This window comes from Chlorocebus sabaeus, chromosome 3 (assembly GCF_047675955.1).
Source record: "Chlorocebus sabaeus isolate Y175 chromosome 3, mChlSab1.0.hap1, whole genome shotgun sequence".
NCBI lineage: Eukaryota > Metazoa > Chordata > Mammalia > Primates > Cercopithecidae > Chlorocebus > Chlorocebus sabaeus.
This window is the reverse complement of record NC_132906.1, coordinates 17,771,820-18,194,227: the sequence shown is the minus strand read 5'-3', so window position 1 is coordinate 18,194,227 and position 422,408 is coordinate 17,771,820. Positions and strand designations below refer to the sequence as shown.

Genomic DNA, 422,408 nt, shown 5'->3' with positions numbered 1-422,408 from the left:
AGTGGTCATGAGATATTACATATTGTATGACTTCCTTATGTGAAATCTCCCAAATAGGTAAATCCACAGAGATAGAAAATAGATTAGTGGTTCTGGGAAGAGGAGTGTTGGGAAGAGGGAATGGGGAGTACCAGCTCATTGTACAGGTTAGTTTTGGGGGAGATGAAAATACTCTAAAGCTAAATTGTGGTGATGGCTGCACAGCTCTGTCAATACACTAAAAACCACTGAACTGTACACTTTAAATGAATGAATTGTATGACATGCAAGTTTCATCTCAAAGCTGTTTTTTAGGCCAGGTGTGGTGGCTCACACCTGTATTCCCAGCACTTTCGGGAGGCTGAGGCAGGGGGATCACTTGAGTTCAGGAGTTAAAGACCAGCCTAGGCAACATAGCGAGACACTGTCTCTACAAAAAAAAAAAAAAGAAAAATAATACAAAAACGAGTCAGGTGTGGTGGCATGCCTGTGGTCCCAGCTACTTGGAAGTTTGAGGTGGAAGTATCACTTGAGCTCAAGCCTGCAGTGAGTCCATAAACTTCACCTGTTTAAAGTATAAAATATGACAACTTTTAGTTTAATTTCAGAGTCAGCAAATATCACCACCATCTAATTTTAAGACATTTTCACTACTTTAAGAAGAAAACTGTACCTATTAGCAAATACTCCCCATTTTCCCCTCTCTACCACCCTAGGAAAGCACAAATCTGCTTTCTGTCCCTATAGATAGCCAGTTTGGGACATTTCATATAAACAGACTAATGATATTGAGTTGTAAGAATTTTTTATATATTCTGGATACTAGTCTTAATGATTTATTGGAAAATATTTTTTGCTACTTTTGCTTGTCCTTTCACTTTCTCAGTGGCATCCTTTGAAGCACAATTGATCTTAATTTGATGAGCTGCAACTTATCAATTTTCTTTTTTATTATTTGTGTTTTTGGTGCCTTATTCAAGAAATGATTACCCAACCTAGATCACAAAAATTTATTCCTGTGTTTTCTTCTATTACATTGGCACAAAAGTAATTGCAGTTTTTGCCATAACTGCCATTGAAAGTAATGGCAAAAACTGCAATTACTTTTGCACCGACCTAGTAAAATTTTATATTTTCAGCACTTATATTAAAGTCTATCTTGTATCTTGAGCTAATTTTTGTGTATGGATGTTAGGTAGGGATCCAGTTTTATTGTTTTAAATGTGGATATTTAGTCGTCTCCCACACCATTTGCTGAAAAGACTATTCTTTCTCCCATGTGAGCATTTCTATAGATTGAGAAAAAGCAAATGATAAATCCAATTTCCATTCATGATTGAAAAAACAAGCAAACCCTTAGCAATTTGAATAGAAAGGGACTTCCTTAATTGGATTGAGAGTATATCCAAAAAAAAAAAAAAAAAAAAAAACCCTATGACAAACATCACACCTAAGGAAATATTTAAAACTTTCTCCTTGACATCAAGAATAAGACAAAAACTGTCCACTATCACTGCTATGCATTATTTCACTAGAGGCTCAAACCAGAATAATAAACTAAGAAAAAAGTCATAAAAATTTGAGAGAATTTTTAAAATTCACACTTTTTGCAGATGATGCAATTGTGTCCCTAGATAATCCAGAAGGATCTACAGAAAAATTGTTAGAATTAAAATAATAACCTATTTCACATATTGTTTTCCAAAACTCCAAAAAGTACAGGATCTTGGAATTCAACTAGCTTGCAAAAGAGGTTGTGTGACTCGTCAGCATCTCATTGCAAAAATATGTTTTTACATTGGTCAGGATTTGCTTCATCAGTTAGCATGGAAGAGCCTGTAAAAGTGATTAAAAATCCAAGATTAAAAACGATATGGAGCCAGGTGCGGTGGCTCATGCCTGTAATCCCAGCTACTCGGGAGGCTGAGGCAGGAGAATCACTTCAACTGGGAGGCAGAGGTTGCAGTGAACCAAGATTGCGCCACTGCACTCCAGCCTGGATGGTATAGCAAGACTCCTTCTTTAAAAAAAAAGAAGAAGAAGAAGAAAAGAAAAAGATATAGAGACAAGGCACAGTGGTTTATACCTGTAATCCCAACACTTTGGGAGTTAGAGGCAGGAGGATCACTTGAGCCCAGGAATACGAGACCAGCCTGGGAAACATCAAGAGACTCCACCTCTACAAAAAATTTTAAAAAATAGCCAGTTGTGGTGGTACATGTTTGTATCCCAGCTAGTTGGGAGGCTGAAGTGGGAGGATCACTTGATCTTAGAAGGTTGAGGCTGCAGTAAGCCGTGATTGCACCACTGCACTCCAGCCTGGGTAACAGAGTGGGAATCTGTCACCAAAAAAAAAGAAGAAAGAAAGAGAGGGAGGGCTGGAGGGAGGGAGCGAGATGGGGGCGGTGGTGGGGGGAGAAAAGAAAAGAGGAAAGAAAAGAAAAGAAAGCAGGAGAGAAAAGAAGAAGGAAAGAAAAGGAGAAGGAAAGAAAGAAAATACTTGGGCTGGGCATGGTGGCTCACACCTCTAATCCTAGTACTTTTGGAGGCTGAGGCAGGCAGATAGCTTGAGCCCAGGAGTTTGAGACCAGCCTAGACAAGATGGAGAAACCCTGTCACTACAAAAATACAAAAATTTAGCCAAGCATGGTACCACACGTCCCTGTAGTCTTAGCTACTCGGGAGGTTGAGGTGGGAGGATTGCTTGAACCTGGAAGGCGGAGGTTGCGGTGAGCCGAGATCATGCCACTGCACACCAGCCTGGTTGACAGAGTGAGACCTTATTTAAAATACGTTATTTAAGTTATTCTAGGATTCAGGATTTCTTAACTTTGGCACCATTGACATTTGGGGCTGCGTATTTTGTTGTTGTTGTTGTTGTTGTTGTTGTTGTTGGGAACTCTTCTGTTCACCGTAGGCTGTTTAGCAGCATTCCTGCCCTCTATCTACTAAATGCCGGTAGCATCCTCCCCAGGTAGAACGATCGAAATGTCTTCAGACATTGCCAATGTCCCTGAGGGGCAAAACTGTCCAGGGTTGACAACCACTGTTCCAAGCCATAAGTATTTTAGTTATCTGATATTGCTTAACATGTTACCCCAAAACTAGTATATTAAAAAAAAAACCGTCATAACTTCCGTGAGTCAGGAAATCAAGAGTGACTTGGCTAGGCGGTTTAGGCTCAGGGTCTCTCATGAAGCTGCAATCAGATATTACCTAGGACTGCAGTCATCTGAAAGCTTATTTGGTGCTGGAGGATTCACTTCAAGGTGGCAAACTCATGTGACTGGCATATGCTACTCATTAGAAGGAGGCTCCATTCCTCACCAAATGGGCCTTCCCACAGGGCTATCTGAGTGTCCTCGTAACTTGGCACTCTTCCTGCTAGGCATTTACTATGGATATAATGCAAATACTTGCCACAGTATATAAACAAAGATATTTATCATATCATGGTTCATAATAGAGAGAAAAATAGAGACAGAGAGAGAAATGAAGAGAAAGGAAGGAAGGAAGGGAGAAAGAGAGGCAGAAAGAGAAAGAGAAAGAAAGGAGGGAAGGAAGGAGAGACTAAGGGAGGGAGGAGGAAAGAGAGACAACCAAAGTGTCTATCAATAGAGGACTGAACAAATAAATTATGATGCACTCATTCATTCAGCAGAATACTATGCAAATGTTATCTGCTATGAAGGAGATTTAAATGTTAACCTCCAAAGAATTCCACAATATATTATGTGAAAAAGTAAGCTGTATTATGTATGCATGATGAGATCACTTATATGCATGAAATGGAGAGATACATAGAAATTTAGATTTTTTTTTTTCAGGATGACATTCCAGAAGGAATGCTTCCATTTCCCATTTTGTACCTTTCTAAACTGATTGAAATTTTCTAGTCTTATTCATGTATTACTAAATATATTAACAGACATTATTAAGGTAAAGTAACCATGACCCACTTTTCTTGTTTATTTCTAATTCTCTGAATTAACAATTGTAAAAAAGTAAATGAGATAATTTATGAATTAAAATAATATGTGGTAACATGAAAACAGGGAAATTATTATATGTTTTAAATGCTTAGGTATATTTTTATGAGGCTAACTATAAATTGTAAGAACTTAAAATCAGTATTTGTCAAGAGTTAAAATAAATGTTCAGGTGTGTTTCATAAGAGACATGTGTATCTGTATATTTTTGAAAATAAAGTCTTTTAGTGAAAATGTAAAAGATAATTTTTATAGTAAGCTCCATAAAGTAGTAGAACATTAAAAGAATTAAAAGATATGCTCTGACCTAAATATTTCAATTTAATGGGAGAAAAAATACATGCATGTAAAAGAGCAAATGACAGAAGAATCATCCAATAGAGTGAAATGTGAAGATTCTTACCTTCTAAGAAATGGTTGAGGCCAGATGCGGTGGCTCACCCCTGTAATCCCAGCACTGTGGGAGGCCAAGGTGGGCAGATCACTTGAGGTCAAGAGTTTGAGGTCAACACGGTAAAACCCCGTCTCTATTAAAAATACAAAAATTAGCCAGACGTGGTGGTGCGCGCCCTGTAATCTCAATCACTAGGGAGGCTGAGGCAGGAGAATTGCTTGAATCTGGGAGGCAGAGGTTGCAGTGAGCCAAGATTGCACCACTGCACTCCAGCCTGGGCGACAGAGCGAGACTCCATCTAAAAACAAAAACAAAAACAAAAGCAAAAACAACAACAAAAAAAAAAAAAGAAAAAAGAAAAAGAAAAAAAAAAGAAAAGGTTGAAAGGAGGGCCTCTCTAAGCTCCTACTCCTCTCCTTTAGATCAAGCTTATCCAACCTGAGGCCCGCAGACCGCATGGATATGGCTCAGGACAACTTTGAATTCTTCCCAACACAATTTGTAAACTCACTTAAAACATTATGGATTTTTTGCAATTTTTTTTTTTTAGATTGTCAGCTATCATTAGTGTTAGTGTATCTTATGTGTGGTCCAGAGAAGCCAAAAGATTGGACACCATTGCTTTAGAGGGTTATTTAAGCTTTCTTGCCCTTTGGCTTCTGAAATAAGAGGAAGTCAGTTTGTATTGGCTACTGGGGCTTCATCAAAATATAATATGGCATTTGCTAAAGCTATGTCTAGTGAATCACAGAATTTTCAGCCTTCTGTGTTTTTCATTGTGTTGATAATAGTAGCTCCCATTATTTAGCAACTATGTTTATTGAAAATCAGGCTCTGTGCTAGAATTTATTATACACTATCTTTATCTTCACAGCTACTCTGCAACATAAGGATCATTACCACATTATCATGTAATTAGTACTCTTATTGATGAGTAATCCAAGACTAAAGAAACCTTTCCAAGGATGTATGGCTAACTCAGTAACATAGCCAGCTACCCCTTAATTGGGCATTTAACTTAAAGGGTTGGGCTGGGCATGGTTGCTAATGCTTGTTATCCCAGCATCTTGGGAGACCGAGGTGGGTGGATCGCTTGAGGTCAGGAATTCGAGACCAGCCTGGCCAACTTAGCGAAACCCTGTCTCTACTATAAATACAAAAATTAGCTGGGCATGGTGGTGCGCACTGTATTCCCAATGACTCTGTAGGCTAAGGCAGGAGAATCTCTTGAACCCGGGAGGCAGAGGTTGCAATGAGCCAAGATCATGCCACTGCACTCCAGCTTGGGCAACAGAGCGAGACTGAAAAATAAAGGGTTGTATTACTGCTTTCTCGGTTTTGAGTTGTGTACACCTCTCCCTTGGAATGCAAGCAAAAACTTTTGCAGCTAAGCATTCAAATGTGTTCTATGTTGGTGTTGCCTTGACCAAGTTTTTACTGCCTTCATGCTGACACCAGCATTATTTTTCTAAAACACAGATTTGGTCCTATTACTATTTTTGCCTTAAAAACCATGATGGTTTGTGAAACAGGTATCCAGTGGGGATCTTCAAAAGAAAAAATAAATAAACAAATAAAAATAAAAAATAAAAAACAGAAGAAAAGATAAAAAGTAATAAAATGAAATAAAATAAAAACTGTGATGGCAGTTATCAAATAAACAAATGTTTTATTATGGTATACACAGGACTTCCTAATCAGACCTTCATCATCAGATTTCATGTTATCACTCTGGCCTCATTTCTAGGCACCTGCAAATGAATGCAACATTCTGGCCATACTCCATTTGCTAGGCTACAAATGCATCACAAACTTTCATCTCCTTATGTTGGCTCCTACAACCCACTTGTGTTAGTCCATCTGGGCTACTATAACAAAATACATAAACTGGAGAGCTTTTAAACAACAGAAATTGATTTTTCACAGGTGTGGGGCTGGGAAGTCCAAGATCAAGGCACTGGCATATTCAGAGTCAGGTGAGGGCCCGCCTCCTGGTTCCTAAATGGCTCCTTCTCACAGTAATTTCACAGGTAGAAGGAAGTGGCTGGTGAGTTCTTTGAGACCTCTTTTGCAAGGACAAGAATCCCAATCATGAGAACTCCACCCTCTTGGTCTAATCACCTCCCAAAAGCCATACTTCCTAATTCTAACTTGGGAATTAAGATTTCAACTTAGGAATTTTGCAGGGACACAAACATTCAGATTTTAGCACCACTCTTTCAGGAAAGCCTTCTCTTATGAAACTGGTGATGTCCTATTTGTCCTTCAGGCCCCACTCAAACAATTCTTTGTACCTTCATGAAGCACCCTACCCCTCCTTGAGCAGAATTAATTGGTCCCTTATGCAAATTCCTTATCATATCATTATTTTTAAAATTTATTTTTACATTTGTTGTTCCACCACTAGACCCTAAGTACCTGGATGATGAGGACTATGTCACTCATCTTTATCTTCCCAATTTCCAGCACAGCATCAGGCACAATATATGTGCCTTAGTAAGCTGAAAGCTTACTTAATGTAAAGGACTGAAATGAAGTTTTATGGTTTTATAAGTTAGGGTTCTTAATTGCAATTGTTAAGAGCAGACTGAAGACGATTTAAATAGAAATGTATTTATTGAAAGAATAGTTGGTAGGTCTTAGAATCAACAAGAAGGAGGAAAAACCAAGCTTGTAAGAGAGGCAAAAACATAAGGAGACTAGGCACACATAACCATCATCAAAATCACTGCACGAAACAACTCATCACGGACCCACTGTGAAATGGAAAGATTGCTCCACCCACACTGAAATGTCTGCAAAATGCTGTAACAATGCCTGGATTATGAAATAAGATGTATAGAAGCTGCACCCTTCCACACGGTTGTGTGTATAACACACAACTGCCACATTTATGTGAGCTATGTCACACTACCATCAGTGGAACTACGCAATCAACCTTCTTTTCAGTCCAAGTCTCATGAACAATTTCTCATTCTCAGACAAAGCATATATATTTATACACATTTCCTATTCTCTTTCAGTCTCAACTTTCATCTGGCACACACATGTCCATGCATATACATAAATATATCATCTAGTATTAAGGTATAAATATTCGTGTACTTTCTAAAGCTCTGGTTGCATCCTCTTTCCTGATATAGATTCATTCATTCTCTAAAAGCAAAATTCTAATGTGTTCACTTGTCTGTTTGTGTTGTCCCAATCTGTAAGGTTGCCTTGCTTATTCAATATATACCACATTTAACACCTCAGTAGCAGGGTCTCCAATTTAAATATCGCAGTTAGTAATTTCATTATTCAACTTCTATGCTGGCAGCTTTAACACACGAACTATCTATTTTCCCTTCTTTCTAGCTGGCCTCCCCAGTCATTATTCTGCATAGCCCTGGCAGTCTTCTGCTTTTAATTGATTGCTATTGATTTTCTTTTCAGAATATACGAGCCCAGGGCCTCTTAGTGGAATTAAGTACCCACCTGTCAGAGAGAATCTGATTTCTGTTAAAAATCTTTCTGCTTAAGTTTCCCATGTACACTATGCTGTGCCTTGCCCTTCCTACACCTCTGCCTGAAATGCCCTTCCTTTCTTCTTCCCTTAATTAGACTTACTCATTCATTTAGGCTGCTCAGGAGCCTCATCTCCCAAGTGCCTTTCCAGTCAGGCCAGGTGTCCCTTCCATGTGCTTTCAAATAATCCTAAAGGTTGTTCTCTCACTGTACATTTCACAGTAAAAATCATTATCCATGTATTTTTATTATTTCCACTAGTCTGTGAACTCCTGAGGTCAGAAACCACGTCATTCATCTTTGAATACTAGGTGCTTTATGCAGTTCCTGAAATTTAGTAGGTGCTATAGTCTGAATGTTTGCGTTTCCTCAAAATGTGTACGTTGAAATCCTGCCCCCAAGGTGATGGTACTGAGGCAAGACTTACCATTTGACCCAGCAATCCCATTACTGGGTATATACCCAGAGGATTATAAATCATTCTACTATAAAGACACATGCACACATATGTTTACTGCAGCACTATTCACAATAGCAAAGACTTAGAACCAACCAAAATGCCCATCAATGATAGACTGGATAAAGAAAATGTGGCACATATACACCATGGAATACTGTGTTGCCATAAAAAAGAATGAGTTTATGTCCTTTCCTGGGACATGGATGAAGCTGGAAACCATCATCCTCAGCAAACTGACACAGGAACAGAAAACCAAACGCCGCATGTTCTCACTCAGAAGTGGGAGTTGAACAGTGAGAACACATGGACACAGGGAGGGGAACATTACACACTGGGGCCTGTCAGGGAGTGGGGGGAAAGGGGAGGGAGATAATTAGGACAAATACCTAATGCATGTGGGGCTTTAAACCTAGATGTTGGGTTGATAGGTGAAGCAAACCACCATGGCACATGTATACCTCTGTAACAACCCTGCATGTTCAGCATATGTATCCCAGAATTAAAGGAAAATTAAAGAAAAAAGAGGTAGGACTTCTGGGAGATGATGGGAGATCTCCCATCATCTGGGAGTTCTGGGAGACTTCTGGGAGATCATGAGGGCTTCACTCTTACAAAAGAGACCAAAGAGAGCTAGCACATCCTTTCTATCATGTGAGAACTCTCCAAGCAGTCACCATGTTTGGGGAACAGGCCAGGCCCTCATCAGACACCAAATCTGCCGGCATCTTGGTTTTGGACCTCCCAGTCTCCAGAGCTATAAGAGATAAATATTTGTTGTTTATATGCCACTTAGTCTATGCAATTTTGTTATAGCAGCCAGACTTAATTAGCCAGGAAGAATTTAGTAAATATTGTTGAATAAATTTAAAAATTAATACAAATAAATAGATGGACCAACTTTATTTGAATAAATCATGATCCAGATGGAAGCAAATATATTCCATTTTGTTGTTGTTGTTGTTTGAGATAGAGTTTCACTCTAGTCTCCCAGGCTGGAATGCAGTGACGCACCATCATGGCTCATTGCAGTCTTAGCTTACTGGGCTCAGGTGATTCTCCCACCTCAGCCTCCTGAGTAACTGGGACCACAGGTGCGTGTCAACCACGCCTGGCTAAATTTTGTGTTTTTGGTAGTGATAAGTTATCTGTGGTGTTGCCTTGCTTATTCAATATATATTTGATTAAAAATATAAGATTAAAAATGTATGCCCAAGCTGGTCTCAAACTCCTAGGCTCAAACTATTCATCTGCCAAAATACTGGGATTACAGGTGTGAACCACCGCACCTAGTCTCTTCTATTTTAAACCAAGCTGAAAATATAGCATTTCAGGTACATTCTTAAACAGGTCTAAACATTTTAATGGTTGAGATACAGTGAAAATAAAAATATTTTCAATGTTTTTTTTTTTTACTTACTAATGTTTCAAAAAATTTTTGACTCTAAATTTGTATCATTAATATTATAATGTGCAGGTAATATGTGTATTATATATTTTATAGTCATAATTTATATATATTTATTCATATTTAAACTGTATGTATATGCTTTATTTTTAAAAGCCTTGGTTTAATACTTTGTGATACAGCAACTGAAAGTAGCTATTCTAGTTTCAAGTTCAGTTTATTTCAATACCTAGTTTGAACACTATCATGTCAAAAAAAAGAGAAAGAAACCTCTCAACATTTTACAAAGGCACAATATATATTACTACATATTACTTATAAGAAGGTTCATCATAAATAAAATTGCATCTATAGCTATATTTCATTGTCACTTTTAGAATAGTATTTCCTGGCTTGTAATGTGGGTGTTGAATATCTTGTAGTTGGAATCGAAGGAAGGTCAGCTGTGCCATATTTTATTTTTAATTGTATTATGAGTATTTGGTTTTTAATTTTCTTTTATCTTCTCTTCTTTTCTTTTCTTTTCTTTCTTTTTTTTTGAGATGGAGTCTTGCTCTGTCACCCAGGTTGGAGTGCAATGGCGTGATCTCGGCTCACTGCAACATCTGCCCCCCGGGCTCAAGTGATTCTTCTGCCTCAGCCTCCTGAGTAGCTAGGATTACAGGGGCACGCCACTATGACCAGCTAATTTTTGTATTTTCAATAGAGACAGGGTTTCACCATGTTGGTTAGCCTGGTCTTTAAATCCTGACCTTGTGATCAGCCTGTCTCAGCCTCCTAAAGTGCTGGGATTACAGATGTGAGCCACCGCGCCCGGCCATGAGTATTATTTTCAATCTGTGGCTTCTCTAAAGGAATCTCTTTAAATCTATTTGTAATTTTGTAAGGACGAATTTAGTTAAAATTAGATGACATAATCTATAATGCCAACTAACTGGGTCCCTCATAACCTGAAAACTCAATGAAAGGCAACAAAAAGTGAAGTTTCCCCTCAACCTCTCAGCATTATGGAGCTTCCACGGTACCCTCAGGAAGCCTCCTCTACTGTACATGAAATGCGACATGTGACCCTGAAACGTAGACAATGAAGGCATTCAATCAATAGAGTACATTTCATACTGCTTTTTTTCACCTTTAAGATTAAAAATCAAAGCTCAACAGAAGCTTAGACATCTTCTCACACCCCCATGCATTCTCTTACCTACCTCCTGGAGTTTATGCTCCACTTTGGAGGACGTTAGTGTAGAGAATCGAATCCACACTGCTGTCTCTGGCTTCCAGGTGCTCTATAACTTGACCTCAACCAACCCCAGCATGGCATATATTTCACTCTCACTGCTGCCCTATGTTTAGTTTCTGCTGTACTCCAAGAGTTTTAATCCTGTTTCTTAACATGCCCAGTGCTTGCCCTCCTCACCATGCTCATGCCCTCTCTTCTACCTGCAATGTTCTGCCCGTTACCCCTGTTTTACCACCTACCAGGTTTCTCCTTCATTAAACCTCCTTCCATCTGGGGTATCATTTTTTTTTTAACCTCATCTGAACAAAGACGCATAGAACGGAAAGGTTCTCTTTGACATCTGAAGTAGAAATCACTATGCACATGTATTATCTCTTCTATGAGGAGATTATAAACACCTTAGGAAGGGGCACCAGAGGCTGGTCACAGTGGCTCATGCCTATCATCCTAGCACTTTGGGAGGCTGAAGCAGGCAGAATACGAATTCAAGAGATGGAGACCATCCTGGCCAACAGGGTGAAACCCCATCTCCACTAAAAATACAAAAATTAGCTGGGCGTGGTGGCATGCACCTGTATTCCCAGCTACTCAGGAGGCTGAGGCAGAAGAATAGCTTGAACCCAGGAGGCAGAGGTTGCAGTGAGCCGAGATCGTACCACTGCACTCCAGCCTGGCGACAGAGCAAGACTCCAGCTGAAAAAAATTAAATTAAATTAAATTTTAAAAAGGCGTACCAGACCTCATTAATTTTTCTGTTCTCAACAATTACCCTGCAAACTTTTTGGCATATAGCAGATATCCATTTGGAAGCAGTATGATAAAATGAAAATATATGGCTTTAGAATGAGGGATACCTAATTCATGGACAAAAGGTTAACATAATTGTGAAAACTTTGGAAAGGAAGAATTTTCTATCATTTAGAAAGAGGGTGGTCATACATTCACTCTCACTAGAGGAAGTGAAGCAAGGCCCAACTGACAACCCCAGAGATGTTAAAGAAGAGACTTCTCCATTTGGTGGAAGATCAAACTGAAGTTCCTTTCAACAGCAGGAATCTATGGTTTGGAGCAGAAAGAAATGCCACATTTCTAAAGGCTACTTCCAAGTAGAATGCTGTTATACTTTATAGTCACCTGTTATGTCTCAATTATATTATATAATTGTAATATATTATCTCAGATCTTATTATGGACTAACATATGTACAAAATACCATTTTAAAAATGAAAAGTGATTTTAGATTTTGATAGGATTGAGATTTCAGTAGAGTTGGTCATCTTTTTATATGTGATCCAGCTCAGGAATGGATTATGGTTCAAGTTTATTTTAGAGGAGGTTGTCCAGCTGACAACAAGAAATATCAAACCAGCCAGGTGTGGTGGCTCACCCACCTACTTGGGAGGCTTCCAGCTACTTGGGAGGCTGAGGTAGGAGGATCACTTGAGCCCAGAGGTTGAGGCTGCAGTAAGCCTTGATCATGTCCCTTCACTCCAGCCTGGGCAACAGAGTGAGACTCTGTCTTTAAAAAAAAAAAAAAAAAAAAAAAACCCAAAAGAAAAGATACTAAACCTGTTAATTAAATGTAATATCATCCAGCTGTTACCAGAAGTACAGTCTTCAGTATGAATTCTCCAGGAACTTGGTGTTTTGGACAAAGAATTGGATAAAACACACAAACTAACAAAGGAATAAAATGCAGGAACAGGAATGAAGCAGTGAAAACTGGGATTTATTGAAACATGCAAGCATTCTACAGGACGGAAAATCTTTACGGGAGGCAGAGGGACTGATGGATGGTCTTTCCTTCTGTAACTGCTTCATGCTGACTGGGGCATAGTCCCTACCTATTGGTGACCACAGAACTCTCGCCCTGCTCTGTCTAAAGGAAATGTTAGTGCCAGAGGTGTTTAAAGCAGACCAATTCCATCTTGAGTAGGGGTTGGGTAAAATGAGGCTGAGACCTACTGGACTGCATTCCCAGACATTAAGGCATTCTAAGTCACAGGATGAGGTAGGAGGTCGGCACAAGATACAGGTCATAAATTGTAAGAGATCGTTCATCGTGGCGGGAAAAATCGTAGAAAGATGCAAACCTTCTTGGAAGGCCAGGAGGTTTGATAAAAGCTTCAGAAAAGGATTTGACTGAAGGCAGCCAAATTCTCTTATCTGGGAGGCATAAATAATTCCCAATGCAATAACATATAATTATAGTGTTTAGCATATAATCAAGAAATAATCATAAAAATGGACAACCAGCAGCCCCTGGGGCTGCTGTCCCTATGGAGTAGCCATTTTTTATTCCTCTACTTTTTAAATACACTCGTTTTCACTTTACTCTATAAACTCCTCTGAATTCTTTCTTGCACAAGATCTAAGAACCCTCCCTTGGGGTCTGCATCGGAACCCGTTCTCTGTAACAATAGGAGGCCTGAGCTTGTTTTGATTAATTGTCCATCTTGGGCAGTTGGGGGAAGTGTCATCTGGAATTTGACAGCTGATAAACGATGGGTTCCATATCAGATGAGGCAATTCACGGTACAAAGTCCTAAAAGTAGTGAAACAAACATCGTTACTAAGGTCCTAATATAGGTAATATTATTGGTAATAGCCAATTTTTAAAAGGAGATAAATTCCTTAGCCAGCTGGGTCCAGCCCCAGCATGTTCTCTTAGCCTGTCAATGATTTTTAGGTTTTCTTTTATTTAGATTTTCTTCTACCTGTACAGATGTATTTACATAAAACAACAAGTTTCATTTAATAAAGTACAAGTTCCTTTTGCTTCTGGAGTACTTACATCTAAAGCTCGGCAGTTTTGCAAAGCTACCTCTACACGCAAATGAAATGGTTTTTGCTGATTTTCAATGGCTGCTACCGTGGCTTTCCAAGACTCTTGTACCATTATAGTTAAGTTTAAAATTCTTTGTTCTAGTATGAGAATTCCAGCAAACCAAAACAGTCCTCTAAAAATAGAATGGCCTGTGCCAGGCTTTCTAATATAAGATCGTCAGTGCCACAGCTGTGTTCAATGAAAAGAGTCAAACTCTGTAAAAAAAATTTTTTTAAATGGAGTTTTGCTCCTGTTGCCCGGGCTGGAGTGCAATGGTGCGATCTCGGCTCACTGCAACCTCCACATCCCAGGTTCAAGCAATTCCCCTGCCTCAGCCTCCTGAGTAGCTGGGACTACAGGCATGCACCACAATGCCCAGATAATTTTTTTTGTATTTTTAGTAGAGATGGGTTTCTACATGTTGGTCTGGCTGGTCTCGAACTCCTGACCTCAGATGATCCACCTGCCTTGGCCTCCCAAAGTGCTGGGGTGACAGGCATGAGCCACCGCGCCCAGCCCAAAATATTTTAAGAGATTTATTCTGAGCCAAATATGAGTGACCATGGCCCATGATACAGCCCTCAGGAGGTCCTGAGAACATGTGCCCAAGGTGGATAGGGTACAGTTTGGTTTTATATGTTTTAGGAGGCATGAGACATTAATCAAATACATTTAAGAAATACATTGGTTTCATTCAGAAAGGCAGGATAGCTCACAGTAGAGGTTTCCTGGCTATAGGTAAATTTAAACATTTTCTGGTTGACAATGGTTGAGTTTGTCTAAAGATCTGGGATCCATAGAAAGGAATGTTCATGTTAAGCTAAGGGATTGTGGAAACCAAGTTTTATTGTGCAGAGGAAGCTGTCAGATAGCAAACTTCAGAAAGAGCAGGTTGTAAAATGTTTCTTATGTGACTTAAAAGGGTGCCTGGCTCTTAGTTGATTATATACTGGATCTGGAAAGGAAGGAAGGAAAACAAAGGGGAAAAGGGATTCTCTATAGGACGTGGATTTTTCCCACAAGAGACTTTGCAGGGCAATTTCAAGGTAAGTCTAGGAAATATATTTTGGGGTAAAACATTTTGATTTTCTTCCATGTTATGCCAGAGTCAGATTATGTCATAATATACAGGGTTAAATCAAATCCATCTGATGAAAATTTATGGTTTGTAGTGCATGACTCCCCAGAGCCCTTAGACAGGAATTTGGGCAAGATAAAAATCAGAGCTTAGTCTTCAGTAGGTACAGATAATTGGGGAAATTGTACAATAAAAATTACATACTTTATTGAGTGACTAGTTTTGCCATCTTCCACACCAAGTTTTTGTCCATTTAGTAATCATAAAAAATACTGGCAAACAGTGTTTGTGACTGTGACTGTTAATATCCTACTAGCACAAAAATATCACACACACACACACACACACACACAACACATATTTTTATGGTGCATGAAGTATTCAGCATTAGAGTCTCTTCTGAGAGATCATGTGGCAATTAACATTACAATTAAAGCCAAAGCTTCTGGAAGATGTTTCCACCTACATTTTTTTACTTTTTATTTTTTGAGAAAAAGTCTTGTTCTGTAGCCCAGGCTGGAGTGCAGCAGTGCAATCTCGGCTCACTGCAACCTCTGCCTCCTGGGTTCAAGCAATTCTCCTGCCTCAACCTCCCAAGTAGCTGGGACTACAGGCACCACCACACCCAGACCCTTATTTGTGATATCCTCTTATTCCAGTTTTGGAAACACAGAAGTATGTTACTGGATTAGGGATGGTTAGAGCGAAAAATAGCATAGAAACTAGAGGTTGCTTAAAAATATGCAAAGATCCACGATGAAGAGGATGTGGAACATAGGGCACAGAAATGCACAGTCATCTCTCAGGCCAGCCTTTGTGCAGCACCACTCTTAGCTCCTGATGAACCTCAGCCCTGGAAGCACGTGGCCTGTCAGCAATCAGAACTGGCCTTTAAGAGGATCGTTGGAGATAAAAATGCTCAGAAATAAATGCTCAGTGCCACAAAGTGAAACCAGCACTCAGGCAATAGTTTTCTCAGCAAGGCAATTTCCTTCTGCAGAAGGATGCTGCTCATGTCAATCAGTATTGCGAGAGCACAGGGAGCAAAGGAAAGCAGGGGGGTTTTATCCTTAAGGCAATCCCTACCTCCGTGTCACTCCCCTATGGGCTGGGGTGGGACTGCATAATCTAAACTGACCCGACTGGCTACTTGTAAATATTTTTCTAAATATGGAAGGGAAGGGGAACATGAGGTACAGTGGTGAAGCCTACGACACATGCAGTTTCAGGGGAACAATGGGTGCAGGTAACTAAGATGTGAGTTATCGATTAGAGCTGACAGGAAGTGGGTAGGCTGTTTACAGTAACTGGAGGCAAGGAGGCATGTAGAACAAGAAAGTTAGGTTTGAGAACAAAGAACAAGGAAGTTAGTAGGCTAAACTTTTGAAGAGAAACTCAGAGAAATTCATTGTATCCTGCAGTATTCTAAACTCTGCCGCCTGTAGACACCTAAGGAACCTCACCTGGTATATGAAGGGGAATTTGCGTGACTATCAACGAATCAAAAAAAAAAAAAAGTAGCCAGGGCACTTGTAGTCCCTGCTACTTGGGAGGTTGAGGCAGGAGAATGGCGTGAACCCAGGAGGTGGAGCTTGCAGCGAGCTGAGATGGTGCCACTGCACTCCAGCCTGGGCAACAGAGGGAGACTCCATCTAAAAAAAAAAAGAGTCTAAATTAATTCTCCACTTTAATCAATTCCTTTATCTTATACTTACCCACCATGTTTGCCCAATTCTCTTCACCTATTTAATTTTCCCCAGTATAGTGAAAAGGAAAATTAACTAACCCAGAAATCAGCAAAACACAGCATAAGCTCTTAAAAACTGATTTTTTTTTAAAGACAGAGTTTCTCTCTGTCGCCCAGGCTGGAGTACAGTGGTGTGATCTTGGCTCACTGCAACCTCTGCCTCCCAGGTGTAAGCAATTCTCCTGCCTCAGCCTCCTGAATAGCTGGGATTACAGGCTCAAGTCACCATGCCAGGTTAAGTTTTGTATTTTTAGTAGAGACAAGGTTTTACCATGTTGGCCAGTCTGGTCTTGAACTCCTGACCTCAAGTGATCTGCCCACCTCGGCCTCCCAAAGTGCTGGGATTATAGGCCTGAGCCGCCACACCCAGCCTGATTTTTTATTCTCTGGCACAGATCCACTGAATCTCATCAGAGTGCAGAGGACAAAGTTCCAGTTATAAAGGAGAAGGAGGAGGAGGGGGAAGAAAAAGGAAAAAAGAAAATGTTCCTTATGTAATTTTTTACTGCTGACCAATTTTGAAAGTCTCTAATGTTTTTAAAGTGTGATCCCTAGAAGGGATATTTTAACGAGTTCTCCAGATGATTTTGACACACACTAAAGTTTGCGTTCTGCTCTGGTATAGTGTATGTGGGTTTTTCCGTAAAGGAGTATCCAATTATGACAGACTCCTAAAAGAAGCTTTATCTCTATGATAACTTTGGTTTCTCTCTCTCTCTCTCTCTCTCTCTCTCTCTCTCTCTCTCGGATTCTCACAAACCTACACAGATTACACATTTATAAAAATAAATGAAGAATAAAAAGTGGAATTTGCATTCTGGTAATTGCATGCATACCCCCATCTACTTTCCTATGGATAACCACCCCCCGCCCCCCGCTTTCCTCTATTCCTTGAAGTTTAAGAATGCGTGTTACTCATCTATACACTTCACAGCAGCAATTTGTATAACGCTTTATGTATTTAATAACTACTTGTTAATAGAAAAATTAAGTTGTTCTCTTATGGGAAGCAGGTTTTGTGTTTGGAATGTGCAAAAGTATCCAGTTCAAGGTGGTGAATTTTAAATTACTGTTTAAAATTTGTGTAACATTTTCATCTACTAATAAAAACATGACGCATGTTAATATCTTAAACACGGTGGAAGGTAATGACTGCAATCAATAAAAACAATTCAAATTAAATATCCTACTAATTTCTAATCGATAGCATAATGTTCCCATACTAAGGAAAATCATTTTCTTAGGTCAGTCCCAGGTTCTTAAAACATATTGAGTAAATCATGGTTAATGATGATAATATTGATATTAGGGATATAAGGTCTTTAGGTAAAAAATCATTGGAAAATTTTATGTCATTACTGGCAAGTTAAAACAAATTTATGCTGTTCAGCAAATTAGAAAATATTTGCTAATTAACCGACTAGAAAAAGTACATGTTATTACCGAAATATGATAAATTTTGAAAATGCTAAGAAAGACCATAAAATCAAACATAGACCGTTAAAAGCAATGTATTTCATGAGCACAGATTTATGGCTCAGTTAATCAATATTTGAATTAGAGGTGGGTAGCTCAGTTGTTAAGCCATTTCTCCACCAACTGCAAATTAATATTAATGAGAAATTCAATGGCATTCAGCAGCAGCATTCTGTCGCTTGTTAGAGTAACCATTAATTTTAATTTTAAATATTAATGAAATATGATTTTTTTGTCAGCTTTAGGCAATGATTTCAAAGAAACAGCAAGACCTGAGTCAGGGGAGACCCTATCATAGGCAGTTCAAGAGCAAAGCTGTCAGCAGTGACTGGTTAGCAAAATCTGACTCACTCTCTAGCAATTAGCAGATGATTGTGAATGATTACGTCCTTCATCATGAATAGCTGACCCCCAGGGTTATTTGGTTTGCGGTCTGTGACAAGTCTGTTTAAAGACCTGTCTGGTGGCAGAGATGGAGCGATTCATTGTGAACAAGTAATTCAATCATAAGTCCAAGGAACAGAGCCATGAAAACCAGCCAGCGCTTTGTACCAGGGGAGAGAAGAGCAGAAAGAAAAGCTTGGGAAAGCAGTGACAATAGGTGAGCCCCCCACCCCCACCAACCTTTATGATATCCCAGGATCTCGGCATGAGAGGCCTGATAAAACTTGGACAGCATGTTATTGAGCCTAGTCCTACTCTTTAGATCGGATCGAGTGAAAACAGGATATTCTAATCATCCTAAAGCAGAGAAAACTTTTCACCTTTTTCAAAGGGCAGGGGAGCAACTCTTTAATCAAGATGAGAGGATTCCAAAGACTGATTTTCATGTCTCAGAACCTGGAGAACGAAAAGTAGCCAGATCTTATCATCCTGGCAGCACCCACTAAACCAGATCCTATCTCCTTCTGGGACCTCTGACCTAGAAAGCATATCAGGTGGATGGCAATATAGGAGAAATGTTCTTTTTCTCCTGCATAAGTCTGGGCTGACTCGTCAGAGTGCTGTGTCTAAAAACTATTTTCTATTTTTTAGAGTAAAGTATAAGCATCATTATTGCTGTTATTAGTAATAAAAAGTTTATGAGTCACCTGTCTCTGACAGGAATTGACATCAAAATAAAAATTACTTAAATTACTTATGAAGTATGTGTCTACATATTTACCATGTCTGACATAAAGTTATGATAACGAAATTTTCTTTCAAAGTCATTGAATTAACATATGTCATTTCTATTCAAATTTAGGAAACAAAGTCTTTTTTTTTTTTTTTTTTTTAAAGAAATGGAGTCTTGCTCTGTCTGTCGCCCAGGCTGGAGTGCAATGACGCAATCTCGGCTCACTGGAACCTCCGCCTCCTGGGTTCTAGCAATTCTCCTGCCTCAGCTTCCTGAGTAGCTGGGATTACAGATGCACACCGCCATGCCTGGCTAATTTTTTTGTATTTTAGTAGAGACAGGGTTTCACCATGTTGCCCAAGCTGGTCTTGAACTCCTGAGCTCAGGCAATCCACCCGCCTTGGCCTCCCGAAGTCCTAGGATTACAGGTGTTAGCCGCCGCGCCCAGCCTGGCAAAGTCTTTTTTGGTAATCTCTAATGATGCTAATATCCCCTTTTTCTTAAATAAAAAAAAATGAAAATGATATTTTTTGATGTATTATAACTTTACATGTTCAGTGACCTTTATTTCTGAAGAAATACATGTCAACTTACAGGGTAAGTTTTTTTACAGGGTAACTTTCTTAAAAATAAAAAGCACACAAGCAAACTTAATTATTTGTTGAAATTATGATACCCTTCAAAAGGTAAGAAATAATTTAAATTAAGCATAATGAAAGAACACCCTAAGCAATGACATTAATAATTTCCTCCCTCCCTGCCTCCCTCCCTCCCTCCCTCCCTTCCTTCCTTTTTATTTGAGATGGAATCTTGCTCTGTTGCCCAGGCGGGAGTGCAGTGGTGTGATCTTGGCTCTCTGCAACTTCCACCTCACGGGTTCAAGTGATTCTCTTGCCTCAGCCTCCCAAGTAGCTGGGACTACAGGCACATGCCACCTTGCTCAGCTAATTTTTTTGTATTTTTAGTAGAGATGGGGTTTCACCATGTTAGCCAAGATGGTCTCTATCTCCTGTCCTCATGATCCGCCTGCCTTGGCCTCCCAAAGTGCTGGGATTACAGGCATGAGCCACTGTGCCCGGCTGACGTTAATAATTTCATAGTGAGGTTTTCCCCATCAGAAAGAGGAGCATAAAATATAGACATTGCACAGACAAATGAATACATATTTTTGAGCCTAATATTTCCATTTGTTCCCAGTAGGATGCAAACAATATACCCTGACAATCAAAGTATTAATTTTAATTCAAAGAAAGGACTATTTCCCAAAATGCCTCAGATAATATTTGATTTATCATTAGAAATAGAACTACTCTCTACTATTTTAAAATGCCATGCTTGCAATAGCTATATGTTTATAACATTTTTGAATGTCCATACACTATATGGAACTTCGGTTATTCAATGAGTGTAAGAGCTACATTAAATGTATTTTTGGAATAGAACACTGTATAAATATTAAATTAGCAAGTATGGGAATATTAATATAAGCATATTTTATAAATTTATATGTAAATACTTGTTTATATCCATAAATGATATAAAAAAGCATTGTTTATATCATGATATATAAATGATTACATAAACATGAAGAAAAAAACATTGTTCAAGAAATGAGAGAGATCATGGAGGGGAAGGTGAGATTCACAGAATAAAAGGCTTCACTAAAACAAAAGCATGTGTTCTTATTTATGTAAAATTAAAAATGTGTGAGTAGAAAAATTAGACATAAAAAATAGTTCCAGGAAAGCATATTTTGGGAAGATAGAGGAATAGGAAGCATCAGGAATTAGTCTGTACACCTAAACAATTGTACAGTGTTTATCTGATGTAACTATTTTGGAACTCTGGAGTCTATTCAAGGCTTGCAAATTCCAGAGGAAGGCTTGGAAGGTAAATTCCACTTAATTTTGGTAAATTTCAGCTCTTCCTTCAGTAGTGGATACCCATCCTTCACCCCCAGCCCTGTGGCAGGCAGCTGTGAGGAAGAGTTTTGGAGGATCTTGTATGCACCCAGTGAGAGGCCAAGGTGAGCAAAAAGGACTGTCTCCTCCAAATATCAGGGATTTGTGTTCTAATTGCTGATTGCTGCTTCTGATCATGGAAGTCCAGTATGGAGGGGGATAGCCACTGTCACATCCTCCCTTCATTATTGTAAGCTTCACCCCCTCCAACTGAAGTGACTTCCAAGGGATTTAAAGGGCTGGTGCCCTTTAACCTCCCTCCTCTATTTTTCTCCTCCCCCCCACCCTTTTGGATGTGAGACCTTAAAAACTAGAACATTCAAAGCAAAAAAGTTACCCCACATGCCCAGGAAAAGACACAGGCTCAGAAAAGACCTGAGTAGACTTTACGTCTCAGGTTGATCCTTGGCATAGAGACAGCCTACAACAATCAAAAACAAAACAAAGCCAAAACAAAAACAGCAAGCCCTGGGGAAGAAAGTAGAATATAGTATTCAGGGTTGCCACATTATTAGATTGAAATGTCCAGTTTCCAACCAAAAAACTCAAAAGTATACAGAGAAACAGGGAAGTATGGCTTATCCAAAGGGAAAAAGTAAACCAGCAGAAACTGTCGCTGAAGAAGATAAGATGCCACATCTATCTTATCTTTAAAGCAACTATCTTAAAGACGCTCAGATAACTAAAAGATGGCATAAAGAAAGAAAATGGTGTATGAACAAAATCAAAATATCAACAAAGAGATACAAAAAGATAATTCAAAAAGAAATTTGAGAGCTGAAAAGTACAATGAATTAAATGAAAAGCTTATTAGAAGTATTCAAAATTTATTAGAAGTAGGCAGAAAAAAAATCAGTGAACACAAAGATGGGACTATTGAAATTGTCAAATCTGAGGAACACAAAGAAAAAATACTGAAGAAAAGTGAAAACGGACTAAGAAATCTCCATGGTACTATCAATAGCACCAATGCATGCATTGTAGGAGTTTTAGAGAGAGTAAAAGAAAGATTATTTGAAAACAAATGGCAAAATACTTCCCAAATTTGATGAAAGACATGAATATAAACATCCAAGAAACTTAATGGATTCCAGCTAGGATGAACTCAAAGAGACCCACACCAAGGCACATAATAAGACGATTGAAAGACAAAGAACAACAAGAGAAAAGCAAGTCATCACATAAATGGGATCCTCAATAAGATTAAAATGGATTTCTTTATCAGAAACTTTGGAGTCCAGAAGGTAGTGAACTGACACATTCAAAATGCTAAAAGAAAAAAAAAATCTGTCAGCCAAGAATTTTACATCCAACAAAGCTATCCTTCAAAAGTGAGAAGGAAATTAAGACTTCCCTAGATAAACAAAAATTGAGGGAATTCACTACCACCTGACCAGCCCTGTAAGGGAGTCTTGCAGGTTAAAGTCATATGAAGAAATAAAAATCACAGGAAAGATAAATACATGGGCAATTATAAAAGATAGTATTTGTGTAACAACAGTTTGTATATCAACTTTTTTGTTTTCTGTATGATCTAAGAGACCAATACATTTTTAAAAATTATTAGTCTAAAATTGTAATTTTGTACAATTTTACAACATTGTACAAGTTACAACATTGTAACTTTGGTTTGTACCTTCATATATTGTTTACTACACAATTCAAAAGAATAATGCATTAAGAAAACAATTATTTGTTTATATTTTTGAGCACACCACATACAAAGGTGTAATTTTGTGACATCAAAAAATAAAACGGATGGAGACAGAGCTGTAACTGAGCAGTTTTTATATATTATTGAAGTTAAATTGATATAAATTTAAATTATAGTGTTATAACCTCAGAATGTTAAATGTAATCCCCAAGACAATCACAAAGAAAATAATTATAGATATACTAAAAAGGAAATAAACAGGAAATTAAAATGCTTTACTACAAAAAATTAACTATAAAGAGGCAGTGAAGCAGAGGACAAAAAGAGACCATGATGGGGGATTTTAAAAAAAGCTATAAGGAAAATAGAAAACAAATAGTGGCCAGGAATGCTGGCTCATGCCTGTAATTCTACCACTTTGGGAGGCAGAGGCAGGTGGATCGTTTGAGCCCAGGAGATTAAGACCAGCTTGGTCAACATGACCAAACTCTTTTTCTATAAAAATATACAAAAATTAGCTGGGTATGGTGGTGTGCACCTGTAGTTCCAGCTACTTTGGAGGCTGAGGTGGGAGTATCATTTAAGCTTGGGAGGTCAAGGCTGCAGTAAGCCATGACAATGTCACTGAACTCTAGCCTGGGTGACAGAGTGAGACAGACAGAAAGGAAGGAAGGAAGGAAGGAAGGAAGGAAGGAAGGAAGGAAGGAAAGAAAGAAGGAAAGAAGGAAGGAAAGAAGGAAGGAAAGAGGGAAAGAAAGAGGAAAAAAACAAATAGTAAAATTATAGAAGTCATATTAGTAATTACTTTAAATGTTAGTGAATGAAACTCGCTGATCAAAAGACAGAGATTGGCAGAATGGATTTAAACACACACACACACACACACACACACATAATGGTGTAACTTTATGCTATCTATAAGAGACACCCTTTAGATCCAAAGGGACAAATAAGTTAAAAGTGAAAGGATGGAAAAAGATATTCTATGGACATAGAAACCCAAAGAGAGCAGAGATGGCTATTCTAACATCAGACAAAATAGATTAAAAAAAAGATTGCAAGAGACAAGGAAGGGCATTATATATTAATAAAAGTTTTAATACAATAAGAAGATATTACAATTATAAACCTTTACATACCTAATAATAGACCATAAAAATATATAAAGCAAAAATTGATAGAATTGAAGGAAAAAATAGACATTTCTTTTTTCCTTTAAAAAATTATTTTAGATTTTTTAAAATTTATTTTTAGTTTTTATTATTCTACTTTAAGTTCTATAACAATTATTGGAGACTTCAATATATCACCCTCAATAATAAATAGAAGGCCGGGCATGGTGGCACACACCTGTAATCCCAGCACTTTGGGAGGTCATGATGGGTGGATCACTTGAGGTCAGGAGTTGGTCTGACCAACATAGTGAAACCCCACCTCTACTAAAAATACAAAATTAGCCAGACATGGTGGTGCACACCTGTAATCCCAGATACTCAGGAGGCTGAGGCAGGAGAATTGCTTGAAACAGAGAGGCAAAGGTTGCAATGAGCCAAGATCACCCCATTGCACTCCATCCTGGGCAACAAAAGTGAAACTTCATCTCAAAAAAGAAAAATAAATAATAATGAATAGAATAATGAGATAGAAGATAAGTAAGAAAACAGAGGACTTAACACAATAAAACACGTAGATCTAACAGACATACACAGGACAGTCTATTCAACAACAGAATACACATTCCTGTTAAGTGCACATGGGACATTTTAGACTACACGTTAAGTTACAACTTAAGTCTCACTAGACTTTAAAACATGGATATCATACAAAGTATCTTCTCTGACCACAACAGAATGAACTTAGAAATCAGAATAGACAACAGAAGAAACATTAGGAAATTCACAAATTCATGCAAATTAAACAACACACTCTTAAAAAACCAATGTATCAAAGAAGAAATCACGGGGAAATTAGAAAATACTGAGAGATAAATAAAAATGAAAGGACAATGTACCAAAAACTTATGGAACATAGTGAAAGCAGTAGTAAGGAGGAAATTTATAGCTGTAAACATTTACATTTTTAAAAAACAGGGAAGATCTCAAATCAATAACCGAATTTTACAATTTCAGAACTAGAAAAAGAATAAAGAAAGCTCAAAGATAACAGAAGGAAAGAAATAATGAAACTTAGAAACATGAGAGAACAGAAAAACAGAAGAGAAAAATCAATGAAACCAAAAGTTGCTTCTTTGAAACAATCAACAAAATTGACAAACCATTCTCTATATTGACTAAGAGAAAAGGGGAGAAGATTCAAATAACTAAAATCAGAAAGTTTAAGATACTACTACTGACTCTGCAAAAGTGAAAAGGACTATAAGAGAGCACTCTGAAAATTGTATGCCAAGGAATTGAAAAACTTAAAAGAAGTAGACAATAAGCAATCTGAAAAGAAAATTAAAAAAAAAAACAACTCCATTTACAATAGCACCAAAAAGAATAAAATACTTAGGAATTAACCAAGGAGGTGAAAGATTTGTATAACAAAAACTATAAAAATTCCTGAAATACATTAGATGCTAATAAAGGAAAAGGCATTATTCAATTATTGAAAGGCTTAATATTAAGATGTCAATATTACCCAAAGTGATCTACAGATTCAATGCAAATCCCAATACATTTTTGCAGAAATAGAAAAATACGTCCTAAAATTCATATGAAATCTCAAGGGATCACAAATAGCCAAAACAATCTTAAAGAACAAAGTTGAAGGACTCACATAGCCTGATTTCAAAACTTGTTATCAAGCTACATTCATGGCCGGGTATGGTGGCTCATGGCTGTAATCCCAGCATTTTGGGAGGCTGAGGCAGGAGGATTGCTTGAAGCCAGGAGTTCAAGACCAACCTGAGCAACATAGCGAGAGCCCATCTCTATAATTTAAAAAAAAAAAAAAAGCTACAGTTATAAGAACAGTGTAGTGCTGCCATAAAGATAGACATTTAAACCAATAGAAAGAAGCAACAAATCTCCAAATAATTGCTTACATATACGATCAAATGATTTTTGACAAGAGTGCTAAGATCATCCGATGAGGAAAAGAAATCTTTTCAACAAATAGCGCTGGGGAAAGTAGGTATCCACATCAAAAGAATGAAGTTGTACCCTTGCCTAACACCATATGCAGAAATCAACTCAAAATGGGTTGAAGTCCTAAACGTAAGAATGAAAACTGTGAAACTCCTAAAAGAAAACGTAATGCAAAAGCTTCGTGATATTAGATTTGGCAATAATTTATTGGCTATGAAACCAAAGGCACTGGTAACCAAAGAAAAAAACGAGACAAATTGGGCTTCTGGAAAATGATAAACTTCCATTTATCCAAAGACAGAACCAACAAAATCAAAAGGTAACCTACTGAATGAGAGAATATATTTGCAAGTCATATATCTGTTAAGGGATGAACATATCCGGAATACATAAAGAACTTCTAAAACTCAACAACTAAAAAACTATCTGATTTGTTAGGATTATGTGTCTTTTTGCCATTCATATATCATATTTAAGACGATATGTGAATGGCAAAAAGGCACGTAAAACATGTTTAATGCCACTAACCATCAGGGAAATGCAAATCAAAACTACATTGAGATACCATCTCAGACCCATTAGGATGATTATTATTTAAAAAAGTACACACACACAAAATCTAAAAATAACAAATGTTGATGAGGAGGTAGAGAAATTGAAACCCTTGTGCATTGTTGGTAAAATGATATAGCTGCAGTGGAAAACAGTATGATAGTTCCTTTAAAAATTAAAAATAGAATTTACCATATGATCCAGCAATTTCACTTCTGGGCATGTACCCAAAAGAATCGAAAGCAGAATCTTGAAGAAATATTTGTACACCCATGTTCATCGCACATTTATCTATCTATCTATCTATCTATCTATCTATCTATCTATCTATTATTTATTTATTTATTTACTGAGACAGAGTCTAGCTCTATCGCCCAGTCTGGAGTGCAGTGGCACTGTGTCGGCTCACTGCAACCTCTGTTTCCTGGGTACAAGCAATTCTCCTACCTCAGCCTCCTGAGCAGCTGGGATTACAGGCGCCCACCACAACGCCTGGCTAATTTTTTTTGTATTAATTTTTTTTTTTTTTGGTATTTTTAGTAGAGCCGAGTGTGGTGGCTCACGCCTGTAATCCCAGCACTTTGGGAGGCCGAGGCAGGTGGATCACGAAGTCAGGAGTTCAAGACCAGTCTGGCCAACATAGTGAAACCCTTCTCTACTAAAAATACGTAGCACCTTTATTAACGATAGCTAAAACATGGAAGCAATCAAGTGTGTATGGACAGATGACTAGATACGCAAACTGTTGCGTATACATACCGTGAGATGTTATTCAGCCTTAAAAATGAATGAAATTCTGACACATGCAAGATGAATTTTGAGGACATTATGCTCAGTGAATTAAATCAAGCAGAAAAAGACAGATACTGTATGATTCCACTTATATGAGGTACCTAAAGTAGTAAAAATCATAGTAGGAAGTAGAATGGTGGTTTCCAGGACTGGGGAAGATGGCACAGTGGGGAGTTATTGTTTAATTGGTATAGAGTTTCTGTTTTGCAAGATGAAGGCTTCCAGAGATGGATAGTGGAGGCAGATGTTGGTTTCCTCATAATTAGATTCGGTATGCACTGTTGCTAGGTATATCACTAAAGTTGATGCTGTGTTCTTATTGCCTCTTATCAGGTGGTGCAGAATTTCAATTTGTCCAGTTACTAATGATATTCACTTTGATAATTTGATTAAGATAGTGTCTGCAGGATTCTTCACCGTAAACTTCTACTTTTTTCTTATTTATTTATTTATTTATTTATTTATTGGAGACAAAGTCTCTTTCACTCCGGCTGGAGTGCAGTGGCACGATCTTGGCTCACTGCAACCTCCGCCTCCTAGGTTCAAGCGATTCTCCTGCCTCAGCCTCCTGAATAGCTGGGATTACAGGTGCACACTACCATGCCTAGCTAATTTTTATATTTTTAGTAGAGACAGTGTTTCACCATGTTTGCCAGGTTGGTCTCAAACTCCTAACCTCAGATGATCCACCTGCCTCGGTCTCCCAAAGTGCTGGGATTACAGGTGTGAGCCACCTCACCCGGCCTCATTTCTATTTAATGTGTTTCGTGGGAAGGTAATTTGAAACTTGGTGATAACCAATTTCTCATCATGGTTTCCTGTTGTATTTGATGAGTCATAACCCATTGTTATATTTATTTCTTTTAATGCTCAAATTGGACCAGACTTCATCAGTAGGAGGCCATCCAAATAGACTTCTGTGCATTTTTGCTGTTTCCATCTTTTTTCGCTTATTTGCTTGTGTTCTGTCATAATAAGATAGCCTGGCCTCATCTCATACTTTCCCTATAAACAGGCCATAAACTTTCCAGTTTGCCTCAATTCACATCACTCTCTATTGCTCCCCCAAATTTCTCCCTGTCTCTATGATTTTGACTACTCTAGGTACCTCATATAATAAGTGGAATCAAATACTGAGGTCAAATGTCAATTGCCATTTATTATCAAGCACCATTTCTCTCTCTCTCTCTCTGTGTGCATGTGTGTGTGTGTGTGTGTGAGTGAGTGACAGGGTCTTACTCTGTCACCTAGGCTGGAGCATACTGGTGCGATCACGGCTTGCTGCAGCCTCAACCTCCTACTCTCAAGCAATTCCCTCTATCTCAGCCTCCGAAGTAGCTGGGACCACACACATGCACCATAACACCTGGCAAATATTTTACTTTTTTGTGGAGATGGGAGTCTCCCTATTTTGCCTAGGCTGGTCTTGAAATCTGGAGCTCAAGCAATCCTCCTGCCTTGGCTCCCACAAAGTGCTGGGATTACAGGCAAGAGTCACCAAGCCTGGCTACCATTTCTCTTACAGTAGAAAAGAAAATCAGTTTTTATGAACCTTCCAAAAGTGGGAAAATAAATGATGGGGAAGGCCACTTGACTTTTCCTATACTTGGGCCTCCTTTACCCATTTATGCTCCATATCTGGTCTCTGAAGACATTTGCATTTGAGACTTTTAACTTAAGTAATTTAATAACTACTGCCCATCCACCTTGAGTCACTTTGGCTAGAAGAAATATTTGAGTGTTAAATTTGAATAGAAAAAGAGGTTCTAAGGAAAGGAGAGGTGGGACAGTCATTTTATATGTAGTAAAAATATACATGTATATTTCTAATATTTATGCCCCCTCCACCTCCAATATAAATAACAAAGGAAACAGTGAAAAGTGTTACTCAAATACAGAGGTTATAGGAGTATACTTTCAGTAGGCAGGGGAGAACCAAGGAAGAAGGACTCACAAAGTAGTTCTTGAACTGAGTCTTACAGGATAAGGATTTTCCTTGGCAGAGAGAAGTTTATTACTTCATGATGAAGTCTGGGAATCAATATTAGAACTTTGATTTATTCTTTCCCATTTCAATATTTTTCTAATAGCATTCATTACTGTTTCTAGCACTTAAATACTCAAAGTGAAAGGTCAGGATAACACGGATTCAGTAAATCCAATGGTCTTATATTAAAGAGTCAGTCATTCCTAATAGAATCACTCCTATTGGAATTTTTTTTGAAATCATCAAAATTTATTTATTTATTCTCCTGTTGGACATTTAGTTGTTTACAATTTTGTTTTTACAAACAATTCTGTATATCTTCTTTATATACATTCATTTTTCTGAGGTCTATGGCTGGGAGTGGAATTGCTAGGGGAAATAATACACCCATCTTCAAGTCTACTAGCTATTGTAAAAACTATTGTGCAAAGTACGGCGCCAATTTATTCTAACTAAACAATTAAGAATCCTCATTGTACCACATTATTTCCAATGCTTGATATAGTCGGGCTTTTTCATTTTTGAGAGTTTCATAGTTATAAAATGGTATTTCTTTGATATTATAACTAGTATTTCCCTGACTACTAATGAAATACCCATCTTTTCATGTCTACAGGCATTTCGCGTTCTACTTCTGGGAATTGCTTATTCTTTTGTCTGTGAGGCTTTGTTTTGTGTATTTTTCTTGTAGTTCATTTGTCCACATTATTTATGTATTCTGGATACAAATTCTTGTTGGTTATATATCTTTTCTCAGCCTGTGACCCATATTTTTACCTTTCATGGTGAACAAAAAATGTTTATTTGAATTTAACGTAGTTTCTCTCTAGAAATATAAGCTCTTGGACAGAAGGGATTTTGGTCTCTTTTGTTCAGCGATGTATCCTAAGTGCCTAGGGCAGTGTGTGATAAGTGCCAGATGTTCAAAAATATTTGTTGAATGAATGAATGAAGGGATGATTATTCATCTTGTATCTTACATGATGGCATTTTGATGGGAATTGTATTGAATTTGTAGATTGCTTTTGGCAGTATGCTCATTTTCACAATATTGATTCTACCCATCCATGAGCATGGGATGTGTTTCTGTTTGTTTGTGTCATCTATTTCTTTCAGCAGTGTTTTGCAGTTTTCATTGTAGAGATCTGTCACATCCTTGGTTAGCTATATTACTAAGTATTTTATTTTTTTGGCAGCTGTTGCAAAAGGGTTGAGTTCTTGATTTGATTCTCAACTTGGTCATTGCTGGTGTATAGCAGCGCTACTGATTTGTGTACATTGATTTTGTATTCTGAAACATCGCTAAATTCATGTTATCAAATCTAGGGACTTTTTGGAAGAGTTTTCAGGGTTTTCTAGGTATACGATGATATCACCAGTTAACAGAAACAGTTTGACTTCCTCCTTACCAATGTGGATGTTCTGATTTATTTCTCTTGTCTGATTGCTCTGGCTAGGACTTCCAGTACAATGTTGAATAGCAGTGGTGAAAGTGAGCATCCTTGTCGTGTTCCAGTTCTCAGAGGGAATGCTTTCAACTTTTCCCCACTTGGTATAATGTTGGCTGTGGGTGTGTCATAGATTGCTTTTTATTACCTTGAGGTGTCCCTTCTATACTGATTTTGCTGATCACAAAATGACGCTGGATTTTGTCCAGTGCTTTTTCTGCATCTATTGAGATGATCATAAGATGTTTGTTTTTAATTCTGTTTATGTGGTGTATCACATTTGTTGTCTTCCCTGTGTTAATCCCTGTATCCCTGGAATGACACTCACTTGATCACAGTGTATTATCTTTTTGATATGCTGTTGAATTCAGTTAACTAGTATTTTGTTGTGGATTTTTGTATCTATGCTCATCAGGGATATTGGTCTGTAGTTTTCTTTTTGGTTATGTCCCTTCCTGGTCTTGTTATTAGGGTTATATTGGCTTCATAGAATGATTTACAGAGGATTCCCTCTTTCTCTGTCTTTTGGAATAGTTTCAGTAACGTTGGTACCAATTTTTTGAATGCCTGATAGAACTCACCTGTGAAAATCCATCTGCTCCTGAAATTTGTTTTGTCCACGATTTTTAAATTACTGTTTTAGTCTTGCTACTTGTTATTGGTCTGTTCAGACTTTCTATTTCTTTCTGATTTAATCAAGGAGGGTTGTATATTTCCAGGAATTTATGCATCTCCTTTAGATTTTCTAGTTTGTGTGCATAAAGGTGTTCATAGTAGCCTTGAATAATCTTTTGCTATTTCTGTGGTATCAGTTGTAATATCTCCTGTTTTATTCCTAATTGAGCTTACTTGTATCTTGTCTCTTCTCTTCTTGGTTAATCTCATTAACAGTCTATCACTTTTTTAGTGTTTTGAAAGAACCTGCTATTTATTTATTTATTTATTTATTTATTTATTTATTTATTTATTTGCTGTTTCAATTTCATTTAGTTCTGCGCTGATCTTTGTTATTTCTTTGCTTCTGCTGGGTTTGGGTTTGGTTTGTTCTTGTTTCTCTAGTTCCTTGAGGTGTGGTCTTAGTGTGTCTATTTGTGCTCTTTCAGACTTTTTGATGTGGGCATTTAATGCTATGAGCTTTCCTCTTAGCACCACTTTTGCTGTCTCCCAGAGGTTTTGGTAAGTTGTATCACTGTTATCATTCAGTTCAAATAATTTTTTAATTGCAATCTTGATTTCATTGTTGACCCAAAGATCATTCAGGTGCAGATTATTTAATTTCCATGTATTTGTGTAGTTTTGAGGGTTCCTTTTGGAGGTAATTTCCAGTTTTTTTCTACCGTGGTCTGAGAGGGTAGTTGACATAATTTTGATTTTTAAAACGTTTTTGAAAGTTGTTTTGTGGCCTTTCATACGGTCTATCTTGGAGAATATTCCATGTGCTGATGAAAAGAATGTATATTCTGCAGTTGTTGGGTAGAATGTTCTGTATATATCTGTTAAGTCTGTTTGTTCTAGGGTATAGCTTGAGGCCATTGTTTCTTTGTTAACTTTCTGTCTTGATGACTTGTCTAGTGCTGTCAGTAGAGTACTGAAGTCCTCACTATTATTGTGTTGCTGTCTGTCTTGTTTCTTAGATCTAGTAACAATTGTTTTATAAATTTGGAAGCTCCAGTTTTAGGTGCATATATATTTCAGATTGTGATTTTTTCTTTGGGACTGATTATTTTTATCTTATATAATGTCCCTCTTTGTCTATTTTAGGTGTTGTTGCTTTAAGGTCTGCTTTGCCTGATATAACAGTAGCTACTCCTGATAGTTTTTGGTCTCCATTTGTATGAAATACCTTTTCTACCTCTTTACCTTAAGTTTATGTGAGTCTTTATGCATTAGGTGGGTCTCTTGAATACAACAGATACTTGGTTGGTGAAGTTTCGTATATTCTGCCATTCTGTTTATTTAAGTGGGTCATTTAAGCCATTTACATTCAATGTTAGTATTAAGATGTGAGGTACTCCTTAATTCATTGTGCTAGTTTTTTTTTTTTTAATTGTGTTATAGTTTTATAGGCCTTGTGAGACTTATGCTTTAAAAAGGTTCTTCTATTTTGGTGTATTTTGAGGTTTTGTTTCAAGATTTAGAACTCCTTTTAGCAGTTCTTATAGTGCTGGCTTGGTAGTGGTGAATTCTCTCAGCATTTGTTTGATGGAAAAAGACTTTATCTCTCCTTCATTTATGAACCTTAGTTTTGCTGGATACAAAATTTGTGATTGGCAATTATTTTGTTTGAGGACCCCAATCCTTTCTGGCTTGTAGGGTTTCTGCTGAGAAAGCTGCTATTGACCTTACAGGTTTTCCTTTATAGGTTACCTGATGCTTTTACCTCACAGCTCTTAAGATTCTTTGCTTAGTCTTGACTTTAGATAACCTGATGACTATGTGCTTAGGTGATGATCTTTTTGCAATGAATTTCCCAGATGTTCTTTGTGCTTCTTGTATTTGTATGTCTAGATCTCTAGCAAGGCCAGGGAAGTTTTCTTCAACTATTAACTCAAATAAGTCTTCCAAACTTTTGAATTTCTCTTCTTCAGGAATACCAATTATTCTTAGGTTTGGCTGCTTAAAATAATCCCAAATTTCTTGGAGGTTTTGTTCATTTTTTAAAACTCTTTTTTCTTTGTCTGATTAGGTTATTTTGAAAGTCTTGTCTTTGAGCTCTGAAGTTTTTTCTTCTATTTGTTATAGTCTATTGTTGACACTTTCCAGTGCAGTTTGTATTTCTTTAAGTGTGTCTTTCCTTTCCAGAAGTTATGATTGTTCTTTCTTTATGATATTGATTTCTCTGAATAATTTTTCATTCATAACCTGTATTTTAAAAAAATTTCCTTAAGGCCAGGCGCCATGGCTCACACCTGTAATCCCAGAACTTTCGGAGGCCAAGGTGGGTGGATCACAAGATCAGGAGTTCAAGACCAGCCTGGCCAACATGGTGAAACCCTGTCTCTACTAAAAATACAAAAAAATTAGCTGGGTGTGGTGGCAGGTGCCTGTAATACCAGCTACTCTGGAGGCTGAGGCAGGAGAATCGCTTGAACCTGGGAGGCAGAGGTTGTGGTGAGCCAAGATTGTGCCATTGCACTCCGGCCTAGGTGACAAGAGCAAAACTCTCTCTCAAAAGAAAAAAAAAAATATATATATCTTTAAGTTGGTTTTCACCTTTCTCTGGTATCTCCTTGAGTAGCTTAATAACCAACCTGCTGAATTATTCAAATGGCAATTCAGAGATTTCTTCTTGGTTTGGATTCATTGCTAGGAAGCTAGTGTGGTGTTCTGGGGGTGTTATAGAACCTTGTTTTGTCATATTACCAGAACTACTTTTCTGAGTCCTTCCCATTTGGGTAGACTATTTCAGTGAAAAAATCTTTAACTCAAGCACTTGTGTTCCGATTCTTTTGTCCTGCAGGGTGATCCCTTGATGTGGTACACTACCACTTCCCCGAGGGATGGGGCTTCCTGAGAGCCAGACTGCAGTGATTGTTATTGCTCTTCTGGGTCTAGCCACATAATGGGCTCCAGGCTGGCCTGGGCTCCAGGCTGGTTCTGGAGAATTTCTGCAAAAATTCCTGTGATGTGATCCATCTTCAGATCTGCCAGCTATGGATACCAGCACCTGCTTTGGTGGAAGTGGCAGGCGAGTGAAGTAGACTGTGTGAGATTCCCTGGTTGTAGACATGTTTAATGTGCTGGCTTTCTTGAATGCTGGTTATGCTAGCAGAGAAGTTGTCACGTGGAGAGAATCAGGACCTCTAGTTAGCCAGGACGTAGCAGGCAATGGAATTAGCTATTGTTTTCTCCTTCCTTGGAGCAAGGGTATTCTGTGGTGAGTTGCTGTGATGTCCTGAGTTGGTTGGTCTTCAGCCAGGAGGTGGTCTTTAAGGAGCACCAGCTGCGATAGTAGAAAGGGGACGTAAGCTTGCCCTAAGTTGGCCAGGATAAGTATTTGGGTTTCTCAGGCAATGGGCAGGGCCATAAAGCTCCCAAGGGTTTATGTCTCCTGTGATTGCCTGCCAGGGTGGGTAGAGAAATACCATCAGGTGGGGACAGGGTTAGGCAGGTCTGAGCTCAGACTATTCTTGGGTGGGCCTTGCTGTGGCCACTGTGGGAGATGGGGGGTGATTCTCAGGCCAATGGGGTTATGTTCCAGAGGGAATTATGGCTGCCTCTGTCACCAGGGAAGTGGGAGAAAGCTGGTAGCAATAGGCCTCACCCAGCTCCTACACAGCTGGCCATGCTGGTCTCACTTTGGCTGTGCTGGGCTAATAGCTCTGAGTTTATCTCCAGGAAGCCTGAGTGCAGGACTCAGACCTTGCCCCAGGCTACAAGCTTCCCTGCTGAGAAAGCAAGCATGGCTTTCAGGCCTTGCCCCTCACCCTTCCCCATTTCGCTACGCTGTCGGCTGTGTCTCCTGCTCTTCTTTCTGCAGCAGTTCTCATTTGCTACCCAGATTCTGCTCAAGGCTTTGTGCACAGCCAAAATTATTACAAGGTTCAGTTGGAAGTTTATTTTACCCTGTGACCTCCTCCTAAATTCTGCTGGCTGCCTTCCCTGATAGTCCCCGTGAGATACAGTCAAGGATGGCTTCCCTGGGCTTGAGTTGGAGACGGGGAGTGCCTACGAGACTCTTTCCACTGCTGCTTCTGCTTTTATATTCGTGCTAAATCTGTTTTGGCTCTAGGTAAGGTTAAATCCTTCTCCCACAATCTGGATTTTCAGGTTCCCCAGTGGGGATGTGTGTGTGGAGGCAGATTTGCTCCTCCTCTCACATTTTGGGAACTCACAGTTTTTCACCTGTCTCATGGAATTCGCAGTGGCCTGCCACTTCTTTCAAAGGATCTGAGAATTGTTTTGGTTTCCCTGGTGGTGGTTCTTGGAGCAAAAGTCCACAGCGTGAGTCTCCACATGTTCTGTCTATCCAAATGGGAGCTGCATGTTAGCCCTGTCTCCGATCCACCATCTTCCTCCTCCCTCTTCTTTATTAGAATTTACAGATGAGAAACTTGTTGTGAGGAGTAGAAGACACTTTGAAGATGGTGCCATGAGTCCTGTGGGTGAGTTCTGGCTTTGCCTCTAACTCTTTGAATGACTTTTAGCAGGATAAAACTCTGAGTTTGTTTTTTCATCTCTAGATGGAAATAATCCCATCTGGCCTGCCTCACATGGCTGTTGTGGAAGTTTACATGGGAAAAAATCTGAAAACACATTCTAATCTGTGCCATGTCCTTCAAATGTGAGGTGTAGTTGGGCATATTGGCTCATGCCTGTAATCCCAGCTCCCAGCACTTTGGGAGGCTGAGGAGGGAGAATTTCTTGAGGCCGGAAGTTTGAGACCTGGGCAACATAGTGAGGCCCAATCTCAATTAAAAAAAAAAAAGTGAGGTGTTATTCACAAGAATGTACAGCACAGAGAAGGACATAGAACAAGTTCTTTATATATATATATATATATTTAAATTGTATCTTGGAATACTTGGCAATTTACGGAAAATTTGCAAAGATAATATGAAGAGTTTCCATACACCCCTCACCCAGTTTTAGTTTCCCCTAATGTTATTGTTATACAATGGTAAACTTGTCCAAATGAAAAAACCAACACTGATACAGAACTATTAACTAAATCCCAGCCTTTCACCAAACTGACATCCCAATTTTTCTCCTAGTGTCCTTTTTCAGTTCCAGGAACCCATGCAGAATATTATGCTTCATTTAATCCTCTGTAGTCTCCTCTGCTCTACAACAGTTTCTAAGTCATTCCTTGACTTTCATGATTTTGACAGTTTTGAGGAGTTCAGCTCAGGTATTTTGTAGCACAGCCCCCAATCCCTGTTGGTCTGTTGGAGTCATGGGATTTTGGAAGGAAAACCATGGCGCTGAAGTGCCCTTTTTTCCTACAATATCAGGTGTAGTTGGCATTATTGGCAATGCTCACCTGACTCACCGGGTTAAGGTAGCATCTGCCAGCCTTCTCCACTGAAAAGTTACTATTTTTCCCTTTCCATACTCTTGTCTTTGTAAGTAAGTCGTTCAGTTGAGTCTATCTTCAAGGGTTAGAGGGATAAATTCCACCTCTTTGGTGGAGTGGGAGGGGGGGAAATATATACATATATTATTCGGAATTCTTCCGTAAGGAAACAGTATTTTCTTTTTTTAATATAGAGTTTCACTCTTGTGGCCCAGGCTAGAGTGCAATGGCACGATCTCGGCTCACTGCAAACTCCGCCTCCTGGGTTCAAGCAATTCTCCTGCCTCAGCTTCCTGAGTAGCTGGGATTACAGGTGCCCACAACCACACTCAGCTAATTTTTGTATTTTTAGTAGAGATGGGGTTTCATCATGTTAGTCAGTCTGGTCTCGAACTCCTGACCTCAGGTGATCCACCCACCTCGGCCTCCCAAAGTGCTGGGATTACGGGCATGAGCCACCATGCCCGGCCAGGAAACAGTATCTTGTAAACCATCGAATAACAGAAACAATATTGATTGATATGAGGTTCAGTTTTTATTTCCTGCTTACTTAACTTCTGCTAAGAAAGCTAAGATTAGTCTTTCAGCCAATAGGCAGAGAGCAGGTGGGAGAAGGAAGAGTCACTAAAGACGTAGAAAACGCACGAACTAGAGAATAAGCCTCTTGATGCCTGAGAGTTGACTGTCATTCCAGCTATCCCATGGCCAAAAAGCAGAGCTTCCTAATATGGGAAACCATACTCCTGTGATAACAGCAGATGTCGCTATTGAGTAACGGCCGGGCAGCTTCTCCCTCACTGGGTCTTTGCCTAAATACTAAGCTCTTGCTGAAGACTGAAGCAGCAACGTTCTATCATTTAAATTCTTCCCTCGAAGATATTTTAAAATTTAAATAAGAAGCATAATAATTATTCAGTTTCTGCAAACTGATCAAAGTAAACAGTGTTTGGGGGTTTCTGTATCAATTCTAAAGTCTGACATAGACTATTTTAGCGGAAACATGGGTAAATATTCCATTTAATTTACTGTTTTGTCAGTAGGCTTTCTGAAACATTTGATACTCAGATGTATCTCTGTTCTTGCAGTGATAAATGTGGACAACATTATGAAGAATTAGAAGGTCATGGATATTTTTGAGACTAGTATGTTTTGTATTCTATCCACAAAACTCATTTTCAAAAATAATTGTTAGCTAGAATTGATATAAATCAGTTAGGGCTATTGATCGCATGTATGAGTTAATGTTATTTAAGAAGGATTTCGAGATTGTACTAATGAACCGAAAGTGCTCCATGGAACCCAAAGTGCTTTCACATCCTAAAGTTACTTAGTAGGACCATCTGGGCCTCAAATTGTTGAGTCCAGTATTTTCTTTGTCTCTGCTAAGGTGGCTACTAAACTGGATTGTCAAGATAGACTCAGAAATAGGGAGGGAGAAAGAAAACAAAGTTAGGGTTGGACTTGATCGAAGCAAAAAAAAAATCTCTTTTTTTTTTTTTTTTTTTTTTTTTTGAGACAGAATCTTGCTCTTGTCACCCAGGCTGGAGTGCAATCATGTGATCTCGGCTCACTGTAACCTCTGCCTCCCAGGTTCAGGTGATTCTCCTGCCTTAGCCTCCCAAGTAGCTGGGATTACAGGTGCCTGCCACCACGTCAAGCTAATTTTGTTTGTATTTTTAGTAAAAACAGGGTTTCACCATGTTGGCCAGTCTGCTCCTGAACTCCTGACCTCAGGTGATCCATACACCTTGGCCTCCCAAAGTGCTGGGATTACAGGTGTGAGCCACCATGACCAGCCCTCTCTCAGATTTCTTGGCCTCAGAGTAAACATATATTTCTAGCACTTCTCCACTGTTTGATTTTCATTAAAATATATCAAAGTATCAGACATCATGTCCATTGGGAAGTCTTTATTGGCCACCATTTTGTTCAAGATAGTAAGCTGATCAATACATCAAAATTAGGGTATGGTCTGATATTTGTATTTCTATGAAAAACTTGGTCAGAATTTGTCTTTTCTTTGAAAAGAAACTGTGGAAAACATAATAGATTGCATGTTGAATAATCATGTTTTTAAAAGAAGGCTCATGTTAGTTTCATATAACAATTCATCTTAAAAGGGTAAGTCAGACTTTTATTGTAAGTTTGAGTGTGTTGGATTATTTCTTGCTAACTGATCCTAGAATAATGGAAGAGAAACCTTATTATTGATACAATAGTAGCCACCATTTATTGAGCAGTTGCTATATGCCAGGCATGGCTTTAAGTACTTCACATATATTATCTTATTTAGTTATTTACAGTAACTCTATGGGCAGAGATTATTATCTCTACCTTGCCCATGAGCATATTGAGTCTTAGACACAGGTTAAGTGTATTAGTCTGTTTTCACACTGCTGATAAAGATATACCCGAGACTGGGCAATTTACAAAGAAAGAGGTTTAATTGGACTTACAAGTCCATGTGGCTGGGGAAGACTCACAATCATGGTGGGAGACAAGGAGGAACAAGTCACGTCTTACAAGGATGGCAGCGGGCAGAGAGAGAGCTTGTGCAGGCAAACTCTTGTGTTTAAAGCCATCAGGTCTCATGAGACTCATTCACTATCACGAGAACAGCACAGGGAAGACTCACCCCCATAACTCAATCACCTCCCACCAGATTCTTCCTACAACATGTGGGAATTGTGGGAGTTACAAATCAAGATGAGATTTGGGTGGGGACACAGCCAAACCATATCACTAAGTAACTTACCTAACATAAGAAAATCAGTGAGTGGCAATGCCAAAATCTTCCTTCGTTAAACTACACCTGGTCTTCCTCTCATAAGAGGTATTTCTATGGCTAAATAAAATTCCGATCAGTCCTGTCTTGGTAGCAGCAAATCATTATGCTATTTCTGATGCTTCTACTTAAGTTTATTACATGTCGACACTTAATCCAAGAAAATCTGAAAAAGCATCCAGACAAAAATAATCTTTTCTTTTTAATATTAAACAAAAAAAGTAATTAGAATTAGGTTCATTGCACTACGTTATGTTTAGGGTCTTGACCTTAGCATGCTCCTGGCAAACCAATTGTCCCCTGTAATTCATCTTAAAAGAGCTTTTCAGACATTTACTGTAGATTTGAATGTATTGAACTTTTTTTTTAACTAAATAACTTCTAAGATGGCAGAATAGAAATTATGAAAAACCTGGGTAGGGAAATAAATGATTTAAAACTGATGGTTTGGATTAATTTAGTATATTTGGATGTCTGACATCAGATTGCTCTATCCTTCTCCAGCACTGATTAGTACTGATTAGTGCAACGGAATTATTATTATGGCTTAAAAAAATTAAAGAGTATTATTTTATCTAAGTAGCATATGAATAAGAAATGGGAGAAAAGCTAATCAGCCGCACAATGGTGCATTCATTCACCTATGTCCCTGCTGTGGTTTGTTTAATCTTCAAAAAGTTTATCTCACGTAGCTAACATACTATAGCAAGAAATTTTCTGATACCAGCCTGACTGGCTATTGGTAATTACTTTATCAGTCTCATTCCACAAACTTTATGTAAATCATTGCTCTAGGCTGAACGTTTGCATCCCTCACAACATTCAAACGTTGAGACCTAACTCCCAATGTGATGGTATTTGGAGGCGGGGCCTTTGAGAGGTGGTCAGTCATGAGGACAGAGCCCTCATAATGGGATTAGGGCCCTTATAAAAGAGATCCCAGAGAGCTCCCTCACCCCTTCTGCCATGTGAGGACACCACAAGAGAAGACAGCTATCTATGAATCAGGAAGCTGGCCCTCACCAGACACTGAGTTTGCCAGTGTCTTGATCTTGGACTTTTCAGACTTTAGGACTGTAAGAAATACATTTCTGTGTTTATAAGGCACCTGATTTATGGTAGTCTGTTATATGGTATTAAGTATTCTGTTATATATATTTATCATATTCTGTTATGGTATTCTTCCATTAAAAATAACGACAAAAACTGCAATAACTTTTGCACCAACCTAATAGCAGCCCTAAGGAACTAAGACAACCATACAGCTTTGTTTGGAGAACAGAAGGATGACTAGATTCCTCATTTTGTATTGTTACTTGTCCAAAATCAAGCAAGAATTTAACAGCTACACCAAACCCAGAAGTGGGTGTTGCTGACCTTTGTGTTTAGATGTGGCAGTGAGCTTCTTTCTGTATCTCCCTCTTTTCTGTCTCTCTATATACAAAATTGCAAGTTAGGAAGCATCAATCAAACACCAAATGTTTATTCTCTGTCTGTTTAGCCAGACTCAAAGGCTTCTTTGAATCGAGGAAATCAGGTTTTTCCTCTCTTTGCTACACCATAATTATTTGTTTTCTAAGTTATATCCAGGTTGAAATAAGACTTGCAATGTTTTCAGACCAAAAGCAGTGTAAGTAAAAACTTAATACTCTAAAATAAATACCTTTACGTAATTTCTGATTGAGAATCATGACCATGAAAGAAATAATAGCCACATATATGAAAACAAAGACGAAGAAATATAATTGACAGGGAGCTTATAGCAAAGATAGAAGGTGGGCTTCTCCTGGCTTCATGCCACTTTCAGTATACCTACACTAAGCCAAGCCTGTGCCCAGGTTAATGTGTTAAGAGCAGAGACATTTGAGATCCTAATCAATTAACAGAAAAGTCAGACAAAATTAAGCTGAAATCTAAGATGTATCCCTACACGTAGAAGAAAAATGACTGAAGAGTCAATCTCCTTTTTGCTGCATTTCTGCCACTAGGAGGCACCTGGTATAAAGAAACAAGGACTTAACATTCAGGGAAATGGCATTACAATCCAAGCACTATCATTAATTCAAGCTCTACCAATTACTAATATGAATAAAGGAACTGATTCATGTCATCTCAGGCAAATGATCATATATAATAGTGAATAATTTTATTAGATAAAGACACTGTTGAGAGTAAATAGGTTATAATAGACGTGATATTTGAGTCATAATTAGCGTATTCAAGACCCAGTCTCAAAATTTGAACTCAGGTTTCTGACTCCCCATGGAGTGTTCTTTCCACTCCTGAACGCAGTGCATTCTGATTATGACGGTCAGAAGCCTGTTCTGACTCCTCTTGGAAAAGGTAGATCTCTCTGAAGGCAGTTGAGCAGTATATTTTTATATGCTTTTTCTTAGACCAGTAGTTATGTGGGATTCTTATTTTAACATTTTGGCTCAACGTATCTGTTTAAGGCAATATGGAATTCATGCTAAACAGATGAAAATGTGTTGTTCTTAAAGAGGTTACCTTTCTAATAATACACTTTAAATAGGATTATTTTATGTTTTTAAAAAGCAGACTGACATTTGAGCTAATTTTTCAGAAAGGCACAAATCTAAATTCCCTTAGCAAGATAATTTTGTTCTTTAATTGGGGCAAGGGGTGGGGCTCAGAAAAACTCTTATAGTGACTTTGGTCATGATCACCCCCAGAGGGTGAACAACAGGGAGAGATACAGGGCAAATGCTGAAATGCCAAACAATACAGAGAACAGAACAGAGACTTACCTTTCCAAGCGCAGCCTGAGAGGTGCTAAGGGGCTCAGAAAAAGTTAGGGGTGCAGAAGAAGTCATTGAAGGAGGGAGAAGGATGGACCTGGCTGTACAAATTGGCAGTAGGCAGAATTCCCTGAGGAGACAGCAGCCTGTGTGAAATTCCACATGGCAGGGGTTCTAGGATTAGGAGGCCCACTATTCCATTTTGGGTGAATTGCTACGAAGTGCCAAACTGCGATCCCCCTCCCTTGTCATCCTGTAAACCTTTAGGGAAACTGCTACCTGGTATGGTCTTACTTGGGAGATAAAGAAGTCTGTTACCACTTGGGATTTAATAGGATAACTCTAGGATGAGACAGATGTGAGACCCACAGCTAAGAGAGAGGAGACCAGGGTTTCTCCAAGGAATATGCAGAAGTGCAGGGGCTTCGCCGCCGGATAGGGGTGTGAGCTACTATAGAGTGTTAGGTTGACCCAAAGTTAGGCCTTTGGGACATGTTAGGCTCAAAGTCAAGGTAGCATATGAAATTTTAGTCTTCTCTTTCCCTCTCCTTCTATTCTGCCCTCCCTCTCTCCATCTCTGTCTCCTTATTTCCCTCTCTTTCCCTCCTCCCCAACTCTGCTGCCTGTATGCTGACATGGTTGATGTTGTATGCTACTCTTTACTCTTATTGTATCGTCTGCTTCTTGTCACCTCACCCTTGCTCTTTAGCTTTTTATCACACAGACATAGATCTTTCAAAGGCAAAAGTAGTCAAATATAGTAACATCTCTTTTCATCCAGTCATTCACTCTAACTGGCAAATCAACCAAGTACACTGTTTAAGATGCAATCTTTGACAATTTAACTCAGTGTCAACTGCTGAAAATTAGTTCCCACTTTTCTTTTCTTTTCTTTTTTTTTTGAGGAGGAGTCTCACTCTATCACCCAGGTTACAGTGCAGTGGTGTGATTTTGGCTCACTGCAACCTCTGCCTTCTGGTTTCAAACGATTCTCCTGCCTCAGCCTCCCGAGTGGCTGGGATTACAGGTGTTCACCACCACACCTGCCTTTTTTTTTTTTTTTTTTAGTAGAGATGGGGTTTCACCATGTTGGCCAGGCTGGTCTTGAACTCCTGACCTCAAGTGATCCACCTGCCTCACAGTTCCCTCTTTTCCACATGACTCCATAGTATACAGCCCTGGTGTGGCCGGCATATTGGTCAATAAACAGTAATATTTCACTGATATTTAAATGAATGTCCTAACATTCACTTTGTGTTAGTTCATCTTGGGGTCTCTGAAGGGGGGCAATAAATAGTACTCCTCTTGCCAATCTGAAATCTGAGCTAATTGCAGGGGGAAAGTGGGAGATGGAGAACAAAATATCATGTTTCTTCCTGAAAATGGCTAACTTGGAGGCTATAGCTTAGTGAGGGACGAACAGGTTTCCTAACTGAACCCCAGAGCTCAGCAGATTTGTCCACCTGTCCCCGTCTCAGCACTGTGAACAAAGAAGGCCTTCTGGGTAGCACACAGGCCCTCCTGCCCCATGTGGGACATTTGCTCGCAAGAGAAGATCAGAGCAAACCAGGCACACATGGGATGTTTCCTGTGGCTTCTTTAATCACCCCAGGCACTCAGAGGAGGCAAGGGAGCAGAGGTGCATTGAGGGAAAATTCTTCCTGAGGAAAACCAGAGACCTGGGGAAGAGGCCCTTTTCCCTCTACCATTTTATCATGGCTACAATATGAAATTATTTACTTCAGGAAAACTACATATAAGAGGAACTCACTAAGTCCCTCTTAGTATTATAATACCAATTAAGTGTTTTCCATTTTGATTTTCTACTGTATGGATCATTTCATTATGTTAAAATGTAGAAAAGTATATTCATTTGGTCCTTGCAATGCATCTTATTTTGGTGCTGGAGAGATTTAAGATTTTAAAATGCTGTAGAAATAAATCTTCGTGAATTTTCTTAGACGTTAAGACTGATTGGTGGCAAATATTATGCATAATTTTTTTATCTCTTTCTATAGTACCCATAATATTCATCTTTCTACATATTATGGGAAAATAAAAACACAAACCAAAAAGCATAGTCACAATGTTGAAAAAAACAGAGATGATTTTTGACCGTGGAAGAAAAAAATAACTTAAAAGCAGCAGAAGCATGACCCTGATTCAGTATTAAACATAATTATGTACTGCTTTAAAATGCAAACTGGGTCACATAGCAAAAGTATATATATTATGTATTACGGACATTTTCAATTTTGATGGTTTAATGTGAAGTACTTGCTGTGTTAAATCTGATTTAACGCTTCACTTTTTTTCTTATAAATAAATTATTAATTTAATATTTGTATGCTACTTTAATTCATAAAAGAATAATACATAGAAACTATATGGCACTTCATAGCCCAAAGTAATTTGCAAACTTTAAATGAATAATGCAGACAGCAACACTGGGAGCAGGTCACAGACGGTATCTACCTCATTTCCATGAGAGCTCCTGAGGAATTCATTCATACAAATCACTATGTTTAGAAATTGTATGTAACTAGATAAATGCAATATCTATGGGGTGGGGGTGTCTTGAGTCTATCGAACACACGAAAGAAAGTTCATCGAAAATGAAATGGGCAACTCTGCTTTAATAGGATATTGAGATAGCTATGGTAAATACATGCATACAAATAGGATAGTTACCATTCTAAAAGCAATACACTGTCTCACTCATAGACTACTGGATATGGAGTCCAGGAAATCTGAGAGATTACTTGTCCCCTGAGATTTTTTCCCCATGTATATAATGGACTCAATGCAGTAAAATATCATAGCAATACCCCTTTAAATTAGTCTTAAGAAGGGATTTGTGAAGGTAAAAGGGCAATTTAGAAATGAAGGGAAGTGTAATTCCAGCACTTTGGGAGGCTGAGGCGGGAGGATCATGAGGTCAGGAGATCAAAACCATCCTGGCTAACACGGTGAAACCCCATCTCTACTGAAAATATGAAAAATTAGCTGGGCATGGTGGCGGGCGCCTGTAGTCCCAGCTACTTGGGAGGCTGAGGCAGGAGAATGGCTTGAACCTGGGAAGCGGAGCTTGTAGTGAGCTGAGATCACCCCACTGCACTCTAGCCTGGGTGACAGAGCGAGACTCTGTCTGAAAAAAAAAAAAAAAAAAAAAAAAGAAAGAAAGAAATGAAGGGAGGAAGGAAATAGCAGAATGGAGGAACTTACTATGATCCCCAACTATGTTGTTTTAAACCTTGTTCACTGCCTCTGTACTGAAAACTGTGATTGCAAGTCTTCAGCTGGTGGAGCATTTCTTGGGATATCTCACAGCATGTGTTGAGGAACAAATCATGTATTTTTTCATCCAAAAAGAAATGATGAGCTCCACATTCAGGAGAAGTTAAGGAAAAAATCACTCCTCCCTGACCCTACTTAAGGCCTCTCTTGTTAGCTACTGATTCTCATTTGGACCTCCCACCTGCCTGCATCTCTGTCTTGCTGGTTTGTATTTAAGGGGAACCGTTTTGTATCAGGCTATTTTATAATGCTGAGGATTTCTGTCTCTCTGAATTGCTCAAAGTTGAAACTTTAAGAATAAACATTTTATAAACCATTTTCATAGCTGTTCCTGTTTCTATTGCCACACTTTAAGGAAGGTCCATCTTCTGCAGTACACACTGTGGACAATGAATGCCTCCATAGCCACTGTTTGCTTGAGAATAAATTCTCTCTCGACACTGTAACGTTCTTTCCTGGTTGTTTCATGTCTCCACACTCTGTGTCTTTGTTGTGGTGCTGGCCTCTTGAGTGTCACGGAAGAGTTGGTATGAATAGTGTAGTAGGTAATAACAGTGACTTAACCAGGTAAGGGCTCTTGATCTTACCCCAAGTGAAGTCCAAGCAGCCTAGTGCAGACAGGGAAGAAGCGGACTCTTTTCATCACTTCGTTCCATCATGGCTCGTGTGCTGGCTTTCCTCCTTAAGCCTGTCGCTTCATGGCTGCACAATGAATGCCGTGCTGAGAGGTGCTATCACATCCATTCTTCGGGCTGGAAGAAGGAAGAGGTGGAGGTGATGGTACCAGCACCCTTCCATGGCCAGAACTGTCACATGATGTTTCTGGAATCTCTAACCAGGTTTGTCCTCTGCTTTCACACCAAAATAATAACAATCAACACAGAAGACTTCTGTGATCCCCAGGTACGGGGATATTTCCCACTAACAAACAAACAATCAGCTCTGCAGCAGACATAAGCTGGGTGTCCTCCCGTTCAGTTCTGACAACATCTACCTGGAGATGGCATCAGATCCCACAGATTGAGGCCTCGGTCCCCAAGACTGCCCCTGTCCCCCCACATCTGTCTTCAGAACTTCTGACCAACTGGCTTCAAGTTGGGGTTCACAGGACCCCTTCTTTGGGTTCAATTAATTTCCTGGAACAGCTCACAGGACTCAGGGAAACATTTATGTTTACCAGTTTATTATAAAAGGATATTACAAAGGAAACAGACGAAGAGATGCACAGGGCAAGGTATGGGGAAAAGGATGTGGAGCTTCCATGCCTTCCTGGGGCACACCATCCTCCAGGAACGTCCAGTCCTCTTGGTTTTGTTTTGTTTTGTTTTTGAGATGGAGTCTGGCTCTGTAGCCCCGACTGCAGTACAGCTCACTGCAACCTCTGCCTCTTGGGCTCAAGCGATTCTCCTGCCTTAGCCTCCTGAGTAGCTGGGACTACAGGCATGCACTACCATGCTCAGCTAAGTTTTGTATTTTTAGTGGAGATGGGGTTTCACCATGTTGGCCAGCCTGGTCTTGAACTCCTGACCACAGGTGATCCGCCCACCTCGGCCTCCCAGAGTGCTGAGATGACAGGTGTGAGCCACCATGTCAGCCCTTTTGAGTTTTTTTTTTTTTTTTTTTTTTTTTTTTTTGAGACAGAGTTTCGCTCTTGTTGCCCAGGCTGGAGTGAATTGCTTGATCTCAAACTCCTGACCTCTGGTGATCCGCCCACCTCGGCCTCTCAAAGTGCTGGGATTACAGGTGTGAGCCACCGTGCTAAGCCTGGCCTCTTGGGTTTTTATGAAAGCTTCAGGATGTCATCACTCCTTTTCCCAGGATATGGGGTAGGTCCCTCTCAGGTGAGGGTCCTAAGACCCATAGTCAGAAAGGAGGGGGAAAGATTAGAGCCTTGCCTTGGGGCAGGTGAAAGGAGAGCAGAAGCAGGTGAGAGAGGTTCTGTTTCTTGAGGTCTGCTCCTGAGGCTAACATACCCAACACTGTAACAAAATACTGTAACAAGGGCTATGGGTGTTGGGAGCTAGGAACTGTAGACAAAAATTAATACATATCATAACACCACACATCACCCCTCAAATTTCAAGGGAGGCTAGGACATGGAGATTTTAGCTTTCACTGCTTCTGTAGGAGATAACAACGTAAAAGAAGTGAGTTGGAAATGATATCAGCCAAACTGTAGTGTTTGCAACAATTGTGGACAGACTAAATCCCTTTCTAATCTCTCTCCGGTGGTTAGAAGTGATTGATTTCATTATGTTCTCTATATTTCATTATTATGCTCCTTCCCTAATTTCACATAGCATACCATTTGTTTAAAAACTAAATACCCAATCTCTGTAGGCTGCATTAGAACAAGGATAGTAATCACAATGATATTGATTTGTTCATTAAATCCCACAATTCCTGTTTGATTATGGATTATCTGTCTACATTGCCAAGCACTGAGATACAATGTTCACTGACGTATATTTCCTCTCATTGAAAATGTCTTATCTATACCATGCTTTATCAATTAGGAATGCTTTTAGCTACTAAAAGGAGAAAATTCAACTCATAGTGATTTAAACCATATTAGAAATCTATCATTTTTAAAGAATTCAAATGGAGGTGAGGAACTCTACAATGTTAGATCACTGGGATTATATCTCTGTGACCCCCACCTGGTTACAGGAAGGCTGCTAGAGCTCCGAACACCTCATCCTTCAAGAATGTGCCCGAAGACAGAAATGATGGTGAGAGAACTAGTCTCTCACGTCTCCTTATTTTATCAGAGAATACAGTCTTACCCAGAGGCCTCCTTAGCGAACTCATTGGCTAGAGCAGGATCAAGTGACCATTATTTGCTTTAAGGGAGGCTAAAAGAGTATCTGGTGAGAAGGGAGAGGGGATTGTGAATTAATATTGGGTGGCCAACCAAGAGTGTTGTCATAAACACTTTATAGCTTTCCACAGACTGTCGCATTCATGATCTCATCTTGTGACTCAATGAGACTACTATCCAAACATACTGGAAACCCAAACCTGGAATAGGTGTTATAAGTGGTATCTACTATGTGGGAACTTCTGGCTGTGAAGTAATTTAATGGTCCTTTAAAGGTACAAATTTAATGCAAAGGGGCTTACATAAATTATAATGCATTTTGCTTACAAAGTGTGCATGGAAGAACATAAGGAGTAATTCAGAAGATTTTATAGTTTAGTAAGATAATTAGAAAGAGAAATCAAGATATGTGGATTCTAGCCTCAGCTTTGGGTAAGACACTGGAAGAATTTTGAGCCTCTGTTTTGTCAGCTGTAAAATTACATACTTGAACAAGATTAGATGATCTCTAAATTCCTTCTCAAAGATGAGAGTACCCGTATAACCATGATGCCGGAAGTCGTGAGCTTAAAAAAAATTAAAATAATCTATTCCAATCTCTTTTTAACAATGAGATAACTTAGACTTGGAAAGATCACCATTTGTCTAAATTCACTTATTTAAGTTAGAAATTTGAGTCCCAGTATTATACTTTCACGAATAATTGATACTGCATCCTGACAGATTTTTAAAAAATTGGCCTCTTCTATAATTTTTTTCATTTTAGGCAGAATCTCTGTGATAGCATTTACTCTGCTTAATAGAGTGCAAATAATAAGATTTTTTTAAAAGTCATTTTTTAGCTGTAAATTCTTGGGCAAATTATTTCTTATCCTTGCTGTAAAATAATAATTGTTCCTTCTTCATAATTTTTCTTTTCTTTTTTGAGGACCAGATAAGTAATCTATTAAGAGACCTTAATGTACTAACACACAGCAAGGAGTCCATCTGTAGTAACCATGATTATCATTAATCTCTCTCCAGCCAGCTCAAGTGCTTAAAGCTTGAGAAAGTGTTTGACAGCAATTTCCCCAGCAGGTTGCATGGAGGTGACTCTGATTCTCACTATTATTATTTTGTCTTTTATGATCATATCTTTCATCATCACATTATATAGGTATGAAGGCTCTGTGTAATAACTAAGGGTGTGGTACCTAAATGGAAGTCAGAGCAATCATTCTTACGCTGTCACTGAGCCCAGTAACTGGTGATTTGTAAGAGTTAAAACAACTTAAACTAAACAACAACAACAAAAACAAAAACACTTAAATTGGGGATTCTGAATATGGGATTCATGAATGGACTTTAAGGGAATGGGAAACCACCTAATATTTCCTTCAAATCATTGACATTTTGGTCCAGGTAATTTTGGGGACTGTCCTGTGCACTGTATTTAGCGGGATCTCGGGTCTTCACCCACTGGATGCCAGTAATACTCCCCAGTCATGGGTTATGATAATCAAAATTATCTTCAGACCTTGCCAAATATCCCTTTCCTTCTTCAGAATCACTGTGGTAAAACTTTATATGTATGTGCATTTTTTTTTCTGAAAGGCTTATCAGTTTCATCATATTTTTAAAAAGACTTGTGACCTCAAAAGGCTTGGAACCAATCACTTAAGATCTTTCAAAATAATAATAAAAGAACACATATCTCCAGCTGTCATTGTGGGAAAAATGTACACCATCATGGCTAATTAAAATGGTGCAGTCTGAAAATCTGCTATGAAATATATACCTGCCAATTTATTATTTTCAACTCCTCTAAAAAGGCACCTCACAAAAACTATATCTGGGAAACTGTCTACTTCAAAAACTGCTGTTCCCAGATGGCACACTTCTTAAAATACTGTCTTCAGCAGAGACTCCCACAGTCATCTACTGAATCTAGCTCTCAACTTCTAAAGGGGTTAGTGCTAATGACAAGTGGAAAAAGTCCTTCAGTCCAGAGGGGAACTAAAAATCAGTTGTTTCGCAGAAAAGAAATCAAATGATGGAATAAACTGCAAAATTGATCAGGAGGCAGGATGCAGCAGAAGGGAGGGAGGGGGAGAGAGAGAGAAACAGCGAGAGAGCGAGAGAGAGAGAGAGAGAGAGAGAGAGAGAGAGAGATTGAGAGAGAGAGAGAGAGGCCTTTGAAATAGAGTATCGCTTGGGAGAGGCTCGCTAGAGGTCTGCCCTGGCTCCTCTGGAAAGGCAGTTGCCCCCATGCCATACAGGAGCCTTGGGCTCTCTGCTGTGCTTTAATTCCCACGTCCACAACCGCCTCGTTCAACGCCTTCCAAAGTGACCACTTCTCAAAAGCCTCCTCAAATCTCAAAGGGGCCACTTTACCCACTCTGTAAGGCCCTCCTTCCCGTCTACGGCTTCTAACGGCGGCAGGAAAATGAGCATAAACCCGAACAGTAAACCCAGAAAAGCCAACAGGCACAGTGTGTCATCTTCCGTGGCCCCTCGGGGTCACCCAGGAAGACAAGCAACTTTCTCCCATACTTCTCGGTGTGTCTGCCTTCCCCACTCTCAGCTTTGAATGAGACGCCGGGAGAGGGGGCGCGAGGGGGCTCGGGGCTAGGGGAGGAGCCGCGAAAGCTGCCTCCGGGGGTGGGTCTGGACCCGCGCGGACAGCGGGGCGCCCCCTACTCCCCACTCCCCTCCCGGCGCTCCAGGAACGTCCCCGGTGCGTCCTGGGTCTGTCTGCGCGGAGTTCCCGGGGCGCGAGGGGAGGGGACTGGAGAGAGGAGGGCCGGGCAGCGGAGGGGAGGAGGCGGTGCGTGCCTCGCCTGCCAAAGGGAGATCCACTCCTCTGCGTGCGATCCCCGGCGCCCGCGCGCGGCCACGGCGCTCCGCCAGAACCGCCGCCGCGGACTCGCCAGGAGTGGGGGTCTCCGCTGGTGCCAGGCTGCTTGTGGAGACCCTCCGCCTCCTGCCAACTCCTGCTCTTCAGGCTGGGCCCCGGGGCTCTGCGGCCGTTAGGGACAGAGGCAAAGAAGGGCAGGACGGTGTGGTTTTCCGTGGATGTTCCCGCCCGAGAAAGACAGCAAGTTGTGTGTGCGCCCGGGACGCGGGAGGGAAGGGAGCCGCCGCCCTCCAGCCATGTAAGTAAAGCGCTTGGCTGCCCCGTGGGCGTGGGCTCCGCTGCTTTCTCCCGGGCTCCCTCTCTGCCCCGGAGCCGGAGTTAGGCTGCTCCCGGGTTCCGGACTTCCTGAGCTCGGCGGCTCCGTGGCTCTCCCTGCCAGCCGCGTCCGCTCTTGGCGTCTGCCTCCGGGGGGTGCTGCCTTCCCATCCTTATCCCCTCCCTTCACCCAGAGCCGGCTGGAAAATGCCTCTTGCCCCCTTTTAGAATGGAGGGATCATTGTGTGTCTCCATGGGTGAAGTGGCTCGGTGAGGCAATGGCAGGGGGCTAAATATGGGCTTGTCTTGGCGAGGGCGCCTCACCGCAGTTGGAGATGGGAGCCCCCTGCCCCCACGCCATCCCCTGCTGGTCTTCCTCAGCCTCGTGGCCCAGATAGATCAACTTCAGCCACTGACTGCAGTTGACAAGATTAGAAAAAAAAAAGTAGTAGCCGGACCTCCCTTTTGAGTGACATCCAGAACTGAAAATGGGCGGTGGTTAGAGAAAAAACGGGTAGGGGCGAGGCGAAGAAAGGGGGGAATTTGCTGTGGACCCTGAAAGCTAGAGTTAGGAGTCCTGGGGGTGGAATTCTAGGGTGGAGGGGCTGTGTGCTTCTGTATTCGTTTCTTTCTAGAAAGTGTGAGAAATGGTTAAGGAACTCTTTTTGAAAGGCTGGGGTGGAAATAAATGTCCCTGGAACCATTTGGATGACTGGGGTTTGATGTAAAATACTGGGAAGTATGGATTGCTGTTCAGATTAGACAATCATTCAGTGGGAGAAATGATTCCAATAAAACTGTTGGAATCAGTGAATCAGAACTGCAGACCCAAAATAAGTCATACACAGGCATTCTTTTACACTAGAAGATGTTAAGACTAAAGAAATTTTCAAATGCTGCTGAATGAGTACAAAGAGTGTCTGGTAATAGTTCTGTACTGTGTGTGCCTCCGCAGACCATAATGCTTGTTAAATGTATGGTACTCTGCAATTGTGAAAAATTATCCTAATTAGTTTGTTTGGCTCATGCAGAGAGTTAATGCACCCTTAAAGGGACACAGAAAAGTTGCAACAAAGTTGCAACGTGAGCACGAACTTGCAAGCCAAAAAAAGGAAACCATGGCATGGTTCATTTTATTTTCATTGTTTATTGCCAGTGAAAATGCTACATTACTTTTAATGTGAGGATATAATATATAGAATAAATTCATTGGCCTGTCAAATACAAATCAGGCGCTTCTTTAAGTAAATAGCTGTCAGAGTTAATTTGGAAACATTTATAGGAGATAAAGATATGAAAAAGTTTTGAGCTGGTTTGACAAAAATCAAGTTAGGGAGAAGCTCATAGAGAGAATTAGTTCTTCCCACTTTTAAAGTGTTGAGGCAAGTCTGAATGTTTATTAATTGAAAATTGTAGACTAGCTGAAACAGTGTTGTCACTTCTTTTAATGCCTTTCATTTTTAATGTTTCCTGTTGTTTTACCAGGGACCATCATCCTTAGTACAGAGGATGGAAAGCTGATGCCCAGTAAGACTGAAGATCCATTCTGCATTACAGAACTGTGGATTATCTGTGGGTCCCTGGTGATTTCACGTCTTCATTCGCTCCTGCAGTCCCTGGACACTTACTTGGGGTCCTCATTGCCCTATCTGGTGAAAGATGGCATCCAGCCTGACTTGTACTGGAGTAATCTGGGCTTTGCTCTCTTTTCTTTGTGCTGCCACCTCCTGCGTGGGGTTCTTTATGCCTTACTGGCTCTGGGGATCACAGCTGGGCAAGCCTGTGTCCTTCGGTACCTTCCGGAGGTGCTCATATCCTGTGCATGATGAGAGTCGGCAGATGATGGTGATGGTGGAGGAATGTGGGCGCTATGCTTCCTTCCAAGGCATCCCCAGCGCAGAATGGAGGATCTGCACCATAGTGACCGGCCTGGGTTGTGGCCTCCTCCTCCTGGTGGCACTCACTGCCCTCATGGGTTGCTGTGTTTCCGACCTCATCTCCAGGACAGTGGGAAGAGTGGCTGGAGGAATTCAGTTTCTTGGGGGTAAGTGACTTGCTGAGCTTGAGTTGTTTACTGGAATCCCAAAGCAGTATTAAAAATTATGTTTCAGTTGTCTACTGAGATTATTATAAATGACACCTGGAATGCACAAGAGAAATAGATTTGGAATGGCTTTGATGATAGGTTGCCAAAGTCAAGATTATTGTCAGAATTGCTTTACAGCTTCAAGAGTTCTTCATTTCTGTATGTATACATCACTGGCTTGCTAAGTGCCACCTATGTGAAACAGTAACATCTAGGTTGTTTGCAGTGTAGTAGGGGAGACAGTTTGGATTTTATATCTTCTTGTTCTTTATGTTAAACAATAGGCAGTTAGATTATCTTTGTCTTCATGGAATCATCAGGTCTTTAGAGGTAAAGATTTCACAGAAAAGTTGAAAAGGTTTTTGATCCAACATTGTTATCATGAACCTCTAATACACTCTGGTGGATGCAAAATTTACTCTTGCCCAATCTTAAACTCTATTTCTAAATAAATGTTAACTATTTTAAATGAGAGATCAGTTTTATATAACAACTATGAACTTAACTATTCTACAGAGATAGCTATCCACTTAATTACCTTGTTAGGTCTTGACTTTCCTGGGTGCTCTTGCTGTGGAAAAAAAGAAAAGGGATATTTAGCAAATGATGTGTGCTTGTCCCAGACGGACTGGATAGTTTCACTAACGCCAGAAGAGGTTTGATTTTTACTTGGATTTCCTCCAGCAAGTATTGCTTCAATATCTCTGGTCATATGGTTTTAATTGTACTTTATGTATTTTCCACTGTGCTTTTCACCTCCATTCTTCAACCTGACTGGCTGAACTTGTCTGATTTACAGTCAACCCTGGTGAAACATGACAACCTCCATAGATAGTGCAGAGTGAAGGGAAAAAGGAAGCCTGGAAAACTTATACAGTGTATTTGGAACTTCATTACAAAGTAAAGGTCTGTTACTGTGCCATTTGGTGTTCTCTTACAGTCTTTTGTGAAGAATCCCGAAGAAGAAAAACAAATTAAAAACGAATAGTTGTGAGATAGTCTCGCCGTATTAGAGAACCCCAATGGATTATTTCAGATTATTTAATATAAAACTTTCAAGTAACATTTTAAGTAATGTTTAATTCTTGTGCTGCAAATGCAAATGGCAAAGTTTTGTGTTTTGAAATGAGATAGAAAGTTTTGTTTTGAAGGGAGATAGAACTGTCCATTCTTTCCTTATTAATGTAACTTTGTTCTCCTTTGTTTTTTTTCCCATTGGTTTTGCATCTTAGTTCCTCCCTGGAGGCAGTGTGGGGGACCTACCTACCTGTCCTCTCTTTACATCTTCAATGTTTAACACTGACAAAAGTCTTGCATGTGATATATATATTTACACAGGTATGTTGTTAAAACTATGAGGAAACCTGAAGAAGTTGCCGTGGAAAGTGGGAATGTAAATTCAGAGTTTGAAAACTTACCAATTTTAAGAATAGATTTTAAGAATAGAATTAATGCCAAGAGTATTTAAAATTAAGTATTTCAAATTTAATTCTATTAAGAATAGAATTAATGCCAGGAGTATTTAAAATTTTTTTCTGTAAGAATAAACTTGGTCTGCTGTTTGTGTTTCACTTGGCTCAGGAAAAACGCTTAGGCAGTTTCATTTCTCCTCTTATGGTAAATATTACTTTCCCTTTTTCCTTCATTTTAGGGCAGGGCCTGCTATTATTTCCGGCAGAACAGGAAAATGCTTACAAAGAGAAATCAGTTTTTATTGATTATCTTTAAACATGTAATGAAGGAAGGCAACAGGAAGTGAATCTGAGACCCATGAGATTTATGGTTCCCTCTCTAAGCTATGTATAGATTTTTTTTGAATTATATAGAGCTAAGTGTTCTACTTTACAGAATACCAAAGGGGACAGACAATTGGGGAAATTATATATATTTTTAAATAACCGTGTTTTTTTCTTTGTGTGTACTTTTCATGAACTTTGGCTTGGTGGGAGTTACTGACATTAAGCTAAGAGTATAATTTGTTAGTAGCAGCTGGCCTGGTGCGGTGGCTCACGCCTGTAATCTCAGCACTTTGGGAGGCTGAGATGGGCAGAACACGAGGTCGGGAGATCGAGACCATCCTGGCTAACATGGTGAAACCCCGTCTCTACTAAAAATACAAAAAAATTAGCTGGGTGTGGTGGCAGGTGCCTGTAGTCCCAGCTACTTGGGAGGCTGAGGCAGGAGAATGGTGTGAACCTGGGAGGCGGAGCTTGCAGTAAGCCAAGATCGTGCCACTGCACTCCAGCCTGGGTGACAGAGTGAGACTCTGTCTCAAAACAACAACAACAACAAAACAACAACAACAACAAAATGTGTTAGTAGCAGCTGGTATTCTCTCATTTCTCAAAAGTTTTCTTATACAGGCAAAAATAATTCTGGATGTAAAATCTAAGAGGGTTTTACAGAATCTCACCTCTCGAGGGTACAAGTAAACATACCCGTTGCCAAAGATAACAGTAAATTTAGAATTAAAAAATAACTTGAAACATGGAAAAGGTTTTAAAGAATCCCTGTTTATTACTGTTACTTAATGGGAGACTAGATGACAAAAAAACAAAACAAAAACAAAAACTTCGAAAATAATTCCCTAGGTAGGTTTTTCATAATAGTTTGGGTTTTTATTGACAAAAACTTATGCAATAAGTAATTTTATTTTAATCAATTTTTCCTATGATGAGTTGGGTTTCATAAAGACTCGGCAGGATGCCAAACCAGTGAGTTCTATGAATCTCATAGACTGCCATGTTTCAGAAATGTAATCAACATACAGGGAACTTTGCTATGAGGCAGATTCTCCTGCTAAAAATGATATGCCCAGGAGGGTTATGTTTAGCTAAAGTTAGGCTGCTCCAAAAACAACAGGAAGCAGGGGAATGGCAAAATACAGAGGCATCCTGCTTAACCCCGCCTGCTGTGTCTAGAGTTTGCACATATGGTCTAACATCAGGCAGTAAAACCCCTACAGTGCTTTGGAACAAGTTAAAGGACAAAATGTCAAACTTAATTCTGAATCTTCTTGCTATGGTTGGTTAGAGGTTAAAATGTCAGCTGTCAACTGATAGAGCAATGTAAAATGGGGCTGCCATACATGGATTTTTTTTATCTATAGTAGGAATACCTCAAGGAGTCAATGACTATTACTTTTCCTGTGGTAATCTGTACAGAAACTTGAATTGCCACCATCTCCAATTCATATTATAAGGTATGTTTATGTCCTAACTTTAAAGAACCAGTGTGGGTTGAGTTACCCTCAACTGAGTTTTTAAAAGGCATGTAGAAAGGCTGTGGGAAATGCAACATAAAATAAAAATGTTACCATGTACATAGTGTGGTAAGGATGCTAGGAGAAAATAGAGGCTTTAATGTTTTTGATTGGTGAATATAAAATGTTGTGCTTTCAAATACCGTTTTAGTCATTAGGGACTTTAACAGAATTAAAAAAAAATTAATATCAAACTTTTTGATGCACCTATTACTAAGATTTACATGCTCTGTAAATGATACACGTAAGAACATTGTAAAGACATATTAAGTGTATTTATAAGTTCTGTCAGGTGGTGCTTGCAAATGTCAGAATCTGAATGTGTACATTTCATCTTAAGAAACTGCTGGTGCAGTAATGAGGAAGTACCAAAGAGAGTCCCAGATTTATATTATTCCACGTTTAGTTTGATCGTTAGTCGTATATACATATGAAATGTGTGTGGAGTGCTAACCAGCAGCAAACCATTACCTTTTCCAGCTTAGACACTGTTTTGTTCTAACAAGCCGGAGGAGATCATCTCAACTAATTGATAGTTAAGTGCCACTGAAGACGGTGATGATGTCAGAATATTTCTTTGAGCATCCCTTGCTCTGTGTTCTGAAAGTATCATTGCCTTTTCAGAGTCTCCGTACTGTGGAGTTCCACCTGGGCCTGTCTTTCATGGCTTGAGCGAGGCTACTTGGGACTCTCCTTCCCTTGCTTGACATGCTGTGTTATGCTTTTCTTTATATCCAAACTCTCTGCCACGTGACAGCTGAGTAATAAGCTAAATAATGAGTGTTGGCATATTATTTGGCATAGTGGCTTTCTGTGACCATGTCTTAACTGAAAACAGTTGCTCTAATTTAAAGAAATGTAGGGACTTCTTCTTAGGCCACTTGGGGAAGCAGGCAGAGGACTTTTTTTTAAATTCTGCCTTATAGATTACGATAATAACTACTCTTGTTTTATTTGGCTCACGCTAACCTATGATAGAAGGTCCAGGTGAGTTGTCTTGAGTTTTAAGCCAGCAGATTTTAAACTCTAGTATGCATCAGAATCACCTGTGGGACCTTTTAAAACACAGGTTGCAGAATTTCTAAATCAGTAGATTTGGTGGGGGACCTGATAGTTTGCGCGTCTAACACGTTCTCAGGTGATGCTGCTGCTGCTGGTTCAGATACCACACCTTGAAAACCAGGTTCTAAGTTAACCATTTCCTATTTAAGAAAATGAGATTTCTGGTAGATGGCTTACTTTCAGAACTGAGTTAAAGTGTCGTCGTGTCATAATCTGCTATAAACCTCTCTAAAATTGAACTATAAAGTTTGGTACTGATTTAGCACATTCTTGTTCCATTTCTCTTAGTTCTTGTCACAACAAATTGTATGGAATTCTCTCTTAATACATGTCATATATATACATATATATGTTATATGTATTATACATAACATTTCCTTTTATTTATCATTTTCTTATACCAGACACAAGATTTTATGTATGAAGAATTCAAAATGAGACCTTCATACAATTTCTGAAGTTTGCATGCAGTGGATTTTCAGTAAGAAATTGTTAATTGAAAGATATGAATACCATACTATAGACCATAGGGATGGTCCTGGACAGCCCTTGGCCAACTCTGTACAGTCATGTGCATCTTGGAAATATAGAATGATTAGGCCAGAAGGGTACCCTAGGAGCCAGTGCTTCTGAATTTCTCCAGCAAGGTAGAATGGCACTTAAATCAGCTTTAACCAATGAAAAGATCTCCTGGTCTTCAGCATCTTTGAGGAAGAAGATGATAAACTCTTGCTCAGTGGTCATACTTTTCTAGGGCCACAGACTATGCCTTTCATCACAACCACGAACACTGATAATATAAAGGAGCAAGCTTGAGACGGAGGCCTACATGGTGAAACAGTGGGAGTGGGGCTTTGCCAGCCAGGAAGGAGTGAAAGGCAGATGCACACCAGGTGCAGTGGCTCACGCCTATAATCCCGGCACTTTGGGAGGCCAAGGCAGGCGGATCACCTGAGGCCAGGAGCTGGAGACCAGCCTGCCCAACATGACGAAACCCTAGCTCTACTAAAAATATGAAAATTAGTCAGATGTGGTGGCATGTACCTGTAGTTCCAGCTAATCTGGAGGCTGAGGCATAAAAATCGCTTGAACCCAGGAGGCCGAGGTTGCAGTGAGCCAAGATTGCGCCACTGCAGCCTGGGTGACAGAGCAAGACTGTCTCAAAAAAAAAAAAATAAATAAAAGGAAAGAAAGGAAGATACACTGCAGGCAGCTGACAGTGAGCACCAGAGAGGGCATGCACTCTAAGCTCAGGATTTGTTAAAAGCAAGGATGTTGAGGAATTAATACATCTTTTATAATATAGAGAACACAAAATTTTAATGTTTGTATCTAATGATGTTTTTAAATTATGTTTCCAAATTGTCATGGTCACCAGTTTCGTTTTTTACGTATTTTTTTTTCTTAAAAAACTTGTTTTCTAAGCCGTAACATGAGAAAGATTTTTATTGTTTTGATGCTTTCCTATGAGGTTTCTAAGTTCTCCATATCAGGATTCAATGCAGTATTCTTTTTGTTGTTGTTTTTTTTTTTTTGAGACGGAGTTTTGCTCTTGTTGTCCAGGCTGGAGTGCAATGGTGTGATCTTGGCTCACTGTAACCTCTGCTCTCCTGGGTTCAACCGATTCTCCTACCTTGGCCTCCCTAGTAGCTGGGATTATAGGCGCCTGCCACCATGCCTGGTTAATTTTTGTATTTTTAGTAGAGACAGAGTTTCACCTTGTTGGCCAGGCTGGTCTTGAACTCCTGACTTTAGGTGATCTTCCCGCCTCAGTCTCCCAAAGTGCTGGAATGACAGGCCAATGCACCCAGCCTCAATACAATATTCTTTTAGCTTTCTAGTAGGCTTAAAACTCACCAGAGAGATTGTTCTATGTAAAGAGTCCAAGGCCTAACCCCAGAGAGACTGCTGGGAAGGTCTGGGTGGGGCCCAGGGAGCACTTTGAACAAACTCCCCAGGTGTTTTAGACACAGATGGTCCACAGACCATATTTGGAGAAACACAAACCACTTTTATTTGCCTAAACCTTCATATTGTACTAGTATTGGGATGTAGACTTACACCACTGTTAAGCTGAGAGTGAATCATCATGACCTCTTTAGTGGTCATTTTGGGGGCGATGTGATTTGAGCTGCAGAACATAAGAATTGGTGTAGGAACAGATGCATTTATTGTTGGTTTTGCTTTTATATTGCTTGCTGACCTTAGGTGATGGTTAGCCTTGTATATACACTCATAACAAAGAATGAAATGTTTTCCATGCTATACTTAGATGAGGACTGTATTTTGATGTATGACTCCAGGTACAAAGTGCAAACCCCACCATCATTCCCAATGCTGTATTTTTCCTCCTTCATCCTGCAACAATGCGATGTTGCTGCTACATGTTCTGTTAGAGCGGGCTCAGATCTAGTTTCTTCTTTGCCAAATTTATCAGCTTTTCCCTGTATGGCGTTACTGTGTTTTACTTTTTAACTTTGTATTTTTGAAGTAAAAATAATAATCATAGTAAGTCTTAAAATAGTGGGATATAGAGTTTTCCATTCTACTTGGACTTATTAGCAGCTATGCAACACTTTTTTTGCTAGAATTATTTATTTTTGACATGGTTCAGTTCTCCATTTACTTTAGGCAGAGTAGAGTCTTTCTAAGAGAATTGTTTGATTTTTAACTTACTTCCCTTAATTTCCACCAGCAAACACAGCCATAGCCAGACACCCCTGAGGCCATGGTCAATGTGGATCAGTTAGCCTCACTAACAGAGTGAAATGCAAATTGTTGACCTATGTTGTGAAAACAAATTTTTAGTCACAAAGGAAACCAACTGAGGAATGTAAATTCATAACCATTTCCATAGAAAGAACTCAAAAACCACACTCGAGATCTTTACATCTTTCTATGTATCATATCATACTTACATATCAATGATACTTACATCATTCTGTATAAGTATGATGAGATGCATACAATTTGCACTCCACACAAAGTCATCACTGTTATACACTCTGTATTTGAACTCTCCAGGTTGGCAAGGGTGTCTTACTGTGTGGGTGTTGGTTATAATCAGAAAGAATAAAAGCAGCAACTCAAAACTTTTATTCTTGAATGTCACAAGAATTGATCTGGTTGCTGCCTTGAAGCATCAGCCTTAAGTGAGTTCTGAGGAACATTAATTCCTGGGTGTACCAGTAGGTGCTATCAGGAAAAAGTAAAACAGTTTTAGGGACAAGTAGATTTGAGAAGCCCTTGGTTTTGGAAAGTTAATAGGTTCATAGCAGCAGAACTTCACGGAGCTTTTGGTGTGCTGATGCATATTGCCAATCTCCCAGATAAAATGGGCGGGATTATAGGATTCAATATTTACCTAATTTATTTGGGTCCTGTACCCTCGAAGCGACCCTTGAGCTGTGGAACATATTCAGTTTTCATTTCACCTCAGTGAAGCAGGTGATTAATTTTTTTTTAACAGATAAGAACACTGAATTTTAGAGCATGAAAACCAAAGTTATCCCGATAGTTACTGACTAGGCTGTGAATACTATCACCATAATATTAAAAGTGCTGATTAAACTTCTATTTTATATTATATTTAGAATTCAGAATTTTTGTTCACTGTGAATAAGTCTCAACATAAGGGAATATTCTTATTGTCTCTTTGGCCCTCAGTTTGTGCTTCCGGTATGACAGAAATACTTATAATATAGCAACTTTTTGCCAATATTCAAAAATTACATTACAGGTTAATATTAATAACGTAATATGTAATAGAGAGGCCATTTGGGGAGAATGCCAAAATATCTGACCAAAGCAAGCATACTGTCTTTTAAAAATTATTTAACAGACGATCACGTGCTGGCTAAATTTTCTGGTGTAGACACCCATTGTTGGAAGCCTTTGTAATAATCCTTTATGAAGGCAAATGATAATATTAATTCCAAAGGACATATTTCTTAGATAACAAAACCAAAGACTTTGTGTCTGTCTTTAAAAATGAAGGATAATGTCCTACTTTATCGATCTGGATCAATAAAATATAGAAACAAATGGAAGTTTTAGCTATAGCATAATAAAAAAAAAGTCCATGACTTTCTCAGAGATTTTTAAATGGTCATTTTTAGAGGCTTATAGGGTTGGATACAACATTGCCCAGTTCTTGTCATTAATATTGTTATTATTGGTGACCTAGCAAAATCTGGGCTGGACATGGTGACTTACATCTGTAATTAATCCCAGCACTTTGGGAGGCCGAGGTGGGCAGATCATGAGGTCAGGAGTTTGAGACCAGTCTGAGCAATGTGGTGAAACCCCATCTTTACTAAAAATACAAAAATTAGCCAGGTGTGGTGGCACGCGCCTGTAATCTCGGCCGCTCAGGAGGCTAAGGCAGGAAAATCGCTTGAACCCGGGAGGCAGAGGTTGCAATGAGCCGAGATGGGGCCACTGCACTCCAGCCTGGGCAACAGAGTAAGACTCTATCTCAAAAAAAACAAAAACAAAAAACAAACAAAAAAAAAACAATTTATCTGGTAGATGTCATTCCAGTTAGTGATTTGCTCTTATAATTCATGAAATTGAAATCATAAGCTCCAGAGCTGACCTGCTTATCACTTCAGTAAATAATTACCCTCCATGGGTCTCGGAGTTTTAATAATCAAACAGCACCAGGTATCTTGATGTACTAAAAGCATGTATAAAAATATTGTTGGATAAAAAAGAAAGTTTCATTTTATGGTTCTCTGTTTTTCTTATCTCTTCAAATAGGGTAGGAACTATGACTTATATTTTTATTCTAGCCCTGCAGTGACTAGAATAGTAAATGACACCCTACATATCCAATTAATACTTGATGTGTTCTTTAGCTTTAATTATTTATTAGTGACACTTGTATCTTCAAGGTGTGACCTTTTTCTTCTGTACCTTAAGGGAATATTTCAAAGATAAAAGGAAGTAATGCTACCAATGTGAAGTTATTTAAGCAGTATCCCCTTAGAACTGAGGTTCCTGCATAATGTTAGCTCTTTGGAAAAAGTGTTTAGTTGTCATGTATGTTGAAACAATGCTGTGTCACACTACAGTTCTCTCTTCAAGCACATTTTAAAAACTCCGAATAATTCTGCAATGAACAAATCAGCTTAAGTTTATTTAACCCTTTGTTTCACAAACTTATTTGGGAATGGCAGGGCCCTATTTATTTGTAATATACATTAACATCTCTTTGAATTAATGGTCAACAGAATAAACTTTGAGAAATACCAAGTTAAGTATGTTGTAAATCCAGGGGACTGGTAGTTAAGGGCATTTACTTATCGAGCACCCACTATGTCAAATAATGTGCTATTGTGTTGGGGTAAAAATTGGGCTCCTGCTGTTGCTGAGCTCACAGTCTTATAAAGGAAACTAACGTGCAAGGTATAATTACAATACAAGGACTCATGATATGTAACACACGCACTTCTGTGTTTTGCTCAGACGGTGATCAGCTGGTGAGGCTCACTCTGTAGTCACGTGAGGGGCTCAGCAGCCTCACACACTGTGTGCCACTCATTTTACATCCCGCCCTTTCCCTGCTTGGTTGTAAATCACAAAGACCATGTTTCCTGGAAGCCTTAGCATCTGGCACCTGGACATCTGGCCAGTGAGAGGTACTTTTGGAAGACAAAAGGAGACTGGAAGAGTCCAGGGTATTTCTCCTTCTCTTGCTTTTCCTTGCACAGTTTTGTGGGCATGGTTCTCTCCTCCTAGAAAGCCCTGCCCTTCATAGTCCCAACTCTCATCAGAAAATCATGACATGATCCTACGCTGGTCAGGCAGCCCAGTCCTCTCATCACTAGTAGTGCCATCTTATGTCAAGATCACTCTTATCTAATGGACAGCAATAGTTTTCTGTTGATGCTACTTTCTGGGTTGCCTCTTTAGCTCCTGTTTGGCCTTTTAGCTCTTCCATCATCTGTAGAACCAATTTCTTGTACAACATTCTCTGTGTTTGAAATATCTAGGATGATTTCGGCTTCCCTGGCTGGACCCTGGGTGAAACGCAATACATAATGCAAATTCATACTGTCGCCAAGGCAGTGTGGAGGATTGTGTCCTGCTATGACCTTTTAGGATTTTTGGTGACTAGACCAAAATCACAGATGTTTAATCTAGGAATGTCCAGGGTCCACTAGAGTATGAACAAAATGCTGCGGGTGTGCAGGGCAGGAGTGATGTTGTGTCTGTGAAGGTGTCATAGCAGAGGTGCTAGTTGACCTGGGTCTGGTGAGCAGACAGCCTCCTCAACCTTCAGACAGGGGAACATCAAGTCCTCAAAGCCAGGGAATTGTAAAGAGATCTGATGGGAGTTCAGGGAATGGTAATGGATTTATGACAAGGTATGGGGTGAGAGTGATGTGACAGGGACTAATGTGGACAGGACAGATGCAGTCAAGTTATGAAGGCCCTGATGTATGTTCCAAGCTGAGGATTCCGTGTTTTTTTTTTTTGTTTTTTTTTTGAGACGGAGTTTCGCTCTTGTTGCCCAGGCTGGAGTGTGGTGGTACGATCTCAGCTCACTGCAACCTCTGCCACCTAGGTTCAAGCAATTCTCCTGATGCAGCCTCCTCAGTAGGTGGGATTACAGGTGCACGCCACCACACCTGGCTAATTTTGGTATTTTTAGGAGAGACAGGGTTTCGCTATGCTGGCTAGGCTGGTCTTGAACTCCTGGCCTCAGGTGATCCACCTGCCTCGGCCTCCCAAAGTGCTAGGATTACAGGCGTGAGCCACCGTGCCTGGCCCCAAGCTGAGGATTCTGTATTTAACTAAATTGAAGCTTTTGAGTGGCTATGGGTGCAACTGACCTAGGAACTATATATCTAGTAGCAGTGAGGAGCAGAGATTGGTTTGGGGAACATTAAAAACAGAAAAGGCAGTTACAGGCCTGTTATAGCAATGTCGGCCAGCGATGGTGAGAATCTCAGTGAAGCTGTGGGAATAGAGAGAAAAGGATTTTGAAGAAATTTCTGAAGTAGAGTCAAGCTCTGCTATCACAATGCATATTTTTAGATGAATAGATGAATGAATGAATATCTCAGTAATTTCATATCTCTGTTTATATAAGTAGCCAGCATTTTCTTTTTTCTTTCTAGTTCCTCAAAAGTTAACAAAAAGGGGGAAAGAAAATACAATAAATTACAACTGTTTTGGCTTTCAGTGGGTTATTTTTTAAAGTAGTAAATATTGTTGTTACCGTGGTATGTAGATGTGACTTATACAGCTTTACAATGTGCACATCTCTGACTTTAGAATCATTTGCACATTGGTCTGCATGTAAGCATGTGTTAACAACTGTCCAGCACAGCTGGGGGCTTAAAAGGGGCATATTGATAACAATTAAAGCAGCTGATAGTGTCTCTGAACTTCACTGCTTCACACAAAAAGACATTCTCTTTTTCTTCCTAAAAATGCAGGAAATACTGTGATATATATATATAGATATTATATATAGCAGCGAGGAGCAGTATATATGTACACATACACACACAAAATAATTAGATGTAAGAGTGATTTTATACATCTCATTTTCATAAACAATTTGACATTTTCTTTTTTCCCTCCATGTTTTAATGGATCTATTGTTATTTAGTCTAGAGATCTGATGGGAGTTCAGGGAATGGAAACAGATTTACTACAAGGTATGGGGTGAGAGTGCCCCATATATTTTTTTGAGAAAAATCTGGTAGATTTTAATCATGGCTAAAGTTAAAATGTCCTAACTTTTATTAGGTTAAGCATCCTGCAATAGCTGTTAGTGGCTTCCTTTTTGCCCAAGAAGGATGTCTCATAACACATGATACATAATACTATGAAAAGAAAAACTTTTGACAAATTGAATTTAATAGCTTATTTGAGCAAAGAATGATTCTCCAATCAGGCAGCCCTCAGAACCAAAGGAGGCTCGGAGAGTCCCATTGGGCAAACAGGTGGGCAGGGAGCATTTACAGACAGAAATGGAAGTGAGGTACAGAGACAGCTTGATCAACAATTTGACATTTTAAATTACACCTATATTTTACTTATAAAGAAATAAATGAATGTTATTTATCAACCTGTTTACCATTGAAAATTGCTGTCAGTTACCTGTAGTAAATTGACCTTTTAGTCTGGAGACCTAATAGATTTGCTTTCACAGCTTATGTTAGTTGTGTTACAGCTATATATTAAAGTATAGCGAATAAGCTAGCTATCCCTTGATTGTTGTCTATGAGTTAATACTCATGGTATGTCCCAAGAGCCAATTGTATTGAAGGCCATGACACACAAAATGTACTCTTGTCAATCTAGTGTAATTTATAGTTCTCATATATTTGCCATATCACATTTTTGGGAAAAGCAATGTGCCTGTAAGCTGGAAAATGTTATGATTCTGTGATAAAATGTAATCCTCATTTGATATTGTGCTCCTTAGCAAGACTCACTATGTATGAGGCATGGATTTCCTAGATGTTTCTGTATATTCCCTCAAGCTCCAGAAGCTGTATTAAAAGCATATACCCCTAATGCCATATTATGATGAGATTATCCTGTTTGCCCTCTCAGTGATCCACTAATGCACCTTCCATGTGGGTGTATTGGGGTGGTGTGGGGTGCAGTTGGCCACACACATAAAGCAGGGGACTCCTTACAGGACTGTGTCATTTCAACAAGTGTGTGGCTGGAAAGTGGGAACCTAGGTACATGGCCAAAGTCACCATAGACTTCTCACCCTTGGCAAAACTTGGCTCCCCATAACAATCCAAGCTCCTTGTATTATTTCTTCTTCCTGGCTGTGTGTGCACAGTCGTTTTGGGTAGAAGTATGAGATTTTCCATGTTCTCTTCATGTCTAGAAGGGAACTACAATGGAGTCATTATTTTCTGCAGTTTGGTGTATGTTGGAATGTTGTTTTTGTTGTTGTTTTGCCTTTCTTACTTGGGTTTGCATTACCCAATCTAAAGGGAAAATTATAATCCTAGACATTAAGGCTGTTCCTTTATAGACTCTATAGTCAGGTCTACGTAAGAATTACTTACCATAACATTACTCTAAAGAAGAATGTTAACTCTAGTCTTAAAGGAAGTTACCGTGGTACACACTAGATATAAAAACATAAAGAAAAAATTAATGTGTATATACACACACACACATATATATGTATATACGTGTATATATATATTTATTTTTTGAGACGGAGTTTCACTGTTGTTGCCCAGGCTGGAGTGCAATGATGTGATCTTGGCTCACCACAACCTCTGTCTCCCGGGTTCAAGTGATTCTCCTGCCTCAGCCTCCCGAGTAACTGGGATTACAGGCATGTGCCACCATGCCCGGCTAATTTTTGTATTTTTAGTAGAGACGGGTTTCTCCATGTTCGTCAGGGCTGGTCTCGAACTCCCAACCTCAGGTGAAATGCCTGCCTCGGCCTCCCAAAGTGCTGAGATTACAGGCGTGAGCCACCATGCCCAGCCATTGGTTCTTTGTTTTTATTCACTTATTCAACAAATGTATTTTAGGTGCCTACTGTGTATCAGGCTCTGCTCTAGGCCCTGGAGATAGAATGCTGCTCAGAAAAGTCTGGTTCTTGCCTACTAATAATCTAAATCTAGTAAGAGAGACCAACATTAATCAAATTCTCCCCAAAATGAAAGTATAATTGCAGACATAATAAACGTTAGAAAGAGAAGATAGGTCACAGGCAGGCACGACCTAGATGGATGCCAAGGAAGACATTCCTAAGGAAGTCAGGCTTGAGTTGAGGCCTGACATGGAGGAGGAGGGGAGGGAGCCTCTCAGGGAGGGAACAGCAGGGACAAGACAAGGCGCTTGGGTGTGAGGGAGCAAGTTGCCTTCCAGGCACGCTAGACCAGAGGACATGAGGAAGGATGGGTCAGGTGAAGCTGGAGAGGGAGGCAGTGGCCAGAAGGACTTGTGTTGAGGATTGGTTCAGGATATTTATGAGATCAAAAGCCAATGAAGAGGTAAAGAGGTATGAACCAGGAGGTGCTGTTTATCCCTATACTTGCTTGCATGAGAAGTTTGTTCGTTTAGGCAAACCATGGGAGAGTTAACTTGAGGGTTTGTTGGCTGGAAGACACCTGGATTCTTTCACTTAATCTAGTCCTTGTGAGGCAGAGGTAACCATTATTGTAATTTGGAAAGAGAAAATGTCATTATGGAATTTCTGTACGTGTTGTTTGAATGTGTAAGTTAACTCTGGTGTCTAGGTATTTGATTAGGAGGTACAACTGTTAGAATTTTGCACCCAGCCGTATGTGATAGCTCACACCTTTAATCCTAGCACTTTGGAAGGCTGAGTGAATTGCTTGAGCCCAGGAGTTCAAGACCAGCCTAGGCAATATGGCAAAACCCTGCTTCTACAAAAAATACATAAAAATTATCCGGGTGTGGTGGCATGTGCCTGTGGTCCCAGCTACTCAGGGAGCTGAGGTGGGAGGATCAGTTGAGCCTGGGAGGCAGAGGTTGCAATGAGCTGAGACTGTGCTACTGCACTCCAGTCTGGGTGACAGAGCAGGACCCTGTCTTAAAAGAAAAAAAAAAAAAGAATTTGGCATCCTGTACATTTTCTTCATAAAATATTTTATGCTTGTGATAACTTAATTTTTGCAATTAGGTATATAATGTGTTTCTTCTCTGATTGTAACTCCCCTAGGTCAGAGGTCTGTTTTAATCACCACGCTATTTCCAGAGCCTACCAAAGTGCCTGGCAGAGAATGCAATAATAATTTGCTCTCTGCCTGAGACTTAATATAATATGACCTCCTTGAAAAGCTGTTGTATATATACTTTTAACCCAGTTCAATTTTGAAGCTATTGATCCAGTTTCTACTTTGCAGAATGGCAGATGCTAGGCCTTGTGTTGAATAATGACTTAAATATGACAATGTCTGTCTTCAGGAGGCTCAAAATCTGGTGTGTGGAATTGTGCAGACAAATGATGCAGCTGCTAAGATGATTGCTGTTTGTTTGATATCCTCAAGATCCCGTAAGATACACATATTGGGTAAGCTATGGAAAAGGTCATCTGTCTGCCTTAGGCAAATTCAGTTGCAGCCCCTGAATCCTTTCTCCTCAATCTTCAACATTGCCATTAAAACCACACTCCGCCAAAAGTGCCAAGCAGGGGGTACATTCAGATCTCTTGAATATTTTGCTACTGATTAAATTCTTGCATTGTGAAATGCCTTCCCATTGGTTGGGGGTTAGCTGTGGCAGCCACATGATCATTAAATTTCCATCCTCTCCCCTATCCTGCTTTATAGTGTTGGCTCTGCATTGATTTCCTTAATGACCTTACCCTCCAAATCCCCGAGCTTGATACAATTCTCACTGGACTGCAGTTCACACGGTTGGGTCTTGTCACCCTTTTCTTAGTGATCTGCAGAATGAGACCCTGGACTCTGGGACATGTAAGACAGAAAGAGAGCGAGATGTGAGATGGGATGAGAAATGCAGTCGATGTGACTTGGCAACTGATTGTCATGGGAGATCATGCATAAGTAGCAGCTCTCTATTTTCAAGTCCGTGTGCCTCCTAGAATGAGGCCGCTGCTTTTGGAGACTGATATGTCTACAGGAGGCATGATTTAGGAAGCAAGGGGATGAGTTGAGTTCTGGACAGCTCTCGGTTCAAGGTCTATAGGAACTTTAAGGTGGAAGACCAAGTGGACAGTTGGAAACACTGGGCATAGATCTCATGAGAAAGATCAGGGTAAAATACATAGATTTAGAAAAATAGTGTTTTGAAAACCTTTATGCGAGTAAATACTACTTCATTTACTCTTCAAAACACATGGCTTTTGAATCTTGACATTTTCTTTTACATTTGACTCTACTGGTTGAAAGGCAGGCTCCTAACTGTGTCTACTTTAATCATTAATTGTAAGCCTCCCCTCAGATAGTGCCAGCTGCTTAACAGTTACTATGCCGGTGGACCAGGATGATGGAGAAGTTTGTACTTTATAGGAATAGCACTATTTTTTTGGTTTGTTTTTGGTCTGGAATAGATTGCAATAAAAATCGAAGTAGGAAAAAATTGTGATGTTCATTAACAAAAGATACCTTGGGGGAAAGCAGAATCTAGAAGTGACCATGTAGTTAAGAAAAAAAAAAAAAAAAGAGATGTGAAAGCTGAATATTTTAATTTCTTCTTCTTCTTCTTTTTTTTTTTTTTTTTTTTGGTCTCATGCATAAAGATGGTATTCTATTTTGATCGCCTGGTGGAAGAAAGTCAGTTCATTTATCTCATCCACCCACTGGTGGCTATCCTGATTATAGCCTCCTGGTAGGAACCATTTAAAATTCAATTTGGCTGTCTGTGCCCTTGGTGCTCAGTAGGTTTCATTAAATTACACAGCAGTAAGCTCTTCTTCCTTGTGTGGCACCTTTTGATGTACATTTGACTTCAGTGTAATTTCAGACAATTGTACTTTGTGTGGAGTGGTTTTACCATAATCATCTTGCAGTCCAGATAGGGCAGATCTGGAAATCTGACTCTGATGGGATTCTAAGATGGTGGAAAATATTGGACCGGGGAAATATTTTCATTTCTCTATACTTTCCTTATTTAGCTTGTTAAGCTTGTAGAGTTTGGCAGGTTGTTTCTGTAGCATTACTTACAGCATGAGATTAGAATAACATTTTCCCCCCATGTGGGATGCTTTAGGATTTTACATGCAGTCAGATTCCAGAAAAAACTGTTTCCTTGAGTCTGTAAGTAAAATTAAGTGTTAGTACTTTATTTCTTGTATTAGCAAGTCTTAAAGTACTGCCTTTATTCTTGTGTTCACATTACTCTATGGCCATGTGTTGTTGTGCAAAGCAAACAGAGGATCTGGACAGACAGGGTTAAATTCTGCCACACATCAGCTTCCTGGTTCTGGACAAGTTACAGACTCTTGGCCTCCTGTCCTTTGTAATAGTTATGTTAACTCTTTGAATTTTTGTGAAATTTAAATACATATAAGTTACCTAATATCAGGCCTGATAAAGTAGATTCCCAATAAATGGTCGCTATTACTAACAGTTGGTTACATAAATATTTATTGAATTCTGCTCTGTGCTAGGCAACATTCTAGACATACTGGGGATAAGGTAATGAACAGAAGCAGACCAAGAAAGAAAAGTAAATAATTTTAAAGAACTGTAAAGGAAGAACTACAAAGAAAGGACTTTCGTTCTACTTTCATCTACTTTTAGTTTTCTGTTGCTTTCCCATTGCATTTCCTTAGCTAGCTGATTTTCGAAGTTGTAATATTCTTATTGGTAGGTGTATTCAGGACCTGGTAATTATACTGTGTTACTAGGTATATTTGACCTCCACAGATCATAATTTGGGATGCCATGCAGATATCCTTATGCATGTTCTCAGTGTCTGGACAGGTTTGTGTGTGTGTGTGTGTGTTTTTTTTTTTTTTTTTTTTTTTTTTTTAAACACCTGTCACCACATAATGGTATGGTGACATAATTTCTTACTTCTGATTGCATTTTAAATATCATCTGTCCCTTCTGTGAGACCCCATCTTTAATTCCCCATCTCTCTTCCCATATGCTTTCATGTGTTTATAGCCTGATTACTACCTGCTCATAAATTTGTATTTTTAATCTCTTTTGTATAACCACCAAGATCAATTGAAAGTACAATTAGTTCTTTAGAGTTCTAAGTCAACTAATGCCAGCTACTTTTAATATGGCACTTTATAATATGCAGGAAATATTTGTATACATTTTCTCATTTAATCTTAAGATTCTGCTGCAGCTTTGTGCTTGAAACTGTGATAGGTACTATGGGAAAAAAAGAAGTAAATGTACTACAGGTCTGTGACCCTGAGGAGTTTATAAATTCATTGCTTTGGTCACTACTCTTTTCCTCAGAAAGATGCCATTGTTATTCTACCAACAGCAAGCTTCAGTATCATGTTATATTGCCAGATCGTTATTCTATCTTCACAAAATGAAACTTGCCAGTGATATTTGCAGGTGTATGTTGAAGTGATATTTTCTAAGATTAGAGCTCAATTCAGGGGTTTTGGAGCTTTCATTTCTGATCCTCGGGGGAATTGAGCAAAATAAAAAGATAATAATATCTTTGATGGTTGTGTGTAATTCTTTAAAAACTGTAACAAGTATGTTATTAGAAAAAGAAAAAAATTTCAAAATTGATGTCAGAAATGGGGCAGAAGAATGTGCTGTAAAACTGAATTATTTTGAGACTAGAAGCTGAATCTGATAGAATGACAAGACATTTATTTCATTGTCTTGAATTTACTATAAGAGAGTTACTTAATGTAGTATGTACCCATAGGTCATGGAAGCATGCTGTTACAAGAGTCATGACCTGCTGGGTCATGCCCTGCTGGGTGACCATTTAGAAAGCCTTCTGGCATTAAATATTGTTCTCGTTTAGCGTCCTGGTGCACTATCACATTTGTTTCAAAATGGCTCAGAAGACTTGTGATAGGTGGAGAGTATCTGTCCTTGGCCTGAGTTCCCTTCCTGCATGCCTGCCTCCCTCCTATGCTGCCTCATGTTGCTGCCAGAGTAATCCTCTTGGCTGTGAGCATGGCCCTTTCATGCTGAAAATACCCAGGCTGCTCCCTGTAAGATGAAGACCTCCTACAGTGTTACCCCAGGCGCTACTGGACATATTACCATCCAGTCACCTCCATCTTGTTTATTCTACTTTAGCCACACTGAATCTTCTGATGTTTCTTGTGCACTCGCTACACAGAATAACATTGTTGTGCCTTTGCTGAACACTGTTCCCTTGACCTTTCTCTTCTCTCTTCGCAGACCCCAAACCTATTTGCCTTTTAAGGCCTGGTTTGAATGTTGACTTCTCCATGAAGTCTCCTCTGATTGCCCAGCTGGAGGGAATCCTCTCTTTCCTGAGCTCCTGGGAAACTTTATGAGCAATGTTTTTGGTGGGGATTTGGGAGAGCACCATCTACCATAGATGATTGTCAGCTCCCCTGGACCCCACTGTGGCCTCTTAGCATAACCTCTACCTGTCACAATTTTTATGTGCATTTGAATGATGACTTGTTGAAACTTATTCCAGAAACTTTTGAATTCAGGTGTTCACCTGAGCAAGATACTGATTTTGGGGTTCATGACATGCTTGCCCCGTGCCCTCTGTGTTGCGCTGTTAAATTTCCTTCCTTCCTTTGGCTAAGTCACTTGTTGTGTCCATCACTCTCATACTTCATGGCACAATGCAGATTCTATGCAGTTTTCTGTCTTGGATGCCAATGACTGTATGCTTAAAATAAAATTCTGTTTAAATGTAAATATCTCTGGTCAAGTTAATTTCAGAAGATGATTTTCTTGTATCTGTTCCTACTTCTCTTGCACTCATACAGACAGCACAGAAATGCCCAACAGTTGAAAACGTTACTGTGAGGTAGTCTGTGGCTGTTGCTTCATGCTGATTTAATCATTTTTGTCAGAGGTTTTTAGTAGGGTGCTTTCGTCCTATCACTCCATGATGATTGATTCACCCATTTACTTTAGACAACAACTAACTTGGTTGCTCTTTTCCTGAAAAGGGAAAGGAGAAATGTCTAGTGATATGGGTTGAGACATGCTGCCCGTGTGTATTTTAAAGGTGGTGAATGTACTGAGAACACTTCCCTTCAATTCAGTCTTGGTTGATGGATAACATGTCTTTTCTGGCAAGCTGCCAGGACATGCTTGTTTGTGCACCACCAGACATTTCTATTTTAAAATATTATCAAATGGCATTAATACTGAGTTGTTGGGGCTGGGCTCATGGGATTACAGGCATGAGCCTGGGTGGCTCATGCACTTTGGGTGGCTAAGGTGGGCAGATTGCTAGACGTCAGGAGTTCAAGACCAGCCTGGCCAATGTGGTGAAACTCTGTCTCTGCTTAAAAAAAAAAAAAAACAAAAAAAAAATCTTAGCTGGACATGGTGGCGTGCACCTGTAGCTAGTCTCACGCTTGGGAGGCTGAGGCAGGAGAATCACTTGAACCTGGGAGGCGGGGGTTGCGCGAGCCAAGATGGTGCCACTGCATTTCTAGCTTGGGCAACAGAGTGAGACTCTGTCTTAAAAAAAAAAAAAAAAAGTTGTTGGAAAGACACTCATAAGCCACCAATTAATGCAGATATTGTGGTTTCATTAAGACCATCACACCATACTGCCTCTCATAGATGATCCAAATACATCTAATGGGATAATCGCTCACTGGGGTGCTTAGAGCTTGATACTTAGAGACAAGTGGAGCTCTTGAGTGTGTGTGCACACTGAGTTTCATTCTTTTAACTTGTACTTGGAAGCACATATGTTCCTTTCTAAAACGCTAACCTTTTCAAATTTGAAAAACGATTTCCTGAAATGAGTACAATTGGCCCTCAAGTACTTGCTACTTCAATTTTCCTTGGAGGAACACTGCTTTCTCACTCAGCATGTAGCCTGGTGGAGAGAATTGGCGGATGCTCTGGAAGACTAAGAGGACCAGCAAAATCAGGCATATTTGTTCAATTTAGGAATACTGTAACCTTTTTAACTGCCCAGTGACATTTTTGTTCAAGTTTTAAAGATCACATTAGCACTTAAGTATTTTTCTTAAGTGTTATCATTTTTCACTGTTTTGTTTTTTCATTTTTAACTCCATGAAGATAGTGAGTGTATCTGTCTTATTGGAGCGTTTTGCATCTTTAGCACACAGTAGGTCTCAACAAATTAGGTCACTGGATGAATGAATGAATAAAACACATTCTATTGGTAAGAAGGTAAGGGTAATAGAATAATAATATTCATACATCTAATGTAGGACTGGTGATATAATTTGGGAGACTGAATGCAACATGAAAATGCAGGGCTCCTTGTTCAAAAATTATTAAGAGCCCGAGCAATGTAATGAGACATTGTCACTAAAAAAAAAAGTTTTTAAATTAGCTGGGTGTGATGGTGCATACCTGTAGTCCTAGCTACTCAGGAGGCCGAGTGGTGAGGATCACTTGAACCTAGGAAGTCAAGGCTGCAGTGAGCCATGATCACACCACTGCACTCCAGCCTGGGCGATGGAGTGAGACCCTGTCTCAAAAAAAAATTATTAAGAATTTCAAGATGATGACAGCAGAGCAAGTGTGACCCTCTGGAGCTGCACGGATTGGAAATCATGAAGCCACTCTTTTGTAATGCAGAAAAAACCCAGAGATTTGAACTCCCGTTTTTATTTTTGCTTGTGAAGTAAGCATACTTTATTTTTTCTTTTCCAGTTAATAGTATGAAAGCTTTGCTTCTTGGCTTCCTAATGAAATAGGGAGAACAACTGTTTAATACTGGTACCTGTCACACCACAAATTGGAACTAATGCTTAATTTACCATCTTTGATGTCAGCCTCCGCCAGTTTTCTTAGCACAAAATTTAAAGCAGTAAACTCTACCAACCTAAGCAATATATTCTCATTCATGGCCCCAGTATTTTTACTGACTTTAACTGTGCTGCACTAGTAAATCATTTTGACCCAAATCTAGTCTGTATGAACTCTGTTAAAATGATTTTAAATTAGACCAGTGAAAAATGAGCTTATTTCCTCTTTACTTTTGGAGACATAGGAACAAGTCCCACGGAATTGCCAAAGAGCCAGTGTTCCCAGGAAGAGGTAAGCGGAACCTTCACGTTTAAGAAATGCCCTGGGGTAGGTTTCGTTTACAAGTGAAATTGAATTGTAATAAAGCAGAAGGAAGAGATACCTTCGCTAGGGCTCCTTGCAAGGTACATAAACCTGAATAGAAAGTAAATGTTGGCTCCTCTGTGGTCTCCTCACATTTGAAAGTAAACTGGTGATTTCTAATCAGACGTGTCAGCACAGATCTTCAGCTGCTGAAAGTCAATCTGAAGATCAGGAGCAGGCTATAGTCTGCAGCAGGGCTGTCCTGTGACTAGAAGTGAGACATAAGGAGAAACCGTGCACACTCGGGCAGAAGCGAAGCGGACCCCACATCGGAAGGAGCTCCCCACAGCGGAAGGAGCTTCCCACTCCACAGCTGTCCCATGTCTTTCACAATTCAGAATGTTGAACTTTTTGACTGGCAGATTGCTACCCCCGTTTCTTTACTGCTGCTTTTCCTTTAGTTCACTGCCTGATTCACAGTGTTATCGCTTGTTACTAAAAGCTAGGCCTTTTAGAATTAAAATGAAGCTAAAAATAAATCTGGCCTCTGGACTTCTTAATTCTGAAACATAGAGATTTCATAGTAAATTAGCAAGGCGTTGTGACTAAAATGGTATCTTATGACTATTTGTGGATTTTCATGATACTAGTTTTTAATTTTAACGCTAGTCTTTAATTTTAATATAGATAAAGAATTGCTAGTAGCCTGGAGGAAAATGTATTAAAAATCATTCCTTAACTGTGCGCTAAAGTCTGAAATACAAGTAAGGGTGCAAATTGCTTCAGAAATGATTGTCCTGTGGGCATTAGCAGAATCACAAACAAGGATGTGACACGTCATCTTTCAGTCTTTACATCTGTGCTCTGCTATTCCCAGGAAAGGTAGTATAGCTCTGGTTACCTGTGTATGTGGTCATCATTGTGTTTTCATTTGATGAGGTATCCTATAACAAAGACAGAGGAGAGGTATGGGCAGGGAACAGAATGGAAATTTCTTAGACCTACTTTTTTTTTTTTTTTTGAGATGGAGTTTCCTCTGTCGCGCAGGCCTAAGGGCAGTAGCGCTATCTCGGCTCACTGCAACCTCTGCCTCCCAGGTTCAAGTGATTCTCATGCCTCAGCCACCTGAGTAGCTGGGATTACAGGCACATGCCACCACACCCAACTAATTTTTGCATTTTTAGTAGAGATGGGGTTTCACCATGATGACCAGGCTGGCCTCGAACTCTGGACCTCAGGTGATCCACCCACCTCGGCCTCCCAAAGTGCTAAGATTACAGGCGTGAGCCACTACTCCTGGCCCCACCTGTTTTTTGATGAAGAAACCACACTCCCTCATTCTTGCCTGTACACTTGCCTTGCACATCCAGCCTCTTGTACATCAGTCTCAATTTGCAGAAGTCTCAGTATTTCGTCATCCAGCTAACTATGGATGCAGCACCTTGCTCTGCAGTGCAGCTAGGAGAACAAGATTGAAACATACAAAAATCACTGAATAATCAATTAATGAATACTCCAGATAATATGAAATGTGACCTGTTATTTACACACCATAGGTGGAACATGTTTATTTGTAATCTTCACTGTATCTTTCTAAGATCGTGTGAGCCCTGTTTCACAGATGTGAAAGCCGAGGTTTAGAGAAGTCAGGAGTATGCAGCAGGCTACTGGCTGAGCTAGAATTCAAATATGGAGCAGGTGCATCCAAAGCTGTTCCTTCCCATTATAATATGCCCCTTCCCTATCTGACACACAGATGAATTATAGTGAAGGTATATACCTTCTATTGGGAGATACTTCATTTTTCTCTGGAATGATGAGAGAAGGTGCCTTGGACCCATATATAAACCTGGTGACATATGGTTTGCAAAAATGATAGAGGAAAAATATTTCAAAACTAATAAATAGAGGAAAAATATTTCAAGCTTCCTTTTTTATAAAAATATTTCAAAAATAATAAATAGAGGAAAAATATTTCAAGTTTCCTTTTTTATAAAAATATTTCAAAAATAATAAATAGAGGAAAAATATTTCAAGCTTCCTTTTTTATATTTTATAAGTATCTCCTATAAAATTTCACAATGATTAACGGTTAGCCTACTCATAAATATTAATATAGGAAGGAATTTACTGGATGCAATATTATTTCTTTTTTTCTTTAGTTATTTTTCCTAGATGCAAGATTATTTCCAATCCCTTTTGTGTGGGGCAGAGTAGAATAAAGATATACTGCAATTTAAAAACTTGTAACTTTAAACTGAAAGTATTTTGTAAAAAGTTATACCATGTAAAAGAAGGGCATTTAAAGTTCTGACCTTCAAGCTCAGAAAATTTCTATTTACAACTGTGGCCGCTTTTCCTTAGATGTGGACATGCATTCATAAATTTTAATCTATTTTGATAATTATTGTTCTTTTAAAATAGTTTTCTTTATATATTCATTAAGACCTTCCAGGTATTTTTCTGGTCCCAGAACAAGCTCCATGTGAGCAGTTCTTTTTAAAAACATACATAAAACGAGATGCCTTCCTTTTGAAGGCTAAGACTTATTGATATATACTCATTTAAATTGTGAAATCTATTTCAGGAATTAATTTGTTTCACCTAGTTTTTATTGCTTAGTAGGAATAGGAGTATTTAGGCAAGAATGAATCTCTATTCCACATTTTCACCTATTTTGATAGGGGAAAATCTCTATCAAATGTGTTTTGTATCTAAAATACTGTTGTATCTAGAATCATATACCATACATTTTTACAAGTCTTCAAAACACAATAGAAGTTACAGCGTTGGCTAGGTTAAAAAACAGTATGCAGTACATTCAGTTTCAATCCTGGTTGTTTCTTCTTTATGTGGAAATAAGCTAGGAAATTTGCCATCATCAGATATTATATTGTGTATCTCACCTTTAACCTCAATAACATTATTCATTACTTTCCTATGAATTCTGATCCCCTTGCCCTCAGCCTTGTGACCCAAAGACCATGTGACTGGCTGACTTGGAGGAGAAGCTAATGGTCATTGACTGATATCTCACAAATCCAGAAATCCTTCTACTTAGGAGAAAGATGGCCTTTTCTACCAGTTTTTGATGGCTTGGGTATGCAAACTCAGAAGGTTAAGATCTGGCTATTTGTGCAACAACTGAGCCTTAAAGTGGAAAGTGGTGATTAAATGAAACAGACGACAGGAGAGGCAGGCAGCAAGAGTGGAGGAGACACAGAACCGCCAACACATTTTAGGTATGAGCAGAAGGAAGATGGGTGGCCAAGCCTACTTTGCATAGAAAATTGGACTGTGGTGTGTTTTCCTTTTCAAAAGCCATAGCAATTAGGGATAAAGCTTTTACTTCTTAAAGAGAGGTTTTTGAGTAATAAGAGATGGATGTACTGTATAATACCCTTTATTGAGAATAGGACTGGAACCTCTGAATTATGGCTTTAGACATACATTCATAGAAGATCTAGGTCTGGGTCCTGCATTTGTGTATGTGTATGTGTTTCTGGAAAGAAGTCTCAGACTGATTCTCATTGGGGACTGTGACACACACAAACACACATAGTTTAAAAAAATGCCACTGCAGCTCTGAGCCATAGATGACTAACTCTTTAGACTGTTCTATCTTAAATGCTTTATTTTGTATTTGATTGTATGCAATATTAGGTGTCTTTAGAGTATTTTTATGAAAGTTTACTGTGTTGCTATTTGATTACTACTTATGTAGGACACAAGTACAATTCTAGGAGATTCTTGTCCTGTGATGTAGTATCCTTGGCCAGTTCATGTCCTTTGCCCCGATTTAATTGTCATATTTATAACCTTGGACATATCAATGCAGGATTTTGCTCGGCCCCTTCACCAGACTCATGTCAGGGAGCCCCCTCTACTTAGCTCGTCACACCCCCTTGCAGGAGGCAGCACATGAGTGAGCAAGTGTAGGATCTGGCCAACCACTCTGGGTGCTGATACAGGAGCAAGCTCCATGCAGGGCCCGTAGCCAGACCAGGCATGTCACCTTGAGGGGAATGTGGCGGCTCCCATGTGAGGATGCCCATGACCCCAAAGTCCCAGAGAGGATGTTACAGTGCTCCTTAAATTCCACTGTCCATGAACAGTGGTGTGTTAGCAGCTCAGTTGGCCTCTTACCTTGTGTGGGGTGGCTGTCCTCTGCCGTCAAGGGCAAAGGGCCGGTGTGACAGCCTTTCTGGATACTCGCCATCAGTGGGTCCTGAGCTCTTGTCCGGTGTCCAAGAAGAATGAGGTACACAGATAGTTGAAGGATGGTGAAGGTGGATAGTTTTGTTCAGTGATGAAAACAGTTCTCAGCTGGACAGGAGACGGGAAGGGCACGTCATCTTCCCTGATGTCAGGCCGTCACCCCCCGAAGTCAGGCTGTCTCCTCCTCTACCGACTGAGTCTGGGGTCTTCATAGGCAAAAGGTTAAGGTGAAGACACCACTCAAAGTTGGGTATGATGGTATAGAAGACCAATTAGGAAAGGACAGGGATATGTAAAATAGGTGAAGGGTGGGGATCAATCAGAGGAAAGTGCATCAAACAGGAAGACGAGTTCTCAATTTGGTCCGAGGATGTAACTTGTAGCTTGGCTTTCAGGCTTTAAACTGTCTTTGGCTTGGAGATGGGTTTTCACCAGGGACCTGCCCTATGTGTCTAGGCATTTGGCTGCCTCCTATTGTTATCAATACGTGGTCACAAACATCTGTTGAAATAAAGCCTGATTTGTGGTTTGAGGCATCTTTCAACATTTCCTAAATAGAATAAGCTTGCCTAAAACCTGAACTACATGAAGTGGTTAGTTTATTGTTGTTTTTTACACTTTCAATCTAGTAGTGGTTAGACTAATGGAAATTAAGGATTCTTGCTTACTGAGTCTGACTGGATGGGGAGGTAAAGAATGTTATCCATGGGTAAAATAAATTACAGGGTTCTTCTTACTGTGAACATTCATCTTCAAGAAATAACCTCATTTACTTTAGGCTTTTGCCTTAAATATTTAGGAGAAAAACACACACAGGCATGCCCAAGCACACACACACACATTCACTCACACGTACTCACATGCGCACACTGTTGCCCCATACTGACTGTTGATAGTATTAATACTTAAAATACAACTACTTTATATCTACCAGAGCTATACTCACGATTAAATCATTGTTGCTGCAAATGCTAATTGCATGGCAATCTTCTTACTTAGTTCTTTGATTATCATTCTATATGTCATTCTAATATATAAATTATATATAATTTATTTATAAGATTATCATTTTGTTTTATATTCTATTATATATTACTCTATTATTTTACTCCCACATCCTCTTTTCTTGCCATACTTTTAATGAATCCTTCTGGATATGTAAAAATTACATAAATTAGCCAGGCATAGTGGATTATGCCTGTAATCTCAGCACTTTGGGACAGCAAAGCTGGAAGATGCTTGAGTCCAGGAGTTCAAGACCAGCCTGGCTAACATAGTGACACCCTGTCTCTACAAAAAATGTAACGATTTTACAATCTAAAGTGATGGCTCACTTCTGTAGTCCTGGCTATTCAAGAGAGGATTGCCTGAATCCAGGAGTTCCAGGTTACGGTGACTATGATTGTGCCACTGAACTACAGCCTGGGTGACAGAGCAAGACCCTGTTTCTAAAAATAAATAAATTAATACAATAAAATAAATTTAAAAAGAGTAAAGAAAGATTAAGCTTGAAAAGCTAACTTGGAGTCAGAACCTGCCCATATGACTTTTCCTTAGGCCATCATTTCCCTTGTATATATAGATATTTCTTAGACTCTTCAAATTTTGAAGTGAGAAGTATGTAAGAATTCCTTTTTCTGCCACTATTCTAAATCATTCCTTCTGGACAGTCAGAGTCACCATGTGCTTAAACAGGTGCTTAAAGACTCCAGAAGTTGTTTCATCCATTTTACAACCTTTCAAATTGTTAGCATTTTCATAATTTTCCAGATGAGCTTGTACCTACCACTCATTTCTGCTGGTTCTAGTTGGGCACTCTGTATATGTAGGAGAGTGAAGATATTAATTTATTAATAGCACCCTTTAGTGATAATTTTTCAATAGTTTGAATACACCTTACCATCCTGTCATCCAAACTTGAGTTTTCCATGTCGATCATAAAGAATCTTAATTCATCAAATATCTTGCAAAAATCAAGACACTTTATACCTGTAGCATTTTCTTATCAAAACCAAAGTTGAGGTGAATTTAATGCAGTTTATTCTTAGTGATGTAGTGTTGCTTGCTGGTAATCTACTTTTTCTTGAGTAAGTTTTTTAGGACATCTGGTTAATATTGCCATTTGCAGGTTTTTCAGGTTCTCAACATAAAATTATTGACCTGTGTTTCCAAAAACTAACATATTCTCCTTTTGAAAATGAAAGCAATAGTTTGATGGGTTCCAAGACCTGGCTATCTAGCCTTTTTGTGCTTGCTGAAGTCCTTGCCATCATTCATTGCTAATAGATCCCTTACATTTATGAACTTCAAAACCACTATGTTTTAACTGTTCAAGTAGGTTTGCAAAGACATTTGTGGATAAGTCCTGTATGGTTTAGAAACCAAGCACAATTCAGATGTTTGCAGTTTTTATCCATCCATCCATCCATGCATCCATCCATCCATCCATCCATGTTTACTAAGCCTCTATTGTGTGCCAGAAACTGAGCTAAGGCCAAAGATATCTTGATGAGCAGGGCAGAAATGTTCTGTGCCTTCATGGATCTTATTCTGCTAGGATTTTCAATTTCCAACAGTAATGAGAACCAGTATGGGAAATGATTTTAAGCACCAATGAAAATGGTTAACTGCTCAGGTTGGAGGATGGATGATTGAGGAGTGTAGATGAAAGTTTAGTAGAAATCCCTCTGTGTTTGTCGAATCCTGAGCTCTAGGGTTGAAGTCACTGGATATGATCAACTCAAATTCTGGTCTGCTGCTGGAAAGCAAAGCAAGAGTCCATCTCTGGAGGTAGCACTGGCCTCCACCTAAACTGGACAGTGTGAACATTTGAGGATGTGGGGGTGAAAGGAGCCAGAGCCTGGAGCTTCTGAGATGGGCAGGAAGGAGTTTTTGAGTTATGCATCATGCAGAGAAAAAGTGAAATATAAATACATATAAAAAGAATTTCACAGTGCTTTCCAAGTTTAATTTCTAGGATGAAATAGTCTGCTTACAGAATTGAGGGAAAGCTAATTGAGAAATGTGACTTTTTGAAATGATTTGATTTGGGTTAGATTTTTTTTTTTATTTATATAGGCAGATATATATGGTGCTTTGCTCTGTTTACATAGCTTTATACCTTTTTATAGACTAAATTGAAATGGATAGGTAGAAGCAATATTTTCAGAACTGAATAGGTCATTGTCCTGAATAAAGTGAGCCACTGTGTTCTCTCAGGCACCATGCAAGTTCAGCCAATATTCATATACCACAAAAGGGTGTTTTTTCTGCCTAAGTTTATATTCTATATCATATTCTATTTTTCTTTTCTGGATATTTCCACTTCATATTGTTCTCTTTCAACATTTTTTAAGAAGTAGTATTTCCTATTCTCTGCTGTTACAAAGACTATGAAAATACATGCAACCCATTTAAAGAAACACGTGGATGTCTGGAAGTTTTCTCTACCTAACACTTTCACATATAAAATTTATAATATTTGGTTTCCATGGTATTTAACATTGGCAAGAAAAAATAACTCTCAATGAAGAAACAAAGACCACTTGTTCTAGCTCTTCCTATAGTGGAAAGGGATAGAGAAGAGTGATAGTAACAAAGCATTCTCATTACTCTAGAACAGAGATTGGCAAACATTTTTCTGTAAAGGGCCAGATGGTATATACTTTTGGCTTCATGGGCCATAGGGTCTCTGTTAAAACTGCTCAACCCTGTCTTTGGGGTGGGAAAGCAGCAATAGATACTTTGTAAGTGAATGGGAATGGCTGTGTTCCAAGAAAACTTTATTTACAGAAATAGGCTGTGGGCAGGATTTGGCCTTTTTTCTGTAGTTTGCCCATCCCTGCTCTATAACAAGGGTAGGAAACTATGCCCTGGGGCCAAATCTAGCCTGAAGCCTGGTTTTGTTTGGCCACAGAGCTAGGAATGGCTTATGTGTTTTCACAGAGTTGTTAAAGGAGGAGAGGGAAGAGCAGAGGAAGGAAAAGGTAGAAGAGGAGAGGAAGGGAGAGATATAGGAAGAGGAAGAAGAAAACCGTATGTGGCTCACAAAGCCTAAAAGTTTACCATTTGGATTTCTATGGAAAAAGTCTGTTAGATCTTGCTCTGAAAGATTGTTTACTTGTAACTTCCTTGATAATTTCAATGTATGGATTTGATTTTGTGCTCATTTTCTATTTTCCTATGCTTATAGTCTTATAATATGGAACAAGTAAGTTTATTAGTCAGATAAAATACAGAATTTAAAATTTTGACGATATATTGGCTATCAGAAAAAATACTGATGTTTTCTTTATCACTTTATTCTTTTGAAATTTGAGATTTTGTAAGAAATTTTGAAGAGGAATATTATTCTCTTGTCTTGAAAATGTTTTTAAGTGGGAATATAAGAAACAAGGATATATTCCTGCTTAATTCTGTGCCTGAACTTTGGAGTCTTCTGATCTGTGTTTGGGACAGAAAATGCTCTATCTCTGCGGAAACCTTTTCAATCGTTGTAGTGTTCTTTGATGTTAGCAAAAAACAAAAACAAAAATGAAAAAAAAAAACAACCCTGAATAACATTTATTCAGTGCCTAACTATGTGAAAGGCCACCGTCTAAATGCTTTTAACATTATTTTCTCACTATTCTGGGAGGCATCTGTGATTAGAAACCTGGTTTTAAGGCTGAAGAAATCAAGACATAGAGACATTAAGTATTATTATTTGTCCAGGATTAACAGCCAGATAGTGGTAGAAATCGGGTTTAACCTGGGTTTTAGATGAATTCCCCCCAGTAGAGATCACTTTCGATTTTCCTACAATGCCCTTTAAAGCAAACTCTTTTTTTTTTTTTTTTTTTTTTTTTTTGAGTCAGGGTCTTGCTCTGTTGCCCAGGCTGGAATGCAGTGGTGCAATCTTGGCTTACTGCACCCTGGACTTCCTGGGCTCAGGTGATCCTCCCACCTCAGCCTCCTGAGTATCTGGGACTACAGGTACACACCACCATGCCCAGTTCATTTTTTGTAGAGACTGGGTCTCCCTATGTTGCCTAGGCTCGTCTTGAACTCCTGGGCTCAAGCGATCCACCCGCCTCAGCCTTCCAAAGTGTTAGAATTACAAGGGAGAGCCACAGCGCCCAAATGAACTCACCATTTATTTTACTTCGTCAATCTCAGTAACCCTTTGCAAGTGATGCTACAATAGACGACGTATACTGAGAGTCATTTAGACATGGTTTCTGCTTTCTAAGGATTAATATTTCAAAATGATGCTTGACGTCTAGCAACTAGAAAAATCCAGTTGCCTTATTAGAATTTCACAAAAATGAATGGGTTAGAAAATTAGCAGTCATGTATTCCTCTGTTCCGTACAGCTAAATACAATTTCCAACCTCTTGACGAGGGGCTGAGAGTTCTGTATGAAGACTTGTACCTCCTTTTTCTTTTTGTTATTTTTTCCAACAGGATGAAATCATGTGTTTGACATGTTGAACTTGAGAGGCACATACTTGCCATAATAAATATACATGGTTTTTCAAGTTCCTAAAAGTCCTTTCTTCATTTGTTTGAGTCTGTGTTTCAGATAGATCCTAGGGCATAATAATTTAAGAATCCGGTTAAACCATAAACAAAAGAGCCTTACTGTTTTTCTGTTGATTTGGTGTCTTTTTATTTGGCAGCAGAGTTTCTTCCTGTTGTTATTTCCCATGTGACGCCCATGAATTGGTGGGTCCTGGAATCCCCACATACAGTGTGTTGGAACCCATTCTGCCTGGGAGCCCTAGTGTAGGTGGCTGAGGCAGTGAGTCAACAGCACTGGAATTTGCTTGCTTCAGAGTGATAATTCTCATGCAAATAGTTCTCAGATTTTCAAAAGAAGGGCTTGTCAGCTTCATACTTTCAAAGTGACTCTGCCAGGAATTTACAGTTTTACGAGATTATATGTAGAATGTTCTGTTATAATAAATGTTCATTCAGAAATAACCCAGTTAATGCAGACTGTACAACAAATCCCCACCATTGGCACCAAAATTCCTTTCAAACTACAAATCCCTTCTCTACTGTTTCTTTGGTCCTTTCCCTCCTCATTCAGCAGCTCGTTTTCTGCTCTCTGATAGTTATGCCAACATTCCATCTTATTTTAACAACTACACAAATATAAAAACCACAGCACCAAAATTGAAGTTGGAGATTCATTTTGTACTATTTAAGAACTGTATTGTCATATGTAATTTGCAGTAAACTTGAACACAAAATGAAATTTTAAAAACCTTTCTTTTTGCCTATAATGTTTAGAAATGATGTTCTCTTTGAACTAGACTGGATTTTTTTTAAGAGTACACTATCATTCTATGATGAAATATATTGCAATTCGACTGCTTTTTCTCTGTTTTTTCCTTTCTTGGCTTATTGTCCTCCTGGATATAAGATGATACAGATGGCAAGCTTATTTCAGGACCGTTTGTTTTTTATTCTAAGGAAATGGTAGTTTTTAAACAACAATGGTCATTTTGATCTTTGGAGATCAGCCTTCCATTCTTAGAGCATTGGAATGTAGATGTTTATGCCTGGGGATTGCCACTCATCCAGAGCCGCCACTCTGTAAGAATTCAATCTTTGATTTGTTGCCCTTTCTATTTATTTTACTTCTCATTGAATGATGCTTACTATACAATAGCAAGACATAATAAGGTATAGAGACAGAGTTTACAGAACCTTGCCCCATTAGCATTTTAAAATTTTGTCACATCAGAGTTAGTATACTGCCCCAGTTTTCAGAAAAACATAGCTCGTTGGCAGAAGGTAGAAGTAGTGCTCTTAACCCTTTTACATAAAAGGCCACTTAAATGAGCAAACTTATTCTTCCATCAGCTTTTCTATTTTCTTAAGTCAAACTGACTTTATTTACCCATGGTTAGATGCTTTTGACTTACATATTTCCCAAAGGCAACCAAAATGGTATAATAGCGTAGCGCAATTTTATGGGAGTCTCTTTGGCACCGCAATAATTCTTTTTGATCTACAGTTCTCCTCTGGGTATGGTGGCTACAGGTGGTGTATCACAAGCAGAGTCAAAGGCCATTTTTAGTGCTCTTGGGTTTTGTACTGCATGCGCCGTTGTTTGAAGTTTAGAAATATGAAGATACACATATTGGTTGCTCTGGCCCAGGATGGATATCATAGACCAGATGGGTTTGAGCTAGAGAGACACATACATATTTATGTTCTTTTTTTTTCTTTATTGCCTCTATTGGAAGGACTCCAAAGAGGTCACCTCATTTAATCTTGGCAATAGATTTTACCATTTTTTAAATCAAATACTCCCCATTAAGCACTCTATATTTATAATTGTGTGTTAGGTGCTATATTCAGAGTGTACTACACAGACTTTATTCCTGGTCTTGACAATTTGTCTGCTGATTTGGCCAAATCTGTGCTGTATTTCTTTTGAACACAAAATAAAATGCTGCAGAGGAAAACAGCTCCCAATCTGCTGGATTTAATGACTCTCGATGGTGGGAAGCCTTCCAGTGCAATGATAATAGCAGCTCATGTTTACTGAGTGTTCACCATGGACCCAACATGATACTGGGAGGCTTACACCATTTTTATCACCTTTGGGGGATATACAACAAGTGTCTGTTCTCTTACATAACCGCCCTAGGGGATAGCGTCGATTAGCCTCATTTTACAGGGGAAAAAGCAGAGGCTCTGAGAAGAAAAGGAACATGCCATACCTCATTCTTAATTTTGTTTTCAATCCCCTGAGTTAACTGGTATACTTTATGACCTGAAAGCATGAAGATAATCTGTTACCCTGGCAGGAATAATAAAACACAGAGACATGACAATGGATTAATAAAGATCTGATGAGGAGCAAACGCCTCCCAATCGCCCTAAGAAATGCTGCTCCCAGGGAAGTAGAAATTATGTTCCAAGTCCCATATTTTCACTTTGCCTGTCGGTTTTATTCTTATTAGCCAAGAAGGTATTAAAATATGCAATGATTCTGCTCTTGAGAATGCCTCTATACTGCTGACTTGTGAGCTTTTACCCTCTAAGAATATTTTCGCTCCCTTGTCTCATTATCTAACACCTATTTGATCTGTGTAAGTCACTTATCAACCCACCAGACTCATGTATTCTGGTCACTTAGGAATATGTTTGCTTTTTTCCTGTGCACAAGCTATATCTCTATTTTGTTTCTGTCAACTGCAGATTTAGTGACTTGGGGCAGCAAGAACTGTCACAGAAGGGTTTTCTTATTTGATCCATTCTTCTACTTTTCTGCTTTTATATGATCTCTATAATTTAAAGTTATTGGAATTCCAACTCCCTTTTATTTTTAGTTTAATCCTGATTTTTTAAATTTTTAATGTATTTAGCTCTAATTTTTTTAAAAATCAATTTTTAACATCGTTGCTTTGCTGGATAATTCAGAGATGCTGTGTGTGTGTGTGTGTGTGTGTGTGTTTCTAGTACTGCCCCATGACCTTTATGACTCATTTAATGAGGAATTTAAACAAATTACTATTACTCCTACTGCATTCATTATCAACTAGCAGGCATCAGCTTTCTGCGTAAAATATTTTTTTCCTTTGAATACCCTCTATTTCCCCTCTGTGAGGAATTTATTCTCCCCTTGGTGCGTGGGGACTGATTACGGTCATAATAGCCATTAATGATAATAGGAAGAATGTGTAAATCTTTGAAGCATTGAAAACTGAATGGCACTCTGGTGGGTCTTTTTCTGTATCTTACCTTACCAGATTTTGTTTTGCAGCAGGTGCCATTGGTTGGGTAAAGTGCTGTAACTCATGTTTTTCTCTTTATTTTATATACATAGTATACACACACATACACACACACACACACACACACACACAGCATGGTTCTTCTCACACTGGAAGAGGATTACTCTTTATTTGTTGGTATCTCCATGAGGGCAGGAGCTGATTCGATTCATTTTCCTCTCCATGTTTAGTACTGCACACAATGCACCACTCATGCTGGGTGGATATTCCTACCAGAGGAATGAAAGGGTGCATTCACTTCATGAACATGAAAGCAAAGTGGCTGCTAATCCTGCCTGGGCAATATTCTTATGCTAAAATACATATTGTATGAGTTATTGCATAAATATTTGTTCTTATTTATAATGCATGGGAAATAGTTTAGAGAAATGAAAAGAATACAGACCTTGAAATTAGAAGATTTGACCCTCATCGTGCTAATTATTGACTATGTGTGAGTTTTAGGAAATTTTTAAAAAAGTCTCTAGCTTCAGTTTTCTCATCTATTACATAGAGATAATAGTTTCTAACTCAGAGGTTTGTTGTGAGAATCAAGTGAAAGCCCATATTCACTTTGATCCAACAAACATTTATAGAGTAGTCACTCAGTGGTAGGCCCTGGGGTAAGTTCTGAGAATAAATAAGATGCCACTCCTGGCCTGGTACCATGGTTCACACCTGTAATCTCCAGTATTTTGGGAGGCCTAGGTGGGAGGATCACTTAAGGCCAAGAGTTCAAGACCAGCCTGGGCATTATAGCAAGATCCTGTTTCTGCCAAACAGACAAACACAGCAGACATGGTGGCTTGTGCCTGTAATTCCAGCTGCTTGGGAGGCTGAGGAAGGAGGATCACTTGAGCCCAGGAGTTTGAGGCTGCAAAATTACACCACTGCACTCCAGCCTGGGTGACAGAACAAGACCCCGTCTCTTAAAAATATTCAGAACAAACAAACCAAATGCCACTCCTCTCTTCCCAAATTTCAGACACTGAGAGAGTTTCTCCTCAAAGTCCAAAGTGCACATAAATTGTGGGGATCTTATTTACAATGTCAATTCTGATGCTGTAGGTTTGGGGACGACTCAGGATTCCCTGGAGACATCAATGCTGCTGGTCCATGGGCCACAGCTTGGATAGAAAGGGTTTAGAGAGAGATTGACAAATAAGTAATAATACAGGGTGGGTTAGTACTGCTGTACTGGCATTCTGAAAGCAGAGTGAGACATACAGAGGGGCATGGGGAGTGGGAAGGAGACAGACAAAGCATCCTAGAAGTGTATGACTTGGGCCCTGAATAGGTGAGTCAATTTACCAAGCAAAAAAGTAGTAGGAAAGGCCTTTGATCAGAGGGAGCACCATGGATGTGGACACAGGCTGGCTCCTGCATAGAGTGAAGAATGCAGAGGAAGGTGATGGGACAGTGGCCAGAGAGGAGGCCAGAAAGCTCACCAGGGGCTGGATGGGGAAGGGTCAGTCCTGTTTGCCACGTAAGACCTAAGACTCCAGTCAGCAGGGAGTCTTGAGGTTTCATAGAGGTCTAGTTATACAGGATATGACAAACTGCTTTAAAAAGAGCCAAAACTACATCATATTAGAGAATTTGCATAACCCAAAGGAGATTGTGCTTGAACACTCCAAGGCAGTGAATAATCTGCAAAGGAATAAGACTGTAGGTGAGAGGCAGGTTTTTAGATTTCCACAGGCTTGGGAAACAAACAGAACAGGAATTGATTTCTGGTTCCCTGCTTTCTAGCTATATAACTTCAAGAAAATTAATTAACTTTCTGAATCTTAGTTTTCTCATCTGTAGAAAGGATGCAATAAATCCTGTCGCATAAAAGAATTGTGAAGAGGAAGTCATTCATTTAATTCATTGAAGCACTACATTTTGGCAAAGCATGCAGTTTGCTGATAACAGGAAGTATTTGTTAGCTTATTATTAATGTTGATTTGGAGCTCACATGAACTTTTGCCTAGGAAATGACCTGGTAGATCGGATAGTTACCATGTTGATAGATTGCCAAGTGCCTTTTCTCATGTGTGGGGTTCTGATGCCATCGTCAGCTGGAAGCTCATTAGTCTTGTGGGTGGAACGCAGTACCAGTTGTCTGATTCAGCAATGCTGTGAGAGAATTGAGAGGGTGTTCATTCAGTAAAGGGTGGCAAGGATTTTCTTAAATGTTTAAAAATAAAAAAGACAAAAGAAATGTTTTCTCTTTAGGGGAGGGAGAGTGGGGGACTGCCATAGTACTCCCCAAGGATTTAATTCAATAAAACACATTATTAATAATAAGAGTTGAGAAGATTTTCCTGACGCAACCAGATGTAGGTTAGATGGCCTTCTCTGCACTTCACAGTATGCAGTGACCATTTATAGCCTGGCACTCTTCACATTCAATATAATCAGTACTTTTCACCCTGTCTTCTAGATTTGAACTTCTTGAGGCAGACAGTTGTCTTTCTGTCTTTGATTTCCCACTGCCTAGAGCAGGGGCACATTGTTGACTTTCACTAACTGCTCTTATCTACACACTTATTCTCTGAGCTGTGTTATCCTTGGTAGAAACGAATGGCACTGGAGGAGCTGGGGCTTACGGAGCTCTGTGTCATCACTCTGGGGATCTGCAGTGTCCTTGCTGATTAGTCAATTCTAACTCTGTGCCCTACTTTGGATATTGTTTTTGAGATCGAAGTGCCCCTCTTTAACTCTGTCTGCCTCCGCATCATGCTTCCTGTTCATTAGGTCAGTCACATGAGAATAAACACCTTGTCTCCTCCGATCAACTCCCATCCTCCGACACCAACCCCTGCCTCTGAATCCCAGCCTAGAGAATGGAGCCTGTGGGCCTCTCCCACGTGGGCTGAATGTGGCCTTTGGGTGAGGACATTTCTACCTGTCCCTAGAGGAGAGGCACTGAGTACTCCCTTGGCCTCCAACCTGGTGTCTTCCCTGACTCTTGGCGGTCAGTGAGACTTCCACCAGCTGTCTGCTGTTGTCTCCTTGGATGCTGCCTTTGGTCTGATAGACTGGGCTTATTTCAGTGCCTGCAACAGAACCTGTCTCTTAGCACCTCTCCAGCCGGGAGGCTGTAGCCCCTCCTACTCTGCTTTGTTCGTTTAAACTTAAATGGGCCAAGACCAAAGGCGTGATTTCATGAAATGAACAAGAATTTCATAGAATGGAATTTTCTAACGATATTCGTCATTTCCAGTAAGGATTTTAGAAAGGTCAGCTTTGCTTAAATAGATGCAAACAGAGTGGCATTTAAAGATTGGAAAGCATTATTTAAGAAAATGATAGATTTCCCTTCCTAAAATAGGGTATCCTGCCTGGTGCTGGGGAGAGAGTAGGCAGGTCAAGGCCTTTGCCTCTCTATAGCATTTCTGCTACCCAAAGTCATTGTCAGATATCCCTGATTTTATTTTATCTGCCAGTGTACAACTTAAGCCAAAACTTGTGTCAGAACTGTTTTAATGAATATATTTGTTGCGACCTTTTAAAAATGATATCATCATCCTGTCATCCAGTAAGCAGAGGAGGTAAGTGACTTTGAAGCAAGTGCTATCGGTGAAAAAATATTTCATCATTATGAGAGAACGTTGAATGATGAAAAATAAAGGAGCGCATTATACAGTTGAGAAGTAACTTCCAATTATGTGTTGTCAGAATGTCCTATTGAACTTTCCTGGAGATGGTGGAGAAAGGGTAATTAACACCTAATATTTGTTTAGTAACTGCTGTCTTATAGGCATCGTATGTACGTTATCTCATTCAGTCTTTATAACCTTACCTGTTCCCTACCATGAGGCAGGAATTATTCCTATTTTTCATGTAATGAATTGGAGGTTAGGTGACCTGTCCAAGGCCCCACAGCTCATACAAAGTCTGTTACTCTTCTACACTCTGTAAGACTAGTGTAATATTTTAATATTCACAATAATACCCTGATTAACTGAGTGGTGTGACAGTGTGTTGGTCTGCTCTTGCATTACATTAAGAAATACCTGGGACTGGGTAGTTTATGAAGAGAGGTTTAATTGGCTCACTGTTCTGCAGGCTGTACAGGAAGCATGGTGCCAGCATCTGCTCAGCTTGGTGAGGGCCTCAGGAAGCTTCCAATCATAGCAGAAGACAAAGGGGGAGCAGGTGTGTCATGGCCAGAGCAGGAATGAGAGAGCAAAGCGGGAGGTCCAAGACTCTTAAAACAACCACATCTTGCGTAAACTAACTGAGCAAGAACTCACTCAACATTAAGGGGGTTCGTGCTAAGCCATTCATAAGGGATCCACCCCCATGATCCAACACCTCCCATGAGGCCTCATCTCCAACATTAGGGATCACATCTCAACATGAGATTTGGAGGGGTCAGATATCCAAACCATATCTTTCTGCATGTGGCCCCCGCAAATCTCACGTCCTTCTCATGTTGTAAAACACAATCATCCTTTTTCAGTAGTAAATCTACCACTGTATCTACTGCAGGTGGGACTGGAGGGCAGCAGCCCCCTTGTCACAGCTCCACTAGGCAGTGCCCTGGTGGGGACTGTGTATTAGGGTTCCAACCCCACGTTTTCCCTCCACACTGCCCTAGTAGAGGCTCTGCAGCAAGCTTCTGCCTGGACACTCAGGCTTTCCCATACACCCTCTGAAATCCATGTGGAAGCCGCCAAACTCCCTTCACTCTTGCATTCCATAGGCCCACAGGCTTAACACCACATGGCAGCCACCAACGCTAATGGCTGACCCTCTCTAAAGTGGTGTCCTGAACCAGAATGTGGGGAGCAGTGTCCTAAGGCTGATCAGGGTGGTGGGGCCATGGGCCTGGCCCCTGAAACTACTTTTTCCTTCTAGGCCTCTGGGTTTGTGATGGGAGTCGCTGCCTCAAAGATTTCTGAAATGCTTTCTAGGCCTTTTTCTCATTGTCTTAGATAGTAACACTTGGCACCCTTTTAGTCATAGTAATCTCTCTAGCAGGTGGTTGCTCCTCAGTGTGCTTGGAATCCTTCTCGACCACAGGGCCAGGCTGCAAGTTTTCCAGACTTTTATGCTCTCCTCCTATTATTTATTTATTTAGGGACAGGATCCTGCCCTGTCACTCAGGCTGGACTGCAGTAGTGTGATCATGGCTCATTGCAGCTTCAACCTTCTGGGCTCAAGAGATTCTCCAGTCTCAGCCTCTTGAGGAGCTGGGACTACAGGGATGTACCATCATGCCTGGCTGATTTTTATTTTTTTATAGAGATGGAGTGTCACTATGTTGCCAGGTCTAGCCTCAAACTCCTGGGTTCAAGCAATCTTCACCCCTCAGCTCCCCAAATTGCTGGGTTTATAGCATGAACCACCATATCCAGTCATTGCTTTCTCTTTAAATATAAATTCCAACTTGAAGTCATTTCTTTGGTCCCATTATCTGATTATAAGCTGTCAGAAGCTACTAGGCCACTTCTTGAATGTCTTACTGCTTAGAAATTTCTTCTGCCAGATTCCCTAGGTCATCACTCTTAAGTTTAAACCTCCACAGATCCCTAGGGCATAAACCCAGTGAAGTCAAGTTCTTTGCCAGGGTGTAACAGGGGGGACCGTTACTCTAGTTCCCAATAACTTCCTTATTTCCATCTGAGATCTCATCAGTCTGGACTTCACTGTCCATATTTCTATCAGTGTTTTGGTCACAACCGTTTAACCAGTCTCTAAGGAGTTCTAAACTTTCCCTCATCTTCCTGTCTTCTTCTTTGACCTCCAAACTCTTCCAACCTCTGGCCATTACCAAGTTCCAAAGCTGCTTTCACATTTTCAGCACCCTACTCCTCAGTACTAATTTTCTGTGTTTGTCTGTTCTTGTATGGCTGCAAAGAAATACCTGCAGCTGGGTAATCTGTAAAGATGTTTAGTTGACTCACGGTTCTGCAGGCTGTACAGGAAGCATGGCACTGGCATCTGCTCAGCTTCTGGTGTGGACTTCAGGAAGCTTCTAATCTTAGTGGAAGGCAAAGGGAGAGCAGGGTGTCACATGGCAAGGGTGGGAGTGAGAGTGAAGGGGGAGGTCCCAGACTCTAAATTTAAACAACCAGATCTCATGTGAACTATTTGGGTGAAAACTCGCTTACCGCAAGGGGGATGGTGCTAAGCCATTCATGAAGGACCTGCCCCCATGATCCAGTACCTCCCACTAGGCCCCACCTCCAACATCTTCAACATGAGATTTGGAGGCGACAAATATCCAAGCCATATCATGTAGGGATGGAGTGTTCTTATTAATTGAAATTTCTCGTTGAAGGCCATGAAAATATTTTTCAGTTTTGTTAAAAATCTTTCAAAATTATGTTGGTTTCTTTTGCTATCTTTATAAATACATTATGCTATACATAATTTAATACTTAAATTTTCGTTACTAACTATCTTGCCTTCCCTTGTGTTTATTATTGTGAACACCAGTTTCAGTAAACTGATGCTTAATAAGCTCACTAAAGTTTAGTGCTCTGGTAGCCTCAGCCACTCATTTTACAGATGAGGAAATAGTGACCCAGAGAAATTGAGAGACTTTGCTTAGAATCACCGTGTTTATTTTTAGAGGTACAGTGTGTGTGTGTGATTAGAGAACTTTCATCTGAATGTTATAATATGTGCCTAAAAGAAATGGCTATCACATGAGTCCTGGTAGCACCTTATTTTCTTTCTTAAATTCACAGCAGGATGGAAAAAAAAAAAAAAAAAAAGGGTGAGCTCTGTTTTTCTAAGTTTTACTGTGTTCAGAAACCATCTTTCACTTTTTTGATTCTTCCAAATATGTCAGACAGATGAGGATGAGAGTAGAAAGGGATTGGAGCACTTCTGGGTCCTGATTCTAATTGAATTTAACATAGTCATATTTGTCAGTTTCCGAGTAGGAGTGAAATAGCTGATGCCGTACTGTAATATTGTTAGAATTTTGAAGGAGTCAAAAGCTTACTTGTTCTTGTTTGTAATCTTTTATTTTTGATCATGGAGCAAGAGTATTTATTTGCACCACATCTGGACTTGACTTTTGGCTAGAAAACACATTTTTTTCTGAAGAGCTCCTCCCCATTCTAAGACCCTGGATCCACAACACATTGCATTTAGCCTGTCAAGCATTGTACTGTTGTATGAGGGATGCAAAGGTTCATATGCAATGCTGTCAAAAATTTACAACCTTTAGCACTTGACTAAGTAGAGGTTAAACTTTAATGAAAACTTTACTGTAACAATGGAGGCATATTTGAGGTGTTCAGGGAAAAGGACAGATCTACCCAAGGCAGTAGATGGGGATGTGAGTGGCTGGGGGGACACATGCCTACTGGAGAAGACGGTCAGAAAGTTGTCAGTAGTTGAATCAGCTTGTTGGAAGTTCAGCAGGTGGGGAGGAAAGGGAAGATGACAACATTTGAAAACATGGAGATGATTGTTTTGGTGTGATGACTGTAAAAGTATGCAGGGATGCAGGGGAAACAGAAGGAAAAATTGGGATCAGATAATGAAGCATCTTGAATTCCATGCTCAACTGTTCGGTACATTCTGTAGGAAACTGGGGGTTGTTAAAGTGTCTGACTTGCCTTTATGGGATGATATGTCCTGACATGCATTTTAATAAAACAATGATTTTGATTTAGTAAGAAAATTATTCCTCTTTAGTGATTAAAGAGTGTATTAAAGAGGCAAAAGAATGAGGAAAGGAGACGTTTTAGAAGACAAATGATGAAGACCTTTACTTGTAGTGTGGCAGAAAAAATGGAGACTAACAGATAGCTTTGAGATCTACATCTGTATAGAAGCTACCAGATTAAGTGATTGATTATGGGAAGTACAGGAGAGGGAGAAGTCAAAGTAGATTGCTTAATCCAGAGTCATAGGACGAGTAATGGTGATATTGGTAGCTGAGAAAACACAAGGAGAGTTAAATAGAAGGTTATAGAATGAAATCCAAGCAGCGACTTTGAAAGGTACATGAGCCTTTTGCAAGGTATAACAAGCCACCTCAAAATTTCATAGCTTAAAATGACAATCTTATATTAATTATGCTTATGAGCTGATGGCTTGGCAGGGTGGTTCTTCAGGTCTGGGCTGGCTTAGGTTAGTCTGACCTTTTTTTCACTGATGATCTCCCGTCGGCAGGGAAATTGGCTGGTGGCTGGCTGGTTTAGGATGGCCTCAGCGGGAATGCTGTTCCACTATCTGCTTCTGTTCATCCAGCAGGCTAGGTAAAGTTTGTTTCATGACAGTGGGGCAGGACTCCAACGTGCACCTGACCTTTTGTTATTTATTTTGTTATTTTTTGAGACAAGATCTTGCTCTGTCACCAAGGCTGTAGTGCAGTGGCACAATCATGGCTTACTGTAGCCTCACACTCTTGGGCTCAAGTACCACCTCGGCTTCCTGAGTAGCTGGGACTACAGGCACACACCACCTCGCTGGCTAATTTAAAAAAAGAAAATATATATATATATATATTTGTAGAGATGAAGTCTCACTATGTTGCTCAGGCTGGTCTTGAATTCCTGAGCTCAAGGGATCCTCACATCTTGGCCTCCCCAAGTATTGTGATAACAGGTGTGAGCCACCATGCCTGGCAGTGCCTGAAGTTTTGAAATCCAGTCTCAAGACTGACATAGTTATCACTTCCATTGTATTTTTTTCTGGCCAAAGTCAGTTACAAAGCCTGTCCAACTTCATGGGGTGAAGCTGCAAATTTACATTGCAGGGAGTTGGGTATAGGAAAGGTTGAAGAATGGGGTTTTTGCTGTAATTAGTCTACCACAGTGATTCATAATTATTAGATGATTATCAAAATAATTTCTAAATTGTATTCCATTAATTGTATTCATAGGCTTTCCAGTGAAGACTAAAATGAATGATTTTCTAACATGAGCTTGAAAGTGTTGACATATTTGTTTCAATTGCTCTCATTTTGTGGGATATTATTCTAGTTGCTCTTTGCAGGGTTCCTGATGCTTTACATTTTTTAATTTAACTTCATTCAAAAGCATTAATAAAGTTTTTTCTCTTTTATTCAGAATTACCTCCAGAAGAATAATAAGTATACAACAAATCCTGCAAGTAAGGTATCCCAAAGCGTCATCCTCACTCTTGGTCACCACCTCCAAAAAGGCATCCATTAAATTTAAAAATTTGACTAAATGTGTAACTGTGCCTTCAGTGTCTTTGCGTGGAGACGTTCACTTCAGAAGCTTCATGGGCTGTTTTTTCACTGTTGCTAGTGCGTCACTTCAGAAGCTTCATGGGCTGTTTTTTCACTGTTGCTGGTGCGTTGCAAGGTGTTGCCCTTGGCAAGGTGTGCTTAGTCCCTACAGTTCTTCTCTATCATTCTTATTAACGATGTTTTGCTAGTCCCATGCAGAGTCTTTGAATAGCATTCCAAGAGAGGACCACCCACAGTGAAAATATTACGCCTATCCAGTGGTCTTGAATGTGTCCCTTATGAAGTGGAATCTTTATGTAAAATAGACACTTGGGAAGCAATTATTATTAATTACGGACCCTTTCATCACAGCCTTTGATTCCTTGCATGCACCAGTACTCACTCCTGCTGTTCATGACAGTGACAGTATGTTATAGACCAACAATGGTTTTTGTGGCATTAGGAACAAAGAGACTTTTTGAAAAATATTCAGTTTACCAATTGCTATCACAATTGTAGTCTTTGAATATGGTTGTGTGTGTTCTTCTCAGTTAATGGATTCTCCTCATATTAATGCTGACCCCTGCCTCTGTTACAGGCTTCAAGCGTATGTGTTTAAACTGACCCATTGACATTGGGGTTAGATTATCCATGTATGCAATTTATTTTGAACCTTGTGAATGAGATAATCATATACAATTTGTGATCCATGAAAGGAATGCTATCTGGCACAGAGGCTACCGATTTGTTAGACTTTATGTTCTCATGATTATTTTCTGATGTTTGGAATAATTATCGTTGTTTAATAAAAAAGCAAAGGCCAGCTGTATATAGCTAATTCGCTTATAATTAAGGAAGTTAGCCAAGATATTCTGAGTCATTATTCAGTCGAAACATTTAGATATAGAGGAATTTTAGTATGTTAGTAACTGAAAACCTAAACATAAAGATACTACTTTTGTCCCTGTTTTAAGCACATTCTTTCAAATGTCAAAACTTGACTTTGAAGAATGGTGTGAGGGCTAGGCAGAGATGAAAAAGAAGATGCCAGAAATAAAAACTAATTTTTTCCTTAGAAAAAAATTAAATATCTGAATAAGTGGAGAGAGATACTGTGTCCTTGCATGGAAAGAGTCAATATTGTTAAACTTGATCCTCCTCTGGTGGATTTATAGATTCAATGCATTCCCGATCAAACCTCAGCTGGACTTTTTGTAGGTGTTGACAAGTTAATTCAGAAACTTGAATGGGAAGGCAGTGCAAAACCAATTTTGAAAAAGAAGGACAAAGCTGGAAAACCGTACTACCTGATTTCAAAATTGCTATGGTTTGAATGTGTTCTCCAAAAGGTCATGAGCTGGAAACTTAATCCCCAATGCAACAGTGTTGGGGGGTGGGGCCAAATAAGAGGCGTGATTGGGTCATGAGAGTAGAGTCCTCAGGAATGAATTAATGCCATTACCACAGCAGTGGGTTAGTTAACTCAAGAGTGGGTTGTTATAAAGTGAGTCTGGCCCCTGGTGCTTTGCCCTGTCTCGCAGACTTCTGTCACCCACCATTCCCCCATGGGATGACACTTATCAGATGCCACACCATGCTCTTGGATTTGCCAGCCTCCAGAGCCATGAGCTGAATAGGCATCTGTTCTCTATAAATTACCCAGTCTGTGGCATTCTGCTAGAGCAACAGAAAATGGACTAAGACAAAGATTTATGGACTGTTGCATTAATCAGGGTCAGTTGCTATTGGCAAAAGAATAGACAAAGGATAGATCAGTGGAACAGACTAGAAAGCACAGAACTAGCCCCATGTATATAAAAGAAAGCAAATGACAACATGTGGGTAAAAGGTTAGTAATCAGTGAATCTGGGTAAATGGTATTTAGAAATTCTTTATACTATTCTGATTTTTGTAAACTTTCTGTATTTCACGATTTTTCTGATTTTAAAAAATATGGCTTTCCTAGTAGAAAAACCTAACATACTCTTTAAAAGCATTCAAGACTGAAATAATTAAATTTTGGAATGTTTCTCTTCATTAGGCACATGCTTTTTCAGAATGTCAAGCCCTTTGTTAACTTAATAAGCACATGTAAACTGAATTTATCTTATTCATAAAGCCAAAATAAATGGATTCAGGTCTAGTTAATAGCTTTATAATTGTGACTAGAAATGCACATGTCTGCATTACCTCTTATATTTATTCAAAACAATTTAAAAAGTGGAATGGAACTACTTCAATGATTAAAAAATGCAATGACATCAGGTATTCAAAGGTATTATGATTGTGCACTAATACAGTATTGGTGGGGGAGGGTTGGTGAATAGTCTTATCACTCCAGTATACAAATTAAAAACCACAAAGCAAAACACAATTTTTCTATTGGAAAATATGTATGTAGACATTTAAAAGTCAAGTTCATTGAGGTATTATTTACTTGCAGTAAATTTAATCCTGTTTAGTTGAGTTTTGACAAGCACGTACAAATGTGTAACCCCCACCACAACCAAGATATAACATGGATCCATCACTCCCAGACAGTTCCCTCAAGCCCTAGTTTCTAGTCAACCCTTCCACCTGCCCTGACAGTGACCTGTTTTCTGTGCCTATAGTTTTCTCTTGTCCAGAAAGCCATATAAATGGAATCATGCAGTATGTAACTTTTCTATTAAAAAGAGCTTTATTGAGATAAAATTTATGTATCATATAATTTCCTCTTTAAAATATGTAATTCAATGGTTTTTAGTATATTCACAAAACTGTGCAGTTATTTTTACAATTTGAGAACATTTTCATCACTTCAGAAAGAAACTCAATATCCATTTATTGGCATTCTCATTTGCCCATTTTCTCACAACCTCCCAGTCTCAGGAAGCCACTAATTTACTTTCTGTGTCTAATGTAGCCTTTTGAGTCTGGCTTCTTTTACTAGGGATGATGCATTTGAGATTCATCCATGTTGTTGCATATGACATTACTTTGTTTCCTTTTATTGCTGAGTAATATACCATTGCATGGCTATATCATATTTTTGGTATCATATGTATCAGTTGAAGGACATTTGTTTTGTTTTCTTTTCAGTTTATAGTGATTATGAATAAAGCTACCATAAACATTTTGTTTGAAAGATTTGGGTGAATGTAAGTTTTCATTTTTCCTGGGTAAATGACTAGGATTAAGACTGCTGGGTTATATGGTCTGTGTATGCTCAACTTTATAACCCAAGCTGTGTTCCAAAGTGACTATACCATTGTTTGTTTCTACCAACAGAATATGAGAATTCTAGTTGCTTGATATCCTTGCCAACATTTTGTATAGTCTGTCTTTTTAATTTTAGCTCTTCTTATCTATGTATAATGGTATTTAATTGTGGTTTTTACGTTGTATCTAGGAAATCGTTGTCTAACTCAGGGTCACAAAGATTTCTTGCATACTTTTTTTAGAAGTTTAATTGCTTTAGATTTTAAATATTGGTCTATTTTCTGTATATGCTAGAAGTCAAGGTTGTTTTTGTCTGTTTTGTTTTGTTTGCATATGGATGTACAATTATTCCAACATTATTTGTTGTAAAAACTGTCGTTTCACCATAGAACTGCCTTTGCACTTTGGTTGAAACTCAGTTGAACATATGTGTGATTTCAGTTTGCATTTTCCTAATGGTTAGTGAACATTATTTCATATGCCTGTTTGCTATCCATCCATCTTCTTTGATGAAGCATCTCTTCAAAATCTTTTGTTCATTTTGTAATAGGGTTGTTTTAATATGATTCAGTTCTGAGAGTTCCTTAAGTATCTTGGATATGTTACTTGATAAGACATGCATTTTGCAAATGTGTTCTCAGTCTGTAACTTGTTTTTTCATCTTCTGAACAGTGTCTTTCAAAGAGCAGAAGTTTTGATTTTGATCAAGTCTAAGTTATCAATCTTTATGGATTATGCTTTTGATGCTTCCAAAGTGGCTCCTGCAGTTCCATGACACAATCCCATCTTTTTATTCAAGTCCTTCCTCATTTTCTGGAATAGCAAGGTGTCCCAGGCCTCACTTTACACTTTCCCTGCCTTACCCTGGAATGAGCCATTTCTATGGACAAACCATGGTTTCTTTTACTGGGGCATGGTATTAAGGAGGGAGAATTTTGAAAAACTTTTTCTGTCTCTTTTCTCCCTTAACATGCGCCATAGATTTATGAGTCATTCTGCATTATGATTTTGGACACGAGTTTGATTCTGAAGGTAGGTAATACGATTTTTTTAAATCAAGAAATAAGAAGGAGAAAAGCTTATCATCAGTGACTCTGAGTTGTTTTAAGACAGATCCCCATGTGTCCCATGCCTAGTCTACGGCAGCCGCTGACCATCGGGAGATATGCTGTCGTCCAAATAGTGGGACTGCAACAGAAAAGGTCACTAGTCTTTTCCACATTTTACAGATATCCAGGTCGTTCTTTAATTTGAATTAGAATCTATTGTTTTTGAAAGATTTTCTTTCACCTTGCCACAGTAACAACAACCATAAGGGGACACAGTCTCTTGTCCACTGATGTTTGCCTTTGGGAAGAATTGTGTGTTTTGATTTCCCAATGCATATTCTATTATTAAATCTTTGGAAGGAGGTAATTTCCCAGGTAATGTTTTCATAATATTATGTCTAACTTAGTTTTATTACATATATGTATTCTTTTGGAAGCAATCCTTTATAATACTTTGTGAGCATCTCCTAGCTTTTCTTATCTTGCCGTGGTAATTATTTTATCTTTGAGGTGGAACAATGTGGTCCCACTGAGTTTTATGACCTTTAAATTGTGTTGATTTTCCAGGGAGTGGGATAAGGGCCATTGTATGTAAATCCATTGTGTTCCTAAAAGAAAGTGACTTAAGTTTGCATCTAAGGTATAACATTACCTAGCTTTCTTCACTTTGGGGCATTGAGCTCCACTTATTGATTCTCATCATTTAAATACATAATTTATATCAGAATAACTCTTCATCCTTACAATATTATGAAAAAAAGGAATACATTTTTGTAAAGTGCTTGGAAACATTAAGTACGGTCTTTGATTTGTAAAAAGTGTATAATTTAAAATTGGCTGAGTCCTTCTGTCTGAGGTTTAGCAGCATGCAGCACAGAAGCCTCAATTCTCAGGAGCTGGTCCAGGTCAGATTTGCTGCAATATCTCACTGTTTTGCAAAATGTTCAGAATATAGTGTCTGCATTCTAATTTAGTTAATTTGAGAATAATGATCATGAATTTAAGACCAGTTCCTTGGAAAGACTCACTATACAGAAAATTACCTGGCTGCAGACCACAACCCTGATCTCAGCCAACAACATAGTAAATCTTGTTACGGGTGGATTAAATGGTTCAGCAAATTGATTTTGATTTCTTTCTGTGACAAAGCCCCTTGCTAGGTATTGGGGATACAAGATGAATGGAGCAATGAGTGGGTGAAATGGACATAAGGAAGCAGGCAACCAGAGACGAGGCAATGTGTCAGAAACCACTGAATGGGCTGTAACTCTACCTTGGGAGAAAGGTAAAAAGGGCTTGGGATTTTTTTTCCCGTAAAATAAACAAATAAATTAAAATTAGAGCTAGTAAAATGTAGCCAGGGCACTGGAGTGGGGAGAGTGAAATGTGGAAGGAAGGGAGCAGCAGGAGCTGAAGTTTACAGGTGGAAAATAGTAGAATTTGTGGAGGAAAATTCTAAGAGGCTTCGGCTGTTAGGGCAGAAAATTGGAGGCAGGGGGTGGTTATTAGCGAAACCAGCATACTAGGCAGAGGCAGAGTCTGAAAGGACTTATACGCCATTTTAAGGATCTTTAGTCTTCAGAGCAGTGGGAATTTGCTGCAGCGTGCTAAGCAGGAGAGTGAAAGTGTCAGACTTGCAATTTAGGTGCAGCACTGGATTTGAGAGTGACATGACTGGAAGCAGAGACATTTGGTAGGAGTCCTTTGTGGCAGTCAAAAAGCAGTGGACAAAGACATGGAATAGAGAAATAGAGGTTGGGAGGGAAAGAGGACAAAACAAAATAGGCAGTACTTGGTGGTTGATTGGCTGCCGGAAGTGAGGAAGAGAGATGGGTGGAGTCAAGGGTGACCCTGGATTGCTGGCTCTCGTGTCTGGGTGTCTGGCTGTATCTGAATAGGAAGGTACAGATTAGTGCGGTTCTAAAACCCAGCTGGAGGGTTGTAAAACCCAGATGTCTGGTTTATCCTAAAGTTTCTGATTCACTAGGTCGGGTGGACCCAAGAATTTGCATTTCCAACAAGTTCTCAAGTGATGCAGATACAAAAACTTGAGAACAACTAGATTATTGGTGCTCAAAATGTCCATTGGAATGTGCTAGAGTGTTTATTTAAGGAAGTGGATTCTCATTCCCTAAAACTAATTGAGTTCCAATTTGTGAGCATTGCCCAGGAATCTACATTTTTTATAAAGGATCAGAAGTGATTTGTAATGCTGATGAGAACATAGGCCACATTTTAAGAAACATTTAGATTAAGGGCCGGTCTATGACATGAGTTAGGTGTGTATTACTAGCTAGGTCATCTGGCCCCAATTTTCTTACATGTAATCTCATCATGAGATTTCATAGTCTAATAGCTATTATTTATTGGGGGCTTACTGTGGGCTAGGCATTCTCTAATCATTTTACAATATATAATTTTATTTAAAGCTTGCCAAACTTTACAAAAGAGATAGAGTTGGCCCTTCATATCCATGGGCTCCACATCTGTGGATTCAACCAACCTTGGATAGAAAACATTAGGGAAAAGAAAAACAAAAAATAGCAATCCAACAATAAAAATAATACAGTTTTAATTTGATTAATTCATTTGTTTGCAGAGAAGCAGTCTCACTGTGTTGATAGGGCAGATCTCAAACTCCTGGCCTCAAGCAATCTTCCTGTCTTGGCCTTCCAAAGTGTTGGGATTACAGGTGTGAGCCACCTTGCCCAGCCTAAAAATACTACAAATTTAAAAAATACAGTATAATAACTATTTAGGTAGCATTTACATTATATTAAATATTATAAGTAACCTAGATATGATTTAAAGTATACAAAAAGATGTATGTAGGATATATGCAAATACTATGCCATTTCATATCAAAGACTTGAACATCCCCAGATTTTGATATCTGCAGGGGTCCTGTAACCAATCCCCCATGGATAGGGAGGGATGACTCTACTGCTATTATTATTTCCATTGTCAAGGTGATGAAACTGAGAGAGGTTAGTAACTTGCCCAAGATCCCAGAGCTAGTAAGTGGATTCTTATTTATCTGTGATCACGTTCAGTGGCTTCAGAGCCATTTACTGTCTGCATGGTGGACAGTGTTCAAGGGTGTAAAAGTGATGCATTTTAGGAATGGACACAATATGGTACGGCTGGAGGGAGGTGGTGAGGGAGCCAGTACCAACTAGGATTCCTTTTCTCTGTGCTTATTCTATTAGATTTCTGACCACTTACCCTTGGTCGCTTTTGATTCCTCTTTAGTAATCTTGGTTTGAAAATTAAATTGGGTGTTTGCCTATTTGTAGTAAGTGTGGTGTTATTTATTAAATGACCTTTATATAATTAATTCAATGAATGGTGCAAAATTAGCCATGAGAGAATACTTGAAACTTTTTGTACTGTAACAGTTTTTACCATCCAGTTCATTCCTTAGGACTTTTCCCATTGATAGTTCTATTGTAGTATGACTACCTTTACCAGATTCTTGTAGGTTTCTTCGTCCTTCGCATGTGAATTATTAATGTTTATTATTTTATAAGGAAAGAATCATTCCCATTCAATGTAGTCTGAGAGGGTTTCTGTTCATTTAAGTTGCATTACTTTTGTTGGCGATGATTATCTCATTGTCATCACCCACTGAGGAGAACAAAGGTATTCTCAGGATTGCCACTTGGAGCTCCTTGGGTTAAGGGAGAACTTAGTGAAGCAAAGTTCTGTATCATTGGGAGGCCAGCTTCTATTTATTAGCCTTTTCATTTTTGGTCCCTCCTTTCAGATTTTACCAGTTCATATCTGTTGCCTGCAAATAGCTGAAATCGCATTGTATGAGCTAGAAAGGTGTCAAATGAGCTAATTTCCTGCTCATGCATTCAGAGAAGTTTCTCGAACTGCAAAAAATCATATAGTGGCAAAATGTACTAGCCAAAGCTGACTGCAAAATAAATTCTTCCTCAGTGAAAGAGCCCAAACAATTTTCTTTCAAATTGTACTTGTTATCAATTTCCCGTCTCTTTTTGCCAAAAGAGAGGTAATATCTTCATTCAGTTCTTTAAGTTTTTAGACAAAATGAATATTATTTTCCTTCATTTTCTTCTACTCTTCAGTGATAATAGCTAAACAGTCTAGTTCCAACTGGAAATTGTACCTCTCTTGCCCACTGAAATAAAAGTCTATGATAGTTTTCCCAGTAGTTGAAATATAAAAGAAAGGACACAGTAGAATTGCTAAAGAAGCTGTAGGTAAACTGTTTCCATAATCACAAGAATTTTTAGGAACCTTTTTGGACATTTTCCAGATGTGTCTGAGACATGTCATCAAGATATTGCTTTGTCTGCTTTTTGCAAATTGGCATTATGCAAGTTTATAACTGAATAGGACCAGTTAACACCTTTATTTTAGGCTACAGTCATAGATTCCTGAGACCTGAGGAGCTTGTGACTTGGCATAGTTATATCATAGTAAAGCTGGGACTGAAATTCACATCTCTTGACTCCCAACCCAGCACCATTTGTACTTATAATTTCTTGTAGATACTCTTTTCTCTGGGCTGAGGAGAGGAGTTTTGTAAAAATTTTATTTTGCAGGGGCCAGATCCATTAGTCTTTTGCAGGGAAAATGAGTGACAGGTCAAAAGTAGGGACTATGATAAAGTAAAAGAAACTTCAGAAAGAGACTTCTTAGAAGACCCCAGGGAACATCCTTCATGCACTAATAAACGACTGTTAATTGGGTGCTTATTATGTGCCAGCACCATGATAGATGGTGGGATAAAGAGGTGGAAGAGTCACATGTGTTCCCTGCAAAAACCAAACACAAAGAATTTTGGTGGAAAGTTCTAGGTTTGAGAAAACAGATGCGGGACTACGGTCTGCAAACTAGTGGGTAAGAACTGGCATGCTTTCCTTTGCTAGACAGTAAATTCCTCCAAAATAGGAAGGAGTGAATGACTAAAGAAAATGTGATATATACATACAGTGGAATATTTTTCAGCCTTGAAAAGAAATAAAATTCTGATAAGTACTTCAACTTGGATGCACCTTGAAAACATTAAAGGAAATAAACCAGACACTGAAGGACACATATCATATGGTTTCGTTTATATGGGGTCCCTAGAATAGGTAAATTCATAGAGACAGAAAGGAGAATGGTAGTTACCAGGGGCTGGAGGAAGAGAGGAACAAGGACTCCATATTTAACTGGTACAGAGTTTCCGTTTGGGAAGATGAAAAAGTTCTGGAAATGGATAGTGGTGATGGTTGTACAACATCGTGGATGTACTTAATGCCACTATATTTTATACTTAAAGTGGTTTAAATGATAAATTTTATGTATATTTTGCCACATACACACAAAAACTTGGAGACACCTCCTGTTCATTGTTATGACCCATGTGACTTAGCACATAACATTCTCAACAAGTATTTGTTGAACTGAATTGAACCAAGTGCCGGAGGACAGGGAGCTGAAGAGAAAGTTGATTAAATCATGTTGGGGGTTGCAGAGAATTGGGGATTTCAGCTTACTCAGGCAGGGTGGATTCCCACAATGGCAAAAAGGTTCTCCCAGAGGTTTGGCATCCTGACAGTGGAGTGACTTGTTAAACAGTCTTACAAAGTCAGGGGTGGAGCCTTCTTACATGGTCTGCGCTGGTGGCAGGTGCAGAAGAGGCACAGTGGAGCGATGAGCCAAATGGGAAAGAAATTCTGTGGTGTGTGTGTCTGTGTGCGCGTCTGTGCTTATATTGTCATTGTCACTTGGATATTTCATTGTTACTAAATGGTGAAGCTGGCATTGTGCTACTTTAAACAACAGTGAGCATGTGGCCATGTTTGCAATATTTATTAATTTGGGTAATTTCTGTCACTAGTTCATTCTTTTATTTCTTCTACAATTTTTTTCCACAGCTCAATACATTTTAACTATGCAAACACACACATAACTATTATTCGGGTGAAGATACAGAATATTGTCAGCATCCCAGGAGTCTCCCTAATCCTTCCTTCTATTCAGCCTCCCTTATACACCTTTGGTAACCTGTCCCATGCATTTTTATTATTATTATTATTATTATTATTATTATTTTGAGATGGAGTCTTGATATGTCACCCAGGCTGGAGTGCAGTGGCGCAATCTCGGCTCACTGCAAGCTCCACCTCCCGGGTTCACGCCATTCTCCTGCCTCATCCTCCCAAGTAACTGGGACTACAGGTGCCCGCCACCACGCCTGGCTAATTTTTTTTTGTATTTTTAGTAGAGACGGGGTTTCACCATGTTAGCCAGGATGGTTGTGATCTCCTGACCTCGTGATCCGCCCACCTCGGCCTCCCAAAGTGCTGGGATTACAGGCGTGAGCCACCGCGACCAGCCAACCTGTCCCATGCATTTTTAAATGAGATTCTGCTACATGTCAGGCAATGTTCTAGGCATTGGATCAGACCCAAAAATAAATAAGGTGATCCCTGCTCTGTAGCAGATCATAGCTCAGAGATGGAATAGACACATAGACAAAGAATAGGCTAAATACTCCAACAGATGTGTGTTTAAGGTCAGTGAGAGTGAATGGAGATGATCCTCATGTGCTGGAGTGATTAGTAAAGTCTGTGCACTGGATTTTAGTTGAGTCCTGAAGGATAACAAGGTTCAAAGAAGCAGAGTTAGAGGACAAGGCCTTCAGGTAGGGAGTGAAGGCTAATGGTAAGAACAATCCCGGCAGCAGGTTATGGAGGGTGCCCAGCTGCATATCAATGACACAATGTCGCATAGCTAGGGGAGGGCCTGTGGAGAGCTTTGAACACTAGGATGGGGCAATATGTCTGCAGAATTGAGTTTTGCTTGTATTTTTGTCTGAATTTTTTCATAACGAGCAAACATGGAAAAATGGACTTCACTGGTGTTCAAGATATGTCTTTAAAGCAACCCAAACCAAGCTCTTCTCCACTGGGGTGTCCATGAGATCCAATTACTCAGTAGTGGCCCAGCTGGAGTGGGGAGATAGAAGATGCTTTCAGGAGCAATACTGGGCTTCCCAGAGGTGGCTTATATTCCCATGCTGTGTACCCTGATGATTGTCATTAACAAAACACTGGCTACATTTCTGGAGAAATAAAACTTTACTAATCTTATCAGGCTTACTTCTCTAGTGTAGAAAGTGTATGTCTAGTACAATTGTTTCTCAGTGACAGCGTACTTGTTAACTATTCTTGTTTCATTTTAAACTTCTCTTCAACACTGAAATGTACGTTATATAGTTTTTCTCTTTGTTAACATGTGTTCTAAATGTTTGAGAGAAAACAGTTTCTAAATACATTTGTTTTCGCTCTTTGGTAAACTGTTCTTTACCCAAGTTAATAAAGAAAGGGGTATTCCCAATTTAGCTAAACAGAGGTTTGGCAACTTAAAATACTTTGAAAGGAGTGTGTTTCTATTATTTTCTCACTAAAACAATTGTTTCAACTCTTAGGGAATTACTGTCCGATGGAAGCCTATTTTACAGAAGCATAAAACTATTTTATAATTATAAAATTAATTGTTAACCCCCAAAACTTACACAGTGGGTTAAATACTTGTCATAGTAAGCAGATTACAGATATTTCTAATATTCCATCAGAAAATCCTTTCTGCTGTGTTAGGTGAGAGATAAATTTCTCCTTCTCTTGTCAAATTAGCATACATTTCATGGCACAAATTATTGTAGAAATACTACTGTATTTCTAGTAATATATCTAGTAATATATCTAGTAGTATATCTAGTAATATACATATTATGCCCTGAGGTGGATAAGATTCATAAAATCAGATAAAAATAAATAATGTTTCTGTAAACAATTCTCTAACAAGACTTAAAATTAGGAATTTTTTCTTATATCATTTCTAGTCAATTTAAATTAAGAATCCTAACTAATACATAAATAATTAGAAGACTCTAATATGGTATTTTTTCATGAGTAGCCTACTTTACTGCCTACTTTGAACCATAAAGTATTTATCATGAAAATTGTGGTTCTATATATAGCTTTATATTTTATTTCAACTGCTTTTATGACCTTGAAACTTGGCAGGAGTTTCACCTTTCCACCCTCACCCTTCATTTCCAAAGAATTTGTAGGCTATCTTAACACTGTGGGTTTTTAAAAAATTTGAATCATGATTTAGCTTTCTTTTTATTAATAGAGAATCTATGTAACATGAATTTTCTCTCAGTTTTTACTTATCATCCATATGAAACTCTTTTAAGAACTAAGCCTATTTGGGTTTCATGATATGCCATATTCTATAAAAGTGTATTACATGCTGTTTTAATGGCAGAGCACAAACTGAATGGATGAAAGCTTTCTATTATAGGTAAACTTTTAATAGGCAGTCTGAACCAAAGGGGCAACTTGATTAATCCTCTAAATATTTAATATTGACTTGCATATTTCTAATGTCATCTTGAAGAGCAGTCTGGGTTTGTGAATCATTCTTAAAGGATTGCTCATTTATGAGCATCCAGACAGACAAACACACATTTTAATTGAATCTACACCTGCTTGGTAAGAGATACTGACCTCACCTATGGCATATGCTGATTAGCTGAGTTCATTTTCCCCGGTGGCGCCTGTGTTTATTCTCCCAGGTCACGTGCATGTGCAGCATATTATTCAGGAAAATACCGATTTGCTGAATAGCCAGTATCCAGAGGCCTTGAAAGAATGAGTTGGGTTCCAGTGGTAAAATGAGGTGAAGGGCCCAGTGACTTTCCCACTTATTGCCAAAAGCTGTTCAAGCACTAATCAGCTCCAGGACCAGAGATCACTGGTGATTTGGTTCATTGGATGAAAGAGCCTTTGAAGAGTTCAATTTCCTTCTGATATGGTTATTTCATTTTACAGGCATGTTGCTTTTTTTTTTTTTTTTTGAAAAAATAAAATCTGCAAGTCACATGATAGAGAAAAGACTAGCTGTGCAAGAAAACACTTGGCAGATAATATGAAACCATATGTTCCTACTTTTCTAAATGCAAAAGAAAAAGAACTAAAAGGCTAAGGTAATGCCATGCTGTTAACTGGGGCCAAGGACTATGTTTGTCATAAGCCCAGCTTCTATTTTTTATATGAAAGGGCCGATTAGGGGTGGGCAAACTATGGCCTGTGAGTCCCTCTGTGTTTATAAATAAAGCATTACTGAAACACAGCCATGCACATTCATGTATGTATTGTCTATGGTTGCTTTCATGCCACAATGGTAAAGTTGAGTAATTGCAACAGAATCCATATGGCCCGCAAAGCCTAAAATATTTACTCTTACCCTAAAAAGTTCACCATCTGGAGTAGATGAGTAACTCTATGGTAGATGAATAAAGCACATATTATATAAAGATATTTTAGTGTAAATTGCAGGTATCCTTACATTTTACTTGTAATTTCTTTATTGAGTATCTCAAAAATAATATTGCTGTGTAACCAAATTGAAATTGTTACACTTAATAAAGTAATAGTTTTTTCTTAATGAAATTTGATACCAATTCATATAAAAATTTCTGAATTGCCTCCAAAATATTATTTACAACTGGTTTCTCCAAGTCAGGATCTAATTCAGGATTATTCCTTGCATTTGGTGTCTGTGTCACCCAAGTCTCCTTTAATCAAGATGTGTTCCTTTTGTCATGACACTGACTCCTGAAAAGGCTGTGCCATTTGTCCCATAGAATATATCTGGAATATATTTGATTGCTTTTGAGTGGTATCATCTAGGATGTTCCTCTCTGACCCAGATTTACTTAAACTGGAAATTAGATCTCAATTGAATTCAGGTTAAACATGGTTGGCAAGAAATCGTGCAAAGGGATCCTAAAATCTGCATCAGATCTGAAGATTTGTGTCACTATTAAGGACACTAAATTTGACCATTAGCTTAGTCAACAAATTATTTTAAAGATAAGAAAAATAGGCTGGGCGTGGTGGCTCATACCTATAATCTCAGCACTTTGGGATGCCAAGGCAGGTTGATCACCTGAGGTCAGGAGTTCAAGACCAGCCTGGCCAACATGGTGAAACCCCATCTCTATTAAAAATACAAAAATTAGCCAGCTGTGGTGGTGTGCACCTGTAGTCCCATCTACTTGGGACTGAGGCAGGAGGCTGAGGCAGGAGAATCGCTTGAACCTGGGAGGCAGAAGTTGCAGTGAGCCGAGATCACACTGCTGCAGTCCAGCCTAGGCGACAGAGTGAGACTCCGTCTCAAAAAAAAAAAAAGAAAGAAAGGCATTCAGGGTACAAGAAGTAAAGAGCTAGAAGTTGAAGTAGCCACCTGACATTGATTTCTTGGTCCCGTTTTTGTTCCAGGATGCCCTCTAGACTGTGTGGTAACCTGATCTTGACTCTCCATTGCTTTCTCAGTGGTTCTGTGCCTAAAGTATATTCTCCATGAAATTTTGTAATGGCTTGGCAGAATGGGGGTAGGCCTATTTTCCTGATGATTGTGCTTTGTTTGGGTTCTGTGATTGTTGAGGGTTTTGTTTTTGTTGTATCTCTTTCCTTTTAAGTACAGGAATATCAGTGAAAAGCAACAAAATGATTAAAGGTGGTAAGGCTTGATAATGAGACATGAAAGAAATCTAAAGGACTTGTAATTATTGAGACTTAAATAGATAGAAAACCCCACGCTGTAAGTTAACAAGTACATTTAGGTAATTATCACCATTAAAAAATCTGAATGCAGTTTTAAAGCCCTGAAATTTCCTAGTGTTGTCTACTTCCCTGGCATGAAATATTCTGCACCTATAAGGATAAATCTGCCAGAGGCAGACGCATGCTGGGACCTGTGGCCTTTTAAAATGGACTTTTGTTGTGTTCGTGTAAGTTTCCTCTTTTGCTTTATACGTATTATTTCCTTGGTTCATAAACTTGTGGTTTATAACCCGGGTCTAGGTTTTGATGCATCGTCCCTAAAGCCACGTGGACTTGTGTGGTGTGCTGGCCGAGGACTGTGAACTTAGAGCTGCCAGTGGCCCAACCTGTTCCATTATTTTCAGGCAGGAATGTGTTTAAGGCCTTTGCAAGAGGAGGGCTAGAGTGAAAGGCAGGAAGACACTGCAAACAGAGAACCATGAATGAACTTTAAAAATTCCCACAAGGCTTGAAAGGCTCCCATCAGTAGGAAGACAGTTAATCAAAATGACAGGGGCAGAGGAACAGGCCCTGTGGAGGGAACATTCTCAACAGCTTCTTAATACCTCAGGGAAATGTCTGAGCTTCTCTTGGATATGGATGTATTAGAATAGGTACAGAGAGGTGACAGCTAAGGGTCAGGAGTTGAAAAATAACAAATCATGCTTCATTGTTTTAGGAAAAATGACTGCTTAAAAGCAAACTACCTATTACTTGCCCTTGAGGTCTTAAGTAGACAAGAGGTAAATCAGAACTGGATTAATTACTGACTGACTCACTATGAAACTAGTTCAAGTAGAATTTTAGCTGCATTCTGCTGGTCAGATGTGCAAGACATTTGGGTGAAGAGAGGGAAATACTGATGAAAGATAAAGGGGGAAGGATGGGAAAAGATCGGGAGAGGTGCTGGACTGGCAATAATCTGAAACCTGTGGAAGGAGAGAAGGAAAGAAGTTGGGCAGGAAGAGCTCCAGACTTCAGTGTGGTTCTGAAAAGATCTCAGCTAGGCCACCGGGAGTCCCTGAGCAGGAGTTGCACATTAAGAGAGCCATGAGTTGGGCAGCAAGGCTGAATCTAGTGACCTCATGGTGCTCAGTCATTGGCTGGGAGCGCCTTGGAAGAGGCACAGCTTTGGTATGAGTGCAGAGAGCCTGGAGATACAGCAACTGATGCTCATTCTGTGGACTCCTCCCCTCTCGAAGGGAGATCTGAGTGGTACAACTCCGTGGCTGTGACACTTGGTCCTCAAAAGCAACTGGTATGACTCCTCCTTCTCTGCATTCTTGTTCCCCTACCTTCAGCAATCACTTGATGTGTAATTAAATTGAACAAGAGTGTTCGAATGTCAAAGAGTGGCGCCTTGCAATGTACATTTCTTTCAAATTTTAGAACTTGCTCTATTGGAAAAATATTTTGATCCTGAAAGTTTACTACTTGCTGCTTGTGAACTTAGAGCTGTGATCTGGCAAACAGATCTTTTACCAACTAGATAATGAAAACACATTGAGTGCATAAAGTGAATGGGGTGAGGTTAGCGTGTCTCATTATTTTTCCTTTCCTATGTAGTGTCAAATAGAAAGCTGAAGCAGGTACTCAAATAGGTTTCATGAGTGGTTGATTACATTTATTCTGATCCCTGCTTGCTTGAGTTATTTATTTAGAATGCTAACGGCCTCTGCCAGCCCCCATGCTCATTTATGTCCCGAGCTTGATTGTTTATTCACTGTAATAACTAGGAACAGGTGATTATGACTCTCAAAAGAAGAGGTAAAATCACAGCAGAAGAATGATGTTTTTGTCTCTAATGAATCTTCAAGTTAATTTCTTATTTGCTTTAATTTAGCTATAAAATGTAATAGCACACATGTCTATGTAGGTCAACTTCAACCAGGTAAAAAATGATAGCTAGTAAAACAGAATGTGTACACTATCCCTGAATTCATAGAACATCCCGACTCAGTGCCTGAAATTCCTACTTAGTGATATATGATGACCTTGATTCCCACAAAAATAGCCACCTTCTGTTCTTTTGAATTTTTATCTCAATTTCTTCCACCAAAAAATGCATTTTAATTTTTTTTTACAATGCCAGCCATTAATCTTTAAAATTGTTATATTTAATAAGGTAATAGTTATTCCTTAATGAAATTTGGAATAAGATAAGTGATCATTGGGATCACCCAGCCACTCTGCTGTGTTGAGCTTGGAACAGAAAGAAGAGACAGAAAAGCTCTATAAAATGTTGTGTGTGATGATGTGGGTTATGTTAGTGTTACAGGCTGAATTGCCTCTCACAAAAACGTATGTTAGAGTCCTACCTCCAGGTACCTGTGAATTTGACCTTGTTTAGATGTAATCAAGTTAAGATAAAGTCATTAGGGTGGGACCTTCTCCAATATATGATTGATGTCCTTGTAAGAAGAAGGAAATTTGGACAGAGATACACAGAGAAAATGCTGCATGGAAACAGAAGTAGAGATTGCAGTTATGCTGCCACAAATCAAGAAAGCCCCGGGGGTGTGAGAAGCTAGACAAGGAAAGGAAAGATCATCCTCTAGAGGCTTGGCCGAGAGCATGGCCCTGCCAACAGCCTGATTTCAGACTTCTAACCTCCGAAACAGTGAGGGAGCAAAGTTTTGTTGTTTTAAAACACCCAGTTTATGGTACTTTGTTATGGAAGCCCTAGGAAAATAAAGTGGGTAGTGAGAGGGTGATGGTTGCACAGGGGGCAATGAGAAGAAAAAGCTTATAATTATTAATTTTAATTTATGTGAATTGGTAATGCATAGATGTGGTCCACAATTATAAAGGTATAAAAGGGTATATAGTAAAAGCATCTCTGTTACTACATTTCCCCCCACCTCCCCAGGTCTCCACCACTCTTATCCATTTTCTTGAGTATCACTCAAAAAGTGTGCAATGCATTTACAAGCATTTAATAATGTCTACCTTCCTTTCCTGTCTCTCTTTAATAAATAGCAATGTGCTATTTATACATTTTGGATCTTGACTTTTCACTTACAATATATTTTGAGATTTTGGAATATTGACACAGAGCTATTATGTAATAGGGAAGATTTAAATTTGACCTATATATGAAGCCCAGTAATTGCCGCCTTCTAGTTTCTGTTGTTAATGTACCACACAATCACATATGGGATGCTTAACACCACTGTGTTTTGAAAACTGCCATGCGCTAGGTACTATGCAAATGGATTACATATTTTATTTAACCTGTCTTGGGTAAGGGCAGGAGGGTTAACAAGAAAGCTTCAATTTCCTTTGTGTAAAGAACATAAAAAGAAATGTTTGCTATTGGAACAGGTTCAAGTTCCATTTGTCCTGTAGGCTCCTGGAAAAAAAAAAAAAAAAGAGTAAATTTATATATGTAGTTCCAAACACTGCCAAATTGCCTCAAGGTTAGTTTCATGTTAAAAGACTTATCTCTTGTTTTTCACTTGTCATCACTGAAAAACATCACTTCTTTGGTGTTATAGATGTAATTTTTCTTTCTGCAGAACTTATGCCAGGAAAGCAGAGTCTGTTTTTGATATTTCTGAACATTCCTAACTAGGATGGCAACAACAAGGGTACATATGTATTTTATACTGAGGATGTGAGCCAATTACATGTGCAACCCAATGTTCTACCCTAAAATTATTATGACTGTCACCCCCACCCACCATTCAAATATGGGTTCTTCACTGGCAACTTGACAGCTGGGAATTGGAAATGTGTGGAATGTTGTGTATGGTGGCAAAGGAGTTGGTAAGTATCTGTGGCATTATTGTTTTGCTTCAGACATGGAAATACGGAAGACCCCGTGTCTTCCAATCTGCTATAGAAATAGGGTAGATCAGTCCTTCTGAAAGCACACTAGAACACCTCTGTTCTCGGCATGGACTCCAGTGGTGGGGAGGACTCCCTTCCGCTTCACTTGGTTATATATTTGCCAGAGATGTGAGAGCAGAGATGAGTGGTTTTCCATCAGCATCCAAGCTAGGGAGTGTATGTCAGCCTCCTTTGCAGCTAAGTGTAGTAGCTAACCAAGTTCTGGTCAATGAGATGTGAGTGAAAGCGATGTGGGGCACTTCCCATCCATGCCTTTAGAAGAAAGGTGTGTGTTCCTTTGCTGTTTCCTTTTCTGTATTCAGACATGCATGTGAGGGTAGAAACAGGAGCCGTCATCTTGGATTCAAGAGGGAGGCCCCATGTTGAAGATAGCAGAGCCACCCTACCACCCTGGAATATTCCTTGAGAGAGAAATAAACTACTGTCTCATTTAAGCCCCTGCATATTGGGGGTATTCTTTGTTCAACAGCTTAGATTGTGTCCTAACAAATATACCCATATACCCAGATATTGGTAAGGACCTGGGCCACCCACATGTTTTAACTATCTTCTGGAATCAAATATTGAAGATACAAATGACTAGTTTTAGAGCAGCCTAGAGTCCAAGGTTGCAATGTATTCTCTCGTTTCCTTTATTTAAGTCTGTGCTTGAGAAATGTCTGTGGCTTAAAATGGGACTGGTTAGTATAAAGTTGGTGATGGCAGTATTTTCCAAAGTGCTTTTCAGGAAACATGTATTAATGGGAATTCTTCCAAAAAAAGGTGTGGGAGATGATTTAAAGGCAGTATGTTTGAAAAGTAATGGGTCATATAACTTTAGTTTCTTCAGAGCCTCTAGTGGGAAATGAATACCCTAATCTTCCAGTGGGAGGATGCAGCGTGCAGTGTGGTCCAACATAAATTGGCCGTGAACCTCTTTCTTTGGAACACTTAGTAATGTTTTGTGGAATTCTAGTGTTCTTCTGAACATAAGTTGGAATGACAGCATTATAGGGTTACAATTATATTGTATTTTACTAGTCTAGAAAACATTCTCTCTTAAGGATGACTATGTATCTCATCCATTGTGATTGATTCAAACTTTAACTCATAGAAGATACCATGTTTACTTTATTTTAAAGGTCTAGAGGAATACTGCATATTTGGTCCCATGGGATATATACATGGTACAAGTAAAAAGGGTGATATTTGTCTTTATGAAAATAAAATGATATAAATTTGAATATATGAAATAACATATTGTAACAGGGCACCATTTTTATCTGCTGTGTATTATTTGGACTATGGGTAGGATTTTACTGGAAAAAATGGTGATGCAGCAGCAAAAATAAGTCAAAAAACTATTGTTGGTATTTGTTGAGAAGCGGTGGTTGTGAGATGGAAAACGTCAGTTGGGGCTGCTTTGTGGGGGGCTACTCAATTTGGTAGGCACTTGGGAACCACTGAGTTTTTGAGCAGGGGTTAGGGCAGGAGTAGGATTAGTGTTGTTCTTTAAGAAGAATATTCTGACAACAGGACAAAAAAGGGTTTAGAGTAGGTGAATGCTGGAGGGAGGCAGGATGATGAGGCAGGAGGCCACTAACACCCAGGGAGAGGAACAAAGGAAAGATGATTCAGGGGTAATTTCCAGACTTTCTGTTTTACATTCCTACTGTTGGCATTCTATTTTGCATACAACTGAAATGTGGCTTTTGGAAACATAAACCAATAACAGAAAATGAAAAATTAGAAGCCCACGAACTATACTTGAAAACACCAAAGCCAGACCTGTCTCGTGGCTGCTTTTAACACCCTGAAGTGCTTTCCAGGGTGTTGGCATATGTCACGTGACCTCCTTCCCCACGACTCCCCTTTCTTCAGCGTACTTGTGGCAGAGGGGTTGAATGATGCAATTATGTTCTGTAATATGATATTTGTCCAGCAAAATACTCTTTAGTTGAATTGTCTGTGCTCTTCATGTGGTGGTCACACTTCTGTCAGTAGAAGATTTTTACAGCATCTGGCCCCACACATCTAGTGTTCAGGGGCGGATGGGAAGCTGTGGATCTTAGAAGGAATCTACCTGAAGTCTGAGTAGCTTTTATGACCTAATGCTCAATCACTGGAATTTCCAATTTAAATTTGGTACTTCTATACCCTTTTATTTCCAACGGTATAGGCTTTGGTGGCCCCAGAATAGTTTGGCTTGCATTGTCTGGAATCTCATGAGACCCCCACAGTACATTTTGTTAATTTAAAATAACCTCTTCTCTTTTTAGGCACACCCTAATTTTTTTTACTGTCTTTAAAATTTTATGTGTCCAAAGGGAAACAAAATGTAAGCATGGCTATCTACACAGAGACAATGAGGCTCATTAATTCTCATCTGCATAAAGGCCATTTCTACCAGCACAACCCATTTTCTATTACAATGACATGCAATACATTCAGAAAAGCATGTTTCCTAATAGTTATGTCACTAGGGTATGGTCTACATTTAGATTGCTTTTAATACGAACTCTTTAGTTCTGCCAAAAAACTTTTCTCATAACAAATCATTGGAAAAAGCTGTAGTTTGTTCATTAGCTGTAATTCATGACCCTGGCATGAGTTAACTTGCAAATAATTACTCTGTGAAAAGTAGAGCCAGTTAAGTGTATATTGCTTGTATTAGTGTAGACACCTCATGAATGTCACCTTTTGTTTGTTTGTTTGTTTTTGTTTTTGTTTTTGTTTGTTGTTGTTCAGAAGGAGTTTCGCTCTTTTGCCCAGGCCTGACTGCAGTGGTGTGATCTCGGCTCACTGCAAGCTCCGCCTCCTGGGTTCACGCCATTCTCCTGCCTCAGCCTCCCGAGTAGCTGGGACTACAGGCGCCCACCACCACGCCCGGCTAATTTTTTGTATTTTTAGTAGAGATGGGGTTTCACCGTGTTAGCCAGGATGGTCTCGATCTCTGACCTCGTGATCCGTCCGCCTCGGCCTCCCAAAGTGCTGGGATTACAGGCGTGAGCCACCGTACCCGGCCCACCTTTGTTACAATTCTTAAGTGAATATGTCCCCTATCTGTAGCAAGCTGGAGAGAGTGATCTCAGTGGAGTTTCTGCTTGATTTTGTAATCAGCATTGTAGTTTTGACAATGAACATCCTCTAGGGATTTTTTTTTTTTTTTGCCTGAGATGTTATGTAGTTAGGAGTTTGGAGTCTCGTGGCTAATTTTAGGCCCTTTTCCTTATGCTGATTCCCCAGGTTCAGTCACGGATATGCAGTATCATTCATTTGTCTTACCACAGGTGAAATAAGCAACCACAACACAATGCAAAAGAAAAAAAGTGATAATGTAAAAGAATTTTTGTACAAAGTGTCAAGAAGGCAAAGGTTTTATGAAAGAGGTAGTTTTATTCTGAGGTTCATCCAAGGATTATTTTATCCAATCCAAGTTTTTAGGACTTACGAGTTGTGCAGTTCCAAGGCGACACTATTCATTTAGAATATAAAGTAGCCGGTGCCCTTTGAATTTGTGCAGTGTGATGACTCTGATCTTGTTTACCTGCATTAAAAACTCTCCGGTACCAGAATGTCTCCTCATACCAAGTGGAATAAAGTTCAAGACCTTAAGTACAGACAGATATAGTGTTCCAGTTTGCCCCCATTCATACCCCCAGGCACCTCTCTTCCTACTCCCCTTCCCACTCTGTTTCTGTTCATGGAATGGGATCTGGGCATCTTAGATGTCCCCATGTCTTTACATATGCTACTTTTTTCTTTAATTTTTTAATACTGTTTTTTTTTTCTTCTTTTTTGAAACAAGATCTCACTTTGTCACCCAGGCTGGCTGGTCCCTGGGCTCAAGGTATCCTCTTTTTTAAACCTCCGGAGTAGCTGGAATTACAGGTGTGTACCACTGCACCCAGCTAGTTACTCTCTTCTTTAGTAATCCTTTTCCCACTTTATGTTCACTCAAAGAACCCTACACATTCATCCAATATTCAACAGTTATTTACTGAGTACCTACTATGCACAATGCATTGAACTAAGCACACAGGCAGTGCCCATTTATAGTCTTAGATTGGATAAGTTAATCATTGGATGAATCAGAATAAAATTTTCTCTTTCATAAAACCTTTTTCTTGACACTTCTTGCAAAACTTCTTTTACATTGTCATTTTTCTCTTTTGCATTGTGTTCTGGTTGATTACTTTATCTGTGTGTTTCCTCCTTGTGGATTATAAATACAAGTCCAAGACCTTACTTTTTATTTGCTTCCCAACAAACAGCTCAGTAAATTGGAAACAGCAAAAGTGTAAGTAGAATAGACTTTGAAGCATCCCCTCCTACTAGTGGGCAAGTTAATTAATTTTTCTAAATCTCGGATTCCCCATTTGTGTGTTGGAGGTAAGAACATCCCACTAAATCAGCACAACAAGGTTTATTCTTTGTTCTTACTGTGTCTGTAGACTTTAAATGAGAACATATTTGTATATTTGCAGTACAGTGTCTTACACACTAAGTATGAACCTACTAAGGTGTTCATCTATTAGTAGCCTTCTTTATCCCCTGCCTAGGACTTTGAGCATAGTAGGAACTCATGAATATTTATTAAATAAATGCACACAAGGTCTCTGTCATTAAATATATTTAGATAGAAATAAGGGAATTGGGCCGGGTGTGATGGCTCACGCCTGTAATCCCAGCACTTAGGGAGGCCGAGGTGGGTGGATCACCTGAGGTCTGGAGGTCGAGACCAGCGTGGCCAACATGGAGAAACCCTGTCTCTACTAAAAATAGAAAAATTAGCCGGGCATGGTGGCGGGCGCCTGTAATCCCAGCTACTCAGAAGACTGAAGCAGGAGAATCACTTGAACCTGGGAAGTGGGGGTTACAGTGAGCTGAGATTGTGCCACTGTACTGCAGCCTGGGCAACAGAGTGAAACTCTGTCTCAAGAAACAGGAAAAAAAAAAAAAAGAGAGAGAAGGGAATTGGGATGGATTTTGTACATTATTTTTTGGCGGTGGCATCTCTGCGCAGTGGGTCCTGGGAAACAGTAAGCTTGCCTTCCAGCTGTTTTAAACAGAACTAACTTGCACTGCCTTAACCATCTTTCTGTCTTTTGACAAGATAGAGTAATTCTTTGAAAATCAAACCATATATATATATTTTCCCTTTGAAAGTGTCTAAGCAAGAAAATAAATAAATGTATTATTCATTCTGGGTTGTGTTAATTCTTCCTGCCAGAGGGGAAGATGAATTTACAGGGAATTCCTGGAAGAATATCTTGGGACCTAAAAGTAAAAATCATGGTTTTATTTTAAACTTGTCAACAGGGGTGACAAGTGCAAGAATTGTAGCCCAGATGTGCGGGAAGCAACTCATAAATTCTATTTTCCACTATGTTTTATCTTGCCTGCCACTTTCCCTAAAATGGAAATCATTTTTAGTATCATAGACAGAGATGGGAAATGTGGGAGTTTATTTGTAGAAGTGGCACTGTGGTGAGCGAGTGTTCACAGGGACACTGGCCTATTTTCGTAGCTAGCCTCTGGGAGAGAGGGATGCCCGACAGCCTGGCACTTGAGCTCTTCAGGGTGCTGCTGGACTTGTCATTGCTGTTCCTCTTTGGGGTCTCCAGGCTGCTTTTAAATTCTCTAGGAGGTGACCATGGGACCTTATTAGATGTGTTTTAATTTCTCTTTCTAAGTTGGTTTGTGCAAATACAGATGTCTAGTTTTTTTTTCAGTCAGAGGGGAGAGGAAGGATAGAGTTGAGGAGTGGGCAGTAAGCACCCCCATTCAGAGGCAGATGCAGTCTGGTTTAGGGAGATGGTAGAGGACTAGAGCATATTTGTGAGTATGGAGCTGGCCTGGGCGCTGAGATCCAGAGTGAGGAGTGTGCCAGAGAGTCCATCTGTTTGAGCTGGCGTGATTCATAGTGTGAATCAGTAGATCTCTTTTCTTAGCAAAAAAAAACCAGCAAAAGCCAAAATGGTGAATTCCCTTCTTGCGGGGGTCATATGAAGTGGAAGGAGATGAGATTCTATATGATTTAGAACTAGTTCATGAGCTACCAAATCGAAAAACTAGGAGTCAGGTCAGATAAAATAGCGTATTTCTAGCTTAAAGTTTTATGATCATGAATCTTATAGAAACACAGTTAACTTAGAAATTCAAGATTTAAGATTAATTTAGAAATAGAAGTTGCTAGAAGTTCTCAAATGTATACTTCTGACAACTTGGTTAAATCCCTGGCATGTGCAGAAAAGTTTCTGTGATTAAAAAATAACAGAAGTATGAGAGTTTTTCCCTGTCCAGCCAATTTTGTAGTCTATTTGGGAAGATTAAAAACAACTACGAAAGCTAAGTAACAAGGAAACAAAAAAAATGATGAGTATATAACCATAAGGAGCCCAGGTACTATAAAAACTAAGTAACAAGGAAACAAAAAAAAAAAAGATGGGAATATAACCAGAAGGAACTCTCAATTTGATTCCCATATCAAGAAGTTCTTGGGTTCAGTGCAAGACTTGAAACCTGACGTGGTCTATTCTGGCCACAGAACATTAAATGGTTTCCGCTTCTGGGAGCGCAGTGGCATCCCATGGCATTGACCTCAACCACGTAGGTCCAAGTCTAGCAGCACACATCTGTTGTAGGAAAGAAAGAAGAAACAAACCAAGACGTGTTAGCAGCTGCCCAAGGAGGTATATTTAGGTTTCATTAGATTGTAGAATATATGCTTTTTTTTTTTTTTTTTTTCTGGACAACAGATGGAACCATGTTGTCGATTGTTCAAAGATGGACAGGAGGCAGAAATCTATCAACATGAAGTCAGCTCCAACTGCAGCTATCTGTCTCTTCTCCTGAGGACTGTGCTAATGGTCCACAAAGCTCACCTTGCTTATCACGTGGTATTTCTTGACATTGGTTGAAGCACATCACCTTAGGCAATGCATGAGGGTGAAAGGCCTCTTTCTCAGGGATGTATGTGAAAGCGTGGTGGGTTGGGTACCAGCTAAGGCAAAAAAGACACGAAGCAGAATGCAAGCATCATACAGTCATCATTCAGTAAGAAATCTTTATGATTAGACAAAGGAAAACATAAACGCCTTTTAACCTAGAATGCAAAATTTCTAGTGATTTTTACTTTTTCAGTGTATCAGAAGTCACTGAGCAAGGTAAATACCAGCACTTACAGAGATGGAGTCATAAAAGCTGCTCTCTAAAACTAGAGGATGTGCAAACCCTGTAGTACCATTTAACAGATTTTTGAACTTGTTAATTATGTCATTTTGAAACTGGAATAAATACCTAATTCGAAGGTTGATTTTTCTGAACAAAAGTAAGTCAAGGCAAAGTTTTCTCAGAATCTACCATTTGATTCTTGAGGGCATTCAGAATCCAGGATTGATGTGCATTTCAACATTTCCGTTTCTGCCTAAGTGAAGATTCACTGAAAGCCTTCGAAATTACAGATGTAAAATGAGGCTGCACGTGATGTCAGTAGCTATAATTCCTATTCTGGGGGTAGCTTGATGTGTCTGAAGGCTGAGTGAGCTGGGGCAGAATGAATGGATCTTTGACTTCACAAGATACTGTTCTAGTCTGTAACCTTGTCTTGTGGAATCAGCCCATCTGATGCTGAACACTAACTTGAAATGACTGGCTGAAGGCAGAGTAACACATCACAGCACTAGACCAGTGGAAAGAACCTAGATTGCAAATCCAGTGAATTCTCTCCATCTTCCTTTTGTTAGGTATAGATTTACATTTGTTCATGGTTGCAACTGCAATATTTTAAAATCATGATTATGCATTAACCCCGACTATTTCTAAAACATTGGTATTTGTGTCATTTTTAGTGTAGCTTGATTTTTGTTTTTTTCTTTCTGGTACAACAACTAGTTTTGCCCTCCAACCCCTGGCATGTATATCTGTATCATGTATATCTATATCTACATACCTGTCTCCTATTAATACTTACTATTTACCAGGTAGTTCAGTTCATTTCAGATCAACTAGAATTTATGAAGTATCCTGTATGCTAATCCCTGTACCAGGGGCTTGGGATATAACAGTGAATAAGTTCCTGGGGCTTACATCAGTCAATATAGGGTTACTGTCTATTGAACAAGATTATTTTTGGGTTTCTGTCTATTTGGGGATATGATAATGCATGTATTTATTCCTAACCAGCACGCAATAATATTATGAAGAATGTTTTCGTAGGAGGAAGGTGAGAGCCTTCATTTTAGCTGGGAGGACTTGGTTCTGTCTAAGATGTTGCTTTTGTTATGGGTTAGTGCCTTTTAGATAACATTCTGTTTCTGTGACACATTATTTCTTTTTAACCTTCTTATGTCCACTAAGTTTTAGGTAGAAAAAAAAAAAGGAAAAATTATGATTACGTATCTGTAACCTCAAGACTTTTTATGAGGATTATGATTTTACTGTATTTGATAATAAATGCCTTTTGCATGCACTGGTTTTCAGCATACAGTTATGAACATTTCCTAGTGGATCAGCTTAAAAAAGGGAAAAGCTCCTTGAATTCATGATATGACCTTTGGCCATATTTCTTTGGCTTGGCCATCCTTAGTATTTTTTTATTGTCACTGTTCCTCAAAGTCAAAAAGAAGATGCAAGGCTACGCAGGCCCTTAAGTGACATTTACTGGTCACCCTCCATTTCCAGTGGCCTCATGCTATTTAAATTAACCCTTTAGCAGTTGATCTTGAATTAATGAGTGACATTATATTACCACTCACATGAAGTCTTAAAATAATATTAAATGCAGAGAGATTCATTGTCAAGTTAGATAATATCTTTCCAGAAACACGATATTACAACAAAAGATATTTTTATGAAAATTAGTTATTTCATGATCTCTTTAGTATACACTTTAAGTCAGAAGGAGAACTATGTTACAATGCTTTTCATTACTGAAGCCTGAGGGTTAAAAAAGACAATAGTCTTTCTCAGGCAGAGACCTCAGAAACAAAACCCATGATTGGGTTCTGTAATGAAAATGACTCTTAAATGAATCTGAGAGTTAGAAATAGGACTCAGATCTTAAAACTGTAAAAAACAAAACAAAAAAGCAGACAGCTCAAAGGGCTGCATTGAGACTGGAAAAAAAGCAATTGGCAGCAGCTCTTGCCACCTTCTGCACATGGACTGTGTGTCTCTTCTCTGGTTCCTTTGCACCGAACTCAGACGCCCTGAGCATTTACCATAGGTGGTCCTCAAATACATTTTCTTTTTCTGCTAGACATGTTCTCTTCCATTTATGTCAGATGAGCTTATTTTCTTCCCATTTTTTCATCAGCAGCATGACAAAGTTGTCATTCCTGGCAGAAAATAGAATAATTCAGTAAGTTTTATTTCCTTTGCTGATTTGATATTCTCGTCATCCCTATACCCCAGACTTGGTTAGAACCCTCAGTTATATGCAATTTTAGTGCAATTTTCTATTTCCTCATAACATTTAGCACAAAAGTAGTTAATTATTTCTGTACTTAGTTTTGTTAAAGTCCATCTCCCCTAGTGGCCTGTAAATTCTATGATAGCAGGAGGCCTGTTTGTCTCATGTTCCCCTAAATCCACTGCTACATAGTTGGTGTGGAGCAGAGCAATCAAGCATGGTTGATATTGGTGCCATTCTTTCAAAGTGCTTTTACCTAAAAGGAGACGGGGGTTTTATAAAACCCCGAATACCTCTTCCCTTTGCACAATATACCTCCTGCGGATCAAAAGATACCTGCACACTATTACAGAGGGTTGAATCAAGACCTCGTTCCCTTCTCTTTCAGTGAGCCTTTCAGCCAGACACTCATACCAGCTTCAAATAGGTCTAGTTCCTGCAAGTTGTGTGATAGAAATTGTAATTAATCTTGAAAGGTGTATAAATAAATGTGGTTTTTATGGACCCACTTAGAGACAGCTCCCTTTCCCTCATGCTTTTTTTTTTTTATAGGCCTTACCTGTGAGCGAGTCGCTCGTTTCCTAAAAACAAAAACCAAACCCCCAAACCCTGCTGATTAAACCATGCTTGCACTGAGTGTAATCCAGTCTACAGGAAATCAGTATAGACTGACTTTTTTCTCAAAATACATACTAAATTGATATTTGTTGAATATTTACTTCTTGAGCGCAGTGGCATTCCTACTTCCCTTAGCCCCTTTCTTCCCTTTATCTACGCTTCTATTTCATCATCTTTATCATCTGTGCTTTCTTTACCTCTTTAAAGTGTGACCTATTTGTAATTTAACCATGCTGGCATTGGGCATTGCTTTTCATTATCTTTTATTTGTACTCTGCCATCTTTTCCTATTGCTCCATAATACAAATCTTCATTTTTTTTTTTCTTTTTAATGTTAAGATAAAGTTAACGTTCCTTTGAAGCTCACCAGTGTATTTATGGAATCTTTCTTTACCTCTTAACATCTATGCCATTAACCTCTTTTCTGTCTTTCTTGTCTTATTTATTCTAATACCAGCCTTGATTCTGGAACTTTTACTCACTTTTAAATCTTTTGTAAAATAAATGGGTAGTGTATTGAGATACCTAGTTAGAGAGCGAGCAGTGGTGGTAGTAGGCAGTGATAAAATAGGAAATTCTGTGCCTAAGATTTCTCGGGCTGTTACATCTCATTGCAAAGTTCTCTGGAACTGCCAGTGAAGAGTCCATTTGGATCCTTCTTCTTAGGACCTGGGTCTTCATATCTGTTAGGCTTAAGCCTGCACTAACTTTTTAGTAGTCGTGTCATATTGTTGGTGTTTACTGAGTTTTCAGAAACCTAACCCTCCATAATAGGAATAACAGTAATAGTTAACAGAGACTGCACACTTTCTGCATAACCAGTACACTACATGTACCAGTTGTAAAGCATGATATTATATAAAGGATGAAATAAAGGCCCAAAGTGGTTATGTAAATTGTCTAAGATCATACAGTTAGTAAGAGTTGAGGCAAGTGTTTTTTTTTTGTTTTTGTTTTTTCCTACAAAGACTTTTGAGTTGTATTTCCCTCATCTTACATTTGAATATTGCTGATTTCAGGTACCTACTCATATGATATTCCAACTTTGTGAGTTTCTACCCATTCTTTAAGGTTGATTTACCAGCTATGAATCCATCTAATCATGCCATCATTCTGCTAACATTTCTACATTGTCCATACAAATTTAATGCAACTGAAATCAAGAGTGAGACACTATATTAGATCCTGTGCAGATGACAAGAAGAACAAAATGCTTTTTTTGTGTGGTTTCTATTTGTGGTTGCCTGTTGGGGAGGAGGGAACAAACACATATACAGGTGATTATGTATAAACCATGATGAATTTTCTTTCCAATATAGATAGACTAAGGGAAATTTGAAATGGGAAGAAATAGATCTTGTTTGGGGAAATAGGAAGGCTGTATCTTAATGGCAATGTGCAAGCCGAACCTTAAACGGGATGTGGAGGGCTGTGCAGGCCATGAGATTGTCACCTGCGTGTGTGGAGTGGGATTGGTACAGACTGTGTGTGGAACAGTAAGATACTGGCTATCACCATAGCACGAGTGCTTTGGAGAGTGCAGTACACAATAATATTGGAGAGTTGGGTTTAAAACTTGGACTTGGCCATGCTAACAACAGTGTACTGGTTAGGAGCATGGACTCTGGAGCTAGACTTCCCGAGTTTAAATCCTGCTGTGCCACTTACTAGCTCTGTGATCTTGGGTACCTTAGGTAATTTACTTAAACCTGTGCCTCAGGTTATCTATTTGCAAAATGAAGTTAAAATATCAACTACCCCTTAAGGTTTTTGTGAGGATGTATTGGATTAATATTTGTTAAGCTCTTGCACAGTGCCTGGCACATGGTAAGTGCTAAGTGCCTGTTAAGGAGAAGACAGATTTTTGTCTTTGGGAGAGGAAAGTGACGTGACAAAAGTTGGAAGGCAACACAGTCACGGCAGTGGTAGTGCACATAGCGGATTAGTAAGAGGCTGTGTGTGTACTAGGGGTTTGGGGTGAGGCAGGGGTTGTAGTGAAAGCAATGCGGAAGCCAATGGAATGGGCGGGATGTAAAGGAGAATAGTGAGAGCGCCACTTTCATTAGGGATTCCATTAACTTTCACTTCACTAATTGGTTTTCCTTTTTGGCTGGTCACAAGCTCTCTTTTTGCTCCCTTCTGCCTTTTAAAAAAAGTAATCTGCAAAACAAGCCAACAGTCAAGAATCTTTCAGCTGCTGTGCAGTAGGCACGGTAAGACATGTTGAAAATTTGGATAGATAGTGACTCTTTATCATGACTACATTTTACTTCTGTAATCTGAGGAAAGCATATAATTCATTGCTTTCTCTGTAGGTGTGGTTAATGCACACACACAACAACAACAACAACAACAACAACAACAACAAACCCAGCCCACTGGATATCTTATCAGCAGCCCTATTGCTACGTAAAATTTTGTAATTGCTACTGACCAATCGATGTAAACCTGCTAATTAAGCCAGAAGTTCTCCAAATATGTTAGAGGATATCTAATTCTAATCATAAACCACTAATCTCCCTTTCAGCACATGAAATGTACATGTAATGCACATACAGCAAATGATAGGTTAACAGTAGAACTTAGCTATATATAATAATTGCTATTTCAGGACACTCTGAAGTTCTGCTTGCTAAGATTCAATTCAAGATGAAAGATCACATAGGTATTGTAACATGCAACCCTGGATAGTGAGGTCGTTTAAAAATAGGTAGTCCACTTCAAACTTGGAAGAAGTATTGATTGAAGCTGTGAGGAATGGCCTTTGTCTCCATTTCTGATTTGTCGGAATGATCTGTCTTAAAGGTTGCAGGTACCTTATGCTACCTCAGACCTATGAAGGTAAGACAGATGTTAAAAGAAAGGAAAATAATTGTTGTCCAATTAGACGTAATTTTAGAATTATGTAGAATTTGACATGGACCTGTGTTTTCAGATCCTGCCTGGTTCCAGCATTTCTAGTTGCCTTATTCCTGGAACTGAGGCTATCCATGAGCCATCAGTAGTCCCTTCCCAGTCCTGCAGTCATTCTCAACCTTGGTTGTACAATGAGATCACCTTGGGTACTAGAAAAATACCAGCATCCAGACCCACACCCAGAGATTCTGATCTAATTAGATGGGGAGGGGATCCAGGCATCGGCGATTCTAATGTGCAGTCAGGGTTGAGAGTCTCTGCTCTAGAGACCCATTGTACCTCAGGCAGGAGGGATTTCAGGAGGTTGAGGTGAATGCTCTTCAGCTCAGCGATGCTGTGATCACTGCTGTTGTCTGGCCTTGACATGGCTCTGCTATTTGATAGCTCATTTCTCTACCAGCGTCAAAGACTCAAATCCCACCTTTAACCACAGTTCTGATAACAGGAGTCCTGCTTTCTTTTCCTGTGGCCAAGTCCACAGCTTGTTAATTTGCCCAGTTCATCACAGTCTGGATCGAAGCCTTGCTTGATGAATTGCTGCTAGAATGTCCTGTGCTAACTGAAAGTTCCATACAGCACTCTTGCTGAATGCCGGCTTTCAGTATTCCTCCTCCTAGGACACACTCTTGTTTGGGTTGGGTGTCCCTGATAGGAAGGCTGGTCAGAGCAATCACCGAGGGCCACGTTCTCAGGGTAGTTTGGTGCTGGTTGACTTGACCTGCTGCGTTTCTGGCTGGGCCCTGTCCTGTTTTTCCCAGTGTTTGTTCCACTGTAAAGGCTGGGTGTGGTTCTTGATATAGGTCCTTCATGTCTACATCCCTCTGCCCTAACTGTAGGTCACCAAATCTTACACAGCCTTTTACATGACGAAAGGTGTTGATTCAGATGAACTGATTCTGAAGACCAGGCTGCTGGGCATTTGCTCCCAGACAGGGAGGGTAGATCAGAACCTTCTGAGGATCCGGAAACATCCCACTTCCTACTGAGATCACTCATGTACAAGTCTAGGAAGCCTTTCTTGTGTGGCCCAATCCTATGAATCCCTGCATCTGGTGACTCTGGTGGCTAATGCGTGAACCAGGGGACTATATGTCTGCAAACAGTGGCTTGAGTGTTAAAGATTTGCTTTGGGTAGATTTAACCTCATTATGTTTTGTTTTGTTTTTTTCTTTTCTTTCCCCTTTGTTAGTAATACCCAGAGCGTTTCATCTGTTACCTCATTTATCTTCTAGAAATCTGGGAATTAGGATTTGCAGGTGCCCGCTCTTTTATTGATATGGAGGGAGAAAGCATGGGGCTTACCTAAAGGTAAGAGAGAGAGAGAAAGAATAGATTATAACTTTTATTCTTGACCTGGATTGCATATTTCTTGTGTATCATATTTAGCTTCACAATTTTAGCTGGCTTAAAAGAAAAAGAAAAAAAAATTTATTAGTGTTCAATAATTGAAGATTTTGTTTGTTGTTAAAACCAGGAAATTAGATCATTTCCCTGGCCTAATTGATCTGAAATTAATTGCAGACTGACGGGGAGATGAAGAGGGAGACGAGCTAATGCGTGATAACTTTTTTAACACTCAGTGATCTGGGACATTGGTGCTGACCTGGTCAGTTATTTGAGGAAGATGTCCCTACTAGCTCCCTTGAAAAATTATGTTCAAAAGTCATACTTTAGTCAAATAAGTGGATTTATTATGGAATTTCTACTGTAAGCAAATTCCTCAAGTATATTTATACAGGTAGTATCTCACTTACTTGGCTCTGATTTTTTTTAATTTTTTTTTTTTTTTTTTTAAACTTTTTGAGACAGAATTTTGCTCTTGTCACCCAGGCTGAAGTGCAGTGGCCTGGTCTCGGCCCATTGCAGCCTCTACTTCCCGAGTTCAAGCAGTTCTCCTGCCTCAGCCTCCCGAGTAGCTGGGACTACAGGTGCTCACCACCACGCCCTGCTAGTTTTTGTACTTTTAGTAGAGATGAGGTTTTGTCATGTTGACCAGTCTGGTCTCAAACTCCTGACCTCAAGTGATCCACCACCTCAGCCTCCCAAGTTCTGGGATTACAGGTGTGAGCCACCGTGGCCAGCCCTGGGCTCTGAATTTTGAAGCAGCTACTTTGCTTAATGCTTGGCTTATTAACTCATTCTCACTTTGATGTGTTCCATCGTGGACTGGATGCTACCCATTAATTGTCCAACTTCAGGGAACATCAGCAGACACATGTGTTTGGGCCTCATCTCTGGAGTTTTTGATTGATTAAGTCATGGTGGGGGTGTAGGGGCCTGAGTGATGCATTTTTCAGAAGCTTTCCAGGTGGTTCTAGTAGATCCAAAAGCTGAGAAATGCTATTGTAGAAGGATACAAATACACAAGTGTGGCCTTTGGAGACGCTTCCAATCCTAAGTTTCCTGATGGATGTAGGGGCCTGAGTGCATTTTTCAGAAGCTTTCTAGGTGGTTCTAGTAGATCCAAAAGCTGAGAAATGCTATTGGAGAAGGATACAAATACACAGGTGTGGCCTTTGGAGATGCTTCCAACCCTGAGTTTCCTTATAGGTTGATCCAGTGTGAAGTGTCAAAAAGTTTTGGAAAGATTTAGAAGCTTACAAAAATATGAAGTTAACAAAGAAAACAAATATACATTATAGTAGAATTATTTACCAGTAAGAAGGATTTTCTACTGGGCTATTTCAAATAGAAAGAGTCTCTACTACATTCAACATATAAGTTGATTGAAAAATATAAGTTGTTAAAAAATACAAGCTTGACATACAGTTTTTTGAAACACATGTAACTGGGGAAAGTAGCCAGGATGTCTCAGACTTCTTTTATTTTCAGAAAAGAAGTTGTTTGAGACCTAAAGTGTTGGTACTTTAATATTTTGGGGTCTGGGAGAACTAACTCTAAGTTTGCATTATTATTATTAATAGGGAGGTACCAGTACAATTGAATTAGACCAACATTTAATGGGAGATTTATTGGATGAAGTGAAATTATGGAGGTCTTTGGGTGTCGCTATTAGAAAGTGTTTAAACTTTATTCTGAAAGCAGGGAAAGCCATCGAAGCAGAGGGTGACCTGATGAGATTTTCACTTGAGAAAGATCACCCAGAGGGAATGGATGAATTGGAGGAAGGGAAGGGTGGTATGGAGATTGGAATCCCAGTCAGTAGCTTATTTCAGCAGTCTAAGCTAGAGAAGATGGCACAGGCCCACCCATAGCTGGGGGTGGGTGGAACAGAGACGGTGGGAGTTGTGGAAGTGATCTCCACATAATTTATCCTCTTAATCTGGACTACTGTGAGAGTAAAGGGAAGTATAATTAATAGTAATGCCAGCCTGGGCACGGTGGCTCACGCCTATAATCCCAGTGCTTCAGGAGACTGAGGCAAAAGGATTGAGCCCAGGATCCTTGAGTTGAAGACCAGCCTGGGCAATATAGACCTTATCTCAATTTTTAAAAAATTGTGGTCATAACCCCAGGACAAAAGGTGTACATGAAAACTGTCTCAGACAAACAGGGACAAATAATGGTGCTAAATGTGGAGAGAATAAGGACAACTTCTAGGGATTTTTCAAGGAGTTGAGGAAATTTGGACAGAAATTTGTATCTGGATCTCAGGAAAAATGTTTGGGCTGAAGACATGTGTTTGGGATCTTCAGTATAGACAGTAGTGATAAAGGATGATGCCTGAAACATTCATTTGAGAATTGGGATAAGAAGGAGAGAGCCAAGGATCCTGTACATATCTGTAAAACCAGAGCAGAAAAGTATTGTTCATCTGATCCTCTTGAAAATTTTGAATGCTTAGAACATGAACAGAGAGGGCCTTCCTTCCCTTCCCTCCCTCCCTCACTCACTCCCTCCCTCCCTCCCTCCCTCCCTTCCTTCCTTCCTTCCTTCCTTCCTTCCTTCCTTCCTTCCTTCCCTCCTCCCTCCCTCCCTCCCTCCCTTGCTCCCTCCCTCGCTCCCTCCCTCACTCCCTAGCTCCCTCCCTCCCTCCCTCCCTCCCTCCCTTCCTTCCTTCCTTCCTTCCTTCCTTCCTTCTCCCATACTATGAAAATTCACTGGCTTAACATGTGGTGTCTTCATTTATCCTCTTTGTACTTCATTATTTCTTTTCTTTCCAATCAGCAAATTGCATTTTAAATAGTCTTGGGTATTCAGGAACTAATTATATAATTTAGAAGTTCTCATTACCCCCCTACAGTCCACAGTATTCTTCTTTCAACCCTTGAGAGATTTGGCAAGCCTTTCCCGTTAGTACCACAGTGGGTTTCTTTAAAGCAACTTTTAGAAAAGGTATTATTTTTGGGTCATGTAGGGAGATAAGAATTTTTTTTTAACCTCTTCTTCTGAAACTATATAGCACATTCTACTTCCAGCATGGAAGATTTAATCACCATCATGTGGCGTGCATTAAATTAATAGACTGCTACATGAGCTGATTTAGGAGGCTTTGTGTAATATGTTGGTCAGCTGCATTGATACGACTCCCTCCTGTGTTGGCACTTTGGATGTTTGCTTTGTGTTTTGACTATTGTCTTTGGGACTGTAAATTACTCAGGAAAGCTCATCAGAGTAAATTAAGTTCCACATCTAATTTTCATCAAGATTTTTATTTTATTCAACTTTACTGTTTGGCTAATTGAGGCTTACAGAGGCCAAGTGCCTAGGCCAAGGTTATCGAGCATGTTAATGTCTTAGCTCAGACGAGTTTTCATTCAGTCCCTGTTGATTCCTGCATTATATATTCATCAGTCTGGTAATTAACATCCAGTCATCCTTGTTGCTCTCCTTAGGAACTGGCTGTGTTGCAGGGTCCTCCACACCAGTGGGATTTATGGGAAGTCTGCATGCCCGTGCATTATCTTTTATGTGAAAATGAGAAACATATAGAGATCAAGTATGATAATCTCCTGCGTGGCAGACGCAGCTCTCGAGGAATTTGTTACCCCATGAGAGCAAAATCAAGCCAGGGGCTGCTCGGCTCACCACTTGGACACTTGAGCAGAGTGGAATGATAAGTCATAGGCTGGTATTTGAAGCTGGCATGGTAGAAGGCAGGATGGCCTGCAAATAAATTACTTCATTTCAGGGGCATGAAGCCTTTGCCAGGGTAGAAATGTTTTGCATTCATTTCCTAGAGGCTACGGGAAGTGTGGCATAGCTGTTAGATTTGTGTTGCTTGAGGGCTTTGTCTGCCCAGATACAGAATGTGAAGCTTGCAGAAATCCAGCTAGGAGACTATTCCAGAAGGATCAGACAATGGGAACTTGTAATTAGCCTCCACAGTCCTGAGCCTTCTAGGATATGCTAGAATGCAAAATACTTTGAAAAATTCCTGGGTTGAAATTTAATTTAAATATGTCAAGTTGAGTGCCATGAATAAAGAGAAGAGTATACTGTAATTATATATAACTCTTGAGGTACGAATTCATCTAAAACTACATTCAAGCGATGTGTTTTTTCTCTCTGGTGAAACTGTATTTCCATAGTAATTTACTTTTTCATGAAAACAAATAGTTTTTATTATTGGTCTCCTCTCTTAGTTAATAATGCTTTTTTATTTTAAGTCATTCCTGTAATTTGTGTCTCTTTTCTTCTGTCTCTCATCATCACGCACACATCTGTATGGCAGGGAAGACAATGTTAATGTTAATATAAGGGCAATCAGCGAGCCAGTTAATCACCTCCCCAGCACAGATAGCTGGGAGCTGCTTTGCTGTCGGGCAGAGATAAATTAGAAAGGGAGAATGATGATTTAAAACAATGCCTTAGAATGATTACCAAACAAAGGCAAGCATTTAGCAAGCTGTTAAGCTGAAGAGAAATCCCCAGAAAGGAGAAAGGCGACAGCCTTTATCTAGCAATAAGGGCAAATGGTAAGAATAAAGTGTCAGCCCAGGCACACTTTATGTCAATTCAAGTGACTAAAGGCCAATTTGGTGCAGCGTGTTTGGATCATATGTTGTAAAATGCATGACCTTGTTTCCTGATGCTGATTTATAGCTTGGTGTGCTTCAAGCTTTATTTTCTTTCATGAAAAAATCCTCAACCCTTGATGGGAAAGTGGCAAACCTGAAGTAGCTGCAGAGGTCTGAAGGCGCGTCGCTTCTTGAAGGCAGTGCAGCTCATCCCCGGCTTGGATTGCTTTGTGGGTGGAACTAACAGGCAGGGACAGTGTCTTGTCAGAAATACCATAAAGTGTGAAATAGAGTCAGGTTCTTTGCCAGGTGAAGTGGGCAGAACTGTTAAAGGTACAACCACTCACTTAAAGGGGATTGAGATCTCATCAGGATCAAATGAACGCAGTTCAACAACAGTGGCTCGGATAGGCCTCAAAGCAATGTGTAGGGCTGATTTAGGAGTTATTTATTGAATTGATCTGTTCCTGCAAATGCCTGGAAAACTCACATGCTCGTCTTACACATTCTTGGAGCTTGTTTTCCAATATGTGGCATTACATGGGAGGTAGAGTCCCTGCCTTTAGCACTTCGCTGTTTTTCTTCTGGGTTTTGGCTGGCTGGAATTAAAGTTTCTACATCAATCATGTCCTTGGTTGGCTTCTTCCACTTTGAGAATATTAAACTCTTTCTTCTATATGTAAGTGCAGAAATGCATTCACATGGAATTCAGTGTTTTGCTGCCCTTTCCCTGTGCCTGTTTTTGGAGCTCTGCCCAGATTGCGGATATAACCTTGCTCTCTTCTCATCCCCTGGCACTCGGTTAACCTTGGATGGGTAATAATGCACTGCCCAGGTGGAGTTTGGGGCTCACATTTCTTCAGAGAATTTTGTGTTCCTGGGTAGCATGGTGTTCCTGCCTAGATTATTGTGGTGCTCATTTGTGACTGGATCAGAATGATAAGCTGCTTTTCAGAGCAGGTACGAACGCAGTGCTGAGGGACTGTGTTGATGCCAGAGCACTTTTCCTTCATTGGTGTAAACAGTGAGTATACTAATCCCTCATCATCAAGAGAACAGACTTCCAGTCATTGCCCTGCTAAGCCCTGGTTGTGGAGAGGGGTTGGGGCTTTCACTGTGTGCTTTCGGAAGAGACCCTTGGACTTAGAGCTTTGTCACCTGTGACCCCGCCCTTCTCTGCTTGTTAATCCATTCATCACCAGGAAAATAAGAAGGGAATTGTAAAACGCTGAAGCTCTGAGGGTCTTTAGTCCCTTCCAGTTATTTAGTTTACATATGAAGGGAGTGAACTCAGTTACTTTAGTTTGGCCAGTTTAAATGATCAATAGCTGGGACTAAACCAGAACATGAGTCTCGTGATCTTCAGCTAAAACCGTCTTTGACTCCATCACTCAGGTGCTCCCTGAGATGAGCAGGCGGCCAGGAGCAGGTGTTAGAGATAATTGTTGGGTTTCCGGAGGCAAGTTGCAGAGTGGGCTGAGGATGGACTCATCCATTTTTTTGACTGGTTCTCAGAGTTAGAAGGGACTGAATTGTATGTATTGTTTATCTCATAAAATATCCAGTACAGTAGGGATCACACTATACACACTTATAAATAGAAAGGCATTATGTGAACTAATGAGGGTCACATACATGTTGTAGGGTCATAAAGGATCTTGAAAAGATATATAACCTTGGACAATGAAACTTATCCTCTCTGAAGTGTAGCTTCCTAACTGTAAAATGGAAATAATACCTACTTTTAGAGTTATTGCGAGGAATAACGATGGTAACATATAAAAGCTCCTGATATAGTAACTGGAACATAGTAGGTACTCAATAAAATGCAGTTTACTTTTCTTATTTTGACATTTCTCCATGGCTTAGCTTACTAAGCACCCTCTAGAACATGTAGACTTATTTCTTTACTCTCTGAACTTTCTATCTTTGTATAGTTTTAACCTTCAAGATTTCAAGAGAATATTTTGGGAAAGAGATTCAAATAAAGAAGGCCACTGGAAGGTGTAGGATAGGAAAAGAAGCCAAAAGTAAGACTGAATGTAGAAGATAATACAAACTTGGGAGTATAAGAGGCGAAGGCTGATAAAACTTTATCCTGATGATTAGAACAAAATAATTGTTTTCGGTCAGAATCCCATGGAATTCTGTCAGAAGGGTCATGCCCTTCTTCTTCAGTTAAGCAGCTCTTTTAACTGTTTTAAAAGAACAGCTAAAATAGTTCTTCTAACTAGTTATTTGATTTGCTCTAAAATGATCCCATCTAACTTAGAACAAAACCTCTCACAACTGTTTCCAGTTAGTAAAATTTTAAGGTTATTTGCTATTATTCAGAAAATGCCCATTTAATGCTTCCAGAGGACAGGAAATGGGAGTTGGGAAAAGATACAGATATACAGCTAGCAAACGTTCTCCAATAACACCCAGGACAGCGTGGTCATCAGTCATGACGGTGGCCAATAGCAGAGGAATGAAAGGCAGACAGTGTCGCGCGTGACTGGGCACGTCTTTCACGCCTGGCATCTCACCCCTCCAACGACCAGGAATGGGCCTTAGCACAAAACTGGCAGAGAGAGAGAGTCTCTTAATAGATACTTATCTTGTCTTCTCCCAGATTCCAAACATGCCAGGCCTGGTCAAGCTGTCCTATCTGCTTTTAGAATTGAAGAACGCATTGTCTGAATATATGAATGTTTTCCGAAACAACCACGCAGAGGAACATTTTAAAAAGGGAACAGAACTGGCTAATCATTCTGTAACTGATGAAAGAGAAATTGGTCTGATTTCTTATATGTTTGACCTGTTTTGAAAATAAGGAAGGAAAGGCATTACTTGGTTTTTAGTCAAGGAAACATTTCACATAGATCTGCAGAATGATGGTGAGATGAGAGAGAACAGGAAGACAGTCTTAAGCAGGAAGAAGAAGGTAAGGCTTGGGAAGCTGTTGAAACAGTAGGCACATGTTTAAGACCTGACATGATCTTTATGGTGGGACTGTAAACTAGTTCAACCATTGTGGTAAACAGTGTGGTGATTCCTCAAGGATCTAGAACTAGAAATACCATTCGAGCCAGCCATCCCATTACTGGGGATATACCCAAAGGATTATAAGTCATGCTACTATAAAGACACATGCACATGTATGTTTATTTTGGCACTATTCACAATAGCAAAGACTTGGAATCAACCCACACGTCAATCAGTGACAGACTGGATTAGGAAAATGTGGCACATATACACCATGGAATACTATGTAGCCATAAAAAAGGATGGGTTCATGTCCTTTGTAGGGACATGGAGGCAGCTGGAAACCATCATTCTCAGCAAACTATCGCAGGAACAGAAAACCAAATACCGCATGTTCTCACTCATAGGTGGGAATTGAACAATGAGATCACTTGAACACAGGAAGGGGAACATCGCACACCGGGTCCTATTGTGGGGAGGAGGTGGGGGGAGGGATAGCATTAGGAGATGCACCTAATGTAAATGATGAGTTAATGGGTGCAGCACACCAACATGGCTCATGTATACATATGTAACAAACCAAACCTGCACATTGTGCACACGTACCCTAGAACTTAAAGTATAATAAAAAATAAATAAATAAATAAGATAAAATAAAATAAAAGTCTTTAAATTTAAAAAGAAAGTATTGCGGCACTATTCACAATAGCAAAGACTTGGAATCAACCCAAATGTCCATCAGTGACAGACTGGATTAAGATAACGTGGCACATATACACCATGGAATACTATGCAGCCATAAAAAAGGATGAGTTTGTGTCCTTTGTAGGGACATGGATGCAGCTGGAAACCATCATTCTCAGCAAACTATCGCAAGAACAGAAAACCAAACACCACATGGTCTCACTCATAGGTGGGAACTGAACAATGAGATCACTTGGACTTGGGAAGGGGAACATCACACATCGGGGCCTGTCACAGGGAGGGGGAGCGGGGAGGGATTGCACTGGGAGTTATACCTGATGTAAATGACGAGTTGATGGGTGCTGACGAGTTGATGGGTGCAGCACACCAACATGGCACAAGTATACATATGTAACAAACCTGCACGTTATGCACATATACCCTAGAACTTAAAGTATAATAAAAATAAATAAATAAAAAACGAAAGTATTAAAAACCCATTTGAACCATCCATCCCACTTCAGAACCAGAAAACTCTAGGTGCTAATAGGTTGCCTCATGGAGACTTGTGAACTGCCTGTCAGAAAAAGAAAATGTTTCGAAGCATTGACTGGGATGGGTGAGAAATATAACTTTCAGAAGGTGCTGGAAAATTCTGAGTGAATGGTAGGAAGTTACAATGGGGGTGCCTATGTGAAGATTATTATCAAGAGCATTTCTCACGGACAGCACTGTACTTGTTTTTGCTTCTCAAAGCAGACACCTAAAAACAGGCGTAACCTTACTGTAGACCGCCAGGTACAGAAAAATACACAGCAGGTGTCTTTTCGGGCTAATTCTTGATTGAGAGAAAAGCAGACTTTAAATTGGTGATTGATTCCAAAATGAAAATTAGTGGCCTGAGGTTATTCCTTTTTCATAAAGCAAAACTTCTGTAATTGTTGAATAGTATGTTCTTAAATATTCTTTGTTCATAACATAAGCTAGTTGGCCTGGAATGCTCAATGTTTTTCCCCTGACTTTAGTTGAATCCTTTGTTTACTGCTCTTACATATTCATCAGAGGTGTCGAATGTATCTCTTTTCTGTCTTTTTTTTTTTTTTTTTTAAGAATTTTAATCAATTGACAGGAGTTAGGAATAAAGAATGGTGTGACTGATTACTGATGTCAGCCAAAATGGGAGGAAATGTTATTTTTTTATGCCTTCTAGTTCAACCTCATTTGCAAATTTTTAGCCAAAAATGATTGTATATATAATATTGTATTACTTTAAGAAATAAACACATTTGACAAAATGTTAAGATTTGAAAACTTGGGAAGTGGATACAGAAGTAGCCATTACATTAAATACCCATGACTTTTTTAGTCCATATTAAATACTGCATAAGAAAATATTTTTGCCGAGTGAGGTGGCTTATGCCTGTAATCTCAGCACTTTGGGAGGCTGAGGCGGGCGGATCACCTGAGGTCAGGAGTTCGAGAGCAGCCCGGCCAACATGGTGAAACCCCGTCTCTACCAAAAATACAAAAATTAGCTGGGTGTGGTGGTGGGTGCCTTTAATCCCAGATTAAGGCAGGAGAATTGCTTAAACCTGGGAGGCAGAGGTTGCAGTGAGCCGAGATCGCACCACTGTACTCCAGCCTGGGAAATAAGAGCGAAACTCCCTCTCAAAAAAAAAAAAAAAAAAAAAAAAAAAATTGAAAAGTAGTGATTAAGAATACCAGTAATTTAGTTTCAGATTAAACTGTATATTTCAAACAGTAGTTTTTCTCTTCAATTATTTTTTGTTTTATTTAACTTTTTCACTCAGGAAGCAAAGTTGTCCACTTCTGCAAATTTCTGTATTATTTCCATTTAGCTAATTCTATGATTCCCGACTTTCTACCTGCTTCTCCATTGTGTGTGTGTGTTTTCTCTTTCTAGAAAGATGTGTTCTGATCTCTTGATTGACATAAGGTTTGTTGAAGAACTGAGGTTATAGATCCAATGATATCAGACTCACGTAAAACACTATAGTTTCTCAGGCGTCTGCCATCCCCACCCCACAATGCTAGAAGTAAAACACCCGCAGCAGCTGGAGAAAATTGGTTCTGGACTTTCAGTTTCTAGTGACCTACCCCTGGGGAGAAACAGACAGCTCTTTTGGCACTTACTACAGACATTGCCACCTCAGCTTGCCCCAGGGCAAAAGTTACACTTGGGGAAAACAGTGTCAGATGAGAAGGGGTTTTATAATTAAGGACAAGAAATAAAGGAAACTTGATAATGTTTCCTATAAACCAATGCTGCTCAGAATATATAATTTGATAGATTTAACTCTACCTTCAATGGGCGGTGCTGCAATCTTTAATTAGTTTTTACTCTCGAGTGAAGTGCTTTGATTGGATAGGACTCCAGAACAATGCATATTTATTGTTACCCCTCATTGTTACTATCTGCAGAGCAGTCAGTAGCCATCAGCAGATGGGCAATTGGGTGGGATTCACTCTTCCTGCAGGATTCTCTTTGAGCACCATGAGTTTCTATCTTAGAGTCTATTCTATTTCTTGTAACCTATAAATTGCTACTTTTATATTGTCTGGTTCATGCCAGTTGTAGTATTTTTATTTTAGTTTTTGAGACCAGGTCTCGCTCTGTCACCCAGCCTGGAGTGCAGAGGCACAATCATGGCTCACTGCAGCCTCACCCTCCCTGACTCAAGTATCATTCCCACCTCAGCCTCCCAAGTAGCTGGGACTGCAGGCACATGCCACCCTGCCTGGCTAATTTTTAAAATTTTTATACAGACGAGGTCTTGCTATATTGCTCAGGATGGTCTCAAATTCTTGGACTCAAGGGATCCTCCCTCCTCAGCCTCCTACAGTGCTGGGATTACAGGCATGAGCCACCGTGCCTGGTCCCATCTTTATTTTAAAGCCCCTTCTTTATTGATCATTTTGGCATTCCTAAAGAAAAAGCATTGATAATACTGGAATAGAAGAAAACTTTAAAATAGTCCAAAAATTTTTAAAAGAAATATAAAATGGCAAAATAAAAAAAATCAAATTTTAAAATAGGCATATACAAAAAAGAACTTCAGCACATACCTTAAACCAACTTCAGCACATACCTTAAACCAGAGTTAATCTGAATGATATTATGTTCCTAAATCTAAAACCCCAACTATAAAAAACCTCTAGAAGAAAAGAGTAAAAGGAAGTATTTATGACCTCATGTTAGGCCAAGATTTCTGAGATATGACGTTTAAGATGTGATGGATTAAAAAAACAAACGAATGACTCTTTGCAAATCACATACCTGATAAAGGATTTGTATCCACATTATTTAAAAATATTCAAAACTTGATAATAAGAAAACAATGCAATTTAAAATGGGCAAAATGGACAAATATATGGAGTACAAATATATGAATGGCAGATACCCACATGAGAAGATGTGCACCATCGTTATATGGATGGCAAATAACCACATAAAAAGATGTTCACCATCATTTATCATTCAGGAAATGCAAATTAAAACCACCGTGAGTTATCATTCAGCACTTGCCAGACTGACTAAAGTTAAAAAGAATAACCATACGAAGCATAAATGAGAATGTGGATCAACTAGGAGTTTCATACACTGCTGGTGGCAATGTAAAATTGTACAACCATTTTGGAAAACAATTTGGCAACTTCTTTAAAAAGTTAAATATATATATATATATATATATATATATACTGTATTACCGAGCCAGTCCTTTCATAGGTATCTACTGAAGAGAAATGGGAGCATATATTCATACAAAGAGTTGTGTATGACTTTTCATAGTTGCTGTATTTCTAGGAATGCTGTTAGCCCCAAACTGGAATCAGTAGGTGAACGGATAAACAATATTGGCATATATCCATACACTGGAATATTATTTACCAATGAAAAGGAATGAATTTATAATACATACAACAATGCGGATGAATCTCAAAATAATTATGCTGAGTGAAAGAAGCAAAACAAAAAGTACATACTGTATGATTCCATTAATATAAAATTCTTGAAAATTCAAACAGATCAGTTGTGAAAGAAAGCAGATGAATGGTTTTCTAGGATGGGGAGTATAGAATGGAATGTGGGAGGAAGAAATTACAAAGTATTATGAGGAAATGTGATCAGGTAATAGATATGCTTATTACCTTAATTGTGGTGATTGTTTTCCCATTGTATGTGCATCAAAATTTATCTATTGTGTACTTCAGGTATGTTAATATAATTACATGTAAATTATGGCCGGGAGCAGTGGCTCACACCTGTAATCCCAGCACTTTGGGAGGCCAAGGCAGGTGGATCACCTGAGGTCAGGAGTTCAAGACCAGTCTGGCCAACATGGTGAAACCCCACCTTTACTAAAAACACAAAAACTAGCCAGGCGTGGTGGTGCACGCCTGTAATCCCAGCTACTCAGGAGGCTGAGGCAGGAGAATCACTTGAACCAGAGAGACAGAGATTGATTGCAGTGAGCCGAGATGGCGCCATTGCACTCCAGCCTGGCTGACAGAGCAAGACTCTGTCTGAAAAAAAAAAGTAAATTACAACTTAATAACACTATTAAAAAGAAAAAGGGAAAAGAAAGGGGAGAGAAGGAAAAAAAAGAGGGAAGGAAAAGAGAAAGAAATGGAAGGGAGGGAGGGGAGGAAGGGAGAAAGGGAGGGAGGGAGTGAAGGAAAGAAGGGAGGGAGGGAGGGAGGGAGGAAGGGAGAGAGGGAGGGAGGAAAGGAAAGGTAAGATAAGGCCTGGACTTGAAATCAGAGACAAATCTTGAATCTATCATTTACTTGCTGTGTACCTGTGGATAAATTGTGTAGCCTCTCTGAGCTCAGTTTTTCTTTTCTATAAAATGAAGTTAATAATATCTACCACATACTCAGATGCTGTAGGTAAAACTGTTTTTCTATATGCAGAGTGCTCGAGAAATATTTGGCATTATTATGAATATTACTGATGGTATTTGACAAGCAGATACAAACTGCAGCAATTTCAATATTTGGCATTATGAATATTACTGATAGTATTTGACAAGCAGATACAAACTGCAGCAATTTCAATATTTGGCATTATCATGAGTATTACTGATGGTATTTGACAAGCAGATGCAAACTGCAGCAATTTGGGGCATTTCCCACACACTTTGGGAAGAAATGTCTGCAGTCCTTTGAGATGGGAGGGGGTGTTAAAATGGATGTGATGTAGACAGAAGAAGCAAGAATGTTTATCTTTTTCTGTGAGAGGGAAAACAAAACCCAAAACTTGCTAGACCTCTGATGGCACAGGAAATGCACTGCAGCTTCCCTCCTGTCTGGGGTCTACAGGTCCTAGCATGCAATGGCCCAATTTCATGTGGACCACAGAGCACTACTTGTAAGGACGTGTAGCTTCTCTTGGCTACCCATGACGGAGAGGAACTGAAGCAGAAATGGGCAATAAATTCTTAATGCATTGCACACATTACACATCATGTTATTTTTAAACAAAAGGCATACCTTGCATTTTCCCATTAAGACAGAATGCATTTATGTTTACCAAAAGGTGGCCAACTATTGCTTGGATGACCTGAAAAGGTTTTATAAGCACAAGCGTGTTTATACAAACTTGTTTAGAAACATGCATGCACGGTTCAAAAAAATTTGCAGTTTTTCCTTCCATTAAACATCTCCTTCTTGGCTAGCTCAGAGTGTGTAAGTAGACTCAAAGCACTAAGCCATTTAAAATCGAAATCAGAATTTAATAAGGGAATGTCATGTTTCATTTAAAAGCTTATCTTCACCTCCTTTTCTTGTGCTGTCAAGTGAAAGAAAAGCTAGCTTTATAATTACATAGCTGCCTCAGCTTTAGATTATATGTGAGATCTCACATTATTTTTCCACACCTCCCCCCCACCCCTCCCTATCCCACCTCCTTCCTTCTCTGCCATTCAACCCTTTCCCACCCCGACTTGCTTTCTTATGCTTCTTAAGGAGCTGACAGAATGATGGAGCTCTGTTGATTAAGCTGCTGAGTGGCGGTGGCCCTTACTAATTTAGGGGTGACAAGCAAAAAACGAAATGAAACAAAATAAATGACTTTAGTGTGAAATGTTTCTCACTGTGGATCATCATCCTAGCCTGGCCAGATAGAAAATTAGGTGATTTTGGTTTCCACTGCTCAGAAGAGCATGAAATCCAATGGAACTCAACTTTGACAAATCTTTACTATCTTCTCCGAGGTCCTTTCTCACAGTTGGTCTTTGTATTCATCACTGAACACCGTTAGGATCCTCACTCTTTGTTAAGAACTTGGCCAAGGAATGAGCAGCAGGACCCACAGGTGCTCTTTCGTATACATTTTATGGTAGCCTCTTCTTGTTTTCCTAATCACATCTATTAACCGCACTGTTGATCACAGAATATTACGTCCACAGAAGCCAGAGCTGAATATCGGAAATCATATTGTTCCCCAGAAACTGTTATTGTAAGGAAGTAATGTAAAAGATCCTAGCGTAGAATAAAACCGTATTATTATACTTGGGGCTGTTTTGTCTGGAAAAAGAGATAGTTCTTGCTTGATCACCTGCATGACAAGGTGGTCAGTTTTGAATGCAGGCTTTATCTGAGTTGAGTGGTAGAGGTTAAAAGGAGAGATGTTTCACAGACCCTTTATAATAAATGATGAGGACTAAGAAATTATTGATAGCTCCTCTGTGGCAGTAAGATAATGCATCCTTGTGTAGATGATTATATTTTTATGTGTAATATAGATAAAACGTCATTTAGAAAATGTATAAAAGTGGATATTACCCTTCACTCTATCACTGGAAATCTGTAGTAAGTGCAGACCTTATGAAGTTTCTCAGCTTTAGAAGGAACCAAGAAAGTCAGCTATTCTCTGTCTCACCTGTGAATCCCTCCACAGCACCCCCAAACCTTGTTTGACACATTTGGTGAGAAGGAACTCACCACCTCACTATTACCAGATAGTTATATCAGAAAACTCATCCTTCTTTTAGCCAAAATCAGCCTCTCAGGATTTGAACTAGTTGATTAAACTCTGCCTTCTGGAGCCTCTGACGATAAATCTGTTTCTGCCGGGAAGCCCTTCATGTGTGTTTTTTTTAAAAACAGTTCTCATATCTCCACTGAAGTTCTCTTTTCCTCCACCAAGAAACATAATCCTAATTTCTTTCAGCAGTTTCTCACTCAACCTCCTCTGGGGTCTTGCACAATTTCTTATACATAGTAGGCTTTCAGCAAATGTTTGAGTTGACAGATTCCTGGTATCAATTATGTTCTGAGTTCCACTGAAATTCTACTGACAACTGTCTTCTACTCTGATTCTGCTCTCTAGAATGTGGAAATAGCAGTGATTCTGAGGATGTTTTGATGCTGATAACATCTATACCTGGTTGATGTTAAACCATTCTCTTGACCTTATGTTTCCTCCTAGAATGGTTGACTGGTCCTCCCTTCCTTTCTCTTTCTCATTTGCATCAATTCCCAGAGAAGAAAGTTTAAGAGAAAAAGATGTGTTTGTGTAAATGAATCTAAAATGAAAGATCTAGGAAAGAAGCCTACGCTTTGGGGGAACATACAAGTCCTTTCATCTTTCCTAGTCGATGGAAAAAACTAGAAATTGTAGTTGTAGTTAAATTAATTTTAATTAATTCATTTATGTAATGAGCCAGGTCATCTTCATTTATTTCAGGAAGGTCATGTACATTGAAAATGACATTATACAATTTCCTCTGAGGTTTTGGTAGCATATATGAGAGCAGGCAAAGATGTAGGGGAAATGCTTATTCCTGAGCATAAGTACTAGAATTAGGAGTGTGGGGTTTCCTCCCCAGACTCATGTGTGACAGCACTAACCTTCAGTACCTCAGAATGTGACTGTATTTGCAGATAGTCTTTAAAAAGTTAATTAAGTTAAAATGAAGTCATTAGAGAGGGCCTTAATCCAATGTAACCAGTGTCCTTAGAAGAAGAGAGTAGGACACAGACAAGTACAGAGGGAAGGACCATGAGAAGATGAGCAAGAAGGGAACCACCTGCAATGCCAGCCAAGGAGAGAGGCCTCCCAGAGAAACCAAACCTGCCAGCATCTTGATCTTGGACTTCCAGCCTCTGGAACTGTGGGAAAAGAATGTTTGTTGTTTAAGCCACCCAGTGTGTGATACTTCATGCTCTAGTAAATTAATACAGCAAGGAAATCTTCCAATTTAAATTCTGAAATATGAAATCAAATTAAGATTAGAGATAAGATTTAAGATCCCATAAGATATAACTATAAATATTTGATCATTAGTGATAATATTGAATCTACTTATCTTATTCATCTGGATTTATTAATCTGAAATAATACCAGTCCTTCCCATTTAACCGTTTTGAAAGGAAAATTCATAAAATATTGCAATTAAACTATATGCTTTAAAACATTATTCTGTGCTATAGATATATTAATATAACTTAAAACATGTTAGTGATCCTCCCAGTGACTCACTGATATCTTGCCTCACCACAGTCATATATTGATGATTTAGGTTGGTGCAAAAGCAATTTTTGCCATTAAAAGTGATGGCACTATCAAAGCTAACATTTTGCCACAGGAATGATATGCCAAAACTTCTAATTTTACCATATTATCATCTTTCTTATTTTCACATGATCTATCAGCATGTATAATTGTTAGTCTCTTCAGGAACTTTTGGAGGAAGCTTCTTGTATTTGACTTGTCAAAAGGCACATTCTGGGAAATTGATCTGGGCCCTAAATAGGCATTCGGTAAGTTATTGGCAAAATATGTCTGCTTTTCAAACTGTAGGTGACCTACTAGTGACTTGCAGTCAAGACTTAACAAAATAGAATAGAATTGGATAGAGAATATCAGAGTACAGACATAGTAAGGTTAAGTATTGTGTAAAATTTCTTTCAATTTTATTATTCAATTATATTAATTCAATTATATTTTTGAATTATATATTATATATTATTATATATTATATATTCATATATAATATATTAATATATAATATATAATAATATATTATATATAATATATTATTATATAATATATATTTATATTTATATAAATTATATATAATATATTATATATTATATATATAATATATATAATTCAATTATATTAATTACCTCAACATATATTGAGCACCTATTGCATACCAAGCACTGTTCTAGGTGTTTGGGATACATCATTAGACCTACAAAGATCCTTGGCCTCATGGAGCTTACTCTGTAATGGGAAAGATAAATACTAATTAGCATAATAAGTAAATTGTGTGGTATGTTAGAAGCTGAATGTGCCATGGTAAAAAGAAACAAAGTGGCAGGAGGGGATTGGGAGTTAAGGTAGTGTGTGGGGGGATGGTTGCAATCTTAGATATTAAGATGGTCAGGATAGGCCTTATCGAGCTGCTGTTTGATCAGAGACAGGTAAGAGAGTTGGCCATGTGGATACCTGGAAGAAAAGCGTTAGAGGCAGAGGGAACAGTCAGTGCAAAGGCACAAAGGTGGGAATTCCTAGAACGTTTGTCGAATGGCTGGGAGGCTAGGGTATTTGTGAGGAATGAGTGAGGGAGCCGTGTGTCCAGTGGTTGAGGATGCCAGGTCAGGTAGCATTGAAAAGTCATCGTAAGCATTCTGGCTGTTCTGAGTGCAGCTTGGAACCACCCAGAGTTCTGGGCATAGGAGTCACATACATATGGATTGTAATAGAAAATGTATTTATTGGCCAGGTGTGGTGGCTCATGGCTGTAATCCCAGCACTTTGGGAGGCCAAGGTGGGAGGACAGATTGAGCCCAGTAGTTTGAGGCTGCCATAAGCTATGATTGCACCACTGCACTCAAACCTGGATGACAGAGCAAGACCTTGTCTCTAAAATAAATAAATACGATACAACAATAATAAGTAAAAATTTAAAAAAGAAAATGTATTTATTACTCTGAAAAAGACTAGCAGAGACTGTCATGTTAAGGAATCTGTAAAAGTCCTCTTAAATGGAGTTCGTGTGTTTAGTATGTTGGGAGTTCCACAAATGGTCTTTTAACTTTTGAAACTGGTTTACCACACCTGAGGGAAAATAAGAATCACTTGGGGCTTTTTGAAGATCTTGTGTTCCAGCTTCACCCTCACCCTGGACTTACTAGATCAAGATGTATGTGTGTGTGTGTTTTTTTAGAGACAAGGTCTTGCTCTGACTGGAGTGCAGTGGCACGATCATAGCTCACTGGAGCCTCAACTTCCCGAGCTCAAGAGATCCACTCACCTCAGCCTCCCGAGTAGCTGGAACCACAGGCACACCACCACGCCTATTTTTTTTTTTTTTTTAATTTTTTGTAGAAACGGAGTCTCACCATGTTTCCCAGGCTGATCTCAAACTCCTGGGCTCAAGCAATCCTGTCGCATAGGCCTCTCAAAGTGCTGCGATTACTGTTGTGAGCCATTGCGCCTGGCCGAAATGTGTATTTTTAATATGCTGCTGAGATGACTCTTGTATGATCAGAAAGAGCACTTGCAAATCACTGATTTTTTTGAAAGATCTGAGTTCAGCTCCTGCCACTTCCTAGCAGTCAGGCATTGGCCGAGCTACTTAACCTCCAGCCTCAGAGCCTTCCTAGCAAGGCCATTTTGAGGTGTTTGTGCACCATCTGTGACACACACAGCAAACGCTGTAAATGGGAGCCATGTAGGGCCTGGGGATTTTCTCAAGTGTGGCACTTCAGAATCAGAACAAGTGATAGGGGATCCACAAGAGAGTGATTTACAAGAAAACAGAGTTCTGCCCGTGAACAATTAGTTGTACTGCAGACCTCCTGGGCCCTTGGCTCACGGTCCTGCGAGAGTCATGTGGCCTGGTGAAATCTGTGAGCCCAGGTCCCCTTTGATCTGGCTAATTATAGTGAAGCATGGAAAAAATGTTAATTGCTTGACTCTTGGCTCCTCTTTTCCTTAGCCTCATGCTTCTCTGCCCTGGTTCACTCTGGGCCAGCCTCTTGTCAAGCTTTTGAACACATGGTTGATGCCTCTTTAGAAGCTCCATGACCACACTCAGAGCAGGGGTTCCAACCTGCCCTCTCCATGGGGTAAATGGAGAGAAAACATTTCACCTCATGAATCTTGTTTCTCCATCCCTCACCCACCCCCAACCCCTCTTTTTTTGTTAAATGCCACAAATAACTATCCTCAACAGTGTCCAGAAAGTTGAGAACCCCATACATGGAGCCTGGGGGAAGCCTCAATATATTTTGTAGGAAAATTGTAAATAATTGTTAGGGGGAAAGGAAATGGGGCAAGTTTAAGCCCATTGTCTAATTTCTTTTAAAGCACAGACTCTCTACACATTGAATTTTAATTGAATTAGGGAGGCAGAAGGAAAAAAAATTCCGGGCTGTTTAGAGAAAGAGAATTTCAAACATTGCAGCACAGAGTAATAGAATAAGATACGAGAAAGGATAGCATGAGAGGCTGGCACTATACTGAATGATGTATCCACACAGGAGGTATTGTGGCAGAGTTCAAAGAACCCTGGGCTGGGAATCAGAAGGCCTGCTTACTAGTCCAGCTTTAGACATCGACTTCCTGTTGCTAACAGCAAATATAACAACACCAGGAATCACAGAACTGATCGGGCACCTACAGTGTGGGCTTCTGGATCTAGACCTCAAAGGTGCCCATGCTCTTCTCAACTACTAAGATAGAGGGAGGAAAGGATGAGACTCCCGGGCAGCGGTCCCCAAAGAAGAGCATCAGCATCACTTGGGAATGTGTTAGAAATTCATGTTGTCATGCCCGACCCCAGACTTACTGAAAAACAACTTGTGGAGGTAGAGCCCAGCAATCTGCGTTTTCCTAAGTTTTCCAGGTGATTCCGATGCTCACTCAAGTCTGAGAATCACTGTCTGAGAGACACAGTCCAAATTTCTTGTCCAGGTTTAATTTATGTTTAATACTATGTGAAATATTGGGTTTGTTTTTGGTCAGAATACTTAATTTATTTTGAAATTAAAAGAGGTGTCAAATTTTTATACTTATCAAGAGGTGTAGTATACATTTTAAAAGGTTTGAGAACATTTGATATACAATTCATGGGCCTTAAGAAATGTATAATTTAATTGAGGGAATGACATCCTTGTTAATCTATCAGCAGGTGCATAATAAGGAGTACAGGAAATGCACTAGTGCCAACAGAAGTAGAATGAAGAATTGAGATGGGGGCCAGGCATGGTGGCTCATGCCTATAGTGCCAGCACTTTGGGAGTTTGGGAGGTGGGAGGATTGCTTGAGCCTAGGAATTTGAGAGCAGCCTGGGCCACATAGAGAGACTTCATCTCTACACCAAATAAAAAATTAGCCAGGCATGGTGGCCTGCACCTATAGTCCCAGCTACTTGGGATGCTGAAGTGGAAGGATCACTTGAGCCCAGGAGGTTGAGGCTTCAGTGAACTGTGATTGCACCATCACTGCACTCCAGCCTGGGCAACAGAGCAAGACCCTGTCTCAAAATAAAACAAAAAAACTAACCAAGCAAACAAAAAAAACCCAATAAAATGAAAAAAGCAAAATGCAAAGGGCTTCTACCTGGAAAGTGAGATGATGAAGGGTGTGAAGAAACACACTGAGGCAGGACCTGGGGGATCAAGACAGAGAGAAACTGGCTTATCTGGAGGTAAAAAGAACCCAACTGGTAAGAGAGAGGAGTTTGAAAAAAGAGAATAGACTCATTTGGATTTTGCAGGAAACTTTCTAGAATCCTGAACAAAGTAGCACAACAGAAGGATTCTCAAGTAAGAGTGTCATGTCAACAATGTGTGTGATTGTGTCAGGTGTGACCGTTTCAGCTGCACGTGACAAAAACCCAATTCAAAGCAGTTGAATCAAAAAATAATTTATTGGCTCAAGTTACTGAAGACCAAAGATAGCCTGGCTTTCGGCCTGCTGGATCCAGGAGCTCCAGCAAAGTCATGATTTATGGGTCTTTTCTTACCATCTCTGTACCAGCTCCTTTCTCAGGGAGGTGCCTTTCTACGGCACTAAGCTGATGGCCAGAACCTCCAGGCCTACATCAAATTCTCAGAAATCCAGGTAGTGTCCTAGAATTGAGCCTCTGGTTTCAGACAGGCTAGACCAGGTTCACATCTCTCCTGAAAGGGTGGTGTACAGGGCCATCTACACCTGGACCTCGTGGACTGAGAGTGGGCATGGGCTTGGTTCTGTTTTAAATAGGAATGTGGTGATCTGAAAAGAGGTGCTGAGGGGGCCTGGGCTGCAGGTCTGTTCTCTCAAGGAATGGTGAAGGGAGGAGAAGACTGAGGAAGGAAGACCAGCAAGGAGGCTGCTGCCATGATCCAGGTACAAACTAATGAAGGCCTGGCTTGGAGTCATTCCTTAAAACCCAAGAGGACAAACTTTGACCATCACTGTAAATAAATAATCACTATGACTTCTAATAGGGTAATAAAAGAAAAACAACTCATTGCCACGCCTTCAGTATAGAAGAGAGATTGGTTGGTGCTCTTAATAGTCATCGTGAGGTTAAGAAGTTTGGGGAAAAGGCAGGCCGGGCATGGTGGCACATGCCTGTAATCTTAGCATTTTGGGAGGCCTAGGCAGGTGGATCACCTGAGGTCAGGAGTTTCAGACCAGCCTGGTCAACATGGCAAAACCCCATCTCCATAAAAATACAAAAAAATTTAGCCAGACATGGCGGTGCACTCCTGTAATCCCAGCTACTTGGGAGGCTGAGGCAGGAGAATCACTTGAACCTGGGAGGTGGTGGTTGCAGTGAGCCGAGATTGTGTCACTGCACTCCAGTCTGGATTGCAGAGCAAGACCTTGTCTCAAAAAAGAAAAGAAAAAGAAGTTTGGGGAAAAAGCAAAGCCTCACAATATCACCATGGGAGGCTTTTGTAGTTGCTGGTGGGAGATCCAAGATGCGTAGTCCCTCTCTGTGGACAGAGAGGTAGAACTAGGGACTTCACTCCTTGCACCCTTTAGCCTTGAATTGTCAGCACAGAGAGCTGGCAGTACCTTTTTGTTACCTTTGTTAAATTAGATATTTGGGGGCTTGTGTATCTCTTCCTAATGTAGCTAGCTGTAAGCTTTGAGAGCTGGGCTGTGTTTTGGACTTCCCAACCACAGCTGCATACTTGAATTATTCAGACTTTCAGTCTCTACTGATCTTCTCTCCCTGATTTTAAACTTTGTATTAAATAAATCTCAAGGAGAAAAAGGGGCCAATATGCCTTTTAGAATTAAAAAGGATCCTGAGACCCCCTACTGTTCTATGTGTACATAGAAAACGTGCCGATCATTTGAAGTACTTTAACAAATAGGATGTGATGAGCTTGTGTCAGCCAGGTTTAGCACAACCCTCTACAGAGTAGGTGCTTGGTAAATGCTTTTTACTTTAATGGAGCAGGTGACCAGGAAACAAAAAAGGTTTTCAATTGATTCTGAGTTGGGCATTGGGTAAGTCCGATCTTGGGAGAAAGTCACTTGTTCTCTTTAGGTTTAATTAGAAACCGGACCACTTACCTTTTGTGGAGTGGTTTGGGAATAATCACCAGGAGCAGAATAAAATACTTGGAAACTAAAGAGATACTAAAATGTTAAATATGCCATATGGTAATAAAGTTTTAGAGCAAAATGGAAACGTTCGATGGTTTTTAATCTTGTAACTGATAGGGACTCTAGGTGGGGTTAATTTATCATAGTTCACTGCAGAGGCTTCGGTTGTAGCTAAGAAGAGCAAAGCTTTACAAGTGTGTACTAGCACTAAAATCAGTGTCTTCATTAGAGTATTAATCGTGTAGAAGTGGGAATTAAACTTGGCAACGTGACAGAGAAGCTGACATCAGAGTTATTAAATTAAAAAGATAGCTACTGAAATCAAATCAGATAATGCTATTACTGTCATCTCTGGCACTTTCAACAGTATAAAGAGAGAGGAGAAAATAAACCCTAAGTTAAACAGCTGTGTGCTCCTCCCCCCATCTTTGGAATTGCTGTCATAAACCCAGAAGATTAAATGTGTAGTCGAAGCAGGAAGGCTTATCAGTGACTGACTCCTATACACATATTACCAGTTCATTAGTTCGAAATTAATTTTGCCCATATCTATACAAAATGAAAAGAGAAAAATCTTACTGCTAGAGAGAAATACATTATGCTAGTAAATTTCAGCCAAGTGTTTTTAAAAATGCACGCTTTGTTCTAAGGAGTGGCATCTTCTTTCAGGTGCCTTTGTAGCATGAGGGTGGCACTAGAGATGACACAAAATTCCTACTGGGAATTTGGTAGTCCCTATAAATAGAAGCATTCTCTCTCTGCATTTCTCTCCCTTAATTATGGCAAAGTTATTAAATTTGGAGCTCATGTATTGAGAATATAATGAGCTCTTTCATACCTCTGTCACCTTGACCTTCCCTCATAGTATTCAAAGTCAATGCCGGTGACTACAGCCCTTGTAGCTTTGTGATAGCCGATTTTTTACTCACTTTTTCTGAGCATTACCATAAAACCTGACATCATGCCCTTAGTCTGCCTGTTGTGGAGACTGTAAGAAGTGGGGGTTGGCTTGAAGCCCATTAGTAGATTTTGAGTGTAGTTTACTTGTTCAAGATGATGAGCAAAGTGATCTATCACTGAATCCATACTCCTTACTGAAGGTAATAGTTCAATTTTATTTTTCTAGCTCCACAATTTACAGCCAGCAGTTAGATCTGGGAGAGGCTTCTGCATTTTTGATTGCAGAGTGTTATGATTTTAGTACAGAGGTTTCATGGAGCCACCTGCAGCCTGCCCATCAGAGATGTGGCCAATACTGTGGTTATCTCTCCTCGTGACTGAGCTATACCCTTGGGTATCATGGAGAATGAATGACAGCCCTTCACTCCCAGTTGGTCCTTGGAAATGCCTCTGGCACCTGCAACCCCTGGATCCCTGTGGTGGCCAGTAGAGCAAACATTCTCTAAAATGAGATGTAATTATCCTTTTCACTAATAACAGATTTCCTGCCTTCCTGTGGTGACTATTTTTGGTCTAGTCATTCAGGAAGCTGCATGTTCTTTTCTATAGCTCTCTATTGATGAATTATCCAGCCTGTTTTCTCCAGAAAGGATGTCTGTCTTTGACACTCAGACACCTGGTCCTCTGCAATTGGGAAGTATAAATGTCATTGCTTGCCTGCATTTTGGAAGTAAGTGCTGGGTTTTGAAAGAGCCTTCTTTAGGGTCTTGTTATATCACGTTTTATAAAACTGGTCTTATGGTCCCAAGGTGCTATTGTCTGAATGTTTGTGCCCCTCCCCATTCAGATATATAAATTCGACTCCTAAAGTGATGATATTTGAAGACGAGGCCTTAAGAGGTGATTAAGTCATGAGGGTTGAGCCCTTTTGAATGGGATTAGTTCCCTTATAAAAGAGGCCTCTGAGAGCTGCCTTACCCACTTCCACCATGTGAGGACACAAAAAGAAGACAGGCTCTCACCACATACCAAATCCACCTTCGCACTGGACTTTCCAGCCTCTGGAATTGTGCTCAATAGATTTCTGTTGTTTATAAGTTACTCAGGGTATGGTATTTAGTCATAGCAGCCCAGGCAAAGACTCAAGGAATCCAGTTGCAAGAGCTGCCTTTTTTCTTTCTTCTTCTCTAATCTCCCTTTTCCATAGAGTTACCATTGACGGAATACCTGCCATGTGCCAGACCCTTTATATCCACTGTTTTATTTTATCCGTATTTCTCTTGACTCTAGACAAACTGAAGCTCAGAGAGGCAAAATGACTGCCTTGGTCACCTAGCCGGCTAGCAGTTGAGCCAGATTTAAGTCCAGGCCCTTGAATTCCTGAAGCCTGAAATCTTTCTACAACACTGCTGGTCCCAACCCTGGCCATGCAGCAGGATAATCTGGTGAATTACCAAAAAAAATAAAAAAAAAAAAAGATTATTGAGTTACATCCCAAGCTTCTTGTATCCCCAGCTTCAAAGTTGGTATCTGGCACTTAGTAGGCATATTATACATACTGATTTACTACAACAGTTTTGAGAGATAATAAGACAATCTAGGAATCTTTGATGTTTCAGTTATTACATGATCATATACTTACACACACACACACACAAAAAGCCTAGGATGGTCGTTGAAAAGAACGATATCCAGATGGAGCAACTGAGTTGTTCCATGTAGTACCACAACTTATCTTTTCACTGCTAGCCTCTAAAATGGGCATGATTTCTTTTGATGCCTATAACTGAAATATTGTGAGCACTCAATGAATGATGTGAGAACTACAACGTACAATACAAATGAAAGGTATTATTATCATAAAATGAATTATAAGAGAAATTCCATACATGATTGTCTAGACTCACTGAATCCTATTAAATGAAATCAACCGGTCAGCATGAGAGAGGCTGAAAATGGCAAATACAGCCCAATAAAGAGGTTCTGAAAGACCAGTACCTTGACATCTGAATAGATGCATTAATTTGAGACATCTTTTCATGTTAATAAAATGTGTTACGAGGTCTCAAAGCAATACACAGCGAAGGTACTTGGAAAATAGACGTTTCCCTGTTTGGTTCACATCTGTTTTCCTAAGCCTGGAAGTTGATCAAGTTTGCTTGTTTTCCACTTGCTACCTTCTACCTACAGATATGAATGTGGTGAGCAAGGAGAAAGTGAGATGGGAGAGTGGGGTGCAGTTATTTCCTGTTCTAACTCAAGGCCTGAGGATGGTGTATGCAGTGGTGGGGCAGTATAGGCAGCTCACGGTCACATAGTTAAATGACTTTCCTGCTGCCAGCTCATGTGGTCAGTAGAATAAGCAATCTGTTAATAAAAATGGAAAATTCTGAACTAATTAATTTGAAAAGGAATGCCTGTAATCTCAGTCAGAGAAACATTTATTTTGGCACAGCACAATTGTATTCTCTTGTGACTATGTCAGTACGGTAAGTGTGGCACATTTGATTCCAATTAAATCTTAAATGACTATAGAGCTTAATTCCAATTGAATACCCTAGTGAAGCTATAGATTTATGAGCTGTAGCTATAGAAAGGGGTTTCTGTGAATTATTTTCCTTTTACTTTGACATGATTAGGATACTTTTGCACATTAGCTAGAAACCGTTTGCATAAAATGAGGATATAAACTCCTACCTGATTTTATAAATAACATTCAGAGCAGAGTTTATGAGTATGGTGGGCTGTATGGGAGGGACCAGGGTGGCCAGGAGTCAGGCTCTGTACCCAGTCAGGCTGCCAAGGTGGAATCCCATCTTTGATGCTCCTTAAGTGAGGGACCTCAGACCACTTACTTTCTATATCCTTCAATCTTCCCATATATGAAATGGGGCTATTAATAAGTCCTTAATGGTTATTTCCCTATCTACCACAGGGGAAATGAATGGTAAAAAATGCCACGAACTGCCTAGCACAGTGCCTTCCTTATGGGCAGCACTAAGACTGTGACTAGCAATAGTCGTGCAGATGTAATGATGGCATTTGAGGCCAGTGTGCTTTCACAGCGCTTCCTGCCTTTTCACAGGGGTGGTTGCTCCAGCCCAGTGCCTGGCCTATTTCCTTATAATATATTCCTAAAAGTAGAGATCCTCGGTCAATGCTCTTAAGTATTTTAAGTTTCTTAGTATAAATCACCAAATGGCATTCTAGAAGATTGGCATGAACCTAAATGACCAAGAGTAGGCGTATGGTTGTATAAATTAGGGCATATTCACATGATGGAACATTATACAGCTATTAAAATTGTTTTAGAAGAATATTGAGGCCGGGCACAGTGGCTCACGCCTGTAATCCCACACTTTGGGAAGCCAAGGTGGGAGGATTACCTGAGGTCAGGAGTTCAAGACTAGCCTAACCAACATGGAGAAACCCCGTCTCTACTAAAAATACAAAATTAGCCGGATGTGGTGGCACTTGCCTGTAATCTCAGCTACTCAGGAGGCTGAGGCAGCAGAATCACTTGAACCCAGGAGGCAGAGGTTTAGGTGAGCGGAGGTTGCGGTGAGCTGAGATCACGCCATTGCACTTCAGCCTGGGCGACAAGAGTGAAACTCCATCTCAGAATGAATGAATGAATAAATAAATAAATAAATAAAATAGAATATCGGCATTGCTTGTAATATAAAAATTTACCTTTTTTGGGACAAAATATGTATATTATACACATAGAAAAAAGCATAAAGGAATCATAATAACAGTGAATGTCTTTGATTAAAAAACTGTAGGTAATTTTTATTTGCTCTTTTATTTGAATACATTCCAAAATCTCTACAAGAAATACGTATTCCTTTTATAATCAGCAAATTGATTTCTAAAAGTATTGAACTATAAATGTATAATGATGTTAAGGTTCCAGCATTCATATAAATTCTTTTGGCTGTTTTAATGCTCTTGAACAAAAATAGCATTACCCATTTTACTAAGAAAGTGAATGCTAATCATTCAGGCTGTTTAGTTCATATGCTCTAGATTTTTTATTTTGGGGGCACTCAGGAAATGACATTATGGAGACAGCCCACAATTGCTACCTTCACCTACAAACAGATTTGGCTAAATCAGTAATTCTTTAATGGTGAGTTCTAGACTTCATATTCACAGTGTACTCATTCATTAACTCATTCATTTATTCATTTACAGTTGTTCATTGAGTACTTATAGTGCTTGCCACTGTACTAGAGATAAGGAGAGGGAAAGATGAATGAAAACTGTTCCCATCTGCCAGAAGGTCACAGCTTAATGTATTTTAAGAGGCACTTGGCTCACACCAAGCATTTTGAGAAACTATCAAAAATAACGTAAATTTCTGCCATCTCTTGTTTAAACATCTTTAATGTCATTTTGCTTGATTTTCTTGACTTCTTACCTGTACGTATTTATTACTTGAGAACTGTATGTCCAATATAGTAGTAACTAACCACATGTAGCTATTTAAATTAAAATTAATCAACATTAAATAAAATTAAAAATTTACTTTCTCTGTTGAACTACCCATCCTTCAAGTGCTTAGTAGCCGCATGTGACTGGTGGCTCACATTGCAGAAATTCGTATTGGACAGCCCTGCTTTAGAAGGAGAGATGGGTCTCCTTTCCCCTTGTCCCCACTCCATGTCCCTACCGAGTCCTTCCTAGGCTTTAATTGTGGCTTCCCAAGTGAGCTCCAGTTATTTCCCTTGAATTTAATCTTGTACATCCTCATCAGAAAGATAGTATTGAAAGAACCAAGATGGATTTGTAGCTTTCTAATTAAAAACTGTTAGTTGGTTTATCTCTTGGCTTCCAAATAAAATGCAGACTCTTGAGGCAGGCCTTCAGAGCGCTCTAAAACCTATTTTCCACTCTCTTTCAGGCATTCTCTCTCTGCTGCTTCAGCTAGTTACAACAATTCCCCATCTCTGAAGCTCCTTCCACTCTTTTTTGCCTCTGAGTTATCCTTTACGCGAACCCAGCTGTCAGAAATGCTATTTTCCCTCACGGCCCAGACTAGGAATTACTTCAGATGTCACTTCTGCCATGAGTCCTTCTTTGATCCCCAATCATAAGTTACCCCTTCCTCCTCGTTGTGTATGGCTCCAGATTTGTAAACCCTATGTGGCATCATTGCTTCACGTAATGCCTTGTACTTCTTGCAAATACATTTTTCCTTTTCTATACTATGAAGTCTCGGAGTAGTTTATGTGTGCCATGGTAGACTCACAAATCTTTGTTGTCTAAACTTAGAGGCACATTGCAGTCACTAGCTTGATTTTAATTACACCATTTGAGTGCATTAAATAGCAGAGTGACCCTCATTCAGGTGGAGTTTGAGTTGGTCTGTTGCAGGGAGCTAATGTTTTGCCCACATGCCTGAAATAATTGGAAGTACTTAGATTTATTTATTTATTTATTTATTTATTTATTTATTTATTTTTGAGATGGAGTCTCACTCTGTCACCCAGGCTGGAGTGCAGTGGCCAGATCTCAGCTCACTGCAAGCTCCGCCTCCCGGGTTTACGCCGTTCTCCTGCCTCAGCCTCCCGAGTAGCCGGGACTACAGGCGCCCGCCACCGCGCCCGGCTAGTTTTTTTGTATTTTTTAGTAGAGACGGGGTTTCACCATGTTAGCCAGGATGGTCTCGATCTCCTGACCTCGTGATCCGCCCGTCTCGGCCTCCCAAAGTGCTGGGATTACAGGCTTGAGCCACCGTGCCCGGCCGGAAGTACTTGGATTTAATACTGATCTTTTTTGTGGGACTTCTAGGAAAATCAGGGTTCATTAACTAGAGAAGAGAATGACATTAACAACAGAAAAATCCCAAAGTCGAGTAAGTAGCAGTGAGTAAAGAAAAGCTGTGTCCTTAGCAGCTGTCCCCTCCAGCTTTCCTTTTCAATATTAAATGAATAATTAAGGCTTCCTTTAGACTTTGTGATGTTATTGTTCCAATTGGGGTATTACCAGGTCACATGTCATAGTGGCAATTTTGTGGCAGATGCTTAGCAGTACAGCTAATTACATGGCCACAGATGTAGCTGTCATTCCAGCGTTAGTGGCTACTGACTTACTGTAGCCCTATCTTTTTCCTGAAGACTCCAGCAAATCTCCATTCATTGCATCCAGCATGATTTTTTCCAGAGTGGAGATGGAGTTAACACAGAGACTGCTGCACCTGACAGAGAGCCTGCCGGTGGCTGAACCGGGACTGTTCTCTTTTGGTTGTCCTCTAAAGCTGATTTATCCATGCACCCATTTAGAGACTATGATTTTTGTCTACATTGCTTTGTTCCCCTATCAGGCTTTTAGAGACTTATCTTCCTCTTGGTTTGCACTTGTATTGTGGCTCTATTGTCTCTGAGAGATTCCTGCCTAAGAAATTCCTGCAATTCCTGTACGTTTCGGAATTCTTGTGCTTCAGAATTCCGTGTTTTAGAATCCAAGCAATCCCTGCGTGTTTTGCACTCAGTGAAGAGGAAGAAGAGAAGCAGAAGTTCTGTATAGGATCTTCTTGATTCCGTGACTTTTCCTGTTTTTTGTTTGTTTGTTTGTTGATCTGTTATTACCTGTTGTCTTCAGGTTTCCAACTGTAGGCAAAAGAATAGCAGTTTGGATTTGATTTGAATTGGTGCTTACTTTTAATTTCATCTGCTACCTTTTCTGGTTTATGGGGACTGTTAGTTTTGTGGATCTTTAAATAGAGGTCTAAGCTTTACTCCAACTCTTTAGAAATTGTGTAGTAAATCCAAAAGTGGTATAGTAAATTCAAATTCAAAACACCAGGCCAGGCACAGTGGCTCACGTCTGTAATCCCAGCACTTGGGAGACTGAGGTGGATGGATCACTTGCACTCAGCAGTTCAAGACCAGGCTGGGCAACCTGGTGAAACCCCGTCTCTACTAAAAATACAAAAATTAGCCAGGCATGGTGGTGCATGCCTATAGTCCCAGCTATTTGGAAGGCTGAGTTGAGGATCCCTTGAGCCTGGGAGGTGGAAGTTGCAGTGAGCTGAAATCACACCCCTGCACACCAGCCTGGGTAACAGAGCGATACGCTGTCCCCACTGTCGCCCTGCAGAAAAAACCACAGTGTGCTTCTCCATTCCTTTGATATGCCTTTAACACGAACATGTGTATAAGAAGCCATGGAATCATATTATTTTCTATATATTTTAAGATTAAGAAGGAGCTGAGAGGTGATCAAGATTAAACTTTTTGATGAAGCATTGGTGTAGACAACTGATGGACCTTGTCCAAGGACACATTCCTGATCAGGAACAGTGCTGGGACTGGAACCCAGGCCCCTTGACTTCCAGGTTGGTGCTCCAACAAAGAGATTCGTTTGTTCTAGATACAGAAGAAAGTATCAGCTGTGCAAAATAATTCCTCAAGGTTCCTAGACCTCGCAGTCCGGTCAGTATTTGGGTTCTCATACCGTTGTTCAATGACTTGCACACCAGTTTTGATGCGAACATCAAACACAATTACTTAATGAGATACCGCAAAACTATGTGTGTCAAAGAACATGTCAGGACTGAACATTTTGCCGGTAGATCTTCTTATGTAAAAGAGGAGAGATGGGAGTCCTTAAATGATACTGTTCGGATCATGCTGAGGTGGAGTGAAGCGGGAAAGCCAACGGAAGAAGAAAAGGAGCTACATAAAGCAGATGGTTTTCTAATGGGGCATTTCTGTCCACATCCTCTGAATTCATGACGATCGAGATAGAGTCTAAAGCTGTATCTGCAAAGTCACATGTATTGAATCCAAGAGATGGTTATTGATATATCAATAACAATTGATTTTTGAAGTCTTATGCTATCTATGATAAATATCTAAAGATGTTTTAAGTCTAATTAGCACCATTCATTGGGTGGCCATAGAACTGAAGAGCGCTGTACTTGGCGTCATGTTTTCAGGAAGGGGAGTCCTGGGCCTGGCCACTAAGCACTGATGATAAAATACATTATAATGATTAATAATTATGTATTACATGATCCAATTAAACAAAGTACAGCTTCATTTGGTAGTAAGAATTTCTTCACGTGGTAAGGAGAGTGTGTCTCATCAGAAAAGTCTGCCTTAGAAGTTGCATTTTTGATAGGAGAGAAGGATGTGATTCAGTGGAGAGTAAGGGAGGAGGCCCTTGTAAAGGATAGGACTGGAAAAGGAATGGACTGCTGGGGGTAAGAGGGAGAGTCATCTCACTTCACAAGCTATCCGTCACCTGTTCTCAGAGCTCGCGTTTAAACTGTCAAGGCCTGACCTTTTACTTAGATACTTTTGTAATTCTTACTAAACTGGATGTCTTAGTCCATTTGGATTGCTGTAACAAAAATATCTTAAACTGGGTAGCTTATAAACAACAAACATTTACTTCTGGCAGTTTTGGAGGCTGGGAATTCCCAGATGAAGGTGCCAACAGTTAGTTAGTTCCTTGTAGATGGTGCCTTCTTGCTGTGCCCTTACATGCGGGTAATATGCTTGCTGGAGCTTCTTTTATCAGGGCATTAATCCCATTCATGAAGGTGGGGCCCTTATGACCTAATCATCTCCCAGAGGCCCCACTTCTTAATACCATCTTATTGGGTGTTAGGTTTTAACATATACATTTTGGGGGGACATCAGCATTCAGACCATAGCACTGGATGCAATTTTAAAAATTAATTTTCTTGTTCCTCCCTGGGATAAATAGCAAAAGCAATTAGAGAACCACCATGCCCATCTAATTTTATATTTTTAGTAGAGACAGCGTTTCTCCATATTGGTCAGGCTGGTCTGAAACTCAGGTGCCTTCACCCACCTCAGCCTCCCAAAGTGCTGGGATTACAGGCGTGAGCCACTGCACCCAGCCTAGAGAACATATTTCTTTTAATGTCATCTAAAGTCTTGTCCACAAAGTAACCTGAATGCACTGTATCATGCAAAGTCTCTGATGTAATCTTATGGACCATATATAGTACGTTAATGTGGGAATTTGCTAACTGTTGTCAAATGCTTTTAAAGCATAAAACCACTTTGAAAGCTCAGTATGATTAATTCATAAAAACACTTCAGTGAGGTATGTAGGTGCTGAGTCTTATTATTTTTGTTGTCATTATCTTTCTTATTTCACAGTTGGCCACACTAAAATGCAGGAAGGTTAACTGCTTTAGCCAAGGTCACTTAGGAATCCCTTGATGTGGCTAGAGCAGGACAGGAGAGCTGTAGGCTGAAGCACAACCGTTTGTCTATTAAAAAGGAAGAGTTTACTCTTTTGTCTACTAAAAATCAAGCCGAAAAGGCACTATACAAGTTTGAGAATTGAGGAATCTCTTTTTTATCTCTATTTGTTTCTTGAATAGTATTGGAGGGGTATATAATATTGCCCAAATTGACAGATAGTGCATTTATCATTTTTAACAATTTTTGGAAGAAATTCTTTCCAGAGTGGCTCATTTTGTCTGTTGGATGGTTTCCAAAAGCTTTTTAAGATTATATGTGTAGTTTGTGAGAAACAGCTCACATTTCATTTATCAGTGAGTCAAATACATCTTTCTTTGGATAGAAAGGGTACATTTACATTTCACCAAGTTCAGTTTTGACCCTTGTGCAAGCTGTGGCTGCCTCAGAAGATAGCAACATTTGTGCTGAAGTGTCTGTCGTGTGCTGATTAAGAACCATTGAACGGATTAACAGGGATATGCCAACAATTTTTAGTAATTTTTCATAAGCAAAGACACAATTTCCATCCTTTCTTTAGAGGTACTCACTTGTTCTAAATTACTGAGGCAGAGTAATCCAGCAAGGAGCTACACTGTTTTTCTTTTGACATTAGATATCCTGATAGGTTAGCATTTTCCTTTATTGTATAAAAGAGGTTCAAAGTGACCGATGCTTTTCAAGCTGGTGGGATTGAATTTCCCTTTGTAATGACAGGTTGCAGTGCCTCTTCTACTGGAAAATCTATCTTTAGAGTGGAACAAGACACCCTGACCACAGTCATCATATTGGCAGTCATACTCAGTAACCACTTGGGGTAATACACTTTACACCCCTGTGTCTGCTCCCATTGGTGACCTGTAGGTAACCACTGTTTGCCTCAAAGATGTCAGGTTCGTGGGGCTCCCCGGGATAGGTTTTTATGTATACCACCCATTTGTAAGTGCTAAGACAGGGTTGCAATACATTTTTAAAAATACCATGTTAGCTGACCCAGCCTATACTGTTGGTAGCAAAAACATTACTATCTGTCCACACAGTAACTGCATTGCTGCGGCTAGCACTTCTGTGGAAAGAAAAAAATGACATGAAAACAAACAAAAATCTGATACAATGGAGACTCAATCAATAGTAGTCACTAAGTACTCCACTGGAAATAAGTGATATAAAAATATGGAAATTCCAGGTCTTGTCCCACTAGAAATTCCACTTCCACTCTACAGTTGGATGCTTACAATCTCACTAAGAAAGAGAGTGAGGCCTGCAAATGGCTCTTTCAGATGTTGACAGACTGTGTGGAGTGGGTTTGGGGTCAGCCAGTCTTGGGTTCGACCCTTACTGATCCAGCAGACTTTGTGGCCTTGAGCAGGTTATTTACCCCTGAGCCTTGGTTCCCTTCTCAGTAAAATGCAAATAATAATACTTATCTTGGAGGTTGCTGAAAGGATTGGAAACATTGTTTGTAATGTGCCTTGGATAGTCTAGAACTTAGTGAAAGATCAGTTAATACCTATTACTATTGTTATTACTAACAATAATGATGGCACAAGTCAGTGTGTGCTAAGTGCAAAATGGTTGGTACAAGTATAAATGTTATAGGAGGTCAAAGAAAATTAAATTTCTTTCACTGCAATTTCTAGATTTGAAAAATTGGGTTCATTCATCATTTCCTTTAGTTCCACCCTGATTTCCTTTGTTCCCTGAAAATGTACTTATTTTCATAGCTGCCTTTATATTGGCTGGCTCTGGATTATTCATAGTGGTGGAAGCCAAGGAGCACATAAATAATTGAAATTCCAAGATAGAACGCTGGGAAATCCTATTTTAGTCTGTTTTCTTCTCTAATCTTGCATTTACCAGAATTCTGTTGGGGCTCTAGTAAGCAACAAACTGAACTGTCCTTTATCTTCCTTCTGTTTCTTTCCCGTTGACCCGTAGGGTTGCTAATGACTTCTGAAATGACTTAAAGATGGCTATCAGATAGGAGAAAAGATTTCTCTTGAATCATTTATGAATTAAATAATTAATTGTACAATACTTGTAAAATGGCTGAACCCATTTCTCTGAATCTGAGATACAAGTAGAAGTTTCAGAAAGTATTAAAATGCCTCTAAGGCATTGTTTTGTTGGAAAATAGTGATGTTGATAATCCAGACTGTGAGATACCCCCAAAACATTTCTCCTTGTCTTTTGTATGCAGCATGATTTTTCCCACTGATTTCTCTCTCTTTATAGTTTGCTTCATCTGGTACTAAATGTAGTGGGTATTTTCTGAGTGGTCACTGACTTATGAGGGCAAAGTGAGCCTGAAATGTATAAAGCATTAGTAGAGACCTTTATAGAACTGAAACTAGGCCATAGAAAATCCACAGGATAATTGAGAATTTTCTTTAGATGAAAACTGCCCTGTTCAGGCATCTGTTTTCATCACTGTAAAAAAAAAAAAAAAAAAAAAAAAAGTTTATTCTGGCTATTCAAGGAAGGAGGGAAAAGTCCATCATCACTCTGAAGGTTGGGAAGATGGTAGGCAGCTACCTACACAAATCTCTAGGGAACTCATTGCCACACACAGGTTGGCACCTCCTCATTTTGCACACATTTCGCACCTCCTCCTCGTTTATCCCCCTCCCCAAGTGAGAATCATTGCGTGTAACAAAAGATATTTCTCAGAGTGGCTTATTACAAATGTAGATGAGATGAAAGCTTAAACCACCAAGTATTTAAAATTCTCACAACTGGCAACAGCCTCCTGAGTAGATGCTTGGTCCTTCCAGAGGGAGTTCACATTATGGAAAGGATTTCAAAAGAGAAAAGAAATTATTCCTGTACATAAAGTAGGGTAGATAAAAAGAAAGGGAGGGGAGCAAAGGAAAGAGAGAGGGAAAGGCTGTCAATTTTCCATCAGTGGGTGATTTTTCCCAGGAGAATTCACACTGTTTACAAATCAGGATCATGTTTGTTGAAAAAAAGAGTTTCTCTGTTCAGCCAGGGTTTCCTGTCATTGCATTTTCTAACAACAGCAGCAAACTAAAAGTTGAGAGCTGGAGCAATGGATAGATGGTGGTGCCTACTCTGATGACTGCTAAGAGAGGAACATATATTAGGGTGAAAGATCATGGGCATGGGGAATCAAAAGTTCATTCTGGCCATATTTTGTTGGATATGAAGTGCTTTTGCAGGCAGTTGGCTCTGTGAATCTAAAGCTGGGTGGAGAAGACAGGATTGGAGAAAAACTTGGGAATGATTGTCATGTGAATGGCATTGAAAGCACAGATCTGGATGGAATCACATAGAAAAGTGTAAATAGAGAGTATTTGAGAAGAGCCAATACTCATGTAGATGAGGTGAATTGTCCTCGTCCAACAGAATCTTTTGAAATTAAGAAAAATAACTTATTCAACTAAGAAGAAAAGTAATACTTGTAATCCTGATCAGTGATATCCTTCTCCTTATGGAATGCCAGGTTTTAAACCTTAAACATCTGGTCTCTTATGTATGTTAAAAGCAATGTGAGCTCAGTGAGACCAGGCCATTCCCTCCCCATGGAAGGAAGAGGGTGGCAGATAATCACAAGCAAGTGCTGGCTGGATATTTCAGCCTCTTCCTGTTGCTCTCAGTCAATAAGCTATTTACATTCATGGCCCCATCTTCTTCCTCTCTACATTGATTTTTGGTCCTTCTGTAAACTCCTAAATTGCATCCACTTGGTTTCTGAAACCAGTGAAGAAAACTGCCTTAGTATTTCATCAAAAAATGAAAGGAAAAGGAATCTATAGCAAAACACTGTGTGTTTCATGGTATCATAGAATGCCTTTGCCTGAGGCAGAATTGGATGAAAAAGAGCAGGAAATGGTTTTGTAAAAAAAAAAAAAAAAAAAAAAAAAATTGTAATGAAGAAGACAGGAGTTTGGAATACTCTAGGCCAATTGTTTTTGTATATATGACATTTTTATGTTACACTTGACATAGGGGGCAAAGAAAACTTCCATTTTCTGGTTGAGCTCTAAAGTTACAATATTGGTGCAGTTACTCAAGTCCTTGCTCCGAGCACAACCCTTAGAAATAAATAGCCAAGGAGGGTGCACATTTTGACAGCTAGAAAGCTGGAACAGGGCAGAGAATGTGCCACAAAAAATTTTCCTCTTTTTAATGTAAGTTCAAATAAATCACTTGTATAACATTACTAGTTTTAAAATGTCCACATATGTTTCCAGTGTGGGTTTTCAGTTTCATTCAAAGAGTAGTGTTTTTAAAATTATGATTATAATATATATTCACTATAGAAACTTTGGGAAATACAAAAAAAGTATTGCAACAGTAAAATAAAATCTACCAACACCATCTGAGATCACTGTTAAAACTGGGAAGATAAAAGATGAAAGCTCGTTTATCCATCCTTTGCAATGTCTTCCATTTTACCTGCATCTGTACTGTGTACTCTGCCTTCCCTTGTGCTACAACAGTGAACGGCAGCCCTTCCACTTGAGTCCTGTATCTAATTCCTTCTCTTTTAATCATCTTTTGTATCACTCACCTTTAATGAAACTCTACCTTCCCTTCCAACTAGTCTTGCTTTGGTAGCTTTCATACAGTTGAGTTTTCTTGTTTGCTGTCTGTGGTCCCCTCTTGCTCTCTTCCTCCAGTGGTATTCCTTCTCATCACTCTCCTAAAACTGCCATTGTCTAAGTTACCTATGACCTCAGTGTTGCCAAATCCAGTAGTTAATTCTCTGTCCCACTTTACTAAATCTCTCTGCAGTGTGTGACACAATTGATTATTTCTCCTTCCTGAAGAATCTTTCTGTTCATCTTCTACGACATTATGCCAACCAGTTTCTTGATAAATCACCAGCTATTCTTATCTTCCTATGCTTAACCTGTTAATTTGGGTAAGATTGTTCTTCTCTAATTTTTTTTTTTTAGATAGGGTCTTGCTCTGTAGCCCAGGCTGGAGTGCAGTGGCACGATTTTGGCTCACCACAACCTCCACCCCTAGGTTCAAATGATTCTCCTGCCTCAGCCTCCTGAGTAGCAGGGATTACAGGCACGTGCCACCACGCCAGGCTAATTTTTGTATTTTCAGTAGAGATGAGGTTTCGCCATGTTGGCCAGGCTGGTCTCAAACTCCTGACCTCAAATGATCTGCCCACCTCAGCCTCCCAAAGTGCTGGGATTACAGGCGTGAGCCACTGTGCCTGGTGGCTGTTTCTGCTTTTTGTATGATTCCATCCAGTGCTTTAAATGACATCCATATGACAATAATTCCCAACTCTTCCACCAATCCTATCCTCTTTACCCAGCAGCTTCAGATTCGTATAGCCAGTTGCCTACTAAGCACTTTACATCCAACAAAACACAGCCAGAATGAACTTTTGATTCCCCATATACATGTTCTTTCACCCTATAATCTGTTCCCTCTTAGCAGTCATCAGAGTAGGTACTATCATCTATCTACTGCTCCAGCTCTCAACTTTCAATCCATGCTTGATGTCTCTTCTTCTCTCACACTTCACTTCTACTCCATCAGCAAGTACTCAGATGATATCACACTCCTGCTGAAAATCTTGCAATGAATTTTTATTAAGTAAAATAAAATGTCAGCTCATTACCCTGGCCTTGCATGATCAGATCCTTGCCAGTTCCTGCGGATGCATCCTGAATCAGTCTCCCGCCCCCTTCCTTTTTGTGTTACAGTCCCAACGAGCTCATTGAATCTAGGAGGTCTTTGTCTTCGCTGTTATTTAAAGTCCTTGATGTCCTTACATCTTCATGTGCTGACCTTCCTGTGTTATTTAGGCCCCATCCCAAATATCTTTGCTCAAAGAAGCAATCCCTGATTGCACAGTGTCAAGAAGCCCCACCTCAAAATGACTTTTCATTATATATGCCTATTGTATTTTCTTCACAGCACTTACTAGCATCTGAAAAGGTCTTGCTTCTTTAATTATTTGATCATTATATTTTATTAACTTAGAATGTAACCTCCAGGAAAATGGCAACCTTGTCTGTTTTAACCACCTCTCTGTACTCAGGGAATATGGGTGCTTGGTATGGGCTGATTATTAAATAAATAGGTTGAAGTATTTTCCTCTAATCCTTGTTCACTGTGAACTAAGTTGTATTTCAAGCATATATAGTATTTTATTGCCTGATGTTTTTTCAATTACCATCACAAAATTAAACATTTTCCTTTGTTAGACATTTTTAAACAATATTTTTTATTATAAAACTAATAAAAGTTAATTGGGCAAACTTAAAAATACAGGGAGAAAAATAAGGGGGAAAACCAATCCATGATATTCATTAATAATTTGCCACAAATCCATCATCCGTATATATACAAATATATAACACATTAAATTTGCATGCTAATAAATATAGTTTTAGTAACTTGTGTTTTGTTCTTTTGAATATGTCATAATTCACTTAGTATCCTATGATCATTTAGTTAACTCCAGTTTTTCAATATTAAATACTGATGTAGTATGTACCATTTTTTGACCTTAAAATGATTTCAAATTCTATAGATCAAAGATTTGTTCTTTCAATAGTGTTGGTAAGAGATAAGCCTGCAGTCACTGTTGTGTCTGTGTCATGGTAAAAATGGTTGCCTGATTCTGCCTTGACTTGCTACCTCCCTTTCTACAGGGATTTTTCTTGAGTAAAAAAGGGTATTCCTCTTATACCAAGAAGTCCCTATGAGAGGGAGGGAGGGACGTGAGCTGCCCACACAAAGATGTTACCATTATGGCATTTTCTCTAAGACCTATTCACAAGCTACCAATCAAGACACATGCCTTTGGGGTAACATTAAATGGCCAGTGGTCTATATCTCAAGGGGTTCTGCCTTGGTATCTCCTTCTTACAATATCAGAAGAGACCTTTTATCTTGGGACAACAGTAAACAAATGACAGGGCGAGTTGAGGAAATTTAGTAATAGATGCTCTCTATGAACTAAATATATTTGTATTAATATATTCATATATAGATGCATCTGTATCAAGATGCTAGTATAAAATTCAAATGCAGCTATCGTGTTTTGAATAGCAAGTGCTTTCATTTAAATATACATTAACACTTTTATCCAGGAGGTTAACAGTACCTCCCTCATAGTCCAGGTCTAGGTCCAGATTGTTTTCTTCTTGTTCTTTTCTAACACCTTTGTTTTTCTCAGACAAGACCTTCTTCAAACTGACACATGGAAGAATCTGTGCCAAAATGTTAATGGGGGTTGTGCATGCTTGTGGTGTTATAGTTGGTATTTTTTCATATATTTTTCTGTATTTTCTAGTTTGTCAAATCGTTTGCAGAGTTTCCAACAATATGGGAAAATGCCAATTTGATAATGTGGATTGAAGAATGAAACCGTACTATGAAATAGTATGTAAACATGCTCAGACTCAGGTTACTGGTTTCTTGGCTCTTCGGGGCTACACCTGGCCCTGGCCCTTGTAAGTAGGAATATGGTCATTTCAGTTGTTGGAGATTATCAGTGTTGATCTGCCCTTAAACTATGTTTTCTGACTCAGCTACGCAGAGTTTACCCATTAGCTTGCTGTTAGTATGAAGACTATATAGAAATGCTTGTATGTTTATATGTATAGCTATCTAGTCTGTGAGTTCTTTTAACTGTTATTTTACTCATTATTATATTTCCAGCATTTAGCACAATACCTGGCAATGCACAAAGACTCAAAAAATGTTTATAGTGCTGATTTCCAGAAGAAAAATCTGATAAATATCTATTTAGCTATGATTTCTCTGACATTACTATTGATGCTTTTTCTATTCCCTGTTCCTCTTTTATTCTTCTCTTTATTTCTGTCTCTGTGTTTCTGTTTCACATTGTTAACACTCAGTAGCTTTGCAGTGATCCCAAGACCACTCTGGAAAGAACTGCAGGGCCTGCTTGCATCATAGTGATGGAGCTCCTCTGTAGAAGTGGTTCAGAGACTGCCTCTGTGAATTTAGAAATAGTACTTCTCAGCCAACTTCTGCCTAGAGTTTTCCTAGTACTCAAAAGGTGTTTGGGTAATTGTTATTTCCTATCACTTACTCCAAAAAGGCATTTGTGCCATCTTGCTGTTATTCTGTTCATGACCATTACAGGTGGGTTCCTCTCAAAACCTAGTGTATTAGTCAGAGTTCTCCAAACAAAGAGAATTGTATATATACAGATAGATAGATATAGATCAACCTATGTATATCTATCTGTATCTATCCATCTATCTATCTCCTATTTGTTCTTCATTATATATAATAAAGTCTCTTCATTATATACATATGTATATATTATATACAGAGACATATAGATATAGTATGGATAAAGAGATTCATTATAAGGAGTTGGCTCATGTGATTATGGAGGCCGAGAACTCCTGTGATCTGCTGTCTGCAAGCTGGACACCCAGGAAAGCTGATGGTATAATTTCAGTCCAATTCCTAACGCCTGAGAACCAAGGGAGTTGATATGTAAATCCCAGGCAGCGACAGGAGAAGACCAATATTCCAGCTCATGCAAAGAGACCAAAAGCGAGAGGGGTGAATTACTTATTTCTCTACCTTGTTGCTGTGTTCAGGTGCTCGTGGACTGGATGATGCCCATCCACCCTGGGAAGGACCATCTACTTTATTTTACTGAGTTCACTGATTCAGATGCTAATCTCTTCCAGAAACAGCCCCATAGTTACGTCCAGAAATAATGTTTAATCTGCGCACTTCCTGGGGCAGTCAAGTTGACACAAAAAATTAGCCATCACACCTAGATAACTGAGCTAGATTTAAGAGAGACACTATATCCATACGAAGTACATTTAATGTGCTATCAATATGCAAACTCTGTAGGAATGCTTGTGTGCTCATATGTCTAGCTCCCTTTCTAGTTTGTGAGTTCTTTCAACTGTTATTTTACTCATTATATTTCCACTGTGTATTTAGCACAGTGCCTGGCAACCCACAGAGACTCAAAAAATGTTTGTAGTGCTGATTTCCAAAAGGAAAATCTGATAAATATCTATTTAGATATCACTTCTCATAACTTCCATTAATCTCCAGGTGGAATGTGTTAACTCCTTGAAGACAGGGATCCTCACTTCTTAGAAAATTCCCTGCCCCCTCCTCCCTAGAACAGTGCTGCACACAGTAAGTTCTCAGTAAACACTATTCAGGCTTTGGCTTGATTTTGTAAATGAGAGGACTGTCTTGATTTGGGAACATTTTCTTGATTTAATTCTTCTCAAAACTGGACATTGGTTTCCAAATGGATGCTTTGAAATTCGCAGTCACTTGGCTTGTAACCTCATAATTGTATCACGTTCTTTTTGGGTAAGTTTAACCATGATTGTCGTTTGTGGAAATTGATATACAGATATTTCATACTCAGCAACACCATCATTATATATTAGCTATCTGTTGACTCTATGCTATGCTTCTAGATGCTTGATATAAACCATAAGAAGAGCTAAAACGAGAACCAAAAATTTATCTGGTATTTTATTCTCCCAAAAGTTACATTCTCTTCTCAACTTGACTAGGGAGTAGATACAGGTTATTCACTGGCAAACAAAAGACATTATATTTTATCTCCTTATCTAGGGAGAAGATACAGGTTATTCACTGGCAAACAAAAGGCATTATGTTTTATCGAAGGATGAACTCTTGCATGCTCTAAGCATGCCCGTTGGTTAACACATAGAACTCTCTTCTCCTTGACAGTATCTAAAGGCAGGCACCCGGGGGATTCAGTAACAGGTTCACGTTGCTCTTTACAGATTTTCCCGGGACAAAGAATATGTTTGCAAATCAAGTTCTGCTGAAAGAAGATTTCAGTGCTTAGCATGATATTCTCTAATTCTTGTGGTAGGGATGCAAATAGAATTCTAAAAACACTTGTGAACAAGTCCCTGCTCCCAAGAAACTTAGCAGAGAGTCAGAAGTGCATAAAATGCTATCAGCCAAACAGTGTAGCTCTGACTGTATATGCAGCAGTGGTTTGGGGAAAGGAGGGAACCTGACAAAGATGGAATCGTTAGAAAAGGCTTCAGAGTCATGGAGGATGAGTCTGGGCATGAAGAACATCATCAGCTCAGAAACAGAGGTTGCAGCAGAGGGACCTGGGGGAGGTAAAGTCACTAGAGATGGGGGAGGGTTGGATGTGTGGTACAGGGAGAAGACCAGGTTCAGAAATCACAGAATGAGTGCTAGGGAGTGAAGGGCAATGAGCTTGAATTTATAAAATGTCAAAACCTCTGTTTTACGACCCATCCTCGGTCTGTTACTATTTGCAGATATTGTCAACAGCTGATCAAACACTCGCTTTATGTCATCACACAAAGACCATGCAGAATATCCCCACTTTACACTGGAGCAATGGACCTCCCGTTTAATGAGGCCCAAACAACCCACCTGTTTTGTTAAACTAGGACACCGCTTTTAAGCTTGTGAGTCTGTTTGCCATCCTCTTGAAGGGAGGAGGCTCCCACATGTTTTAGATTATTGAGTACATACATTCTTAAATATTATTGCTGGTGTCCCTTTGTAAGTATGGTTTACAAATTCTTCAGACCGGCAATATTTTCTTTTTACCAGACATATGTTCCCAGAGATGTTGTAGTTGATATAAATTATATTGGAAGCTGGAGGAAATACAGTAAGAATGCACTTTGCCCTTAATTCAGTTTTTATTAACATTTTTACTTACCTTCAGCAGAATATCCTTAGGCTCAGCTACCTTGCCAAATTGTTACTAGATCTTTACTAAAAGAATTTATGCCAAGGACCAAATAATTCTTTGGCACATAGTATTTTATTTTAGGTGCCAGCCTTTATTCAAATAGTATCTATGTCATTTAATTTAGAGTTTAGTTTTCCTTTTAGAGTTCAAATTTTTATTTTCAATTTAATTAACATGTGCTGAAATAAAAATAGATGTTTTCAGGCTGGGCGCAGTCGCTGGTACCTGTAATCCCAGCGCTTTGGGAGGCCAAGGCAGGAGAATCGCTTGAGCCCAGGAGTTTCAGACTAGCGAGACACGGTCTCTATTAAAAATAAGTAATACAACTTAAAATTCAACAAATAGATGTTTTCATACAAACAAAAAAATGGGATATGTGTTTCCTTGGGTTAAGTACAATATTAATCATGTGTTTTTATAGAAATAGTAAATACTCAGTGTATGGAAAAAGGTAATTCTTTTAGTTCGCCTGAAATAACAAAAAAATTATTGCTAGTATCTAGTCAGGACACAGATATGCACATACTCATTACTTACATTATTTTTTTATTCCCTGCATTGTGGAGCTCTTTCTTTGGGTTGCCTGATCTTCTTGGGGATAGAGAGACACTCCACCATTATTCCCAGCCATGGTGCTGCACATCATTGCCTGTGCTTTCTCTATGGTGGGGAGGGATAGAGAGTAGTGATCCTTAGACTTTTTACTGGAACTGATAAGTGGTGTTGCTTTGGGTGTACTGTGATCATGGCATCCTGTTACTGCTATTTCTCATGTACACTGGCATCTCCCAGCAGTGGTCTCTCCTGGGCCTCAGGGCTGTGGTGACGAAACTGTCAGGGTGCCAATGAGAATGTGGGTGCTGTCTGGGAAGCCCCCTTGTGTGTGGCTATGGGTGGTGTCTGCAGTATTTATGGGCCACCTGGCATCGTCTGTTACAAGACATGCTGCTACCACAGCATCCCTGAAATTTTGGTGGGCATGTTAAATCATTGTATTCTGACATTAGTGCCTGCATTGAAAACAACAACAAAAATGTGTTTTTTATTTATTCGTGGCTTCCTTCCAAAAAAAAAAAAAAAATGATGGAGCAGTTAATTAAATGGAAAGAATTCGTTACCTCAAGTTTTTGTTACTAACATAGAAAGTTATTAAGCACATCTGATCTTATTTCTCATTTGTTTTAAATACTTAAACTGATTATGATCATGTACAGGTACCTACACGTGGCAAGCAAGGCCCTCATGATCAGACATCTGCCTGCATGTCTGAGATTGTCACCCTCCAGTTTCTCGATCCTTCTGTGCCTGTGCCTTCTGCCCTACTCCAGCCTCACAGATGGTTCTTCTGCCTGATGTGCCCCTCCCAGCCCCACTACTCAGCTCTGTCTATCAGCTGTGTGGTTCTCTGAGGGTGGTCCTGGGACCACTTGAATCAAGATCAAATGGAAGCTTGTTCAAAACACAGGCTTCTGGGTCATGTCTGAGAAACACTGCTTATAATTCTGTGGGAAAGCAGTATTGGACTCTGTGTTTAACAAGTTCAATCTAAAATGTGAAAACCACTGATCTACCAAACAAAATCCTTCTTTGAAGAATCAGTTCCACCACTGTCCACCTGGAAGGCCCTCCCCTACTCCCCATGGGCTGTTAGGGTCTCTCCTCTCTCCTCCTCTTCCTGTTCTGCCAGCCTTGTGTGTTGTGTGAGATGCATCGCTGTCTGTGGTACTTGCCTGCTGCCACCATGGGTCCACTGTCTGTGGTACTTGCCTGCTGCCACCATGGGTCCACTGTCTGTGGTACTTGCCTGCTGCCACCATGGGTCCGCTGTCTGTGGTACTTGCCTGCTGCCACCATGGGTCCGTGAGCTCCCTGTGGCCTGGGACATCATTGACAGCTCCCTTTGTCTGGTACTTATCTCAAGGCCTTATTTAAAAAAAGCAGAGTTTAATAAATGTTTATAATTTGTTCATTGCCAATTCAGAATTAGTGTATCATGGCATTAAATTAACCTAAGAGTATTTTTAAATTAAAGTCATAATGACTTCATAGTTTGACTCTAGAAGGGTAAGAAAAGAGGTGAGGAAACCTGATTTTCTTCTTTTAAAAAAGAAATCCTGTTTAAACAGTTGAAGGGAAAAACAATATCACATTTTAAATTATGAACTGAAAGCCAAATATGAATAAAACTAACTTGTTACCAATTTGTCATGCCAGGTTACTTCTCATGTGAAAAGTGAACATTGACTTAGATCAAAGAAAATGGAAAAATAAAAACAAGTGAAATTTTCTTCATGAAACCGAAAAATAATTTGTATTGTTATTTTAAACAAACTCATAAAATAGAAAAGCTGTATTATTACAACAAGTAGATGATTTGTTCCTTTTCTTTCCAAAGTGATATTGCTTAAACTTTTTTTTGATTACATTTTCACAGACCAGAAGCTACAGAATATTTAATACAGGGTCATAAAAAAGGCATACCCATAAAATATCTGTTAGCAGAGGCTTTGTGTCGGAATTATTTTGGTGTTGCAATTGCAATTTTATTTAGGAAGATAAACCACCCAGCATTGGCCTCAAATCAATGACTGTATTGAATAGTTACCCTTTTCCCAAACTCTCTCCTAACATATTGAGGACATTTTGTGTAATTGGAAATTTGCTGGATGGTCATTTATTTCTGGGAGATTTTTCCTCCTCACTTCTCTTTTTGTTTCTCTAGAAGAGCAAAGAAAGAAAGAAATTAGATTTAATGTATCCTGTAGTCATACAAAAAGAATCCAAAGGAGATTCTGAAGTAGCATCGATGGTTTTATTCAGTCTTAAAGTTGCCCTTTGACAGCACTTCAAGTGGCACATCTAATTATAAATTTGTCTCTCTGAGACCCTGTCATTGGTAAAGCAATTGGCCAAGGTAGATTAGATTCACATAAAGTGACTCAGGTAGGACTCAGGTAGAAACAGGGGGGACTGCTGTCAATGTACCCGAAAGAAAGACCTGAGTGTGCTCAATTATATAAAACCTTATAATCTAACAGAATAAGTTAAATTGGACACATTTATATTGGAAGAAATTACACTAAGTCTGAATAGCACTGCGGAGGAACAAAAATGCCACATCCTTCACCTGAACTATTGTTGGCTTTCATTCTTTCACTCTGGAGTCCCTAAGGAACCCAGTGATTCCCTGCCAATTTTATAAAATATATCTCAGCATGGCATATTGGACTAGTAAACACAAAGTGTGTGTGTGTGTGTGTGTGTGTGTGAGATCTAGTGTCTTCTGTCCTTATTCTGGAATAAATGGGCATTTCTCTGGAGAACTTTTGTTCTTAAAGCACACCTGTTCAAAGGAGTCAGGTGAGGCAGCATCAAAGTGTGGCTGGTGTAGACAGAGAGGACCTGGCCATCTTTAGAACTCTCGCTTACAAGGAGGCCTCCATGGAAACCTGTTTCCCACACTGCATCTCCACCTTCCAACCCCAGCTTGCATAGGTGTCACCTGGTGGTTTGAGGGTTCTGTGAGTGCTCCATTATCCGGAGACACACACCCCAGCTTTGCTTCAACTGCCTGGTTTACTCTGTAATTGCCACTCACACAGTGCAAAGTTTTTATTGAAGGGCTCATACATTCAAGGGATTTTAGCTGCAGTTTTGGAAAGGACTATACCAGTGCGAAGGCCTGTTATTAATAAAAAGGGGGGCTGGGCATGGCGGCTCATGCCTGTAATCCCAGCATTTTGGGAGGCCAAGGCGGGTGGACCACCTGAGGTCGGGAGTTCAAGACTAGCCTGGACAACCTGGTGAAACCCCATCTCTATACTAAAAATACAAAAATTAGCTGGGCATGGTGTCAGGTGCCTGTAATCCCAGCTACTCGGGAGGCTGGGGCAGGAGAATCACTGGAACCCAGGAGGCAGAGGTTCCAGTGAGCCGAGATCATGCCATTGCACTCCAGCCTGGGCAACAGAGTGAGACTCCATCACAAAAATTAATTAATTAATTAAAACAATAAAATAAAGAGGGGAAGAAATCTTTCAAATACATTAAGAGGGAAAGTCCCTGCTCTCACAGCTGAACCCCAGCGTGTCCCCCAGGAAATAAAACGAATGGAAGCTGTGTGTTGTTCATCAGACTTCAGAGCACAAGTCCTGTAACAATGAAGCCACCAAGAGAATGAGAAAGGACGCAGATTCACTTCTGTGGGCCTCACTTTGTGGACTCATCATAGTTGTCTTCCTTGAAAACATGCAAGGAGAAGAGCCTTTAAGAGAGTGAATGGAAGTGCGACTTGTAAGGGTGCTAGTAAGTGAGAAGGGGAAGGCATCTTGGATTGGATGGAAAGGAATCACTGATTTTTACTTGTTACTGTCTGAGTCCTTTCTCCTGTGCAATGGCCAGGTAGTATATATTTGGGAAATGATGCGCACACTCAGCCACAAGGAGAGGGCGTGTTTCTAAACTAGTACGTCTAGGACCAGAGAGATGAGATGGAAAAAAATGAACGGAGAGCTAGAGGACCTGAAAGTCTCAGGTTCTGGTCTCTGTTCTGTTACAATTTCCTGTGTAATTTTGGGAATAACAGTCTGGAGCATGTGTTTCTTTCTTGTGTTAACAGGTAGAAGAGAATAAATGCATTCCATGTATCCTATCCACACCATCTTCTGGACACAAGATAAGAATCATTTGGTAATTAGTTGTTGAAAAAAATGTTAGGGTGAGTTCCTTTTTTGTGAAAAGTAACTGGATTTTTCTAGGGTAACAATAAATGGGAATGATTATCATGTTTATATGAGGTTAAAGCTTTTTCCTGTAAGAATAAATTCAAATGCCATAAAAATGAATTCTAGTTCCTTGGTTAATTTCTCCACAAGGTTGAACGTCCTGGTCACTAACGATACACACAATACATGTGGTACAATACACGTGTAAGTACCAATGGGTAACATGAAGCCAGTTGCAATTCAACTTAGCAACAGAGCTATATGTATATGTGGTAAATCCGTATGCGGGGGTTCAGCAATGAGACTGGGAGACAGAGAAGTATGCAGAGATTCTTTGAGGGATTGGGACCTAATGGCAACCACTTTTACAGAACGTCCTGGTTGGGCTGTGTGTGTGATTTAAGAAGCTGCCTGCCACAGCAAAGGGATCACCCTCTTGTTTCTACTCTCACTAGGCCTCCGCTTATCATGGCACCTAAAACACTCTGGGAAGTTAGTTGATTAGTATCTTCCAGGAGAAAATACTGAAGGTCTGAAATAAAGCAATGGCAGTGAGGATGGAAAGGAGGAACAGACTTCAGTGATGTGCTCAAGGTGGAAAGCTGGAAATGAAAGAAATTCATGCCTCGTTTGTCTGATGTAGCTTTCTCTCCTCCACTGGCCAACACTCCGGCATCCTTCAGTCTTTCTGTATTCAGTGCAGGCATCTTTTCCTCCAACAAACCTTCCTCAGTCTGCTGGGATGCTGCATTAGCTAGCATCCAGCTTCTATTTCTACCATAACTGCATGATGGTTGTTGATTTTCTTGGCTGTCTCCCTGGCTGGTCTCTAAATCCTTTCAGATAAAACCCATCTTCCTCAACTACGTAGTTTGTGGTGCCTAGAAGAGAGATTTGTTCACTGTGGACGTGCACTGAATATTGCTTGAGCAAATGCCTGTGTATCTGAAGTGGAGAGAGGGAGAAGGAGGTAACCACGGTGATGATGGGCCGCTAATGGAAATGTATTCTCCATAACATTTGATAAATTGAAAAGCATTATCTAAAACTTGAGTTACTATTAAACTTGTTTGGAAATCAGTGTGTTTTTTTTTTTTTTCACTCAAATTCTTTTTAAAGTTAACTTCCAAATTCAGAAATTTGTTGGACCAAGAATCAGGCTTTTTTCTGTAGTTTTACATATTTGTCTATGTTATTAACTATTTATTGTAACTAACGAATCCGTATATCATGGAACATTCATTTATGGGAGTACCCATTCCTTTGCTTAGTAAGTTAGAAGCAGTGTGCATAGATGAAATGCAATACATTATAACCCAAAATAAAATAATTTAAGTGATATAAAAGAAATCATCTTGACTTCTTACATTTTTTTGTCTGTGTTTATAATTTAAAAAGTTCTCTTTTTGATTTAGCTCTTAGTAGCCAGTGTTTAATTACCATATAAAAACTGGCATATGATAATGATTAGAAAGTTGGCAATATGAAAAAAAATGAACCAAGAATGAATTGCTAAGTATTATTAAAATAAAATTGAAGCTAATTTTGCTCTAAATTTGACAAGAGCTTTCTTAGCAAATTAAACATATTAGATTTGGGGGTTTTTTTGCACTTCTTTGAACACATTCAGCACAAAATGCTATATTTGACAGAGGAGAAATATTGAAGAAGAGTTCCTCTTGAATATTTAGTTTAGCAAAGGTTTTACCAAAGGCATTTTCCATTTTAGCTAGCCTATTTTGACTTTCTGTGGCTTTTATATATAAAAGTGAGTGGAGAAATGAAATGGTTAGCTGGATTATTCAAGCCTCAAATGCTATTTCAGTTTAAGTTCTGCAGATACATACTGCTTCTTGCAGTACTTTCCTGATGTTCCTTCAGGTCTTCGTCTTTTCTGAGATGTATGTAATTGCTGGTAATTCGAGCCCTCTAGTGCTTTGCCTGTGTCTCTACTGTAGTAGCGATGCCGTCTCAGTGTGGTTGTACCTGTCTGCCTCTGGGACTACAATTGGTTGTAGTAACCTTGTAGAAAGAGACAACATGTTGCATTCTCATTTTTTTGTTTCCCCAGTGCCTAGTACCCAGCAGATGTTCAGCAAATGCTTTGAGAATTTACTCTAATTATCCTTTGATTTTATGTTTCACATTGTTGAGAAGCTCTATGTAGCTTACTTGGTCAATCAAAACCCACAAGCATCTACTACAAGTTTATTCCATTAGCCTGTCTGGCCTTCTAAAGACAGAGCTTACTGTATGCTCTTGATGACCTTTTTTCTGATTTACTTTCAGTCCTGAGCACTAACCCATTCAGTTTCCCTCAGGGTGAGCAAGGAAACAGGGCTGTCATAGCGAGGATTTGGGGGTCATGCCCAGGTGTGGGCAGCCTGGTGTAAAGCATCCTGGGAGCTGCCTATATTCAGTGGATGTGAGTGTAATGCCATGAAGAAAGATATCAGCAGCCTTGAAGGAGGAAAGGGACCAGGGCTATTTGAACTATACTGGTAAAGAGGGAAAGTGCATGGTGGTGGGTGGTTTGCAGATGGCAGAGGAGAGGACGGAGATAGAGCTATGAACTGAATGGCCACGAGAATCTCAATCTCAGAAGCATTTTGAACACGAAGTTTCTGGCAGCACACAGTGCCTGTGTTGCAGGGTTACCCAAGTGCGAGAGAGGTGGGGAGGAAAGGAAAAGAACTTACCGGAAGGCCAGGACACAAAAGCAGAGTGACTTGAAGTACTTTTAGGGCGGCTCTACTGGCAAGAGAGTTAAGAAGTGTCTTGAGGCAGTGACTGGTGCCTTATAGTTAAAATCCTTATGAATAGGATATTTTTTTTCTCCTAAAACAGTTACTGCTGTCCTAGCCCTTATGTGGTTAGGCTAGCCTGAGGCATACTAACTTAGTTAAAATATTTCTAGCATTAGAAACAATGCCTTGGGGTTTACTTGATACAGTGTTGCAATTCAAACCTGATTCAGGTTTTTTTTTTTCTTACATTTGGCATCTTCCAGCTGTATAAATGGTGAAATGAGGATGCTGACCATAACCTTAATTCCCCTATGAAATCAAGATCGAATTTTCAATACATTAAAAACAATCCAAGACTTGGCTTCTTCTGAGAATTGTAATCGTACGCAGAGAAGTCATAAGTGGTTGTTAATGAGAATGTAAAACGGTAATGTTAGGTGTTTTTGATCAGAAAGGTGTATTCAGACCATTTCCTGGGGATATGAATAATCCTGATGGATTTCAGAGTGCAAATCGTGACATTACTTTTAGGACATGGCCAAGGATGAAGATACATCATGGAAGCGTTATGCCACTGACAGAAATGTTAAGGTATTTCATGGCTCTTGGCCCAGTTCAAAAAATCGGCCAGCATTTTTTTTTTTTTTTTTTTTTTTTTTTTTTTCAGGAACTGCTCAGTACCAAATGATTCTCCAGCTAATTGGAGAACCAAGGGTATCAAAGCACCCAGTTCCTGCTGCCCACACCTACCTTACTCTTTGGGATCAAATGATTAAAGCCAGGAAAAATACATGATTACTCCAAAATAGCTATAAAGGGAACTGTTTAATGTTCGTTTTCCATTATAGAAAAATGAGAGGATAAGTAAGAATAAAGAAGTAATGAATTTTCTGAAAGGAATTAAGAGAAAAAGGATAAAGGAATATCAAATACATAGGCTTGCACAAGTCACAATAGGTTTACGTTATGTAAAATAAATGTGAAGACTTGGGTTTATGTAGATCGGTGAAAAAGATAGCAGTGGAGTGGTACCATTGAGAAGGACTTTATTGGCATTGAATGTAAGGGATGTGGAACCAAGAGGAACAAGTATGAATTTGACAGGCATAGGGGAAAGGAGGAAGGCTTCCCCTCTGTTTTTTGAAGCTTCACTTCCCAGATGCTTATTTACCCTTCTTCATAGGGAAAGGTGAGATGGGGAGGATATGGCAATTTCAAGAGCAGTAAATAATTTTTAGGGAGAGTCAATGAGCCAAATGCCCAGACAATGATTGGTAAATAATTATTTTTGTGAATTAAACAGACAATACTTTGGGACAAAGTTCACCTGGGCTCTAGGAGTGGTGTTTAATTTTTAGTCTCTTCCTCTATGATATGAATTTGATCTTCTCTGATTAGTGAAATTTTAGGGAGGGGATCAAAGCTAATTGCATTTCTCATTGGTGGATTTAGTTTCCAGGTAGATAAGGGAACTTCAGAGAACAGCTTCATCCAGCGCTTTTGGAGAGAAAGAATCAGAGATAGGAGCAGGGTTGGTCAGAGAGACCCTGAGGCTGCTGCTTTAATTCAGTATGTCAGAGTGCCATATTTCAGGGTATTGTTTGCTGAGCCCCAACGCAGGCAAGAGGATTCCTTAACCCTGTGGACTTGCAGACACCTTTCAGAAATTATGGAAGAGGAATGTTGAAAATAGTTGGGAGGAGATTCATTCATTCACTCATTCAGCAAATGTGTATGAAATGCTTTCCGTATGTCAGGCATAGTACTAAAAACACAAATAAGACATCACACCCAAACTCAGGGGACTTAGGATTTAGAAGAAAGAAGGGAATCATAGGTGAATAAGGCAGTTAAGGGGAACAGATGAATAAGGGCAGTTAAGGGGAACAGTAAGATGGGGACACAAAGGAGATGGAAAAGAATAACTCAGGTTCTCTCTGTGAATTGGAATCATATTTGCTGTAGCTCCTTGTCTAATTTTATAAGAACTTGTCTGGTTTTCTATTCACATGGCACACACATGTGTTTTATCACTTTGTCACTAGGAAACAAAGATCAATTTATACAAAATAATGTAAGACTTCATAGAACAAAGCAAATAGATGAATGATGGTATAGAATTTCTATGTTTAGCTCTTATATATTTGACATATGGTTACCTGAAGTTACTTAGAAAAACTTACATCAGAAAATCAAATGTAATTTATTCTGCAGTGTCGTTATATGATAAATGCTTAAGAAATCTGGTTAGAGAAATGTTTGCCTATGAAGTGCAAAGTCTTCTATATTAATATATCCTCATTTATTACTTATTGTATTTGGGGATGAGAATGAAGAGCAAGGGCTTTAATTACTTTTATAAATGCTTTAAAATGAGAAGATATTCCAATTTACCTAGAGTCACATAATTTGTCATTGACTGATTAATAGTTCAGACCTGGCCATCTGATTCCAAAGCCAGGTCCCCAAACTACTAATTGGATCTTTCTACTCTGTGACCTTTGTAAAGTCAAGACCTGTGTAGTAGCCATACTAAGGTGCTTCAAATCTTCTGTACAACATGACAAAGTTTAAATCCAGAGACATGTTCATCCCTGATTTTCTCACAACATGCAGCAGTCTTTGCATTGTTCAGGGCATAATCAGTATTTTTCAACGTGAATTCATGCTGATGTCAAGGGGAGGTGAATCTAAATGGGTAGATATTCCTCTTCCCGTCTTGGCCCGTTGTGCCTTAGTGTTCCATTTTTCTCTACCTGGGAGTATCTAGAATTATGTGGCAATATTGAGAGAGATTAGGAAAATCAATCAAACAAACAAACTCAGATCCAAACATTTAGGCTGAACGTTTTTAAGATTTACTAAATCATGTCTCCAAATCTCTTCTCCTAGTGAAAGACAGCTGGAGAATACACAGAAATGGCTGTTCTCCTATGAAGGGGAACCCACTCTACTCCAAAGGCTGGCATTCAAGAAAGGAGTGCTTTTTCCAAGAGCGCAGGGCTCCAGGGAAGACCATGAACATTCTACCCATAGTGCCATACTTAGGATCCCAGTCACAGGATGGTGGAGGAAGCCGCCACCCATCCTCTCTAGTTCAGTCTTCTGAGCAGTGCAAGGAAATCTTCCAGACCTACACCCTTCTAGGTCATTGCTAGCCGCTGCTGGACTCTTTTGCCGTGAAAGGAACTCTCTCTCTCACCATGCAGCTGCCTCCTTTCTTTTTCTTCATGTTGATTCAAAGCCAGGATCCTTATAATGTGCTACCTGTGTTCTGCCAGGCCACCCGGACATTCTACCCCTGTAAACCATGTAGGATGGACTTGAGACTTCTTTTTCCTACAGATGAATATTTCAGATATTTTCAGACAAGATGATTAAGTCATTTTCTAGTTTGTCTTTTCCAGACAAGCAGCCCTAGTTATATGACATGCGCAACTCTGAACGCTTCCCCTTGGAATTGGGTGCCCGGCACTGAGGGTGGCAATTTAGTGGGATATGATCTGAAGACAGTGGGAGTCTAATTTTTAAACCTAAAATTGCATTAATTGAATAGTCGTCATTTGAAATGTCTGAATATATTGGAAAAGTAGTTCCTAAATTAGGAGAATGAGTTCTTTGGAGGTCACAGAGACAGGCAAGAGCCTAGAATTTTTTAGCTGTAACTCATATTCTGTCCAGGAATCACCTTGCTGAATGTCTTGTTAATGATAGGTTGGCATGCCGCTAGCAGTCTCAGTCACTCTAAAAATTAGTATTGGTAAAGCTATTTTAACACTTCAAAAGAAAACTGATTACAGAATATTATTATTTTTATGGCTACAATCGATAAGCTGGTGGGCATTTTCTCTTTGTGGTTTCTGATTTCTCTGAAATCCCATGAGAATAAAGAATCTCTCAGGTGATCAAATCTTCAATTTTTTCTTTATTGCCATAGCAACTAAGTCTGTTTTTACTGCTCAAATTAGTTAATCAATTGTAGTCTCTGATTTATGCTGTTTGACAGCAGCCATCCCTGAAGATTTCTGGCTCTTTGTTCTTCTTTGGCTAATAAGTGCCCCTATTAGAAGACAGCACTCTCACATATAATATACACTGAATTATCTGAAGGACTCCTTCAGCTTGTGAGTCTGAGATTTCACTGCAGTATAATTAACTTGAATAACAGTTAAGGCCATGTTTTCCCCCATTGTATGTTATTGATTAAGGAGTGAAATAAGTACAATTCCCAGTTCTCTGGAATAGGTCATATACTTTATTTCTGTAGTAACCAAATGTTCAAAATGCAAGTCAAGACATTAGGTCAGACAAAAAAAAAAAAAAAAGACTGCTTTTTCCCCCAATAGTTAAATTTATTTACATTGAGTCTTTCAAATGTTATAAAAATAAAAGAATATTTACTACACTGTTAGTTAATAGACTTCATGGAATAGAATAAAAGAACTGCAGATTTGAGCTTCTCAAAATTTTTTTGTAGTGGACTGGTATTAACGTATTAACGTATGTTTTTTACACATATTCTCCCATAGAGAGTTAACTACTGTGGTTCATTCCAAATTCCATCTTAATTGTCTTTAGTAACTATTCATTTTATGTGTTTATCTTCAGTTGCATTTGATTTCCTTCTCTGTTTAGCTATTTTCACTTTGTTGGTCTGGGTCGAATGTGAAATGATTATCTTTTGCTGTTTTATACAGGATCTATTTCCATCGGCCCCTCAATTTATTGATTTGTATCAAAATTATCATTGGAAAGATTTAATTGGCCCCCAAATATCACTTCTAGTATTATATAATCCACCCATCCTCATGGAGTTTCTATGCTGTACTGGAGACTTTTTTAACACGTCACTCTTTTGAGTCCTAATTCATGGACTGTTTAATTGCTGAGCTTATGAAAAAGAAATGTAAGTCACAGACCTACTTGAAAACTCACCTTTTGAGTACCTCCTTAGTTTACAATGCCCTCTGTGCCTTGCATATTTTACTTACGTAGAATGTATGAATTATGGCTCCAGATTTCAATTCTGGCATAGTCTTGTCAACAGCAACACAAGGGCTACCTCTGTATAATAAGGGCCTTCATTTCTAATCAGCATCAATATATTAGGTTTGCTCAATTTGCATATCTAGAAACCTATAGCCAGGTGGGCAGGAATAGCAGACTGTCTGCAGTGTGTCATGTTTGCAGTCTACAAATCAGGGCTTGTTAACTTGCGTGCAACCAATTATAGCATGAGGGTGCTGCAACATAATCCTCAGTCAATCAATTACTGCAAGATAATTCCTCACTATAAAGAATGAAAACTATGAGGTTTCATACCTCCCTGCCCTTTTCTCTCCTAACTTGCCTAATTGAAAGTCTGTGGCTGAAATATTCAGACTTTTCTCATCCAACCGTAGAGCTTCTTCACCTACAGTGGGACTCATGGACTGTCGGAGGCATCTACCTGGAGATTAAGGTACTATGGCCTTTAGCCCTACCTTGAATAAATCTTTGTATGCAAGATATGTGTTAATAGGAAAGTTGGAATAGATTATTTTATATTGGATATTCTTTTGCTATGCTGAATAGTTTTATAATCAGTATTATTCTTCTAGGACTACCACTGATGAGTTTTTAATAATTATATAAAAACTAGTAGAATAAACACAGTAAGATTCACTATAGAGTTTGGCTATACCTTTCTCCACCTCAGTTTTCACAGTGTATAAATTAACAATGAACAAAATGGTTTCATGATTGGGGAGAAGTTGTAGGGTTGATGGTAGGGGAAATTGAGTCATACAGGGTTGAAATAATTTGACCAGACTCATACCAAACATATAAATGAAGGGAGGGCCATGAGCATTTGCTAGCTGATTCTGTACTCTTGCCATGGCCCAGAATATTTCCAACCGTCTTTCAATCTGGGCTGACAATAGTGATGAAGCCCATTTCCTGTCTCTGCCAGAGATCGCCTTGTGGGTGAGGTAGAGGAAGACTCCAGCCATGTGGTTCCCTTGGGATGCTGGTTTTCCTTGGGAGCTGCTTTTCTTTCCTGAACATGATCATGGCACCCTTATTGGAGAACTGGAAAGCATGAGTTTGTATAATTACAGCCTGGTTTGACTAAACCTTTTCCTTGAAGTTAACCATGGTAGCACCCCCAGCCCCATCCTGAGGAATGAATCCAAGCTTCTCAGGGGCAATTTTCACCTTGTTCCCACAAAACTTAAATTCCTGAGGCTTTTTGAGGGTCACAATAACATAGGAAAGGATATCACTGGAACTTGGAATCCCGCAGACTTGAATTTGATTCTTGCCTGTGCCATGTACTGCTATGGGACTTGCCTGCCTTTGTTTTCTTATCTGTAAAACAGAGACAGGAATGTCCACTGCCCACTTCACAGAGTGAGAGGGTAATGAAAAGCACGTAGCCTGGTCTGTGGCATTTATTTGTTGCTTAATACAGGTTTGTGTACTTTCCTTAAAAGCCCTTGAATGATATATAACATTATAGGGATAGGATAACAGAGTTTGGACACATTTGTAGAAGGAAATGCTTTAAACATCTTGACAATTACTAGAGAGATTATTTGCAGTTTGCTAACATTTCCTAAAACTGGTGTGTGAGATACAGTAACATACACATTTTTTTTTTAATACTTTATGTTCTGGGGTACATGTGCACAACGTGCAGGTTTGTTACATATGTATACATGTGCCATGTTGGTGTGCTGCACCCATTAACCCGTCATTTACATTAGGTATATCTCCTAATGCTATCCCACCCCCTCCCCCTCCCCCCCTCCCCCCACACACTTTTTTTTTTTTTTTTTTTTTGAGACGGAGTCTCGCTCTGTCGCCCAGGCTGGAGTGCAGTGGCCGGATCTCAGCTCACTGCAAGCTCCGCCTCCCGGGTTCACGCCATTCTCCTGCCTCAGCCTCCCGAGTAGCTGGGACTACAGGCGTCCGCCGCCTCGCCCGGCTAGTTTTTTGTATTTTTTAGTAGAGACGGGGTTTCCCCGTGTTAGCCAGGATGGTCTCGATCTCCTGACCTCGTGATCCACCCGTCTCGGCCTCCCAAAGTGCTGGGATTACAGGCTTGAGCCACCGCGCCCGGCCACACATTTTTTTTAAAAGGTCTATCAAGGCAGCATGGTTTTGAAGGATCAAGGCTTGACTGTAACAATTCTCGTGGTGACATTTTGATAAATAAATCCTTAGGGGAGTGTTTCTGAGGGTTGAACGGCCTCTTCTTCTTCTAAAGGTAGTGTTAGCAGTGTCATCCCCAGCCTTTCTGAAGACAGACCTGATAAGAGAAAGGGAATTAGTTGCCAAGTGTCTGCTCTGTCCATAAAGAGTTAGAGAATTCGTAGTTCAGTGAGAGGAGACTGGAGCGTGTTGGAGGCAGGAGACCCAGTAGAGTCAGCCCCATCTCTGCTAAGCACTGCCCCAAGATGAGAGCTGACTTTGAAACATTCCCAGGTGACAGACTCAGCCACAGGGCAATTTATTTTAAAGTGAATCCTAGTCTACTCTTCTGTCTTTGTTGTGAGAGATTTCTAACCCTAAAGAATTCAGGAATTAAAAAAATAGTGAGACTTGATGTCATGGCAAATGCCTGAAGTAGGCTCATATTTAGGGAAGAAGTTGTTCCAATGGGATGTACCAGTGTTTGCTGGGCTGAGACTGTTTAATGCAAATACTTTAGCAGCAGGTTTCTGGGTAGATTTTTATTTTGGTTTTCCCAGCTGTCCCTTCACCTTCACCCTTTTTGCTTCCCTTCCCCAGGTATAACTAGTTAAAGGTCATGGTTTTTTTTTCCTTTTGGACATAGACTAGCCTTAGCGTCTCTGAATAAAAATCATCTTTGATAATGTCTCAACTGACAGGAGAAACTTGCTTAAGGGATGATGACTTGTGATGATGTTAAAGTTCTCTGGTTTGTCTGTGGACTATGGAACTAGACTCCTCCCCTACCTGCCTGCCCTTGTGAATGTAGCAGTAAACATTATACAGATAGTGCTTATACACTGCTGGTGGGAATGGAAATTAGTTCAGCCACTGTGGAAAGCAGTTTGGAGATTTCTCAAAGAGCATGAAACAGAATTACCATTTGACCCAGCAATCCCATCACTGCGTATCTACCCAAAGGAATATAAATCATTCTGCTAAAAAGACACATGCACACACGTGTTCATTACAGTACTATTCACAATAGCAAAGACATAGAATCAACCTAAATGCCCATCAGTGGTACCCTAGATAAAGAAAATGTGGTACATATACACCATGGAATCCCATGCAGCTGTACAAAGGACAACATCATGTCCTTTGCAGCAACATGGATGGACCTGGAGACCATCATCCTAAGCGAATTAATATAAGAACAGAAAACCCAAATACTGAATGTTCTCACCTCTAAGAGAGAGCTAAACATTGAGTAAACATGGACACAAAGAGGGGAACAAGAGATGCTTAGGCCTAATTGACGGTGGAGGGTAGTAGGAGGGTGAGGATTGAAAAACTTCCTATCAGGTATTATTCTTATCACCTGGGTGACAAAATAATCTGTATACCAAACTCCCATGATACGTAATTTACCCATGTAACAAACCTGCACATACACCCCGTGAACCTAAAATAAAAGTTGGAAAGGGAAAAAAAAAAACCGTGCACAGATGAGAGGACGTCTTATTTTAAAGCACTGGCAGAAACACAGAGCAAGTCTTTTCGCCCTATTAATATTTTCAAAGAGCAAATGAAATATTTGCTTCAAGGGAGCTAGTTAATGCCTACGTAGAGCATCTGTTAGGAGTTCAAGTCATTAAGGAGCATGACTCTCAAAATAGCCAACACTGTTTGCTTTTGTTTTGCCATCAAATAATGTTTAAGTATGCACACATGTTGTTCTGGGTTCTGTACCAAGTAACTTGAAAGAACCCATGATTGTTCTTTAGGAAATCATAATTCAGAATTGCTGAGAGAGAGAAGCTGTGAATCCCGGGCCAGCTGCCTGTTTGAATGGTTTTCTGTTCTCTCATGAGCTTAAACCAATGCTCATGTTGTGTCAAAAGCCAGCACCTTTAATATTTCCACCGTGGTTCTTGTTGTGTTGCCTCTTGAGACTAAGGAAAGGATTGAAGTTCTTATTAAGTAATTTGATCAGAGCTCTTTTAATTAACTTACTTTAGGTAATAGACCATTGTATTCTTGAACCTTAACTTGTATTAAGGTGGATGTGAGCTTTGCTCTTTCTTGAGGCTGTCTTGTTTTATGGGTTGTATCAAGTAAACTACTAAGCATCCTATGGTGTGAGCTTTTGGTTGAGATACCTTCTAATTCGCAGAGATCAATTAGTCATAGCATGAGTAGAGAAATTTCTGTAGATATTCAAGGCATTAATTGAATTTTGTAAAGTAAGGTAAGAAGGGGAGGGATTGAGATACAAAGATATATACCTTTTTTTTTTTTTTTTTTTTAAAGAAAAGATCCTCTTATTCCACATTCTTTGTAATAATTGTGGAAATCTAGAAGAGTTGGTAAGGTATGCTGATATGTCAACACCAGTTAGGATATTTTCAAACCTATTTTTAGTGATTTCTTACACATCAAAATCCCTGCTAAAGTGAGGCACATTTTTCTGAAGGTGTTTATGTTTTAGGTTGCTGGAGTTTTTGTTGTTGCCACAAATGATTATCCCTAAGTTCACATGATCGTGTTTATAGCTTCAACTTTGCGGGACCCTCAGGCTGGCTTGTCAGGCTGAGTTTTAAAATTCCAAACTCAATTGTGAAGACATGACATTAGGGAATGGGGAGATAAATAAAAGTGTATAACTAAGAAAAATATTGTATCCCAAAGGTTTAAATTCCCATTGGAAGGAAAGTCTTGCTTTCAAGGACTAATATTGGAGGACAGAACAGTCAATCGTCGTTTCTGCTTAATGTTAAAACATTGAAAATTACTGATGAATCAGCTACCTTCCAGCCAGCCCAGATCCTGAGCAGGGTGGAACCGTTTGTGGCTTTGTGTCCCTGGCAGCTGGCACAGTGATCAGCCTTCAGCATGTTCTCAGGTTTGCTGGAAGGAGAAGGGAAGGAGAGAGAAAGGAAAAAGCATGAAATAGAATTAAGGAAAGGAAGGAAAACAGGAAAGAGTAAGGGAGAAAGAAAAGGGAGTGAAATAAATGGAACTGGAAAACTGGTTTGTTAACACACATACACAGTGCACGCGCGCACGCACACACACACACTCTCACACACATTAAGGAGCTTGTCCAACTGTTACTGACAGACCTGGAACCAGAACACAAGCAGGTCTTTACAATCTCTCTCTCTCTTGTCCCTGTGCTTCATAGTGGGAAGTCATTTCATGGGCATTTTGAAAGCCTTGAAGAGAATTATTAAAATGTATAAATTAAAAGTCCTTGGAAGGGAAACCATGCCTTAAATTGAGTTATTTACATTTAAGAGAGCCAAGTAAGATTTTAAAAGGCCCCAGGAAGGATACATTTCATAGAAGGAAAAAAAGTGTGTTGGAAACATCTGGAAAGTAATTCTTCAAGTTATTTCTTTGGTATTTCCTTACAATATTTTAATTTTACAACAAAATAATATATTGGCAGTCTCATATCTCATGTTCCCATCCAAATGTGGACTTCCTAACCCTCCTTTTCTTTTTCTTTCCTCATTTGTAGTTACTTTTTCTCTCTCCACCCATTGTACCTGGTGTCTAACTCTGCTTGCCTTTTTTTTTTTTTTTTTTTTTTTTTGAGACAAGGTATTGCTGTGTTGCCTAGGCTGGAGTGCGGTGGCACAGTCACTGCTCACTGCAGCCTCTCATGGCCTCAGGTGATCCTCCCATCTTAGCCTCCCTAGTAGGTGCAACTACACATGCAGGCCACCACGCCTGGCTAATTTTTTTGTATTTTTTGTAGAGAAGGAGTTTTTCCATGTAGCCCAGGCTGATCTCGAACTTCTGACCTCAAGTGATCCACCCACCTCAGCCTCCCAAAGTGCTGGGATTACAGGCATGAGCCACCATGCCCAGCTTGCTTGCTTTCATTGACCTCAACATTCTTTCTCACATCTCTTGTTTTCCTAGGTGTATATCCATTTCTCTGTTTGTTCTTCCTCTGTTTTTCCCATAACTTCTTTTCTCAGCCGGTACTTTTCCACTGTTTTGCTTTGTTTTGTTTTGTTTCTTTTTTTGGTCAGCTGTTCTTTCTCTTGGTTGGCATTCCTCTCTCATTTTCCTCTTTAGCTCTCTCTCTTCCATACTTTACTCCTCCCATCCTTTTCTCTCCCCTTCTTCAAGGTTTAGTAATGGCAAACTCTCATTGGAAATCTGTCAGAGGATGAAGCTATTTCTCCATTATGTAATTCAATGTACCCAGAATCAGCTGTTATTATTGTCTTACAGGTAATAACATTTTCCCAAAAATATAATAGAAGCTCCTGGATGATATTCATAGTGGGGAAAGGTAGTTTCTTTGGGCTGGACTTGACATTTTAGGATCTGGATTTCTGATCATTCTTTTCTCAAAATCTTGATTTCACTGTGTTACTCTGTGGCCATTTTCTATGTTCTTTTCTATACAAATAGGCAGTGGACAAATAGAAACATTTATGTAATTTTTACTTTTATTTATTATTAAGGTATTATTTTATACAATACAATTCATCTATTTTAAGGGTGTGGAATGAGGAATTTTGGCTATTCAGTTGTTTAGCCACTACCACTATCAAGATATACAACAGTTTCCTCACCTTAAAAAGTCACCAAGTCACCTTCTGCCTTTACCATATACCTGATTTTTGTCACTGTGGTTTTGTCTTTGTGCAAACAGGAATAGATTGCAGAGTTCATATGGTAAATGTACCTTTAATATTATAAGAAATTGCCATACTGCTTTCCCAAGTACCTGTACGATTTTGCATTTTTACTAGCAATGTATGAGAGATCCACTTGTTCCACATCCTTTCCAGCACTTGATATTGTGAGCCTTTCTAACTGTAGCTAATCTAGTAGGTGTGTAGTGATATCTCATTGTGATTTCAATTCACATTTCCCTAATAACTAGTGATGTTGAACTTCTTTTCATTTACTTATTGCCCATTTATATTCCTTCTTTTGTGCAGTTTCTGTTCAAATCTTTTGCTCATTTTTAGATTGTCTTCTTGAATTGTAAGGGTTCTTTGTATATTGTAGATACAAGCTATTTGTTAGACATATATATTGCAAACATTTTCTCCTAGTATGTTGGTCATATTTTTGTTAACTGTGTTTTTTCAAATATCAGATTTTTCATTTTGATAAGTCCATTTTCTCATTCTTTTGTAATTTGTGCTTAAGAAATCTTTGTCTAATTCAACTGAGCGCTATGGCTCATGTCTGTAATCCCAGCACTTTTGGAGGCCGAGACTGGAGATCACTTGAGGTCAGGAGTTTGAGACCAGCCTGGCCAGCATGGTGAAACCCCACCTCTACTAAAAATACAAAAAATATTAGCCGGGCTTGGTGGCTCATGCCTGTAGTCCCAGCTACCTGGGAGGCTGAGGCAGGAGAATGGCTTGAACCCAGGAGGCAGAGGTTACAGTGAGCTGAGATCGTGCCATTGCACTCCAGCCTGGGCAACAGAGCAAGACTCTGTCTCAAGAAAAAAAAAAAAATCTTTGTCTAATTCAATATCACTAATTTTTTTTCCTGTGTTTTCTTCTAACATTTTAGCTCTTATGTTGAGATTCATAATTCATTTAAACTTAATTTTTGAATACAGTCTGAGGTTCTTTTGTTTTGTTTTGTATTTTTCCATACAGATATCTAGCTGATCCAGCACCATTTGTGGAAAAGTCTATCTCTTCTCTCATTAAATTTCCTTGGCATCTTTGTCAAAAATCTGTTAGTATGGTGAATTACATTAATTGCCTTGCATGACTGGGATAAACCCCACTTGGTCATAATATATTGTCCTAATTATATGTTGTTGCATTCAATATATTAATATTTTGTAAATAATTTTTTTTTGGTTTAATTTCCTTCAAGCCAGAAATACATTGATCTCTTGACTTTTCCCAATTTATCAAAAGTGAAAATCTGTATTTCGGCTAATATCAGCCGTTTACAGATTTGGGAGTAAAATCAAATCCTTGAATAGTTATTTTCTAAACAATCCTCTGAAGTTTGAAAGAGAAAATATATTTATCTCCAAAAGGCTCAATTTTCTGCCAGTCTGCAGATTATCCCCAGGAAGATCTGGCTCAGATTGGTTAATAGGCACTTTTAAGAAACTGACACTTGTCTAGATGTGAGTCCAAATAAGTTAGCAATGACTTTTGCCCTCAGGAAGATTGTGTCCTTCTCTTGCTTGCTACTAGATTGTTTCTATTTCCTTGTTAACCACTCTGAGCAACACATTCCAGCTCTTATCACTTCCAGCCTCTGGCAGTCAAAAATCTAAGAGTCAATATATTTGTGTCCTGTTTGGATGGCAATGATATGGATTTGAAGTAAATGTATGTGTTTCCATATTCGTAACATGGTTCATCTGAAATTTAATCAAATTTCTGTTTTTTTAATTTGTTTATTATGTGATTTGTTCATTTAAACAACATAGGCTGTGTGACTTCAATGTGGTTAGAAAAAACAACTTCTCTTTCGCTGCTGTCTCACGTGGTAATCTTATTTGCCTCTGATGACTGGAGCAGACGAAGTAATCGCTTCACAGCATTTGATAAATACATTACATTGACTGTGAGAAGCAACAAGAGACTCGAAAGCCTTGTTCCCTAGTGAAATAAAATCAGGTTATTGTCCTCATAAGCCATTTCTCTTCCTTAGGCTTCTGAGCGGGAGTCACTGGTGCTGTGCTAAGCATGTCCACTCTCTCTAGAACTAATGAAACTCTTGGCAGTTTGGAATTAAGGTCGTTATTTTTGACAAAATGGAAAATTTGATTTGGTATTCAAATGATTTAGGTATTTTTATGCTAAAAATATTGATGGTATGTGGAAGCAAAGCCACACCTTTTCTCCTTTGATGGGAGCAGTGTGTATCTTTATATTCCATTATTTCAGAGCATGCTGTGAAATTTCAACTTTTTCACTCCCTGTGTTCTTCCATGACTAACGCAGTTTGCAGCTCAGGGTGAAGGGCCGCCACCGGCCCAGCTGTAGCTACTTTAGGGAGAGTGTTCTGTGTGCTCTGGGTGCCCAGGACATTTTGTTAAACGATTTAAACGTGAAACAGCTGAAACCACTTGACTTGGTTTTTTTGGGGGGAGTTGGGGACTTCTAAACAACAAAACTAACTTTCTCACTCTTCTGGAGACTGGGAAGCCCATGACCCATGTCCAAGCAGATTTAGTGTCTGGGAGGGCCCATTTTCTGATTCAAAGACGGCTTCTTCTCCCTGTCACCTCACAGGGTAGAAGGGCACTTGACTTTAATTGACAGAATCTCCAAAGTGAAAATAATAAAAGTAAAAAAGTGAAGGACACGCTACAGTCTACAATAATATAGTAACAACATTTATTTTTCCAGATGAGTTTAAAATGTCAGCAATTATATGCATTGTGACCTGTTGGATGAAAATATTGTATCCCCGCTCCTTAAACATATCAGTAGGAAGACAAAAGTGATAATCTGTATAATAATAAATTCATTCTGTCCACAAAAGGCAGCTCTTTAAAGAACTAATGATAATTCAGTGGTACTAAAATGGAATTACTGAAAGACCTAAGTACCAAAACTGAATCCAGCTCTTACCCAGGCATCCTTTGATTGCAACTCTTAAGGAAATGTTAGAGAGAAGAAATTGGAGTGTCACCGACCCAGAAGATCAAACAGTGTTGGATTGTATTTTAAAGTATTAACTACAGGTTTTGATCATCTTAGTTTCATTTTTCTGGATTATTAACCTGTCCTATAGAAATATAATGCTTTATAATAAGACAAATTAGAAGATTATACTGATAGTTTGAGATCTAATATTCCTTAAATTCTCCATTTTTCTTGAGAATCAGAAAGCAGCTCTTGATTATCCCCAGGGATGAAGGGAAACTGGGTTGGACCATCCAAAGCAATCAATAATTCTGAAATCAATTGCATTTGCCTAGGGAATGCAACAAAAGAACTCAATTGAAGTGTATCTTAGGAAGTCCATGTATACACTCAAAACGCCTGGGCCTGACCTTGACTTTGGCCTTATCCCATTGCTCTTAGGTGGCTGATGGGCTAGAACTGTATTGAAGAGAACATTCGATTCTTTTCCTTAACCGTATCACACACGACTTGCTTGTTGAATTCTTCCTCCAGTCATGATACACATTGCAGTAATTTGTCTGTCTTGTTGAACTCACACCCATGCTGTTGAGTTAAAGAACGAATGAATGGACTACCTGCCCAGGGAAGGCAAGGGACTCACTTCATACCAGGTAGCTAGTCATGAGATAGAAGTAGAAACACTCCCTTACCAACGGCGTGGCCTGATTTTCACTTAGCTGCTGCTTCTATCAGTCTGGATTCCTTAGCTGGGGTACTAATACTTGCCTTGCCAGTGTTGAATATTTTAATGAAATTTAAGTGAGATAATCAAGGTAAGTTTTTTTTTTTTTTTTAATTTAAACATTATAAAAAACATGACACAAAGTATTTTACTTGCTTTTTGAGATTAAGGGTTCTCTATTTTTAGGCAAAAGGTGCTGCATGAGTTAAATGCCCATCATTATATACTTCAAGGCTACTCGTAATGGAAATACTGCATAAACCTAAAATTGATATAGCTTCATTCGTCCTTCTTAATTTGCCTGATGCTATCTTTTATTTTCTTTTGCTCTAATGTAAGTTTAATGAAATATTGCTTAGATATTTTATTTGAGTAAACTAGGCTTCTTTTAAGCCATAACTGCGATGCCATCACTTAAATGTAGCTCTTCAAGTAAAGCCAGTGAAAATGTATTCTATTAGGTGGAAGAATGACCTCAACTCTCAGGGTAAGGCCAAAAAAAGAACGGCCTTGTGTGTTCTTCTGCCTGGTATCTGCAGGTGAGTGAAGTCAGCAGGCTTCTCTCTATCCCAAGTGTTCATAAAAAGCTTTTGAAAGGTTAGGATTCCAGGGAGGCCTCTTTGTTCCTGGCATCTCAGTGTATTCCAGGCTGCTTCTGGCACAAGTAGCAACAAGGTCACTATCTCTGGGGGAAGGAAACTGAGACAGATGGACAAAACCAGAGGATGGTACAGAACTATAGAGAACAGAGCCAGCTAAGCAAGAGGAGAGCATTGTAAAGAGAAATGGACTAGGATGCCCTGTTTTTAAAAGGAGTGGCTGTCCCGGTAATACTATCAATGGATATGTCTGTTTTTCACATCTAAATTTATGCATTGGCCATTATTCTTGCGGCTCTTCCTTTAGCTTGAATTACAGTCTTCAGCATCTTAATTGCGGTGTTTGAATGAGGCAGCAGAAGAGGAATGTGTGTGAGACGCCCGGTGTCTGGGTATCATCATAATGAGCCTAGCAGAGCCCTGCACAAAGTCATCCTGTCACCTCACACTCCATGTGAGACAGCACTGGGATCTGTGGAGAAAGGGAGGAGCATCTCCCTACTGCTCCACTTTACATTTTTAAGGCATTATCATAATATAGGATATTGTAGTTTTACATTTGCATTCACCAAAATGTATGACCCCCCTCCTCCCTTTCTCAGAAGTTTCTAAGTTGAAGGCTGTTATTTCTGAATTTGGTGATTTGTATCAAAACCTGGGCTAACTGGCTTAGTATGTAAGAGTTTCTCTTTGAAGGGCAAACACTTCAAATATTGAGTCCTCCTAGTACTCCATAATCTGGACTGGCTGAAGATTGTTTTTCAGTGCCATGTGCTGTGTTGATTTTCTTTTACTGTGAAGCCTTGTCTGGATTAAACCTGTGTCCTGTGGATTGCTTCACTTCCCTCTGCAGCCCGGTGGGGAGTGGGACCAGCTGGTGTAATTCTGTTGACCTCATTTAAACTCTCTGTTATATACTCCTTTTTTTTTTTTTTTTTTTTTTTTTAAACCTTGATGTATCTTTATGTAACAAATTGTCTATAGAAAGTTTTTGTTCCTTTGAAGTGTGGGGTTCCTCTTGGGGCTTCATGAAGATCATATTCATTCAGTTCATGGCCCTGGTCCAAAAATAGTTTTTAAGCTCATCTTATGCACGTGCATGCGGACACACACGCACACACACACACGTTTCCTGTAGTTTTACACTTCTGCTTTCTATAGTTTTATTGCTATGCTTAGATAGGATTTTTCTCACAATATTTAACAGGAATTACTTGAATATATACTACAATCTTTAGATCTTTAGGAGTATTAGTAAAGGGTGTAACTTGATAACGCTTTATAAAAGACCAGGAAAGGAGAATCTGTTTGGCTCAACCTACTTTATGAGACTTATTAAGAAAATATTAACAGTAGAGACCTATGCTGATAGGACATGTAAGGAGTTAAACTATCATTGTAAGACCATGCTTTGTTATAAACAGCTTTTTATGTACTTTGTAAATGTACTACTTTTATCTTCTGAATAACATACATTTGAGTTCAAAACAAGCTCATTTAATAGCCTACAGTAGTGCAACTTTGCTTTAGTGGCTTCTTGTGAAACAGTTTTCTTTCTTTGGCTGGGTTATGTAATAGATTGGCTACAGGCCAATTGTTTCTCAGAAAAGGTTAACAATGATTATAAACCCTGATCTTCTTAAATCACAAAGTGTTTTCCCAGCTTGGAAACAAATTTACTTATAATAAAATCATAATGCCAACTGATGTTTTTCCTTTACCCATTGTTAATCACCCAATGTCTTAGTTGCTGTAGAATAAAACAAAAGTTCAGGTTTTCTTGTTTTTATCAGAAATATGAACAAACTTAATAATATCTTCCACTGACTCTGTAAACTATATTTACTCACACCTCTCCCCCTTTCTAAATAAATAAGCAAACAAAGTGGATCTCATGACTGGGAGAAAAACCTAACAAGTTTAGGCCGGGTGCGGTGGCTCAAGCCTGTAATCCCAGCACTTTGGGAGGCCGAGACGGGCGGATCACGAGGTCAGGAGATCGAGACCATCCTGGCTAACATGGTTTCTGAAACCCTGTCTCTACTAAGAAAATACAAAAAAAACTAGCCGGGCGCGGTGGCGGGCGCCTGTAGTCCCGGCTACAGGAGGCTGAGGAAGGAGAATGGCGTGAACCCAGGAGGCGGAGCTTGCAGTGAGCTGAGATCTGGCCACTGCACTCCAGGCTGGGCGACAGAGCCAGAATCCATCTCAAAAAAAAAAAAAAAAAAAAAAAAACCTAACAAGTTTGCATTTTAACTTTAGTGCACATTTCCTGTGCAATCGTAACCCAGCAACTGGCGTTTACAATCCAGCTATCTTCCGCAGACTAGAAATAAAATATTACCTAATATTAGTGTGAGTTAGAATAAAACTCTTCCTGGTAAATTTGTGGTAATTGAGGGTCCTAATACGTGATATCAGCTTTTGTTTTATTATTTTGACTCCTATTGTGACATTAATCACATTTTTCTTTCCGGGTCAGGGTCCCTACTGCTCAGTTACTGTATGTTTATAGTCTAATTTAATTTTATAATTGAGCTCAGTAATATACGGTATGGAAAAATTTTACAGATCACAAAATGGCCTATAGTAACATTAGCTGGAGCAGTATGAGATGACTGATATTTGACTGTTCTTGACCTACAGAAATGGTATCCACTTAGTTCAGACCTAACAAAACCCCACTATTTAATGGTTCCAATCAAGAAGCCACCCACTTAGTACACCTGGGTGAACTAAGAGCACCCACTGAGTGCAGGCAAAATCAGCTTGAAGTTCTTAGAATCTAAGCATGGATAGATAGAGACAGACACAGACATCTCTTTATATAGCCATTTCTAGGTAGATACCTCATACCCACATACATACAGGTATTGTTTTAAGTCTTTTAAATGGATAGCTTTCTAAAATGAATTAGTACTTTTATAACTCATTAAACTGACTAAACCAAACAAAATAGGAACTTTCTGAATGAATCAGACATCAGAATGAACATCAACTCTTCTACTATGAATGCAGTACCATGATGCCAGCGGGACCTATTGAGTTATATTAGTTCTCCCTGCAGTATCCCCAGACTATTGTGCTTTTTAAGCTTTTGTCAGTTTTAACAGATTTTCTATTTTGTCTACTATTGTATCTCTGCTCTCATAGAACCTATAACAAGTATTAACTCCATTTATTTATGGCTTCTAGCATTCTTTGGATTTAGAAAACAGGTCCAAAATATTCGAAAATATTAGAAATTTCTAATATTATTTTTAAGTAAAGCAGAAAAGCAAATAATCTGTAAAATGGATGGTGTAGGAGTTTCTCCTCCAAGACAGAGCAAAGAGTTTTATGACTTGACTTTTGTGACTTGACTGATTGATTCTCAGTTGTGTTCCAAATATGAGATTGTCAGATGAGTATTTGTGGATACAGGAGATGTTATAAGAAGAAACCAGGGAAGGAAAATCTGATGCAGAGCTATGGAAAGTAGCAAACTATTCAATCTTCATTTTAAATTCCCCCCCCCCTTTTTTTTTTGCTACTTTCAGAATCATTGAACGCTTAACCATTGACGTTGGAGGAACTTGGCAACTGAGTCACAACTGAGTCACAGATATTGTGACTTTAAATCTTTAGGTTAATAGCACTCACTTTTCAGTGTGGGCTCCAGTGGTCTCCACAATATTGAAATCTTAATTGCTTAGATGATTTGACTCAGTCTGTGTATCTTTCTTATGTTCTGTTCTGAAAACAAGTTCCATCGTAGAAATTAAAGGTAAGGCAGTCTGTTGTGTAAATTTAGGCTCATTTTAAATCCCAAACTTTAAACCGAATGTTAACTATTTCACAGTTACAATATTTTTCAGATGGCAAAATTGTAAATCTAGTTCTGTAAATAATATTGTGGGAAATTCACAACAATTGCAATGTTGGAAAATACTTTTCCTATCAATACTACTTTTTCAGCCGGGCGCGGTGGCTCACGCCTGTAATCCCAGCACTTTGGGAGGCCGAGACGGGCGGATCACGAGGTCAGCAGATCGAGACCATCCTCGCTAACACGGTGAAACCCCGTCTCTACTAAAAATACGAAAAACTAGCCGGGCGTAGTGGCGGGCGCCTGTAGTCCCAGCTACTTGGGAGGCTGACGCAGGAGAATGGCGAGAACCCGGGAGGCGGAGCTTGCAGTGAGCCGAAATCGCGCCTCCGCACTCCAGCCTGGGAGACTGAGCAAGACTCCGTCTCAAAAAAAAAAAAAAAAAAAAATACTACTTTTTCATATTTTCTTATTTCATATCCATTCACACCCTTGACCAGGACACATTAGCACATTTTTTATTATGATGCTAACCCTTTATAACCATATAAGTAAAAATTATTAATTTGTCAGATTTAGAATTAGGTGTTAATGTGTTTGGTACATTAGTGTCTTAAGTACATTTTACACATATGTGTTTAGTGCATATTTCAAGTAACGGTCGTGAAAAGTAGTGAGGAATATCACTGATCATTCAGAACAGAGGGTCAGTTTACAGTTGACGTGGATGTGGGTATCTGTGAGTGCTGGAGGCCCGTGCAGTGGAGGTGCAGTGGAAAAGCTTCCCTGGCTTGTGAAGCAAGTAGCACCTCGCTTGCCCTATGAAAGTTGCAGGCTAGGAATAAGTTTCCATTGGTGCATTGACATGGTTGAGGCAGTTTTAGAAGGTCTGACAGCACTGGGATTAGCTCCCCAGATCAGATGACTTCTAATGCATCTGCTCACATTGTTTTGCCAGCTTTCAATTGGCCAGGTTCCCCAGTAAGTTCCTTTCATTGCAAATCTAATCCCCTTTACAAAGTAGAGTATTACTCTTAGTTTTGTCCTGAAATAAGCACATTAAGTAATTCATCATAGTCTTCCAGTAAATGGGTCCTGTTATAGGCATTTTAAATATTTCCAAATGATCTTGCTAGATTAACATCAGTAAGTTAAAAGTGTATTTCACCTGTCTGAATTTAGAGTTCTCTCATGAATAATGGTTTGGACAACCAAAAGTTCTGTTAAAAAGAATTATAGCCATGTGATTTCTGTTAATGAGGCTTTTCCATATTTAAATCTAGAACTACCACCAGACCTGATCATAGCAATTTTGTACATTACGTTGTACATCGTTTACAGAAAATGAAAGTAGAGATACAAGAATGATGAATTTCTACTGTGCCTAATGTCTGCTCTTTTCATAATTACATAATTTAACCAATGCACCAGATTCTTTAGATAACCTTGTTCCCACCTCTTTAAAGAATCCTTCTCTATTTTACAAACTTCCCCACTTTCCTACCTGATGAATAAGTGTGTAGTACAGACAAAGCTCCTGCATAGAAGCAGGTCGTGTTCCATAATGTATTTGTTTGGACCTCAGAATATTATATCATGATATGTAGGATCTGAGGCCAATAGACAAGAGTATATTTAACACAAAATGTACCCTGAATAACAGTGCTATCAAACTGAGTCATCTTAGAGAACATTATTTCTATGAAAAGTGAGGCTTCTAAAAATTTAAATGCAAGCAACAAATCTGCTCTCACTGAAACTCTGTAGCTTTGAGATCTGTGCCTTCCCACCACCCCTGAGAACTGGGAGGAGACTCCCACAGTTCCGAACATGTGATTGATTTGGCCTGGTGCCTGGCTACAATTAAGGAGATAAGGAGCTTGGGAAGAGGGTAGCACAAATATTCTGGGTCAAGGAATTAGAATGAAGATGGGAGGACTATGTGAAGGGTCTGGATGAGGAAAGAGGAATGGAAGAACATCCCCAGATGAATTCCCTCCGTTTTCCTTATGGTTTCTCCTTATCCTTCCTGTTTCTCACTTTCCAGACTTTTCAAAATTATCAGTAATTTATGAAGGATGGAGAAGAGCAATGGCCCAAATACTATACTAGGTCGGGGATGGATCTCCCTCTTCTTGTATCCCTCCCTGTTCCTCTCTTGCTCTGTGAGAACTCAACCCTTGAGTGACCTTGGTGCCACTGAGAAGTAGATAGTTGAGACTGAGCCCTGGGTGCAGAATATACTCCATGTGTTATTGAAGAGGCCTGAAGTCCAGTAGCAACAGGTGAGGGAAAGGGGATTCCTCTTTCAGGCTCTCTGGGCTTGAAGGTCTTATCAGTTAGATATGTAATATTACTGCTTTTCATTTAGTACACACAGTATCTTTCATGGAGTACTCTCCAACTCAAGAATTCCAGGTCTGATCTTACCTATGGGGTGGAGTTTAATGAACCTGATAAAAATTGGCAGTTCAACCAGGGTCCTCTTAAAGACTTGATTCCTAAGTTAGATGTATCAATTTAAAAAAATGTAGTGAAGTATAGGCATTATGAACAGTAAGAGGAAGTTTAAAAAAAGATTATAAAATTTCCACTTATAATTTCATCTGCTTTTGGATACTCTAGAGAGTCTGCACTGTACTAAATGGGCACACTCAAATTCAATGCATATTGATCCTTTTGTGGTTCATAAGTGTGATGATTGGGTTTCACAGTAATGTGTGAGCTGTGCCTCCTTCAGCCTTATTAGGATGTTGGCACATTACCCATCTGGTATATATATTAAAAAAAAAAGTCAGTACATATTTAACTCTGTGTTCCCATACAAGGCCAACTTAGATTTGTGGTTCGAAAGGATTTGGTCTCTAATGTGTTCATTTAATAGTCTGTGGCTAATTAACTGAGTTGGTTAGAATTCAGCTCTAGGGAGCTTAAGGTCAAGGGCTCAATTTCCCTGTGGACCAGTTTATCTTTTCCGTTTCATGGTCATTGATTACACTCCTAATCCCTATTCAGGTGACTTCCAAAGTTATGTTATTGATTATGACGGATTGGATATGGACAAATTTAAGCAAAACCTTTACCAGAGCAAATTTATTGCATATAGTTGACAGGTCGAAATGGCATGCCACTTAGTATTGTGAAGTTTGCTATTGGATGAGACCTAAATGAAAATACCAGCTTTGCCACTTAACTAGAGGGCAATATGGTTTACTTTCCTAAATCTTAGTTTCTCTATCAACACAATGAAGATGGTATCAGCCTCATAGGGAAGCCTTGACGATCACTGAGGTCCTCAGATACAGTGTTAGTTGTGGTACACAGTTGGGACATGATCTTTGTTTACACTGGCCCAGTTCTCTCAGGGTATACTGTCCCATGCTGCATGTCCTAGGGCCTCTGCTTACTCTGTGCTCTGCAGATGGTATCTGCTTAACTTCTGCACCCACCATAGTTCATCAATAGCTATCTCCAGCTATACGTCAGGAGAGCTTGAGAGCTTGCTTGTGAGGACAGTTTGTTCAGTGATTTCTCCTATTTCATAGCACCTTTCAACTAAATGGTTCTGAGTGGTAGGAGTTCCAGTGCATAGGAGAGGATGGGAGTCTCATAGAAACATACACAAAAGATAAGTAGGCCTACTCTGTTGGAGGAGATTACATAGATGGGCTTCAGGCTGTATCTGAATCTTCATATTTCTTCCACTTTATCAGGGCCTTCCAGTGAGTTCTTATCCTAAAGTCATTTTCAAGTTTGTGCTCCTGACTACCCTGCTCATTTCCTCATTTGTAAATTTGTTCATCTCCCAGGAGAGGGCTAGAAAGTAATAGGTATCATAAAGAAGACTTGGCATACAAATTATAAATAAGATCAATAAAAATATGACGGAATGATGCTTTTTAATTCTCCTTCTAAGATTATTAGCTCTTTTTTGTGGAGAGAAAAATGCAAATGTGATGCTAATTATGAAGATCCATCTGTTATACTTAAAGTACCACAGGAAAAAAAGCCTAAATTTAAAGCTCTTCTATAGTACTTTGCAACCTTTGAAGACTCATTTTGGAGAGGCTGTTTCCATTTCAAACAAACTTTGATGTCCTCTAAGGCAGGATGTCTACCTGAAAGACTCTGAGTTGCTATTTGAAGAGGCCAGTTTATTCTGATGTACCACTATTTTTGGTTTGTTTTATTCTGCTGTACCAAATATGTAGTTAATGGACAACTGAATAATTATTTGGAAAGAATTGTTAAATAGATGATGAAAAGCAAACATTAGGTAACTACCAACCCCTGAGTACTTACTCAGCTCAGAATTTGTTTTTTTTAATACCCTTCCTGGGCAGGGATTCCAAAGCGTACTTTAATAAACGTCTATTGAAATCTGTTCTATACTAAACCTGAGCATTCTCCTGGTAATTTGGGTCAGGTCCAATTTAGGAGCTGGGTGAGAAATTCATCTGACCTCTCTCATCCTGTGTTTTTTAATTTGTAAAACTGGAAAAGTTATTTTCAGTAAATCTTGACAAAGTCCCAAGTTAAAGAACCTAAGTATTGTTAAAGCCCCAAATTCATGTTCTTTCCATTGTGTGATGTGATTGTCATATGGCATTTATAAGTTTTGTAAGTTTATAAGATTTATGAGTTATCAAGGTAAAGGGACTGAGTCCATTTCATGCTGCTGTAATAGAGTACCACAGAATGGGTAATTAATAAGCAATAGAAGTTTGCTGGGCTTACAGTTCTGGAGGTTGGGAGGTTCAGGATCAAGGGGACGTGTCTGGTGAGGACCTTCTTGCTGCATGATAATAAGACTGAAAGCATCACATGGTGATAGTATGCACAAGAGTTAACAAGAGAGGACTGAATTCACTCCTGCGATAATGACAAATTCACTCCTGAGGTAATGCCATTAGTCCATTTAATAAGGGCATCCCTGCCCCTGTGGCTTTGCTGGACTCAGTCCACCCAGCAGGTCTCACAGGTTAAAGTCTTGTGCCTGCAGTTTTTCCAGGCTGGAGTTGCACACTGGTGACTCTGTGGTTCATGGTCTCAGGGGCCACACCACTCCCATGGCTCCACTAGGCATTGCTCTAGCAGGGACTCTCTCCAGTGGTTCCACCCCTGTGACAAGTCTTTGCCTGAGCACCCAGGCTGTCTGTAACATCCTTTGATACCTAAATGGAGGCTGCCATGGACCCACAACTCTTGCATTCTGTGTGCCTTCAGAATTAGCACCATATGGATGTTACCAAGATTTATAGCTTGTACCTTGTGGTGTGGCAGGTGAAGCCACACCTCAGCTCACTTGAACCATGGCCAGAGCATGCTGAGGGATGCTGTACCGGAATTCCAGGGGTGGAGTCGCAAGGCAGTGTAGGGCAGCGAATGTTGAAGTCTTGTAGGCGCCTCTCTGGAAACCTTGCCCTTGAGGTTCTAGCTTGCCTTGAAGATCTCTGAAATGCCTTCAGGGTCATTGTCCTATAGTCTTGATGAGTAGAACCTGGCTTCCTTCTATCCATATGAATCTCTTTAGCAAACGTCACTTGGCCACACCTTTAGTATTCTCTCCTGAACAAACTTTTTTATTCTTTATATGGTCAGGCTGATAGTTTTCCAAATCTTTGCATTCTACTTTCCTTTTAATTATAAATCCCATTTTTACATCATTTCTCTCTTCCTTCATTTTACTGTAAGTATCTAAAAGAAGCCATGCAGCAGCTTGAACACTTTGCTGCTTAGATATTTCTTCTGCCAGATATCCTAGTTCCTCACTCTTAAGTCCTGCCTTCCACAAAGTTCCAGGACCTGGACATAATTCCATGAAGTTCTTTACAACTGTATAACTATTTCAACTGTATAACTAGGATAAAGGATGGCCTTTATTCCACTTTCCAATGCTCCTTGACTTATGATGTGGTTACATCTTGATAAACCCGTTGTATGTTGAAAATACAGTAAGTCGAAAATACATTTAACACACCAAACCTACTGAACATCATAGCTTAGGATAGCCTGCCCTAAACATGCCCAGAATGCTCACATTAGCCTATAGACAAAAGCCTATTGTATAATCAAGTATGAAATATCTCATGTAATTTATTGAATACTATATTGAAAGTGAAAAAGAGAATGGTTGTATGGGTACTGAAAGAACCATTTCTATTGAATGCATATTACTTTCACACCATCATAAAGTAAAAAAATTGTTTAACTTGGGGACCATCTATATCTGTTTCTTATATCTATTTGATACTGTATCAGAATGGCCCTTACACTCCGTATTTCTACCAACATTCTGACCATGATGAGTTAAGTAATCCCTAGGAAGATTTAGGTTCTCCCTACAGCTCTTGTCTTCTTCTGAGCCCTCACCAGAATTGCCCTTGCCACTCCATTTACAGCAATCCAGGCTTTTACTAGCCTGCTGCTCCAAATTTTTCCAGCCTCTATCCATTACCCAATTCTAAAGCTGCCTCCACTTTTCAGGTATTTGTTATAGCAACAACCCCATTCTGTGTACCAATTTTCTGCCTTAGTCTGTTTTATGCTGCTCTATAACACAACACCAGAGATTTGGGAGTTTATAAAGAAGTGAAATTTATTCTGCTCATGGTCTGGTGGCTGGGAATTCCAAGACTGAGGAACTGCATCTTGCGAGGGTCCTCTTGCTGTGTCATCCCATGACAAGAAAGCAGGAGGGCAAAAGAGTGCACATGAGAGACAGAGGAAGAAAAGGGGACAGAACTCATCCTTTTCTCATGAACCAACTCCAGCAATAACTAACCAATGCCCATGTTAATTAACTGACTCCCATAATAACATCATGAATGCATTTATGAGGACAGAACTCTTGTGACCTAATCACCTCTTAAAGGTGCCACTTCTAGACACCATTGCCTTGGGGATTCAGTTTCCAACACATGAACTTTGGAGGATGCACTGAAGCCACAGCAGGGACTAATGGAAGACACTAGATATTTTCAACTCTCTGAAAAAGGAGAGAAAGAGAGAGAGAGAAAGAGAACAAGCTTCAGTTAGCTCAGGAACTGAAACATGAGGGCCGGCTCTGATTGAGGACAGTAATATTTGAAATAATCCCTGAGTTGTTCTCACCATAAAAGCCAGGGATGGAATTTTAAGAAGGAGATTGTTCTCAATAGTGCCAAATGCTGCAGAGAAGTCCAAAAGAGGGAGAACAAAGACAAGTCAAAAATTCACAGTTCAAAAAAATGGAATAGAATTACAGAGCCCAAAGAACCTCTGAGATCTTCATTAATATAATACACATACCAGAAAACTAAGATCAAGAAAGAGAGACACTTAGGCAGAGCTACATAGCTAATCAGCAGTCATTCCCAGATCGGTTCTGTCTCCTGATTCCCAGCCTATGCCCTCCCTCTCATTTCATGCCTTCTTTTCCCCTTGTAGCTAGTTAGTGCCCATACAGACCCTTTAGCACTTTCCAAAGTTTTGATTATAGTGATATTTTAAATGTGAACATCAGTCTCACCAGAAAGTTTCTCTATACATGGAAACTTATTTGGGGCAATATAAGTGTTAAACATATTCTTCTTAAGGTTTGCTCAAGAGCTTCTTACACTGAAAAGCTTACACATCATCTCTTAATAGCTAAAAATATGTACCCTGATAATAAATAAAGGGAATTTGTGATATGACATTTATAACAATTTAACAGAATACTTTTGGACATATTCAGATTTTTCAATTTTCTAATTTTTTTAAAAAAGACTCAGTTATTTCACATGATCATACAAGACTATTTGATATGTGAGGCAGCTAAAGAAGTTTTAGCCAGCCGGGAGTGGTGGCTCATGCCTGTAATCCCAGCACTATGGGAGGCTGAGGCAGGAGAATTGCTTGAACCGGGGAGGTGGAGGTTGCAGTGAGCCAAGGCCTCACCATTGCACTCCAGCCTGGGCAACAAGAGTGAAATTCTGTCTCCAAAATTAAAAAAAAAAAATTTTAGTCCAGGTGCAGTGAATGGCTGGCTTACAACTTTAATCCCAGCTCTATGGGAAGCTGAGTCAGGCAGATTGCTCGAGCCCAGGAGTTCAAAACCAGACTGAGACACATGCTGAAATCCTATCTCTACAAAAAATACAGTAATTAGCTGGGCATGGTGGCATGTGCCTGTAGTCCTAGCTACTTGGGAGGCTGAGGTGGGAGGATCACTTGAGCCCAGGAGGTCAAGGCTGCAGGGGTCCATAATCATCCCTGTGTACCCCAGCCTGGGTGACAGAGTGAGACCCTGTCTCAAAATAATAATAATAATGAAGTATTTTGGGTTTTTGTTTCAGGAATTCTGAATTTAATGGATGAGAAATTGAAGCAATATATCAGGAAGGCGGTAGACTTTTCCTCCATTTTCCTCCATGGTGGTCCTATAAATTGCTGCCCCAGCCATATTTTAAATCCCTATGGCCAGGTTAGTTTAGGTGTTTTGTTCAGTATTTTTAACTTCATGATCAACTAATAGCCTAATAAACAATGCATTTAACAAAGCAGGGACCTGGTGCAGTGGCTCACACCTGTAATACTAACACTTTGGGAGGGAGAAGCAGGAGGATCATTCGACCCAGGAGTTTAAGGCCAACCTGAGCAACAGAGAGATCCTTTCTCTAAAAAAACAAAAAACAAAAACAAAAACAAAATTAAATTAGTTGGCATGGTGGCACCTTCCTGTGGTCCCAGCTACTTGGGAGACTTGTATTAGTCCATTTTCATGCTGTTGATGAAGACATACCTGAGTCTGGGTATTTTACAAAAGAAAGAGGTTATTGGACTTAGAGTTTCACATGGCTGGGGAGGCCTCACAATCATGGTAGAAGATGAAAGGCACATCTCACATGGCAGTAGACAAGAGAAGAGAGCTTGTGCAAAGAAACTCCCATTTTTTAAAACCGTCAGACCTCGTGAGACTCATCCACTATCACGAGAACAGCACAGGAAAGACCCACCCCTGTAATTCAATCATCTCCCACCAGGTTCCTCCCACAACACGTGGGAATTGTGGGAGTTACAATTCAGCATGAGATTTGGGTAGGGACACAGCCAAACCATATCAAGGCTGAAGCAGGAGGATTGCTTGAGCCCAGGAGGTCAAGGCTGTAGTGAGCCACGAGTGTACCTCTGCACTTCAGCCTGAGTGACAGAGCAAGACCCTGTCTCAAAAACGACAGCAATAACAACAAAAACAGGCAGGTATCAAGCTCCAAGGAAGGGTCTATCTGTGTAACTGGAGATTATAAATAAAGTCAAAGAAAGGGCCTATGTATTTGCTGTCTGTTTTCTGTTTGTTTATGTGCATTTGTATATAAAGACCCGTGTCTCACTTTGTGGCCCGGTGGGTCTTGAACTCTCTGCCTCAAACAATCCTACCACCTTGGCCTCCCAGAGGGCTTAAATTACAGGCATAAGCCACCACACCTGATGGGCTCACTGTTTTTTAAACAGAGTATAGACCACACCACAGCTCTGGGCTCTGAGCCAATCCATAGTAACACTATGGAGTTGACTAAATTTGTCTTTAAATTTATACCCACCACCTTCACCTAGTCATTATACTTAGCTCTTCCTTAGGAAATGTGATATATCATTGCAGTCTCTCCAGATAACTCTCTCAGATATCTTCTGCTCATCTGAGCTACAGGTTATATGATCTCTATCTCAATGCCATTTTAAGCCATGATGAGACTTCTTCCTCTAATACATACTTTACCGTTCAGGCTCTGTGTATTAACTGGTTAAACTTAAAAACAGTTACTTAATGAGGTTGGACTAGAGAAGACTGTAGCCACTGTTACTGCATTAGTTCATTTTCACACTGCTGTAAAGAAATACCTACGACTGGGTAATTTATAAAGAAAAGAGGTTTAATTGACTCTCAGTTCTACAGACTGTATAGGAAGCATAGCAGCTTTTACTTCTGCAGAGGCCTCAGGGAGCTTTTAATCATGGTAGAAGGCAAAGGGGGAGTGAGGGAGGCACTTCACATGCCAGAGAAGGAGAGAGAGAGAGAGAGCAGGGAGGTGCTACAGGCTTTTAAATAACCAGCTCCCATGAGAACAGCACCAACGGGGATGGTGTTAAACCATTCATGAGAAACTGCCCCCATGATCCAATCACCTCCTACCAGGCCCCATCTCCAACATTGGGATTTATAATTCAACATGGTATTTGGGCAGGGACAAAGATCCAAACCATATTATTATACCCTAGACCCCTCCAAATCTTATGTCCCAAAATACAATTATGCCTTCCCAACAGTCCCCCAAAGCCTTAACTCATTCCAGCATTAACTCAAAAATCCAAAGTCTAAAGTCTCATCTGAGACAAGGCTAGTCCCTTCCAACTATTAGCCTGTAAAATCAAAACAAGTTAGTTACTCCGAAGATATAATGCAGATATAGGCATTGGGTATATTCTAAAAAGGAGAAATTGGTCAAAAGAAGGGGGCTATAGGCAAGTCCAGGACCCAGCAGGTCAATCATTACATCTTAAAGTTCCAAAATAATCTCCTTTGACTGCATGCCTCACATCCAGGGCACACTGGTGCAAGGATTGGGCTACCAAAGCCCTGGGCCATTCCATCCCTGAGGGTTTGCAGGGTTCAGCCCCCTTGGCTGCTCTCAAGGACTGCCATTGAGTGCTTGTGGCTTTTCCAGGCACATGGTGCAAGCTGTTGATGGATCTAACATTCTGGGGTCTGGAGGATGGTGGCCCTCTTTTCACAGCTCCGCTAGGCAGTGCCCCAGTGGGGACTTTGTGTGGGACTCCAACCCCACATTTTGCCTCTGCACTGCCCTAGTAGAGGTTCTGCATGGGGGCTCCATCCCTGCAGCAGGCTTCTACCTGGACATTCAGGCTTTTCTGTACATCCTCTGAAATCTAGGTAGAGGCCCCTAAACCTCAACTCTTGTACTCTGCATACCTTCAGGTTTAATACCATATGGAAGTTGCCAAGGATTAAGGCTTTCACCCTCAGAAACTGTGGCCTGAGCTTTACCTGGGCCCCTTTGAACCACAGCTAGAGCTGAAACGTCTGGGATGCAGTAAGCAGGGTTCTGAGTCTGCAGAGGGCAATGGGGCCCTGGGCCTGGCCCAATAAACCATTATTCCCTCCTTGGCCTCTGGGCCTGTGATGGGAGGGGTTTCACTGAAGGTCTCTGAAATGCCTTCAAGGCCTTTATCTCATTGTCTTGGATATTAACACTTGGCTCCTCTTTACATATACAAATTTCTGCAGCCTGGTTAAATTCCTCCCCTGAAAATGGGCTTTTCTTTTCTACCATATGGCCAGGATGCAAATTTTCCTAACCTTTATGCTCTGTTTCCCTTTTAAATATAAGTTCCAATTTCAGTTCATTTATTTGCTTATGTATATGACTATAGGTGGTTAGAAGCAGCAAGGTCACATCTCGAATGCTTTGCTGCTTAGAAATTTCTTCCACAGGATACCCTAAATCATCAATCTCAAGTTCAAAATTCCACAGATCCTTAGAGCTGGGGCACAATGCAGCCAGGCTGTTTGGTAAGCATAGCAAAAGGGACCTTTACTCCAGTTTCCAATAAGTTCCTCATTTCCATCTGAGATCTCCTCAGCCTGGACTTCACTGTCTATATCACTATCAGAATTTTGGTCACAACAATTTAACAAGTCTCTAGGAAATTCCAAACCTTTTTTCATTTTTCTGTCTCCTTTTGGGTATCCCAGATGGTTCTAGCCTCTGCCTGTTACCTAGTTCCACACTTTTAGGTATCTTTATAGCAGTGTCCCTCTTCTGGGTACAAATTTTTATATTAGTTAATTCTTGTGCTGCTGTAAAGAAATACATGAGACTTGATAATTTATTAAGGAAAAATATTTAATTGGTTCATGGTTCTTCAGGTTGTGCAGAAAGCATAGAAATTTCTGCTTCTAGGAAGTCCTCAGGGAGCTTTGAATCCTGGTGAAGGCAAATGGGGAGAAAGGCACTTCCCATAGCCAGAGCAAGAGGAAAAGAGGGAGTGGGGAGGTGCTGCATACTTTTAAACAACCAGATCTCATGAGAACTCACTCACTATCACGAGTACACCACCAAGGGTGATGGTGTTAAACCATTTATGAGAAACTGCCCACATGATCCAATCACCTTCCACCAGGCCCCAACACCAACATTGGAGATTACAATTCGACATGATATTTGGGCAGGGAGACAGATCCAAACCATATTCATTACTCATTATAATGATGTCTAAGAAAAGCAGGATTAAATGGAGAGTTAGAATCTAGAATTACAGAATGACAACAATACTAATAATATGATTATAAAAGCACAGCAGCTTACATGTTTTGAGCACTTACCATCTACTAGAATATGTAAGCCTTTTTATATTATAATAAGTCTGTAAAGTTTCTCACCTTTTGAATGAGGAGAGGTCTAGGCAGGTTATAAAATACATACGAGGATTTAGAGCTGTGGATTTTATCACAGGTCTGTTGAGTTCCAATGGCTTAACTACTGTGCAATCAAGTGGTTGAGTGGACCCAACATGTAGGTCACTCTTAGGATCCACATACACCTCCCATTGTTGGGGCCATAGCTGTATTTCACAGCTATTATTAGGCACACACTGGGATGTTGAAAAGTCACACTAACTCAGGAAATTACAGTGATCAACATGATATTGATGTGTAACCTGCAACAGGTATGGCTACACAAACCGTAACATCGCTGTGCTTTATAATACATAATTTTAGAGAACAATGGTTTAATATTTGTTGATAACCTGCAGATGAGGGGAAAAGTTGTTTTATAAGGTAGTATAGTTTATAAGTATTGGTAGGAACTAGAAAGTTAAAAACTTTTGACCAGGTGGGCAAGGACTGTGGAGAAGAAATATGTGTATCAAGAATTGCCATCAGAGCAGGAAGAAAGGAAGGGATTGAATAAAAATGAATAGGGTAGTGAAAAGGGAAGAGATGTTTCTCTAGACTAAAGCTATTGTCATGTATGATATAATTCAGTTATTCATTTGTTACTTTTTATTTAAGCAAGCCATGCTCATTTAAAAAATTTTAACAGGACATCAAAAATAAAAATTATATTACTCATAATTTCACAACTTTACTAATATCATTAACATTGAAGTACATCTTTCTTCAGCTATTTTTCTCTGCATGTTATATTTTATTTTGGGGTCTTTTTGCATGTACTCCTCTAGAATGTTCACTGGCTGCACATAATTTTCTTATATTACTGGTTTTCAAATGATTTGGCCTCAGGACCCCTTTACATGCTTAACAATTGTTGAGGACTCCAGAGGATTCTGGTTTATACGATTGATATTTACCTTAGTAAAAATTAAAACTGAGAAAAGCTTAACATATTTATATAGTTACTAATTTAAAAATAATATTAAAACCTAATACATGTTAATATAAATAAATATATTTTCCAGAACAAAAGAATAGTTAAGAGTGACATTGTGTTCCAATTTTATGTGAGCATCACTTCTTTAGTGGCTGGTTTAATAGAAAATAGCTAAGTTCTCATATGTGTGCATACGACCTGTTTCAATATGTTGTTTTGATTGAAAATATGAAGAAAATACAGGTTCATACAAATATGTAGTTATTAAAGTGGCATTTTAATAGCATTTTGAGATAATTTTGAATATTCTTTGATGCCACACCAAAACTTGACAGGTAGTTGTTTCTAAAGGTTGGTTGAAATGTGGAATCCATGAGTTCTTCGTATTTCGCTATGTATAATATATATATATTAAATCCACCATCCTGTCTTGCATTTTGAATGGAGACTTTACCCATGCTTAATTCTGTAACATTGTACACTAGTCATTTGGAAAATAACATTCTGAATTACATTCAACTTCTACATGTTGATACATTTTACTTCATATAAAATATCATATAATGACCTCATCTAAAGGTCTTTAAGTATTGAGGAGCTTCCAAGCATACTGTGACAGACACAAATCTTCCAAAATTCTTATATTTGCTTGGAAGCTCAAATTTTACCATTGGCAACAAACAACTGGCAATGTGGGTTCACTTTCCTCTTGGATAAAACGTTTGCCCATTGCTCAAGTCTGGACAACAATACTTTGTCCTTTGTTGTTTCAAGTGAAATATTTTCATTAAAAAAAGGTTAATTTGATTAAAAACCCAAAAACTCATTACACAAGTGCTTTATCTCAAGATAGCCATCATCTTTCTATGTGAGTATTTCTCATTTTGTCACAGAATATTAACAAGATATGTACTCAGAGGTTGATTTACTTCTTTATCAAGGATATTCTTAAATAACATTGGCATTTTTTGATTGCAAGCATGGAGGTGAAGTCTACATGGCCGGGAGTAGTACAGTTTGGTGCTGCAACCTTGACTCATGCTAAGGGCCATGCAATTTAACCTACCATTTCATTTGGGCCATCAGTGAGGATGTCAGCTTGGTGAAAATGGGTAGTAACATTGTAATGTTACTATGAAAGCAAGTTTAAAAACAATTTAACCTGGCACCAAAATGATTGACATGTTTATAGTAATTTGACTACTATATAATATGCAAAGGAAAAAATGCAATTGGAATCACTCATGTTACAAATGCTTGATAGAGAAACAGCATCAGAGCAGAAAACGTGGATTCTGGAGTTAGAATTCTGCTGCCTTCTTTGCATGCTTATTAGCTGTCTGACTTTGGACGAGTCATTTAATTTCCCGTTCTTCATCTGTAAAAGGTCAATAATACATTTTCTTACAAAGATGTTATAAAGGCGAAACAAGGCTGTGTGGAAAGTGCCTGATACAGTACCCAACGTGTAGTAGGTCTTCCCTAACTAGAAGCCATTATATTTTTATTAATGGGAAAAGATCTCCCCAAATCAAAGGCTGGGGCCAAGAGGTCTCTTATCTAGATCCATGCTGCCTCTGAGCATGCAAATCAAAGAATCCATTGGTAGATGTGGTTGCAGGATGTGGGAAGAAAAATAGGAATCCAAAAACCTGATACAAGAGTCTGTAAGAGTCGTCAAAACAGAAAAAGGGTCACAGATAGCAGGCTCTTTGCTGTCTTCTCCCAGAGAGCCAGGGAAACAGGAGCAGGAAATCGATGGGTTGAAGGGAGTAGAAGAAACAGATTTCATCCCAAAGGAGGTTCCTGGTGACTGCTGGATTATTCAGACTTCCTGGCTGAGAGAGCTGGTTTACAGGGCCAGGGTGGGATGGATAGGAATTCTTATATTTTCAGACTGAATAAGAATTTTTTTGCCAACATGACAGCTTTGAGCAGCAATCAAGGGCTTCAAATTTCCACAACATATGAGGTCACTCAATTTATACTTAACTTGCCAGTTTTGTTATTATTTCCAGTGTCATATTGGATTCTTGGTAATAATTGTTTATCATTGAATATCAGATTGACACTAATTCTTTCTCTGGGGTCTTCTGTACAGATCACTGACTTTGAACAGATGTACATGTCCAGCTGTCTGCAACCTTGTCAGGGGTGTCCTCTGGCTTAATTGATATTTTTTGATATTTATTAAGCACTCCTCAACATGATGAATTATCAAAGGATTATGTGTATAACATGCCCTTTACTTTATATAAAGTGTATTAAAGATAGAATTGCACATGTGCATTTATCATGTAAGTTATAAAGCTCTTGATCCCCCCAAAATGCCAGTCATTTCCAGTACTTAGCTTTGTTAGAATTTCTTTTATTTTTTAGTTGATTGGTTGACTTGTTCTCTAGAGTTAAATATACATCATGGTGAGAGTTAGGTGCTATTTAGAAAAAAAAGGATTACTCACCAAATGAGTTGTTTCTTAACAACTTCCTGATAGACACTTAATTATCAGAGCCTTATAACAATTTAGAGGTAGGAGAGCTTAGCTGGCCAGCTTAGCTCTCCTACCTCTAAATTTGCATAAGGCTCCAATCTGTTGATTTTAGCATCAGAAAGCAAGATCTAGTGACTGGATAGCTTGAATGGATTTTTGCGTATGTATTTCTTAGCCTCATAGGAGGATAACTTGAAAATAATTTATTTTCTGTTTTGGTATCTGTTTTCATATTAACAACATATGTATTCTATATTTCAGCCATAAAATTGGGGTAAAACGAAAATGTTTAGTCATCTGTTCAGTGATAGATTGACTGACTGACTGATTAATTAATTGATTCAGTGACCATATGTTGGCTGCTTATTATGTGGCAGGCGGTGTTCTAGGTCCTACAGAAACAGCAATAAATAAAACTGATAAAAATATCTGAATTTGGGGGGCTTAAATTTGGGGAGTGGAGTAGGAGGAGGGAGAAACAAACAATTTTTTTTTTAAAGTAAATCATTAAGCACATTGAAAGATACTAAGTGCAAAGGAAGGAAAAACCCATACAACCAGGAAAGGAAACAATAACTACCCGGGATGGAGGTGGGTTGCAATTTTAATGGGGCAGTTGAGGAAGACCTACCTGAGAGTGAGATTTGAACAAAGATGACATAGGAGAGGGGGTGAGCCCTGCAGAGGAAGGGAGAGAGGGTGAACCCTGCAGAGGAGAGGAGCGTTTCAGGCCAAGGGATGAGCCTGTGCAGAGGCATTGAGGGGAGACAGCAGGGATGGTAGCATGTGTAGAATGTGAGGTCAGAGAGGAGTGAAAAGGGAGGGAATGGACAGAGGGGAAAGTCATTATAAAGTCTGAGCACATGACGTGGGGGCTCACGCCTGTAATCCCAGCACTTTGGGAGGCCGAGGCAGGCAAATCATGAGGTCAGGAGATCGAGACCATCCTGGCTAACATGGTGAAACCCTGTCTCTACTAAAAACACAAAAAATTAGCCAGGCGTGGTGGCAGGTGCCTGTAGTCCCAGCTACTTGGGAGGCTGAGGCAGGAGAATGGCATGAACCCAGGAGGTGGAGCTTGCAGTGAGTCAAGAGCGCACCACTGAGCTCCAGCCTGGGTGACAGAGCGAGACTCCGTCTCAAAAAAAAAAAAAAAAAAGTAAAATAAAGTCTGAGCACAGTGTAAAGTGATCTGCCTTATGTTTTAATAGAATCACTCTTGCCACTGGGTTAAAAAGACTGTATTGGGTGTGTCTTAAATTATTTGTGCTGTTATAACAAAATACCACAGACTGGTAATCTTTAAATAAAAAACACTTATTTCCTCACAGTTGGAGGCTGGGAAGTCCAAAATCAAGGCGCCGGCAGGTTAGGTGTCTGGTATAGCTCGTTCATCTAGATGTCCTCATGTGGTTCAAGGGACAGAAGGGTAAAAGCGACCCAAGTGGGGTTCCTTCCAGCCCTTTTATAAGGCACTAATCTATTCATGAAGGTGGAGCCCCCTTAATCATTTATCAAAAGGCCCCATGTCTTAATAACACCACAATGGAGATTCAATTTCAACACCTGAATTTTGGGGGACACATTCAGACCATAACAGGGGTAGGGACAGACACAAGAAAAAAAAATGGGAGGGATTGTGATTAAGCCAGGTAAGAAATAAAGGTGACTTGGGGCAGAGTGATAGCTGGGTGGTGAGAAATGGTTAAATATTTTAAAAATCGAACCAACAGGTTTGCTGACAAATTCGATGTAGAATATGAGATGAAGCCACCCCAAAAATTCTACAGGGCTTTCGGCTTATGTAATAAACGATGGGAGTTTAAGAGTTTTCATCAACTTAGATGGAGACAACAGTGTATGGGTGGTTTTTTAAGTGAGGGAGTGGTGTTGATCAAGTATTCAGTTTCAGATATGTTAAATTTGAGATTTCAATTAGACATCAAAGTAATAAGAAAAGTTGGAAGGCTGAGAAGAACAATGGATATTTCAGTCTTGGGATTCAGACCAAAGGTATATGCTGGAAGTATGAGTTTGTAGGTGTTGTGTCCAGAATTGGTTCCTTCCCATGGATTCTTGGTCTCGCTGACTTCAAGAAGGAAGCTGCGGCCCCTCGCGGTTGAGTGTTACAGTTCTTAAAGATGGTGTGTCCGGAGTTTGTTCCTTCAGATGTTCAGATGTTTCTGGAGTTTCTTCCTTCCGGTGGGTTTGTGGTCTTGCCGACTTCAGGAATGAAGCCATAGACCTTTGCAGGGAGTGTTACAGCTTTTAAAGATGGTGTGTTCAGAGTTTGTTCCTTCAGATGTTCAGATGTGTCCAGTGTTTCTTCCTTACAGTGGGTTCGTGGTCTTGCTGACTTCAGGAGTGAAGCAGCAGACCTTCGCAGTGAGTGTTACAGCTCATAAAGGTAGTGTGGACCCAAAGAGTGAGCAGCAGCAAGATTTATTGTGAAGAAAGAACAAAGCTTGAAAAGCATGGAAGGTGACCTGAGCGGGTTGCCACTGCTGACTTCCATGGCCAGCTTTTATTCCCTTATTAGGCCCTGCCCATGTCCTGCTGATTGGTCCATTTTACAGAGTGCTGATTGGTCTGTTTTTACAGAGTGCTGATTGGTGCATTTACAAACCTTTAGCTAGAAACAGAACGCTGATTGGTGCATTTTTACACAGTGCTGATTGATGCACTTGCAAACCTTTAGCTAGACACAGAGTGCTGATTGGTGCATTTTTACATCTTACAAAGATGCAGAACCTATTCAGTGGAGAAAGAATCTTTTTTTAGACAAATAAAGCTAAAACAATTGGATGTTTAAATCTAACAAAATGAAATTTGATCCATATCTCACAGCATATACAAAAATTAACCCAAAATTGGTCAATATCTAAATATAAAACCTAAAATGGTAAAAATGTATAAGCAAACATAGAAGAAAATCTTTGTGACCTTCAGTTAGTCAAATATTTCTTAGATATGGTACCAAATTATCAATCAATAAAAGAACAAATGGATAAACTGGACATAATAAAATTAAAACATTGTCTTCACTAAAATATTTCTAAGGGTAAGCCAACTATTTTATATACATACAATAGAATATTATTTGGCCATAAAAAGATTGAAGTTTTAATATGTGGTGCACCATGGGTGAACCTTGAAAATATTATTCCAAGTGAAATAAGTCGGAAGCAAAAGGGCAAATACTGTATAATTCCACATACCTGAAATATTTAGAATAGGAAAATTTATAGAAAATAAATTAGGCCAGGCGCAGTGGCTCACGCCTTTAATCCCAGCACTTTGGAAGGCCGAGGTGGGTGGATCACCTGAGGTCAAGAGTTCGAGACCAGTATGACCAACATGGAGAAACCCCGTCTCTACTAAAAATACAAAATTAGCCGGGTGTGGTGGCACATGTCTGTAATCCCAGCTACTCGGGAGGCTGAGGCAGGAGAATCGCTTGAATCCGGGAGGTGGAGGTTGTAATGATCCGAGATGGTGACTTTGCACTCTAGCCTGGGCAACGAGTAAAACTACGTCTCCAAAAAAAAGAACGAAAGAAAGAAAAAAAAGAAAAGAGAGTAAATTAGAGCTTACCAGGAGCTGGAGGGAATGGAGATAGGGAGTTATTGCTTGATGGTTATAGAATTTCTGTTTGAGATGGTGAAAAAGTTTTGGAAATAGTGGTAATGGTCACGTAATATTGCAAATTTATTTAATGCCATTCACTCGTACACATAAAAATTGTGAAAATAGCAAATTTTATGATATATATTTTTTACCACAATCTTAAAAAAGACTATTAACAGAATGAAAAGACAGTGGGCCATGGTGGCTTGAACCTAGAATGCCAGCTACTCTGAACGCTAAGGCTGAAGGAGCACTTGAGGGCAGGAGTTTGAGACCAGCCTGGGCAACATAGTGAAACCGTGTCTCATATTTTATTGAAAAAGGGGAATGAAAAGATGACTTACAGACCAGGAGAAAATATGAGCATATTGTATGTTGATAAAGGACTTGTGTCAGAATATATAAAGAACTCTCAAAACTTCATAATAAAATAATCCATTAGCAAAAATGGGCAAAAGATTTGGCTACTTCATCACAATCAATACATGGACAGCAAATAAGCATATAAGATGCTTTATTAGATATTAGGGAAATGCAAATCAAAAACCACAACACACTACCACTTCACACCTATTAGAATTGCTAAAATTAGAAAGGAAAACCATACAAAATATGGGCAAGGATGAACTGGAGGTCTCATAAACTCATAAATGCAGTTTGGCAGTGACTTCAAAAGTTGAACACTTACCGTATGACTCAACCATTCCACTCCTAGGTATTTTCCCATAAGAAAAGGAAATATATGTCCATATATACATAGACATGTATACAAATGTTTATAGCAGCTTTGTTCGCAATAGTCAAGCACTGGAAAGAACACAGACATTATCAACAGGCGAATGGATAAGCAAATTGTGATATACCCATGCAATGGACTGTTACAATTAAGATGAATGAACTATTGAGATATGCTCAATCAGGGTGACTCCCAAAATCATTATGCTGAGTGAAAGAAGCCAGATGAAGAGTACATATGTATTTTTTCATTTATATTCTCTAAACTCTAGAGAATACAAACTAACCTGTTATGACTGAAAGCAATCTGTAGTTGTCTGTGAATTGGAGGGAGAAGTGCTAGCAGGGATGGAAGAGAGGGTTACAAATGGAAACCTTTGGGGAGTGATAGATATGTTCATTATCTTTATTGTGGCCGTGGTTTCCTGGGTGTACACATGCCTAAGCTTATCAGATTGTACCTTTCAAATATGTGGCATTTATTATATGTTGCTTGTACCTAATGAAAATGTCTAAAACAATTTAAGAGTACAAAATAAAACTGTAACTTTAGTACTCAAATAATGCTACGATTCTTTGCCCTATTACTTTTAAGGCTTCTGGGGAATAGTCTAGAAATGTGCAGTGCCCTCTCTCTAAGTTTCATATTAATATATTACAGAAATGAGATATGATAGCCACAGAGATTCCAGATCTCTGAAATTATACCAGGACATTTTCATCATTTTGGAAAACTGCAGTACCATTTTTTTCACGTTGTAACAATCCCCATAATATTAAATTGGATGTTATCTTACTACCTATTTATGTGACTGTGGACTGGCACATAAACAGGTGATAAATTTTTCTGTAGCTCCACTTTGCAATTTCCTTTACTTGGGTGCCCTTCTACTTCACATTCACACAATAGGGATGTTTCCTTCACAGCCCACATTATCATCCATACGAGGCTGAGCTCCTGGTGCAGTTGCTGACAGCTTTATTCAGCAGCCTATTCTTACCTACCTGGTTTTTCTCATTTTCACAGTTTTCATTTATTTAAGCTTTCTTAAAACTTTATTTCTTTATTGTGTGATTCCTTTATTCCTTTATTGTGTGATTCAGACCCTAAGATGGAAATCTAGTTCTTCTAATTTTCATTGACTTTCCAGATCTAAGGTGAAGCTATTTTAAAAGCTCTATTATTATTCACTTTCACAGTATTTGTGTTACACTTTCATTTTAATGCATGAACTACTTTAGGAAAAACAATAATTTTCTAGAACTATTTTGTATGTGCTCTTTAAAAATATATACTATGCATCATGTACCATATACAATATAAATAATATCTATGCTGGCTCATAGGAGTTCAATACAAAGGAGATTTTACCTTCTCCCTTCCCCCTGCCTTTACTGTAGCTCCTGCCACTCCCATCCCTCACCTGCTGTCCTGTTGCAGTCTCTCAATTGGTTTTCCTGTGTCCAATTTCTTCTACCTTTAATCCAATTCTAACCAGAGGGAGCATGTTAAAATATAATCATGTCACAGTACTGCAGAGGATCCTTCCCCAATTCCATGTTGCTTTGATAAAAGCATCTAGACAACTCCACTTATGTGAGGTCCGGTGTGCCCTGGCACTACTTTATCTCACTTGCTCTGTTTCCTTTCTCATGCTTGATTCCTTCTACACTGAAATTCTTTCAGGTCTTTGTCACAGATATTGATTCCTATGCCTGGGATCACTTTTCCTCACCTCATATGATTCTCACTTGTCCTTTGTGTGTCAGCTTTTGCATTATGTTCCCTCAGAAAAATTAGCTAGGCATGGTGGTAGGTGCCTGTAATCCCAGCTACTCAGGAAGCTGAGGAAGGAGAATCGCTTGAATCCGGGAGGCAGAGGTTGCAGTGAGCCAAGATTGTACCACTGTGCTCCAGCCTGGGCAACAAGAGCGACACTCCAGCTCAAATAAAAAAAAAACCTTTCTTTCCCCAAGCTGAGTGTGATGCTTTGCCTTTGTGCATTGCAAAGCATCCTGTATTCCTCCTGTCAGATCCTTTAGATTTATTGCATTATGTAGTTGAAAAATATAGCTTCAAATACTCCTGAAGCAAGATTTAACCAAAGCCATTTGGCACATGGAAGTGTTGTTGATATTCTAACCAAATAAATCTTTGTGTAATGTCTTAGATAATCTGAGTACTACAAGAGATCTGTTGAGAATTATACACATGTGGCATCCTTTCTTTGATTCTTGGTGATGTGGTTTGGCTGTGTCCCCACCCAGATCTCATCTTGAATTGTCGTTTCCTGTAATCCCCACGTGTCATGGGAGGGACCTGGTTGGAGCTATTGTAATTTAATCATGGGGCTGTTACCCTCATGCTGTTCTCCTGATAGTGAGTGAGTTCTCATGAGATCTGATGGTTTTTTAAGGGGCTTTCCCCCCTTTTGCTCTGTACTTCTCCTTGCTGCTGCCATGTGAAGAAGGATGTGTTTGCTTCCCCTTCTGCCATGATTGTAAGTTTCCTGAGGCCTCCCCAGTTTTGTGGAACTGTGAATTAATTAAACCACTTACCTTTATAAATTATCCAGTCTTAGGTATGTCTTTATTAGCAGCATGAGAATGGACTAATACACTTGCCTTCCTTACAACACACAAATGAGGCTCCTAACCCAAAATAAACTGCTGAGGGAAAGGCGTTATCATGAGAACTTTCCAGATAAAAGAGTGTATTTTTATAAGGAATTTGTAGCTGTTGCCCATTGTGTTTTCTTCCTTCTTCTTCTTCCTTCTTCTTCTTCTTCTTCCTTCTGTCTTCTTTCTTCTTCTTTTTTTTTTTTTTTTTTTTTTTTGAGATGGAGTTTCGCTCTTGTTGCCCAGGCTGGAGTGCAATGGTGCCATCTCAGCTCACTACAACCTCCACCTCCCAGGTTCAAGCTATTCTCCTCTCTTAGCCTCCCGAGTAACTGGGATTACAGGCGTGCGCCACCATGTCCAGCTAATTTTTTGTGTTTTTTAGTAGATATAAATATTAAATATATATATTTATAATATAAATATAAATATAATATAAAAATATATATATTAAATATAAATATTAAATATAAAAATATTTTTTCATATAGCCAACCTTCAAATTATTAATGTGACAGTCTGAAACCATTTTTCAAACTTTTTCCATCCTCTCCCCAATATGCTTTTATTGGACTGCTTTGGGGAAGTAGAAACAGATGACAGCTGTGAATTTCCAAAATAGTCCCCATTAATTTCTCCACTGTGTACCAGTGGGAATGAACTTGGAACCTTGAACCCTGCCCATTGATGGAGGATTTTGCCATTTGAATGCTCAATTGAAAATGATGTGATTTTCATCATGAAACATCGGATTTCATACCTTGTAAACCAAAAAGTGGAACAGTAGGCTGTCATCCACCCAGTAAAATCTCCTAAATGACAATGAGAATTTTTTTAATATAATAATACATTTATTTTATTATTTCAATACGCAGGATCAGTCATAATGCTAGAATCTGTTTCATCACAGTATGTGTGTGTGTGGTGTGTTATGAGCCTAAGACTTAAAGTTGTAGAATTCAACATTTAGTAATATCTCTGAGTGATTTTTAAATTATTAGTTATATTTTATGAAAAATTTTAAAGCAAACATATTTATCATTGAAGAATTTTAAACCAATAAGCAAATATGATACCTGAGCATCACTTTGGTGCATTCTGGAGTTTTACTTTCAATCTTTTGCCTTTTCTCCATGATTGACAGGCTTTCTTTTAGTGGACATAACAGGAGAGTCAATGGGCATTCACATTTCTGATTGAGTTATTTTTTTTTTGTGATCTGATGGACAGATATTAGATATTGCTACCACTAGGAATAAGAATGCTCTCCTGGCAAAACAGAAATGATAAAGCACAACCCCTTTTCAATTCTGTTACCAAACTATTTCCTAGTTTTGAGGGGGAAAAAAAACCCAGATTCAGAACCTAAAGATATGATATTGCTGTCTATAAGAATGGAACTACAGGAAGGAAGTTATTACCAGGACACGTAACTTCAGGACTACTGGTACAAATTGAGAAGCTTCTGGGCAAATACAATCTTATAACTTATAACAGTTTTTATCTTGCTACTGTTGTTGTTTGCGACAGCATACCATGAGGGTCTTCTTTTCCTGTCTCTCACCAAATTCATATCCTTCAAGTATCTCTTACAAGGAAGGAAAGTGAAAATACAATTATTTACACTTTTCAAATAGCCTCTTGAAAGTTTTGTAACTTTTGACAAAGTCCACCTTCTTTTTCCCTACTGAAAGTCTTGAGGTATTAATTTCCCTACTCAAATATCACAAACCCCACCTCCTTCAGTATCTACAAGTCAGCTCTGGAAGGGAGTCTTAGGTTATACTCATGTCTTTTTAAAATCTTGTCATTTTGATATGTTAAGGAAACTGGTGTCGTCGTTCCCAATTCCTGGCTGGTAAGCACTCTCCTCTTTGCTTCTTTTAGAACAGTTATTTTAAATGCCTGTCTTACTATTTCTCCCCCATGCTGCTGGCAACATTAATTGCTACTTATAGAAAGAAGACACAAAGGATGAATGATCCATTAACCAAACCTACCTAAAGAGCTTCAAATTGAGGTATGGATTGCATTTTGATGGGCAAAGGCGTACTCTGTAAGTTGAGGGTTGTATAGTAACCCAGATCTTAATCTTCAGACACTCCAAAGTCTTTGGAAAATAAGCCTTATTTCTGAGTGTGCGATGTGCCTCAATTAGGAAGGGAGCTGTGGGAGAAGAGTGGATACAGACTCCAGATAGCCTAATTTGAAGGAGGCTTGCCTGTTAGTGTGAAGGCCAGGGGCAGCTAAGCAGGTGCAAACACAGTTGGTGATCCAGACTTTCTAGGAACACACAGGCTATTAGGCTGTGCATTTTCTATAAAAGCGCTTTGTGCTTTGGTCACTTTATTGAAAATCATTATTCTCGACATTTTTACTTCTGTAAAAGAAATATGTATCTTATCAATAGTTATAAAAAGTACTTGGATTTTTAAAAATATTTCTAGAAAAAATTTAATTAATCATAACCTACATTGGTGAGCTTTACCATAGGAAAAGACTCTCAGGAAAAAATAGAAAAGTAACTTGTGAACGCTTTGCAAGCAGGCGAATATGATTTTTAAAAATCTATATGGGACTAATATGTGTACAACTCATAATGATTAAATTTTTTTTAAAATTTCTTCATCTGTCCTTCATTTCTGAAATGATTAAAACCTTTTAAAAAAGAAGATTTAGAAAGAATCATGAACTTACACTACTTTGCTCAATTAGGAATATTACAGCTTTAGTAGAAGCTAAAACATTTTAATTCATTTCAGAAGACTAATTCAACTCTTCTTTCACATATAATGAATGAGACATTTATTGGTTATAAAGCTTTTTACTTTTTGTTTCCTTACTTATCCAGAGAAGAGGATGGGAATACCAAATATGTTTTGAAACCGTTTCATCCAAAGCTGGCTAGAAGTGCTTCTGTTTTTCTTTGTTCAATGATAGGTAAAACACTTTGACTTCAGACTGCTGTGATCACACTAGCGACATCAGCTTAAACTTAGGGACTAGGGAGAGATGAAGGAATTGTAGTTGTATTTCACAAGAAGTCCAGAGTAGAGAAACAAGTCATTTTTATTTACCCTTTTCTTTCACATCTAAAAGTGTTCTCTTTCATAAGCAAGATTGGGGTCAGGACAGAGGGGAGTGCAGCCTGTGCTGGGTTTTGTTGAAGCTGTCTCCAAAAGCTAGGTAGATGGATTGGTACAACCCACATTTGAAATGTAGACTGATTGACCTGATCACTAATTGGGAAGCTAAATCCATGCCCTAACCATTTCTTAAAAAACAAATATTATAAAATAAGTGAAACATTTAAGGAAGGCGAATCTGTGGAATCCGTATTCTGATCATTGGGCAGCAATATTTATATATCACTAAACATTGCACCCATTTTCCACCTTGACTCTCCCAGGCAGCTCAGGGTGAATGGGATTCTTCACATGCTGTAAAGTCGGCAGGGGCTGTTTGGTCACAGCAGAAATTTTATGTTAATGCCAGAGATTGCTAGAGTAGAAGACAGGAGAGGCAAGGCTGTTTAATTTTGTCAAAGATAAGACAATATTGTGAGGTTTCCGTGACTGAATCAGATGTTGTATTTTATAAATAAGAAAATGCACAACCGCTGGTGGGAGCCTTAAGGAATTCTGCTTTAATGAGGGGCTTTGCTGATATTTATCATTTAAAGTGGATGAGAATCATGAGGGGCTGCACACATTCGAGCTGATATTCTCTTCCACCCTACTTTTAATATGCAGCTTTTACTTTCCCCAGCCGCTACTTGCATTGTTAGGAGATTTCTGGATAAAATGTACACAAATCTGTTAAGGGAGTAAGAGAAAAGTTAGACATGGCCAATTCCTTTTACTCAGATATTAGTTGTATGGCATTCTAAAAAAAGAAAAAAACAAAAAACAAAATAACTTTTACCCTTTAAAAGAAAAAACCTTATTGTAGGAATCAGAGCATACTTCTAGGCAATCATTTCATTTTGAATCTATTGTATTCCATTTGTTCTTTAAGTTCATTGAATACTTAAAAATCCCTGCAGCATTTTTTCAAATCCCATGTAAAGAATTAGCAGCTAATTTGGCATACTACAGTATTCATAAGATAAAATATATAAGTAAGATTGACCATGGTCAAAAAGGACTTACTTGTTTATTTCATGCATTCATTTATTTTGCCGGGACAGGGTGGGAGTGGGATGGTGGAGTGGGAAGAGTAGCTGTGGGGTTTGTTTGGTTTTGTTTTAATTTGAGCTTATCTTAGAAGATGTGAAATGCCTTCTTTTGATGCAGCTCTGTCTGTGGATTGGGTGCTAGGACACAAGACTAACCCTCTTTCTCTCCCCACGTAATGCTCTAAATCTTGCAACAATACTGACTCAATGACTTCAAATCCCATGCTCCTTTCTTCCTTTCTTTTGCTTTCTAAACATGTTTGTGTTATGAATCATACTCAGACACAGGGCCCATTTGATGGCTGGGCTGGGTCTCCTCGTCACCACCCCAGTAAATTGGAATGCAGCCCACAGAGTCGCCCTGCCCCGGCCCAGGAGCTCCGCCTGGCTGGGTGAGCTCATTGATGTGCTGAATATCACAAAGACTTAATTCTGTGCTGAAAGGTTAAAAAGAAGTGGGGAGGGGAAAGAAGAGAGGAATAAAGATGAGGTCTGTGGAGAATGGTTTATTCAGCTAATGAATTTTTGCAGAATGGCTAACAAGGAAGAATTTTGCTTAAGGAAAATTGGTCCTTGATGTGACTCCTTCCCTCCTTCTCTTTTCCCTTTTGAGCAGGTGGAAAGTTAGAGGAACTGTTCGTTAAACGACACAGGAAAATAGAAAGATGTATTTTCAAAAGGCGAAACAAAAACTCCCACTTTGGCTTCCAATTTATGCTTTGAGGAATGTCAGTTTCTCATAGAGTTGCTCTGGCCGCCCCTGCCTCATTTAATATTATGCAGCTGCTGTGACCTAATTTAGCCTCTGGGGCACCCAAGTCAGAGCATTTGAGGGCTTCACGCAGATTCTTCTGCAACGTGTCTGTTAACCAATAGTGCCTTTGGGAAAAAGCTTGGGTAGTTAGTCTTTTCGGTGAAGTCCAGTGCTGTCCTGTTTCAAGAGGGATATGAATAAGGCAGGATGATTCCAAAGAAGTGAAAAGACACTGGACACTGGTAAGAAGCGCAACAAAAGCATCTCGGCCTATCCCACCTTTGTTTCTTCCTGGAGTTAAGAGGAGTCTCCCTACACCTTTGGGCTCTTCTAAACTTGTAATAACCTAAACGTAAATGCAGGCTAGAAGAAATCTGCAGATGACATTTTAAAACAAAAACATGTTCACATTTCAGGAAAAAACCCTTATGTGATTGTACAAGGCGTATTCATTATTAAAGTGCCTGTGATAAATGCTCATATGCCTGTTATAGATAAGAAGATAAAAACAGGTGCTGGGACTAGCAGAACTCAGGTTTTAACAGCTTTAGGAGGAAAAGTTGATGTGCATGCCATTTACAAATTATTTCTACCACCTCTGACATCAAAGTTATAAATGTTTTAAAAAAAACCTGCACAACGACTTTATGACTTTCCTGCATTTATGTTCACACAAACTGTAAAAGAGAGAAAGCCAGCACTTTCTCTTTTCTCTTGCAATTGCATAATGCATTCACACGTTAAGTACATGAAAGTGACCCTACTGTTCTCCAGCTGCAGACTTTTGACTTTGTTGCCCAAATATTCAGGGGTTGTATGGAAAAGGAGCTCAAGGTAGGGGAAGGGAAAAGACATTTTATTCTCTACCTTTTTGTCCTTTAATCTGTATGATCAAAAGTATCATTGTGTGGCACTACAGTTGGGGGAAATATACGGTAAATGAACTGGAGAATGAATTGGCCTAATATAATGGAGTTTCATGCCTCCTCTTTTTTTTTTTTTTTAAACATATTAAGGTTCATTCATTCAACAAACATGTGCTAAGCATCTGTAATATGTCTGGCATTGTTCTCAACCCTTGGTATACATTAATGAACAAGACAGATAAAGATACCAGCCCTCCTTGGGTTTATATTCTAGGACTTGATCACTGAGTCCTAGAACCTGATTCAAATTGTTCAGATTATTTTCCCCCAAATAGTCTTACTACTCTTACTCTCATTAAAGACTTCAGTTCATATTAATTTTCTTTACCATTTCTGTTGCAATTTACATTTGCTCAGTACTCTAACTTCAGTTGTTACCCAAGGAGACTGCATAATCTCATTTCTTGGACATTTCTTCAATTCACATCCATTCTGTCATTATACACTTGCTATGGACAGAGAAATAGAGGTGATGTCCGAAGGGCCTTCCTAGTCCTAATTCTGCAAATATCTAAGCATCAAATGTCTACTCAAGGTAGGTAAGTATTGTTTTCTTTCTTCATAATGTATTGAACAAAGTTCAAGGAGGCAAACTGGCTGCAAAAGAGTCAAGACTTGAAAAGAGTCAAGGTTTAGACTTCTCACTTTGAATTCAGCACAGAGACTGTGAAGCTCTGCTGCTTATTGTATTTATCCTCCCATTCATTTATGCATTCATTAATCCTTCATCCAATACACCTTCGGTTACTGCTAAACTATGAGCCAGACACTGCCTCAGCTGCTGAGGGGGGCAAAGATATGCCAGAAAGCCACTGCCCCCTGGAATTCAGTCTGGTGGGGCACCAGGATGCTTCTTTGTAAGCACAGTTCTTTTTTTTTTTTTTTTTTTTTTTTGGAGATGGAGTCTCGCTCTGTCGCCCAGCCTAGAGTGCAGTGGCCGGATCTCAGCTCACTGCAAGCTCCGCCTCCCGGGTTCACGCCATTCTCCTGCCTCAGCCTCCCCAGTAGCTGGGACTACAGGCGCCCGCCACCTCGCCCGGCTAGTTTTTTGTATTTTTTTAGTAGAGACGGGGTTTCCCCCGTGTTAGCCAGGCTGGTCTCAATCTCCTGACCTCGTGATCCGCCCGTCTCGGCCTCCCAAAGTGCTGGGATTACAGGCTTGAGCCACCGCGCCCGGCCAGCACAGTTCTTAATTTCAAGTCATGAAGGACTTAAGTGTTTCTTCAGCTTGCTTTTGTTTTTTTTCCAGCATTTTTATGGCAAGCTGTCTTCGCCAGCAGAGGAATACACTATTAACATGTTGAACACAGACCTGAGTTCTTCCGCATGTGCATGTGCACACACATGCATATGCATACACATACACAAAAATTCATTTTTCCTCAACTTTGCTGAATTACTTTTCCTTCAGTTATCTGCTGAGGCAATATCATAATATGCAAGCTTTTCAGAAATCCAAAGGGATTCATGCCCAACTGAGTTATTTCACTCTGCACTCTGTGTCAGTTCCTGGAAATTAACAATAGAGCATTTCACTTTGGTCTTTAATCCCACTAGCTCAGTCATGGTATTTTTCCAGATGTTTCCGTCTTGGGTTACTATTACAAAAAAGCACAGCACAAGTTAAACTAGGACAAGTTGGCCTGTCCTGGGGTCTGAGGAATGTGTTTTCCACCCAATAAACTGGTCATGTGCCACAGAAGGGTTAGAAAGGGAAACTCAGACTTTATAATCAGAGTGATCCTTTTCATGGTAAGTGTGTTTAAGAAAAAGTACCATGCCCACCCCCAGTAATTTGACTCAAGACCCTGTAGCTTCTCGAAGACATTGATTTGGCCTGGTTCTAGTAAAAATGATTTATGTTTTGAAATAAGTTACCATGCTATTTTCTCTCAGTTTAATTTACCCTAGCCTGCATAATACTCTTGGGGGTCTAAATGCCAACAGGCATAAGAAAAAACCTCAGTTGCCAGTAATTATATCATGTAGGTGGTTGGGCAGAGATAAGACAAATAATTGGTGTTATCATGCCTTCTATCCAAGTTTTGTAAGCAAGACTTTCATAGCATGTTTGAACACAAATGGCAAACAAATAAGCCCACAGAAACTTGAAGCATTGTATGTTAAATTTACCAAGCTGGAAATAAGAAGAAGAAGTGAAAACAGTACCCCAAGAAAGTCCCAGAAGACTGATAACACCAAATGCAGGGGCCCTTGCTGTACCTCAACTCCAGCCCAAATCCACCATGAAGACTCCCTCAATTGTCCTGAAACACATGCCCTGAAGCATAATGTGGTATTATAAAAGAAATTTCCTGAAAAATGACAAGATAAGCTTCGAATAAACTGTGGCTAAAATCTGATACTGGAAAGAGGAAGATGGAAGATGGAATTAGGAAGATGTGTAAATGTTGACACATAGTCTCACAGCTAATGCTTATTTTATCAAGCATTTCTCATTTGGTTTGTGCTGCTACTAACACATAACATTATTTACTGAGCTTGATTTCCAAATACTTAATATCTTTTTAAATGCTTTTATACCCTGTGATCTAGCAATTTCACTCCTCCATATAGTCGATACAAAAATGTATAGATATGTGAATGAAACGGCATATGAGAATGTTCCCAGAATTATTTTTTGGAGCAATCAAACACTGGAAATTGTCCAAATGCCTATAAACAGTAGAGTGGATAAATTATGGTATATTCACATAATGAAATGCTATGCAGCAATGAAAATAAACCAATTCTAATTATATTCATCACTATGGATGACTCTCGTAAACATGCATTTGAGTCAAAGAAGCCACAGCAAAAGAGTCCATAATTTATGATTCCATTTATTTAAGTACAAAGAGAGGCAAAACCAATCTATTTTGTCAGGAGGTAGGATAACCCTTGGGAGGGGGTGGCAATTAAAAAGGAACAGAAGGAAGACTACTGGGGTGCTGGTCGATTCTTTCTTTTTAATTTGAGTAAAGGTTACACGGTGTATTCAGCTTATGAAAATTCTTTGAGCTCTGCCCTTATATGTACACTTGTCAATATGCATGTTAGAGTTTAATACACTTGTGCATATGTAAACATATGTTCACTTATTAAAGACAGCAACACAACAGAAAAATTCATTTAAAACATACTTAAAGAAAAAAAAAAACTAAGTCAGTTGTGATGACACATGCCTATAGTCCCAGCTACACAGGAGGTTGAGGCAGGAGGATCTCTTGAGCGGAGAAGTTGAGGCCAGCCTAGGCAACATAGTGAGACCCACCCCTCCACCCCCAATTCCTAAAAAAATCCTGAGTAGTTTTGGGTTTGACGTTTAAATAAGAACATAATTTATAAATATTTTAATCTTATTTTCCTACTTTAAAGAGTAGGATATTTTCCTGAGTGCATATCAATGTGGATACATTTTGTAGTTATTATTTGACCACAGACTCTGAAGAACTGGCATAAAATATTGTATAATACAAGCATGTTAACTTGGATTAAAATGAATAACAAATGCTATTTTTCCTTCATTAAATATTCCAGATTTCTTTGATTAGATATCATCTCTCCCTTTTTTGAAAGTCCACAATATGTTGTATTTCACTTAGCGATGCATATATTGTACTACTTTGTATTATATCTAATTTTATAAACTCCTTGGGGTAGAGTTAGGGCTCATTCATCTTTGAATCTACTGTGATATCTGCAGAAGGCAGGCATAATATAGGGAAGATGTTAAGAGAGTGCCTACTGGTGCTAGACATGAGTTCAGGTTCCCTCGCTGCCGTTTACAATTTTTGTTTTTGTTTTTTTTTTTGAGACACAGTCTTCCTCTGTCGCCCAGGCTGGAGTGCAGTGGTGTGATCTCAGCTCACTGCAACCTCTACCTCCTGGGTTCGAGCCAGTCTCTGCCTCAGCCTCCCTAGTAGCTGGGATTACAGGCACCCGCCACCACGCCTGGCTGATTTTTTTTATTTTTAGTAGACACAGGGTTTCACCATCTTGGTCAGGCTGGTCTTGAATTCCTAATCTCGTGATCCATCCACCTTGGCCTCCCAAAGTGCGGGATTACAGGTGTGAGCCACTGCACCTGACCTACAATTTGTATAAATTTGGGGAAGCAGCCTCTCTGTACTTCAGTTTCTTCTTTATAAAATGGGAACAATTGTGGCATCTGCCTCTTGGTGTTGCGAAATGAATCAATAGCTATAAAGCTCTGAGGGCAGTTCCTGAAACATTGTTAGTGCTCAAGAATTGCTAGCTGCTATTTTTAGGCATGGTAGTATAATTAAGGTTCCTATTGTGATTCCTGAATGAGAAAAAGAAAAGAAAAAAATCAGAAAGACTTAGAAGTAGTGGTCAGTCAAAAGTCATATGTAAAAATCTAAAATTGCTTGGTAAAGTTTCTATCTGCTAATTCCCCAATACAATTTTTTTCTCAAATGTTCTTCAAATAAAGTGTCCTAATCATTTATAGTTGAATAGTTTCAAAGTGTTCTAAATCAGTCTGGTCATAAACAATTGCTAGACTATTTCTTGTAAATATCGATAGTCTCCTGATTCAGTTAGGTAGGTGGGACCATGGTAACAAATAGACCCAAAAATGTATAGCGGCTGAAGTATAGTAAAAGTTTATTTCTAGCTCACATTACAGCGCAAGTAGATATTACCAGTCAGCTTCCATTGATGATTCAAGAACCCAGGTTCTATCGATAGGGATACCATCCCCTAAGTCTCTTCTGATACTTATGTCCCACTGTCAGAAGTGAAAGAGTGTGGGGGAAGGTGCATCCATCTACTTCTTAAAAGCCCTGATGAGAAACAGCACACATCACTTACTCCCGTATTCCTTGGCTAGATTTCACTTAATGGCCACATCCCACTGAAGAGACACTGGGAAATATAGTTTAAGTATGTGCCTCAGAAGGAGAAATTGAATTTTGTAAATAGCTGGCAGTGCTTGTCATTATTTAGAGGTAGGCAAGGGCTATAGTTCTACTTCCTGACAACTCCATTGCAAATACAGAAGCATACTCATAATATTCCCACACAGATATGTCATAGCGACCAGGCCCCAATAATCATAGTGCTTTTTCTGAAGCTCATGAGAATCCCAGGTCTCTGTCCCTGTAGGTGCTTCAATCGCAGCTGACACGAAAGGGTCCTCTTGAGATACAACACTATTATAAGGGCAGGACTTGGTTAAGCTTAGAAAAGGAATAAGGCAACCAAAGTCCTGTGAATCACGCTTGGATATACCACTATTTTGGAATCAAGTTCAGCAACCATTTCAAAAAGCACCTTCCTTCCAAAAAGTGGTTCTCCTCCTTAGCTCACTGGATTATTCTAGTGTTACACATAAGAGGGAAGACTGTCTTTAGATTCTATGCAATCCACATATTTTGAGGACCAATACTTTTACTAACAAAAACGCCCACCTCTTATATCCGTTTTGCCAATTAGAAGAACTTCTCAGGTTAGTGTGGACATAAAAATAAGGAAAGCACATCTGTAGCAGCCACGCTGGAGTGTGGCCTTTTGATGAAATATTAGCAACTACAGTTGGCGTGCATTTTCGTATGTAGAGCAACTCACCGTCCCTCGGGTATAAGCAGGTTACTCACGCATACATATCATACTACCCATGCAGACAGGTATTTATTATAGGCAGCAAAATATTGTAAAAGGTAAATTTAGCCTTTTATTTAAATATCCCTCTGACAGAGATCATCCCCAAGGAAGGCTCCCCTATAATAAACCACTTATTTATAATACAATGGTTTAACATGTAATAATTGCTTGAAACATGGAATGTTGTCCGTAAGCGAAGCAGCTGTGCTGTGCGATCAGGAAGTTGTTGTACATTTCTCTTTTTCCCCGCAAAGATTGATAGGGGGCAATGACTTCTTGATTCGCTAACCTCCGGAAAAGGAAGTAATGAAATGTTAACATTCTTCAAAGACTTGACTTTTGAAAAGCATCCTGAAGCCACTGTGGGCTGATTGATCATCTCAGTGGGGGTGTCCTCTGGTAGGTTTTGTATAAAATACTCCTAGATTGTGCAACAAGGAGCTGCATTTCTCCAGAACATGAGAAATATCTGTTGTGAATGTTATTCATACTTTTTTTTTCTTTTTGGATACTCAAAAATTCTTGTTTTTCGTGACTGTCTTTTGTCGGTTTTGTCATTGTTGGTGGGATGGGGAGAAAGAGGATCTGTGTCTCTGAAATGATATTTGAAGTATGTGCTTAGATCCTGGATGGAGAGTTCATGTCTAAGTTGTGTAATAACATTGTTTTTAAGTTTAGTGGTGGTGTTCCATGGGGATACTGGAGACCACCCTACTTGTGCTTGGGGGCTGCTATCTTCATTCATTGTGGTTTTCACCATGGCAATGGGAATAGAATTTTCAGCTCTGAGCTCTTCTGCATTCTTAAGTAAGCTTGCATAATACTGCTGAGGACAAAGCAGTTGCCTGCTGAAAGCCAAATGAATGCATAAATTTGGCCTCAAGATTTTTGAACTGTTGTGAAAGAGTTTTTGTGTCGTGGGTTTCTTTTTTTCTTTCAAATAACCACTAGCAAATTTTTTCTTCAGTTGATATCTTTGTTATCCAAAATCTGATGTATAATGAAGATAGGTAGACAATTTTAACACATGATTTACAAATGAGTTTCAGAGTCTAGGTTAGTCTTTTAAGAATTTTTATATTAAGTGAAAACTCCCCTTTTAAACATTTGTCTGGGATTTTGTGCTGGGCATGATCCAACAAAAGATGACTGCTTCTGTAACAAAAATGATAAACTCTATAGAGCCTGGCTTAGAGATCTTGCCATATTATTGAATAGCATTGAATGGTATTGAATTATTCTTTTTCTAGATGACTGAGCTAAAAGGAAGCTATTGTTACAGAAAAATTTAGTTTGGAATTGTTTCTTTTCCTTTTCTTTCTTCCTTTCCTTTCCTATCTGACATTATATCCTCCCTAACCAAATGACATTTGTAATTACTGTTACCTGAAGACATTCTGTTAAGTTTTACCCAAATAATTCAATGGTTACTTTAGGAAACATAAAAAGTAAGTGCATATATTGAACTGTCCTGTCAAATTTGTATATTGTGGAAGGCAGGTATTTGAATCAATAAGTACAGCTTGGCCCAGAGACATGTAAGTCCCTGAAACACTGCAGGGATGAGAACACTGTGATAACAAAGAATGCCTATCAATGGTGGTCATGCGTAGTATCTCAGTACATTTCAAATGTTTTATTGTTTGTTTGTTTTGAGATGGAGTCTCCCTCTGTTGCCCAGGCCGGAGTGCAGTCGCGCAATCCCAGCTCATTGCAACCTCTACCTTCCAGGTTCAAGCGATTCTCCTGCCTTAGCCTCCTGAGTAGCTGGGATTACAGGCATGCATCACCACGCCGGGCTAATCTTTGTATTTTTAGTACAGATGGGGTTTCACCATGTTGGCCAGGGTAGTCTAGAACTCCTGACTTCAAGTGATCTGCCCACCTCAGCCTCCCAAAGTGCTGGGATTACAGACATGAACCACTGCATCTGGCAGTACATTTCAATTTGAGCTATGAAGCCTATAGATATCAGGTCTGATGACCCAGGGAATGTCTTGAAGGAAAAATTCATTTAGAAATATGAAACAAAAAGCATTTGGCCTGTAGATTTAGGTGATGTCAACGTTACCTGCTTAACACTACAAATTCCTCATATTTTATAGTGCACTAAGCTACTTTCCCACTATGGTACACAAACGGACCACTACTTTGATTATTGTAATGGCTCTTTACAGAACACTCAGGTGGCTTTGGGTTGGAAAAAGCCAAATGAGGAGTTTTTACTTTCTTAGATGTCCAATTTAGTCAATTAAAGACTAATAATAACAACACAAACCTCTCATTCCTTCTATTACTATTAAAACAATTTTTCTAAATTACATTTCCAGTCATGCTGCTAGAAGCTCCAAACTGGATCTGCTTTCTGTTTTGGATGTTGATAGGCAGGGCGTGATTGTGACAGGGCATTGGCTATTTTTCATGGTCCGCTTATATTTGAACTTGACTTTTATTTTCAATGGCTCAAGCCATAACAGTTCAAAGATAAGGAATAAGTGTCTGTTGTTTGTTTGGTGCAAAATATAGGAAAGCACTATAATGAAAATAGAATGGGCCCAAATTATGGGCAAATGCATTATTTATTAAGTCATTGTAGTTTCCTGTAATAAGAACTGGGAAGTCTCTGGATATTTATAATTGTCTATATGTAAGCAGTAATCCCGGAAGATCTGTGTAAGGATCAAATGAATTGCACTTAATTAAAGTGATTATAACAGGAACTTTTGAACATTGTTTTCAATTTGAGGGTGAAAAGATATCTTCATTACTATGGAATAATTCCCTGGCCTTCTGGTCTGATAGTCTGAGGAAAGACTTCTGCCTGCATTCGGGCAGTTAGGTTTAGTCTACAAGTTAGACAACCAAGATATTTCCATAAATCAAATAGCAATTTCAGTTTATGTCTGACTTCTTAATAAATTTACGTTAAACTTGGCTATTTCATAGCAAAACTGAGTAACTTATTCAATAGTTTTTGACACTTTGGGGAATGCATATATGTTGTATTTACTTACTTTATTTCCATTGTATTTCAAAAGAGATTTGAGATAGCTGAGTATAAACATCCTGCTGTAGACCATGTCAGGTACAAAGATGCATAAGTAGTCTCTGGCATCCGTGTTGGTTACCCTGTTATGCAGAAGGAAAGGGAAGCGTTGAACACTGTGTCCCAGACAACGTCTGCCACTTTCCATTCATTCCCAGAAGGAAAACTCCCCTGTTTCTTGCCAAGAGAATCCACTATTGTTTATCTGACTTGAAAATTGTTTCTTTATATATTTATTGATGGCTAATTAAATGAGTTAACTTTTATAATGTGGTTCTTGAAGAAAAAATTTGGTAAGTCATAAATTCATTCTTAATAATTATGTGCAAAGGTATATGTTCTGTGTACTTGCATATGAATGGCTCAGTGAATATTAAAGTGGAACACCCTTTTAAAAAATATTTATTAGGTAGTAGAGCATCACTTTCATAGTTCATTACATTTAACTCCTATTTATGGCTCAGATATTTTTTCCATTACAGGTGGATATCTTCTAAAACATTTCCAAGACATTTTCCTTAGCAAATAGCAAGTTTTGATGACATGACCTAATTCTTCCAGTTTCCAATTTCTAAGATGTTTGGCCCATGTCCCATTTGGCACTTACCTGGGAAGGATCAAGAACAGTTAGTGAAGATGGTTGTGGCTAAAAGTCTGGAAAATGGAAAACTTACTTGCAGTAGACAAATGCCTTAGCCTGCATCAAGGTGAACTTCAGACTACAGTATGGCCAGAAGGTGGGGATACTCAGAGGGGCTTGGTCTGGAAGAATCAGACTCTGGGAGTTCTTTCTCAGGCAGAGCATCTGTAAAAGGATTGGAGAGATTGGGAAAATCATTAATTACTTGGTCAGTACAGGATTTTTTTAAGTGGGGAGAGAAATCTTTGGAATCCAATGGAGAAATTAATTATGAAACTCAAATTAATACAAGTTAATACAATTGAAGCAGTGAAGGATATTAGATCAAAGCTTCATGTGGGTTGCAAAATTCTGCCAATAGAGGAACATTAAATAAAGATACGTCTTTAATCTAGCCATCTGTGCTGCAAGACCAGGCATGGTCTGGAGACCCATGTTGGACTAATGACTGTCAAACAGGGTTTCCTTGATGTGTTGATGATGGTGGCGAGAAAAATTACCTTGGATCTCTTGCAGTCTCAGAACTTACCTCTAGGCTAAAACCTGCAGTTGATACTCAACCACTCCCAGTGGTTGAACATTTGCTTGTCAGCATGACCATGAAATTGTTTGAGGTGATTCAGTTGTTTCCATAAGACTTAAAATTAAATGTACAGTGTTTAAGAAAATCATCCCATAATATTAAATGCTTTTGTATTAATACATCTGGATGTATATGGCATTTTAAGTGTATGAGTATCTTCGTTGAACACTGTGATTACATTAAAATGGATAATTGACTATTTAGACTTGGGTTTTTAAGTTGAAATATTAATAAGTTTATCAAAAATATTGAACAACTTGAGATAACTTAGGATCCAGTGTGTTTAATTTGTTATGTTTACAAGAACTACTTATGTATGTGGTAGTATTTGTTTGTACTCAAACGATTGAAGCAAGTAAGGAAATTAAAAAGCAAATTTATAAATGTAAGTTTAAAATCTTTAAGGAATTTGATTAAATACATGAGACCAGGCATTGATCAAAGATTCCCTGAAAGCAATTTAATATTTCCTAAATTTCAAGAGAGAATTTTAAAATATTTTAAGTTGGATTTAGAAACTTTGAGAATATTTATTTTGAAAAAAATAAATTTTAGGTAATCTTAACTGTGCACAAAAAGCCATACATTGATACTATCCCGACACAATTCTTCCTCAAATGGCATATTGTTAATTGGGGTGGAAAAAAAAAGGCTCCCAACCAGACAGTTTTTACAATGTTTACAAAAAACAATGTTTTACATTGTTATGGAAAACACATCTAACACGTTATTACATCAAGCCCTGATTGGGAAAGAGTTATCAGCCACTTTCTATGGCACAGGACTGAGGTGGACCAGGGAACGACACTGTACTGTGAATCCGTATTCATTTTCTCATTCATCCCGAACTCTGGTGAGCTCAGCTACAATACAGAATAATAAATTAATGTCAGTCACACCCATGAGGACTCTTTTAATGTTACCCATCGCAAAAATACCTTGGCCAAATTCCATCCTTTGCTTTAATAGGATGAGTGCTGTGGTTAACTCAGATTTCATTTGGAAAAAGAGCTTTCTCTGCCCTCAAGCAACTCGGACTAATCTTGTGTGTCCTTCATTAGTACTTTTACCACATGCCTGCTTTCACCCTGGAGCTGCCTAGAATTTATGCGTACTCTGTCTCTGATGTGGCCTGTGAACACTACCTTAATTTGCAGCACCTGCTTTTGTTATAAGGTAAAAGTGCCTGAGAGCTTCTTTTGGTCTGTTTGTTTGTATGACAGCTTTTTGACATTGGCAAGAACGTTTCTTGTTCCCCACCCCCAGTCTGGGTTTCTGCTTAGAAGTTATCTGTTCATGCTGGATGTAGGAATGGTAGTTTGTGGAGACAGCCTAGAAAATGTTTGTATCATCAAGGATTTGGGTGGAAGATAAAAATGTGAAGAGAGTAAACATTTTAGAGCACATAAACCAATCTGTTTCTTCTAGCACAGCTCTTTGATTCATCAGGCTAGTCATTTAAATATCCCAAATGCTTGATCAAAATTAAGTAAAGAGGGTAGTTTTCAAAATGGAGCTCTTTCTTTCACATTTTATGAGTGAATCTGGTTTTCTGACTCGGATAAACAAAAGGCTGCTGACTTATGCAAATGTTTCATATCGCTCAGGAAGACTTACTGGGTAGTGAAATTCAAGGCTGAGACAGAAGGCAAAGTTGGGATGGATAGATAGCCTATACTACATGATTTATAAATTAGACTGTCCATGCTCAGGTTCACTCATTTAAGTCAAGGAGGACAGATGTCCACATATGTGTATTACTCTTTATCACCTTGCACTCAATTTTATTGGTCTTTATTTTTATATATGCTGTATTATCCAGCTCTCTTATGTTTCATATGCATTAATTGTGCTTGTAAAGAGGTTACAAGTTTTTTTCTGTCACTCCACAGTACCTGTTTGAAAACTGATCACACAGTACTCAAATATTTGGTTAGTTGGCTAGTTTTAATTTGGGGGATTAAGTATCCGTGAAAAGGTAAATGTTGAATTTATTGACCATTCATTTTACACAAATACATATTGTCCTGTCCCAGGTACTGCACCAGATGCTTGGATGCTGATGATGAAACAGTCAAGGTCTTGGCTGTCATAGGGTACACCATCTAGGAGGCATAGGGAGGATCAGAACAAAGATGGCACAGCTAAGGATAAAATAAGAAAAGGTACAGAAAGCTATGAGGTGGTGCTCATAAATGGCAGAGGAACCTAAATTAACTGTAGTGGTTGTTGAATTCTTTGCTGGAAAAGTAACATGGAAACCAGTGGCTCCCAAACTTTGGTGCACAGTGGAATCATCTAGGGAATCTTTAAATAAACGCTGCTTTTTAAAACTGAAGCTCCCACCTCCAGTTGTTATTATTTAATTTGTATAGGCTGTGGCCTGGGCATTGAGATCTTTGAAAGCTGGCTGGGTGATTCTAACATGTAGCAGAGTTTGAGAGCCAGTGTTTTAGGCCGAGACCTGAAGAGTGAATCAGAATTGACCAGGTGAAGAATGTCGAGGGAATATCGTCTTCTTGAGTTTGGAAGGACTGTACGCCCCGGAGGCTGAAAGAAGGCTTGCTTTTTGGATCAGGGTGAAAAACGAGGTTGCTGACTACTGACCCAAACCCGTTTTGGTCATGAACAACACTTGGATTGATTTTATTAGTTAGCAACTAAGAAGTTTAAAGTATTATAGGTGAGAGAAAGCCACTCCCTTATCACCTGGCTACTGGGTTATGAAAAACGTAAATTTCGGCTGGGCGCGGTGACTCAAGCCTGTAATCCCAGCACTTTGGGAGGCCGAGGCAGGTGGCTCACGAGGTCAGGAGATCGAGACCATACTGGCTAACACGGTGAAACCCCGTCTCTACTAAAAATACAAAAAGTTAGCCAGGCGTGGTGGCGGGGCCTGTAGTCCCAGCTACTCAGGAGGCTGAGGCAGGAGAATGGCGTGAACCCAGGAGGCGGAGCTTGCAGTGAGCCGAGATCACACCACTGCACTCCACCCTGGGTAACAGAGCGAGATTCTGTCTCAAGAAAAAAAAAAAAAAGTAAATTTCAAACAGAATTCCATCACATGTTTATTTAATAAGCAGCCATTAGCAAAGCAGGCACAAAGCAGTTCACACACTGTGTTCCTTAAGTTCCACAAAGTCTCAGCTCTATCCGTCCAGGTAAGCTGACCTTGCCTTGTACAAAAGGTTTACTTGAGGCAAAAACAACAGCATTTATCAGGCATGATTCCAGGCCTTCTACTTGGCATCATAAATCAGAAATTCTCCTAAACCAATGCTGGGCACATATCCAACTAGATATCAAGCCACAGGCACCATTTTTCTAAGAGGTACAGGATTCAAACCTATGGGATACATGATAACAGGCCTGGCTGGATTCTTACATGTTTATACAATGGTGGGGGTATGTCTAATGTATTTCTACGCATGCACATACTTTGAATATCTTAAACATCACCTAATGAAATTTCATTATTACATCTATCATGCTAATTAACAAAACACTACTCTTACCAATAAAAATCTAATGTTGCTATTTATTGGCTATTGGCAAAGTTTCTGGTCTTGATGGATATAGAGATAATAAAAGGGCTTGTAGTCGCTGCCTCTTTCTGATTGAATGTTACCTGGTCACCCTAGTCTTGCCTTCTTTATAGCACGTTGCCTTGATGACTCCTGACCATGAAAGTGTGAACCAACTGGTATATGCACAATATCACACTGATTATACTGGAGTCATTTAAAGTAGATTACAGACTGTAACAGAAGAGTAATGGCCATCTCAGAGCCTGGAAAGATTGGAAAGGAGGCAAGGATAAAATTCTTCTTGGATGAGAAAGCTGACACTGATTAACTTTCCTTCTTGCTATTTATAGAACACAAGAGCTTATAGAGAGCAAGGAAATAAGGAGGAAATGGAGAGCTGCTTGGATGTTCCCTTTTATAAACAGGCCAATGCCTTCATTGTCTAGCTCTGTGAATGACTTGAATGGCCACTTGACAAAGGCATTGCTTCTCCCATATCTCACACAATGCATTGATCCCTGTTTTTCCCTATTTCTCAATATCTGGGGATTTAAATATTAGTCAGAAAACTCTTGATACAAATATTAAATGATCTTATTATCTCCCTAGGTCACTGTGTATTCCGTTGAGGGAATTCCTTCGAGGACCCTTTGGTGCTTTTTCAGTAATTAGATTCCATCTTTGATCAAGAGAAAATCAAAGTGAGGACTTGAGTACTGCGGGAGTCACAGCCCTAACCTCTAGCAGACTGTGAGAGCTACTTTCCCACAGCCAGTTCAAAAGACAAGGCAGGGATTTTGAAATCTGTGTTTGATTTCTTTTTGATACTGCTAGATTACATAGATTCAGCTGCTGGCTACGCCTTTATGCCATTCTCAATAGCAGAGATATTTTTGAGGCCTTCTCCATTTCCAGCTACTCTTCTGCTTTTGTTGCCAGAGGATTCGTTTGCCTTCATAGCAGATCATTTTTAGGGTTGCTTTTCATGAGTTTGCATTTTCTACGCTCTTTTATGTTACAGATGGAGTCTGTGATCCTAGTCTGTATTTGTGTTGTCAATAGAAATATAGTTTAGACTACATATGCCATTTTAAATTTTCTTGGAGCTATATTTCTATATTTAAAACAGCAAAAAGGGCCAGGCACAGTGGTTCATGCCTATAATCCTACCACTTTGGGAGGCCAGGACTGGAGGATTGCTACAGGCCAGGAGTTCAAGAACAGCTTGACCCACATAGCAAGATCCCTGTCTCCACAAAAAATTGTAAAAACATTAGCCAGGCATAGTGGTGCTTGCCTGTAGTCCCAGCTACTCAGTAGGCTGAGGTAGAAGGATTGCTTGGGCCCAGGAGTTCAAGGTTACATACAGTGAGCCATGATTGTGCCACTGCACTCCCTCCTGGGTGACAGAGCAAGACCCCAAATCAAAAAATAAGAAGAAGAAAATATTAATAAAAAAAGCAAAAGAGACATGAATTAACTTATATTTTATAGAAATCTATATCAAAAATATTGTTATTCTAACATGTAATCCATTCAAAAATATTATGAGGTATTTTACATTCTTTTTTCATATAAAGTCTTTGTAATTGGTGTGATTTTATACTTTTCCAACACATTTCAAGTTGGACTCACCACATTTCCATTGCTCAATAGCCACATGTGGTTAGTGGTTACCAAATTGGATAGTATAGGTCTGTTTAAGAGTACTCAGAAACCTGTTATCTAAATAACCCGTTGTTCATTCTGTAAAGCACATGCCTGGATTATTCCCTATCTTCCTAGTGGTTCTCCTGACCAAGGCCCCTATTGTTGAGATGACAGGGTTAAGGGCATTACTGGAGAGCAGCTAACTGGCTTTTTGAAATTCAAATATGTAAAAGTCTTTAGTCCCATGCCCTAGCCATTTTGGTTAATTGTTCACAGTGATATAAAAATGATAGAAATAGACTAATTGCTTATGGTAGTGGAGTATTGGCAAGTCAGGAAAGGTGTGAGAATGATTAAGTAGTAGAACTCATGGTACTTTTGTGAAACCTGAATTTTAACAACTCAGAAGGAAAAGACTGAGCATGTGTATCTCAAAAAGCTCAGAAATACTCATGCTGCTTATCTTTCTGCTTCAGCACCAGCCTAGTAATGACAACTGGAAAGAACAGACACAAATGGAGGATGCCTCCCTCCCCACACCTTATTGAATCTGACAGCATGAGACAGTGATGTCATCATTTCCCACTGTTGACTCCAAGTCTCCCTCATCTGTATCATCATGAAGCTGATGAATTTCCCCTCTTAAGTGGAAACAGTGAACTCTCAGTTTTAAAGGAGAGAAACAGGGAAGAACAAACTGTACTTATTTTCTTCCTGCCTAGCCTCTGCTTTCATTGTTATGTAAGAGGTTCATGCAAATGACTTTGGTGCCTGTGTGCACATTTCTACAAATTAAAAAAGACATTGTAAAATCACCACCCAAAGTCCACGTGAAAGGATTTCAGGGGTTCTGTAATTGTTGGACTTAGACTACTCAATGTGTCTACAGTGGATATTTGTAGTTATGCTCAACATAGTCATGAGACTGGAATAAGCTCTATAAAGGAATCATTCAAATCACTTTTCTATATGTTAATTATAGGATGGCTTGCTCTATGGTTTCAATTATAATTTGCTATAATACTTCTTTGTTTATTTCTTTGGTGATTAAGCTTGAAAATAGTTGAAACTGGTACTTAGTAGTGAAAGGGAATTAAAAAGGTTTAGAATAAACGTAGTTGATGCTAACAGGCATTTTGGTGCTAGGAATATATAGAAGAGTATTACTAATATTTGCCATTCTTACAATAGTCTGAAATGTCTGAAAACCATTCCGTCTAACAGTACTGTCCGTGGAACTGTCTGCAAATGATGAAAATGTCTCCTATCTGTGTTGACTAGTGTGGAAGCCACCAGCCACATGTGGCTATTGAACATGGAAAATGTGGCTTGTATGACTGAGAAACCCGACACCTGATTATTTTCTAGAAACTTATATTTTGATTGAACTCATGTCAATGTTTTTTCCAAGCTAGTATCGACAGCAAATACCAATTTGAAGTGAAGCTATGCTGAGGTGCACAATATTGCCACCCTTCATTTTAAATTTGGCTATTAATAATTTTCACCTTACGTAGGCCTGCTTTCTTGGATCAAATTTGGTTGTATAAATTTTCTTTTCTTTTTTGTTTTTTTGGTTTTGAGACAGAGTTTCGCTCCTGTTGCCCAAGCTGGAGTGCAATGGTGCAATCTCAGCTCACCGCAACCTCCACCTTCCGGGTTTGAGTGATTCTCCTGCCTCAGCCTCCTGAGTAGCTGGGATAACAGGCATGTGCCACCAGGTCTGACTAATTTTGTGTTTTTAGTAGAGACGGGGTTTCTCCATATTGGTCAGGCTGGCCCCGAACTCCCAACCTCAGGTGATCCACCTGCCTTGGTCTCCCAAAGTGTTGGGATTACAGGCGCGAGCCACCATGCCTGGCCTGATTTTATGAAGTTTCTTATTTAACCCTGGCAGTCAAAGTTTTCTGATCTTGGATCCCCTTCAGCTCCTTTTAGGTGCCGATGATGCCAGAATTGATCTTGCCCCAAATGCAACAGGCAATGTTAGTCATAACATTTTGGCTTCTCGGTGAATTTCTTTGCTTTCCACAGCTTGATCTTTATAGAACACCATCCTTTCAAGTCCTATGCCTCTCCCTCTTCCACCAACAAGAGTTCATAATTCTTGTCCTGATTTGCCAGATCTGCTGTCCTAAATTTCCAATTAAGATACGCCTACATCAGTGTTGTGATAGGAGTTTAGAAAGAGCTTGTTCAACTCTTGCTTCCAAGTTTGTCTCTTTCCTAATTATCATTTCCTCCTCTAATAAATGCTAATTAAAATACTTTTCTTGCTGGTTTAGAGCCTTCTGTTTTAATATTCTTCTGTGTAAAGAGGCTAAATTTAGTTTTCTCTGAATTCTTCAGACCATTTTAAACAGAAATGAATATGTAAAACCACTTTAGACTGTGGTTTCTGTATTTTCTCAACAAGATAACTGCACGTACTATAGAAATATGATTATATATTTTAATAGAAGCCAGCAGAATAAACCAGATTGACCCTATGCTCTTTTGGCTTACAAACATGTATGTTGAAACTTTGAAAACCCCTTTTATGGTGTCTGGATAGCTATAGGATTTTTAAAACTTGAATTCCTGCACTAATCATTGGCTCTAGGAAAGACTTGGAGTTGTAGGGTGGGTTGGCCACACTTAATGTCAAATGATTATAAAACATACTCTGCTGTTCTAGAGCAGCAAACCCCAACTTTCCGGCACCAGGGACCTGTTTTGTGGAGATAATTTTTCCATGGACAGGAGGGTGTAGTGGGGATGGTTTGGGGATGAAACTGTTCCACCTCAGATCGTTAGATATTAGTTAGATTCTCATAAGGAGTGCACAACCTAGATCTGTCACATGCATAGTTCACAATAGGGTTCGTGTTTCTATGAGAATCTAATGCCACTGTTGATCTGACAGGACGCACAGCTCAGGCAGTAATGCTTACTTGCCCAGTGCTCCCTACCTGCTCTGCGGCCCTGTTCCTAACAGGCCAGGGACTGGTAGCAGTCTGTGGCCCAGAGGATGGGGTCCCCTGTTTTAGAGACTGGTGGCACTTGGTTAAATCCAATAAATTTACAATATCCAAGAAGGCAAACTAGTGCCTACAAAGTTTCCAAGGCTGGCAAAATGTATCACTTCTGCAGAGTCAACTTGAGTTTGGGCTAGTGAAGACTGAAGCAGCTTACCATCGCTCTGCCCTTTGCAGAAAGGCGTTAACCTTTAGGGAGTTGAGAAATACAGGTTTTTGGAAATACATCTTTCTTACTATTTGGTAAATTAAAGGAAGATCCTCTCAGGTCAAGTCCAGAGAACTCAATGCTAGAATGTTTAATTGCTTCGTTGTTCAAAGAGCTCAAAGAAATTTACTGTTCTTTCTTAAATCTTCATAGAACATCCAGGAAGTTCCTCAGGAGATTTTACAGTTGTTTTGTTTTGTTTTGTTTTGTTTCATTGAGCCTATTCAGAAACTCGGTAGGAAAACAGGCAAAGGAGAAGCAGCCCTGGTTGAAATGGGGTTTGCCTCTGAAGTCCTTCCTTCTTCTCTTTCCTTGATGATGTTGTCTCCATGTGTCCCAGCCATGCAGACCTCAGAGGAGTGCCCAGGGAGCACACCCTAAAGACTGGCCAAAAGCATCACTAAAGATGTGTGTGGTTGGTGAACAAAAATTTGGCTGAGATGCTGCCTCCACCCTAAAATACTATTTACGACATTCTAATGCTGCTCAGCAGAGTTAATGCTTCTGTCTCTCTCTGCACAAATGTGTGTGTACACACACACACACACACACACAGAGAGAGAGAGAGAGAGAGAGAGAGTCTGAGTTTCCTAGATCTCAAAATAATTCAATAGTTAAGGCTCTAAATAAATGGTAATTTCAGAATAGACTGGTCCTTTCTGAGTAACCCCCCTCCCCAACAAAAGGAAGACAATGGGAATTGTTTTCTTCTACTCACCAGAATCTCCCAGAAATAGAGTTTATATGGAAATACAAACATCAGCTTCAGAATAACAGTCTGTGCATTTGGAGAGGAGAAACTTAACAATTCTAAAAACAAAAAGAGGAGAACAAGTGGCCAAACCCTGAGATGCCAGAGGAAAGAGGGATGTATGACCTTACTTTCCCTTCGTCATGGATGACTTGCAAGGATTAATTAAGTAAAAGTCGGTAAATTTCTTTAAGCTCTTTGGAGAAAGAAGCTATTTAAATATAAATTATGATCATGCAGCTTGCATCTCACATGTCAGGCATGCATGGTTAACTGTGTCTGACGTGTAAGTTATGCTTCCTCCAGGTTATAGCAGTGAGGATCCTGGATCGACCTCCCTTCTTTGATACAGTGGTAAGACAGAGATTGATGGTGTTATGTGTGGCATCTGAGTCCAGGGCATCTGAGCCGCGATGTTGTGCTTGGAGAAACCAGAGCCTCTATCTGTGTCTCTTCTTGGGGGCATTTTCTTAAGACATTTGAGGATGGAGTGGGAAACAGAAGTTAGTAAACTGAGAAAATCTACTTTTTTCTTTTTTTCAATTTACTTTATTGCCTAAGAGGGTAAAACAAATTAAATGAGAGAAGAATATATTTTTAACCAGGGGTTTTAGTTTCCTAGGGCTGGTTTAAGGAAGGACCACCAATCATGAGGCTTAAGACAACAGAAATCTATTGTCTTTCAGTTCTGAGGCTACAAGCCTGAAATAAAGGTGTAGGCAGGGCCATGCTCCCTCTGAAGGTTCTGGAGAAGAGTTTTTCCTTGCATCTTCCTAGCTTGTGGTTCTCCTAGGCATTCCTTGACTTACAGCAGCATGACTGCAAACTCTGCCTCTGTGTGTATGCGTGTGTGTGTGTGTATGCATGTGTGTGTATGCATGTGTGTGTGTGTGTCTTCACCTGCCTGTCTTCCTGTCTTCTTTTTTTTTTTTTTGAGACAGTGTCTCGTTCTGTCCCCCAGGCTAAAGTACAGTGGCGTGATCACAGTTCACTGCAGCCTTGACTTATCTGGCTCAAGGGATCCTCCTACCTCAGCCTCACAAGTAGCTGGGACCACAGGCGCACACCACCACACTGGCTAATGTTTGTATTTTTTGTAGAGATGGTGACTCGGCACGTTCCCCAGGCTGGGCTTGAACCCCTGAGTTCAAGCAATCCTCCTGCCTTGGCTTCCTAAAGTGCTGGGATTACAGGCGTGAGCCATTGCACCCAGCCTGGCTGTCTTCTTATAAGGACACCAGACACATTAGGGTAGGGACCTACCCTACTCCAGTATGATCTCATCTTACCTAATTACATCTGCAGCAACCTTATTTCCAAATAAGTTCATATTCTGAGGTGCTGGGGGTTAGGACCTCAATATACCTCTCTTTTGGAGATAGGGGGATGCAGTTTAGCCAGTAACACCAGGTTAGTATCGTTTTCAAAATTATGGAGGAGCCGAACCTTGCCCTTATATAAAATATCAGGTGCAGCCCCATCAGAAAGCAGGTAGAGCAGCCCCGTCCTGGTGGGGGCAGCAGTGGAGGGCAACGCCTCTGCTCTGCATCGCCCCAGCTCACCTCGCTCCATCCCACCTGGGCACGTGTTCTTTAGACACCACCAAGACACCCCCAACATCCTGCAGAGTTTCAAGGGTCACAGCAGAAAAAGCTGCAAAACTAGACGTTCCATGGGTTTCCTTTCTCAAGTAAAACCCTATGTCTTTATAGCAGGCAGCTTTAAGGCACGCAAATTGTGAAAATGGTCTGTTTATAAGGCTTGTTGGAAAGCAATTGCATTTCCTTTGTTTGTTGGTTTTAACATAAAGGAAACAGAATCTATAATGAAAGCAAACTTCCTCCAGTGTCACCTTTGCATTGCCACTAGCAGCCATTCAGAGTGGGGTGAAAAGCCTACCACAGACTGAGGGTTGATTTTTCCCTTCCAAATGTTAACGTCCATGGAGAATGGTAGCATACAGCTCACCCTCTAGAATGTGACTTCCTCCTTTCATAAAGACTGGGCAAGTGGGAAATTCATGCTTGTAAAGACTGAAACAGAGGGAGTCACAGCCAGTCCTACCTGCTGAGCAGCACAGGGTCCACCCACAAAACAATGACTCCATGGCAGAAACCCTGACGGAGGTCCATGCTGCCTCCCGCCCGGAGTGATGGAACTCTTGGGAATAGTTTGCCCGGGCTTCTGGGAGGAATGCAGACTTCCTTATCAGTCTTTGGGAGGCTGTGATCTCCCTGGCAAGGAGAAAGAATTATATTTTTTAGATAACTAGATCCTGGACGACGAGGCTCTGGGAAAGAGTACACAAAGCAGCCCAAGGGGAAAAGTCCTAACGATAACTCCATAAAAAGCAGCTTTAAATGGTCTCAGCTGATCCATATTTTTAGAAAATTGTTTTTACTCAGCCCGCCTGACTGTAATACTATTGCCAGAAACAGCCATGAAAGGGAGATAAACATGATGTTGTGATCTTTCTTTTTATGCCTCCCATGAAGCCCTGGGTAGTATAAATTGTGCTTGACAACCTTTGATTAGCAGCTGCTCATTCTGCTGAGAAAAGGAGGCATTTATCTGAGACACTGTTCTCCCTTCATAAATAAGCTAGAAATTTGTGGCTGATGAGTGTCCCTGAAGGAATCCTGGTCTGATCCACCTCTTTCACACCTCTGGACACTTCTGTTTGCAGCCCTGTGGGAAGGAGCAGTGGGGAGTCCATGGGGCCAATTGGGGAAGTCTGTGTCTCATGCTTAGGGTAGCGCTGGGTGACCTCAGAACCTTTTTGAATGTGATATGGTCTGTGCCAGGCAGATCAAGTACTTTCTTCTTTTCTGTGTGACAGCATGGTGCTGCAGAAAATGCTTTGGACTGAGCAACAAAAGATTTCATTCCATTTCCGATTCTTTTGCTAACTGTGACTTTGAGCATGCCACCGAATCTTTTTGAGCTGCAGCCTACATTCATTCTTCTAAAACTGAGCTATCCATGTACTTAAAGGGAAATGGCTCCAGATATGTGAAGCCACGGGATAAACCCAAAATATCTTCTAAGAGCATCAATTTTACTCCCTCATTTTGAGGAAAGCATTTTTATGTGAGAAACAAGGCTACCCGTGGAGTAGAATGGAGAACCTCACAATAATTTTTCAATAGGTACAAGGAAAACCTGTTTCAGAGAAATACTGACTTAAGGTGTGAGTTCCCTACTCTGATTTTAGGAATATTTTCATGGCAGAGTTTGAGAAGCACTAGATTAGATCATCTTGAGGCTGCCTTTCAACTATCATATTTGAGGTTTCAACCACAAACCTCTGTTGTGGTCTGAACATTGTCCCCCACAAGTTCAAATGTTGAAGCCCTACTCCCCAGTACCTCAGAATGTGACTATGTGGAAATAGGACCTTGAAGAAGTGATTAAGTTAAAAACGAGCCCATTAAGGTGGATCCTAATCTAATCTGACTGGTGTCTTTATCACAAGAGGAAATGTGGGGCTCAGTGCAGTGATTCACACCTATAATCCCAACAATTTAGGAGGCTCAGGCAGGAGGACTGCTTGAGGCCGAGAGTTTGAGACCAGCCTGGGCAATATAGCAAGACCCCATCTCTACAACACATAAAAAAACTAGCTGGGTGTGGTGGTATATGCCTGTAGTCCCAGCTATTTGGGAGGCGGAGGCCAGAGAATTGCTTTAGCCCAGTAGTTCAAGGCTGCAGTGAGCTAGGATCAGGCCACTGTACTCCAGCCTGCATGACACAGGGAGACTCCATCTCTATGAAAGAAAAAAGGAAAGGAAATTTGGACTTACAAAGAGACATTAGGGATGTCTGCTTACAGAGGAAAGACCGTGTGAGGATACAATGAGAAATGGCTATCTGCAAGCCACGAAGAGAGGCCTCACAAGAAACCAAACTGCCCACACCTTGATCTAGGACTTCTAAGCCTCTAGAATGAGAATAAATAAATATATACATGAATAAATGAATGAATGAATGAATGAATGAATGTTGTTTGAACCACCCGGTCTGTGGTGTTTTGTGATTGCAGCCTTAGCAAACAATACATGTTCCTTTTGGCTACTACATAAAGGCCAACTTCCTTGGCCCAGAATTGATGACCTTCTGTGAGGGTCATTGACCCCATCTTCACCATTTAGCTACCGCTGTCCTCTACTCCCTGAATTCCTAACTCACCCTATTTTCATTTTGTGCCTGCCCATCTCCGGGCCTGTTCTCTTCACCTGAGATGACCACGTCTACTTCTCAGAACACACTCATCCCCTAACAGCCTCCTTCCCCTCAGGTCCAGCCTAAAACGAACTGACTTATCTGGTATCTGTTGGTTTTGCTGCTAATGTGACACAAGTATAGCCTTGGCTTTGGGTTGTTTCTGCATTATTCTTCCTCTCAGATGCCAGAGTAAAGAGACCGCTTCTTCTGTGTTTTGAATGTTTCCACAGCAAGAAGTCCCATGCTTGACATAGAGTCAAAGCCCACCAGCTCAGTGCATGAAACAGAGACCAATCAGTATTGTTTTCTCTGCCAAATATATTTTAAAATGTACAGTCATTCCTTATCGTCCTTGGGGGATTGGTTCCAGGACCTTTCTTAGATACCAAAATCTACAGATATTCAAGTCCCTTATATAAAATGGTACCGTATTTGCATATAACCTATACACATTTCCTGCATACATTAAATCACCTCCAGATTACTTGTAATACCTAATATAATATAAATGCAATGTAAGTAGTTGTTATAGTATATTGCTTAGGGAATAATAACAAGGAAAAGAAGTTTACTTGTTCAGTGTGGACGTAAATTTTTTCAAAGTATCTTTGATCCACAGCTGGTTGAATTTATGAATTCAGAACTCATGGATACAGAGGGCCGATTGTATCTTATAAATATATTTTACACATATATCTTTATTATGTATTATATATAACTACATAAAAATACCTTAAAATATATCACATGCTTTGATTCCTGGGTACGCAACTGATATTCAGGTTTTTGTTTGTGGAAAATTCATATTGAGATAATTAAAACATCGGGCTGAAAATGAGCATTCCTGATTCTACCTTCTGCTAGTTTTGTAATGTGAAATGCAGCATTTACTCTTACGTTTTGTTTTGTTTTGAGATGGAGTTTAGCTCTTGTTGCCCAGGCTGGAGTGCAATGGGGCAATCTTGGCTCACTGCAACCTCTGCCTCCCAGGTTCAAGCAATTCTCCTGCCTCAGCCTCCCAAGTAGCTGGGATTACAGGTGCCCGCCACCACAACCTGGTAATTTTGTGTTTTTGGTAGAGATGGGGTTTCACCATGTTGGCCAGGCTGGTCTCAAAATCCTGACCTCAGGTGATCCACCTGCCTTGGCCTCACAAAGTGCTGGGATTGCAGGCATGAGCCACCGTTCCTGGCCGCTTTTACCGATTTTGGAGTCCGTTTTTATTTTTATTTTACTGTGCTGGTTATGATAATCTATTTGAAAAAATATGAGTCATTGTGACTGCTTGTGGTAGCATTTTAAATACTTCTTCCTTTGTAAAATACTTTATCAGTGTATTTCAAGGTATGTTTTTATATCTTTTAATATTAAAAAACACTAAAGACAGATGTGGTGATTGAAATGGAGTCAAAGTGGAAAAAAAGTGTTGAACTGACTGGAAACAGAATTCTCAAGTACTTTCAAAACTTGTTTAGGACTGATGAGTACATCACAGATGGAAAAGTAAAAAGTTTCAGTTATCCTTGACATTTCAAGAGAGAAAGAAAACAGAAAGGAAAATCATGCTAGCTGTCTTGAACGAAATTGCTTCCATACTGCTGTCTGTCAGCTATTCCAGATGGATTTACTGTTTTTTCAGTGGAAATGATGGTATTTTTAAAAGACCTGAGGAAAATAGATGAGGTTCTTCTTTCCTGATGTCCCAGAAAAACGATCAAGGGAAAAATACTTTTAAAGAATTGTTTAAGTGAGTTGGCCACCTGTACCACCGTATTGATGGTACATATCAGCAATCTTATGATACATTCATAGTTTCTAAATTTTTAGTGATGAAAAAGTTGCTATATGAGCATAAATAGTAAAAACAATATATATCCTAAGCTGAAAAGTTAGTAGAAGTTAGTAGAAAACTGTTATAAATGGTTTATATATTCTATTAAAAATATATAGCATATAATGTGTATATATTATATTCATAGCAACAAAATAAGCTATATATAATTTGTAGATGATTATATATAAGGTTTGATACATATGTATGTATGTGTGTGTATGTTTTATACAAACACACACACACGTAAATCCTTACAATCCTTACAACAGCTTTGTAATATGTATTTTATTCCTTCTTTACTGTGAGGAAACATACGCAAGAGAAAGGCAAGAAAGTTGCCCATGATCACAGTGCTAAAGGGGAGCATAGCCACACTTCTAAGGCCACCCTTTTCATTACCATACAACACGGCAGTAGCGTTTGTGAAATTCATAGTGTTTGGTTTGCTGTGGCATCAAAATCGGTAGTAAAGACCTCGGTTCAAGTCTGTCCTCTAGTGTGCCAAGACAAAAATCTATGCAGTTTCATGCTTTAATTTTCTTGTTTGCAAGTTAGGGATAAGTAGTATCTGCCATCAGAATATCTAGGACTTAAAGAAATGTGCTATATCAAGGCATGATATGCTTATTTTCATTAGTACTTAGGGTTTTCAATTGATACTTTCTGCATTACTGTTTCTGGATTGGATTATTTATTTATTTATTTATTTATTTATTTATTTTTGAGATGGAGTCTCGCCTCTGTCTCCCAGGGTGGCGTGCAGCGGCGCAATCTCGGCTCACTGCAACCTCCACATCCCTGGTTCAGGCAATTCCCCTGCCTCAGCCTCCCCACAAGCTGGGATTACAGATGCAAGCCACCACACCTGGCTAATTGTTTTTGTATTTTAGTGTAGACGGGGTTTCACCATGTTGGCCAGACTGGTCTTGAACTCCTGACCTCAAGCAATCCACCCATCTCGGCCTCCCAAAGTGCTGGGATTACAGGCGTGAGCCACTGCGCCAGCCTTGGGTTGGATTTTTTTGAAGTTTTTATTTGTGTGGATTTAGGAGTACACGGACAGTTGTGTTCCGTGGATATATGGCGTAGTGGGGAAGTCTGGTAGCCAGCCCCTAAATAGTGCACATTGTGCCTGACAGGTCGTATTTCATCCCTCACCAGCTTCCCACTCTTTATCACATTGTAAAAGTTTGTTTCCTGGGTTTTTTTTTTTTTTTTTTTTTTTTTTTTTTTTTTTTTAGAGATAGAGTCTCATTCTGTCTCCCAGGCTGGAGTGCAGTGGTGCAGTCATAGCTCACTGCAGCCTTGAACCCCTGGGCTTAAGCAATCCTCCTGCCTCAGCTGCATTTGTAGTTGGGACTACAGGCATGTACCACCACGCGTAGCTAATATTTTTTCTTTTTTAAGAGAAGGAGTCTTGCTGCGTTGCCCAGGCTGGTACTTTCCTTATTTATCTGTGTAAGAGGCTTCAACTGGCTCACTGTGGCAGGACAAACTACACAGAGTCTATATAAATTTGTAGAAAGTCTTTCTTTCACTATCCAGTTCAACAAAGGTAGATTTTACTACTTTTTAAAAAATGCCTGACATCCTACTTTACTGTTGGTGTGGGACTCCCGATTTACTTAAGACCCTTAGAAATATATAAGAAGAGGAATTATTTCTTACCCAAACTTTTTTTTTTTAAAGTTAAATAGAAATGAATGAAGGTAGTTGGGAGTCTGTTGGTGCTTGGGCTCTTGATGTGTTGGTTAAGGGCACTCATGGGGAGAGAGGTTTAACTCTTCCTCCTAAATATTGTTATGTTAGAACTGAAATAATTTCTGCAATAGAACTTAGACAGGAGAGAAGCTGAAGTAGAAGCCCCAGGGAACTCATCACTCCTTTGGAAGATTTCTCTACCTGAGCTCTGCACCGTCTTGGGTAATTTTATGATATTAGTATATCAGAACTAAGGAGGGAGATATTTTCCCTCAAATAGTTTGCCCTCTCTGCGTGTGCTTCTCCTGCATGATCTCCTATAGAACATCTTCTCTCGTCATATGCAAACATAACATGCCACTGTCTACCACACACTGGGCAATTGGTGTGCATTGCTGATGGTCACACCATCCCCAAGAGGTACAGGTGGCTTTGTTCACACTGGCCCTGAGAGAAAGGCTAAGTTTCAAAACAAGTGACCTGCCTCAGCCACCACTCACCAGTGCAGAGCCTGGCTCCACACCAGTCGCTCTGGCTCCAAAGCTTACGGCCCTTCCTCTGCAGCAGGCTCCCAGTTCAGGACCCCATTTGAGTTAAAACTTGGCCATGCCCCTTCTTTATACATTTTGGCCTTAGATAATGATTTAAAAAAAAAATGAATTACTATTTCTCACAGCCATATGAGAAGGTGCATTCCCTGGGCCCCTTCTTCTCAACCCACAAGCCCACTCTTCCTTTCTTCCAAGGGAATTTGGTTACTCCCGCCCCACTAGTTCCCCACCCAATGAGCCCCTCCCCTGAGGTCTCGGGATCCAGTGTCAAAGCTCTGTATTAATTAGCATGACGAACAACGTAGTTCCTCATATGATCTGCACAGAATCGGGCAACTTGGTTCCTTCGTTGTCTCCATTCAGACAGGATGCAACCGCCACATCTGCTCCAGTTTTTGCAGGAGACTGTGTATTGCAGGAGTCTCTTCTCCAGCCACCTCTGTCTATGCACAGCTCAGCTTTCCATCCCATCACAAATGTCCCTCATATCAGCTCACCCAGAATCCCTGAGAGGTTAACACAATGAGTGCATTGAGTAGAAAAGATGTGATTTCCCACGCCCAGAGTAAATCGCTCTACAAGCCTGCCAGGAAGGAAACTGTGAGTTAGGGCTCTAGCAGGAATCAGAGATCTGTACAGATGTCAGGGGAAGGCTTGGAGGTGGCCGGGGATGGCATTCTACTTCATGGTGCCAAGGTGTGCTGCCTGTGAGACTTCAAACACATAGTTATCATCTGCCCTGCAATTCCAGTGGAAGTTTGGCAAATCTCTCCCATAACACCGTGCATCCTAATGCAATGATGGTGTATTTTGTTTTCATAAAGACACTGTTATGTAAATAAAAATAAATGTTCAAAGTGTTACCTCTCCCTCCTCGTAATCTCCTAGAGGGAAGCTGCTTCTACATGCTCTGCACTGTGCTGGGATTTTAAAAGCATTTTCTCCAGTGCTGTCAATAACTCTGTAAAGAAGCACTGGTGGATCCATTTTGACATGGTTTGAATGCTTGTCCCTTCCAAATCTCCTGGTGAAACGTAATCCGCGGTGTTGGAGGTGGGGCTTGATGGGAGGTGTTTGGGTCAAGGGGGCAGATCCCTCATGAAGTGCCCGCCCCGTGGTAACCAGCTCTTGCTAGAGTGGGTGGTTTAAAAGAGCCTGGCAGCTGTCTTGCTTTTCTCCATCACCGTGTGATACACTGGCTCCGCCTTTGCCTTCCACTGTGATTGGAAGCTTCCTGAGGCTTCACCAGCAGCAGATGCTAGTACCATGCTTCTTGTACAACCTGCAGAACCATAAGCCAAAGCCTCTTTTCTTTATAAATTTCCCAGCCTCAGTTATTCCTTTATAGCCATTCAAACGGACTAACACACATTTTATGGAAGAAACTTCTGAGGCTCAAGTTTACGAGGCTTGCTTGGCCAGTATCTAGTAAGTGGCATATCCAATATTTGGATACAGCACTTTCTGACTTCTAAGCCTTCCTTCCTCACAGTTTTCCACTGGAATATTTATTTTCTTGAGGGTAACCACAGTTTACCAACATGCAACAACTAGAGTCTGGTTTGGAATTAACATTGTATTTTCAAAGCAAGGGTGGAATGCATTCAGGGTTTGCAGTGCAAATTTACTTATGCATTTTTCCTTTTGTTTTTTTCTGGTCAGAACTTTCCTGACAGAATATTGTTGAAGCCTAGTCCTGCTCCTGGAAGGTTTTGTGTTGAAGCGTGATGGTTATGTTCATTTTTTTTTTTTCTTATTTAAGAGGGTCAGTGTCAGGAGTAATTCATTTTTTGCACAAAGCAACAGTAATCATTAAGAGAAAATATGTCTACTGAAAAGTCTGAGCTGAGCGGCTTATCTGTGCTGGGACTCTTTATTTTGTTATTCTGAGGTTTGTGAAACATCTTGTAAGGTTCTTATTGGGATTTCTGGGTCAGGTAGCTGAAGCAAGCTGATCCTGTTTTAAGCTGTAGGATAGTTGTTTGAGAAATGTGAGAGACTTAAAGGTATCCATTACTCCAGATTTGTATAAAAATCACTCTCCAAGTTGATGGATCCCAATTTAGCACCATCAGGCCTTCAGGATACAGTCTTGTCGCAGTTACAGCTTTTTGGTCTAATTTTGTGTCTGTGTCATAGGGTCTGCATAGACTCCTGCGCCAAAGAAAGAAGAGGATGGGGTATGAATGATGACAGGAAACTGTATATACTGATGCCTGAAACTTACTAAGACAAGTACCCCCCCATTCCTAAAAAAAAAAGGTGGATTTATGTATTAATAGAGGAGTGGGAACATAGGTAGATAGGAGATTAAAACATTTCAGAAACCTGTTAATCATAGAACCTAAATGGTGGGTATATGGGTATTCACTCTACAGTTCTTCCAACTTTTCTGTAAGTTTGAAATTTTTCATAATACCATGTTAGAGAGAATAAAAAGAAATGTAACAACTCTTAGCTGTAGAGATATGGTTAGTTCCAGCAAGTGTATTTGTTGTGAAGATGTGAGCAAGTGATACAGCAGAAGCTTCTGCTTCTAATTAGGTAGTGTTTTGGTTTATTTGTTTGTTTTAAACTGGTGAACACCTGTAGGTGCTAATGAAGAATCTGAAATTGGCAGGTATAATAGAGTGAAATAACTTGCCATTCTGAAACAGTGGTAATATCTTTATTAATATTGACATAAACAACTATAATATGCTGCCCCCTATTAGATGCCAACCTCTGGACCTTCCATTTTTATCAAGTCATTAATTTATATCTAATAACAGTGCTAAAGATACAGGTACCATGCTAAATGTACAGGAACCATTAGCTCCATTTTATAGAGATGAAAGACTGAGCTCAGAGAGGTCAAAGGCATGCAGCTCAGGGTCACATATCTAGTCAAGGTTGGTATCAGAATTCAGGCCTGACATGATGGATAGCAAAGTTTGTGCAATTTCCACTCGACCCTTGAGGCTCAGTGTGTGGTTCAGCAACCTCAGCCTTACCGGGAGCTGGCTGGAAATGCAGGACATTGGGCCTCATTCCAGAACTACAGAACCAGAACCTGCATTTTAACAAGCTTGCCAGCAGTTTCTGTGCACATCAGTCTGAGCAGTGCTACACTGGACCACGGTACTCTGGAAATTTGGTACTGTGTCTTTATTTTTCTCTCCATGTAATGCATGACACCTTCGGGTCTGTGAAAATGGGCATTTCTTTTGTTTTGGAGGGGTAGCTGCAGGACTAAGCGTTGTTAACTTCCTTTCCAGCAGTATCAGAGTGAAGGCAGTGAATCAAAGCTCCTACTCCTATCACAGGACTCAAGCACCTGAGTTTGTATCCCAGCACTGCCTCTGGTTATCTGTGTGATGATGGTACTTAGATCTCCCCATCAGTGTGTGACCCTGTTTCTTCATCTACCAAGTGGGTGAATCAATTCTGGCTCCACCTGCCTCACAGAAAGGCCAAAGGTGCCTTTAAAAGACAAAAAACAGCTGGGCATGGTGGCACATGCCTATAGTTCCAGCTACTCAGGAGACCGAAGCAGGAGGATACCCGGAGCCCTGGAACTTGAGGCTGCAGTGAGCCATGATCCTGCCACTGCACTCCAGCCTGGGCAATGGTGTGAGACCAGGTTTCTAAAAACACACAAAAAGGAAGAGAGAGAAGCATTCTTATCATGGTAGCAGTGTACTAATCGTTCACTCCTGTGAGGGTCACCCTGCTGCAGCTGTTTCACTTGTGCTTTCTGAAGCTTCTATGACTGGGCCAAGTGTTCATGGTTCGCAGTTTCCAGCAATGTCCTTGCTGGGACCCTCCCTGCGTTCCATCTGAGAAGAGACGCTTCTCCAAGAGAGGAGGACTCGATGTCAGACAAAGGTATACAAAAACACACTGGCCTTAAGCAAACTCACACCCTCCCTGCCTGCACGATAAGGTCTAGAGTTTAACGATAAAGACCATGCATTGAACTATTCCTGTGAAGTATTGTGTCTACCGCTTTACATACACTGTCTCATTTAATCCTTGCAACCATCTCAAGAGAGCCTGATAGGCATTTTCCCCCATTTTACAGATAAGGAAAACTGAGTCCTAAAGAAGTGAAATGGTAGAATTGAGATGCCCTTAACTACGGGGGTTGCTAAGGGCAAAGGTGTTGCTTTCAGTCAGATGTAATTTCCCAGAAAACTGTCACATAGCAATTGCAAAATCTTCCTCAAATTTTCATTGTTTGAAGCAACTTTATTTTTTTCTCCCAAGGATTGCCTAGGACCCCAGGAAGAGAAAAAGTGACAAGTCACTTATGACTGAAGTTAGCTTGTGAATTTTTGCTCTGAGCTAAGGAACAAGTATTTTGGTGCATAACATATTGCACATGTCTTTTGTGTTTTCTGTCACGTGAATTAGAAAAAGAAGAAGAATGAGAATCAAGGCACCACTTTGAAAAACATTTGAAGGAAACCCAAAGTATGCTCTCTTCTGCAGGATGTTTTCAGCCAAGGAATAGCCTTATTGTGATTTGTTAAAATATTTTTGATAGGTCATCAAATTATCATAGTTCTGTTTTATATTTTAGTGTTTGAATAAGATATGCTTTCCTTGGCTAACCTTCTGATCACAACCCATTTCTCACCTTTATACCTCCATGTGCTCCTTTTTGGACGGAAGCTTTTTGTGTGCCAGTGCTCACAACCAGGGTTCTCACTCACTGATCCCCAGGAAAGGGATTTACAGGGTTTCCAAGAGCCCATCCCTTGTCATTAGTCACAGGCAGCAGTGGGAGTCTTCCCTGTGGCTAAAGCAGTGTCAGTCTTGGACAAATGGTGACTGGAAGTCTGGCTTGATCTTTGCCCCGTGCCTCCTTCCCGTTTACACACAGGGTTCAGTGCATGTGTGGCTATGGAAGGTAAGCCCAGAGATGGGACAGTGAACACTTGGGGATTTGGGAGGCATTGGAGAAGAGGGGTTAGGAGCACTGGCTTGGGGCTCAACCTGGATGTTTGTCCCTGGATCTACCACTTGAGTAGATTTATGAGCATAGGCCTGCTTGTGCAAGCTTCAATTTCCTTCACCTATTAAATAGGGGCAATGATTTTGTGTGTGTGTGTGAGACGGAGTCTCGCTCTGTCACCCATCCTGGAGTGCAGTGGCGTGATCCTGGCTCACTGCAACCTCTGCCTCCTGGGTTCAGGCGATTTTCCTGCCTCAGCTTCCTGAGTAGCTGAGATTACAGGCACGCACCACCACGCCCAGCTAGTTTTTGTATTTTTAGTAGAGACGGGGTTTCACCATATTGTCCAGGCTGGTTTTGAACTCCTGACCTGGTGATCCATGCACCTCGGCCTCCCAAAGTGCTGGGATTATAGACATGAGCCACTGTGCCCGGCCGATGTATTCTATAACTACGACCCGATATCTGCACTTCAAAAACACATGTGTACAAAAACACATTTTTCTGAGGATTTTAAAGTACTAAATAAATAATATTACTGCTATTTGATATTTAACAAATATTGTGAATGAGTGAGTTGGATGCAAGTAAACATAGAGTGTGTGGCCTTCCAGGACGTGTAATACTTACAAATAACTGCAATGTAAGATGGTCAGCCTCAATTAAAGGGTAGAGAGTGCATCAGAATAGCAGCTCACAGGAGAGGCAAAACCTATAGCTCATTGCTGAGATGACCAGGAAAGGCAATGTGTTGAGGCTTCTAGACCTTAAGTGGTAGTATTTTCTGAACATTAAAGTAAGCAGTGACAGTGTCTCAGTCAGAGAGAAGGGATTTAACTTCCAGAGATGAAAAAGCTCAAAATGTATTCAAAGAACTAGTAGTAGGTGTGGTAAATCAGGGATCCCCAGTCAGAAATGCCTTTGAGACTGGCCAGGGCACCCAAGCAGTTAACAGGATGACCAGGACCTGGCTCCAGCCAGCCACTTGCAGGCTCTGTATTGGCATATGTTTCAGTTATTCAAGAGATACAAGAAATCTGGACTTAGAGATGCTAAGTCCCACTTAGTAAAACATGGTGGTGGTCAAATCCAACATGTGTCTGGCTGAACTCAGATTATGGGTGGACAGTGTGTGACCATGGAGTAGACTTATGTCCAAGCATTGGGATCATGATAGGTGGAAAAGAGGCCTGGTCTGGGATCCAGGAGGCCCGGTATTAATCTGAGCTCTGTGTCCTTGGACAGGCTTCTTACATCCTCTGTGCCTCAGTTTCCAGAAAGCACTTTGATAGGAGGTGTGGTTTACTAGAACCCAACCAAGCCTTCTTTTTTTTTCTTGTAGACTAAAGAATGTACTCCTTGGGTTTTCAGGGTCTGAAGAATTACACTACTGACCCCTGCTCTTGTTCCTTCCCCACCACTGTATTTGTTTTATTGTTACATTTCTTGTTCTTACATTTTGTAAAGGGGCCATTATCTAGGGATGAAAATGGACAAAACTCGTGTACATAAATTAGCATATGGAGAATTTGAGATGGAAACATGCCAGCTTCTTCCAAAGAGAAGTCCAGATAACAGGCTGCAAGATTGAGCAGCTTTCATGAGAACAGTAAAGAAAACAATTTCCCTCGGTGCTTACCACAGAAAGGAAGATAAAGGAACTGGAGGATGGATAAAAGTATCCAAAACACATAAAAGATGAATTGATGGGAAACACTGGTGTGACCACTCAAGGGGCCAAGGGTGGAAAAAGTCATTCCATTTAAAAAAATAAAATAAACAGTGGAAAAAGAATGGAGCCACAGTCATGGAAAAAAGTGAGATCACATTTAAAAACTTGCAAGATTGGCCTGGAAAAATAAGGCTTTATGAGTTTAACATGAGGACTCTATTCTTACCACCTGTGGAGAGTAACTGGCATTGGCTGACTAGAGGTTTGTTTTGCCTTCTTGGCAGGAGCTGAATTGTCATGTTAATCGTCCACTGGCTAAGTGTTAAGTACTGTGTTTGAATAGAAAGAGTTTTGCAGAAGGGAAAATTCCCAGCCCCAGGTTCTTATTCCGACCACTGAGCTCTTTACAGACTTCAGACTTCACACACTCAAATTCAAAGAAGCAATTAGTATCATGGCCGATATTTCTAGCACTTTGTGAAATCGAACAGAGTTTCTACTAGGAGCTCTCCTGCAGGTGGTTTACGGCCAGAGTGTATCCAGGCTCAGGTTTGGGCCCAAGGGCCCATTTGGAGCTAAAGAACAGACTTTCATCACAGCAGCATTGCCCACCTTTTTAAAATTATCTATGCCAGTTCTTTTCATTCACATTGGCTTCTCCTTAGAGGTCATTCCACTGACTTGGCTCTTAAAATATTGTAATTGTGTTTGAACAGGGTAAGCCCCAAAACCTCAGGGCACTCAGGATGAAATGGTGTGGTAGTCAATGCACTATTAAAATGAACTTTTCCAGGTTTAATAATTATCAAGTCATCTGTTGGATTATTGCTTTTTCTTTTTTTAGGAGGCAGCATCTCTGTACAATCCTAAAACCTCTTTAAAAATGATCTTCCTCGTGGCCTTTTGCCTCTAGATTGCTGATTGCAGCAAGGTGCTGGTAGAAACTAAAGATTGAACTAATTTGCCATAATTTGTGATTGACTTATGACCCCTTAAAAGTTGCAGATCTTTGGGGTTGCAGAAATAGATTGCTTCTTAATTGCAAATGAGCTTGTAGCTGCACATGACCTCACACCTCTTCCTGCAACCCACCTTGATTCCCACCTTCCTCAGGTTGCTGACTTGCTTCACAACATCTTCCCTCACTTTCACTCCTATGCACAAATTTCCAAAAGGTGTGATACTGTGACTTTTTTTATGTTATCTTTTATGGCAGTGACAAAGGAATTTGATTGAAATTAAGACCATGTGGTAACCACAGGGTTTAGAAGTCTAATAAAGAAAATCCATGTAAATAATATTAAAGCTCGTAAGCTAGAGATTCTAACTGAGCCACTTACAGAAGCAAGTTAGGCAGCTAGAGGTCTTAAAATCTGTCAGGTCACTAAAACATCATTTGAGCAACTACTTCAAATTCCAGAAAATTTTCTGAGCGCCATTTCTGCATACCATATGATACCCAATTGGTATCTAATTCAGGGATTTCTAAACGGTGCTTCCAACAAACATTGATTTCCACAACACGGGCTAAGATTTAACACTGCTGGAACTGAACAATGGCAAATTTCTTCCATTAAAAAGATGTTCTCAGTTTTACATTTAATTGCTTCTACTTTACTATGCAAAATAGTACTTCAGTATAGACAACAAAATGCTAGTTGACTTCAGTCCTCTCCCAAAAGGCAGTTAGTTAACATTCGAAGTATCCTTTTCAGAAATCTACGTTTCAGGAGAGGTTAGTTAGCCTGTTCCATTTCCTAACCAAAGACCATACCACAGACATGCCTAAAGGCCAAGCTTTAGAATATCACGATCTATACTTGCCCCAGAAGTTTAATAATTAGCATAAATTGTGTTTAGAGATAATTTTTAATTAAGGAAATGATGATGTTCAAGAAATACGGTGGGGTGTTAAGACCAATATTGGCTCTTCTGCCCTTGTGTGAGTGGGCATGTACCAGAGTTTGACTGATAAGAGAAATAACTCTAGATATTACCAGCAGGAAGGGATGTAGCCCAGAGATTTAACGTTTTTTGTAGACCTACTAAGAGGTCTGAGAAAGTGAAGGTCAGAGAAGCTGCTTTGAAGAATTCAGGAAATCAGGAAGTGCTGCGATCAACAGAAGCTACAGCTGATAATCCACCCTTAAGAGGGCGATGAGGAGAGGGACACCTGGAAATCACTCACAAAATATCACTGTCTGTCTGCAGAAAGGCTTGCCCCTGGCTGGAGGTGTCAATGTGGAATACCAGGTTATCCCTTTTATCTTTTATATTCCACATGAGAGCTTCTTATTGACACAGTATGACCCAGAACTCCCACTAGTGTATGAAATATAGTTTCCTGGCCTCTAGCCCTACCTAAAAGGAAGAATTTTAAAGAGCAGTGATGATTTTGATTGTTAACAAGCACTATTAGGCTTAAGGCCTAAGAATCTGACAAGTCCAGCATTCTTTTAAAATGTGTCTTATATCTAGCACAGCCATCCTCCAGTAGAACTACAGTTATGGAAATGGTCTGATTTACGCTGTCCAATATGGTAGCCACTAGTGCCAAGTGGCTGTCAAGCACTTGAAATGTAGTTGGTGCAACTGAGGGATTGAATTTTTGAGTTGTATTTAATCTTAATTAACTTATATTTAAACTTAAGGGGCTACCTGTGGCTATTGGCTACTGCATGGGGCAGTCCAGGTTTAGCTCTCTCTCTTTGGACCTGTGCTCCCTCTCCACTTCCATTTAATGGAAAATATTGTGGCCTGATCTGACTTAAAGTTTCCCTGAGCTGTCTCATAGTTGTCTATTGTGTGTTGAAAATTTCATGTGAGGTCCTTGTTGCAATGACTATATGATGGAGTTGTGTTGGTCACGGGGGCAGGTCACTGGATTTCACTGAGCTTACAGAATTGGTCTTCTGACTCTTTTTGGTGCCAGCTTACTAATAAACATTTGTTGCATATTTGGCCAAATATGATCTCAGACTCCCTTTTACCATAACATACAGTGGTAGCAAGTTAGTGGGGAGGCCACCGAAACGTCTGCCTACATATCCTAATAATTGCGATAGCCAATTAGCCTGATTATATGGTTTGTAACATACATTTTTCTCCCAGAAATGTTTCTCAAATTTTTAGAGTCTGCAGTTTCTTTCCTGCTAGCAAATACTAGCAGATGACAAAACAAGAACTACATAAATATTAATATAAAAATTCAGATAAGCTAGTTGCCCTCCACTGAACAACTTTTAAAAACTGTGAGCATACGTTCATGGTATATTTTAAAAATTCATACATGTACCACAAATTTCCTGTGTATAAAATTGTTCCTAATTTATATGGTTGAATCTACATTTCAAAGTAATGTGGCTGGGTGCAGTGGCTCACACCTGTAATCCCAGCAGTTTGGGAGGCTGAGGCAGGCAGATCATGAGGTCAGGAGTTCAAGAACAGCCTGACCAACATGATGAAACCCCATCTCTACTAAAAATATAAAAATCAGTTGGGCGTGGGGGCATGCGCCTATAATCCCAGCTACCCAAGAGGCTGAGGCAGGAGAATCACTTGAACCCAGGAGTGAACCAAGATCGTGCCACTGCACTTCAGCCTGTGAAACAGAGCAAGACTCCATCTCAAAAAAACAAAACAAAACAAACAAAAGAAAACCAAAGTAATGTAACCCACCTAGGTTTGGCTGCTTGCTGGTAGAAAGCCAGACAGAACACAAGAGGCAAAGTTTGGTGGGAGGAAAAGCAGGTTTAATCGGATAACCAGCAACCTGAGAAGATGGCAATCTAGTGTTCTAAACACCATTTACATTTTAAAATTTACCATAGGGCCTTTAAAGGGAAACTTGGTACAGGAGACATTCAGGAATAGTGCAGGGTGCACGGTCTGTGTATCTTGTTCTCGTTAAATTGAACTAAACATGGCCTGAGAAAACCTCCATACTTCCATACGTAAGTTCTTGAGGATGAACCATAGCCTGGCTTAGTAGGTAGACTTAGTAGAAAACCTAATTTAGGAGTGTGCTTCTGTAACAATAGCTGCATCTCAGCCAATCCCAGCAGCCATACTTCAACAACGCATATGCTGCTGACTGTTCAAACCATGTTCAGATAAGTCAAACACCAAGCTGTGACCAGTCCATCTGTTTCTGTACCTCACGTCTGTTTTCTGTATGTCACTTTCCTTTTTTTGTCTATAAATTTGCTCTGACCATAAGGTATCCCTGGAGCCTCTCTGAATTTGCCATGATTCTGGAGGCTGCCTGATTTGTGAATTTTTTTAACCCTTACTCAATTAAACTCTGTTAAATTTGTCTAAAGTTTTATTTTCACATTCTGACGGCCATCTTGGGTAACTGCCTGTCCGGAAGTCTGGTTGGCATTATCTTGACTTTGATGATGGTGGGCTAATGGTGGACTCTTCCTAAGTGGGAGGATTCTGCCATGGGGCTCCAGCCTGGTTTGTTTCAAGAGCAAAAGCATAATTAGATAAGCATACATTGTTGGAGGGGAGTGTCTAGAGAGGGAAGGAATGAAGGGGTGAGAGGGGAGAGAAGGAAGAAAAAGAAAGTGGGTGATTTTTAAAACCAAGGTCCCTGATTACAGTATCACAAAAACAGCCCAGAATTCCACAAAAGACTCTGACTGCTAAGTGTTCTGCCCCTTGGAGAGCTCCTGTCCTAAGTGTTCCTTCCATATGTAAGCTCCTTTCTATTTAGTGTCCCAAAGTGACTAGCATAAGACTGGGCCAAACTAGGTGTTTTCATGACTTCATGGCACATAGTTTTTACTTGTAATGAAAAGAACATTAGCAAATAAAACTGTTTTTCATTTAGTTGTCTATCAGGTAAGGAGGAGATTACTGATAGCTTAAATCAGAAGTCTCCAACCTTTTTTACACCAGGGACCAGTTTCATGGAAGAGAATTTTTCCATGGACTGAATGGAGGAAGATGGTTTCAGGATGATTCAAGCACATTACATTTAGTGTACACTTCATTTCTATTATTACATTGTGATTATATAATGAAATAATTTTACAACTCACCATAAGGTAGAATCAGTGGGAGCCCTGGGCCTGTTTTCCTGCAACTAGACAGTCCCATCTGAGGGTGATGGGAGACAGTGACAGATCATCAGACATTCGATTCTCATAAGGAGAGTGCAACCTGAATCCCTTGCATGCGCATTTCACAATAGGGTTCGTGCTCCTATAAGAATCTAATGCTAGGCTGGGCACAGTGGTTCTGTCATCCCAGCACTTTAGGAGGCTGAGGTGGGCGGATCACCTATAGTCAGGAGTTCTAGATCAGCCTGGCCAACGTGGTGAAACCCCGTTGCTACTAAAAATACAAAAATTAGCTGGGTACAGTGGCAGGCACCTGTAATCCCAGCTACTCAGGAGGCAGAGGTTGCAGTGAGCTGAGATCACACCACTGCACTCCAGCCTGGGTGACAATGCGGGACTCGGTCTCAAAAAAAAAAAAAAAAAGAACTGATGCCACTGCAGATCTGACAGGAGGCAGAGCTCAGGTGGTAATGTGAGCAATGGAGAACGGCTGTAAATTCATATGAAACTTCACTTGCTTGCATGCTGCTCACCTCCTGCTCTGTGGCCCAGTTCCTAACAGACCATGGACCCATACTGGTTCATGGCTCGGGGGTTGCGGCCCCCTGGCTTAAATGTTACTATTTTTCATTTTTCTTGCACTTAAATACTTTTTGTCCAGATGCCTTTCTGTATTTGTCATCCTTTAAAACAAATTGCTCACCGGATCTTCTCAGAAAGTGGTGCTTCCTATTAAGACCTGAGTATCACAGACATGATACCTCATTGTTTATTAAACATTCATGGAATTCAGTTTGCACAAAGCTTGGCATCCTCATTCATAATTTCTTCACTTAATGGTGCCTAAAACTAGTTTGGAGTTGTCTTTAGAATGCTATACATTCTATCCTAAGGGAAAAAGCCTAAGGAAATTGGCCACTAGGATATTTTGCCTCGTCAGCAAAAGATTGTATAACTGCTTTCTAGATTATTCTTCAGCTTCAATATAATTCATATTTATGCAGTTGCATATAGGACATCCTGGGACTAGTGATTCACAGTTTCAATGATTCTTTTAGCACTCTCACAAGTAGATGGCCCTCTGCATTGCATATAGAAGGCCCTTCATGTCGACCAAGGGGCAGACTGGGGAAAGCATTACCAGGGTAGGAAACATATCAGGATGGGTGTGGGGGTGAGGGAGGCCTTTCCTTAGAGCTCCACAGAGTGGTTAAGGACAGGGATGGAAAGCAGCTTGCTCTCCCTTAGTTACCTGTGAGGAAACAGATTATTTGTACGGATTACTACTGCTTGATTTATCCACCAGGGGTGATGGGGGTGGGGAAGAAAAGGAAAAAAGAAGGCCGGGAAGGGACTTGGTGCAGAAATATTGAAGACCTCCTCTCGTAGATACATTCTAGGCCCTGCCATCCTCCTCCACATTACCATATTAATGGATTTTCTCATTTAGGGGCCTCTGTCATTTAGCACCTGATAAGCCACTTCCCCCACATTAGACTACCTATCTGTTGGTCCTATGGGTTCAGCACATTTGTGGTACTCACAGGTGTTGATAACACCTGTGATTGACACAACAAGATCTCACTTTCAGATTAGCACACAAATTCAAATAGTGAGTGCTTAAATCTCACGTAGCTTCTTATAAAACCGTATTAGGCTTTGATGCAAACTAAAGACTCACCAATTGAAAGCTGTCAGCTCAGAGAGTGCTGCCAGGATAACTTAATTTATATTAAGATAAAACCGTCGCTTTCTTCAGTTTAGTCATCAAAACTTTTGGTTTTAGCTGCAAGGGGTACTTAGATTATAATAAATGTCTGTCTTCCTGAGTCTTTCTGAGACACGTGGATGCTCAGTGATTCTCCACATCGCACAATAATGGGCAGGACAGTTCAGAGGTTTGAGGTTTGATGAATGTGCCGAGGCCATTCATGAAACTCTATGTTCTTTCTGCCCCTGGTAAAATTTGACAACACTGAAACACTCTATTTTGAGCCTTAAATAGGAAACAAAAATCTAATGAATAATGAATGATGAATTTAGAATAATGAATAAGAAATTGTAACCTATTAGGAACTTTTGCTTGCTCTTGAAATACTTGTTTGCATGGATTAATGGTGGAATTGGTTGGCTTTTTACAAGAATGATTTAAAAAGCTTCTGAATTGTATTTCCTAAACAGGATTTGCAAGGCTTTTAATGCTTTAAAAGGCCAAGTTGGACCCAAACTGAGCTGTCAAGTTTTTTTTTTTTTTCCTTTTAAGCTGACTTGAAATTGTTGTTGGAGTCAAACTGACCTTAGATTGCTTAAAAGAGTTGTGGTTGGTGCTGTCCAAAAAGCAGACGCTATAGTCTTGTTATATTGCTAAATATCGATCCCACCACCTTTATCTAGTGATGCAGAGAAGCACTGCTAAAGCCCTCTTCTTATCTCTTTGCAGGCTTGTTGATTGGTGCTGGCTGTGCGCTCTACCCCTTGGGCTGGGACAGTGAGGAAGTCCGGCAGACTTGTGGCTACACTTCTGGCCAGTTTGACCTGGGTAAGCTCTCTTCATGGATGGCACTCCTTTTAGAAAAAGAACCTTATCTGATGTTTCATAGAAGCAGAAAGTGGAAAGGGGACAGATGAGAAAACCCTATCTGGTTATTACAGCCAACAGTCACGTGTAACAGTATAAATGTATCCATTTATTTAGTGAAGAGCTATTGATAATCTACTGTTTGCTTAGTACTATGATGAGTATTGTAGATACAAAGATAAGAAATGGCCCCTGTCCTGAACAGTTTATACTCATTGATTACTTCATTTTTCAAAATCACATATTTTTTACCCATTGCATGGGCTAAAAATAATTCTGTAGAATTTGCAGTCTGAGAAGAGGTGGCAACAAAACAGTCAAGGAAATGATAATACAAGCTAAGCAATTCAAAGCAATTTCACATCAGTGGTCTAATAAGGCCACTTTGTCAAAGAGGTGAGAATGGAGTTCGGTCTTGAACAAAGTGCTACATATGGATTATCAGGATTAGGTGGAAGCACCTTGCAGGTGAGGACTACCGTACACTAAAGGCACAAAGAAAGAATGGGAAAAGCTCACTGGGAGACCGCAGGGATTCCAGCAACAGAAAGTCGGGTGCCACTCTGATAAATGTGATGATTGGGTGAGAGTTTGCATATTGATAAAGGGCTCTTAACTCACAAATTTGTTTTTCTGCAGACTAATAAGAAAATTTCAGGTAGTTTTCACTTGTAACCATACTTACTTATGTTGCAGTCTATAAAATATTTTGCAAAATACTCCATGGTTTGCATCATTTTAATTTGTAATAATTGGGTAATATTTCACTTGTTTGATAAACCTCCATTTACTTAACCACGTTCTTATTTCTTTCTAGCTGGGCATTTAGTCTATTCCAGTGTCTGTTGTTTTAAGACATGTTATGATGAGTAGTTTAATGAATATAAGTGCTTTTCCTACTGAATATTTTCTTAGAATCTTTTACTAGAATTGGTATTACTAGATCAAAGAATATGAACCCATAAAACACTTAGCATTGTATGGGGAAAGAAATGCATTTCTGTTCCCCATTGCTAGATTCAAACCTAAGGCTTCTATAACAAATGGCAGATTAACAAGAGAAAAGCATACAAATTTATTTAAAATAAAAATTTCATGACACGGGACCCCTCATAAAGAAATGAAGACTTGGAGAAGCAGGTAAACCTGTACGCTTTTTATGCTAGGTTTAATGAAGAAGGGGATTGTTGTGGAGAAGTATGACTGGACAAACAGGGTATTATCTAGTGGTAATAAACTATAGAACTTAGCAAGACCTGTTTGTTCAGACTCCTCTCTGTGTCCTTGTATTGCCGGAGGTAAGAATATTCCTCTCTTTTGGGTATAGTGAGAGCATCTCTCCAATGATGGTCTTACGATCTGCTTCAGAAGAAGGTCAGATCATCCTTTCTAGGTTTTATGACCTGCTTTGGGAGAGAAAGGCAGCAGGGGAATGTGAGAGAGACTTTCCTGCTTCTGCTGTTTTCTCAAATGCCAAGGTGCTGCATTTTAGGGTAGCATGTCCTGAAGCCCATCACTGTCAAGTGATAGCAAATATATTTTCCCCTACTATATGGATGGACAGACTGTGATTCTGATCATTAGTACATAGTCAGTTACTAACTCAGACATCTACTTTTTACATTAAATATTTTAGGTAGAAAAATTGTGAGGGAATTGGTCTAATAGCAGTATTACTATATTCCAAATATTAATTTTAAATTTTTATGTTAGAACGTCTATGAAAAAAACTTCTGTTGGATTCTGAGAAAAAGGGACAGAAAAAAGTATCAAAGGTCTGTGAATTTGAAAATGAAAATATGAAGCAATTTTTATTTGACTTCATGGATGACAACCACCCTACTTCTGTCGAATATAATACTAGCTCTTCCGGTACAGAAGACTGTTCTAAATACCACCTAATTTGCATGGATAAAACAAATAAGAGATTTCCTTTTACCCATTGTTCCCTCTTTGATGACAAGGCTTTCCTAAATCTGGTTTAGTTTGGGATTGCCATAAATGTAGAGAAGGGGAAAAAATGCTGAAATGCTGGCGTGCAAAGCTGACTGCCAGCTTTTTTTTTTGGAAAGCAAACTGTGTCTAGGGGAGATATTTTAATACAGTGCTTGGCATTTTTCTTTCCCTGGTGTTTGAGGCATTCTTGGCTGTTCAACACAGGCCTCAACTTGATTATGATCCTGTGTGTGCTGACCTGTTGTTATTGTGTATTGCTATATTAATTAGCAGATTATAATGAAGTTCAAGTCCTGTTATTGCAATTTTCATTACTGCACCTCAGTATTTTGTATGTCCCCAGCATTATGGAATAAAACTTTGAATGTCAAACTGAATGTTGAAAAATACTTGCCTCTTGCCGGGCGCGGTGGCTCAAGCCTGTAATCCCAGCACTTTGGGAGGCCGAGACGGGCGGATCACGAGATCAGGTGATCGAGACCATCCTGGCTAACACGGTGAAACCCCGTCTCTACTAAAAAATACAAAAAACTAGCCGGACGAGGTGGCAGGCGCCTGTAGTCCCAGCTACTCGGGAGGCTGAGGCAGGAGAATGGTGTGAACCCGGGAGGTGGAGCTTGCAGTGAGCCAAGATCCGGCCACTGCACTCCAGCCTGGGCGACAGAGGAGACTCCGTCTCAAAAAAAAAAAAAAAAAAAAAAAAAAAGAAAAATACTTGCCTCTTTACTAGTGGTAATAGTTTTTTAATGTTAGTATACACTTTAAAACCCTCTGGCAATTTAAAAAACTGTAAAGTTGTTTTCATTTCTGATCATGTGTTTCTAAATTTCCTTAGATTGGTTGATGAGAAAAAAAAAAAAAACTGGCATCATCCACAGATAAAATGAGTTCTAGGTCCACTGCGAAAGTTTTTTGGGGTTTATCAAGGTCTGTTTCTCTAGGTTACTGTTATCTTTTTGGATTCTGTTATCTATTCTTTGAAAAGAAGACCTAAAGAGAAAGTGTGGCATCGAGTTATCTCCCATCCCACTTCACTTTCCTTTTTTTTTTTTTTTTTTTTTTTTTTTTTGAGACAAAGTCTCACTCTCTTGCCCAGGCTGGAGTACAGTGGAGAGACCTCAGCTCACTGCAACCTCCGCCTCCCAAGTTAAGCGATTCCCGTGCCTCAGCCTCCTGAGTAGCTGGGATTACAGGCACCCACCACCAGGCCCAGCTAATTTTTGTATTTTTAGTAGACATGGGGTTTCACCATGTTGGCCAGGCTGGTCTCGAACCCCTAACCTCAAGTGGTCCGCCCCACTCAGCCTCCCAAAGTGCTGGGATTATGGGCATGAGCCACCCTGCCTGGCCCATCCCACTACACTCTTTATGCTTTCTACCTTTTAAAAATCGTTAGTGTTCTCCTGAACACTGATGAAAGTTGAGCCCCAGTGACTTAGTGAAGTCACAAATTGTGAAGTTAGATAGGGAGGGTCCCTGCTGAGCTTCAGCGTGAGGTCATGAGTGAACATTCTTGGTTAAGATGGCTCCAGCAAACACGCTGCTTGCCTCTGCCACACGTTGCCTCAAGGATTCTGAGAATCCAAGTTTGTTTCTGCCTCTTCGCCAAGGAGACAGCACGTAGACACTTCTTCCTCCCAAGGGTTGTGAAATGTTAATGTTATTAAAGCTCATGCCCTTCCTATTGCGCCATGCGTGTCTCTTTTTTTGGCGTGCTGTTTTTGATATGTTGTTACTCTCTGATCTGGAGCATCCTGAAGGAAATAATTGCTTTTGCTCCTACATAGAAGATTATTTAAATAGTGCATTTATCCCAATGAGTCAGCCAACAAATATTTATGGAGTGCTTATAATGTACCAGCCCATGGACTAGGTGCAGGGGCTGTGGCATCAGCAATGAGTAAAAAATGACACTATTCACTCCCGCCCGGGCGACAGAGCGAGACTCCATCTCAAAAAAAAAAAAAAAAAAAAAAAATGACACTATTCACTGCCCTCAGGGAACTTAAATTAGCAAGGGAGGCAGATGTTCAAAAAGATAATACAAATGTGAAGTATGTTAGAAAGGAAAAGTGTTGGGTGCTAGAATGGAACTTGTGGTTGACTTGCGACATTATTCTACACTAGTTGGTGCGTCTAAACCAGAGCTTGGCAAACACTTCTGTAAAGGGTCAGATAATATCTTCAGCTTTGTGAGTTATATAGTCTCTATTGCAGCTACTTAACTCTGCAGAAAAGATAGATGGCCCCAATAGAAGTTTATTTTTATTTGATTTTTTATAATTTCAACTTTTATTTTAGATTCAGTGGGTACATGTGCAAGTTTACTACGTGAGTATATTGCTTGATGCTGAGATTTGGGGTACGATTGATCTCATCACCCAGGTAATGAGCATAATGCCCAAGAGTTAGTTTTCAACCCTTGCCCTGCTCTGTCCCTCCCCTCATAGTAGTCCCCAGTGTCTATTGTTGCCATATATATGTCCATGAGTACATAGTGTTTAGCTCCCACTTATTAATACAAACAGGAACATGCAGTATTTGGTTTTCTGGTTTTATATTTACTCACTTAGGTTAATGGCTTCCAGTTGCATCCATGTGGCTGCAAAGGACATTATTTCATTCCTTTTTATGGCTGTGTAGTATTCCATGGTGTAGAATACTACATTTTCTTTATCCTGTCCACCATTGATGGACACTCAGATTGATTCTATGTCCTTGCTATTGTGAAGAGTACTTTGATGAACATATGGGGTACATGAATCTTTTTGGTGGAATGATTTTCGTGTGTGTGTGTGTGTGTGTGTGTGTGTGTGTGTGTGTATGTGTATATATATATCTCTCCAGTAATGGGATTGTTGGGTCAAATGGTAGTAGTTTTTTTTTTTTTTTTTAAGTTCTTTGAGAAATCTTCAAACTGCTTTCCACAGTGGCTGAACTAATTTACATTCTCACCAAAAGTGTATAAGCATTCTTTTTTCTCCATAGCCCTGCCAGCATCTGTTGTTTTCTGACTTTTTAATAATAGCTATTCTGACTGGTGTGAAAGGGTGTATCTCCTTGTGGTGTTCCATTTCTTTGATAATTTGTGAGGTTGAACATTTTCTCGTGTTTATTAGCTGCTTGCCAATTAAACTTTATTTACAAAAACAAGCAGTGGAGCCACAGTTTGACAATCCCTGATCTCAGGCAAAGCATACCTCTGGTGTGCCAGAAATGGTTACATTTCTCAGCTGTGTTCATTTATTGATCCTTGCAGCTCTCAGGGCAACTGGTCAGGACCCAGGACAACTGAAGACTGCACTGAGCAGCTCTATCCAATTACCCTAATACCCTGTATATATACTACAGTTTTCTTGTTGGGTGGCAGTGGGAAGGAAGGTGGTAAGCACTGTGCCTCAGCCTTGGTCACCCCACCCCTGACACTGGCATGGAAAGCGAAGGCTTAGGCTCATTTGGACCAGTGAGTCTAGAGGCATCTTGGGGAAGAAGGGACCCTATGCGTAAGGGAGAGGCCACACATTCCTGGCTCTCCCTCCTCTGGCAACCCCCTCTGACAATGGGGACCTGCAGGAGTCAGCAGCCTGCAGGGGTAGAGGTGGGCAGAAAATCCAGTCTGTGCAGCAGTCATCCCTGCAGCTGGCCTTCCCTAGGAGCGACCAGCCTCGCTGACACACGGTAATTTATTTCCACATTGGGTGATGTTTGAGGCCTGTTCACTCTTGCAACTGAAAGTAGTTGGACTTGTATTTAGTTGCTATCTCATATTTCAAGGGCACCTGACCTCACCTGGGAGCTTCCTCAGGAAGTATTGTACAGGCAGAGCTCTCAGCCCTTGGAGGATTTAGGTAGGTAAAGGGTTTGAGTCTGCATGTGGTTTGGGGTGACACGGAGAGGTAGGTTGCAGAGAGGGCAGGAGGAAAAGTCAGGAAAGAGGCTACTTTATGTACTGCTTCCCTGTTTGGACAGGTTTTAACTCCAAGCATCAGCCATGGTACAAAATAATACTTTATTTAATTTAAGAGAGCAGGAAGAGCCTCCCAAGGTCAGAACATTTCAACTGGGTTCAAAAATGTAAGTAATAGTTAGGCAAGAAGGATTTCATAACAACCTCACATATGTAGTTGTAGTATAATGTGTAGGAATCTGAAAAAAACCTGCTTTAAAAAATATCTCTTTTCCTCAGGAAGGAGAATTGGAGAGAATTTTTTAATATGCCTTAAAAACAATTTTATAATCCTATTGATTCTTTCTTCAGCATTTTTCTATTTTATTACATGCAGGGCTCTGAAGCAATCTTGCAAAAGTATTCACTTTCACAAATCAAAGACTGTTACTCTGCTTACTTTTGGATCACACTAATTTATGAAGCAGCAAGGAGTAGGTGTGAATCCACACATTTTTTAAAACAGAGAAACAAGAGTTCAGACAGGCTGCGTAATTCTTTCATTTGTGGTTTAAACAAGTATCCCACGTGATTTAGGTGCAAGTGGTCAGTGAGCATACTTTGAAAAACAATTGTCCTTAGTTGTATAGAAAAGTATTTTTGTTTCGTACTTTGCCTTGCTTAACAAACATTCATTATGTTTTGTATAGACTAGAATGCTTTAGGTTTAGGTTATAAAAGTCTGGCTCAAACAGGCCAAAACAAAGAAGACGTGTGATATCTCTTATTATAGCAAGGCAGGAGCTAAGGTCAGCTACCGACGACTGACCCAGGAGCTCAAAGATGTTTTCCAGGGACATGTTCAGGAAGAACTGTCTGTAGATTGGCTGTAACCGTGCGCCATCTGTACACTGGCTTCATTTTGGCGTTAGTTCTCCCCATGGTTGTAAGTGTGTTTGGCACTTGTGGCTCTAAACATCCTTGTTCATGCCAAAAGGAGAGGACAAGCTTCTCCCCAGGAATGGAATCAGCGTCTCTCTCCTCACTCTAATTGGGCCTACGTTGTCCTGTGTCCACTCAAAGGGATAATGGCTGCCAGGGAATGCCACGTGCTTCTTATGGTTCCGCTTAGATGCCCTTAGAGTTTTATAAGACTTGATTTCACTGAGAAGTAGTGGGATTTGTAAGAGGAAGATGAGATGAAAAGGAGAAAAGGCATTTTAGTCTTTTCTTGCTTTTGTCAGACTTCACTGCCTGTGGTCCTTCCATCAGTGCAGCCTGTGGTCGTGGACAGAGGGTCAGTCGTGGCAGGCGTTAACAATGCTGATTTTATTTATTGCTTTTTGAGAGAATAAAACAGTGTAAGTGATAAGAATACATAGTGTCACAGCATCTGGCACATAATAAAAGCCCAGTAATGTTTACAGTTGGACAGGACCATTTAAATGCAGATTTGCTGATCAATCTTTATGCTGCCTTTTACATTCCACAACAGTGAGTTTTCGTTTACACATTAAGCATAAGGGTTTTATAATCAGGTTATCCAGTTGATTTAATTCATGCCTCAGAGTTATTCTCATCCACCAAAGACTTCTCTAATTATATCCTTGTGATCAAAAGTAGTGTTTCAATTAATTTGTCTCGCTATTTTACCAAGTAAATTTGAGTAATTATTGCTTTCATTTTGCTATTTAATTTGATTAAGAAGCCATCAGTGGTTCCTGTTCTTGAAATTATGCTGCTGGCTTCTTAAGAGCAGTGCCATAAACTCAAAACTCAGAGCCTCCCAGTGTTGATAAAGATGAGAGTCTGTTTCTTCCAATGTTCAGTCAAAGGAAGAAATCTCTTCTACTCTAATCGGAACAATGACTGTCCCACATCTCTTTGGACACATGTCCTTTAGCTCTTGACCCCTGACTCATGCTGTCTCGCCTCCCAAATCTAATCATACGTGAGAAAAAGCTGTTTGCAATTTCTGGCTAGGTCAGCTGGGTACAAATGCAAACAAAAGTATAATTTTTTAAAAAAATTTTGAGCTCTTGGTGTTAGTGGGTGCTTCTCAAGCGAGGTAACCTGCTATTGGTCTCTGTGACATTTAACATGACTAGCTTCATTTTGGTCAGAAGTTACAAGGCTCCTATGACTCCTGTGGACTTTTTGCTTCCTGCTCAGGCGGGCCAGGTAGCTCTGTACAGTTTCTGCAGGCATCTGAGCTGTGTGCCAGAGCAGGGTTCCCCTGACTCAAGCAGCAAGTGTTTGCAGAGAGCAGCAGTTCGAGTGTCTGTCACTCAGCTCAGGAAGAGACTCGTAACACTGGATGCATTGGTCATTGCTTAGAGTAAATGGATTATTCCATTATGAGATTGCTATTTGGGAGGCTGGTTAATAGTAAGGTATTGAATATGCATTGATATGTAGGCAAATTGAAGGTCATTAATGCAGCAATGATGTCCTACCTCCCAAATGACTATTAACTGAATATTTCCAAACTTTTGACACTTAAATCCAAGCCACTGGAAGTCATTTAGAAGGTCCAGCATGAGCCTGGATTTCCTCACCCAGAACTCTAGCACAGGAGAATGACAGGAAAGCCAGGCAGCTGCTGTGAATTCAACAAAGACCTAAATTGGGTAGGAACCCATGGGGCCACTGAGGAACTTGGCTCCAAATGATGCAGGGAAACTTCCGCAGGCCAAGGGAGCCCACCCTGGCCAGTGATGACATGACTGAGCGAAGTGTTCGGGAACCCGCAAGGCAACAATAATCAGCTTTTCTGGTTACTCAGCCTTTCTTAGGGGCCGCTTCCCATCAGATAAATACTTTTCTGCCTTTACTCTGGAAGTAGGGAGAATGCCACATTTTTCCAGGGACATTCATTCAACCTGCCGATTCCAGTGCATTCCACATTATCAAAATCAGAGCGGGAACATTTCTACTTTATAACTTAGTAAACACCTCTCATCCTGCTTTGGGAAAAAGGACCCCATCTTGTACAATCATAGATTCAATTTGATCTGCTTCCCTAAGCACAGCTTTGCAGGTCCCAGATGAACCTGTGGGATAGGATTTTTCAACTTTGGTGCCTAGCTTGGTGTTTGGTGTTCAATAGATTCGCTTACTTCCTCAGCAAATATTTATTAAGCACATTCTAGGCATCAAGACTTGTGCCACAAACATAAAATTGTGAATAAGATAGACATGATTCTTACTGGCATGCCATATATCTGCCATCTATTGAATGGTTAAAAATTTGGGAGGGAGAATGAGAGGAAAGGAAAAAGGGAAGGAAGGAAGGAAGGAAGGAAGGAAGGAAGGAAGGAAGGAAGGAAGGGAGGGAGGGAGGGAGGGAGAGAGGGAGGGAGGGAGGGAGGAAGGAAGGGAGGGAGGGTAAGGGAGGAGGGAGGGAGGGAGGAAGGAAGGAGGGAAGAAGGAGAGGGAGGGAGGAAGAAAGACAACCTACTATGAATTTTTGATCACAGAAACAGCAGCTGCCGTCATGTTTCTGTACCTATTTGGCCACTGATGTCCTGCCAAGAATCATGGCATCACTTGTTAAGGGACTAATGGCCTAACCACCTCCCAGAAAAAAAAATTACAAAACCAAGTCAGGGTAATCATTTAAAGAACCAGATACCCTGATAGGTGGGAAAAAAAATGCTCTACATTCTTTTTTTCTCAAGTCTATTTTGGCTTTATTTCATTGTGGGTCATTCCTACTCTTTTATTTATGCCTTTGTAAAGCTTCATTCAGTGGCTCGCAGAGATTTATAGCAGGAGAATTCAAGCAATTGCGGGAAAAAGGAAATCTCTTAGAAAACCTGTAGGAAATAAGATTTCTTGAGATATGGTTACAAAACTATTGGGGAGAATATGCTAGTCTCTTTTTTAAAGATTCTTCTTCATTTTTTTTCAATGTTGTCCTTTTATTAGTTTAAAAAGAAAAAAATATGTACCTGAGTTTGCCTTTTCAATGTAAAGTACTTAAGGACATTTAGGAAATTGAGCTGTTTCATTCTAATTATTTTTTGTATTATATGTTCTCAACCATTATATTGTTTCCCATCATTTCAGCCAGAATATATAAAATATAAAAGATAAAGAAGCCCCTTTTTGTCATTAGTGGCTCTGTTGTCAGATAGTCATTCCTGAGAGCTGCGGACATTTATAGAATGCTGTTGCCCTTGTACTAAGAAATCAAGACTGAAATAATTTTTTTGTTCTTTCTGGTTTTGTTGTTGTTGCTTTGCAATTGTTTTATGTCACAGTTATTGATTATTCATTGCAGTCATTATTGATACCTGTCTCTATTCTCTCACTTCTAATTTGTGCCCTTTGTAAAGATCATAAATCATTTTAAAATCATACTATGAAAGAACAATCTTCAGTCCTTTTTTCTGAGGATTTTGTATCTTTTTTTATGTTGTTGTTGTTGTTGAGACGGAGTCTCACTCTGTCACCACGCTGGAGTGCAGTGGCGTGATCTCAGCTCACTACAACCTCCACCTTTCAGGTGCAAGAGATTCTTCTGACTCAGCCTCCCGAGTAGCTGGGACTACAGGCGTGCGCCACCACACCCAGTTAATTTTTGTATTTTTAGTACAGACAAGGTTTCACCATGTTGGTCAGGATGGTCTCGACTCTTGACCTCGTGATCTGCCTGCCTTGGCCTCCCAAAGTGCTGAGGTTACAGGCATGAGCCACCATGCCCGGCCTGTATTTTTTTCCTTGTCGCCTACTACAACCTCTGCCTCCTGGGCTCAAGTGATTCTCCTGCCTCACCCTCCCAAATAGTTGGGATTACAGGTATGCACAACAATGCCTGGCTAATTTTTGTAATTCTTAGTAGACACAGGGTTCACCATGATAGCCAGGCTGGTCTCGAACTCCTGGCCTCAAGTGACCCTCCCACCTCGGCCTCCCAAAGTGTTGGGGTTACAGGCATGAGCCACTGTGCCCGACTGGATTTTGTATCTTTGAAGCATTGATGTTTATATATTCTGGCTACTAGTTTTTAACCTCCTGATTTGGGGTCATGTTTTGGATAGGTGGAGATGTTATTAATACTTTTTGGGATATCTGGCTAAGTAAGCTACTTTGGGTTAGCAACTGGATGTTTTGATGAATTGGTAGAAGAGTTAAATGTTACAGTAACCTTTGATCTTCAGATTGATTTTAACTTAAGGTCTCCAGACCAATTAAATGGTTCATAGTCCATCAATAGGCTTCAGAGAAATTGAGAACCTACTGAAATGCTATGCAATTTTCATAGACTTTTGGACATGTGCTTTTTTCTGGAGAGAGTATTCATAGCTTTTTGTTATTATTCAAATGGATTCCTGACACCTGAAGACTTAGAACCTATAGTAAAAAACATTTGGAAGTCTTACATGGGAAAGCTTAGAGATCTGAACTCTAGACCTCACCTCCCGGCAATCCTCAAATTCCCCCAGAAAGCTAGAACACAATTGAACCCCTTTGACTTGATTTCATTATCTGCGAGAGTATTTGTTAAGGGATATTATACAGAAACGCACCTCTGCTTACAAGAAGCATTATGCAAATAAGTACTCCCATACAACAGTTCTTTTTTATTTTTATTTTTAATGACATTTTTGTCTTTTTTATTATTTCAATTTTTATTTTAGATTCAGAGGGTACATGTTCAGGATTGTTACATGGATATATTGTGTAACACTGAAGTTTGGGGTACAACTGATACCATCACCCAGGTAGGGAACATAGTACCCCATAGGTAGTTTTTCAGCTCTTACCCCTCTCTCCCTCTTGCCTCACTCTAGTGATGCCCTGTATCTGTTGTTCCCATGTTTATGTCCATGCCGTGCACCAGTTCTAATTCAAAATCACACCTGTGAAAATGAGTGTTCAGCCTTCTTAGTGAATTGAATATGCTTCCACTTAGGATCTTAGCCAGTTTCATTAGTGCTGCTGTTGGAGATGGTTCTTCACAGATCTCTTGTGTCTTAGCACAACTTGTCAGCAGAGACACTCTGTTCTGAACTATCATTTCAAAGATGTTTGTATAGTAAACAATCTTGGAAGTAGAGCAGAGGACAGGTGTGTTTAGTGTCCGTTATAATAAAAATGATACCTTTCTCTGGGGTAAATAAAGATTGAGCAGATTTTATTGCAGTCCATTATAAAAGATTCACATTCCCTGGTTCCGCAACTGTGACACAGACCCACTATGTTTGCTGCATTCACCTGGGCTGTTTTGCGTCAGCCACTGTGAGGTGAGGGCGACAAGGGGAGTGAACATAATAAACATCAAGTTCATGCTGCCTGCTGTGCTGTGAGTAATGCAATCCTTTATCTCTGATCCAGGACTCCCCTATCTTTTGACAACATCCAAAAATGTGTGATAGTATAACTGGTTACATTGCAAATAGAGTAAAATATCAAACCCTTCACAGTTCTTGAGACTACTGTTACAATGCCTATAGTTCCTTGAAAAATACTTCATCATAGACAGTGATATATGCATATTATCTAAGGGAAACCGCAACTCAAGTACATACTACAGACTGGGTACTCATGGATGCTAGTACAAGTGGTTCTGTTATTCATATCTTGACTAACACTGGAAGCTTTACTAATTAGCACAGTAATGATCAAAATGGACTTTTATTGGTAGAATTAGATCTTATTAAATAGCATGATGAGTATTAAAAATGGACTTTCATTGGTGAAATTAAAGATACTCAAGATTGTGGATTGGTAGAATTCACATAAGTAGTTAGAGACATTCCCTAATTTTGCTTTAAAGAATTCAAGCATTCATCCAGTCACAGTGTTATCACTCTAAGTCCAAGTGATATTCAAAATATTTAATAATCAATATGTCATAGGTTGTAAAAAACGCGAGCTAAAACAAGTACTGGCCACATGCAGAGGTAGGCTCCCATGGGGGCCTCCATTGCCAGACATTAGCTCTTTGGTTTCTGGAATGTGAGGCAAGGATTCCCTAGGGTTTCCAAGGGAAGAAAGGGTTTTGGGGGAACTGGGGGCAGTGGCTGTTTACCTACCAACAGGTACATATTTTAGTATTTTGATACCCAGTACAGCCTTACTGATGCATTCCATCTGTGCCCTCAGTGTTCTTGGGAATGGTATCCACGGCTTGATCATCCCTAAAGTGTTCAGTTTCTAGTCTCTGGTTTGGAAGATTTCTGGTTGTTTGTTGCCAAAGAGAACAGAATCCTGCCATGGAACCTTGTTGCATTTTCCCTAGTGGTTTTTTCCAAGAAGTTGGTCATCCAAATACCTAAAAAGAGAGTTAGGACTTAACTAGATCCCAGGTCAGTTTGATGTTTTGTGCCTGCTTTTTGATGGCTATTTGTTGAATAAGTGTCTGTATGTGTAGGAGGATTTGTTCTGAGACTTGCTTTCATTATAAGTTGGAAATGAGGTTGTGGAAGAGTATCTTACCATGTCTCACACTTTTTCAACAGACTGTAATTTACCAAAAGAGTCTCAAGGCTATACTTGACCAAATTGAATGAGGTTCATTCCCAAGAGCTACTGTACAAGCAAAAAGGGATCATCAAGGAAAACCTTTTAGATTGAGGCAGCTAACAAACATCAAAGCAGTGCTTGCTGCAGTTCCATTCCGGTTCTCTAGGTATGTAACCGGATACCTAGAGAGTATATTCAGAGACTGCTTGGTGGCCAATGGAAGTATAACCCGTAGAGACAGGGAGGGCAGATACATAATATCAGGATGACATGCAGCACCTCTTCACATGGGTGTTATAGGAAAATGGCTGCAGCCATAGTTCACATGGAGGAGCAGCAGTAAGAGATAGACTGGTTCTTTGCACACTCTCTTCTGGGCAGTCCGTGAGTCAGAGGAGCTGGATTTCAGGTATTTCCAGCCTTTATAAATAGCAGCTACAGACAGAAACTGAAGAATAATCTTCATCACCATACACTAAATAAAGCCCAACTGGTTATCTTAGCCACCGCCACCTGGAGATCAGATTCTGTGACAGTTCACAGTGTGAACACAAAGACCACCACTATACACTGAGCCAACGTGTTTGCTTTATCATCTTAACAGGACGTTATCTCTAAGGAAAGTTTTAGGATGGATTCAGTGCTAAGGAGCAAGAATTAATAGCAGCTGTGCTAGCAGATACTCAACTGGCCAGACAAGACAAAGGGTAAACCATTTTTTGTGTGTCAGTGGCACAAATGTGTATATTAAGAAAACTATTGGGTGGGGGGTTGAAGGGTGCAACAAACCACCATGGCACGTGTATACCTATGTAATAAACCTGCACGTTCTGCATGTGTATCTCAGAACTTCAAGTTAATTTAAAAAAAAAGAAAAGAAAGAAAGAAAACTATCCACCGGGCCACAGAACAGAGGTCCATTTGATTGGTGTGATCATAAGAATTCAGAAGCCGCTCCACTCATCCTGCTGAAATGTGGTTATGTTTGTGGAGGAGCCAGGATATTTCTGTTTCCTTTGTCATTCTCCACATTGGGGGAATGCTAAATAGGCAGAGCATCTGCCACCCTTTCCATGGCATGTGCTTCCTACTGGGATTTCAGGATGGGATGACACGGGGCCTTGACTCAGTGGAATTTAGGAGGAAGGACGCTGGATGGATCTGATGGAAGGAAAAATAATTAGGTTTGGTGTGGTATGAAAGGGAAACCCCACAGCACTCTAGATAAGAGGGGAAGTGCAGAGCGTTTGTCCCTGTGCAGCCATACCCAGCAACATCACCTGGACATCTAGTTCTCAGATCTTCCAGGGCTGGTTTCTGTGACTGGCCCATCTCTACTCTCTTCCCTGCCATGTAACCCTGCCCCTTTTGTTTTATATCAATCTCAATTCCACAAGTAGTTTACTTATGTTGACATGAAGTAGAGTCACATACTACATAATGATGTTTCAGTCAATGATGGATTGCATGTGTGATGGTGGACCCACCAGATGAGGATGGAGCTGTGTAATAGAGTAGGCTATATCATCTAGGTTTGTGTAAGTACACTCTATGATGTTTGCACAATGACAAAATCACCTAATAATGTATCAGCAGAGTGTATCTCCATTGTTAAGCAATACATGTCCCAATGTAAATATATATATATTCCAATGGCCTGGTTTGTTGATGAAAAAACGTGTTGGTTTTTTCCCACAGCTTTATAGCTTTTTGTTGTGGGTATGTGAAATTAAAAGGGTAGGCAGGTAATTATGTGGTGTAAGTACCCAAAGAGTCAGGGCTGCATTTTTGGATAAGAATAACCCAGCATCGCCAGCCTGCTTTAGACTGGGAGCCAGGAAATTACAAATTATAAACAAAGAATAGGACTCAGCTACTGAAGAGAACACATTCAAGAGACATGGGAGAGCCCTGTCGGTGTCTTGGGCAGCAGTGTTCTCATTGGGAAAGTACAGGGGATGGCTTACATCAGAGGTTGGCAAACTATGGCCCAAATCTAGTCTGCATGTTTCCGTAAATACAATTTTATGGGAACACAGCCATGCTCATTTGTTTATTTGGTGACCGTGCTTGCTTTTGAACTACAATATTTACTGTCTGGCTTCTTTCAGAATAAGGTTGCCAACCCATGACCTAAATGATCCTTCTCCTAGGTCCCTCTGTCTCTAGAATCCGTGATGCTGTGATGCTCTGGGTGGCAGAAGTGACAAGGATAAAGTCAAAGGGACGTAGAAACGGAGGGGTGATGCACTGGCTTTTGACAAGGCTTGAATTTAAAAGAGGCTCTGTCCTGTTCAGGTCTAATCCCTTTCCTCTAATCCCTGCCTCCCATCCCTTCTGCCTTCCTGTCTTGCCAGCAGCACTCACAGCTGGAGCTGCCTGGGGATGACTTTGATTGCACAAAGAAATCCTGTAGTCTTTCTCTTTGGAAGACAGGCTTTGTTTGTATAAAATCCTTCAAACATATCAGCTGGAAAACCCCCTTTTTTCAGTGGGAAATATTGTTTCCCACATCGAATATATAACTGCTTTCCTTGCCAGGCTGGGGAAATTTTGTGGAGGAAAATGGGCTCTGTGCCCCAATGTGTGGCCCTCGTCCTCTAGGCAGCTCCTGCTGGAGAAGATGGATGACACCCTGTTCCTTCCCCGCTGGACACAGGTCCTGCACACTCATCCACCTCCTGTATTATCTCACAGGAACGACGTATGATTCGTGCTGGGATGTCATCTTTATTTAATTGATTCAGTTTGTAGATTGTTTGCTCAGTTGGGTGTGGTTGGCAGGAATGGGATGAAGTTTCGTGTTAGGTGGGATGTGGCCAGAGGGCAGGAACCAACTGAGCCTCCTCACTGTGTGCTGTGCTTAACAGAGCCGCACCTGCAAATGGAGTATGAGAGGGTCATTGAGTATTTTCATGAGGAAAATTACAGAATAAAAATGGCCATTATGCAGGTGTCTCATTTTGCATGTCATATAGTCAGTACGTTTATTGATTTCTTGCTCCTTAAACTTACAAGAGTAAAAGTCCCCACTGATTTTGTATATACTTATACATATACATACACCCATTGTATTAGTCCGTTCTCACACTGCTATAAAGAACTACCTGAGACTGGGTAATTTATAAAGAAAAAAGGTTTAATTGGTGCACGGTTCCACAGGCTGTGGAGGAAGCGTGGCTGGGGAGGCCTCAGGAAACTTACAGTCATGGCAGAAGGCAAAGCGGAACCAGGCACATCTTACGTGGCCGGAACAGGAGGAAGAGAGAGAAAGGGGGAGGTGTTACACACTTTTAAACAACCAGATCTCGTGACAAGTCACTCACTATCGTGAGAACAGCAAGGGGGAAGCCCACCCCCCATGATCCAGTCACCTCCCACCAGGCCCCTCCTCCAACAGTGGGGATTACAGTTCGACATGAGATTTGAGCAGGGACAAAAATCCAAACCATGTCACATAGATATATTCAAATTTGTGTTTACATTTGTGTAATTCTGGTTTTGGAGTAATTTTAGATATATAGAAAAGCTACATAATAATACAAAGAAGTCCTATATTCCTTTCACCTGGATTCCCTTAATGTTTGATTTCAACACACCATCTTTATCAGTCCCGGCCTCCCTCCTGCCCTATTCCCTCCTTCTGAGACATGCTGTCCTCCCAACCCTAGATACTTAAGTGAGTATTTCCCAACAATAACCTTCTCTTATCTGGCAATACAATTACAAAATTAGGAAATTAACATTGATAAAATGCTATTATCTAATCTACAGATCTTATACTGATATATTTTACATACAGAATTATTAATAAAAGAAATGGAACTCATTTCCTTGTGCTGGGTATTGTCATGGGTTTTCTTTATGCTTATGGTTTTTGACTTGCAAAATATAACAAATGCAAAGCATATTTAAAATCATCAGAGCCTCAAGAGCTGGGCACGGTGGCTCACGCCTGTAATCCCAGCATTTTGGGAGGCCGAAGTAGGTGGATCACAAGGTCAAGAGATCGAGACCATCCTGGCCAACATGGTGAAACCCTGTCTCTACTAAAAATACAAAAATTAGCCCAGTGTGGTGGCGGGCACCTGTAGTCCCAGCTACTCGGGAGGCTGAGGCAGGAGAATCACTTGGGAGATGGAGGTTGCAGTGAGCTAAGATCATGCCACTGCACTCCAGCCTGGCAACAGAGTGAGATTCTGTCTCAAAAAAAAAAAAAAATCTTCAGAGACTCAAAATTTGAAAGAAACAAGTTGCTTTCTTCACTAACTTCACTGTGATGTTAGAAATTGTTAAGATTTCAGAAAAGTATTAATAGTGACAGCATTAGTAATAATAATGATGGCTAGCACTGTCTTCCATCCTCTGCTGTATAATTTGGACTCAGCACTGCTGACCCTTGTGTCAAGTCTAGCTGCTGGTCAGTGTGTTCTGCCCTTTCATACATATAAGCAGCTGTGCAAGTATGAGATCTCAGATAGGTATTTTCTGGTAAATTCTTGTGTTGATGATGGCCAGCGCCATTTCTTTGGGGGACAATAACTGGTACTAATAAACGGCCACAAACCCGTTATTTTCTTTTGCCCACAGTCTCTTATCTCAAAAGTGGAACTAAAATATTTTTTAGCAGGGGGTTCAAGAGAGACTCAACAGAGCAAATAAAAACTATGGCTCTTTAGCAAAATTTTTGTGGGAATCCAGAAGGGAAACTTATACCATTGAATATAAAAGAATGCATTTGTAATTCCGAAAGGTTTTTTTTTTTGTTTGTTTTGTTTTGTTTTTGTCCCCTGACAATCTGAGGCCCATCTAACATGTGCTATTTGAGCTTAGTGTTTGAACAGCTGACCATTGCCTCTAATGCATGTCTCTGTAGAGCTCTTTCCTTACTCCTCCTACTCCAGCTACAGAATGGATTTACCTACACTGCATAAAATTGACAAGGCTGATATATATTTTCCCATCAAAATTCACCCCTAACGTATCTCCTTAGACATAGTGCTGTTCTGTTATGAGCTCTTTGCAGATACACATCTTATCTTTTCTAGAGCATAAATCTTTGCTCCCTTTGACATGCATGGTTATGGAGAGTGCTTAATGCCATAGCTTGAGTGTGTCAGTTCTTACTGATGGACACATCTGCATTTTATCTTCTGGTTAGCTCTGTGGAGAAAGTAGGGCAAACAAAACAGATAAAGGGAGTCTTTTAAAAAATGTCTTGGCTGGGCGTGATGGCTCATGCCTGTAATCCTAGCACTTTGGGAGGCTGAGGTGGGCGGATAACGAGGTCAGGAGATCAAGACCATCCTGGCTAACACGGTGAAACCCCGTCTTTACTAAAAATGCAAAAAAATTAGTGGGGTGTGTTGGCGGGCACCTGTAATCCCAGCTACTCGGGAGGCTGAGGCAGGAGAATGGCATGAACCCGGGAGGCAGAGCTTGCAGTGAGCCGAGATCGCGCCACTGCACTCCAGCCTGGGTGACAGAGCAAGACTCCATCTCAAAAAAAAAAAAAGTCTTGTCTTCTCTTTTTGTTGAAGTGGCTCCAATACGCTAAGCTAGAACATCATACATTGAGGCACGCTGTGTGCTTTGGGACAAGATGTCATCCATTAAGAGAGTCCAAATCCTACCATTCAGTCCTCTAAATCTGATAATAAATAACAGAACAGGTCAAAAGAGTCTTGTATGTTAGAGTCACATGAGAGAGCAGAACTGCAGGTTTTTTCTTTCTCAATGTTTATTTTAGGTTCTGGGGGTACATGTGCAGGTTTGTTACAGAGGTATCCTGCGTGATGCAGAGGTTTGGAGTATGATTGAATCCGTCACCCAACAAGTGAACATAGTACCCAACCCATCCACCAACAGGTAGATTTTCAACCGTTGTCCTACCTCCTCCTCCTTGTATTCCCCAGTATCTATTGTTCCCATCTTTATGTACATGTTTGCCCAGTATTTTGCCCCCATTTATAAATGAGAACATGCGGTGTTTGCTTTTCTGTTTCTGCATTACTTTGCTTAGGAAAATGGCCTTTATCTTGATTTTTTTTTATGGCCATGTAGTATTCCACGGTGTATTTGTACATTTTCTTTACCCAATCCACCATGGATGGGCACGTGCCTTTGCTATTGTGAATAGTGCTGCAGTGATCATACAGGTGCATGTGTCTTCTAGGTGGAACAATTTCTTTTATTTTGGGCATATACCTAGCAGTGAGATTGCTGAGTTGAATGGTAGTTCAACTCTTAGTTCTTTGAGAAATCTCCAGACTGCTGTCCACAGATTTTTGCTCTCAAATCTGAACTAATTTACATTTCCACCAGCAGTGTGTAATTTCCCTTTTCTTCACAGTCCTGCCAACACTTGTTATGTTTTTAGGTTTTTTGTTTTGTTTTGGAGACAGAGTCTCACTCTGTCACCCAGGCTGGAGTGCAGTTGTGCAATCTCGGCTCACTGCAACCTCTGCCTCCCGGGTTCAAGTGATTCTCCTGCCTCAGCCTCCCGAGTAGCTGGGATTACAGGTGCCTGCCCTGCTAATTTTGTATTTTTAGTAGAGACAGGGTTTCACCATGTTGGCCAGGCCGGTCTTGAACTCCTGATCTTGTGATCCACCCGCTTCAGCCTCCCAAAGTGCTGGGATTACAGGCGTGAGCCACTGCGCCTGGCCTATGTTTTCACTTTTTAACGAAAGTCATTCTGACTGGTGTGAGATGGTATCTTGTGGTTTTAACTTGAATTTTCTGATGATTAGTGATGACGAGCATTTTTTCTTTCACATGTTTGATGGCTGCTTGTATATCTTCTTGTGAGAATTATCTGTTCATGTCCTTTGCCTACTTATTAATGTGGTTATTTGCTTTTTCCTGGTTGCATTAAGTTTCTCATAGATTCTGGATATTAGGCTTTTGTCAGATGCATAGTTTATGAATATTTTCTCCCATTCTATAGGTTGTCTTTTTACTCCATTAATCGTTTCTCTTGTTATGCAAAACCGCTTTAGTTTAATTAGGTCCTGCTTATTGATTTTTTTTATTACAGTTGTTTTTGAGGACTTAGTCATAAATTCTTTACCCACACCTCTGTTGAAAGGGTGTTCACTAGGTTTTCATCTAGAATTTTTATAGTTTGAGGTCTTACATTTAAATCTTTAATCTCTCAAGTAAATTTTTACATATGGTATAAGGAGGGTGTCCACTTTTATTCCTCTGCATATGGATAGCCAGTTATACCAGCACCATTTATCAAATAGGGAATCGTTTCCCCATTGCTTACTTTTGTTTACTTTGCCAAAGATGGTTGTAGGTGTGCAGTATTATTTCTGGTTTCTCTGTTCTGTTCCATTGGTCTATGTGTCTGTTTTTGTACCAGTACCATGCTGTTTTGGTTTTTGCAAATTTGTTGTATAGTTGAAGTCAGGTAATGTGATGCCTCCAGCTTTATTCTTTTTGCTTAGGATTGCTTTGGTTATTCAGGCTCTTTTTTGATTCTGTATGAATTTTAGAATTTTTTTTCTAATTCTGTGAACAGTGATGTTGGTAGTTGATAGGTTGCTTTGAGCAGTATCTACCAACCTACAAAGTTGGTAGATTGCTTTGAGCAGTATGGTTATTTTAATGATATTGATTTTTCCAATGAGCATGGAATGTTTTTCCATTTGTTTGTGTCATCTATGATTTCTTTCAACAGTATTTTGTAGTTCTTTTTGTAGGAATCTTTCACTTCTTGGTTATATGTATTCCTAGGTATTTTATTCTTTTTGTGGCTGTTGTAAATGAGATTTCATTCTTGATTTGGCTCTCAACTTGAATATGATTGGTGTATAAAAATGCTACTGATTTTTGTGCATTGACTTTGTATCCTGAACTTTTACTGAAGTAATTGATGAGTACCAGGAAGCTTTTGACAGTCTTAAGGGTTTTCTAGGTATAGAATCATATCACCAGCAAAGAGAGATAGTTTGACTTCTACTTTTCTTATTTGGATGCCATTTGTTTCTTTCTCTTGCCTGGTTGCTCTGGCTAGGGAGCCCACTCCTATTCAACATAGGAATAGGCTGGAGTGCAGTGGCACCATCTCAGCTCACTGTTACCTCCACCTCCCAGCTTCAAGCCATCCTCTCACCTCAGCCTGAGTAGTTGGGACTATAGGTTCATGCAACCACACCCAGCTACTTTTTACATTTTTAAATAGAGACAGGGTTTCCCCATGTTGCCCAAGGTGGTCTTGAACTTCTGAGCTCAAGTGATCTGCCAGCCTTGGCCTTCCAAACTGCTGGAATTACAGGTGCAAGCCACCATGCCCTGCCTGATTGGTAGCTTTTTAAGTTGCTGATTCAATTTCAGAACTCATTATTGGTCTGTTCAGGGTTCAATTTCTTCCTTGTTTAATCTTGAGAAGTTGTATGTTTCCAGGAATTTACCTATTTCCTCTAGATTATTGACTTTGTGTGCACAGAGATGTTCATAATAGTTTGTGAGGGTCGTTCGTATTTCTGTGGGATTGGTTATAATGTCCCTTTGTCAATTCTAGTTGTGCTCTTTTGGATCCTCTCCCCTTTTCTTTGTTAACCTAGCTATCAGTCTATCAATCGTGTTTATTCTTCCAAAGAACCAAGTTTTGGTTTGATTGATCTTTTGTTTAAATTTTTACATCTCAATTTTGGTTAGTTCTGCTGTGATTTATTTGTTTTCTTTTGTTTGCTTTGGCGTTAGTTTGTTCTTGTTTTTCTGGTCCCACAGATATGATGTTAGATTATTAATTTGAGATCTTTCTAACTTCTTGATGTAGGCATTTCATGTTATAACGTATCCTCTCAACACTTCTTTTGCTGCATCTCAGATATTTTGTTACGTTGTGTCTCTGTTTTCATTGATTTCAATGAATTTTTTAATTTTCTGCCTTAATTTCATTGTTTATGCAAAAGTTATTCAGGAATAAGTTAATTTTCCTGTAATTATGTGGTTTTGAGAGATCTTCATGGTATCAATTTCTATTTTTATTTCAGGGTGGTCAGATAATATGCTTGGTATGATTTTACTTTTTAAAAATTTATTGAGACTTGGTTTATCACTGAACATGTGGTCAGTCTTAGCATATGTTCCTTGCACAGATGAAAATAATGTGTATTAAGTGGAGTATTTTATAGGTTTCTGTTCGGTCTCATTGGTCATGTTGAGTTTAAAAACAGAATTTCTTTTTTGGTTTTCTGCCTTAATGATCTGCCTAACACTGTCAGTGGGATCTTGAAATCCCCCACTATTTTTGTGTGGCTGTCTAAATCTTTTCATGGGTTTAGAAGTGCTTCTTCTATGAATCTAGGTGCTCTAATGTTGGGTGTTTATATACTTAGGATAGTTAAGTCTTCTTGTTAAATTGAATCCTTTATCATTATGTAATGCCCTTCCTTGTCCTTGTTCACTGTGGTTGGTTTGAAGTCTGTTTTATTGGATGAGATACTAGTGACCTCTGCTCTTTTTTGTTTTCCATTTGCAAAATACATCTTTCTTCCTCCCTTTGCTTTGAGCCCATGGTTGTTATTACATGTGAGATGCGTCTCTTGAAGACAGCAGATGGCTGGGTCTTACTTGTTTTACCCAACTTGCTACTCTGTACCTTCTAAGTGGGGCATTTGTACCATTTACATTCAAGGTTTATATTGATATGTGAGGTTTTGATTGTGTCATCATGTTGTTAGCTGGTTGTTTTATACTTGATTGTGTGATCATTTTATAGGATATGTGTGCTAGGTACTTAAGTGTGTTTTTGTGGTAGCAGGTACTACTCTTTCATTTCCATGTTTAGAGGAAGGACATCTGGTCTGATGGTAATGAATTTCTTTAGCATTTGCTTCACTAAGAAGGATTTTATTTCTCCTTTGCTTATGAAGCGTAGTTTGGCTGGATATGAAATTCTTGGTTGAAATTTGTTTTCTTTAAGGATACTGAAAATAGGCCGCTAATCTCTCCTGGCTTGTAAGTTTTCTGCTAAGAAATCTGCTGTTAGGCTGATGAGGCTCCCTTTGTAAGTGACCTGACCCTTTTGTGTAATGGCCTTAAGATTTTTTTTCTTTCATGTCAACCTTGGAGGCTCTGATCAGTATGCATCTAGTATGGCACCTTGCTGGGGTTCTTAGAACTTCTTGAATTTGAATGTCGACCTCCCTAGTGAGATTGTGGAAATTTTCATAGACTGTATCCTCAACTATGTTTTCCAGATTGGTTACTCTCTCTCCTTCTTCCTCAGGAATGCCAGTGAGTGGTAGGTTTGACCTCTTTACATAGTCCCCTATTTCTCAATGGTTTTTTTCATTTTTTTTCATTCATTTTTCTCTATCTTTGCCTGAATGAGTTGATTCATCAGACTGGTCTTTGAGTTCTGAGATTCTCCTCAGCTTGGTCTATTCTGTTATTAATGCTTGCAATTGTGTTATGAAATTCGTGTGGTAAATTTTTCAATTTCACAAGTTCAGTTTTGTTCTTTCTTAAAATGGCCATGTCTTCTTTCATCTCTTGGATTATTTTACTGGTTTCCTTGGGTTGGATTTTAACTTTCTGCTGAATCTTGTTGAACTTCTTTCCCATCCATATTCTGAATTCTGTGTCTGTTATTTGAGCCATTTCAATCTGGTTAGCAACCATTGCTGGACAGCTAGTACAATCATTTGGAAGTAAGGAAACCCTCTGATTTTCTGAATTGCCAGAGTTCTTGCCTGATTATTTTTCATCCAAGAGGGCTGGTGTTCTTTTATCTTTCTGAAATTGCTGTTGCTTGGGTGGGGCTTTTTGTTTTTATATTCTTTATTTTTCTGAGGGTTTGAATGGGGTATATGTCATGTATAGTCAATTGGCTTCATTTCTGGGTGCTTTCAGAGGCCCAAGGTTCTGTGCAGAATCTTTATTTGTGGCTAGAGTCCTGCTCTTCACCAGTGATGTGTGGTGAAAGAATTTTTGTTTGGTGGTGTAATTCAGGCTGCAATCCAGTGGATGGTACATAAATGTAAGGGCTGGCAGATGGGCTCTTACTCAGTGGCACACTTCTTTCAGTGCATTCACAGCAGCAGTGGAGAGCTGCAGTCCTTGAGGGGAAATACTGGTCCCACCCACTGCAGTGCTGCTGTGGTGACTTAGGAGGCATCAAGATGGCCTCCTGGGATATTTTGAAAATAGACTCAATGCATGGGATCTGGGAGATTCTACCATTACACACACCTTCTCACCACCTATTCTTTTGGGGAATACTATGCAGGGAGCGCTATTCCCATTATATGTGGGTGTGCAGCACCGCACCCCCAGGGCACATCCATTAGGAAGCCCGTAGAATGCAAAATAAATAGACCCCTTGGAGTTGTGTACAGGACAGCCCTGACAATCAATGCAAGTTTATACTTTCTGTAATAAACAGACATAAAGAAACAAGCAAAGGGGTTTTGTTTGTTTGTTTGTTGAGATGGAGTCTCGCTCTGTTGCCCAGGCTGGAGTTCAGTGGCACAATCTCAGCTCACTGCAACCTCCGCTTCCTGGGTTCAAGAGATTCTCCTGCCTCAGCCTGCCAAGTAGCTGGGACTACAGGCACGTGCCACCACGCCTGGCTAAGTTTTTTTTTTTTTTTTTTAGTAGAGACTGGGTTTCACCGTGTTAGCCAGGATATTCTTGATCATTGGTAGCTTGATGGGGATGGCATTGAATCTATAAATTACCTTGGGCAGTATGGCCATTTTCACGATATTGATTCTTCCTATCCATGAGCATGGTATGTTCTTCCATTTGTTTGTGTCCTCTTTTATTTCACTGAGCAGTGGTTTGTAGTTCTCCTTGAAGAGGTCCTTTACATCCCTTGTAAGTTGGATTCCTAGGTATTTTATTCTCTTTGAAGCAATTGTGAATGGAAGTTCATTCCTGATTTGGCTCTCTGTTTGACTGTCACTGGTGTATAAGAATGCTTGTGATTTTTGCACATTAATTTTGTATCCTGAGACTTTGCTGAAGTTGCTTATCAGCTTAAGGAGATTTTGGGCTGAGACAATGGGGTTTTCTAAATATACAATCATGTCGTCTGCAAACAGGGACAATTTGACTTCTTCTTTTCCTAACTGAATCCCCTTGATTTCTTTCTCTTGCCTGATTGCCCTAGCCAGAACTTCCAACACTATGTTGAATAGGAGTGGTGAGAGAGGGCATCCCTGTCTTGTACCATATGACCCAGCCATCCCATTACTAGGTATATACCCAAAGGATTATAAATTATGCTGCTATAAAGACACATGCACACGTATGTTTATTGCAGCACTATTCACAATAGCAAAGACTTGGAATCAACCCAAATGTCCATCAGTGACAGATTGGATTAAGAAAATGTGGCACATATACACCATGGAATACTATGCAGCCATAAAAAAGGATGAGTTTGTGTCCTTTGTAAGGACATGGATGCAGCTGGAAACCATCATTCTTAGCAAACTATCACAAGAACAGAAAACCAAACACCGCATGTTCTCACTCATAGGTGGGAACTGAACAATGAGATCACTTGGACTCGGGAAGGGGAACATCACATACCGGGGCCTATCATGGGGAGGGGGGAGGGGGGAGGGATTGCATTGGGAGTTATACCTTATGTAAATGACGGGTTGATGGGTGCAGCACACCAACATGGCACAAGTATACATATGTAGCAAACCTGCACATTGTGCACATGTACCCTACAACTTGAAGTTTAATAATAATAAATAAATTTAAAAAAAAAAAAAAATGAGAGCAAGAAATACCCAATTAAATAGTAAATTGAAAACCACCTAAAAAAAAAAAAAAAAAAAGGATATTCTTGATCTCCTGACCTCGTGATCCACCCGCCTCAGTCTCCCAAAGTGCTGGGATTACAGGCGTGAGCCACCGCGCCCAGCTGTAAAGGAGCTTCTAAAAAGAGCCACACCCCACAAACATTCTTCTCTCAGCCGTTTTACTTCTGCATTTTCTGCCCACCAACCAAGTTTGGGTGGTCTTCTCTTTACAAGCACATGACATATCATTTTTACTGCTTGTCTCATTAAAAGTTTTTTTTAAGACCAGGCATGGTGGCTCATGCCTGTAATCTCCACACTTTGAGAGGCCGAGGCAGGTGGATCATCTGAGGTCAGGAGTTTGAGACCAGCCAGGCCAACATGGTGAAACCCTGTCTCCACTAAAAATGCAAAAATTAGCTGGGCATGGTGCCACACACCTGTAATCCCAGCTACTTAGGAGGCTGAGGCAGGAGAATACCTTGAACACAGGAGGAGGCAGAGGTTGCAGTGAGCACCATTGCACTCCAGGCTGGGAGACAGAGCGAGACTCTGTCTAAAATATATACACACACACACACACACACACACACACACACAAGGATACAAGCAACAAGGATACAATCTAATATGCCTACTTCTTTTTTACCCAAACTTTACATTTAAATATTAACATGTTAACATTTTTAAAATATCACAGATAAAAGATATTCTGCCTGGATAAATGAAGTCAGTCAGCTTATCATATCCTGACTCAGGCACTATGACTACAAGGCATTCTGGGTGCTCAGCAGTGACCTTGTGGGGAAAGAGAAGTAAATGGGGATCCCATGGAGCTCAAGTTTAAGGAAAGGCACTATAAACATGGCGGTTTTGTGATAAAAGGCATGCAATCAGAGGGCAGGAACTGCCTGAGTTAGTGTCCTGTGCTGCGCTTTCCAGAGCAATCCAGTGAACAGTGGAGGGCGCTACTATGGAGTCTCTGGGTGAAAGTTAGGATGATATGGTGGCACCAGCCAAACTTCTGAGGGTTCACAGGCAGACAGCAGCTCTGGAGGGGAACTAAAGTGTACCCAGGAGTTGAAACCCTTCATCAGCTAAGGCTCAGACAGAGTCAAGGTAGGGTCAAAAGCACTCAGTTTGGGACCATTTCTAGAGCCAGTTTCTCCTGCAGGGAGTATCAGTTATCTGTTCCTCAAGCAAACTTATATTAGACATCACATTCCCACATCCTTGAAGATGCATTGCCAGAGGCGCCAAGCGTGGTTTCATTGGCTCAGGAATCAGGGCTGTCAAGTCTTTGCAGGGTGCAGACCTTTAGTAATTGAAACCATGCTCATTGAACATGGGCATTGTTCAAAGAAAATCTCTGGCTGAATTGAATTTAAAGGAGTTTAATTGAGCAATGAACAATTCACAAATGAGGCAGCCCCCCGAATCACAACAGATTCACAGAGACTACGGGGTGCCTCATGGTCGGCACAAATTTATAGACCAAAAAGGAACGTGACGTACAAAAATCAGAAGTGGGGGTACAGAAACAACTGGATTGGCTAGTTTGGTGTTTGCTCTATTTCAATAGTTTGAACATTCAGCAGTGTGTGAGTGGTTGAACTATGGCTACTGGGATTGGCCAAGACTCAGCCATTGTTACTGGTGCACACTGCTAAGTTAGGTTTCCTTCTTGTCTGCCTATTAAGCTAGGTTACAGTTCATCCACAAGGATTCAAATATAGAAGTACAGAGTTATTCTCGGGCCATATTTAGTTCACTTTAACAGCATGTAGTCTTCTAAGAAGACTGGCAAATTGAAGGGGTAAGGTAAAATATGTTTTTTTGTTTCTTGGGCATAGACATGCCAAGACAAGTACTATTTAACAAGTAAGAAAAATGCATTTGATTAAGATCTTTTTTATACATTATCTGAGCACAGGAAAAAACTCTGGAATCAGTTTGACCCAAGTTCCAAGTTCAAGCTTTGTTATTTATTTGAGATACTGGGTAAGTTACTTATCCTTCAGTTTCTGCATCTTCAAAGTGAGAATAATGTTGGAAAGTATAAACAGATCAAGGATCCAAGACAAAAATTATTAAAGGAGAGACCCCTTCATAACTTGTAACCTTTCACTCGCCATCTATATATGACAGCTGTTATAGGACTATTAATTTTGTATCTCTATTCTTAGCACAAGTATAATGTCTGATATCCATTCATGCCACAAATGTGTATCGGTTACTGTGATCTGGTCATCGTACTGAGTACCCGAATAGAACATTGAAACAAGCAGACAGTCACACTCGGTAGGCTCCAAAATGTTAATTGAACACATTAATGAAAAGGCAGAGGTTAAACTCCAGTGTCCTTAAAAGATAAAAAGATCACTGGAATGCCATTGTTATATGGAATAAGACTGGATTCTTTGTACCTCTCTTTCTGTCTCCATCACTTCTAAAAGCTATACTAAAAACTAATTTGAGCCACCCTAAGAAATCAGCAACAACCCTCCCCACCCCTATCTCTACTCTGGGGCTGCCCTGGAATTCCACCACAGTCTTTTTCTATCACCTTGGTAGGTGGCTATGGTACGCTGCTTTCTGTCCCATTAACCTCTATTTTATCTGTCAAGAATAGTATTCCCCATTGTTGAAAGCAGCAATTTGCCAACCAAGCAAGCTTGGAGTCCTGTTTGATGGAGCATTACGGAGAGCAAAAGGGAAAGTTTAAACAGATTTGCTTCTCTAATTTCCTGAAAGGATCACAGACAAAACTTGCCCTCTGAAAAAATGCTTTCTGTTTGCATTATAATAACAAGCATTTATTGCCATGACATGGGCAGAGAGAGGACATGGAAGAATGGTCCTGTATTTCCTGGTTTTATTTAGTTTCATTACTACTCATGAAAAGTATGCAGAAACATTTTTTTCTATGACTGTAAAACATGGTGCTAATTTCTTGTTATTGAGCACACAGGTTTTAACAATAGGATCATGCTCAGAGAGAAAAATCTATTTTTCCTTTTCCTTTGGAGAAGTTCAAGGTGACAAGCCTGTGCCTGGTAAACCCTTAATCTCTCACAGAATTCTGGATGTTTTGCTTTCACATTTATAGTTTTATGAAAAAAAAAAAATCCTGTTGTATCTGGTTTATTTCATTAAACTGAAGTTCTACAAAACATGTGTGTAATATACAAGGAATACTTCAGAATAATACAGCTGATGTGAGTGATGTGAACTGGAAAGTAAGCTTCATGAGACCAAAGACTCTGTCTGTATTGTCCCCTGCCATCTCCAGCTTCTATAACATACCAAAACAGGTAGCAGGAGCTTACGATTTATTTGTGACTGTTCCTATCCAACAATACAAATGACAATTTCAAAGAGGGAATTTTCAGGCTTCAAGCTCTTGAACTCTGGAGTTGGTCATACCTCAACCCATTCTTTGCTTTACACCCAAAATGGAATCCATCTCTTACTTGAGCAATACTTTAGCAAGACCCAAATCTGTCTGCATTTCTCCATTACATTTCCCATCCCCTCACTCCGAGCATACTGTTCCCTGGCCCCCTACATTCACGCTTGGCTCACTCCTGAACATCTGCAGGTCTTGGGCTTAGATCTCACTTCTAATTTAAGCTTCTCTTTCACTGACCTGACCACACTACATAGATCACTTGCAATATGCTGCCTTCGCATTCTGGATTTTTTCTTCAAAGCACGTATCACAATTATCAGTATATAAATGTCTCAGTATTGCTTAATGCTTATTTCCTTGACTAGACAATAAGCTTCTCGATAGCAGGAATTATATCTATATTATTCCCAACAAGCTCGCAGTACCCAGTGATTCATTCATAGTTGGAGCTGGCACTCACTGAATGTTTGTTGACTCAATGAATAAATTGAGAGAGGGAGTGAGGAAAGGGAAAAGGAACGGAAGAAGAAAATCAAGAATCAGGGTTGAATGACAGTATTTTTTCATATTTGCTTAAATTCTATTGATACACCTTACTCTAACTAGACTGATCTTGACCATTTTTCCTCAAAAGACATGTATGCATATGTACTCTTGTATATTTTTTGAGGCTAGTTTGGTTGGTTGGCTATATCTCAGTATAATTTGTAACACTAGAACAAATTCATATTAAACCACTTTTTGATTTAATAATTATTTTTAAAATTACTTAGTAAATGAAAAAGCCTTCATGTCTTAAATGAAGGACTTTTTCTTGTAAATCACACTGAACATTAATAGCTCATTTTGGACCTTAACCGGCTGTTGAATTTTAATCCCAAATTTTGTAAATCATACACACAAACTTGCATATATGTTTGATTGATGGCCGTATTTTCTTATATCCTCAAACATTTTCTGCTATTATGGTACACTCCTTAAAGATCTTTACTTAATTTCCTGCCAGTGTTCATCTGATAGACATTTAGCCTGATATGGTAACTACCTGTTTTGTAACCTAAACAAGAATGGATCCAGATAACAATGACTAGAAATTACAATGACACCTGAGCAAGACAAGGAATTGGATTTGGCCGAGGAAGAGGGCAGTGTGGTGAGAGCCGGAGCCAGCTGGTGCTGAAAGCTCTGCTCTGCCTCTTTCAGGTGACAGCAGGGCTTGGGTAGGTGGGTGGGGTGGTTTAGTTTCTGACAATGGTAGAAACTTACAGATCCCTTGATAAAGAAAAGCAAGAAAGTCTTTGTTCATTCACTCCTGTCTTAGATCTGGTTCCCCAGAGTGGATCCTGAGATGAGGATTTGTGTTCAAGTGACTGAGGAAATGTGCCAAGGAAAAACCAGTGAGGAAGTGGAAAAGCAAGGTAGGGAAGGAGTCAGCACCCAGCAGGGTGCAGTTTGTCATATGAGGGTTCAGCCTCAGCCTGAACTCACAGTGCTGGGAACATTCGTTATCACTACACTGCAGACTTTGTTCCACCTGCAGGGAAGAAAGCCAGGTGTGCACGCTCCAGTACAAGTCCATCGCTGGCAGTGGGTCATACCAGGGGGCACTTCAGCTGTCAAAGAGCTGGGACAGAGTAATGCCAGTCACTCATGGGTCCTCTGAAGAGCGTTGCAAATATAAGCTGTTAGGAGCAAACAGGAAACTGGAGATTGAGAGTCCAGAACCAGCAAAGGGACACAGAGGAACTGGCTGGAGAATCTACAGCATCGGCTGTAGCTCCCCTGCCACTTACGAGACGCTGAAGCTTAAACTTCTGCTATTTTATTGACTTCTCTGCCAAAAAACAAAAGCAAAACCAATATTATCCTCTCTCTCATTACCTTCTGATAGCCAATCCATTACTAGCTTCTTTTTCCATCTTTGTTTAATAGATGTATCTACTGTCACATACACTGTTTTCAAATAACTAGCCTCAGCAACTTTTTCTTAAGTACCAAATAATTAATAAAGAATTATATACTCTACTTTTCATGTTAGGTTATGGAACTATGTATAGGGCAATACATTATTAATAATGAACAACTGATTGTGTTATGAGCCCAGTGCTAAATAGATGGACTACAAATTTTGCCGACTTTTTGAAATGTTCTAAACTATTGGTCATCCCTTCTCTACATATTAATTCCCCCTCCTAGATGTATTTAATCCAGCTAAAGAATAATTCAAATTGGAGATTATTCCCAAGACTCACAACCACGTTAGTTCATGGTTGTCAGCAAATCTGACCTGTGAAGGGGACTCAGTTACCCGTGAAAAATGCGTATTCTATCAGTATTAATGGAGGTCGTTGTGCCAGTGAGACCTTCCCAGAGGTGGAGAGGTGATCTTTCAGAATGTTACCCTGTTAAATTTAACACACTCGCTATGAGACCAGAAATACACACTTGGTTTGGGAAGTTCTCTCCAAAATTTCAGTGCCAAAACAGGACAAGAGTTACTCTTGAAATAAAATACTAGATTTACTGTTTTTCAGGTATTAGCTGCCTGCCTGCTTTGCTTCCTTTCTGCTTTTCTTTTACCTTGCCTTTCATTCAACAAATTATTTATTAGGTGCTTGCCATAGGCCTGGCATTTCCATGATCTAGAAGTAGAATTTCTGGGTGGAAGGAATCGTAAGTGTGAAGCTCTAATGTCAGCAACAAGGCTGATGTGCTCCAGAAAAAGTGATCACTGTGGCCAGAGATAAGACACAGGAGAGAGCGGTCATGAGGTGTGAGAGGTCAGCAGACATTTAAGCCCTCATAGGCTATAGGAAGGACATTGATTTTTGAGAATTCATTAAAGGGACTTTTGTTTTCCTTTTTTTTTTTTTTTTTTTTCGAGCCAGAGTTTTATTCTGCCATCCAGGCTGGAGTGCAGTGGCGCAATCTTGGCTCACTGCAACCTCCGCCTCCCGGGTTCAACTGATTCTTATGTGTGGGCCACTTGCACTAATTTACTCTGTGTGCTTGATGTCTGTGTGCTTATGTAATGGCCTAAGAGCTTTTAAGATGTGGAGGCTCTTGATCAAATTCGCCTGGCTAATTTTTGTATTTTTGGTAGAGATGAGGTTTCACCATGTTGGCCAGACTGGTCTTGAACTCCTGACCTCAAGTGATCCACCCGCCTTGGCCTCCCAAAATGCTGGGTCATTACAGGGTTTTAAGTAAGAGCGTGGCTTGATCTGATTGATTTTTTAAAAGACAGCTGCCTACCTTGCTGTTGGTGATGATATAAGAAGAATCAGAGACAAGAAAGCAATGACAGCAGACCAGACTGCCTGGGGGATGATGCGGGCATTTGAGAAGGGAAAGGACACAGGATAGATATGGGTGAGAGTAGCGGAGGACTTGCTACTTATTAAGGAGAAGGCCTGGAGCAGGTTTATTAAACTTTCCTTGGCCTCAGTCTTCCCTTCTGAAAGTTGAGAATGATAATCATGTACTTGCCACATTGTGTTCCTATGAGAATTAAAGCATTAATGTTTACTCCACGTAAAGCTTCATGACAATTTTGAGAAAATGGTAATCAAAACACATTTGCTAGTTTTTAATTATTCATTGGGTGTGGAAAGGGAGAAATCAAGGATGACACCTAGGTTGAGGACTGAACAACATAGCTTGATGTCTGTGTGCTTACGTAATGGCCTAAGAACTTTCAGGATGTGGAGGCTCTTGATCAAATTTTGCTGCTGTTGACTCATGGTGACCACAAGCCAGTAACTCCCTTAGCTCTGTCTTGCCCTGCCTTTTTATCCGTGTATGGGGCACATGCTAACTACTTCTTCAGTAAATGTCCAGTGAAGATCCAAAGTTTAACTGCACCTTATACCTAACAATCTTGGTAATTTTCAGCAGGGAAGTTATTAATTTTTCACAAATGAACAAAGTAAAAGTGGCTGTGTTCCGTGGTGAGCAGTTCTCTGCAAACCCAGCCCCACAGGCTGAGAGGCTGAGAAAAGAGGTGAGGAAAGACGCTGACAAGTCCAGTTTCTCAGAAAAAAACATTTAATAGGGACTTACGAACAGAAGCCTTGTCTCAGGCAGCTGCAAGATGGTGATTCTTTGCACCCGCCCTCCAGAAAGCAGCCTTTACATAGCAAGCTTTTAGGGTACAGATACGTGCAGCTGGTCACATCTCATACTTTCTTGCCGAAACTTGTGACCTCTAGGGAGATGAGATGAACATCTTTATGAAAGGTTATCTATGCCATAGGCATTGTTTCTTTATGAGGGGTTCCTCAGTATGCAGGAGTCAAATGCTCGTCTTCATTGAGGTTTCGCTTCAAGATGGTGTCACTCTTGCCAAGCAACAGGCTGTTTCCCTGCAGACTGCTTGTGAAAAGAAGGGATGTGATTTTCTTTCTTTCTTTTTTTTTTTTTTTTTTTTTTTTTGAGACGGAATCTCGCTCTGTCGCCCAGGCTGGAGTGCACTGGTGCGATCTCAGCTCACTGTGACCTCTGCCTCCTGGGTTCAAGTGATTCTCCTGCCTCAGCCTCCTGAGTAGTTGGGATTACAGGTGCCCACCACCTCGCCTGGCTAAATTTTGTATTTTTAGTAGAGACGGGATTTCATCATGTTGGTCAGGCTGGTTTCGAACTCCTGACCTCAGGTAATCCACCCGCCTTGGCCTCTCAAATTTCTGGGATTACAGGCATGAGCCACTGCACCTGGCCCAGTGATTTTCAGTCTGTGGCTTTTATGTTCAGTGACTGTGAAATCCAAATGTCTTGCTGTTTATGTTTGTATCTAATGTAATGCAAAACAAGAACCAAAAGGAGGGACATGGTTGCTGTTCAAGCATTGTCTGATAAGATGGTAAGACCAGCTGCAAAATGAATTAGAATTGAAGGAGAAAGTACAGTGTCCAGTATAAGATATAGAGGCCTTCTTTACTATGCACACAAAAAGAGTAACTTGGATGTCATTAAGAAAGAAAAAGCTAATGAATGCAAAAACCCATTCCATTAACCCAAATAGGGTATCTGGGGACGCCAACCTATTCTTGGGATCTGGAACCTGGGTTTGAGTCCTGGCTCACTTTATTCCAAATTATAAGCGTATGACTATGGGTAAGTCACCAACTTCTTTAAATGCTGAGAAGCATTTCTGTCAACCATGTTGAGCTGGTATTCCACCTTATAATGTTGAGAAAAGAATTGACAAAGACAATATAGATAAATAAATCTGCTTATTATATTTTTAATATTTTGGGTGTGTTATGACTATTAAGACTAATCCAACTCTGAGAAATCAGGACCCATTTGGACACTTGTCATTATATTTTCATTTAAATGACACTTTATCTTCAAGGTGAGTGTTGATCCCAGGAGAATCTGGGAATTTTTGTTTTCTGATTCAGACAGTAGAGAGTAAGTCACTTGAGGATTCCACATAAATAGCAGTGTTCACCTTAGCATTAGCCATTATCCTTCAAATGGGTTGCCTCCTCAAAGTGGCCCTTTTGCAGAAGGATTGCATCAACATTTAGATTTTTTCCCTAAAGTACTTTGTTATACAGGTGAGCTTGGGTGATGTAAGTTAGAATTAACTCCTTCATCTCATACCCTGGTTGCTGCTATTCTTCTCTTTTTTTGACCGGGGTGTGGATATTGGCGGAGGGAACTAGACTTCTCTTCGCCAGTGTGAGAGGTAGACACTGAGATCCTTCTGAAATGCACCCAGCCATTCTTGCTTTCTTCACTGTCCAGATAACTTTCAGCACATAACTTTCAGTTATGATTCCATTTAAGCGAGGATACCATATTCCTAATGGGTGTTTCAGAACCCGCACACTGGAAGCAATAAGAACGCCTGCTGCAAAATCCTCCTCATCTGTGTCTTTCTTCTTTCCCTTTCCTTTGTCCCTAGGGAAGTGTGAAATCGGCTGGGCCTACTACTGCACGGGAGCAGGTGCCACTGCCGCCATGCTGCTGTGCACATGGCTGGCTTGCTTTTCAGGCAAGAAACAGAAGCACTACCCATACTGAGATGGAGCCACCAAGAGCAGACAGAGGAGAAGACGGGCCGAAGGGGCTTGGCGAGGTCAAAACATCCACCTACCTTCAAAAGGTGGAATAGTAGTTCTAATCCAATACAATGCTAATAAAATGAAACAGATAAAATCAGGAACATGATCTAGGAAGGAAGGATTGTAGGAGATTTGTGGGGGGAAAAAAAAGGAGAGTGTAGAATGATGGAGAAAAATGGACCAAAGCCTAAAAAACTTGCAGGACATCGGGTGGTTCTATTCCACAGAGTATTGTTAATATACAACACACACACACACACACACCCCCCAAATCTATATATGCAAACAAGAGTTTGGGTTTTAGTTTTTTTTTTTTTTTTTTAAGGTAAGGACTCAGAAAATCAAAAGGGCTAGTAGAAACAGTGTTAAGTTGGGAAGCAGGGTACCCCCAAAAATGTTCCCTGTAGGTCACGGCACTCCCGAAAGCACACAAGCACATATAGACATACGCATCCCCACACACGCCCGTGCACAAACGTGGATCATCGCACAGACTTTACGGGAGGTTTAGTGGTGCATTTCTCCTCTGTTTTCTTTTTAATATACATTTAAAATACAGTATTATCACTTTATAAAGCATATATTAAACCCAATAAATGGACCAATAAGCCAAACTATCAGTATTTTGTATATCCTGCATAAACTCTAATTTAGTTCCTCAACATACTTTCAGTGTTTATGCAGACCTTTAGAGTTAAGCCTTTGTATTTCCATGTTATTCAACAATATGCAATATTTCTCTGAGTAGCTTCTACTGTGATATTCTTATGAAGAAAAGGGGCACCTTTGTGTCCACTGTAGGAGAGAATTCAGCCGAAGATATGAGAATGAGAGACATTTTCCAGTCATTGGATCGTGTTTTCTTTTGTCCATTGTTGTACTGTGCTGTACCACATTTATTTCTATATTCATTTTGTAAAAAATTTAAAAGTGCTATTTTGTTTGTATTTGAAAATCTCTGTGAATAAATTCTCTCTTTGATCAATAGCTAGATGAGTCATGGCGTGTTAATTCAGTTATTGGATTTGCTTCCTTAATTTCTTCAATGTAGTTCTTCAACTACTACAGTCTTGTAAAATTTCCTTTTCTCTTTTAAGGCCTCTCATTAATTCACTCACTAATCATCCAACGAGGCATTGTTCTAGGCACAAGTGTATTAAAAATGAGTAAGACAATTTCTGTTTTCAACATGAATTCTTTGCAACCAGAATTCTAACTTCTTGCTTATTACATTTCAATCATAACCAAATTCTGAGGAGAGAAGAACTTCAGGTCTGTTTTGTATTAAGTTTGAGAATATGGGTGGTATTTCAGATGTGATTTAGGGCAACAAGAGCTAAATTATGGTTCAGGAGGTGACTGGACTGACAGTCTCCAGCATGGTGACATGACTGTTACAGTTGCCAGTGACTTGCTGTTCCTCCAGCTTCTACAAAGTGCTGGGTTTCTTCTGTACTTCTGTGTCAGGGAAAATTTTATATCACTGCCCTTCAGGGATGTTGGCCATTTGAAAAAACTTATCTCAACAGCCCTGCCCCTGCAGCAGAAAGTCTTCACAGAAGAGAAGGGTTTGGACCCTCACATGGCCCCTTAACAGAACTAGCTCTTTCAGGGTTAGGCGTGATGGCTCATGCCTGTAATCCCAGCCGAGGTGGGGAAATCACATGAGGCCAGGAGTTTGAGACCAGCCTGGCCAACATGGCAAAACTCCGTCTCTACTAAAAATACCAAAAAAAAAAAAAAAAAAAAAACCAATTAGCTGGGCATAGTGATAGTGGTGCTCTCCTGTAATCCCAGCTACTCAGGTTGAGGCACAAGAATTGCTTGAACCCAGGAGGTGGAGGGTGCAGTAAGCCAAGATTGCAACACTGCACTCCAGCTTAGGCAACAGAATGAGAACCTGTCCCCACCAAAAAAAATAAATAAAAAATAACAAATAACAAAAACTAGCTTCTTCAGGAGCAAAGATTGCATACTGGATAGTGGATCTAGCCTTTTGTTTAGTAAACCTGAGTTATTGTAGCAAATCCTTAAGAATTCTGTTTCAATTAGCTTCTAAATTCATTGTATGTTTCTGATTTGGAAACTGAACATTCTGGCTATTTATGCATGTAACTATATTTTCTATGCTATCTATACACATTTATCAATTTAATTTGAATATCTGACTATTCCACTTGCTTCTGGTGCTTTTAATCATCCAGGATGAGAATCCATGCTGCTCTGGAAGAACAATACAGGATCTGACCAATAAAATTCTATACTTTCTGAGGCTTTGTTGGTATGGAGAAAGTCATTCCACTCTCAGATGCTTAATTCATAATGTGCTGAATGTGATTTGTGTCTCATTGTCTGCTGAGCAGGGGCTTCTCCATTCTGTGGTCTCCTGCAGAGAAGAAAAGATTGCACTTTGCTTCCTCAATTAGCCCATTATGTTCATGTATAGCTGGTGCTTTTCAAATTTCTTTTAACTGCACCTTCCTGTCAGAATAGTGTTGTGACTTCTTAGCTCCCATTATCAAGTTGGAGTTCTCTAGGGAATTCATTAAGGTCTAGTTCCTTGGACAGATTTAATGATGACATTGTCATTTTTATGTAGTTCATGTGATTTTAGACATTAGTGAGCCTCACTAGGATAAAAGGTCAGCCACTCTACATGGTAAAGTCAAATGACAAACTCTTATATGGCAATGGCAAAATCTGGCTAGTCATATGATTTTTTTTGTTTTTTTGTTTTTTTTGCTTAAGATGTCCCTGCATTTTAATAGGAACATCTAAGTTATTAAGAATTACATATACTGCTGTTGAAATGAAAATCACAATTCATAAGGTAATAACAATAACAAAGTCAGTGAAAAGTATCTATTCACAGGATTCTTACTGATACGCACATGAGAGGCAATAAAAAGCTCGATTTTCACAACCTTAAAAGCTTTCATTGCTTGCACATACCTGTGCAGTAAGTGGGGAGTTTACCTTGTTTACAGGAAAAGAAAATGACATGCAAAGAAGTGAATTGATGAAATTTAATTGACTCTAGTCATTGAACACCTGCTACTTGGTAGGTATTCTACTAGACATAAAACACTAAATAAAACACAGCCCATGCTCTCAAGTCAGTCCTAAGCTCATGGAGAAAAATGACAGGAACATCAGTGATTACCAAATCATATGTCAACTGATTCTCAAAGACAGGGAAGAAGCTCCTCCCAGGTAAAGAATTCTACACAGACAAAAAGGTATAAAGAAAGATGAAAGATGATATATTACAATGTTCTGCTCTTCAAAAATCATTAAGAAAATGAAACGATGTGTCAAAGACTGGAAAAAGTTATATATCTGATAAAGAGCTTGTATTCTGAGTACATATATGACTCTCTCAAATGAATAATAAAAAGGACAACTCAATTTTTAAAGGGTAAAAACAAAAATGGGGTATTTCCCAAAAGACGATATACCAGTGGCCGATTACATTGAAAAGGTATTCAACATCATTAATTGAGAAGAAAACGAAACTTTGAGAACCACAATGAAATGCTGCTTAACATACACTAGAATAACTAAAACATGAAATACTGACACCACCAAACCTGGCTGAGTATGTGGACACATGGCTGGAAAAGCAATAGGTACATTTTTATTTATTATTTATTTTATTTATTTATTTTTTGAGACGGAGTCTCGCTCTGTCGCCCAGGCTGGAGTGCAGTGGCCTGATCTCAACTCACTGCAAGCTCCGTCCCCCGGGTTCACGCCATTCTCCTGCCCCAGCCTCCCGAGTAACTGGGACCACAGGCACCCGCTACCACACCCGGCTAATTTTTTGTATTTTTAGTAGAGACGGGGTTTCACCGTGTTAGCCAGGATGGTCTCGGTTTCGTGACGTCGTGATCCACCTGCCTCAGCCTCCCAAAGTGCTCGGATTACAGGCATGAGCCACCGTGCCTGGTCCAGTACATTTTTATCAAGTGAACCACAATAATTCCCTTCCTAGGTATTTGTGCCAAAAAACAAAACTATGTTCACAAAAAGATTGTGTAAGACTGTTCATTTCAATTTTGTTCATAATAACCCTAAACTGGAAGCAACTCAAATGTCCACCAGCACATACATAAATTGTGGTATATTTAAATAGTGGAATACTACTCAGCAATAAAAGGAATGAACACGTAGTATGCACATCAACCTGGATGAATCCCACAGACATTCTGTTGAGCAAAAGAAGCAGAGAGGAAAACTAATACATGGTCATAGAAATTAGAATAATGATTACCCTCTTATGCAGGTGGGGGAATTGACTGGTGAGGAGAAAACGGACTTTCGGGGATGCTGGAAATGTTCTATGTATTGATTGGAGTGGTGTCCACATGCATGTATACACTTGCCAAAAATCCATTGACTACATGCACTTAAAGACTGCACTTTATTGTATTCTAATGGTGCCTTAATCAAAGAGAAAAGCATGGAGGGCCTTAAAGGTTAACGGAACTGTGGGTCATCTCACATGGCAGCAGTTGGGGTATAGTTGGGCAGGTGGAAGATGAAGTGGGAGAAGGGCAGGCAGTGCTTTGGGTACCATGCTAAGAGGACCAAAATTTAAAATGGATATTGGAGGCAGTGGGAGGATCTGACATAGGGGAAGATGTGGCATGAACAACTTATGTTTCTTGACTAGATCCCTGGTGGAAGTATTGTGAGATACTGGGTGGCAGAAGTGGGGAGAGAAATCGTCACAATGCAATCATTCCACTAACAGAAAGTGGAACATCTACTATGGTCTAAGTGATTAGGAAAAGGAAATGAACGAATATGGGGATATCAAAGTGTGAAATGATAGGGCCAAACTGGGCCAAATTAATAGAGGTGGGGAGGCTGGGAAACATTAGAGAGAATGGGATAAACTCAGTAGGTCCTTGGAACAGAGAGAGAGGGAAGGAAGAGAGTTGGGTGGATGAGGGTGCCACAGATAGAGACAAGATATGAAAAAGGAACATATTCTACAGTGCATACATACATCAAAACATCACGTTGTACACAGTAAATATATACAATTCTTTTCAATTAAAAAATAACAAAAAAAGGAATATACCATCAACCTAAATAAAATTCTATACCCAAGAAAAATCCTTCAAAAACAAAAACAAACTTCAAATAAAAATAAAGACCTTTTAAGACGCACACAAAAATTAGTGTAATTAAGGACTTGGTATGCGTAAATTACCTGTGAGATACCCAGACACAGATGCTTAGCGGGTAGTTGAAAATTAAGGGCTGAGGCTCAGGAGAAATTTTAGGTATGCAATCATGTATTGCTTAATGATGGAGATATGTTAAAGAAATGCGTTAGGCAATTTTGTCATTGTGGGAACATCATAGAGCGTACTTACACAAACCTAGATAGTGCAGCCTCCTCCACACCTAGGCTATAGGGTACGACCTGTTACTTCTAGGCTCTAAACCTGTACAGCATGTTACCGTACTGAACACTATAGGTGACTGTAACACAATAATAAGTGTTTGTGCATCTAAACATATCTAATATAGAAAGGAACAGTGAAAATATGGCATAAAAAATTAAAAATGGACCAAGTGCAGTGGCTCACACCTGTAATCCCAGCACTTGGGAAGCCAAGTCGGGCGGATCACAAGGTCAGGAGATCAAGACCATCCTGGCCAACATGGTGAAACCCCGTCTCTACCAAAAATACAAAAATTAGCTGAGCGTGGTGGTGGGCGCCTGTAATCCCAGCTCCTTGGGAGGCTGAGGCAGGAGAATCGCTTGAACCCGGGAGGCGGAGGTTGCAGTGAACCAAGATCACACCACTGCAGTCCAGTCTGACAACAGAGTGAGACTCCGTCTCAAAAATAATTTCCTAATTAAAATAAAATAAAATAATTAAAAATGGTGCACCCATATAGGGCACTTACCATTAAGGAAGCTTACAGGACTGGAAGTTGCTCTGGGCGAGTCAGTGAGTGAGCGGTAAGTGAATGTGAAGGCCTAGGATGTTACCATACACTAGCATAGACTTTATAAACACTGTACCTTTAGGCTATTATAAATTGATAAAAATATTTTTCACTTTTTTATCAAAAAAGTGAAAAAAGTAACTTTTTTACTTTATAAACTTTAATTTTAAACTTTCTGACACTAGAAATAACACTAGCTTAAGCTAAGTTTGTTTTAAAGCGTTGTACAGGTATACAGAAATACTTCCTTCTTTATATTCTTATTCAATAAGCTTTTTTCTATTGAAGTTTTTTTGTTTTGTTTTGTTTTTCACTTTTTAATCTTTTAAAAGAACTAAAACGCAAACACACACATTAGCCTAGCTTGCACGTGGTGAGGATCATCAATATCCCTGTCTTCCACCTCCACTTCGTGTCCCTCTGGAAGGTCTGCAGGGGCAATAGCCCCCATGGAGCTGTCATCTCCTATGACAACAACGCCTTCTTCTGGACACCTCCTGAAGCAGTCGCTTGAGGCTGTTTTACAGTTAACTTTTTCTTTAAGACGTAGAAGGAGTATATTCTAAAATAGCAATAAAAAGCAGAGTATAGTAAATACATATACCAGAAACAGTCATTTATCATCAAGTATTATGTACTGTACATAATTGTGCTATGCCTTTTTTTTGTCTTTTTGCTTTATTATTATCTTTGACACATAATCATACATGTTTATGGGGTGCTGAGTGATATTTCAGTAGATGTACACAATGTATGATGATAACATCTAGATAATTAACATATTCATCACCTCAAACATTTATCATTTATTTGTGTTGGGAACCTTCAAAAATCTGCTCTTCTAGCTATTTGAAAATACACAATGAAATGTTAATGTTAGTCACCCTAGAGTGCTACCATATATACTATGCTTTTATATAACTGACAATGCAATAGATTTGTTTACCCCAGCATCACCACAAACACATGAATGATGCATTGCACTATGATGTTACAATGGTTATGACATCACTAAGTGACAGGAATATTTTAGCTCCATTTAATCATATGGGAGCCACTGTTGTATTTGCAATCTATTGTTGACTGAAATGTCTTTTTACAGCATGTGATCATACAGATAATGGATATAAGTGATACTGGTGAATATGAAGACAACAGGAAGAAATTAATGCAGAAGAAGAAAACTTGGAGAACATCATCATTGAAAGGATAGACCATTAAAAGGATCTTTGTTGAGGAGCAATCAGAGATGTCAGAGGAAATTTTTACAAAGGTGTTGTCATAGACACCAATGGAAGGTAAGAGAATTTCAAGAGGAAGAGAGTTCTAAGCAGTGTTTATGGAAAATGTTTCCAGGGAGCCAAGCTACACTTATTTGATTTGGTAACTAGAAGGTTAATAACGCCCTCAGGAAAGAGTGGTTTTAGTAGAGTGGTGGGGTGTTAATGAAATTAGTAAGGGTAAAAGAGTGAATAAGGGGTAAAGAAGAACAGAGAATTATAGAATAATCTTTCAAGAACCTTAGCAGTGAAGGGAAGGAAAAAGATGGAATTCGTTCTGCATTTTTGTTAATAGCAAAAATAGCATCTGAGTAAAAAACGTTTTTGCAATCCTTCGAGACCAGAGTGAATTTGTCAGAACAGCAAATGTTCGTACACCCTTCTTTGATTCTCATAAAATGGAGTGGGTAACTCCAGACAGCCTTCATGGAGACAAGACCACTAGATTGTTACCAGGTTCCAGCAAGCCCACAGGAGCAAGAAGAAACTGCCTTCACCTCAAGAGCAATTGCTGAGGAAACTGAATTGGACTATTTCTCCAGTGCAAGTCAAGAGGATATCATGAACTGGATCACTGCATTAATAGGTCGATAAGAAAATCACTTTTTCCTGGAGCAGTACATCTGTTGTAAAACGAGGACAATATTCTCATAATCCAGATCATCTTTAGTTCTGTATTTCCAGTGCCTATCCTAATTTCATGTACTCAAGTGGTAGTTAAATATTTACATGTGAAAATAAATTATTAGCATAGTGAAAAACAAGATTATTTTTAATATGAACAGGAGCAAGGAGAGAGCTTAGTGTTGTGAGGCCATCTGTGACCACGTAAGCTAAATTACTTCCATGAGCAATTGAATCTGGAAATCCTTCTGCTCATATATGCTTCCTCAACAACGTTCAGAATTGCCACTTCTCTGGGAAATGGGAAGGAATGGTTGTTTGTCCTATTCAGAAGCCTATGCTGTACCTTCTATATATGATTGCCTGAGATGTTTAGGTTGGCTCACCTAGAACTCTGTTATATGGCTTCTGATATCTTTGTATTTTTATTTTAGTTATTTATTTCTTTACAAGTGTTTACTTATCACATTTTATGCATCAAATACTGTGATAGGATCTACCACTGACATATTTTGCCTTTTACTATGGCCCTTAAATGTTTCTACTCATCTAAATTATTTAAAACAAGGACTCTTTGTTATAATTATTTAAGCATATTATAGATCATAATACCAACAATAATTTTTTTCAATAAATGTTTAACTTATAGCACACACAGAAATAACCTTCATTAGGAACGACATTTTTTCAAAGATCAGATGCTTATAGATGTGTGGTGTTATTTCTGAAGCCTCTTTCTGTTCCATTGGTCTATAGCTCTGTTTTGGTACCAGTACCATGCTATTTTTGTTACTGTAGCCTTGTAGTATAGTTTGAAGTCAGGTAGTGTGATGCCTCTAGCTTTGTTCTTTTTGCTTGGGGTTGTCTTGGCTATACAGGCTCTTTTTTGATTCCATATGAAATTTAAAGTAGTTTTTTCCAATTCTGTGAAGAAAGTAGCTTGATGGGGATAGCAGTGAATCTATAAATTACTTTGGGCAGAATGGCCATTTTCATGACATTGATTCTTCCTATCCATGAGCATGGAATGTTTTTCCATTTGTTTGTGTCCTCTCTTATTTCCTTGACCAGTGATTTGTAGTTCTCCTTGAAGAGGCCCTTCACGTCCCTTGTAAGGTGTATTCCTAGGTATTTTATTCTCTTTGTAGCAATTGTGAATGGGAGTTCAATCATGTTTTGGCTCTCTGTTTGTCTATTATTGGTATATAGGAATGCTTGTGATTTTTGTACATTTAATTTATATCCTGAGAATTTACTGAAATTGCTTGTCAGCTTAAGGAGGTTTGGGGCTGAGATAACGGACTATACAATCATGTCATCTGCAAACTGAGACAATTTGACTTTCTCTCTTCCTGATTGAATACTCTTTATTTATGTCTCTTGCCTGGTTGCCCTGGCTAGAACTTCCAATATTATGTTGAATAGGAGTGGTGAGAGAGGGCGTCTTTGTCTTGTGCTAGTTTTCACAGGGAATGCTTCCAGTTTTTGCCCATTAAGTGTGATATTGGCTATGGGTTTTTCATAAACAGTTCTTATTATTTTGAGATATGTTCCATCAATATCTAGTTTATTGAGTGTGTTTAGCATGAAGGGGTGTTGAATTTTATCAAAGGCCTTTTCTGTATCTATTGAGATAATCATGTGGTTTTTGTCATTGGTTCTGTGTATATGAAGGATTACATTTATTGGTTTGTGTATGTTGAACCAGCTTTGCATCCCTGTGATGAAGCCAACTTGATCGTGGTGGATAAACTTTTTGATGTGCCGCTGGATTTGGTTTGCCAGTATTTTATTGAAGATTTTCGCATCGATGTTCATCAGGGATATTGGCCTGAAATTTTCTTTTTTGTTGTGTCTCTGCCAGGTTTTCGTATCAGGATGATGCTGGCCTCATAAAATGACTTAGGGAGGATTCCCTCTTTTTCTATTGATTGGAATACTTTCAGAAGGAATGGTACCAGCTCTTCTTTGTATATCTGGTAGAATTCAGCTGTGAATCCATCTGGTCCCAGGCCTTTTTTAGTTGGTAGGGTATTAATTACTACCTCAATTTCAGAACTTGTTATTGGTCTATTCAGGGATTCAACTTTTTCCTGGTTTAGTCTTGGGAGGGTGTATGTGTCCAGGAATTTACTCATTTCTTCTAGGTTTTCTAGTTTATTTGCACAGAGGTGTTTATGGCATTCTTTGATGGTAGTTTGTATTTCTGTGGGATCAGTGGTGATATCCCCTTTATCATTTTTTATTGTGTCTATTTGATTCTTCTCTCTTTTCTTCTTTATTAGTCTGGCTAGCGGTCTCTTAATCTTTTCAAAAAACCAGCTCCTGGATTCATTGAGTTTTTTGAAGGGTTTTTTGTGTCTCTATCTCCTTTAGTTCTGCTCTGAACTTAGTTATGTCTTGTCTTCTGCGAGCTTTTGAATATGTTTGCTCTTGCTTCTCTAGATGAACTCCACACTTTATAAAGTATCTAAAAATATTTGATACAAATACTATACCAATACTTGACAATAAAGGCTAGACACAAAATACAATTTCTGATCCCTATCTTCAATTCTTCTGAAGATCTGCTGATCACCTTTTTCTATGGAAGCTAAGGTAATGGTTCCTGCTAGTTTAGTTTATCTTCTCTGTGATCCACATGGCTTTGTCCTGTGAGGTCTGATATGCTTTAGAATGTCTTCTTCCAAAACAAAGATCTCTAGTCCTAAGTCTTTATTCGTGTATTTCTCTGCAATGTTTTGCTTTCCTCCAATGACCCTGAAACATGTGGCTGTGATTTTGTTGCTGCAGCTTGCTGAGATTTCAAGCTGAGCTTTCTGAACCTTTATCTATCTTCTCTCTGGCACCTGACCCCTCCCTGTTCTACCCCCTTTCATGATGAGAAGGGAATTTTAAACTATTTTGTCAAGAAGAATAATACTGGTTTGCACATGTACCAAGTAATTATGGACAAGGTTTTCACTGAGGCATTTTCAACAATAGTGGAAGTCTGGAAGCAACTCAAATGACCATCAACTGGGAATTCCTTAAATAGATTATGGTACATCCATATGTAGAAAATGATACAGCCATGTAAAAGACAGCTTTTCTGTACTGATAAGGAAAGCACTTCTGTGCCTATTAAGAGAAAAAAGCAAGATGTGGAAGAGTTTATACAGCATGTCAACACTTCTGATAACATTTTAAAAGACTATACATGTATTTGCTTTCTGCAAATAGCATGTTTCTGGAATGATAAATAAGAAACAGATGATAATGGTTGCCTCTGGATAAGAGACAGGATGAGAGGGAGACTTATTTTATGTGCCCTTCATATTGTTGAACTTGTGACTATTATTAGCTACTTGAAAATAATACAGAGATAAGTTAAAATATATAAAATATATATAACCCAGACATGAGATGATAGATATGCTATCCTTCAAAATATTTAGTAAATAAGCCCTTCAATTTCACAGCCTATCAGAGTTCAAGGCCCGTCCCCAAATTTCTGCAAATTCCTGGGATGGGGAGTGCTATTTTCAAAGGCTGTCTCAACCACTGCATTCTTTTATATCCATATCCTGCTTTTGTTCCTTATCACTTTGACCCCAACATGAAACTCAGCTTTGTACAGAGCACCCTTGACATAAATAACTCCATCTTAGAAAAAAGACTCCATCTTACATTTCAAAAGGCACTCTATCAACAGGAACCAGATGTTTTGCCTGATCAATAAGGACTGCATCCAACCACATAAGGACATAACCAAGCACGCTCCTCCACCATCAGTCCTCATCAGGGGACCCTGTGGCCATAAAAAGCAGTATTTCAGCAGCTTGAAATAGTCATGTTAGCAGACACCATCTTGCTGTCTTGTGATAAACACCTAGCATCTGCTGCTGAAGACTCTGCCCACATCAAGGCTCTTTCTTGCAAGACCAAGGGACCTTTAGGCCCAGATCAGGATATTCTTTTTGTCCACATCATTCTCCCTGGACTAATTTGTTTTCTATCCCCTTTCTCTTAATGTTAAATGTTACTTTGTCTGTTGTGGAATGTTCAATCTATATCATTTATGTATTGATGAAGTATACTATTATGTATGGTTTTCAATATTGACTGGTGAGATGGCTTGAGCTTGTGTGCCTGTGGCTCTGATTACCTAGTGAACAGGAAGTACTAAGGAGAATTGCCTCCTTGGGAACTCTGCAGAGTGCATGGCTTTCATGATTGAAATAGCATCAATAAAAGTCTGACATTGTGGAAAAACACAAACATGCATAGACCTGGTTATCTCTGACTTACATCACTCATGATAAGCTTCTTCTCTGGTTTCAAACAAAACAAAACAAAGAAATGAAAAACTCAGTTATGATGCAGCATCATGAACAACTGTAAATGGAACAGTAGGCAACCTTCCTTCAGTTGCCCTTCCATTGTGATGTTTTAGTAACCCCACTAGCCTAGCATCTCTCCATCAGGCTGCCTCCTCTGCCCTCTTTTCATATTTAAAAAGTAAAACAAAGGAACTTAATCTCCTGCATAGCCATTCTGTGATGCTATTTCCTAGCGTAAGTATGCCATTGACCCTACTTGAGTGCAGTCTATCTCAGTTGGCTTATCAATGCATTTCCCAAATAAAGCCAACTTACCTGAAAATAAATTTTGCTATCATTCTTAAAAGTATGTAAAACAATACATATTTGCTAGAGTTACAACACCAAAATCATTACTGATGTATGTTGCTCTGATATTCACCCTCTAGATGTTGGTATTCTTCAGGGCCTTTTCCCTTCCTTCTACATCATTATCTACCTAGACCATCTCATGGCCTCCCATGACTTTAGCTATCTCTGCTTACTAAAGCCTCCCACAAGTACTTCTTCAACCCCAGACCTCTTGTATCCAACTACATATGAGTAATATGTTCATTTAGCAAACTTACAAATCAAACCCAATCTGTCCAAAACCAAATTTGTAATCTTCCTACCAAACCAGTTCTGCCTTCAGTGTTCCTTGTCTCTGCATATTGTACCACCATGTACCAAGTTGCTTATGTCAGAAAACTGACATTCTTGCTTCTGTCCTCTCCCTCATCCACATCAAATTCATCCCTTCAGTAGATCCACTTTCCTCCATCTCCACCATTGCTATCTTAATCCAGTTATTGTCGACTAACCTGAGCCAACTTAGCCAATCAATCTCATTTTCAGGTTCATGTTGACAGTCTTACTAGCTTAAGACATATGGAGATTGATGAGAACTCTAGTATCTTCCTCCACAAGCTTGCCGCCAGATGGGATGTTACAATGAAAGCAAGTCTTAGACCAGATGCCACCTCATGGTATTTGCAAGTAAGTGCAGAAACTGTCATATAGTCTGTTCCATTTATTTGTACCTTAGGCACTTTGCAAAGTACCCAGTATGAGAAGTTCCACTGAGCAGTTGCAATAGTCTAGCAATGGGATGCAGCTCACCTTCTTATGGATCAGAATTCTCTGTGAAGTGGTGCAACATGGAACCAAGCGGTCCTAGGCCTAGGGTACCACTCCTAAATTAAGAGGCCGCTGGGCTTGCCAGATTCTCAGAACACTGTTCATGCAAACATAGTGGCTGTATGATTAACCAGGATCAATTCATTTATTTTAAATGTTACTCATTGCACTAATGAAACGTTCTGTCTAGCATTCCTTACACCAATTAACAAATGCTCTGGTGAAGCTGTAACAGTGATATTTGAAGTCATTTGTTGTAACTGACTTGTCTGATGAGAATATATTAAATGTTAAGTAATCTCTTCCAGGGTAGAGATTAAAAAGAATTTACATATATTTGTATGTAATTACATATATAATATTATATGTAATTGTACTCAAAAGGCATATTTTTGAGTACACATACCTACATATGTATAGATATATATACGCACGTATATATATATATGTGGGTATGTGTAGAATATTATAAATACATATTTATAGTATATTATATACATATATACATATATATACACACACATACGTGGGTATGTGTAGAATATACATATATATACACACACGGGTATGTGTAGACAAACACATGTACATTTATATATCACATTTTAAAATTTCATTAAAGAGAATATATTCCTTATCTGCAGACTCCTAATTCATCATCCCGCATTCTGGCTTTCTGTTCTCTAAACCCATGTTTCACAGTAGTGAAATAATCAATTTTAAAAATCATCAATCTCATTCCTCTGCCTCAGTGATTCTCAATTCTCTTTTTCTGGCTGGTCTGTATGTGTCTTACCACTCTGTCTCTTGACACTCTCCTCCTTATCTATTGGGCCTGATTACATTACTGTCCTCCTTTTTGTTCCTTCAACTTGCCAAGACATCTTGGGTCTTGCAGCGTTTGCACTTCTGTCCTCCCTTGCATAGAACATCATTCTTCGCCTCTCTTGGCCTATGTAATCCTCTGCGTAAGTGAGGTCACAGCTTAAGCCCATTCTTCAAGGAAACTTTGCTGATTTCTCCCCAGTTCAGAGGAAGTGAGCTTCCTGGTAGACCCACCTATGACACAGTTGCAATTAATTAATTACTGAATTGTCTGTTTTCTCACTTGAGTGTTGTCATTACAGGGACAAGTTTCATGTCTCTCTTACTCACTTAGCACTGCCTTTGTCTGGGTGTTTAATAAATATTCACTGCATGACTGAGTGAATGTAATGGCTATATTGTATCTGAGGAATTTCAGCCACATGCTTACGTTGTGTGTCCTGTTGGAACATGGGTTTGTTGGTAGTTAGGTCTGGGAATATCAATTGGTGTTGGTGTTGACTTTTTAATGATATGCTCTGGAAAATGATATGACACATGAATTCCTCAAACTAGATATACAGAGAAAACATACATCTGATGTCCTGTGAAACTTAAATCTTAAATCCTCCTTATCTGATTGCTCTTAGCAGTCTTTCAGAAGAAAAAAAAACAACATTAAGGACAAGAATGAATACAAACAATTGCATAGCATGTCTGGAAGGAGTTTCCTCATCACTTTTTCTCAGGCCCTTCTTAGGAAAGCAAAGCAGGGGTCAAAGGTGACCACAGGAAGACCTTTAAAATGGGACTCAAAGGAATGTTCCCAGCAAACTAGGCTGAAAACTGTGCCAAGAATTAACTCCATATGGGGAAGTCTTACAAACTGCAAAATCCATTTGTCTGCTTTGCTCTGGTAAACACAAATTAGAAGTCTATTTGCTTATATTGTGAAGATTGGCTTCTTTTATGGTATTGTTCTATAATGTCTTGGAGGCAATACAAGAGATAATTTATGCATTGAGAGATTGCCAATAATCTCTCAGGCATTAAAATGATCATATATTTTCTCCCAACTTGTATGGTTTATTTACAAAGCAGATGCTTGGGCCTAACAAAGATTATTATTCAGGAGACAAGGTGTAGGGCCCAGTATTCAGCACTTAAAAAATAAGTTAAAACATTAAAAGATAGAGAAAGCCATCAGGAAAATAGACCAAACACATATTAATCCTCTTCGTTCATGGAGACCTGGGTCACTCTTTGTATCCACGATGGAAAGTTCCATCCTCCGACATCCTCTCCACAGGAGGGATCAGTGATGTTGGAGGGGGTTCAGGGATCTCCTGCTGAGGAAATGGGACATCTTTTTTTTTTTTTTAATAAATTTTTATTTTAATTTTTTTTTTAATTATACTTTAAGTTCTAGGGTACATGTGCATAACGTGCAGGTTTGTTACATATGTATACTTGTGCCATGTTGGTGTGCTGCACCCATCAACTCGTCAGCACCCATCAACTCGTCATTTACATCAGGTATAACTCCCAATGCAATCCCTCCCCCTCCCCCCTCCCCGTGATAGGCCCCAATGTGTGATGTTCCCCTTCCCGAGTCCAAGTGATCTCATTGTTCAGTTCCCACCTATGAGTGAGAACATGTGGTGTTTGGTTTTCTGTTCTTGCGATAGTTTGCTGAGAATGATGGTTTCCAGCTGCATCCGTGTCCCTACAAAGGACACAAACTCATCCTTTTTTATGGCTGCATAGTATTCCATGGTGTATATGAATAGACATTTCTCAAAAGAGGACATTCATACAGCCAACAGACACACGAAAAAATGCTCATCATCACTGGCCATCAGAGAAATGCAAATCAAAACCACAATGAGATACCATCTCACACCAGTTAGAATGGCAATCATTAAAAAGTCAGGAAACAACAGGTGCTGGAGAGGATGTGGAGAAATAGGAACACTTTTACACTGTTGGTGGGATTGTAAACTAGTTCAACCATTATGGAAAACAGTATGGCGATTCCTCAAGGATCTAGAGCTAGAAGTACCATATGACCCAGCCATCCCATTACTGGGTCTATACCCAAAGGATTATAAATCATGCTGCTATAAAGACACATGCACACGAATGTTTATTGCGGCACTATTCACAATAGCAAAGACTTGAAATCAACCCAAATGTCCATCAGTGACAGACTGGATTAAGAAAATGTGGAAATGGGACATCTTGAGTTGTAAGTGGAAGTGAATACCGTTACAAGTAAGGAAATAAAAAACAGATAGCTTTTTGTTCCTCCAAGCAGTTGACCACATTGTTTTTTCAGTACAATTTACTAGCATAGATGTGCCTTCCTTCTTTATTTTAGAAAAAAATCGGAATTTCTTTAACAAATAAGTGATGGGCAATAATTAAAATGGCATTCTCTAACACATTTACTATATAAATGTATTTACATTATTCTGACTCAAAATGTCTTAGGAACACACCCTCTTTCCAAAGAAAGATCCACTTGTAAATCTACTTTCAAGTGAAAAGAACAAAATTTTGCTCACTTGGCCATTCTTGAACAGAGCTGCTGTTTGAAACATATGACCCATGTATTTTGGTATGAAGTTAGGATTTAGAAACGTAATAAATTTTTTGACTTTTTGGTAGAAATCAAGGCTGAGGAGAAGAAATGTGACTTGTGACCAGGAGTGGATAGCATTGAGCTGCCAAATAGGTCTTTATCAATTATATTTTGGAAGCTGTCAGGAGAGAATTCAGATCTCTTAACTCTCAGACTCCCTAGGACCTCATTTTCTTTGGAGGATTAAGACTTCTCAGAAGAGCAGAACGTTCCAGAGAAATGGGGAGGAGGCTACTAAGAGTCTTTTACAACATAGTTGAATCTGGAGTCTTAGATTGGAACTGAAAAGAATAAGAAATTGAAAAATTCCAAAAATTTGACCAAAAATCATTGAGCAGATGCATTTTCAGGGAGAAAAGGCATGTGTGCCTGCACGTGTGTCTGTATGCCTGCATGCGTGTGTGCCTGCATATGCGTGTGCATGCATGTTTGTGCCTGTATGTGCCTGCATGTGTGTGGGTGCCTACTTGTGTGTGCCTGTGTGTGCGTGTGTGCCTGCATGTGTGTGCCTACATGTGTATGCCAGCATATGCACGTGTATACATGTGTATGTGCATGCACATGTGTGTGCATCCGTGTGTGTGTACTGTGTGCATGCATGTGTGTGTGCATGCATACACTGTGTGTGCCTGGCCTGCATGTGTGCACATGCATATGTGTATGCCTGCGTGTGTGTGTGCGTGTGCACATGTGTGCATGCATGTATGTGCACAAGTATATGTGTGCACCTACGCATGCATAAGTGTAGTGATGGGCATAGGCAGTTTAAGGTTAATAAGAGTCAGCATTTTTCAATATTTCTGTATTTCCCTCAGCTTTGACACCCAACAGTGACAGAAAGGAATGACAGAAAATTTTTAATTATAAATAGCTGACTCTTGCAAGGGTGGCAATAAAATATGTAATAGAATTCCGAGCCAGTCTTCAGAGATCAGAATGGGTGGTGGGAATAGTTACACATAGATTTGATTAATTTGGATACTAGCACTGTGTGGATGGAGTGAAGGGTGTCTAGTAATTCCCTCTGGGCTATTGGAAATCTTCATTCTCTCTAGAATTGATTTTTCTAGAGGCAAAAGTTAAGCCAGACGAATATGAGACTAAAATTCTGATTTTAATACAACAGTTTGAGTCACAAAGGCAAAAATGATTATGTACAGTTCTGAGTGTCTGACATGGGACATTTGTTCTTTCTTCCTAAGCATACGCCAGCTCTTGCCAATGCGTTTTTTCTTCTACAGTTCTGGAGGTGACATCAGACGAGGCAGGGTATGCAAGTTTCTCCAGAACATTCATCTTCAACCTGGCGGGAGTCCCACTTGTTCACTCTCAGCGTCCTGGACAAGATTGCTTTGACCTTTCCTGCTTCATGGTTTTGCTTCTTTGGTTCCTTTTTGGATTAAGTCATTCTTTTATTGTTGTTTTCTTTTAAACCCTAGCTATGCTTGGATTTTAAAGCCATAGAACAGTAATAGTATATGTCAGTGTAAAACAGGCTGGATTGGAGACCCACTCCTGCCACTTACTAGATGGGCAAGTGTTGAAATCATGAAAACTTTGTTTCTTCATCTTTAACTGGAGGTGAAAAGAGTACTTAATGGGAAACTCACAACATAGTACCTGGCAAATAGTGAGTTTTCAATAAATGTATTATTTCTTCACTGTTAATATTTTCACATTTTGAAGTGACTAGTGCTCTGTTATGACTTAAGACGTCTACAAGAACCACCTTCTTTACATAAAGCAAAGAGCCTGCATCTGACTCTGAATTGGAAATTTGCTTCTTCATCTTCTCTAGACTTCTCTGGCAATAAGCTTCCTTGGAGAACATTTTAAAGCCTATGAAGTGGCCTCTAATTGTATTATCACACACACTGAAGACCTATTTTGTCAGATCATTACCCAATGAAGGACACTGCACAGCTATTCTGTGGACTGATATTTTTAATAACAGCTCACAACACTCATCACTTTGGGTATGGTGTTTACTTTAAATTACATCTCCCAGTTGGGGATGGAACCCTTCAGACTTATGTGTGACCAATCAGGCTCTGGAGGAGATCTGCCAACAGGAGAAGTAATGAAAGAACACTAATGTGAACATGATTCACTAATGTGAACATGCAGGCATTAGAGAACTAAGCCTTTCATTACTTTGAGAGATAGTACATATGAAAAGCTACGAGTGTTGTTACACTGCCTGAAGTATTCACAAATGTGAAGAAGAAATAGTTAGCATGAAGCAAAGGCCCCCAGAGCTGGTGCCTAGGATGAGTTCGTTGTTGTTTCCCGAGCTCAGGATCTTAGAAATTTCTCTAGGGCCCCATCTTCTCTGCCTCTGCAAGTTGTCAGTAGTCATTCTCAGACACTGGGGGCTGCTTGGGGACATGATTAGGCTCTCAAGGAGCCACTCCCATGAGCTTTTGCTAAAAGTGGCAGGTTGCTGAAGCAGACATTTCCAGGCACTTGATTTCATTTTCCTGCCTCTGGCAAGTGGTTTTGAGTGATTCAGTTAGTAAAGAAAATGGTTGGACTGTTTGGGAAGATACAGGACATAAGAAAACATCGTTTTGACCTAGTTAAGCAAGTGAATAGATTAAAACTGTAGTTGTTAATTATAAATGCTTATTTAAAAAAGTATCAGGAGCAACACAGCTTTAGGAAACATGCTATATACAATTTCCTTCCTTCTCTCCCTCCTTCTTCCTTTCCTCCTTCTCTCTTCCTTCCTTTCATTCCTTTTTTCTCTTCTTCCCTTCCTCTTTCCTTTTCTCCCTTCTTCCCTTTATCTTCTCCTCTTCCTCTCCTTTTCTTCCTTCTTTCTTCCATTTTATTTGTAAGTGAGAAAAGGCGTGCTGTATGTGAGAGGCTACGCTACAAGCAAAAGGTCCTTGCCCTTAAGAAGCAGTCTAAAGGGGAGACAGACATATTAATACATAGAGTTACAATTATAGAAGTGTGGCCAGGGTCCTGTGAGGAACCTAGTAGGAAGTGATCATTTTATTTGGAAAGTTTGGAAGTGTTCTCTAAAGGAGCTGTCACTTGAGCTTTGTTTTTGTTAATGAAAAAGCAGCAACTGAATTGAGCACTTCTCAGACTTTATTATAATCATGTACACACACACACACACACACACACAGAGCCAGTAAAGAAATAGACTCCTCTAGAATCTTAGAATAGGATTTTAGGCAGAACAAGAAAAAAAGTTGTTACCCGACACCCAAGACTGAATGCTTAGCCATGATATTTAACAAATTGCCTCAGTCTTTGTGTTCAGATCTTTAGGACCCAACTTTGGGGCAGTCAAGTACATAACTGTTCATTACTGTAGTATTTTTCTTGTTGTTGTCATGTTTTTGGGGGTCAGAATTGTTAGACTTGTAAAGGTTTGGTACAGATTTTGGTTAACTTACTGTTGGTAACATGTATAGTAGGTATTACTTGCAAATTCTTTCTCAGGCATAAGAAATGGATATTCCTCAAATTCTTTCTTAGTAATAAAATATGGATAGATATATCTCAGCAGGGTGATAAAAGAGGGTACTCCAGGAAACAGGGGAAGGATGAGCAAAGGAATGCCGCCAAAGAACAGTCAATTCTGATGGAGACACGGAAATGGGTCATTATGGCGGGAAAGCGGGCCCAGAGGCAATGAGGCTATGAGTGGTGCAAGGGCCAAATCTACCACTTAACTCCTGATGGCAGGCATGTTTATGAACACAGTCAGGATTGCTTAACTGGTGGGTTGCTCAACTCCTGATCCCTTTTGCTTCTTTCTTCTCTTTGGGTACTCCCACTATATTTATGTTTATGCATGTAATGATGTCCCACGTTTCAGTAAGGCTGTTTATTTTTATTTAATTTTCCCCTCTCTTCGAAGTGCATAATTTCTACTGATCTTTCTTCAAGTTTGCTGATTCTTTCTTCTGTCAACTCACATACACTGTTCAGCCCCTCAAGTGAATTTTTCATTTTGCTTTTTGTATTTTTCAGCTGCAGATTTTTCATGTGGTTCTTTTTAAAAAAGTAATTACTACGTGCATTAGACCAGGTTCTCCAGAAAAACAGAACCAATAGGATATATGTATAGGTATATAGAAAGATTAATTATGAGGGATTAGGCACACATGATTATGGAGGCTGAGAAGTCTCACGATTTACCTTTTGCAAGCTGGAGACCTTGGAAAGCTTGTGGTGTAGTTCCAGTCCAAACCTGAGGTCTGAGAACTGGGTAGGGGACTGGTGGTATAAGTCTCAGTCCTGGTCCAAAGACCAAGGAGCCCAGCTCATATCTGAAAGCAGGAGAAGATGGATGTCCCAAATCTAGCAGAGAGAACAAATTTATCCTTTCTCTAGCTCCTTGTTCTATTCAGGCCCTCAGTGGATTGGATAATGCCCAATCATATCGTGAGGATGATCTTTACTCACTCTACAGATTCAAATGCTAATCTCTCCCAGAAGACCATACCCAGAAATAGTGTTTTGCCAGACATCTGGGTATCAGCCCAGTGAAAGTAAAACATAAAATTAAGCATCGTATTATCTCTATTAATATTCTCTATATGATGAATTATTGTTATAGCTTCCTTTAGTTATTAGAACATTTTGATAATAGTTGCTTTGAAATCTTTATGTGCTAATTCCAAACCAGCTCCTTCTGAAGGCCATGATTTTTACCTGCCTTTTTTGCCCCTCGTGAATAGGTTATACTTTTCTGTTTCTTTGCATGTCTCCTAATTTTTGTTAGAAATTGAGCATATTAGATAGCATAGTATTATAGCCACTTTGAATATTATTCCCCTACCCATTTCTGAGAACTTAGTACTTTTTTCTTTTCGTTTGATTATTTATCTATCAGGTGGGGCTGGACTAATTCTGTGGAGTCAATTTCCCCCACAGTGTGTAGCCTCCGATGTCTTGCTCAGATATTTTTTCCAGGACCTTTTGTCCTGGCTTCCTGGGGGCTTCCATATGGGTTTGCATAAATCAGATATTGGTGGAAGATTATGATTAAGCTTTTATCCAGCTATATTCTCATCCTGTTTTCACAAATTATTTATGTGTGTGGCTTGGAAATTACCCTCACATTTTGGGGAGTTTACCATTTTGCCCATGTCCATCCAGGGGTGACAAGCTTGGAGATATTCTCTCCAGTTCCTCCTTACAGGACATGGTGTTCGGTATGTGGGCACACTTCCAGTCCACCAGGGATGATAATGGTTTTATTTTTAAACCAAGCCTTCTAGGACATACTTATTTTTAGCTAGTATTTGATCAGAAGTTGTGCTTAAGCCCTTTGATCCAGTAAGACTAAAATAATCTTTGCAGGTAGATTGGTGCACAGCTTGGGAACCCTTCTGGGGCTGCCCCTCATCCTGCTTCAATTGTTCCTGAGAGGGTGTAGTGTAGAGCATGTGCACAGCCTTCTAGACCCCCAAGGATAACATTGATCATGGAAGGGCTCTTCTTGGCTGACTTCTTCACTCCTTGTTATTTTTTGACTCTTCTGCCCTTTTGCTCTTTGCTACTAGTATCTTGGAACTACCAGCCCCCTCCATTATTTGTCACCACTACTGCCATTGTTTTTGACAATATCTTTAGGCATGAACTTCTCCTTGCTCTGTTCCAAGGTTGTTCGCCTCAGGCAGAGCTGTGGAGTTCTCTATTCTCACAACCTGTTCCTTCCCCTGGAAGGGCCTCAGAGCCATCATACCAGAGCTAGGAATAATATCCCACTTCTCCCCGAATGGCACACACTCTAAAGCAGGGCTGAGTGAATGGTTGCCTTTTACTTTCTTGGCTGTTTCACTGGTGTGGAACTGTGTTCAGAATTGGTGGGTTCTAGGTCTCGCTGACTTTAAGAACGAAGCCGCGGACCCTCGCGGTGAGTGTTATAGTTCTTAAAGATGGTGTGTCCGGAGTTTGTTTCTTCAGACGGTCAGATGTGTCTGGAGCTTCTTCCTTCTGGTGGGTTTGTGGTCTCGCTATCAGGAATGAAGCTGCAGACCTTCACAGTGAGTGTTACAACTCTTAAAGGCGGCGCGTCTGGAGTCATTTGTTCTTCCTGGTGGGTTTGTGGTCTTGCTGGCTTCAAGAGTGAAGCTGCAGACCTTGGCAGTGAGTGTTACAGCTCTTAAAAGCAGCATGGGCCCAAAGAGTGAGCAGCAGCAGGACTTATTGCAAAGAGTGAAACAATAAAGCTTCCATGGTATGGAAGGAGATCCAAGCGGGTTACTGCTGGCTGGGTCCCACAGCCCACTTTTATTCCCTTATCTGGCCCCACCCACATCCTGCTGATTGGTCCATTTTACAGAGAGCTGATTGGACTGTTTTGACAGAGCACTGGTTGGTGCATTTACAATTCCTGAGCTAGACACAGAGTGCTGATTGGTGCATTTACAATCCTCTAGCTAGACACAGAGTGCTAGACAGAAAAATTCTCCAAGTCTCCACTAGGTTAGCTAGATACAGAGTAGTGATTGGTGTATTTACAAACCCTGAGCTAGACTCAGGGTGCTGATTGGTGTATTTACAATCCCTTAGCTAGACATAAAAGTTCTCCAAGTCCCCACTAGACCCAGGAGCCCAGCTGGCTTCACCTAGTGGATCCCACACCTGGGCTGCAGGCAGAGCTGCCCACCAGTCCCATGCTGTGTGCCAGCACTCCTCAGCCCTTGGGCAGTCGATGGGACTGGGCGCCACGGCAGAGAGGGTGGCGCTTGTTGGGGAGGCTCAGGCTGCACAGGAGCCCACGGCAGTGGGGAGGCTCGGGCATGGCAGGCTGCAGGTCCTGAGCCCTGCCCCATGGGGACGCAGCTGAGGTCTGGCGAGAATTTGAGCGCAGCACTGGCGGGCTGGCACTGCTGGGGGACCCGGCGCACCCTCTGCAGCTGCCAGCACGGGTGCTAAGCCCCTCACTGCCTGGGGCCAGTGGTGTCAGCCGCCACTCGGAGTGCGGGCCCGCGGAGCCCATGCCCACCAGAACTTGTGCTGGCCCGAGAGCACCACGTGAAACCCCGGATCCTGCCCACACCTCTCCCTCCACACCTCCCTGTAAGGAAAGGGACCTGGCTCTGGCCTCGGCCAGTCCAGAGAGGGGCTCCCACAGTACAGCGGCAGGCTGAAGGGCTCCTCGAAGTGCCACCAGAGTGGACTACAAGGCTGAGGAGGTGCTGAAAGTGGGGGCTGCTAGCATGTTGTCACCTCTCAGAACCTCCTCCCTGTGAGCAAGCTGTAGTAGAGACAGTGCTTTTAGCTTGCTGCACCTGGACCAGAGCTCTCATCCTGTGAACGTGAGCTGGGTGGGAGAAGGGAGCCCCAATTCCACTGGCCATGCCTGCTCAGAACAGTGCTTCCACAATATGAGATTGTGGAGAATGAGAGATGTTAGTGGCCTATCCCTTCCAGGGTGAAATTATAGTCCTAGAGTAGAAACTGAGGAGAGCAGGAGACCCCAGCTTTTTGCCTGTGCCCACCTAGAGTAGTTCTTCCATCTCATGGAGCTGGAGTTGGGGTGGGGTGATGGGAGCAGCCATCACTCAAATGCCAGAGACTCACACTGTTTGCATCAAGATTTAGTAAAACCTGACAATCTTTTTCCATTTGCTGCATACTCCTGTGAAAATATCTGGAGATGTCAAGTGTTTTTTTTTTGTTTGTTTTGTTTTTCTATTCTTTCACCAGTTAAATGTTTGCTTTGCTGGTAAAAGCATTCACCTAGATCCTCACATTGCCATTCTCCATGTCCCTTCTCCTATTAGGCCATTTATAAAGTTTTGAAATTTGGGGCTGTGTTAATTGCCACTTAGCAAGCAGGCTGTCAGTTTTACGAAAGTGTCAAAGAAATGCAATTGTTATTGTTAATGGAAATGATTTTTAAATGATTTTAAAATGATAAATCCCTATCAGTGAAATGGATAACATCTTACCAAGTTAATTATATTGAGCGTGATGGTGATAACATCAGCTGTAAGTCAGACTCAGCATCTGGTATGTTTCTTTTCTTTCTTTTTTTTTTTTTCCTGAAATGGAGTCTTGCTCTGTCACTCAGGCTGGAGTGTAGTGGCGCGATCTCAGTTCACTGCAACCTCTGCCTCCCGGGTTCAAGTGATTCTCCTGCCTCAGCCTCCGGAGTAGCAGGGATTACAGGCACGTGCCACCATGCCAGGCTAATTTTTGTATTTTCAGTAGAGATGGGGTTTCACCGTGTTGGTCAGGCTGCTCTCAAATTCCTGACCTCATGATTCACCCACCTCAGCCTCCCAAAGTGCTGGGATTACAGGTATGAGCCACCACACACAGTCTGTTATGTTTCTTTTCAAAATTCTTTTTTTTTTTTTTTTTTTTCTAAATTAGAAACTTCTAAGTTAAAAAGAATGCAAGTGGTTGCTGACTCTGTTGACTAGATTTCAGGGGAAGGAAAGAGCTCAGAATTTCTGGGGAGATTTCTCACTGAAGATGACTTCTGGCACTCCGTCAGGTGTAAAGCCAGCAGGATTAGGAGGGTTTCAGCATGGGATAAAGCAGCTTATAGTTTCCTAATGTACTCTTTTATTACATTCTACTCTGGAAAATAATTTTTTCCCATTTTTATTGGATCATGTGGAGGTGGTTTTAAAATGTAACTGACTAATATGAAGTCTACTAATTATCTGGTTGAGTGAAGAACTTCACAAACTTTGGAGAAAGGAAAACTCTCAGCAATTAGTCTATCATATTTTGACTTTCTTATAAAATCCTGATATTACAGCCTCAGCAGTAACGTCTTGAAATTTCACCTCTGAATTGACAGCTTTAGGCTATCTAGAGTTCATGTTCTATTGTTGAGCTATGACACATGAGCAAGTTTCATTGAATCATAGAAATGGTTTTTAGCAGCCTTGTAAGTGTCAGGGTGAGCTGATTTTGTAATAACTTTAACTTCAATAGCTGAGGCGAGCATCTTGATGGTCAGAAAACTTCAGAATGGAAAGCAGATGTATATTGCCAATTTATTTGCAGAATAAGCTGAAAATGAATGTATTCTGTAGGTTTAATTTGACTGCATCACAATTGTTCCTCTCACCATAACCATTGAATTAAGATGAGGAGTCATTTGTTGACTGCTAACTCTTGCCCATGAGTAGAGTGCTCACTGGATGATGGTGTCAGAGACCCTTCCTTATGGAGCCCTTAGCTCAAGCTTTGTCAGTACTGAAATCAGCACATTGTTTTTCAGTCTACACCACCATAAAATAATCCTTAAGTTTACAAAGTTCTTTTTTCAAAAACACGGTTTCAGTGCCAAATGGGTCAAAGCATCCTCCAGTCCATCAATTCCATCCACACAGTGCACAAGTGCCAAGTGCTGACTCATACAGCACAACACTGCAGTTCACCTCTGATGCTAACTACCCAGAGTTGTTGCAGGCTGCACGGGTTCAGGGCAGATCCCCAACAAGACTGTGCTTATGTCAGATGCTAGCTGTAAGTTTGGGAATCCTCAGGCCTCCTGCACTTCTGACCAACTGGCTACAAATTTGGGAGTTCCCATAACCCCCTCAAGTTTGATAATTGGCTAGAAAAACTCACAGAACTCAGGAAAATGCCATACTTACAACTACAATTTATTATAAAGAACACAATTTAGGACTGGCCAAAAGAAGCAGCATAGAGGAAAAGATCTGGGATAGTCCTGAATGTGGAGTTTCTCTGTTCTCTTCCCATGGAATTAGGCTGCATAACCCTCCCAGCATATAAATGTGTTCACCAATTGGCAAACTCAACTGAGCTTCAGTGTTTAAAACAAAATGTTATTGGGGTTTCATTACATGGGCATGATTGACTGAATCATTAGTCAAGTGACTGAACTTAATCTCTAAGCCCTCCAGCCCTTCCCAGGAGGTAGGTTTGATATCACATGGCTACTCAAGGCCCCAACCCTCTCATGGCATAGTTGGCCCTTCCAGGATGGCTAGCCTCCCTCCTGAAACTATCTAAAGGCCCATTATGAGTTGCCTTGTTAGCATAAACTCATAAGGGGTCTACTATGAATAGCAAAGGTACTCCTATTACTCAGAAAATTCCAAGTGTTTAGGAACTCCATCCCAGGAACCTAGGACAAAGATCAGACAAATTCATATACAACATGCAGCTTCATCCAGCAGCGTGTGTATTCATCATTGCCTTCCTGCTGGTATACTGTTTATAATTTGCAGCCTTCGTGGCTCCAACTCGATAAAAAGCCTTTGCCAATATCTTATTAAGCTATTTCTCTGAGCCCAAGATTATTATCATTTAAAAACATAGAGGAAATCTTCTTGATACAGGTCCAGGCAAAGATTTCTTGGAATATGACCCCAAAAGCACAGACAACAAAAGTAAAAATAAACAAATGGGATGACATTAAGCTAAAGAACTTATGCACAGCAAATGAGATAACCAACAAAGTGAAGAGACAACCTACAGAATGGAAGAAAATGAACCATATATGTAGTAAGAGATTAACATGTAAAATATAAGAAACACAACTCAATAGCAAGAAAACAAATTACCTGATTAAAAAACAGGCAAAGGACCTGAACAGATATTTCTCAAAATAAGACATACAATCAGCCAACAGCTTTATGAAAAAGTACTGACATCACTAATCGCCAGGGCAGTGCAAATTAGTGAGATATCATCTCATACCTGTTAGGCTGCCTATAATCAAAGCAAGAAATAAAAAAATGTTGGTGAGGATATGGAGAAAAGGGAACCCTTGTACATTATTGGTGAGAATGTCAATTAGTACAGACACTATGGAAAACAGCATGGAAGTTCCTCAAAAAATTAAAAATAGAGCTATGATCCAGTAATTCTACTTTTGGGTGTCTATTTAAAGGAAATGAAATCAGTGTGATGAAGTATCTGCACTTCCACGTTCACTGCAGCACTATTTACAGTAGCCAAGATCTGGAATCAATCTCAGTGTTCATTAACAGATGACTGGATTAAGAAGATGCTATATATATATGCTGATATATATATATATCTCACATACATATATATCACCATATATATATATATATATCTGATCTATCTATCTATCTATCTATCTATCTATCTATCTCTGGTAAAATACTATTCAGCCTTAAAAACAGGGTAAATCCTGTAATTTGCAATGACATGGATGAACATGGAGGACATTATGCTATATAAAATAAGCCAGACAAATACTGTATGATCTCACTTATATGTGGAATTTTAAAAAGTCAACCTCACAGAAGAAGAGAGTAGAATGGTAAATACCAGCGCCTAGCAGGGCAGGGGTTGAAGGTGATGTTGGTCAAAGAATACAAAATTTCAGTTACATAGAAGGAATAAGTTCAAGAGTTCTATTGTATGACATGTGACTATAGTTAATAACAATGTGCTGTATACTGAAAAATTGCTAAGATAATTCTTTTTCTCACTACAAAATAGGTAACTACACAAGGTAAAGCATACGTAAATTAGTTTGATTTTGTCATTGCATAATGTGCACATATATCAAAACATGCTTTACATCATATATAATTTTCATCAACTAAAAAAATCTTTAAATAATTGTTTCATTCCTTTCATATTACTTTGAATTCAATAAACTATTGTGCTGAAAATAAATTTTAAAAAATCATTTGTACCAGTGTATGCCCAAAAATGCGACTCCAAGATTGGCTTCTCTGAATTTGGACTCTTCTTTAAGAATTGCTCATGCTTCTTGAGTGTTTAGTATTTCCCAGGCATTCATCTCAGCACTTCACATACATTTTACCCTCATAACAGCTCTGTAAGATCAGATACTTAATAGTACCACTGAACACAAAAGGTAAGTGGGGCAAAGATACATTATATCCAAAGTAACTTACTCAAAGTCACAAAACTGGTAGGGGAGAGAGCTCAGATACACACACAAGATGTTCAGTTTCAAAGCCAGTGCCCTAACCTATCAGACCATGCCACTTGTAGCAACAAAAGCATCAGTTTTGCACTGAAAAGTTCTGGAGAAACTCAGTTGGTTCACCATAAAAGCAACTGTTCTTTGTTTGAAAAATGATGCAAAAACATCAATGATTGTAATGCCCTAATATGACATGTTTGTTTAAAAAAATACATCAAAGATTCAGGTCAATCCAATAAAATCCAATTTTCCAATATTTGTCATTCATTGGATTCTTGTGAAAAATCTTCACTTGTAAATTCACTATCCTAACACGTACAGAGACAAACTCTTTATGTGCATTGGAGACCTCTTCACTATTTATTATGAAGTTCATCTAAGTTACACAACTAATGTTTCTATTTTCATGACTATTTTTACACCTTAATAAAGGATTTTTCTTTTTCTTTTTCTTTTTTTGAGATGGAGTCTCGCTCCGTTGCCCAGGCTAGAATACAGTGGTGTGATCTTGGCTCACTGCAGCCTCTGCCTCCTGGGTTCAAGCAATTCTCCTGCCTCAGCCTCCCGAGCAGCTGGGACTACAGGCATGCGCCACCACACTCGGCTAATTTTTGAATGTTTAGTGTAGACGGGGTTTTGCCATGTTGGCCAGGCTGGTCTTAAACTCCTTACCTCAGGTGATCTGCCTGCCTCGTCCTCCCAAAGTGGTGGGATTACAGGCATGAGTCACTGTGCCCGGCCGATAAAGGACTTTTGAGTCACTGACACATTAAAAAAATTATAATTGTAGCAATAAAAGTTCAAGTTTAAGAACATTGAGAACACGGTTAAATGATGTAAAAATACATTAATCAATAAGTCATCTCCTGTCTGTGAAATAGGGTAGTAACCTAGGTGGACTGTGTGAGTCCTCCACAGTACTCATCTATGTAACGTGCCTGAGTGAATCGAACAGAGCCCCGGAGACACATGGAGCTGGAATCTTCATTGCCGGTGGGCAGGTGCTGACAGGCCTGCTGGAACGCTTTGATTAGGCTCCTTCTTTCCTGCTGTAATCATTTCTTATTCTGAAAAAAATTGTGTTTGTCTTGTGGCAGGGACTTCTACTCTGGTTTTTGCAGCTACCAGGAGGAGAAACGTCAGTCTGCCTAGTCTGACAAGGAAGAGTGAAGTTTTTTCGTAGAGATCTCGTTAAGGGAGAAGAGACAGGCTGTAACATCAAGAGCAAAGGCACAAAGTAATGAGAGAGTACCGTGTACTGTTTCCTGTTTTTATCATATACCATCCTGAGACAACCTATTTTATTTATACTCCTTTATTGTCCTAAAACTTGACATGTATTTGAAAAGTGATGAGGTGTTCTTTATTCACGTATTTTATAAACCTTTCCCGCAATTATGAAAGAAGAGGTAGAGGAGACATTTAAATTAATTTGGTCGCTATTCTTTATTACTTTTAATTTCTCCTGAAACTCAGCAGGCTGACTTTGAATGGACCTTAGTGGAAAACATTTTTTTAATTAAAAATTTCACATCCAGAACTTTTGTGCTCAGCTGCCTGGATCCTAGCAGTTCTGATAGCTGCAAGTTCTTACTCAGAAATTCAGCCCTACAGATCCCCCCGGGCTACAAGACAACAAGCAAAAACAAACTTCAGCTGTTGGAACTGTGTGACGAAGCCCATTCCAAGGGCCTTTCGTACATTTTTCAAATATATTTAGGTAATGCACAAACATACACCCTCACCCCCCTCACACACACACCTCCTCCTTTGAACTAAAAACGTTTAGAGCCAGCAGTTCACTTATGTCTAAAACGTAAACCGCCTTTGAATTTGTTTTTGGTCTACTTCGTGATAAGGTGCGCTGTGTAATTAACGGAGTGACTTGCTTTAAGATTTGGGTGGGGTTCAGGTGCTGCACAGCGAAGGTTGGAAATTTTATGCAGCCCTCAGATGGCCTGGAGCTCTTGGCAGCACTTTGTGTTGGCCTCTGACTTGCTCCTCCTTCCCTATAAGCTACTTTATTTTCTACGAGTGTTTCTGCTTCTTTCTTGCTTCCTTCCTGGGTGTCTGCAGATATTTCTCCATCTCAGAGAACCAAACCCCCACCTTCATTTATTCAGCATTCTCCACTTCCCATCACTTGCACAGGATTAGAGATATCAACTCCAGGCCACCACCTACCACCTGTGTTAACTTAAATTACTTAACCTCTCTCCTCCTTCATTTTTGTCTGTAAAATGAGAATAATGTTATTGCTCACATTTTATAGTTGATTCATTGAATAAGTGTAAACTTCTCAGCACAAAGTCTAGTACACATTAATGACTAGTAGCTTTTATTTACCGTACCCAGAAAAGCAAGAGGCCTATTTTTTAAAAAGTGTATGAAGATGTCTCCTGATGCTGCTTAGCAGGACAGATGTCAGCAAGCCCACTTCAGTCGTTTGCAGGGCTTGGGGGCAAGACTACAAATGTGCACCAACTCTTGCTATCTTTCCTCCTTCCATAGAGTCCCTCATTGCAAGGAGCCTCATCCATACGAGTGTGTCATATCCTAGTCTGCACGTCAAAGTTGTGTCCACGCTCATCCCCTTCCTGTTCTGCAGACAGCTGCTCCTGGGCTACACCTTAGGTCTAAAGATGGGCCCTCCAGAGGACACACCCAGGGCAGAGCCTCTTGTGGACCTGGCAATGGCTTGAGCCCTTGCGTGGAGAACCCATGATCTCGGGTCCCTGGAGTGTGGTATAGAAGAGGAGAGTGGTCTGGACTTAGTACCTTGGAATTCATTTTCATGGAGAGTCACGGTAAGTGGGTGGCCAGAGCAGAGCCCATAGGATGGACCTTGAATGTCTGGTGCTCATCATGTTTGCCGGTAGAAAGAACCAAGCTTTGGAGAGGGAGGTTTCTCCATGCTCTGTCGCTGTAGCCAGTCCGAGGCCCTTGTGTCCTGTTCAGTCACCATGATGCCAAACGTGTGTGTAGGAACCTGCTCCTCTCATAGAGGCCCTGACAGCTACCAGGAAGCCAAAAGGCATCATTTTTGGACCAACCCCAAGGAATGCAAATTCCTTCAGAGCTCAGTGCTTGATATTGTAGTGACTGTGCCCCCTTTACTCAGCTCCCTCCCCAGCTGCAGCACAGCCTGTTCTCCTCCTCCCCTTTTATATGGTTTCCTTTCCTTGGCATTCGCTGGGTGGACATAGAAGTAATACTTGGAGGAACTCAAATACCAGGGATCTGGGAAGAATCTTAGGTACCGTGGGACAGAAAGGGATGTGTTTGCTGTTAGTAACATCAACTCTAGAAATCCCAGTGAGGAAATCATTAAGGCCCGCACTGTCCCACTTCCTGCAGAACTGAGTTTATAAGCCATGTTCTCCTTTACAATGCATGATTATGTCTACATTAGCAACTCTCCTTTTATTGCTGAGAGTTGCAGCACCTGTATGTTCTGCATATTGCTGCAAAGGATTTGGGCTGAAGTGTTAACAACTTTAGTTCTTTGAGAAATAGTTTGGTAAGAAAAACAGTTATGAAGAATAATTCAATAGCCAAATACACAATAAAGATGAAGCATACGTGGTAGATAGTAAATCTTCCCCAGAAAAGGAAATCAATACCTTCAAGTACAATTTGTCATTTGGAATTTGGAATCTGAACAGCAATGCCATCCCTGGAGTACAAAGTATTGAGTGCTAGAAATAGAAGCTTTGCTTCCCTCTCTCCTGAGCAGGAATATTTTGCCCTGCTGTCCCCAGTAATCCCCACATTCCATGTGCATGGCCTAACTGACTGACACAGCCAATGGCTTCAGAACTGGGTGAGTCTGGTGAAGAATTCTAATGTACAAGGCTATGTACAGAAGAGAAGGGACCTTTTTCAGTGCTTTTGTGTTTTTCTTAAAAAAAAAAAAAAAAAAAAAGACATATCTGACTGACATTCCAACTAGTGGGCCATAAATATGAGTTTCTTGTGATATTAACAGGGATTTCTACGGATTGAATGTTTGTGTCCACCCCCCTCAAATTTATATGTTGAAATTGAATCTGTAATGTAATGCTATTTGGAGATGGGCTCTTTGGGAAATGATTGGTTTATGAGGGTGGAGCCCTCATGGAGGGAATTAATGCCCCTATAAAAGGGAGCCCAGAGAGTTCTCTCATTCTCTTTTCATCATGTGAGTCAATGGTCAGCAACCTGTAAGAAAACCCTCACCAGAACCTGACTATGCTGGCACCCTGATCTTGGACTTCCAGCCTCCAGAATTAGGAGAAATCAGTTTCTGTTTGTGAGCCACCCAGATTATGTTACTTTGTGCTAACAGTCTGTACCAAGAAGCATGATACAAACAGTGCTCTGCAGTTTAAAGTTTAAAAGTTTGAGAAATGTTAAACTAAAAATTAAGAATGTTTAGCTGAAGGATATCTCAGAGCATTTATTACACTTGAGTGCTATATTATTTGAAATGAGACTGTGAAATATGTTTTCTCAAAATAGAATGTACTGTAGAAATTACTCATATAGGTCACTTTTTATGCCTTTGTGTTTTTTCCTATCTCCTTTCCAGATAAATAATTTAAATATCTAAGTTTAGAAATGATATTTAAGACATGATAACTTAAAATGTTCCATGGGGGTGGACAAGTTGATTCGTAAGTGTTGAATTCTAATATTACCCAAATTGTCCATCTTGGGGGGAAAACAGGAAGACATTCTGCCAAGTTTCTCATGGAAAATCAGATGTAGGGGATCAATTACTGGCATGGAATATTCCTTGGCATCTGTGTGGTTTAGGTACCATATAACTTCACAGTCCCGGCAGGGACCACCCGGGGTTGAAATCTCTAGGCCTCACAGTTAAGTCTGCCCCTGACTGTACTCCTTCAATTCTCAGGATCTCCTCTAAGAGACAAGGGGCTGAAATGTGGGGAAAATGGCAGTAAGTTAAGCATTTAGGAAAACATTCTCTTTCTTCCACAGTACTTATATTATTTATCCCTTTTCTTTTCTTTTCCTTTCTTCATTTAGTTACTCAGATGAACCAGTGGCCCCAGAGGCATCAACTAGCTTTATGACATTTGAAGGTTGTTTGCTTTCGTTAATTCAATTGACTTTCAGCCTTAGCGAGGTAGTGGGTTTGACTCAAGGGAGAGGAAGCACTGAGAAATAAGCTTTACACTTAAACAAAGATGCTGGGAGCTTCCATGTGCATTTCCTTACATTTAACAGATGGAAGCTACTTTTGGACATATAGTTTAGCTGTAAGGAGAGCATTATCATGAATTCTGTAAACATGGTGATCATAGTTTCCAAATCTCAAATTGGGACACATTCCCTGGCTAAAGGATTGTTATTTTTTTCTGTGAGGTGACTTACTCTTTATGAGGTATACATTAATCCCATTTAGCTAGTCAGTAATGGAAATGCCTTGATTAGAGAAAATGGAATTTCACAAAATCATAAGTGTACCAGAAAATCTAATGTAGGTGCTCAATGTATGTGATTCAAGTCACACAATGTTTAGGTTGCAAAATCATCCCTAAGAATATTTTTGGTGCCTTTTGCACCGTTTTAAAGGATGAATTCTTTCTATTTCTCTTGTGAACCAAGGCTTAGTCTGCTCTACCACGTTTTTTTAAAGGAGGCTTTTATCACTCAATTTGCATCAGTGAGTGAAGCTGCAAGATATTTTTTCTCTTTCTGCAAAAAACCTGCATTTTTCCACCCTGAGATATTACACATAAGGCTCTAGAGTGTGACTATGCCTCAGGGTCATGGGACTTTCATTATCAACCCAATCATTCTGAAACTCAAATCTCTGAGGTTCCTGTGTTATTTAATATCATTTTCAATTAGGTTGCATCTATCAAGGTCTAGTTTGTGTTTAGGTAAACAGGTGAGCATAAATGCACACTTCCTGTCTAGGAGGGATGAGAGTGTACACCATGGAATATTCCCTATCAGGTCCCCATATGTGGGTAAGAGTTGGCTTGGAGTTGAAACACAACAGGGTAGCTGGACCTGAAGGAATAAAAGATAGTTGGCAAAGCAGATCTGTGGGTCACCTCCCTCTCCCTCTTCCCCTGGATTCACCTTATCCAGAGTAAAACCTGGGCTATCAATCCTTAAAAATTGTACCACCACAAGAAATTTTCTTTTTCCTTGCTTTTAAAATGACTATTAGCTCACTTCTTTAAGCCTTTCAGTTTTCACTTTGCTAAGGGAAGGTGCTGAGTCTGACAATTTGGGAACTTTGAGTTTCTACTATACTTCTTCCTAAACTCATGACAGAGTGCCTATCAGAGAATTTCAGCAGGACTGAATTTATCCAGAACATTCTCTTATGGGGAAAGACCAGAGACTCTGATGTCTTATCCAGTGGAATGCTGGTAAATGTTTAATAGTATAGCCACCATGGCTGATTTAGTCTCCAGTGTGTCATCATTGGAGACAGAGTTGGGAAGAGATGAGCATAATTAGCTCTTGCACGCCCAGTAGGAGCTGACTTCAGCGTCACTGAGTTTATGCCCCTAGGACACTGGTCTCCAAATTTTAGTATGAATCACTATCACTATTATTAAAAGTAGAGAAGTTGATTCAGAATCTCTGGGGTTGAGGCCAGAGCACTTAGCAAGTTTTCCCAGATGATCCTGATCTTGTAGTTGGAGTTCTGGTTCCCATGTTTATTCCTATACAAGGCCAGTCTTGAATATACAGCATTGCCATTCCAGATCAAGAACTCTAAATACTTTTTCATACCATGAAATTCCCTAGGCTATAACTAAAATAGGCTAAATTTACTAAGACGTAATTAAAATGGATTCTAATGTTCAAGTTGAATAATGATCACAGTATTCACTTTTATATAATAGTCTATATTCACTTCATTACTTTTCATTATCATGAATGTAAAATGTGCTATGGAAAGTCAAATTCCATATATTTTGGGAATTAGATGAAATCTTCATGGAGCACATAGCTCATCTTAGAGTTGTAAGAAATACTGTATCAAATTATTTTTTTGTTAAAAAAAACAGATTCACAGAACAGCCTTCTTTGCTTCCCATCAATTTTCTTCCAATAGGTTTGTGCCAAATGTGTTGTGAACTTAATCATTTGTTTATGATAATAAAATTTGATAAATATGTATGAATTTCCTCTAAAAAATATTTGGGTGATTTTTTTTTTTAAAAGGCTTTGTGGCAATTAGTTTATTCTTCAGTGATGAACGTGTTTCATTGGAGATGATTTTACTGCTTTAAACCTAATCTTTTCCCAAGGTCTGCATTCCCTCCACAAATACTCCCTATTCAAAGGAGTTTACAATCTAATTGGAGTTTTAAGGATTACTTCCATTAACAATTGGAGAAGAATACGGGAGGTATTTGACATTATGGCTGGTATCGATTGTTGTATGTGTTTTCCAGATTGTTAGGTAGGGGAGATAAACGTAAATAATCACCATAGAGTGTGACAAATGCTGGGAGACAGTGACTAAATTTTCCCTGATGATTCAGGGCAGCTTCACAAAGGAGGTGACATGAGCTGAGACTTAAGGATAATTAGGAGTTGGGGAGGTTGAAGCACAGAGGGCTTTTCAGGCAGAGGAATGACACCAGGCACCTGGCTGAAGAAGAGAGATTTTCCAATTGTTCATTTGAATATCCGATATTCTCCTTTGTACACAGAACTGTGCTTGGCACCTGAGGAAGGAGAGGGGGTGGCACAGCCCCTTAACTCAATGTATTTATATGCCACTTGGATGCCTCTAAGACTTGCATATAAATACCATTCAGGACATAGGCATGGGCAAGGACTTCATGACTAAAACACCAAAAGCAATGGCAACAAATGCCAAAAGTGACAAATGGGATCTAATTAAACTAAAGGGTTTCTGCACTGCAAAAGAAACTACCATCAGAGAGAACAGGCAACCTACAGAATGGGAGAAAATTTTTACAATCTACCCATCTAACAAAGGGCTAACATCCAGAATCTACAAAGAACTTAAATTTACAAGAAAAAATCAAACAACTCCATCAAAAAGTGGGCGAAGGATATGAACAGAGACTTCTCAAAACAAGACATTTATGCAGCCAACAGACACATGAAAAAATGCTCATCATCACTGGCCATCAAAGAAATGCAAATCAAAACCACAATGAGATACCATCTCACACCAGTTAGAATGGCGATCATTTAAAAGTCAAGAAACAACAGATGCTGGAGAGGATGTGGAGAAACAAGAACATTTTTACACTGTTGGTGGGACTGTAAACTAATTTAACCATTGTGGAAGACAGTGTAGCGATTCCTCAAAGATCTAGAACTAGAAATACCATTTGATCCAGCCATCCCATTACTGGGTATATACCCAAAAGATTATAAATCACACTGCTATAAAGACACATGCACACATATGTTTACTGCGGCATTATTCACAATAGCAAAGACTTGGAACCAACCCAAATGTCCATCAATGATAGACTGGATTAAGAAAATGTGACACATATATACCATGGAATACTATGCAGCCATAAAAAAGGATGTTTTCCTTTGTAGGGACATGGATGAAACTGGAAACCATTATTCTGAGCAAACTATCGCAAGGATGGAAAACCAAACACTGCATGTTCTCGCTCATAGATGGGAATTGAACAATGAGAACAGTTGGACACAGGGTGGGGAACGTCACACACTGGGGCCTGTTGTGGGGCTGGGGGAGTGGGGAGGGATAGCATTAGGAGATATACCTAATGTAAATGACGAGTTAACGGGTGCAGCACACCAACATGGCACATGTATACGTATGTAACAAATCTGCACGCTGTGCACATGTACCCTAGAACTTAAAGTATAAAAAAGACTTGCATATATTAGAGAAGGAGAGAGGCAATAGCATAGCTGGATACCGTGGAGCACTACAGATAGTAAGTAATGTAGAATATTGTCAAAAGGTGAGATAGGTGTGGGCTGAAGTGTTTAGGGAAGTCTTTCTGGGCTAAATCATAAATTTTATAAAGACAGTTTTCTATTTGCACAAAAAGAGAATTTCTAAAATAGATTTCAGTTATTTTTCTCATTTACACTATCATACTCTTTCTCACATAAAATCTTCAGGCTTTAATCCTCCCTCCCACTCCAATTCTGAAGTTTTCACTGTTTGCAAGGAGCCACAGAAAGTGAACGTGTTAGCTTGTTCTACAGAGCTCTGCCTCCGCTATCTTCTGGGGCCCTTGTATCTATTTTGGATCTAGCATCTGTGTAGCACATGAGGGCCAATTGCACTTCATTTTTTCAATTTAGTTTCATTGCATTTCTTGGTAGAACTACCCACTTGGATCTGGCAAATGACACATTACAGAATTCCTCAGCATCATGGACTCACCCCCACCTCCCAACACATCTGTAATAAACATAGGTTAAAAAATGTAAATACAAATTATATTTCTATATTTGAGGAAAGAAACAGGTTAGTAGATGGCTATCACTTTCCATTTCAAGTTGCCCAAAATACTTCTCAAATAGAGAAGCTATAATCCTTCATATTTTTAGCAACACTGTACTTATTTCCCTCAGAAGAAGAAAGTGCATTTTTTTAGGTTATTTTATAGGTTATTTTATATTTTATAGGTTATTTTATAGGTGTAATTAGAATGGTGGCTTAGCTAATCTGATACATTCTACAAAATGAAAATGAGGGCATTGAAAATTCCAGCCATTTTGGTTGTTTGAATGAATAAGTTGTGTTAAAATACTGCCAAAACAATGTGAAGAAAAGTGGAAAATTTGTGTAATTTTTATGCAATTTTTTTTTTTTTTTTTTTTTGAGACAGAGTCTTACTCTGTCACCTAGGCTGGAGTGCAGTGGCACAATCTCAGCTCACTGCAACCTCCATCTCCTGGGTTCAAGCGATTCTCCTGCCTCAGTCTCCCGAGTAGCTGGGACCACAGAGGTGTGCCACCATGCCTGGCTAATTTTCATATTTTCAGTAGAGGTGGAGCCAGGCTGGTCTTGAACTCCTGACCTCAGGTGATCCGCCCACCTCAGCCTCCCAAAGTGCTGGGATTACAGGCATGAGCCGCCACGCTAGCCCTTATTTTTATGCCATCCTAAACCTACCACTTCTTTGGTTGAATCTAATTCCTGTTGCTTTGGTGGTTTGTTTTAGTAAAATTCACTTCTCTATGGCCTCAGGAACTGTCATCCTCCTATTTGAGTTCAGAGCTACTGCTGGTGATAATCTTGGTGCTGTATATTTGTTTCTGCTTTTCTCTTGGGGGGTGGGAGGAAGTGAAGCCAGCTTGCCTCTACACTGCCATTTTGAAACTGGGAGTCCCTGATTTTAGTCTAATGTCATGGTAGATTAAGGATGGCTGTGAATTCTCTGTGACTCCTGCCACTGAGAGTTAGAGTCTGGCCTCAAAGACTTCCTTGATCAGTGGAGTGTGGTGGTGGAAGTGACACTATGGGACTCACAAGGCTAGGTCACAAGAAGTCTTAGCGCTGCTGCCTTTGCTCCTTAGAAAACTCTGTCTGGAGCCCTGAGCTGCTCTAAAATAAGCCCATTTGCCTTGAGACTGCCATGCTTGAGAGGCTGCAAATCAGTGCTTGGGTTGACAGTCCTCACGGAGCCCAGTCTTTTTTTTTCCTCTGTTAGAGATGGGGTTTCATCATGTTGCCCAAACTAGTCTCAAACTCCTAAGTACAAGTGATCCGCCCACCTAGGCCTCCCAGAGTGCTGGGATTACAGGCATAAGGCACTGTGCCTGGCCTGAGCTCAGCCTTTCTGGACAACCTGTCAAGTCACAGAAGAGTCTAGCTCTCTGGAAACCTCTAGACCAGCCCATTCAGTTGACACCACATGGAACAGTAGACTCACTCAGTGGAGCCCTGCCTGAATCCCTTCACCACGAAATTGTACTATAATAAAGTGGTAGTTGTTTTAAGACTGATAAATAATCAAACACATAGAAAGGAGGTCCTTTGAGATAGTTGGATTCTTGTCCATTGGTGTTTTTACTTTGCCCTGTGACTATTACAAATAACATCTCTTTCTAATTCTCACAATAATCTTGTACTGTGTATATTATTATCTTCATATTACAGATGAGAAAATAGGCACCAAGAGAATAAGCAACTTGGCTAAGTATACAAAAGCATGGTAGATACAGGATGAAAACCCAAGGCTGTTCAGCTCAAAAGCCTGTGCTATTATCAGAGTGAGAATCTTAATTATTGCTGATGTAATCACATAGCTAAGAAACAAAAGTTTCTCTGGATTTTCAGGCTGTGATTCTGAGAGTCTCAATCAGGGGTCAGAAAACGATTTCTTACAGAGCTAGACAGTAAATATTTTAGGCTGCAGACCATATGGTTTCCATGGCGACTACTGCACTTGCTTTTTATGGAGTAAAAGTAGCCATAGACAACACGCAAGCAGATTATAGTGGGTATGTTCCAAAAAAATTTATTTACGAAATTAGTCAGTGGGGCTAGATTTGGCTCCCAGGCCATAGTTAGCTGATCACTGATTCACAGATCTGAGGTGATCATATTTGGGTCTTTTTGAGTTTTTGGAAAAGAACTTCGTATCTCAATGAACTGTTGATGATACTTTCTTAAGACACAAATTTTAAACCAAAGCTCAAGGTTTTATAAAGTTGTAAGACTCAGCAGAATATGTGTAAGTCAATGGAATGGGTAAATCAATGTAGAAAGTAGGAAAACATGTAGATTTAGAATCGTCAATTTTGAGGTTCTTTTTGATCTTCTAAATTACAAGTCCTAGAAGAGGATTGATAGGCATAAAAATAAACTAGAAGAGAATGTGGAATGTTCTCCAGATGGGCATTAGATACAAGAGTATCTTTAGTCAATTGTTATTTTCATTAACCTTTTGGAGTTGTAAAGAGATGTTCTCGATAGTAATGACACAGTGTTTTCTGAAACATTTTTTACACTATTTATGGAAATTATTCTACCTTCTATGTCCTTCATGGTTCCTATTGGCTGAGTTACAGGCTGTTCGATAGCTGCACATCTATGTTATGTGCCAGGTCAGAATAGAATACTCCCATCTAACAGAGATTGTGTCGGCAATTGTGGGCAGCTGATGGCGATTGGAGTTGGAAGTTTGTTCTTTATAAGGGAGTTATTAAGGTCTTGGAAGTCAGAGAGGGCCAAGATTTTAATTACCTTTTTCCTTCTGAAAGATCTCTATAATCATCTTTTAGTGTTACCTGAGCCACCCTAAGTTATTTCAGTCTGTGCTGCTCATTAATTTTTTTTCTTTCTTGTTATCTTGGACGCATTTATTCTATTAAGTATGAAGTGGCTTAAGGGCAGGGAATGTTTCTTCTTCTTTGTATTTTCTTCCTGTTGCTTGACATAGAATTGTGTTTAATACATTTTTGAAACTGCTTGGCCGGTGTCTTTAAGTTTTCTTATGTCAAATTACACACACACACACGAACGTGTACATATGAAGACTTTTAATATTGATTCTTTAGCTATCCAAGAATGCCATGAGCACAATATGTAATATTATCATCACTAGCTCCTATTGCTATAACATTTCTTTTACAATTTGATTTTGTGACTCAATTGTCCACAAAATTTCCAATGACTTTGAATTTTTCTATTCACTTAGAAGAGGTAATGTATACATATGGTGCACAATTTTAAAAATTACAGAATAATACATAGTTGTGAAAATTAGGTTTTCTCCCCATCTTGTTCTATAGCCTTGGTTTCTCATCACTGTACCCAGTTTATTGAACATCATGCTATAGCCACACTGTGCCCACACCAGACAAGTACATATCCTATCTCCCTTTTAATTTGCACACACACTAGAATATTGCACATGCTTTTCTGTATCTTGATTTTTTTCATTCATTATTATATTTTGGAAAGTATCCATTTTAGTAGATATAAAAATGATTTATAACATGTTCTGTTAGTGTTTTATTGTGTGCTGTAGTTGACTTATTGATGTACATTTATGCACATTTTCCTATTGCAAAGAAGTGCTGTAATAGCCTTTGACATATCTTTGTGCACATGTGAGACACTGTGTGTAGAATAAATTCTAAGAAATAAAACCGTTGAGACAAAGCAGTATGAATTTTGAATTTTATTAGGTATTTTCAAGTTAACCTCTATGAACTTGCACCAATGTACACTCCAGGCAACAACACACTAGAGTTGTTGCCCATTTCTTCCACATGGAATGTTTCATCAAACTTTGATCTTTGTTTATTTGACAAGTGAAAAAGTATTCCCTCCATAGAGTTTTAAGTTGCAGTGTTCTATGACCTTTGCTTTTTATTTTTTTAATTAAAATTAAAAGAAATTTTTTTTTTAATTGAGATGGAGTCTTGCTCTGTCACCCAGGCTGGAGTAGAGCGGCATGATCTCTGCTCACTACAACCTCCACCGCCCAGGTTCATGTGATTCTCATGCCTCAGCCTCCAGAGTATTTGGGACTATAGGTGTGCGCCACCACTCCTGGCTAATTTTTGTGTATTTTTAGTAGAGATGGGTTTCACCATGTTGCCAGGCTGGTCTGGAAATCCTGACCTCAGGTGATCCACCAGCCTCAGCCTCCCAAAGTGCTGGGATTACAGACGTGAGCCACTGTGCCCGGTCAAGAACTTTGCTTGATTTTTAATTATTAAATCTTTTTCTTCTTGATTTATAGTTCTTTGCATATTAAGAAAATTAAAACTTTGTTAGACATATGTTTTGAATGTTTTCCTCAATTTTTGTCTTTCTAATGTAGTCAAAGTCGTGAATCTTTTTTGGCTTAGGAGTCTTTCCCTTGCCAATATTATGTTAAAAAATTCATCCATGTTTTCTTCCAATACTTTTGTAATTTCTTTTATTTTTTATTTTAATATTAGATTTATCTGGAAATTTTGGAGTGAAAGATGAGCTTTTTTCCAAAATGTTATCAAGTTATCAGAATTCCATTTACTGAAGATTCTATCTTTTCCCACACTTACATCTAATGCCTCCTTTAACATATTATAAATTCAAGTATATAGTTTTTTGTACATTTCTAGTATCCATTTTTTCTTCCTTTAGACTGTCTTTTTCTACACAACACATTAAATTGTTTTTGTGTTAAAATGTTTTAACATCTAGTCTCCATATTTTTTTCTAGAATTATTCTAGTCATGCATGGATGTTTATTTTTATATGAATTTTAAAATAAGTTCAGTTAAAAATTTTTGCCTATCATTTTTTGTGTGTGGTGACATTTGATAGTGGGATGAAATACAATTTATAGATTTATGCAGAATTGATACAATTATTAAGTCTTCTTACCTAAGAACAGAGTATCCTTTACATTATATTCAAGTATTCTTTGAAGTATTTAATTTTTTTCTCACAGATCTAACTCATAACTTTAAGTTTATACCTATTGCTTATTTGTTTGTTTGTGGTTGCTTTGTAAGTAGGTGATTTTCTTCCTTTTTTCCTAGTTGGTGGTTATTTCTGTATAGTAAGGCTATTCATTTTTATATATTCATTTTGAACCCAGCCACTTTATAGAAATCTCTCATTGTTTACAATATTAAGCTTATATTCTTGAGTTGTTTTAAATATAAAAAATAATTTTGCACTTGTATAAAATTTTTTATCTCATTGTTTGTCAAAGTTCACAAAATTTCAGTTAGATAGGAAGAATAAGTTCAAGAGATCTATTGTACATCATGATGGCTATACTTAATATATTGTCTACCTAAACATTCCTCAGAGAATAGGTTTTAATGTTTTCACCACACACAAAAAATGATAGATATGAAGGGTAATACATATGTTAAATAGCTTGATTTGGCCATTTCACAATGTATACATACCTCAAAACATCATACTGTACATCACAAATATATATATTTTTTACTTAACTAAAAAAAACATTTAAAATTTTATCTCTTAAATTTTTATATTCCTTATATGTTACCTCATTTTTAAAAAAGTTAAGTAAGAGTGTTGGATAAATAATAGTCATGCTTGGTTTGCTTCTGACCTCAATAAGAATGCTTCTAGTATTTTTAGCATCAAATATGAGGCTAGTTTGAAACTTATAACGAAGTATTCAAATGTACAGATTTAAATACGTATTTATTTAAATACAGAAAGTTCTCAGGCTAGATATATGTGTATATATATACACATACTGCACCCATGTTACTTATTTACTTAAGGGAATTTTTTAAATTTTTCAGGTGACTGTGTCTGTATACACAGGAAATGTGTATAAGAAAATGTTTAGATGTCTTCAGATAATTTTTTTTCTCTGCATTCCTCTTTGTCCTCAGAAAACACGAGTTTCTTCAGCTTTTTGCCTCATGTATCTCATCTTTTAGTCTCTCTAGCAAATTCATTGACTGTGACTAGAAATTGAATCATATGGGCCCCAGAGTTCTTCCTAAATGCATTTTAGGATTATAGAATTCTCAAAGAGGCCACAATATTTTTCCTCTACAATGCATTTCCAGAAGTTTAATTGGATTTTGTGAGCTCCACCTAGTTTATCAAACACCTATAGAAGAAAGATTGCAAAACACAAATATGATGAGAATCAAGGTTGATGAATGATTGCTGACTTGCCTGTGATGGTTAATTTTATGTGTCAACTTGGTTGGGCCACAGTGCCCAGGATAAGTGGTCAAACATTATTCTGGGTGTCTTTGTGAGGGTGTTTTTGGATGAGATTTCCATTTAAATTGGTGGACGTTGAGTAAAGCAGATTGCCTTCCCTAATGTGAGTGGGCCTCATCAAATCAGATGAAAGCCCAAATAAGACAAAAGACTGACTTCTCCTGAGCAAGAGGCAACTCTGCAGCCCATGGCCTTCAGGCTTGAAATGCAGCACTAGCTCTTCCTGGAGTTTCAGACTTCTGGCCTATTCTGCAGATTTTGGACTTGCCAGTCTCCATGGTCATGTGAGCAAATTCCTTAATGTAAATTTCTCCCTATATACACACATATATATCCTGTTAGTTCTGTTTCTCGGGAGAAACCTAATATATTGCCTTTCTGCAAAATTGTGACAGGAAAGAAGAAATAACTTTCTACATTATTTTGCTTCTTTTAGAACAAGTACTGAGGAGTGAGATATACTTTCCGTAGCTAGAGGGAGTTGGGGACAACGAGACCAGGCCCCCTCCCATACTCTGGACATGCCAGATTATGCTAAGAATGAAAATGGAAATACCAGAAAAAAACATGTGATGATCTGGGCCTGTGGAATTTCTGGCCTGGCTGGAGTTCTGGGAGATTTACAAATTTTGCAGTAAATCTTATACTTGGGACTTTCTGAGTGCTGTATTTGTTCTGAACTCACACACTGCAGCTAGACTTAGATCCACTGCTGGTTTGTTTTCCTGTTTCAATCACTTCTGTAGTTGTCAAAACCAGTTACCTGGAGCCCATGTTTTCTCTTTTCTTCTTTGGCAAAAAGTAAGATAAATTTGATCAGTTACATGTTTTTGTAGAAACTGTGTTATCTTGCTGAAGTAGTTATTTCTCCTTTTTTTCCTGTATTAGTCTGTTCTCACACTGCTATAAAGATACTACCTGAGCTTGAGTAATTTATAAACAAAAGAGGTTTAATTGACTCACAGTTCCACATGGCTGGAGAGGCCTCAGAAAACTTACAATCAGGGCAAAAGGCAAAGAGGAAGCAAGACACGTCTTACATGGCAGCAGGAGACAGAGCAAAGCGGGGAGTGCCACTTTTAAAATCATCAGATCCTGTGAGAACTTACTATCACAAGAACAGCATGGGGGAAACTGCCCTCATCATGAGCCAATCACCTCCTGCCGGGTCCCTCCCTCAACACATGGAAATTACAATTTGGATGAGATTTGGGTGGTGACACAGAATAAAACCAAGTCATTCTGCCCCAGCCCCTCCCAAATCTCATGTTCTTCTCACATTTCAAAATGCAATCATGCCTTCTCAACAGTCCCCTAAAATCTTAACTCATTTCAGCATTAACTCAAAGTCCACAGTCCAAAGTCTCGTCTGAGTGACAAGGCAGGTTGCTTCCACCTATGAGCCTGTAGAATCAAAAACAATTTGGTTACTTCCAAGATACAATGGGGGTACAGGCATTGGGTAAATGTTCCTATTCTAAATGGGAGAAATTGGCCAAAACAAAGGGGTCACAGGCCCCTTGCAAATCTGAAACCCAGAGGGGCAGTCATTAAATCTTAAAGCTCTGAAATGATCTCCTCTGACTCCATGTCTCACATCCAGTGGATGCTGACACAAAGGTGGGCTTCCAAGGCCTTTGGCAGCTCCACCCCTGTGACTCTGCAGGGTGCAGCTCCTGTGGCTGCTTTCATGGGCTGGCATTGAGTGCCTGTGACTTTTCCAGGTGCACAGTGCAAGCTGTAGGTGGCTCTACCATTCTGGGAACTGGAGATTGGTGGACTTCTTCTCACAGCTCCACTAGGCAGTGCCCCAGTGGGGACTCTATGCGGGGGCTCCAACCCCATATTTCCACTTCGCATTGTCCAGGTAGAGGTTCTCCATGAGGGCTGTGCCCTGCAGCAGACTTCTGTCTGAGCATCCAGGCATTTCCATACATACCCTGAAATCTGGGTGGAGGCTCCCAAAGCTCAAATCTTGTCTTCTGCATACCTGCAGGCCCAACACCACATGGAAGCCATTAAGGCTTGGGGCTTGCACCCACAGAAGCAATGGCCTAAGCTGTACTTTGGCCCCTTTTAGCCACCACTGGAGCTGGAGCACCTGGGACACAGGGCACCAAGTCCCGAGGCTGCACAGAGCAGCAGGGCTCTGGGCCCAGCCCATGAAACCATTTTTCCCTCCTAGGCCTCTGGGCCTGTGATGAGAGGGGCTGCCTCTGAAGATCTCTGACATGCTCTGAGGACATTTTCCCCATTGTCTTGGCAAATTAACATTCAGCTCCTCATTACTTATGCAAATTTCTGCAGGTAGCTTGAATTTCTCCCCAGAAAATGGTTTCTTTACCTTTTTAAAAATAAGTTCCAATTTCAGATTATCTCTCTCAGGTTCAAACTTCCACATATCTATAGGGCAGGGGCAAACTACTGCCAGTCTCCATGCTAAAGCATAACAAGAGTGACCTTTGTTCCAGTTTCTAAGAAGTTTCTCATCTCCATCTGAGACCACCTCAACCTGGACTTCATTGTCCATATCACAATCAACATTTTGGTCAAAACCATTCAACAGGTCTTTAGGAAGCTCCAAACTTTCCCACATTTTCCTTTTTTTTTTTTTTCTTTTTTTTCCTGAGCCTTCAAAACTGTTCCAACCTCTGCCTGTTACCCAGTTCCAAAGTTGCTTCCACAGTTTTAGGTTATCTTTATAGCAGCATCCCACTATCCTGGTACCAATTTTCTGTTTTCACACTGCTATAAAGATACTACCTGAGAGTGGGTAATTCATAAACAAAAGATGTTTAAGGCCGCCTCAGGAGACTTGCAATCATGGTGGAAGGTGAAAGGGAAGCAAGGCACATCTTACATGGCAGCAGGAGGTGGGGGTGGGAGAGTGCCAGACACTTATCAAACAATCAGATCTTGTGAGAACTCACTCACTGTTATAAGAACAGCATGGGAGAAACTGCCCCCATGATTCAATCACCTCCCACACATTGTTCCTCCCTCAACTCATGGGGATTACAATTCGGATTACAATTGGAGATGAGATTTGGGTTGGGACACAACCAAACCATATCAGTGAGCTTCACAGTAAACTGGAAAAATACCCCTGAATTCTTAGTGGTAATAAATGGAGTGTGTTTGCTCTCCATTCACCTAAAAGTAAAGATCAGTGGCAGTGGCTTGCTGCCACTCTCTGTGGCTATGAAACACATATATTATGGAGGTTTGAAAGTAGGCTGTGGTGGGCAGAATAACAAGCTTCCAAAGATATCCGTGCCCTAATCCCTGGGACCATTGAATATGTTCCCATAGTTGGAAAAAAGACTTTGCAGGTGAGGCGAAGCTTGTGATCGCTTGGGCCCTTAGAAGGGGAAGAGGAAAGTGGCAGTCAGAGAGATACACTAATGGAAGAGAAGGCAGAAGAGGCATGGCAGCCTGAGGAGGACTTGACCTGCACCTGTGGGCTTTGATGATGGAGGAAGGGGACCATGAGTCTTGGAATATGGGCAGGCCTAGTGTCTGAGAATGCCCTGGTCCACGGTCCAGAGCCAACAAGAAAATGTGGACATGGACATAGCCCTGTTGCTGTCTCAATTTTGGCACTGTGAGACTCTACACAGATGCCCCGTTGAGCCCTGCAGTTCTGGGACTTCTGCCTACAGAAACTTCGATGATAAATGGGTTTTGTTTTAAGCCACTAAACTGTGGTGATTTATTATGGCACCAATAGCAAATGACTACAGAGGATGTCACAGAGGTGGTTCACTTACGTGGCACCCAATCCACATCTGCATGTTTCAGCTCATGCACAGATACCTGGTGCAATCCTTTGATTATGGGTTAACAGGACTTATTTCAACTTCAAAGTAGGGATTGGGAATCAAAACAGCATATGTCCACCCCCACAAAATGGTGGTTTGGGGTCACTTTGATTAGAAGGGAGCAGTATAAATGTAGGCTTGTGGGACATCATGGATAATGACTCTTTGACCCAAGACAGTTGAGAAGTCTTTCATCATCCTTTTAGGTCTGACGTTACTTTCTCTGTGTTCAGCCATTCAGTCAACTCAACAAACATATTGAGAGTTGTCAAGCATTACCTGGCACTTGTAAGTATCTTGTTATAATTGTAATGATTTATTTTCATGCTAATTTTCCATCTCCAACTCCTACTATATTAGTGGAACATAGTGGACCTTCACAATTGGCTATAAACAAATGGACTCCAGTAATTTGTGCTAATTAATTACTGACAGTGAATATAATTATTTTGACCCAAAGTAAAATACTGTCATATCCTTCTCCCCTAAACTATTGTACAAGAGCCTTTCCACTTCTTCTAATTCCATTATGGCCTCTTATTCTAAAATAAGAGAAACATATTCAAGTTATTAGAGTGGCAAATCATAAATTTCCCTTGGTTTTTCATTTGTGTCATCTATTATTATGACCATAGCTCTCTAATCCTTGTTTGTGTGATTCAGTATAAAATATTCAGAGAGTATCAAAGAGAAGGCTGCCTCTACTCTTATTAATATACACATGCAATTTAAAACTTGCATTTTCGTGTTTCAGCTGTTCTGTCAATAGATTTTTTAAAAATTGTACATTCCTGGGGAAAGAGTAAGTCACAGTTGCCCATCTCTCATGGCATGCATGTGTTGCTATTTTAAATCCTAATAAATTTGTCACTTCTGGACAATGCTGTGCTATCTTGACCTTGCTCAGTCAGGCTTGTTGGTGAAAAGCAAATCATTTGAAAAGGCTGTGCCAATTCGTTAGTTGTATTTTCTTTCTTTCTTTCTTTTTTTTTTTTTTTTTGCAATATCAACTCTGAATATTTGATCATTTTTGTAATGGAACACTAACATTTTCTTGACTTTCTCAGTCTTACTACTTACATTAGGCCTGGAGTTCTTAAACTATCATAATCCTCCCAGAAGTTACAGTTTCAACATGTTCCTTGTACTGAATTTTACAGTAAGCACAAGTTCAAAACACATTTCCAAAGAATATTCGTTTGTTAAGGTTTTGAACACAGGGCTTGGGAAAATATCTGAAGCTTGAGATATATGTTAAAAATAAATTTTGCATAAGCCTATATTTAGACGACTGGTTATTTCTCATCCAAAGAGTTCCTTTACAGGAGAAAGATTTAAAATTTATAATTTTTTCATGCAGTTTTCTCTGAGCATTTGGATGGGTATCCAAAGGAACACTGGGCAATTTATTTTAAAGACTTTAAAACAAAAATGGAATTGAGAGATCCTCTGTGATGAACAGTGAAAGTATACACATGCAATTTTCAGCCTTTACAAAACTTACTTTCATGGAAAGAGAGAAATCAAGTACTATAATGAAATCAAGTTTATCATAAACTATACACTACTTCTATTCTTACAGATGACAGTATACTTCTACATTTGCCCCAGTGTGTATTCACCCTTCTACAGTCATCTATTATTATGTCAAGTCTGGCCCACTAGTTATGTAATCATTGCATTCGTATTAGCTCAATCCATACAAGAACTTGGGAAAAGATGAAAAGGGATCATGATGACAAAGTATTTGCAGTCTTCTGATGAAAGGTTACCAACCATTACTTCCCACTTAAGTCTTTCTAGCCCCCTGGTCTCAATGGAAACCTAGATAATAATAATTATTATTACAGTTATTATTTTAACTTATTTTAGGCTTATGGGTACATGTGCAGGTTTATTATGCAAGTAAATTATGTGTCGTGGGATGTTGGTGTACAGAGTATTTTGTCACCCAGGTAATAAGCAGAGTAATTGACAGGCAGTTTTTTGATCCTCCGTTTCCTCCCAGCCTCCATCCTCAAGTAGGCCCTGCTGTGTATGGTTCCTTTGTTTTCTTGTGCACTCAGTGTTTAGCTCCCACTTATCAGTGAGGACATGAAATATTTGGTTTTCTGATCCTACATTAGTTTTCTTAAGATAATGGCCTTCAGCCTCATCCATGTTACTGCAAAGGACGTGATCTCACTTTTTTATGGCTGTGTAGTATTCCACGGTGTATACATACCACATTTTCTTTATCCAGTCTACCACTGTTGGACAATTAGCTTGATTCTAGGTCTTTGCTATTGTGAATAATCATGTGATGAACACACATGTGCATGTGTCTTTTTGGTAGAATGATTTATATTCTTTCAGGTATATGCCCAGTAATGGGATTTCTGTGTCAAATGGTAATCAAGATTACTTTTTCTCATCTGATGAAAAAGGTGTTTTGAAGGATGAGCCAGGTAGCTTGTGACGGAAGTGTGGAGTCCTCAAATGGGCACCAAGGAAGAGTCAAGTGCATTCAATTGACTGTACCCTTAGAACTTTGAAAATTGCTCCATGGCTGCCTGACCTATCACTGAAACATCTACTTTAGAATACCAGATAGGTTGCACGTAAAAACGTCTTCCTTTGTTCTTCACATCTGTGAGGTCTCCCTCATTTATTCTTTTCCAGAAATTCAGTTCTTCTACCTTTTAATTTATTGGATCACTCTGCATCATTTCCTTCCATTGCAGGAGAACTTTCAGAGGTGAATCCATGGGAGAACAGATCCCTTTGGTATTGGATTCTATGGAAATTTTCCTTTTACTGTTAACATTTTTTTCCCACGAAGTGATAAAGAACACTTTGATATGTTTTTATAAACGCAAACCCCAACACATTGTTTTTTTTTTTTTCTATTTCAAACCATTTAAGGTGGAGAAACCTATTACGTGTATATACAAGAAACACGTAATTTCCACATTAGTGTTTCTCAATCTTTTTGAGTTTTTGGATGGCATACCTCAATGATTTGTGACGTTAGGCCAAAATAGTTGTGGCACAACAAAGAAATTCCTCATTGAACGCCTGTTCTTTTTGACTACTCTTTTTTCCTCCATCCAAGGATCTCTTAACTCATTAAATGAATGGGATTTTTTTTTTTGAAAAAACAAACCCCCAAGCAAACCAGCTGGTAAATTAATGTGATTTCATCCAGAGAATCCTAGTGAACTTTTGCTATAAATAATCATATGGCGCATCTGCAAAAATGTGGGGTTAGTCAACCAACTTCTTGCAAGTCATGTAGAGGATAGCCTTTCAATCTGTCTGGAAGAAAACAGAATTGAATGTTCTCAACCAGATGCATTGTGTGGGTGAATAATTTGTGAAGTACAAAGTTTTCTGAAAACACAGTGTCTCAGTGTAACCCTAATGGGTCTGTTGATCAAAGCACACGGCAAGTTAATATGCCAAGACACCAGGTTGCAGCAGAGAAAGAGGTTTAATTGTAGGGCTGCCCAACGAGGAGACAGGAGGAAACCTCAAATAAATCTGTCTCCCCGAGGAGTCTGGAGGTAGGGTTTTTAAGGGTTTTGGAGTGGGCTGAAGGGTGAAGATCATTGAGTGGTAGAAGAGCCTAGGGTGAAGTGATTGGGACAGGGCGACGAAGCAGCTGTATTCTCATGCTGATTCCATTCCTCTGTGGGGGTCTTCAAACTGGTTTGTGTCAACTGTTTTGCTGGAATTTGGGATCTGAAAAACATCTTAAGCAATTCTTAAACAAAAGCCTTATGATTCTAAAGTCTGAGATCTTATCTGTAGGAAAAATGGGGATGCCAGTGGTGAGTATCTAGTGCAATGTGACTTTCAGTTACAAGGAAGTGGGTCAACGTGCAGCCTGATTAATGCTAAATTGTAACTATATTTCTGTACAGAATGCTTGTTAACCCTGTGAGGATTGCTTCCTCACCATTGGCTCATCATTTCAAACTTGGTCATTTGAAAGACTCCTGGAATTATTTAAGGTACATTTCTCACCAACACAATAGGCAATTATTCAGAGATAAATATCGAATAAAAAGAATCAATTATTTTGTGAGGGCAATACTAATTCCATTATACAATCAAATGATCTGTTTCTATACCAGCATGTTGCTGACTTTTAGGCGACATATTATGGGATAACTTTGTAACTGGAGTTGGTGAATTTCTCCAAAGTCATGTCTTGGTGGAAGAAAATGAATTGTTTATAACTGTCCAGGAAGATGAACCCGAACTAGCAAAACTATTTTACAACATGGCTGAAAATTTAAGAAACATCTTCTTTGTTTTTTAAACCTTTATTTTAGGTTTAGGGATACATGTGCAGGTTTGTTATTTAGGTAAGCTCATGTCACGGGGGTTTGTTCTAAAGATTATTTCTGCACCCAGGTACTAAGCCTAATATGCAACAGTTATTTTTTTCTGATCATCTTCTTTCTCCTACCATCTACCCTCAAGCAGGCCCCAGTGTCTGTTGTTCTCCTCTTTGTGTCCATGAGGTGTAATCACTTAGCTTCCCCTCATAAATGAGAACATGCAGTATTTGATTTTCTGTTCCTGCATTAGTTTGCCAAGGATAATGGCATCCATGCTTTCTGCAAAAGACATGATCTCATTCTTTTTCATGGGTGTATAGTATTCCGTGGTGTATATATACCAAATTTTCTTTGTTTATTCTACCATTGATAGATATTTAGGTTGACTCCGTCTTTGCTATTATGAACAGTGCTTCAATGAACATACATAGGCATGTGTTTTTATGATAAAACAATTTATATTCCTTTGAGTATGTACCCAGTAATAAGATTGCTGGGTCAAATGGTAGTTTAAATTTTAGCTCTTTGAGGAAATGCCACATTGCTTTCCACGGTGGTTGAACTAATTTTCACTCCTACCAAGAATGAATGAGTTCCCTTTTCTCCACAACCTTGCCAGCATCTGTTATTTTTTGACTTTTTAATAGTGGCTATTCTGGTCAGTGTGAGATGATATCTCAATGTGGTTATGATTTACTTTTCTCTATCAGTGGTATTGAGCTTTTTTCATAAGCTTGTTGGATGCATGTGTGTCTTCTTTTGAAAAGTCTCTGTTCATGTCCTGTGCTCGCTTTTTAATGGGGTTGTGTTTTTCTTGTAAATGTGTTTAAGTTCAGTATAGATGCTGCACGTTAGACTTATGTTAGACACTGATGTAGTTAGGCTTTGTTTTCCCATCCAAATCTAATCTTGAATTGTAGTCCCCATAACTCCCATAATCCCCACATGTTGAGAAAGAGACATGGTAGAGGTAATTGAATCATGGGGGCAGCTTACCCCTTGCTTTTCTCATGATAGTGAGTTCTCACAAGATCTGATGGTTTTGTAAGGTGCTCTTCCCCCTTCACTCAGCACTTCTCCTTCCTGCTGCCTTGTGAAGAAGATGCCTTACTTCCTCTTTGCCTTCCACCACGATTGTAAGTTTCCTGAGGCCTCCCCAGCCATGCTGAACTGTGAGTCAATTAAACCTCTTTCCTTTATAATTTACCTGTCTCAGTCAGTTCTTTATAACAGATGCATAGTTTGCAAATATTTTCTCCTATTCTGCAGGTTGTGTGTTTACTGTGTCAATATTTTCTTTTGCCGTGCAGAAGCACTTGAATTTAATTAGATCCCTTTGTGAATTTTTTGTTTTTGTTGTGACTGCTTTTGGCATCTTCATCTTGAAATCTTTGCCCATTGCTGTGTTCAGAATTGTATTGCCCAGGTCATCTTCCAGAGTTTTTGTAGTTTTGGGTTTTACGCTTAAGTCTTTAATCCATCTTGAGTTGATTTTTGTATATGGGTATAAGGAAGCAGTCCAGTTTTATCTTCATCTTCTGCATATGGCTAGCCAGTTATCCCAGCATCATTTATTGAATAGGAAATCCTTTCCTCATTGCTTTTGTCAGCTTTGTCAAAAATCACATGGTTGTAGGTGTGTGGCCTTATTTCTGGGCTCTCTATTCTGGTCCATTGGTCTGGGTGTATGTTTTTATACCAGTACCATGCTGTTTTGATTACTGTAGCCCTGTAGTACAGTTTGAAATCAGGTAATGTTATACCTCCAGCTTTGTAATTTTTGCTTAGTATTGGCTTGGCTATTTGTTCTTTTTTATTCTATATGAGTTTTAAAATAGTTTTTTTCTAGTTCTAAGAAGAATTCCATTGGCAATTTGATAAGAATAGCATTGAATCTGTAAATTACTTTGGGTAGTATGGCAATTTTAACAATATCGATTCTTCCTATCCATGAGCATGGAATGTTTTTCCATTTGTTTGTGTCATCTCTGATTTCTCTGAACAGTGTTTTAAAATTCTCATTGTAGCAGTCTTTCACCTCCCTTGTTAGCTGTATTCCTAAGTATTTTATTCTTTCTGTGGTTATTATAAATGGGATTGCCTTCCTGATTTGGCTCTTAGCTTGGCTACAGTTGGTGTATAGGAATGTTAGTGATTTTTGTACATCCATTAGTATCCTGAAACTTTGCTGAAGTTGTATATCAAGTGAAGGAGCTTTTGGGCAAAGACTATGGGATTTTCTAGACATAGAATCAGGTTGTCTGCAAACAGAGAGTTTGACTCCATGGTTTCTTATTTGGATGCCCTTTTATTTATTTCTGTTCCCTGATTGCTCTTGCCAGGACTTTCAACATTATGTTGAATAGGTGTGGGGAGAGAGGGCACTCTTGTCTTATGCTGGTTTTCAAGGGGAATGCTTCCAGTTTTTTCCCCCACTCAGTCCAATGTTGGCTCTCAGTTTGTTTAGATGGCTCTTATTTTTAGGCATATTACTTCAATACCTAATTTATTGAGAGTTTTCAACATGAAGGGATGTTAAATTTTATCAAAAGCTTTTTCTGCATATATTGAGATAATAATGTATTTTATGTCTTTTGTTCTATTTAGGAGATGAATCATGTTTATTGATTTGTGACTGTTGAACTAACCTTGCCTTCCAGAGATTAATCCTTTTTTGATCACAGTGGATCAGCTTTTTGATATGCTGCTGGATTTGGCTTGCTAGTATTTTGTTTCTTGAGGATTTTTGCCTTGATGGTCATCTAGGGTATTGGCCTGAAGTTTTCTTTTTTTTGCTGTTTCTCTGCCAGGTTTTGGCATCAGGATGATGCCCTAAAATGAGCTGGGGAGAATTCCCTCCTCAATTTTTTCAGAATAGTTCCAGTAGGAATGTTACCAGTTCTTCTTTGTACATCTGGTAGAATTTGGCTGTGAATTCATTTGGTCCTGGGCTTTGTTTGGTTGGTAGACTCTTTACTACTGATTCAATTTCAGAGTTTGTTATTGGTGTGTTCAGGGATTCAAGTTCTTCCTGGTTCAGTCTTAGGAGGGTGTATGTGTCCAGAAATTCATCCATTTCTTTTAGATTTTCTGTTTTGTGTGCATAGAGCTATTGACAGTAGTCTCTGATGGTTATTGTATTTCTGTGGGGACAGTGGCAACATTCACTTTGTCATTTCTAATTGCATTTATTTGCATCTTCTTCAGGTGTCTCTCAGGTTCATTTGGTCAAGCATGGAGTTTAGTTCCTGAATATATTTGTTAATTTTCTGCTTTGATGATCTGTCCAGTACTGTCAGTGGGGTGTGGAAGTCTAAGTCTCTTGGAAGGTCTCTAAAAACTTGCTTTATGAATCTGGATGCTCCTATGTTGGGTGCATATATATTTAGGATAGTTAGTCTTCTGGTTGAATTAAACCCTTTACTGTTATGTAATACCCTTCTTTTTTTTTTTTTTTTTCCCATCTATCTTTGTTTAAAGTCTTTTTTTGTCTGAAATTAGAATTGTAACCCCTGCTTTTTAATGTTTTCCACTAGCTTGGTAGATTTTAAGAAACAGCTTCTAAATGTCCATAGCATATAGCTAAGGACATTTGCCAACAGTGTGACACAGGTACACAGGGAATTCCTGTCTCCTGGTATCTTTGGATCAGCTGAGACATGTCTACTTCTGATCATGCAGGGAACCATTTATATTTATCCTCTACGTGAAGATTCAAGGTTTAGATATAAATTTGGCAAGAAGAAGAATGCAAATGTTTATTGGGAAGGAACTCTATTAAAAGCATTTATAACATTAAAATATTTTAACTACTATGATTCATCAATAGCTACTCAAATAATTCTTCAAGATATCAGAAGTTTAAAACTGGAGAGCCAACCCAAATTCAACTAGGCTAGGCTGTTACACTATTGTAAGTTAAAATATTTTATTCAAACATTAACTCATTCATCTATCATTCAATTTATACAAACACACACACACACACATATATATATGAGACAGAGTATCACTTTGTTGCCCAGGCTGGAGTGCAGTGGCACAATCTTGGCTCACTGCAACTTCCGTCTCCAGGGTTCAAGTGATTCTCCTGCCTCAGCCTCCTGAGCAGCTGGGATTATGGGGGCTCACTGCCATACCTGGCTAATTTTTGTATTTTTAGTAGAGACGAGATTTTACTGTGTTAGCCAGGCTGGTCTCGAATTCCTAACCTCAAGTGATCTGCCTTCCTCGGCCTCCCTAGGTGCTGGAATTACTGGTGTGAGCCACTGTGTCTGACCATAATAAATATTTACTAATTGCCTGTTAGGGCACTCCAGACCCGTTACATACATTATATCTAATCCTGTTATCAAAGCTGAGAAGTAGGGATTATTATGTCCATTTTACAAGAGAAAAGAGATTTAGAGAAATTAGATTTCCCAAAGCTGCATAGTTAAGCATGTGATAGAGCCATCATTTGAAGTGAAGTTTTGTTTTAAAATTCTGAGGTTTCCCCTTTACCTCACTCTACCTTTTTATCAATATACTTGTTGCACATATAAAACATTTTCTCAAACCATGCTCCCTAAAACATAAATTGTTAGCAACTGTTAAAAAAAGGGGGTTCCATACTCAAACAAGTGCTCAATATGTCGGTAGATTGTGCTCCTAGTCTCAATTATCCACTCCCCACTTCCTTATAAGAGAATTGCGCATCCCTGAGGATTGTCATGTGAAGCATAGTGCCTCCTGTGGGAGAGAGAGACCTCCCTTGCCCTATTGCCTTTGAGTTTGGCATGTGACATTCCAATGGAATGTGAATGCCCAGGCAGAAACTCTAAGATGCCTTGGGACATTTCTACCATTCCTCTTGCTCTTATATCTGGCACATTCTATAACACGGCTATTTTTTCAGCCTGAGACCTGGAATGAGAAGACATGTGGATCAGAGCTGTGGTGACCTGCAGCTGGTAACATGTGTTGTGAGTAAGAAACAGAGTTTTGTTGTGTTATAAGCTGCTGAAATTGAGGGGTTTTTATGGGGAAATGTTAAACTCATATAAAAATATTGCATACTATATCTCCCTCTCAGATATCCACAAGGAAACTGAGAATATTTTAGGTTCTGAGAAGCCTTACATTAAAAAAAAACAACAACAAAACTTTTTTTAAAACATAGTGGATTAAACACTCATATGTTTACATCTATTCTTTCATGAACTACTGTTAAATGTCAGTTAAAAGGATTTTAAACAAAGAAGGCATAGTACAAGGAAGTCAGGAAATAAGTAAACTGCAGATAAGAGATGGCATCCAAATCTTGGAAGCTGGCTAGGAGCAATGGCTTACTCAGCACTTTGGTAGGCCAAGGTAAGACAATCACTTGAGGCTAAGAGTTTGAGACCAGCCTAGGCAATGTAGCAGGACCCCATCTATAAAAAATAAAAATATTAACAGGACATGGTGGGACACACCTGTAGTCCAAGCTACTCAGGGGTCTGAAGTGGGAGGATTTCTTAAGCCCAAGAGTTTGAGGCTGCAGTGAGCTATGATCACACTATTGCCCTCTGGCCTGGGCAATAGAGCAAGGCCCTGTCTCAAGAAAACAATTTTTATTGGAAGCTTCAAAGCAGAAGAATGAATGATATCTAAAATTTCTAGACCAAAGAAAGTAGAAATCTAAGCAAATAGTGGGGAGAGGTCTGAAACACATCAACTCGAACCCTCAGTGTCCCAAAGATTCAAAACTGAAGGCACAAGATACCTCTGAAGCCAGGGGTATGGTTAAATCTGCAAGTAGGAAGTGGGTTTGAAAGCTTAAAATAAGTAGCAATTAGAGCCAGTGTTTCCTCCTCCTTTACCTCATGCAGCAGGATGACTGTCCTTCCCCCACTGTGTTAGAAGATGGGTGTTTTAGTCTCTGGGAAAATGGAGCCCGAGGGATCTGGTATTGAAAGCATTAGAAGGAGAAGGTAAAACAAAAATGAAAGGATTCAGTGAAAGTTGAGACTGATGACTGAGGTCCCCCCTCCACACCCTCTTTCACATTTGGCTGCCAGGATACTGACAGCCAGGCCTATACTCCCCAAGCAGGAGATGGGGGTATTCATTTCTGGGGATGCTGACAAGACCATAAGAAACACCTAGAGACAGAGTTTGGGATACTCTAAGGAAATGGCCATCATATCACTTGAGAGCACAGCCCAGTGGACAAGTCCTCTGCCCAGCAATGAAACTATGTTCATGAAATGAGAATATATATCAGGAATCAGGATGACAACCCCATAGTACTGATAGGAGCTAGACAGCAGCAAAGCAATGACTTCAAAATTCTGGGGGAAAATTTTTTTCCACTTAGAGTTTTGTAGCCAGAAAAACTAGTAATCAGATGCAAGGTTAAAATGAAAACATTAGCAGATGTTTAAGGTCTCAACACATTTTCACCTAGGCTTGTTCAAGAGACCCTTTAAACATCTGCTCCAGGAAAGTAAATGGAGTAAACCAAGAAATAGAGAGAGTTGTAAGCTCCAGGAAGCAGAGAAGCAAAGAGGATTGTAGAGATAACAAGGAAGTCCCAGGGCTGCAGCTGTTCCAGAGAGCAGCAGAACTGCTTGGCACAAGAGGACAGAGGGCTCCATGGGGCACGCCTTCAAGAAGAAAGCTACACAGTTAGAATATTTAATGTTTGAACTATTCGAAGGAGAGTTTCAGTTATGTTAGCGAGTTTGGTAGTGAATTATTAACTGACATAGAAAACTAAGCAAACATAAAATGTCATTTATAATTCCAGTTGATACAAGAAATTTTAAATAAAGGAAAGGTAGTACTTGTGGCTCAACTGTGAGTAATAGCTGTGTAGCCACAGTAAGATAAACTGCTTATATTTACTTAAATCTAAACTACAATATAAGTATACTGAGTGAAATGAAGAGTAGCACACGCCAAAAGTGCATATAATGTCTTAGTCCATTTGTGTTGCTATAAAGGAATACTTGAGGGTTGGTAATTTAAGAAAGAGGTTTATTTGGCTCATGATTCTCCAGGCTGTACAAGCAGCATGGAACCAGCATCTGCTTGGCTTCTGGTGAGGTCTCAGGAAGCTTCTACTGGTGGTGGAAAGAGAAGGGGGCCTGTGTATGCAGAGATCACATGAAGAGACAGGAAGTTAGAAAGTGGGGAGGTCCCATGCTCTTTTTAACAATCCTCTCTTGCAGGAACTAAAAGAGTGAGAACTTATTATCAGGAAGACAGTACCAAGCCATTCATAAGGGATCCATTCCCATGACTCAAACACCTTCGAACAGACCCCACCTCCAACACTGGGGATTAAATTTCAACATTAAGTTTGTGGGACAAACATCCAGAGTATAGCAATATCCTGTTTCACAGACAGCGATAGGTGATATCCAAAACTAAAGGACGAAGAAATAGGAGATAAGTGTGTCATATAGATTGCATATGGTAAGTAGTAGAAGAAACAGAAAACAAGTTTAAAGTGTCTGATGTATTAGTTGGAAAAACAAAGAACAAGACTACAGCACAACAATGTGAAGTTTCAGAATTCAGGGAACAAAAAGAAATTCCTGAAAGCTTCCAGAGAGGTTAAAAAATACGAGATGACAAATCTCCTACAAAGGGGATTGGTGTGGGGAAGAATGGGATGAAGAGTCTTTCAAATGTAAGCCTGTAGTAGTACCTAATTTTAAAAATTATGTTATTTTGTTACTTGATAACAAATAAAACTTCAATTTCAAAGCAGAAAACAACAACAACAACAACAACAACAACAACAACACTGTTAACTAAATGTACCCACTTATTTGACCACAGATCACTTTTTTCCTGGCTCTTGAGGGACAAATGATCTAGGAATTTCATTTTTAGAAAAACTGCTCTGACAGGGAGAAAACAACAAAAAATCTTTGCAAAGGATTACATGTATAACTACGTCCTTGAGCTATTTACATATGTGCCAATAGTGCTTAGTGGAAAAGGAAGTCTTGATAAAGAACCCAAGTGCACTGTCCATGAGGGACTTACAGTTCCTCCTCTTTCCCCTGCTTTTGGTCAGATGAGCAACTTTCTGTGAATTTCACTAGGGGGAATGGGAAGGTCTTTGTAAAACCCCATCTTGCCCTAGCATACCAACAGCTGGTCTTTGGTGATAGTATTCTAGATACACAAGCCGTGATCATTCATCAAGGAAACTGTCAAATTACATTCCTTTGCTTTGGAATTTCACTGCCTTTGGAGTTTTCCATTGCTTTGTGAAGACTCTGGCTTCTAAAATTTCTGATGACATACCACATTTCAGTGAGTGTTATGGGATTACTGAGGGGGTGAAATAAACCTGACATTACAAGTATATCTGACCACTGCCACTCTTTGTTTGTTTGACATATAATACTTTCTGGAAGCTCCACAGCACTGCTGCCCCATATTGAACTTACTCTCAACTTGGATACAAAGGGTTTAAGAACTCTTTTCACACATGCTGCTGTTAAGCCCAGTCTCCTCAGTTTTATATTTGGATTCAAGTTCTTGACTTCATCTGTTATAAATGAAGTATGGCTTGAGCGATCTTTCTGAAACCTGTTCTGTCGTTCAAAACATATTTCACCTCTCATAGCTTCATGTCACCCACATATCTTATAAGCACTCTTCCATATATTTATTCAAGTGATTGCTTGGAAGGGTGAATCAGTTGGATCCAAGGAAATTGATCAGCACATTTAGCAACCACTGATTAATCAGTTTTAATTAGCAAAATTGTAATGTCATTATGCCCAAATTTCTCCAGCATGTCCAATGGATATTATGTCAGATGACTTAAATTCCAGAATCATTGTATCTATCATTTTCTGTTTGGTGGGCTTAGTTATCCTTTCATAAAAGGAAAATGTAAATAATTTCACATGATGTTTTAAATGAACATCTTCTGGCTTGATAATTACCATTTCTTCTGAAGATTGCCTCACAAATCATTCTAAGACATTTATTTTAGTAGTTTCTCCAAGATTTCTGTCCAGAGGAAAATAATCTTTCTTTTTTTAAAGTGAAAAATCAAAACTGTATATGGTCCTATGCTTTTAGCACTTCTCTCTCCATAGTTCTTGAAAGATCATTGACAGTGTTTCATGCATCTTTTAAAAAGTGATCTCAGTATTCTGAGACATAATTTGTCCAGATCACATGATTTTTTGCTCATCTGAGGTGTCAATTCATTCTCTTCATTTTTTTCTGAGGACTATTCTCATATATCCCTCATATTAAATCAAAATTAGGTTTGGAGAGCATTCTCAACCTCAAATGTATGGGATGTTGTAAGGATAAACTCAATGAGAGTAGAAATCTACCTTTAAACCCAAATAGATCAGTAATTACATTAAATTTACACTGACTAGAGACTTTCTATAAAAAACAAAGATGGCTATGCAAATTTAAAAATCCAATTATTTCCTGCTTAAAATCTGACATCTAAAACATAAGGTTACAGAAAGACTGATGGTAGAAGTATATAAACAATAAACCATGCAAATACTGAGAAAAAGCTAGCATATTATTAACGAACGAATAGTCTTTGTAGAGAAGTCATTCTTAAAGAAAAAAAGATGTTTTATGATCAATTCACCAAGAAGATATAACAATCCTAAATATATATCCATATAATGTATAACCTCAAAATATGTAAAGTAAAATTGTACAAATTAAAGGAATAAGTAGATAAATCAAATATTAATGTGTATTAGGCTGTTTTTTCATTGTTATAAAGAAATAGCTGAGATTGGGTAATTTATGAAGAAAGAGGTTTAATTGTCTCACAGTTCTGCAGGCTGTACAAGAAGCATGTGCCAACACCTGCTTGGCTTCCAGTGAGGGCTCCAGGAGGCTTACAATCATGGTGGAAAATGACAAGGGTAGAGGGAAGGGGGCAGCACGTCACATGGCAAGAGTCGGGGTAAAAGAGCAAGAAGAGAAGGCCAGCCTCTTTAAAACAATCAGCCCTCATGTGAACGAACTCATCACCAAGGGGAAGTGCTAAGTCATTCATGAAGGATTGGCCCCCATCCGATCCAATCTCCTGCCATTGGCTCCACCTCCAACTTTGAGAATGGCATTTCACCATGAGATTTGGAGGGGACAAACATTTAAACCATATCACACAGTGAGAGAATTTAATACAACTGCCTCAGTAACTAATAAACAGGGAGTTTTTGACAACATTATGTTAAGGATACAGAAGATATGAACAATTCAGTTGACAAACTCGACCAAATGGAAACCTCTAAAAGAGTACACTCATGATTTTTAAATAAACATTATTTTCAGACACATGTGTAACATTTACAAAACATATGGCAGGCCATAAAGTTAATCACACCAAATTTAAGAGAATTTAGTAATAAAGAGTGTGTTCCATTTTCTCTAATCACAGTGCAATTAAGATAACAACCAATAGCATAAAGCTAATTGGAATATTTCCATATGTTTGGAAATCAGGATTATACTTCTCAATAACCCACGGGTCAAGGAAGAATGGAAATTAGAAAATATTTTAACTGAATTGTAATGAAAAATATTTAACTCGTCTGGGATATAATGATTGTTGTGCTTAGAAGGAAATTTATTACCTTAAGTGCATATGTTAGAAAAAAAGGAAGTCTAAAAATTGATGACCTAAGCTTATAAATGAAGAAGTTTATAAAAGAACAAAAGTCTAAAGAAAGTAGAAGAAAAGAAAAATAGAAGTAGAATAGAGGATCAGCGTAGTTTGTCATTTAACATATATAATACAAGTGATAAACTCCTAGTGAAAATTTTCAAGAAAAATGGAAAAAAGTACAAATAACTCATATCAGTAATGAAAAAAATATCTTTTCTAAACTCAAAAAGTATAACATCTTTTGAACAAATGCATCCCAAAAGTATGAAAATTTAGATAAAATGTAAATTCCTGGAAAACACAGCTTATCAAAGTAAACACAAGAATTAATAGAAGTTCTGAAATCTGCATAAATCTGTACCACTAAAGAAGTTGAATCCATAATTTAGAATTTCCCACAAATTCTAGTCGCATTTAGCTTTATGTGTGAATCATTTCAAATGTTTAAAGAAATATCACCGATTTTATACAACGTTCTGCAGAGATAAGAAAAAGAAAATGTTCCAATTTGTTTTATGAGGCTAGCATTATTTTGATTCTAAAACTTGGAATGAACAATAAAACTTGGAAACTATAGGTTAGCTTTATTAACATAGATGCAAAAATTCTATGCAAAATATTTTAAAATGAATATTTAATATAAAATATTAAATCTGGGCGACAGAGCAAGACTCCATCTCAAAAAAACAAAACAAAGCAAAACAAAGCAAAACAAAAAAGAAACAAAAGAATAGTCCAGAATATTGGTAACCAATGCCTCTGCTCCCAGGACATAGGGAAACACGAGAAACCCATAGAGAACTGTCACTCAGTAATTCTCTCATTTCTACAACCTCCTGGTTTCTGGAAAAATTTCCCGTGAGTATGCCAAAGTTCTAACAAGTCAACTGATTTCTTCCCTTAGTAGTTGTGACTGTTTCTCCTTTCACACTTTAGTGTAGGTGTGCATCTTTATAACTATTGTCTATAGAGTGTTGGCAATTTCTGCTGCCCATTTCTACACTAGTTGTGACAGTGGGATGGACATGAGACTGACTGCCAAATTGCTAAGGAAGTCTCACCACAGAGGAAAATTAGCAACAACCAAGGCACCACCTGGCAGCTGTCTTTGAACCGACTTCCCAGGATTTGACCTGCAACCACCTTCCTCATTTCCATTAACAGACATTAAATTGAGGTCTTCTCTTTGCCTGGCTGACCATACAACTTGGTCAAGATACTCACTACAGATTCCCCTGAACGTGTTTCACACTGTCTTAATTGGTTCAAGGAGCCTTCCTTCTTCCCCTTTCAGAAATCACATCTTTAGCAGCACCCCATCCTTACTGCTAAAGCAGTCAGAACTTTAAAGGTCTGAGATTGGTTTTTATTTGCAAGCTAATAAGTTAACCTGCCACAGTTTCACGGATGCTGGAAGAAGAAAGGAGACTTGTGTCAGAGACAAAGAACAGTTTATGGCAAGTGGCATCATCCACAGGGTGATGCAAAGAGAGCCGGAGGACACTTGGATACACGATAGGTTGCATTACAAAAGAGAAAACTTGAGTTTAGGTAACCTCAATCTTTTATATTGAGAATTAAGCAAACTTGTCTAACCTTTGTCTTGGAGGGAAGTGTTATCTTTACTATACTAAATGATAAACACGCCTACCTTTTATTATAGATAAGACAATGTCTCTAGCTTCCATGGCTCTGCTACATAGACACATTGAAAAAATAATTCAGAATAAATGCAGCCAGTATCTCTATTTATGACATACACAGAAATAGGAGAGACCAACGAAAAAGTATCCCCCCATAAGCATTCCTTTAATAAATCAATTTCATATGGACTTTGTCTTTATCTTTGCTTTTCTGGAACTCAAGACTGGGAAAATACAAATGAGGAGTTGGAAGGTCAAGTTTGAAAACCACAATAATAATGATTATTATTGGATATTATATAATTTTGTACATTATTATTTAAAGTTGAATAACAGTGAGAAGGCATTTTTGGTGACCACATGCATTTGGCTCTCTTTCCTAGTACTGTAGTTAATAAATTCTAATGATTAAGAGAAGATGGGTGTTTGCCAAGGGAACGATGTCAATAGACACATTTCCAAATGGGAGTAGGCAGATTGAATGTTTACTTCAGCTAGCTTTGCAAGCTACATCATTAGCACAAATTATCTTAAAGGTCTCCCTAGATATTTCTTTCTGGTCCAATTCATTGGGCTTTTTTCTTTCCTTCCCTTCCTTCTTTCCTCTCTCTTGCTTTCTTTTTCTCTCTCTTTTACATTTCTCCCTCTCTTCTTTCCTTCTTTCTCCTTCCTTCCTTTCTTTCCTTCTTCCTTTCTCCTTCCTTCCTTCCTTCCTTTTCTTCTTCTTTTACTTTCTTATCTCTCTTTCTCTCTCTTTCCCTCCCTCCCTCACTTTTTTCCTTCCTTCCTCCCTTCCTTCCTTACTTTCCATCCTTTATTTCATCACTAAGGCCCACAGATTATTTATTGGTTAAGACATTATTATTTTTCTGTCAAAAGAGTCTGCGTAACTTGGAAAATGGAGAAATTTTAGTTCTATGATGTATACAAGGAAATGAAGTACACATGAGTCTTTATAGATGTATATGAAGGCCACAGAGGTATTTATCTGTCTGCATGTTTAATACAAGTGTACATTATACACGCACGTAGAAACTAAGTTCCATGGTCCATCTGGATTTTTAATGCAGACTTTCCACAGTTGCATGTAAGCAGTTACTGTCTTAGAAGTTTAAATCAATCCCATCTGTCACAAGACTATTAATCAGTACCATGGCTATCATTGTGCCCTTGGCATCCAGTAAATAGAAGGTGCAACATGGTCAGCACAGAAGATCATAATTGGTCATTAACTTTTTTATTTCACAGAAAAGTAAGTACATGCTACCAATCAGTAACTATCCAAATGACTTAAAAATAACCACCTTTTCAAGACTTCAATGTAGGAACAGGAGAAAAGAGGCTGGCCTTGAACTCCTGACCTCTTGATCCACCTGCCTCAGCCTCCCAAAGTGCTGGGATTACAGGCGTGAGTCACCGTGCCTGACCTATGTGTACTTTTTATAACAATCTCTGTCATTACTAAACACATTTTAGTATCATCAAACATTTTTTCTGGAGTATATCATCTTTACTTTCATGTAACATTTTGTGAAACAGAATTCACGTATGATACTATTATGGATGGAAAATTATAGCCTGAGCTATAAGTACCCATTTATATATTTATTCATTTATTCAGCAAGTATTGCCAAATATGTACTGTGGGCTGGGAACAGAGCTAAGTCCTCTGCTTATGGTGAAAACAGTAATAACTTTATGAAATAAAAGGTTTTTTTATAATTTCAAGTTTTACTTTAGATTCGGGGGTACATGTACAGCATTATTACATGGGCATATTGTGTGATACTGAGGTTTGAGGTACAAATGATCTTATGACCCGAGTAGTGAGCATAGTACCCAATAGGTAGTTTTGCAGCCCTTGTTCCCTGCCCCTCTAACTCTAGTAGTACCCAGTATCCATTATTCCCATCCTTATGTCAACAAGTACCCAATGTTTAGCCCCTACTTACAAGTGAGAACATGTGGTATTTGCCCTTCTGTTCCTGCATTAATTCACTTAGGATGACCACCTCCAGCTGCATCCATGTTGCTGCAAAGGACATGACTTTGCTCTTTATTACGACTGTATAGTATTCCATGGTATATATGTACTTACAGTTCCTTTATTCAGTTTGCCATTGATAAGTACCTAGATTGATTCTATGTCTTTGCTATTGTGAATAGTGCTGTGATGAACACGTGAGTGCATGTGTCTTTTCTGTAGAATGATTTATTTTCTTTGGGTGTATGCCCAGTAATGGGATTGCTGAGTTGGATAGTAGTTCTGTTTTTAGTTCCGTGAGAAATCTCTAAACTGCTTTCCACAGTGGCCAAACTAATTTTCATTCCCACCAACAGCGTGCAAGCATTCCCTTTTCTCCATAAACTCACCACCATCTGTTGTTTTTGGACTTTTTAATAATAGCCATTCTGACTGGTGTGAGATAGCATCTCATTGTGGTTTTGGCTTGCATTGGAATGTAAGTTCTGATGAAGTTATTCTACTGAAGAAAGACATGTGAAAAATATTTATATTTATTTATTTTTATTTGCTATGAAGTCAAGTAAAGGAGTGGAGGATGGAGACTGGTGGTGGAGAGTGGGATGCTTCCTTAGGGTGTAAGAGAATGCCTCCTTGAGGGCTGCCTTGACTGCATCTTTTATTTTCTGTATTCTGATGCTTTCATCTCTGGGGCCTGGCTGACCCTGGAGGGACTGTCTCTCTCAGGGATAGCCAAGTCTTAGAGATAGTAAACAACTCATGGGTGTGCTTTTCAAATCCAAACCAAGGAATCCAGATCCCAGACCCTAACCCTCTCCTTTATCGGGTTATCATATTCCAGTCCCCTATCCATCTGCTCTCATCACCCCAGGACCAGACACCAGATAACTAGGGACAACACCACTGAAATTATTCAAACTAGTCCGTCCTAAACCTGCTTCCCTTCCCACCTGGACACCGTAATAGAAGCTCTAGCCCACAGCTGTCCCCACAACCCTCTGCCTCCTGATTGACCCTAGTGTTTCCCCACCAGGTCCACCATGGGCCATTCCCCTGTTCTTGGCAACTGTGAGTAACAAACTGTCTTTTCAATGGAATTTCCCTCCTTGTCTGTTGCCCTTACAATACCTCGACATTTCTATTCATACACTATATTTTATCACAGATGGGGTGACACTGAAGGAGAGACTTGAATGAAATAAGGAGACTAAGGATATATGGAGAACGAACATTGCACTCAGAGAACTGCATGTGCTTGTGGGCAAGTTTGAGGAGCAGCAGGTTGGTCCTGTGGTCAGAACTGAGTGGGCAAAGGAGAGAACACTACAGATCCATCAGGAAGGAGGTTGCAGTAGTGGTTAATGTGAGCACAGGTGCGTGACTTTCATTTGAAACTGCCAGTGATTAGACTGTCAGTGGGGAGAGGCAAAGGGAAAATCTAGATAATCACTTTTCCAGATAATGAATAGCTATTGCCAAAAGCAGAAACTAGGGCCAGACATGGGAGCAGATAGTTCACATCTCCTACAAGGTAGCTCTCGACTCCTACGAATGACAGAAGAGAAATTCTGTTTCCATATTGTGCTCTCTGACTCTGATGGATTGTTGTGTTTGTGAAGGAAGCACTATGTTACCTCACACCAGAACACTTTCAAAATGACCTGCTGGAGCATCCTGACACCTGAGATCTTATTATGCATTTTGACTAAATGAAGCTTCTTTTCCTCTGAGTTTTCCTAACGTAGCAAAAAATTTGGGACAAAGGTATTACTAATGGAGTAGGTCATAACAGAGTTGTCTTTAGCCAGGACTTATGCATGTATGATTAAATGCAATATTTGTTATGTATGTGGGGGTGGGAACAATATTTAGTATGCATGTGGTAGGCGCACATTAATTAGGAACTCTTTCTTGCATATCTTATTACTGTGCTAGGAATGAGAGATGCTCAGAAGTATAAAACGGTGTTCACCTTAAAGAGTAGTCGTCAAGGCAAACAGACAAACCCTTGTAATTACAATATTTAATAACAAGCCAAATTTTGTGGTATAGATGGCAGCTTTTCTTTGAATTCAAAGGAAAGAGATAAGAAGTGTTGGCATGATAAACGAAAAGATTGATTTCAATTTTAATGTTGACCTTAAAGAAAGCATGTGGTTTCAGCAGAAGGATGGTAGAGAGACTGCATGAAGGGAGCAAATTGTAAAAGCAGAAGAGAATGTGGAGTGTTTGGGGACAGTAAAAAGTTAGCTTGGTTAGAAAGAGGAAAACATGGAAAAATATGTAATCGTTTGAGATCTTGAAAATAAGGCAAACAAGCATTTAGTGATAATTGGAGGAAATGGTGTATCATTTGTCATTTTGAACAAACAAGGGGCATCATGTGAATAACTTTTAGGAAAGATTTTTCTGTCTAAATTAAGCTGAATAGTTCAAAGGTAAAACAACTAGAATTAAGGACAATAGATTTGAGGTATATTAGTTTCCTGGAGGTGCCATAGCAAAGTACCACAAACTAGGTGGCTTGAAACAACACAAATTTATTGTCTCATAGTTCTAGAGGTGTGAAGTCAGATATCAACTTGATTGCTTCCTCCTGGAGGCACTGAGGGAGCGTCTGTTCCACGCCTCTCTTCAAGCTCTGGCAGTTGCTGGCGCTCGTTGGTGTTCCTTGGCTTGTAGATGAAGCACTCCAATCTTTGCCTTTGTGGTCACATCGTGTTCTCTCCCTATTTATATTTGCATCTAAATTTCCCTCTTCTTTAAGGACATCAGTCATTGGATTAGGGTCCACCCTAATCTGCTATGACCTCATTCTAACTTGATTACATGTGCAAAGGTCTTATTTCCAAATAAGGTCCTATTCACAAGTACCACAGATTAGGGCTTAAACAAATCTTTTTAGAAGACACAAACCCACAACATGAGGATTAGGTAGTAATATAAGTGCTATAGACTGTATTGTGTCATCCCCAGATTCATATATTGAAGCCCTAATCCCCAGAATGGTAATATTTGGATATGGGGCCTTTGGGAGGTGATAAGGTTCAGACAAGGTCAGGAGAGTGGGGCTTGATCATGATGAGGTTAGTGCCCTTATAAGAAGAAATGCTACAGAGCTTACTTCCTCTCTGTCTCTACCATGTAAGGACACAGTGGGAAGGCTGCAAAAAAGGAGCCCTGACTAGGGAACCAAATCAGCCAGCACCTTGATCTTGGACTTCCCACCCTCCAGAACTGTAAGAAATAAATTCCTATTGTTGAAGACACCTGGTTGGTTGTATTTTACTATGGCAGCCTGAGGTGACTAATACAGCAGGTATGAGGTGATTTATGTACTCAGTAGTTCTCAGTGAACTGCCATGTGCTAAGCACTATGCTACATATTGGATGCCATGGACCAGGGTGTTGTGGTTGATTCATTAATGCATTTATGCATCTATGTATGTGTGTGTATACTTATCCACTACTTTATTCCCAAAAGAACTTAGGCCTCTAATATGATTATAAAAGGGGGAATAGAAAATCAAGCAGAAGTGTGATAATTTGGAAGGATAAGAATTAGAAAATAACATGTAACTCCAGAAACAAATCTGAAAAATATAGAATAGAAAACTTCTTGACAACATACAAAATGCCTAAATTAAATTAACACATAAAAAATGTGATTAAATCAATTGCCGTAGAAGAGAATGAGAAGATGATTGAAGAACTACTTCTGTTATGATGATGTCAGAACCAGACGGGCTCAAGGCTGAATTTTATCTAATCATTAAAATAACAGAAGATTCTACCATTTGTTAAAACCATTTTCTACTTCAGAAAAAGATGGAAAACTAAGTATTCCTTTCATAAATCCAGCTTAAGTTGAATATCAAATTTTATAATAATATACAAAAGAAAGCTATAAACAATTATTTGTATTAAATGTAGATTTAAAAATTATAAATAAAATGCCAGCAAATAAAATCAACAGTATAGCAAAAGATTAATATAGTATGACAAAGTGCAGTCATATTCCAAGAATGCCAAGTCTTATTTTATTTTTATTATTGGGAAATCTGTCAACCTAATTCAATTCATTTAAATTAAAGGAGAAGGTATATGATTACATGAATTGATGCTGAAAATGTATTTAATGGTCTGCAACAGGTATTCTTAATGTAAAAATTCTAAGTTATATAAGAATAAACATTATTTATGAAAGAAAAACAAATATTACTCTGAATGATAAGACACTGAAATTGGAAGCCCAAGATGTCTGCTTTAAAACAATGAAGCAACAATGCTTTAGGGCTCTGTGGTAGACTGATTTCTAATATAGTCTCCAATAATTTCTGTCTCCTGGAATTCACACCCTTGTGCCATTCCCTTCTCTTGAGTCTGGGCTGGTCCTAGAGATTCGCTTTGAATTTTATTAAATATATGGCAAAAATGATGGGCTGCCACTTCTAAGATTGGGTTACAAAAGATAGTGACTTCTGTCTTGCTAGCACTGTTGCTCTCTTTGACTCTTATTGCTTTCTTGCTCTATTGAAGTCCTCTAGGCCAGAAGTCCCCAACTCCCAGGCCATGGACCGGTACTTGTTCATGTCCTGCTAGGAACCAGGCCACATAGCAGGAGGTGAGAAGCGGACGAGGCAGTGAAACTTCATCTGTATTTACAGCTGCTCCCCATCACTCACATTGCCATCTGAGCTCCGCCTCCTGTCAGATCAGCAGTGGCATTAGATTCTCATAGGAGCGTGAACCTAATGTGAACTGCACATGTGAGAGATCTAGGTTGTTTGCTCCTCATGAGAATCTAATGCCTGATGATCTGTCATTGTTTCTCATCACCCCCAGATGGGACCATCTCATTGCAGGAAAACAAGCTCAGGGCTCCCACTGATTCCACATTATGGTGAGTTGTATAATCATTTCATTACATATTACAATGTAATAATAATAAAAATAAAGTGCACAAGTAATGTAACATGCTTAAATCATCCCAAAACCATGCCCCACAATCCCGGTCCATGGAAAAATCGTCTTCCATGAAACCAGTCCCTGGTGCCAAAAAGGTCAGAGTGCTGCTCTAGGCAACAGCCAGGGAGGAACCAACAACCTACAGAGATCTGTTTCTTTCCAACAACAACTTGAGTGAGCTTGAAAGTAGGTCCTTTCTCACTTGAGCCTTGAGATGGCAGAAGCCCAGGCCAACATCGTGATTGTAGCCTGTGACAATTCATGAAGTTGGAGACTCAGCTAAACTGTGCCTGAGTTTCTGACCTACAGAGACTGGGAGATAACTGTTGTTGTTTCTTGCAAGAAAATCAAGGAACATACATTTGCTACCCAAGGATAGTAGAAACATTATTAACAAAATGAAGAAAATATTTTAGCAAAGGGAAAATTAGAACGATTAGAAGGATACACACATCGAAAGGTTGATAAGTTTGATCATCTTAGGAAGAGCTGTAATGGCGCATGGGAATGGCAGTGATGACCTTTGCCCGTACATAGCGTTGTATTATATTGTTTTACTTATTTCAAGTAGCATGAATTACCACTGTAATTTGAGAAAAAATGAAATATATAAAATGTCTAAATAAACACAGTATTAAAATAGTGTGGTGGGGGCACTATTTTCCCTAGTATTTGCTGTTTTCTTTTTAGGAAGGAAGCTGATATAATTTCTAGACTCTCTCTGCCCCTTTGCTCACCCCAAGGCAAGATGAAAGGTAGGGTTAAAAGATTCACTAATTGATCGGCCTGAGGAGGCTGACTTTGCAGGCATCGCCCAATTCAGCTCCTCTTCCCCTTGGAAATAAAATGCTATCAGGGAGCAGGCATTCTGCTCCATTTCTTCCAGGACAGGATTTCTCCCTGCAGGATTGGCACTGGCTGGGCAAGGAACTGTGCCCACTCCTGAAGTTCATTTGGCAAGCCCATTTGACTGGATCACTAAGCTACCTCTGTGTTGATCTTCCATCTGCCTTACTATTTGTTTTATTTCTCAATTTTCTCAGAATTGGGGCAGAAAAGAGAAATGTAATTTGTTGACATTCTTTAAAAAGCAACAGTTTTAGTTTCGGAAAAAAATTTAGAATACAAAAAACAAAAGTGGTTTGTAGTGTATATACATTTTACCTAAACACACTGCAAACAAATATGAACTCTAGTCCGTTGGAGGAACAACGGTTTTATTGAGGAAATGGCCTAAAGATGGAAACAAAAATATCCTGAAAGATTGTTGGTTTCTTTCCCATGGGGGATTGAGAGTCAAGCCCAAGGGGTCAAGAGATCAAAATGAGAATTGTTATGAGGGATGTTTCTTCAACTACTTTTGATGTTTCCTTCCTATGCAGGGAACATCGTTAAATGACTGACTCTGTCCTAGATTGTGGGACAAAATATGCTAACCCCTGGTCTCTGTCTGCCGTTTACTGTTTTCACCCCAAGGTGGCAGTGGTGTGGTGATTCGTTCTGTTGGTTAATTATGGAGAATTACATTGAGCATACATAGCCCAGTTTGCCCTTCTCTTGAAAGCAAGTCATTTGCAGGGAACATACATTCTGCTCTGCTTCTCCTGGGACATGCTCTGCCCATGAAGGGTGAAAGGGCAAAAGATCTGCCTCAGTGCCCTTTTGATTGGGTGGGTAAGTGTTTCTAATTAGTGGCTTCAGCTAGCAGATGTATCAGGCTGTCCCACTAAACTATGATCTCCCAATTTCACTTCCAGTTATAAAGATGATGTTTTGATTTCCCATCTGCCTTACTTTTTATTACTTAATTTGTTCAGAAGAGGATATGCAGGAAAACCTCCCCCCACTCAAAGATGCCCATGTGATTCTACGTGACGTTTTTCACTCTAAAGCGTTTTTTTAAAGTGGGGATTTCTGTTATTCTCGGACACTTGGACGGATTCATAATGTTCCCAGTGTTTTCCCACACTCTAAGACAGAGTCAGTGACTGATGTTCTCCCTTTGATTATAAGCTAAATTGTAGTTAGGGAGGACCCAACTTTTATAACATAATATATTTAACTTATTAAGTATTCTGCTCAATGCCAGGTCCAATTTAATGTTCATTAAAAAAATCCTTAATGTGGATAAGGATATTCACCATATTATGTGTGATTCAGTGAGTTTATATGACTTACAAAAGGTTACAAAGATAATCAATAGCAATCACCCAAGCCTAGTTCTGGTTCTAACTTCAGGAATCTTTTTGCCATATAATACAGTTGATTTGCAAAATCCATTAACTCTGCTGCTTGATAAGGAGTCAGAAAAACAGTGAGCTCTGAATAGACATGATGTTCAACGGCATTTGTGTTTAAAATGTAAAATAAAATGTAAGAGAATATAGGAATTGTAATATTACCTAAAGCAGTATGGGATCTGTAGGGTCCTCCCGTTGGAGTCCAATCTCACTTTGGTTCTGAGGCAAGTGAGCATCATTATCTTCCCAGCAATATTTTAGAGTTAGCAACTGCTACATCCTTTTCAAATGAGGAAATACTCTGATCTCTCCTGAACTGTTCTCTCTAGAATCAGAGAGGAAACTGCAGCTCTTAGAAGCTCCTCACACAATTTCTGGTTCGTAGTATCTTGAAAGTTCAGTATTGATGGTTTGCCTTTGAATCTTTCAAATATTTTTTCTCTTTTTCCCATCTTCATCTTTTGTCTGCTACAGCTGATAATGAATACAGATCAGCAGAGAAACTACTAAAACCCAGTTTCTTCCCTGTAAGCCTGGCCCTAGCAAATATTAATGGAAATAGATTTCTCTTCATCTGGGGGCTGCTTCCTCAGATTGGCCTTCATGTTTCTTTCCATTCCCATCCCATCATCAGGAAATCAGGATTTTAACTGTGTAGGATAACGTCTCCTAGGGTGTTAGTGAGAGAGCACGGCCCGACGGCCTTTGTCAGATGGTATTTACACATTTTAGACTGGAGCTTTTCTATCTAGTCATAGTTAATGTAACAGTACAGATGTCTGCCCAGTAAACTTTCTGGAGAAGATCAGTTTTCCCAGGCAGGGCTGTTCGCAGTTCTCATATCATAGTGTGAAGGCAGCTTTTGTATTTCCCTTGTAGGACTAAGCCTGCTCCCAGGAAATAGGTAAAATAAAACAAGGTAAAAATAAAATGTGCTATCTCAGGGACCCCAAATAAGTGGTAATTTCACTTTAGCACTCTGTAGGTGAAATTGTATTGTGTTGTGACACATAAAGTCCTTATCATTCAAAGCCCTAAATTTAGAAGGTGATAAAAGTCTTCTGTCCTCTTGGTTTCTTTAGTTTTCTATTATTAAACCTTGAATCACCCAAAGGTGAATAAAGAAACTTGTGTCTGGAATTGATACCTTCATTTGAGATGATGTATTCATGCATTGTTATAAATAATTATTAATAAAACAATTATCAGCCCAGCATATTTTAATCACATTTCTTACTATTAATAATTAAATAGGTAGTATTTTAACTAAAATATAACTAAATATTATCATCTGTGGTAATCAACTTTCACTAAGAGAGGAGTCCAGACACTTCGGTGGTTTTAAATCATTTTTTAATTTCAAATCTTTGTCAAGAAGTTTCTACTGACTCCTTCTCCCAAGTGCATGTCCCTGAGCCTGCACTTGCATTAAGCCATGCTTTTCAGATCAGGCGCTCTCAGCAAAGCGTGGACAGAAAGTCACACATTCCAAGGCACAGAGCAGCAAATATATGGATATATTCTTAGATGGAGTCAGAGTCCTTGAGACAATCTGTTTCAAAGCATAAATGTGGATGGTTTTGCAAAGATACAGATAGTTTTACCCTCACTGGCTAGTTAAAATAAGTCCCTTGTGAAAAAGAGCAAATACCAATCAATTTCATCAACTCAGTATATGTTGCATAGAATAAGCCCAGAAAACTGTTTTATACAACATCCAATGCAGGCAATGAATGAAAACAAGTGCATTTCTAACAGAGTTCCATTGATATATGTACATTCATCTAACACATATTCACGACTGGCACTTCACTGCAATACGTTTCAATTAGTATTAACAATACTAAGGGAAGCAGAAGATTTTAACAAAGCCCTCTCCAGATGCCTTGATAAATAATAGCAATATGTAGAAATCTAGTGATTCATATTTTCTAAGAAGTTCAAAATGTATCTTAAATGGAAAATATTTTCAGAATCTGAGGTAACCACTTCATCTATAGTAGTACTCTTCTCAGTATTATAGAGTTTTAAGAATTTTCTCTTTAATGTCTGCTGGAAGGTGACATTTAGCTAAGAATTAAGTCCTGAAATGAATGTCTTTCCTTAATTAGGAATTTCAATCAAATACCAAGAATTGACATCTTGAACCTAAGGAGTGTCGATGAAAAGAGTCAAACTCTGTACAATATTTTAAGAGATTTATTCTGAGCCAAATTTGAGTGACCATGGCCCGTGACACAGCCCTCAGGAGATCCTGAGAACATATGCCCCAGGTGGTTGGGGTACAGCTTGGTTTTATATATTTTAGGGAGGCATAAGATATTTATCAAATACATTTAAGAAACACATTGGTTTGGTTCAGAAAGGCGGGACAGCTCAAAGCAGGGGCTTCCATGCTATAGTGAAATTTAAACATTTTCTGGTTGACAATTGGTTGAGTTTATCTGAAGACCTGGGATCAACGGAAAGGAATGTTCAGGTTAAGATAAAGGATTGTGGAGACCAAGTTTTATTGTGCGGAGGAATCTCTCAGAAAACTTTAGAGACAGAGAGAGCAGGTTGTAAAATGTTTCTTATTCGACCTAGAAGGGTGCCTGGCTCTTGATTATCTCCTGGATCCACAAAGAAAGGAAGGAAGGAAGGAAAACAAAGGGGAAAGTGGATTATCTATAGGATGTGGATTTTTCCCACAAGAGACTTTGCAGGGCAATTTCAAGGAATGTCAAGCAAATATATTTTGGGTTTAAATATTTTTTCCTTGTCTCGTAATGTTATGCCAGAGTCAGATTGAAAAGTAAGTCATGATACATACAGTCAAATAAAACCATCTCATGAGAATTTGTGGTTTGTAGGGCATGACTCCCTAGACCCCTTAGGTAGGAATTTGGGCAAGATAAAAAAAAATCAGAGCTTACTCCTCAGAATTATCAAAATTACAAGCTTGGAGGTAATTAATTAGCCTCCACTTTTTGGAATCTCTCTGGAGATTCCAAATGATCTAAATAGAAGTTTATCAAAAAGTGTTCTAATTTTAAAGCTTAAAGAAAAATTACACTGGTAATTACACAATAGTTGTAAATCATTTTGTAAATATTACAATTCTTCCATGTATCACATTTTAAAGGCAGTCGACAAAAAGGATGCAGTTGAGATTACTATTCTGAACAGTAAGCCCAGAGTTTCAAGGCCCTTACCCAGTAAAGAGTACATTCTAAAATGCCTCCCAGTCATCCCAGAAAGTTGACTGGGGGAGGTCCCTGGGTTAATAAGACATCCAGGTTTTTTTTTTTTTTTTTTTCCTTTCTTTTTTAGGTGGAGTCTTACTGTGTCACCCAGGCTGGAGTGCAGTAGCATGATCTCTGGTCATTGCAACTTCTGCCTTCCAGGTTCAAGCGATTCTTCTGCCTCAGACTCCTGAGTAACTGAAATTACAGGCACATGCCACTACACCTGGCTAATTTTTAATATTTTTAGTAGAGACAGGGTTTTACCATGCTGGCCAGGCTGGTCTCGAACTCCTGACCTCAGGTGATCCGCCCACCTTGGCTTCCCAAAGTGCTGGGATTACAGGTGTGAGTCACTGCGTCCGGCCAAGGAATCCAGGTTCTGACACAGATTCAGTTAAGAACTTTCTGATTATAATGTATTATAATAGCTTACTTATGTGACTGTTGTCTTCACTAGACAATACGTTCTTTGAAGGGCAGGGAATCCCTTCTGTGCTGTTACAGCACAAACATTTTGGTAATAACCGGTAAAAAGAAAAAACTCTGTTTTTCTATACTTTCTCAAACTTCTGATACTAAATGTGTGATTTTGTTTCCACACAACCAATTCCACAAGTCTTGGTGACCCTGACTGGATGTCCTGGTGTTTAACTCAATTCTAACACTAACTGCCCAGAGTTAGCCCAGACTTCACAGGTGAAGGGTTCAGTGCCACAAGACTGCCCCTGACTTCAGATGTCAATTGCAAGTAGTGAGTCCCCAGGTTGCCACAAACTTCTGTCTGACATGGCTACAAATCAGAGGTTCCCACAACCTCCTCCTCATGTCTGATAATTTGCTAGAATAGTTCACAGAATCCAAGGAAAGTTTATATACCGTAACTCACTCATTAAACAGGAACTTTTAAAGGACACAAATGAACAGCCAGATGAAGAGATACATACGGTGAGGTCCAAAAGGGTCCTGAGCACAGGAGCTTCTGTCCCTGTGGAATTTGGGGGTGCCACCCTCTTTGCAAATAGACGCATTCTAGTTCACCAACCTTCAAGCTCTCTGAACCTCTTTGGCTAGCATTTTTATGGAGGATCTATCACATAGGCATGATTGATTAAATCATTGGCCATTGGTGATCAACTCAGCCTTCAACACCTCCCCCTCCCCCCAGGGTTCAGGGGGTGTCACTGAAATTTCCAACCCTTTAATCACGGTTGACTCCCCTGGCATCCACCCCCTCCTCACTGCCTCATGCTTAGCGGCTTTCCAAATGTCACCTGATGAACAGAAACTCAGATGTGGTTGAAAGGAGCTTGTTAGAACAACAGAGGTTGTTCCTTTCACCTTTATCACCCCAGAGCTATTTCAGAAATTGGAGGCAAAAAAAAAAAAAAAAAAAAATCCCAAAACAAAGCAAATATAATAAAAGATATTCCTATCACTCTTATCACTTAGGAAGTTACAAGGGTTTTAGGAGTTCAGGCCAGGAGCTGGGGACCAAGACCAAAATACATGCAAACGTGTACTTTTTCTTTTTTGTTATCATTTTGTTTTTAAAATTAATTTTATTTCATATATTTGAGGGCTACAACACGATGTAATGGGATACATACAGAGAGTAAAGTGGTTACTATAGTGAAGCAGATTAACATATAATCTCCTGTAGTTACTTTTGTATATATGATAAGAACACACAAAACAGCTAAAATCTACTTTTTCAACAAAATGACAAGAATAGTTAAAATTTACTTATTTAACAAAAGTCCCAGCAATCTCTCTTCTGCATATATGCCTAAGGGAGATAAAATCACCTTGTAAAGATATCTGCACTCCTATGTTCCTTGCAGCATTATTCACAATCGCCAAAATGTGGAAATAACCTAAACGTCCATTGAGGCAGGAATGAATAAAGAAAATGTCGTATGTATTACACACAATCTAACATTATGCAGCTTTTAAAAAGAAAGAGAGCCTCCCATTTGCACAATGGAGGACATTATGCTAAAAGAAATAAGTCAGACAGCAAGAAAAACATTGCGTGATCTCACTTATAGGTGAAATATATTTCTATCACAGTATCACACTTGGCAAAGAGTACGCACTAAATAATATTTTGAATAAATGAGTGACGATTTAAAAACCTCTCTGGAGACCAATTTCCTTATTTATAAAATAAAGATGTGTAATTAGATGTTCTATAAAGGACCTTTGAGCTCAAAGAAACTTTACTTTTAAAATATCACAATTTTTTTTGAAAAAATTCAATTAATTTCTCTAATTATTTATGTTAACTTAGTTGAATTCTTTTTTAGAAGATATTTGGCTGGCATGGAAGCTAAGAACTCCATGTACTCGGAAAGGAGATTGCAATGGAGAGACTCTGTATGTGGTAGCTGGATCTGCACACAAGCTCTTAGCCTGGCCAGCAGCCCTTCACTGATCACCAGATTCCGCTGGTAACTTTACCCATTACGGTATAGAAGGAGGTGTTACTGAGGCCCCTCCCTGCTTCAGGAGATACCCAGGCATCACAGGATAGATAAAGATATCAAAGTCAGAATACAACAGGCCTCCACCATATATATTCAGATACCCAAAGCAAATGGTTTTAAGACCCCTTTCCACAACTCAACTCTTGACTGCCTCAGCCAGACCAGAGATAGGAGTCCCAGGGGGAACTTGGAGAGAAGACTTGTAGAGAGACTTCTTTGAAGAAAGCTAAGACCTTTCTGTGCTGTGCAATGGGTGCTGTGGTTCAGCTGCAAGCCTAGGGAGGAGAGTTTCAGGAAAGCCACTTGGAGAGCTTTGAAATGTGTTCTCCTCAGTAGCAACCTCAGGAGGCCCAATTCTTGCCTGAGAAGACTAAAGGTGACTGTGGACCGATCGAGCTTCACTGAACCGTGGAGTGTGAGAGAGCCCTGCCTGGTTAGGGGACAGACCCTTGGTAGCAGGAAAGAGATAATGTGGCATAAATGTAGAGCTTGTTCCTGGAGCTATGAGACGACTTTGGGAAGGGTTAGGAAGTGACAAAAATAAATCTGTGTTTTGACCTCAACGCATGAGTCGTGGCTTGTACAACACTGTAGTTACATCACATTTGCTGCAGGTTTGCTGGTTTTATGGCGCTCCCCTGAATTGGACGCGTTGTGTTTGAAATTTTCCAAGATTCCATGTTGTTTTTCAGTAGAAGAGAAGAAGAGGCCTTGCATGAGAGCTGCCTGTTTGGGATATTGCATTACCAGTGGGCAGTACTGGGATCCGATCTGCTACATCATGAGAAAAGCTTTAGGGGGATCACTTGTTGTTTAGCAGGACCTGCCTGTGGTCTTTTGTGGACACTGTGATACATGGCCTAGATCCCACTTCGAGGACTTGTTCCCCCACCTGTTGGGCATGCTGTCAGCTGACAGGCTTCCCCTGTTAGGCTTTTCTGGGATTGGCTCACTTAGCTGCAGACAACTCCCTCACCCAAGGTCAAATCCCTTTTCCAGGTGCTCTGCATCCAATGACTGACCAAGGCAGAGGGATAAACATTGGCTATTTTGACTCAACTCAGAAATAACTCTGATGGGCTATTTGACCTTCATAGCTTCCAATAAGGTCATCTGAAGCTCATATGGCCTGCACTACAACTCACTTCTCCCTCTGTCTGCCTCTTTCCCCACGCTTCCACAGGCGTGGATACTAAGGGCTCTTTCTAAGAAACATCATGCTAACTTCCCAGGAAGCCTTCCCTGGCACAGAAGCCCTCTAATTGCACGTTGTGAGTAGTTTGCATCCTTGAAATTCTACTTGGTTTCAAATTTGCAAGTACACATATGTACAGTGCTGTAAAGATATGAGCTTAGAACAAGTAAAGTAATGCATGTTTGCATAGGAATGTGTACATTTAATTTGAAAAATTATAATTTGTGAAATATGTCATTTGTAAAATTTAAATCATAAGGTACAATTCCTTGAGGCTTCTTCACAATGAACACTGAGCCCATGGTGATATCCCCAGTCTTCTTGCCCTAGAGACAGTCACATATGCTTATGCAGAAATCAGTTTCTGGAACATTTCCATGTACTATGTCCTAATCAGATGTTTCTGTTTAGTTAAAAAAAAAATAGAACATTAATAATTTTATCACTCTCCAAAGAGTAAAGCAAGAGCGACAAAACAAGTGTTATAAATTCCATGGCTTTTCCAGGAAGAGTTGATCAAGCCATGCAATCCCAGGCTTTCATCTCCACTTCATTTTGAAACAGTGTGTGCACACTTTCATTTCAGAGACACAGTCAAATCTTCTACTTAATGAGGTCTTTAAAATGAACTGTGCTCTTGTTTAGCCCATACGTATTTATTATTAACTCATTATGAAATTATATTTTCCATTATGTCACAAGGCTGCACATAAGGCACTGCCTTTCCACTTGGCCCCATTAAAAACTTGATAAACACATTTATTAAAACTAACTGGTAGGGGTGAATTGTTCTTTACAGTAATTTGTTCTGATACCAGTTCTGTTTCAAATCATTGCTCCTGTAGGGCAGAGAGTGATTGTAAACCTCTGCATTTGCTCAGAGGAATGTTTAAAACAAGGCTTTGCATGCAGCGCACGACTTAATATCACTTAATTGAATTCAACAAAACTGGTTCAACGGCACATTATTTAGCAAATGTACCTGTTTTGAGAAGTAATTTTATTATGAACTTCCTTCACCATGACTTTCTTATTGCCTATGCACTGGGAAGTCGAGGTCGATGGAGAGCAAACTTATTTGTATGTCCTCTACTCCTAATGTCACTTTCATTACAAGCCCATGCCAAGCCCAGGCAAAGATATTCTGAATTAGCTTCTGGTTCCAGCATTTCTATTCATACCGTGAAGGAGTGCTCAAAGAAGTGGCAAAAAAAAAGGAAGCAGGCCCCAATTCCTTGTCTCTTAGAGAATCTTTGAATTATTGATGTTTTTATTCTCATTCCTGGTCCAGTATAACTTCAAATGGGCACATAGGCTCACGCATGTCTACATACACACATAGTTTTCATGTATTCTGAGAGGTTGCAGTGATGTGAAGAGTTCTGCATTCCTATGATGGCATTTTGTCTTTGTATGATTCATGGCTATCTGACTTTACATGTTTATAGGTGCGCTTATTTCATTGATGTCTAGTCTTCTCCTGGACTTCAATTCTCTTGAGCGAAGGCATTGTTACTTTCCCCATGCACCTAGCACAACGCCCAGCACTCAGCAGACTTTAGTAAATGTTGTGGCCTAGCCCTGGACTTTAGAGTCCTCCATGCAGGCACAGTTGAAATTTTTCCATTTCTCTTTTCTCTTTGAAAAATGTTTTGAGTGTCTTTGCAAAGATTCATCATTCAAGAATGGAGCTACCAAAGTTGTAACAGTAAAGTTTTTGGTGACATTGCCTTGACACTTAAATTGTTGAGTGATTCCCAAGAGGTACTAAAGACACAAACTGGGCAGATGATATCCAAGAAAAGTGAAAGTCATGCTTTCATACTTGTGCAGGACACGCACATGCACACACACACGCTCTTTACACATACCATGGAAGCCGTCGTTATCTTCCGCAGAGTTCCTGGATTCCCATGGAGAAAGGAAGATCAATTCCACCTCCCACTCCTAGAGGCCTAAAAAAAGAGAGCTGCCTAAATCTGGACTGCAGTTTTGGCTAGAAGGAATTTGAGCCAGGAAAAGCCAGGATTGATAGGCAGGAACTATAGATTCATTTATTGTGTTTTAGCATCCAAAAGACCTAGCAGCAGAAATCAATAGTTTAGAATATAAAATTGAGAACAAAAGCAAAGGCATTAGGGTAACGGAGATGAAAAACCGGCAGTAAGAAGGAATCAGCACTGAGGAAAACGCCTCTTGAGGTGCATTTCCTTGTGTACCTGCCACCCAGGACAGATCCCATCTTAGATTACAAAGGGGTTAGATGTCGTGGGCAGAGACAGGCAAACACCTTGGCTGTCAGCTCAATAGTTTAGTCTCTGTATGGGAAGCACTCTGCACAACTTCTGAACACTTATTTATTGATACCCCTTTACTGTTGTCTTTTAAAATAGTAATAATGAATTCTGAAATTTAATGCTATGCTTAATAGGATGTCATGGGATGTTTTGATGAGTAAATTGGGCTCTTTAGTTCCCTAACTCTTTAATTACCAGAAAATCTTCAAACTTGTACCTGATTCAAATACATTGGTCAATGCCATTTAAACTATCAAAGTGGTAATATTCTGGCCACCAGGTGATGAAAAGTCTCATTGGTTTGCATTCAAAGGTAGTGAGGGGCTTAGAACCTATGAGGCTCAGACTATACATGTCCTCTGATGGAGTGCTGTTCAGTATCCTGTGTTCCCTCAGAGATCTACTTATAGTTCCCTGCAGAGAACATGCCCTTTTATGTTCTGTTATTTTGTACAGTGTTTCTTCTAGTGGGAACCCCTTTGTTCTTTTCCGTGCCTATGTAAATTGTACTCATTCCAGAGTTTAGAGTTGATTTATGCAAGAGGTGCATCATTAGTCAAACAGATAAATAATATCACATCTTGTACTTCATTTATTGATGTGTGGTAGTCAGCCTCTAAGAAAGCCCCAGTGATCCCTGCCTCCCAGGATTCATGCTTTTGTGTAATCATGTAATCTCCTCCTATTGAACGTGGGCTGGACTTAGTGGCATGCTTTTAATAAAAAGAATAAAGCAGAAATAGTGGCATGCACATAACTCAAAGATTAAACCATAATACAGTGTGCTCTCTTTCTCCCTCCCATAACTTGCTCTCGGCAAAGCCAGCTGCCTCATCACAAATAACCCTGTGGAGAGGCCCAAGTGGTGAGGAACTGAAGCCTTGGTCAATGGCTGCATAAGTGAATTTGGAAGTGCCTCCTCCAGCCCCAGTCAATCCTCAGATAACTGCAGCCCCAAGAAACCCTGGGGCTTTATGAGACAACCTGAACCAGAGCAACCCAGCTAAGCTGTCCCTGGATTTTTGACCCATAGAAATGACGAGATCATAAATGTTTGTGTTTTCATATGCTAAACTTTGGGGTAATTTGTTCACAGAAATAGATAGCTAATATATCATGTAACCTACATTTAAGGAGTTCCTACTGTGTGCTAACGGATGTCAGGGAATACACTGTGACAATCAAAACCAGACAAATATTTATCCTCATAAAAAAACTATTAAGTTTTAAATATCCATATTTATTAATATTAACCTGAATGCACACACAAGGTTTTCTGGAGCTAAGAATATTATTATTTACTTACTGCACATAATTATAGGGTTCCCTTGTGCCTCAATTCTTATATCTAGTGTGACAAAATGAGAGCCAAATGCATCCTGTACATAAAGGGGATTGTAGGTGAGGAACCCTGAAAGAAAATAATCCCAATTTTTATTATAGGAGAGGCAGCTGTTTCCCCTCTCCTGAGAGTCTCTTTGGTAAGAATTTTGGGTTCTTACTCGAATTTTATGGAATGAAAATAAATGTCCCCAGGGGAAAGATAAGCTCAGATGTCTCCATAATCCTGAGTCTTACCCTCCCTTGAAATGTATATTTATACCTTCCATCGCTTGCTTCTAGTGGACGTCCCAAGTTTTTCCCCAGGAACCTCTAACTTTGCAGCTCCACGACCGTAACATCTTCATCATAACATTAATCAGAAAATAAAAATTCTGAATTAAGTTGCATGTTTTATAATAATGGGAATGGTAAAATAAGTAATGAAAGAGAAACTAAAAATTCTGTGCATGTGACCTTAGAAAATATCGACTATCTAGACTAAATCTAACTAAAGACGTGTGAGGTATGCGAGATACGGAAAGCTACGAAATATTACTAAGAAATTCAATAAAATAGTCATAAATGCAGGCAATATATACCATAATCAGTGATAGAAAGTCTCAGTACTGCTAAAGTGTCTATTCTTCCCAAATTGATTTATAGATTTAACGCAATGCCAAGGAAAATACCAGCAGACTCTTTTGTAGAAATTGACAAGCTCATTCTCAAATTTTCATAGAAAAATAGGGACCCAGAATAGCCAATGCAATATTTTTTTAAGAAAAAAACAGACCTCAAAATCAAGAGTTATTATAAATCTACCTGCTACAAATCGTATACTTTATTATCTACTCTAAATTAACACCTGTGATACTGGCTTTAGGATAAACAGACTAGTGTAACAGAGATGCATCCATACGTGTATATACAAGCACCTGATTTATTACTAATGCTTTATTGTAATTCAGTGGGGAAAAATACAATATCTTTAGTTAAAAGGTGCTGAATCAACAGGATGTCCATATAGAAAGAAAGAAATACTGACACTACCTCACACCATATACAAAACTTAATTCAACATGAGTCATAAGAGTTAAACCAATCAAGCTTCCAGAAGACAACAAAGGAGAACATCCTCATGAATTTGGGGCACATAAGCATTTCCTAAATAGAACACAAAAAAGCATTAATCATAAAAGAAAATATAGGAAAATTAGACTTTATTCACATTAACAACTTCTGTTTGTTGAAGAACATTAAGAGAATGGATTCACTAAGACAATGGAGAGAGAAGCTATAAACTGGGAAGAGGTATTTGGAACACATATATCTCTCAAAGAACTCTTATCCTGAAATATAGATGCCTACAAATCAGTCAGAGAAAGAAAGACAACGCATCCTATGTGATCCTATGTCACAACCTATGGCTACTGTAAGGTTTAGAGGAGATAAGGCTCATAAACAGTACTTTAAAATTTTTGCAAATAGTTAATACTATCATTACTGCCACTCAAAGGACTAAGAGCTATCCGTCCAACAGTTTAGTCTCTGTATGGGAAGCCCTCTGCACAACTTCAGAGCACTTATTTATTGATGCTCTTTTGCTGTTGTTTTTTTAAAAAGGAATAATGAATTCTGAAATTTAATGCGGTGCTTAATAGGACGGCTTGGGATGTTTCAACTGAAGAAGTTGGGTTCTTTTATTCTCTAAACTCTACAATAACCGTAAACTCTTCAAATTTGTACCTGGTTCAAATACATTGGTCAATGCCATTTAAACTGTCGAAGTGGTAATGTTCTGGTTATCAGGTGATGAAAAGTCTCATTGATTTGCATGAAAAGGTGGTGAGTCACTCAGAACCTATGAGGCTCAGACTACACATGTCCTCTGATGGTGGGCACAGACATGGTGACACATCTTCATCTGTTCTTCGGTACAGGTGTCATTTGCAAGTCTCATTATGTCATGATTTCAGAATGTAATAAATCATTAAAATTTTTTACTGAGTCAGGAAATTATGAGCTAGAGAAAATCTTGGTCCTGCCGACTCATAAACTGGAATAGAAATACCATAAGCATTGGAGGAGCCATAGAGTATGCATGGCATGGATCTCCCATAAATACCAATTTTACTCTGTTATATGGAAGGAAAATGACAAATAATTTAATGATGCTAGTTTAAGAGTAACCAATTTGAAACATTTTTATATTAAAAATATTGATTTATACTATGAATAGTATATAAAGTGCACAAAATTTTCAAATAAAACCTAAGAATTCCAAAACTTTATCCACTTGCTGAGGTTTCCTTAGGCAACAAGTCCTAGGACCCCGGGAATAAATGTTCATGTTCCTCTTAGGGAGTGAGGTTTGTGAAGCTCTCGTAGTCCATCTAAACTAACCCTCGTATTTTACAGTTGAAGATTCTGAGGTCCAAATAGGCAAAGTTAGTGGCAAAGCCAGGGCCAGAGCCTAGGAGCTCTGCCGCCCCATCTTAAAGGTTTTCTGTTTTGTTTCCAGAGTATGACAGGTGTTGTTGTATGAACCATTGACAATATGCCTGAAGTTGAAGCTGTGTTCAGTGGTTTACCAAGACCTCTCAGAAAGACCTCGAAAGACTCTCATGTGTTTTTTGTTTTGTTTTAATTTTTGCCAAGTTGACCTGAATTCATGGATGGATTAGTCTCCACCGATTACATGACAGATATTCAGTAATTAGCCTGTAGGGTTAAATAGTGTTCTACCAAATTCACTCAAATGGAACACAAATGCCCTGATTGAGATTCCAGTTTTCACAAGCAGTGTGCCTAAGGGCGAGCTAGAGGGGAAAGGACAACACTGTGATGTATTCGCAGTGACAACCCTTCACTATCTTGGCTTAAAAATAGCCCTGAAAAGAAGTGGCCATTAATGATCCAACATCCACGCAGGGACACATGGTTCTACTCTAATCAGAGTCAGAATTTTTGGAGCATTTCTGAGGCACTGTTTTTTTGTTGTTTTGTTTTTCGTTTTTAATTTTCTTTTTAAAGTTACAGAAATGGGGAAAGCAGGGATATATCAAATCTCTGCCAAACAGAATGAAATAGTTTATCTAATTAAATACTTTATGAGAATGTTAGTATTTCCCAAGTTTTTCTCTGAGAAGAATGGGAAGAATTTGAGTGGATAAACAACCTTTAAAAAGTGCAAATCTGGGCTCTGGATTTTGCCAAATGCTCTGTGGTGATGAAATGATCTGTTATCTGCTGCCTTGGAGGTCTGGAAAGGTCCTGGAGCCACAGAGAAGCTGCAGCCATCATGCACTCGGCACGGGGGTAATCTGCTTCCTTTGCCTCTGCCATGCGCAGTTACGTCATTAGACGTTTGACTTTGCTTTTCAAGGCCGTGTGTGTGCATATGTTGCATTCAGCGCGTATCCTTCCCTCTTGCCAGCCATGAGTCTCGCTCCATAATTTCTACTCCTGCTTGTCTGAAACAATCACCCCGAGCCCCATTTCATTTTCTTACTTGAAAAAAAAAAAAGTAACTGTGATTTTTTTCTGACACTGCATGTAGCACAAAAAATACATATTTTTGAATAAAATTTGTGTTAGAATAGTTTTAGATTGACAGAAAAATTATAGATATAGTACAGAGAGCTCCCATAAATGCCACATTTTACCCTATAAACCATACTGCATTAGTATGGTACATGGTGTCACAATTAGTGAGCCAAAATTAATAGATTATTATTAACTAAAGTCCATACTTTATTCAGATTTCCTTAGTTTTTACCTGATGTCCTTTTTCTGTTCCGGGAAACACCTAGGATGCCACATTACAGTTAGTAATCATGTCTCCTTAAGTTCTTTTTGACTGTTTGTCAGACTTTCCTTAAAAGTTTTAAGGAGTACTAGTTATATAATTTATAGAATGCCCCTCAAATGGTATTTGCTTAATGTGTTCTCCTGATCAAACAGGTTACAAATTTTGGGGAAGAAAACCACAAAAGAAAAGTGCCATCCACGTCACATCCTATCAAGGGTACGTGCAATCAACGTGACTGATGTAATGTTAACCTCGATCACTTGACCGAAGTAGAGTTTGTGGAGTTTCTTTCTTTTTTTTTTTTGAAACAGGATCTCACTGTTGCCCAGACTGAAGTGCAGTGGTGCAATTCACAGCTCACTGTAGCCTCGACCTCCTAGACTCAAGCGATCCTCCCACTTTAGCCTCCTGAGTAGCTGGGACTACAGGCATGCACCAACACAGGCTAATTTTTCTTTTTTTTTTTTCTTTTTTTTTTTTTTTGGTAGAGATGGAGTCTCACTTTGTTGCCCAGGCTGGTCTTGAACTCCTAGGTGCAAGTGATCCTCCCATCTTGGCCTTCCAAAGGCATGAGCCACTGCATCTGGCCTGGAGTTTCTCAACTGTTCAGTTGTTTGTTCTCCTTTCCCGAATGTACTCCTGTGAAGAAAGTCACTATGTGCAATGCACCCTTAAGGAGAAGGAAAGCAATTACATACCTTATTTGGAATTATTCTATATGAGAGATGTGTCTCCTCTTTGCCATTTATTTCTTTATTCAATCATTTACTTGCACCAGTATGGATTCATGGACATTTATTTTAGAGTTTGGGTTATAATCCAATAATACTTTATTTCGTTGGTCAAATTATTTCAGCTTTGGCCTTTGGGACATCTTTTAGTTGGCTCTCGTGTCTTTGTGTTATACTCCGATTAATGTGTGGCTTTTGTCTGGTTGTTTTTTTGTTTGTTTTAGCTTTTCTGTCATTACAAGTTGCTCTAGGATCATCTTACATATTTCCTGCCCAGATCCTAGATATTTCTTCAAAGAACCCTGGTTTCTTTTATTAGAGAATGGCATTGGAAACCAAGATCTGTATGGTAGGTTTGTTTGTTGATACTGGGGTATGGCTGCTTCTAGGCCCTGTGTATACTAACCTGTGCCTATGTGTGTGTGTGTATATATATATATGTAGACACACATATCTGTAAATATTTCCATATCTATATTAAGCTAAACATGACTTCATTCTAATATCTCATTCCTAAGCCATCACCAGAGATCATTCTAGCCATTTCCCCTTGCGTACCTGTAACTTCACACTCCAACATGGCTCCCACCATCCGCCATCCATTTGATTGTTAATTTTCAGTAAACATGTATAGTATATCACAATTGTTGGCCACTCTCCCTTCAGTGAGGTTGTTCCAAACATTTTCAATAAAGTTAGACTATTTTAGCATATTCTGTGTTCCATCCGGGGATTTCTGGCCTAATTTTTTAAAACGTTCTCATACATTAAAATTCGCTATCTTGGTACAAAGTTCTATGGGTGTTTACAAATGCATAATGTCATATATCCACCATTATAGTATTATACACGATAATTTCACCACCTAAAACATCCTGTACTTCACCCATTCAGCCCTCCTCCCTTCTCTGACAATCACTGACCATTTTACTATTTCTATAGTTTAGCCTTTTCCAGAATGTTATATATTTGGAATCATATAGTCTGCAGCCTTTTCAGATGGGATTCTTTCACTTGGTAATATGCATTTAAGATTCATCTGTATATGTTTGTGGTTTGGTGGTTTATGTATTTGTTGCCAAATAATATTACATCATATGGATATACCCATTTGTTCATTCATCTATTGAAGAATTTGTTTCTTCCAGGTTTTGGCAATTATTCATAAAGCTGCTATAAACATTTTTGTTTAATTTTGTGTACACGCAAGATTGTGTAGACATAAGTTTTCAAATCAGTTGAATAAATACCTAAGAATACGATTGCTGGATCATATGGTAAGACTATGTTTAGCTTTATCGTAAACTGCCAAACTCTTTCAAAGTGGCTGTACTCTTTTCATTCTCACCAACAATGAATGAGAATTACTATTGCTCTGCAGGCTTGCCAGGAATTGGTATTGTCAAACTTTTGGACGTTAGCCGTTCTAATAGGGGTCTAGTGGCATTTTGTTGTTCATTACATACTTTTTTGTTCACTCAGATAATAAAGTCCATTCGTTGTTTTGAAAGTCTTGGGGGCCTGTTAGCCACTTCTCATCACTAAGTATGCTGTATTCATAATGTAGGAATTGAGGTTAATTTTCTAGATCATACAAAGTATTCAATTGCTGTGCTTGCGATAGAGTTATTTTATAAGTGGAATGGTTAGTTTCTTATATTCTTTCCTGGGAGCAGAAGGGCTGCTGTAGACATTTTATATCCAAAGTAAAATTTATTGGTACCTTTTTTCCATTACACTCCATGCACTTCACACCTGCGTACTCTTTAGTCACCTTACTTTGTAAGGTAGGGAGGATGGGATAGTGTCATTGAACAGATGAGTCAATTCAGGCCTAGATATGGTGGGTGATAAATGAAATAATCATGTGGCAGCCACTGGTAGAAACACCTCATAGGTAGGGACTTGTCTTTTCTTTTTTGTTTATTCCCAACCTCAATCTAGTAGAGAAGTATTTGGTAATTTTGACTAACTAGACCTGTAAGAATACCTGAGTTTTCAAATTGCCTGACCAGAACTCTATGCATTACCTCTGGCCACTGATCCAGTTTACCTCTCTGAATTATGCCTGAATTATTCCTAAGTTTACAGAATAAGCCTTGATCATCGACCCCAGGTAGCTTATCAGACGTAGTGGTGTAGGCAGTAGTGCTGGTGGTAAAGGCAGACCCCAGAAGGTCAGCTCTATTTTGCAATGGGGATGGAAGCCGTAGGTCAGCTTGGTGTGGGGCGCGTCTGCGGGATCCTTTCACACCTGATTGTCCTGTTCTTTGCATGGACACTTGCATGGGGATGCCTAATGCACTGTTTCTCAGGAAGATGCGAATAGCTATATTTTACTCTCACACGTGGACTCGCAAGTGTGAGCTCTGTATTTGCACAAAAACTCACATGTGTGAGCTCCGTATTTGCATAAAAACTTGCCTTTTGTCTTCATGCACTGCATTTACATGCTTTTGGTAATATCTCGCACTAGAAAATAAACTTACATTTCTTACTTTACTATTACATAGTCACAATGTGTGGCTAATTTACAGCTGTGTTAGGAACTTCTTTGGAAACACACAATTTCATATTCAAAATGTACAGGGTGAAAGGAAGAGATAAGAATAAGATGAAAAGACTCAGAAGATGAAAGCCGTAAATGAAGACAGGTATAAGTGACTTAATTCATCTTTTATTGTGCAGGACACTAGGTGAACACAAAACTCAGTTTCAAAGCTATGTCATACATGCTATTATGTGTGTATAGAGAAAACTGACACTCATCCACTTGCCTATGTCTAAAATTAATTACTTCTGGGGAAGAAATTGTGTATGATAGCTGCTGCCCTAGAACCTCTGAGAGTTTTTTTTCCAAATTTTATCAATGCTGTAATTAATGATGATGAAACCATAACTAGCTAAATATTTTCCTTACAGTTTCATCCAGGATCCTTGAGTGAGGACTTAAGCTGGCTATGTGCTGTGAAATCAGGCATGTACAGGCAGGTGTGTGCCAACCAGCTGAAAGATTGACAGGGGCTCCCCTGTATGTGAGGACAAACGAGTCTCATGGGAAAGGCAGTGATTGGATTCATTGATGAGTTGTTCACAGGGTTAAGGTTTTCAAGTGAAAAGAGCACAAGGGGCTGCCATTTAACCTCTCAGGCAGCAAACCTTTATAGAAACAAAATTCACCCCCACGGGAGCGAGAGGTCATTGTCCTCACCAGGTCCAGGAAACCAGAATGTGAATAAGGCATGTGGATTTAAATGAAGTAACACATGGAGCCCAGCACCCATGGAAGGTTCACCAAAGTCTTAGAGAAGAAGGTTTGAATAAACTGAGTCAAATGAACGGGCTACACTTCACGTGGTAGTCCCATGGCTGAGATGGAAGGAAAGCGTTTTGAACACTGGTGAGATTCAGCATATTTCCAAGTCTGTGCAGTAAAAGATGGCAGAAAGATTAAGACAAAATTAACACGAATGACATAATGAAAAACTGTTGGATGCAGAGCCAGGCCCAGAAGATGTACATTACAAAGCGCTCAGCCCTGGTGCACACTGGGGCAGAGGGGAGGCAAGTGCCATTAAAAGGAGAAGAGGAGGTAAATAGTAATGTTTACACAGTGGCACCCGTGACTCATTCTGGGGCCTCTCTAAAGACTGGGACCTGGGAGGCTGAAGATTCAGTGATTGATCCAATAGAGGGATATAAACCAGAGGCTACTTGTTGGGGCCCATATTCCATTAGCAACCTGTCTTCAGGAGCCTCCTATTCGACTTAGGTGCTACAGATTACAAATATGAATGAGATACGATCTTTGCTCACAAGGTAGTCACAGAGAGAGAGAGAGAGAGAGAGAGAGAGAGAGAAATAAATCAGTAATGACATCATAGTGCCCTGTATGCTACATTAAATTTATGCATGGAACAGGGTATCTGATTAGAAATGAGGGAGATTCTAGAGTCTTTGAAGAGCTAATATCTCAGCTGAGTTTTAAAGGACCAGGAGAAGAAGTGTATTCTAAGCAGTTATTCACTGATTTCTTCAACAAATATTTGTTGAGCTCCTGTGGTGTGCAAAGCCCTGTGTTAGGGATTGGGATATCGTGGTAAGTCAGACAAACACCATTATCATCAGAGATGCACAGAAGGAAAACCACAGAGAGCAGTGCCTGCTAAAGAAACCACGAGTGACTTAGCAGTTCTGAGGCACAGGTGTTTACAAAGAGCAAAAGGAGATGATGTTGGGAAGGTTGACAGAGGCCAGGTCACTATGGGTCAAGAATATTATAACATGCCAAGAATTGATGTTCTCCTCCTCCTGGTGTCCACTACTGGTTATGCTGATTTATTGGAAGTGGAGTAAGTAAGAAGGTGTGACGGCACTCAGTAACTTTTAAAGTACTGTACGCTTTTAAGGAAGTACCATCATGTGATCATGAGATCCTTACATCACAGTTAAGAGGTCAATTGTATCTGTATATGAATTAAACCTGTTTGACAGAACTAGCAGTCCAAATAATTTTAGTTTTGCCAGAATCAACAGGCCAACCATGTTTAATGCCAGCAATCAATGTAAATCATAAAAAGGCAAAGTCTGGCAGCTTGTACTGAGATGACTGCTCCAAATATCTTCTCTCCTGGGCTCTGAGAAAGGAAATTTGGATGTCTCCTCAATTCGGACGTGCACTCTGTGGCATGTGAGGTTTTAAGATTCCTCCATGAAGTGCAGGATTTGCTCACACAAATGGCTTCAATAGTCCCGCCTGTAATTCATCCAAATGCATTTTTTTTAAAACAGGACACAATAAGTGTGCTTTGTTGTCTATTTTGATTTTAAGAGGCTAAGAATGTTCTTTGGACTTACGTATTTTATTTTTGTTGTATCCTTCACTTAGGCTGGAGGTGGTATCTACTGTGTCCTTTGAATATGCTCCTTAAGGAAATGAAGGAGGTTTTAATGGAATAAAGCCATTTCCCATCTCACAGTTGTGCGGATTATCTTCTCCTACACTTCTCAAAAGTACAGGGGAAATTTTCTCTCATTTCATGATGTCATTTCTGCATCTGCAAAAGCCTTAACTTTCCACCAAATATTTTCTAATTACAGTGCACAGCTGTAACATTATGACCAAGTGCATGCCAGACATTGCCCAGCTCCTGCATCTACTTTGAAACTTTTTTTAAGGCCAGGTGCTGTGGTTCACACCTGTAATCCCAGCACTTTGAGAGGCTGAGGTGGGCAGATTACCTGAGGTCAGGAGTTCAAGACTAGACTGGCCAACATGGTGAAACCTCATCTCTACTGAAAAGACAAAATTATCCGGGTGTGGTGGTGCACACCTGTAATCCCAACTACTGGTAGGCTGAGGCAGGAGAGTCACTTGAACCCGGGAGGCGGAGGTTGCAGTGATCCCAGATGGTGCCATTGCACTCCAGCCTGGGCTATGAAACTCCATCTCAAATTAAAACAAAAATAATAAACATTTTTAAAATGCAAGCAGCTGTTATTTCTCATCTTTGGACCGAGTGTCAGTAACACAAGGACAAGGTTACTTGTTAACCCCGTGCTCCTTCGATTTTGCCTGGAAAAATTCCTGCTTGGCTATCTCCTTTGTCAAATCATTAAATAACATTAGAGCCTGAAATGATTCAATTTCCAGAAATGACATAAATTACATTAATAATGGGTCTTTAGAATATATTTCACTTTTGGCCAAGGATTCAAATGAATTAACCAAATAATGCTTAAAATTCACTGGCGTTTCAAAATTCTGCTTGTTTCACACATGAATTCCAATCACCATTTACTTATTCATTCTGTTTAAATTTTGTGATATTATTCATTGAATTTAAATTCTGTGATGCTAATTGTTGAAATATGGGATCTGTTATATTTGTAAAGGTAACATCAGAGTCTGATTCTTCAAAGAACTGAGTGAGTGAAAGCCACCTAGGTTCACTCCCAGTGAATCTTCTAATAAACTATATTAAATTTAAAAAGTTATTCTAAAGAGATATCACATGACTTAAGTAAAACAAAGGTGTCTGTTTTAGAATTCGTTATTGGCAAGAGAATGTTCTAACTAATAAGAGAACATTACTGTAGTTACTACGTAAGGGTCTTCAAGTCTACCACAGGATATATCCTGAGAGCTTGATGCCAGTGTAAACAATAAAAAAAATGAGCAATTGAATAAATAAGTAAATAAATGAAACCTTTACCATCTGAAATGATTTATAAATGTACTGCTGATGAAATTGGATGTTTCTGAAATCATTAATTGCAATAAAGGATGTGTTGAGGGGAGAGGCTGATGTCTGTCTGCATGGACAATAAAAAAATAAAATGTCATAGGAAGGAATTTTTAGTATTTATCCATCTCCAGTGAAGAGATACACTATATGGAAGATTTGACGTTTGAGTCATTTAAAAAGTGGGTGAGTCATATTTTCTTGGATTTTGCAACAGTTGAGGTAAATTACTTTATAAGATTACAAGATTCTCTTTACTCTTTCCCCGGCTTAGATACTACATCATGTTGAATTGTTCCTTTGTAGTAGAACTGGATGGAGGAGAGCTAAATGGGGGAGGGAGATAGAAAGAAATGGGGGCAGGAGGGAAGAGGTGGAGAAAGGAAGACGGAATTCAAGCTTAATTAGGAATATATTTATCAAAACTCATCCAACAGTACACCAAAGATGTGTGCATTTCACTCTACCAATTGTACCTTCATAATACACAAACTCCTGTCTTTAAAATAACCCCAATTATGAGTGAATACATTTATATTTAGATTTATGTCTATAAGAGACATGAATTTGCATAAATCCCTTGGAATTTAGTTTCTCCTAGAGAAATGAATCAAGTTAAGTTTCTGAACATGCAAAGCTGAGGGTGTGACCATGGTCTATGATTATCCTAACTTCACCTACTTGACCAGCCCACTCCCAGTTTTCAGTCTCCTAAATCACAAATTTGTCTCATGGTAAGAGGGATAATATATATTGTAACCTCATATTTACATCATGTTTATCCCTTGCATAGAGACAAGGGTGTAATAGATAAATTGAGTACTAGTTGGTAGCCTTGTGCTATCCATTCTGCCTGCAAATTTTATTAAACTACTTAATTGCTCACCCATAGCATGATTTCTTTTATGACAGGTCTAATGCTGTACAGACTCCAGGGTAATTTGCATGTGCTTCAGATTTATCACATAATCATATAAACCACTTAGGAGCTAAATGTACTGATCTTATATGCATTCTAGGGGGAATAAAGCAGATCACCTCAGCGTGGTGTTTTCAAAAGCAGAATGTTTACAAAAACATCTGAAATGAACACGAATAGAACTATAAGCCATGTAGTAGCAGTTTCCAAAAGGTGTTCCCTGAAATACTAGTGCCATGACTGTTAAAAGTTGGTGATGACTACAGGGTCCCCCTGGTCAAATATGTTTGTATTAATGTGGAGTCAAACAAAATTAAACTGATTTCTTTACTGTGAGAAATGTCAGTTTTTCATATGCTAGTAATTTATGAATATCTTAGAAGAAGCTATAGTATACAGCAACCTCATCTGACCTTGAGCGTGGGTGCACTGTGGAAGGTAGTGCTGTGTTGAATACATTGGAAACATCACTACAGAGAGCAGCATGGTACCTCGAGGAGAAATCCTGGCAGGCATCTGGGTATCTGATAACACCTTGAGACTGACTAGATAACAATACTAGGTGTCGGTATAATTTAGCCCTGAAGATAGAGGCAGGATATAAGTAAACAGTAATATATTTGAGCTGTTGTCATTAGAGCATATTGAATGTGTTATCAGGAGATATCATGGAGCTGTGTAAGAATCCGTTTTCAGTGGATCTAAGCCTAAAATATCCTTCAAAATAGGTTTGAAAACCTTTTTGAGGCTCCACCTTGCATCAAATTCTGATCTTAGTAGAAAGGGCAATGGTTCCATCCTCAGGTGGCACAGGGAGCCAGTATTCTACAGAGCATGCTGGAGAGAAGAAACAGCAATTCATAAAGACTCAGTGAACAGTGTCTACTTGGAACATCTGCAATATAAAGAATATGCAATTCCTATTCTTTATATATGATGATATATATAAATGATATCATATATATATATTTATATATGATATATGATGTAATTTATATTAGAGAATGGGGTACCCAGGGGGCCATAAAAGAGACTATTGTCTCTTGGTCACTTAAGGGTTATCACCAGATTTATTAGTAATAAGGAGCTGGAAATTGGTTTCATAATCCTTTATATATCCTTTTGCATTTCATGCATATAGTAATCTTGTTGAGTATTTACTATATGTTAGGTATTATTTCATCAAAATTTCACAGTAAGTCTATACAAGTTGTGGAGGATTTGCTAGTAAAATGGTAGAATAGGAACTGCTCCAGTCTGCAGCACCCAGCAAGATCAACACAGAAGGTGGGTGATTTCTGCATTTCCAACTGAGCCTCTGTTGATGATACCCAGGGAAACAGGGTATGGAGTGGACCTTCAGCAAACTCCTGCAGACCTGCAACAGAGGGGCCTGACTGTTAGAAGGAAAACTAACAAACAGAAAGGGATAGGATCAATATCAACAAAAAGGACATCCACTCAGAGACCCCATCCGAAGGTCACCAACATCAAAGACCAAAGGTAGTTAAATCCACAAAAATGGGGAGAAACTAGTGCAAAAAGGCTGAAAATTCCAAAAACCAGAATGCCTCTTCTCCTCCAAAGGATCACAACTCCTCGCCAGCAAGGGAACAAAACTGGATGGAGAATGAGTTTGACAAATTGACAGAAGTAGGCTTCAGAAGGTGGGTAATAACAAACTCAAGGACAAGCTAAAGGAGCATGTTCTAACCCAACGTATGGAAGCTAAGAACCTTGAAAAAAGGTTAGAGGAATTGCTAACTAGTATAACCAGTTTACAGAAGAACATAAATGACCTGATGGAACTGAAAAACACAGCATGAGAAGTTCGTGAAGCATACACAAGTACCAATAGCCTAATTGATCAAGTGGAAGAAAGGATATCAGAGATTGAAGATCAACTTAATGAAATAAAGCACCAGGACAAGATTAGAGAAAAAAGAATGAAAAGGAATGAAAAAAACCTCCAAGAAATATGGGACTATGTGAAAAGACCAAATCTACACTTGATTGGTGTTACCTGAAAATGACAGGGAGAATGGAACCAAGTTGGAAAAAACTCTTCAGGATATTATCCAGGAGAAATTCCCCAACCTAGCAAGACAGGCCAACATTCAAATTCAGAAAATACAGAGAACACCACAAAGATACTCCTCGAAAAGAGCAAGACATATAATCGTCAGATTCACCAAGATTGAAATAAAGGAAAAAATGTGAAGGACAGCCAGAGAGAAAGGTCGGGTTACCTACAAAGGGAAGCCCATCAGACTAACAGCGGATCTCTCTGAAGAAACCCTACAAGCCAGAAGAAAGTAGGGGCCAATATTCAACATTCTTAAAAGAATTTTCAACCCAGAATTTCAAATCCAGCCAAACTAAGTTTTATAAGCAAAGGAGAAATAAAATCCTTCACAGACAAGCAAATGCTGAGAGATTTTTGTCACAACCAGACCTGCCTTACAAGAGCTCCTGAAGGAAGCACTAAACATGGAAAGGAACAACCGGTACCAGCTACTGCAAAAACATACCAAATTGTAAAGAACATCAACACTATGAAGAAACTGCATCAACTAGCGGGTTAAATAACCCGCTAGCATCATAACGACAGGATGAAATTCACATATAACAATATTAACCTTAAATGTAAATGGGCTAAATGCCCCAATTAAAAGACACAGACTGGCAAATTGGATAAAGAGTCATGACCCCTTGGTGTGGTGTAGTCAGGAGACCAATCTTATGTGCAAACATACACATTGGCTCAAAATAGAGGGAAGAAGAAAGATTTATGAAGCAAATGAAAAGCCAAAAAAAAAAAAAAAAAAAAAAAGCAGGGGTTGCAATCCTAGTCGCTGATAAAACAGACTTTAAACTAACAAAGATCTAAAGAGATAAAAAAGATCATTACATAATGGTAAAGGGATCAATGCAACAGGAATAGCTAACTGTCCTAAATATATATGCACCCAATACGGGAGCACCTAGATTCATAAAGCAAGTGCTTAGAGACCTACAAAAAGAATTAAACTCCCACACAATAACAGTGGGAGACTAACACCCCACTGTCAACATTAGACAGATTAATGAGATAGAAAATTAACAAGGATATTCAGGACTTGAACTCAGTTCTGGACCAAGCAGACCTAATAGACATCTATGGAACTCTCCACCCCAAATCAACAGCATATACATTCTTCTCAGCACCTCATCGCACTTATTCTAAAATTAACCACATAATTGGAATTAAAACACTCTTCAGCAAATGCAAAAGAATGGAAATTATAACAAACAGTCTCTCAGACCACAGTGCAATCAAATTAGAAGTCAGGATAAAGAAATTCACTCAAAAACTGCACAACTACATGGAAATCGAACAACCTGCTACTGAATGACTACTGGGTAAAAATGAAATTAAGGCAGAAATAAAGATGTTCTTTGAAACCAATGAGAACAAAGACACAATGTACCAGAATCTCTGGAATACATTTAAAGCAGTGTTTAGAGGGAAATGTATAGCACTAAATGCCCACTAGAGAAAGCAGGAAAGATCTAAAATCAACACCCTAACATCACAATTAAAAGACCTAGATAAGCAAGAGCAAACAAATTCGAAAGCTAGCAGAAGGCAAGAAATAACTAAGATCGGAGCAGAACTAGAGATAGAGACACAAGAAACCCTTCAAAAAATCAATGAATCCAGGAGCTGTTTTTTGGAAAAGAGCAACAAATAGATAGAACACTAGCCAGATTAATAAAGAAGAAAAGAGAGAGTAATCAAATAGATGCAATAAAAAATGATAAAGGGGATATCACCACTGATCCCACAGAAATACAAACTACCATCAGAGAATACTATAAACACCTCTATGCAAATAAACTAGAAAATCTAGAAGAAATGGTGAAAATGGCCATACCGCCCAAAGTAATTTATACATTCTATGCTATCCTCATCAAGCTCCCACTGACTTTCTTCACAGAATTGGAAAAAACTACTCTAAATATCATACAGAACCAAAAAGAGTTCACATAGCCAAGACAATCCTAAGCAAAAAGAACAAAGCTGGAGGCATGATGCTACCTGACTTCAAACTATACTACAAAGCTACAGTAACCAAAACAGCATGGTACTGGTACCAAAACAGATATATAGACCAGTGGAACAGAATAGAGGCCTCAGAAATAACGCCACACATCTATAGCCATCTGATATTAGACAAACTTGACAAAAACAAGCAATGGAGAAAAGATTTCCTTATTAAAATGGTTTTGAGAAAACTGGCTAGCCATATACAGAAAACTGAAACTGGATCCCTTCTTTACACCTTATACAAAAATTAACTCAAGATGGATTAAAGCCTTAAACGTAAGACCTAAAAGCATAAAAACTCTAGAAGAAAACCTAGGCAATACCATTCAGAACTTAGGCATGGGCAAATACTTCATGACTAAAACACCAAAAGTAATGGCAACAGCAGCCAAAATTGACAAATGGGATCTAATTAAACTAAAGAGCTTCTGCACAGCAAAATAAACTATCATCAGAGTGAACAGGCAACTTACAGAATTGGAGAAAAGTTTTGCAATCTATCCATCTGATAAAGGGCTAATATCCAGAATCACAAAGAACTTAAATAAATCTACAAGAAAAACCCAACCTCATCAAAAAGTGGGTGGAGGATATGAACAGACACTTCTGAAAAAAAGACATTTATGCAGCCAACAAACATATGAAAGAAAGCTCATCATCACTGGTCATTAGAGAAATGCAAATCAAAACCACAATGCAATAGCATCTCATGCCAGTTAGAATGGCGATCATTAAAAAGTCAGGAAACAACAGATGCTGGAGAGGATGTGGAGAAATAGGAATGCTTTTACACTGTTGGTGGGAGTGTAAATTAGTTCAACTATTGCAGAAGACAGTGTGGCGATTTTTCAAGGATCTAGAACCAGAAATACTATTTGACCCAGCAATCTCATTACTGGGTATATACCCAAAGGATTATAAATCATTCTACTATAAAGACACATGAACACATATGTTTATTGTGGCACTATTCACATTAGCAAAGACTTAGAATCAACCCAAATGCCCATCAATGATAGCCTGGATAAAGAAAATGTGGCACGTATACACCATGGAATACTATGCAGCCATAAAAAAGGATGAGTTCATGTCCTTTGCAGGGACATGGATGAAGCTGGAAACCGTCATTCTCAGCAAACTATCACAAGGACAGGAAACCAAACACTAGATGTTCTGACTCATAAGTGGGAGTTGAACAATGAGAACACATGGACACAGGGAAGGGAACATCACACACCAAGGCCTGTTGGGGGGTGGGGTGCTAGGGGAGGGATAGCATTAGGAGAAATACCTAACGTATATAATGGGTTGATGGGTGCAGCAAACCACCATGGCACATGTATACCTGCGTAACAAAAGTGCACATTCTGTACATGTACCCCAGAACTTACAGTATAATAAAAGTCTATACGAGTCACTAAAGAGGAAACTGAGGCAAAAGATGGTAATGTGTTGTGTCCTTGGTACATGCTGAGCTGCACACAAAGCTCCGGTGCCAGAGCCTGTTCTCTTCTCCACAGTGAGCCATGTGGACTCATACAATCCACAATGGAGATTCTTTATTCTTCCAGTCATTAGCAACCAATCCTTTCTCAGCTTTTGTAATTCTCAAGTACACCTCCAGGTATCATGCCCGAGAACCTGGACTGTTGTCATCTTCCTAACTATTCAGGTAAAAAGAGCCACATTTTGTCTTAATGGGATTAATTCTATCTGGATATACTTAGGGTGATGTAATGCTACATTTTTCTAGAACAGTCCTGATTTATGCATTTTAAATAATGATTCCTTAATTTACCCTCAAAATTATCCTGGGAAAATTATCCTGGGTTCGATCATAAATTATACAGTCACACTAGATAACTAATTTCACATTAAAAATATATTTGCCAAGAAATGCAAATAATATACCTTTGAGTGGAAAATAGAATATTCTATAAGGAAAAAAATAAGGCAAGAGGAGACCAATTCAGGCCTTCGATTTGAGTCCACTAGGCAAATGTGAATGGTTAAAATATGGATAGTCAAAGAAAGAGCACCCATATTTACCAGATATACTATCAGGTCGAATCTTTGCTTTTTGAGCAAAACGCACAAATATTTCATCTCAATATAATATGTGATACAGTTTCAGATATACCAGATCATTTTAAAGGGATCATTTTGTAACATCAGTTTTCTGGTTAAATTTATGTGTACTATCTTAAGTTTATTAGGATTAACCTTTATGAAGGAGTATAAAATAGAATAAACAATTCAAAATGAAAAAAATGACTAAAGAAAATTCTGACTTATCACTTATGGAAAGTCTACATTGAAAAAGTACATTTATATTTAGTTTTTGTACTTTAATAGTAGTTACATGCTTTCCTTTTTGTTATAAATTCATGGGGAAGAAAAGAGAATGAAGAAAGAATTGCATGTTGTACATGGTATTTCCAATGGTGAATATTAAATCTTTTAGATAAAGAGTCAAGATCCTTAATAGCCTGCAAGTGACCCTGTGGTTTGGCTCCCCTTAATCTCTCTAGTCTTAGCTTACTCCATGTTGCTGCTCATTCTCTGAGCTCTGGCCCCACTCATATTCTCTGTATCTTCAACCCACCATGTTCCTTCTCACTACAGAGCATTTAGTCAGTGTTCCCTCTCTGTCTGACTTAGTTCCTACTCAAATTTTCCACTATGTATTCTCCGTGAACCATTGTGGTAGGTCAGATTATTGTTCAGGAATATACCCCTCACCATTTCCAAGGGAGGAATATAGCTCCCCATCCTTTGATGTTGGACTTAGTATTGACTTCCCTCAGCCAGTGTCATGAAAGCATACGTAACATAGAAGAATTTTGAAAAGTACTTGCACAATTAGTTTTGTCTTCTTTTGCCTCTGCCCTTGCCATGAGAAGAGTACTCCTAGGATGCCTACTGGGCTCCAAGAGGAAAGTAAAATCATGAGAGCAGAGCCACTGCAACAAAGCCCTTCCTAGATCAGCCAACCCCAGCTGACCTACGGAACTAAAGAAATGGCTATTGTTCCTTGGTGCTGAGAATTTTTATTTTGTTATTTGCTATTAGCAATAACTAACTGATACCACCACATATTTCTCTTTTTCAGTATTTTCAACAGTTGTAATTTTAGATTTAGTTGGGTTATTATATGATTAAAAATAACTTTTCACCACTAAAACCTACATGTGGTAACCAAGAAGGTGCTGCATCACCAGCACCCAGCACAGAATCTGACGTCGAGCAGGCACCCAATAAATACTTTTAAAAAACATAATTAAATTAAGGATCTCTCCAAAAACTGACAGATGAATAACAGAAGAAAGAAAGCAGGAAGATTAAATTTTCTAATTTGTATTGGTCAAATAGTAACCAACGGTACTTTTGTGATCGTCTTCAAAAAGCCTTTCTGGGAATTGTCGTTTGGATTCTCCTGTCACCTGCATGCCAAAATCAAGAACGAAAGCTTGAAACGATTGCATGTGTTTACAACATAAATCGGTGCTACTGATGATGAAAAAAAAGTCAACTATCAAATTAAGCAAGGGAGAGATTGGTTTTCTCTTACATTCATCACTAACACAAATCTATTTCTTCTGCCTACATTTCTCTTTCTTCTACCCAAAGAGGGAAGAATAGAAAGAAAAGGAAGAATGTGTTTCACATGGACCAGTGCTGTGTTTGTGAAGACAAGAAAAAGACAGTTTTTAGGGTAACATTATTCAACACTGAATTGTATATGACACAATGGTAATTCTTTCCGGTAATTTGCTTAAAAGAAGATGCTTCTAAGATTCTGTGATATAGTAAGAAATATATATTTGGTGTTTCCCATGGCTCCTGGCACACAGCTGCTAAAACTTTTGGAATTTCTGGAGCAGTAAGAGTGTCTTTTGTGTGATAATGAGATGACTGGTGGTTGGGGCCCCTAGGTGGCTTCATGTTACGAGCTGGTGGCCAGAAAGACTAAGGCAAGATTAGGGGGTTTCCACTTTCAGTCCCATCCCTGACCTCCAGGGAGGAGAGATAGGCTGGATATTGAGTTGATCATCAAAAGACAATGATTTAAGCCATCGTGCCTACATAATGAAATCTCTGTCAAACTCCTAAGTCACGGGGTTTGAAGAGCCTCTGGGTTGGTAAACACATTGAGGTGCTGGGAGCCTGGCATTCTTGGAGAGAGCATGAACGCTCTGAGCCCCTTTCCTCAAACCTTGCCCTATGCATCTCTTCCATTTGGCTGATTCTGAGTTATAATCTTTACAATGAATTGGTAAGTGTATAAGTAAAGCATCTTCTTAAGTTCTGTGGACTGTTCTAGCAAATTATCAATCCTGAAAAGGGAGTCATAGGAACCTCCGGTTTATAGCCACTCGGTCACAAGCACAGGTGATAATCTGAGACTTGCAACTGGCATCTGATGTGGGAGAGGGGGCAGTCTTGTGGGACTGAACCATTAACCTGTGAGGACTGTGTTGACTCCAGGTAGCTAGTGACAGAACTGAATTGCTGGACACCCACTTGGTGCTGGGGAGTTGGAGAATTGATTGACATAGTGAAAAAACCTCCACACATTTGGTGTCAGAAGCGTTCTAAATAAAAACAGTTTAGTGCTATAGTGTGTTTCTTCAAATAAAGACCCAAATCCTGATTTTTGTCTCTCTCAATTTAAGCTCATTAAAAAGTCTTATGTAAATTGATTTCTCATGGGACTCTATAGATGGTATTAATTACAACTCATGCCCTACCTGCTGTGCATACTGCTGTAGGCTCCATGTGTCGTGATATCTAACTCTTTGTACCATGCTCTCAGTCTCTCTTATGAGTCACAGGTAATGTTGAAAGTTCCAGGGCAAAGTCACCTGCAAACTAGAGGTGCACACAAAATTCAGGTCTCTGGATGTACTCTTCTTGGCTACGGAACATGTGTAATAAACACAGCCTTCGCAAACATTTCTCAGAGGGAGCAGGGAAGTATGTGGAGGTGTGACCACTTTGTGGACAGGGCCTGGGTGAGTGTTAGACCACATGGCTCCTCCTTTCCTTCCTCATTTTTTAATTTATTCCACAATATGTATTGATGGCCTACTGTGTACCGCACACTGTGCTGGGCACTAGGGATAGAAAGATACTACAGTCTTCCTGGAGAAGACAGAGAAAAAGAAAAGAAATGTTCATACGCTGGCAAGGGCCAGATAAGACATGAGGCAGAAAAGGCAGGATGCTGAGGGATCATACTGGAGATGAAACTGAGTCAGTTTAAGAGTGGTCAGGGAATGCTTCCTGGATGAGGAGACATTTAACCTGATATTTGAAAGATGATTGGCACTTATCTCAAGTGATCAAGTGGTAAGGAAGGCTAACTCTAACTCTAGGCATTGAGGTCTAAGGTACAAGGCGTGGCTGTGGTGGTGTGGGGCTGTAGCACAGGCTGGGGTTGGGATGAGAAAAGGGGTACAAGATGATAATGGAGCGGTTAGCAGGGGCCAGTGCACGCGAGGCGTTGCAAGCTGCCTAGGGAGTTTGCAATTTAACCTTTGGGAAATGGGAGCCACTGAGGATCTTAAACAGGGATTGACGTGATTATGAAAGTTAAGAAACAGCAGTATGTTGCCTTTCCTGGGTTTCTCTGATGTGTCTCAAAGCTCTGAATATATAGTTAGTTCAATGACTGCCTTGAAATGGCTCCCTCTGCTCATAAAAGCCCAGGCATGATTATGAATTGCTCAGCAAAAATATATACCATTCAAAGGTCACCTCCAAACACACAACTCCCGCATATAGCAGGTTTGTTGAAGAGTTAGCAAAACAACGGGAGCAATAATAAATAAATACACAAAATGATGGCATGAAAAAGAACTCTGAAATAGAATTCAGGAAAGTCACATATGCACTCCAGCTCTGCCCTAAACCAAAATTTCTTTTTGCTGCACTTTTCTTGTCTGTAAAAGAGGGAAGCTGGCTAAGAGATTAAAATTTACAGGAACATTAAAAGGCATGGATATTTTGAAATGTACACAATGCTTTGTTTTTGCTAATCTTTGGAAATCAAAAAAGTCATTTTTATTACTTTAGACATGTAAAAATGAATTATATATAAGTTATCTTGCCTTTAAAATAAGATTGATTTCTTAGGATATGAAGCATTAGAAAATATTCAAACCTCTGGAGAAAACTTTCCTCTGAAATATCAGAAAACCCATTTAAAAAAGGATTGAAGTGGAAAAAAATGAGTCTATCATAACTTTAATTAAATTAGATGATCACTAATTACTTTGAAGCTCTAAAATTTAAATAGTTTTTTATGGACTAGAGATATTATAGAATTTTAACCTTTTAAAAAAGTGTTTTCACATATATTATATAATTTAATCTTTAATCATCATTCTTGGCACATTATTTTGAACTTTGAACTTTGAACTCAAAGACCTACAGCCCACACTGTCTAAATAAACAAATGCTTTAATGTCTCCCCACATCAGAACACATTTCTCAACCCTGTACCAACATTTAATCCATTTTTTTAAAATGTTGTCTTCTTCCAAAATTAAAGAACAATTTAAAATACTTCCCCAGGAGACTAGAAGTAATTATTCATACACAATGAGTGAAGGTAGAGAAAATCCTGACAGATTTCTTCATACACTAGTGCTATTAGCCAAGGGGAGTAATGAGTTCTCTGTGGTATCTTCAGTAGGGATCTTAGAAAGAAAACAAGTCAAGGTAACATATTCGGGAGCATCTGAGAAAAGGTGCTAGGAGTAGTGTTCTTGACCTGGCTGGGGAGATTCTCTCAGAAAAGGGTGTGATAGGCAGAATAACAGTCCCCACAGAGGTCTACCATCTGTCATTATGTTATGTTATACAACAAGAGTGAATTAAGTTTGCAATGAAATTGTTTGCTAATCAGCTGACCTTGAAACAGGGAGATTATTCTAGATAATCTGGGTGAGCTTGATTCAGTCAGTTGAATGAATTTAGAAGCAAAGTTGAGATTTTACTGAGAAAGAAGCAGTTCTGCCCATGGACAGCAGCTCCTCCAGGCCTGAGATTCGCAGCCTCCCCTTGACAACTGCCTGCAGATTTCAGACTGTCTAGCTCTCCCCCACAACTGCATAAGCCCATTCCTTGTGATAAATCTCTTAATGTGTAAGACTTAATGGTTCTGCTTCTCTGGATAAACGCTGAATGATACAAGGGATTAGGTAGTTATTTGGTAACCATACATTGACTATTTTTCAATAAGAGTATCCTTGTCTTATAAACCAGAATAATAAAAACTCAGTTTGAAACCCTGTGTAACAAATGATCCTAATATTGTTTGAGTGTCTATAAGAACCCAAGCTGTTTTCTCTGAGCATAACTGCTAGACCTCCAAGTCCATTATATTTCTCCTGCTGAGTAGCACATGCAAATAAAAAGTTCCTGCAGATTAAAGACATTCTTTTTCAAGAAACAAAATAAACTTGAAATAAAATCATCTGCTATCAGTGTTAGAAGCTGGCATTTAGGGAGAATATGTATGTATCTGTGATGGTTAATACTGAGTGTCAACTTGATTGGATTGAAGGATACAAAGTCTTGATCCTGGGTGTGTCTGTGAGGGTGTTGCCAAAGGGGATGAACAGTGGGCTGGGGAAGGTAGACTCGTTGTTAATCTGGGTGGGCACAATCTAATCAGCTGCCAGCACGGCTAGAATCTAAGGAAGCAGAAAACTGTGAAAAGAGACTGGCCTCACTCCCCAGCCTACATCTTTCTCCCATGCTGGATGCTTCCTGCACTCAACATTGGACTCGAAGTTCTTCAGTGTTGGGACTCAGACTGGCTCTCCTTGGTCCTCAGCCTGCAGACAGCCTATTGTGGGACCTTGTGATCATGTGAGTTAATACTTAATGAACTCTGCTCTCTCTATATATATACATATACATATATATATATTCCATTAGTTCTGTCCCTCTTGAAAACCCTGACTAATACAGTATCTAAACATGTAGCCCTCATTACTCATATACTGGTGCCATTAGCCAAGGGGAGTAGAGGTCTCTGTGGTACGTGTTTACGTGTAGCAAGGCTGGGCTGCATGCTACCATGTGCATGTGAACAGTGTAGACATGCTACAATCCACCTGTTTGGATTATTGTTTGTGAGTGAGCTCAGATTTAAGGTTTGCAGAGCACATCCAGGACCAGCGCTATAGACCAGCAGAAATGGTGAGTTTCTGTTTCATTCTCATTGTGTCTTCTCTGTGGGAGTACCATCTTTCGTCTCTCTTTCTGGTAAAGTTCAACCAATCACACTGTGCATCGTTGTGAGCTCTGGCAGGTCTGTAGATCACACAGAAGTTTGATCAAGGAAAAAAGATTGCTCTCTGGAGGTAAACCTTATAATCCAGGCTGCTGGCTGCTTCAAGATTTGAGATAAATTGACTTGCTGATGAGGACTTAGCAGCTATCAGTCACTCTGACATCCTTGGAGTAATGAGGAGAGAAAACTACTTCTCTAAGGAAAATAATGTTTTCATTGTTTTCCTATTTCATTGCTAGTCCAAGTTTGCCGAATTGGACTAAGAGGGTACTTTCACAGGTGGTCTCCTGGGAGAGGGGTGCTGATGGAAGATCATTGCATAAAGAACTATAATGGACTTGCTTCAGAAACTTATTATAGATCGTCTCTGGGATGGGTAGCAGTCTGCAGTTCTGAGGTTGGGGAAAGCTAGTTTTGCAAGAGGTTAGCAGGACTTGCCGATGCTATATCTACCTAGGCAACCAACTGAATAGGGAAAATCTTTGTTTATGCCACTGGGCTGGTTTCCAACAGTTTCTGCTTAAGCTGAGATGTCACTATATTGTAATTATGAGGAAATTGCATAGCGGACTCTTGCTCGTCAGAGCCGCTTCTTCTGCATTACTTGAATTATATAATAATTTGATCTCTGGTTTGGTGCTGTAAAATGTGTATGGATTGCTGTTTGTGAAAATCTTTAAATGGGACTTATTTGTATTCATCAAAATGTATATATACAGCTTAAATTCACCTATGCAGACTGCTTACTATAATGAGAGGGAAGGATTTTAGTGAAAAATTTTAGTCATAATTTGGAACTGAGATGGTTTCTAGAGAAAATTACAGAAAATGTTCTATCAAGAAAGAGGGAGCCCAGTGTCCTGAGAAGATGGTAATGGGGGTCTGTAGAAAATAAGGATTAAACGATGCCCAACATGGCCAGAGGTCTGAGGGAGGACTGCCAGTCCAGGCAACCAGGCAACAGAATGTACCACCTCACTCTTCATGATGATGCTGGTGGAGTGTATAACATTCAGAGCAATCCACCCCAAGCTGAGGCCACGGCATGGCCCCTTTTCTGCCTCACAACTCTTTAAGGCAACCCCTGAAGTCCTCTCACCACCCAGAGCCCAGAAAACTGCTCCCTCACTCATAAAGAAGGCTGGCTGGGGTTCGGAGATGGAGGGTTCCCATTCCTCCATCAGGGTTGAGGCAAAACCCAGCAGGGAATTTGAAAGCCCCTCCCCCTTTTTAGCTCCATTTTGTTCTCTGTGGAGAGGTGAAAAAAGAGCAAAACAATAATAAAAAAGAAAAAAAGTGAAAAACCATGAGCGACAGACAGCCAACGGCATTTTTATTCTGCTCATCTGTTCTTATATTGGGGACTGTATTAGTCAGAATTTTCCAGAGAAACAGAACCAATAGGGTGTGTGTGTGTGTGTAGAGGGAATTAACTTATTTTAGGAAATTGGCTCGTGTGGTTTTTGTGAATGGCAACTCTCAAAACTGTAAGGCAAACCAACGGGTTGGAAATGTCAGCAAGAGTTGATTTGCAGTCTTAAGTCTGAAGTCCCTCTGGAGGCAGAATTCCCTTCTCCTTCATGGGCCTTAGTTTTTTCTTTAAAGGCTTCAACTGATTGGATGAGACTTACCCGGTGGAGAGTAATCTGCTTTCCTCAAAGTCTACTATTTAAATGTTAATCACATCTAAAGAAAAATGACTTCACAGCAACATCCAGACTGCTGTTGGACCAGACAACTGGGCACCACAGCCTAGCCAATTTGATGCATAACATTAACCATGGCAAGAACAAAATGTCTCTAGGAAAAAAATTAAATTACAGTGTTAAAAATGAATTGGGGGTTTTTAAATGCAAATCTTAAGTATTTGCAGGATGGAGGAAACAATTTTAGTCTGGTAAGTAGATAATGCATGTTCTAGTACCATTTTAGTAACCTTCTGGCTATGTGACTTTGTGCAGGTCCTTGACATTCTAAGCATAATCTCTGCCCTCTCCCTGTAAAATGAGTAGACTGGACTGTATATATCAGTTTCTTTTTGTTTTTAAATTGAATCAACAAAACCATAACGAATCTGTAAGATAGGATCACCTGGGTCTATGTTAGTATCATAACTTCCCTGGAGGTCTACACTGTGGAGACAGTTCTGTGAATTTCGTTGGACCCTTGAACGACATGAGTCTTATTTTGAACTGCTTGGGTCCAGTTATATGTGGATTTTTTTTTTTTGCTAAATAAATTGGAAAATGTTTTGGAGATTTGTAACAATTTGAAAAAACTTGAAGACAAACCAGGTGGCCTAGAAATATTAAAAAATTTAAGAAAAAGTAAAGTTTGTCATGAATGCATAAAATATGCAGATACTAGGCTAGGCTAGGCGCTATGGCTCATGCCTATAATCCCAGCACTTTGGGAGGCCAAGGCAGAGAATGGCTTAAGCCCAGGAGTTCAAGACCAGCCTGGGCAACATGGTGAGAACCTATTTCTATAAAAAATGCAAAAATTAGCCGAGCATGGTGACATACACCTATAGTCCCAGCTACTGGGGAGGCTGAGGTAGGAAGATCACCTGAGCTGGGGAGGTTAAAGCTGCAACTAGGGAGGTAGAAAATGCAAATATGAGTCTATTTTATCATCTCCTACCATAAAATAAACACAAATCTAATATTAAACAGCTAAAATTTATCAAAGCTTACATCCTTATAGACTGCACAGGGCTCTATTCACAGTCAAGAGAAATGTAAACATGAAGAAGCCGTATTAAATGAAAATGGCATAAAATTAACTGTAGTCCATGTTGTACTACTAAGAATTTTATAGCCACCTCCTGTTGCTATTGCAGTGAGCTCAAGTGTTGTAAGTATATGTTTAAAAACCATGTGATGCTAATATCTTCATGTGAGCAATTCACCTCTCTAGTAAATTGTGTATTACAGCAAAATGTGATTTCTTAGAAAATAATATCTTAGGCTGGGCATGGTGACTCATGCCTGTAATCCCAGCATTTTGGAAGGCCGAAGTGGGAGGATCACTTGAGGCCAGGAATTCAAGAACAGCCTGAGCAACATAGTGAGACCTGGTCTCTACAAAAATAAATCAATCAAATAGAAAATTAGCTAGACATGGTGATGTGCACGTGTGGTCCTAGCTACTTGGGAGGCTGAGGCAGGAGGATCACTGGAACCCAGGAGGGCAAGGTTGCAGTGAGCAATGTTTACACCACTGCACCCTAGCCTGGGTGACAGACCAAGACTCTGTCACCAAAATAACAAAATACAACAATAACAAAAGGAACAAACAAAAGTGATCTTTTGTGGTTCTCACATATTTTTCATATTTTACACCTTGAATGACAACACGGAACCTCTACAAAGTGCCACTAGTTATGCTCGCAGTGTTCTAAAGAAGCAGATAAAAGTCATGACATTACAAGAAAAAGTTCGATTGCTTGATACATATTGTAGACTGATCTGCAACTGTAGTTGCCGCCATTTCAGATAGACGATTCATTCATCTTGTAATCAATGTAAACTTATGGTATCAATAAATACAGTACAATACTGTAAACATATGTTCTTTAAGATTTTGTTAAATTTTTTCTCTTGCTTATTTTATAATAAGAACACAACATGTGACATATGTAACATACACAATATGTATTAATTGACAGTTTATGATGTTACAGGTAAGACTTCCAGTAAGCAGTAGCTATCAGTAGTTAAGTATTTGGGGAGTCAAAAGGTAAACTCAGATTTTGACTGTGCAGGGCTTTGTGCCTCTAACCCCTGTGTTGTTCAAAGGTCAACTGTATTATAAAGATTAAAGATTTTGAAAAGTAGCAGCAATAGTTTCACAGCTAGCTCTGATTTTTCTCTCAGCATTCCATTTTCCTTCCAGGTGAGGCAGCTTGCATTCCAAGACCTTTCTACATGAAGAGCTGGAGGCTAGGATTTAAAATATTGATTTTTGCTAAGTATAGCTCCTGCTTGACTGTGATGGGTTCTTTGGTTAATGTCTGATTTAACAGCAAAGCGCAGCTATATGATTTAATGAAAAATATCTTTAAAATAGTAAAAATGTAAGTGACTTCCTGACCTTCAGATATTGCTCTCAGAAATGAAAGCTATTTTATATCAATTTAAAACCACAGCAAAAGGTACTTAGACATTTTTAATATACTGCATCAACAATGTATTTTATTATATTTAAATATATTTTCCAAAATAATCATTGACATTAGATGATCACCATTCTAGACACTTCTCTATGCATATATTCAGAGAGGATAGAGGCATAGATTCTTTCTTATTAAGCACTTACTGTATCCCAGCCACTATTCTGAGCCCTGAGGACACAGATAATCAAGACTAAGTTTCTTCCTTCATGAAGCTTATCCTGGAGTGGGAGATAGATGAAAGTCCGATTTTAAAAATTGGGTAATTTCAGATAGGAAAAGTGATCTGAAGAAAATGCAAATGGATACAAGAATCGAGTTATGGTAGGAAAAATGTTTTATTTCTCACCAAAAGCTTCTCTGTGGGATCCCTTTCTCTCTCTTTTTTTTATTTTACTTTAAGTTCTGGAATACACGTAAAGAACGTGCAGGTTTGTTACACAGGTATACATGTGCCATGGTGGTTCGCTGCACCCATCAACCCGTCATCTAGGTTTTAAGCCACACATGCATTAGGTATTTATCCTAATGCTCTCCCTTCCCTCGCCCCCTACTTCCCGACAGGTGTGTGATGTTCCCCTCCCTGTGTCTATGATACATGCACACGTATGTTTATTGCAGCACTATTTACAATAGTAAAGACTGGGATCCTTTGCTTTTGGGCAAATATCTGAGTGAAATAAGAGAGGGATCCATGAGAACACATAGAGGCAGAGCATTCCAGGCAGGGGGAGGAGCACATGGGAGGGCTCTGCCATGGGAAGGAGCTTGGGCTATTTGAGGCATTTCACATGTTCCTCTCTGCCCAGACAGTACTACTTTCCCCCACCCCAGGGAGTTCCTACTGTTTAACACTAGCATTGGACAGATTGTTATAGTATCACAAATTTGTTTTAAAATGCTTCAGTTTATCAAAGTGATATTATGTATGTGCCAGTTAGTTTATACTTTCCCTGTGGAACAGGTTGCTAACAGGCCACCCAAACGCCCAAGAGTAGTCAGTAGCTCTCCCTCCCTGGAGAAGCTACTACCAGCCTGCTGTGGACTATCTTGATCCATAAACGATAGTACTTTCTCATGATGATTGTCAAGAAAATTAGTGACTTATTACCATGATGACTGTTAGAAATGAGCTCTCATTGACAAAATTAACAGTATTAAGTATAAGTGGATTTGCTAAAAGAGTTGAGCTCCACTCTCTGCCGTACCCTGAACAGGCTGTAAGTAAAGAGCACATTTGTAACCTGTTTTCTTAGGCATGGTGCCCTAGGTACTCTCCAGTGGCCTTCTATCCAGCCATTGGTTTAGGATGTGTTTTGACTGAATGGTGCAGAGAAAAAGCAATGGAATCGTGCTCTAGGAAGATTTTCCTGTCTTCCTGGAACGAAACTTTCAGAACTTCACTGACTTACAGGACATTTGTGTGGATGTTTTGTATCTGCGTTGCTCATGTGTGCTGTGTCAGTAAATTGTGGTTGAATTTGTTCTGAGGCTTTCTGAGCTTGTAGCAAGGGTGAGGGAGGGTGACTAACCCTTCCCATCTCAGACTTTTTGGGTAGCTACATATATCTACCAAAAAGCACCTAAGAGTTGTACATGACTAAACTGACTTGGTTTCAATTTGCAACAAACACTTAACTCAGCTTTTACTGCCTCGACAAAGTGCTCCCCGGCACCTCTTTACATTTCTGTGTCTTGGATGCTCCAGTTCTGTGTTCTTATAATCCCCATGGACGTTTCTATCAATACAATCATCAGTTTTTCCACTCTATTGTGAGTTTGTTGAGGACAGGTACTATTCATGATTTATCGTTATATCATCAGCACAGAGGACTATAAATATTATTGAAAGAGACACTATTTATGAGCTTTATACTA

General features: G+C 39.4%; 1 protein-coding gene and 1 non-coding gene across 2 annotated transcripts; both read left to right on the top strand.

Annotated features, from left to right (window-relative positions):
* Positions 1-51,184: 51,184 nt before the first annotated feature.
* On the top strand, positions 51,185-308,702 carry LHFPL6 (LHFPL tetraspan subfamily member 6). The gene is made up of 4 exons (XM_007960203.3): positions 51,185-51,514; positions 53,017-53,575; positions 272,004-272,102; positions 307,556-308,702. The coding sequence occupies exons 2-4, from the start codon at positions 53,191-53,193 to the stop codon at positions 307,672-307,674; spliced, it is 603 nt and encodes a 200-aa protein (XP_007958394.1). The 5' UTR covers positions 51,185-51,514; positions 53,017-53,190; the 3' UTR covers positions 307,675-308,702.
* LOC119620143 (small nucleolar RNA U13) lies at positions 204,494-204,595 on the top strand. Its single transcript, XR_005236607.2, has one exon. It is a non-coding gene; the product is annotated as a small nucleolar RNA U13 (small nucleolar RNA).
* Positions 308,703-422,408: the final 113,706 nt, after the last annotated feature.

Bases quoted from the DNA above. Each gene is read 5' to 3' on its own strand.
- LHFPL6 (XM_007960203.3), top strand. From the start codon at position 53,191: ATGGCATCCAGCCTGACTTGTACTGGAGTAATCTGGGCTTTGCTCTCT. The intron at 53,576-272,003 runs GTAAGTGACTTG...ATCTCTTTGCAG, and splicing joins AGGAATTCAGTTTCTTGGGG to GCTTGTTGATTGGTGCTGGC. The intron at 272,103-307,555 runs GTAAGCTCTCTT...CTTTGTCCCTAG, and splicing joins TTCTGGCCAGTTTGACCTGG to GGAAGTGTGAAATCGGCTGG.